This window comes from Eptesicus fuscus, chromosome 10 (genome assembly GCF_027574615.1).
Source record: "Eptesicus fuscus isolate TK198812 chromosome 10, DD_ASM_mEF_20220401, whole genome shotgun sequence".
Classification (NCBI taxonomy): Eukaryota; Metazoa; Chordata; class Mammalia; order Chiroptera; family Vespertilionidae; genus Eptesicus; species Eptesicus fuscus.
Window position 1 is genome coordinate 15,255,883 of NC_072482.1, and position 419,461 is coordinate 15,675,343.

The 419,461-nt window shown below is 44.3% G+C and overlaps 4 protein-coding genes and 3 pseudogenes across 6 annotated transcripts; 4 read left to right on the forward strand and 3 right to left on the reverse strand.

The window, feature by feature from the left end:
• The first annotated feature begins 19,783 nt into the window (after window positions 1–19,783).
• LOC103296674 (uracil-DNA glycosylase-like) lies at window positions 19,784–104,779 on the forward strand (annotated as a pseudogene).
• Window positions 104,780–110,034: 5,255 nt separating this feature from the next.
• CLIC5 (chloride intracellular channel 5) lies at window positions 110,035–289,741 on the reverse strand. Of its 3 annotated transcripts, none has more exons than XM_054722026.1 (6): window positions 235,198–235,573; window positions 182,233–182,342; window positions 177,996–178,121; window positions 173,090–173,196; window positions 151,576–151,760; window positions 110,035–110,087 (listed from the first exon to the last, which is right to left on the reverse strand). In XM_054722026.1, exons 1-6 carry the CDS (start codon window positions 235,258–235,260, stop codon window positions 110,046–110,048), a joined length of 633 nt encoding a protein of 210 aa, XP_054578001.1. In that variant the 5' UTR covers window positions 235,261–235,573; the 3' UTR covers window positions 110,035–110,045. The 3 variants fall into 3 exon arrangements, with proteins under 3 accessions (XP_054578001.1, XP_008151444.2, XP_008151446.1); XM_008153222.3 differs by lacking the exons at window positions 110,035–110,087; window positions 235,198–235,573 and adding exons at window positions 143,497–145,512; window positions 289,056–289,741; XM_008153224.3 differs by lacking the exon at window positions 110,035–110,087 and adding an exon at window positions 143,497–145,512.
• On the reverse strand, window positions 138,050–139,621 carry LOC103296673 (lysine-specific demethylase 4D-like; annotated as a pseudogene).
• Window positions 238,517–238,611, forward strand: LOC114226970 (U6 spliceosomal RNA; annotated as a pseudogene).
• A 35,251-nt stretch (window positions 289,742–324,992) lies between the features above and the next one.
• On the forward strand, window positions 324,993–327,778 carry LOC129150456 (formin-1-like). The gene has a single exon (XM_054721938.1). It carries the CDS (start codon window positions 325,359–325,361, stop codon window positions 326,982–326,984), a length of 1,626 nt encoding a protein of 541 aa, XP_054577913.1. The 5' UTR covers window positions 324,993–325,358; the 3' UTR covers window positions 326,985–327,778.
• Window positions 327,779–343,688: 15,910 nt separating this feature from the next.
• Window positions 343,689–361,513, forward strand: ENPP4 (ectonucleotide pyrophosphatase/phosphodiesterase 4). The gene is made up of 4 exons (XM_008153221.3): window positions 343,689–343,900; window positions 353,222–354,080; window positions 354,721–354,891; window positions 358,226–361,513. Exons 2-4 carry the CDS (start codon window positions 353,255–353,257, stop codon window positions 358,588–358,590), a joined length of 1,362 nt encoding a protein of 453 aa, XP_008151443.2. The 5' UTR covers window positions 343,689–343,900; window positions 353,222–353,254; the 3' UTR covers window positions 358,591–361,513.
• A 7,757-nt stretch (window positions 361,514–369,270) lies between these two features.
• ENPP5 (ectonucleotide pyrophosphatase/phosphodiesterase family member 5) lies at window positions 369,271–381,701 on the reverse strand. The gene is made up of 4 exons (XM_008153220.3): window positions 381,543–381,701; window positions 376,141–377,004; window positions 373,834–374,010; window positions 369,271–369,821 (listed from the first exon to the last, which is right to left on the reverse strand). The coding sequence occupies exons 2-4, from the start codon at window positions 376,967–376,969 to the stop codon at window positions 369,397–369,399; spliced, it is 1,431 nt and encodes a 476-aa protein (XP_008151442.2). The 5' UTR covers window positions 376,970–377,004; window positions 381,543–381,701; the 3' UTR covers window positions 369,271–369,396.
• Between the last annotated feature and the right edge of the window lie 37,760 nt (window positions 381,702–419,461).

A 419,461-nucleotide genomic window follows, 5' to 3' on the forward strand; every position in this document is an offset into this window, starting at 1 on the left:
GTGAGCCGAACTGCTGAGTACCGCTGCTCAGGCAGTACACGGTGCCACAAAAAGGTGCACCCTACTCTGCGACCATCCTAAGACGCATCACAAGCCAAGCACTCAAAAACCCTTCGCAGCACATTCTCAAGCAACTTTTCTAATCTGATGTTCCCTGAGCCTACAGCTGTACCTTGAACGTTAGCCAGTCTGGACTCGCTGCCCGTAAGCACACCTTGAACTTCCTACATCTGGGCCTTTGCACAGACTCTTCCCTTGTCATGAGGAGCGCTGCTTCCTCATCTGCACCTCGTGAGTCTTTCCAGTCCTTCCAGACCAACCTTACGTTCTACCTTTTCTGTGGCCTTTTCCTGCCCACACCACCTGGAAGCCACCGCTGTGTCTTCTGACCTTGGGAAGCACTTGTGCTCCATAGACCCTTTGAGACACATTACGCACAGCAGACCTTTCAGTTTCCTTCCCATGAGTTCTACATCTCCACCGAGATTAGAGATTGAAGACAAGAGCTCAGGTTCAGCATTTCCCGGCTTTCCCACAGCACCAGGCCCAGCGCCTACGCACAAAGTGTGCTCAGTGCATTGTTGATCTACTGGCTGGTTGGTTCAAGTGGCTTTGTGAAGAACCCACTCGCCCTCTTGTTATTTTATTCTAGTTCCTGGAATTTCATAATAACAGAGATGGTTCCAGAAAGCTGATACAGGCCATTTCCTCCCAATAAACCCGTGTTTTCATATGACAGGCTGTGGAGCTTTCTATAAAAGAAAGCCTTTGTTTGCGTTCCATCAAACACATGCCAAATAATAATGATGATGAAACAATATCCATTTATTTAGTGCTTACTCACTTTACAGACTAAATACTTTACATACATTATCTTATTTAACCCACAGCAAAACCGTGAGATGCATACTTATATTTTCCCAGCTTTTCAGATGAATACACAAAAGGCTTAAATCGCTAAAGCCATTTGCCTTGATTTAGAGAGCTAGCTAGTGACAGCCCCAGGATCTGAACCCAGTCCTTCTGAAGCTCAAGCGTCTGACCCACGGTGCAGGGAACAAGGTTTCCCAGGTCTGATCTGCAACACTCTGTGGCTTTAAGGCTGGCCTTGTTGTGCCCAGAGGCCTCGGTCCTCCCAGGGTGTCTGCCTAAAACTAGCTAATAGGCCTTATCTTTTACATGAAACAATTGGACTAGGTCCCTTCCTGTCCTAAGAATTTATGAAGCTACACAAAAGTAAAGACACGGCCCTTGTTCTCAGGAATTTACAATCTTGTTGGGGAGGGGCCACAGGGACCTTAGTGGAGCACAAGCCAGCAAAGGGAGCGTATGTCCCAGCCAGGTGAGTGGTGGAGATCAGTAGGGTTCAAGCACACGGGAGGATGAGAGAAGCCGTTGGCTTTTCTCTGCAAGCAGAGTACCATCCCAGAGATGCCTTTTTTTGAAGGACAATGAGCTTGACCTTCACAGCAAGGCCCTGGGAGCCCTGCCAGAGGAGGGGTGGCCCATGTCACAGCCCCTGGGCGTTTATCAGCCGGGCCATTGTGACCCTTCGACAAGATGTTCCTTGAGCAAATTTTTTCTGGAATTTTGGTGGGCTCTGACCTGCAGTTTTCACTTCCAAAATAACTTGACTTTTCTAAAGTGGTAATTTCATTTTCATGATAATACTAAACTGAAGCCACATGATCTCTAATTGGAAGCAGGTCTTGGGCCGCAGAGTTGCCAAGAAGCAGTAAGAAACATGCTTATTCTACTACTTTGCTTGAGGCACTCAGCATTTTTGAATGCCTGGGCAGAAATATAGTTTTTTAAATAAAGCCAATCCCTGAGAGAGGAGGGGGCGAGGGGGCGAGGGGACGAGGGGAGGGGAAAGCCAGGCAGCGGTAGGGAGTCGTTAGAAATAGGAGAAGCTTTTTTTTTTTTTTTTTTTTTTAATGCAGAGAGAGGAAAATAATACTTTTTATTTTTGTATTTAAAAGTGCCTGTCTGTCTCTGCCATCTTTTGGTGTTAGTGAGATTGGGGTGTGTCCCGCGTGTTTTGGGAGGGGGTGGGAGGATCGCTGGGGTTCTTTCAAGTTGGCTGCTGTGATTTTCTTCAGCCCAGCGGAGTTGGGCTGGCTCCGGGCAGGACCTGAGAAGGGTTCTTTCTTCTATTTTCTCGCCCACATCACTTCACTTGTTCTATTGATTGCATCCTGATGAGAGACGCAGCGACCTCCTCCAGGGAGGTTGTTTGACCAAGTCTCTCTGGAGGGAGACAAGAAAGCAATCGGGGCCTGCCTCCTCCTTTCCAGAGCGGCAGCGTGTCCCAGGGAAGGCTCCAGAAAACACAGGCACGAAGGAAACCTTTTAATGACGTTTTTTCCAAAAGAAACCAAACAAACCCCTCTCGGAAAACAAAAATTGCACAACGGATCAAATGCATATCTGGACTTTCTGACGGAAGCCAAAAGCTGTTTTCTAAATACAGTCGGGAGCTTGGTAATCACATGGTGTTTTTGGAGACGCGTCCCTTCCTGCTGCCCTCAGTTAACTGCACGGCCCCATTTAGACAAGTTCGCTGGAGGGGACTCCAGGTTCTGTGGTTCTGTCCCATCCTGTCGGTTAATATCCTCCGGAGGCCGCTCCGAGCCTCCGCCTGCTGGCAGCCCCGCGGGCCTCCTCCTGGCAGCAGCGTCCCTGTCCCTTCCCCGCCTGCGTCCCTCCCACCTGTCCTGTCCCTTCTGGCCTCGCGTCTTCCTGCCAGGGCTGCCCATGGCCTGGGCTGCACTAGCAGAATCCCTGGCTCAATCCTATTCTCCCTTCCCCACTTTGCACAGCGTAGGGAAGGAAACATATAAAACAGGAAGGGACAAAGTGGCCGCGGTGGGGAAGACAGAAAGTTCTAGATTTCAGTTTTAGCTGTTGCCCATAAAAAAACAAAACAAAAAAAAAAAAAACACTGCACCCTGGGTTGGGGAAGGGTGGCCCAGAACTTGGGTTGAAAGAGAAAGTCTCGAGGGGGAGAATATTTAGAACTGCAACCACAATGCCTCAAGATAGATGTGACTCAGTGACTTCCCAAAACATGGATTTCAGATAACTATCACGTTACGTCCTCCTTGTACTTGTCCCTGAATTTTTCTAAGGCGGTCCTGGACATTTTTAATTTCAACCCCGCTGTTACACGCCCACTTCAGTTTCCAGGGAAGGCATGCAGGTGGCGAGAGTCCAGTGGGGACATTTGCTTTCTCCTGATGTCCCCAAGGTCCCCGAGGCCCCCGGGGCCCTCAGGAGCAGAAACATCTGGTCCATTCAGCAGTTTATTCACAAGTTCAGCCAGTCATCTGGATGTTTGGTCTATGCAGTGCCAAACATCTGGGTTGGAATTTTTTAAACCAGACTTATTAGATGTTTTGGCAGTGTGTAGACAGGAATTCAATTTATTAATAGTTATTCCCCTACTCATCTGAGATTCTTGGTAACTGGTGCTCTGGTTCCACGATGGGGAGATATAAAAAGTTTTTTAAAATCTGATTGCTTTCAGTTTTGAAGGTACCTGCATCAGTGGTTTGGCTGCTTTGCCTTTTCACTGGTTGAAAAAAAAATTGACCAAAATAAGATGGTTGTGTTGATCGTCACAAAACACAACCTTAGATGCCCCAAATTCATTTAAAAAGAATTGTAATTTTAGTGTGTGTGTGTATGTGTGTGTGTGTTTAAAAAAGCTTAATACAGAGAATTGGGTGACTTCAAAATTACCTACAAGAATTAGGTTATCTCTGGATTTTTATATTTATTCTCTCAAGTAAGATTAGGAGACCATGGAGGGCAGATATGATTTTTTAAAAAGCGTTACAATTGAATTGGTCGCGTTTTTTAAAGGGTGGAACTTAAACTTTATTTACAGGACACTGCAAGATACGAAATTCCACATGGACATAAGAAACCCATTGCGAGGAGAAACTTCATCTAGTCTGTACAGTTTGGAACTGTTCAAGTAGAGTTTCACTGCAAAATTGCTACAACAACAAACCACATTTAAAAGGAGTTCTTAGTGGAGAAACAGTAAGACAAACGTATACCCAAGTAGCACACAACACACAACTTCATGCCCCAGCTGTACAACCAAAGAGTTGAAGGTCCCAGGAGGGTCGTCCCGAACCCTGTGATGGAGTGTGTAGCCATCACAGAAAGGTTCTGGCCCAACATTTTTTGATCTTCTTCTTCCTCAGGAGAGAAATACTTCTCAACCAAGTTTATAAAGCTCTGTTTACAGACTCATGTTCAAGGTTTTGTGGCGTTTCGATTTTAGTTGGGCGCAGTTTTGGTTGAGGATGGTGGCGGCGGCAATGTGATTATAGAGGCAGATGCAATGTGCGTTTAATTTTTTTTCATTTACTTAGGTGTTTTATGCTGTTTACCTTTCCCTTGTATGTTCTAAACTGCAAGTAAATAAAAAACGTGTCATTTGCACTTGAAAACTTCTGGTGTTTAAGACACTAGTGAACTAGAGAGACATTTTTTTCTCCCCCAAACAGTAGGAAAAGTTGATAACTTGTTAATTTTGTGTGTGTGTGTGTGTGTGTGTGTGTGCGTGTGTGCGTGCGCGCGCGCTCTCTCTCTCTAAATTGCTTTAATCTTGAAGGTGGGAGGAACTAGGTATCTGGAGAAAGCCTTGCCCTGGTTCTGGATGCATTTTAACCACCAACTCTCTGTATAAAAGCCTCGGCTAATTCCTCCTCAGTGCATGAGCCCTGGTGGAGGCAGGGGAGGCAGACAATGATGTTGGTCTAACCGGGTGATCTATGAAGTCAGGGCCCTTCTCAGGTGAGCTTTTCATGATGGTGTCTTGTCTACAGATAGTTGGTAGTTGGTCTTCCTGTGAAGGGGACTGAAGTCAGTCACATCCTATATCCCCAGTCTGATGACCCTGCTATTGTCCTTTTTGGAGTCCTCAGGAAGTTATCACACCTGGCGAAGCTGGCCTTCGGAACTGAAGGGGAAATAAAAACTTTCCCAAACAAACAAAATCTTAGACTAGCCTTATAAGAAATACTAAAGAGCATTCCACAAGCGGAAATGAGAGAACGCTGTAAAAGCATATGAATGTATAAAACTCATTAGTAAAGGTAAATAAAGAGTCAAAGTTAGAATCTCTACTATTGTATTAGTGGTACATAGGTCACAATTCTAGTATAAATGTTAAAAAAAAACAAAAATACTGTAACTATAATAGTTTGGATACACAATATAAAAATATGTAAGTTGTAACATTAAAAACCTAAAATGCAAGGGGGAAGACAATAAAAATATAATGGTTCCATATGCTTTCAAAGTTATCAACTTGAAATAGGATATTATAATTATGCTAGAGGCCCAGTGCATGAAAATTCATGCACTGGAGCCGGGGGGGGGGGGGGTCCCTAAGCCCGGCCTGCCCCCTCTCACAGTCCAGGAGCCCTCAGGGGTGGGAGGTGACCCGGTGATCAGGAGAAGGCGACGCCCTCATCACACCTCTGCTGCTGCCACTGCCAGCAGCACAAGCCTTGGCTGGCCCTAGTTACCTGAGTCTCAGGCAGCCCTGAGTGACTGGGCAGCTGCCATCCGAGGCTTGCCTGTGCCTGGGCTGGCCCTGGGCAGCTGGAGGGCTGAGGGGACTGGGGGACTCTGGAGGCAGGCGCACCCTGGTGGGGCTGAGGGGACTGGGCACCGCCATCTTTGAGGGCGTGGCATTCAATTAGCATATTCCATCCTTATTGGCTGTGGGCGCCGCCATCTTTGTGAAGGTGTGAGGGTCAATTAGCATATTCCCTCTTTATTAGATAGGAAGATACTTTATGTAAGCTTCATGGCAACCACAAAGGGAAAAACTGTAGTAGATACACAAAAGATTATGGTCTATAAACAATTATATACCAAACACATTGGACAATTTAGGAGAAAGGATTGAATCATGAAGAAATAGAAAATCTGAATAAACCAATTACTAATAATGAGATTGAATCAGTAATAAAAAAAAACAGAAGTCCAGGACCAGAGGGATTTACATTTAAAGAATACTTCTCAAATTCTTCCAAAAAGTAAAAGCAAAAGGATCATATTCAAACACAATTTATGAGCATTACCTTGATAACAAAATCAGATAAGAACATTACAAGAAAAGAAAATTATAAGCCAATAACCCTGATAGACATAGATGCAAAAATTCTCAAAAAATATTAGCAACTAAATTCCACAATGCATTAAAGGGATCACATATCATCAGCGAATGGGATTCATTCCTGGGATACATGGATGGTTCAACATCCACATTAGCATTTAACAAAATAAAAGATAAAATCTTATAATCATCTTAATAGGTGCAGAAAAAAATTTTAAAAAACATCATACTCAACGGTGAAAAACTGAAAGCTTGTCCTCTAAGGTCAGGGACAAAACAAAGGTGTCCACTCTTGCCACTTTTATTCAACATAGTACTAAAAGTCATAGCCAGAGCAATTATGCAAGAAAAATAAATAAAGGCATCTAAATCCGAATGGGAGAGGTAAAATTGTTTCAATTTTCAGATGACATGATATTATATATAAATAATTTTAAAGACTCCACCAAAACAACCTGTTGGAACTAATTAATGAATTCAGTAAAATTGCAGGATACAAAATCAATATAAAAAAATCTGTACACTAACAATGAGATAACAATCTCATTCACAATAGCATCAAAATAACAAAATACTTAGGAATTAATTTAACCAAAGAGGTGAAACATCTGTACACTGTAAGCTATAAGGCATTGATGAAAAAAACTGAAGAAGACCAATACATGGAAAGATATTTTATGTTTATGAATCAGAGGCAGGAATAGTCTTGAAATGTCCATTCTTTTGATGCAATCCCTAGCAAATATCCAATGACATTTTTTTAAATTGAAGTAGAAAAAACAATCTTAAAATTTGTATGGAGCCATAAAAGGCCCCAAATAACCAAACGACTTGACTATTCAAACTATATTTTGTTTTACTAAACAAAACAGTATGGTATTGGCATAAAAATAGACACATAGATCAATGTAACAGAGAACCCAGAAATAAACCCACACGTAGATATCATTAGGGAAATGCAAATCAAAATCATCTTATTCTCTGCATTAAAATTGCTGTTTGCTATTGAAATAATAATGAACATTTTGAAAAGATCTTTAATTCTCTGAGGTCTGACTTCCACTTCCTTGTCTAATGTCCTGTAGGATCTTCAATCAAATGAAATTTTCTATAGGCCTTTTCGTACACATCACAAATGCACACATGTGCCCTAGGCAACCAGGAATGAGAATAGTGAAGAGCTAGAGAGCTCTCAAATTCAAGGAAGGGAGATAAATTCAGCCAGTTATCTGAATGAAAAAAGGCAAAAAAAATCATTTCCTTTATCTTCGACAATATCTTCAGTCTACAGTGGCTTGGACTGGTGAATTTCAGTCAATGTGTTGAACTAAACACTTGCTGTTAAACTCAGTTGAATTTAAAAGGACAGCAGGGCTGTGCTGATTCACAGAGCCCTCATGCTGAGAATGGTTGTGTTTTTGTTTGTTTGTTTGTTTTTTACGAGCACCTAAGTCCAAGCATAAGTAGAATTAATTTCTCACTGGATAGCACCTTAAAAGTCATAAATAAAGGAATTACTTTTTTCTCCCCAAAATGTTATGTCCAACAAAAGTAAGAATTCCCAAATTAACTTAATAAGTGACTAAGTCTTTTAGGGGAAATGTTTGAATTCTCCCACAGTTAACTGGGGCACAGAATCTTAGAATTTAGGGGAATACAAGAGCATATCTAGCCTGACCCTTGCATTATACTCAGAGCGGTATAGTGACTTGTACTGACACCGCCAGAAATTTCTTAGTTCTTCATTCTGTCCTTTTAAAAAAATTCTTACCCGAGGATAAGTCTATTGATTTTAGAGAGAGAAAGAGAAAGAGAGAGAGAGAGACACCAAAGTGAGAGAGAAACATCGAATGGTTGAGCCCTAACTCGGGACCAAACCCACAACCTAGATAAGTGCCATGATGGGGAATTGAACCCACCTTTTGGAGTATGGGATGACAAACGCTCCAACCAACAGAGCCACCCACCCAGGGCCATTCTGTCTTTCTTGTAGAGCACAGTCCTTTGCCTGTCACTGTGCCTCCTAAATGACCTGAAGTCATGGAATGTCAATTGATCTGGAATAACTAATGTGGCTAATCAGACACTGTGAGCCTTTAAAGTCCATCCCGTTCAAAGGCTTAGTAAAAATCGGGGGAAAACAAGCTGAGGGAGAAACACAACAGACCTACCCCAAACCACACTTACCTGAGTTCATTAGCCAGGGCTGTGTGAATACCAGTTCTAAAAAATTTTTTAAAAATAAAATCAATGTTAGGGAACAACACACTTTAGTAAGGAATGTCTCAAGCCTATGGTTTTAGAAAGAATAATCCAATCATCCTTGTTAGGAATAACTAGTATCCAAGCTTTAAGATCTGGCTCTTAGAAGTGTGGCCTCTGTCAAAGTCAGCAGAGTGGATGGGTACCACCCAGTGCTGCTCCTACACTGGTCAAGACATAGGCTGTTCAGTCAAGTGGGAGAACAGTGATGCCTTGAAACTTACAAGTCAAATTATAGAAGACTCAGATTTTATGCTTTAACTCTCAATAGAAGAGTATGTAGCCATTTAAAATTATTCAGATACTTGAGGCCCAGTGCACAAGATTCGTGCACTTGTGGCAGGGGGAGGTCCCTCAGCCCGGCCTGCTCCTTCTCACAGTCTGGGATCCCTCAGGGGATGTCTGCCTGCTGGCTTAGGCCCACTCCCCATGGCTGCCCTCGGCCCTTGCAGCCCTGGCTTCATCCAGAAGGTCATTCGGCTGTCCAGTCTAATTAGCATATTATGCTTTTATTATTATAGATATGTCTGTTGACATGAAAAGTTTTTCACACCATGCAGCTAAGTGAAAAAAGTTGACAAAAGACCTGTTCTTTTCAGGTTTTTAGAATTGATCAAATGGTATAGACACCCAATGAAGGAGTTCTAGTAAATAAGAAGATAATTTATTTCAATTAAGTAAGCTGATTATTTTAGCTACAAAGAAATATGGAAATTTAGGAGCAGAAGCTGTAGGATAGCAAATCATGCTGGGAATATGCATGCAGAACCTAGACCCTGGGAATAAAAAACACTCAGGTGTTACTTTAAATGGTTCGTTCCAAAACTTTCTACCACTTAGTTTTTGTTTTGCAAAAAATTTTCCGGGTATAGATTTCAATTAAAAAACAGTTTAAAAACTACAATACAGAATGGAAAAGAAAACCATAGCTTAAAGTGAGAAATCTAATGTCTGGATATAGGGATTTTTGTTACTGTTGTTAATCCTCACCCAAGTACGTTTATTAATTTCAATGAAAATTGCCTTTTCAACAAATTATGCTAGGATATATATGAAAAAATTAACCATATTCTATACCTCACATCATACACATAAATTCATTTAAAATGGATCATGACAACATGAAGATATAGTTTCTAAAAGGTCTTTGAACTATGGACAGATTTCTTAGACAGTACACAGAAATTAATAGTTATTAAAATGATACATAATTTATTAAAATTAAAAATTTCTGTTCTTTAAAAGCTTACTGCGAAGGCAATTAACAAACAAGTCTTAGATTGGGAGAAAATGTTTGCAATCTATTACTTGTTTTAGTACTTGTGTGCAGAATATGTAGAAAACTTCTACAACTCAATAAATAAAAAGACAAAACTTGAACAGGCACTTCTCAAAAGGAGGTAAATGAATGGCCAATGAGCACACAAAATTGTGCTGAATATCACTCAGAAATGCAAATGAAAATTACAATAATATGTACTATTCACCCACTGAAATGGCTAAAAATAAAAATACTGTCAACATTGAGTGTTGGCGAGGATGTGGAGCAAACAGAACTCGCAGACATATAAAAAGGGAGTATAAAAATGGAATCAACATTTTTTAGTTGGCTGGCTAGGGCTACCATAACGAAGTACTGACAAATAGGTGACTTAAACCAGCGGTCGCCAACTGGTGGTCCGCAGATCACTGGTGGTCCATGAGGTCCGAAAGGTTGGCTATCGCTGAAACAATGGATTTTTTGTTTTCTCACAATTTTGGAGGCTAAAAGTCTAAGATTTCAAGGTGCTGACAGAGTTGGCTTGTTCTGAGGCCTCTCTCCTTGGTTTGTAGATGGCTGTCTTCTCCCCGTGTCTTCACATGGTCTTCCTTCCATGTGTTTCTGCATCCTTACCTACTCTTCTTATGAAGATTGCAATCATATTGGATTAGAGCCCATTCTAATGACTTCATTTTAACTTAATTACCTCTTTAAAAATGCTATCTCCAAACACAGTTACATTCTGAGGTACTGGGGACCAAGACTTTGACATGTGAATTTTGGAGGGATACAACTCAGCCCATAACATCTCATTCTGAAAGATAGTTTGAAAGTTTCTAATGAAATTGAACATACCTCTACCTTATGACTCAGTCATTCTACTCTTAAGTATTTACCCAAGTGAAATCACATCCCCTTCACCAAATACCTTGTACAGAAATATTCACTAGAATACTACTCAGCATGAAAAGGAATGATCTACTGACACATGTAACAGCATGGGCAATCTTACAAATATTATGTTAAGTAAAATAATACATATACAAAAGGGTAAATACTGTATGATTTCATTTGCACAGAGTTCTTCTATAGGCAAAGCAAATCTATTGCCAAAGAAATCAGAACAGTGGCTACTTCTGGTGGTGGTGATGGGGATTGGTGTTGACTAGGAGGAAGCTTTCTGGAATATTGGAAGTATGCTACATCTTGATAGGGGCATGTGTACATAGATTTATGTATTTATCAAATCATAGTTACACCTAAGATTCACAATATGTAAATTATATCTCCTTTAAAAGCATCTATATATTTAAAAGCTTAATATGCAAATTGTCCCCTCAGAAGTTTGACCAGGAGACTGTGAGTTCAATCGCTTGCTATGACGTGCGCTGACCACCAGGGGGCGGTGCAGAACGAAGGAAGGCCCCGGCCAGCAGCCAGAAGGCCCAATCGACCCTGATCGGCAGCCAAGCCTAGGGACCCTACCCATACATGAATTTCATGCACCAGGCCTCTAGTAAATAAATAAAACAATCTAAATACTTATAAAAATTACCTGAGAATTGTCACAAACTCAAGTATGTGTAATAGTTTTGCTACCAGTTTTGTCCAAAAAAGTATGGGCAGGCATTCTTGGAGCTTATCTGCTGGCCTGGCCCTCAGCTTCTCCAATTTTTGGGCCAGGTATGAGCACAGCTCCAAGGGGAAGGGCACCCCCAACATCACCATTGAAAGTGGTGAGAGCTGCACTCTGCCCTTCTTGTTTGTTTTGGCATCTCCCACTTCACTTCTTCCTCTCCCAACTGCCCACCCAGACATCAGGCAAAAGATTCATAGAAGCCACATAGCCCATGTCCATGACTGTGAGGCCTACCTACAGGTCATGGCCTGCCTTCCATGTCACTCATAGGTTATGCTTTTCTGACTGAACTTGGCATATTGGTACAGGTGCAGTGTTGGATAATGTGAACCATGAGGAGACTCCCCAACAGTGGGAATCATTTCTAGGAAGAGAATACAGCATGAGAGCACCTGTTTGTGTTTGGACACCCCTTTCCCTTTCTGTGGGACCTTGGCCAAGTCACCTAACCAAGTGAGTCTGCAAAATGTGGGCCATCACCCCTCCTTTCATGACCTTGCTGACCTCCGAAGGGTGATGCCAACTGTCCGTCGTGATTGAGATGATTTCCTTCGTTCCCTCCAGGAGTGTGGTCTTATTTAACCCGAGGCCAGGGAGTGGATGGTTGGGTCTTTCATGGTCTGTTTTTGGATCCTTCCAAGACCTTTAAGTAAGAGGGAGGAAAAGTTAAAATAAGGGCTAAATGGAAAAATGAGGATCTCAAGGAAACAGGAAACTTGTTGTGCTGTGGGATTTCATTTCTCTTGTGCAAAGCACATTTTCTCCAACCGATCATTTCTGAAATAAATGATCCACAATCATTTAATGTGGATGCATCCCAGACCTGGGCTGGGCCCTGTAATTTGGAATAAAACATGACTGACGGGTTGACAGAAAAGTTCGGCCAATAAATTACATACATCCTGTTAGTACAGTCTCATACCTAAAAATATCTTCCAAGGCTAAAGAGAAACTGGCAATGGCTATGGATTGACTGAAAAAAAAAAGTCATCCATAAAAACTAAGCAAAATTATATCCACACTCCCCAAGCTGCAGTTAAAATTAATTTGCTTTTAGACCAAAAAAAGTCACATATGCCAGTGCAACAGGTCGTTCGTTGAATTCATTCAGGAAAATGTTCATTCAGACTAGTTTGCTGGTGTTGTGTGGGCTCAACAGGTAGGACTTACGTTTTCTATGAGACAGAACAACGGGATGTTACCCTCCTGTAGATGTGGGCTGCATGTAACTCCATGGAGTGTTTCTGTTTTAGGAAAAAAAGTGGGTGATAGCAATAAAGATGGCAGGATTCTAGTTCTGGCCAATCAAATGTGTTCACTTGCTGCAGTTTTTCCATCCAAAAAGCAGGACCTTTAATTCCTGTAATACCAACACTTGCTGCCTTGTAGCTGGAAGTCGCTCCTACACAGTTTTACAAAGTGCATTCTGCCCACAGGAAGCACTTTGAGGCTTCAGATGTTCTCAGATAGCGCTCAGGAGTCGCCTTCCAGCTTCCCGATGGAAGACTAGCATCTGGCTGCAAAGGAACTCCAGGTGAGCATAATCTGGGCTGGAATTGGGAAGGCGATTCCTCAGCTACTGCTCCCCATCACTGTTGCCAGTTCAGGTCAGAAAACCTAAATAATTTGTTTAACCTGATCCCCTTTCCCTACCTTGAGGGAAAACTCCTATAAGCCCACTGTAAACACAATTATGCCATGTGGGGCTTTCATTAATCTAGTACAAACCACAGTCTGACATACACTGGGCAGGATTTACTTTATTTTTTTTTTCTTCACCCATTTTCAGTACCAGCTTATCCTCACTACTTCCTACCCAGAGGTGGTGGTTTGTAGAGTGTGAATTTGGGGGAAGAGAAAAGTTACCAGAGCCATTCCCTGCCATTGTAGAAGCATTCTCCAGAACCCAGAGGTGGTCATGGGTTCTTAGGGTAGAGTCTGAGGGGACTCCAAGTTCATCAAGAAGTGCTGAAAAACTCATTTTCTAAATGAGGAGACGAGTCCCAGAAGTCACCCAGCTTGTGAGTGGTTTTCATTCATTTAGCGAATGTTAATTAGACCCCACTTTATGCAGATACTGAGGGTGGCACGAGGATGCAGGGGTCAATACGACAGATATGGTGTCTACCCTCAGAACCTCTCTTTCTCTTACGTAGCCTGTAGGCTCAGATTTAGCTATGGACAGCCACAGCTTCGGCTGGCAGAAAACTGTGTTTAGTAGACTCTTTGGACCAAAACCCACAATAGCAAAGACACTTAACATTTCATTTCAGTGCATGAAGAATATTTATATGCATAACTAAAAAATTATTATTGTACATAAAATAGAAAACTTTCAGGAACAATATTTATGTTTATTACGTATGATGAGCTCTAGTATTTTCTGTCTTGCTTCTCAGAAATCTGACTATGATCCCCTTGAGAAGGTGAAGGGCTGTTTTGTAGCTGAGCATTCCCTGAAGCCTAGGGGTGTAGTGACATTGGTGGAATTGTGATTTAATGAAGGCTTTCGAGGATTTGGAGGATTATGGTGTGGAGGATGAGGAACCAGCTGCTTTTGCTCGCTTGAGGCACTGGAGACTGAGCTGGAGGAAATGGGCTTAAAGGGTAATGGCTGTGATTTAGAATAGACAGAGGCTAGCGGCAAAGGCTACCAGCAGGACCTTGAGAGGGCTTCTTCCTGGGAAAATGTCACAATGGGAATGAAAGCAGTGGGAGGATGACAGGTCCCATAGAACCTACAGCATGGAAGTTTGGAAAGTGGCCATGTGGTCTTGGCTGCAGTCAGGACAGAACCCCTCCCTCCTACCCCGCCTCACCCTCAGGTAGCATAGTACATACTCAGAAGTTCAGGGACTCATGGCTCTAGCTTCTGGGAGACTGCCTCCTTCAAATCTATAATCCAACCCTTTTACACAACCCATCTTTCTCAGTGAATTAAAAGAAAGAAAATTCACAATAGTGGGTTGGTTCCTCGGAGTTCTAGGAAGGAACTGGAGATGTTTATTTGGAGAGGAAAAGATTAAGTCCCAACAAATGTCTCCAAATAGTAAAAAAAGTGATGATGTGGAAGAATGAGTAGATTATTTATTTACTTATTTACTAGTATATCTTTATTTTTTGGATGACAGAACTAGAATTGATGGGTGGTAGAAATAGGAAGACAGACTTTTCAACTCAAAGTCATAAGGAACTTTCTAAAGAGTCAATGCTGCCTATCTCAGCAAGTGTGATCACAATGACCAAGGTGAAGCAATGATTGGATTCATTTGCTCAGTCACCAAGCTTTACTGAGATCTCCTACATGTAGTATAATGTTCCAGTTCCAGGAATATATTGCTTTTGAGGATCTTTTAGAAAAAAATTCTGCATTGATTGAGAAATAGAATTTGGTACTTAGATTTCTTCCAATTCTAGGATCTTTTTCAAGGTTGCAAAGGTGCCTATAAGTTAAGAAAAAGAGCTGTTAAAGCCCCATGCAATGAGGGCACCTCTGAATAGTGTTATCATGGCTATTAGGAGCAAAGACTACCACAAACAGAAATGATTAGGGACTTTGGGATTACCAAGAGCCTATCTTACATTGTTTATCTTTAAAAGTTCCCTACTACCCATAGGATAAAGTTGGAGTTGTTTAGCCTGGCCAACTGATCTACCAAGTCATTGCAATGTCTTATCTTGCTGCCCCCAAATGGTGATTCTCCAGGCCAGCCTGTCTGAACTACTCATTCTCCTTTGATATTAGTGACTATACTCATTCTCCCAGCTTTTTGAATGTCTCTCCTTTCCTCTCCACTGTACTCCTCATGCCCACTATTCAAAGCCCTTCTTGCTCTGGCCAGTGTGGCTCAATTGGTTGAGTATCATCCTTTGCACCAAAAGGCCTCTGGTTTGATTCCCGGTCAGGGCACATACCCAGCATGTGGGTTTGATCCCTGGTCAGGGTGCATGTGGGAGGCAACCAAACATAGATCTGTGTTTCTCTCTCACATTGATGTCTCTCTCTCTCTCTCTCTCTCTCTCTCTCTCTCTCTCTCCTCTAAAATCAATAAAAACATATACTTTTTAAAAAGCCCTTCTTTGTGAAACCTTCCTTGACCTGCTTAGTCTCACTCTATCTTCTTGTTATTGCACATCCTGTCTGCATTAGTCTCTTGGCATCTCTTGGGTTTAACTTTGGGCACACGTCTAATTTACCTCACCAATTGGACTGTGATCTCCCTGTGGGCAGAGGCCACACATTCTACTTTGCTATATACTCTTTGCCACAGGGCAAAGCATACCTTCAATTCATGTGGAATTGGCTGCAAGTGAACAAGACCTTTCATTATCCATTCTTGTTGCAACACAGTCACAGCTCAGGCCTATTGTTCATATGAATGGAGAAAGTCTTGTAGATAACAATGCTGAAAACATTTCAAGGTGTCTGTAGTAGGTTCATATTTCACGTGCGTTTTGAACAACAAGGGTTTTTATTTTATTTATTTATCAAAAATCTTGTAGCATTTACATGTGGGCCAAGAACTAGCCATTTTGGCCCATGAGCCTTCTTTAAAGAGCATGCCCTTTCTTGTTCTCATTTTCTTTGTCTTGGACAATTGGCCTGGCTCTGCATGGTATGTCACTCACTGAATTCAATTCTACATGGCTGGTGAAAAAAAAGAAAAAGAAAAGCTGGAATCTGGAAGACTTTGTAGAATCTTTTGGGGCAGGCTTCTGTCTTCTTGTGGGTTTGCAGTCATCTAAAATGAGCCACACCTCTCTGACTTCTCTAGCAAGACTTACAGTATTTTCCCACAGCCCCCTTCTTTTTTACAGCTCTGTTGATCCCATTCATTTCACGCAGGTCTCTACTTTTCTACTTCTTGAACCATTTCAGGACCATGGCTTAAGATATTTATGCTCCAGGAGGTTTTCAGCCAATGGTGGAGTAGAGGATGGGCCATAAGAAGATTCTCAGAAGGAATATTTCTTCCTAGAGGGTTGTCTCATTGACACATATAAGCATGGAAATGTGGTGTGAAGTGTGGTCACATCAGTTTTCTCCTAGAGGAAATTGGTTTTCTCCTAGAATTAGGAAAGTTTAAAGGGAGTTTATCATAAAAATTTGCCTTATACCACCCTCTTTACTTTCCTCACCACACACACACACACACACACACACACACACACACACACACACACACACACGGAGTAAGTTAGAGATTTATCTTTTCAAATATAGTAATGAAAACCTCATTTTCTGGGAACACTGTATTTTTCTTAACCAATAGATTTAAGAGAACAAAATTCTGGGATTTGCATGCTAATGACCTTACTCAGTAACCTCTGCATTTTACAGATGAAGAAACTGAGGCCCAGAGAGGCTAAATCAGTCACCTGAGACCACGTGGTGCTTCCTTGATAGACAGGACTTAGACTTTCCAACTCCTGCATCCTGGTTGGTTGCTGCTCAAAGAGGATGATGACAAATCCCAAGAGCTCATGGATATGCTTTCCCTTCACGGGCTCAGCACCAGCAGGCATGCTCTGAAGAGAATTGTTGGTTGACTGCTGTTTTATTTGGATGTACTAATGCTAGCATTTGTTTTGAAATTGATTGGTACTGTTTTCCATTATCACAATAGGTTAAGGCTGAATTTATTCTGCTGTTATTCAAATTGCATACTTTTCTAAAACGCTTATTAGATGAAAAGCTTGGGAAACCAAATAAGTTGTATCTTTCCAAGAAGTTTTTAAAATCACACAAAAATAATGTTTTCTAGATGATAAGAAGTGTATTAATTATTGGGGATTGATCTTAGGGATCTAAGGGGAACAGTGAAAGTACCAAGAGAGCTTATAGAGAGAGACCACATTTCCCAGCTCTTGCAATGCGTCAATACAATTCAGTTTGTTTCATCAAGCATGACTGACTGCTGAATATGTACTAGGCAGTGCACTAGATAAGAGCTTTAGATGCATATAGAGGAGTGTAAGACCTGGTCCTTGCCTCCGGGTGCAAGCAACCTAGTGGGGAAACGTGAACGCATTTGAACGACCTCCAGAGTCATGCTCCTGGTTGAAGAAGATAACTTTCCTATAAGGAAAAGAAATGGATTGTTCTTTGGTCAAAAATATACAAAGAGCTACATTGTCCTTAAATCAAGTTCTCACATTTGTCTATAATGTTTTCTAATATTTCTTTAATTATTTATAACATTTGTTGGATTCTCCTGATGGAATAACAAGTTCCAAGCGTTTCTCATGGATACATGTGAACACTATACCTGTGTGATATCCTTTAAGTACATAACAGTAGCATTAGTGTATTGGATAGAGTACGCTCTTTGTTAGTCCCCATGCTACTTTCTCTAAGCTCCTGAGGGGCGGGGGGGGGGGGGGGGGGGGAGAAGAAGCGATCAGGGAAAGACCATGGCCACCTTGTTTTCTCCTTTGTAATTGTGTAGATATTTTGTTTGTAGATAATGGTAACATCCCTTTCAAGTGTTCCTAGCTGAAGAATCTTCTATCAGTCCTCTTTTTTTAAATACTTCAGTCTGTCCTTCATTTCTCCCTTTCTCACTCTCTTCCTCTTATTTCTTTTGCTCTGTTTTCTCTGTGTGTTTTATAAGTTGCCTTGTGCAGCTCATTATATCTTTCTGAGGCAGGAGAATGAGAACAATGCAAATTACCCTAGTTGTGTTGCACCATGCCTTAAATCAGGAGTTGGATAAGGTATCTATATATTTTTATAAAGCAATCATGCTGATGATGTGCCTGGAATTTTATGAGTCTTTTTGGCCCTGGCTACACATTGGGAAGATGTCTTTAGGGAATAGCCTATAGAGTCTTCCGCATTCCTTTCTTGTAACCAGTTGCTTGTGGGGACGCCAGTTGGGTTATGAATCGCCTGGATGCCAAGTGTTTCTTTTTGTTGTTGTTAGACTTCCAGCATTCATGCAGAAATGCTTATATACTTTGGCTTATTTTCCATCTACTTCCCACACCTGTTGCTTGTCTGATTAGGTGTGCAAATAAATTGTCCCAATTTCCCCTTATGTGAATGGATTCTCTCCAAATCTCTCTAATAAGACTCCTGAATCCAAGGCTTACATTCTTCTTGTTGGACTCCCATCCTGTTAGAGTGGAAGGCACCCCAGCATCTAATCTAGTGGTATCTATTATTATTCTTTATAACTTCAGAAGCCTTTTTACAAACCAAAATTTAAATCTTAAATGGAAGCTCATTACAGTAGCATTAGTTTATGCATTTATTTAACTGTATGTGTGTGCGTGGTATGTGTGTGTGTGTGTGTGTTTGAGAGAGAGAGAGAGAGAGAGAGAGAGAGAGAGAGAGAGAGAGAGAGAGCTCTGCTGTGCTTCCCAAGGTTTCAGTTCCTTTGAACTTTCACAGTATGTATTTAGGTGATTTAAGGGTTTTTAAAAAGTAATTTTGACTCTATGAAATTCTCCTTGATGAGCCAATCTCAGGACCGTAGAAATATAGCTACTTGGATTGAATTAGGGATGAAGACTCATATCCTTCCTCATTTCTGTTTCTTTCCTCTTCTCCCCCGCCGCCCCCCACCCCCCCGTATATAGGTCCCAAGGAGCATGATTTGTAAGTTTGTGAAGTAGCTTAATTCCATTCTATGTGCAAAGAAAGCTAGACATACAAATAGGTTTGACTTGCTCAAGGTCACACTTTCTAGTAAAAGATAGAAATTGAATTTTTCCTCCCTTTGACTCAGGCCATTTCTCTGGAAAAAGTGTATGGGCTTCCCCCTCCTTTTTATTTTTATTTAAAATCTCCTCTACCACCTTGTAAATATTTATTGTCCACGATCTGGTGCCACTTTAGTTCCAACTGAGATCACATTTCCTATTGATCTGTTGCCAAAGATCTCCCCTTAAACTCTACCCACTTCCAGTGTTCAGAACATCACCGCCACCCACAGCTTTTCACCATCATCTCATGCAATGAAGCTTACACTGTTCTTTGCCAGCCACTTACCTGGGCCTCGCTCACGACGTGAACAATGGCTCTAGAACACCTTGCACATTAAAGTCCACCTAGCGTCTCGGCACTCAGTAACCCTCACCTTCCCACCACTGGATTTAGGGAGATAGTAACAATGACCTGGCCCTATGCTGGGCACATTACAAAAATCATATGGGTCCACTCTTACAGCTTCTGAGGTCAGCACTGTTTTCCATTTTCCAGTTGAGGAAATGAGGCTCCGAGAGACCGCACAGCGAGCGGCAGGCCTGGAATCTGAGCCCAGGTTTGTCTGACTCGAAAGCCTTTAGACCTCCAGGCTCCCTGCCTCTCAGTCATTTAGAGCCAGGACTTCCTTACACCATCGGTGCCCACATTTAAAGTCTAAGTAACTGAAATGATTCAGGGAATCACAGGGGGTGGGGGTGGGGTGGGGGCTGCTGCTTTACGGAGCAGTCCAAGTTGATGTAAACTCCCATTTGTAAAGCAAAGACGATGGAGGAACTTGGTCATCAGATTCTGAAATATGAAGGCAAGCAGGCTGTTGGAAGCTTGAGGTAAGTTTAGGGCAAACAAGGAAATAATACTTCTCCTAGCACGTAATAAAGTTATGGAACTCATTACCCTGAGAGGCGGTACAGACAGGAAATGTAAATGGATTAAAAAAGAGTTTGGACAAATTTATGAATGACAGAGTCATAAAAGGCTTCTAACAGAAGCTGGAATATACGAGGTGTGACTATAAAGCAATGAAAATCTATTTTTTTTAACAAACACCAGGACTTGTATATCCAAATAAATATATTTTTCCTTCAAAGTAGTTGCCTTGGGAGAAGACATGCTTGTTCTAATACCGCTTGCTCACTCAGAACGGGTTTGGAAGCCGTAGAGAGTTAGAGGTTTAAATTCACCCCTCCCCCCGCACCCCTTTCATAGATGAGAAAACTGACACCAAACATAATTAAATCACTTGCCCAGGGTCCCTCAGAAGCGGTTCTGGGGACAGAACCCTGATCAGCCAATTTCTGGTTTATTATTGTTATTATTTTTTTTAATTTCTTTATTGTTAAGGTGTCACATATTTGTCCTCATCCCCCCATTCCCATCCCACCCCTCTCCCCACGCATGCCCCAATCCCCTGTTGAACTTAACCGTTGGATAGGCTTATATGCATGCATACAGGTCCTTTGGTTGAACTCTCCCCCTCCCCCCACCCTCCCCCTACCCTCCCATATCCTCCCTCTGAGGCCCGATAGTCGATCGATGCCTCCTTGCTTCTGGTTCTGTTCTTGTTCCTCAGTCTATGTTGTTCATCATTTCCTCAACATGAACGAGATCAAATGTCACTAGATATATACTAATAAGAACTGAATGTGAGACGAGCAATAATATTTATGCTGACAGGCAAATGAATCAATCTGTAGCGAGCTTCCCCCTGGACCAACAGTTCTTTTGAGACCCAATTTCGATGTCCAGTAGTTCCTTATGTGTACATGTCAGCACTGACCCCTCAGCTCTGGATGGTGGACAAATGGTGGTAATGGAGGTCTGACTCCCTCTGGTTTGGACTCGGCCGATCCCAGGGGCACGGCATCACCTGGACTAAGGGGCACGTGACCTCACCCATATCCAAGGGGCGCGTGGTCTCACCCGGGCCTGGGACCCAGCCTCACCCGGATGGATCCAGGGGCGCACGGCCTCACCCGGACCCAGGATCTGGCTTCACCCGTACCCAAGGACACTTGGCCTCTCCCAGACCCAGGGGCACGTGGCCTCACCCGGGCTTAGTTGCACAAGGCCTCACCTGGATCCAGGGACACATGGTCTCTCCCGGACCCAGGGACGCTTGGCCTCTCCCAGACCCAGGGCCACTTGGGCTCACCCGGGCCTAGGTGCACGAGGCCTCATCCGGATACAGGGACGCATGGTCTCACCCGGACCCAGGGACGCTTGGCCTCTCCCAGACCCAGGGGCACGTGGCCTCACCCGGGCCTAGGTTCACGAGGCCTCACTCGGATCCAGGGACACATGGTCACACCCAGACCCAGGTACGTTTGGCCACTCCCAGACCCAGGGCCACTTGGGCTCACCCGGGCCTAGGTGCACGAGGCCTCATCCGGATCCAGGGACACATGGTCTCACCCGGACCCAGGGACGCTTGGCCTCTCCCAGACCCAGGGCCTCTTGGGCTCACCCGGGACTAGGTGCACGAGGCCTCACCCGGATCCAGGGACACATGGTCTCACCCGGACCCAGGGACGCTTGGCCTCTCCCAGACCCAGGGCCACTTGGGCTCACCCGGGCCTAGGTGCACGAGGCCTCACCCGGATCCAGGGACACATGGTCTCACCCGGACCCAGGGACGCTTGGCCTCTCCCAGACCCAGGGCCACTTGGGCTCACCCGGGCCTAGGTGCACGAGGCCTCACCCGGATCCAGGGACACATGGTCTCACCCGGACCCAGGGACGCTTGGCCTCTCCCAGACCCAGGGCCACTTGGGCTCACCCGGGCCTAGGTGCACGAGGCCTCACCCGGATCCTGGGACAAATGGTCTCACCCGGACCCAGGGACGCTTGGCCTCTCCCAGACCCAGGGCCACTTGGGCTCACCCGGGCCTAGGTGCACGAGGCCTCACCCGGATCCAGGGACACATGGTCTCACCCGGACCCAGGGACGCTTGGCCTCTCCCAGACCCAGGGCCACTTGGGCTCACCCGGGCCTAGGTGCACGAGGCCTCACCCGGATCCAGGGACACATGGTCTCACCCGGACCCAGGGACGCTTGGCCTCTCCCAGACCCAGGGCCACTTGGGCTCACCCGGGCCTAGGTGCACGAGGCCTCACCCGGATCCAGGGACACATGGTCTCACCCGGACCCAGGGACGCTTGGCCTCTCCCAGACCCAGGGCCACTTGGGCTCACCCGGGCCTAGGGGCACGAGGCCTCACCCGGATCCAGGGACACATGGTCTCACCCGGATCCAGGGACGCTTGGCCTCTCCCAGACCCAGGGCCACTTGGGCTCACCCGGGCCTAGGTGCACGAGGCCTCACCCGGATCCAGGGACACATGGTCTCACCCGGACCCAGGGACGCTTGGCCTCTCCCAGACCCAGGGCCTCTTGGGCTCACCCGGGCCTAGGCGCACGAGGCCTCATCCGGATCCAGGGACACATGGTCTCACCCGGACCCAGGGACGCTTGGCCTCTCCCAGACCCAGGGCCACTTGGGCTCACCCGGGCCTAGGTGCACGAGGCCTCATCCGGATCCTGGGACACATGGTCTCACCCGGACCCAGGGACGCTTGGCCTCTCCCAGACCCAGGGCCTCTTGGGCTCACTCGGGCCTAGGTGCACGAGGCCTCATCCGGATCCAGGGACTCATGGTCTCACCCGGACCCAGGGACGCTTGGTCTCACCCGGACCCAGGGACACGAGGCCTCACCCGGATCCAGGGACACATGGTCTCACCCGGACCCAGGGACGCTTGGCCTCTCCCCGACCCAGGGCCACTTGGGCTCACCCGGGCCTAGGTGCACGAGGCCTCACCCGGATCCAGGGACACATGGTCTCACCCGGACCCAGGGACGCTTGGCCTCTCCCCGACCCGGGCCACTTGGGCTCACCCGGGCCAGGTGCACGAGGCCTCATCCGGATCCAGGGACACATGGTCTCACCCGTACCCAGGGACGCTTGGCCTCTCCCAGACCCAGGGCCACTTGGGCTCACCCGGGCCTAGGTGCACAAGGCATCACCCGGATCCAGGGACACATGGTCTCACCCGGACCCAGGGACGCTTGGCCTCTCCCAGACCCAGGGCCACTTGGGCTCACCCGGGCCAGGTGCACGAGGCCTCACCCGGATCCAGGGACACATGGTCACCCGGACCCAGGGACGCTTGGCCTCTCCCAGACCCAGGGCCACTGGGCTCACCCGGGCCTAGGTGCACTAGGCCTCATCCGGATCCAGGGACACATGGCCTCTCCCCGACCCGGGCCACTTGGGCTCACCCGGGCCTAGGGCACGAGGCCTCACCCGGATCCAGGGACACATGGTCTCACCCAGACCCAGGGCCACTTGGGCTCACCCGGGCCTAGGTGCACTAGGCCTCATCCGGATCCAGGGACCAATTTCTGGTTTATTATTGCCTAATGGTGGTAAATCTTTATCCGTTGTGAATGGGTTTCTGGACCACTCAAAACTAATTCAGAGGTAAAGTTGATGATGAAGATGCATGTTCAAGCTGCATATTAATATTATTTGTTCGAAACCTGAGAAGCTTTTGTTTTCTAAAGAAAGGGGCAATAACCATGTTTCTTTTGCTACCTGTGAACTGGCTCCCTGCTGGCACCTTCAGCCGGTCCTGAACGGGTAGCCAGGCACTTCTCGGCCACTTTTCAGAAGCCACATCCTCCAGCCGCGCTGCTGTGGTGCCTCCTTTTCCACAACAGGGAATGGGAGGGCAGCCAGGGGCAGTTGCTCTCTCCAGGCAAAAGGAAGTGAGCAGAGAAGCAGCCCTCTGGGGCAGGAGGAGATGACTGTGGAGCTCCCAGAACTCCTGGAAGAGATGCTGTAGGCACCCGAGTCCTATCTCAAATTGATAACGGTATTCTGAACAATGAAGGAGAGAGGAGATCTGACCAAGCAGGGTTAAAACCTGAGCATTGACCTCTGTTGTCATTGAAAAGAGAAAGAAAGAAGAAAGGAAGAAAGAAAGAAAGGAAGGAAGGAAGGAAGGAAGGAAGGAAGGAAGGAAGGAAGGAAGGAAGGAAGGAAGGAAGGAAGGAAGGGAGGAAGGGAGGAAGAAAGAGAGAGAGAGAAAGAATTGCAGCGCTCAGGTGAAAAGGAGACACGGTTGTGATCCCCCGAACTCATTGAGAGCCAACCAAAGACAGAGGTCCTGGGAGCTCATCGGTTTGTGTTCGCTCCTGCCCTGCCAGTTAAATTCACTTTGATTACCAAATATCCTTTCACTTGGACTTCTAAGAAAAATAAAGGAGGGGCGCAGGGGGAGAGTGATGGAAGGAGGAGACAGGCATAGAGAAACCCCAAAGTCCATGAAGCATGATAGACTTTTGCTTACAATTGGAAACGTCGTTTCTCGAAATGGATTCACGGCCTTGAACCAAAGCTAACAAAGAAAAGACAAACATGTCACTGAAAGTAACATGTTGACATGTGTTGATGTCTCAGCCAAAATTTATAACATAACCCAGAAGGAGCATATGAGATGCCTGGCCATGCGTCCTGGTTGATGGCGTGTGTCTGGGGAATTCTGGCGGGAGATATCCCGGAGGGTCAAGGCCAGCCAGGAAAGCTGGCAACAGCAGCTCCAGGTCCTGGGGTTGTTAAAAGAATTAACCTTTGTTTTATGATGCTTGAAGCAGACACAACAGAAACCTGGTTTGGATAGAAATGGAAAAAAAAGGATTTATCAGATTTGGGGAAAACTTTGGAAGAGAATCAGTAAAAAGAGAAAAGATATATATCTATATATGTTTACACACACACACACACACACTGAAAACGGTGAAGAAAGGATATGACCAGGCAGTTCTTGTGCGTAGGTGCATAGATACATACATGGCTCACTGCACACACACGCACACTCTTTGTCTCACACAACAGAAATTGTTATACATTCTTCTTGGCAAAGAAAAGGAGGGGGAGACGTTGAGCCTCCGTTGTAGGCGAGAAGTTGCTAATAGTAAGAAACTGCTTATTGGGAACACTTCTACAATTCCACTTAATCCACCTTGGCTTCAACCCAACCCCTCGGAGCCTTGCTGCGTTAGTAGAGATGCAGAGGTTAAACAGCACTTTAGAATGCTATTTGGGAAGAGCTCTGATTTGGGGCGGGGTGGGGGGGGGGGCACAGGCTCCTGCAATGAGGCTTATGGAGACGCTGCTCCCCAGAGCAGCACTGTTCCTTTTGAGCACAGTTGGGGGGTGCTTGGCTTACTCCCCAATGTGGGGATGATGTAGATATGACTGTTGAATATTTGTTGTCTTTATTTAGGAATGGAGCCATTTTATGGCATAAGACTATATTTTGTGCTTTGTTTTTTGTTTATTTCCCAGGCTGTGTTGCTGATCAGCAGGCTGGATAAGAACTTCAGAGGGGGTCTCAGCCAGTCTATTTGCACCCCTCTCCATCCCAACCTCTGGCCGCTGTGTCTCAGCCTGGGACGCAGTAGACCTCTTCAAATGCTGGTAAATATGATTTCTTTAAAGAAGACCCATTCATTTTCAAATTAGGGGGTGTATTTCAAGTTGAAAAACAATCTTCACAGACACTAAGAAATGAGAGACCACCATTGCTTGCCAGACGTGAGGGGCAGAGAAGATACCAGAATCACGGGGTCCACCAGTAACCCCGGGGCTAGGAAAGGAGACACCTGCCCGTTCTGTTCCGTCTCCTGCGTGATTATGAAATGGCCAAATGTGGCAGTGACTGACTCTGGAAGCTTGTTGTCCTTTGACAAAATAAAACAAATTTTTGCCACCCCCTGCCCCCATTTCTAAAAAGTTGAGCAGAGAAAGTTAATTTCCGGTTCATTGTGGCACCTCTTTTGGGATTTAGATGGGACGATCTGTTGTTTCGTGTGTTCAGGTTTCAGAGGAAAACTTCACCGATAAAAAGCAATGAAAATAAACAAGAATCTCAGAGTTTCACAAGCCCGAGTGCAAATGTGTAGCCTGAGAGCATCCCTCCCGTCCAGTGCCGGCCCTTCTCAGGGGCTCTCCTTGCTGCCCTAAGCTCAAGTGTTTCTCCCACCCTCTGAACAACTGACTGCTACTTGCATCATTTAAGGAAATGGGAAGTAGAAACTGGTATTATGGATCCATTTACCTGATCCTTGTGTATGCTAAAAAAGGCAGCATGCGGCCCACTTAAATCCATGGGGGTCTGAGAAAAATGGTACCTATCAGAAAAGAAAGCTTCTTCTTATAGCATCTTTTTTTACTTTGTTTTTTAAAATTTCATAAGAACCATTTTTTTCCCTCCAGACATTTTTCAGACTAATTCCACACAATAAGCTACTGGGATGTTAATAGGGATATTGAGGCATGAGGTGTTTAAGGACCTGTTCAAGCTGACCCATGATCCTGGGCACTCAGGGAAGATCTGAGTTCTGTCCCAAGTGTGGGGTAGGGAGCTGAGTGAGTGGGTGACCGCTGGGCTGTGCCGAGCGACCCCAAGTCCCGTAGAAATGTGAGGCAGGGCCGGGGAGTGAAAACTCAGCGCTCAAAACAACCAACACACATGGCTTGGGAGCCTTGGCTCCGCTACCGTCTAGCTCTGCAAACGTGGCCCGTTATTTAACCTCTGCCCCTCCTCTGTACAACGGGGATGATAATGGGTAACCTGACCATTTGACTTGGCATTTTGGTAGTCATGGTAGGATGCTGGCATTCACATGAAATTTTATGACGCTAAAAAGAAAACAAAATGTCAGCCTTGGAAAATTAGCAAATAACTTATAGGAAGACACATTTCTGCCTCCCACACATCCCTGAGCCTCACCTTAGGGATGAAAGGGGGTTTGAGGATGGAATAGGCTCAAGGATGGGGGTGGAGGTCGAGATGGGTTGGAAGTTACAGATAAATGGAACATAAGCATATGACTTCTGAGCATTATCAAGAGGGCTCTCTTTAAAATGCCCTCCTTTGGATGATGAATTCCACAGATTTGGGAGGAGGCTTAAATGAGATAATGTCTGTAAAGAGCATAGCACATGGCAGGTTAGCAATCCTTCCCCATTCACCTCTCCCTTTATCCACCCTTCCACCCCCCTCCCTCCCTCCCTCTGGCTAGTTTCAGAACCAATGCTCTCAACTCCAAGCCACAGTAGTCCCCCCTTAGCTGCTGTTTCGCTTTCAGAGGTTTTCGTTACCCACGGTCAACTGTGGTCCGAAAATATTACATGAAAAATTCCAGAAACAAAGAATTCATAAGTTTTAAATGGAGCATCATTCTGAGTCCTGTGATGAAACCTCATGCCATCCCGCTCTGTTCCGCCCGGGACGGGAATCATCCCTCTGTCCAGTGTCTCCATGCTGTATACACTCCCTGCCTGTTAGTCACTTAGAAGCCGGCTCCGTCATCAGATCGACTGTCAAGTTATCACAGTGCTTGGGTTCAAGTGACCCTTATTTTACTTAATAATGTCACATAACTTTTATTACAGTATATTACTATGGTTGCTCTATTTTATTATTGGTTATTATTGTTAATATCTTACTGTGTCTAATTTATATATTAAACTGTATCCTAGGTGTGTATGTACAGGTAAAAACATAGTATATACAGGGTTTGGTAATATCTTGGTTTCTGGCATCCACTGGAGGTCTTGGATCATATTCCTCATATAAGGGGGTCTACTGTGTGCTTCCTCATAAACTTAATTACTCAAAAACTGCGTCCTGTCTTGGCACTGAGGGGCTGCTACTAATTCTCTTGGTAGTCAAAGGTCATGAAGCCACGGTTCTCAGTCAGTTGAAGATGGTGTTTGTTGAGTCGCTTCATTGAATCAAGCACCCTCTTTTCAAGAATCCTTTAGGTCTATTGATTCTCCCCCTGGCTGGGTCATTAGCTAATCATTTACTGTCCCCAGTTAGATGAAAGGAGGGCATGACACTGAGCAGGGTTTCAGAAGCCCACCGTGGAGATGAGCTGAGCTCACACAAAGAAAAGCTGGCAAACAGTAGGGGCTTGAGGGCCGCATTGTAAAGGGGACCCAGGAAATCAGGGGTGGGAGCTGAGTAGACTGAGAATGCCACATCGATCAGCTAATATCTTGATCATCAGAACTGCCTCTTGGGCTCAAAACCACACTGCTCTGAGTCCGACCCCACATTCAGGAATATGGTGTTGGGAGAAGGTCACATCCTGTGATTATCCTAAATTTCCCACAGGTAGCAGGGATTCCTCCTCACCCCCTACCCCAGCCTAATTTCCTGTGAGACCCCATCCTATTGGAGAAGAAAGCTTTCATAAAGACATCCAAAGGAGACTTTTCTTGTGAAAACACTTACCAAATTACACCTCTGAAGGAGGTCACCATGGGTAACAGAGTGCTGCTGGGTTTGTAGATACCCCTTTCTGAGGATCCCAGGGACCTACAGACTCCTCAGCCATGCGGGGGTCTCAGAGTTCTCCCTGCCAGTGGGCTGGGCAGGGGCAGGCCAAGGGCCAGGCTGTGGAAGAGCTAGGCAACTATACCCACACCGACTTAGACCATCGGGTAAGTTTCTTCTCATCAAGTGATTTTGATCACCTTCCTACTTGCAGAAATATAGTTCTCCAGCATCTTCTTAAGGTTTGCAGTAGAATCCCCGAGATGAAGGCGCCTTTTTAATTTTTATTTTTAACTTCATAGCTTCTCTTCCTAAGTCACTTGCAAGGGAGTCCTTAGTGAGCTTTGGGGAGCAGAGGCTGACCAGCTGATGTTAGGTGGCACTGCGGGGGTCCGTCTTGGCCTAAGCCCCAACTCCTCACAGTGGGCTGGGTCCCAGGCCCCGATGTCTGCAGCCAGGGCACACATGTGGCATTTCAGCCAACACACACAATTATGTTATCCCTTAATTAGAACCCTCTCTTTATACCCAGGAAAGCCTCAGCTGCTTGTCAACGAAAACATATTTGTACCATGGACTTAAAAATACACACACACATGAATTGCCAATTATTCCCCATTCATAGACTCTGGCAAGACACAGGCGAGAGCTGTTTGCTTTCCCTTAGGCCAAATTAAGACTTGCCTTTCATGGCAACTTATTTGCAGGAGTCATTTTCCACCTCATTTAATTAGACTAATTGATTCAGCAGTTTTATCAAGGGGTAGCACAGGCCCGGTGCTTGGGGCAAATTACTCTGTGCTCTTTGGACTCACTTTGAGCAAAGACCTGATTAACTTTACTGCTTTCAAACCCAGGTCGGCCCGACCCTGTGTGTCTGCCTCTGTGGGAAAGGGCACATGGAGAGCCACTAATTTACTGAGCGCTTTGAAGAGAGCTGGGTGTTGAATCCAGAGGTGAGTCTGTCCAAGGCACAATTAGGCCGCTGAAGCATGAAAGTGAGTTGTAACGACTGGTTCTGGGGCCCCTGATGAATTGAGCAGGTTCCAGTGCAACTAGGTATTACCGTTCTGATCAACCATTAGTTTGCATCCTGCAGGAGCCGCACTGCAGGCATGGCCATGTTCTAGTGCATCCAGTGGATGGGCTGTCAGGAATGATTTTTAGGAAAAACAACTTAGGGGGAGGTACTTAGATCTTGCCAATTTGCAAATGGGTTTCTGCCCTATTTTCCATCTTCTTCTGACCCCTTTTCTGGTAAATGTGTGTTTCATGAAATGTTGGGTGTACAGCAGTGGTTCCCAACATGGGGCACAGCCCCACAGGGGGGCAATTTTATTTTTAAGGGAGGCAATTCAAGAATGAGTTATTAACAGTGAATTCTTTTGCATTTCTTATGGCTCTAGGGGCCTCACGTACAGTATATAAATATATGATGTGACATATTTATGCATTTCAGTTCTCTATTATATGTTTTGAAACTTTATTTGCTATTTTTTCATATCACTTCATATTATTATTTTTTAAACAATTTCTTAGTGATTTCTTCCTCGTACTTCAACTGTCCTTTTGTTCTTTTATTTTTCTCTTTCATGGATGCCATGTTCTTTGGAAGCTTGTTTAGACCAAGTTAATGGCCTTTTAGGCTTCCTCCATGTGACTAGGAGCTCGCTTTTTGAATAATAAGAATCATATGTCACAGGGAGGGCATCAGGATTTTAGAGATGCTTAGGTGGGGCATGGCCAAAAAAAAGGTTGGGAACCACTGGTGTAGAGGAATGGCTACATAAGGAAAAGGAACTACTTAGAAGCCAGTGTTCATTGAGGCCCCACTATGGCCAGGTATGTGCTGGACTCTTTATATGTGTTCATTCATTTAATCCTCATTACAACCTTGTGAGCTAGATACATACTTATGAGGAGGCTGAGAGGTGAAGGAACTGGCCCAGAGTTACACAGCTGGCAGGACCCAAGCTCTCTGCTCTCTGTCACCACTCTGGAAAATGTCTGTGGATGGAGAAAAGCAATCTGCTTATAAGCTATGCGGAGGCCATGTATTCTACTTTTGTATTGACATATAAACGTCCTCCTGTCAAATTAGTAAGGAAAATGAGACTGGGTGTCAATGTTGGTTTAAAGCAGAAGTTGGTGAACTTTTTCTGTAAAGGGCCAGACAGTAAATATTTTAGGTTTTGTGGGCCACATATGGTCTCTGTTGCCACTACTCAACTCTGCCTTGTAGCACAAAAGTAGCCACAGACAATATGTAAACAAGTGAGTGTGACTGTGTTCCAATAAAACTTTATTTATAAAATCAAGTGGCTGGCCAGATTTGCCCCTCTGGACATAGCTTGCCAACCAGTTGTCTAAACAAATGGCATTGATGGTATTGTATGTGCTTAAACCGTCACAAAATGTTCTGAAACCTTAACAACAAATCAAAACCTGTAACCCTTCAATTTTCCTGAAATATAAAAGCATTCACATTTTCAAGTGGAGACTTATTTCTTGAGGCTCATTCTCTCTCTACTTTCTTCTTACAGGTGACAATTCAGTGAGTTGCATAAGTTGGCCCTGAGTTTGCTGTTTTCCCAACCTACAAGCAAGGGTGAGCAGGAGAGGAAGGCAGAGCCCCTCTGCAATGAACCACCTGACTGATTATTGGGCTGTTGAGGCAACTAGGCCTCAGGGAAATTCCCAGAGCCCGAGGTTGGCAGTGACACACAGTGGGGTGCACCCTGTTGTCACCGACCAATGACAAATGTGTCTTCATTCTGCATGCCATCAAGAACACCTCTGTAATAACGTCTCTGTCTTCATTAAGTTCGAGTTTGCAAGGAGACTCTCTAAAGACAAGTGAAATACTCTGAGGCTTTATGTCTGCGATTCAGGCAGCTGCCAACCAGAGAGGAGAAATGAGGGCCATTTGAGCTGCTCCCACAGAACAAGAAGGTGGGGGTGCTTTCCTCCCAGAGAAATCGACAGAATGCAGTCAATACTTTAATTAAAGTCGTATAGTCTTAAGAAGAAAGAAAGATAAAGCCACTTGAACATTCATAAATACAAGAACCAACCGCAAAATATAATTTCTATGACAACTTAAAAAAATGTAGCTTCAAAATGTAAAAGGAGGGATGGTGAGGAGGTGGTATAATTTTTCTTTACATATCTTTTCTTTTTCTCTTGTTATGGAAATAATATATTGTTTTTGTAGAAAAGCATCATCTATAAGGCACTTAAAACAAAATAACGAATAGTAAATAATAAAATAATTATCTCATCCTCTAAACTTTAGAGTCTAAAGTAAAGAAGGAGAATTTTCTTGAACAATTTTTGTTTTTGTTGTTGTATCTGGAGTCAGCGATGCCTTCTAGAACAGAGCTGGAGGCTGGTGGCTCTATGAACAGAGCTATAAGAAAAATGACGCACTGATATTGTAATGAGGAGAGGTGCTCAGCCCTGCTTGATGTGTGTGCCTCGGTTGGCTTCAGGCAGGTGTGTGGAAATGGCTTCAGATGCCTGAGAAAGGCTTGATTTGGAGCTGACCTGGGAGTCCTTGAGGAGGGTAGCTGTGAGTCAGTGTCTTTCACAGGTGCTACGAGGTACCACATACCTAGTACCCCTCTGCCATGATGCTCAGAGGTTTTTCCTAGTTCTTATGCGGCTGTAGCCTTGCTCCTGCCTTTGGGGAGCTTCTTGCCTCTTTCTCTCTTTCTTCCTCTCTTCTATATCCCTGCTTCCCACCAGCTCCAACATAATCCCGTTTGCTGCTCTGTTTTACTCTGCAGCTGAGGGTGTCCACCACGAGGGGAGGAGACTGCAATTTCAGCTTAAGTTCCTGACAAAGACTTGCCAACCTAACCCTGTGGATAATGGCTGAAGTTCTAAATAGAAATTTGAGAATCACCAATGTTGCTTTGGTGCAGGTATGTTTTAGGCTAGATTATAAGAAAGGCACTGTTCTAAGTCCAATGCACAATATGGGCAACTTGATTAACACTACAAAAGCATCTTTCAGAGAGAATGATTTGAGCATTTTCCCTTCAATAGGAAAAAAGTTTCCAGGTTCACATGTAAACATGAACGACATTTTCAACAAAATATTGGAGCTTGTTAAATTTTCATTAATTCAACAGATATTTATTAAGTCCCTCCTTTTTGACAGACATTATGTTAGACTCAAAAATAGAAAGGTGTATAAGACACATTTCCTTCCCCCAAGGAGATTATAAACTAATTTTTGTTCTACTTCATCACAAATGTACCTGGTACACCTGTCTAGTCACTTTTCCATTTGTGGAAGTTCCTCCACGTAGGATGAGTATACATCCTGGTTTGTTTAGGACAATCCCAATTTATGCCTTTTGTCTCAGGGGATTATTGGTCACTCCACCTTTTACTCTCCAAAATGCCTCAGTTTGGTTGATATTATGGTGCAGTAATCCTAACGGTAGCCCTGATATATGAGAGGGCCTAGGAAGACATGTTTTTACCCGGTGTCCTGCTCTTTTGTTCACATCTGGTTGACCCTGTAGTAAACATCTGTTCAAAGAAAGCCAATCAGATTCCTTGTCTTGAAAATTTGCACCGAGACCCATGGAGTTGAAGTCAGATGGAGTAGCAGCCAGATTTGTTACGCTAACAACCCAAAGCCATATTTTTGGTGGAAAAGGAGCCAAGAGACTTAGGAAGAAGCCATGTAGTGGTGGTGGTGGTGTGTGGGAGTGTGTATGAAAACCTGTTTTTAGTCATTAATGGATCAAACACCACCTCTGGGCTTGCAAAGAAGTATGGCTTCTACTACTTTTCAACCCTTCTCCCATGAAATGCCAGAGGGCAACTGGCAGGGGAATGAGACTGCCTGCTTGAGTAAGTGCCATGAGTTCCTCAAACCATTCTCCCTTCCTTTCCCAGGGCTCTTCTGCTCTCTGAAGTCAGAGGATGGAGACCTCAAGGGAATCACTCATAACTTTTCATGTAGATCCTTGAAAGTCAGTCCAGCAAATAGAAGTTAAACATTTTATTCCTTGGTTGTGACCTCAAGTTGGCAGGCTTGAGGACTCATACTAAGTGCTACTAGAGGGGCAGAATCCTTGGGAGATGGAACAGGGTGCCACCAGGCAGAGATAAAGACTTCCCTGTATAGTTCCTGAGAGCATGGAAGTTAGATCCTCTACATGTCATGGACTCCAGATTTGGGACTAGGAAGGGTAACTGGAATTTGTGGCCATAGACTTGCCAAGGCCAAAGCCATTTTGGAACATCAGAACAAGTAGGTGAATTTATTGGCTGGAGGACAAGTAAAAGAGGTGGCGTATGCCTAAGGGAGTGTCTCTAAATTGAATCCTTTATCAGCAAGGTTGTTGGAACCACCACTTGACTGTTTTGAGTTCCTTGATAATGAGCCAAGTCAGCAATTATGACCAACCAAGGTGAAGTCTGAAAAAGTGGAAACTTGCTATGAGCAGCCACATAAGAAGATATATAACTTCTGTCCATCTGCTCTCCACCCCAACATGAGAGTGGAGATGAGTAAGGAGGCGTGTGAAAGCAGACTGTATCTCACTCTCTATGCCCTGGCCAAGCCATGTCAGCTCCCAGTGTAGCCTGTGCAGAGGCTGGGAGGGTGGAAAGAGAAGAGCTCCCCCTTAATTATGTAATTGGAGACTTAAAATGGACAGTGCTGGCTCTTATGGAATTAAATTGAGACTGCTTGGGTAATAAAGGTGACAGAGAAGGTGTGTTGTCATCTCAGCTATGGTTAAGAGTGCTGTGCCCAGGGAGAAAGGGTAGTTCAGCAGAGCTTAGTTGGAGGCAGATACTCAATAAAGGAAACCATTTCAAATTTATTTCCCAATGAGTTGAGATTCCTCATTAAACCAGTTTATGGATATAAAATATTAATGGCTCCCTCAAATTCAGCAGCTACCTTTTCTGGCAAACCTTTGTAGCCCAGCATGATCAGTACCCCAGCATGATCAGGTACCTCAGCATGATCAGGTACCCCGCATGATCAGGTACCACAATATAACTAGGACCCCAGCATGATCAGGTACCTCAGCATGATCAGTACTCCAGCATGATCAGTACCCCAACATGATCAATACTCTAGCATAATCAGTACCCCAGCATGATCAGGTACCACAATATGACCAGGACTCCAGCATAATCAGTACCCCAGTATGATCAGGTACCATAATATTATCAGGACCCCAGCATGATCGAATACTCCAGTGTGATCAGTTCCCCAGCATGATCAGGTACCCCAGTATGATCAACTGTTATTATGCAAATTCGGTTTCCCTGATACCTGACATCATGGTTATGGCTGTTCAAGTTCAATGGGAATCAAAGAAGCCTCTATGTGAGTAAATCAGATACCCAACTTGATTAACACATTGCAGTTATCACCCTTGATAGTTATGTCATGGTTCATGTACCAAAACTCAGTTGGACTTCGAGCCCAAGACATAACACCAGGTTTTATACAAATTCTTTTTTTTAATATATATTTTTTTTTATTTCAGAGAGGAGAGAGAGAGAGAGAGAGAGAGAGAGAGAGAGAGAGAGAGAAGAGAGAAACATCAATGAACAGAAACATCAATGATGAGAGAGAATCATTGATCAGCTGCCTCTTGCACGCCCCCCACTGGGGATGGAGCCTGCAACCCTGGCATGTGCCCTTGACCAAAATCGAACCTGGGACCCTTCAGTACTCAGGCCGTCGCTCTATTCACTGAGCCAAACCGGCTAGGGCACAAATTCTTAAATTAAGCTGTTCTACTTAAAAATGACAACTGAGTCCAGCCACCTAATATTGCCACAAATGGTGCTGTATTAGTCACCCTCTGTGACTCTCCTTTCTTGTCATAACAGTGCAGGAACATTGCAAGGTTGTGTGGATGAGGGAGTTAGGTATTTGGATTTGTGCAGGTGACACACAGCACTGGGCAGAAGCAGGCGAGAGCCTTCACCTAGAACCCACTCAGGAGAAACTGGAGATGAGCAGAATGCAGTAGCTGCCTGATCATGACTTTCCAGGTCTTTGAAGACTTTCTCAAATTGACTGCTCTGGCATTTCCTTGATTGTAATGAACCACTTTTTACTTGATTCTAGACTGAAGAATGCCAATAGTTGCACCCAGATAAAAGAAGAAAATTGTCATTGCAATTCTGAGGATAGGACATGGAAGCAACCTCAAAGGTTGTTTAAGATATTCATTTTTTTCTGCTTTTGTGAAGAATTTAGACACTAATTTTGCTAGGACAGGCATTATTAATAGGGGCAATGTTGCTCCCAAGGGGACAAAAATTGGTTGGGGAAGCTTAGATATTGCAATGGTTTGTGATCCTCCAAAGCTCAACATTACCCATCAACATAAACATAATATATCTTTGGTATCCAAATTTCATAAGGGCAGGGAAATAATTTGGAAACAAATGTCTAAAAAATTTCCTTGGGGGAGATATAATGATCTAGAGAGGAAACAAAGGACAGAAAATGGAGTCCTTTCAATTTAAAATGCTAGACAATGTTTTTCTACTTTTAGTAGACATACATAAATTCCTCTCTAGATGACTCATGGGAGAGAATTAGATTTATAGATTGTCTCTGCTTCTAAATGGATCTTTGCTTCTTTCCTGGCTTCCCTGCGGGTCTTAGGCACAGAAAGAACTCCTCCAGACACCAGATCTTGCCTTTTGGTTTTTTTCCAGGCATCTTAAATGTTATACAGACTTTGGGCTAGAAAAAATAATTTCCAGGTTTCGTCTCTCTGAGATGCATTACCCTAGCCTATGCGCAATATTTGAGGTCCATGGGTATTTTTATGACTTAGTACTAGATGAATGTGACAAAGTCTGGAATTTGTTGAGGACAATTTATTCCACACAAATAAAAATGTAGAATGAATTCTTAGAGTGTAGCAAAGTACACTGCTATAAGTTCCTATGCATGAGTACTACATTCTAACAAGAGCTGGATGCAGTCTCCCTCTATGTTTTGCATTTTTATGGGCAAAGTTAGTCAGAATTAATCAGCCACATTGTTCTCAAATAGGAATTGTTAGCCAACTCAAGCTGGTACCTCAATGGGCCCTACAGGCAGCAAGCTTGGCATGGTGAATACAACTCTTTCCCCTCAGCCTGATGTACCCACAGCACTCTCTTTGGCATGCTGGCTGCCCTGTGATACTTGCCAGAACCACAGCCTGGTGATCTTTGCCTGGATCAGTGTCCACTGCAACCAGCCTTGGCAACCTCTCCAGCAGGTGAGGAAGTGGGGTGGAACTCAGAGAATGGATGGCTTGGGTGAAGCTCAAAGATACCACAACCAATTTACATTAATAATTCTTGTCATTTGTACCTTCCAGGGATGCAAAGCTGTTTCAATATTCAGATATTAATCAGTATATTTCACCATATGTATAGGCTAAAGAAAAATCATATGATCATATCAACTGGTTTAAAAAAAGCATTTGACATCCATTCATGATAAAAATGCTCAGGGAAAAAGGAATAGAGGAAACTTCTTCAAATTAATAAAAGCCATCTTCAAAAACCCTATAGTTGGCATTATACTTAATGGTGAAAACTTAATAAATTTGACAAATTTCCCTCTAAGTTTGACAACAAGGCAAGAATGTCCTTTCTTACCACTCATTTTACATGGTTTTAGAAGTGCTAGCCAGTGCAATAAGACCAGAAAATGAAATTAAAGGCATGCAGATTGGAAAGGAAGTAATAAAACTCTCCTTATTCTCTGATGACATGATTGTCTAGCAATCACTACATGGACACCAAAATAAAAAATATAGTATTACTTATAATCATGTTAACTAAATTAAATACTTAAATGTAAAACATATTCAGGACTTTTATGTTGAAAACTAAAAAATAATAATTAAAGAAATAAAAAATGATCAAAATAAATAAAAAAATGCTCATTCATTATACAACTACATAATAAACATGTCAATTCTTTCCAAATTGATATGCAGGTTTAACTCAATCTCTATAAAAATTATAGGAAAGTGTTTTGTAGATACAGACAAGGTTATTCTAAGATTTATTTTTTTGTGTGTTGTTAATCCTTACCCAAGGATATTTTTCCATTGATTTTTTAGAGAGAGTGCAAGGGAGGGGGAGAGACATAGAGAGAAAAACATCAATGTGAGAGACACATCGATTGGTTGCCACTTCCGCATGTGCCCCAATCAGGGCCAGGGATTGAGCTTGCAACTGAGGTACATGCCCTTGACCAGAATTGAACCCGGTCTTCTTAAACACCAGGACCCTCAGTCCACAGGCTGATGCTCTATCCACAGAGCCAAATCAGCTAGGGCTATTTTAAAATTTATATGGAGTAGCTTCTCTGCCTTTTGGCTAAAATTAAGCATAAAATTTATATTGAAAGGCAATAGTTTGCACTAATTTTATTACTAATTAAATATTTTTTCATATAAGGGCGATTTATTCTTTTTCCTATGAAATGTTTTTCTCTTTAGACTATTTTTCTATTGAATCAAGTTTTAAATTTTTTTTCATAGAAATTTGTAAGGATTTCATTGTATATTTAGGAAATTAGCTTTTTATGATATGAGTTGCAATTACTTTTTTTTTCACAGTTTGTCTTTACTTATTTGACTTTTTGTGAGGTTATTTTTCCCATGAAGAAAATTTTAAATTTGTCAAATTTATTAAGTTTTCTTTTTATGGCTTTGGCATTTTGTGTTACCTTCTCCTCTAAGATTATTTTTAAAAATTGTTCCACATTTCTTTGCATACTTTCATGATTTTATTTGTAATCAGGCTCTTTCTGCCCTCTCTATTAGCATCCTTACTTTGTAGGCTTTGGTCCTTTGGGTCACGAGATGGTTGTGAGCCCCCAGGAATCAAGTGCACATTCTAAGAAGGAGGCAGCCAGGGTGAAGGGACAAAGGGATGAAAAAGTCAGGCTGTTGAGTCTGTTCCTTTGAAAAAGCCTTCCAGGAAGTTCCAATGATCAACTTCTGCTTACACTCCTTGGCTAGAATTGAGTCATGGCCACTCTGAACTTCACAGGAGTCTGGTGATGGGAATACTTTAAGCTCAATCGATATGCCCCTCCCAAGAATCTGGGGTTCCGTTGTAAAGAAAAAAATAATAGTGGCATCAGGCAAGTAACTAGCAGTGTCTGTCCCAGCTACTTGCATGGCACACAGGCCGTTTCCTGGGTCCCTACTTGCCTCCAAATGTGTACATCTGCACTGCTTCACGGACTTCCAGCATTTGCCAGGAGTTGTCGGATGTCCCTTAAAAAGAACTTTTACGCCTTTTTCCTTATGTTTTAAAACTTCTGAAATATATCCTACCCTTAGGTGGGATCTTTTAGGCATTCTGAGAGATTTTTTGGGCCCCTTCCAATCTGAAGATTCTTATTCCTCTGCTCACGAAATCTGTATCCCTCCTTGCTTTGACTTTTCTCCTCCCCCTTGTCTCTGTTCTCTCCTCCTAAAACTGTCATTACATGTTAGATTTATCGTCCATGTCTCTTAACTTTCCTATCACACTCTTCATCTCTTTTCCTTATTGCTCTACATTATGAGATGTTGCCTCAATTATAGATCCCAGACAACCACCTTCGTCTTTAGCCTTCTCTGTTCTATTATTGATATGACTGTTTTATTTAGAAAACTATTACTTTTTCATTTCCAGGTACTTTTTCTTGTTCTTTAAATGCTTCCTTTTTTTTTTTTTTTTTATAGCAGCCTGTCCTTGATTTCTGAATTCATTATCTTCTTAAAACCCTCTCTGAACACTAACTCTACCTTTTAAAAATGCCGCTTTTGTTCTCTGAATTACAATTGATCTCTTTATTTACCTGACTCTTCCCTTTTATGGAATCAGCTTTTTTCCAATGTTGGGTGATCCTTGGTAGCAGGGTTCCCGTGCTTTTGCACGGGGCTCTTTGCCTACTCGAATCTGCCATACGTAGGAGGACAGACTGCCTCCTGTTTACACAGGATGGGTGCTGGCTTCCATGTAGGGTCCTTGTGCAGGGAGCAGACTGGAGAGACCAGGGAGGGGCAAAATAAACGGGGATTTGGTTTGGGGCTATTGCCCTTCAGTGCATTTTAATCCTGGGTGGAGCTGCCTCTTTGTTTCCCTGAGAATTTAATGGGAATGATGGCTAGAGCTACCAAAACGATTTATTCTAACGGGCTGAGTAACCCCACACCTGATCCTTCCCAGGAAGTACACGGTTGTCTTCAGAGATCAATTCTCAGGTTTTATTCTGGGGGTGAGAGTTGCCACCAGATGTAAGGTGCTGTAGGAAGGAGAGAGGTCTCACTGCCTCGACTGTTTAGATTGCAGTTTAAAAATAATAAACAGCCTGGTGATTGCCAAAAGATTGTCCCCGGGATCTGAGGGCCCAGGGAAATGACTGATGCTCTTAATTAGAACCATCGCGACTCACTGTTTACAGTTCATATTATGTTGAGAATTTTCTGTTTAAGAAGTGAGAGTAGTGTGTATTTTCTTTTAGAAAGCTTTGTGATCCCAATTAAAATATATAACTTTGAATGGGTGAGCTTTATTTATTTGGGAAATGTAGTAACACTAATGTCAGATAAATGAGGCATTAATCTAATGACAGATGTGTGTGTGTGTGTGTGTGTGTGTGTGTGTGTGTGTGTGTGTTATGTAGGTGTGTACAGGAAACAAATACAGATAAAGTCTTAAATTGGCTTAACTTAACTTGGTCAACAGTCAGACCTATTCTTCAATCACCTGTTAGGTGCTTATATCTGAGCTAAGTGCTGTGAGCAATTCCCAAGAAATAGAAGAGGTGAGCAGAGGCCCTGGGGCATGCTTTTTTAAAAATCCTCGCCTGAGGACATGGTTTTACTAATTTTAGAGAGAGGGGAAGAGAGGGATAGAGAGAAACATTGATGCTAGAATGAAACATTGATCATCTGCCTCCTGCCCACACCCCAACTGGAAATCAAACCTGCGACCCTTCAGTGCACAGGACAATGCTCCAACCTGACAGGGCCATATGCTTTTTATAATGTAGTTGCATATGCGTTATTCAGAGTTCTGTTTATGTTTCTATTCTGTACTTCTTAGCTTAAGTAAAATTCTTTGTCCTAATAAGATATTCAAGATATTCACACACACTTAAGAAATAGTGTGTAGTTTGTTTTAAACTATGAAATCATTACTATCCCAAATATATGATTTTAATTATCAACAGAAATGCATCCATGAGTCTAATTAATTAAATGCCCAATGACATGTGCCTTAACACCATTAGTGTAAATAAAACTTGTTATAACATGCAAACAGATATATAGTATAAATTACCGTATTTTTTCATTTGGGGTGGGCTTGTGTTTTGTGTCTGAGAAGAGGTTCACCATAGTGCCCTGGTTATGTGAATTATAGATCACAAGGAATATCCTATCTAATAAAAGAGTAATATTACACATTACTCTTGCTCACGCATGAACAAGGTGATGTGTATATGTGGGGAGGGGTGTACACACTTATAAAGTGTCAGAAGTGATTTTCCAAAGACTGAGGCTTAGTTTGGCATAAAATTCAAAAGATATAAACAGTGCCTAGCCTATTTAAATAATGAAGATCTCAAAGATTATAAATATCTTAGGGTTAAGAAATCCAATGTAGGGATCTTGGAAAGTTAGAGGTGCGCAGAATCTTGAAAGTTTTATAGGTCTTCCATTTCTCAGGTGGTTCTAAGGCCCAGATGGCAAGGTGGCTTCTGTGAGTGTATACCAGTACAGGCCACTCTAGACTAGCACCCAGGCCTCCTGGCTTCCCAGCCTTCCTTCTTTCCATCCAAGGCAACTACCATTCTTCTCTAAATTCTATGACTACCCCAAGCACCGAATGCCATAGAACTGAGAGAGTCAGCCTTTTAACACACACAGTCAGTATGCCCCTGCTCCCTGGGGAAGCCTCTGGTTTCATCCTCTGCCAACCTTGAACCAGATATAGCACTTTTTTATATAGTCCTGCCAAGCGATCCACTCCACAGACCATCATTAAGGATGTGATTTTACTAGAAATTAGAGGGGAAACTAATAAAATCCTCATTAAACCTCTTTGATTTGCCCCAAAGTTACTCTTAAGCTATAGATGCCCCCCCATCTCCTGACTTTCCCCAAACCTACTTCTATGTCTTCTTCTTTCAACTGCTTCTCTCTCTCTCTCTCTCTCTCTCTCTCTCTCTCTCTCTCACACACACACACACACACACACACACACCCTGCCCAAATCCACTGTGTTTTGTTGATATAGATTAATTCAACACATATATATTTGGACATTTATTGTGTCCTAGTTACAGATGCCAGACTATACATTTTCTCCTTCACCAGAGAGAACTCAAACACCATCTAGCTAGTGTTGCATGCACCCAATGGCCCCATCTGGATGCTGCCGAAAGAGAAAAAAACATGGTGGATGATCAGAGTCTCTGTGCCTGTGAGCGCTGCTCAAGATTTTGTCTTCATCCAAAAGGCAGGAACAAAATCCATCTGGGCAGGGTGTCTTAGGAAGCTACAATAAAATAGAAGTAGTCTGTTCATGTAGATTTTATGGGATTCCAGAGCAAAACCATGAATGAGTGTTTATTTGTAATTCCCTGTACAAGGGTCATTTTAATTAAAGTCTGAAGTTAAAGGGAGTTGGTGAAGGTATCAGCCTAACATCTGACCTAATGTATCTTCTGTTTCTTTGCAGGGCCATGAAATTCTTCATGCTCTGGGAGTTTTGTTTTCCTGAACCCTTTGACACAGAGCTTTCATTGAGAAGGGGAAATGGAGAAAGAAGTGGCGGTTCCAAGGACCATGAATAGGAAGGGTGGGGCAGTTTGTGAGCACGAAAAGGACCCTGGGGAGTTAAGGAACCTCAGGTGAGTAAAGTAGCTGCCATTGAGCTGACAAGAGGCTTACTCTAAACCATGGAGGTGAGAAGAGAGGGGAAATGAATTGACAGAAAAATGTCCCTTTCCCAGTGCATCCTAGTTTAACGCATCTCCAGAGAAATCCTGGACAAGCAGCCCTGCCTCACCCAAGTATTTTCATTCTGTCCATCACTGAAGCAAGAGTTGAAAAATCACCTGGGGGAGAAAGGTTATTAGGAATAATGAGAAAGCATCTGGCCCAATTTGGTCCAAACTTCATGATTTCTTAGTTTCAAGTTGAATTTAAACCTTTTGGGGATCAACTTTTTTTTTCCTTTGGCAAACCACAACATCCTATTTCTAAGAAAGGAGCTTTAAGGAAGTCTTCTTGGCCATCAAAAATAGCTGTTAGAAAACAATATTTTGATGAGTTAAGTGTAAATGAATCAGAAACATGTGGATTAGATTTACCTCAAAGTCCATGTGGGTTTGAAGGGAAAGGAGGAAAAGGCTTAGGCCGAATCACACTTGGGATTTTGCTGATCCTTGCATGAGAGAAAAATAGGTTTGAGGGCTCATCAACTGCCAACACTAAAAGGATGTGGTAGGTCCTATGCGTATTGTTGTCATTGGTGTTGTCATTATTATTATTGATTGCATGTATGGGCATTTCAATATTTTAAACTGTTCCTTTTCTTTCTTATGCTCATAGCTCATACCACCTCTTTGAAATGAACTGCCCAGTGTGATAAAGGTTCAGTAGCAAGACTAGGCTTAGGACAGAACTTACAACTGCTTTATCACTAATTGATGATTTGTCTCTCCAAACGTAGAAGAGAATGTGAACAAGTGCTTAGATTGCTTTAAAAGGTAGTTGTGGATATTATGGGAGGCTTTCCAATGTAAAAACTACCTACCTTCTATACAACTTCCCAAAGTAGTTTGGAAGTACAGGGAAATTTCAAGGGAGAAGAGGTAGATTGATGAAAAGTTTAAGTAATGTACTAGTGGTTATACTAAATGGTTTTCATACTCCTCTCATTCTCTCTCCTCCATTTACCACCAAATTTCAAACCTTCCTGCATCTGTGTTTTCATTCCTTTCTATCTTTCAATGGAGAAAGTGTTCTTCCCTCCATCAAAGGCCAATCCCTCTGCTTGTGCCCTAGACCTGGGTGTCCAATATGGTTGTCACCAGCCACAAGAGGCTGCTGAGTGCTTGAAATGCATCAGGTCTGAATTTAAATGTGCTATAAGTGTAAAATATTTACTATAAAAAGGAATATAAAATATCTCAATAATTACTTATATTGATTGCCCATTGAAATGATATTTTTGACTATATTGTGTCAATTGAAGTATATTATTGAAATTAATTTTACTTCTTTTTTAAAAATTTTCTAATGTGGTTACTAGGAAATTTAAAATTATGTACGTAGCTTGCATTATGGTCTAGACCCGTGGTTGGCAAACTGCGGCTCGAGCCACATGCGGCTCTTTGGCCCCTTGAGTGTGGCTCTTCCACAAAATACCATGGCCTGGGTGAGTCTATTTTGAAGAAGTGGCGTTAGAAGAAGTTCAAGTTTAAAAAATTTGGCTCTCAAAAGAAATTTCAATCATTGTACTGTTGATATTTGGCTCTGTTGACTAATGAGTTTGCCGACCACTGGTCTAGACCAAACATTCCTCAGGGTCTCAAGGACATTAGTCTCCTAATACTCTAATTTCTCTCCTATATCTTCAACCTTTTCCTCTTGTCTGGATAATTCTGATACCTTCCCAGTTGTGCAAATGGCTCCCCAAATAACCACCACAACAAAACTAAAATCCTCCTCTGATACCATCATCCTTACTAGCTATCACTCTGTTCCATTTCTCATCATAGCCAAGCTTCTTGAACACATTGCCTACACTGTCTGCCGGCACTTCCTCATCCGCCATCCTGAGTCTCTATTTTCCCACCATTAGCCAAAATCGGCTCTTGCTAGAGTCACAAATGACCTTCCTGGTGCAAAATTCCAAGGGCACATCTTTCTCCACCACCACTGTAGCATTCGACATAATTGCTCACTCCCTGCTTCTCAAAACTCTCTTTCTGTGGCCTTTTCCTAGGATGCCTGGATTCCCTACTCTCTCTGGCCATCCCCGCTCAATCTCTTTGGTTGGACTCAAGTTTTTCATATTACCTCCAATCTGAGTGCCTCAGATTTTTATCCTGGTCCTTTTCTCACTGTATATTCTTTCTCTACATAACTTCCTCCATATTCATGATTTAAAATACCATTTATGATGACAACTCCTAACGTCAAGGCACCTACTGCAGACCTGGATATGCCCAGACCTCTATTCTGCACTCCAATCCCACATTTAAGTGCCTTCTTGACTCTTCATTTAGGTATCTCTCAGACATTCCAAACCTATCATGTCCAAAAAGGAACTTTTAGGCTTCTCGAAATGTTATTCTTTTCCATCTCAATAAAAAACATTACTATCCACTCAGAAACACCAGAGTTAGCTTAAATTCCTTTCCTCTTTCCTACATACAGATGTCATAAAATATTACCCATTATACCTCAGAATTCTTTCTCAAATGCATTCCCTTCTATCCATACCCCTGGACCAAATAGCCTTCATTTCTCCTGTATTACCACAATTGTCTCCTAACTGGTTTCAGCATGTAGTATAGGAGCCAGATCTAAAACCTAAGGCCATGTTAGTATTCCGCAATGTTCACACTTTTGCCTCCTACTCTCACCCTTTATTGTTTTATTTTTACTGCTAGGAAGTGGGAGAAATAACAGTTTGAACTGAAGTATCTCTGCAGAGGTGACATCTATGAAGAAACCAGGCACAGAAGACAAAAAGAAAGTGACTTCCAGGCAGAGAGAATAGCAAGTGCAAAGACCCTGGGATGGAGATGAGCTTGGCATATTTGAAAAACAGAAAGCAGGCAAGTGAGGTTGAAGTAAGTGGAGAGAGGGTGAGCCTGTGTGGGGGATCACACTGAGAACGAAAGCCCAGTTGGAACCTCAACAGCTGTTAGAAGCCTCTTGTGTTAAGTTGGCGGCTTGAGCTAGGCCACACCAATGGAAATGAAGAGATTGAGAGCTGGATTTATTTGATATATACTTTGGAGGTAGAATCAACAGGACTGGCCTGTGGATTGGAGGTAAGAGAGGGATAGGACTCATTTTCTGAGATGGTGAGTACCCCAGAATTTAGATTTGGGACAGATAGGCTATGAATATACTAGCTTGAATTTCAGAAAAGAAGTCAGAAGCTAGAGATGCACACTTTAGAGTCATCAGTGTGTAGATGACATTTAAAGCCACCTAGAGAGATGAGAATTTCTAGGGAAAGGGGAAGAGAGAAATGAGAACAGGACCCAAGGAAGAACTCTGACGTTGGTAGGTAAGGAGAAGTACAACCAGCAAAGGGACATGGGAAGGAATGGCCAGGGAGGTAGGAGAATACCAGGTGAGTGTGGGTTTCCAGGAATCCAGGAGAAAGCAGTGCTTCAGGAAGGAGGGAACAGCCCCCTTGTGTCAAATACCACTACGAAGGTGATGAAGATGAACCCAAAAAAGTGTCTATTGAATGTGGCTCCATGGAAGATTGTTGGCAACTAATATGAGAAGTTTGTGTCAAGTGGGAGGGGGGTATAGGTCATACTTTTAAGAAATAACAAAGAAACGGGTGCCAAAAGAGACACTTTTTCTAAATGGGTGACAGTAGAACCTGTTTGCTTGCTGGTGGGAATGGTCTAGAAGAGATAGAGATAAATGAGGCAGGAGAGTAAGACCCACATCTGACCCGCCTCTAAAACCAGTGCTTTTAATATCTATGTGCAGAGTGACAGTCCTCATGGCCATGGCCTGCTCCTCTTTCATCTTGAATCAGCTTGGAGGGTGTGCATTGATTCCTTCTGGTCAAATGAGAGTCTCTGTGTTTCTCCCTGTCTGGGCATCTGAGTGACCTCCGCTGACAAGCGTCTGCCGCCGTTACCCAGAACTGGGCAGACACGCTTAGGTCTGATAAAACATACTCCAAAAATGGGCTCAGAACCTGCAACTTTCCCTTTGAACACAATATAAATGCTACTGTGGACCTCAGAGGTTAATCCATTACAACGAAGCAATTAAATTTAGGGACTGTTTGGAAGATAAAAAGCAGCGAGTAATAACCAGCTCAGAAAACTCAGCAGTGATGGATTTCTATAATTTCCTCTGACTTCGCGGAGCCACGTCTGGTGACCCGAGGCAGGATGGTGTGACTGCCCGGCGGTGTCAGAAATGAGAGGGGGGATTATTTTTATTAAACTAGTTACTTCTGAAGCCTTGGCCTCTCTTGTTTCCCCTTTCTCTCTCGAGAAGGTCATTTGCCAGCTGGTAATGCATTTAACCCTTGAGTATGCAGTCAACCTCATTTTAGCCAGAGGATCATTTTATAAAGGAAGTGACCTCCACTGCTTTTTCTCCCAGCTAACATTCTTCGTTATGAATTTGGACTGGTTCCCCTCTGTTGTTCACCTATCCTCCTCTGGTGGATTTTGTATAGATTATTAAGAATAAGATGTTTAGTTTGTTTTCTTGGTCATTAGAGCACTTTATCCATGAGAAAGAAGAGTAAAATGTTCTGATGACAAGACTGGAGCTGGAATGAGAACCCGCAGACCCGAATTCACTGCCTCCAGTTCTGTACTCTGTGCCTCGTCCCATCTTGCAAAGCATGCAGCCATCCCGACCTGTTCATGCCAAACTTTCCTGGCACCCACTCTGCCTGTGACACTAGGCTAGGCACCGGGGAGCGTGTAAGTGTTTCACCATGTGGCCCTGCCCTCTGGGGACTGGCCCCTGCTCTGTTTCAGCAGGAAGCATGATGAGGTTGCTGACATAGTCATTTTAGGAGATTGTTTTCCCTGCACCAAATTACCCTGTCTCATTAACGACAGGCTCAATTTCCATCAGGTTCCTTGATGGGTCTTGCAAGATGTTCAAGAAGGAGCTTCCTTTCAGCCCAGAACTGAAATTCCCTACAGATATGTGTTGGCTCCCGCTGACTCAGGAGCATAATGAAGCTACATTTGAGAAAAAGCAAACACAAATGTAATGGTGATCAGGAGAGCGGACACAACTGCCCGAGCCATTTCTTCAATGGACAAATAGCTCGGTAAGTAATTTGCACTGCCCATTTTCCACAAAGGACTTAAGGAGACAATGGTCTAGTTCAGAGGGCTGTGGTTCCTGATCTGCAATTAGGCGACTGAGGCTGAGTCCCAGCTCTGATTATTTGAGCTCTGTCCCTTCTCAGCCCGGAGGATCCAAGTGCCATTAAATCATGAGTCCTGCCTACCCCACAGGGCTGGAGTGAAAATGAAATGAGACAAGATATATGAAAGGACTTTGTTAATGAATAAAGCACTGTGTGCATCTTAGTTATTATTTCAGAAACCAAAGTTAAGTAGAGATAAAAATCTTAATATGGGAGGAATTTTTCTACAGCGCGAGTAGGCAGGTCATTTCTTTTTCTCATTTCTTCTTTGTTTGTATCTCAGAGAATTAATACCCAGATAGGAAGGAAATGCCACTATTAGACTCTAGTCTACCTGGGTGTGGTTTCCAGGACTCTGATTTGCATACCTGTAACTGTCTAGCCCACTGGTGACAAAAATACACACAAGTGATATCTCTATATTTAGTGTTTCGGTTTGCCCGGGTGTCTTCAATTTTTACCCAGAGGTTCATTCTTTTGGGTACATGCATTGACTCCAAACAGATGGCTCAGAGCAGTGCTCAGCACAATGGTCTCGAGGGAGTCTGGGCATCAGAGGACCAAGGTTGATCTTTGCCACAAGCAGCTGCATTGCCCTCCCTGAGGGGTGTTGTCCTGCACGAATAGAAACTGGCAAGTGGCTCATTAGGCTCTTAGGTTTTTTTGAGATCATCTTAGAAATCTCTTATTTGAAAAGTAAAATATGTGCACAGACATACACACACATATATTTTTCTTCTTTGAATCTCTAATCTTTCTGTTTGTTTACTCAGCCACCAATTGTTGGTATTGACCAATAGTTTGCTCACTAATTGGTTATTTATCAAAGTTCTTTAAAGAAATGTTTCTGAAAGAGTGGACCATAACGGTCCACCTTTATGAGAATGACTTGGAGTGTTTATTGATAATGCAAACCCTCACCTTTGAGACCTATCAAATAAGACTCAATGAAGGCAGCACCTTGGAGTCTGCATTTTTCGGTAAATTTCCCAGAAGGCCATCAGGCACACTCAGAAGTTTGAGAGCTTTCCTGTCCACAGGGGTTTGGTAGTTTCTGCTGCCATTTCTCTCAGGTTGAAGGTTTCTGGGCTAGCACTCTTGATTTCATTTAGAGCAGCTGGATCAGCTCTTATTAGCTCTACATCCATCTTGAGTTTTGATAGAACCCTTAAGCAATTTTGATTTTATTCTTCTTGGCCTGAAGATCATTCTTCTTTCCAGACAGAACAAAAGAAAAATCGGGAGTTGGAGAGCTCTGATTTCATGATCTCATCCTTCAAATATACAGCCGTGAAACCAGCCCCTAGACCTCTCTCTGACTGCAGCAGTAGCCCATGCCTACCATAAAGAACAAAACACAAAACACAAACCTCTTTTGACTCTTGCATTGTTGCTAGCCTCATTCACTGCGGATCAGGGATGCCAACTGCTCTGGTTTATTGAGGACTCCCCCAGTTTTAGGCCTAAAGTGCTATGCCCTAGAAGTCCCCTCTGTCCCAGGCAAACTGGAATGGCTGGTCACCCAATAAGGGCATTGGCCTCCTGGACACTCCTCTTCCAGTTAAGACACACTGTATATGTGTATTTGATGTAGTGCTCATCTTTTGCCCCCTCTCTCTTAAATACTCTTCTGAGAGCCCCTGTGCAAGAATACTGGTTTACTTAATTGCATCAGTTTAAAAAAACAAACAAACAGGTAGAGGTGTCACTCGACTTCTGTTGAATGAAAGGACACTTGTGACTTCCCACATAAACACCCCAGGTGTGGAATCAGAGGTGCTCCAGGACTTGACCGTGCTTTATCTTCTGCCTTTCTGCAGTGAGCAACATTCAGGTGGCCTGCTGTCCTGATCTATTATGTAGGGTCGTCCTTTTAGTGTCCTGGAATACTCTGTGCCTTTCTCTAAGTCAAAAGCAGGATCTGTATGGTTTAGGATTCATCTGCCAATAGGAAGAAAGTATAAGTGTCAATCCAACTCGCACTTAAAGTGGAGCTTAACAAGCCACAAGTACTCACAAACATACACAGATATCTCCAACTTGATCCCATGCCTTCTGCTAATATCTATGTCCTTGTAAATATTGCCTCTACACTCTGATGTGGTGATTTTACTGTTATTTTGGGAAGGGGGTGAAACCACACGAAGACTGTGTTGTACTGAGTTAAGAGAGGGGATTACTTGAGACCTGTATTAGTCTTAGTTAGTATGCACGCATCTGCAACAGACTTCGGGCATTATACTGTCTGTCTCCTCTGTGATTCTTTGCTTCAAGTGGCTAATAAAGTTCTCAAAAATTACTTTGAGCCAGACCAACTTTTAATTTTCTTTAAATTTACATCAGGTCCCCTACTATTAAAAAGAGGTGCAGGAACCTGGCAGGTATGGCTTAGTTGGTTGAGCATCGTCCCATGCATCAGTCAGGTCACCAGTTTGATTCCCAATCAAGGCACATGCCTGGGTTGGGGCTCCATCTCGATCCCCAGTAGGGGGTGTGCAGGAGGCAGCCAATCGATGTTTCTCTCTCATCCCTGTTTTTAGCTCGCTCTCTCTTCCTCTCCCTTCCTCTCTATGAAATCAATAAATTTTTTAAAAAGAGGTTCCCATGGGCTACAAATAAATTAAAAAAGCCAATAAACCCTTAGCCTACTTGAGGCATTTTCATCTTTTCTTTCACTTGGAGATTGACAGATAATTTTCCATCTCAGAATTAACTGCCTCCCCACTTCTTTTTAAGAACTTCCCAACCCCTGTGAGACTCGTTCTCTTCCTGAGCCACGAGGCCATGGAATAATGCCTTCAGATTCTAGCATTGGCCAGGCACTCTGCTCTTGGCATCACCCATCACCTGCCTCTGGGTGACATCAGCCCTGCCCTCCAGCCGACAGCAACCTTTCAGGAGCAGGTCTGTGGATTTAACATAGCTGCCTATCTCCACGACTTTGGTTATTCATTCTCCCTTTCTTTTGAATTCCAGTTCTAAGAACCATCCCAATAAGACGAGGAGAGACCTAGGATCACTGGTTCATAATGTCATACTAACTTCTCTTCACTTATTCATCAAACAAAAAAACTATCTTAGTTTGGAAGTGAGGTCTTTACTTTCTCCTCCAGATACAAGGACACCTTTGAACTCCACCTGGAAATGTTTAAGAAAACAAAAAGACTAAAAGGCCTCCATGGTGATTGGAATAAGTCCTGGGATTAACCTATCAGGGTGGAAACAAAGGAAAGAGGTGCTGCTTTCCAAGCTTATAATCATGCCATCTCCAGGAAGCAGGGCAGACCTCCTACCATGTAGGGAGCTGTTCTTTTTTAAGAAAACACTTTAATGAGCCCTTAATTACATATCATGTTTTATGTGGATGCATTGGAGTCCAAGAAGTGCCTAAAATGGCTTTGCATAATTTTTTTGGAAGTTTCAATATATTTTGGGTGAGCCCAAGGGCTCACCATTGGGGAAAGGGAGGTAGTGGCAGTCAGAAGTTTGGAGAGCAAATGTGATGGGAGAGGAACTCTGATTTGTGAAGGGTCTGGAGCCATGTGGCAGTCATCCAAACCCCCATGAAGGGCTTTGATCAACAACATTATTAACATTAGTATCTGATATTGGATTTTAATTATTTACTCTCCTCTGTTGTAATAACCCCACTGTGTTGTCCCAAACCTTCAAGGGCTGTTCCACACAAGGCAAGTGTCGGATCTTCCTAGGGGAATAAAAGGAGGCTTCTCTGCATTTGGGGGCAGTGGTGTGGGTGAGAAGAGCACCGGCTGAAATCAGAGATGATTGGGGGGAAACCAGGAACACGGGTTTAGGGCTGTTAGGTATAGGCAAGCTCCAAAAGACTGTAAATAGCTAATAGAAATCCCAAGAAATAGTGGAGAGTCACTGGATTCCCACAGTGACAGAGAATAAAAGCTTGAGTTCTTACATATGAACAATAGACAGAAGATAACACCCAAAGTTGTTGACCTTGGGTCACTTGGGTTGTATTATTTATGAGAACCCTTCCTTCTCAATAGCAGACAATCTAAATTCTTCAAGGAGGATATCAAGGCTCTCAACAGAGTTTCCTAAACACTATTGTTTAAACCCCAGTCCTCGGAGAACTTAATTTGCATAATAATTTTCTCATGTTTTGCTACTTTCCTCTGAACCCATCGCAGATATGTAGCAGTGTTCAGAGACAATTCACTTTTGGACCTACATCAAACACTGCTGTCATCATGTCTGCAAGGCAATCTGAAACTCCCAAGATAGGGCAGCAGCAGAGGAGAGCATGTCAGCATGTGTGAAGCCGACTATAGGAACGACCCTCAAGGAGGATCTCAGTGTATCACAGTGTCAGTGCCTGAACCTGGGTTGAATATGTGTTTATGAACACATCCTAGGATGTCAATATGGTGCATGGGGCTCGGCAGCAAGAGCGTTTGGACAGGGATGATATTCTTTGTCTACAGGGTGGGTGCCTTGAGCATCTAGGAACTTTCATCTGGTAGAAGCAGAACCCCAGCCAATGGGCAAGAGGACAGTGAATCGGCTTCTGAGCCTAGGAAAAGAGGCCTGGCTAGAACTATGTGTTTGTTGAAAGGATTTGTCCAAGATTATTTAACTTGAATATTCAACCAGCTGCTTATTGTTGCCACAGGCTCCTGAGGGAGAGGGGCAAAGGGAACATGCTTTATTTTGAACTCAGACTTTGACCCCATATTCTTATCTGCTGCTGTCATCCCTGAGGCACTGGGGAACTGTAAGAACCCCATTTTTCTCCTCCAATCAAAGTCCTAAAATCAGGTCTCTTTGGCCTCTTCTCCCCTCCCCCCCTACCCCGGTTCTATATATGGCTTTATTCTAACTACTCTGAGAGTAAGAATGCAAACAAAGAGAAGAACTAAGAGAAAGAGAACATTCATCCCATTTCATCCCCTCCCATCCAAAGCTTCACTGCCTGGAACTGAGATCTAACTGGAGACTCCTGGTCTCATCATTCTTCCCATTGCAAGTGGCAGAGGGATGACAGGATTGGAGAAGCCAGCTGGGGGCGAGGGGAAGCCTTAAGCTACTTCTAGAAGTGAGGAGGAGCTATACTGTTAGGGTAGAGAGTCCCCTCAGTGGGCTGTGGCTCAGAGGAGGGCATCGTACCTGTGGAAGTAAGGGGATATGGAAGGACCATGACTGAGAGGATGAGATGAATACTGGAAGCTTGGTGGACACAGAATACTCACCTCGTCACTCCTATGAGTCATCAGTTTATATGACAAATTCCAAACGAATTCTAAACATGCCCTTTGATTAATATGGAACTTCTAACTACTGCCTGGCTTTGTTAAGGCTTACTTGGGGCCAGAATGGGTTTGGGGTGGTAATGGAAAGTATTCAAGTCCTGCAGGCTGTGAGGCTGGGTCAGGAGGGAGAGAAAAAGTGGTCACCAGTATGATGCTGCAGGCTCAGTCTTTGCCCACCAGGGAGACACACACCAGTTCTCTTCAGCTTCCCTGCTCAGGCAGGATTGGGAACAGAACATTCATCTGTAGCAATTCTGCAATGACGTCTCTGATACTCCTTGGAGAGGGTCATATTCTCATACAGTAGCAGGAAATTCTCAGATGAATGCTCATTGTAGATACAACCATGCCTTTGGCTAGGTGTCACCCAGTTATTCTGATAAACCATTTGAACATATTGGTTTCCTGGCTAGATTGATTGCTCTTAATGTATTTCCAACATGCAGTAGCCACTGGCTCAAACAATTAGAAGGGATACCAAGATCAACTGGATGGTGCTGCACCCAATCAGAATGGGAAGCTGACCATAAGGGATCGATAGCGCCAGAGAGTGAGACCAGCCGAGGAGCAGCCCCGTCCAGAGAGTGTTTGGAATCATTCATTTCAATAGGAGCCTTCTACTAGTGAGAATTTGGGAAAGTGTGGTAGGCTTGTTGAGTTTGTGGTTCTTTAAATCCTTGCAAGAGCTGCCTTGAGGCAAGCTGGTCTTAGTACATTGCAGGGCATAATGCAACAAAACATCTTCATGAGGGGAAGGAGGCAGCCAGGATTTGGCCATCGGCCACCACTCTTCTGCTGAGCACTTTCAGGCAAATGTGTGTGGAGGGTGGAGGCAGAAAGACACACGCCAACATTTAGCTTGAATTCCCTCGAGGTGGCTTAGGGGCCGATATGCACACTCACGCACATGTGCTGAGCTCACGTGTGTGCACTCACAAGGCACTCCGTGCTGGTTAAAGCTGCCCGGGTTCAGGGGAGCTGGGCCCAGCAGAGCCAGCGGCTGGCAAAGGCATTGTTCATTGTACTGTGAGTGACATGAAATCCACCGTTTGACAGCCAGCCCACATAGCTGTGGTGATTCGAGAGGCGCACTTTAGATCACGCATTCCACTGCTGTGCATGGATTAATATGGCTTTGAAAGGGCTTTGCTTCCTTTCTTTCAAATTTAATATGAGACTCTATGAGGAAGAACATGGTAGCAATTAGCCGCCGCCATGAATTTTATGAGCAGTTTGCTGGAAACCACATTAATGACTCCACGGGTAGTGTTCAGATCAGTGTTGCTATGTTATTTTTTCTCTCTTCCCCCCTCTCCCTCTTAAAAGGCCAGCCTGAAGCTCCAGGATGTTATCAGATGGGTGGTCCTAGTAGCCCAGGTTCTGATTTCCAAGACAGGCAGCCCAGCGCATCCCTACCTTGGATCCTGTACCGAGTCTGCTGGGTGGGTCCTGCCTTGTTCCGAAGCCTAGAGTAGCTGTAGGCACAAAACATGGCCGGTCTGGCCTTGGTTCTGACAAGTGGAGAGAAATCCTTGTGAGTACTGTCCACAATGAAGTCGCTACCAAAAAAGAAAAAAAAAAAATCCTGCATGTTTCTCAATATTAGCAAGGGGAACCAGGATAAAATGTGGACATTAACTGGGAAACAAATGGAAGCGAATAATCTTTAGGAATTCTCAGGAAGCGTGGAGATGGTTTAAAAACATCGAACCCGAAGCCAAGGGGAAGGGTTAGTATTGGATCAAGGGACTGGATGCAGGCAGCAAGCTCTGCAACAGATTCTTGGGAATGTGTGATGAAGCCAGTTGAGGTCTGTGTTCAGAAATGGTTTCAATTTTTGGATCTGGAATTTTGAAAGAAACAAAAATACCTTTGTTACCAAATCACAAACCTTGATGAAGTCATGAGAGGCGGACCTGTAACTAAAAAACAAGTTAGTGTCCCAGCCATGATAGTGAATCGGCTGCCATAGAAGTAAGTGATGATAATAACAATAATAATCATAATCATAATAATAAACAGCCAAAAGAAAACAACAACTAAAAAACAAGCAGGAAATCTCTCAGTCCACTTAGGGAAAAATAGACACGAGGGTGGTGAGAGCACAGCTTCTACTTCTGATTCTTCTCTGTGGCATGAAACCTTCGCCATAGAAAGCTCTGGAAGAAGTAGGGCCAAGATGGCGAACTGAGGCTGCTTCTGGGGTTAGGGACAGGCATGAGAGAGGCAATCCTACCTGCCCCTGGAGAACAAGCCCTGTGTATCCTTTCATGTCACCTGACCTCAAAGTTGTGACTTCATGTCTATCCGGGAAGCTTTTGGACTTTGGACTGAAGCAAAGATTTAGGTTGACTCTAAATGAAGACTCCAGGACCGATGACAAAATAATACTTCATTAACACTTTTTTCCTCTAAAATATTCATGTTTGTTACTGTTTCTTAATCCCAATGATTTTATGAAGCGGCATTCTTCGGACTGCTGGGAAGTGGGAAATGCATGATAATAAACCTGTGGGGCTGAGTCTTTCAGTCACTTGAATGCCGGGCACATCTGATTCTCGGCAGTTTGTTTGGACCATCAGCTATCATTCGATAGGAACATGATTAAGTGGCCTGTTTCCTGACATTTCCTGATGAAAAATTGTATGCTCAGTCATGAAAGTTTTAATAACAGAGAACTAGACTGTTAGTAAACTTGGCTCATCGCAAACATTCCTTTTTTAAAGATTTTTTGATTTGGGTTCAGCTTTTTTTTTAGAATGAACCATCTTATGAAACTTTTGATGCCTCCGCTAAATATTGTCAGGTTTGAAAGAAGCTATAACAAACATGTGTGTAAGAGCTGAAACAGCGTCATTGGTTTAGAATGTAGTCAGTGTGATTTAAATGTAAATGCAATTTAAAATGCAATCAGCAGGGGAATGACCCTCCGCCTCCTCTCAAATACAGCAAAATCAAATACAAGGTCAGTGTTAACAGAAAAAATAGCTCACGCCGGGTGCGTGCGTTCTTGTTTTATTTTGTTTTTTAAACTCCGCATGTGTGTTATATAAACTCTTCGTGATACCTTTTACAACGAAAAAGTTTAAAATATTAACTTGTTGGAACTGTGAGCAAAACTTCCCTCCTACACATGTGCCTGCGTGCACACACAGGCAAACACACCCATTTAGTTAGTCTTTGTCACATTCTCATAAAAGGTCTAGTTTGGGCCTCAATTTGAGTGACACGGAGAGTCATGTAGATAATGAGGCTTAGAAGTCAGGAGGATGAGAAAAAGCTGAAGGCCTCAGCATCATTTAACCTGGAGAAGACAAGAACCCAGCGGACTGAATCCTGGTCTCCCAGTTTATGGAGGGTTATTATACAGAAGATGGTGTCCAGCTGGTTTTCATTTCTAGTGAAGACAGGAAAAAACAGAGAGGCTGAAATTGCATCAGGGGAGATTAGGGTTAGAGCTGAAGAAGCGGGTCCTGGGTGAAGGGCTGTGAGATATTGGAATGAACACCAAGCAAGAATATGAACTCCCCGTCTTCGGAATTCTTAAATTAATGTGATCGGCCTGAATGGATGTGGTGGGGTGGTTTAGTTATTCGCCTGCCAGGCGGCAGAGGGATGCTGACGGGGGCTTTCTGTGGGCCCCGTGCCCCTGGTGCGCCATGCCTTTCTCTGTGTGGAGTGTATTGGCTGTGGCGGGAGCCCAGCTCCCAGAGCCAGGAGCCTGCTGCCTTGTGGCAAAGCTGCTCATCCCTGTGAGGGGTAAGCTGACACCCTACGTTCCTTTCGACTCAGATGGCTCCCAAATCGTTGGGGATCCTTGGGACTGCCAATTGCCACCTTGAAATAGGAAAAGTATTTTAAACAAATCCTTCAGGACACCAGGGTGCATTTGCAGTGCTCACAATACATGGTCACTGGACCCCTCTCAGATGCAACTGAGAACTATTAGCACAGTGGGAATGCCCACGGAAAAGAGATGTGGGATCTCTTACTCTTTGAGACAGCAGAGAGAGACCTGGAGAGTATTATGCTAAGTGAAATAAGCCAGCCAGAGAAAGACAAGTATCACATGACCTCACTCATATGTGGAATCTAATGAACAAAATAAACTGATGGATGAAAAAGATCCAGAGACATTGAAGCCTGCAACAGACTGACATATTTCAGAGGGAGGGAGAGGGGGAGCGGGAAGGGATTAGCCAATGAGCTTTATGCACATATGCATAGCCCGTGGACAGACAACAGTCTGGGGAAGGTCTGGGGAGGGGATGGAGCAGAGTGGAGGAGGTCAAAGGGGGGGAAATAAATTAAAAAAGAAAAGAGATGCAGGAAATGGGAATATTTGGGTATTAAACATTATCTCCTCTTTATTTTTTCAAAACATTATATTTTAACACAGAAGTTAAATTTTCTTGATTACCAGATTCCTCTCTCTCTATATATATTTTTTTCTCTTGAATACTTTCAAGCTTTTTTTTTAACTTAAAAACAAAATAGTTGAAGTATGACAATTGCATCTTATGAATGCTGAGAGGCAAAACCCAGAGAAATTGAAGGAGGCAATTAAGTTTTTTGTTACAAAAATGAAAGCCTGGAGCTTTGCTTTACTTATAAACAGATACTCTTACTTGTGTCTGTTTTAAATATATTTCTTAAGGTGATGAAACATCCCAGGGAACAGAGCTGGATGTGAAGAGATTTGTGTGGAAAGGAGGATTTAAAAACCTTTTTTTCATCTTCCCAAAGCAGCCCAACCTCGTACTTCAAAGGAGCTGGACATAACTTCTCCCTCAGGGAGGCCTGGTCTCCCCACCCCCACCCTCCGTGGGCTTGGTTTCCATACCATGGTTTTTCTGGAAATGTCCTCTTTCCATATGCTACCCCCGAGTCACGCCTCGTTGAGAGTGATGATTATGACCTCCTCTGGACGTTGGATGCTGCTGAGAATCCAGAGGATATTTTGAGCCCTGGAATTTGGACTCTGCCACATGTTTGGATTAACAACCAGTTAAACCTTGCTAAGGCAATATATTTCTATGCAGTTCGTTTTTATACCAAACAAGGTTTGTAGTAATTGGATGCCCTACTTGAGCAAAACTGTTTACCAAAAAATAAATCACTCCTGGCACTAGGAAAACACGAGCCCGGGGATTCGCCAGCACAGCATCATCCGTTCATTTCTCATAAACCTAGCCCCAAACATGTGCATGCTCATCTACGATGACTTATGCTTTGAATTGTGGTCTCTTTATTTCCATGCCCATTATGATGCTTACCTAAACATTTCCCTCTGTTTAGCTGCGGTGCTTCTGGTAATGACTTCTATTTTGGCTGCTGGGAAGCATTTGCCAGCCTTGAGCAAGCCCAATGGAAGAGGGAGGGAGGGAGAGAGAGAGAGAGAGAGAGAGAGAGAGAGAGAGAGAGAGAGAGAGAGAGAGAAGAGAGAGAAAGAAGAAGAAGAAGAAGAAGACTGAAGAATAGAAGAAAGGAAGCACATTTTTATCATAATGGCCATAGAATTGCAGAGAACAAAATTTACAGTAACTTCAGCGTTAGCTAAGTTAGCCTCTGCGATTTGTAAATAAGTGTGACTGTCTCCTGGCTCAGTAGGAGGCAGAAAACTGGGATGTGAACTCTAGTCCTCTGACCCCTGTTGACCTTTGCCCTGGACTGAAGTTCCTTCTGTCCTCCAGCAGTCTTCTTTGTCTTCTGGAGATCTTGGATGACTAAAGGAAAGATTAGCAAAACAAGACATGTCAGACTGGGTTCTCTAGGGAAGAGATAGTGACCTAAGCTGAAGTGATGGGTTTTTCCATCATGGTAACCAAGAGAGTCAGCAAGTTCCAGGGAGCAGGACCACAGGACACTGATATGTGGTTGTGCGTCCTATGAAGGGTCCTGCCCAATTTCTGGCAGTCATTTAACGCCTGTCAAAGCCATGTTGGAAAAAGCTATTAGTGATGCAAGTGTCAGGGCAGAACAGGGAAATGATCAAAACATCTGAGGTTTTCAGACTTTGAGGATTTTGTTGAAATTCTTATAGAAAATGGAAGAACAGCCTCTTGGTGAGTAATGATTTATTTATGCTACTGACCTCAAGTCAGAGCTAGTAGCTCGAATCGTTTGGAATGAATCTAATTGGCTTTCCACCAATGGGAAGGCCTGATCCAAGTGTTCTGCTCGTAAATCATAAAGGCTAGAAAAGGGAAAAGAACCCCCAAAATGATCCAAACAATTTAGAGTTAGCCCCCCCCCAACCCCCCGCATTGCTTCAACCTGACTGTGGCATATTGGACTATTTTGCAGCATTTGGACTATCTTGCAGCATTTGCTAATAATATTTATTTTTGACAATAAGGACAAACACATGGTGGGCGATTTTTTTTTTTTCCAGAATCCAAAAGTAAGTTGCTGAGCATGAGAAGATTTAGTCATTAATGAAGATTTGGTCATTAATAGCATATTTTGTTCTTCCCAGTAGACTTTTTCCTTCACTTTAGCTGAGTACTGTCTTTTGTCAGAGAGACTAGGGACCAGAACGTAGCTTCAAGGGAGTTCCCCTGGCTCACTTTTTTCAGTGATGAAGCCATTTGCATGGAACCACATTGCACTTGGATTCTAGTGTTGAAACCACATGCTTAGGCCTGATTTGCATAGGCTAGAAATATCTTGAGAGCTGGGACAAAGTTATTGAAACAACCACATTATCTAGCTTTCCCTCCTCCCCCAAATACTAGAAAATAAAAAAACACTTTGGATGAAGAAATCCATGAATGAATGAAGGTCAAAATGAATCATGGGAAGTGATTTTGATGTTCCTAGACATGTAACCATGCAGCAGTGATGATTGGGTCCTTGCTGTGTGCAATGCAGTGTGAAAAGCACAGAGTGAAACAGACAGAAGTGTATAGCAGCAGATACATGGCTTTTGCCCTCAAGGAGCTTACATGCTATATAGGAAAGAGCCATTATACTCAGCCTTTCCTTGTGATAACACCATGGATCAAGTCAGCAGTAGGGTAACCATCACCCCATGGTCCCCCACCACTCATTTAGAGGCCAGGGTTCCTATGCTTTCTCCTTTCAAGCCTGAACTCTACCCCCTTTTCTCTTGAGCAAAACTGTTTACCTGCACCCACTTCCTTTATCAAGGCACCTGAAGGGAGGACCAGGGTTGATGGGTTTGATTCTTCATTGACTGACAGTTAATGAACATTATTAGGGGAAAACCATATGGAATTGCATTTTTTTGTAGGTCAGAAGTAGTCAGCTATGAACAATTTCATATGGTTCAATCAAATTTTAGCACATTTGTACAGAGTAGGTAATCCATAAGCTTTTCAGAGTGTTTTAGATTTTTCAAAGAAGCTCATTTTCTACAACTCTCCCTCAGCCAGACAGGCCCAGAGGGTGATGGCTTTTGGTGACTGTAGCTCTGAAGGTGAGAGTTGATGAGGTTTTGTTAATTCCAGCTGACATACCCTGAAGTGGAGGGCTGCTTTTGGTGTGAAAAATATTTGGAAAACTCTTGCTTATTTGCCAAAACAATCTAATTTGGGTAAGTGCATCATAAAAATTTCAAAGTAAGTACAACCATATGAAAAGGCCTAATAGCTCAAAATAATATGAATTAGTGAGATTGCAGTTTCTAGTGAAATCCCTCCTGTTTAAATTCACGTTCCCTAGTACTGCCTTGAAAACCCACTGATGAATTTAATTTGGATTGAAGAACATCCAGTTTTTTCCTTAATAACTCCGGTAATACATGATCAATCATACTGATATTAAACCAAAAGAAGAAAGAGCAGAAGAAAGACGAGGGGGAGGAAGAGGGAGAGGGGGAGGAGAAAGGAAGAGAGAAAAAGAAGAAGAAATCAAACCTCTACCACTACAATATAGAGAGAGCTTCTTTTAATATTATGGTGAAGATGCTTTCTAGACTTTTTTTTTTTATTCCAAATAGGTAATACATTGAAAATGCAAATATTTTTGGAGTTTGAAGGGAAACTATTAATCACTCAATTTATTGGGGTTTAATTTATATTAAATGCTTTCAGAACTGGAAGTGGAGTAAATATTTTAGACTAGTCCTCAACCAGGGGTGATTCCCCCACCCCCACCCCAGCCTAGGGGACATTTGGTAATGTCCAGAGACACATTTGGTTGTCACAGCTTAGGGGTGCTCCTGAAATCTGAAGGGTAGAGGCCAGACATCCTACAACGTGGTACATACAACTGCCCCACAACAAAGAATAATCAGCCCCATATGTTAGTAGTGTCAGTAGGACGAGGAGGCCTGTTCTAGACCAATCCCCTTATTTTCAGAGTAAGGGGTCCAGAGGTGGAAGAGGATTTGCATAAAGTCACTCAGCCAGCTGGTGGCAGGAGAGGGATGAGAACCCTGGCCTCCAGCCTCTGGTCCAGGGCTCTTTCCACTGCACTGGAATGAAAGGCTTTTCTCCCAACATCTTGCTGAGACCAGGGGTGTGAGTTGAGAAAATATAAATGTTGATAGCCAAAGGGAGACTCAGGAAAATGTGCAGGGATCATTTTAAAACAGAAGCCTGGGAGATAGATGCAATAGTAGGAGTGAGATCCCACAAACAGAGGAGATGCAAAGTAGCCAGAGAGCAGTAGTGGGGCGCTGGTAACCAGTTCTAGAAGAGGCAAAAAGGGGCAGTGGGGTTGCATCCTCCCAAAATACTGTTTGCTGAGTAGTTTTATATGGAAATTTTTAGGGTGACCTAAAAATCTGGGTTTGCCTGGGACTGTCCCGGTTTTAAAACTTCATGTCTTATATTGCAGGAGCTTCCTCAGTTCTGAGCAAACAAGGACAGCGGGTCACCCTATTTCCCATTTCCTCACATAAACAAAGGGGATGAAAGATATTCTGCCCTACTGCACACGAGTTTGGTGAAATGGAGGAATTTGGTGAAGGCTACAGGGGACTCCTCTGTACATGTTAGCTGCTTCCTGTCAATGTATAATTCGTTCAAAATAAAAATTAAAAAATAGTTATGTGAATGTGATAGGAATGAATAACTACCTTCCTTTTAACAGAGACCGTTGGTCCTGGATAGGACTCGAGTGTCACTATATCCTTGAAGCTCCCCACGTGAGAGCGGTAGTTGAGAACCACTATTTAGCATAACCCCCTGACTTTCACAGATGGGGAAATCAAGTCTCAGAGACATCAGGCACCTGACAGAGATTCCCACAGCCAGACCCAGAGGTGGATCTAGCAAGGTCTCCTGCTCCCCGTGTAATAATTTTCCAATCATGCACTTCAAACCTCCCATGTATGTGTAAAGCACAGCCCAGCCAGGCTGTGGATATTAGGGAAGTACCCCTTCATTCCCTAATGGACTTCTTTTTCTAAAACACCTAACATGGCGCCTGGCACACAGCAGCACTTAATAAATATTTGCTGAATGAGGGAGCATGACATGTGTTTAATTTTCTCCCCTACCCCACCAGAAACATTAAAATAACATGTTCTAAGGTGCTAAAGTGAAATGGAATGACTATGACATTCAGTCCCTTTCCCAGCGTTTGTTACCTTTGTGTGACTCAACCCATGAGCCTATGATTGAGTAGATCATAGAATTCAAGGGGATTTCCATTAAAGTAATGAAGTAGCAGTTGGCTTTTCAGCTGCGAATTCTTTCCCTTGTTAGAGAAAGTGAAACATTATCTTGAGTAGGGTTGGCTGTTTAAACCCCACTGAATGGTTTTTCAATAGAAGTGATTGAAAAAAACCATTTTTTAATTTTTTTGGAGGAATTTGTTCCATTCTGTCTTGTGTTTCATTATAAACAGGTTTTTTTTTTTTTTAAGAAAAAAATATTCTTTGTGCCATAAATGTGTGGTGAATGCCTCCCAACCATATTTCCACACAGAACACAGGTCTTGGCCAGTTTTTGTGTCTGTGGAGCCCCCACTGATGATGGCTCAGAACTGAAACCTGATCTAATGCTACGAAACTCTTGGGTTGAGAAGATTCTTAAAGTCATCTTTGGCGGTTTAGATAGAAGTTAACCCAGTGCCTCTGGTTTCTCTCCTTTACTAGGATTGCTGGTGATGCAAGACAAAGCCTACCTCGTATTGGACTATAAGCTTTTGAGGGCAGGGATCAAGTATCTTTCCCCTTATTTTTATATCTTTCACACTTCAGTGCTCTAAACCATGCATTCTTAACAGAACTGACAATGCCTCCAAGGTGCAAAAGTGATTCTTAGAGGAGAGGGCGTGAGAAAGAATCTTATAAATGGCTTATAGCCCTTCACAGGGCCACACTACATACATAGATATACAGTCCATCTGTGGCATTACATTTTCATGGGGATATTGGGTGAAAAACGCCTTTAAAATCCCCTTAAGAGAGTCATAATGAAAAAGCGCTTAAGAAACACCGGTCTAAACATTTTTATCGACTTACGATGATGTGTGGCTAGAGGCAATGGAATATTCCTGTATAATGGCTAAGAAATGGTGTTTGTGGCTTCATTTTCTAGAACTGGGCAACTAACCTGAGCAAAGTTTCCTGTATTTAGGGATTTAGCCAACTGTCAGAAACTTCTGACTTCAGGTTGAACTGGTCTCTACATTTCCAATTATCATTCCAATTTGAGACTCAAAATTAAATCGGAGGCACCAGGAACGTATCTTGGTCTTTTGCCTTTTGGGGTGTGAATGGGAGAATGGTATCAGTGGGAATAAGCTGAAGGCAGTGAAGCTGAGTATGAGTCCCATGAGAGTAGCAGTGGCAAGGAGCAAAGTAATGTCAGTGGGAACAACCCACCAGCTCTCTTCTTACACAGCATCTATCAGCTGTGTGTGAGCCCCAGGTATGGCTCCAACACGCATCAGACTTTGATAAGACAAGAATCTCAGTTCCCTCATTTCTTTTTAAAAAATTGTTGACAGTATTACAGATGTCCCCCAATTTATCTCCCTTGGCTCCTCTTCTTCCAGCCCTTACCCCACCCCAGGCCTTCACCACACTATTGTCTGTGTCCATTGGCTATGTCAGTTTTCTCATTTCTAAAATGAGGACAATAGTAGGTGCCATGGACACACCATACATGTGGACAAACATTCTAAACTGTGTTATTAATTATAGTGTCTTATTATTATCCTGATGATTGAAAGACTATCTGCAATAGATGCCCTATGAAGAAGCAAAAAGGAGTTTGAAGGAATGTCTTTCCATGCCTGGGGCAGGCAGCAGGCTCCAAGACTCCACATGACATTCCACAGGGCCCTGTTAAGATGTAAGGCGAGTTATGAAATGAAGCCTCTGACTGTGTCGTTACTTCCCAGACAGGACTTTGTACAATAGAAGGGGCCACAAGGACAGCTAACAGTCTCTGCCACAAAAGAAAACAACTTAAAACTAAATCTTCATGTCCTCCAACTTAGGATGGGTCCCTTGAAAGTGTTCCCAGTTCTAAATCTCACCTCCCTATCCATGGTAGGTCTCTGTCTCTTTGAAAGAGTACCTCCTTTTCCCCACATTCAATGTATAAGTTCTATAGTTTGAGAAGGGCCATTCCACTTACAGGAGTTTCTCTCACCATAGGATCTCTCCATCATCCCCTAAGTCAGAGTCATTGCATCTAGAATAATCTGTAATTTGGGGAGGTTATTCAGGGGAGAATGGGACAGTGGAGCATTCTACAGTAGTCTATGACATTCCAGGACCTTCACACTAATCCACTGGGAATGTGGGCACAATAGCTCTGGTCTCTGTAGACCTTTCCTCGTCAAGGTATGGGGACATAATACTTTCCTACTTTTCCAGTTTTCTGGAGTAATTGTTGGAACACACACACACACAAATCTTCTGAGGACAGAGATTAGTTCAGAGAAATTCCATTTTCCACCCACAAAGAGGGGCAGAAACACTTTCTTAATTACCCCATCATTTGGTAGATGGCTTCTGCCACAGTATTCAAGTATTAACACCAAGTAGTATTGGCCGGTTGAGATTTCTTTTTCATTCATCTCTGACTTTTAAAAACATTTCAAAACCTTCTGCAAATGAGAAATTTGAAGCATTGGCATTATCATTTGTAATAGTCCAATTGAATAGTAGACGAATGCCATCCCCCTGCACAATCCCTGTAGGGGGTGGCATTAGTTTCATTCTTCCACCTAAGACTGATCTCCACTTCCAACAAGCTTTCTCCTGTCACACTTATTCTTGCCTCAATGCCTCTGCCTACCCTGTTCCCTCAACTAGAAAATCTCTTTGCATATATATTTTTTTAATCTTCTAAAACCTAGTTTTAGTATCTCTGTGAAACTTTCCCTGGCTTCTCTGGCCCTCACTGTCTTTCTCTCTGATCTCGCATTATGTTCCACAAAGTGGAATAAATAATTGTGGTATGGATTTTCTCTCTATTACCAATGCTGCATTTGCAGATTCACAGAGCAGTGCTTTTTACGTGTTCATTGGCTGAATGAATGTCAATGTATGGCTCGAAGCAAGAGGACATTCCTGGATGTGTTGATGAGAGATGGTGTTTCTTAAAACTCTTTGGGAACAAGAAACATGTCATATAGTTCTTTATTCTCACTAGTTGTGCAATTTTGAGCAACTTACTCAACTTCTTTAAGTCTGACTTTATATGTGTATAAGACGGAGGTAATAATAACCATTTTGTCCATGTTTAGAAGAATCAGATATAAGATAGTAAAAGTGGTTAGCTCAGTGCATTAATAGCTGTCATGATTATTGTTGCTTTTATTATTGTTATCCTCCACAGTACCTGGTACAGTGCTAGGCATGTTGACGGACTGTTGAATCCTCAACATGAGGTTATTCAATGTCTCGTAGTGTCCTTCATTGGTCTGACTGATTCTGGATGCTTAGTTCAGGGTATAAGAAATCTGTTAGAGAGAAACAAGAAAATCCAGTAGAAATGCCATAACTAGGCACCGTGGCCTGAGCCAGGTAGAGTTGAAAACTTTCCCACTGAATTTCCTGGTCTGGCAGGAGGTGTAATCCCCATACCTCAGCTCAGACAACGTGAGGAGTGTGATAAACCAGGACTCTGAATAGTGGCTTTCATGAAGTGGCTCCGATAAAAATCTTACCATTCAATTTCTTATTTACAATTTAGAAATTCTAGATCAGTTGACATTGGCTCAATGCTTTAAACCAACTGATGGGAAGAAAAATCTGTCGTTGATTTACTGGACTTCTTTTTTTCTCTTTCCTCTGAGCACTGACTAAAAATTTTCCAAAACAAGTTTTGGGGGCCTCAGAGTCCTCAGGGAACTGATGGGGGTGGAGGGTATAAGATTCAAGGCATTTACATCTCTGCTGGCTTCTAGGGTTGTGTCCCTTCTTCAAACATTCACTTTCTGGCAAACTATTATTCTTTCCCATCCCCAGGGAGGCCCTTGCCCACAGAGGTTCCTATAAACAGGACTCAGCAAACTTGGATTTCGTTCTGGCTGGGATCCCTCCACAGCCCCTCCCACCAACTAAACACATCTTAATAGACCTCTTCCCTGGACAGTCTCCTACCTTTGTGATCCTGTCCCAAATGGGGAGGGTCTAGAGGTGGAACATTCCAATCAAGTAGATAAAGTCATAGGGAGAAAGGCCTTAATCCAGCCCTAGGAGGAGTCCCACATTCTGTTAGGGCTAAATCTAGGGAACAAAAAAGAAATGATCATTAAATGAGTCATAACTGAGTGCCATATACAGTGCTAGGTACTCAATGTGTATTCTCTTACTTATTTTTCATAACAGTCCTGGATAGTGGGACCTATTATCCTGAATAAATTAGGCTCAGAGACCCTAAGCAACTTGCCCAATATCATATGGTTGGTAAGTGGTGCATCTGAGAAACTTGCTTCCCCGGTGCTGCATCGTCTCTCTTGTGCAGGTGTTTCTTGGGCTCCCTGGCCTCACTGGGGACCCAGAGATCACAACAGAGAATCGTGAGCAGAGAAGCCAGTGAGAGAACACTGGCCCCAGAGGGGGAGCCCTGAGCCCTGTGCTCTCCTCCTGCACTTCCTGTCCTTTAAATGGCTGGTCACCACCCATCACATCTTATTGGATAAGTCCTTGCAAGACCAACAAGGTTCAAGGGGAGGGGACATGAACTTCACCTTTCAATGGGGAATGTGACAATGAAATTTTGGTCATAGTTAATCCATCATGTGATGTGTCCAGAACAACATGTTCCCGGAGGGTTCTGGAGAGCTGATTTTTTAGTGTAATTCATTTTCATTTTGTGCTTTTCAAAACACCTTGGGAAATATTATTTCATTTTATTCTCCTCTCTAAATGCAACAGCTGGAGATCCTTTTGAAACTCAAGGCAGTTTATGTCACTCCTCTGCTGAAACCCACCAGAGGCTACCATCTCACTCAGAGTCGGTCAAAGGCCTTGCAAGGCCCTGCCCTGTCTAGTCCTGCTTCCCTGGGACCTTCTCCCAGTTGCTCTGCTCCAGCTGCCCTGGCCTTGCTGGCCTGTGACAATGTGGGCTCACCCTTGCTCAGAACCTTTGCACATGCTATTCCCACCAGCTGAAATGCTCTTCCCCCAAATGTTCTCTGGGTTTCAGTCCTTACCTCCTTTAAGTCCAAACAGCACCCTGTTAGAGATGCCCTGTCTGATCACTCCCTAGCCCTCCCCATTACACTTTCCTGCTTTACTTTTTACCAAAGTCCTTACCACCTTTAGAAATTCTGTATGTTTGGCGTATTCACTTATTTATCTGCTTCCCCCAGTGAAGGTCCAGGGACAGAGAGACTTTTGCTTGGTTTGTATATCAGTGCCCCCCTCTCCAGGAATATAATAGTACCTGACCCTTAGCAGTGATCCATAAATATTTAGAATGAAATTTTTAAATTAAAGCAAAAATTCTCGCCCAGCCAGTGTGGCTCAAATGGTTGAGTTGTTGACTCATGAATTGATAGGTCACCTGTTCCATTTCCGGTCAAGGCACATGCCTGTGTTGCAGGCTTGATCCCCAGTAGGGGGCATGCAGGAGGTAACCGGTTGATGTTTCTCTCATCCGTGTTTCTATATCTCTCTCCCTCTCCCTTCCCCTCTCTCTAAAAATCAATAAAAACATATTTTTTTTAAAGTATGAATTCTCAAGGCAATGCTATTTATTAGTCAAGGTAAGTATTGTGTTCTCAGCTTTATGGATGAAGAAACAGATGCCCAGGAGGGTCTGTGACTGTTCTGAGGTCATGCAACTAGTGGTCATGCAACCCAGGTACCACGACCCGCAGCCTTAGGTCTGTCGAGCGACAACTTGCCGAGCTCCCTCTTGGCTATTTTCAGGCAGAGATGTGAGTGGCTTTGATATGGGTTCAGGACAAGCCCAATACACAGACATGCAGGCTTTCACCGCAGTGAGGAGAGGGCAACACACTACTGTCATTTCCTGGGCAGAGAAATATGCATCTCTGCCCGCTGGGTTCAGAGCAGTAGTAATTACGAGAGTCTGGAGGGAAGTGAGAAAAAGCATCAGGACATTTAACAACCTTCACTGACCTGCAAATTATTATTTACAGTAACACAGAGCATTTCCTCTGCGGAGGCAAAGACACAGAACATATTCTACTTTTTTTTTTAATTAGCCTGAATCCCTATAGGGCTCTCCGGAAGCAGACAGAGAAAAGAAAAGTGATTGGGTAGTTCAGATGGATTTACCTTTATGAGATGAAAGAAATGAACCCTTGCTGTTTTTTATTAAATTCCTCCCAGAATCTCTGTGACGATGATATTAGAAAATCCGAGAATCACACAGGAAACTCTTGAGAGACTGGGCTGGGTCTTAGTCAGCATGCACCTCCTGTGGGTTAATGCCCTGCTCTCGATGGCACATCTGGAGAAGTGTGCTTGAATTGCCTGCCAGGGCTGGGAGGGGCTCTGATTCTCATCTCTTCCAACCTTGTCTCCAGGGCAGAGACCATCCTGGCCTTCGACTGTCCTGGCTGTAACATCTGCACTGACAGGGAGCTCATTACCTACCAGAGCAACCCTCTTTTTCTTATCATACTGCTTGGTTTGAGCTACATTTGCCTTCTGTAAATTGCATTTTTCTGTTCTAGCTCTGTGCTCTGGAGTGACAGGGAATAAATCTACTATTTTGGTATCAGATAAGTGCTCTTACACACAGCAAACAAGTCCTTATGTTTCACTGGCACTAAAAGGCACAACTTGACAACTAGAAGTTCGTGGGTGGGGGTTGGGGAATCGGTGGTGGAGATGTTATCAGGTGGGGATCTGTTTCTTGTGTGATGGTGCAGAATATGATATTGAAGTCAAGATGCCTGGGTTCCTGGCTCTGTCACATAGCTGTGTAACTTGGGTAGGACACTTTGCCTCTCTGTCCTCAATTTTTCCACCTGTAAAATGGAAATAATACTTTAGCGACACCCTGATGGGGGTGTTGTGGGAATTAAATGAGCTGATGCCTGTGAAGCTTTAGCACAAGGCCTACCTAGCACATAGCTGGTACTTGATCCTGTGAGCTCCTATATGTTATTTATCCAGGGTCCTTTGGAAGGAAGTGCTGCTTCTCCCTGGTTACAATGGGCAGAAGAAACCTGGCAGGCTTGTGGAATTGCCCTCGGTGCCTTGCTCTTCAATGCATCTCTGCTTCATTCCCTCTTTCTTCTCCATCGGCTTCTTTCCCTCTTTCTCTCCCAGGCCCTCCCCAGTGGTCTTAGTCCCAAGAGATTGTACTCTCAGCTGGTCAGCCACCCCTTCCAGGTGGCCATAACCAGGCACTTGTAATTTCAAAGGGGACCAGAGAAATCCAAAATTCTTCAAGGTTCAAAAGAGTGACTCTGAAGGTGACATCTCAGAGGTCAATGAGAAAGGGATATTTGGGGGCATAGGGTAAAAGTGTTCCCAGTACCCCCTCCCATCACACACCCACAAACTCACCTCCTTGGAACCCTGGTTAGATGTGCCAATGGAATCACATCTTCCTGCCAAATGTTTTAATCTTGACATTCTCTACCTCTCTCAGTCATGACAAGCCCTTTGATATACTAGTAGACTGTCAAGCCCACACATGAGAACCAAGCGCCAGATTCACTTAGTCAGAATTAGTGATAAGTCACATAAAATAGTAAGGAGAAAACATGATCGACAAATAGTATTATTGCTTCAAATGTTGGGTGGGTTATAAAAGAAATATAGCTCAGGGAAGCTGACATTGTTGTGCCAGGCTGTGCCAGGTGATTAGCATGCACCCTCCCCACAGCCCATGGGGTGATGGTCAGTCTCCCTATGTTTAGAAGTGAACAGTCAGCTGCCCAAAGTCCACTTCAGCGAATCCAGGATTCCAACCCTAGTCCATCTGCAGGTGCAAGGAGAAGCCTGGGGAAGTGGGGGAATTTTGAGACTGTCAGGGACCTGCCTCCTATTCCCAAGGCTGTGACTGAGGACTGATGTCCATGTCTTCACGTATAAAACGGGAATGAGAGTGTCTACCTTACATTTCTCCCAGGGTTTGGGATGTTGGGTTTTTTAAATTATTATTTTATTTATTTATTTATATTTCTTTTTATGCAGATAAGCAAAAACATCCTCTGCCCCCTTGAGAGTATCAAGGTCTCTTGGAGAACAAGTGTCTCTGGGCAGCCCCGGGCCATATCCTGGATTTAAATCCTTGGCCATGTCAGTGTTTGGTTCTGGTGGTTCCCACCACAAACTAACTCCCCATACATCTGTTTTTTGAATTTGTCCAATTTAAATTCCATCTGTTCTCCTCCTGCTATGACAAGCATTTTAGCACCTTTACAATGTCTCTGCCCTTCTATGGAGTTTTGTACATAGCATTATTTTCTTCAATAATCTTGTGGCTACTTTCATAGTTTTAAATAATGGACTGAAACCCTTATCTCCTTATTCATCAACTTTTAGGCGGTGTCTGTTTATTTGAGACTAGACTAGGAGCACCATAGAGGTGAGACTGTCTGTCCCTTTGTCTTCCGATGCTTCCCGGGCCTAGGACAGTCCTGACACTGGGTGGGCACCTACTTCCGCCTTGTTGCTGGGCAACCAGAAGACTAACACACCTGAGAGCACACCGTCTCTACCTCCCTTCTCTGGGCTGTGGCATTCACTTTACCTTTCAAGGTGTATGAGACTTACATTCTAGCTCTTCCAAGTTTTTCTGAAAGTTGTTTTTCTGAAAGAAACATGCAGAATGTAAACTATTGTGATTATGAACATCTTACATGCTGCAGAACCAAGTAGCATCAAACTGGCATCACTGAACACCCTCCACTTGGGAGAATGTTCCAGAAGCCAAGGCCAAAAAGATTCTCATGTTTTCACACAGGCAAAGGCTACTGCAGCCAGTTGCTGTCTGTGGAGGAGAGCTGGTGGCTGTAAAATTCAGAAAGGCCTTTAATTAATGACCCCACAGCCCGCCCTGCTCTTTGTAGCTGAGGCTCTAATTTGAGACTCTCTCCAGGGCTTTGCTGTAAGGGGCACCTCTGCCTCCAAGCTAGTCCTCTTCCTGTAGGTTTTTTTGACTCAGCTTTATTCATCAATACGATCCCATTGTTCTTTTTTGTAATCCTCACTCAAGAGTATTTTTCCATTGATTTTTAAAGAGAGTAGAAGGGAGAGAGGGAGGAAGGGAGAGAGAGGAACATTAATGTGAGACACATCAATTGGTTGCCTCCCACACATGCCCTGACTGGGCAGGGATCCAACCTGCAACCCAGGTACATGCCCTTGACTGGGAATCAAACCCGAGACCCTTTGGTGTGGGGGCCAAAGCTCTAACCACATAACCACACCGGCCAGGGCATGATCCATCTTTTGTGAAATGTTCTGGGTTGCTGCTGGGACCCTTTCATGTTTATTGCCAGTTTAGGTTTACTCTTTTGCATGTATATACTGTTATTCCATGGGATTTGGGAGGGAGCAGCGGTAAAGAAGGCCCCATCTACCATTTTGAACTTAAGGATTTATTTTTAAAAGTTTGAAATGAGCAAGTATTCCTTCGATGAACAAATATGAGACTTTATGCTTTAGATAAGGATGGTCATTATTGGTGGGGTTTTGATGGGGTCAGAAAACTTGCACTTGCCCCCTAAAAAGCAACACTATTTCTGTCCTTAGAGATAAATGAACATTCTCACTTGAACTAACTTGACAAGTTCATGGTCAATGAGATGAGAATTGAGAAGAGTGTGCAGAATGAGATACTGAGATGTGGGGAAGAATGAAAGATGCCTTTAAAAATGAATTCTTAAGTATCAATTATTGTTATACTCATTTTGTAGACAAAAAATCAAGACCCTTTGAGATAACAGTGTTGGACTGGTGATACACAGATCGAAGTTTGAAGTCTAGTGTTGTCTCTTAAACATTCTACGAAGTGGGTACAATAATATCTGCCTGGTGGGTGGTGGCGAGGATTGAGCAAATTAATACATGGAAAGCACCCCACACTTGGGGACTGCTCATCCTTAAACCTAGAGGCCAGGGATGGACCAGCACAAAAGAAAGATCAAAGGTCTTTATGCCAACTCTGCTTAATTTACCGCAGTCAGTTCCGCATCCTGATGCAGTCTTTGTGTCTGTTTTTGTCTATGTATCTCCCTGTGTCTTCTCTTACCCCAATCCCCAAAGCTAGTAAAATCTTTAAGCACCCTTTGAAAGCAAATTGCATGGTATCAGCCACAGGAATGTGCTACCCTTTCACGGTGGCCGTCCGCAGCACCCTCCCGGGACCCCAGATGGAGAATCCCAGCTGGGCAGAGGAGCCTCGCGGGGGTGTTTCCTGGATGCTAACCCTCAGCCATTTCCCTGCACACAAAATGACTCCATAACCATGGGACCGATGTGGCCCTTGTCGAAGATCAATGCCATCCTTCCATGGCCAAGGGCTGCGGTATCTTTCTTCTGAACTCCTCTTCACTGGACTCCGGTAAGTGCCGCTGGAAAATCGCTGTGTCAGGCTCGGATGGCACAATCAGGACTTGGCAGAGGAGGATTTTAAAAGCACTTTGTTTTTCCTACAGCACCCCTTTCAGACTCACTTCGGTCTAATTGTTCTTCACTGCCTTGGGGCCAGTGACAGTTCACAGCACCACATATTCCTAGCCCAGCGAAGTCCCAGGTGGCCCTGTTCTGTGCCCAACATCCTCCTGTCTCCAGACAGTTTTTCCAGGGATGAGGCAGATGCCACCATGAGTTTTCCCAAATCCCTGAGGTCAAGCCCTCTCTCCCACACTGGCTGTGTGACGTTGAGCACATCACCTAACCTCTCTGTACTCAGTTTCCCCAGCTCCGAGTGGAGTTACAACCTCAGAGTGTAGGAATGGGAATTCAATGAGTTTGTTTATACATGAAAAAGCCCTTAGGACAATGGTTCTCAACTTCAGTGCACTCAGTACCACCTGGAGGGCTGGTTTTGGAATCCAGAAGCCCCACTGGTCCTCCCTCTGCTGCTGAATTTATGGGCACAAAATGAGACGAGAGCTGAGGAGCCAGATAAGGCCTGCCTTGCCTCACTCCCCAAGTATTTTGGGCTCCGCATGGCAACAGGTGCTATGAGAAGTAATGGCACAACTAATTGGTCCCCTGTCTTAAACTATCTCAGATAAGGAGCAAAGCCCAACACACAGCAAACAATAAGAAAATATCCCAGGCACTACAGATGCTGCAGGAGGTGGCCTGTGGGTCACAGAGCTGGAGAGCATGCATCACATTGCCCGGAGGCTAGAGCTTGCTCCGGGCCTTGGAGAAGATGCTCTGGCTGGCTGAGCTCCAGCTCACTCATCTAGAACTGATGGCACAGCCTTCTCCCAGGGTCCCTGTGAGCAAATGAAGCGCAGTAGGAGGCAGAGGAGACTGCCCGGTGAGGGGAGAACAGGGGATGATGCAGAGAGGGCTCCAGACCTGGAGGGCTGGAGGGGATGAGGGGGACGGGGAAGGAGGGCATTTTGGATGTGGCTGAGAGTGTAAGGAAGGTGGGGAAGCAAAAAGGCATGTGGCCTGGGGAAGTGAGGAGAGGAGAGGGGGGGGTGTTAGACTGCCACAGGGATGGGGAGCCCAGGGTCTGTGCTTCCAACAAAAGGCACTCATTCACCTTCTCACCACTCCTCCTCACATCCTTCCGACACCCTGTCCACATAAAAAAGTAAAAGGCAAAGAACCCAGGTCATAGTTTCTTCCTGTATCTTTTTAATATCTATATAATTGATTTCAGAGAGGAAGGGAGAGAAAGAAAGAGATAGAAACATCAGTGATGAGAGAGAATCATTGACTGACTGCCTCCTGCACGCCCCCTACTGGGGATCGAGCCTGCAATCCAGTAAAGTGCCCTTGACAGAAATCAAACTTGGGACCCTTCAGTCCGCAGGCCGACACCCTATCCACTGAGCCAAACCGGCTAGGGCTCTTCCTGTTTCTTTTTGAAGAGGCCAATCAAGTTGGTAAAGAGAATTAACCTGGGTATAAAGGAACAGTTCTTCATGTTCTCAGATCCTTTCTCCGTGTCGCAGACCATTTTACGCATAAAAACACAACCTGGGTCTCATGTCTAACTTACTTTGACATCTCAGATATTAGAAGGATGGCCTCAAAATAAACTGTTTCTTTATCTTATTTTGTTTCAATGCTCCTCAATTCCCTGAAGCACAGGTGTTTCAGGAGGGGCCTTGTTCTGGACGCCACTCTGGTGTCTCATGTGTCCTTGGGATGAAGAATCGGAGGAAGCAGGAGCTCCTTGCAGAAGGCTCACTGTGGAAAGCTATTAGCAGCCTAAGCCACGGACAAGAAAGGAGATGAGACAACGTGCAGAGAGAGGACAAGGCACTTCCCCGCGTGCCAACTGGGCGGCGCTCGGCACCTGGGTGTAGTTAACGTTGACATTTTCTGGTTCCTGTCCGCACCCCATCCTCCACCTCTACAATCTACTTTCCACACTGCCATAGGAAACTTTTAATAAAATGCATACCTGATTATTCTCTTGGCTTTTCACTTCTGGCTTAGAAACCTCCCACGGGCCCCCCAAACTACAAGGTTGAGTAGAGTTTGGCATGAGAAGCTTTTTACAATGTGGCTCCAATTTAACTTCCCAACTTTATTGCCTTTCACTTCTTCCCTCTTCACATACAGGACTGTGGTGGTTTCCAAAATTGATGTCCTACCTGGAAAACTCCTATTCATCCTTCAGAACCCAGTCAGTGCCTCCTCTCTACCCAGGCCTGATGAAAGGAAGGCCGTTCTGCTGCAGCTCACAGTTCCCCAGCCTCTGGCCTGGGAGGTGGGGAGAAACACAGTGCAACTCCACTGAGTTCTCTAGCTCTGGCCCCACCTGTGACTATGGGAATCTCAGCCTTCCTTCAAATGCCCCCTCTTCTAGTTCTCCTGCGAATCCCCAGAAGGTGTCATCTGTGTGTCTGCGTGTTCCTGCGTGCAGCTCTCTATCTCCCTCATGGCATTTGTCAGTTGCCTGGTCTACTGTAGAGGGCAGCCTGCCAGGCCCCCACAGCTGCTGTAGCGTCGCTGATGTTTCTGAGGCCACAGCGCCGTCTCCAGCCGCTGCCTGCAGAAGGCTGAGCTCCCCGTCCTGCAGTCATGTGTGCGCTGGTCTGGCTCACAGCTCTGCGCTGCAGTTCAGCTCTCCAGTGGGGACAATGAGAGAATAATAATAGGAACAGGCTATGAATAGCTCACACTCGCCACGCCTTTCCTGTGCACCAGGAATGGGGCTAAACCCTTCTGTGGATTCTACATTGTAATCCTCGCACTTCTCCTGGAGGCAAGGCTGGGTAGCATTCCCATTCTACAAGTGGGGAGCACAGCCCCAGGGGCTCAGGGAGGTGAAGCGGTGTGCCTAGGCGCTCACAGCCAGGAAAGGGTGGCTGTGAGTTTAAAACCCTGGTCAGTTTGGCTGAGTCCAGAAGCTTGACCTTCAGATGGTGCTGCCTCCCAGGCCCAGTATGCACAGCGGCTCCCGTGAGATGGAGTTATTACTTACTCAGCAGCGTTGCCCGTTCCCTTGGCATCTATCAGCGAGAACTCGCTCCCTTACCCCACGGCAGTGCCTGGCACAGAGTAGAAGCTCAATAAATATTTCATGAATCAAGAAACACATAAATAGAGAGAATCTCATTCTAATCTGACCCTCTCACCTCTAACGGGGTCTAGGGAGGGTCTCCATAGCTTTCCTCAGCTATCAAAATCAGGTAATAATATTGCTTTTTATAAACCAGGCTGAGGTGCTAATGTCCATGAAATGGAACTCGAATCTCCCCAGGATTTGATGGCAACAACACAGTCCTCACTGGGTTCTGTCCCCACCTGCTCCCAAGGGCCAGTCCTCTGCAGAGCCCATCTGGGTGCCTCACACTCCTCTCCACCCAGCGGGTCATTGTGGGAGTCCCGGGAGGATGTGTCACATGTCACGTGTCACGTGTGTCAGTGGTGGTCCCCATGTGGCATCCTCTGGTCCCTTCTCCCACTTAGGTGCTCCCAGTGAAGGCCTCCCACCTTGTCCCTGCTGCCTGCACCCCTGCTGCTGGCACCCGTGCTGCCTGCACCCCTGCGGGAATGTTCAGATCTGTCTCCTCCAAGAGTGGTCAGCACAGGTGGCAAGCCATGCTGAGCTCTGTTCACATGTGAAAGGGCCGCTGCCCTGCTCCATGTCACACACTTCAGTCACCTGTGGCCTGACACGAGTCATGAGTACCCCATGATTTACCAAGTCTTTTAGAAATCCCCTCCTCCACCTTCACACTGCAGCGCCTGCCTCCACGGTGCCCAGACTCACATTTGGAACTAGCTGGTGTGTAGCTCATGAGTGTGCGTGTTTGTGTGCGCGTGTGTGTGTATGCATGTGTGCGCGTGTGTGTGCGTGTGTGTGCGTGTGTGTGTGTGTGTGTGTGACTCCATACCTTCCCCCTGCCCCTTCTCACTTCCCACACTACGTGCTGGCTCCTCCTTCCTCCCCAATGCCAATCATCCCATGAATATAGACATTTGCTAGTCTTGGTTCCTCACACTCCTCTCCACTCATCAGCCAAATCCAGCAACATACGAATTCATTTCAAGGATGATCTGGGACCTCCCCCTACCCCTGGCTACAGACCTCAGAAGATCAGCGCCTCAGCCCAGACACCAGGTGAGTCAGCCTACGGGGGAATGGGCTTTAGCAGCAGGTCTGGCATTTCCAGATTTAAGGCCTGGATTTACTATGAAGCTGATGAGGCTTAAGTTCAGGATCTCCCTCCGCCGTCTCCCCCACGTGCATGGGAGAGGCCCTTGTGCTCATATGTCTTTGTAAACTTTGCAAAAGTAAGCTATTTTAATGCAGACAGTTGGGACACATGTCTTTTCTCCCTCCAACACCCCCCTGCCTGTCAGATAACACTGGAGGGGCCCTGGTCTTTGGGGGATCTGCATAAAGGGCCATTGCATTCAGGTTTCTTGGAGTACATTAGCGTGGTTTGTCCTCATTCCCATGTGTGGTTAGGTTACTGCAATCCCTCCTGGTGGAGAAATGGCAGGGATACCCCAACCACCCACTAGGTAGACTCGCCCACACCATGGCATAAGGTGTAGCATCAACATTATCGCTCACCTTGACTGTGTCCTGGGCACTGATAGTGTGAAAGTAGTGGAGGAGATGCAAGATGTAAATGTGTGGAGCCAGAAGCTATGCTATGGAAAGTTCTCCCTCTCATCAGATATCTAAACTTGCAAGTGTCAATACAGGCATCAATCAATTCCTAGTCAGAACTGTTATCCCAAAATACCAAAAAACAAATTTTGACCTACAGTGCTAGAAGAAAGACTGACTTGCCTTTGCCCCTCTATATAGAAAATAACACTTAAAAATCATTAACTAGCCCTGGCTGGTTTGGCTCAATGGATAGAGCGTCGACTTGCGGACTGGAGGGTCCCAGGTTCGATTCCGGTCAAGGGCACATACGCGGGTTGTGGGCTAGATCCCCACTAGGGGATGTGCAGGAGGCAGCCAATCAATGATTCTCATCATTGATATTTCTATCTCTCTTTCCCTCTCCCTTCCTCTCTGAAATCAATAAAGATATATTTTTAAAAATTTTTTTAAAATCATTAACTAAAGAAGCGATGCATCAAAAAGAATATGCATACAAAAATGTAGGGAAACCCCAACAGTACAAAGGTGTGTCAAAAGTTAATTGATAAAAACATAGGTATTTTTAAATTTTATGATGTTTATAGTATTTTATGCCTTCTTTTTTTAACTTTTGTAATATCTTTTCTCATTCTAAATAAAAATTTACACTTGTAACATAATTGGCAACAAAATTCATCGTTATAATGTAACTGTATTTTTCTTTCTTAAAAGCTAATTGTTCTAGCTTCAGGGCCCATGTAACCTGGATGTGCCCTGGGCATGGAGTTTAAAGCATTTGGACCTTTGCCCCCTTCTTATCTGCAATATCTAAAGTGCCCTCCCATCTCCAAGTGCCCTCCCAGCCTCCACTTCCTGTCAGATTCAACCATGACAACCAGTAGAAGGCTCCGACTTCCTGCACCCCATTGTCTCTGGGTGTCTCTCTAGGCTTTTTCTCCTCTGATATTCTCACCCCTCACTAGTTTTCTTGGATGTGGTGCCTCAGACCTTGCAGCCCAGCCCCGTCTCAGCCGAGACTCTGCAGCCAGTTTCCACTTGCCTTCTGCTGAGCAGTCTCCCCTCCCGCACCCAGCTTGACTCCTACAGCCCACCTACTAGGAATTGTTGGATCTTTCCCTCCTTTACTCTCCATTCCCTCTGTAGAGGGTCTCAAGATGTGCTCAGGGTAGATGAGGATCCATGACTAAACATGTATCTTGTTCAATGCTGTCATTGAACTCAGTTCTGAAGAGAGACCTAGAAACATCATCCATCGCTTAAGTCTACAAAGAGAGCGTTTACAGCAGTGATGGGAAAGTGTCTTTGATGCCTCTGAGCTGGTGATATTTGCACTTGAGGTCTTGACAGAAAGGCATGAGAAGATGACAGCTTTCTAGGTCATTGGTCAACTTCACTCCCACTGGGTGAAAAGATATTCCATTTGGAGTTAGAAGATATGGTTTACAGATTGGTTATGCTGCTCATGGATTAAACATCCTTAAGCAAGTCACTTTTCTCATTTTCTTCATTTTCTCATTTTCTTCATTTTCTCATTTATAAAATGAGGTGGTTGGATTGTATGAGCACCACAGTCCCCCAAGCTATAAATTATCATGCTCTATAAATCACTATGCTTGCAAAATTCTAATTAAACAGAGATTAACTACTCATAATCTTTACGGAACAAGAATTTATCTTACCTCAGCTCAGCTTTAAAAAGAAATCATAAGAAAACAGGTTCACATTAGGGAAAAGAGACAAGGGGGGAAAATCCCAAGTTTTCTTATGATCTTTTATACCAACTGTAGCTATAGCTATAATTTTCTATGGTCATCAGACATTCAGTAATCTAAAAAAGGCTTAATTATGTGAATTAGACTTCAGTGACTAAAGTAGAAAATCAAAGCATTTTAGAAAGATGAGCACCTAAAACGTGGATTTTAGTTGTTGTATTTTTGTAGTTGTTTTAATTTAAAAAAAAAACACAAAAAAAACTGAAAAATAAAAAAGCTGGCTCCCAGGATGCTCTGTCCTCTCCATCATCCACCACTGCAGTCAAGCTGTGTTGTTCACTCCAAAAGTGCACAGACCCCCCTCCCTCCTAAATTCTCCCTCCCATCTCTGTCATAGTTAACAATAGCCCCACCCTTCACTTTCTCAAAATAAATGACCAAAGGAAAAGAGGCAATCCAGATTATCAAAAGATACCAAAGACATGTGGAAGTGGCTGAGTGCACAGGCTTTGGAGGAAACATATGGCTTCAGATAGTGGCTCTACCACTCACAGGCTCCAGGATCTTTAGGAAAACAATGAAAACACAAGCGAAGCCAGCAGCTTGGGATTGTAGAAAGACACAAATGTGCAGGTGTCACCCAGGCCTGTTCAGGGAAGAGGGACATTTTGGTTGGGTTGAAAGATCCTTCAAGACCATCTTCCTGCCTTTGTTGAGTCAATGTTTCCTGGCTAGTCGCCTTCAGATTCTTGAGATGGTGTGTGGGGAAAAGCATCCCAGACAGGGGTGAAGGAGAGAAACCATGCCAGCTTCAGAAAAGGGTCAGCACCATTAATAAATACACTAGCCTCTGCTTTATACATCAGCCCCATATGTGTTTGGTTATCAAACACCAGGTCTTAAGAAATTGACCTTTCATCTCTGGGTACCTGCAGGCTAAATCTAACTGCTAGACCTGCCAGGCTGAGGACCAGTGTGAGGACTGTGGAAACTTCATCAAGCTACTGCTTCCCTTGGAGCTGGCCAGCCTGCCCTTATGACACCCTCCCTCTCACCAAGCTTCCTCTTCACCATAATAGACCTCGGAACATTTTGCAAATAAGTTAAGTGTCATCACTGCAATTAGCCAGTACAAACAGGCTACTTTATTATTCTTCTTTTTTTTTCCCCACCAAATTTGGTTGTCGGGTTTATCACTCCCTCCTGCCTCTGGCAGTTGCAACACATGCTCGTGGTTTGTTGTGGAGCATTGGTTCTTTGGGGCTGATGATCTGTCATCTGGGTCTATGTGGCAGAAGAGGTGGATTCCAAGAAACACATGTTTAAGAAATTCAGGAAGAAGCAAGGAAGTGGATATGATCATTGGCTAATTGGTTTGTTTGGCCAAAAATGCCTTTTGGTGCTCACCACAGCACCGTTGCCAATTCTTAAGTAGCAGTGACCTCCCTTGAGGTCGTGGTGCGAATGACTATGACAAATGGCTGGTTTTGGAAGGTTAGAGACTTTTCTCTCTTTGCTTGTTTCTTTTTTTCTTACTTTCTTTGGTTGTTTGGGATCTTATTGAAAATCACAAACCAGAAAGAAAACAGTTGCCAAGATCAGTGGTGAACATTTCAGGAATCAGGTTACTGTGGCCTGCGGCTCTCAGCTCAACTTGAAGAAATTTCAGGTCGCTTTGGTGATTTCTCTCTGAACATTTTTCTTAAAATACCCACTTATCCTTGGTTTACCAGTGAGCAAAAGGTAGAAATGTCCAGAATGGTCAGGCTAAATAATGTGGCAGGATATATATAAGTATATATTCCCTACTTCTCCACCCCCACCCAATAAATGTGTCTAACACTGAGTCAGATGCCTTGGAATAAAAGCAAACCCTAGAGGCTAAGTACATAGTTTTGAGGAAAATTGAACAGTTTTGTAGGCTGGCTCTCAGTGCACCTTAAACAAGTGATTTTGTGGCTGCTTGACATTAAGGCCCGGGATCAGCCTAAGAGCATTTATGGAAGAGGTAGATGGACCAGGAGTGATGTCAGCTCCTTTCACAAGGTAAAGACCAGGGCAGGGAAGTAGCCTGAACCAAGAATCAAGAGCTGTGCTTTCTAAGCCTTGCTCCACTTCTTGCTAATCTGAGGAACCTCAGGCAAATTTGGGCTTTGCTTGCCTCATAATCAGATGATTGGATCAATTCTTTGATGACAGGCTTTCCTTCTGTGTTTCCCCAAACTCACCTCAAATATTCTTGCCACCACAAATGCTTTCATCATTACCCTGGGGTGAGTCACATAAAGCAAATTCACACTGCAATCAAACTCATCATATTTTCCGACATGGTCTATTATGTAGCAGCAATATTACTAATTTCTATTAAGTCATGGCCCCAGCACACCCAGCAAGGAAAAAGCTAGAATTGTAAAATGTTTTTTAAAAAATCGTTTCAATTATAAATGATACCACAAATAATGGCTAAACATATATTTTGCCAATGTCAGTTTTGGAGATTAACTCGGGATCCTTCATATTTAGCAACTTTTTAAGGCAAAAGATCATTTTTAAATGCACTTAAAACAATGTTTTTTTAAGAATATTAAAAGTTCCTTGGATGTCATTTATATTACTGATTCGCTTAGATTTGCCTCTGTAAGTTCAAGGTGAATAAATTCCACATCAGTGAAGTCTGAATTAATGAGATAATGTCCTACTTACTCTTGGAATGTGTTGAACCATTTAATACTTCTTGAATCACCTTAGACTAGAGAAGTAAATCTGATATGATCTAGGAGACTAGGCTGAAGTAGGGATTCTGTATCTAACAAATTCTAGGATACATAGGGTTAAATTTAAACCAAAATGAGATCTCCTGAGGTCCTGAATGCTAATATGTACCACATTAGCCTTGAGATGGGTAGGGTCCCTCATAATAAAATAGAACACTTGCCAAATCTGGTATCTTAAAACAGTAATGTAGGCTCCAGTGTTCTGATTGAATTCTTTCGATATTAAAATTTTGTTTGACCTAGATTCGAAGTGACTAGTTATTTTTTTCTCTGTAAATTTCATGGAACTCCATACTGAGGCAGAGGGACTGCATCTAAATCTCTCTTTTTAAGACACTCATAAAAATGCAGTCATCACTAAAAGTTTCCACCCGAGGAAATGAACAAAACAAGTTGGATTCAAATGGCAACAACAGCACCAAAAAAAGAAGAAAAAGAAGAGGGAGAGAGAGAGAAAATTCTGTAATTACATCTCAACATGGAAATATGTTCTAAATAATTAAGTAATTGTGGTCAAATGAAGAACAGAAATGGCAAAGCTGTTCCATTTTTACAGGAGCTAGTTTTCAGTTTCTTTCCCAGTGCTCATCAGCATTATTACAAAATGTTAGTGCTGGAGGGGTCATTCTATTCCAGTCCCCCTTTCTGGAGAATGAGGCCCAGAGAGGCAATGGAGCTGGCCAGTGTCAGGGAGCCAGTTATTATTGGAACAAGGTCTAGAACTCAGCTCTTTCTAAACTACCACAAGGCATAGCAGTGTGTCTACTAGGCCCTTACTAGATGTTTATGGGATTGAATACATTTACTCTTTATGGGGAACCTAATCAATCATCAGTCATCCATTCTTTCTCATATGTCTTTTCTCTAGACTTCTTTTTCCAGTCTGATTTCCTATATTCAAAAACAGGTTTATGGATATGGGAGTTGAGTTGGGGTCATAGAGAGAAGAGGTTTTCCTCCACACCAAAGTTTGGGCTGGGGGAAGAGGAGGAAAGATAAAGAGAAAAATTACTCAAATGAAGTGATTATTAAACACTTATTTTCTGAAACAAATTCTTCCATGTTTTAATAGGGTTGGTAGCTAAGTCTATGTTCTCATATTTTAAAGGGAGTTAAAAGCTGTCCTTGTGCAGAACAGTGTATTATTGAATGAATGAATGAATATATATGAAGGAAACAGTGCTTTGTGTTTCATATGCAGTATCTCATTGAAATCTCCCGAGCTCTCTGGAACTAGCTAGCATCGCTATTCTCTGAAGGAGGAGACTGAGACTCAGAGAACAGAATGACTAGCCCAAGGTATTAAACAACTCCTTTGCATACTTTATACTCCCCTGCCCCATTCCTAATGAAAGAGTTCCAGTCTTCCTATCAACTTCTTGGTTCTTTTCATTTTTTTTTTTTTATGTGGGGGGGAAAAGATGGGCCTCTAATGCATGGCTGAAACCATGGTTGAATAGGAAAAATCAAAATGGCCTTTGATTGGCAGATGCCAAATATCATAGAACAAAAAAAAAGTTACATGTTCAGCTCAAAGTAAAGGAGGGGGGAAATGAATGACAGCTCAAGGAATTTGTGATTTAAAACTGCCTTACTTACTCTTGTTTCCAATTTAATAGCTCGCTCTAGGTCAATAGAGTCCTACGTTCAAAGAGACTTTGTAGTGTCTATATAATGAGACTGGTTTTGAGTTCTTGGGTTCCCCTTTCTAAAGAACCCAGCATAACTCCATTGGCATGGTCTCTTCCAGTTAAAGGAGAAGAGCAAATGTGTTTATCCCCATATGTCTAGCCTCTGTCTCAAGGAATGACATCACCTCTCATCGAGTACTTCAGCTAATGGAGGAGGTCAGAACGAATGGCCAACATCATTCTTTCCTGAATTCTACCCCTGCTCCAAAATGAGCTTTTTATGAGGTAAAAGATTCACTTATTAGGTAAAGTAAACAGAGAAACAATGTCAAGTTAAAATAGAGCAAGTTTCGATTCAGAGTGACTCTGAGCAAACAGCCGGCTGGACCTATCAGGCCCTCGTGGGACGTGGGTGTGCCTACATGAGAATGATTCCAATTAGCTTCAGTGGGGAAGGATTTGCAATGTGATAAGTTTGCTCCATTGAAGCCTGAACCTGGAGAGCAGAAAGGCTGAGATGAGGAGCTGGGAAAGGCATCTGATTGCAGCATGACTCACTTTCTGAAACACTGGAAAGCATAGACGCTGATGAACAGCCGAGACTCTCCAGGTGAATTCTGCCTTTCTAACCACAAGGAAACTGAAGCTAAGGGAGGTTTAGAGGCTTGGCCAAGGTCCCAGAATAATTAGCATCTGAGTCCAGTCTTATACCCAGGTTTCCTTGTTATCACGAGTAGGGGGTAAAGGTCTCTTCCTTTCAGCATTCCAAGCAAAAAATCGCTCATGATTGCAAGAAACATGTCTGTCTTGTTCACCAAAATGCTGGGCACACAACAGAGACTCAAGAAATATTTGAAGAATGAAAGAAAGAAATTCAGACCTGAATATTGATCCAGGTTCAAAGATATACCCCAACCAGAACTCCAGATTATACCCAGCTTGAGCCCTGAGGTGGTTCCCAGGATATAGGTTGGTAATTCTATTCTGGACCTGGGCTATGCATACACCAAGAGAATCTAGAATCAAAATGTTGTATTGACCAAGTGTAAAGGTCAGCCACTGTTCTCTGTCTTATCCTCCTATATAATAAAAAGCTAATATGCAAATAGACCGAACAGCAGAACAACCGAACAACCAGTTGCTATGACATGGGCTGACCACCAGGGGGTGCGCGTGGAACATGGTGGGCATTAGCAGCAGGCGGCAGAGCACGGAACATGATGGGCATCAGCCACAGCGGGATGGTGGAGCAGGTGAGAGGGGGCACCAGACCAAGGTGGGGCACTGGTCGCTGTCATCGGGGCGAGCCTCTGGTGGTTACTGAAAATTCTTTGCTCCTGCGGTCCCACCTAGCACTTGCACCTGCTTCCAGTGCAGGCCCCACTCACATCTGCTGCCAGCACCGGAGCCACCGCTCACACCCACTGCCAGTGCCTGTTACCGGACCCGATTGCTCGTCACTGTCAGCGGGTGCGAGCAGCGCCTGCCAGCCTCAATCGCCCCTGAGGGCTTTTCCACCTCCCCCTGCTCCTGAGGGGTGATTGGGGCAGCAGCCGCCACTCCCACCTGCTGACGCCACTCCCAGCCCCACTTGCACCCACTGCTGATGCCAGCCCCAATTACTCCACAACCATCAGCACGTGGGAGCAGTGGCAGTGGCCGTGGGAGCAGGGCTGCTGGCAGACAGGGGACCGAGGGCCGTAGCGGGAGGGGCGGGGGTGCGGAGGATGGGCCACCCCTGTGCCCACCGCAGCCTTGCAGTCCACAGTTCCTTTAAGGTGCACAAATGCATGCACTGGGCCCCTAGTAGTATTATAAGGATTAAACAAGTCCATAGCAAGCATCTAATAGAGAGTGAGTGCTCAATAGTTGTTAGTGGTGGTGATAATGATGATGAACTTTGTGCCATATCAGATCCAGGTCCTCAACTTGAAGCTCCTTCCAATTTTTAGAAGCTTGTCTGACTCAACTATAGCCTTTTTTTTTTTCATAACTAGAACTAGCACAGATATACTATTCTTAAAAATAAATGAAGAAAATAAATCAAGAAAAATCAAGAAAAAAAAGGTGTTCAGACTCCACCCCAGTCTTCCTTATAATGTGTGATGAGGGTGAGTGATTAAGAAGTGAAAAAAATTCACAGGATATTTTCCAACTGTGAAGTTAGCCCATGTGACATGAGCAGGTCTTTCATTCCACATAGAGTGACCAACCAGGTGTTGAGCCTTCCTAATTGTATTCATGTCACTCCCATGCTCAAAAATCTCTAATAGTTCCCATCACCTATCCACAAGAATACAAAGAGTTCAGATTCAGTAGTCTGGTGCTTATAGACATGTTCATTCTTACCTTGACTGGTTCCCATGATTTGCATGGAATATGTGCTGTACCCTGGATCCACTTGCTATTATCTGAAATCCTTGCAACTTTTGACTTCACACATTTGTCTTTATGCCTAAAATTCTTCCCATTATTTAATTTTCAACTTGTCTCTACAACCAGTGGGAAGCTCTTCCTTTCTTCTGAACTCTGAGAGTGTTTTGTTTGTTTTTGTATGCTTGATAGGAACCTTAAGTACTACTTACTGCCTTGTTGTGTGATTTTTGAAGTTTTCTTGCCAAATTATAAACACTTGAGCTTAGGGACTATTTCTTATCCATCTCTTATTCTCTTTCGTGTTTTTCAATGGCAGGTCGTTAATATTTTCGTATTGAAGGAATGATGGAATGGATGGTGGCTTGGACAAGAAGCTCCAGGTTCTCACAGACGGAGGAGACTCCCAGTATGTTGTAACAGCTAGAGGCCCAGCTGTAGTTCCCACACTTGATTCTGGCAGGAGAGGACTGCCACTCTGCTAGGAGTTATGCAAATGTGATGTTTCCTCCTGTCGCTGATGCACTAAGTAAGGTGGAAGGATCCGGGTCCCCAGGTGTATCACCAGTGAGAGAAGGAAGGCGATGCCCTGGGTCTGCTCAGCCTGGGATTCCTAGATGGTGTGCTCCAGCCCCTGGGGCCCTCTAAGGAGTTTCCTCAGCTGGAGTCTTCAGCTCATGGCTTTAAAGACTGCAAAGTCCATCCCAGCAAGATGTTCTTTCTATTCACTGATAAGAAAGCTAAGAAAATAGGTTCTACTAATGGCAGAACAATCCACACCATGGGATTCTTGGCTGAGATTCCAGAGCAAGCTATGGGGAACTTGGTTTGTGAGCATGAAATGGAGAAGCTGTAATCTCCGGACCTGGCATGGGTTCCTGAGAACTCTTCATGTGGGCACAATAGGATTCACTTTGTTGTGAGGCTTGCCTGGCTCTTCCATAAAATGGGACAGAAATAGCATGTCTGGATTGCAGTGAGGCAACGTGAAAGATTCTCTTCCTAACCGGCTGATGAACAAGACAGAAGTGTGTAAGCAGGACAATGCATTCGGCTGTCTTTACGGCATGACCCCCAGGGGCTGGAATTAACCAAAGTGATGTCAACCTGCAGATAATTTCTGAGTGGCACACTACCGACCCGGCCCAACATTTTAAGAAAAGAACTTAGAGGGATATACAGAAGGTCTGCCTACTGAACATTGAAATGGCGAAGAGCCTGGAAGGAAAATAAATGTTAAGAAATAGGACAAGGATTTTTAAAACTCGATTATTTAGAGATTGCTACAGTATTTAGGTTTTTACAAGAAACACTGTTTATTTCACGATGAGTTTTCAGAACACTATTATCCATGCATCCAAATCACAAACACACCCTCCTCTCTCTCTCTTGGCTTCCTACACGTCTATGAATATTCCGTTCCCCTGGCACGGAACCAGCACCATAGGAATGGAACAAGGACCAAGCCCTCCTTCTAAAAGACTAAGCTGTAAAATTAGCAAAGGAATAAAAAACAGCTGGCGAAATATGATAGCTGTTATTCTGAGCCCATGAACCTGAAAAGATAGTTTATTTTAGAAGACAAACAAAATCTGCCTTCTGTTTGATCTGGGACAGCATCCACCGTCAGAAGCCGTCCGTTAGCGTTTAGTTACTCTGGAGGTTTGGGACAAGCAGTACAGGCGCTGTAAACAAGGAACAGAAAGGATCAGTTTCCATCTTAATTTGACAGTAAACAGTACTAATTTGACTCCGCAGCTGTTTATCGATACCCAGGGAAAAAAAAGTTGCAATTCAATAGAGAGAACAGTAGCCAGTGTGTTGGGGCAGAATTGTTCCTAAGATGGCAGGAGCCAGGCTGTCTTGAATCTCTCGACGTTAAAAGAACACAATGTAAATTGCCACACGATGTGGTTTTCATCTGGCAGCAGGGCCAGCAATGCGAGCCTATAGTTTTCAGCCTTCAGAGAGGGCTCTCTGTAGTGGCTTCATCTTGACTCGTCTTAGTAACTACCAATGGATTTCCTGCCAATCACTTAATATTTTACAGAAAACAGGTCTGGCCCAAGGCAAAATTCTTTATTCGTTCACTCACTCACTCATTTTACAAATGTGTATTAAGTGCTTGCTAGATGGCAAACGCTGAGCTGTATATTGGAAATAAAAAGATGAATATTATTCATGCCCGCTTGACCTTCACTTTCTAGCGATAAAGAAATTTGCAAATAAATAATTATGATACATTAAGGTAAGTAGCATTCAGAAGCATTTCCCTGGTTAATTAAAGAATATGTTTAGTTGAGTTCCTGTGTGTATTATCCATAAATTGATCATACAGAACTAGGCGATAGTATTGGATTTGAAAGCTATTTCCTACATAACTCATTCATTCATTTATCCATTCACTACATTTTGGGTGATTCTGACAGGACTAATATAGCCAGACACCTTGGCAAGTTACCTTTCATGCATTATCTCAGTCAGTACTCACAACCACATGATAAGATAGGCACAATTGTCATCCATTTGGCCAATAAAAAGCTGTGGTGTGGGGGTTGAATTTCCTGCCTCTGACCATTGCAACTATTAAGTCAGTGGTTCTCAACCTTTCTAATGCCGCGATGCTTTAATACAGTTCCTCATGTTGTGGTGACCCCCAACCATAAAATTATTTTCGTTGCTACTTCATAACTGTAATTTTGCTACTGTTAATGAATCGTAATGTAAATATCTGAGTTTTCCGGTGGTCTTAGGTGACCCTGCTAGCGGTTCTCACCGTTGGGGGTCACGACAACATGAGGAACTGTATTAAAGTGTCGCGGCATTAGAAAGGTTGAGAACTACTGTATTAAGTGGAGAGGCCAGGGACAGAATTCCAGTTCTGGGCTCTTTATAATAATGCTTCCACTTAAGGTACTTAGAGGTTATGGCTCATCATGAACATCGTTTATCAGTGTCATATATTTTTTAAAAAGCATAGACTTTCCAATGAATACACAGTTATTCTAGCAATTTATTACAATTCACATCTCTCACCTATTCATATAATATTAAACTGCCACCTTTAGATGATGTTCATGGTCCTCTGCTTAGAATAAATAGAATATTGTGCTCCGGTGCTTTCAAATATATTTGTTGAGCGCTTACTATGTGCCCTGAATGAATGTGGGCTCTGTCATTACTCACAGTCACAAATCTGAGCAAGACATTGTCCCTATGACATTATCTCGATTCTTTACCAGGAATAGTCGTTGCCTGCCTTCCCAATACGAAATTTAGAACAAACGCAATCCCACACTATTTTTAAATAATTTTGAAGACATTTACCATTTGCAGTCAAACCAGAAAGAATAATAAGAGTGAACAGCTATTAGAAGAAAAAGAATTCCTGTCATATGTTCAGTTTCATAAGAATATGCAATTTTACTACTTATGTTTTAATTTATCTCCCTCTCAAATGCAATTGAATCTCTATCATTAGGTCATATCTGGCCTGGCCAAATAAAGCATTCTATTGAGAAAATGGAACACTTGGTGCTGCCAGCATCTCTCCATTTCACTTACAAAAAAATAGAAGCAATGGACTTGTGACTTTCAGATTCTTTCACACAGTTGGTTTGCCTGTGTTCCTGATGCACAATGATGTGAGCTTTGGAAGTCTGGAGGCAATGGAGAGTACAAAGAGATTCAGTAAAGGGGAGGAATTTGCATCTTTACTATACGTTATTTCTTTAGGATACTCAGCATTTGTTGAACACATGAAAACTAGGAGAGGCATAGTCTGAATATCATTAAAGGAAAATAAACCATGAAGCTCAGTGAGGCTCAGTTTTGTACCAAGTTTCTATTCTGCCTCACTGGTCTATACATTGTCACCCGAGTGCTGCAATCCAGTTGGGCTTTTCTGGGTAATTTGTTATTGGTCTCCCACTTATGCAGAGAGTTGAGAGCATTCACTACAAATATGCATATCCATCTACACCTAGAAGAGACTTTACAGTGATCTATCACCTGGGATAGATGAGGGTACTCTCTGACAAGTAGCACAATACCCAACTTAAGCAAATAATACGTTATTATTTCACGTGACAATTTCAGAGATAGGGTATCTTAGGATTGATTAATTAAGGGGCTCAATGACATTGTCAAAGACCCAGGTGCTTTCCACCCCTCTGCTCTGCCATCTTCAGAGAGTTGGCGTAATGCTCATGTCCGCTTATGGTAGCAAGGCATCTGCAGCAGTGGGACCAGTACTGTATCCAGACAGGGTCATGTCCGCAGGAAGAAGATACCAGTTCTTCCTTGTGCCTCTTTTTAAAATCAAGGAAACCTTCCCCTCAACCCCCCAGAGGACCCAGCCTCACTTCTCAGTGTTCAGAATTGTGTGACATGCCCTGACTTCCCTCAGTCACTGGCCAGGGAAGGAAGCCACCTTTATGAGCTTAGACCCGTGGTCGGCAAACTGCAGCTCGGGAGCCACATGCGGCTCTTTGGCCCCTTGAGTGTGGCTCTTCCACAAAATACCACGGCCTGGGCGAGTCTATTTTGAAGAAGTGGCGTTAGAAGAAGTTTTAAGTTTTAAAAATTTGGCTCTCAAAAGAAATTTTAATCGTTGTACTGTTGATATTTGGCTCTGTTGACTAATGAGTTTGCCGACCACTGGCTTAGACCAATCAGAGCACATCCCCTAAAGTACATGACTGTGTGGAAGAGGTAGATACCCGAACAAAGTCAGAGTTCATTGTCAAGAAGTTGGCTATTGGGTAGGCAACCAACAGTGTCTGCTGCAAGTGGTCATGCCGGGCCTGTCTCATCTTCAAATGACTCTGTGTAGACAGCAAGTCAGCCATACAACAAGTAGAAGAGAAAACAACATTTTCATTCTTTGCTCAATGCCACATGGAATTAATGACAAAGTGAAGATTCCAGCTGAAGTCTTCAGTCCCAAGTCCATTATTCTCTGAATTACTTGTCTCCTTGGTCTTGGCATAATTAGTGACTTTTCATCCTTCTTAGTGCTTACTGCATCTTTTCTGGTCCCTGAACTCAGCAAAGACTTGTCTTCTCACAATGACGGGTGTGCAGCCAACCTCAGAGAGCATTTACTATGTTGGGCACTCTGTTAAAATCTTCACACCATTAGCCCTCAAACCTCACACAACTGGTGTAAGGAGTTGGGGGTCAATCCCAAGCAATCAGTTCTAGAACCATGTTCTTAACCTTTTTTACTACTAGAGAGAGTGTCTGTTGTCAGGCATGCAAGGGGCTAGAATGAAGTTAATTCAACGTTGCACAAATCAATGCAGACTTTTGGATGGAAACTGATTTAAAAGAGTAGGTTATGTGTCCTTGGATACCACTGTCACTTGGGATAGCAAAAGAGCCCTAACATCTAATCTTGTTATCCCCAGTTACAGGCTCTTAGACTTAGGAAGCAAAATTCCCAACTGAGCCTGTTTTTTTTTATCTGCAAAATGGCGATAAAAGTAATAACTATTTCACAACTTTTGCATTGCCAAGATTAAAGAAGAATCTATGCAGAAATACTCTGTACATTGCAAAATATTCTAATGATTATTAGTTATTATTATTATTATTACTAGGGGCCCGGTGCACGAAATTCGTGCACTGGTGGGAGGGGGGGTAGGGGGTGTGTGCCCCTCAGCCCAATCTGCATCCTCTTCAATCTGGAACCCCTCAGGGGATGTCCAATTTCCAGCAGTCGGACATCCCTCTCACAATCTGGAACCGCTGGCTCCTAACCACTCACCTGCCTGCCTGCCTGATTGTCCCTAACCCCACTGCCTGCCTGCCTGCTCGCCCCTACCTTGATCTCCTGCCAGCCTGATTGCCCTTACCTTGCCCTCCCCTATCAGCCTGATCACCCCAAACTGCCTGTGCCTTGGCCCCCCGTCTGGCCTCCCTCTGGAGGCACCACCCCCATAACCCCAATGCTGCTGCCACTGCAGGTGGTTATGGCTGCCTGAGCCTTGGCCTCTGTAGCCACTGCGGCTTTGTCTGGAAAGATGTCCAGAAGACAACCACTCTAATTAGCATATTACCCTTTTATTAGTATAGATTTGGGGACCATTACAACCACGCAGAACTTGAAGAAAACACATGGCCCTGGTCAGTTTGGCTTAATGGAGAGAGCATCGGCCTGTGGACTGAAGAGTCCAGGTTTGATTCTGATCAGGGGCACACATGCCTGGGTTTCGGGCTCAATCCCCAGTAGGGGGCCTGTGGGTGGCAGCTGATCAGTGATTCTTTTTTTTTTTTTAAATATATTTTATTGATTTTTCACAGAGAGGAAGGGAGAGGGATAGAGAGCTAGAAACATCGATGAGAGAGAAACATCTACCAGCTGCTTCCTGCACACCCCCCACCGGGGTATGTGCCCTCAACCAATGTACATGCCCTTAACCGGAATCGAACCTGGGACCTTCCAGTCCGCAGACCGACGCTCTATCCACTGAGCCAAACCAGTTTTGGCTGATCAGTGATTCTTATCATTGATGTTTCTATCTCTCTCTCCCTCTCCCTTTCTGAAATTTAAAAAAATATATATATTTTAAAGAAAACACATGATCTTCACTTTGGGCTTTGTCATCTTACAATATCCTTTGTGCAGTGTTTTAACTTCCCTCAACTTTCCTTTACCCACCTTTAAAGTGCAATCTATTTTGGGGAAGATGATCAGGAAAGTGATTCCAGTGGGTAGAAGTTTTTTTTGGAGGGGATGGGTCACGAAGATATTTAAAAATTGAGCATGGTGATGGTTGTACCACTCTGAATTTACTTTAAAAAACCAGTTCATTGTACACTTTAGGTGACATGTACAGTATATGGGTTATATCTCAACAAAGCTGTTCTTTTATTTCTTTTTAAATAAAGACCAGTCTTATAATCAGTTGCAGGTGTTTTCAGAGGCCCCTCAAGATTTGCTTACCATGTCCCAAATCACGGCTGTGATTCCCAGTTGCCTCCAGTCCTGGTGGATCTGGATGGTGTGGTTTGCAAAGGAGAAGGTGGCAAGAGGCTTAGGGAATTTCGGCAACCCCATTCCCCCGGTCTCCTCATAGGGCACCAGGGCCATTCCCACTGTGCCAGCTCTGCTCCCTTTAACCTGTTGGGCAAAAGAATCCTGCATGCTCTGGCCAGAAAGTGCATTCTTTCTTAGCTGGCCCCCATGCTTTTTTAAAGGTCGTTTTATGGATTCAAAAGAATAAACAGAGATGTGGAAAGCTTTTGTCAAGGCAGACACCCGGGGAGCGCCGGGCTCGGTCAGACACGCCCCCCGGGTGGCGATCGCCATGCTGACACCCGGGGAGTGCTGGGCTCGGCCTGGACACGCCCCCGGTGTGGCGATCGCCCCCGGGACACCCACGGAGCGCTGGGCTCGGCCCGGACACGCCCCCCGGGTGGCGATCGCCATGCGGACACCCGGGGAGCGCCGGGCTTGGCCAGGACAAGTCCCCCGGGTGGCGATCGCCATGCGGACACCCGGGGAGCGCCGGGCTCGGCCCGCACACACCCCCCGGGTGGCGATTGCCATGCTGACACCCACGGAGAGCCGGGCTCGGCCCGGACACGCCCCCCGGTTGGCGATCGCCATGCGGACACCCGGGGAGCGCCGGGCTCGACCCGGACACGCCCCCCGGTTGGCGATCGCCATGCGGACACCCGGGGAGCGCCGGGCTCGACCCGGACACGACCCCCGGGTGGCGATCGCCGTGCGGACATCCGGGGAGCGCTGGGCTCGGCCCGGACACGCCCCCCCGGGTGGCGATGGCCACGCGGACACCCAGGGAGCACCAGGCTCGGCCCGGACACGCCCCCCCCCCCGGGTGGCGATCACCATGCGGACACCCAGGGAAGCCGGGCTCGGCCCGGACACGCCACCCCGGGTGGTGATCGCCATGCGGACACCCAGGGAGCGCCAGGCTCGACCCGGACACGCCCCCCGGGTGGCGATCGCCATGCTGACACCCGGGGAGCACCGGGCTCGGCCCGGACACGCCCCCCGGGTGGCGATCGCCATGCTGACACCCGGGGAGTGCTGGGCTCGGCCTGGACACGCCCCCGGTGTGGCGATCGCCCCCGGGACACCCACGGAGCGCTGGGCTCGGCCCGGACACGCCCCCCGGGTGGCGATCGCCATGCTGACACCCGGGGAGCGCTGGGCTCGGCCCGGACACGCTCCCGGGTGGCGATCGCCATGCTGACACCCGGGGAGCGCGGGCTCGGCCCGGACACGCCCCCGGGGTGGCCTGGTGATCGCCCCCGGGACACCCACGGAGCGCTGGGCTCGGCGCTCCCCCCCCGTGGCGATCGCCATGCGGATCCCCGGAACTTACAGGATTGGGCGCAGCCATCTTGGTTTTCCCAACGGCCGGATGGGCCACCCGGAGTCCCGCCCCCAGCCTCTGGCAGGCCCAATCATGGGCATAGCGGAGGTGCGGTCAATTTGCATGTTTCTCTATTATAAGGTAAGATAATAGATTAGATTAGATTAGATGCTGCCAGCCTGCTCCCCTCCAACTCCCCCCCCGCCAGCCTGATCACCCCCAGCTGCCCTCCCCTCCTGGCCTGATCACCTGTAACCACCATGGCTATGTCCGGAAGGACGTCTGGAAGGTCTCCCGGAAGGTCTCCTGGTCTAATTAGCATATTACCCTTTTATTAGTATAGATAGAGGCCTGGTGCATGGGTGGGGGCTGGTTGGTCTGCCCTGAAGGGGGTCCCAGATCAGGGTGGGGGTCCCCTTGGGGGGTAGGGCCAGCTTGGGTGAGAGGCCTGGGGTGGGTGGTTTGTAGGTGGACCATGCCCCCATCTGGGTGGGAATCCCCACTGGGGGTGCTGCCAGCCTGGGTGAGGGGCTGGGGCAGTTTTCAGGCTGGCCATGCCCCCATTGGGGTGGGGGGTCCCCACTGGGGGGCATGGCCAGCCTGGGCAAGGGGTTTAGGGATGTTTTCAGGCTGGTCATACACCCTTCAAGGTGGGGATCCTTGTTGGGGGGCATGGCCAGCCTGGGTGAGAGGCTGAGGGCTGTTTGCAGGTTGGCCACACCCCCATCGGGGTGGGAGTCCTCACTTGGGGGCATGGCTGGCCTGGGTGAGGGGCTGAGGGCCATTTGCAGGCTGGCCATGTCCCCATTGGGGTGAGGGTCCCTGCTGGGGGTGGATGGGCCTGGGCTAGGGGCTGAGGGCTGTTTGCAGGTTGGCCATGCCCCCAACAGGGTGAGGGTCCCCGCTGTTGGGCATGGCTGGCCTGGGAGAGGGGCTGAGGGCCATTTGGGGGTGCTTTGCAGGCCGGCCAAGCCCCCAGCTTTGTCCGGAAGGTCTCCAGAAGGTCTCCCTGTCTAATTAGCATATTACTCTTTTATTAGTATAGATTGTTATAGGAAACTGAAGTTCACAGAAGTGAGCTGAGTTGCTCAAGGTTGCAAGCTAGCCAGAGGAGGAGAGAGCTCCCCAGGTCACCATGCTCTATACAGGTGATTGACATCAGTGTTCCCTGGAAGGCTTATTGGCACAGAGGTTTCTGGGTCCCATGCCCTGGGTATCTGATTCAGTAGGTCTAGGGAGAATTTGCACCAGATAATTTGTATGCGATGCCCAAGCTGCTGGCATGGTGGAGTTCTCGCTTTAAGAACTGTTGCCTTATATCACCTGACTCTCCCGTTATGTGCCATGTATCAAGTTTCTGATCCAAGGAGAAGTGTGACCACCTGGACGCCGTAGCAGCCCTAGCCCTAGATGGAGTAAGCAGAGCTGCCCTCATGATGTGACCGAAGGAGCACTGGAGACCGGCGTGGCCTTCCATGAAGGCTCCCGCCTTTCCTCAGCCTTCCCTCCCCTTGTTCACACTATCTGGAACCCCACCCATGAGAGATTCATCATGGAATTTTGCTGTAAGTTGCTCTTTTATAATGCAAATGCTCCTGGAAGAGTTGAGAAAGATTGGCAATCACTCACCCACTCATAAGATTACATTAAATCAGATTCCCCTTTGTACTTAGCTAAGAACATTCTCATGAGAGAAGGGGATTTTGGATTGGGTTGGGTTGGAGAACTTGTGGGAGGAAGACCTATTTTGGGAGAATAAAGGGGAACTTTGAAATGGGTTGCTGGGTGCCTGGTGAGGGAGGTGCCTGGGAGGTGGTATGCCACTTTGGGTTGAGCTGCTCCTTCTCGCTGGGAGTATCATTGTCCTAAATGCCACTAGCTACTGAGTAGGGTGGGGTGAGGGAAGGTGGGGGAGAGAGGACTTACCTTTTGGATCACAAAGGCTCTTCCTCTTGCAAACATGGGAACCTAAGGTGGTGGTGCAGACAGGAGCGTCTCCCAGGGCCTGCTGACTGAGAGAGCTCCTCCGGTGACGAAGGCCAGGATCTGGCACAGGAATCTGAGTGCCGGGTGGTCTATGCCCTGTGTTTGTGGGAACAGCTGCCTGCTGCGCTGAATTCTATTTACTAGAGAGCCGTGGGTTTATTCCTGGGCCTGTAACAAGGACCACTCAGCCTCTGTCTCCAGCTTGCTCCCTCCCTGTCTCCAACTGGATCCCTTTCCCTCCTTTTCCTCTTGGCAGCCTCTCCACGACTCTGTTCTTGGTCTCAGTCTCTCTCTCTCTCCGTGAGATGTAAAGAAACTTCTCTGGAGATTTCCAGTGTCAGCAACTAGACTATCGCTTTGCCCATTTCCTCGAGGCACTCTTTGCATAGAATGCCACCAAAATGGCAGCCTCTCGGATCATGGCACTTCAGTGACTATGGCAGCGCCCTGGAGAGCCCCTGTTCCTAATTAGTGAGGGAGAATGAAGATGGGGTGAGAGCAGAGGGGGAACACGGAAGAGCAGAGAGCCCCTTCCACAGGCCCAATACCAGGTAAGTTGCAATTCCCTTTCACCTTGTCCTCTGCTGCCCCAGGAAGCAGGCGATGCGGGGTGTCAGCCCCTGGCACGCTGGCTGGGGAAACACTCCAAGTCAGAGGTTTGGGCCTGCCCACAGCTTTCAGAGCACCCATCTCACACTACAGCTGGGACACTGGTCTCTGGAGGGCCATGAATATCTGCTGCCCCCGGAGTGAGCCTTCTGGATCCTTTAAAGGAGAATCTTAAAGCCATCTTCTCCCTGCATTCCGATCTCCGTTCCTGAGACACAGGCCGTGCACAGCCAGGACCAGCAGCCGTGGAGAAGTGTGGAAATCATTTACTACACGTCTCCCCGCGGAATATGGAATTTCGGATCAAAGTTAGAATGGACCCGTCAGGCACTATTTACCCTCCCCTTTCTGAGTTCTGATGACTGACATTGTTCTGTTTTTATTTCTGGCCCTTGGAAGCAATTGTTTTAGAAAAATATTGTCTAGACCTGAAATTGAGTGAATGTGACATTAATTACAGAGGCTTTCCTCCGAGTGTCTTTGCCAGCTGTGCTCTGTGCGCGGGAGCCGCTGGGGCCCCAGGGAGATGCGGATGGTGGAGTGGAGGAGCCTCGGGCAGAAAGGCCTGCTGGGCCAGGCTCTGAACTCCGCCTTTAGCACAGCTTTCTTCACGTGACCCTCACGACAGCCTGTGAAGCTGGCACCATCTCCCCTGTGTGACAGATAAAGCTCGGGAATGTTCAATATTATGTTCAGGATCCAGATCCAAGTCAACTGAGCTCTGAAATGTATGCTCTTTGCATCCCACCCAGGTGACTGGACCAAGGTAGCTTGGAATGAGACACACTCCATTTAGTCATTGATTCACTCAAAATAATAACGGGTTTCCATAGGTTTTTAAGAAAGTGTTTTGTGCCCTAACTGGTTTGGCTCAGTGGATAGAGCGTCGGCCTGCAGACTGAAAGGTCCCAGGTTCGATTCCGGTCATGGGCATATACCATGGTTGCGGGCACATCCCCAGTAGGAGGTGTGCAGGAGGCGGCTGATCGATGTTTCTCTCTCATCAGTGTTTCTGACTCTCTGTCCCTCTCCCTTCCTCTCTGAAAAAAAAAAAAAAATCAATAAAAATATATTAAAAAAAGAAAAAGAAAGAAAGTGTTTTGCAACTGTGAATCCTACTTCATTACCGGCATGACATTCACACAGTGGGTTATGATGACCGACATTAAAGCAGAAATTTTGTGTTTTAATAACATATGAGTATGTGCACGTATGTAAGTAGGTGAGGTGTTTTGGCCTAAGACTTACATGATTTGAAGGGCCTTATTTATGAAAAAGTATCAATAATTGTTTAGAATAAAAAAGCACAAGAAATTACTAATTTTAAAAAACTGACCACAAACATCACAAAATCCAGGTCAGATACAACATGATACTTTTATTGATGGTTTGACACTAGACACTATAATACTAGTCTCCCACATTTCCTGGCAGCATAATCTTTGATCACCTCTTTATATGATTGCAAATGTTATAATATCACTTGCTACAGAAAGAAATAGCGAGACAATTTGACCTTTTCTTTAGGGCAGTTGATAGAAAAAATAATTTTTATTATTGATGGAAAAGTTTGCTGGGGTTTTTGTTTGTTTGTTTGTTTGTTTGTTTGTTTGCAGCATCACAACTGGCAATTGAAAGTGCCATTGAACGTTTTAAGAATGCTGTCAAATTTGGAAAAGTGATTAAGTTTCTTTTATATGTAAACGGTAAGGCTGGGTAGAATTTCCTATAGGCTAGCTTCTGGCTTCACGCAGTTCAAAACATTTTCTTTTTCACACTGTCAATGACGGGTGCTGTAGGACACATCCATATACTAGAAGTGCTAGGACAGCTATGTCTGTGCTTTTGTGTCAGAGGAGTCATTGCAGTGGGCAGTAGAAGTACTCCTGCAAGTCATTACTATCTTGGGAGGACTGGCAATAACTAAGCCATAAAGCCAAGTGGCTATAGATAGCTTCTTTCTGTCTATCTGTGTGGCACTGAACCCAAATTAGCTGTATCCTCAACTCAACCTCTGTTTAATTGGATCCACAAATTCCCACAATGCCTCTAGCACCACCCAACACATGGAGAAGATTGGTGGAGGGAAAGCTGGAATAGAAAGAGACAATGGTGTCTACATCTTTATTTTTTTCAAATATCACAACAAAAAAAATAACCATGTGAACACATCAGGAGGGCCCCTCCCCAGATCTTGTGCAAGTGAGTGATCCTAAAGCTTAAATCTCACTGGCTCCGTGGAAAATCCTTTTCTCAGGTATGTATGTATGGGGGCGTCTCCAATACAGCAATTAAGACTGTACTACCGATGGGAGTGTGTTTTTCCCCTCAGGCAGCTGGGGTTACAGAAGGGCAGGGAACCAGAGCTTTGGAGTGTATGAAATGCCAATCTTGGTGCACCTTTCTGTACAAGGGCCAGCAAATGTTTTCTGTAAAGAACCAGATGGTCGTTATCCTACCTTTTGTGAGTCAACTACTCAACTCTACCATTGTAGGGCAAAAGCAGCCCTGGACATGATGTGAGCAAATAGCCCAGCTGCATTCCAGTATAACTTTAGAAAAACTGGGGGTGGGGGTGCTGACCCCTGTTCTGGTAGGTCTCCCTGGAGCTGGATGTTTCCTGTATTGGGAAAGTGTGGCTTCCACAGCTGCCATGGAAGGTAGAGCCATTACTGGCTGCCACCATCTTTGGGGGCAGGAGGAATATGAAGGAAGAAAGAGAGGTGGAATCTTTTGGACAAGATCAATGACTTTTTAGATACACAGATTTTATTTTCTACTTTCTCCTCACATTTTTAAGTTAAACATATTTTGATATATAGAATCAGACATGGTCACTAACTTAGGTCACTTCACTGGTTATAACTGAAATACTTGGTCAGATGAATTTGTTTTATCCATACATGTTTAAGAACTCCAGTAAACCTTCTGGCTCTGACCCTTGCCAGTCAGACCCACTACCATTGGTCCATATCTATTTCTATAGCATATACGTTATCATTACCAACATCTTAATTTTCCTGGGTTGAAATATTAGAATGATTAAGGTAAAGTTTCTGTATTTATCTTCTTGAAAGAGGACTTACAGGAAAAACACAGAACTATTTTTTTTTTTTTTTACTTTGGAAACTTCAAACTATTTCACCAAATCACTATGATTATTGTATACTTCAGAGTTAAAATTAGGAATAAATTTTAGTATTACTTTTCCTCTCTTCTCTTCCTTCTCATTTTAACTGAGTTATAAGAACAGACTTGATTAAATAAAGTGGAAGGCATCATGTTGTAATTTAAAGTATTTTGGAGTTCAGTTTTTCTCATATATACATTCTCTTTATTATATTATATTTCCACTCCCCCAATTAGATGTTTAACATCGGTAACAGATGCATATGTTTCATCTAATATACACTGATGGGATAATGTCCAATATTAGTCCAGGGAGCTAGCTAATGTTCAACATAAATAGCATAAAAATATTTTATTTAACCCTTCAGGTCTGAGCAATTCCATTTACCAACCCTACTAGGAAAAATAAGCAACATTGCATTTGTATTTTGGTTATGTCAGAAAGAGCAAGTATTGGCTAATAATGAGTTTAGCTCATTATAGAAAGTTAGTGACTCTAGTTCTTACAGTTGCAAAGTATTTTGTTTTTACTTCCCTGGAAATTATTTGAGGAGATTTTATATTTCTCCTATGAATTGTACAAGATCTATCAGAAGGGCTGGGTCCAAAGTTGCACTTTGGATAAGCAGTAAATTTGGGACAGTCTGACCCTTGGTCTCCTACCTGAAGATTTCCCTCATGAGGAGTGAGTTAGGGCTCAGTGTAGTGATAGCACAGGGTGGTGAAGGATAAAGAGCAGAGCTTCTGAGTCAGCATGAACTAGGTTAGCATCCTGTCCTTACCACTCTGATGGGGTGAATTTGGATGGTAAATTAATCTCTAGAATCTCTGATTTTCATGCATGATTGGAAATAATACTCAATTTTTAAGAGTTAAGTGAGCTTACAGTATTATGTAAGAGGATTTGATAAGCTATAACTTTCCTAGTTAAGTCATATCTTTTTTTTTTAGTTCTTTATTGATTATAGTGTTACATATGTCTCCTTTTTCCCCCATTGACCTCTCCCAGGCCACTCCCACCCCCTACCCCCAACACATGCCCTCACCCCCCTAGTGTCTGTGCCCATTGGTAATGCTTATACGCATGCATACAAGTTCTTTGGTTGATCTCTTACCCCCTCTGCCCCCTCCCTGCCTTCCCTCTGAGGTTTGACAGTCAGTTTAATGCTTCTCTGTCTCTGGATCTATTTTTGTTCATCAGTTTATGTTGTTCACTATATAGGTTATATCTTTACCTCATTTCTGTAAATAGTGTTTATTGACTTTGAAAACACATTTGAATTACCTGGGTAACTATTGATGCCCTGACAGGCGCCAGAATAATAAAATCGAATAAATCATTGAAAATCTGAGTGCTTGTCTCTGAGATCATGTAACTGCCCCGCACCAATAGTGAGCACACGGGGCTGGAAATCTTAGCTCTCAACCCAACAGTGTTTCATTTGTATGAGGAAATGTCGTGGGAGGGAGGGAGGGGACTTGTAACAATAGATTATATTTTCACAGCTCTTTTATATTACATTTTACAGAGCTCTTTATATACATTACTGATTCTTGGCAACTTTGATAGTCTTTTCTGCTTCCAAAGGATTACACCACTTGCAAAAGTTCACACAGTTTTTAAATGGCAGAACCAAGACTCACTCCCTGGTCTTCATACTCCAACTCATTCCTAGTCTCCAAACTGCATATTAAGCCACTGCAGAGTATGCTCTGTTACCTGCTATGTCAAGTGTCACCTCCCTCTAAGCAGACTGGTGACGGGAGGAGGAGAGGGGCTCTCCGGTGTCTGACACCAAGTTATCTGCTCCCCCAGCCCTGGAGTAAAGAGCTGGTTTTCCAGACAGCTGGTAGACTCTCTTTTACTCAAGGGCGTCTTATCTGTAGTCTTATCTGAGAGCCAAGGGCAAGTGGCCCTTGGGTGTGTGGCTTTTCAGAGGAGAACAATTTCCCCCCAAATTAGAGGACTAAAATGGGATTACCAATGTTTTTCTGTACTGAATGAGGCTATAAAAAAAAAAAAAAAACAACTAAATAAAAAACTGGTCATCTACTATCAATATCATCTCAATGAAAACATTTCATACCACCTCCAAAAAGTCAGAACAGACTCAGAAGAAGGGACAGCCCTTTCATGAAATAAATCCAGCTCTAGGAACAATCCTTCCCTCCTTTTCTCCTCTCCCCTCCCTCTTTTCTTCTCATCTCAGTGAAGTCCAGTCCATGAGCAGGCCTTCAGAATCAGAATCAAAGCTCTCCGTTCACCCTGGGAACGCATGCCTCTTCACTTTGGTAAAGATCCCTGGGTGGGAGTGAATTAAAGCTTTGTGTGTCTCTTGGAGTCTCTGAAATCTGTGTGTTTCCAAGAAATGCGAAGGATAAAAATATGAGTGCACCACGCTGTAGGAAGATCTGCAGCAGAGCAGAGTCGGGCCACCAAAGTGTTGAAATGTGCCCACTGAAAACAACAGGGACCCACCTCTCCTCTTCCCAAAGGAGGTGCAAACAGCTCAGCTGCCTTGGAAAACTCATAGTTTGAGAGCTGTCCATGCACTTGACAGCCCCGGAGGGCTCCTTGGGGAAGAGCTGGGTGGGTCCCATCAGAAGAGGGGGGAGCTGTGTTGCTTGGAGAGCAGAGCTCAGAGTTGGATGGTTCCCTTTGCAATGGGCAGATCGGGTTTCCCTCTGATTGTATTTAATGCTCCTGCAATCACAGTTCAGCATGAATCACTTCATTTCCTTTATGTTGTCCCACCCTCCTACCCGCACCCTTCTACATACACTCAAACCTCCCCAAATAGTTCCTAGAAATTCCCCTCCAAGCCCAGTTCTGTGGAAGTCAGGACTATCTTTTGGGTTGGTTCTGCCATGCATCTATGGGAACAAGGGACAGAGAGGGGATACAGATTCATTCAGTCTTTTGTGAGGACCCTTTGCATTCTGCAGACTACTGAGTGCTGTCCATGGACCAGCAGAGTTGGCATTCCCTTCCAGGATGCTTGTGAGATGTGCCCACTCCAGAGCTACAAAATCAGAACCTGCATTTTAACAAGGTCCCCAGATGTTTTGTGCATACACGAGAGGCTGAGTAGTGCTGGTCTAAAGCACTCTGGAAGCTAAAATGCCTCCAATGTTGGCCTCTGCCCACAGCTGACATGCAGCTGATAGTTTTCAAAAAATTAAAATCTTAATTTCCATACAACTAGAGAGTGAGCACAGGTCAAAGATTTATTGAATGCATCAATCAAGAATCCTGTAAGATGGCCTTGGCCAGGTAGCTCAGTTGGTTAAAGTACCATTCCAATATGCCAAGGTTTTGGGTTCGATCTCAGGTCAGAGCTATGTATGAATCAACCAATGAATGCAAAAATAAGTGGAACAACAAATCGATGTTTCTCTCTCTCTCTCTCTCTTAAAAAAGAAAAAAAGAGGCCAATTGCAGGCCACCACAGCCTGCGCCAGCCTTGTGTGGGTCCCTGGGCGGCATGCCTTCACTTCCCCCAGCCTCGAGGGTCCCTGGGCAGCTTTGGGATGATCAGCCAGAAGATACTCTACTCCTCCCTGAGCCCCACCACTAACCAGCGTGGCAGCTGTAGTTGAGGAGAGCAGGGATGCAGTGGTCAGCCCTGCCAAGAAGGCCCAAGCAGAGCAGGAGGAGCCCAGCACACTGCCCTCATTGCCACTGAGCCCTGAGAAGTTGGTCCGCATCCAGAAGAACAAGGCTGCGGCCCTGCTTAACTCTCTGCTCAAAATGTGCTAGTGGGTTTCGGTGAGAGTTGGAAGAAGCACCTCAGCCGAGGCTTCAGAAAACCATATTTTATAAAACTAACTAGAGGCTCAGTGCATGAATTCGTGCACAGATGGGGTCCCTCAGCCTGGCCGGCGATTGAGGCCTATCAGGGGGCCAGCCAGCCAGGAGGAGGGGCCGAGAGAAGTTGGGCGTGGGGAGAGGGGAAGGACTGTGGGAGGTTGGCTGGCCAGGGGAAGGGGCTGCAGGAGATTGGCTGTGGGAGCACACTGACCACCAGGGGGAAGCTCCTGCATTGAGCATCTGCCCCCTATTGGTCAGCATGCATCATAGCAACTGGTCGACCAGTCATTCCAGTCGTTTGGTTGTAACGGTTGTTTAGGCTTTTATATATAAAAATGGGATTTGTTGCCGAAGAAAGAAGGTATTACACTGTTTATCCATCCCCACACCAAGTCTTTACATGGACCCAAATGTGCAACATAAGAGACATGAAGGTTGTCATCCTGGGACAGAATCCATATCATGGACCCAACCAAGCTCATGAGCTCTGCTTTAGTGTTCAAAGACCTGTTCCACCTCCACCCAGTTTGGAAAACATTTATGAAGAGCTGTCTACAGACATAGATGATTTTGTGCATCCTAACCATGGAGATGTATCTGGGTGTGCCAAGCAAGGTGTTCTCCTACTCAGCACTGTCCTCACCATCCAGGAGCATCAGGCCAATTCTCAAAAGGAGAAAGGTTGGGAGCAATTTACTGATGTAGTTGTGTCCTTGCTAAACCAGAACTCGAGTGACCCCATCTTCTTGCTCTGGGGCTCCTATGCTCAGAAGAAGGGCAGTGCCATCAATAGGAAGTGCCACCACGTGCTGCAGACCGCCCATCTCTCCCCATTGTCGTGTACAGAGGGTTCTTTGGGTGCAGACATTGCTCAAAAACCAACGAGCTGCTGCAAAAGTCTGGCAAGGAGCCCATCAGCTGGAAGGATCTGTGACCCTGAACTGGGAGGAAGGAGGTCCTCTGGGCAGTTTCTAGAAGCTGCTATTGAAGTATTTGTCAGTGACGAAGTGGAATTGAGAAAATAATTTCCCTAGTGATCCTTAAGCACTATGCAAACCAGGGAGAAAGTTTCAGTAAAGGGGCCATGTGCCAGCTGCCCAGGAGTGGCAGCGTTATCCAGCAGAGACTGTACCCTGTGACCACGCGTCTGACTCAGGAACTTGTCTTTGGCTTAGAAGACATGTCAAAGTTTTGGGAAAGGAGAGGAGGTCAAATTCTCTAGACTCTCCTCCCCTCTGTTTCCTTAATGGTTGAAGATGAGGAGATAAACACCTTTTTAGTATCTAAGTCAGCTGCTACTCGCTTTTACCTATAGGTTAAACTTTAGGTTATAAGGTGTTGGGTGTTTTTATATAGAAAGGTCCCCTTCGCACATGGGCCAGGTCCATTGCCCTTTGATCCTTTAAAGAGCCCTCAGGCCCCTCCTGGAAGGAAATGGGATTTATTTTTAATTTTTTTAATTTTTGCCAGTTCCCAGAAATTAGGGGTCAGTTTCCTGATTGTAGCAGAGGAGAAAATCCCTAAGGAGCAGTCCCTGCTGTGAGCCTTCAGACTGGCAGAGGCCAAGAGAAGTGGGCGGGGCCTTGTTTATATTGTTCTCTGGGTGTTTCTAGGAATAAGCAGTGGAAGTTGAACAGGAAGGAGGAGAAAAGGGGATTTTTTTTTTTAAGAGGGGAAATGGTTTTCTCCCATGTGTATCTTGAACTGGGAGAAAAGGCAGCATAGTGCCAAATGCTGTTTTCTTCTGGACTGAAATCACTTTGGGATACCATTTTCTGAAACACAGGAGAATTTTGCTCTTTTAAAAATTACTTATATGCCCAGCCAATGTGGTTCAGTGGTTGAGTGTTGACCTATGAACCAGGAGGTCACAGTTCAATTTCTATGTGGATTTTTTGTATTTTTTTAATTCTTTATTTAAGAGACCATCTTTATTAGGTCTGAACCTCCATCCTAGGTCCTGTGGAGATGCTATTAGCTGGGCTCAAAGTTAAACCTGCTAGAGTTTGGTAATAAAAGGTTGTGGAAGTTAAAAAAAAGAAAAAAGAATCCTGCAAGATGCTAAAACTAGTTTAAAAGATAATAATAGAGACTGAGAGACACGAATATTCGTGCGCCAGTCTCTATTACTATCAGTCTGATAGTAATAGAGACTGGCACACGAATATTCGTGCAATAGGCCTTCCTTCCCCTGGCTGCCGGCACTGGTTTTCCTCTGGCACCCGGGACCCAGGCCTTTGCTCTGGCCGCCGCCTTCCGTCTTCGTTGCGGCTGGAGTGCTGCTCCTGTAGCTACATTCACCCCCACCCTCCCCCTCATAGCAGGTGTCCCACCCCGTGCTGCCCAGAGGCCCGGAGCAGCTGGGGGGCAGGGCCGCCACCACCTTTGTCAGGTTAATTTGCATACTCACTCCTGATTGGCTGGTGGGCATCGTGAAGTGACGGCCAATTTGCATATTTCTCTTTTATTAGTGTAGATATATATAGTCAATGAAATAAATATTGCTAAAATAAGATAGAAACTTTAAATACAAAATTAGTTAATGGCTTATAGGACAATACAACCATAACCATTGAAGTTATATTTTCTAGTACACAGACATTACTTGCATCAGTGTCACATAAAAATTATATTCAATTAATCTACCTCCTACAAATTAACATCTAACTTTACAAAGTCTGGGCTCTTAATCAATCTAATCTAATAATAGACAAATATGCAAATTGACCACACCTTTGCTACACCTAAGCCACGCCCACCAGCCAAGCCACGCCCATAAACCAATCAGGACGAGTATGCAAATTACCCCAACAAAGATGGTGGCTAATTTGCATATCAAGACAGCGTCCAAAGAAGCCAAGAGCTGCAGAAGGGAGTAAAGCTTCGAGGAAGCAAGCAAGCCAAGGGGGGGGGGAGGAGAAGGGGGCGCGGAGGCGGGGCGGGGGGTGAAGGGAAACGTGGGTGGGCTGGAGAAGAAGGCGGGGCGGGCGGCAAGGGCGGAGCGGAGGCGGGGCCGGGGCCGAAGGGAAATGCGGGCGGGCTAGAGGAGAAAGCGGGGTAGGCGGCAAGGGCGGAGCGGAGGCGGGGCCGAGGCCGAAGGGAAACGCGGGCGGGCTGGAGGAGAAGGCGGGGCGGGGGACAAGGGCGGGGCGGAGGCGGGGCCGGGGCCTAAGGGAAACTCGGGCGGGCTGGAGGAGAAGGCGGGGCGGGGGACAAGGGAGGAACGGAGGCGGGGTAGAGTGCAGCAGGAAATCCTATTGCAGGATTTTTCAAGCAACGGGAAAGCTAGTCCTATATAATAAAAGCCTAGTATGAAAATTGTCCCCTTGACCAGGAGTTGTCCGGGAGTTCAACCAGGGGGTGGGGCTGGCTGGAGGAAGGAAGGGAGGCCCCAGCCAGCAGAAGCTACAGCAGGCAGCCAGGGGAAGGGAGGGAGTACCCAGCCGGCAGCTGGCAGCCGGCAGCTGCTAGGGACCCTACCAGTGCACAAATTTCATGCACTGGGCCTCTAGTATTAAATAATAAGCCCAAGCAACCATCCAACCATCCAACCAATAGCTATAATGTGCAATGACCACCAGAGTCAGATGCTCCAACCAGTAGCTATGATGCATACTGACCACCAGGGGGCAGACGGCCAACACAGGAGCTGCCAAGCTGTGGTGACTTGGCAGCTGAGGTTCTTGGATGATGCACCCAGAACCAGAGAGGAGGGAACCCGATTCCAGGGTGCATCACCCGAGAACCATCCTCTCGCAATCCGGAATCCCTCAGGGGATGTCAGAGAGCAAGTTTTGGCCCAATCCCCGCAGGCCAGGCCTAGAGACCCCACCTGCCAGAGGGAAGCCACTCACTCTGCAGATGCCCTTTGAGACTTTGAGACACAGCGCTGCCCCAGGTGTGGCAAGTTGGGAAGGGACCTCAGGAAGTTGGTTCCAGGGCTTGTCTGGCCTGTGTCGCCCAGTCCCACTCCGCAGGCCACCTTCTAATTAGTTTCCTTTCAATGTGCATGAATCCATGCACTGGGGCACTAGTATTAAATAATAAGTCAAAAAGCCTACATCCTCATAACAGAATCAGATTACTCTTAGGAAGGCTTATGAGCTGATGCTCCAATATGACTCTGAAATGAGACTTAGTAATTCTTTGTGTTATTTCAAAATTTTAAATAATATTTCTTAACATAGAGCATGACCAGAGGGGTGCTGTCAGCTTCCCCCTGCCACAAGGCATCTTGTCCTCCAACCTTCCCAGGACACAGGTCCCACTCCACTAGGCTTCAACTCTCCTCATAGGAGTTACTTCATGATTAGAATACAAGATTGAGGCACTGCCTCTGGAAAGCACCCATGAAGACGCCTGGGGCTTACCTGGGACAAGAACCAGAGGAATGAGAGTCTTGTCTATTTCTCTTCCTTTAATGTGTTGGCATGGATTTCTTTAACTGCTAGATGTTAGAGTCCAGCCCTCAGGAGATAAGAAACAAACTGAGCATTCACAATGAGAAGGTGAATTCAAAAAAATCCAATAATCTAGATATTAACTTACTTTTGTAATGGCCAGAGTTACCCCAGATTTAATCATGTTGTAATTTTTTAATTTTTACTAAATTTATTTTTAAACATTTTTACTAAATTTATTAACATTGGTTAATAAAATTATGTAGATTTCAAGTGTACATTTTGCAATACATCATCTGTATATTGTATTGTGTGTTCACCACCCAAAGTCTAGTCTCTGTCACCATGTATTTGACCAACTTTACCCTCTACTATCTCCCTCTACTCCCCATTTCCTCTAGTAACCACCATACTTTTGTCTGTGTCTGTGAATTTTTATTTGCCTGTCTTATTCATTCATTTGTTGCTTTCACATGTATATCCCATATAAGAGTGAAATCATAAGATTCTTGACTTTTTCTGTCTGACATATTTCTCTTCACATGATATTCTCAAAAAATCATTTATATTCTTGCAAATGGCAATATTTCATTTTTTCTTATGGCTGAGTAGTATTCCATTGCATCTATGTACCACATCATCTTTGTCCAATCATGTATCAACACTTGAGTTGTTCCCATGTCTTGGCCACCGTGAATAATGCTGCAGTGAACATGGGGTGCATATTTAGAGAAACCACTGAGTTATGAGATTTATGTTCCATAATATTGGTTTTTGTTCTAACAAGCGAGCAATTTGCAACTGTTGTATGGGAATATAAGAACTAGATTGTGTGTTATCTTTCAAGTACATTTTTTTTTTAATTTAAAAAGGAAAAAAGAGAAGAACAAGTTATTGGATACCAGGATAGGAGCCGAGACACAGTGAGCAGGTCCAGTGAGGATCTCCCACATGGGCACCAGGACCAGCAGGAAGCATGGGTGTGTGGCCCAACGAGGAAGGACTGATGGAATGGGGGGCCAACAAGTGAGGGAGACACAGAATTTACTTGTATTCATTCAGTATTTATTCACCAACTACTATGTTCTGGGCATTGAACTAGCAAGATGAATAACTTCCATCTCTCTCTTTCAGGGCTGCTATAGTCAAGGCATTTCTACCCTGGCCTTTTAGAAGAGGCTTCAGGGAGCACCTGGAATTACAAGCATAATATTGTGTTTATGTTCATTTTTCTGGGAAGACAGTCCATGACTTTAGCCAGAATCCCAAAGTGTTTGTGTCCTCAAACAGAATCCAAAGACTAAGCAGACATGAAATTTTAAGAAGAGGGCTCAGACCCACAACATTTGCATCGTTAGCACCGGAGACCAACAAAGTGAGCAAATTAGTCATGCGGAATATGAGTAATGCCTGTTTAGAAAGTTTTCTTAGGGAAATTCCGCAAACCTCCGGTGTTGAGCTGACCGAGGACAATGGTGACTTACCTGAGCTGCCCTTAAGGTGACCGCTGCTTCTATCTGAAAAGTCCGCTCATTCTCTCTGCTTTCCTGGGGCCCCGTCCATGGAGTCTTCCTAGAATTTTCAAGCCCTCGGAGGGCCCTTATTCCTCTGAACTCCTGTGTCCCTTGGCCCGTCTGGTCTTATTAATGACTCATGTGTTTGTTTTCTGTGCATTGAAAGCATTTTTAGATCAGGGACTGGAATGCAGAGGGTGTTACTGCTTTGTGTCCCAACAGCTTTGGGCTCAGTGCCATGCAACACAGCCATTGAATGGGATTAAGTTTTTACTCTTTTTGCCGTCTAGGTCCCCTGTGTAGGAGTGGGCAGATTCTTCCTCAGGTCCTATGGACAGGAACAGAAAATAGAGAAAGACACAGATGAGAGCCAAAGGGGATGGAGTAATGACCAGAACTATGTCGAGATTGCAGCCTCCATTTTATTCCCATTCTAACTTGAACCGCTTCCTTCCCAAATTGGCTGGCACGAAAACATTTTAATGCTGCTCGAGGGAGGTGGGAAAGAAGGTAAGTTAAAGAAAAATGGAGTTTGAAGAGGCAGAAACTGTAAGAAGGAATACAGACTACAGATTCCGGAGAAAGGCCAGGAGCTGTGCAAATAAACAAAGAAGAGGAGAAAGTTCCCCGGACAACATGGGCTCATCATGGTGCATGCGTTGCCCACAGCTATGTTTGCACAAATATATCAGGGGTATCAAGAATGTTATAATGATACTCCATCGCCCATGGTTCTCATTTTAACCACTGTAATAAGCAAAACATACAGAGCACAGTGCTGGCTTTAAAGACTATAATTTTCTCTGAGGAGAAATATTGCAAAAAGGGAAAAAGAGAGAGAGAGAGCAGAAAACATGATATGTTGTTCTGTTCCTAAAAAAAGCATTTTTCCCCTTTCTTTGCTCCTCTTTCCTTTCATTAAACTGTCCTTAAGTGCTTTTAGAGAAAACTAAGTAGGCCGCAATTCTGGGCTGCTGACTGAATAATTATAAGTCTGGGAGGTTGTTGGGATGGTCAGAGAGAGGCCTGGGTCTCTCCGAAAACCCAGAGACCCGTGGGGATTGTGCCAGTTGTGGCTGGACGCCTCACGTTGAAATGATTTCTCATTTTGAAGGAAAATCAGGGACATTCTTATCCTTATTAGTCCTCTGAGAAGTTGGGCCACTGCCAGATTTTATTGGAAAATTGCAACAAAAGACATTAGAGATAGTGAGTTCTGCAAGGGTCTTATATTCAAAGGGTTGCACTAGAAGCATATCGAAACCAGATTATTTCCAGATCAGCTCTGCTCTGTGAACTAAAACATATCCTTTGCTTTTTAAATAGTCACTTCTCCTTCGATTGAGATTCTTATTGTTAACTATTGTCAGTTTCTGTGTGTAAGAGGTTGCTACAAGATCACCATAGGGAAAGTTACAGAAGAGATGGGAGGGGACTCTGCCACCAAACCAAGGGGTGCAAGCCAACTGGACAAGCATCTTCGTGTCTATTGGGACTCAGGAGATGGCTGGGCACATGGGGGTGGGGGCAGAGAAGAGGCACAACAGGAGTCAGGACACACTGTCCACTGGAGGACAGGAGAGAGATTTACTGGCTCAAGTAGAAAGTGGTCATTGCAAGAGGCCTGAGAAGGAATACATGTGATGCTTGAATCCTTCTGTGTTGCCAATGTCTTAGGCGTGGCCCAGGATGGGGAAAAAATAGATGCTCGGGAGCCAGACACACCTGGCTGGCATTGTATCTTAGTTTTAGCTCCTCATTTGCTGTGACCTTGTTTGTTGTTACCTACCCTTTCTTGGTTTCTGAAATGAATGGATTGTAGCAGAGAATTTCCAAGTCCCTTCTTATTCTAAATTTCAGAGATTCCTCATTTTCTAGTAACTTTTCTGCAAATATTATGGATTTGCTCCAGGTCATAAGTATAGCTTCCAGGTGTTGGGTGTGTGGGGCAGGGAGGGGGCGCGGGGGACTTGAAGTAGGGGAGTATCCTCTCTCCATTCCTCTCCTTCCCAATACTCATGTATCATCACATGCTACCCTGACATTTCTTAATATGGGGTCCTCCTGTTCCAGAAGAAAAACTATTTGGGATGATGGTGGGGGGGGGGGGGGTAAGGGGGTATTAATGTTAGAAATGTGAAAGAAAACAAATCATAATATTATTTAAACTCAACATAGTAAATTGTGACATGTGTTTTGTATATCTTTGTTTCCTGACAGTGTAAAAGTCACAAATATTAAAATCAGGAAGCTAAAAAGAGAGGAAAATCATGAGCACCATCTCAAGAAAAGACTCACAACCAAGTTAGATTGTATCTCTCCCTCCCCAGACCCCCATTTTGTTACTCAGCAATGTTAGTATTCATCCCAAGAGACACCTTGTTCTGCCATTAATAAAGAAACACCTTCTCACTACATTAGGTCCTGAATTTTGCATTGTAATTAGGGTTTCAAGTTTTCTAAGTTCTGTTGAATTTTCAAATTCTTTCCTCCCAAGCCCTTGGGGTTATGTGTCCATTCGAGACCTAATTCTTATGAAGCTCCCAAGGCCAGAGGTACAGCTGCCCATCCTTAGACATTTCCACCATGCACACCCCATAACATGGACTGAATTTTGAGAGCCCTTGACCATCAAGGAGAATGGCCTGCAGCTTGGGAGGCTGGTCTGGGTCAAGGAGACTGGTTTGGGCACTTGTCATTTGCAGAAGGAATTTCCATGAGCTGTCATAAATTTGAGCGACCAGTATAGGCACAGTAAAAAAATGATTGGGTGTGGATATCTTGTAGTGTTTAAAAAAAAATGGTACTTAAAATAGAACCAGAATTAAGTAGCTCAGTGCAAATATTCTCTGCTCTCTTGCGCCAACCGTGACTTTGGGAGATCATAAAGCAGTTGACTGTGCTCAAAAGCCTCAGCTAGAGACCTGGCCCTCCTACCTCCCCAGGCCTGGGTGAGCCTGATGTCCTGTCCCTGGCCTTGCACTGGGAGCCAAGCATCATGCCTCCTGTCAAATCTATGGTTTGTTAATCTCTCTGTCCCAGTTCCCCCCATACCAATGTAAGGTTCAGGGAACATGTTAAAATCTCCAAAGGAGCAGTCCCTTCAGCATTGCTATCCAATGCTGCCTCCAAACCTCCATGCCCCTCTCTTCCAGCTCTCTTTCCAAGAAACAATTTCCACTTGAGGCTCCCACTTTATAAATGTCAAGCTGGCTTCTCTCATTGTTCTCTCACAAAGAGCCCTGTGAAAGGGGGATTTGGGCTATATTTTCTTCTGCTTGGCAGGGTTCCCAAGCAAGCTGTAGATAATTCTCTCCATGTATGACAAGCGGGGCATGGAGTTGTCTTGCTGTGGTCTCACAAGTTGCACAGGAGCAAAGACAGAGCCCACATGCTTTGCACGGAGAAAGCATTTAATGAATACTTGTTGGATTCATACAGTTAATAATGACACTCCTTTTATATTTCCCTTTGCATTAATAATGTTTGGTGGGAGATGGTAGCTAAAGGAGTCTGCATTTTACCTAGCACCTTTCTGTGCCAACTTCTTGTTGGCTGAAACTTGAGTCCACCCCAGGCAGAATTGTTGCTGAAGAATGTCCCTTTGGAACTGCCTGCTTACCCCCTTCTGCCACAGCCCCTCCCAGTCAAGAAGAGACCCTTCCATAGCCCTCTAAGGTCTGAACAGTGTTGCCCCACATCTGAGTTTGTATTTCTACTTACACCTGGTCTGCTACTATCAGTCCAACCTTGCTGAAATATAAAATAAATATAAGTTCTTTCTTCTGGAATAATATATTTGCATTTAATAGAAGATTTTTAGAAAATCTTGTGCTCTCACTCCCAGAGGTGGCTTCGCAAAAAGCAATTTGGCAATAGGAATTTAACAGCAAGTATTATAATAATGTATTTCTCCTTTGGGATTAAAATGTTTATGAGGGAAGTCTGTTGCTTTATATGTAATATAAAGATAATCCTATCTAATAAAGAGGTAATATGCAAATTGACTGTCACTCCATCACAAAGATGGCGGTGCCCAGTCCTCTCAGCCCCGCCAGAGTCCCCCCAGTCCTGGGGGTCCAGAGTCCCCCAAACCCAGCCACAGAGGGCCTCTGGGCAGTGGGCATGGAGTGGCAGTGTGGGGAGGAGGGGATCGCTTGTGTCGTCGCCCTGGCAATGAGGCAAGTGTTCCGTGCCCAGCTGCAGAGGGCCTCTGGCCAGGCTGGGCGTGAAACACTTGTGTCATTGCAGGTTGGGCTGAAGGACAATCCCCCACCCCCGTGCACAAATTTCGTTCACTGGACCTCTAGTATAGTATAATATAGTATACCTCTAGTTGATCATCAATAATATTTAATGAACAAGTACGAGGCAACCAGGTAATGTAATAATTTGAGAGATAATATATACAGATGAATGTAATCCTGCTCATGTAACATATTTGCATCTCCCACAGTGCTCTTCAATGGTTTCAACCACTTTGATTGAGACAGAAAGTTTTTAATATGGAGGTTCCAAAGTACCCAAGTCCTAGTACTCACAGCCTTGTGTAATCCCCTGCCCTTGAATGATTTGCTTCTGGCCAATAGAACACTCCAATGTTGATTAGGTTATGCGATCGGGTTACACTTCTATGATAGCTTACAAAAGATTGTCATTTCCTTCTGGTTTTGATGAAGTGAGTTGTCAAGTTGGAGAGGCCCTTAAGGCCAGGAAATGAGAGCAGCCTTTGGTTAATAGCCAACAAGGAGCCAAGGTCCTCCATTCAACAACTCTTAAGGAACTGAATCCTGCCAATAATGGTGCAAGCTTGGAAGCAGGTTCTTCCCCAGTCGAAACTTGAGATTAGACCTCAGCCCCAGATGACACCGTGACTGCAGCCTTGTGAGACATCCTGAGGCAGAGGATCCTGCTGGACTGTGCCCAGACTCCTGCCCACAGCAGCTATGAGATAATATATGTGTGTTGTTTTAAGCTGCTAAATCCTGGTCATCTGTTACGCAGCAATAGAAAATGAATACAGTGATCTTTTATCCCATTTGTCCTCCAAGTTGTCAGCCTTCCCCAATGACATTTTAAATGCAATTAGCTCTGGGAAAAATGCCCAAAATTGAGAACTGAGTGATAGGCCAGGTCTTGGGGAGTTGCTTCTCCCCATCTTGTCTTCTTCCGCAACATGAAACTTCATAGCATTTGCCAAATTTCTCAGTCTCTAAAATCTTACAGTTCTGACTGAATTACTAAATTAGAGCCAAGAAATCCTTACTCTGTGTCTCCCTGAGTCCACATTCATGTCCCCATGGAGGTCCATCTTGGTCCTTAGAGATGCCCTTCTGCCTGTCCATGTGAGCCTCTGTCTGAAGGAAATGCAGTCCCTCCAACAGTGGCTATAAACCTTTGGTTTATAAATCATCTCAGAAGTTTGTTCAAATAACAGTGTTGAGCCTCAGCCATAGAAAGCCTGATTCAAGGAATCTAAAACGGGGTCCAGGAATCATAATTTTTAACATGTTCCCAGGGGTTCTGATGGTTATGGTGAATTTCCAGGCTTGAGAAACCCTGACCCAGAGGCCCCAAAACATTTCAGAAAGTTTCCCAAAGAGCACCCTTGACATCAAAATGTCTATATTTCAATGACCTGCCAACACAGTTTGTAATTGGCCTTGTGACCTTGAGAAAATTAGCTATTTAAACTCTCTAGATCTCAATTTTCATAACTGCCGTATGAATGGACTGATCTAGATATTGTCCTTGTGTTATAATCTAGGATTTAAGTAATGAAGGGGATTGTTTAATAACAAAATGAGAGTAAACAAATGGCACTTACTACTTATCAGACACTCTACTTTAAGCCCTGTAGCTCTTACAACAATCTTATGAGGTAGGTGCCATTATTAATCTCATTTTCCAGATGGGAAACTGAGGTCCAGAAACACCAAGACTTACCCATAGTCACACAGCTAGCAGATATTATAGTCAGGAATCAAATATCTTTGGGGGGCTTTATAGTCCAGGCTTTTAACTACAGTGCTAGACCACCTCTCTTTCAAATTATAAGTGTTCCCTAGTTTATAAAAAGGAACTATTGGTATATACTGAAGCGATTGGGGATGAATATGAATTATGATTGCCCTTTATTATGGAATAGAATTGTCATGGGCAAAATGTATGAGGGAAAGACCCTGTAAGCAGAGAGAAGACCAAAAGAAGACACAGCAAGGCCTGAGTGTGGAATATGGGTCAGGTAATGAGGAGACCAGCTAGATGGAGCAGGGTCCAACAGAGAGCAGCGAAAGTAGGGAAGCAGAAGGGCAGTAGGCTCTGAGATGCGACAGAAGTGGGGACTTGAATTCTATATAGAGGAACTGTTGACTACCCTATTGACCTTCCCTCTTCACTCTTGCTAAGCAGAACTCCAAATTTTCTTCTTGCAATCTCAGGGGATAAATATGACTGTTCTAGTTCACTTTTAGCTATTCTCTTCCCCATCGCCAGTGACTCAATTCAGCCAATAAGATGTAAATAAAACTCTGAAAGGGGGTCTGTAAAAGATTAATAATAATAATAATAATAATAATAATAATAATAATAATAATAAAGATGTATGAGTAAAAGCCTCCCTGACCCCTCCCTGCCTTCCTCATTGATGCTATGGTGTGAAGGTGTGATGTTTGGGCCTTTGGCAGCCATCCGGCAGCAATGAGGAGGAAGATCAGAGAATCATGGAAATGCCAACCCAACTCCTTGGTATTCTGACTTCACAGAGCTACTGAATCTAGAACCACCTCCCTCTTGGTTTATGTAAGATAATGCAATGCCTTTATCACCTGGACCACTGCTAGGTGAGCAACCTGTTGCATGCGGCCAAATGCATCCCAACTGATAGGGACTATCCTAAAAAATCAGGGTCCTTAATGAAATAATACTAATATGCGTTATCAGCACTATTGTGCTTCCACACGTATCTCATTCAGTTAAAAGTGAAGGAGCTCCAGCTTTGGAGTTAGTGCCTGGGTGTGAGTCCCAGCCCTGACTGAAGGACCTGTGAGAAATCCTCCTCCTGAGCCCCAGTTTCCTCATCTGTAACATGTGAGGATTAAATGAAATCATATTGTGTGGCATCCAGCTCAGTATCCAGCACTAGTCTATCCTAGAAAGTAGATTGACAATGATAATAACAGCAAATAATTACTGAGCTCCTACTGCGTGCCTGCTTCCGTGTCAAGAACTTCAGGGTGTTATTTCCATTAATCATCTTGGAGCTAGGTACTGTGAGAAGTCCCATTTCCACTTATTCTTCTGAGTCACCAGAGTCCTCTGAGGAAGAGGAGGCAGGGCAAGTGCAGTCATCGCTGACCCATTCTGAACTGAGGAGGAGGTGCGGTGAGTGGAAGTGGCTTGCTGGGGGGTTACATGATGGCAGAAGCGGACATAGCTCAGGTTTCTTCATTCCAAATCCCACGTCTGCATCATGGCATGTCAGTGACCTATCCCACTCTCTGTGTGTCTCGTGCCCAAGGGTGACAACTTGCTTTTGCTGGCCTTGCCTGCCAACAAACGTGGCAGCGTCTGTGGTGGTTATTCACGGTGTCCACCAGCACGCACTCAAGGAGGAGAAACTGCAGTGCCTTGCATGTCTCTGAAGAGGCCTGTGGCTTCCACCTGATGTGTCCAGAGCATCCATCGGGAGGCCTGGATCAACCGGATTTAATGAGGTTGTTAGGCAGCTCCTGTGGTGGTAACAAGGGGCCTTGTTAGGAGAAGTTTCCCATCCCTGAGGAGTTCTTTGCAGGGTGATGGACCACATTGTCGATAGTGGGAGGTCTGGAGAAAGATCTGGACTCTTCTTATGTGGAAAAAATCCTCGGAACAGGTACACAATCTTTTCCACTTCCTTGCGGGGACCACCCACATATGCTGTGTGCTGGGCGCTGGAGTGGAGCGGGGAGGAGGCCATGTGTTTTTACTTAGGTGTGGGTCGCTCATTTGTGTAAGTGTCACTGCCTACATTGTTTCAGCCTCGTGAGGCCCCTGGATGCTGAACAGTGGCTCTGACTCCCTCGCTCTGTTTTTGATCGTGCAAGTTGAGAGAGAATCGCAGAAGTTAGAGGAGGACTGGGTCGTTAGCACACCTTCCTCACTAGCCAGAGGGTCGAGTGCATTTTCCAAGTTCACACAGCTGGTTCATGGCACAGCCAAGCCTAGGAAACTGGAGCTGCTACAAACCAGAGCAGAATGAGCTGGGGGTGCTGAGGTGTCCCCCGGCCTGGATGCAGCTTTTTTAGAAAACAGCTCATCAGATTTGCCTGTGACGATCATGCACAGATGGGCATGGCCGGAGTAGACTCAGCATTGTCATTCACATTATGTCCCCAGGTCATCCTACAAGGCATGTGCTACTGTTATAGCCATTGCACAGGTGGGCATGGCCTGAGGTCACAGAGCCAGGAGGGGACAGAGTCCTTTCCACACTGCTCAAGGCTAGCAGGACCCAGGGTGCCCCGGGCTGTCCCAGGCTCACCTCTTCCCTGCCATGGCGGGGTTGGCCCTGGTAGGAACGCTGCTTCCCTAGTTTCATTTCAGAACCTGAGGGTCCCGAAACTACACTGCCGGTGCCTCGTTGCCACCTATTTTTCCCACGCCCTCTTTCCACACCTATGTCCACTACCTGGAGGCAGTTCCATGAGAACATGTAGCGTGGGCTCCGTGCAGTGCTGAGATTTGAGGGCTGCCCGAGGCCCCCAGCCTGAATCCCCTCGCTGGTGTCTCATTGCTGAGAGCTAAAATTTGAGGCCCAGCTCTTGATTCGAGTCCTGTTTGAATGCAGACCTTCCTTATGCAGACCGTGTACCCCATAATTCTTGATAGTTTAACTTCTCTCATTTGTATCTGGAGTTTTTCCAGCTCCCAGCCTGGAAGACTAACAATATGAGAACATTTGACTCTCAGGAGCGAGGGAGAAACTGGACAGGAAAGAGGGGTGAACAGGGAGCTGAAGGGCCCATTGCGCCACATCCGCTCCGTCTGAATCTGAACTCAGCGCTTCCCGCATGCCCCCTGCCTGAGGCCAAGGCAGGACCCTCAGGAGCAGTGGCACAGCAGAGCCAGGGGACCTGCGGGCAGTGGGTGTTCGCAGCGAGCGCTGGGGAGGGTGCCCGTGGGTGGCACAGAGCCTGGCTGTGGCATTTCCATCCCGTCTGACGAGGCCGCGCAGCCCAGTCTTCCCAGGGCAATCCCAGCACAGCTCATTTGTGCATGTTTTACAATGGTGTTGATAAAATCCCCATGGAGCCCTGGAGCATGTGTGAGGAGTTCCCACCAGAAATCTAAACAACGCCCTGGCGTTGCTGACAGCTTAATAATGTGACAAAGTTCAGCTCGTTCAATGACAGGGACAGGAATGCAGCTGGGCCGGCCTGACCTGGAGCTTTAAAAATACCCCCCAACTCCCACCCACCATTTGACAAATAACCTTTTCTTAGCCTCCTTGAAGGCACCAGACAGAACCAAGTGCCACGCAGGGGCCACATGCCACCGTTAAAATGTTAAATGGAGTGGCAAGGGCCACCAGAGTCACTTGGGGCTGACATTTATCTTTATTATTATTATTAATAATAATGCATATATTGCTTTATGGTGCATTCCAGGGTTTTTTGCACTCCTAAATCACGCAGCTGTACATCAGCAGGCCCGATAAATCACCCAATGAACCCAAATTCAATGCAGCTGGCAGGCCAGATCCGAGAGGGGCCGAGTTCACTTAATTGAGCTGCAGCAGGGACCCGACGGGCGTTGCCCTGAAAATCAGAATAACAGCAATGTTGCCGGTGACATTTCAAGAGCTAGACGTGAACTGCTAGCTTCAGCTTGAATTTTACAAGAGGGGGACGGGAGCAGGGAGAAATTCAGACTTCAACAAGTATTTAAACTCTGAGGTTGTTTTCTTTCTTTTTTTGTTTTTCTGTCTCAAAGCCGGCACAGACAATGAGTTCCACATTTAGAAATTCCAGTAGAAGGAATTCCTTTTTTTTCCTTCTTCTTTCTCTAGCTTCTTCTCATTTCTTCTGCTCGTGCCCTCCTCCACTCCATGGCCCTTCCCAACAAAAAGAACACCGAAAGTAAAGGAGCCACGGGATTTGAGTTGGAGCCAATTTAATGGGCCAAGAGGTTACATATGGAGCCAACAAATCACGAGACCATGAAGGATATTACTGATTTAAAGTTATGTATGTGAAAGCCCAAATCTTAACAGCATTCATAAAGGTAAAGGTAACTAATGGAGAGTTTAACCGACAGAAAATGGGCTTTCTCCCTGGCTGCCCTGCCTCCCTCTTCAAAATTGCAGGGCATTCAGCTGGCGAAGGGCTCCTGGCCACAGAGTCTCCTCTTAGCTGAGCTGATGAGCGGACGGCCTCAACCTTCCTTACCGAGAAGGGCAGGCTCACTGGCTCCTGCATTTATAGGAGGCCTCAGACACCATCGGGGGTTTATTTTTGTGTACACAAATGTGTGTGTGTGTGTGTGTGTGTGTGTGTGTGTGTGTGTGTGTGTTTCTTCTTCAGATGTTTTGGGGTTGCCAGAAAAACCATTCCTTTTCCCCCCCTTAATTTTGAAAACTGTGTGTAATTTCAGGGAAATTTGATCCATGTGTTTTAGATTCATTTGCACTTAATCATGAAAATCTCTCAGCAAAGAGCTATTTTCTCTCCCAGAAGACTCTGGTGCCCTTTTTAATAAGCCCTGTAAGTGCCCTTCCACCCAGGCCACCCTCTCCAAGGGCAGAAGGTTGAGTTTGGCCAAAGGAAAACCAACCTGACCACCGAGGGCATGGGTCTGGTTTGAAATGTCAAATTCATGAATCTTGACCACGTTCTGGCAACGGGCAAATGACTGCCCCTGGCCCAGTGTTTACATGTTAGAGAAAGAAGCTGAAGGCCTGGGATGGGGAAGAGGGGTCCAGGCGGGGTGGGACTGCAGGAGTCAATGGGGGGGAAAGGGGGACATATGTAATACTTTCAACAATGAAGAATTCTTTTAAAAAATAAAGAGAAAGAGAAGAAGGAGGAGGAGGAGGAGGAAGGGAAGGAAGGAATGAGAAAGAGAGAGAGAGGAGGGAGGTACAGATCAACTCTAGAGCATTACCCTGTGGCCATTGGCACGTGAACATTATCCTCTGGTTCATGGGTTCAGGCTGCTTCTTTGAGGTTCTTTGAGAAAGAACCTCACCTCCCAAAACACCCCAAACCCTCCTGGATAGCTTCCAAGGGCCATGGCATGACTGTGAGTCCAGGACACGCATTTCCCCACCCTCCATCCACAGCAACCAACGGCTGCATTGAAGCCACAATGACATTCCTTCGATCCAAAACAAACATGTCATTACCAATCTCAGATTAATTGATGCCATTTGTGTGCCCTGCCTGTTGGGTTTCAGTTGGAGCCGGCCCGGCAGCAGCAGCCACCGCCCTGGAAAACCTCAGGGCGCTCACAGCTTGGCCCCTGGCGGGATGCCCTTAGCTGTTCCTCTTACCCTTTGACTCCAGGCCTTTCCTCCTCTCCACCCCCTTTCCACTCTGAGGCTTTGGGCAATTTTGAAACGAGTTTCTAGTGGAATGAGATGACCTATAGAACTGCACTTTGCTTTGAGTAAATGTTTGTTCTGTGTTCATTAAAGATAAGATACACATTTGCTTTTGTTTTGATACCCCTGAAATTAGGATATTCCTTACAATCAATGATGAAAAAGAACTGTGGTGAGGTTGTGGAAAGCTTTCCCCTTCTTAGTGGTACATAAAATAATACTGCATTTATTTTATCCCCCAGAGAGATTTTGGATGACTTTTCAAAATACTGTGATAAATGTTGACCGTTCTTGCTCATTCCTTCACCGTTCATTCTTCACTGAGAGTATATTGACCACATGCCTGGCTCTGTGCACAGTGAGGAGGACAGCAGAAGAGTGTTGAGCCCAGCTGGCATGGCTCAGTGGTTGAGCATTGACCTATGAACCAGGAGATCACAGTGTGATTCTAGGTCAGGTCACATGACCAGGTTGTAGACTTAATCCCCAATGGGGGAAGCAGGAGACAGCCAATCGATCAACGATTCTCTCTCATCATTTATGTTTCTCTCTCTCTCTCTCTCCCCCTAACTCTCTGAAATCAATAAAAATATTTTTTCTCTTTTTTTTGTTCAATGAAAATTTATTTTTAAAAAAGAAGAGTGTTGAAATGTCCCCATTCAGAAAGTTATAATTTGGTTATAGACATAAGTGCATACATGACCAACCATGCCCAGTGCTAAATTAGTGGTGTGACCAGAAAGTGGCAGAGCAAGTCAGGATGGAGCCACTGAGTGGGGGGAGAGACTCTGAAATAGGAGGCAGGCTGGTTAGCTCTGGGACCCAAGGAAGTCAATCCTCTCCTGTAGAATGAGAGGGTGCCGTCAATCAAGTGCCTTTCACAGAACTGAGTCCAAGAGAACGCTTTGAGAGAAAAGGGATCCACAGGGAGGGTGGGCCACTGAGAAACCTCACCGTATTCCATATTAGCATACTATGGGCTCTGAGATGTTCTACACTGAAGGACTTGTTTAACCCTTGGCACTCGATTGCTTTTTTCTTGATTCCTTTATTCTACTCGGGATTTAATTTTTTAAATACTCCAGATTTTATAAAGCGTGGCAGTAGAATAAAAAACTGGAGTTTCTTTTCATACAAACTTATTTATTTGGATTTTTTTATATTTCAAATTACTGATACATTCAATAACCGTCACACTCGACATCCCAGTGCAAAAGGTTAAATTTAAACAAACTCAGTGTTAACAAAATCCTTCATTTAACTTAATAGTCATTGCTATAACAAAAACATAGCAAAACTCTAAAGTCTCTTCCAACTCTAACCTGACCTGGAGGGACATGTGGGGAGAAGAAAGCCACAGAGAAATGGTGCAAGCTGTGGTCACAGTGGGAGGGCTTCTGGGATGGGGGCGGGGTGTCAGTGCTAAAAGGAAGCCTTTACCAATTGATCAATCAATTGGTACTTAATAGAGTTTAATACATCTATATATATAAAAGCCTAATATGTAAAGTGTCCCCTAGGGAGTTTGACTTGCCAGCAATTCGATTGCACGCTATGATGTGTGCTGACCACCAGGGGGTGGCACAGAACAAAGGAGGGCCCCAGCCGGTAGCAGGGACCCTACTTGTGTACAAATTTTGTGCACTGGGCCTCTAGTATAGTATAATTTACTAATAATAGCATGTAGTAAAATAAATAGAGTATACTGTGCTGGGTGTTGGAAACTCAGAAATAAGTAAAACTCTGCCCCTGACCTCCAGTGGCTCCTAATCAGGAAGACTGGGTATGAAATAGCCACAGTATAATGTGTGCCTGGCTTGTCACCAAGGTAGAAATTAGTGCTAGAGGAACCATTCATGTCTACAGGAAATCAATAAAGGTTCCCACAGGAGGATCCATCAGCACTGGATCTAGAAGGAGGGATATGAAGACCTGTGTGCTTGGATAAGAAGCAGAAAGAAAGCATTCTAGGCGGGAAAAGAAGATCAATGAAGAGAAAAAGACATGAGAATGTTTAAGTAGCTTGTAGTGGCCAAAGGACAAGATACATTGTGATGAAGGGGAAAACAGGATGACTAGTTAGGTTGGGATCAGATCATAAAGGGTCTATATCAGCAAGTAACAACAACAACAAAAAGAAGACAGTAATGATCTCCCACAATAAGGAGCCTGGAGGTCCATAATGAGAGGGTCTAGGACCGGCTCAGTAGTGCAGTGATGCCTCCATCTCTCTACTTGGCTATTCCTCAGTATGTTAGCTTTTCACCCTTATGCTTGTTGCCTCATATCAACAATTGGCTGCCACAGGACCAGGCATATTTCTCATAAATGATATGCCTTACCCTTAAATGTACGCATGTGGAGGTACCCTATAGTCAATGAAGTCAGGTTTTATTTTTACAGAGAGAAGTGATGTAGCAGGACATGCGTTTTTATTAGTTGACTGGCTGCAATGTAAAGGCAGGAGTGGAAGGAGAGAGATTGGAGGCAGGAGACAGTATAGGACTGAAACTATCTAGGTAGAAAGGCATTGAATGCTGACACCAGATCTCCTGTGGGATTTAGAGGAAGGAGGAAGTAGAAAAAGTGTTTTTCTTTAATCACAGAAGACAATTTAAGAAGCCCAAAAAACTTACCTCCCCTCTTGTTGGCTAGCATCTGGTCTCATGACCACCACTAGCACAAGGATGGCTGACGAACTGAGTCTCTGGCAAAGGAGAATGCAATAGCTATGTGACCACTCAGGGTTTCCTCACTGCAGCTGGGCTGTGACCTGAATGAGAAATTAATCCTTTATTTTGTTTAGCCCTGAGATATAGCAGTTACTGGTTACAGCAGGGAGACCACCTTTTCCAATGCCCGGGAACTAAGGAAGACAAAAGCCTCTTGCATGAGGAATGGGACTTAAGGCTGAGCTATGACAATCTCAGTTCTGGGGAGAGAATGCATATTGGGGATAATGTACTTCTCATTCTTTCATCTCTCCTGAATTTAATTATGATTTGTAAATACCCAAAGGGGGACAAATTGTCAATAACATGAAAAAGGCGGTGTATTTCATGAAATAAGTTTTTTTTTAAATACCAACTTTTTCATCAAGAGCAAAAAAAATAAAAGGCAGCTGGCCGGTATGGCTCAGTGGTTGAGCATTGACCAGGAGGTCACGGTTCGATTCTGGTCAGGGCACATGCCCAGGTTGGGGCTTGATCCTTAGTAGGGGGCCTGCAGGAGGCAGTCGATCAATGATTCTCTCTCATCGTTGATGTTTCTATCTCTCTCTCCCTCTCCCTTCTGCTCTGAAATCAATAAAAAAACTAAAACTAAAAATTAAATTAAAGGCAATTCAATCGAGAGATCTAATTGAGAGGCTGCCCATTACCCAACTTAAGGATTACCCTTCTCTACATATTTTAGTCATGTTGTGCCCATAATGTCAACAGAAGATAATTCAAAAGCAGGTCTGATTGAAAGGGTGGGAGAGTAGTCAGTTCTCCAAAGTGGAAGCTCTCCCAGGATGCTTCCTTCCCCACTGCGGATACAAATCTGACAGACAAAAGACGAAAAGATGGGGAACTGCAACTTTTGGGACATCTTCTCAATCTAATTTCAAACACAAGGAAGGCTGATGAAAAGGAAGTCACAGAAGCCCAGAGAGAAAGTGCCCTCTCATTCTAGAGCTCCTACAAGCTAAGGCAACACTGTGCTTAAGATGTCTTCCGTAGGCTTTAGGAAGATATATTCAAGAGCTTCAGAGAAAAATAAAATATGATATCATGTCAAGAAGCATCAAATGTGGAAATGACTCCAGAGGGATGAGAGGCCCTCAACATTCTGAAAACATAAAAACATGAGCTTTGTGAGGAAGCATAACTCCCCAACTAGAGTAACCAGCGTGACATAGAAACTACTTCAGCAAATTTCCACTAGATGAAAAGTAGGGGAACGTACCTGAAGATGGACACTAAGGAGTGGGACCGATTGGCTAGAACAGTATCTGAAAGGTTACATGCCAAATGAGCTGAGCTCTTTAACATTCTACGACTACCACAAGGGGCTCTTTTGGCTCTCTTCAGAACAGGTCCTGCAATATGGCTGGTCTGTGGTCATAGATGGTGCCACGTGGCACGAGGAAGCAGAATCCTCACCACCTGTCCAGGTGCAGCCTCACTCCTGACACTGCCCAGGCTTTTGCCTCCGCATCTGGGTCAGTAACGAAAGGTGAAGCACAGAGAAGACACTTGGCCTAACCCTCTGCCGGTTGGAGAGTGTACTTTGAGCGGCCCCACCCTGAACAAGTGGGTCCTGTCCTCGTCTGTTTCAGTCACACCTGCGCAGACCCCTTTCATCAGCCCAGCTTCAAGTGGCAATTTAAACCTTTTAAGGCCACCTGTCGAGCACCCACTTGGTAGATTTCCTTTTATCACCGGCTCAAGGGGAGTAACTGGATAACATAATTATGGGGCAGGAGAACGGGGCGTTTTGATTTGTGCTCTTTGAGGATTAGCCAAGTGCTCCATTGCCAAATCCGTGATCACCTGAAAGGAAATCTGAAGGAAGAAGCTGCCAAATAAGTCCTCCAGGTGCTCTTCAGGCAAACAGCTCTGCAAATGGGCATTCTCTGCCCTTTTCTCGGCACTGCAGAGCTCAGAGGCATTTGGGTGGACAAAGCTGGTGGGTGCCTCCTTGCAGGATGAGGTGGAGGGAAGCAAAGGAAGACGTTTTCCAAATGCCTGGAGCCAGGGCCAGACAGTTGGGAAGCCCAAAGGATGTGGGATGATATGGAGCCAGACCTCTGATTTCCTGAACATTCCTGGACGTTACCTGTGCCCCATTCAGTGCAGTAGCTCTTGAATGCTTACAGGGGTGCCTGGGAGGAGGCATGCGCAGGCTGCTTCATTTCAGATCCAGGGCATGGGACGCAGACATCCCACCTCGGTGCAGCAGGCAGCCTCTCTGATGATGTTGGGGTGACTTTCCGTTTTGGCTGGGAATATGTGGAAGCAGAACAGGGAAGGGGCGCACGCATGATATCATTTAGGAATGAGCAAGTACATGGAACATTAGTTTCTTAGGGCTTCCATGGCAAAGTACCACAATCCGGATGTCTTAAAACAACCGAGATGTATTTTCTCTCAGTCCAAAATCAAAGTGTTGGCAGAATGCACTTTCCCAAAGCCTCTCGGGCAAACCTTTCCTTGTCTCTTCCAGCTTCTGGTGGCCCCAGGTGTTCTTTGGCTTGTGGTAGCATGACTCCAATCTCTGCCCCTGTCCTCACTTAGCCAAGCTTCCTCAGTGTGTGTGTGCAAATTTTCATCTTCTTATAAGGATGCCAGTTCTATTGGAGCTGGGCTCACCCTGATCTAGTATGGCCTCATCTTAGACTGACGACATCTGCAAAGACCCTAGTCCAAATAAGGTCCCACTCACAGGTAGCAGGTGTTAGGAGTCCAACATATTGTTTGGGGAGATAGAATTCAACCCATAACACATGGATATGTAAAAAAGCAAAGTTACTATCCATATAATTTATCCTAAGAATATCTGGAATGCTGTGGGGTCTTGTATCTATTGTCACCTGAACTTTGAGTTAACCCACTAAAAGGGTCAATGGCTTTTTGTTGTTGTTGTTGTTCTAATTCTAAAAAGAGATAACTTATATGATGTAATATAATGTACAGTAAACTCATGTGTAATAAAACTATAATACAAATATAGAAGGGATCCGTTAGCCAGAGGGGCAGGGAAGCCCCTGGGGACCTAATTGTCACTGGGAGGACTCTTAAGAGAGGAGAAGGGGAGAATTCGAAGAAGGGGAAAAAATGATCTATGATGCTTAATGGCTAGAATTCCCCTGATGCCTCCTTCTTGTTGTAGCATGACTTGTTGTAGAGGGTGCATGGTTAAAGAAAAACTAACAAGACAACATCAGACTTTAGGTTCTCAGAAGGTCCAAGTGGTGGGAGACTGTTGGGTATTCACAGAAGTAGCAGTTCAGAGAAGGTTCAGTCCTGAGGGACCCCTGGCGCCTGAAGCACAAAGCCGTGTGTCGTCTGATTTCACACGTGGACCCTTGAATGGGCTTTGCAAACCAAGGCTGCCCAGGGATTCTCCGCAGCCACAGGTCTCCTCGCCTAATGTTGGATCTCTGTATGATACGGGGTATTTTCTATTGATCACGTTCCTTAATTTAATTCTGCAGGAAGGGTTGTTAGCTGGGATTTCCAATGTTGCTAGGGTTTCAGAAAAAGGGGATAATGCTAGCAATATTAAATTAACCACATGGGAAAGAAAATGTGTGGACATGGATGCTGGTGGTTGTGCTACAAGCCAGGTGGAGAACCAAAGGATGGATTTGGAAGAGAAGCATGATGGCCAATTATAACTTTGCTCCAAGAGCCTAAAGGTTAAAACAATAGCCCCCATGAGTTCATTTGAATATGTCATAAATAGATCTTGACACATATTACATAATTTTTAAAATAGGCATGTAGCCTTGTAGCATATTCACATGATTCAAATAATCCTATATAATAAAAGCCTAATATGCTAAGTGTCCAACTGTTTGTCTGTTTGACCAGTCTCTATGATGCGCACTGACCACCAGGGGGCAGGCACTCTGATCGGTAGGTTAGCTTGCTGCTGGGGTCCGGCTGATCAGGACTGGGCGAGATGGGCCAGACACGCCATGGAGCTCTCCCGAGGTCCCTCCCTGGCCCCAATCGTGCACCCATGGGGTCCCTCGGCCTGGCCTGTGCCCTCTCACAATCTGGGACCCCTTGGGGGATGTTGGAAAGCCAGTTTCAGCCTGATCCCCACAGGCCAGCCTGAGGGACCCCACTGGTGCACGAATCCATGCACCAGGCCTCTAGTAAAACATAAAATAATGTACAGAAAAAAATCTCCTTCCTACCTTGCTCCCTTCCATTCAGTTCCCATCCTTCCTAGCAAGAAACATTATTAGCTTTTTGTTTATCCTCCCAAGGAATTATTAAAAATGTCCTACCAACACAGATGTATAATTCAGCTTTTTTTTTATTTTTTTTTAATATATTTTATTGATTTTTTTACAGAGAGGAAGGGAGAGGGATAGAGAGTTAGAAACATCGATGGGAGAGAAACATCCATCAGCTGCCTTCTGCACGCCCCACACTGGGGATGTGCCTGCAACCCAGGTACATGCCCTTGACCGGAATCGAACCTGGGACCTTTCAGTCCGCAGGCCGACGCTCTATCCACTGAGCCAAACCGGTTTCGGCTATAATTCAGCTTTGCCTTCTTTTACAAAAATGGTAGCATACCATCTGAATTTTAATATATCTTTTCATACAAGTGTAAAATGAGGTATGTATACATTTACTCATAGTTTGCAGTAGCAAATATATAGAAATAATTTGTGTCTATCAAAAGAGAACTAATTAAGTTATAAAATATCTACAATGTAAAATGGTATGCAGCTGTAAAAATAATGGGGATGAACCCTATTTCATTTATGGAAAGATCTGTAACATACATTAAGCAAAAAAAAAAAAAAAAGTAAGTTATAGAAGAATGTATGCAGTATGTACTCTTCGGATGAGAACAGATGGGATAAAATATATATTTTTATTTCTTGCAACTGAATAAAGAATAATCTGGAAGGATTCACAAGAAACTAATATAATCTTTATTTACAGATGGTGAAGGAAATATAATGATCAGGGATGTGGGTGGTGAAACTTTCCAATATTTATTTTGTTAAGCTATTTTCATTTTTAAACCATTTGAATGCATTTACTATTTAAAATTACACTAAAAATGAAAAAAAATTTCTGAAATCTGACAATTATACCAGAAACTTATCCTGCAAATATTTGCTCTCACACATTGAAAATCATCTGCAACTTGGCCAGCATGGCTCAGTGGTTGAGCATCGACCTATGAACCTGGAGGTCATGGTTTGATTCCCAGTCAGGGCACATGCCCGGGTTGTGGGCTCAATCCCCAGTGTAGGGCATGCAGGAGGCAGCCAACAGATGATTCTCTCTCATCATTGATGTTTCTATCTCTCTCTCCCTCTCCTTTCCTCTCTGAAATAAATAAAAATATATTTTTTAAAAAAGAAAAATCACCTGCAAGGATGATTTACTGCAGTATTATTTCGAAAGCAAGAGACTGGAAATGGCCTAAATGTCTATTGAACGAAGACTGGTTGAGTGAATTGAGTTACAGTCATAAAATGAAACACTATACAGATGTTACAAAGAACGTGAAACATGAATTCAAACAAAAAGCTCTCCACGATATATTCAGTAAAAAATGCAAGATAAAAAAATCCTGCCCTCCCATTTTTTATGAAATACATATGACACATGCATATACACCCACACATCCTATATATTCTCACAAAATAAGAACATATATGTGCAATGTGATGTGTCTGTGTACATGTAGAAATTTTCTGGAAGTAAATACAAGAAACTGTTAGCAGTGGGGGCCTTTGGGGAATGAGTGAGAATGTTTGCAGCCGAAAGGTCACCGGCCTTTTATTGTAATGCTTCTTGAACTGCATGGATTGCTTTGTATTGTGTGCATGTTTTTTTAATTAAAAAGTGTTACAAATAAAGGTACATCCATATAATGAAAACTGTGCCCCTATAAAATAAACAACCGAGGAAGCTCTTTATGTACTTATACAGAACAGTTTCCAAGACCCATTATTAAGCAATTTGTACTTTTAATTTTAGCTGTTTCAGGGTTTCCCATACTATGTGTTACCTGGCTCACTCTTGTACCTGGTGATCAACTCATAAGCTTTTCATTACTTTGAGTTTGATCACATTACAGTTCTGCCCCTCCGATTAGAGTAAACTATTTTTTTGTTTCAGTCTGTCTTCCTCACCTTTAAAACTTGGTATCAGTCTTTTAGGTTGAAATCCTAACTCCTACTGGCTTGTGAACATGAGCAATTTGCTTAACTGCTGTGGGCCTCAGAGTCCCATTCTGTAAATGAAAAAGTGGTATGCATTATGCGAATGTTGTAAGAACTTGGGATAATGCCAATTTGTACTTCTTAACCCCTTCACCTTTAATATAATATTGAATGTCAACTGTAATTGAAATTTTTTAAAAATTACAAAAAGAATTTGAGATAATGCAAATTCATTCCATTTAGCACCAGAGGACCCAGGATAGGCATTCAACATGGTGACTATTGCCACCGTTGTAATCTCTGGCATTTGGCAATCAGAACTGCAGACAGGCATGCCCACACCCTGGTTTTATACCAGAAGAAGCAAAGCTTTCTGTGTCATGCCAAGGCCTTCCCTGAGGAAGCCCAGCATTTGGCTGGTCTTTTGGACACAGTAGCCTTAGGCCAATATCTCAGAGAATCAATACTCTATGGGTGCAGCTGGGACTGTGTTATTGCCTGTGTGGTGTGTGTTATAGCCCCTCCCAGGGATGCTTATTCCCATCTTTTAACCATGAATTTTAACCAGTGGCTTTTCCCTCAGGATACCTCTTGTTGGCATCTGTTGCCCTCAGTTCATTAAGTCTATTTGTGTTTGTGTCCATATTTATGACAGTGTTTTTCAAAAGAGGAAGTGGGGGTGTCCACATTATCTTTCTTCATTTTTACAGCGTTGAAAAGGAAAAGAACTGCCTCTTCATATTGTCTCCATTTCATCCCCCAGTGCAGTTCTGGGTCAAGTGATCTCACTGATCATCTACTTGGCTTTCTGCCTTGATGCATTTATAGGGTCTTTTATTATTGACTTTGGAGCTCCTTGCAAGGTACTCCAAACAGCATTTTAAAATAGTCTCTAGTGGGCAATTTACATTTTAACTGCTCCTTTCATTACCCCCCTCAACACACTCATATAGTTCCCTTTTCTAGAATTAAATAACCGCATGATAGCTGTTGGGCTCCATGTCTCTCTTGGATGTTGAACTTGGAACTGTTGCAGTCTGTACTATGTAGTGGTTCAGTTAGAATCTCATGCTCTTTCACATTCATCACCTTTCTCCCAGCTTTTATTTTCAGGTTATGTGGCATTTTGATACATTAGGGCCATATAGGCAGGGCCATCTTGATTTGATTTTTGAGGACCTCTCGGAGAATCACAGACACACGGTGATAACAAACAGTACTCCAGGAGTTGTGGGGTGCGTGAGGGTGTGGAGGGGGCAAAAGAAAAGATTGAAGACCACCATGTCCCAAAAGTCCTTTGGTTCCAGGTGAATAGAGTGTCTCCTTTCCGCATTATTTAAACTAGCACTGAAGACTGAAAATGTGCCTGTCTCTTAGGTCTTATTTTAGAGGCTACAGTACTTTGGAGATCATTAGCCTAGAAATACAGATTTAGCATTTCAGGTTCTCTTACTTCCCTTCCCTACACACTTCCACAAATCCCAGTGCAGTGCCTGCCAACTTGCCATTTTTTCTCTCTCTTCACTTTATGCAGACTCATCTTCCCTAAGGACAGGGCTGGCCTTACTCTGAAGGCCAAGAGCTCCATGAATTGAGAGAGTTTCTGGTGGAAATTTCTGATAGAAAATAATTCTTCGTAAGTCCAAAACTAATGTTTCCAAATCTGTAAGCCAGAAAGTACTCCTCCCCCCACGCACATACATACCTTCCCATAACATGTTCCTAATATTGAGACTCTACTGGCAGGATATATACTTTGGGTTTCATCTAGGATGGCAATTCTTATGTGGCCTAAAGTAAAGAGTTTTATCTTTTTAAATTTTCTCATGTTTTATTTAAAGGAGACCTTCTACATTTTTTCTTCTACTTAGAAATATACCAAGAAGCCCAAAGGGGAACACTGCTCCACGAACCAGTTTATCGTCAACCCCTTCCATCATGTGGCAGCCTCGTGGACACATAGGAGCTGAGTTGCAGAGGAGGAAGCTAGCACACTGCCCTCTAAGAGAGACAAAACCTGAAGACAGTAAAGAAAGTGGAATTGCGCACCCAGGAGAGAGCCTCAACAAGCACATAACCATCAGGTCTATTGTGCTTACGAAACTAAGAAGCATTGGAAAAATGATAAAACCCAATGCTGGCAGTGATTTAAAAAAAATAAGCACTCATACTCTTCTGGTAAGAGAAAGTTGGGATCATCTGGAAGCACATTTAGCAATATATATCAGGAGACTTAAAATGTGCATGTCTTCTGATTTACTAGCCATTTCATCTCCAGAAACCTATTCTGAGGGGAAACGGTGAGAATGGAGAATCTAGTTTCTTAGAACTTCATTATGGCATTGTTGTAAGAGTAAGAAATTAGAAATATCCTAAAGACCAAATAATAGGGAACTGGTTAAATGTATTATTATACATAAGAATGATGTTACAGATGAAAAGAGGCAAGGAAATGTGTTCATGATATATGAGTGAAAACATTAAAAACAGGATGTACAATGTTAGCTGACAATTACCAAAATACACACTAGAGAAACTGATCAAGAAAAGGGAAGTTTATCGCTTTTATTTCAATAAAGAACACCTTCCTGACAAAGCTTTGGTAGTATTTCTGAGGAGCAAAACTGAGGGAGGATATTTATAGGGTTTGAGGCCAGAGCTGAGGTGGGTCTTACCATGTAGGGACTGGTTGGGGTTGGGCAATTTTTGGCATAGTAGCTTTGCATTGCTGAGCACTGTAAGCTAAGGCCTTGAAGCAAATATTGTTGAGCAATCTGTTGGTCTTCATAAATAAGCAAGGATTTTCTGGAATAAGTAGTAAGTTATTGTTGTCTGATTCCAGTATTGTTAGGCACAAAATAGGAAAATATCATTTACCCATAATTGTTTAACATAGAGGCAGGAAAGTACATTGGTTTCAGTTCTCAATAACAGCTAGTAAAAGCCTAGAAATGTAATTATTTACAAATTAATAGTGGTTACCTTTGGGTGTAAAGATTACAGGTAGTCTTTAATTTCTTCCTTTTTGCTTCTCTGTATTTTCTCAATCCTCTCTAAAGAACATATATTCAGGAAGAAAAAGATAAATTTGTTTAACCCTTAATTAGTCAGATAATTGTAAGACTAGAGTCATCCTCATCTCAAAGTTTCTAATCCATTTTTTAATATAACACCCAATCTAAGCAGAATTTTGTGGCCAACTTGGGAAACTGGCTAAATCATTACATAATCACAACCATGTGATCCGATGAGCACTGGGCAGCTTTTCATCTTTTCAGGCAGACAGAAACATGCTGTATGGACTGTTTTAGAATCATCCATGCTTCAGAAGTATATTAGAAACATATTTAACTAACACAAATACTCGTTTTTCTCCTTGGCTCTCTGTTATCACTCCATTTTCAGAAACAAGGTGCAGTGGGTGTCAGGGACTTCGGGGAAAGGAAGAGTGAGATCTGAGGTGAACCCAGAAATCTAGAATACTGTCTCATGACCTCTCCAGCCAACCACTAATAAATATTTTTGAGCATCTAATCTTTGCTGAGTGCTAGCCAAGGTGAAACCTGGCACAGCGTTGGATAACCTACACTCCATCCCTTAAAGGAGCTTAGTTTTTAATTGGGGAGAGGGTGGTGGGGAGTGGCTAACACAGGAACAATCCCAGACCAATACAAAATGACGTGCAACCAAGCACTGCTCCACAGGAGGGAGAGTGCTTGATTCCAAGCTGGTCTCTGTCATCATATCTGCATTATGTACCTTGTGCGGTTTAGACTCCAAGTCCTATATAAACTCGGAAATAAGATGATTTGGGGCATTGAGATATTCTAGCTAAAGAAGGGTTAAACTCAAACTTCAAAAATAACAGCCATACTTTTCATTAAAAATCTTCCCAAAGTTTGAGTCTGCTTTATTTTTTACATAAATAATTGCAGCTTAACAAACTTAACTGCAATTAAGGTTCATTTTCATTGCATATAGATGCAGATTTCACTGGACATAGACTAGAAAGATAAGGGGCTGATATGGGTGTGAATTGACTCCAAGATAGCCTGGAATTTACTGTAAAAGAAAAAAAATCCCCCAATTCCTAATATTCATGTATTTCCTGGTGATCATCTTTTTTTCTATTAAAGACCAGAGTGAGACCTTCCAACAGAATGAAATTCCAATTGGCTGAAATGCCATTTCACTCTAAATGATCCTTTATTAACAATAACTACTCTTCATCAGGAATCTCATCATCTCATAGGCAAGGGACCTCAATAATTGCCTTGGGGAAACAGAGGCCCAGAAAGGAGCCTATTCAAGGTCACATAGAAGTTTAACGATGGACGCATGATTAGAATTCTGATCTCTTTGTTTTCAATCCTGACCTTCCTCTCCAGTCTGATACCCCATGCTTTTTCACGCAAGGTAAAACCTACTGGGTACTCTGAGGACTTCAGCTACTAGACATAAAAATAAAAGAGACACGGCTCACAACACCTTTGAGTATAACGAGATACTCTCACTTCCAAGTTCACTTTCCGGAAGCTTCTCTGGAACAGGACTCAGTTCTCAATGCCAGGCACAGTCATTGCCACTCATACGCCATAGATTTCATCAAAAAACAGACACAGAGAGATGCAGTCTCCTGTGGGGCCCGCCTGGGTCAGCCTGTAGAGCAGACCCTCTGCATTCAAACAGTGGAAACATGGACACTTCCTGAGTGAGCAATCTGATCACCTAATAGGCTAATAACAACAACAAACTTAGCTAATATGCCACTTAGGATGCCTTCGGCCATTCATAATAATAATAATAAACTAAACTAAAAGACTCTCAAACAACCTGGAATCTATTACAGAACCAGAAATACAGAATTAGAGCCAGTTTCGGAGTTTCCTGACTCAGTAGCTCAGTGGTCCCATCCATGACACCAGCTCTCCATTCTTGCTGCCATTTGCTGCCCCAAGGTTTGCCTATCATGCTCTCCAGAGGGCCAGCAGTTGCAGGTCTCCCATAGGCATCGACTTAAGGAGTCACTTTCTTCTTTAAAAATATATTTATATTGATTTATTGATTCCAGAGAGGAAGGGAGAAGAGAGAGAGAGAGAAACACCAATGATCAGAATCATTGATTGTCTGCTCCTGCATGACCCCTATTGGAGATGGAGCCTGCAACCCGGGCAAGTGCCCTGACCAGGAATCAAACCGTGATCTTCTAGTTCAAGCATGTCAAACTCACAACCTGCGGGCTACATGCAGCCCACAACAAATATTTTTGTGGCCCAGCCAATATAACAGTATGTAAGAAATATTTTAATAAAAATTTCGTAACTTAATTTTTACAATATCCTGTTATACATAATCTATATATATATATATAAGGCTAAGCAACCATCTGACCAGTAGCTGTGATATGCAATGACCACCAGGGGGCAGACGCTCAACACAGGAGCTGCTGAACTATGGTGACTTGGCAGCAGTGGTTCTTGGGTGATGCACCCAGGAACCAGAGAGAAGAGAGCCTGATTCAGGGGTGCGTTACCCTAGAACCACCTTCTCGCAATCCAGGACCCCTCGGGGGATGTCGGAGAGCTGGTTTTGGGTTTGATCCCTGCAGGCCAGGCTGAGGGACAACGCTCACTCCGCAGACACCCTTGGAGGGACCACGGGAGGTTGGCTCCAGGGCGTGTCTGGCTCCTCTCACCCAGTCCCGCCCCACCAGCCACCTTCTAATTAATTTCCTTTCAATCTGCACAAATCTGTGCACCAGGGCACTAGTTATTAATAAGGAACTACAAACGTTTGCTAATGTCTGATTACTATAATCATGTTGCATTCATTTCCCTTATGTGCCTTATGAGCAAGCACATCATTTCTCTCCACTAATACTAGCAGCGAATATTTTAGCAGCTGATTGCTACATCATTAGTCTTGGACTGACTTGTTTGGTGTGCGCAACAGGAAATATTTTGCTCTTGGAGAACAAGAAAAATAGGTTTATTTGTGTTATGCTTATTAATTTGTGCAGTTATTCAGTGTCTGGTAAGTCAATGTTCAAAAAAATTAATTTTTATTAAAATATTCTATTATCTTATGTTAACGATTACTCATTTATTTCAGCCCTTTGTATTCAGCATGTCTCTAATGAAATAAACCTACATTTCTATGAAAACTGAAGCTTTTGTTTTTTTTGCGGCCCACATAAACTTAAACCTTGTTTATTTGGCTTATGTCAGCCTTTGAGTTTGACATGCTTGTTCTAGTTCATAGGTTGGCAAGCTACCACTGAACCACACCAGCTGGGCAGGAATCACTTTCTTAAGAACAAGGAGATGTTTCTCAGAAGTTCCTGAACAAATATTCCCTCACAGTACTGGGTGGAACTTGGTCAAGCGCCGACTCAGAAACCAAGCACAGCCCAAGGAAGGGCTCAGATGGTTCATGATTCACCCTGGAAATGGGCTTGGAAATGCACTCACCTGAGTCACATAAGTATATGGAGAGAATGGTCAGGAGGGAAGTGGAGAGGCACAGGGATATGGATTCCAACCAATCAGAGCTCTGCACAGGGAGATGGATTCCGACCAATCAGAGCTCTGCTGGAGGGAGACAGGGGTGGTCAGGATAGAGAGATGACCAGTGACAGCATCTGCTACACCTGTTCTCCCACCAGGACTTTTTCCCTGTGCAGGGTGCTTCATCCTGTCCCAGATAATGAGAAGCTAGGTTCCGAGACAGCAGGGAGGACACAGGGACTGCCAGGACCTTCGAACCTGCTAGCAATGTGAATACTCATAGAGGTCCTTATGAGGGATTAGGTTGACTTCCGGAAAAACTGGCTGAGGACTCTTGGGTCCATAATCCAGAGTCAGTGATGTGATGCTAAGGTGGGAATTTCAGGCCAGGAATGCCGAGGGGGCATTTTAATACAGTATTTCTTAAATCACTCCTGGACTGTCTCTGTAAGCCTACCCAAGGACCTACAATGCAGACAGGAAATTGAAATGAGAAACATGAAGGAGCATCAGAATTTTATTTATTTATTTATTTTTTTTTTTACCTAGCCATGTACTATGATAGAATTTTAGCTTTGCTAAAATAAAAATCCGTTTTTGGATGGCTTTTTGCTTTTCCTTTTCTTCTTCCGTCTTTTCTTTTTATCTGTTTTTTTTTGTTTGTTTGTTTGTTTGTTTTTCAGATATCGGTTACCTTTAATATATTTGTGAACAAATACTGGTGACAGCATTTTAAACATATCAATGACTCAGAAAGGTCATAACTGATTTTTGAGCCTCTGCTGACCTAATTGGTCAAAAGGGCCTGGTTTAGCAGGAAAGCGGGGTGGAGGGGCAGGGGAAGGAAGAAAAGAAAAGGGAGGGAGACTGGAGGGGAACCAAAGCCCAGGATTCTTCTGAAGATGGGCAACATCCACAGCTGTTCCAGAGGATGGGAGTCTGGGGTAGATCAGTCTTTGGCAAACTCAGCAGAACCTTTAGGGTGCACATAGACACGGGGTGTCCAGTGGGTGAAAGCTCAGTTGGCCACACAGGAGTTAGCAGTGTCCAAAGACATTCCAGGGCCTGGGAGGAAGAATAAACTATGGCGATCTTGTTAAATACCAGGGACTCAGCCAGTCCAGAGGCAACACCGGGAACTCTCATGCAAGACCAGTGACTTACAAAGTTGCTCACAGCCTTGAGAGGTAAATGTGTCCAGGCTCAATGAATCTCCACACAAAAGAACATGGAGAACAAAGGTAGGCGTCTCCTGGGTTTCGGGGACGGGAGCACAGCGGCACCCAAAAGCCACCTTAGGGTGCTGGGCTGTCCATGGAGGGTTTGTCCTCAGGCACAGGCTGGACTTGAGGATCCGGAGCTGTGTGCACTGTGCCCACTAGGCGGCGCCTCTTAGCCGGGGCCTGAACAATCGACTCTTGAGTCCCCTGTTCCTGAGGATAGCTACCTCAACCACCACCACGACCTCGACCTCGACCTCGACCTCGACCACGACCACGACCACGACCACGTGTGCCAGTTGGCTGGAGATCCTGGGCACATGGGCCCGAGGTTGGCTGTGAGGATGGGTCGGGCTTCAAGGAGCAGAAAGCCGCGGGCTGGGCGGTGGAGGCAGAACCCGGGGCTAGCCAGGGGCGCAGGGATGGCTGGTGCACAGGGGCCCGGCTGCCGCGGTGGCGGCGGGACCCATGGCCCGTGCCCACTGATCGAGGGGTGTGCGTGGCCCGACGGGGTTGGAGGTGCCTCAGGCCCAGCGCACATCTCCAGGCCGCCCGGCCCTCCCTCCAGGCGCTCAGCTCCCGGCTGCCCGGCGCCGTGGGCTCCACGTGGTCCACAGCAGTCCGGTCCTCCCCGCGCTTCCACAGCTCATAGCGCTCGGGCTGCAGGATGCGCACAAACACGTCCATGGAAAAGCTCACCCTGGCCTCCCCGCAGCTGCACTGAGAGGCCACTTTGCCATAGTCGATCCAGCGCGGGGTGGCAAAGTTGATGGCCTCCGCACAGTTGAAGCCATGGTTGAAGCCAGCGTGGTAGCCATAGGGAAACGTCACCATGAACTCTCCAGCCTCCTGAGTGATGCGACTGAACGGGACCCCGTTCTCCTTGAGGACACTGGGCGAGATGAGGGCCACCTTGTGCCGCAGGAAGGCCTCGCAGCCCCGAGACCTGCCCGGGAAAAGCTCCCTGGCCAGGCTCTCCAGGGCCTGGCCGTGTTCTGGTAGCACCGCGTACCACGTCTTGGGCTCCCCGAAGTGCAGGTAGTTGATGCTGTAAAGGTCCATGTCCTCCGTGTGCCAGGCGAAGGTGGTCTTCCACATGCCAAAGTATAGGTAGGGGGTGCTGACGCCTTCGATGACAACCCCACACTCCTGCTCCAGCAGGTCCTGGATGGTTCCCAGGTGGCCAAGGTTCCATTGTTTAGTGTTGGCATCAAACAAGGAGCCACTGATGTCAGTGCCATATATGGGCGAATCGTACAGGCGCGTTTTCCAGTATTTCCGCTCCAGATCCTCAAAATCCAAGTGTGGTGGAGTCTGATATTGTCCACTGTTGGCCAGCAGGCGATACTCCCCCACCGTCATGGCCCTCTTCTTTTTGTGGTATTGAATGAACACACCTGCTCGCCCAGACGCCACCTGCTGGAGGGGAGTGGTTATTACGATGTCATTGACATCATCGTAGGTCTGTCTGGCTTTCCATTCCTTGGGTGGAATGATCTTAGCCAGGCCAGCTCGGTGAGCACCTTGGGATTCTATGGAAGCAATATATTTATCGAAATCATCAAACTCTTCTTTGGTTGGATAAAATATCATTATGTTACAATTTGGATTCTGGGCACAATTAGCCTTAGACTTTATAGCTTCCATCAATAAGCAAAGTACAAAGATTTTAAGTATCTTAGATAGTTGAGGATGCTGGAACACACTACTTTTTCAAAAATGGATTTGAATATCTATGAGGTAGGAGGAGCTCATGTGATAATTCATCAAGCTATTATGACTTATATGCAAACTAGATGGTAACGCTTATTAGGCCTGCTGATTCACCAGGAGACTCCACTCCTGTGATATTCCTCAGCTGGCTGTCCTCTGGAGATCAATTGAATTATGAAGTCCTGGCTGTGGTATACCAAGTGTAGTGTCTTCTGATCAGTCTTTAAAGCAAAACCTCCTTAGCCTCAGCTCAGATATCACCTTCTCGGAAAGATCTCCTCTGATGGCCTTGTTTTCTCTCAAGAAAACGTCTCCTTCCTTACCGAAGAGTCCAAGGATCCAGCTTGCCTTCCTCTCCTACTCTCTCTTTTTATCTGTTTTTAATTCTTAAGGAGAATGGACATATTTTCTTTTTAAAAATTTTATTTTATAACCAGAAGTTTGTATGTTCTTTTATAATCCTATCTAATAAAACAGTAATATGCAAATTAACCATCACTCCGCTATACCCACAAGCCACGCCCACCAGCCAATCAAGAGCTATATGCAAATTAACACAACCAAGATGGCAGTTAACTTGCATATCTAGGTGCAGAGCAAAGACTGAAGACAGTGGAGAAGGAAGCCAAGCACTGCAGAAGGGAGCAAAGCTGCAGAGAAGTAAGCAAGTGGGGCAGCAGAGAAAAGAGGGAAGCAGGCAACAGGGGAGAAGGGAGTGAGCGAGGCAGCAGAGAAGGGAGGGAGCGAGGCAGAGGAGACGAGTGGGAGAGAGCAGAGATGGGAGGGAGTGAGGCAGCGGAGATGGGAGGGAGGGAGAGAGGCAGAGTAGAGGGGAGGAAGCGAGGCAGCGGAGACAGGAGGGAGCGAGGCAGAGTAGAGGGGAGGGAGTGAGGCAGTGGAGACAGGAGGGAGCGAGGCAGCGGAGACAGGTGGGAGGGAGCTAGGCAGAGGAGATGGGAGGGAGCGAGGCAGCGGAGAGGGGTGGGAGCTTCGCTCAGGCTGCAGGAAGCCCTATTCTTGCAGGAGTATTCCTGCAATGGGCGGCTAGTAAAAAATAAAATAAAAAGCCTTTATTTAGAAAAAATAAGTATGTCATACTTGTCATTCAAAACAGCACAGGATCTCCCCACCTTAAGAAAGAAGTCTGATGATTCTTTGGTAATATTTGAAAATAAACCAACTTTATTTGAATCAATCAATATCAATTGAGACTGGAAAACAAATTTATAACCGGTTCATATGAGGAAAACACTCAGCAATATCTTCATTAAAAGGCATTTTACATTCATTAAGGCTGAAAAGCAAGTCCTGTTATTTGATCACCACAGTTAAAGGTCTTGAGAAAATCAAGTGTCTTTATTAAATGAGATGTTTGTTCTTTCCTAAAATCTAGGCATCTTTTGCTAAATTAGTTAACTCTCCAGCTTATCAAATGGGACAACCAGGTGGTCAGGAAAGTAAGATAAATTCAAACATCGGCTGGGCATTTTATATTTTAAATATATGCATAGTCAATATTGTGAAATCTTAAGCTACATATAATAAACCTTAGATAACTGGTTCCTTAAAACTATGCTTTGCCATAAAAGAGAGTGCTTTTGTAGACACACAGATTAGCCCAAACCCTCTCGTGAGGCCATCTTTTATCTTATGTTTGGTTGGGGAGGGAAGGTTTGGATCTAGTTCCTTCAGTACTGTTAAATAAAACTGTGCACACTTGAATCATACCTAATTATGAAATGAAAGGGTCCTGAAACTAAGCTGGGAGGAGAATATTGACAAAGGGAGAGGAGCGTGCCTTCCTGAGGCGGCACCTGCTGTTTGGTTTGAGGGCTGAAGAGCAATGAACGAAGACAATAGGTCTGTGTGCAGAAGGGGCCCAAGGCCAGTGCTCCTGACATCAGAACCAGGGAGCTTTGCCTGCACATTTCTTTCTCTAATGCTTAAGATTCTTTTTAATGTCAGACACAAAACTAAGCCAGTGAGCCCTTGGGAATCGTGGACTTAAGTTTAACTATGAGTTCAAGCTTCACCTTTCCAAGGTCGGAGACTCTGTCATTTTAATCCACTGGGCTCCTGAGATGGCTCCAGGCCAGGGGCTGAGACTCACAGGCCCCTCCCAGCTATCTGCTGCCTCTGGGCCAATTTAATTTCAGGTTCAGACTCCCACTGGTTTCTCAGAATGAAAAACTCTTAGATAGACCTGCAGCTTCCTGACTCCGCCTCCCTTTTACTTCTCTTTTTCCAGACCTTCTTGATTCCTGGGACTCTGGGATCTTCAGGGTCTTTTCCAGGTGTGATCATTTTGTGACAACTCTACGATGTTTTGTATTGTCTGTCAGCAAAGTGGCCAATGGGCACTGGTGTGGTGAAGAGCTTCTGTTGCTTCATTTGACAAATGCTAGAAAATAGGGTTTTTTCTAATGAAAATTCAAGATCCTCACTGGCCCCCCCAGCAGAAGTGGACACAGAGGACAGCGCTGTGTCCTGGGAAGCTGAGCTTAGTCTGAGATCCTGTGGCCAAAGAAACCGATGGAGTGTTTTTCACTTTTCTAGGCATTAGTTTCGTGCCAGGTAGCTGTACCCCTCGTTTCAAACAAGATCCTCCTACTCGTGCCTGTGATTCTGAATTGTCGGGCAATTATTTGACTGCCTTTGTCAAGAGATGAAGGCCAGCGATAGAAGGAACTATGCTCTGGATCAGTCAAGATTTTACTTACCCAGCTCATCTTTCGGAGTTATTAAAATCTTACCCAATATCTTCACTCTGGGCCAACCTGAGAGGTAGGCAGTGCTGAGTAAATTCAACATAGTCATTGAGTTTGACTCTTGTTTCTGCCTCTGTCCCTCACAAAAAAGAAAGTGACGTGAAAGTCACGGAAGATAAATTAAAAAAAGCAAAAACAAAAACAGGATTTCAACCCTTTTTGGGCCACTGAAATGCTTTCTGTGGGAGCAATGTTTGTTCGGGACCCATGACAAGGGATGCCTCCTGTCTTAAAACTCTGGAGTGTGGGGTCAAACTGCAAACCTTCAAGACTCCGTGAGCTGGTCCTGGGGACACCTAAGAACCTACCACACTTGCTGGGAGATGATTTGCTGTGTATATGACAAGGTGATGGCCTAGCCTCAGAAGGCTGAAGAAAATCTCTTTTGAAAAAAAATAATCAGAAGGTTATATTATTATTATTATTTAAAAATACTCTGATAAATCTGGCCATAAGACCTTCAATCTCTAAGTCAATAGTTGCATTATATAATAATCTAATGTTGAAATAAAAAGATATTCCTGAATTAAGTATCTTTCCATCTCTAACACCTCCCCCTGTTTTAAATGGTTATAATTAATCATAACTGCCCCCACCCCATGCCTATTAGTTATTTATGTAAAATTGAGTCAGCCACGGATGGAACATCTAGAAACAACAATATTGATTTGGTTTGGCTTGTTTGTTTTTAAAAACTGCTTTTACAGACTCGCCAGTTGTTGGAATTCTGAGTACCAAGTCAGGGTTGTTAGTGGGTGCCAACACCTCTGGGGGAGCTGGCCCGCCAGGGCTCCCTGTTTTCTCTGTTCCCCGAATGTGCTTCTAGAACAGCGCCACGTAGGGGCTCAGGAACGCTGACTGCCTCTAGGGTCCTGGCCTGAGCTGCCAAGGTTGGGGAAGGAATTCACACTAATTAAAAGGCCTCCTGGGATCATTCAAGCTTTCATCCCCCAGAAGGCCAGTGGGGGCTTTCCCTTATGGTAAAAGGACTATTTCCTCACCATTTCTCCTTTTTAAACACCTTGGAGCGGGACAAGTTTCCAGGGAATTGTGGAAAGGATCCTTTAGAGGTGGAAATGAATCAACTCATTCTGCTTTTTCAAAACTCTCAGGCATATAAAATGTCCTACTGAGCAATTTCCTCTTCCTCAGTGGGCTGAAGGAGACCCCCTGTTTTCTCCCCTCTGCTCTGATCAAGGGGTTCCCTTTTTCTCCTGAGATCCCTGGAGACAGCTAGTTCTGGGGATTGCTTGGGCTGGAATTTGTTGATGTTTGTATGGCGAGGACCCATGCTGTCCTGCCCTCCCTGAGCAATGAGTCAAGTCCTGGGGCTTTCCGGCATTTGGGGACCTCACTCTCCACCGGCAGGCAACACAGAAGGGAGGATTGTTGAAGGTGAGGGTCTGTGGCAGTGGATTTCCTCACACAGGGCGTTCATGGGAGAGGGAGCTGATGATAAGTTCATTTCTCTTAGTTTCCTCTGCACTGGTCACCATACTCAAGCAGGGTAAGATTTTAAGGAGGCGAAACTCAAGAAGAACGACTTAGGAGAGCAATATTATCTAAAAAATAGTTTCCTTTTGTTCATCTGATTGTTGAGTCAGGTGGTAGGAACATTAACCCAGATGGGCATACCTGTTTTTTTAAAGTTCAAACCGCATGGTTTCCCAGTCAGAAAAGCTCATGGACTTTCTTCCTAAGGTTCCATGACCATGCCACCTCCTCATTGTGACTCTCTCCCAGGGGAGGCTGAGGCTGGATCAGCCAGGAGCGGCTGCCTGTGAGCCCCCAGGTGGCAGATCCGAATCCAGGAACAACCTGAAGAGCCTGCAAAGTCATTTTTGGCCAATTCTTGGGTTTTTGCTATAAGATTGGTAGTTACATGACAACATCAGTTCAAGACTTAGTTTATGAGAGAGAAGACCTGTCTTCAAAATTTCCAGGGAACATTGAGCATCATAAAGGATTTTTTTTAATCTTCACCCATCCCTCCACCGCCCACGCTCTTCTACTTTCTCACAGACCAAAATTCACTTGTAGATAAACATAGTCAAACCCAGGCATGTAACCTGCAAGGAAGCAACTACCCCTAAGCAGGTAAACCCCATGGCTGGTAGACCCCCGAGGGCCTTTTGGCATCAACACTCCTCTCCTCCCCGTCCCCGTCCCCATCCCCCAGTTTGGAATTGATGCCAATTTCCTTTCCTGGCAAGGCGTGGACAGCATAAACACGGAGGTCAGTGTCAGCCAGGTGCACGATGGCACTGTGACCATCAGAGCACTGCAGCAAACCGAGACTGGGCCTGACGTGGCTTTCCAGTCTGGCCTTCAGTGTCCAGGAGTGTCAGAAAGTAGTGAGTGACTCAAGGTGTGTCTGCCAGATGTCAAAATCCACAGCCTGCTCGGTCCCTCTCCATTCACTCTCTCCGACCCCCTAAGAGCAGGGGATCTGTATGTAATAAGAACTAAGATGGCATTTGTCCTTGGCCTCGGAGTTACGGACAAAGAGGAGGAAGGAAGAGAACAGGGCGTTGCAAGTTTCTAATGCATCTGAGGAGATATTTTGATATTGGCAGAAGGGGCCAGTGACAATCCCGTATGTGGGTTCTGCAACACTGACCCCAAATACGCTGAACCCAGACGGGACCCAAAGGCTGAGAGCTTGACTAGGTCTAGCATTTCTGCTTGCGGAGTCCTGTGTGATCAGATGGGTTGGCGCTGACCTTCACTAAGATGGCAGGCTGGAATTCGAATGATGCCAGCAAGGCGTGGCCTGACCATTAAAGACGTGTCCCGAGGCAAAGTGGAGAGGGGTCTGTGAAGAGGAGTCCTTTGGGAGAAGCTGAGTTCTGCAGCAGTGATGGGGCGAGGTGGCCGAGGTGGCCGTGCTCAGGATCGGCTGAGGCGCTTGGCGACGTCGGCGTAGGCCAGCTCGATCTCTGAGTCAGCGGCACAGGTGTTGGTGAACTCGTCCCGGGCGTAGGCGTTCTTGAGGTACCGCCACAGGCCTGTCATCTCTGCCGGGAAGTCGTAGTTGCGGTATTTCTTGGCCACAATCTACAACAGAGATGGTGTGAGAGCAGGAAGCAAGGCACTGAAGAGGTGTTAGGGTGCCACTCAGGATGTGCGCACAGCAAACCCCCCTACCCCCCTATGCATCACACCGGACCAGCAGCAAAGTGTGTGTGATGCAAGGGGCCAGTGCTGCCTCTGTATTTTATTTTGGTTTGCATTAGTTTATTTTATATTTCTTAAGTTAATATAATTTTCCCTTTGGCCTAGTCATTCTGCTTCTAGGGATTTTTCCTTAGGAAATAATCATGAATGTACACAAAGATTTAGCTATATGTGATCACAGGACTGTTTGGAATGGCCAAAAAAAAAAATGGTACACAACACAGATGTCCAGCAACATATGACTGAATGAACACATTATCATACATAAAGGTAATGGTATCCTGGACAGCCAGTAAAAATGATGCTGTAGCAGGAATTCCAGTGACCTGGAGAACTCTTCCAGGTAGATCATTAAGTTTAAAGTACAAGATATTTGGAGAAATATATATGACGACTAGAAGTGTAATTATAATCAAATTGTTTTCTATGTTTCCGTATCCATTTTATTTTACATAAGCATCCTTATTTATAGAAGAGAATCCTATATAATAAAAGCCTAATATGCTAAGTGTCCAGTCATCTGGTTGTCCATTCAACCAATCAAAGTGTAATATGCTAACGATATGCTAAGGCCGCTCAACTGCTCGCTATGATGTGCCCTGACCACCAGACAGGAGACCTATCAACCAGTCACTATGACCTGCACTGACCACCAAGGGGCAGACAATCCGACGAGTAGGTTAGCTTGCTGCTGGGGTTCAGCCAATCGGGACTGAGCGAGGAGTGGGCCTAAGCCATCAGTAAGACATCTCCTGAGGGCTCCTGGACTGCGAGAGTGCGCAGGCCAGGCTAAGGGACCTCCCTCCCCTGAGTGCACAAATTTCGTGCGCTAGGCTTCTAGTAAAAACATAAAAAGTAAGTTATATATTGAATGTATATCTAGGTTCCAGGTATGATATGGGAGTGAACAAAGTGATTTATGTTCTCTCCCTACTTTGCCACACTGGGGGCCATGGACTTGGGCATTCGGGAAGTGGTGTTTGTGTTGAGAGTTGCATAGTGGTTAAAAGCATGGGCTTTGGATCCCAACTGACTGGATCTGCAATCCTAACTCCACTACTTAACAGCTGTGTGACCTTGGACTATAGTTGCTTAACCTCTCCTATTATTACCTCTATTTTATCTCTAAAATAGAGGTAATAATAGGACTGGTCTTACATAGGGCTGTGTGGCAAAGTGGAGAGAACTGTAGAGACACATAAATTTAGTTAACACACATAATGCTTGGAGGGTTGGCTGACTCAGACTCAGTGTTCAAGAAACATGACATACTATTATAATTCATTGAGACCCACCTTTTACCCATTTGCATGCATTCCTTCATAGGTAGGGGCAGGGTGGTCTCTTTTATCAGGTCTCACAAGCCAGGGAGGGCTTCACAGACATGTGGCCTGTGCGGTCATAGGGGCCTCATGCTCTTGGTTTAACGCTGTGTTGGCAATGTCTGGAAGTTCTGAATACTTTATGTTCACTGGGCACGAGGGCCTGCACATTAGCTGGTCCTTCCTCTAGCCCCGCAGGGGCTGGGGTAGGGATAGCACAGGGTCACCTCTCTCTCTCCTAAAGCACAGACTTCTGACTCTTTCCCTTGCTTTCTTCTGAGACACAGGCCAGTGGTCAGGATTTCCCACTCAGAGAACCCCCAGATCAGCCACCATGGGCTTTCACCTCATTTTGCTGCCAGTGATGTGCAGGGTTCCCTGGAAAGTTGTGCTGAGTGGCGAACAATGACGACCCACTGCATGAAAGGCTCAGCCTCACAGATATCGTATTTCCAAGGAGGATTCCTTTCCCCCTCCATTCTCCTACATCGGTTTTGAACTTCTATTACAACACTGAGATCTGTTCTACTCTGAATCACAGTCACTGTTTTAGTGTCTCTCTCTCACTTCCCTAGGTGTGAGCAGGACAGGAACCACAACTTCTTCATCTCTGTGCCCCTCTATAATCTCAACAATGCTCTTGGTAAGAGTAACCACAATAGCAAACATTTATTTCCCGTGTGCTCTGCTCCAGGCACTGCTGTGAGCACTCTGCAAGCTACTTAAATCTCTAAATAACTATAAGGCAGAGTGTATTATAGTTCCATTCTGCAGATGAGAGAAGTAAGATAAAGAGGTTAAATAAGCAGGGATTCCATAAAGAGTTATATTTCATCTTTACCATCCCCATCTATCCCAACATCAAAGTGTGGTTCGTGTCAAATGTAATCAAACTGCTTAATTTTAAAGACTGAAGATCCTTAGCAATGAGCAAACTGAAGCCACCAGAGATTTGGTGGCTTACACAATGTGACACAGGAAAACAATTAATTCAACCAATATTACAGAGTAATCACAATATTTATTATAGTCCCCGCTTTCTAATCCACAGTTCTCTCCACTTTGCCACTCAGGCCTGTGGAAATGTGAAAGGAATCACTCTCCTAGGAATCCCTCCAGTGCCAGTTATGCCGCTCTTGTTGCTTTTCTACAAACACACTCTTGTATTTGCTTCTTTGTGATGCTGGGGCTAAGACTGCTCAAATCACACCTCTGCTTTGCCTGTGACTCCCTGTTAGGCTCTACCAATAGGGGGCGCTAGAGATAAAGCCTGTGATGGTGGAGGAGGATAGAGGGAGGTGCCCCTTCCTATTGGCTTCCTGTTCATGCCAGTCTTGTTTGCTCCTGTAACAGCAGCTGCATCCAGTTTGCTGTTCTGCCAGCACACGGGACCTGTGTCATCACACCAGCTCAGAAAGGTCAGCACCCAACAGTGGCCCCGCTGCAGAGGTTCGGTCCCAGTCTCACCAGCCGTCCTCTGAACTTGGCCCCCAGCATCAGCTGAGCAGCGCCCCACCTCAGAGGTCCAAGGCCCCTCATCAAAGTCTCTAATAATTCCAACCTCTTCTACTTGCACCTCCTGCCCAAAGGTAGAACTTCATTGTTCGTTTTGTCTTCCTAGTTCTTCAGTACTTACTACCTTTTTATATTACAATCTCTCAGTTAAAATGATCAGTTTTGTGTTGTTACCGAAGAAGGCACTCCCTCCCTGCTCTGTCCAGCTCAGGTGTGGCTAATAAGGAAAGGCAGTGGAATCAGAGTCTTCAGCATGACACCCACCAAGAGGGAATGCTGGGGCCAGCGCCCACCACCAGTTCTCCTTGGTCTCTGCTCCCTGCAAGTTAGGGCCCCTTGGGTTTGCCCACAAGCCTTTGGAAGAGGCTGTCTTGGCTAATGAGCAAATCCATGCAGGAGTGATGGGTTACTAATTGATGGATTAGACCTTGAGCGGCCTCAGGTCTCTCCAAGCTGGAATTTATCCTCAAGCATTTAAAGGATATACTATGAGCTTGAAAACAGAAGAAATGCAATGTATGAAAATATATTCCTGTTTGCTGCAGGAGCTGGACAGATCACAGCCCCAGGCGAGGGCCCCAGTGGAGGCTAGGAGCTATGAAAGGCCCGCCATGTCCTGCCTGCCTGAATCTGTGTGCCCGCCTTTGTCACGAAACTGGTTGTTTCCTCGGGTGTTGGCTTCACTTGGGGAGATGAGACCTAGAAGGGAGCCAGACAATTAGAGTTCAAATCAGGCACTCAGTGAGCACCTGGGCCAGAGCCACTTGGCTTCCATGGATGAAGATGAACCTGAAAGAGAGCCAGGAGGGAGGGAGGGGAAAAGGAAGGAAAGGAGAGAGAGAGAGAGAAGAGAGAAGAGAGAAGAGAGAAGAGAGAAGAGAGAGAGAGAGAGAGAAGAGCGCACATAAGAGTGAGAGGGTGAGATTCGCACAGGAAGCTCTGACGTTTGCAAGGACTTCCAGGCTCATGTTCTGAATTTGCTCTTTCATATGAAAACAGTTAGCTCCCACAGCCCAGATTAAGTTCTGGCGTCAGAAGCCAAGCTGGAGGCCTGACTTGGCTCCCCTTCGCTCTTTCTACACTTCAGAGGTTTGCCAGGTCTCTGGGATCTGATAAGCTGGATCAGCAGAAATCCAAGGAGACAGGAGGTGAGGCCCAGCCTTTGTCCCTCGCAGGCCATCCTCCTCTGATCCCAGCCTCTCCCAGTGAACCACTCACTGAACTTCTTCCAAGGACAGGGGCGTAACAGTCTTTCAGGGCTGGGAGGAACTGAAGAGATTATAGGATGAAGCACAGGGCCTGGGAGAGCCGTTTGTTTACCTTATTCAGCAAGCGATTCTTGAGCGGGTGGTCAGCATAAGTTTGAGTGAGAGAGAAGGAAGGAGGGAAGAGAGAAGAAGAAGAAGAGAGGAGAAATTGAATCTATATCTCTTCTTTTAAGCAAGAGAAAAATGACTTCCAAAAAGAGTAAATGACCTGCCCCAGCTCATGCTGCCAGTTGGTAGCAGATATAAGACCAGGACTTGGGCCTCCTGACTTCTAGAATGGAAGCCTTTCCATTACATCACTGTGTCACAGTATGACTGAACTGGATTCAGATCATCCCTACTGGCATCACTTGTTCCTCAGGAAAAGAGAATAAAGGATGTTTTGGGGGTGAAGTGGGGCATGCGCTACTTAATAACTTCAAAGGATGTCACTTAGCTGGACCCACCATCGACCATTGGCTTGGCCCTGAACCCAAAGTGTCTTCCTATGGATAGGTTGTATCTGCCCAGACCATCCGCACTGCTGTGCATGATTCCCTCCCAGGCTCAGCTCAGGCCGAGCCCATGGGAACACCAGTGCACGCACACCCAGCTGAGTGATTTCAATTGAAATTGGTGGGTGCTGTGATTGGAGAGAAGCCTGCGTATCTAGCCCAGGACCTCAGCTGGAAGAGACAGGCAGATACCCAGCTGATCAATGACTGAGTCTGATTCTTCTCAGTGAGAGGTAGACAGACACCGAGTATCATAAAGACACAACTAGATGATAAAACAATTGACCAATAGTATTTTTTAAAGGGCCACCACTATATGCCCATCATCATGCTTAGAGAAGGCCCTATCTCACAGAGCTTATTGTCTGAGACAATAAGACATAAACACGTGTACAAATAGAGAACAGTCTAATTTGACCCCACTGCATTTTTCTTCAGGCTGACAAGGGTCAAAAAACGGTGTGAGAAGTGTTACTTTAGAGAAGTTTGGGGGACACACTGCTGTCTTCAAATGAGATGAAAAGAACAGCCCTGTCCCATGTTGTTCCAGAGAATAACGGATAGCAGGGGGCCACTTGGAATGCTGTTTTAATCATCTGAGTTATCCAAAGTGGTGGGGCTGGCTTGTGAGGCAGAGGGCTCTTCATCATCAGAAATGTGAGGCCACAGATGCACAGGAGCCTGTCACAGCTGTTACGGATGCACAGAAAGTGGCCCAGTTTGGGAAGGGACATTGTATGGGATAACCTCGGAATTCCCTTCTTTCCAACTCACAGATCCTAAGATTCTTTTAGGAAAGGATTACACTGCCTGTCAAAGGTGGTCAGAAAGTAAAATAGTAAAACAATGATGTCCCTTCTTGCAGCCTCTATCCCTTCAACTGATAGAGGAGGAAGAGGTCGCATGCTGCCCTAAGGGGTTGCTAGCGGGAATGAGAAGGTGAGTCTATGCACAGAGAAAACGTGCACATGCGAGCACATTTAATACAGACGTGGGGGGCGTGGCCAGTGGAAACCTGTGAGGAAGAGGCAAGGAACAGGCCTTTGGAGTGACAGGACTTTGTATAACTATACATGATAACGCAATAGCAGCTATTATATTTCGAGTCCTTATAATAACATGCACTTCATGCATGTTATTCTCCCAAAACCCTAGAAATAAGCAATCTATGGGTGAAAACTGAACTATACAGGGAGGCTAGCACGCAGTGGAGACTGGCTTGGGGTCCCTATTCATGTGACTTCTCAACCAGCAGGTGGCACTGTCCTTGACTTAACCACTCAGGTAACCCCAGTCTAAGATGGAGTTGGATCTGGCCAGCACTTGTGGGTAGAGGTCTCTTACCTTGACCACGTGGAGTTTGGGCAACAGATTGCAGTCAGCCAGGGTCAGCTCATCCCCATCCAGGAACTTGCGCCGGGACCCCTTGTCATCGTCCCCACAAGTGTTGGCGTCGATCTCCTCTGGCAGAGGGGTGCTCAGGTAGTCATCCAGTTTCTTCAGTGCCTTGTTCAGGCCTCTCTCAAGGGCTGGCGTGGGACAGCAAAAGAAGTGTCTTTAGTCATCCCTGCCACTGGTTACAGCCACAGTCTTCACAGTAAAGTGGCTTACCCCGAATCCGGTTCCCCTCATCACACTGCCAGCTCCCCGAATACAAATACCTGGCAGCCATTAGCACGATGCAGAAGAGTATCAAGTGGCCTGAAAAAGGAGACCTTGACCAAACAGTAGACATTAGCTAATCCTTTTTAAAAATATAGCCAGATAGATGATATATAGGCGATAGATTAGATAGATACATAGATAGATAGATAGATAGATAGATTAGATAGATAGATAGATATGCAATCGTTGGCATATAGATCAGAGCTTAGTGCTTATCTTTGGAAGATGTAACAACAGTCAACTTTCATTTTCCTTTCTTGTGTATGTATATTTTCCCAATGTTCCACAATTAACCCACAGACCTTTACATAAAGAAAGGCCTGTTAAATAACTAATAACTGTAATAGCAGCCCTAGGACAGAGATATGCACCAGATTTTGAGGGAGCATTGACCATGGCTAACCCAACCTGAGAAGGGAGGGAACAGGCTTCCTGGAGGACAAGACATAGGAAACTGGGAGCCCCTGCTTGGCACTGCCCCCAGAGAACCAGTGAGTGTCAGGGAGGCCTGCTTGAGTTGCTCTAAAAATCAGAGCTGTCCCAGGGCCCAGGCGGTGGGCTCTACCGGGAACGTGCCATCATAGCTGAAGGGAAACCTGCCAAGGCCGCAGCTCTGAGGATGAACATTTATAGGAAGAGAAGGTGGCAGAAGACTTTGACAGTCTTGACCCAATAATTATCTCTCCATTCATTCGTTTAGTCACAAGAGCAGAACAAAATACTCAATAGAATAACTCCAGGAACTCACTCTCACTGAGTCGTTCCACCCAGAATCGCACAGACCACTCCATCATGGAGCGCTGACACGGCAACTGCCCACCTGAGCCCAGAGCAGGGAGCTGGAGGAGGTGGCTGGCTGCATCACTCAATGGCCACTGCACCTGTTTCATCAGCTTCAGCCCCCACCAGCTGTATTTCCCACACTCTGGTTTACAGCGTGATGCTGAGATCAGAGGATTCAGTCCTGATGTTAACTCTAGCGGATAAATGGGAGGTGCTGTCCCGGGAGGAAGATCCTGGGGACTGTCTCTCCTTCAGAGTTTCCCAAATGTGCCTCCTGTTAGCCACTCCTCACATAACCCGAGTCCGTCTTTTCATAGAAGGCCTTTTGTTTGAGACAATGAGATGACACCAGCCCAAGATAAATGAATCGAATGCTTACTGGAATGTTTAAAAACAGACTGGAGGTTGGACATAGTTTCTCAATACTTCCTTCTCCCTGGTGTGGCATTTGAACTTGAACTTCATCATCTGCTTTGTGTTTCCAGTTTGGGAGAACAGAGCAAGCAGGGCTCGGGGAAATGCTTGTATTCCCCTTAGTAACTGTCTAGACTGGGATGGGATTGCAAGCCTATTCAAGGGCAATAGCTGAGGGTGGGTACCCAACAACACTTATTATGCTCCCTCCCCGCCCTTCAAGGATTTGTGATTTATGTTGGGTTTGTTTGCATCCTTAAATCCTCTGCCCTTTCTAGTTTGGAAGATTATGATAAAATCTTAATTAAAATTAAGAAAGAAAAAAAATCTAATAGAGTGCCTGTTGAAATTTGACCAACTGATTATCATCCAAGGGGAAGAGACATATGAAGGGAAATGAGACATTGCAGGTTCTGACTCCAAATGCCCTGAGCAGGCCTCCGCTCAAATCTGTGCCCAAGTCACTGGGTCTGGGAACTATCATGTCATTTGGTGAAAGAGGCCCAGCCCAGGATAGCAATGGGAGCTCCTTGGGTGGCTTGTTCTGGGTAGTTACAGAATAGTTATGGGGATGTAAAGTATAACACAGGGAATATAGTCAACATTGTCATAACATGTCAGATGGATACTAGTTTTATCGGGTGGGGGGGAGGGGAAGGAGTGGATCACTTGGTATGTTATATAAATGTCTAATCACTGGAATGTACACCTGAAGCTAATATAATATTGTAGTTAACTGTGTTTGAAAATTAAAAACTATTTTTAAAAAGTTAAACTGTCTCTCCAGTGATCTCTTGAGACGGAGAGGTAAAATTTGGCAACGGGCATGGTTGTTGCCTTATGTCACAACTGTGACATACCACGGTGGCCCGTCCTGAGTGTGTCAGCTTCATCACTTCTCTGTGTGTGTTTGGATCAGGAATGTGAAGGTGCAGTTGGTGCTCCTTACGATAGAGAGAAGAGATGAGGCAAGAGGGATGGGGCCATGTGGCCTGGAGCTAATCCTGTACTTAAATTTTGTCCCTGCCCAGGGTGGATTTACTGTAAGGCTGCTAAGACTTACGCTTAAAGGCCCCATAATTGTGTGGACCCCTTCCGAGACCCTGAAGTTGACTTTTAACCCTTTGCACTCGCTTGCTTTTTTTCTCGATTCCTTTATTCTACTCGGGATTTAATTTTTTAAATACCCCAGATTTTACAAAGCGCGGCGGTAGAATAAAAAACTGGAGTTTCTTTTCATACAAACTTATTTATTTGGATTTTTTTATATTTCAAATTATTGATACTTTCAAAGAGTATAAAAAGAGCTGCTACCGATGCTAACCGTGTCGAGTCACACCCGACATCCGAGTGCAAAGGTTAAAATTATTTATTAGTATGTATTGTATTGGCTTCTGATCCTGCAAATCTTGGAAACATCCTCCATCTTGGCACTTACTAAATATGGGGTGAGTTTCTCAACTCTGGAGGGCTTCCGTTTTCCCATCTCAACTATGGAACTAAAAATCTCTAACCCTCATGCAGCCACTGTGAGGATTAACTCAGATTATGCAGGGACAGTGCCTGGCCCATGGTAGGAATGAATGACAGCTACTGCCATTGCATCACCAAATGTGACAATCACCCTGCTCTCGGGCCCGCACCCCACACCCTTGGTCAGTGTGCTCCTGAAAAATCCAAGGCGTGGCAGAGAATGAGAGATTCTGAGAAGCTCCAGTGTGAAGCCCGATCCCCCGAGGAGGAAATAAACAGCCAGATGGACATTCTGCTTCTGCCGATTTAATGTACAACCACGGCCCTGATCCTGTGCCCCTGGGGACCCTTCTCAGGGACAAGCCGTGCTGAGAGGCACAGCCAGAGGGAATAGACCCACAGGCCTGTGTGCTAACACGCTGCCTATTATCGAATAACAAGTGCCAGCGCCAACACATTGCCTGCCAGGTCTTTTCCGTCCTACCTGCCAACTCACTGCTCTGACCCTGGCTCAGTCTGGCATCCGTGGAACTTAATTATCTCTTTCGCCGACGGCACCCAGGCCATGGAACCGTTGGTGTTGAACTTTCTGCTCTGGTGAGAGTGAGGAGCTATAAAGGCAACCAGAGGAACCGGAGGATGTTGATTCCCTCCGTGTTTGCATGTAAAGCCCTCTCTCCAAACACTTCTTCTGAATAGCAGGATGGGTTACCCTCAGACCGCAGCAAACAAGCCTGAGGGCAGGGGACCCCGAGACTCACAACCACTAACATCCCAGGCACTTGATGGATACCCAGGCCTTTAACTGCTTCTTCCTCTCTCCACCCCTTCCCATAAAGATTTATTCTGTACCACACACAAACGCACTGGGTGAAATATGGGATGAGGAAACAAGGGGGAATAGTTCATAAATATTCGCAGCCATATGCAAACAATCTCAAATTTATTTTTCTCTTTTTTGAGGAGGGAAAAAATATCCACCCATTCCATGATCGCTTCCAGATTCATTGAGGTTGATATTACATAAGACCCAATATTGTTTTCTCGTCATAGAGGAATAATGACTTGGGAATGGCAATTTGAGCTAAGAAAATAGTATACTCTTACCAGGGCATGGAGGCTGAATGGGGACCCAGGAGCCAAGACTCCAGCTCGGCCTCCTAAAGGCTCTACAAGCACAGCTCAGCCCTGGGTCGCTGGCGAGCTCTGTGCACCCGGGCGTGATCGGCACACGGCCATGCAGACCCCTCGGTCACATTCCCGCCCACCCCTCGCTCACGTTCCCTCGGAGCCGAGCAGATGCCAAAGGTGCTCCTTGAAAGACAGGCATGGCTCTGGGGGCCCAGGGTGCTGTGCTCAGTTTCCCTGGCTTGTGAACTTGGGAGAGATAAGAACCAAGGGTCCCCTCTGACGACATCTGCAGATCTGCAGGCTGGATGGGGGTCTATCCAACTCTCCATGGACGAGACCGTGGCTATGGGGGCTGGTCCCAGGCCCAGCACCTTCTGCTCCACTGGGTTCCTCTTCTCCCCAGCACCAGCAACAAATGCACTGACTGAACGTCTGAGGTGGCCCACCGGGATGCTTACGCCAGCTAGCATTTAAATACGCAGTGAAGCTATTGAGATGTGCCTTCGTATTCATCTCCATGTCACAAAGAAACGGATCTTGGACTTATCCAAGGCTCACGCGTGCAAGCAAACTGTTCAAACCACTCCTGGCGTACAGAGAAAAGGTACCTGCCTGTTTTTAACTGTATGGTTTTCTGACAAGCTCCCCACCCCTGGGTGGTGGGAAAACAACTTCAATGTGTCTTCTGGATTATAATTCAGTCTGAGGTAATAATCGAATGGGAATTCCCAGAGAATTCCCAGTCGCTTTTGCATAAAAATGCTGTTTCTCAGACAGTCTCCTTGTCTGCTCTTCTCCCTGAGTCCTGGGGGTGGGTGGGGAGGAGTCTCCTGTGACCTCATGGCACCCTGGAGCTATGAGTCCTGGGACCCACAGGGTAGAAGGTCTGGGGAAGGTTACACGAGTCCTGTGTCTCTTCCCAGTTACGCTGAACCTACTTCCTTCTGGAGTAACCATGGGGTGTTGCCCCTAGAGTGTGGTCAGAGGTGGGCTGCTGGCCTCCCTCCAAAACCCTGGAAGGACACGGAGCGAAGAGCCCCATGGGGCTGTACGGACATGTCTCTAGTCCCATGGCGCCCTTGCCTGCCTCCTCTCCTTCATCCCCAAGCCCCCTGGCAGAGGGGTGGCCTTTGCTGTCCGTGCTCCTATGTCAGCCACAGAGCAGCAAGCCTCCCTGTGAGCGGAGCCCTCCGGGCCTAGCTCTTAATGTGCTAAAATTAAGAACTAAAGAAAATTTAAGACAATAGCTTGGCTTGCAAAGCTACTGTCTTGTTGCAAATGCTATTTTGAATATCAGAAGCTAAATATTGAATTTCTTTTGCTTTCTTGGAATTTCTCTAAAGAAACCCTCATCTCTCGTGGGGCCGATGGATGCCTAGGGCAGATTAGAATCAGGAACTCAGAAAGGCAAAGAGAAAATATTTTAAAAATAGCAACCTTACTATATGAGTTAGGAGAAAAATCAGGATTTAAAACAGGCTGTTGGATTCCAAAATGTAAACTTCTTCCACTCTGCAAGGTATCGCTGGGTGCCAGGACCACCCCATGGCTCCCTCCCTGGCGGCCATCTTCTCTTAATGCCACAGACCTCTCCCACTCACCCCCGTTCCCCTGACAAGAATGCGGCCATCATAACGTCACTCCTTATGCCCTACTTTCCAGCCAACTTTTTAAAATACATTTTTAAATTGATTTCAGAGGGAGGACGGGAGAAGGAGAGAGATGGAAGCATTGATGAGAGAGAAACTCGAAGCCCACTACCTGAGCATGTGCCCTGACCAGATATCAAACCGGCAACCTCCTGGTGCATGGGATGATGCTCAACCAACGGAGCCACAGCAGCCGGGAACTTCCAGCTAATTTGTTCGGTAACATATTTGTGTTCTGCTCTGAATGCCTTGATGCCAGGAGTTCTTGGTGCTCACAGGGACCATGACTGGGACTACAAGGAGAGAGCCTACCAGGACCCTTCACATCACTTCTCAGCAACAAATACCAACTCTCAACTCGGCCTGTACTTGGACCCATGATGTCACATTGTCTGTGTGACAGCAAAACACCTGGGTGGAAAGCGAGACATGCATTTGGGTTTTGCCTATGAAGAAAGAATTATCTAGATATTGAGACATACCCGGAGGACTGAATCAAGTTTTTACTTTCCATCTTCTCTTTTGAAATCATGTCGATATAACCAAAGGATTTAAAAAAATAAAAAAGCACAGTGGTGGTTCAAGGGAGCTAACAGCAAATATTTCTCTTGCCATCCTATATTCTTGGAGAGAAAATACAAAGATGACCATAGCTGGTATGAGCATACTGACATTTGATCATTTTAAACATGAATGATAATGTCATGGGGGGAAAATGAAATAAGAATATCACCTCTCCCTCACCTTTGGGAGGAAGCAGCCTTCCCTTAGAAACTGAGAGAGGTCAAATGGCAAGGTGCCCGGGGCCAAAGGTGCAGGGGAGAGGCGGGGCTGCAGCAGCAGCAAAGCCCAGGAGCCTTATGAGGGGTGACAAGAGGAGATGCGGGCCTGAGAGGCAGAAAGGCAGATGCTGCTGTTCTGAGGCAAGGCCCAGATGTTCTAAGGGAAGTGTGAGGACAGTTGGCGTGGTGGTGGGCAGTGTAACTCCCTGTCCCCAAGAAACTTCGGTAAAGATCCCCATTCATCTTTCCAGTTTGGGGAATTGAAGTCATGTAGCTTTTCTTCCTGGGAAAAGTCCTTAAAGACATGGTATGGTGGCCCCGTTATAGCTGGGTTACATGAGGATGACCACACAGAGGCAAAATTACCAACCAGGCAGAAACTGGGGGTCACACTCTCTGATCCATAGCGACCCTTGTGGAACAGAGCAGGTAAGGGATGGCTGATTCCCATGGTCCCTTTGTCTCTTAAGACAGTGTCTATGCCCATCCCTACAACAGGCTGAGGCAGAAACAAAAGCCGGGCTGTAGGAGATGGGGCTTTCTTTCAGGTCTGGTTGGCCCTCCTCTGCTGTGTGCCCGGGCCTGCTGGCTGTGTTAGCAGGTCACTATCATCAAGGAAGGGACGGGGAGAGCTTGGGAGGGGGGTGTCAGGTAGGCCTAGCCCAGGCTTCTCTGGGAGTTCTTGTGACAGCAGACATGGTAGCCGAGTGGTGCAATGTGATCTCCAAGAGACCTGGATGTGAACCCTGCCTCTGGTGACGGCTGTTCACAGTTGTTGCTAAACCTGTTCAGAGTCCGGTGCACAGTGGGACCTCACAGGAGATGGGGACTTCTGTATGGTGGTAGAACTTAAGTTAGTGAGAGGATGGGGAGGAAGGGGAGAGTGAGTGAACGTCTAAGAGTAATCGAGCAGCTCAAGGCAGAAGTTGTCTGAAGGGAGCTTGTCTGAGCCTCCCAGAGCTCCCCGGGTGCAAGGAGAATCCTGGAGCTGAGAGGATGGAGTTCACCCTTGCATTTCCCAACATGTCCAGGATCCCGAGTCTCCTGGAATCTCCTCTTTGGGTTTGGCATTGTTCTCTCCAGGGTACGTGGGTGTGTCAAATGCTCTTGGTCTGATAGTTTGGAGAATTCGTGTCCACCTTTGGCATCAGATGGAGAACACTGATGAAACTGGAGAGTTTCTGGTCGAACTGGCGTGGGCTGTGAAAGACCCAGGGGCTCCCGTGGGAAAGCAGTTCCCGGGTCTCGGTTTCTAGGCACTGGTGCAAACAGGAAAGGTGGGGACACCAAGAGCCATTTATGAGAAAGCAAATTGCAACGGCAGCTTCCAGATTCCCTCCTGCTCCCTCGTGCTGCGTCAGCCGGGCTGGGGACGCAGAGGCAGCTCATGCTGCTGTGGCTGTTGCTTGTTTGTTCTAGAAAGGATTTTGGCCTTGAATGGGAGGGTGAATTAAATGACAAACTCCCATGGCTCTTTCCAGTAAGAGGCCAGTAAATGATTCTTTACGCCCAAGGCAGGATCCAAGTCTTACAACTCCGGTGGATTGGGATACAGGACCTTGCTGGATGCCCCACTCCCCTTTGGCAGAGAGAATCACAGAGTGAATGAGACACTGATATATTTCTTGGAAATTCAGGGATTTCTAGAGGAAGACACCGATCTCTGTATAGCTTAAGTAGATCGCTTCCCTCCACCCCCAAGCCTTGTGAAGAATCGTAGTTTTCACACAGCTCCACAAATCATCTGAGATTTGCTCTATGTTCAGAAATATTGTTCCCAATAACAACAACAAGACATGTTTTTAAAGGCAAGTCTTCGGCTGCATTTAAAACACCAGCATGGTGAAGAATTTAAGGTGACTTCAGTGTGTCCTTCATAAGACTTTTTTATAAGTATGAAGGGAAATATGGACAGTATAGGCAATTCCAGATTCAGATAATTTTCTGGATCTCCTAAAAAGTCATAGTAAATTTGAAGGCAAAGATAATCACGTAGGTCTTCACATTGAGGGTTTCTTCTGTGTACACAGCCTGTACCAGGTAAGCGCCCCAGATGTTTATTTACCAACAGGAGGAGGAGGAGAGACAGAGAGGGACTGACTCCGAGTGGAGCCAACCCAAAGAGGAAACTGCAGGAACTCGCCAGGGAGGCTTGCTGCTGGAGCCACCGGCAGAGAATGTGTTCCCTATTAGGGAGCCCGCCCAGGCTTTAGCGATGGGGCGGTGGCGACCCCTGCTGGTCGACTTAAGAAACCTCTCCTGCGTCTTTCACAGGGAACATGTATGTGTGTTTTCTATTAGGCTTTCCAGAAACTCATAAATGGTTGTAAAACCCATTGTGCTAATAGAAAGAACGACATAAATGCTGACTGAAGCTATTAATGCTGGTTGTAGTTTATGTAGCAGACTGCATAAGGCTGAAAACTGTGAGTTTTTTATGGTGACTTTATAACAGGTTATTTTTAAGTATCAGGCCATAGATTAGGTTAAGTGCTGATGTCCAAACATTTGGAATGAGCTGGTCAGGGGAGATTCTAACTTCCTCGGGCGGCGAGGGGGGCAGGGTCCTTCTGTCCCAGTGCTTAGGCCTAGAGACTTTTCTTCTCCACCCTTGCTTCCTCCAACCACTCAGGCTGACACGATTTAACCACATTTTGTCTTGCTTCATCCTCAAAGGCCCACATCTTTTATACAAAAGCTGTTAACAAATTTAAAAACAGCCACCCTGCCACCACAACTGTAAATTCAAATAATTACTGGTTTTAGTCATTCTGTGACTGTCCTAAATTTGCTGCCAGCTGCCCATTCTTTCATTTGTTAAACTGGTATCTGTGGAGAGCCTACTGTGGGCCAGGTGTGGCGCCCCTTGTCCGTCCAGGATTGCTGAGTCCAATGGGGAAGCTGGGTTGTTGAGTATATTTAGGGAAACACACCTGGTAGTTGTTCAGTTAGTATCTGTTGGTTTATGACCTGATTTGATCACAGTTTCCTAAATGACCTACCTACTCTTGCTTAAAAACTCAGCACCACATGCATTTTAAATAATGGATTCTATTCACTGTATGAAGAGCACAGACCCTGGGACCAGCGGCCGGGTTGGGGTCCTGGCTCTGCCATGTACTGGCTTGGGTAGGCTGCTTAACCTCGTGTGCCTCAGTTTCCTCAGCTGCAAAGTGGACATCATAACACGGCCCAGCATGTAGGGTTACAGTCAGTCATGCCTGCAGAGGGTGTAGAACGGTGCCTGGCATGCCGTGAGTGGTTCTGAGGTGCAATACATGATGATGCTGGTGTATAAGAACCAAAGCATACAAAACTGCGAATAACTTCTTCGGATTGCAAGGAAACAGTCTGCTTGGTGAATACTGTCCTTGGCTCAGCCTCCGCCCTCAGGAAGTCATCCGAGATGAATCTGCAGTCTTCTCTGCAGGCTCAGCCGGTCCTTTCACTCTCACTCTGCTGCCGTGACCACAGCCCCACCAGACCAAGCCTTCTCCCTAACAGTGCGACGGGCAGCCTTAGAGGGGAGGATCCACAGGGGCCGGGGGTGGCTGACACTTTTGCAGAACTCCCCGGACATGCGGCAATTTTACCCGCCACCCCCTTGCTTAGAGCAGTTCTCTAGCTGCCCTCACTTGCCCCCACGCAGATTACAGTCTGCGGGGAGGAGCTATTATTCACTGGGTGTTTTAGTTGCACAGCTTTGACTATGTGAGTCTTGCATCTTCCAAAGTTTGAAGTAAGAGTACAGCAGATTAACAGTGCGATTCTATGCTTCCCAAAATCTAGGTGGGGGATTGATACAGATTTGATCACCCCAAAGGAGAGTTTGAAAGAGTGTGTCTTCTTTGTTCTTGTTGTTGGCATGGCTAGATAAAATATTTTCACCATAGTTTTTAAAAACCACCTTAAGTTAAAAGTGAATTATATGCAAGAATTCATTCTTGCGTGGAAGACGTGCCCCTGACCTTGAAGAGTCAGGTTAGGCCCTTCCAACACCTCTCAGGTAATGAGCAGGCAGGGTAGGGGCATCGTGAAGTGCTTGAGTTACGGTTCATTCATTCATTTAGCAAATGTCATGGAGCACCTGCTCTGAGCCGGATGCGGAGCCGGGCTCTCGGGACAGTAATGATGAAGATTCCCACATGGAGACTGCTGCCCAGAACCCTATTCCCGAGCCCCTCCTGGACCAGCAGCAGCAGCAGAGTCACCTGGGAGCTCTCAGGTCCCACCCCACCCCCAGACCCTCTGCATCAGCGTCCGCACTGGAACAAGACCCCCAGGGGACTCAAATGTCCCTCCAAATGGGAAAACGGCCTGGACAACAAGACAAGCAAAACGAACTGTCACATGACAGGTAACTCCCAAACATCTGCGTCTCTTTAGCTCCTGGGGCTGCTCAGGCTAAGCTCATGAGGGGCCGAGGTGGGTGGGGTGCCTCCTGAAAGGCAGCTCTAGAGCACATTTTAAAAGAAGGTTAGGGGTTTTAGGGCCAAAGTTCTGCATGGCAACTGTTTTCCCCCAACAAATTATCCTCTCTAAGCGGCTGGTCCCTTCAGAATACCAGACTGGACTTGACCCCTGGTGTCAATTCTCACGAGCATGTTTTACTGTTATTTCATTTGCAGCCACAGAGCGTAACCGCCGAGGGAAGCCTGCTTTCCTGTGCCCCTCACTGGCCCCAGGTCTGCGGACGTTTCCACGCTTCAGCTTCTCTCGTGTGAAGCAGAGGGAACATTGCCATCCCGGGGGGCAGTGATGGATCTGATGAGGAAAGTGGATAATTGTCTGACCTTCTGTTGGAAGGTTCACACACCACCTGGATTTCACATCTTGTCGTTGTCAGCCCCGGCTACCAAATAAGGGGGACCCATGCTACATGCCCTTTACCCAGCGCCCTTCTCCACGGAGCGTCTGCTAGAGGCGGGGAAGCTTTTCCCAAAGCGAGGTCCTGATCACAGGTGAGGGGTCACGAGTGCAGCCCTCCTTATAAACCAGCTACAGTGATGCAATGTAGACGCCCCCACATACACCATCGCGCTTCCAGGCGAAGCTGGGTGTCGTGCAACTTCACGCACATTTTTTTCGAGATTAATGCATACATGACCCTGTGGATTTAAAGAGATATGTAATGTGCACAGAGGTTGCAGAACACGTATAAGCTCTTTGTGTGTGTGTGTGTGTGTGTGTGTGTGTGTGTGTGTGTGTGAGAGAGAGAGAGAGAGAGAGAGAGAGAGAGAGAGAGAGATACTGAGCTTCCCGTATAGACGGCACAAAGACAAGTGTTGGTTGCACAGGATGAGGTAGCAGTCGCCAGAGGTGAAAGAGCATTTAGCTCTTGTTCAAATTAGTCCTTTAAAGTTCCCTTATTCCCCAGGCCTTGATATGAGGCCAGGCCAGGCCAGGAGAACTGCTTCTGGTCAGACTGTGGGAAATTCCCCCACATGGAATGGTGTTGGTGGTCTCCGCGCTCCTCCCACCGGGAGCCCACAGAGCTAACACGCTCCCTCCACTAATGAATGCGCCCACCCACGCAGGACCCTCCCCACCCCTCCCGCCCCTCCTCCCCGAGCTGCCCCCTTCCACCAGCCACGTGGCCACCGACCGCCTTCCTTATGACCGCCCAAGGATTCATTTCAGGAGCAACATTTGTTAAATTATAAATTGCCAGCATCTGCCTCAATAAGGAGCCAAATCCAAGACCCTCTGGAGGAATCCCATGGGCCATCCTGGGAGGTGCCAGCGGGAAGCAGCGCCCCTTCCCCTCCCTCTCGCTCTTGGCCTCAAGGCCCCTCCTCGCAGGAGGCGTGCATCCTGCCGAGCGGGCGCCAAACCTCGGAGGTGGGTCCCTCCCAGCCCAGGTTATTTGTTTTTCCTTGTAAGAATGCGAATCAAAGCAAAACTTCCACCCAACAAACAAACAAACAAAATACCCCGAGCTGGCTATTTGCACGCTGCACGCAGGGTGGCCGCGGAAGGCAGCCTGAAGGGTTCCTTTGTGACCAGAGGCGCTTTCTGAAAGGAGACGGCAATGGCTGCTTTATGAGGAAGTGGCAAGACCTCGTTATCCTCACCACCCACCAGGGTGGGCCGGGGACCACCCGGAGCGCATGGTGATAACCCCCGCCTGAGCCCTTCTGCAGGGTTCCGTGGGCCTGAGGTGGGACCCAGCCGTCTTCCTCCAAAAGAAGGGGTCGGTGTTTCCGACAGAGCAGACACGGGGCCCCATGGCCACCTCGCTGACTTCTGCTTCTGAGCAGTGCAATTATGACTCCTGTTCCCACCACATTTCACAGAGCACGAGTCTGACTGTGAGGTGGGGCCCCTTGGAGAGGCCGGGCCTGCAGACTGAGCCCACCCTGTAACATGGGGCTGAGGGCCGGGGGAGGAAGAGGAGAAGGAAATCGGCGCCCTGTGATTGAAGTGGCTTGGAATAATAAATACACACACTCTCTTTTAAACATGGCTCGCCACATCCTGGGGAATCTGGAAAAATGCTCCACCTTGCCTCCCCAACACCCTGCTCCCCCCTCACCCCCAACAGCCGTTTGCTTTCATGCCGCTTGGAGAGAAAGCATGAGCCTTTGATAGACGGGGCGCTTGTTGGTTCTGGGCTAACAGCCCTCCCAGGCTGCTTTGAATCCTTTCAAACACTTTTCTATTTTAGGTCAAGGAAGTTCATAAAAGTCAAGATCGGAGGTGGTGGAAGAGGGAGAGGAAAAGGAGAAAGACGAGGTTGGGGGCAGCATGTCATGGGGCAGCCAGCGACCTCTGGAGGATCCATGAGGCCTGGGGGACATGCCCAACCTTGGGTGTGGGGGTCAGATGATGGAAGGTGACCTGGACCCCTGAAGGAGACCTGCTCTCTGCTGGGAACTGAGTCTCTAGCAGATGCTTGCAAACCCACAGGCCTCCTCATGGGAAGCATGATTAGCAGTGTCTAGTGCTGATTCCTCCACCGGCCAGAAGAGGGCAGCACATGCGCCTACATTACACTAAAAGCTGGGTTGCCTGCGAGGAGGACTCCTGAAACCAACAAGAGCTGTCCCAATAGCTATCACATGCTAGTGCCTACTGTGTGCCAGGGACTGTCCTTGGTGCTCTTATGCATTCATTCATTTAATTCAGGTGACAATGCCACAAGAAAGAGCCCTGTTATAATCTCCACATCGGAGATGAGGAGGTATAGTTATGAAGAGAACTTGCTGTGTAGCCTGGGACTGCCTAACACAGAGCTCAGCAGATTACAGTCCGAGGGTCAAATCCACCCACTGCCTGTTTTTGCACTGCCCTCAAGCTAAGTATGTTATTGTTTTTTTCACATTTTTGGATGGTTGGGAAAAGTCAAAAGAAGAAAACTATTTCCTGACACCTGAAAATGATGTGAGATTCAAATGTCAGGGTGCATAAACGAAGTTTTCTTGGAACAGCCGCATTCATTGTTTACAGTTCCAGCAGCAGAGCCCAGCAGTTGTGACAGCCTGCAGGGTCTGCAAAGTCCAAAATAGTTACCATCTGACCCTTTACAGAAAAAGTGCCCGCCCCTGACCTAAGAGGTAAGTGCTACCTCCAGGCAGGAGACAGCAGCAGACCTGACACGTCACTGGGCATGGAGCTGGGACAGCCAGCCCAGAGGCAGGAAGCAATGCTGACCTTGACCCACTTTCTGTCCAACAAGGTGGCTCAAGGCACGCAGAAGGGAGGGTTTGACCTTTCACTGCAGAGCCTCTAGGAAGTGGTAGAAAGTTCAACTGAGAAAGGGGTATGGGAATCAACTACCGTATTCCATCAAGACTAAGATGCACATTTTTTTTTCACATTTGACACCTCTGAAAGCAAAACATTATAGTTTAAGTAAACAACAGTGTCTTACAATAGGTCCAGCCTCCTTCGTACCCTCCCGTGGATGGGACACTCACTTCTTTAGTTGACGACAGATTTCATTATAAACTTCCTAGCATTGACCTGAAGTCTGTGAGCCTCCATTTCTATAATCAAATGGGGGTGGTCTTAGTTTAACATAGTTCCTCAAGGGTCTTGCAGATTTGATTCCGAGTGAGGGGGTACCTGCTGGAGGAAGCACTTTGACCACTGGTGTGGGAGGAGAGAGCCGGCTGCGGGGCCTCGGTCTGTGGGGGTGGTTCCCCAGGCTGCCAGGTGGGAAGCAGGGGTGAGCGTGTGTGGACACAAACCACTGAGAATATGACAGGGAAAGAAAGACTGCAGTGCTACAGACAGATGCGTGTTCCATCAACATCAGCAGGGGCACCTTTCAGCAGAGAGAAACCAGGAGCAATTTGAAGATTGGGGCCTGAGTGGAGGAAGGGGACTAGGCCCGAAGGAGGAACCCTCGGCTGGTCTGGCTGTCCTTCCTTTCCCCCGAGCTGTGGGAGACGGTGCAGGAGCCCCCTGCCTGATACTGTGATAACAACCACATGGAACCGTTCAATCGCGTGTCCATCAAGAACGATTTCCATTAAGAATGATCGTCCCCTGCCCTGGCCGGTGTGGCTCAGTTGGTTAGGCGTCATTCTGTGCACCGAAAGGTCGCCAGTTCGATTCCTCATCAGGGCACATGCCAAGGTTGCGGGTTCTGGGTTCAGTCGGGGTGCGTACTGGAGGCAACCGCTTGATGTTTCTCTCTCACATCCATGTTTCTCTCTCTCTCCTCTCCCTCTCTCTCTAAAAATCAATAAAAACATTTTTAAAAGCCCTCCCCAGTTTGGCTCAGTGAACAGAGCGTCAGCCTGTGGACTGAAGGGTCCTGGGTATGATTCTGGTCAAGGGCACGTACCTCAGTTGCAGGCTGGATCTCCAGCCCTGGTCAAGGTGCGTGCGGGAGGCAACCAATTGATGCATCTCTCTCACATGGATGTTTCTCTCTCTCTTTCTCGCCCCCTTTCACTTTCTCTAAAAATCAGTGGAAAAATATCCTTGGTTGAGGATTAACAACAACAAAAACGTTTGAGAAAATATAAAGAGAATGATTTCCCATGGTGAGATGAGCTCACTGAGGTTTCTCGAATACCCCGAGAGTCTTCTTCAGTACATGTGCCTGAGATTGTCAATTTTCTCAGAATAGACCCAGGGGACATCGGTTACTGACAGACCTTAGGGAAGAGGAAACCTCGGTCCTTGCTTGGAAACTGCTTTGTGGCTAAGGGTGACTCTTTAGTTCTGGCGGAGGATCTGGGGCAGGAGGCGGTGGGATGTGATACGCCCCTCCTGCCCACAGTGGCAGCCGCATCTGGATTTGGACTGGGAGGGGTGGGAACAGAAGGCTCAGCCCGACCAGGTGCTTTTCCATTGGGGACACGTGTCCTGGATTTCCTGGGACCAGTACCAGTTTCTAATAATTTGATTAGTTTTAATGAAGGCAATTTGTTAGACATCTGATTTTCAGATTGGAAAATACAGACACTACACTTACAACAAATGAAGGGCCAAGCCAGGGAGACAACTCCATCTGAGGCTGGGACTTGCCCTCTAAGCTTAGCCCTGCATCCAGCGTGTCCTAGGCACCCAAGGAAGGTTCGAGGGAAGTTAGGAGTTTACAATGACTAACATTTCAGGAGGAGTATGTTAAGAGATCACAGTGTCTGCCCTCAGTGGACAGGGGCACATCTTTGCAAACGCTGCAAGGGGACCCGTCGGTCATAATACAAAGAGACAGGCATGGGCAGGCTGCTCAGAATCTTGGAAATGACGAAGAGGAGCAGGAAAGGTGGTGACATGGGCCTCAGGCTGCAGGGAGGTCTCCCGGGTCCTCAAGAGAAGATGGGGAGAGCCCTAGCCGGTTTGGCTCAATGAATGGAGACCCTGCGGAGTGAAGGGTCCCAGGTTTGATTCCGGTCAAGGGCACATGCCCAGGTTGCAGGCTCGATCCCCAGTAGGGGGTGTGCAGGAGGCAGCCAATCAATGATTCTCTCTCATCGTTGATGTTTCTCTCTCTTTCTCCCTCTCCCTTCCTCTCTGAAATCAATAAAAATATATTTTGTTAAAAAGGAGAGAAGAAACATGGCCTTCAGGTGTGGAGAAGGCACAGGTGAGGACCAGAGGGTAGGAGGGTGCCTGCAGGGGAACCCTGGAGAGAAGTCACATCCGCTGGAAGCCAGTCGCCTGGCATCTGCAGCCAATGGGGAGGGTAGTCACAGAGGGAAAGGGCAAAGAAAACGAAAATAACAGCTCCTCCCTGCCTGCGACTCAAGCCCCCAAATCAGGAATATGTGTTATTCTTCTGGGAGAGCCAACTGTAGCTGACCAGGGTCCCTGCTGCCTGCTGGTGGAGCCTGGGGGCCCTGGGAGCTGCTGTTACTGTTCGCTCACCTGGAGCTGAACCGTTGAGACGTGCGGCACGTCCAGACACAAAGTCCTGTTTCCCCCAAACCAGGGGTGGTGGTGGGGGACCCCACATGAGAAGAAGGCGAGCCCGTGCAGCATCTTACTCAGTGTGGGGTCTGGAGACTGTCAGGAGGAAGTCCGTGCTCCATTTAAATGGAGTGAAAAGCAAGTTGGAGAAGGGGCGTGGAGGGCGTGGAGGGCATGGAGGGCTTGGAGGGCGTGGAGGTGGAACCTGGTCACTGCGGAGTGAGGGGCCGGCTTTGGCAGTTACAGAGGAGGGCAGTTCAGCGACAGACACAAAACCGTAACCTCGTGGTCAGAGGCAGCAGTACTGAGGTGTACCCGCCAGAGCCAGGCCACCTGGTCGCTTTGATACATACTTTGGAGAGGAGAGTGCACCAAGAAACTGGGAAACAAAGTTAAACAAGCAGAAAGAGCCTACATGGGTAGGAGATTTGGAAGTACTCACTGGGGGGAAAAGTCAGAGCCACACCCGTAGTTTTCGATGCCAATATTCATGTTTGTCTCATTTTTGTGATAACAATAAAGTTAACATTTAGTGAGCATTTACTATGTGTCAGGTAGGGTGCTAAAGAATTTGCAAGCAGTGACTTGTAAAATGAATGAGTCTGCATTACAAACCTTGGATGCGCTATCAATTGCCTTATGTGGCAGCTGAAGAAACTGAAGGGATTGTTAAGCCTATTTTCCCGATGCCCAAACAGGCTCAGAGAGAGTCAGTCCCTCGGGCAGAGCTGGACAGCTGGGAGTGGCAGGCCTGGAATTCAAGCCAGGCCAGCAATTGCCTGTTTATATGTTTCTGCCCCCATTCGTTCATCACAGGCAATAGACTTGGTTGCATTTGTCTTGGCATCTCTAGAATCTAGCACAGTGCCTGGCACACAAGAAATGCCCTCCACATGGGCTCAGACTTGTAGCCACTCCATGCAATCTGTGTTTGTTGAATGAATAAAGGAATGGCTGAACCTACATTCTAACTGATGACTCTCTTATGTGCTAGCTATGGGTGGCTGCCCCCAGTGGGGTCTGGGTTCTGGTAGCTGAGGACTTTGGAGGAACTGTGGAACAGCAGGGGTATTTTAATATATTTTTATTATTAATTTTAGAGAGGAATGGAGAGGCAGAGAGAGATAGTAACATCAATGATGAGAGAGAATCATAGATCGGCTGCCTCCTGCACACCTCACACTGGGAATTGAGCCCGCAACCCAGGCATGTGCCCTGACTGGGAATCAAACCATGACTTCCTCGTTCATAGGTCGACACTCAACCACTGAGCCATGCCAGCCGGGCAGCAGGGGTATTTTAAATGGCGTTCCTGTGCCCACCCTGGGTATGGAGGGTGATCCACCCCGCAGACCATCTCACAGTGCTGGGGTGAGAGGGCAGGAAAGGACCAGGACCACAGCCAGTGTATGCACAGGAGGCTGGGACATTAGGTGGGTAGTTGGTGGAAAGGGAGGGAGGGCTCTGCTCAGAGAAAAAAGCTGGGAACACAAGAGGAACAATCTGAAGAAAGGACTTTGGAGAGGTAGATGCAGAGCTGAAGATGCAGCGGGAGATGGAGGGCGGTGCAGGAGGGAGGTCATAGGAAGGCTGGGTCTAATGCTGATGCCAACGCTTGATCTGCAGAGGCTGCCCCCCACCTCCTACAGAGCTCCACAGAGCAGAGAGGGGGTGTGGACTGTCTCAGGGGACGGGGGACTGGGCTGTGTGTGGGGCCATGGCACTGCTCTCTGCAGGAGGCTTCACCTCTGGCTTCTGAGCCTAAGAACCTTGGACCCATTGGCCACAACCAGGGGGTGAGGGGTCAGGGAAGGGAGGGGAGTGGGTCAGCTATAGTTACAACGGTTACAACGAAGGATGAGCACGCGGTGTCCTCTTAAAAGACAGAAGAGAACAGCGCCAGGGACTCTGATCTGGGGCTAGACTCTGGGAAAGCAAAAATGCAGGCGCTTGGCAATGTGCAAATGAGCCAGGGGGAGAGGAGTCACAAGGGCAAAACCCTCAGGAGAAAACCAGGGCGAAACAGAAGAAGAGGAAACAATGAAAGTTGGACCGTGTGGAGTTTATAAGAAATGGATACTCGATGCTCAGTGGAAACTGTAGCTCTGGCTCTGGGGATGGGAGAACTTAAGTACGGATAATATGTAAATACTGTTTATAACTTGGAAAATCTGGAAGGCTCCGATGAGCTGAACTTTCTGAGGGTGCTCTGACAAGTATGAAGGAAGATGTTTGTGGCTGCGAGGAGAGGGCGCTGGATGTGGGATCTGAAAACGAGGGTCCGGAGCCAGCTCTGTGGGTTTGAGGGGAGGCAGGGACAGGCCCCAGCCCTCTCGTTTGCCTTGCGTCCTCGGCCGGAAGTGGCAGTACCGGCCCATCCACACGATGGTGTGAGGGCTGCCTCAGTCTCCTAGGATGACGACAGCGGAGTACCACACACTGGGTGCCTTACAACAGGAATCTATTCCTCAGTTTTAGAGAACAGAAGTCCAAAATCAGGCTCTAGAGGGTAAGTCTTTCTGCCTCTTTCAGCCTCTGGTGGCCCAAGGGGTCCGCAGCTTGTGCCTGCTGCCCTCCCATCTCTGCCGTCCTCACGTGGCCTTCTGCCCTGTCTCTGTGTGCCCTCTCCTCTTTTCATAAGGACACCAGTCATCGGACTTAGGGGCCACAATCAATCCAGGGCGATCTCATCTGGAGACGCGTTACTAATTACATCTGCAAAGACCCTTTTTCCAAATAAGGCCACACTCTGAGGTCCTGCGTGGACAAGAATTTGTGGGGGCCACTACTCACCCCACCACAGGGTCCAAATGCAACAAAGCAAGGGCACTGAGTATGTTCAAATATTTTCCACACCCTTCTTCTTCTGGTCCCTAAAAGACTACTCTCCTTCTAATGCCTCCTCCTGCACCTCGAACGGCTGCCATTGCCCCTCCATAAGTCCAGTCTCCCAGGCAGGCACTGCAGGCTCTGACCACTTTTCCTGGTTCTGTCGCTGGTGTTTTCCCACCCTCCCCACTGCATCCACCCAATGTTTCCAGACAACTGACTCCCTTTCAACCTCTATGACCCAGAGGAAACTTTTCCAAGAAGCTTTCTCAAAGGCCCTGTAGGAAAATTCCTCCTGCTCTGACCACCTTGGGCAGCTGTTGTTTCTCCAGGACAGTTAATCAGCTCTTCAGACCCCCTTGGAATAAGCCATCATTTACCTGTCTTGTCACTTGGCATTTTGGGAAGTTAAGCCTTTTCTTCTGCATCGACCAGGCCTCAGAGGATGGGAGAGTCTTTTTCTAGTTCTTTTTCTGGAATCTAGTTCTGCGCCTGGCACAATCCAGGTAGGTCCTCAGTAACTTACTGAATTATTTACTTCTCGCTGCACCAACTCTGCACCTGCCAAAATTTCTTCTTCAGCCACGTGTGGCTGCCTTTCCTGGTCACCTGGGTCCAAAGCAGCGATTTCAACCTTTCCCGCCTCCTGGCACATAAACTCATTAGTAAAATTCTGCGGCACACCAAAATGTATATTGTACTTTTTGCCAATCTGACAAAAAACCCCAAAACAAACAGATGGCTGTTGCTGTGTTGGCTGTGGTCATTTTTTAAATTTTTTATTTGACAACCTAAGGGAAAAGAGGTCTGTGTCCCTGACTCAGTCAGGAATTGCATGTTTTAAAAGTTCTTGCGGCACACCGGCCAGAAATCGCTGGTCTAAAGCAATGCCTTTTCCCCTGCGCTCCTGGAGGTCTGTCATACGCCCCCTTGTTTTGGTCCACTGTGTGTTTGTCTGATGGCCATTCATTCACAGACACTCATGAAGCGCTCACTCTGGCTCTGTGCTGGGCTCCACCCAGGCGCCAGCCTATCGGGCGATCTCATTCATTCTCCCACTCAGAGGGCAAGCAGACGTTCTCCTCCTTGCTCCTTTCCTTCTCTAGGGCCTACGTTCTAGGTGTCCTACACACTCAATTTGACTGTTCTATTCATTCTAATTGCATCAGTTCATTCTGAAAGGACAATGCCGAAGGAGGGACTGGATATGTTGTGAGCCTCAGTGAGGCGCTCCAGGCTCTCTGAGAAGCCACAACAGGGGACCAAGTCCCGAGCTCCGCAGCCACGGCCACTGGAGGAGGAGCCGGCTCCGAGAAGTGGTCCCCCGCCCCCTCCGCCCCTGCCTTCAGCCTTCCCCACCATGGTGACCGCGCTGTCCCACCAGGGCCTCTGACAGCCCCCTGAGAAGTCTTCCTGGGACCAGAGGAAGCTGTTGTTCCAACAGGACTTCCTGAGAGGACAGGCAGGGTTGTGGATTTGGGACAAATGGACCACAGTATGTGGAGGAGGGACCCTCCTGTGCACTAAGGCCGACTGGGCACGCACACTACATCCCTCCCCCCAGTCCAGCAGTAAGGCCCGTGGCCTTTCCGCCCGCACTAGCCAGAAAGCAGGATCGACAACCCCTGCCCTGTGTATAGGGGGTGGGGCGGGGGCATGAACAGCAAGCAGCATTGCTCCCCGGTGCCTCTCTGACCTGAGTATCTGAGATGCCCTGGGCAGGGACAGCGCGGCAGGGGGTCTTGGTGGCAGGGAGTCACTCACCAGCATTGTTCTGCTGCTTGGTGTTTTTGATGTAGGCAGAGAACTTGGAGAAGATGTCGATGCCTGCTGTGTTGGATTCCCGATGCTTCGCAGCCAGTCTGGGGTACCTGCAATGAAAGTCGCGGGGTTCTGGGGTCAGTGAGAACCTGGAGCTCCTTTAGGGGAGAATCTGTTCCCCTCCAAGTAGCACTCCTATCTCTAGCTGGATCTACAAACCCTTTGGGGTGTTACTCCCACCCTTTAGGAAGGGCGGGCATCTCAGCCCTCGCTCACCAATGGAGGATACGGGGGCCGGTGAGCTGCCTGCAGGGACAGTCTGGAGGCAGGAACCAGAACACCCTTCAGAGGGCCCAGGAGGTGCCGAATTCCTGGACCACCAACAATGCACCAATTAAAGGCCCGAATCAAAAATCTGCTCAAACTTGCCTCTGGCAAGGTCCCTGACAGTTCCCCAAAGCACATTAAAATCGCTACCCACTGCCAGGCCCCTCATTATATCCTGGAGCGAATTCTGGGAACAAAGAGATGCCACTGAGGCCTCAAAACCACTTCCCGAAAGGAAGGGTACCATGGTTCTCTTCTGAAACATCCTCCCCACACTCCTTATCTGTGTGCCAGAAGGTCAGCACCGGGCTCCATCAGCAGCAGAAGTGTTTTCTTTTCATATATACATATATATTTTATTTCAGAGAGGAAGGGTGAGGGAGAGAGAGAGATAGAAACATCAATGATGAAAGAGAATCATTGATCGGCTGCCTCCTGTACACCCCCTACTGGGGATTGAGCCCGCAACCCAGGCATGTGCCCTTGACCAGAATCAAACCTGGGACCCTTCAGTCCGCAGGCCAATGCTCTACCCACTGAGCCAAATCGGCTGGGGCAAGTGTTTTCAATTGTTTCATTTCTAAGTGTAGGTACAGATTTGCAAAGATCCAGCCCCTCTCCCTTGCACATTCTTTCATTTTGAAGCCAGAGAATATAAAAGGTACACTGGGGTTAGGACTGTTTACCATTGAGATAATAGTCCTTGAGACAGAATGAGATAAACTTGCCTGTTGGGAATCCATGGGTTTGACCCCATTCACACCATTAAAATGAACAATTCTGATTTTATATATATATATATTTCACATGCATTCTGTGTGTTTGGTCAGGCCGGGGTGAGAGGAGATGGAAGACAGTTACTTGGTTGTCATTATCATCAAGTCTGTGAACCTCTGTGACCTCTGGGTGAATAGCTGCCAACGGTGAGCTGTTTGGTTGCTTTATATTTGAAAAGCAAAACAGGTTTTTTTATTTAATGTTTTAAATAATTTGAACCAAAACGCCTTTAAAAATTATCTGTTGTTCTTTCATTTTTTCTGCTCCTCCTCTGGCCCATTAGCTAGGACTGTCCACTCTTGGGCCATGATAGGTCGCTGTTTAATTTCAGATAAACTCTGCTGTTTTACCCTCAAAGCCCCCAAATCCTTCATGAGCCTTGGCTAAACACCATGGATGAACTCTCTCCATCCACCAGGAGGGGGCGCTCTGAGCCTGTTCTGCACACACCCGTCTTCCTGAGTGTTACTGAGAATTTATCAAATTCATCTGCTCTGATTGGAGGCAAAAAGCAAGCTTTACTGCAAGATGCTAGGTAATCTACCAAGACCTGGGAATTTAGGATAACCTTTTCCTATTTTCGCCTTCTCATGGAGAATCTGGCATGCTCTTAGAATTGATTGCCTTAAGTTATTAATAGATATCCAATGCTTTGTTTTTGCTTGATAAGGTAAAAATGGAAAGAGAAAAGGGCCTAGAAAATGCATTTTTGTTTAGGTTTGGGTTTGTTAGGTGTGTGTTTTTTAATGCCATCATTTGTTCACACTTCCAGTAATCTGATCATTTCTTCATGAAACATGGGTGGGTGGTACCCAATCCAAGAGGGAGGACAAGGTCCACGTGGTCAGGGAGACCGTGGTAGTGCTGTTTGTTTTCTAAGCACTAGGACTCATTGAGACCTTACTGGAAAGAAGTTTGTCCTTTGGGGAGTGTGCCTTCAAATACGAATCTCACAGACTTCAGTAACTAGACTTGAGGAGGTTACTGTGTGCAGGATATTAAGTATATTTACTTCAGCTCCATATTCACACTATATTTTAAATACGCAGTAGGTGGGCTACAGAGTCCATCCTCTTTCTCCAAAGGCTAGAGAATAGTGTTTCATTCATAGAAACATCTTTGAAATAAGGTTGTGATGTCTGGTGACAGTCAAGGCAACAGCGAGTTTCTCTAACTCAGAGGTTAGCAGTCTACAGCCAGCAGGCCAAATCCAGCCCAACATCTGTTTACACGATTAAAACAAAATCAAAAGAGGGATATTACCTTGTGATGTGTGAAAATAACATGAAATTCAAATGTCAGTGTTCATGAATAAAATGTTATTGGAACATGGCCATGGCCATTCATTCACATACTGTCTACAGCTGCTTTCACTTTATAAGAGTGGGGTTGTGACCGAGACTATGTGTCCCACAAAGCCAAGCAGACTCGCTAACTGGCGCTACAGAAGAGTTTGCGGACCTCTGCTCTAACTAATGAAAATTTTTCTCCACTATTTTTAAGACATCTTATTTCAAATGTATTCATCTTAGACATGCACGTCAGCTTCATTCTGGGAAGTAAAACAGTTGCCATCTCCCCCCCCCAAAAAAAAAAAACACAAAACTTTCTTTTGTAAATAGTAGCAAAAATACATATATGATTGTAGATGGAAGGGCTCTCACTGGCCTAGAGTCCCAACTGACTTCTCATTGACCAGACATTGACCGCCACGCCACTGAAAAAGGGCCCCAGTGCAGGTAAATCAACATGCCGTACGCGCCTACCAGCAGCCAGGCCTTGACCCTGATGTTGGGGCTCCCCTGGAGAAAAAGAGAGTCAGTCTTCCTGTCCTTGTGGAGTGACCTTTGCTGATTTCAGGGGCTCCCCAGGCAGCTTGAGTGTTGACTTTCCTTTTTCTAATGAACTGAAAATTGAGTGGACTTGCCCTCTGTCCCTTCTCCATTATCTCTGCTTCCTCTTCTCACCAAACCTTCCCTGAGAAGCAGGCTAATGGCTTCCGACTCTTCCGACCTTTGATTGTGAGCTTGCCTTGTCCTGTCTCTGCTACTTAAGCAAATGAGCCTTGGAGGTGGACGGAATCTGGCTTATTCATTAAAAGACACCCACTGGGATCTGTGGTTTTAAGATCTAAGCTCACTCGTTGTCCTTACAGTCACAAAAGAGGCATTGACTTCTTTTTCTAACTCTTCAAGCTGCTATTCAATGAGCTCTTAAGCTATGTCAGTCACTAGGATAAGTAGCACTATCTTCTACAATAGTCCCTTGAAATCAACATTATGGTCATCATTCTATAGATGTGAGAACTAAATATTAGGAAGATTTTAAGCCTTGGCCAGTGTGACTCAGTTGGTTGAGCATAGTCCCATGCACTGAGAAGTTGCTGGTTCAATTCCCAGTGAGGGCACATGCCTGGATTGCAGGCTCGATCCCTAGTAGAGGGCATGCAAGAGGTAGCCAATTGATGTTTCTCTCTCCCTCTCCCTTTCTCTCTCTCTAAAATCAATAAAAGCAGGAGCTCCAGTGGCACAATCGGTTAGCGCGCGGTACTTATAAAATCAATAAAAGCATTTTTTTAAAGGAAAGGTTTTAAGTAATTTACCTGTAGCAGAGACCACTCATGCTCAATAAGTATCCATGTGTTACTCTGCATTTCCCAGCTTCTCACTCTCAGTTTGGTTGGGATCATGTGACTGGATCCTCACCAACAGGATGTCACCAATTGGCTCCTCCCAATTGATTTCTTCTTTTTTTTTTTATCCTCACCCAAAATTTTTTTTTTTAATTGATTTGAGAGAAAGAGAGAAACATCAATTGGTTGCCTGCCTGCATGCACCCTGACTGGGCAATCTGGGCATGTGCCCTGACAGGGAATTGAACCCTTGACCTTTTGGTGTATGGGACAATGCTCCAACCAACTGAGCCACAGCAGCCAGGGCTCTCCCTGTTGATTTCTCTACCTCTTTCTCTTCCAATCTCTGCCCTCCTCATCTCCCTGTCCCCAACCTGGAAAGTCAGCCTGAAAACTGACTCTCCAGCACATTCACTTAGAACTTTTCATGTACCCTACAGGATAAAGTCAGAGCTCTATACATAATATTATTTTTCTATTAAAAAAAAAAGAACTTTGGTGATTGTCTTAATCCCTAATTATAATTCAATATAACAAACAGGTCCCGTTCCAGCTACTTTTAGACCCCATCTGCCCTTTACTCCTCTTTTCCTTAGGGAGCAGCTTACGTACTTGACAGGAAACTACAGCCCCTGGTCTCCCCTCCCCGTGCCCTTTCTCAGAAGAGATGCTGCTCTCAGTCCGTTTTCTCATGTCTAATTATAACCTCAGAGCAGACCTGGTCCATTTACAACTCTTATTCATGCCTTCGTGTGGCTTTGAGTTGTGGGTTGCCTCTCTCCTGGCTTATTTTCATTTCATTAGCCTTTCAGCTCTCTTTCTGAAATGAGGGAGATTTTGCCCTCACGTGGTGGTCTTCCAGGCCAAGTGAACTGGAGAGAGGACTTCTTTAGGGGGATGGAGGGTGCTGACCTTCCCAGTGCTCCTGAAGTCATTCTTAGGGGGAGTGGTCTGCTCACTCTTGGAGTTGGACTTTATGGAGCAATTTTGAGACTGGCAGCTCTTTGGGGGTGAGGAGGGGTGCCCTGGACTGTCTCTTTGAAAAGAGGGTCTTATGCTCTGAATGAACGAGGCCCCTTTGGAAATCCGCCCCCTCAACGTTAGCACTGTGATATTTTCAATTCCCACATGGCCCCTCCCTGCCGTTAGCTGTGGAGAGAAACAGCTCATTACTTGTCAGGGGTCAGAGTCTCCTCCAGGAACTCCTCGATCTTATTGACGTCCGTCTTCACGTCCCCGTTGAAGGTCAGGAAGGGCGGATGGGTGCCAGGGGCAAGGTTGTGCAGGTCGGCTGGCTTTCTGTGGAGAGAGCAAGATTCAGGGTGGCTGACACCTGGGCACCTTACGTTCGGGGGCCTGTCATACATTACACTCCTGAGCTGTCCAACGTGCCTGTCAGCAAAACAGACTTACAGTGTAGGGTGGGGGGCTCGGGGCGGGGGGGGAGGGGGGGGCTGGAGAGGTTCTGAGGGGGGTGGGGTGACATGGGAAGTCCCTGGGAGAGGAGCTAGCTAAGAGGAAGGAGCTGAGTACTATTTAAGACAGAGTAATGGCAGGTGACTATGTAATTAGTGCCAAGCGTTCAGGGCAGAGGATGGACTTTGCTTTCAAAGGTTCCTTCACCGCTTAGCTTAACAAAAATGCCCTGCCCCGAATTCCCAACTTCATACATGAATGAGTGCAACCCTCGCACCTTTACACTAAGAAGTGCCCTCTGCGTGGTTAAGGGTATATTCAACAGGAAGGGGAGTGAGCTTGGGTCTGACAGGGGCCCTGTTCGTGCCCACCGGGGCTTCTGGGCTCCCACCAGCTGTGGGGATGCAAGAGAGGGACGGAGCCAAGTCAGGGGGAGGGGGCTGGCAGATGCGGGGAGGCGAGGGAGGGGGCGCACTGGGAAGAGAGGAGGAAGCGGAGGAATCGCGATGGAGCCTTCCAGGAGCAGGCTGGACCCGGGATTCGCCCCATGCTCTCTCAGGTGCCACACTTGTGCGAGTCCTGAGCGGAAAACAGCAGATGGGGAAACTGAAGAAAAGTAAACAGCGGGAGAGGAGGAATCTGTAATGCTGCAAATTCCTGGCCTAATCAGTCTGGGAGGGGAAGAGAGGAATTTCAATTACCGTGCTGCTCCCATATCGCCCCCCCCAAACACACTCTGCCCAGCTGCACTCGGCACTTGGAGCTCCTTAGACAACTGAGACTGAAAGTACTTTTAAAATCTAATATACTGATTAATCTAATCAGTCCCTTTGTTTGCTTTGTACGCGTCCCTCATTTCAGACAATGTAAGAACATTCTTTACCTCCCCCTCCTGTTTCTGTGTGTGTTTTTAGAGCTGCAATGCTTGGGTTCTCAGCTGGGAGGGGAAATCCATACTGATTTTATTTTTTAGCAATTACCTCTCTAGCTTAAAGATACAGAGATTTTTTTTTCTTTTTTGCTTTTGTTCCTGTGACTGGAGAGAGCAGTGGCCTCTGGAGTCGGGCATCCTGGGAAGCATTGCCCATGGCTGTGAGGCTCCGCTGGACGTTGCCAGTGGGTGCTGGTCAGCTGTGGTCCTCTCTCTGGCCCTCTTCAGCATTTATGGTTGAAGTTAGATACTTGGCATTTACATACATATTGCCAGGTCGAATTCACGGGTTACCGAGTGTACCAGCCTCTTCCCCTGACTGACCTGCAGCTCCCTGAGGCAGGGGTGATGCTAAGAACAGCCAACACGTGCGGAGCTCTTGCTCTGAGCAGGCCCAGCACCGAGAGCAGATGCTTCCCACGGCTGCTCACTAACTCCTCACAGTGACCCTCAGCAAGGCAGATGAGGAAACTGAGGCTCATAAAAGAAGGTGCCCTAACCGGTTTGGCTCAGTGGATAGAGCATCGGCCTGCGGACTGAAGGGTCCCAGGTTCGATTCCGGTCAAGGGCATGTACCTTGGTTGCGGGCACATCCCCAGTAAGGAGTGTGCAGGAGGCAGCTGATCGGTGTTTCTAACTTTCTATCCCTCTCCCTTCCTCTCTGTAAAAAATCAATAAAATATATATTTTTTTAAAAAGTAAGGTAACTTGTCCAAGGTCACTCAGCCAATAAATGCTGGTGCCAGGAAAATAAATCAGTTTTGGAAATTGCTAAACTTCTTGGAGTGTATTATATCATACATTTAAAAAGTTCCTTAACTATTTATTATATATATACATCTTCCTTCCTTCCTTCCTTCCTTTCTTCCTTCCTTCCTTCCTTCCTTCCTCCCTCCCTCCCTCCGTCCCTCCCTTCCTTCCTTCCTCCTCCTTATCTTTTTCTTTCTTTTGGCTGTGAGAAAGTTTGCTTATCTGTAAAACAGGAGTTGGGATACTTGCTGTCCTCCCACACAGGGTGTTGGCAGGGTCAGATGTGATAACAGATGTGAAGGAACAGCACAAGCGCGTGAGGAATGCTGGGTGGCTCCCTCTGCCATTCTGAGCTCCAGGTAACACACAAATCCATGCTTATGGGTGGTAATCCAGAGACCTCCTCTATTCCACTGAAGGAAGCTACTCCCTTTAGTTGTCACAGACAGTAACTTCACAGCAGATGCATGCTCATTTATTTGACAGATATTAGCTGGTGTCTAAGTAAATCAGCTGCTATGACTGATATAAGAAAACAAAACATGACCCCAGCCTCTTCCTGAGGGACTTAAGGTCTCATTTAGAGGACAAACGGTGTGCTGTGAAGACAATGGCATTTGAGCCAAGGAGAGCGGGTCTAGGAGCAGCCCCTCCAGTTCGAGATGGCACTTGGGAAAGGCATTGAGACGTGTCCCTCTCAGTTTCCTTGTATAAAATGAAGAAGACAGGCCTTCACAAGGTCATCTGCTGTGTGATACTTTTATGAAAAAGCACTCACTAGTGGTACAGTGCTGGGACTGTGGATACCACAGTAGGTGAAATACCAAATGAGGATACCAGGCAACAGGGACAAGAGGTGCTGGGAGTTTGGAGGAGGTTGAGTGACAGACGCCTCTGAGAGCAGAGGTGGGAGGGGTGGCTTCCCAGGGGAGGGCCACGCTGCAGGGGGCACTGGGACAACCTGTCCTTTCAGGAAGATGGGGACAGCCTCTGGGAGGCAGGGAGCATCTGCCAGGTGCTGGAGGCTAGCGAGAACAGGGCAGCAGAAGGCCGTCCGACCGGACAGCGGCCGCAAGTCAGAGAGAAGCGTGGAGAGAATGTTGGGAAGAACCAAGGAAAAGACCAAGGCAAAGGAAGGCTGCAGAGGAGTTATTCCGCAGGCGCTGGGAGGTGTCACAGGTGTCCTGAGCAGAGGGAGCCATGTGATTAGAGCATCATTTTAGAGAGAATAACCTTAATACAATATAAGGGGGGGGGGGGAGTGAGAGACCTGTAAGGATCCAGAAGGAGGAAGACCAGTTTGAAGAGCAAACAATGCAGCTGGCAGCAGTGGGGCCTGAACCAGACGTGGGCTGTGAGAATGAACAAGAGAGCTTGGAGTAAGAGATGGCCCAGTGGCAGAGTCACTGACGGACAATGAAGGTGGCAAGAGAAGGGAGCTGGAAATGCTTCAGCTTAGAAAATGGGAGAACAAAGAAATTCAAGAGGGGAGCCCAACTCAAAGGAAATGGACAGATAGAATTCTCTACATAAAGAGTTTGAAGTGATCACTGAAAATGCAGGTGACATAACTAGAAGATAGCAGGTTCTGGGTACAGGACAATCTGCATAAAGGTGACTGAGGAAGATGCTGAGCTCACAGGGAAGAAAGTCGAGGCATATGATAAAACATTCAGGGAGTGAGCTCCCAGCGATGCCACACTTAAAAGACAGGCGGCCGAGAGGAAATAGAAAACAAGATTGAAAAGAGGGTGAGTTAATACAAAATAACAGTGAATAAACTGTAATTGAAAAAAAATAAAATAATGAGGCTCCTGATAGCGAACAATGCCTGGCATTTTTAGGAGGCATTTAAAAAAGGAACACTAGTAACTTCCCATCCTGCATGTAACCCAGAGCTCTCACACTAAGGAACCCTAAGGATGGGATGGAGCAGGGGAAATGGGCTGGATCCCAGCTCCCTGGAAACTCAGACTCTGGCCCCTGAAGCCCTGCTAGATCCCCCAGGTAGGGGGCCCTAGAACTATGGGAATGGCTGACTCCTGGATTTTAAGATGTTCTGCCCATCTCTGTGCCAGGCATTCTCAACTGGGTACCCTCCGCCCATTCCCTCCTTCTTCCTTGCTAATTGGACTCTCCTAATCTGGGCATCGAAGTGCTCAGCCCCAAGCGAGACACTGGCTTTTGCAGCCTCTTGTCACTAGGGATCTGGCCGAGGAGGCTGCCGAGAGCCATGGGAAGGCTTTTCCCTCCCTCATGGGAGGTTCTCTGTCTGCAGCTAAACACGTTCCTCATGAACATAGCACCTTTTACCTTTTCAGATCCACAGTGGTGACATTGAACACGACTCCTTTCAGCCAGAGGATCATAAAGAGGCGCTGAGAGAAGGGACAGTTGCCGATGCTTTCCCCATCGATCCCAGCCTAGGAAAAAGAGAGCAGAGTCCTGAGCTGTACATGCATATCAGCAAGAAGGAACTCCCAAACAATGGTCTGAAGAGAACTGACTAAACCCTGCCCCAGCCCAACCCCTGAAGGTATTCGCCCTTGTCTTCCTAGCGTCTCTGCGGGGCAATGCCTGGCATAGGGTAAGGGCTGGACAGAATTTGAATTTCCAGTATGGCGATTATGTAGAGTCATGGCTTTCTGAAACCATAGAACCCTAGATTCTGAGGGGAAAAGAGAACTTCAATATCACATCGTCTAACACAATGGTTCTCAACCTTTCTAATGACGCGACCCTTTAATACAGTTCCTCATGTTGTGGTGAACCCCAACCATAAAATTATTTTTGTTGCTACTTCATAACTGTAATTTTGCTACTGTTATGAATCGTAATGTAAATATCTGTGTTTTCCGATGGTCTTAGGCGACCCTGCTAGCGGTTCTGACCCACAGGTTGAGAACTGCTGCTATAGAGCCCAAGACCAAGACTGTTAATGAATCGTAATGTAAATATCTGTGTTTTCTGATGGTCTTAGGTGACCCAGCTAGCGGTTCTCAACCTGTGGGTCACAGGTTGAGAACTGCTGCTGTAGAGCCCAAGACCATCGGAAAACACAGATATTTACATTATGATTTATTAACAGTAGCAAAATTACAGTTATGAAGTAGCAACAAAAATAATTTTATGGTTGGGGGTCACCACAACATGAGGAACTGTATTAAAGGGTCGCGGCATTAGGAAGGTTGAGAACCACTGGTCTAACACCAATGATATTGGACCACCAACTGCTGCACCCCAAGTAATCATCGAGTCTGTGCTTGACCATCCCCACTAACCAACCAGTAATTTAGAAATGCTTTTCTTTGGCTCTTCCTAACCTAAATATGTTCCTCTGTACTTTACCCTCTCTGACCCTTTGGGCCTTGCTCCATGAGGGTGCCGTGAGTACAAACACCTGAGGCTTCGACCCTATCTCCCTATATCTCACTAGTCAGCAGACTCAAGACTTTAATCAATACACTTAGTTCTGACTAGTACTGGACCGTCAGTCTCAATAAACCATTCATTTTGAAGTATCCTTTCACCGAACAAATACATATTGACTATTGATTATGTGCAAGACACTGGAGGAAATTATACAGGGGATTCAAAGGAATCATGGCCTTGTGGGCTGGGCGGGGGATAGACAGGAACACAAATATGACAATAGCAGATAGCATTACTGGGCACTGGCATGCTCTGCTCATCACACCTCCCCTTCTCGGAACCCTCCTCAAAACAGCATGTCTTATGTTTTTGCTTTTGTAACGTCTGAAAGGCAAGTCTATCTTTACTTCTGAGTGGGTTGCAAGGACATGAATTTTATAAGAATTCATTCTCAGCAAACATAAACACACAGAAAGGCTGGAGAACTGATCTCTATGTAATTTATTTCCCCGGAGTGGTTTATGGTCCCCAGACATGGTACGTAGCGGGAGAAGTCACCCACTCTCCCTGGTTTGCTGCTGGCTCCCCTGGACACCGTGGCCTCATCTGGTGGCCCAGGCACCCGGCTCCTCTGACAGGGAGGCCCGAGAGGGGAGGCCCCCAGACCTACTAGCAAAGCTGCAAACAATCCAACATACTGAAATAGGGACTTACTAAGATTTTTTTTTTTAAGGGAGTAAAGCAATGCATTCTCAAAGCTCAACACATTATTTCCCCCCTGAGGTTTGCTTTGCTGTGGCCTTAGTGTGGAGGAGTGAGGCCTTGCGTACCGAGAGCCTAATTGTGTGCCTATTTCTGTCTTGCAAATCACTCCCAGCAGAGGTTCGGGTTTATAATGGAAAACTGGCGCCTTTGCCGGTGTTGGTTGTAGGTAATTGCTATGAAATTACAGTTATTTTACCTCTCTCTTAACTGCACCGAGAGCCCCATCCCTATTCAGTTCTCACTTTTCCCCGGTGCTGGAAACAGACCCACCCCTGAGTAGTCGAGATGCCCTGGGCTCCGTTATATAAAATCTGAAAGATGGGAGGGCACTTGTGTGCTTGCCAGCAGAGCTAAAGTTACCGATAAAGCTACTCGAGACAGGCAACTATTACGCTAACAATAGCTTGAAGCTAACTTGAGTTTGTGATGTCAGAGTCCTCACTCAGCAGGTACCTGGTACTTGGTCCTTTAAGACATCATAACAAAGGCACTTTCCCCAGGGCTGGTTCCAATGTAAGGAACAACTGAAGAATTAAAAAACAAAACAACAAAAGACACATTCACAAACTAGCTTCTGTTTTACCTCTGGTGGTAAGAGGGTGATAGGGAATTGAAGGAGGAACTAGTAAAGTACTAGAATTCTTATTAGCTGGACAAAAATTTTATAATAATGATAGTAATAATAACTCATTTCTATATTGCCAGGCATTGTTCTAAGTGCTTTACATCTATTGCTAATTCATGAGAAGTGGGATATTATAACCCTTCTACAAATGTGGAAACTGAGGCACAGAGAGGGCCATTCATATACCTGCTGGCCATTTTGTCTTCTTTGGAGAAATGTCTGTTCAAGTCCTTAGCCCATTTTTAAGGGTTATGTGTGGAGATTTTTTGTTTTGTTTTGTTAATCTTCACCCAAGTATATATATTTTACTAGAGGCCTGGTGCACGAAATTTTTGCACTGGCTGGAGGTGGGGGTCCCTCAGCCCAGCATGCCCCTCTCACAGTCCAGGAGCCCTTGGAGGATGTCCAACTGACAGCTTAGGCCCGCTCCCCCGAACATCCTTAGCACTACCCCGGAGGCGGGAGAGGCTCCCGCCACTGGCAATGCGCTCGCCAACCATGAGCCCGGCCTAGGGCTTCTGGCTGAGCAGCACTCCCCCTGTGGGAGTGCACTGACCATCAGGGGGCAGCTCCTGCGTTGAGTGTCTGCCCCCCTGGTGGTCAATGGGTGTCATAGCAACCAGTCATTCCACCATTTGGTCGATTTGCATATTAGGGTTTTATTATATAGGATTGGTTTTTTGAGAGAGGGAAACATCAATGTGAGAGAGAAACATCTATTGGTTGCCTCCTATACCCCCCATGACTAGGAGTGAACCCGAAACCTAGGTATGTGTCCTGACCTGACTGGAAATCAATCCCACCACGTTTTGATGTAGGAAAAGATGCTCCAATCAACTGAACCACCCAGCAAGGGCCCCATTTTTTCACTATTGAGTTGTTCAGCTTTTTCTTTTCCTCATTCACAAATTCATCAGTCCTGGGGCCTGAATGAACCATTTGTTAAATCCATGGGTTAAATGGGGTGAGCTTGTGGCAACCATTTAAAACATCAACCAAGAAGAATGAGGTGGGGCTCCACGGGATGCCAGACCCTAAAAAGTGTGAGGGAAAATCCAAGCAGACTTTGGTCCAAACAGGCTCTGAGCACTGGGACTGGAGTCAGGAACAAAGAGGTGTAGCAGGTTGAATAATGCCCCTCTCCAAACTCATGTCCACCCAGAACCTGTGAGTGTGACCGTATTTGGAAATAGGGTCTTTGCAGGTGAAATCAAGTTTAAATGAAGTCACACTGAGTTAGGGTGGGCCCTAAATATAACTGGTGTCCTTATAAGAAGACAGAGACAGAGATTGGAGTGATGACCAAGGAACCCCAAGCATTGCCAGAAAGTGCAGAAGTTAAGAGAGACAAGATTCTTCCTGGAGAGGCTGGAGAAAGCATGGCTCTGCTGACACCCTGATTTCAAACTTCCAGGCTTCAGAACGCTGAGAGAATACATTTCTGTTGTTATAAGCCACTCAGTTTATGGTCATTGGTTATGGCAGCCACAGGAAACTAATGCAAGCACAAGAGTGTGGGAAGCAGAATGGTGCACAGCTAATGGCAAAGTTCTCAAGTTCACAATTCTGCTTTGCCATGGGCCTAGTGGACATGCTCACAATTGCCAGCCAGCTACACCCCCAAAGTACTTCCTATAACCTAGAGTAAATGTATTGACTGTCAGTTACACTATATTATCTATAATAATAATAGGGTAATATGCTAATTAGACTGGATGTCCTTCTGGACGTCCTTCCTTCCGGACAAAGCCACAGCAGGCGGGGGCCGAGGCAGAGGCCCCTCCTCCCAGCTGCGGCGGCAATGGGCAGGGGCCGGGGCCAAAGGCCTTGCCCGAATTTCATGCATCCAGCCTCTAGTATTACATATTATGTTACACTATATCAGTGATGGGCAACCTTTTGAGCTTGGTGTGTCAAACTTCGCCAAAAAACTGAGCATAACTCGGGTAGTGTGTCACTTTGAGGAAAAAAACTAACTCCAAGACTCTAGTCGCAAATGTTTCATCCTTAGGAGCAGCAAATGTTTCATCCTCAGCATGCGGCCGCGTGTCATCAGAAATGGCTACGCGTGTCAGTGCTGACATGCGTGTCATAGGTTCGCCATCACTGCACTATATTATATTATATATTGTACGATAAATAAAACTTATAAAATATCATACAGTATACTAGAGGCCCGGTGCATGAATCCATGCACCGGGCCAGTTTTGGCCCGATCTCCGCAGGCCAGGCCATGGGACCCAACCAGTGTACAAATTCACGCACTGGGCCTCTAGTATGCATATAAGATCTTTGGTTAATCTCTGCCCCCTTTCTCTCCTCCCCACTTCCCTCTGAGATTCATCAGTCTGTTCCATGTTTCCATGCCTGTGTGTTGAGAGTCTGCCCCCTGGTGGTCAGTGCATGTCATAGCTACTGGTCGAATGGTTGAATGGTTGTTTAGGCTTCTATATCCTATATAATAAAAGGGTAATATGCAAATTGACCCTAAAGGCGGAATGACCAGAACGACCGCTCGACCAGTCACTATGAGGTGCACTGACCACCTCTCGATCCCTTTCCCCAGCCAGCAGGCTCCAATCGCCCTATGGCAAACAGGGAACTGGGGATGCATGGCAGGGGACACGGGTGGTGCCAGGCCAAGGCCCCCGCCCCACCAGTCACCCCACACACAGAGGGCAACCTGCAGTGGGGGTGGGGCTGATGAGCAGGCGGGAACGGCCAACCTCTCGGTCCCTTCCCCCGGCTATCAGGCTCCGACCAGGGAAGATGCCCCTGATCACAGGCCAGGCCTAGAGACCATACCAATGCATGAATTTTGTGCACCCGGCCTCTAGTATATAATATCAAGTGATAATAATAGCATAATGTAATTACATAGGTTGTATGATTATACACTATATGTTTTATGCTGGGAAAGTCATTATATGTCTTTCATGTAGTCTTTCCTGCTATACAAAAAGCTCGTCTACCCCCAAAACATGAGCCATGTCTTATTTACTTTGACTTCAGCAGCAACAAGCTGCCGGAGACTTAGTTGATACTCAGTGCCTGTTAGAGTGGATGCCTGTTGAGGGGAGGGTGACATCACTCCCTCTTTATGGACTGACTATCTCAAAATGCTGACGTTGGCACTCTGAAGAGTGTCCTGAGAAACAAGCAGAAGACCATGGCTCTATACCCACCCCTGCCTCCAATTCACTGTGTGACCCTGACTAGGCCAGTCACCTCCTCTGTTGGCCTCAGTCATTGCACTCAGAACTTCCTGCAATTTTGTGAATTCAAGTGGCTAATGGATATTTATTTAGACAGCAGTTCTCAAACATTTTGGTCTCAGAATCCTTATGTACCTTTAAAGATTGTTGAGGATCCCAAAGATCTTTTATGTTGGTTATAGCTATCAATATCTATTATATTTTAAATGAAAGCCAAAAATATTTTAAATATTTACTTACTTATTCATTCAAATATTATAACAATAAACATATAACACTAGAGGCCCGGTGCACGAATTCATGCACGGGTGGGGGCCATTGGGGCCTGGCTGGCAATCAGGGCCATTGGGGCCGGCCGGCCGGGGGAAGGGACCCTGGGAAGTTGGCCAGCCACGGGAGGTTGGCTGTGGGAGAGCACTGAACACCAGGGAGCAGCTCTTGTGTTGAGCAACTGCCCCCTAGTGGTCAGAGCGTGTCATAGCTACCGGCCAATTGTCCAGTCGTCCAGTCCTAACGGTTGCTTAGGCTTTTATATATATAGATAAATAACATGTTTTAATATATAGAAAGAAACTCTTTTTTAAAGAAATTTAGTAATGTAAGTAAATTGGTTGACGTATACATATGATTAAGTTTTGGCTTTACAGAGACACAGCTGGAAAAGGGGGGAGTAACTTAATAAACTTTTCAGATAGTTGTGGGTATTTTTCTTTAATACCATACTGAAACTCAACAATGGTAGTTTCTTTCTTTCTTTTTTAAGAATAGTTTATTGATTTTTAGAGAGAGAGGAAGGGAGAAGAGAGAAACATTGATGTAAGAGTACAACATCAATTGGCACACCTCCTACCAGGGATCGAGCCTGCAACCTGGGCATGTGCCTTGGAGCAGGGGATGATGCCCAACCAACTGAGCCACATTGGCCAGGGCAACAATAGTAGTTTCTTAAAGTTAGTTGATAAATGGAATTTGAAACTCTTATCAATTAAAGTCTTCTATTCCACTAAAACCCATTCATCTGTCTTGCACTTTGAATGGATCTTTTTACCCCAGGATGATTCTGTAGCATCACGAATTCATCACTTGGAAAATAGTGTTTCACTGAGTTATGCAGATCTTCCAAGTGCTGATGCAGTTCGTTATGCAAAATCAAAGCACCTCATTCAGTAACATCACAGCCGAGCTCATCGGAAAAGTTTAAGTAAGAAGCTGCCAAGCTCATAGCGGCGGAGACGTGGTTTCCAATATTCTAATGTTCTCTTAAAAGCTTGTATTTTATCATTGGCAATAAATCAGTTGTTATCCTTGAAATTACAAGCTCACTCTGCTGACCTTGCAAGAAATACCTGTCAAATACCAAGTCTGAAAACCCACAGCTTGTCTGCCGGTGTCTCTTTCAAGTAAAACCTGTTCTGTGAAAGGAGCGGCTGGTTCAGCTCACAGCTCGGTCCCACCGGTGCTTTTCCTTGGACAGCTGCTGTGCTCCAGGGCGCACCCCAGGAGCTGCCTGTGCACTTCCCACTTCGTCAGCCGGAGGTTTAAGAGACCTGCCCTCCACGGCTGAGGTTTAATTACGTCATATACTTCTCACTGCTTCGTCAAGGACATTCGTAAATGAGACCGGCTCTTCTTTTTCTGCGCATGCATGGCTCCTAGAACCATTTATACCACTGCCTTAATTAGGGCTAAAGCACCAGCGGTTTTACCCACAAAATGTCAACCCCAGAGAGAAATGATATTACTCTGAAAATAGTTGTGACCTCCCAGAATGCCCAAAAGGGTCTCAGGGACCCTAAGAGTCCATGAAGAACATTTGAGAACTGTTTTTCTTTTTTAAAAAAACATGTTTTTATTGCTTTTCGGAGAAAGAGGAAGGAAGAAGGGTAGAGAGATAGAAACATCGATTAGAGAGGAACATCATCGATAGACTGCCTCCTGCATGCCCTCTACTGGCATGTGCCCTGACCAGGAATGGAACTGCTGACCCTTATCTCCTGGGTCAATGCTCAACTGCTGAGCCACACCAACCGGACCATTTGAGAACTGTTGGTTTGAGACATCCCATGAACACACCAGGTACATGGAACTTTGTCTCCAGACAGTGAGGGGAAGCTGATAATTGTCCAAAAGCCTCTTGAGGGCACCCAGGCCTAGAAGAGGGAAAAATAATTCAGAGAAGATCCCAGAAGACAGATGACATTTAGGCTTGACAGCTGTGTCACTAAGCAATTTATCTCTCAACTCCAAATGCACCTTCAGTAGAAGCTCTGTGAGAACGGGAGAATTCATTCCAGCGCTGCTGAGTGAGCGTGAAGGCGCTTCCTCAGAGGGCAGGGAGGCCAGGGCAGGAGGAAGAGGAGCTCCTTCTATCTCCAGTGTGGGCTGGGGTCTGCAGTGCGTGAGGACAGCCAGGAGAGCTGCCTCAGCACAGGCGGAATGGGAGCCCTCTAGCACCTTGCAGCCTTGGCTGGTGAACCTCCCTGCACCCCTCTTGACACAGTGCCAGAGCCCCCTGCAGCCTGCACACAGCCTGCTGATGGCCCCCGTGTCCACACAGATCTGCCATGTCCTCTGCAAGCCCTGTGTGGCCTGCAGGCCTCCCATTCCCATTGACACCTGGATCCCACTGCACACCTGTGCCACCACTGCTGATCGCCTGCTCCCCACCTGAACTCTGGAGGGGGCCTTTGCTTGCCCAGCAACTCCAGCAGCTCTGGCCTAGCCAAACCAATGCACTTTTATGCTTTCTGCTGGGCTGACCATTCTTTCTCCAGTGAGTTCGTCCTTAACTTGGCCATTCGCCTTTGGTTCTGAGATACCATACAGAGTTTTCTATATGTTATGGTTATGCTTTTACCATGGTTAACACTTCTTTATGTTTAACTTCTGTTTGAATTACTGCATGATTTCTCTCTCCTGATTGTACCAAACTACTAGAGGTTTAAATGTCTGTATTTCAAAATGCAAGAATTTTTGGCTCTTTGATTCCTTTAAAATCTGGCAAAGCTAAAACCTGAATGAGGTACTAGAAGAAAGAAATGTCAGTTTTCCACAGAAAGCTAATTAAGTCACCGTTTATGACACATTTCAACTTTTTGTTTTATCCCATGAACCCTGTCATGCAAGGGATTAAACATTATATTCGGTTTCCAGATAAACATTCTACAACAGTGGGGCTGGTGCTGACATCAGGGGTGATATGGTCTAGCTCTTTTTTTACTGGTAAGGAAATAAGCCCAGAAGGTTCCGACAACTTGCCGGTGGCTGCACAGCCTGGTCCCGTGGCCAAATCAGGGACATAATTCCTGATTCCTGACTCCTAGTTTTCCACTATGCTAGGCTAGCTGTTACCTTACAGAAAAGTGTCAAAGTGACAAAGGCCACAGGAAGAGGACTTTCTTTGGATATAAAATGACTCATCTATATAGCCCTAAGTTGACTGTTATCATGTGGAGAATTTTTCTTTGTAAAACAAAGAGCTGCCCACTTTTTCTTATTAGTGTAAGTTGGATAGTATTCCTTATTATCATTTTTAATACTAAATCATCTGTCCTCCTAATAATGTAATTGATAAGCTTATTAGTAGGGATATAACTTGGGGTCTGTAGTCCACTTGAAGATAGGAGTTCTACACGTACAGAAACACATTATTTTTCTCAGCATTACAAAAGGCTTAACTCACTGGGGCGTTACTCAGCGATTTTTCATTCAATAAACAGTCAGGTAACAAGTATCCATTTGAGGCTTCAGAGATTCTCAGCATTTATGTAAAGTGGACTATAAAGGCTAACTCAGTTCTGGGCCAATGGCTACCTGAGCAATATAGTATGAAGAGTCCCAGGTGTACTGGTCAGCGTTCTCCAGAGAAACAGAACCATCAGAATGTGTGTGTGTGTATGTCTGTCTTTCTTTTTCTTTCTTTCTTCCTTCCTTCCTTCCTTCCTTCCTTCCTTCCTTCCTTCCTTCCTTCCTTCCTTCCTTCCTCTCTCTCTCTCTCTCTCTCTCTCTCTCTCTCTCTCTCTCTCTCTTTCCTTCTTTCTTTCTTTTCCTTTCTTTCATCTAACACTATCATCTATCTATATATCTGTCTACCTATCTATCTAATGATAGATTTATATTAAGGAATTGGCTTATATGATTGTGGAGGCTTAGTGAGTCCCAAACCTGATGGGGCAGGTGATCAGGATAGAGATTTGAGCTGCATTTGAGTCCAAAGGCAGTCTGCTGGCAGAATTTTCTCTTCCCCAGTTTCATCTATTAAGTCCTTTAACTGAATGGATGACATCCACACACATTATGGAGGATAACCCGCTTTACTCCAAGTCCACTAATTTAAATGTTAATCTCATCCAAAAAACACCACCACAGAAATATCTAGAATTATGTTTGACCAAATATATCTGGGCACCAGCCAAGTTGACACACAAAATTAAACATCACACCAGGTGAATTTAAAAATATGACCTGAGACAGGTAGCCCATCAATCCAGTATCTGTCAACAACACCTTAGCTTGCCAAATGGTTTCATAAACAATCAAATATGGTTATTTAAATACTAGAGGCCCTGTGCACGAAATTCGTGCACTGGAGGGGGGGGGTGTCCCTCAGCCCAGCCTAAACCCTCTCCAATCTGGGACCCCTCAGGGGATGTCCGACTGCATCCCTCTCACAATCCAGGACTGCTGGCTCCCAACCACTCACCTGCTTGCCAGCCTGATCACCCCTAACCACTCCCCTGCCAGCCTGATCAACGCCTAACTGCTCCCCTGCCGGCCCGATTGCCCCCAAATGTCCTACCCTGCAGGACTGGTCTCCCCCCAACTGCCCTTCCCTGCTGGCCTGATCGCCCACAACTACCCTCCCCTGCAGGTCACCTTGTGGCAGCCATCTTTGACCACATGGGGGCAGCCATTTTGTGTGAGGGCATGAGGGTCAATTTGCATATTACCTCTTTATTATATAGGATCACCTCTAGAGGAACTGTAGGCCCAATATCCAGACGGCTACTCAGTTTCACTGTCTAAGACAGCCTTGAGCTTTACATCAATCTGCTCTGAGGCTGTGTTCTCCCTCCTGTTCTTCTGCAGACTCTCTGAGAAAGAGCTGCCTTTTCCAACACCAGTGCCCCTTCTCCCCACCCCCTCTTCACACTCCGACATGGCTTTTTCCCTATTCACTTATGCCCAAATTATTTGAATAAGTGAATGGGTCTCTTTTAAACCTCTGTCAGTCCTGCTTCTACTTAACATCCTCTTCTAACATGAGTCTCTTCCAATTACTTTCGGGGTCTAGCTGAGTAGAATGTCCCGATGTGTGACTTCTGAGGCCAGGGCATAAAAGGTAGTTCAGTTTCTGCCTGATGCTCTCTCTCTTCTTTGAGATGCTTGCCCTGGGACCCCAACCACCATGCTGTCAGGAAGCCCAAGCATATAAAGAGGCATTCAGTAGCGCTCTGGACGACAGTCTCAGCTAACACTCAGCTGACAGGTGGCATCAACCACCAGGTATGCGAATGAGCGAGATTTCAGATGATTCCAGTGCTCAGCCTTTGAGCTGTCCCAAATGACGCCTGGTGAAATAAAATCACTCATCCACACCAAGACTTGGCCAAACTTCAGGTTCATGAGCAAAATAAATGTTGTCATTGTTTAAAGCCACTAAGTTTCGGGGTGGTTTCTTACCCAGCAGATAACTCACACACACACTGAACCTCAGGTTCCTTATATTCAAATTGGGGGTAGAAATCGCTACCTTGCAGGGTTATTTTACAACTGAATGATAATATGTATAAAACATTAGCTTTATAAATTTAGAGCTATTGTCATTATGACAACAAATGACAAACGTTTTGAAAGAGCTAATTAAAACACCCCTGTTTGTGAAATGCTAGGCCTTAGTAAATAGTCAGTAGAGCTCTCTTTGATGGCACAAAGATTCAACAATGCCTCGGTGTTCAAGGTTTTGTGTGTGGAGCAACACATTCAATAGAGAAAGCAAACACAGGAGGAACTGCGGCCACTGTCCATTGGTCGGAGAAGAGCCTTCCTAAACTAGTGCAGTCTCATGTTGGCCATGAAGGGGGACAGGCATGTGCACGTCTGTTCTCTGCGAGGCTGTTGAGCTCCTGTGTGAGCTACATTCTCCAGCCAAATATCATTTACAAGTGATTCAGGATCCAAAGACAAGACAGGATGGAACTCAAGGGAGATCAGTGGGTGAAGCTGAGGGATCAGGTTTTGTGACAGATTCCTGGTGATTTTCTGTTGAAGCCTTTGAGAGTCTTTGTGTTCTCGCAACACTCAGGAACCTTTGCTACAGATATTTACAGAACCGTCGTGCTATTTTTTAGGCATTGTTATGATTCTCATTCTTGGATCGGGAAAGCTGAAAGCTGGAATTCTTCCACCTCAGAAAAATGCACCAAAGCACAGGAAACTAAAGAGCAATACACATCCACAGCCTCGTGTAAACAGAACGCCTTCCCACATGGGTTTAATTTGAAGACGATGTCCGCTCACTGAAGTCTCCCCAGGAGAACCACCAGTCCTGATGCAGGAAGCATGCCTTAATGAGGCCACTGTCAAAACATTGGCTTTCTTCCCTTGACATATTTTTATTTGTTATTTAAGATGCTATAGAAATTAGTTCCAGCTTTTGATTATGAATTCATTTCATTTCTCTTACATTCATGGAATGAGCCTGCATATAATCTTCGAACAAGGGGCATCTTGACATTGAGCTCAGCTTCTTCCACAAAGGTTGGAGTTTGGGATCTTGTGATAGTGGAGAGTCCTCATTCTGCCCTTCACTCTGGTTGCTGGAATGTTGAGTTTGAATATAGTATCTTACTATCACAAATTGATCAAAAAGACTTTAGAGAAATCACAAATCTGTCCTCCTCCCTCTCAGCTAAGCCCAGTAAGCTCTCATCTATCCAAACCTCCCAATTACGACAGATTAAAAGCTTATGGCACTAAAATCACATCTGAGTCATGAGATTTATTATATAGGGTGACTTAAATCAGGACCCTCTGGAAAACTTTGTGCAAAATTAGTATTTTGGAAGATGTCAACAAAGTATTGTATCAAGCTTGAAAAATCTAGTCTAATGCTCATTTTAAAATGCTATGCCCAGGCCCCACTCTAGGATATTTTGATTTAATTAAAAGGTGTTTGTTTTTTCAGGCCTGGCCACCTCTGACCTGATGTTGCTCACACTTGGGATGTACACTAGAATCGCCCAAGGAGTGTGTTAAAAAGAAAACTAACAAAAATGCTCCCTGAGCCCACTCCAAACACAGAGTCAGAGTCTCAGGAGATGTCTGCGGTGTCCTCTTTGCTTTTTGTCCCTATTTTCCTATCTGTCCTGGAAATCCCTTCAGATCGTGGGCCTCCTTCTATCGCCGCCCACTTCTACTGCTGTTCCTCCCCATCATCAGTCCTTATATGGACCCTGAAAATCGTGCTGCACTTTGAGTCACCCAGGGAATGGAGAGCATGTTTTGGACAAAGATGTGTGGAGAATCTCAACGCAACATGACCACAAACAACAATGGGAGCATAGGACTTCCCTGAGGGTGACAGAGGGCAGTGTGCCGAGGTCCAGAAATCCACCAACATAGCCCAAGCTCCCACATGGCCATCTGCACTCAATCACATGCCCTCTCCCTAGGCACTGCCCTTCAGCCAGCAATGGCTAGAAACTTTGTTTTTCTACAATGTGACCCCTGTAAGTCCTAGGTCAGTGATGGCGAACCTATGACACACGTGTCAGCACTGACACAGGTAGCCATTTCTGATGACACGCGGCCGCATGCCGAGGATGATGCTCCTGAGGATGAAACATTTGTGACTAGAGTCTTGGAGTTAGTTTTTTCCTCAAAGTGACACACTACCCGAGTTATGTTCAGTTTTTTGGCGAAGTTTGACACACCAAGCTCAAAAGGTTGCCCATCACTGTCCTAGGTTCAGCTTCCTGACCGTGGGAGCACTAGGAGGCTTTAGCTCCATCTGTGACCATATGTGGTCATCGGCCATTTGGGTAGGATAGGTCCATGCAGCAGGACAAACATCTTCACTGAGGGCTTGCTCGGGGCCAAGCCTGGGAGCGCAGCGATGAACGAGACAGGTCTATCTCCTTGAGAAGCTGGCCCACACAGAGGCACAAAAGGTAAAGAGATGATGTGCAGGTCATAAGTGAAGTGCAACAATGATCGAGCCTTCCTGTGAGCTCTGGGAAAGTTTGGGGCCAGCAATGATCCCTGAGATGAGACCTGAAGGGTAAGATGATTTATTCAAGCAAAGTAACAGGGAAGGACATGGGAGCAGAAGAAACCACATACGCACGGGTCTGGAGACCTGATTACATGATGTGGGGTGTGTGGTCTTGTCCTTCCAGCTGTATCAGAGAAACCCACACAGGAATTCTCCCGCTCCTCTCTTCCTCCAGCCTGAGGATGCCAGCCCAGTGACAGGCAAAGCCACAACGCAGTCTACAGCCTATCTTCTTGTGTCCCCTGCTTCCCCATATATGTCTGCTATTCCTATCACCACTGGTCTCTAACCCTCGGCCACCCTTGGCCAACATGGCATCTTCCCCACCTCATTTCTCAAAGCCAGCTCTGAAAGCATTCACGTTGCAGTGTGATTCTGGATAATTGTTGAATGTTGATCATGGACCAGATGTGAGCAGAGGGTATGAAGCTCCTGTGGTAGGCATTCAGACAGCTGTCAGGAGGTGAGTGAGGAACTGGGAATAGCAAGAAGAGCAACAGTAGCTTTCGGGAGTCTTGAAACTGGTTATACCTTTTGTAGGATTCAGTCATATCTTACCTCTGCCACTCACAGGACAGAGCTTCTATAATGGGTGCCCAGGCCAAGGGGCAGCATCTCTTACCCCAGGCTGCTTTAATTTCCATTGAAAACTCTCAATTTAAAATTACTCCAGGGCTGGTTGGAAGGCAAGACTTAAAAACAAAAGCAACATTTTTTTTTAAATTAACTTGTAGGTGGGAGACTATAGGAATACTTAACTTTGCCTTTAATAAGAGCGCTATGAATTTAGGGCAGTTACATTTTCCTATACACGTGCAGTAAGGCCTTAGCCAGAATGTTTGGAGAAGCAGGATGTTTAGTGAATTGAATTTCCTGGGTAGCTCCAGAGGCAAACGAAGGCAATGGAATAAAAAGCAGAGGTTCAGGAGCCCTGTGTTCCAGAACTAGTCTTGGCACGAAGAACCATGTGATCTTGGGTGAAAAATTTCCCCCTTCCTGGGCCTTAGTTTTGTTATTTATAAAATGTATAAATTAGGACAGATGATCTTGAAGGACACTCTAAAGTATTCCTAAAATGTGGCGGGGAGAAGGTGAATATCACTGTCTTTTATTTGCATCTAAGAATTCCAATGCCTGAATGGAGACTTCGTGAGCTAGGCAGCCCCAGCTCCCAGCACTGTGATTGGCTCATGGCTCAGGCTTGATAGTCAATTGAGTTGAGAGGATGATAGAGCTTGCAGGCTGCCATTCTACCCTGAAAGGCAGGCAGGCGGACCTGTGAGGCAGCGGCCAGCACTGCAGGTTGGAGGGGGGATACAGACATACAGCAAGAACCTCCTGTAACCACCTTCTCAGGCTCCTTCAAGACTCTCCTTTAGCATATTTCCATGGTATCCTCTGCACATGACCTTGAAAAGCAGTTGAAGAAGCATCCCTTTTGCAAAGCTACCCTACCCCCACCCAGACCCCTCCAGCTTCACTCAACCCTTTCATTTTCCAACGAGGCCAGCTGAGGTACAGAATTCAGATGACTGTCCAAGACACAGACCATAGGTGGGGTGGAGTCGGCAGTGGAATGAAGATGGATGAAATCTCAGTCAAAATCATCAATGTAAGTAATCTATAATAATAAAAGCGTAATGTGCTAATTAGACTGGACATCCTTCCGGACGTCTTTCCATCCTTCCAGACGAAGCTGGGGTTGCGAGGGAAGCCCAGGTCCCAGGTGCCAGAGGTAAGCGGTGCCAGCAGCGGAGGGAAGGAAGGCCTACTCTTGCACGAATTTCATGCATTAGGCCTCTAGTTTAGATATAATCAGAGAAGCTATGGGAACTGAATCGTTTCAAAAGTCACCTTTAGAGATGCTCTTGTTAGCCCCTGCTTATTTGTCATTCTACTCTCTCAAAGGGTAAAATGCTGAAGACACAGGGAGAAAAGGTCTGATTACGGCAGGGTATAGATTCTAACCAAGGTTTATTCTGCGGTAAAGTGGAGGAGTCACTCGGGGTAAAGACAAGAAGCCAGGCTCACACTCCAGCTCCCAAGCCCTCCCACCCCTCCCCACCAGAAGCTGTGTGGCTAAATCCATCCTCCCCACACTCCTTCTTCCCATCAGGAGACTGCTTTAGAGGAGCTTTCTTAGAACAGCCTCACAGCTACACACATGGAAACTGAGCTGGGTTTTGTGTCAAGGAGACCTGACTTCATTTTCTCTGCCTTGAAAAAACTCAATCTGAGCTTGCTCCCTGCTGAGCTATATGTTCGAGCCCAGGCCCAGTTGTAATTGAAAAGGAATCTGTCTTTTGTAACCCCCTAGGCCCAAAGGGGAAATGGAACGCTTTTCCAAATGGCAGACTACAGCGGGAAATGTTCTATTTATTGTACTCCCATTAAAAAAAATAAACTTACCCCAGTAACTATACCACACACACAACAGCCCAAGCCATCACCCAGGAAGCCACAACCTGGTGTGGAGTTTATGTTTCTTTTCAGAAAGGAAAATGTTTCAAGGCCTACCATTTTTTCTTTCAGAAGTCCTACAACGGGAGGCAGGTTAAACCCCACCTCCTGCTCTCTGCCAGGCCAGTGTAAGTCAGGAAGCCCTTCCGGCTAGTCCCAGATGTTCTGTAAGATAAACGCATCCTTGAGCGAATCCTTGCCTCAGTGTGGTCTTCTGCATCTGTGCCTTGGAAAACGAAGACACGGCTGGATGATGTGGAACTTGGGATTCTCTGGTTCTCTCCCTGATCACTTGTTCAGCATTATTCATTATGTATGAGGTAGTTAGAAATGGCCTTTGTTTGTGAAGAGCTATAGTGTAAATTCTCCATGTCATGCCTCAGAGGAAAAAACCGACAGTGGCCATTATAAAGATATGAGATTACCCACCCCCAAATAAATCTAAAATAAGCGAACTCCAAAATAAGTCCATTGCAAAAATTGTTCTGCTCTACCAGACCTTTCCTAGAAGTCTCAGAAGGTGGCTTGGTGCTGCTGGGGTACTCAAGTTCACAGGCACCAAAACACCTTGCTTTGGCTTCTGCATCCTAATACTGGGCTCCACAGAGGGGACCCCTCAAGTCAGCCCCTTGGCCTATCAGATGATGAGAAGACGTGTTTCCAGCTCAACAGAGACTGCTCCATCCATAGGCTTGGAATAGAAGTTTGTGTCACTGTGGATATTCATCGAAGCATAGCATTTGTGTTTTTTTGTTTGTTTGTTTAATTCTTTATTGTTTAAAGTACTACATGAGTCTCCTTTTTCCCCCCATTGACCTTTGTATCTCCTTTTAGTTTAAAAGTACCAGATAGAATATTTGCACCTGTTTGTTAAAAATTGTACTATGGCTGTGTCCTCCACACCCCAAATCCAGGCAAACTATTTCTACCATTGTCAGCCAGGACAAGCCAATCACAATAACTTCCGTTTACTTGCAAACTCTATCTAAGGAAGGAAGCCTGCTATTGTTGGGCTATGTTTAGACTAGATGATGCTAAGCAGTGGCCTTCAATAGCAGATAGACTTCTTGATCTTATCTAATGTTGAGGATCAACACCTCCAAATTATCTTTTGATGGAGGCTCAGGAGTGACAAAGCCTATTCAGCTGGCTTCATCCCCCAACTATTGGAAGAGGCTGCTGGAAGCATGATGTAGAAAATTCTGCGGTGTCCACTAGGTCTCCACTAGGGTCCGTGGGAAAGAAGGCAGTGTCATTTGGCGATGAGGTGCTGTATTTAAAATGCTAACCTTAGATGGAATTCTGCACACAGAGAGCACAGGACTGCTGAAGAGGTCAATGAAATGGGCAAAACTAAACTGAGAAGCACCATTTCCCCCTATGTTCTCCCAATGTGCTCTTACCACACCTTTCTTTAAGAGGATCTCTTTCTACCAAGTCATAAAATAGACCCTGTTTTATTTTTCTCTTTTCAGCCCAGTGATATAGTTCAGGTTCATGTATATTCATTCTTGTTGTTTAAAATGTAGCCTGCAGGCAAAGACCCCAGCCTCAGACACCTAATGTGGGGCTGGAGAGAAGCAAGGCCTTGGAGACAAAATTGTATAAGATTATACACTAGTTTTGAGCAAGGCATTTCTTCTCTCAATCTTTTCACCCAGAAAGCGGAGCGGGGGCAGGGGAAGAGAAGAGGCTTGAATTGGCCTCAAAGCTGTCTCCCTCATCTGTAACTGGGAATAACAGCAGTGCCCACCTGTTCACGAGTTCTCTGTGAGATCAAGTGAGGTAACTTGTGGGCATGTGCTCTTGGTGGAAAAGGCACAATAACACTACAGCCCCACACTCAGTCCTTGTGCATCCGTGGACTGAAATTATAGCTAGAATACCACGCCCTACAGCTTCACAGTCCTTTTAGGAAAATGAACATGAGCCCACCCCTCAACCCAGTCCCATGAAGTGCTTTCTATCTCTCCCACGGAATTCCCAGCAATGGCCCTGAAAAGAACAGTTTTCCTGATATAAAATTCTAGGTTGTCTATAGCCTTGCTACTCAAGTTGGAGCATTAGCCTCCCCTAGGAGCTTGGTAAAAATATAGATCCTCAGGTCCAACCCCTGACTTACTGAGAAGGATGGTCTTCCTACCTTTGAAGACAAAGGCCTCATATAGCAACAATGCAAATGGCTTCATAACCTATGCCTTAGGTCAGTGATATCCAGTTCTTCTTTTTTGTTTTAAAAAGTATATCTTTGCACATCTGGATTGCACAGTACTCTTACTCAGAAAAAAATCTCTACCCTTGCACATGGTAATCTGCCCCTACTGCGTTCTAAAAACATCAGCGAATCTCAGCTAAATTTCCGTACCTCGTGCGGAGGAGGGGCCGGCTTGCCAATAAGAATGGCAGCCTCCTGCTGAAAGTGAACACTGAGCGGAAACTGGAGCCGGGGTAAATTATTTATTGAAATTCCATGATATGGCTTGTCCATTAGAAGCCAGCAGAGCCTAGTGTTGTTGAAGTATCCATCTTATGCAGGCCCCGTCCTCTACCCTCTGAAGTCACCTGCCTCTTCGTCTAGGGGACCAGTCAGATGTTGGACCCTCACCTGAGAGGTTAAGTTATGAAAAACTGGCGTGTTGTGGTTAGTGAATGAGGCTTTCTGAGGGTGCCGCTCTGAGACCTCCCAGTGCCCACCTCTGAGCAGTGCCGTGGTTTGGGAGGCCACCTGTCTGCAGCCCCCACTTCACAGAAAGCCTACATAGAAAGTGTGGAAAAACAAGAAAGCCAGTATGTTGCAGCTAACTCTTTTTTAAAACATTCTTTTCCTCAAGGTTTCTACCAGTTTAATGGAGAGAAAAGGTTTCTTTGCCAACCAACATGACAATATCCTACCTAATAATAGACAAATATGCAAATTGACCACACCTTCGCTATGCCCGCGATTGGCCAGGAGGTGCGGGGGGACGGGACTCGGGGTGGCCGGGGTGGCCAATTGGGCCGGCGGGACGTTGAACTCGCATCGCCAGCGGCAGCTCGAGCTCAGCGTCTGCGCCATGGCTGTGCTGCGGCACAGAAGGGGCCTCTGGGGCAGCGAGCTCACATCCCACCGTGGACCATCAAAAGCGTGGGAGCTGGGTGCCTGTCCACTCAGGCACCAGGCCTTTCAGAAGCCTTCGCCGCGCCGGAGGCTTCTGAAAGGCCTGGTGCACCAGCGGACAGGCACCCAGCTCCCCCATGATCAAAAGTGAAAGCGTGTAGGGGACCCTACACGTGCATGATTCAATCATGCACTGGGCCTCTAGTCCTATACAATAAAAGGCTAATATGCAAATTAACCAAATGGCAAAACAACCACACTGACCACCAAGGAACAGATGCTGCTCAACCCAGGAGCTGCCTCCTGGTCATCAGTGCGCTCCCACAGGGGGAGCACCGCTCAGCCAGAAGCCGGGCTTATGGCTGGTGAGCACAGCAGCAGTGGTGGGAGCCTCTCCTGCCTCCACGGCAGCGCTAAGGATGTACAACTGCCAGCAATTGGGCATCCCCCAAGGGCTCCTGGACTGCAAGAGGGTGCAGACAGGGCTGAGGGACCCCCCCCCCCAGAGCACCTGAATTTCGTGCACCGGGCCTCTAGTGTGTGTGTGTGTGTGTGTGTTGTGTGTGTGTGTGTGTGTGTGTGTATATATATATATATATATATACTGAATTAAATTCTGTAGAAAAATTGTCCTTTTATAATCACTAATACTTGATCCTCAAAAGCAAAATACTATAAACAACATGTGCATCGATAAAATGGTTGATTACAGTATGGTATGACCATATTATGGAATAGTATACAGCTATTAAAAAAGAATGAGCTGGATTCCTATGGAGGAAGTGTCATAGGAGAAAAACTCAAGTCACAAGTAACGTGAATAGTATGATCCTTTTTTAAATTTAAAAAAACTACAATCTGCCTGGTTGGAGTGGCTAAGTGACTGAGCATCAACCCATGAACCAGGAGGTCACGGTTCGATTCCTGTTCAGGGTACATGCCCAGGTTGTGGTCTGATCCCCAGTAGGGGATGTGCATGAGGCAGCCAATTAATGATTCTCTCTCATCGTTGATGTTTCCATCACTCTCTCCCTCTCCCTTCCTCTCTGAAATCAATTAAAAATATATTTAAAAAACATAAAAAGACTACAGTTTTATTTTTCACTGGATTAAATCTAGTGATTCTGTTTTAATAATCACTCCAGACTCCACTGAAAGGTGATGGACATTGTAAGGGCTCAGATCCGAGTTTTCCTATAAAAGATAGCAAGTCAGTTAAACGATAACCAAGGGGTATTACTGATTGACCCTAGGGTTGGGTCTTACGTGTGCATTGTGTGTATGCAAGGTGTATACTACATTGTCATTTTTGTTTGACTTTTCACTACTAAATGGGCAGTGTGGTTCAAACAGATCTGCCCACATAGAAAGAGAGGAAGTTACTTCCTTTAGGGCTTTGTCTTTGAGAATAAGCCATGTTTAAGCTAGATGATGATTCAGAATAAATAATATAATAAATAAATATAATAAGTGTTTATAATAAATATATGAATATTTGTGATAAATATTTATTTTAAGTAAACAGACTAGCTAATTGCTTCTATTCTATCCTTGAGTAACAGGAATCACAGCAATTTTTCCATTCTTCATTTTTGGCCCTGTGGTTTTTTTTAATTTCATATCCCTTGTTCCTATGACATCGCTTCTGGCTTCTTCCAGTGAACTACAAATGTCATTTTCATCAGGTGCCCCTGCAAGCCCTAGTGATAGGCATATTGTCATTATGACTGCATGCAAATCGGAATGAATCAGAATGGATTCGTGACTTTTGGGGAAAGATTGTTTTCTTGTTGCCATCCCAGCAAACTCCCCCAGATCCATAGTCCAACCGACTTTCCTCTAAAATTAAAAATAAAAATAATGGATGGACCTGGAGAGAATTATAGCCTACACATTTGCAAAATTAAAAATAATGGATGGACATGTAGAGTATTATGCTAAGTGAGAAAAGCCAATCAGAGAAAGACAAGTGCCATGAGATTTCACTTATATGTGGAATCTCAAGAACAAAATAAACTAACAAACAAAATAGAAACAGACTCATAGATACAGAAAACAAACTGACAGCTGGGGGGAGGGAGGGAGGTTTGCGGGGCTGAGTGAAAAAGGTGAAGGGATTAAGCAAAACACCCTCAAAAACCTCATAAACACAGACAACAGTATGGTGATTATCAGAGGGAAAGTGGGCTGGGGGAGGGTAAAGAAGGGGTAAATGGTGATGGGAGGAGACTTAAACATACACTACAATATACAGATGATGTGTTATAGAATTGTACACCTGAAAACTATATAATTTTATTAACTAATGACACCCCAGTATACTCACTAATAATAATAAATAACGGGACACCCTAAATTATTTCTTTGACTTTTTGGAGCCCCTGCTCAGAACCCTCCAATGACCTTTCATTGATAACAGGATAAAATCCAACCCCTTGGGCTGCCTCCCAGAGCTCTCACTCTCTCTTCCCAGTTTTCTCACTGTTCCCCTTTAAGGACTTCCCCTTTGCCTCCCCACACCTCCAGTGAACGTCTTACCTACCACTTCTGTCGGAGTTCCACTTGCTCTATTTGTACTGTTGTCTGTGCCCTTTCTTCTGGATTGCATTTTCCTGTCTCTGTTTTCAAATACCAACTCAGGTCCCACCCTCCTGGAAAACCTTTTCTAATCATTTCTATTAGAATTACTTTATGGATAGTTCATTCAATTCATTCACCGACAAATATTAGTCATCAGCAAGGTGCTTGGTACTGTTCTAGGTGCAAGAGCTATCCAGCAAGTCTCCACCCAGCATCTTCCCCTGTGCCTTGCTGTGGCACTAATGAAGACCATGAAAAGGCAAAATGCAACCGCAGGTAAGCTCCTGCGCTGTGCAATCTACTGGACTTTATCACTTCCTAGCTTTGTAATCTTGGGCAAGTTTCCTGGCCTTGGTTTGTTCATCTGTAAAGTGGGAATGCAATGTAGTAAGTACATCCCTCATAGAGTTGTGGTCAGAGTTAAATGAGGTAGTTCATATAAAGCATTTAAGGATAGCTTGCGATACAAAATAAGCATTACTTATACTACCATCTTCTATCTGATGTCACATGCCCGTCAGCACTGTCTATCCCTGTGGTGCCTTGTTTTCTCTCCCTGCTTCCCACAGATAGGAGCACAGTGTCGGCCTCCTTGTCACTGTGTGATACAATATTCCCATCTCTGACTGGGGGTTAGTGCATAAGGGGTGGTTCCTGAGAAGTCATTGGAAGTTTTTAAATAAAGGTATAAATGGGAGTTCTTAAATATTGTAAATATGTTCATGAAAGTCTATGGGAATTTTAGGGCTTTCATTCAACCATATTTATTGAGAATGTCTAGAACTGGGGTTCTCAAATGTTAGCATGCCTCAGGGCCATCCGGAAAGCTTGTTCAAACCCTGTGGATCTGGGGGGAAGCCCGAGAGTTTGTATTTCTAACAAGTTTCCAGGAGATGCTTCCGGCATAGGAACTGCACTTTGAGAAGCTGGGCCCTGGGTGCCAGCGATGGAAACAATGAGAGGGCTGGGTCAGCTCCCAAAAGAGCCACCGCCAGGGGCTGAGCAAAGCACACAGCCCAGTGGCATGGACCATAAAGTCTAGCCCTGGCTCCATCCTTCACTGGAATATGACCTTGGACACGGCACTTACGTCCCCTGAGCCTTTGTTTCCTTATTTATAAATTTAGGATAGGAACATTCCCTTCAGACCTCACAGTGTGGTGAAGATGCAGGAAAAATGCGAAGTGCTGACTGAAGATGCAATTGAAGAGTCAAAGGAGGGGACACATCCTCCCATTTTTTTCAGTCCAAAGTGACCCCTTGAATGCAAGAGAGACCCTCTAAGCAAGTCACAATCTTTCCCAATTCACTGAAGTATTATTTAGTACCTTAGAGACCCAACTACCACCTGAAGAGATTCCTTAATAATGTAAAACCTCAAAGCAGCCTTGAATCAAAAGTCCTCCCCCCCCGCCCCCGCCGCCCCGGAAAGTGACATTTAGGGAAGGTCCACCAAGGGTATATGATGCCATCTACCCTTCCAGGTTTCTGTCTTGTCTTGGATCCTGTTGGACTTCCAGTAGTTAAATACTCCTACCACGTAAGGTCAGCACCTGTGAAAAACACCCTCACTAAGTTACATTTTAAATATCCTGGCCTCAGTTTTTACCACTAGAAAAAAAAAATCATACAAAGTTTTCTACTGCGTTTGCTAATTTTAAAAGTTGATAACATTGCTCCTTACAGTCCTCAATGTCCCCCACATACTCCACATAAAACATCTGGTGAGAAATGGCCTTAGAACCCAGTGCCCCATGCAAAAACGTAGTTAATGTTAAGGAAAGCTAATACTAAAATGTTGTGACTAAAGCACTGTAAAATGTGTAGGCTATATGATCCTAATTTTTTTTTAAGACTGGAAAAAGAAAGGAAAATGTGATCAGAAGTTATCATATGGATTAGGGATGATATTCTTTATACTTAGCTGTTCCAAATTTTCTACGAAGAGCATGAAATACTTTCATAAATAGAAAACAAACAACATTATTTTTCAAAGTACTAGTAATTCGTTGGGAGGAAATTTTATTTCCTCCAAGAAATCAGATGGCTTCGTCTGCTCTCAGAAATTCTGTAACTAAATGTGGTTTTTCTTTTTAGGTTGATGCCTTCCAAGAAGCTCAAAATCATATTTGAAGCACAGTCTCAAAAGCTATGTGGTTCCTTGTCACAGGTTCCTAAGAGTCCTTATTTTCATTTTCTATTTTATTGCCATTTCCTATTAAAAGCTTATACTTATTAGACAAGTAGAACCTCCTCATCCTCTATAATTTCTGAAACTTCTAAACCTATGACCTTTTTAGAAACTGAATAGGGGGACACAACTAAGTGACATTTTTAACAAAATAAAAATAAAAATAACGTAGCTTCTAAGCACTTGCAAAAGTGGTGTCATTTCTCGGAGGCTTATGAAGTTGAAGCAGGGTACATCTTACTCAACGTTTGGCAAAGGCCACCACGTGCATAACGTTCCTTCTTTGTAAGCAGTGGATGCTCAGATGAGGTACAATGAAGACTCCCCTGACTGTGGACTCCATGGGGGTCAGGAAAACAGCATTTCCCCATCGTTCTTCAGCTCTGGTGGGGGCGCCAGCCCAGGGGACCACTCTGAACCAAGGCCAGTATCCGATGGAATACAGAGAGCAGCCAAGGATGACTCTGAGGCTTTGGCCTGAGGACACTGGGAGATGGCAGAGCTAACGTGAGAAATGTGAACCGTGAGGGAGCCTGGCTTTAGAGGACAGCTTTGATATGAGATGCGGTGGCTGTACAACCAGCAGTTTGGAACCGTGAAAAAACACAGGACCACAACAGTGCAGGGCTCATGCTTTTGTCCCAGCCCCACCCTACCAGTTTGGGTAACTTAGAATAAGCCCCACCCACCCTGCCTGGGACTCAGTTTCCTTGAGTTGAATGAGGTCACCTCTAAGGCTTTTCCAGTTCTCTCACCGGATGAGTCTATGACATTATGTTTATATAAGCTCCACAACTCGGGAGAGATTTCACACACGGAGATAAAGACTTGGGTAGACTCCCTTGGTCTCAGGTTGCATGGCTGCATAGATGAGTGGTTTTAATAAGGGACATTTAAGAAGTCAATGATTAGCTTTTAGTACTGACTGGCATTTTTATCTCTTGTCTGGGAGCCCATTTAAATGACATGCAATTGGAGTTTGTGGGAACTGAAAAGAATAGCAATAAATGGAATAAGCCTTAGTAGAGGGGAGAAATGATTGGCTCATAAAGGGAATTACTGAGGCTGGGTGCCTGTTTTTATGAACCGCACAGGGAGAAGCCTGCATGTTTTGGGAAATGGAAGAAAATGAAATGCCAATAAAAAAGAGGAGCTGAGCCTCCTTGTGGCATATGTTCAGTGACAGCCCATAGTTCTCACTGTAAACCCTCAGCCCTCTCTCCAGGGACTTCTTCACGGCCTGATCCCACTTGGTCTAAAGTCCACGCTGCAGTACAGACAGGGAGGAATGTGGGGAATGGCTGGGTAGGGCTTTGTTAGTATTCTTACTAGAAAGCCTTGAAATTCCACACCTTCCAAGAAGGGGAGTGTGCAGTCATGCGCAGAGCCACCAAAGGGCCAGTGAAAGAGTAACGTCCCTAAACTGCTGGGGGGAGGGGGGACGCGGAGGGTCAAGGTTGCGAAAGTGATGTCAAGGAAGAGGAGTTCTTGCCCACCACATGCCGTCATGGGTAGGTTCCCTCACTGCCTGCTGGAAAAGGGAATGAAGCGTTCTGCAGAGCTCAGCTCAGGCCTACACTGCTCCTGCACATCTCAGCTTACCAAGGGAGTTACAGGTGTGTGGGGATGGGGGGAGAAGACACACGCAGGTGTTAAGTAAGGACCGGCTGGTACAAAGAAACAACAGCTAGGTCAAGATAGGTTGGGGGATGTCTGGTTAAAAAGAGAATACAAATAAACATTCATTCACTTTAATTGTTGCATATATGCATTCATTTACCAAATATGTCCTCAGCACCTGATAAGGAAGGGCTAAGCCCTCAATTATGGACTACAATATAGTGCCTTTGTCAGCTAAGTCTTTTATCCCCCTCTCCTATCTAAATCATAGGAGATTATTTCCTTCATAACACTTTTTGTAATCTGAAATTACTTTGCTTATTTCTTTATGTCCTATCTGTCTCACCCTCTAAAATATAAGCCTTGTGAAGGCAGGGACCCTGTCTACTTTATCCACTGCTGTACTCCAGCATCTAGAACAGTGTCTAGCACATAGTAGGTCCTCAAAAAAAAATGTTTCTTTGAATGAATGACTCAGAGATTAACATAAACCGGGTCCTTTGAGAAGAGATTCTAAGAGAGTGTGGAAAAACACCTAGTGGGGCAGTAAGGGAAAGGGAAAGTCAGTACAAAAATTTAATTGGCCCTCCACTCCAAATTTTAACGTATTTGGCATCTCAAAGGTAGCAAAACATCAGAGCAATCATCAATGTATTGGTTCCTTGTGTGTGGGATGAAAGGCCTGAGCAGACAGTGCCAATGCTCTTTCAGGTCGCTGTGTTGGAGAGGAAAGGACACCGGGCAGAAGGTCAGGAGGCTCAGCCCTACATGGATCTGTAACTGGCTGTGTGACTTTGGGAGCTTCAGTTTTCCTCTATCAGTAAAATGCAGATAATGACTTGTGGACTAATTGCCCCAGCTCCACAGTTTTGTTTTGAGATCTCAGTTGGTAACAGTGCGCATGCTCCATAAACCTGGACATCGCGTGAAGCTATTTGGCCGTCACCAGGAGGCCTCCTTCTGTGACTCATGCAGGGGGGCCTTTGGGGACATCCTGCCTTTGCTGGGGTTGGTTACTCACAAAACGGAGCTCTAAAGTGGACTGTAAAGGAAATAAATAAGTCAATGGGTGAGCGCCTTTGTTTATAGCCATCTATCAAAATCTTTCATAAAGAATCACTGAGTTTTCCATATTTTGTTTTCAAAGAAGAGAAGACTGGAGCCCAAGAAGTCCTTCTTTCCCTCCACAGCATCACTGAGCAGCTGTGTCAGGCACTGTCTACATACCAGGACAATTGGGTCAGTAATCGCTACCCTTGACCCTATGGCTGCCTTAAGAGCAGACCCAGATCATCTAGCATGCTCTTTAGAAGACAATGGGAAGGGAGTGGTGACAAAGCCATTCAAAGGGTGTTAGAGGAACACCCAAGAGAGTCCTGAACCAGGACGGGTGGGAGGGAGAGGCAGAAAGGCTTCCTAGAGCTAAGTCTAGGCAACAGGGATAAGGAGAAAAGTGCAAGATAGAGAGGGAAGCATGTGCAATATCTGGGAGGAGGAGATGCTTGGCCCCTCTGGGAGCCCTGAGCTATTTGTTCAGTATCGTTATCACTTGGGCGATGAGATAGGGAATGGTGAGAGATGGGTCTAGAGAAATAAACAGGGAACAGAACCTGAAGTAATTCATTCTACCCAGAGGAGAAACCTAAGTATTTAATCGCACATATTAATTTAAAAATCATTATACCATTTTAGTGCGGCAGAGCAGGAAACATGCCCATTTAATCTCCTTATTAATTTCTTCCCATAGTTACCTTTCTGTAAAAAGCTCACCTCGAAACAGTGTTGCACCAGGCAGTGCCACAGTGAAGTGACTACTTCCTAATCAGTTGTGCTGGCCATCTCTGTCCCTACCTATCCACTCTTCACCCTCTCCATAGGGCCAGAACCCTGGGAGGCTGATAGGCGCACTGTATCAAGGGGTTCCCTGCCCTCTGGCTGCCGAGGATGGGGGTGACCAGTGAGACATCAGAGGAAGATAGGAGGTATGAAGGATCATGAAGTCAGGAACTATGGGGCTACTCTAGATTGTCTGCACCCCTCTACTAAAGATTACACTCCTTCCAATGACTGGGTTTAGGTAAAGGTTCAGGCCTAGGTAGAGGGTCCTTGCTGTTGCTCTCCCAGATATATTTCTCTACTGTCTCCTATGTGGTTCTAAACCCTATTTGTAAATAATCCCTGCACTAAATTCCCTTCCAAGTGCCCAGTCTGAGATGCAAATAGTTTCCACTGAGCTCCTGACTGACACACCATCACTGTCTTCCCTGTGTCACTGGCTTCTTTGGGGTAACAGGAATGCAGGGCTGTCAGATCCCTTAGTGTCATTGGACAAGGCCACCTAGAGGGTGAGGAACACTGGCTGGGAGTCAGAAAACCCAGGTTCCAGTTCCATCTTGGCCCATGCGTAGCTGTGTGACCTCAGGCAAGCAAAAAATCCCCTGGGAATTAATTTGGATGAAAGAACCTTGTTGCCTAAGAATAGAGGGCAGGGTAGGCATGAATTGGGGTTTGGAGGTTATGGTCCCTACAGCTATAGTGTTTTGTGTAAATGCTCAGAGCCATCTTGGGGTAGGGGAAGGTTGAGCCAGAGCAGCCCCTCTTTTATCTTGTTTTTATATAGTAAGGTTCCATAAAATAGTTTGACCAAAAAAAAATTTCTTGCCACCAGGAAGTACTTGAAAACTATTGGGATTGAAGAAACTATGAGGTCTTTTCTATTGTTAAAGCTGACGATTCCTCTCTGCTCATTCATTGGATAGAGAACCTTGTAAGGATGTAATCTCCACTACAATCCACAAGTATGGCAGCCAGTAGCTCAAGCACTCGTGGCATCACTTCATTGCTTAGGTTACAAAGGGGCAGCAATTGTGACCTTGCCCAATGTGATGCTTGTACAGGGACAGACAACCTGGAGCCCTATTGCTTGTACACAATTCTAGAACAGCATTAACCTGAGTCATTTTCCATGAACTGCTCATATGTATCAGTGGCAGTTGTGTCTCACTTGAAAGTCAGTGTGGCTCCTGTGTTGCCCATGAAACTGGAGACCTGATTCTCTTCCATTGGCAGCCAGTGAAAGATGCTGAGAATAGCAACATGAGTGATACTGTGGACTTAACCCAAGCATGTGACCCATTAACTTAGCTGGTATGTAGGGAACTCTGCAAAAAGTCTGCTTCCTAGAGACATTTATTAACATCACTTCTCACTCCATAAAACCTTTCTGGGTAACTTCTCCGCCAAAAATCATTGCTCCTCCTTCCAAACTCAACATTAGCACTATCTTCTGCTGCACTCTGAATTTAGATACCTGTTGGTGTACATGTCCAAGTTCTATCTCTTCTGCTAACCTGTAGTCTCCATTGGAAAAAGAAACATATTGTGCACAGCTCTATATTCTCTGCAGTGCTTTCTACACAGAGGAAATTAAGAAAATGTTGATTGACTTATTGGCAGATGGTAAGCGTTGACTCGAGAGGATGCTTTTTGTTTGTAATCACAACACTAAGATCTTAAAGAGATGCCTTAGTCTGCTGGGACTTCCATAAAAAATGTCGCAGACTACGTGCCTTAAACAACTGAAATTTATTTCTCATGTTCTGGAGGTTGGGGAGACCAAGATCAAGATGTCAGCTGATTTGGTTCCTGATGAGAACTCTCCTGCTGATTTGCAGATGACCTCCTTATCACTGGCTCCTCACATGGTGGAGAAAGAAAGAAAGAGATCTCCTTTCTCCTTTTATAAGGCCACCAATACTACTGGATTTGGGCCCTGCCCTTATAACCTCATTTAACTTTAGTTACTTCCTAACAGCCTCATCTTCAAATATAGTCACTTAGAGGGTTAGGGCTCCAACGTGTGAATTATAGGGAGACACAATTCAGTCTATAACATTTCACCCTTGCTCTTCCCAAAGTCATGTCCTTCTCACAGGCAAAATACATTCATTTCACACCAACAGCTCCAAAAGTCTTAACTTTTCCAGCACTCTAAAATCCAAAGTCTCATCTAAATTTCATCTACATCAGGTGAGAATCCAGGTACCATTCATCCTGAAGCAAAATTTATCTCCAGTTATGAGTCTGTGAAACCAGACAAATTGTGTGTTTCCAAAACACAATGGTGGGGCAAGCATAGGATAGACATTCCCATTCCAAAAGGGAGAAACAAGAAATAAGAAAGGGTGACAAGTCCCAAGCAGGTTCAAAACATAACAAGGCAAATTTCATTAGATGTTAAAGCTCAAAAATAATTCTTTTTAACTCACTGCCCACCAGGGCAGCAGTCCCACCCGCAAGGCTCTGCTGGGTGGGAGTCCTGCCCCAAGGCTCTGGGAAGCCCTGTCCCCAAAGCTCTGTGGGGTTGAAGGCCATTTGGCCTATCGAAACTAAGGCAATGGCCCCAGTCAAAGAGACTGAGATGATGATTTCTGTTGGAACTGCCTTCAGAGTCATTCTCTACTTGAAGAATAGTGCATGTTAGCTCTATGGTCTGGGCCTGTAGGATCTATGAAGTCCAACAGCCTTCCTTCATTTTTTGTCTCATTTTTCTGTTCTTTAGTTCCAGCCCACAATATATCTGCTGATATAACTCCATCTCTATTTTTGGCTTCTACTGAGATGTCTGGTTAAGTCCATGGGCTGTTACCGGTAAGTCAAATGGTTGTTGAGACATACCCTCAGTGTTCTTCTCAGAACAAACTTTCTCATTTTTTACAATATGGGTAGACTGATAATTTTCCAAATCGCAAGTCTGGTTCCTTTTTGCCTAATAAGTCCTTCTTTCATTCAAATTTCTCCTCTCACACGGCAGTAAGGAGGATCCAAGTCACACCTGCAATACTTTGTCTAGAAATCTCCTCTACTAAATATCTAATTTCATCATTCAAAAGTTCTACAAAACACTAGCCCACAATTCAGTCAGGTTATTTATCCTGTTATAACAAGAATTATCTTTCCTCCAGTTTCCAATAACCTGTTACTCATTTCCTCTTGAAATCTCATCAGAATCATCTTTAACATACACATATCTAGCATGTACCTCAAAGGTCTTCTCCTGTCTACCCATTACCCAACACTGACTCAAAGCCACTTCCATAACTTTAAGTATTTGTTAAAGCAGCATGCAAGTCTGTATTAGTCAGAGTTCTCCAAGGAAACAAAACCAATAGAATAGCATGGTTCTCTGGAGAACCCTTACAATACACTTATTATAAGGACTTGGTGCATGTGACTGTGGCAGCTGGGAATTCTCGCCATCTTCAGTCAGCAAGCTGGAGGCTCAGGAGAGTCAATGGTATATAGTTCAAGTTTGAGTCCAAAGACCTAAGAACTAGGAGAGCCAATAGTCTAAGATCCAAGAAGAGCCAATGTTTGCAAAGACAAGAGAAGACTGATGTCCAAGGGAGTCGGACAGGAGGAGTTCCTCTTTGTTCTACTTAGGTCTTTAATTGTTTGGTTGAGGCCCACCCACATCAGGAAGGACAATAGGTATGAACCTCCTTCAGGTATGAACCTCCTCGGGTTTACTGACGACGAATGGTCGCAGGGAGTCATGCTTTGGCAGAGGGGCTGCACCAGATGACTCCTGAGACCCTTGTGATGGTTAATTTTTTGTGTCAACCTGACTGGACTGTCAGGTGGTTCTTACATATTATCCTTGTTTTTATCAGGGTTCTATTAATTTGCCTTCAAAGACAAATTAAGTTTATATTAAAATCATAAAGAATGTGGAGTCAAGGCATGGGATTTTGAAAGCCAAGGTTGCTACTGACCTGCACACTGTAGTGCTTGGCCAGTGAGCAGAGGTGCCCACGGGAGAGCAGAGCCTTTCCAGGGCAGGGAGTGATGACTTGGAGATAAATCTCGGTCTTTGGGCCCTGGCTGTGAGTGCAGAGGTCAGTACTGAGGCCCAGGCTCTCCCCTTCCTGGGTAGCAGCATGAATCTCCTGCCCACATGGTGGAACTGGTCTGGAGGTGCTGACATGCAGGACTTGGTCTGCCCTTCTTGGCTGCACTTGACATCCATTTGAATCTTGTTTCACTCTTGTCCAAATGTTGAGGGGAGGAGGAAACACAGCATGATTGGCTTTAACTCTGAATCTTCTCCCTGTCCCCACTGATGTTTTCCAGGCATCATTTACCATGAATCGTGTCCCCTTTCCTGATTGTCATCACTACAGCCTCAGAGACCCCCTTCCAGCTTCTACAAGGAGCTCAGCATCTTCAGAAGCTAAATTGTTCTATAAATATTCTAATTCCACATACTACCTCTAAAGAAAGAAACCTTTTGACTGGCATAGGTCAGAATTGCTTTGAAATTATGGGGGGAAAAGGGGGGGGAGGGTGTAAGAAAAATCCCCATTAAGATGCAGATCAATGGAAGTCGTTTTCTAGATTCTCCACCTTTCTGTGCCTGATCACTGTTTGACCAGTACCTTGGGTGCCGCCTTCACAACATCACATTCACAATGTCAGTAAACATGCAAACCAGGTAGTGCGTTTGAACCCGAATGGGGAAATGGGAAAGGCCCAGCTTGCTCTCTACAAGCATTCTCTTCCCTGGCTCTGTTTTGTAAATGAGGGATATTAAACTACACCAAAAAAAGTAGCTTGAGCAAGCTAGGCGTCCCATTAAAAGTACCAAAATCATGCAAAGGGCAGAGTGCAGGGTGAGTTATGTCACCCTCCAGGATGGGAGACAATAGCCCTGGCCTAGTGGTTTGAGGAGTTTCACCAACAGGATATTGATGGCTGAACTCTGGAGTCAACCCTGGGTGTTTCTGTGGTGCCTGATGGCGTCCATCTCACATCCCTAACACTCTCCAGTGACATCTCCACCCATAGGACAATCTTTGCTCAGGAGACAGAGGACAGCGGGGCAGCCGGCAGGGAGTGCCTGTGCAGTAGACCAGCCCTTCCTCTTGTGTGCTGTGCCACGGCGGGCAGGACACAGAACCTCCCCTGAAACTTTCCCTCATCTGTAAACAGAGTCATTAGGACAATTCAGTTATGTAATTTTGTGAATCTTTTTTCTAGGTTGCAGTCAGTTCTACAAACGAAGGGTATTATTACAATCGAGCAAAACAAGGCAGAGTCTCTATACTCCTCTGAAAACCTCACCCTCAGTTTCACTGTAGGCAGCACCAGGGCCTTGCTATTATTTTTTAAAGTGGTTTCCATTCATGTTTAAGTCACTAGTTTCCATTCTAGCAACAGGTCAGTGAGCTAAAAATAGACCTGCCTAAAGCAGGCAAAAAGGAACCTCCTCGTCTCTCTTTTTTGTTTTAGAAAACCATTTGAGTTGGCCTATGAGTGCCCAAAGTGTGATAGAAAGATGGTAAGTTTAGTATCTGACTCCCAGCAAGTACAAGAAGCGTAGTGTCGAATACCTTCCCTGAGCCTGCAGGTGAGTTTCCTTGTAGCAAAAATTTGGATAACATTCACACTGCAGGACGGTTACAAGGGAGTGAATGCAAAACCCCCAGTAATGTGGTAAATGTGTCCTTCCTCCCTCAGAAAATATATTGATGCCAAGTCCAAGGTCATAGATGTGCTCTTACTCTAAGCTGGGGCAGAATAGAAATAAAGTTGGTGAGCATCCAGGAAGGTGAAAGGAAAACTTTAGTTTCCAATACAATGGTGTCCTCTGTTACTTAAGACAGTGAGCTCCCTTAAGTGGCACATAGATTTGGGGTTGATCAGTTTGATGTTAGACAAACCTGAATTCAAGAAATGGTTCGGTCCCTACTGCCTGTGTGACCTTGAGAAAGGGATGGATCTCTAAACCTCAGTTTCTGTTCCTGTGAAATGGCCCCTATCAGTCCCTTCCTCATGCAGTTGTGATGACATGAGAAGAGGTTGTATATGAGTGTTACAGAAAACCGGAGAAGAACCAAGCAACGCTTAGAGAGATGGAGTTACATTTATTATTTTTATTTTATTATTATTATTATTATTACTATTATGTGTGGGCCCAGAGGAAAATGTCTCTCAAATTCTGGGCCCCATCACACAGGAAGTTTCCTTGTATTTATACCTTTTTGCCCTTTTTGTCTCCGAAATATGGGGTTTTCCAGCCCCCCTTGCAAGTTCTTAAAGAGCCCTATGTGCTGGGGCTTTGAGACCTCAACCAAAGACTTGGACTGGTGCCAGCACTGATAATTTCATCTGGGGAAGGTTTAATGGCCTCTCTGAAACGGGAATAGTCTTATTTTCCTTATTATTTAAGCAAGCAAGCATTTACAGAAGCCAAATAGCAGGGTTAAAATTTCAAACAGCAGTTTTTATGTAAGATGGATGCTTCATGAGGTGCTTGGCTATGTTACTATGTGTGAAGGAAAGTTAGCTAAACCCACCTGTGACACAGACCCGAAGGCGACCCTCTCCCCCTTGAGCCCACAGCCCCCCTTGAGCCCTGTCTTCTGGCATTTATGCTCTTGTATAATACCCTCCCTTGAGTGCGGCTGAGATCTATGGCTTGTTTCTATCCAGGAGAATACACTAAAAGTGAAGGAATTTTGCAGATGTAATCAAGGCCCCAAATCAGTTGATTTTAAGTTCATCCAAAGGAGTGTATCCTGAGTGGGCCTGACTTAATGAGGAGAAAGCTTCTAAAAGAGAGACACCTCTGCTGGCCTTGAAGAAACAAGCTACGATGATGTGAATTGCCCATCAACTGAAAATGCCACTTAAGGGAGCTGAGAGTCTTCAGTACTCGGAGGACATCACTGTATTGGAAACTAAAGTTTTCCTTTCACCTTCCTGGATGCTCACCAACTTTATTTCTATTTCTGCCCCAGCTTAGATTAAGAGCATATCTATGACCTTGGACTTGGCATCAATATCTTTTCTAAACAGGGATTTTGCATACATTCCCTTAACCATCCTGCAGTGTGAATGTCCAAATTTGTGAAAGTTGCCTGTAGGCCCAGGGAGGGCCACCCGGCAGGGAACCCTGAGGGGCCTGGAGGAGCTGAGGGCCTTAGTCCTATGTCTGCCAATAACCACAAGAGCTTGGTAAAGGGGTCTGAGCTCCAGGTGAGATGCTGAGAAGGGGACCCAGGTAAGCGATTGTCAGACTCCTAACCCACAGACCCTGAGGTTATAAATGCATTGGTTTTAAACCACTAGATTTGTGGTAAATTGTGACACACTAATAGAAAACTAGTGACCACTGTTTCTGGAAATCACTTCCTAGAGACAGGCTTGGGTTGAGGAAGATAGTGCGCACCTTTGTCCCATTCATTGAAGTGTTGGATGCAGGGATGAGAGAAAGAAAAGGAAGCTTCCCCGGACACCACTGGTCCCGCTTCGGAGGACTGTGCCTGGTGCCACAGCTGGGAAGGCTCCTCATGCAGTGCTCTTGACCCTCACCTGGCTCTTGCCACCCTTTGGAGGCCCAGGTACCCAGGAGGCTGTGCAGTGACCACCTTGCTGTGGTTTGCTGACCTACCCTGTAAAGTTGGGTTAAGCTCTTATGCTCAGCTGCCCAGATGCCTTCTCCGCTCCCCACGCTGTCTGCCTGACCATATTCCTACCAGTTCTGAAATACCGACTACTGGAACATTCGTGTCTCTAAGCCTCAGGTTCCCCATCCATAAATAAGGGATTCTAAGAGGGCCCGCTTTATAAGGTAAGGGTTAAATGACAGTGCAGGTGATGCCTGAGCAGAGTCTAGATGCAGAGAGAAAATGTGGCCCATTTCTATCACCACACCTGCTCTTTCAAGGCCTCTCCTCCAATGTAGGCATCTGTAAATGCTGTCTCGACCCACCCACCCAGCTTGAAGTGGCTGCTCCCCACTGCATCCCAGAAGTCCCTCCACTGGCCTTCCTCCCGCTACAGCTCCTCTGTCTCTCACCCTGAGGCATGCATGGAAGTGGAGTCTCCCCCGAATCTGATCAAGGGCAGACACCCTGACTCCTTCTCATCATTTCTGAGCCCCGCCTGGCAACAATCTGGGACACTGAAAGCACTCATTGACCTTTGTTCACATAAGATGAAATGAGACAAACATTTGCTGAAGGTATAAAAGGCCAGGAGCTTTAAATAAGAAATGTGATAAAGCCTTATAGACAAGAAAGCAGGCCAGGCCAGACATACAGACAAATAATAACAATAATAATAGGTGGCATCTGTTGAGCACTTACTAAGTGCCTGGCTAGGTTTTAAGCACTTTGCATACATTAACTCAAGTAATCCTCCCAACAACCCCCTGAGGGAAGTACTGAAATTGCCCATTGTCTCTGTTTACCACTCAGGGTGCAAGCTCACAGTGGGCAGGGACCGGGTCCTCCAATCTCGTCCTGGGTCTGATACAGGGGAGCTGCTCAAGAGATGTGGAGGGTTCGCAGGCACGTTCAGTTTCACCCTCCTGTCCCCCTCACCCACTTTCACCAGTCCTGTCCCCCTCGCCCCGCCTCACACCTGACATCAGAAGCTTCACTTACACTGAAGTAGGATAATGATTTAAGTCTCTAAAGGTTCGATGCACCATATTTGCCTGAAATCACACCTATTGGAATCATAGGTAAAGCTAGTACTGCAAATCCACATTCTATTAACTGAAACAGAGGGTCCGAGAGCCAATGGCATGCAGGAGGGAGTGTGTGTGTTGACCCAGAAAGATTCTTTAAAACAAGCCAGTCCTGAGCTGGCTGCTAGGAAGGTAAAAGAGAGAGGAGGAGGAGGAGGAGGAGAGCATTTCAAGCAGAGGAAAGGGCACATCCGGAGGCCAGAGGCTGTAAGGCCAAGTCTGGCATTAGGGCAAATACAGCTTTCCACTCCCACACCCGAGTTCCTGGGTGGAGCCTAAAGGCTTGTATTTTTTGAAGTTCTCTGGAAGGTTCTGCTGTGCAGTCACCTGGGGGCCTAATCAATTAAATCAATCAGTGATGCCAAGTTATAACTTGAGAAAAACTGTCCCTTTGGCTCCACACACCACAGTGACTGCTTTGGTGTCGTAGGTCACTCCAGGGAACTGATAGGCTAGGTCTTATGTGACAAGAACACTTATGTGACCTTGGACCAGCCACCTAACTGTGGGTGCCTCCGTTTCCTCACCTCTCCAATGGGGATACTAATAGTAGTATTTAACACACAGGGATGTAGGGATTAAATAAGTACACGTAAAGCCGTTAGAAAGCACACGGTAAGCATATCATAAATGTTAGTTATTACTACCATTCTTTCCCCTCGCAGGAGACGCTGGGAATTATTGCCACTTGTTCTCACTCAGTGAAAAGGCTCCACTTTGGTGGCATGAAGGGCATGGGAAGCAGGGAAAGAACTTGGTGTAATCTGCTCTACCCCAGTTTCCCCCACGCCGGCCCAGAGGCCCAGATGACTTCGTGTTTGTAATGAGTCTTGCATGTGATCCTGGATCTACGTTTTTGTCCGTCTCCATTAAAATCACCTCAACGAATTTACTAAAGTTGTAAAATAAGTATTTGGCGTTAAACATCCTAATAGGATATTCTAAGCACTCAGATTAGGTATTAGAATTAATGTCATAGGATCGCTAAGACTTCAAAGAAGATTCTGGTACACCTTTTTTTCTAAGGAAATACTGATAAGGGCTCTTTTGCAAACCATAGAACTAACTCTGGCTAATTTAAGCAGAAAAGGAATTGGTCTAGAAAGTCATTTCCTGGCTTCTGCCTTGAAGATGCTGGGCCCATAAGAAGCATGTTTGAAAGGTGCAGGGCAGCAACAAAGTGGGACAAATGTCCACAACACATCAATATTGAAATCAGTTGAAAATACTCTCCAAAGTATAAACATATGAATAATGAGTAGCATGCTCTTTATTGTTGCTTGGCATAGGAAAGAACCAATTTCTTGCCAAGACCTTGAATGTGTGTGTGTGTGTGTGCGCACGCACACACACACACACACACACTGAAAGTGGCTAATGTGAAAGCTAACCAGCATAAGTCAACAGTAGCCAGAGACCATAAGTGGATTCCATGAATTCACACAATTTAAATTGAGGCCAGGATCCAGCAGGCCCAGGAATGTAGTTCCATCTATTGCATAGTTGAGAAATTCCCCGGAGAGGCCAAGTGTCTTGATCAGGGGCACAGGGAAGTCAAGGGCATAAACCAACCCAAGTGTTTACCATTAGGAATGTTTGTCTTCTAAGACAACATTCTCCTATCTCAGGAAGTCTACCTTCGCTGCCTGAGGCCTCACAGATTGGCTTGTGTGTGTGAATTCTTTACCTGTCTCACCTGGTATGTGAAATTGGTTTGGAAATGAGGTCATCGTTGTGTTTTCCTGGGTGACGTCCCTGGGCGGACCCTGCTGCACCTCCCCACTGGCAGGTGGCTGAGGCCCAGCACACTGACGTCAGGGCACTGCCCAGAGAAGCAGCCTATGTCAGCAGCACGTCTCGGAGGGAGCCAGGCCAAGCAGTAAACGTCAAGGGGATCACTGGACAGAGCCACACCCCCTGAGTGCAGGGGAAGCGAGAAAGAAGAATGAGGGGGTGGGAGCTGGTAATGAGTTCTGTCCATGGGCAGCTCTCCACACGAGAACCTGAGTGCATGACCGCGGACACCTTTCCATGGGTCTGGCAACGAAGGCCAGAGCCTCAGGCTCTGTGACTATTTCATCACATGCAGGACAGGAATATTAATCATTTGGATTCACATAGGAACATTCTTCTAGACGTTGAGTCTTATGACTCAACCCTGGGGTCACAGGATCTCAATGCTTCCTGGAATGGAAAGCCATGGGTGATGATGGCCACCTCCACTGGAGGCATCCTGTCCAACTCCATCATCATTCATGGAGAAGGCCAAGCCCACAGCTCTGGGCACCACACCGAATTTAGTTCAATTCCTTGTCAGTTGGGCACCTGCTGACTATTTTTGTAAATAAAGTTTAATTAGAACACAGGCATACCCATCATTTACATATTGTCTGTGGCTGCTTTCATGCTACAATGGCACAGTTGGGTAGCTGGGACAGTGACTGCATGGACCTCAAAGCTGAAAGTGTTTTCTGTGTGACCCTTTATAGAAAAGTTTGCCGACCCCTAGGTTACAGGAGCTCCAAGACCCTTACCAAGTAGATGGTAAACTGCCTCAGAGAGTCCTTCTGGAATACCCACAGGGCCTCACACAGGGCTCAGTACACAGTGCAATCAAAGAATCATGACCTCAGCTATTTCATCCAATCCCCTTATTTTGAAGATGAAGAAATCCAAATGACTAGTCCACAATAATAGAACGACAGGAAGCAGAAGCAAAAGACAAGGTTCCTGAGTTCCACTGTATTGCTCTGTTACTTAACAAATATTGAGTGACTATGGAAGAAATGCAAAGATATGTGTGGATTTACTGGTATATAGCAATTTGATTATTTGAGTATACAGCGTATGCCAAATACTATATAGATATAGGCATTTCAGTCTTGGATCTTAAATCTCCGGAGAAGAGTAGATGTATAAAGTATATCTAATTTGTATGTAGAATATATATAAACTAGTGGCCCAGTGCACAAAAATTCATGCACATTAAAAGGGAATTAATTAGAAGAAATATTTTAATATTGCTATTTGCCCTTTCTCTATAATAGAAGTATGAGAGATGAAAGAAAATTAGTAAAATGTATATGAAAATCTCCCTCTTGTCAGAGTCTGGGGTGCGCCGCAGGACCTAGAGTCCCTGCCCATCACCCGAGTGCACTTCGAAAATGCAGGTGACCCAGACCCAGCCGGCCCCACCCCCATTGGGTGAGACTCAGACCCAGCCAGCCCCACCCTCGTCAAGCCCCTCCAAGCGGGGAGGGGGGGTGCAGCCTCAGGTCCCCCGGCCTGGCTCCGGGGTGGGAGGCATGGCCTGAGGTCTCCCATCAAACCCCACTGGGTGAAGGGCATGGCCTCAGGTGGCCCATCAAACCCCGAGGGGTGGGGGGCGCAGCCTGCCTGAGGTCCCCTGAGGTCCCTCACCCCGGCCAGGTGCCATGCAGCCTCAGGTCCCTGCTGTTCGGTCATGACATTACAGTGTACTGGCTAATTTGCATATTCGTCTATTATATAGGTAGATAATATATACAAGTAGTAAATGCTATATAATAAAGAGCTAATATACTAATTAGACAGAACAGTAGAACAGCAGAATGATTATCCGGACGACCTTCCAGACGAAGCCAGGGCTGTGAGGGCCGGACGAGGCTGCGAGGGCTGAGCCCCTTGCACAGATTTCGTGCATTGGGCCTCTAATATGTATATAAATAATAAAATGATGGCACACATGCTGCCCTATGAAAAGCAGCCAGTCATGATTGGAGTGGATCCATGTGATCAGTGACTTTAAGGCCCCCATGGCTAGTTGGTTCCTGTCCTATTTGCTGAACCACTGAAGGAAATCAGCACCAAGCCTGGGAACAGAGTCATGGCACGAGTGACCTTTATCTTCCATCCCGGCCTCTTTTTTCAGCTCCTGTAGACAGACCATCCTTTCCCCACGTCAAACCCTTCGTCAACGAGGCGCATCTGATAACCACTCCTTTCCCTCCTGACTGATGTCTGATGACACACTGGGTGGTTCTCCATCACTGCAAAGTGTTAACCAGCCAGGCGTTCCCACTGAGGGCCGTTTATCGCCCACTCTGGAATGAAAGGTACCTCGCCCACGATAGTGTAATTCTTGGCACACAGGTAGAAAAATGTTTTCTGAAGGGTATTAGGCCTAGATAAGCTTCAAATGGCTTTTTAAAGTGACCTAAGGTGGGAGAGGGGCCAGAAGGGATAGTCCACGGTTTTTCTCTAGGGTTGCCCTTATTCTCCTGGTCAAGAGAAGCTCCTGGGGTCCTGATAGGGATGGAGAACCTGGGGTCCCTTCAACACCTGCTCCCTCCAGAATCTGCCATGGCAACAGGTCTGTTGGGGGAAGGGGTAGGTGGCTTCCCTCCCCTTCTCTGCCATAGCTTAGCAGATACTCAAATAATTGTATTATAATGCCTTCCATGGTCTTGCTACCTTTGACTATGTCACTTGTCTCAGAATGATTCAGAAAGGACCTAGCATCAGGGAGGCTGGGCCCCCAGAGTGAACCTCAGTCTGCTCTGTGGCATTATAACAGCTAACTTCTCTGGGCCTCAATGTCCTATAGCAGGCTCTTTGGAAGATACTAAAATCCCATGAAGATTCAATGGAATCCAATGAATTCCAGAAATAAAATTGTTAGTTTTCTTTCAATTGATAGTTTTTCCCCTTTATAGTGCCCTGGCAACCTGTCTGTTTTGTTGTTGTTGTTGTTTTACTGTGGGACTCGCCATATGTCTGTAAATGAGTCCAGTTCTTAGCAGTGCAGAAGGACTAATTGGAATAAGCACAGGTTTCTTTCAAGCCAAGGACTCCATCCATGCAAAGATGAGTTTTGAAGTCTAGCCTAAAATCTTGGGGCAATGAAAAGCCAGTCCTTCAACAGAAGTCTGCCTTTGGCAGCCACCCCCACATCACACAGAAAGTTCTACTTTCACTCCCTTCCCAGGGGATAAAAGGGTAGGAGATACAGAGGGGAACTGACTTGACTTCTGAAGTAGAGGAAGTATTCAGTGCAGAAAGACTAAATATCCTGCCACACCCAAGGGAGAAACCCGGGGATCCTGACTCCAGGCATCGGCAGTCTTCACCGGATCAGGGTGCTGACAGACATCAAGTACAGTACAGGCAGTACCCCAGTGGCATGCAGCACTCCTGGTGTCTCTCTCTCCCTTCCTTTAATCCTTTCCCTCCTGCTTCCTGGCCCAATATCGCAATCCTAGCTGGTATGACATCTGGGCTATCATGTCCATGTGTAGCTCATTCAGAGTAACACATTTTTTAAAAAGGACCTCTGGGGGACATGACCTAAAACAAATGGGTCGACCAGTGGGTGGGAATTGATGTTACTGTGGCAGAGAAGTCGGAAGGAGACTTGAGAACAGTTGGGTCTTTCTGTAGAGCTAACTCCCTACCTGGTAATTGTCTGGTTTTGCTTAAGCATAGAGATCAGCCTTGACCTTGGCCTATTCATTGTGACCAGTGGAGAATGAAAGAAAAATTGGCCTTGTGCATTCTGCTCTAGCTGGCAATTTAAAAAATGTCTTTGGCTTCAGGAAGAATATTTCTCTTTGCACAGCTTGGAGGGTCTGGGTGAATCAAGGCAGCAGAGAGGACAGAGCTGATGCCCCAGCCTGGGGTCTGAAACCTGGTTTTACCAGGTCCCAGCTCTGTGGCCTCGGTCAGAGGACCCTGCCTCTCTGAGCTTCAGTTTCCTCATCTGTAACTTGGGAGTACTAACAGGACCTACCACAGAATTCAAGGAGTCCATGTGAGTAAGGTATTCAGAACATCACATAGCCACAGCTATTAGTATTCCGTTATAAATCCATTCTCTGGCATCCCAACATGCAGAGACTAAAGAATGAGGAATACTTCCTCTACTTCATAAGTCAAGTCAGTTCCCCTCTGTATCTCCTACCCTTTTATCCCCTGCCATCGCCCAATCTCTTTCCCAACACTCTCCACTTCAAGCACCAGATACTCTGGGGATGAGGATAAGCAGCTATGCCAAAACAAAACAACAACAACAACAACAACTACAAAAAACCTTGTAACTCCATGACTGTTTTTATAATTCCATAGATCATGGAGCGGATTCTAAAGTCAAGGACCACTTTTTAGGAAGTCTGGAATACTATGCTCATTGGGGTGACCTATGAGCAGCTGGAAGGCCCACTGGCCCTCAAGGTTCTCTCCCACATTTGCACCATTTAAAGGGAAATTTCCACCGTTAGACTCACTTCTCTGGGTTCAGCTATTCACATGGACCTTTGTTAGGTTATGAGGAATGTTCCCTTAATGGATCATGCTGCAGTCACGGGACTCTGGTTAATTACAGATGTCTGGGACCCTCTCCCGAAGACTCTGATTCACAAGTTTGTGCTGGAATTTGGAAAGTGTCCCAGGTGGTTGGTGAGATCATGCAAAGCAGGGAAACCCTGATCCGGTGAAGACTGCCAAGGCCCAGAGTCAGGATCCCCACGTTTCTCCCTCAGCTTATGCAGAGCAACACAGTGCACAGGCCCCAGCAGGTTACCTTGTCTGTGATGAGGGTTAAATCTCTTCCTCCCTCACCGAAACCGGTTCGGCTCAGTGGATAGAGTGTCAGCCTGTGGACTCAAGGGTCCCAGGTTCGATACCGGTCAAGGGCATGTACCTTGGTTGCGGGCACATCCCCAGCAGCTGATCTATGTTTCTCTCTCATCGATGTTTCTAACTCTCTATCCTTCTCTCTTCCTCTCTGTAAAAAATCAATAAAATATATATTTTTTAAAAAAATCTCTTCCTCCCTCAAAGGGACTGTGTGAGGATAAAACCAAGAGACTCAAAGATGCTCCAAAAACTCTATGGGCCCATAAGGAACCATTTTAAGAGAGTACAGAAAATAAGGTGAGGGAAGGAAATGCAGTCCTAGTTGGAGTGTCTTCAATATCAGGTTAAAGCAGTTGAACTTAATGTAGCAGGTAAAGGAGTGGGTGTGATAAAGACAGTATTCTAGGGAGATTAAACCAATGGTATCAACCATGGTGGCCGAGAGGTGAGAGAGGCTCTAGGCAGGATGCCCTCTTAGAGAGTGAAGAGGAAATGAAAGGGCAGGAAGCAAGGAAATAAATCATTTCTATGGAAGAGACAGGTTGTTGTTTGTCAAACCTGCTTCCCCTTTTTTGTTTTTTCTGGGAAGGCAACTAGATGGCACTTGAGGTCTGAACTATGGAAAGTGGTTGGAAGGGATCTGGCCACTTCCAGGCAGGGACCATGCACACCTTCCAGGTGATCCCCATTTGGGTATTCCACCTGTGCTGCCCAATGCAGAGGCCATCAGAGAAGTTGGCAGCCCTTGGGTATGGCAGGATATGGAGAGGGAGGAGCCTGAGCAGGGAAGACAATTCATCAAACATGGCAATGGGCTATTATATGAACAAGTTCATGGGCTGTGGTTTCAGCAGTGGGGCGTATACTGACCAACAAAATGCCTTACTCTTAAACAATGAAAACTCTAGTTTACAAAAGGGGTTTGAATTTCTTATCTTATTTGACACTTATAATAATACTGCTAGAGAGATCAGATCTCTGTTATACTCATGAAGTCCCCAAAACAGGAGAAGTCACACAACTTTCCTAAGTGGCTCTCCTCTCCTGGAGTTCTCTGGTCAAGCCCTGCCCAGAACCCTTTATCCCCACAGGACAAATCTGAGGTGTTTGTGATAAAAGACCACAGGCAAATTACAAAGACACTGTGGATCCTAGATTTTATGATATGACTGTAAAATGCCACAGCATCCAAATGAATAAAAGGCAGGTGAGATTGCCCACCCCCTCCTGCTGTGTTTACTGGGTCTCTGCTCACCGATAGAATTAGGAAGAAGAGGCCTGCATTGAGGGGAGAGGAGCCTTGGGCTGAGTCAAGAAACCTATATCTGTTGCCATGACAACTTCCCAAATTGGATTTTTAAAAGATAGTAACTGGAACAATGGTTTTCACTTCTTCATTCTAGGCAATGGGTTCTCAGTCTCCATTCACTACACATGCTCCCTTTCACCTTTAGTGTTTTTCCTTCAGTGGTACTTATTTCTTTCCCCCTTACTATAGAATGATAAACAGAAGTGGGGAAATCCTTTTAAAGTTCCTAGAGGTTGGTGCAGGGTGTAGAGTAACCAGCACAAAACTTCTGGAACACCACAGCCTGTAGGGGACCCGAGACACACTTTGAGACCTCCCACTTCAAAATACTTCTCCACTGATGCAGCAGCACCAGGCACTCTATCCTTAGGACCTAAGGCTTAGGTAATAAAGCATTTCCTCACCTCTAAAATATAATTGCATTGCCCACAAGCCCGTGGTAGCACATGCAGTCTTCTACATTATAAATAAAAGTTCCAAATCGCTCAGCCTGCCATCAGAGGTGCCTCACGATCCAACCCAAACTTATATTCCTGTCCACCTTCCCAACATCCCTTCACACTCTCTCTGCCACAGCCAGGCAGAACACTTAGTTCTTCCGTACACATCAGGCCATTTCTTGCTTCTACATGAACCATTGTCCACAGAGTTCCCTTTGTCTGGGATGTTACATTTATTTCCTACCTTTTTCATCACCTTGGCTAACTCAGCTTATGCCTCACTCCTCCCCTGAAATGGGCATTTTCTAAAGGGCAGTCCTTATTTCTTTACCCCTTCTCCACACTTCCTCCTTCAGGGAAGTTATTCCTTCAACTTATTCTGCTCTAAGCAGAAGTTCAAACCCACATTCCTAGTCTTGGCCTTCCCCTCATGCTTCATTCTGATTTTTCAGCATGTAAAGGACATCTGTGCTTGGCTCGTCTGTCATCACCTCAAACAGAACAGTTCTAAAACCATATTCTCCTCATTAATGACAACTCCCTTCGTCATGGCTCTATTTCTATCAGTTATAAGGATTCATGGTTAAAAGGAAACAGAAAGCTCATGCTCAATTAGTTGATCTGCACTCAACCCATTTACAACATTTTATATGGCAAAATAATGGGCAAGCCCATCAAGGGTGTCACCATTCCAAATATGGAAACCAGTCTCTCCAGAGGTGAATTACCAGAAATTATAGGTGCACATATTTCTTCCAAGGCCTGTGCCCAATTTTGTGTTCACATCACTCTCTCAAAGCATGCTGTTCCTTTCAGCCCTAGTTTAGGCTCATTATCACCTCCTGGCAGGAACACTGAAGAATCCTCCTCATAGGCCTCTGCCTCAAGGCTCTCTGTATCCCAACGTGGTCACAGTGAACACAGTCATAAGAGCAAGGACAAAAACAGCAGCAGCTCACATTTTATCTCACTTTCTTCCTTAAATCCATTCCCAGCATGCACCCCAAAGTGTTAGATTGTGAATTTTTCTGATAAGAGGGGGCAAAACTAGGTGACTTCTAAGAGGTTTTCCCAAATCAGAAATTCTATGATGTTATGATTGCTGGTCCCATTTTACAGAAGAGGAAACTTGAAAAAGTTTCACACAAACAATGGGTGGCAGATCCAGATCTGGAATCCAGGTCTTCTTACAATCTTCCCACCACATCATGCAACGCAGCATATGCACCTTTCTAAGCAGGGGCCAAATCAAGCTCCTATTCTGTGTAAAAACTTGGTTACTTACTCCCCATTACTCACAAGGGAGCAAAAACCACTGCCTGCCATTCAAAACCATCCTCAGTGTGTGTGTGTGTTTGTGTGTGTGTGTGTGTGTGTGTGTGTGTGTGTGTGTTTTAATCTTGTTTTCAACTGCACTCTCCATATACCATTCCCTTCAGCCAACCTTGTATAGCCACTGGGCCCTGAACATCCTCACCGCCATACTGTTGCTGGACTTGACCTGTTACCCACTCCTAGCTACTCTGCGCACCCTAATAATTTTTAAAAGTATAACACTGTTTCTGCCTCCTCCCCAAAGTAGGCCTGGATACTTCATTCAAGCCACACTGGTCCCCTCATTTGAACTCTTCATTTCATGTCCTGCCACTCATGTGGCCCTAAGTCTTCCTTACATTTTTGCTTCTCAGCTGCAAGTTCATGGACTGCTGGGACCCCATCTTCCTACCTCTCCCCTCTCTGCTTCCAGTTTTCTGTTTCTCAGAGTAGGTGGCCCCATATACATGTTTGTAAATTGGCCAACTGATTGATTGATTGGTTGTAATCCCTTAATTCCAAAAATTCTTTATCTTACTAACATTTCCTTCATGCCTAGCTTTTAAAATTACTTGTCACTCCCATGTCATAAAAAAAATTACAAAGGCATAAAATCAAGTTATAAAAGAAAGGTCAAAAGCATTCCTTTCCTCCCTTTCCTGGTTTATTTGTGGGTAATCTGGGGTGATTCATGCTGCCAGTATCTTTGCCTCAACCTCCTCCATGCTATGAAATGCGTGATTCCAATGGGGACTGAATTTCATCTTGCCCTTTGGGTGCCCTACTGGGTAGCTCAGCCCTATTCACCCACAGACCGGGCCAAAGGTTCTCAGTCTCTGATGAATCCCCAAATCACCCAGGGGTAGTTTTGTAGGTACAGATGCCTGGGCCTCACCCAGACCTCCTGAGTCTGAACCTCTGGGGACAGTACCTGGGCAGGTCCATGTGAAGAAGCTTGGCAGTGACTTTTTCACGCCGCAAGGCTGAGCACCATTGGCCTCGCCGTGGTTCACCATGAATGCTACAGTAAATACAGTCCAAAGACTGGCAGAGCTATGGGTTAACAATCCCATTTCTTTTTCCCAGAAAAGATTCATTTCAGTTCTGACAGCAGACTATCTGACTTATCTTGAAAGAATTTCACAGTTCAGAGCTAAGCTACTCCTTGAGTAAATATGTGAGTTTCCAAAGTAGATTCACACTCACGGGCTGGCTGAGAAGTGTTCCCAGTAGCTGGAGGTGACCCCTCAGAACACCGGCAGGGGCAGATCTCAGGTGCCCCTGGGTGGGAGGACCCCTACACTGACTCACGTTTTCAGGAAACCCCTGCTTGACCACTTGGCTTCTTCACTATTTCTCATCCCCAGCCTTGTGACAAAGACAGCTGAGGATGCCTCCTTGGTAATAGTTTTAAAAGACAGCAGGTGTTGAGAATCTGTTATGTTCTCCAGCTCTCTGAGCAGCAGCCCCATCAGAGGCAGACCGATCCAGGGATGATGTGCTCCAGCTCCCAGTGTCTGCGTCCTGGCTCCAGCAATGAGGCAGGGGCAGTCAGGACTGAGTCTGACTTCTCCAACACATCAAGGGAGGGAAGCTCAAGGGTTTACCGTAGCTTCTCACCATTTGGGCTATACTGGGCCTTCAGCGGGGGCTTTACTTATACCCCAGACTCATACACAGTTCGTTCAATGCTCACACCAACCCCATGTTATATGAACTGCCATCATCACCACTGCACTGGTAAGAAAACTGTGGCCCAGAAAGGCCAAGCAGCCTGTCCTAGACCACACAGCAGGTAACCCACAGCCTGACACTCTTCCACTGCACCTCCTGCCACCACGAACATGGGCCTAGCACCCAGCAACTCAAGAATGAAAAGCTTTTGACCTGACTGTCTAAATCTTTGGGCTCTTTGCTGGGTGGAGTCAACTAGCACTCTGATAAACAACACAAGTCAGTAGGAAATCAGCAGCTGACACCACTGACCGTGCACTTCAGCATCTGCAGATCCCCAGTCCTCACTCCCACTACCTGCTGAACGGCACCTGAGATGTGCATCAGCCGACATCTGACACTAGCACTCCCATGGGTGTGTTAACAGGAAAAGACGCACTCACTGACATAGCAGGGAAGATGAATTTGTGTATCGGATTATTGACTGCAGATCAAAACCTGGAGGTGGTGAGGAAGAAAAACATTTGCTTAATGTGATGAAGCAAATGTCAAAGCCTGCTGAGCCCATGCTTAGGCAAGCTGCCCAACGTGCCCAAGCAGCCAGCGGGCCGCAGGGGCCCTGCGAGGGAGCGCCACGAGACTGGCTCTTGTCTGTTCTGGAAGTCAAATGACCACACGTGGGTCACCATGACTTGACTTGACCCTGCACCACTGTCAGAGCCTTTCGGATCACTCAGTAAATGGAGGGACTAGTCATTTCTGCCAGACAATCAGCAGGACTCCGTTCTATTTCCCCCCATGCTGAACAGATGACTATTTGACCCCAGGCACTGATTGTTCTGGAGTCCGGTGGATGTCAGCATCTGTTAGCTGAGCACTGATTGGGCACAAGCTCTCTACCTGATCACGATGCCCTGAGGCTGTTGCAAGTTCTGGACATTAATCTGCACCAGGCAGCCCACCTATTTCAGCTGCGGCAGAAGCTGCCTGCCTCTCAGACCCCCCTCTGACTATGACTCAGAAGCTCCCCAGTAGAGCCGTACCTGGGGATGGGGGTATAAATATTATTTCTGGGTTCCACCCACAGGAACTTCGATGTAGTTGGCCTGGGGAGCAGTGTGGCATCAGGAGTTTTAAAAGTTCCCCAAACAATCTGAATATGCAGCCAACGTTGAGAACCACTGGTTTCTGTAGAAAACCACACCCATGGCCCCAAGAAACATTTATAGCAAGTGGGTCCCCCATCAGCACCTCACTTCGTGGCTTTCTACGTCTTGGGGTGAGGCTGGGGGTGGACGAGTCAATGCAGATGGGAGGGATGCCTTGATCTCTCACTTCTCAGCACATCCTGTGTTTGCCTTTCTAAATCACTTTCTGTTTTGCTTTTACTTCCTTGCTCTTTTTTCTTTCAATAAACCACACTCAGCACCAACTATCTATTCTCTAATCTGTTGTCCTCCCTTTATGATCATAGTCCAAGCTACATATGATCTCATTTATTCTCAAAAGAGCCCTGCGAGTGAGGAAGGAGCCAGGCTTTTGTATCCTAAGGCGAATCAGGGACCTGCAGATCAACAAAGGCTCTGGGAGCCATGGAATTCACATCATTATTTCACTTCCATGTGCTTATAGCAATTTTCCATTTACAAAGAGCTTTCGTCTACTGGCTGCTGTGGAATCTGGCTACTGACAGCAAGTCTGTGGTGACAGTATTTTCATAACCAGGGAGCCGAATAGCCTGATTGGCCTTGATCAATTCCAGAATACACTTGTTGTTCCAGCCTAATTATTCGTACCACCCCTTTTCACTCTCAGAGGCATCTTGGTTTGGACAATAAATGATATGGCAGGTCACTTGTTCACAACCACCTTCTTGTTTTAAGAGGGGCCTACTGAGACTTGGAGAAGTTAAGTAATTTTTTCAGAGTCACTCAGCTAACTAGAGGCAGAGACAATACTTGAACTCGGGTCCTGTGTCTCCAGACCTCTGCCCCATACGTGGATGTTATGGAACAACAGAATCAGAGCTTATCTCCTCAAACCTTTCTTATTATAGATGAAGAAACGAAACACACTGGGCGGTGATCTCTTAAAAGTCACCATCAAAATGTTCCCTGGGAAGGAAAGCTTTGGGGTGCAGAGCAGGGATGGCCAGGCTCCTTGACAGCATCCCATAACCACATGGGAACAGATTAGTTATCAATAATTGGCTTGGATGGCTCTTGAGAGCCTAACTTGACAAAAGATGGTACAAGGCCTGACATAAGGGTGTTTTTTTAAAAAAAAAAGTAAGAAATTTAGAGTCAGAACCTCTAGATTTGAGGACTAGAACTGGATGCTATTACCCTCTGCTCTGGGCATTTCATGTACCCTCTGTGAGCACAAGTGTAGTTCAACTACAAAACGGAAGTAATCATCATTCTTATGTCCTGAGATTGTTACAAGGAGAGCAAACTGCAGCTCACCGAGTGCTGACAGCAGCAGGTCTCACGAGGGCCCTGTGAGTCATGTTTGTTTGTTTCCTCCATTTTTCACGAGTGGACCAAGGCTCACAGACAAGGATGCTGGGGATTCAAGGAGATAAAGTATGTGAATAAGTCCTAAAATGCTGCCTTTTCATACTATTGTTATTAGCAGCAGCTGCAATGGCAACAGATCACGATTATCAATTGATGTGGGCCTGAGTCGTATGTCCTTGAAACTCCCTGGGTGACGGAGGTTGTGTATGACACACCCAGTGGACAGGCGGGGTTGAAGGGTTGCTCCGTGGGAGTGTTGAACAGAAGCAACACCATGACTCGTGCTGGGTGGGGCCAGCCTGCCTGGGAGGCTTCCTCCAATGTGAGCTGACAATTACCCTGCCCTTCAGAAAACACCTCAGGTACCTGACCCCTTCAACAAGAAAGCCTTTCTGCCTATGGGAATCGTAGAGCTAAGAGGAATGTCAAACTTGGAAATGCCTAATTTCGTAAATCAGGACATTGAAACTGTGCAAAGCACGGCCAGTGTCTTATTTCACAACTAGAGGGCCGATGCACGAAATTTGTGCAAGGAGCTCGGCCCTCACAGCCGCAGCGGCTTACCTCGGCCCTCGCAGCCCGGCTTCGACCGGAAGGTCGGTCTGGAAGGATGTCCAGAAGGTCATTCGGCTGTCCGGTCTAATTAGCATATTATGCTTTTATTATTATAGATTACTTTCCATCTTTACTTGTCCCTGTTAATGATAACTACTAACCAGAAACTGAAAAAGAGCTTTCCTACCTGATTTTTTGTTCCCTGCATCAATCTGGTTTTTGAGCTGACCAAGAAGGCCTGCTGGCTCTCATGGACTGCTTTTCTTTGGGGAAAATAAAACAAATGACAGCACGGGCATTTTAGAATTCTTCGGGGGCACAGGGGCTGTGCAGTGAGCTTTTTACATAAATGGAGAAAACCTCCAAAGCTGCCAACATGAAATTCCAAAGGTGCCGGGAGAATTGGTCTCCACACCTAGGAGTGGGGCACAGGGTTTCTTTGGCTCTAAAGAGTCAATTTGTGTTTCAAATATCTTTCAGGAACTTGACACTGTGAAACTACCTGCTCCCAGGGAATCTGAGAAAGTCCCAGAATAGCTTTCTTCAAGGAGAGCAGCAAGACTCCTGGCTTTGTTAGAGCCCTCCCCATTCACTCCCCACACCGCAGGCCTGGAGGCTGAGGCTCAGGTCACCACTGAGGCCCGCATGGCTCAGCCTCCCAGGGGACAAGACCCCTCTCATTACCTGGGTCTGCCAGAGGTGCTGGAAATCCTACCCAAAGGGGTCCCAGAAACCAAATGAGGGCACCAGAAGCCACAGTTGAGGGGAGAGAAACAGGCTGAGAAAAGCAAGGATCACTAAATGACGGGTGTAATTTTTACAGATAATTAAACAGACACACACAGAGAGAGAGAGAGAGAGAGAGGAGAGAGAGAGAGAGACAGAGAGAGAGAGAGAGAGAGAGAGAGAGAGAGAGAGAGGAGAGAGAGAGAGAGACAGAGAGAGAGAGAGAGAGAGAGAGAGAGAGAGAGAGAGAGAGAGAATGAATGTAAAACCCAGTGGGAAAAATTTAACAAATCCTTGTGGCATCTGGGCCAACTAGGACAGTTCACTTCCCCGGACCCAGGAAATATACATGCCATTTAAATTTCAGGGACCCTTGCCTTCTCGCCGATCGGCCTATTTCTAGAGAAACTTTGCATTTGAAGGGTTTCTTCCCCCTTTGTGAAAGGTCTTGGCTCTCGGGCAGCCTGCAGACTTCCCCTCCCCCAAGTCCTGGCGACTCTGCCTGCACCACCCTGGAGGCAACTCTCCCGCCGCCTCAGGTTTCCCAGCTTCTGCGGTGTCGCACCCGAGGACCGATCAAATGTTTCTTTCTTGTTACACCGGCGGCCGGGAAACGTGCGGCGCCTTCCATCCTTCCTCCCACAGGCTGCAAACGAAGTGAGCGGCTTTGGCGTCACGCTGCTTCTGCCTGGGGAGCGAGGCGGCTCTTTTCACTTTTTCCCTGTCCCCCTTCCCGCCGGTCTGCCCAGGCCGACCGGGGCGTTTTCCGATGTGTCCAGCCCTGAGCATTTCCTGATGCTACCCTGCAGAACCACGATCACGACACTAATAATGCTGGGAGAAATGGAGTGTTTGTTTTCTGCTTTGCGGGGAACAACGCAAGAAAACACCTTTTGTTTCCGTGTGCTTTCCCTTCAGCTCTGCATAATGGAAAGAGGTTTTGAAGAAATGTTATTTTTGCTTTGCCAAAGGGAATGACCACCCATGCTTCCTTGTATTGCGCGCGCGCACACACACACGCACACGCACAGCTTTAGAAGAGAGGTTAACGGGTCCAGCCAGGTTCTTACCATCTCCCTACACCTGAGGATGCCCCCCAAGAGAAGCCGACATCCCGCGGGCAGGGCTCCGGACCCCCCGCGGGGACCGCCTGTCCTACTACGGCCGCTTTGACAAACTGCCGGCCAACTCTCCAAGAAGACGGCCACCTGCCAGACCGCACCGGACCCCATCCGCCCGGGAGCCCTGAGGCCAGGCTCGGGCTTGCAGACAGGCCGCCCAGGGGACCGCCAGGCTGGGCTGCGCTCCCCGGGGAGGGTCGGGCGCCCGGCGCGAGCCGCGCGGGTGCACGTGAGCCGGCGCAGGTGCGGGAGCGCCCAGGCGCCGACCTACCTTCACAAAGAGCTCGATCTCGGGGTCCCTGTCGTCCCCGTTCGCTGTCGCCGAGTCCGTCATGCCGTCGGCGCCCGGGGCCACCGTCCCGGGTCGGGGAGGCGCCAGCCCTGCGGCGCCCGGGCCAGCGCTCTGCGCTCCTGCTCCTGCTCCTGCTCCTGCCCAGAGGGGCCTCCCTTCGGAGCGGCGCCCCGGCTGGTGTTCGCCCCCTTTTCTATTTCTCCAGCCCGGGACCGCGATGCCTGAGAATCGGTCCCGGGTGACCGCGTGAAAAGGGGAGAAACCCGGGGAGGACAGGGGGCACCGGGAGAGGGAGGTGCAGGGATGGCAGCAGGTCCCTGAGCAACAAGTGCCGGCTGCGGGAGGTGTCACAGGATCCGCGCCTGTCAGCGATCCCGCCGCCGCCGCCAACGCGCCCAAAATAGCCGTTGGCCGCGGGGCGGGGTCACCGGGGTGGGGCGGGAGGGGCACTCCGCGAGCCGCGGGGCCGCCCCCCAAGACGGGCCACCCCGCCGGGCGCGAGGCGTGGACCCAGCCGGTCCCGCCGCCACTAAGGCCCAAAGGATGTCCTAGGAAAGGAAGAGGGGGCGGGCGAGGGAGTCGGAGAGAAGAGGAAGAGGAGAAGGGATGGTTTTACGCCTTTCAGGTTTCATTGGTGAAGCTTAACCTCCTTCACATGGCTTGCTACCAGCGTTACCCCCTGGGCAAGCCCCCTGCTGCCTCAGCAATGCTCAGAATAGAGAGTCGGTGTGGGGAGGAAAGACCCCAAAACAGGGCCTGTGCCATCCTCCTGCTGGGCCAGCAGAGTCAGGGGTGGGCGGGGATAGGTGGCTGGAAGGTAGCGGGGTGAGCCAACGGGGTCAGGTGCGGCTGAGCCTACAATCCCTGTCTTTAACCTTCTGGGCTTGTTCTTTCTTTTTCTTTTTCTTTTCTTTTGCTTTTTATTCTTTTTTTTTCTCCTCTACTCTTATTTTATTTCTCTTTGCCTTTAAGAGAAGCCTGATACACTTAGAAAAAAATGCTCATAGCCTGAGTGTACAGTTCAATTAATATTCACTGTCTGAACCCACCCATGTAAAACCAACATCAGATGAAAAAAATAAAATGTTAGTTACACCTCCAGAAGTTCCTCCTGGTCTTTCCCCACTCTAACTCTTCTCTTCCCCTGCCCCCTCCCTCACCAGGGCAACCTTTAGTCTGATTTGTATCCGCACAGGTCACTTTTGCCTGGAATCTTACGTTTGTGAGATTCGTCCATTCTTCTGTGTGCAGGTGTCAATCACCCATTTTCTTTGCCACAACATATTTATCCATTCTTCTGTTGATGGACATTTGCATAGTTTCCAGTTAGTGACTACCATGGATACTGTTGCCAACAACATTCTATCTATCAACATCCTTCAGTGAATACATGCACACTCTTCTGTTAGGTACATACTTAGGAGTGGAATTGCTAGGCTATAGAGTATGAGAAGGTGCTGCTTGAGTAAATTCGGCCAGATGGTTTTCCAAAGTGGTTGTACCAATTTACATTGCCACCCTTCATTTCTTTTAAAGACAAGCACTAGGTCTTTCACATCTGAAATCTGGTCAAATTCTGTCTGTTTCCTTTGCCTTCTTGTTAGCTAATCCTGTTTGTGCTCTGTCTTGCCTTACTTACAAATATAATTTTTTTCAGAGCTTTATTTAAAAAAAATAATCATTTGACGATAAAAATAAGTAATAGTTGCCCTAGCCAGTTTTGCTCAGTCGATAGAGCTTCAGCCCATGGACTGAAGGGTCCCAGGTTTGATTCTGGTCAAGGGCATGTACCTCGGTTGCAGGTTCAATCCCCAGCCCTGGTTGGGGCCGGTGTGGGAGGCAACCAATGGATGTGTTGCTCTCACATTGATGTTTCTCTCTGACTCTCCCCCTCCCTTCCACTATATCTAAAAAAATCAATGGAAAAACACCCTCGGGTGAGGATTAGCAAAAAAGTAAAATAAGTAACAGTATTGATTATGTACCAGGAAAAAAATACTAAGTACTCTATATGTCTTAACTTGTTTAATCTTTACAAATAGTGTTATTTCCATTTTACAAGTGGGGAAACCAATGCATAGTTGATTCAGTAACTTGCCCCCAGCCATCCAGCAGGGAAACGCTGAAGTCAGAATTTGAACCCAGGAAGACTGAGCCTGTGCTCTCAGCCACCCTACTAACTCCCTCTCCCAAACTCAGTACATACAAGTTACTTTGTGGAAACAAGACACTGCCCTTGTCTTAATAGAAATTAAAATCCATTTCAGGATAGTGGTCACATGAAAGGAAAACTAAGGCTGTCACATGAATTAGGCAGATGAAGGTGCGACCTAAGTCAGCATGTAGAGATTATTCACCACGACGGGTGGAGAAGGAAAAGGCCTCCTACAGCAGAAGGTACTTCAGCCGAACCATCCTGAGTGTCAGGTATCTGACAGGCAGAGAAGATGGCAAGGTATCCTGACCGCCCTTTATGGCAGGCTGTTTGCCCATAAACTCGTGTCTCCTCACTGAAGAATCAGTCACCAAGCCCAACGTGGCACCCCACACAATACACAATAGCTTAATCAAGGTGAGGCTTCATTTCTCTCCTCCTCCTTGGTTTTGGGCTTACATCACCAAAGCCCTTAGAGAAACCTTCAGGGCTGTATATTCTGAGCTAATGACTGCATCCTGTGGGAAGGACAAGGTTACAGAGGGAGACTGGTCCCTTCACTGCATGCTGCACAGACTCATCACTGTCCTGGTCTGGAGTGTGGACAATATTTGCAATAGCAATGTGGCAGAGATAAATAAAATTATATGTATAAAAATACAGTGAGGTTTTTGTTTGAATGAAAGATGCTTTACACATGTGATCACTTTCCTGGCTACGATCTAAACAATGTGTGGCATGACCTCTACCTTTTAAAATCCCAAACCTAGCAGAGTTTGCTTTCATTTCATCTTATCCAAATATCTGCTGCTTATTGGAAAATGGAAATGTTTCTTTTTAATTTCTAGATAACACTTCCCATTTGGACATTCCTACAGATAACTGATCATTTATAAACCTTCATGTTGAAAAAAAAAAAAAATCAGCTTTGGCCATAAAATGTTTCTAGTTTTAAATTCTGCTTTAGTTCAAGATAAGAAGACTTCATTTTTCACCTTTGAATGTCAAAGCTTAATCGGTTAGAATCAAGTCTAGATTTCTTCAGAGAAAACACTTCCTTGATCATAGACTATACTTCTAATAATCATAGTTTCACAAATTTGGTGCAAATTTTGAATAAATATTTACCAGAAAAGCATGTCAAAAATATATTCAATGCTCACTTTGTAGCAATACAGAGATTAGCATGGCCCCAGTGAAAGGATGGCATGCAAGTCCATGTAACATCGATACTTTTTAATGATTGTTGAAAGAAAGAATTACAACTTGTCTTATGGGTATAGTATTCAATATATTCAGGTTCAATGATATGACATAAAGGGTTAAGGTAAAGAGATTTATATAGTTGTATGGTTTCTATGCTTCACTTCAAGTGGTAAATTATGAATTCTAAGCAAACTGAGAAAAGTTAGATATGTATATTATCACAGCACCTAAAGCAACAACTACAAAAGTTGTACAAATAGATATAATAAAAACCAATTGATAAATTACAATATACTTTCATAAAAATATTTTTTGCCCTTAAATTTTGGAAAAGAGAGCAAATAGAAAATTGGTAATAAAATGGTGAGTCTAAATCCAACCATATAAATGCTTACACTAAATAAACATGATCTAAACACATTAATTAAAAGCTGGAGATTGTTGGACTGAATTAAAAAAAAAAAAAAAGACCCAGGACCCAACCACATGTTGCTACACTTTAAATATAATGATGTAGATAAAGTAAAATGATGGGGAAAGAAATATTATGCAAACACTAATCAAAAGAAAATTAGTGGCTATATTAACATCAGACAAAATAGATTTCAGGAGAAGAAAACTATCAGGGATAAAAAGGAATCTATACTAATAAAAGGGTAGTATGCTAATTAGACCAGGAGACATTCTGGATGTCCTTCTGGACAAAGTCATGGTGGTGGGGCTGAGGCGGAGGCAGTTAGGGGCGATCAGGCCAGCAGGGGAGGGCAGTTGGGGACAAGCAGGCCAGTAGGGGTGGGGGGCAGTTGGGGGTGAGCAGGCCAGCAGGGGGAGCAGTTGGGGGCAAGCAGGCCAGTGGGGGGGGGGCATTTGGGGAGGAGCAGGCTGGCAGGGGGGGCAGTCAGGGGCAATCAGTCTGGCAGGGGCGAGCAGTTAGGGGTGATCAGGCCAGAAGGGGGGGGGCAGTTGGGGTTGATCAGGCCTGCAGGCAGAGTGGTTAGGGGTGATCAGGCAGGCAGGCAAGTGAGTGGTTAGGAGCCAGCGGTCCCAGATTGTGAAGGGGATGTCCGACTGCTGGTTACCCTTTTATTAGTATAGATTCCTGTGGGATTGGGCCTAAACCAGCAGTTGGACATCCCCTGAGGGGTCCCAGATTGGAGACGATGCAGGCCAGGCTGAGGGACACCGCCCCCCCCCCCTCCGTGTACAAATTTCGTGCACCGGGCCACTAGTATTACATAATGATCAAAGATTCAACTCATTGAGAAGATATAGCAACACTAAATGTGTATGCACCTAATAACAGAGCTTCAAAATGCATGAAGCATGAGCTTATTAGTGAAAGGAGAAAGAGACAAATACACAATTATAGTTGGAGACTATAATACTCCTCTCTTAGCAATTGATAGCACAAGTAGATCAAAAAAAAGAAAAAAATCAGCAAGAATATAGGAGACCTAAACAATGCTATCAATCAATTTGACCTACTGAGCATTCATAGACTATCCCACCCAAGTAACAACAGAATATTCACTATTTCCAAGTACACATGGAACATTCACCAAAATAGAGCATATGCATCATAAAACCAACATATTTAAAAGAATGAAATCATACAAAATATGTTCTTTAGCCATAATATAATCAATTTGACCCATAAAAAAATTTTTCAGGAAAACATCTAAATTTCATTTGCCAGCAAGAAAGTCTCAAGAGAATAGTTTTAGGAAATTTTAAAAAATTAGAAAATATATAGAACTGAATGCAAATGAGCATACAACATATCAAAATTTGTGGGATGCAGCTTAATGAGTGCCTAGAAAGAAATTTATACTTCAAGTGCTGTTTTTAAAAAAAAATAGAAGTTTCAAATCAATAATCTAAGCTTCTTATCTTAAGAAACTAGGAAAATAATAGGTAGCTAAACTCAAAACAGGAAGGAATAAAATAATAAATATAAGAAAAGAAATTAATGAAATTGAAAAAAGAGAAAACAATGGAGAAAATCAATGAAACAGAAGCTGGTTATTGTAAAAACATCACTAAGATTGGTAAATTTCTCTATAGATTTACCAAGAGAAAAAGAGTGAAGATATATATTACCAATATGAGGTCTGAAAGATGGTATATCACCACAAAAATCCACAGACATCCTATATAATAAAAGGCTAATATGCAAATCAACCGAATGGCAGAATGATGGTTGCTATGACGCGCACTGACCACCAGGGGGCATATGCTCAACACAGGAGCTGCCCCCTGGTGGTCAGTGCGCCCCCACAGGGGGGGGGGTGCTGCTCAGCCAGAAGCTGGGCTCATGGCTGGCGAGCGCAGTGGTGGTGGCAGGAGTTTCTCCTGCCTTCGTGGGAGTGGGCCTAAGCCATCAGTTGGACATCCCCTGAGGGTTCCCAGACTGTGAGAGGGTGCAGGCCAGGCTGAGGGATCCCCCCGAGTGCACGAATTTCGTGCACCGGGCCTCTAGTAAAAAGATAATAAAGGAAAACTACAGACAATTCTCTGAAGACAAATTAGAAACTTAGATGAAAAGACCAAATCTTGAAAGACACAAACTAACAAAATTCACTCAAGAAGTAGTAGATAACCTAAATAGTTCTATATCTACTAAAAATATGAAATACGTAGTTGAAAATTCTCCTAGGAAAAAAACCCAAAAACTTCATGCCCAGATGTCTTCATTAATTAATTCAACCAAACATTCTATACAATCTCTTCCACAAATGAGAAGAGGATAAAATAAATGACTTGTATCCAGAATTTACAAATTGTCACAACTCAAAAATAAGAAAACAAACAACACAATTTTTAAAGATAGCTATAAGATCTGAACACTTTACAAAAAAAAAAAACAAAAAAAAAAAAAACCCATACCAATGGCAAATAAGTATATGAAAAGATGAACAACAACATTCACTAGAGAAATGCAAATTAAATGAAAGATACCACAAATACCTATTCAAATAATTAAACTATACACACAGGACAATCCCATGTTGAAGCAAGAATGAAGAGCAAATAGAACTCCCATACATAGTTGGCAGGAAGGCACAATTGTATAATTCCGGCAAACAGTTTGTCAATTTTGCATGAAGTCAAAGATACACTTACCATATGGCCCATTTAACATCTCCTAGGGATTAGCCTAGAGAAATGAAAACTTAGATTCTCACAAAAAATCTGGACATAAACATTGATAGCAACATAATTCATAATTGACCCAAACTGGAAAGAACCCAAATGTCCCTCAGTGGATGGATGAATAAGCAAACAGTGGCACATCCATACAATGATACACTACTTAGCAATAAAAAGGAATGGATAGGTACAAAATATGGTGAATCTCAAATACACTACATTCAGTGAGAGAAATCAGTATCAAAAGGATACATACTATATGATTCCATTTATATGACATTCTGGAAAAGACAAAATTATAGGGATGGAGAGGAAATGAGTGGCTGTGAAGTGTTGGAGTAAAAGGGGGTTTGACTGTAAATGGACAGCACAAGAGGATTTTTTCAGGTGATGGAATATTCTGTGTCATGTTTGTGGCAGTGGTTATAAACATTTCTGTAGGTGTTAAAGCATATAGAACTGTATACCAAAAAAGAGAATTATCTGTATGTAAATTTTAAAAATTATCAAGATGCTTAAAAAACTCCAAAAAATAAAGCCACTAGGTTCTATTTCCACCTCCCCTTTTCATTCATTCTTTGTTTCAAACCCTTAACATCAGATCTTATCTTACCATTGGCTGCAGAAATATAAAAAAGATGTATTCCATGAGGCCTAGTGCTCCTAATCATAGCCAATCAATAAAATAGAACAAACCTTCATTGAAATAAAAAATAAAACAAAATAAGCATATTTAGACCGAAAGAATGTGTGTATGTGTGATAAAAGAACATTTATTATGAAATAATGATTATTCTTATACATTTTCCAGATAGGTTTACCTTACCCAGTATCAGAGTATAGCCATACTATCTATATATATAAAAGCCTAAGCAACTGTTATGACCAAATGACCAGTCAACCAGTCACTATGATGCGCACTGACCACCAGGAGACAGACACTCAACACAGGAGCTGCCCCCTGGTGGTCAGTGCACTCCCACAGCCAACCTCCCTTGGCGGGCCAACCTCTCATGGTCCCTTCCCTGCAGCTGGCTGGCCCCAATCGGCCCCGCCCGCCTGGCCGGCCAACCTCCCACAGTCCCTCCCCCTGATAGGGACTGGGTGAGACAGCCCCGATAGGCCCCAATCACCGTCCAGGCCGAGGGACCCCACACGTGCACGAATTTGTGCACCGGGGCCTCTAAACAGTTATAAGCTCAAAATTTCATGTATTTAATAATACTTAGTTGAACCCACTCACTCTGCCCACAGTAGCAGCTATTTCTATGAAAATTAGGTTGTTCCACCCTTACATTCTCTACAGGGAATCTCTTGAACTATCCCAAGGGTTTGATGTTCAAGCTGAAGCGACTGGTAATTTTTTTTTTAAATATATTTTTATTGATTTCAGAGAGGAAGAGAGAGAGAGAGAGAGAGAGAGAGAGAGAGAGAGAGAGAGAAACATCAGTGATGAGAGAGAATCATCACGCCCTACACTGGGGATCAAGCTCACAACCCAGGCATATGACCCAGTCCAAATCGAACCGTGACCTCCTGGTTCACAGGTCAGTGCTCAACCACTGAGCCACGCCAGTCAGGCGGGACTAGTAAATGTTGATGACAGCTGCAGAAGCACCAGTTATTTTGAGTCTCTCTGGGAGGACCCGGTGGGTGTGGACAAGGAGAGGTGAGTCCTGAAGGGATCACACCTGCAGAAGGTCACAGATTGGGCTGCAAGGAGGATCAAGGTGGGTTGTTTCTATTCATTCCTTTATAAAGTAACTAGAGGCCTAGTGCACTGGTAGGGTCCCTAGCAGCTGCTGGCTGCTGGCCGGGGCCTCCCTCCCTTTCCCTGGCTGGTCAAGGGGACAATTTGCATACTACACTTTTATTATATAGGATGTGCCCTTGCGTGTGCCCAACACTGCCAGTAATCTTTGTCCCCGTACCAGTCCTTCTACTTGTGCTTAGCAAAGGGAGAGGCCTGGTGGTGAGCTGCACTGAAGCTAAGAGTCTTGTCAAAACCCATCACTCATCCCACTGATTCACTCATTACTCAGTCCTCCAACCAGTGTTTTGGAGGTGCCTACTGTGTGCTGAGCACTGCTCATGCTTTTTCTAGAACCATCTGAGAGCATGCAGTATGCACATCCCCTCCTGGCGATGAACAGTCTTCACTCCTGCATTATTCCTTCATGGGCTGAGGCATGTCTTTCCCACAAGCTCCTTGAGGACAGGAATCCAGATTTGTGACTCTTTTGCATGACCCACAGAGTGGAGCAGTCTCTTGCTACAAACTCGTTAACAAACTGGTAATATTCCCAGTACAGTGTATATGCTCAATAGATAATTATTGATGGACTCAACTAATGAACAACTGGCACCTCTTTAATTCACAGCCTCCTCCTCCAGTAGGGATTCTGCCTGTACGTGCATTACTCAAAGGCTGACATCAGTGAAATGGACATTGCAGTTGAGGTTTTTAAAAAGATTCTAATTTTGAACTAAAACATGGGAAAGAGTTAAGTAATAATAATAACATTTACTAAGAGCCCATCATGTGCCTGGAGCTCTGCATCCCTTATTAGCTCACTTCATCTCCATAATAACTGAGTAAGGCAGGTGCTAGTAGTCCCCTTTCACAAATGAGGAAGCAAACATTTAAAGAGGATAAGTAACTTGTCCAGGTCGCATGGGTAATTATAAATAATACAGCTGGTATTTTGATGCAAGTCTCTCCATCATTAAAGCCCATTTGGGGGTTCTGGAACCCTTCCTTACTCTGCTTAACCTTACAGACACTCAGCCATGAGCTGCAAAAAGAAACAGGGGAGGTGGCACAAAAAAATAAAAAAATAAAAAACACCCAGCCCCTTAGAGACAGGAAAAACATGGAGACAAAAGTCAGGAGAAAAGGGATCTGAGGTCATAGTCTATTGCATCACCATGTGCTTTTGGCAGGATTTACTGCTCTGGTGACTGTCCTCACTTAATGGCAAAGTTCATATTTTAGTCACAGCAAGACCACATAAAAATGCAAGTATTACTCAAATGCATTTTTAAAACAACTTGGATAGGGCCCAAGGTAAATACATGTAACACATTTTTTAAGAACTCTTCATCCGTATTACCTTTATCCACACATCTGATTTTCTTTTGGCCAATAGGCCCATCTTGCCAATTAAGCAGAGATAGCCTTTAATGAGCAATTAAAGGGTAAGGTATTAAAGAGGACCAGGGTTTTGGGGAGAACCAAAGTGAGAAACCTTGGGGAGGGGAAATCAGCATTTATACAGGTGGGAGCAGAATGCAGGATGTTTTGAGGAAAGTAGGCAAATGCCCATGAACAAATAGATTAAAGTTTTAAAAGGAAAGGTGAAGGGTACTTGTAATGATTGACAACTAGAATCCATTCACCCTTTTGTTAAAGGACCAGCCCGATATTTCTTGGGAATCTACACCTCTATTCACAGCCGGTTAGGTTTAAGTGGAGATTCTGGGGTGGACAGGAAAGTCATGTTGGCCAATGGGAGCACTAAGTCCCTGAGCACAGTGATTGGTTCAAAATGGATACATGATCAACTTGGATCTAGTGAGATTCAAATCTGGCACTTTTGTCAGAAATGTATTTAAAAGACAATTTTTGTTTCTGCTGGGCTTATGGAGAAACCCAGTAAGACTCCAACTCTGAGAGAAAAGTCAACAGAGAAAAAACAAGGGCCAAGAGATGGAGAGGAAGCCCACGTTCTGATGTGTTGTTTGAGTGACTGGCTCTCTCGGTGTGTCAGAAACTTGATACCCCTAGGCTTTCCTGTCCCTGATAGTCAATAAAGTCCTTTTTGGGCTCAGACTAACTTGAATTGGGATTTCTGACATTTGCAACTGGAGATTTATATCCCCAACAGTTAGAGACTGCATAGAATAAAGAGGGCTATGGTCAAGAGATAGTTCATATGACAGAAAAAAGATCTCAGAGATATTGTAAGGGGGACATGAGTTAACAACAGTGATACACTTTAAAAAGGAGGCCACACCCTGAGATGAATAAAAAGTATCTATATATATAAAAGCCTAAGCAACTGTTATGACCAGACGACCGGCCAGTAGCTATGATGCGCACTGACCACCAGGGGGCAGATTGTCAATGCAGGAGCTGCCCCCTGGTGGTCAGTGCGCTCCCACAGTGTGAGCACCGCTCAAGTGACCTACGGGCGCCAGACACAGGGCTCACTGGTGGCCGCTGCAGCCTGGAGACCACAGCAGAGCGGCAGCGAGCCTACCGAGTGGCAGCGGCAGCAGGCACAGTGGGGCCGAGATGAGCAGGAGCTGCAGGCAGGAGCAGCAGGCAGCATTGGACTGCTGGTTTTGGCCCGATCCCTGCAGGCTATGCCGAGGGATCTTACTGGTGCAGGAATCCATGCACTGGGCCTCTAGTTATTTATAAAAGTTCCAGATCCTCATAAAACCACTTTCTAGGCTCACAAGATAAACACAAAATGAAAGTAAAATACATTCAGAAATTGAGAAAGTTGCAGAGATGGACCCTATGTGTAGGTTTAAGGTGACCATAGATAGCTACAGAATAAATTGATAACATCATAAAACAATGTCAATAAGTAAAAATAAAACAACATCTTTGTGAACTGCTTTTTTTAACCTCACAACAGAGAGAATGTCTAACTGTACAGTGAAAAAAGCACTGGGCTTAGATCAAGAAGTTTCAAATTCAAGACTTGGCTCCTATCCCTGTATAACCCTGTAACCTGGTCATCAACCTTCTATACCTCAATTTCCTTATCTGTTAAATGGGAATAACAGTACCTTCCCTGAAGTTTATGTAAAGTTTAAATAATACTATTTATGAATAGACATAAAACATCCATCATTTTGACGGACCTATAGAATAAAGAACAAAAGAGCTATCTCTCCCACCCCCCATGTGGACTAGTATAAGACAGCATTGCATTTCAAGGCAGTTACTCACTTAATTCCTCACTGCGACCCTAATTCCAAGATATCAACTATCATTACTCCATTAGCCAGTAAACATAACTCACCAGAAAGCTCTAGAGCTGGGATTTGAATCCCAGTCTGTTTAACATCCAAGTGTCTGCTTTTATTGAGTACTAGTTAGTATTATGATTTTATTATTAATGAATTATACAAATGAACAGAAAAGTTAAGTGAATACCTACATACAGGCCCAGTCTGCAAGTGAAGGCTGAAGACTAGCTACTTGAGCATTTAAGTAAGAAATGCTCCCAGGTAAAGAATAAAGTACAGACCCTGTGATGACCCTGACCATGCTGGATGACCTTCAGCCTTTATCTGTCTCCCTGTCATCGTTCCAGCTCTTTAAGCTATGTAAGGAATTCTTTCCTGAAAGGCATAGAATATTATTGGGAAAAATTACAAATTTCTTCTTAAAACTGAGCAGAGTTGATCTAACTGAATTGCTGTTATTCTTTTAAAAATAACCTATCCGAAGGTGTCTGTTCCTCCCAAGAATTCTAGGTACATATCTATATTGGAGGTTTTTCTTTTTTCTTTCCATTTATTTTCTTGCTTCTCTCTCTCTCTCCATTTTAGCATCTCAGAGAAATAAAATAATAAAACATTTCTATGCATTATTAGCTGGTCATAGCTAGGCACACACAGAGAAAATTGATTTCTGCCTTGCTGTAATAAGTGGTGCTCTTTAAATCTGTAATCAGGGAGTAAGCTTTGCTTCTATTTTTATCATATATTTTGTCCAACTGTGCAATCTTTTATGATCTTCCAGGAAGATTAACCCTATTTCCATAAAGCTTGGTAGACAGAAAATCAGAATATTACTTGAATTGCTTTAATTCCCCTTTTCCAAGGAGAAGGCAGAAAGCACTTAGCAAACATACCTGGGCTGGCTGCTGTGTGCCAGGCACCGTGCTCAGTGCTGAGGATAAAGTTATGAATAAGACCCAGCCCCTGTCTGCAAGGATCTCCCAGTGACCAAAATACATGTGGGGTGCTCTCATTCCTCACCCCATTTCTAGCTTGAATAGATACAATGTGTTCTAGGGAAATACAGGGTGGGGCAAAAGTAGGTTTACAGTTGTGAGTACATGGAAGAGTTTATTCGTGTATCATTATTTATTATTATATTATTGTATATGAACAACTGTAAGCCTACTTTTGCCCCACCCTGTAGAACTGAAATAAATCTGACTGTATTGAGAAAAAATGTTCATGCCTAAGTTTCCATAACCAGAGGATGAGAGAGCACTTGGGTCTACCAGCTGCCTCACAAATGAGTCCTCTTTTACTAAGACAGCAATGGCCAGAGTTAGTTTATCATTTTCATTTCTCTATTAACCACCTATTATACACCAAATACTCTTAGAGACACTGGGGTATATCTTGGGGGATAAAGCAGTTGTGGATAGCCCCTGACTGGTGGGTCCTGCAATCCACTGTGGGAGACAGAACAAACAAGTAAACAAATAAATACAATTACAATTATAAAACATGATTAAAATATTATTGGGGAATCTGGGTTATAATGCTAAAAAGTCACAGTGGAAGTTGAAGGAACCTCCTTTGTGGGGTATCTGTAGAAGGAGACATTTAAGCCCAGACCTGAAAGATAAAAAAGGGGCAGTCATTTGAAGTCTAAAGGGAGGAGGGATGGGAACAGCATGTGCAAGGGCCCTGGGGTAGGAGAAAGTGTTTTATGCTGAGGAGCAGAAGGCCTAACTTGAATTTTCCCACAGTATTTCCATGGGATCTCATCATGGGGTCACATTTTCACCTTTTCCTATGAAATTACAGTTGACTTTTGCACAACATGGGAGTTAAGGATCCCAAACACCCTGCAGATGAAATCTAAGTATAACTTTGACTCCACAAAAACTTAAAATTGACCGAAACCTTACCAATTACATAAATAGTTGATTAACACATATTTTGTGTATATATATATATATGTATATATATATACCTATATAATAAAAGGCTAAAAGGCTAATATGCAAATCAACCAAACAGTGCAACAACCGGTCACTATGATGTGCACTGACCACCAGGTTGAAATTCATCCTTTTTTACCTTGCTCTTTTAGTATCTTGTTAACCCAATCATTGTCACTTCCTCTCTCATAAAATTAAGTCCCAAGATGAATAAGACTGAGTGTAGACCCAGTCATTTATCACTGGTTAACACAGCACAGGGCAATTGCATCAGTAGACACCAGACTTCATACTCTTAATGAAGCGTTAAGGCCTGAAGAGTCAAACCACTGACTTAAGCTCTGCCTTACTCACTGCACCCTGCTCCCTGCAGGAAGTCACCAAATTAAAGGGCAGAGGGATGCAAAACAGCCATGCCAAAATGGTCTGGCCAATTTCATCAGTCAACATCAACTCCTTCCCTCTGGTCATAGGGAGGCTGTATGCTGCCCACATGGATGCTGACTGGACCATACCCTTTGCCCCCATCCCAGTGGGCCATAGGCAATTGCATTTGCACACCACTGGGTGAGCATATACCCTGCAGTAAATAAAAGATTAGGGAGTCCTGTCTGAACAATAAACAATACTGACCCTCTACATGCACCTGTCACAAATGAAGACAAAATATGGAAACAATAAAAGAGGAAGGAGCTTGCTCATACCATGTTTGTGCCTGACCATATACCTCACATTTGCTGCTATTTGCAGATCTATTTACAGGCTCCTGGCCTCCAGTCAGCTGCAGGGGCCTTTAAGATATACACAATCCATTATTTCTCTCTCTTTCCCTGTTTTGAAAAATATAGACTTAAAAAATAATCACACACACACACAGTTTTAGGTTCACGGAAAAATTGAGGGAAAGTATAAGAAAGTTCCTATACACCCCAGGCCCCACTCCTGCACAGCCTCCCCCACTACGGACATCCCACGCCAGAGTGGTGCATTTGTCACAATCAGTGAAGCTACGTTGACGAACATTATCACCCAAAGTCCATGGTTTATGATAAGATGCACTTTTGGTGTTGCACATTCTATGGACTTGGACACGTGTATAATGACATATCCATCGCTGTGGTATCATTCAGAGTAGTCTTGTTGCCCTAAAGATCCTCCGCGCTCTGCCTATTCATCCCTCCCTTCTCCCTAGTCTCTGGGAACAACTGATATTTTTACAATCTCCATAGTTTTGCCTTTTCCAGAATGTCATATGATTGGAATCATACAGTATGTAGCCATCTCAGATTGTTTTTTTTTTCACTTAGTAAAAAGCATTTGGATTCCTCCATGTCTTTTCATGATGTCCATTCTCTTTTTATCCCTAGTGCCTCACACAGAGTAGACACTCACTGAGCTCTTGTTGGATAAATGGGTTGAATAAATGAGCAAATCAATGAGTGTAGTTCGTGTGTAAACAAGTACTCAGGCTGAGGCCTGTTAAATGCACCTCTCTTCCAAGCATCTTCAAACAATGGTATCATTTGCATCTGATTCCAAAAATGTGTCTTTATATAAGAGCTGCTGTGAAAAGTAAGAGAGCAGATATTTCTCTGATTGTCCCCACTTTAACAAGATCAGGAAACTCAGATTCAGAGAAGTAAAATAACTTGTCCAAAGTCCCTGCGCTGGGAAGTGGCAGAGCAAGCAGTGGCCTCCACAACGCTCTGGTGTCCTGGGGTGCCCTTACCTTGTGCATCGTCTCCCCTAAAGCCAACCTCTGGGTCATTCAAATGCACAAATATCAAACAAGAAAGTAAGTCCTGCTGATACAGTGACAGATGTGAGCTATAAAATCTTGCTACTCAGGGGAGCACATCTTCTCACAAAGAAGAGTGACCTTGACTTTGACCTTGCAGCCATAACAGCAAACCCCAGGCATTTTGTTGTTGTTGTTTTTCGCCATAAGCAAATTACTGCTGGGCAGAAGAATTTATTTCTGGGAAGGAAATTTTTTTTTTTTAAAAACAACTGATCAGTGAGTAGTTCATTCTCATTCAACAGTGAAGAACGCACTGCTGGGCTTCCCCTGCTCCTGTTCAAGAAAAAAGCTTCAGGGATCTAGGTCCAAATTCATTCCAGATCTGCTGTTGTGATGGGTCTTTGAAGGGACAATGCACTTGCCCTGGGAGTTGGGCCTGGTTATGAGTGAGTTCTGGGTGAGGCTCATAAAGGCCCTGCCTTGAAATCCAGTGCCATCTAGAATTCATTCACTCATGCCCAGATCTTACCATTTAGCCTTTATCTCTTCTTTGAGAGCTTCAAACTAATATATAACTATTTGCTGAATATTTCCCAGTTTCCTCAAAGTCAACATTTCCAAAATACCACACTAATAATCTTCCCAAAATCCTTTCTTACATTTTCTTTTCCAGTCAGGAACACCATCATCTATCCAGCCACCAAAAACAGAAACCAAGCCCATATTTTTGTTTGCTAGTAATTCTTCCGTCGTCCCAAACCCAATTAGTCACCAATTTCCTACTCTCCAATCTCTCCACTTTTCAGCCCTGTTACCACAGCTGCAGTGCTTCATCAGTGAAAGGTCATAGAACATTCCCAACTGCGCTTTCTCTCGACCACCCACCTTACCCTTGAAGTCCACCCTCCACCAGGTGGCCAGAAGGAGCCATCCTCAGTGCACGTCAGGTCTCACCAGCCCTTCCGTGGCTCAGTGTGGACCCTGCTCTACAGGGTGATTGGATGGGTTATGACCTATCTGCTCATCTGGACTCATCTGGTCAGGCCCTAACGATTCTGGAAAGCCTAATGTTGTTTGCTTTCCTACATCCACACTTTGCTATTTCATGCCTCCATGTCTTTGCTCTCATTACTTACAGCACTTTCCCTACACTTTCTCACCCGGCTGACTGTTCCACATCCTTAAAACTCAAGCTTCCATAGCCCCCTGTGTGAACTTCTCTTGGTCTATTACACTGAAGTTCTTTGTTTATGTATCTGTTGTCCTCTAGAGCTAAGATCTTCAAGTACAGGACATATCGACTCATTCCTCTACCAATCATTTTTGACATTGTCATTATCACTTTGCATAGCTATAGCCTCAACAAAGCTTCAACTTTTTAAAAGCAGGGATGATGTTCCTCATCTGTCTCCCTGTGCCTAGCACAGAGCCAGAAACATGATATATGTCTGGGTATGCCTATCTGTCTACATTCACTCATTTGTTCAACAAATACTTTTTTTAAAGATATATTTTTATTAATTTCAGAGAGGAAGGGAGAGAAAGAGAGAGATAGAAACATCAATGATGAGAGAGAATCATTGATCAGCTGCCTCCTGGACACCCCCTACAGGGGATCGAGCCTGCAACCCAGGCATGTGCCCTTGACTGAATAGAACCTGGGACCTTTCAGGCCGCAGGCCAACGCTCTATCCACCAAGCCAAACCAGCCAGGGAACAAATACTTTTTTTTAAGATCCTATTTTATTCCTATCACAGTGCTTTGCAGAATATAAGATGTGGCTTCAGTTCTCAAGGTCTCACACACTGAATAACAATAGGCAGTGCTTTTTAATAAGTTGCTGGTTCTCATATCTTGATTAAGGGGAAAATGGCTCCCTCAACCCTCACCCTTTCAACGGAGTTAACTCTCTTGAGCACATGACTATTTGCTGTTTTCCTACAGATGCCGAAGTGATAATAAGAAAACACAGAGGCGAGCCTTGAGTCTTGGTAAAAGATATGAACAGTTAGTTCACAGGAACACAGGGACTATTAAATATATGCAAAGCCATGCCACTTAGTTAAGAAACTGGAATTGCATCAATGAGAGATTTTATTCACTCATTTAATTGGTAATTTTTTTTAAAAGATGCATGCAAAAATTATGGGTGAATATATACTATGGGTAATGAGTGTACATTGGTACAACCTTTTCGGTGGGCCTGCAATCTCAGTTTTGAAGGTATATTTGGGTCATACGAAGACTTAACAGGTCCACTGACAGGAAACTCTTAAGTGAGCAAAGGATGTATGTTCAAAGATGTCCATTATACCATTCATTGCTTGAAATAAGAAAAAACTAAAAGCAAATTAAACATCCATCAGCGGTTTGATTGGTTACATTTTGGCGCATCCATATCAGCAAAAAGTTCATATATGAAGTGACATGGAGAGGTATTCAGGATATGTCATTAAATGAAATTGTGGAAGAGTGCATACATTTGTTTCATTTTTGTAAAATATATGTAATTTATATAATATACATGGTCTGGAAGGCTACATACTAAACTGTAAATAATGGTTATTTAAGGATAATAGAATCGGGAGGAAAAGCTTTTCAATTTTCGCTTTTTACAATTTTTACTTTGTACATTGTCAGAAATTGTGTTCCCTCGGCTACATGGGCTGCCCCGGTGCTGTGACGTCAACACGTTTATCTTTGGGAAGCCAATTTCCTCTTCCACAGACCTGAACCGGGTTCAGAACCCTGGTTCCTTACCAGCATTCTCACACTCGCAGATCTTACCTGCCTCTGGTTCATTCAATGAAAACATATGGAGACACTCCTACTCCCCTGGTCCTCACCTCTACCCACAGCAGAGAGGAACTTAGTGAGTTGTTCAGGCTACAATCACATCTGCATCTGAAAAGGGCAACACACACACACACACACACACACACACACACACACACACTTAACAAAGGGCATCATAGGAGAAGGGAATTAACACAAAGGCCAGCATTCCAAGAAGGGTGTGGGGCCAGCAGAGTTTCCTGGGACAGTCTGTACCAGAATCACTTCGGGAGCTTCTTAAAAACAGATTTCTCTGAGCGCCTCCCACAAACATTGAATCTGAGGGTGGGACCTGGAAATCTACACTTTCGCTAAGTCTTGGGTGATTTTCTTGCCCCTGGAGCCCCACAGCCAAGGCAACAGAGGGAGCTCCGCTTGGGGGCTGGACACGTCCTGGGGTCACCACAGCTGTCCTGCCTTTACTCTGCACGGGACAATTATTTGTAAATTGGGACAATTATTTGTAAGTGTTGAATTCACTCACCATAAAATAGCCTGTCACTGGTGTTGAACCAAACAGAAGTTGGAGGGAAAAGAGGTGCTGGCATCTCCAACTGATACCAGCGACAGGAAAAACAGCAGGAGAGCAACGTGTGATTCCTAAATTATTTATGATCCGTGGTACCATAAAGCAAATACTGGATTTATTAACTTTAAAAATATGTTTTTATTGATTTTAGAGAGGGAGAGAGAAATAGAAGCATCAATGATGAGAGAGAATCATTAATTGGCTGCCTCCTGCACGTCCCCTACTGGGGATTGAGCCAGCAACCCTGGCATGTGCCTTTGACCAGAATCAAACCAGGACCCTTCAGTCCACAGGCCGATGCTCTATCCACTGAGCCAAACCAGCGAGGGCAAGAATGACGTTTTTTAAAAAATCAACATTTGATCCTTACATGACACCTAAAGAGCCAGTTTTAAGAGTAAGCAGAGAAGATGGCCACAAACTGCTATGTTAATACAAGAGATTATTCATGTTAAAGGCAACAGTGGGGTCTTAGAGTACAAAGACCTCTGGTGGGACCTCAGAACTCCTACTCATCACGTGCTAACAACACAGAAATAAAACAGACAGACGCTGCAGACGATGCCAGACGGAGCCTCTCCCTGTCACAGGAGAGGCTGGATGTTGGAATACTGCAAACTCAGATCTGCCCTGGGCGAACCCTTCCTCTGCTCTCTAGGCTCAGTGGTTCTCAAACTTGCCACATTTGGGAGCTATCAAAATGCTTATTCTGCACTATCCGGTTTGGCTCAGTGGATAGAGCATCGGCCTGTGGACAGAAGGGTCCCGGGTTCAATGCTGGTCACGGGCACATGCCCAGGTTGCGGGCTCCATCCGCAGTAGGGGGTGTGCAGGAGGCAGCCAATCAATGATTCTCTGTCATCATGTTTCTACCTCTCTCTCTCCCTCTCCCTTCCTCTTTGAAATCAATAAAAATACATTGTAAAATAACTTTATCTTTTAAAAAATGTTTATTGTCCTCTCCCATCCACACACAGGTCCTGATGTTGTTGGTCTGCAGTGTGGCCTGGGCACTGGGATTTTTTTTCAAGCTCCCCAGCTGATTCTAACGGACAACCCAAGTTAGGTGGCTGTTGTTGGGGCGCCCTTTGGGTCCCACAGATGGAAGGCAAGAGCTGCCCTTCAGGTGGGCCTGAGCCAGGGAATAATCCCAGTACAGGCACTTCAGGATGAGATGTTTCATAGATCTTTTTAGAAAATAAAGAGGTGGTTGCAGCCCTCTGCGCACTCCATGTCACCTGCATGCGATCGGCCGCTGCTTTCTGCCTGATACAGGCTGACATCGCACCTCAGGGACGGTACTTGCAACTTTCTGTCTCAGACCTTCTTGAAACAAGAGGGTTTCAAAGAACTGGGGTTCCAATAGCTATGTGGCCCTGGACAAATTATTTAATCTCTTCAGCATAGTTTTCCTATTGATGAATAGGGCTTTTAGTGCTTATCGTGAACTATTGTCAGCATTAAAAGACATAAAGAATGTAGAAGTACTTGATTGAAATAGGTGTTCAACACATTTATAAAAAAAAATGTATTCATATCATCATACTTCATATCCAAATAACCCTGTAAGATAATTAAGGTAGGTGATGTTGCCATCGTCTTGTCAGGGGGGAAAGCAGATCTAGAAAGTTTAAGTGACAGGTCTCAAGTTTTCAAGAGTATCAATGGCGAAACCAGGCCAGGAACTCAGGTCTCTTGGCTTTTAATAGCCACTTCCTTTTCCCTATTTTATATTGTGCTCTGACCTTTTCCTCAAAAGACCACAGAAATGTTCAAGTCACTGACTATTATTAGATGAAGAAAAAAAGGCTAATGGAGCAGGAAATATTCTTCACCGGGCACTTGGATTAAGTGACAAGTGTAGCCATTTGTTTCAGGAGGTATTGTTTAAACATATGTGCTGTTCAGGGACTACCTGGCAATTGTCTGATGCTTCCATTCCTTTTAGATGACATAGCTGCTTCTGCTCCCCCATCGATGCCTCCATCTCTGCTATTCTTTGGGTTTGCTTGCATCTGGATGTTGAATCTCTCAGAGTTGTGTTTGCAAAACTCAAGAATTGCATCAAGTCTGTGCACAATCCGCGTCTACCCCAGGCTCTCACTTTGGTCATTTGGGCTGAAGTCACTGGTCATTTTGCACAATTAGTCATCACTCTAATGTCCACTTTTTTGGCTGGAGTACAAGCTGACCCAGTGGCTGTGTCACAGCCAGAGGAGATTTTTAATGCCTCTCCCCTGCCCCAAGTCATATAGCCTGGCTTGTGTCCTCCCTGTGTTCAAATACTCGACTCCTACCTTGCCAGGAAGCCTGCTCTGACTCCTCCAGCCTTCAGTGATTTATTCCTTTGGAGACTCGGGGTCATTTATTGTTTTACTTGGAAATTTATTTATTTGTGTTCTATTATTAGTTTTCTTTCACTCCATATGTCTTATCTGCCAACCAGACTGCAGTGTCTTGGAGATTAGGGAAGACATCCTACACTTCTTTTTATTTCCCCACAGAGCACACAGAGTGCTAGATTGTTCTCAGGAAGTATTTGTTGAATAAGTGAATGGATGTTGAATGAATTCAGGGGCATTGCAGAATAGCAAGCATTTGATTAGCGAATCCCAAGGGTTCCAGTTTTGTAAACCTTATGTGTTTTGCAGTATAAGAGTTTTATAGCTTGTTTTGAAAATAACATGGAAAGTCTTGTCCTTGGGAATTCCTGCCCTCCAAATTCTCTGTCTGTCCTGTTACTCGAGAATTAAAAATAATAATTCAAGTCTCCATAGTATATTCTATTAAAGTTTAAAAATACTATTTTAAGACTCCTCCATAACAAGTAGAAAAAAATACCAAAAATTTGTTTTAATCATACTTAGCTTAATAACTCCTATTTAACCTCAGGTGTTAACATGTTTTGCAGGTGCTACGTTTTATCTCCTCGGTTTCCTTCAGGAATATCCCTGGACCTCCTCCCTAAGGAGACTATTGCTGTCATTCTGGTTCGTGAATGACTTAATTATTTGTCTCTTTACTCATACCAGTGTTTAGGAATTCTTTTGTAGATTGACATTCAAACCTCCATTTAGTTTTAAAATATAATATTTGGTCACAGTTTATCCACTGAATGGTGTGCTTGGCTAGCTTGAAGGAAGAAATTATTTCAGTTGTGTCATTGGGCAGGAAGGCCCAAGAGTGTGGGCACATAGACTGTGCTCAGAAAACAAAAACAAAAACAGTGAAAGCACAAAGGAATGAATAAATGCGTAAGTGGACAGAGCATCTAAGGAATGGCACCAATGTCAGAACACTTCGGACATTGGTCTGCTGAACACTTCTTGCCCATCTTGGGTGTGTACTAAGGGTGTGGTGATTGCTGCGTGTCAGAAAGTATGGGAGTGGGGGCATGTAACTAAAGAATCCCAGGAAGGACTGGTAATCAGTTACTGACAGGGATTCATCAAAAGGCAGATTGCTCAGTGGGTGGAAGATACTAAAATTGTATTGAAAAGATAAAACCAGTAACAATAAGCCTCAGGGTTGGAGCTGAGAGCTGGGCCTTCAGAAAAAGTCCAATCTTTTCCCCAGTGGGACTTATTATACTGAGGGCTCACTTACTAATACTAGTTTTTTTATTTAGCAGAGCTCATTGGCAAGCTCCTTGGGTAGCCAGTCTGTGATAGCAGGCCTACAAATCCTAAGTGGCAGGCTTCTAGGACCTAGCTCACTTGATTCAATGTCTTTATTTCCCTCCTTTTCACTTCCATTGATGAAAAAAATAAATTAAGCTCAGATGTTTTGTCCATGCAGTTTAGTGAATGCATGGCCCAGTAATATGTGTTGAATAAATGAATGGATGTTGAACTCATCTACTTTGGCTGCGACTGCAAAATCTAGGCTCCAAAAGTAAAGAGCCTGCCTTTCAGAAGGGGGCTGCCCACCCAGGTGGGTCCTCATGTCCCTGGATCCCATTAGTACCCAGGGGCAGTGCTCCATCTTTGGTAGAAAGGGACAAACAAGCAGATGTCATGGTTTTTACTAATTTGGATGTTGTTTTTCAAGTGAAAGAGAAAATTGTTTCAGTATCTGAATAGTCATCTTCCTAGATTTTGTAGTTTCAGCAAAAGCTGATGAGTTGGGAAAATAAAAATTCCTTAAAATTACTTGTACCTTGATACTTAGGTGATGAATAACTTTATAATGCTATAAAATTAATGTATTCTGGTGATAAAAATATAATGAAATGCTTAGATAATAATTCAGCTACAAATGAGGAAACTATTTTGAAAACAATAAATATTATAGAAGAAAAAAAAATACTATGAATAAATGAGAAGTTAAACTTTATTCATGGTGGAAAGCCAAATGTTCTTGAGATAACTAAGTCCCCATAGTATAGTTTATAAACTCTGAAATATTGACTTTAAGATTCCTCCAGGAGAATAAGCAGAAAAAAATATCAAAAATATTTTTCCCCAAAGGGATTGATAAAGAATTTGCCATCTAAATTTTAAAACATCTCTTACCCTTTGAGACAGCACAGAAGGACCTAGAAAGTATCATGCTAAGTAAAATAAGTCAGTCAGAGAAAGACAAGTATCACATGATCTCACTCATATGTGCAATTGAATTAACAAAATAAATTGATGAACAGAGACACGGAAGCATGGATCAGAATGCAGAATCTCAGAGGGAAGTGGGGGGAGGGTGGGTGGATGGGAGGTAATCAACCAAAGACCTTGTATGTATATATGCATAATCCATGGACACAAAAAATTAGGTGGCAAAAGCCTGTGGTGGGGGGCAGGGTCAGGCTGAAGGGGGTGAATGGGGGGCAAACCGGGGGGAAAATAAAATAAAATAAAAATGGTTAAAAAAATAATTTGCCTTCTAAATTTTAAAACAAGTGACAATTACCCAGACTATATGATACCGGGTTAAAAGCAGGAAAAAATTATAGACTAGGACATTTCAAAAATAGATTAAAACTATTAAGAACTTACTAAATTAAAAAATAGAACAGGCAACTTAAGAAATAATTATTATTTAGTACATAGAGATGATCAAACCATAGTACAGAGAATATATTAGATTCACACCTCATATCATATACTGTTGGGGAAGGTCACCAAGAAGATGTGACCACCAGTTTGACCCATGAGCTGAACCTGGGTGATAGGAAGTTTCTTGTCCCCTCCCCAGTACTTTGCAATGTGAGTTCTGCTTGCCTTCCCTCCTCCTAGAAGCTGCTCGAAGGGCACAGCCTTGAAATGAAAATGCGGTGTTGAGCCCATCTGGACCGGGTATGTGACTGACCCCAGTTAAAGCCTCTATACAAACTCTTGATATTTTGGGGAGTGCGTTCAAATGTCTATCATCTTGTGGGCACACAAGACAAACCTGTATATAAATTTCCTGGTTTATTAAACCTGCCTCCTACCAATCTACACTGGTCTGCCTCTTTCTTCAGTCTCTTCCTGCCCTTCGCAAACAGGGGCCGGTTCCCAATTACATACCTGGGAAGCTCTCTACCAGGGTTGCAACCCAACATATACTACCATATATGTTGGTCAAAGCAAAATGAAAAACATAGAAGGAAATAAGTATATTCTTTCCAACTAAAAGAAGGAAGAAACATTTCTGATTCCATAATTTGTAATTAGATATAAAATAGATGTTAGAATATAAAAAAAAGCCACAAAAAGGCTTAAAAGATAAATATAATTAAGTGAGAAAATTAAATGTAAATTTTAAAGGGAAAGTTTTCCCACAGAAAAGAGACTCTTGATCTAATTATTTAAGGTCAATGTTCAGCTTCCATTCAAAATGAGGTCACAGGAAATAAATGGGGGGTTACACACAAGAAAATGTTGACAGTACATTACCACATGGAAAAATGCTCAGTCTCAATAGCAACTAAAGAGATATAAGCAAAAGAACTTTGAAACACCCAGTACATCAATTAAAGTAACTGCAGGCATTGGCAGTTCAGAGAGTGGGCTATAGAGTCAGAGAGATAGAGGCATGGAGCCCGGCCTGGCCATTTTTTAGCTGTGTCTTTGCTTGAGGGTCCTAAGCTCTCATCATTAGTTTTCTAATCAGTAACATGAAGTTATTATACATCCTGATGGATTACTGCGAGGACAAAATTAGTGTAAACAAACTTAAATGTACAGTATTTGGCACCTAGTGAATGTTTCCATTAGTGGTAGATGGTGGTAGTGGTGGTGGAATACAATGATGGTGATATTGGTAATGGTGTTGGTGGTGGTGAAGATGGTACTATATGATGGCAATGGTGATGTTCGTATTGTTAGTGAAGGTAGCTAACTATGATGGTGTGTACTAAGGTGGTAGTGATGAAGATGATAATGGTGGTGGATGAGGATTGGTGACAATAAAAGTGGTGGTGATGGTAACAGATCATGATGGAGGTGGTGGTGAGAATAATGGTGGTGGTGGTGGTGGTTTTGTTGATAACGTTTATTGTGATAATGGCTGGTATTGTGGTATTTGTGTAAGTGATGGTGATGGTGGTGGTGGATGATGATGGTGGTGGTACTAATGGTGATGATAGTAATGGTGTTTTTGGTTGAATTAGTGATGATGATGATGATGATGATGATGATGGTAATGGCTTTAATATTCAAAGTACTTGTGATGATATGGTAAAAAAAATAAGTTAAAATGATAAATACCAGTCTTGATGGATAAATCAGAAAAATGAAATGCTGAAATTCAATGCTATTGGCCTCGCTATTTATTTTTTAGTCTTTCTAGAAAGCAATCTAGCCATATATAATATATTGTGCCCTCTGACACCGATATAAAACGTTTGTAAATATACATCAGGAAAAAAAATCTCCTACTTAAAAATGGTCTGGAAATGCTATAGAAGTACTATTTATAAATGGGAACAATCCAAACCTTCAACAATAGGGAAATGACTAAGCGAATCATGACATATCATGATGCTAGAATAATATTGTGCAGCTGAAGTGATACCTGAGGAGATACACCCAGGATATAACTGTGTCAGAACAACACAAAACCATTCATTTGAGTGTGCATCAGAGTGCATGTTAGTGTTTTTACCGAAGAACAGAAGAAAATACAAATAAAGTTTAATAAAGATTTAATGTGAATTAAGCTTTTTCCTTTTATATATACTTGCTCAATGGACCTTTACTTTATAAAGTGTCATGACTGAACCGTGAGCTATATCTCACTCCAAATAACTGGCCCATTAACTGACCAATTCTGAGCGAGGCCACCTCCTGTCCTTTTCCTGGGATCTATTTAACTCCTGTCTTTTAGTCTGAATTTCAATTCTCTGTTCCTCATTTTATCCTCACTATGGTTAGGAAGCACTTTAAAAAAACAAAACAAATTTTTGTTTTAAAACCAAAAAATCAGAGGTATTAAAAAAAAAACCAGTGGTATCGATCTAAGCATATATTGCTATTAACTTGAATGTGAGTTACTTTTGTGATTGTATATAAAAGGCCCAGTATTGATAAGTTGGGAATTTAGGGGTAGTTACTTGAATTCTCCATTCCTCGCATTGTAAAATGGGGATAACAATAGTAATGAACTCATTGAGCTGTTGTGAGAATTAAATAAGGTGATCCCGTAAGACGTGGCAGAGTGCCCAGCACACAGTAAGTTAATGTGTCTTATTATTTGTATTGAATGTGATCCCTGCTCTCACTATTACAGCAATCCTTCCAGAAAGGACCAAGGGCTCTGAATTAGAAACAAAAGCATAGGTTACAGCTTCTTCTTATAAGCAATGGGAGGGTGAGTCCAGGTAACCTGTAACATTCTATAATTCTGTTATAGGAAAGAATAATGTTCTATTTTATTAAGTTTTGCCTCATGTCAGGAAGGAGAATCACAAACAAAAGATATAAATTAAAGTGGACTTTCAAAAAGACCTTTATTTTAAAAAACTTTAAGTATTATATCGATAAAATAGTGGAGTTTACCTTGCTTAAATATTCTGAACATTTTCTTAACTATCTCATTGGAAACACCAAAAGAGTGTATTTCTTTATTAAATGCCAAATGTATCTTTGATATAAATAATGACAGATCTCTCTAGTTGGACTTAATTTTTTTTAATAAGTTCCTACTTGCCGAAACCGGTTTGGCTCAGTGGATAGAGCGTCGGTCTGCGGACTGGAAGGTCCCAGGTTCGATTCCGGTCAAGGGCATGTACATTGGCTGCGGGCACAATCCCCCTTGGGGGATGTGCAGGAGGCAGCTGGTCGATGTCTCTCTCTCATCGATGTTTCTAGCTCTCTATCCCTCTCCCTTCCTCTCTGTGAAAAATCAATTAAAAAAAAAAAAGTTCCTACTTGACTTGGATTTCTATACCTTCAAGTTTTTTCTAGGGTTTTTGTCTTTGATGTTTTTCCCCCTTTGGATATTTTTAATTTTTCAAAACGGATTAACTTCAATTCATCAAGATAGAAACAACATGTAAAAGAAATGAAAAGAAAGCGACATGTAAGGGTCCCTTAAGAAGCAGGACAGGGAGCTATAGGCCTACGGAAGCCCAGAGCCCTCAGGTAGCTCACCAAGTGGCTGTCACACTTACATCCTCAATGCAGGCATTCCTCTGAAAAACCCTAGAGGGTGCTGTTTTCCTGCTTGTTATCACTCCTGCCTTGTCTTCTCAATTGGAAAATGGATAGAAGAAGAACAAGAAGAGTGTAGTAGATAAACTGTCTAAGCTGGAAGGGAATAAGAGTATTGAATCAAAGTTCCTATTTGCCCGGTGAGAATTCAGAAGCGCAGAGAAATGAAGTGTTTAACCAAGGTCATTCTGCTAATCAGTAGTAGCTGAGACAAGACTAGAGTCTGGACCTCAGACACCCAGACCTCTGCTCTACCGCCTGCCCCTGCAACAGTAAAAACACAATAGCCACCAAGCAGGAACACAACCTTCTGGATGCACATTCTTCCTTGCTTCCTTGTTTTCGTTTTCAAAGAGCCAGGTTGCTGACAGACAGGCTGGGATATCCGTAGGAGAGCCCAGTTCACAGGGACTGTCTCTCTCCTGACTCTACCTGGCCCATCCATACATCACACCTCATGACATCACCTTGTTAGCACAGCAGAGTTGGTTGTTGCTACTGGATGTGATGGTGATAATGAGACTATTGATGATGGTGGTGATGATGATGATGATGGTGGTGGTGGTGGCTCACCTTCTGTGCGCCAGGGAATGTGCTAGGTCCTTTGCATACAGTGGTGTATCTACCCGCTTCTGATAGCCTTATAAAGCATGTGCCATTCATCCCCATTGTATAGGGGAATGAAGTGAGAATTAGGAGTTTTAGGTAGCTAGCCCAGAATCACACATGTGGTAAGCAGGGAATTAGACTGTGGAATTAAACCAGATCAGTGCCTTCATTTGCTTATCCCCCCATGTTCTCAAATACCTATAAGGTATAGAAAATGAGGTAAAGCTGGATTTGAGATAAAGAACTGAGGTGGTGGAGGCATAGCAGTTAAATCATCTTTCTATTACTTGTGCTGGCAAACTCCTAATGTGCTGTTTCATATTCTTTTTTGAAATCAAGATGGGAGAGTTGTTTCAAAGTTGGAGGGTCATTGTAGCCCTGCGAGGGGTAAAGGCCAACTCAGGGAACATGAAAAGAAGACCTGAGCCATGGAGAGGAGGAAGAAAGAAGTAGCCCTTCACGTGTGCCTCATTTGCTTCCGGAGCATAGCTGTGTCTCCCTTTCCCAATATGAAAAATGATGAGAAGGATGGCACATGGCACCAAGTTCAGGCAGAGAAGCTCTCTGTGTGCATCTCGCATAGGGCACCACAGTTTGTCACTGCACGCTTAAGGGGAGTGGTACCCGACCTTCAGTTCATAGACCCACCAGGTGCCAGCACAGCCTGTACATGCAATAGCCCATATGGGATGCCCTGGGGCCGGCAAAGCTAAGTAAGGTGCATTGCCTGCTTCTAGATGTTTGTGTTCTGGCTGGGAGAAAAGACATCCCAACCAAAATGCTGGGGGCTAAATAGAGTGTCGTGTGTGTGTGTGTGTGTGTGTGTGTGTGTGTGTGTGTGTGTGTCGGGTGCTCCTCAAATCCAAAAGCAGGCATAAGCACAGTCAATTGCCTTCCCTGGCAATTGGTATTCAAAATGCAAAATTCAGAGGCTCTTTCCTTGTAAAACTTCTGGGAATGAGGCATTCCTTGCTATGGTGGAAGGATGTTTGACTAATAGAAAAAGCAGATGTCCTGGTAAAAACAACCACCTCAAACCCTCTGGATGCTTTGGCATGAGGGCACTTGGCAGATTTTCTCCCAAGAGCAATGGTGGAAGCGGGTATGCAAAGAGGGCATGACAAGGGCTGGGAGACAGACAGTGGGTCCCGGGAAACTGCGGCTTCTGGAAGACAGGTTTTACCTGCAGCATCACTCGGCTGAAGACTAACCCTCCCTAGAAATGTATGTAAATTGAGGAATTTCATGCCGTGGTTCTGAATTCTTTTGCTTTCACTATCGCTATGAACTTGCAGGGCACAGGTCAAAGGTAAATGGAGTCTTGGCGGTCTTGTACTTCCCGTCTGGTCTTGTCATTCTCCTGGTGAGCCTGGATGCAAATGTTTTGGGGAACTTGTTTCTCTCATTAAACAGTCATCTAGTTCTCTCACATGGTTTGTCTTTCGGGGGCCACGGAGTTACTAACGGTGTACCCAGTGATTCCTAGGATGACAACACAATGAATAAAAGCGACAATCTAAATTTTACCCTGCTGAAGCCATAGAAAGTGACAGGTCAGCTTGAATTCAAAATGGATCTTTAAAAAAATCATCAGGCAATGCAAACCAAATTCAGAACTCTCCCCATAACATCCAGGCTGTGGCAGATTCATGGGCTGTGTTTAAAGGACTTCGTTCTTGGGCACTCAGCCTCCCAGAGGCCCGCTGACACCTCGCTCCCTTTTCATGGCTAAATGATTCTTAGTCTGCTGACCTGGCGCCCTAGGCAGGCAGCGGCCCCCTTCCCAGCCACTCTCCTCCGAGAACAAAATGCCCTCTTGCATTTTTAATGCCACTCCCGAGAGTCTGTGTCAAGTTTCCACAAAGTTTGCCAGAGGAATTAGCTGCCTCTTTTTAACGGGCAGTTCCAAGAGGTCAGAAAATAAACAAATTCGACGACAATTTTTGAAAAATTCAAAAGCAAAATGAAGTTACAATTGATCTGCCGTGCTGCGTGTTACATTTTCAGAAAGGTTGGCTTCTATAATTTTACCACCTGGCCAGACACACTGAAATGTACTTTACTTCATACAATAACAACCATGATATTATTTTTCTTGCTTCCTTCCCTTCCTTCCGCTCCCACATGTGGGAAGCATGATTCACCCTGGCCTGACTCAGAGCAAGTGTGACTTCGTGAGATATTCAGAGTCAGGTCTCCGGGGACCCACTCTCCATGACACTGGCCACCAAGAAGTCACTGACCTTCTGGGCAACAAGATAGTTGGCCTCTCAATTTTGGGATCTTTTGTAGAAATTCACTTAATGCTGTTGAGTCTATGGTTACCTGTTTATCAGACAAGACACCTGAATCAAAAGCCCTAAGCCAGATAAAAAGGTATTTAATTATTATTGAAATTCAAGATGAATTTCTTTTTTTTAACAAAATTATCTTTTTAAGTTTAAATTAGTAATATATGAATTATAAATAGTCTAAAAATGACAAACATTTGTAAGATGATTACACAAATATAACCCCTGTTAAACAATTTACTATGTCACCTCACTACCTGTGTTCTACAAAAGGGTTTATTTTTTTAATATCTCATAAAATTAAAATTATACTGTACTGTCAGTTGGTATTTGTCAAGGTACATTACCTTCCACATTTTATTCTTTTCTCCTATTATATAGTATTCATAAAATTTCTACCATGCCCTAGTCATGGGAAGCCCTGGATAAGTGATGCACAATGGATACAAGTATTTGGTATTACTGCCTTTCAAATACAAGTTTTAACAACCACCTTACCTGTGCACAGGCAGGTGTGGTCACTCTGGGGGCAGGTAGGTAGGAATGTCGTGGGGGGACGGGCTGAGGAGAGGATGCCAGAATTACACCTTAGTTTCCTAACTATCTACTAGGACTTTGAGAAAACACCAGTTTGCATTGAAGGTAAAGAAAAAAGTGGACTTAATTTCCAGAGATGAAAATTAAGTCCTTAATTGCCTCACTTACCTCTCTGTACGCCAATTTCCTTAACTCTGACATGGAATTTTGCTTGTTGGGGCCTTAGTTCCCTTCACTGTGCAATGAAAATCATCTCTAAGGCTCACTTCTCTAATAGCCTCTGATGTTATCTTGTCTGCCTCTCTTCCGTGTCTAATTTTATACATATAATTTTTAATTTGTTTGTTGAGGAAGGCAGCTGATTGCATAAGTGTCCAGCCCCACGAATCCTGGATCTGTCTGCTCCCAACCTAACTCATGGCATGGGAATATTTCAGGCTCTGCCTTTTCTTCATCCTCCCAATTTCAAATGCTCTCTCTGCCTGCTCCTTTGCCTCCTGTCCCGCTTACATCTCTCTTCCCAGCCTCTTTGCTTCCTTATTCCAAATCTCACCTTTGTTGCTGCTCACTTTGTTCACCCAGTAGGCATCCCCACCCCATGCTCATCCCTGGCTCTATTCCTCCAGTCCAGCTCCTGGAACCCAAGTTCAGGTCAAGGTCCTGGATGTCCACATTGCCTGAGAGAAGAGTTGAGGTTGGTGGTGGGGACAGATCAGAAGAGTCTAACCAATGAGACATTGACAACTTGAACAGCTGCCCCTTGTCTCCAGGGGGAGGAGCATATAAGGTCATGCCATGTGGCTCAGCCCTCAGAATTTGTGGTCCAGACCATGGAAACAGCAGGAAAAAAGGGCTCTTCTTGGTTAGCAAGTGATACTAAAGGTCATACACGATTTGAGAATTTAAAAACCAGAGTGACTGCCCGGCTGGTGTGGCTCAGTGGTTGAGCGTCAACCTGTGAACCAGAAGGTCAAGGTTCGATTCCTGGTCAGGGCACATGCCCAAGTTGCAGGATTTGATCCCCAGTGGGACGTGTGCAAGAGGCAGCCAGTCAATGATTCTCTCTCATCATTGATGTTTCTATCTCTCTCTCCCTCCCCCTTCCTCTCTGAAATAAATAAAAATATATATTTTTTAAAAAACAGCAACAAAAAACAGAGTGGCTAGAGGCAAGGGAGGAAAACAACGGAGCTTGCTGTTCCAAAGCACTTCCCTAAAGGCCTCCTATATTAAGAAGCGCTGTAACCCCTAGCATAAGGTAGGTTTGCTACAGATAAGAGGCTGGTGACACTAATGCTACTTTGCTTAGCAAATGAAGGCTGAGAAGAGCAGTTGAAGGGCTGCTCCACTGGAAAATCTTTCCAGAGTAACCCTAAACCATTACATCCCCCATCATCTTTGCATCCTTTTCTCCTCCTGGGAAGATAGGTTATTTTCTGACAGTAATGATGTTTAAATGATGGTGCTTTTAACCTCTGTCCAAGCATACATGTCCCAGGGAGTTATGATAGCCACTGGAAAGTGTGATTAAAAAACAACAAAAAAACCCCACAAATGTTAGAAATGCTCAAAAGTATTCCTGTGGCTAAGTATTACCCCTGTTTCTACAAGGACTTAATTCTTCCTTCCTCTCTCTGTCCCTTCCTTTCTTTTCTTCTTTCTTTTCCTTTCTTCTCCCTCCCTTCCTCTCTTTCTTTCTTTTCTTTTTCCATTTCTCGCAGGAAATTTGGGTGCTATAGGAGAAATGAGAGTGCCCAACCATTGAATTGTCTTCAGAGAGGAGGAGTTTACGTGCACTCACACATCAAGCAGAATAGCACATAGTAAAATATGGGCTTTGGAGACCAAAAGACACAGACAGGTATGAGTCCCAGTTTCAATATAACCTTCAGGTGCAGGTGAGAGCCATCAAGCCAGAGGTAGGAATAGGCGGAACTAATTTCAACAAGAGACAAAACAGTGGGTTTGCTAAATCATCTCAGGGGCAAAAACACAAATTTTGTGTAAACTAAAAATTGTTTTTCTTTGTCATCAATTAGTTTTTGGTGTGCTGTGTAAATAGCCTCAATCAGAAAGTTTTGATTATAGTGATTCTGCTGTATGGAATGTTTTAGTTACTATTTTCAAAATGTGGTGAAATGCTGGGTTCAACAAGGTTCAAGTTCTCTTGATTGATTTCTCTGTTCCTTTTATAGGCTAACATGCTCTGTGATTCTGTAAGAGGAGGAAGTAGTAGGCAATGTTTCTCAAATTTCTTTAGCCCAAGGAATAATGCCGTTTTTTGTGGAGTATGTCAAGGGACTTGTTTTGTGGGATATACCTTCAGAAATAATTGCCAGTCTTCGGAGATCATGCCACTGTATGAGGATTGCCCATACATATCCTCAACAGTAAACAATTTAAAAAAAAATGTTTTTATTGATTTCAGAGAGAGAAAGGGAGGAGAGTGAGATAGCAACATCAATGATGAGAATCATTGATCAGCTGCCTCCTGCACTCCCCCTCCTGGGGATCATGCCCATAACCCAGGCATGTGCCCTGACCAGGAATCAAACTGTGACCTCCTGGTTCATAGGTCAACATTCAACCACTGAGCCACACCAGCTGGGCCAAAGGGGAGACTTTTAAAAAAGACCTTTTAAGAAATTGAAATCAAGACAATATGCCATTTGTCCACACACAGAATAAACCTGGCATTCCAAGATGCTCAACCACATAATTTCATTACTCCTCCTAATGGGAGACAGTGCCCATTAATTGCCAAGGCTGAATCACCCGTCTTAGGGCAGAGTTATGAAGAGATTCCAAGCCAATTTGCTGCTCTATAAACTTGAAAAATTAAAATACTAATAGATGCATCAGCCTGCCAAACACAGGGATAGTCCCTCAACACTAAACAAATGGTGTTGTCAAGGAAATGGGTATTTTCTTGTCTACTCTTCGTCACAAAAGGGAAATGGGCTCAGAGGCACTTTGGCTCAGGGGTCAACAAATACATATCAGGCAGAATGGGCTCCACTAGAGGCTTCCCTTTCCTCTTGGAGTTTTTAAAGTCAAGAAACTGCCCTTGACATTTCCAACAGATTCTTCAACTTATATCTGTGAACATCTCAAAGTATTGTGAAGATAACCAAAATGAAGAATTAAGGAAAGAGTTACAGCCTCCCCAAGTCATATCTGTTATATATAAGATTATGTATTTTATTTTACATATTTATACACATATATATTTATATCTATAAATCAACATAGATAAGTTTTTATATTTATATGTGTATATAAAATAGAAATATATAACTATACGTATATGCACATATGTAAAATATATAATCTTCTATTAAGAAATCTTGGAGGTGAAGGGGTAGAATTTATGAAAATGAAAAATACCAACTACAAAAATGTTCTAGCTCAGCCATCAGTAACAGCCATTTTTTGGAAATCCTAGAATACCTACCCGAACAACCCAGTCTTTAATTATCATATATGATATCGCTCATGATGCTCTCCCCTAGTGTTTGCTATTACTCTCTCCTCTGAGCACTTGTGAGCTCCTCCAAGGTAGAAACCATGCTCCCACTGGGTGTCCAGGCCCTGGGTAGTGACCAACTTGCACCTAGAGGCTCTGCAAATGTTATTTTAAACTTGGAGGCCAGCTTGCTGGCTCTGCCTCTACTATTGTCTCAGTGTGATGGGGGGCCAATTTCTGAACCTCTGTGGGCCACAGTTTCTATAACTTTAAAACAGGCAAGTTGGATCAGATGACATTTATGATCCTCTCCAGACCTAAAGATCTCCGAGTCTGTTTTTCTACCTCAAGGTCTCCACCTGCAAAGTGAGGAAAAAGTCCTGATTTAGCTCTAGGAGCAAGCCATATGAATGATTAGGGTGTCTCTCCTTTTTTTCTAAGTATTCCTCCCTGTGACTGTGGCTCGGGCCATCTCTAAATGTAGGATGATGAGGTAACCAGCCATATACTATGCTCAAAGAATGCACAAATGTCATTCCCTTTCGTGTTTTAACTGCTATAACCTGGTAATAATTTCACAACAAAAATTCCTTGTACTTGTTTATTGTCTTGCATTTTATAAATACTGTCTCATATATTTCATCTTTTGACACTCATAACTGCCTTACAAAGTCAGAAGAGCAGATAGTATTCCCATATCCCAGCTGTGGCCATATTCCCATATCCCAACATTCAGCCTGGGTGTTCTTTCCACTGTGCTCACTGTCTGAGCTTGGGTTTCATAGACACAAAGTAAATCTTGGACTTGGGTGGGTGGGGGTGGTATTTAGAACTCATCCACTCAGCCTCTTTTTGCACATGCACTCAGCAAACATTATGAATGTCTCGTGTATTTTAGTTCCAGGGCTAGCATGATACCAGTAAATTAATCCAGTATTTTCTACAGTGTATTTGAAACACTGATATGACATGAGATTTGTCAGGAAAAAAAACCCACACAAAAAAACCTTGTGGTCAAATAACTGGGAAATGCTCCATCCACACCCTCTCTTAGAGATTTGCAGTACATATTTGCAAATTAAAAGTGCCTGGAAGTCCTGGATAAAGAACTCTGTTTAAACACTTTTAAATTTAGTAGTTCCCAAACTCTATTTAGAACCCTTTGTGCATAAAATATTATTGACAGGTTTCTACCCACAGATCCTCCTGAGATCCTGCTGAAATAAGCGTGTAGACGTATGAAAAGGAATAATCTCACAAGAATAAACAGAGACAAGGTCACCAATGGACAAAGGGTTTAGACAAACATCTAGAAGAGAGAAGGCAGCTAGGAGCACATTGACTAATGGTAGAATTCTTCAACTTGTGTCTGTGAACAGCTCAAAGGAGAGTAAAGATAATCAAAATGAAGAATTAAAAAAATATATATACAACACTCCCTAAGTAAAGATAGAGAGAACTATAGTACAGAATAAATCCCAAGGGAGTTGCCAGGACCCCAGAGAAACTGTGAGCTTGAAATTGGTCAGTCCCCTGGTAGGCAGGAGATGTCATGGGTGGGTTCTAGTGGAGAGACTCACTGCAAGTCTCTCTTAGAACAACTGTGCTGGACAGAGCTAACTCCCGCCCACAGCTGGAGGTGGTGTTTACCTCCAGGCTCCACAGGAAGCCATCTGATTGTGGCAGGGCCAGGATGGATTCTTCCTCCTTCTGGCATTTGGAGACCCACTCCCTTGCTGTCTCCCTGAAGTGAGGATGGCTGATTGACCTCCTCTGTCTCTCTGCCTTCATCAAGTAGCATTCCCTCTTTGTCCCCTTTGAAAAAGGAATAATTAGAGAATAAGAGTTGTTAGGAACTAAAACGTAACTGTCCAAAATAAAAAATTTCATGGAAGAGCTAGAAAATAATGAAAATCTTTCAGCATGGAGGGAGGGAGGGAGAGGAGAGAGAGAGACAGAGAGAGAGAGAGAGAGAGAGAGAGAGAGAGAGAGAGAGAGAATGAATATGAGAGACATAGCAAGAAGCAGGGGCCAAATGTAGAAGTAAAAATATCCAGCCAACAGGAGTTCCAGAGAACACAGAGGGTAGGGCCAGACCAGGCACACAATGCTCTCTCGGTACAACCATTCCAGTGCCAGACCCCAAGCAGGCAAAGCCCTTGCCCCCTGGAGCTGGCGAACCTTCTGGTAGGGCAGACAGGCAATCTCCAAATACGGTGCAATGCCTGGGGGATAAAGAAAACCGGAGGATAGAGAAACAGCAATGAAGAGGTGCTGTGGTAGATGGTGAGGAGGTGAAATCTGAGCAGAGACACTGAATGGAGGGAGGAATTAAGCCTCGTTCAATCAATATTTGCTGAATGAATAAAAGGGTGAAAGTATATAGATGGAAGAGTGATAGAGTGCTGAGTAAAGCAGGATCTCGCTTTTCTAGTCTGTAAACCGAAGAGTTCCACTAGATAATCTCTGAGTCCTAATTACCAAGGGGTCTTCCATCCCACCCAGTAAGTCCACTTGAATTGTTGAGGTTGGTTAGCGATGTCAGAGAACACTTCATGCCTGGTGATGTGTTAGGAAACACCAGGCAACGCTTTATCACAGTCTCAGCGAACTCTGTTCTCCAGGGCCTGGGAGCTGGAGTTTTATACTGTGGCTATTTTTAGTTGTTGTGTGCAGTGGCTGCTGGGACTATTGCCTCAGGAGGCCAAGAACTTTATCCCGGGTGAGGCATTCCATTCTGTAACCGTGCCCTGAGGAGGTCTCTAATTGAGATTTGATGATTTACAAGCTCTCTGACAACTAGATACCTCCTTCACAAAATGCAAGATGAGTTCTTGTGCTGGGTACTCAGCTGTCAGCAAGAAACCTCCCAAATTACTTTAGTCAATAGTTCCCATTCAAAACCTTTTGCTGAGATAAAGGGCACAGTTTGCTTTGGGATTGATTAATGCTTGGGAAGTCTTGGTTTGAGGTGGGCCAGGGGACAATGCCTCTCATATTGGTTTTTCACAAGGGCATCCCAGGGTCCTTGCCCCAGAGCCCGAGTTGGGTCCTTACCAGTTAAACAGGGACAGCTGGCCTTCAGGAAAGCCACTAGAAAGATCTGGTTGGGGGACTCGGAGCTAGGTATTCAACATGCCAGTGCTCTCACTTCTCTGCTCCAAGATAGTGGCTGTGAACCCACCACTGCCACACTCATTCTCCCAAAGCACAGATCTAGCCTTGCAGCTCCCTAGTTTAACCCCCTGGACACTCCCTGCTGCAGACACATTGCACTCCTAAAGGTCTCAGCTGCTCTGGAAGGCCTTTTGCAGTCCTAGCCAATCCTCAGGTGTAACTTTGCTTCTCCCATGCCTCTACTTTCAGCCCCTATATGGTCCATCAAATTATATTATTGAACTAGAGGCCTGGTGCACAAAATTTGTGCATGGAGGGGGGGTGTCCCCTCAGCCCAGCCTGCACCCTCTCCAATCCAGGACCCCTCGGGGGATGTCCAACTGCTGGTTTAGGCCTAATCCAGGGGATCGGGCCTAAACCAGCAGTTGGACATCCCTGTCACAATCCTGGACCACTGGCTCCTAATCGCTTACCTGCCTGCCTGCCTGGTCGCCCCTAACTCCCCCCGCTGCCGGCCTGATCTGGTGACAGTTCTCTTCTTGGTTGTGGATGGTGGCCCTAACTTCCCCCCATGCCGGCCTGGTTGCCCCTCACTGCCTCTGCGTGCTGGCCTGACCACCCCTAACTGCCCCCTGCTGCCAACCAGGTTGCCCCCAACTGCCCCATCCCTGACGGCCTGGCTGCTCCTAACTGCCCCCCCCCCCCGCTGGCCTAGTTGCCCCTCACAGCCCCCCCCCCACCCCTGCTGGCCTGGTCACCCCACACAGCCTGCTTGTTCAGTCATTTGGTCATCCCTCACTAACCCCCCTGCCGGCCTGGTCATAGGCAGCCATCTTGTGAGGGAGTGAGGGTTAATTTGCATATTACCTCTTTATTATATAGGATGTTCCCTATAAAGGTTTATTCCATCCTCCATGCCTGTTATGGACTGAATGTTTGCATCCTCCCAAAATTCAAAGGTCAAAGCCCTAAGTCCCAGTATAGCTGTATTTAGAAATAGGGCCTCTAAGGAAGTAATTAAGGTTAAATGAGGTTATAAGGATGGAACCCTGATCCTATAGGATTAATGTACTTATGAGAAATGACACCAAAGTGCTCACTCTCCCTCTTCCCTGTGAGGACACAGTTGAGAGGACCACCATCCACAACCAAGAAGAGAACTGTCACCATACCTACTATGCTGGTACCTTAGAGTTCTAGTCTCCAGACTGGAAGGACATAAATGTGGGTGCTAAGCCTTCCTGTCTGTGTTATTTTTGTTATGAAGCCCAAGCTGATTGATACAATGTCCTTACACATGCAATCCCTCTTCACAAAGTGTCCCTGTGGCCATTTCTATGGGACCAAATCCTTCAAAGAAATGCTTCCTTTTGCTATGAAGTTTTCTCTGATCTTCTTAGCTAGTAACATCTTCCTCTTCTAAATTCCCAAAGAACGTTCTCAGTACTTGCTTTTTGAAAACTTCCACTTTTTGACTTCAGTATTATAAATATGACATTTTTCCTACTGAGCTGAAGGTCCTTGAAAGGATGGGCTCCTTTGTGTCTCCCATAACTATCTGGCACAGCATCGTTAACACATTAAAATGCCAGCCATCCTTTATTGAGAGCCCCCTCTGTGCTAGGCGTGGGTGAAATGCTTTCTATGTGAAGTTGGAATCCTCACAATCACCTTCGCAAAAAATATATTGCTATCCTCACTTAAGAATGGTGGAACTTGCTGCATGATTCTATTCATGTGCCGTGCCTAGAATAGTGAAAGAAACAGAAAGTAGAATGGTGATTCACAGAGACAGAAAGTAGAATGGTGATTTCCAGGGTCTGGGAGGAGGGGGAATAAAGAGTTATTGCTTAATAGGTATAGAGTTTCAGTTTTGCAAGATGATAAGAGTTCTGTGGGTATATGGTGGTGATGTAGCAGAACAATGTGAATGGATTTAATGCCACTGAATGATATTAACTTACAAATGGCTGAGGTTAAATCTTATGTTACGTGTATTACCACAATTCTTGGAGATGGTGAAGCTGAGGCACAGAGAGGTGAAGTAACTTGCCCAAGGTCATCAAACTACAAAGGGGGCAGTGCTTGGATGTGAGCCCTCTCTGCGCACTCTTCTTGTTTTGTTTCATTTTGAAGCATCTTCTTTCCCCCAGTTGTCAGGAGCAAGCCTCTACCTTGGAGGAGGTGGACCAGTCTGTTCTACAGTGTGACCCACCTGTGAGCGTGAGAGTGAGAGGTAAGAAGGGGCTGCCGCCGGCCTCACGATGGAGTCAGCTGACCTCACCCTTGACAGCCATGCTCTGGAACTCTCATTACACCGAAAATCAAACCCTGCTTCTAAAGCCATTGTCAGGGTTCCTGCAACAAGTAGCCAACCCTCTTCTAACTCATACAGGGGAGTTAAAAATTCACAGAAAACTTTATAAATGCTTTGGTGATGTCATAATAAGGAATGAACTTAAACAGGAAGTGCTGACCTCACCAAGACGAAGGGGCCACGTGGGCAGGCTCAAGTGCTCTCAGGTGATAATGGTTTGGGCCAGGGGACCTGCTGGGAGTGCTCACATCATCAAGGTTAGTTCTGGTGTTAGGGTAAGAGAATTGGGGTTTGGGCTAGGGTTCAGGGTTAGGGTTAGGGTTAGGGTTAGGGTTAGGGTTAGGGTTCGGGTTCAGGAGTCCCCCCTAAAGGTGAGGCTTGGAAGTTCTCTTCCTCCCTTATCTCAAGCTGTAAAACCATTGGTTGAGACCCTGGGCAAACCAGTGACCTCATCATACATCCTGCTCCACACGTTCTCCAGCATCGTTCCAGGGCAGCCCACTCACGTCTGGGAATGGGAACTCTTCTGGCCAGTCACCACTCAGGCTGAATTCAGTGTTCCTTGCACTGTCCTGAGAGTAAGGACAATGCAATGCTTCACAAGATTCCCCTACATTTCCAATAGTCCCTTAGGGAACCCAAAGAAATGATCCCATGGTCACATTAGCTCCATGACAGCAGAGATTTGTTCACCACTGGACCCCCTGGCTTGGTCCTGTCACCAAGCCAGGCACGGAGGGACACTTGCTAAATATCAGTTGAATTAAGTGGAATTGAATTATGTTACCTTATAGAAGCTAGTAGGAGTTAAGCATCACTAGCCCATTTTACAAAGGGAAGTCAGTTTCGTTTGGGAGTCATGGACCAACCAGGAGGTGTCACGTACTGTTCAAATGCTGGCTGGGCAGCAAGGCCCAGTCTTTGCCCTCAGAGTTTGGAAGGACACTGACACAGCAGAGAGGTCTTCTTAAACCAAATGGTGTCTCTGGTGTAATTCAGGTGCGGCCCTGGAAAGCACATTAAGACCCACCCTTCAATTTGGTAATTGAATGGATCCTATCCAGGGCTCTGAGGGCATGAGTATTTTGATGAGACAAGCTGAAGCATTCTTCTGTGGATTGGTTTGATCTAAATCAGGTATATTTACCAATCACAAAAGAGTAAAAATCAGGAAAACCAAACCAAGTAAATCATGGAAAGATCAAGGAAGTGCAAATTATTGAGACTTCTATTAAAAAGAAGAGCTGTGCCTGGTCAGTGTGACTCAATGGTTGGGTGTCAACCTATGAACCAGTAGGTCATGGTTCAATTCCCAGTCAGGGCACATACCAGGGTTGTGGGCTTGACCCTCATAGGAGGCATGCAGGAGGCAGCCAATCAATGATTCTCCCTTATCATTGATGTTTCTCTCCCTCCCTCCCTCTCCTTTCCTCTCTTGAAATCAGTAAAAATACTTTTTTTTTTTTTTAAAGAGGAGCTAGTCGATCTAAATACTATAAGTAAAAACAAACAATCCCTGGGGGAAAGAGATTGATCGGAGTGGCACTAATTTTGTACCTAAGACTTTTACATAAATGAGCTTATTTTATCCTCATAATGATCCAGTGAGATGCTAGGTGAATTGGTCAAGATTGCAGAGCTAGTAAGTGACAGGACCACAATGTGAATCACACAGTGTAGCTCCAGGGTTTCAGCTTTAAACCACTGGGCTAAACTGCCTCCCAAGGTGACATAGGAATGAGGACAATTTAATTGCTGAGGCCTGGAATTTCCTCCTTGATCCTACCTGCCACCCTGGTTCCTACATTTCCTTCAGAGTGTAAAGCCTGCCTCTTCCATGAAGCCTTCCCTGATAAATCCAGTTCTCATCTGTCTCTGAATGTCCTCAGTGCTTATTTGATACTGTGAATCATATCTTCTGGAACTGGATTCTACCACAACTCTCGTATTCATTTGTAAATGCTTTGCGGTATTCATCTTCCCCCTCAGCTAGCTGGCCAGCACCTCACAGAAAGGGCCCCTCTTAGACCATTTTCTATCTCTCACGGCACGTGCATGTGAAGTGCAGAGTGCAGGCTCAATAAAGATTCTTCAACCTGCTGATTTGAAATAGATCAAAGAGATACATAGGAAGGGACAGGCAATTGACCTGAGTTCACTCTTGTATCTATAAAATGTTTATTATGAAATAAGAACTCACCACACTCACAATTGTTCAACCTTTACCCTTGTGTTTTCTCAGTAACAACCTCCTCCCCCAACCCCAGATAACCGGCCCTGCTTTCATTTGGCAGTTGTTTGTTTGAGGAGAAGGACCCTGATCTCTGGGTCTGGGTTCCAGGCTTACTGCTACATTTAGCCCTACAATAGCACTGTCCTCCACAACCTTCTGTGATGATAGAAATACTCCAGATTGGCACTTTCCATACAGGAGCCATTAGCCACATGAGTCTGTTGAGCATATGAAATGGGACTAGCATGACTGAGAAATGGAATTTTCAATCTTTTTTCATTTAAGTTAATTTACATTTAAATAGCCACTTTCGGCTAATGGCTATCATTTTGAACAGCACAGTTCTAGAAGAATCAAGCCAGTTTGTGGAGGGTTGCTGCTATAAATAGAAAAAGACTAGCCACCAAGTCCTTTCTTTTTTTGCCACCACAGAGGTGAACACAAATATTTCTGTAGAGGGAAAAAACCAACCTGCAGTTGTGGTCCAGTTAACAAAAGGCACTCATGTCAATTACTCATTACCACCTCACATATTTACCGTGCCATTGTTATCATTGAAACCTCAGAACATTAGTGCTTTCCTAAACAGTGAGTTCCCTTATTTATTTTGACTGTTGCCAGGTTACAGTTGTGCACCAAGCCCTGGCAATCATGCAAGGTTGACGGCTTCTGACAGGTCTGGCACTTCTACTCATGAAGGCTCATGAAGGATGTGGAAGGCTCTGCTCAGAAAGCATTGGGGACCTGGTTCTTAAAGCCCAGGTTCTTAATATTATAAACTATAAAACCCTTGGTTTCAGGGCAAAGTTCATGCTTCTTTCCTATGGAAAGTCATCTCATATTAGGAAAGGAGTGTTATCTGGGAGCAGAGCTGCCCACCAGAGCATTTTCCTATGTACATGGTACAATTCATACACAAATTCATTCTGGACACTTTGGGCCTGGGTATCAGAAGGTATTGGAAGGTATAAATTTATAATGGAGGCAACCAAGAAATCATGAGAAGGCTGAGACCAAGAAGAGCAGCAATGGAAGAATTAGGAAAGATCACCAAGACCAAAGTTGTGTCATTAGAGACCAAGGTTAAGATCATCCACACCCTTGTACTCCCAATTACTCTGTAGGGATGTGAAAATTGGATAGTGAAGAAGGATGATGGCAAAAAAAATTATTCATTTGGAATATGGTGTTGGAAGATATCTCTAAAAATATCCTGGACCACCAGAAAAATGAGCAAGTGGGTCTTGGAGCAAATTAAGCTGAAATATTGCTCAAGGCAAAAATGACAAAACTGAAGCATTGGGCACATCATAAGAAGGCAGGATTCTTTGGAAAAGACAATAGTGTTGTAAAAAATAAACGGCAGCAGGAAAAGAGGAAGACCAAACATGAGATGGATTAGCCCCATAAAAGAAGTCATAGGCATGAGTCTACAGGAGCTAAGCAGGGCTGTTGAAGATAGGACATGTGGAAATGACTCATTCATAGGGTCATCAGGAGTTGGATCCCACTCATTAGCACATGACAACAACATTAGAAAGTAGCTTGAAAATGGGATTCCTTTTGGTTGTAGTAAGTCCACTTTTCCTAGAATTTTCCAAGGTAACTCATAGAATCACCAGAGGCTTGAACGGTAAGAGCTTAAAAGAAGAGAAGATGGTATGGTATTTTGGCTTGTTTTGGTGAATGATCAGCTAGGACATCTATTTTCCTGTCTCCTCATTTTTGAGAACTTAAAGTACATAATAAAGACTTTTCAAAAGACAATATACTCTTAAAAGATAATAGAAATGAGGAAGGTCAGCAAGCAATCTTTGCCTAAAGGCCAAATATTTGCTATAACTGTCCCCACAAAAGTTACTTTAATGTCATTAGCATTAGATTTTACTTCAGTTGAGCTTCATGACTATATTCCAAACTGCAATTCAAACTTGAATTCAAGGGGCCAATATTTGGGAAGAAAGGAGAAGCAACTCAAGAGGAATGGGGATCTTAAGGCCAGTTAGGACAACCTCCACTGCTGGCCAAAGGAACTGAGTAAAAGAAACCAAATTTATTCTTAGCAACTAGAACATTACCTTGAACAACTAGTAAAGCAGAACAACTATTTGAAATGATGATTCTCAGACACTGTGACAGGTAGAACAGGACCCAAATACAAATTGGCAGTCTCTCTGAGTTGAGGAGAAGAAGTTTGGAGTTTGGGAAGGTCAAGGCAGCAAGACATTGAGGATCTAACAACCAGAGAGAATGGAGCTGCAGAAAGAGAGAGAAAAAGAGAGAGAGAGAGAACCTATGGGGAATTAACTTAAAATGGCTCAAGGAACTAAATATAAAACTTAATTCTATAAAACTGCTAGAAGAAAATAGGAGAAAAATCCTTGTGACCTTGGGTTGGACAAACATTCCTTAGATAGAGCACAAAAAACACAGACCATAGGGGGGAAAAATTGATAAATGGACTTAATCAAAATAAAAAACTTGTGTCTTCAAAAAACACTTATGAAATGAAAAATGAAGCCACAGACGTGTAAACTATTTGAGAAACACTTGTCTGATAAACGTTATCTTATGTATATAAAGACTCTTAAAATTCAATAAGACTTAATGCTAAAATAATAATAAGCAAAATATTTAAACAGATATTTCATCAAAGAACACTTAATGATGTGTAGTAAGTACATGCAAACATGCATAACATCGTTAGTCATTAGAAAAATGTAAATTAAAGCTATAATGGAATACCATTGTACATTTACCAGTATGCCTAAAACTTAAAAGACTGACAATACCAAAAAAAAAAAGACTGACAATACCAAGTGCTGGAAGGGAAACAACTAGAAGTCTCATACAAATTCTGAAAATAACTTGAAAGTTTTTTAAAATAAGGTTAAGCATGCACTGACCATATAACCCAGTAATTCCACTCCTAAGTATATGCCCAAGATAAATGAAAAAAGAATCAACACAAAAGTTTATATGTGAATGTTTATAGCTGCTTTATTAATAATAATCTCAAACTGGGAAAGAACCCAAGTGTCCATCAATTGTTCATGCATGAACAAATGGTGTTGTAATCATACAATGAAATATTACCCAGTAATAAAAAGAAACCAACTGATGATATATGTACTAACATGGATGAGTTAAAAAGCATACAGCTAAAGTGAAAGAAACCACACACAAAAGATTAAACAGAGTTTAATTCCATTTATATACTTTAAACAGGTAAAACTAGAGTGATTAAAAAAAAAAGCTGGGGGGGTGGGAAGATATTAACCAAAGAACTGGTATGCATATATGCATAACCCAGACAATAATGCAGTGAAGACCTGGTTGGGTGGTTGCGGGGCGGGGGGGGGAGCGGGGGAAGGGGCAGGGTGGAGGTTTCAATGGGGGGAAATGGGGAACATCTGTAATACCTTCAACAATAAAGATAAATTTTAAAAAATCTCTGTCATTGCCAGGAGTCAAGGGGTGGCTGGAAGAAGATGCATGGAGATGGATCAAGAGGGAGCTTTTTGAAGTGATGGACATATTTATTCTATGCTATGATTGTGATGGTTGTTACACGACTATATACATTTGTTCAAAACTCATTGAAATTTATACTTAAAATTGCTGAATTTTAATGTATGCAAATTATGTCCCAATAAAATTGATCCCCCTGAAAAGCAAGATACATAATAGGATATATGGTATAAGACCATCTGTATTAAATAAAGGGAAAGAAAAAGAGATAATTTCAAATATATGAACATACACATATTTGCTGGACTGGGCATAAAAGGTCTCAAGAAGCACTTAATAAAAATTCTAGAATGAATTGCCTCAGAAAATGGAGGTGGGATGACTGAAGGAATACGGTGGGGGAGAAACTCCAGCTTTTGTACCTTTCAAAGTTTGAACCACGCAAACAATTAACAAACACATTAAATGTGGGGAGAAAAGACAGTTTGGCTCCCAAACCTGCTTCTCGACAATATGATTTGAGTCGCAATCCTGCTTCTATGTGAGGGTATCCCTATCTTTGTTACTCACAATTTCCCTTTTCCCTATTTAAAAAATCACAGAGCTGCCTAATAGTATGTTCACTATATACTGCAGAGGACATGAGGAGAATATAAATTGAAGATGTGAGGGGGCGTTTCTCCATGGGAGAGAAACTATTTTACTATAGGGGAGAAAAGCTTTCATACGCAGCAGGTTAGAACCCGGGGACTCTTGGGTTTAACTCATTCAAACTGTTTTTATTCATTACAAGTGAAAAATTTAATGTCCAGAGAGCGTAAATGACTTCTCCAAAGTTTCATGGTCAGTCAGTGCCAGAATCCAGATGGGGACCTAGCTCTTCAGTCCTATTACAGAGATAATATCAATAAAGCAGGTGACCTAACACAGAGCACGGTTCAAAGTAAACATTCAGGAAATATGAATCTCCCCTTCTCTTTTCCCCCTACCTCACCAGTTGGCTTGTATCAGGACTCACTAGCTACTCAACCCCACCTCCAAGGCAACTATCAGTGAGTACAGGGACACAGTGGCCCTTACGTGAACACTGACCAAATTCCCCAGAGAACACTAGTAAGCTTTCCCTTCAAAAGAGAACTACTCTTCCCACTATCAGATCAGTTTAATTCAATTCGACAAATATGTGCAAGCCCCGACTATGGGCCCGGCTCTGTGCTAAGGGTGGGTGTACATGCCCAGGTAGGTAAGATGCAGCTGGAGAACATTCCCCCATGGTGCTTTCACTCTAGGGAGGAACGGGTGGTGACACGCCCTTCCCCAGAGGATGGCAATGTTAGGTGACAAGCCCTAAGCTGGAGGGAAGCACTGAGGTAGCAACAACCTGGAGGTTCAGAGCCGGCTTCCCAGGGAACATAAGTCCAGAAAGAAAAGGAGTGGAATTACATATATTTAGAAATGGAATTACTGGGTTATATGATGCCAAAGGGGAGGAGATGCTGCAGGCAGAGGGATCGCCAAGGGCAAAGCCAGATGAGGCAGAACAGCATCTCATCTGTGGGGAGCTCAGCATTCCTGGGGCATAATGAGTGAGGGAGGAAGGGGTGGGAGATGGGACCGGAGAGGCTCTCAGGTTGTTAGGGACAGGACATAAGACCTTGCATATGATGCTCAAAGGTGTTGGCGATGGGCAAGGTTTAACACAGGGGAGTTACTATCTGATTTGCAATTCTGTCCCAAGGGATGGTCTTTACTCCATAGGCAGGTGAAAATTACCGGAGTTCAGTTCACCTTGACCAACATTTACAGAGCCCACTGTGTCAAGCCCAGCACACCCAGGACACTGCACTGCAGAGATAAGCAACATGTGGTCCCTTCCCTCAAGAAGCTGACATTCTGGTGACCTATCCTTTAACAATGGGAGTCCAGAAAGGATACATCATGTCTTTCACTATTCTAACACTGTTCCCCTTCCTCCCTTCCCCGGTGTTTTGATTGGCAGCCCCAACCCAGTCAGCTGATGTTCTCTTCCCTCACTTTCTCCTGGTCACTGGGCTTGGTTTACCTTCCGTGTCTATTGACAGAACAGTATTTGGTCAATTATATGGATGCAGAAACACAAAAGCAGGCCCAGAAACAGGACACAATGAATTAGCTGTAGCTCCTTGCACTGTTTAACACCAACCGTGGGGCAAATCCTCGAGTCCTTTGACTGGAACATCCCTTCACGGCTCAACAAATCAAACTAAGCTCTCAGAATATTGGCTTTCTGCCCAACGTCAGGATGATGCTAGGAACATGCCAGGCATTCTCATGAATGTCTGAGAACTAACGAGATGAAGATGCAAACGCTGCTGATTTCTCACAGAACCCCTTGCATTTGGTGGGAAATATGGATCCAGGAGTGGCTGCTCATGTCCAGAGGTTCCCATCAATTCAACTCAATCCTACCTTCAGGGCTGCGATGGGTTGAAGAGAGCCTCCCTCCCCAAAGACATGTCCAATCAGAACCTGCACATGTGACCTTACGTGGATAAAAAGGGTCTTTATAGATGTAATTCAGTTAAGGATCTTGTGATGCAATCATCTGGATTGGGTTGGGTCCTAAATACTTTGGCAAGTGTTTATAAGGGAAGAGAAGGGAAAACACAGAGACACAGGAGGGAAGGCCTTGTGGTAACGGAGGTAGAGAGGGGAGTGATGCAGCCCAAGCCAAGGAATGATAGGAGCCGTCAGAAGCTGGAAAGGGCAAGGAAGTCTCCCCTAGAGCTGTCAGAGGGAGTGTGACTCTGCCAATACCTTGACTTCAGACTTCTGGCTTCTAGAACTGTGAGAGAATAACTTCCTGTTGTTTTTTAGCCATAAAATGTGTGGCAATTTGTCTCAGCAGCTCTATGAAACTAACATAGAGGGCTTGGAGCACACTCTCCCTACTGCTGCGGGCCACTGGGCCGAGCCTTCCTCTTCCCTCCATGTCCTGAGGATCTCTGGGTGATGTAGTCCCTCCTTCCATCATTCAATCCTCGTGTAAGTGGCCATAGACCAAGTATATGAGAATGGATAGAAAGCAGGCCCTCCTTCGACACTTCACAGCTAGAGAGAGAGATAAGGGCATTAAAAGGACATTATAACATTTCAGTGTTATGGGCTGAATTGTGTCTCCCCAATATTCATATGTTGAACCATATCCCTTGTACCTCAGAATGTGACAGAATTTGGAGACAGGGTCTTTAAAGAGGTGACTAAGTTAAAAGGAGATCATTAGGGTGGGCTTTAATCCAACATGACTGGTGTCCTTATAAGAAGAGGAGAATAGCACACAGACACACACAGGTGAAGGACCATGTGGAGACACTGGAGAAGACGGCCATCTATAAACTAGAGAGAGAGGCCTAAGGAGAAACCAACATGGACGTACACAGAAGACATGATGAATACCCAGGTAGGCAAGTGGGATACATCACAGAGATAGATAACATTGAGAGTTCATGGGCCCTCCTGAGATCATGTTACACACACAAAATTTGTATAGAGTTTTGCATATTCATAAGCATCTAGCACCCAAGAAAAAGGGCCTTGGATTGAGAGGCCAAACTCCTGGCTTACTCCCATTTCACAGGCAGCTTTGAGCAAGTTCCTGAACTCCTCTGTTTTCAAGTTTCTTGTCATAGCTTTACAATTCTGGTGCTTCTCTAACTGATAGCACTGATTCACAGAGCCCACAAGCTCATAGGGGCACCTAGAAAATAGTTTTGAATAAAATTTGGACTTGATGGTGTTCCCAGCACCCTAATTAAAAAGAAAAGTGACAAGAATAGAAATCTTTGTTCAAACCTGCTCATTGTTCCATTTTTGTATACTCCCTTGGTTCTGTGAAAGGACAATGGGGCACATGCCGTGGGCTCAGACTTGCTTCCAAGGACGTGCGTTCACATGTCCTTATGACTGACATTAAAGCAGGTGTTCCTAGGGACCGTGGAACAGGAAGATCCTTTCAGGGCTCCAGCTATTTCCAAACATCTCAATGTGCAAGTAGTCCATCCAGGTAGGCCAGCCACACAAACTTTTTTTATTGGAAACTATATTGACACACCCCTCAACTCAAACTTTGTGTTGAATCCATATGCCACCCCCCCTATAAATAGCTAGATATACAAACACACAATATATAAATCAATATCATACTTGCTAACTTTTTCCAGAAATTTGTCTGTATGAAGCCAAGGATCTAAGTATTTGGCCCTATCCAGACAGTTGAATGAAAAATAACTTAAAAATACATATTCTTTTTATACAAAGTGCATTTATATCTAAACACCTGGGCTAATCTAGAAAGGAAGCTTGGTGGATGTCTGTTTGGTCCTTCTCTACAGGATAGATGGAAATTCTAATTGGCTTATCCATCACCTTACACATTGCTTTGCTCATGACATCCTTCTCCACACATCCTATTAGTCTTCACAATGAAATCCAAGTTCCCTAGTTTGCCATGAAAGACTGCCCTCCTAGTTCCCAGCCTCACTGTCTGATCTGTGCCCACCTCCACCTCTCCAGCCTCATCTGCTGTCATCTCACCTCCCTCCCTCACCCCAGTCCAGGCATACTGCCTCCATATTCCCTTACACACCAGCACTCGGTCCCATTGTGGGAAGATGAATGAAGTCTCCCAAATTCACCCATGTCCTAATTCTTGGGATCCATGAATGTTACTTTCTGTGGTGGAAAGGACTTTGCAGATGTGATTAAATTAAGACTCTTAAAATGGGAAGGTTGCCCTGGATGATCCTGGTGGGCCCAAACTAGTCACCAGCTCCTTATGAGAGGGCCCCAGGAGGGTCAGGTCAGATGGAAGCAGGAGGGGGTGGGGAGATGCTGTGCTGTTGGCAAGTGAGGAGGAGGTAGGCCCCAGCAGGGAGAGGAGGGAAAAGAGCAGATTCTCCCCTGGAGCTCCCAGAACACAGCCCTACAACTCCTTGATTTTAGCTCCATAAAACTTAATTTGATTCCTGCCCTCCAGGACTGTAAGAGATTAATTTGTGTTGTGCCAGAAGCCAATTCCAGCATGTCAGCAAGGCTGAATCATCTGGAAATGGCTGAGGGCATTTCCCCAAGACTGAAAAGGATGCATAAATGATTGCTTGCTGCCAGACAGCTGAGGGCATTTCAATCTACATGTTATTGCCTCCTACTGGCCAAACACCTGAACAGCCGAAGGCAATTCCTCCAATCTGACAATGGATTCTGTATACTAAACCCTGGCCTTGGATATGTATACCTACCTTGCTTTAGGACAATTTGTGTTAATAAAAAGCAAGGGGTCCAGAGAGACAAGAGAACTTGGTTTCTTGAGCCAACCTCTGGCCCCCCAAATGCTTTCCAAAATTACGTTTTGTCTCTGGACTTTTGATTAATTTACACACAGTGCTTCTCAGATTCCTGAACCTCTTCTAGATGCCGGATTAAGACCACTGGCAGTGTTGTTTCAAACCACTAAATTTGTGGTAGTTTGTTGCGGCAGCAATAGGAAAATAATCCACCCTATAAAGATTTATGTTCTTTATGGCACAGCTACCATTGGACATATTAGATATTTACTTATTTGTTTGTCCATCAGTTGTCTCTGCCACTAGAACATGAAGTGCATGGGAGCTAGGACTTTGTTTTCTTCATGGTTATAAACCCAGGGCCTGGCACGATAACTATCTGCTGAATGAATAAATAAAGGATATATTTTAATTAAGTATTTGGCCAACACCCTGAAATGGCTGACCCTCAGTACAATGTTGGTTGGACCTAGTTACAAGCCTGTGTGACATTTTCACTGACTGGTCAGTGTAATTTAGGAATCACACATTGCTCTCCTGCTGTTTTTCCTGTCACCATTATCAGTTGGAGATGCCAGAACAGGCAGGAACATACACAAATGAGTACAGGAGTAGACAGAGCCCATGCTGTCCACACTAGCACAGCCCAGGAGAAGAAACCCCTGGACTGTACAGTAACAAGTCCCACTAGGGAGGTGGTGCACACACCTGACCCCATCATATTTGGGGGTTCCACATGCTCTCTGGGTTGCTAGGAGGAGGAGGAGGAGCCTGAGCAGGTTACACTCAGACTCTACACTCCCATGCAAGCAGAACAGCCTGTTTACCCATTTTCATATATTATATTTACATGTAACATAATAAAGATCTGCAGAGGAGATGAGGGGCATAGAAGCAGACTCTAACTGCCTGTCTTCTTGCAAGTTTTGCTGACTATCCTTAAAAAGGCGGCCACACACAGGAGCTGAGGTGTATGGTGCATTCTGTAACATATTGTTAACAGAATTCTATTAAAAAGAATGTAAACTGCCTAGATGGTGTTGCTCAGTGGTTAAGTGTTGACCTATGAACCAGGAGGTCATGGTTCGATTTCCAGTCAGGGCACATGCCCTGGCTGCAGGCTTAATCCCCAGTGGGGGATGTGCAGGAGGCAGCCCATCAATGATTTTCTCTCATCATTGATCTCTCTCTCTCTCTCTTCTCTCTCTCTTCTCTCTCTCTCTCTCTCTCTCACTTTGCTCTCTGAAATAAAAATAATTAATGAAACATTTTTTTAAAAGAATATAAACATAAAAAGTTAATAAGTCCAATATCTGCTTTATGGTACCACGGATCATAAATAATTTAGGAATCACACGTTGCTCTCCTGCTGTTTTTCCTGTCACTGGCACCAGTTAGAGATGCCAGCATCTCTTTTTCCTTCAACTTCTGTTTGGTTCAATACCAGTGACAGGCTAATTTGTGGTGAAATCAACACTTTGCCAAATTTACAAAAATTTGTCTTGGTACCAATGATGAGGATGATTGCCTGTTGCATGGGTGCTTCTGTCCTGAGAACAAATAGGCCTCGTCCTCACGTTTAAAAAATGAGTTTTTCCTGGAAATGGATACAATGGTGATGTGGCTATGGAGGCTGGAAGGCACCGGCTCCAAGGTCCCCTCCCCCCAGAACACCCACAGCACTCGCCTCGCTCCTCTTTCACCAAATTCAGCCCCGTGTCTCCAGAACCCCATGATTTTCTTGAGAGCAAGGGGCCTCCCTGTTTTTCCCTTTCTCCCACAAATGCTCAGTATAGTACAAGAATGTTTGTTGGGTATCTAAATATGAATCAAACACTCTGCTAGTTACTTTTTAAAAAATATATATTTTATTAATTTTTTAAAGAGAGAAAGGGAGAGGGATAGAGAGTTAGAAACATCGATGAGAAAGAAACATCAATCAGCTGCCTCCTGCACACTCTCTACTGGGTATGTGCCCGCAACCAAGGTACATGCCCTTGACCAGAGTTGAACCTCGGACCCTTGAGTCAGCAGGCCGATGCTCTATCCACTGAGCCAAACCGGTTAGGGCTGCGAGTTACTTTTTAAAAAGCCCTTGTGGTAGAATAAAGGAGATACAATTTACACACAAAATCACTAGGGGACAGTACAGAGTAGAAAATAACTGCATTAAATTAATAAATAAAGTGTATTTCATTAGAGTTCTTGGAAACCAGGAAGAAAAGAAATTATTATAAACTGGAGATTTGTAGCTTCATAGAGTAACAATTTTTACTAGCAAAAAATAGTAGTATTGTCTGACCGGTGTGGCTCAGTGGTTTAGCGTCAACCTATGAACCAGAAGGTCACGGCTGGATTCCTGGTCAGGGCACATGCCTGGGTTGCGGTTGCAGATCTCCAGTGTGGGGCATGCAGGAGGCAGCCAATCAATGATTCTCTGTCATCATTGATGTTTCTATCTCTCTCTCCCTCTTCCTTCCTCTCTGAAATTAATAAAATATATTTAAAAATATATAGTAGTATTACTAATATGTTGCCCTCATATGTAAAAAACATGTAAATATGAATATTGTTGGGGGGATGTATGTTGGGAAAAATGTTTTCCATCGTAATTAATTAATCAATTCCTGGAGTATTTTTTATGTTTTAATAATATTCATAGCCATAATCTTTATCACATATCAGTCTGATACAAAGATCGCCAAAGTTCTTTGCTTAAATATCGTAAGTGTTAAACATTAACACTGATAATTAGTGTCTTACTACTACAGCAATGGTTTTACTTAATCAGATATTTTAGATTGGTACCAAAAGGGCAAGCTCAGTGACAGAGGTAACATTTATTGACCATTTATCTGAAGCACCTGTAACCTTAGAAACATTAATAATGAAACTCTAGCACCAGCCGGCGGATTTGACTTTCTCTCTCACACAAGCCTTGGTTTTGTTTTTGAAAATCATGCTGACGAAGGAAATGGGATAATGTACTTCAGGTCTGTCACAAGGTAGCGATTTCAGCAGCACTTTCTGCTCACTCATAAGTCAACTCTTAAAAAACGCTTTGCCCATCGTATATAGCAGTCAATGATTAGACACTCGCTTTAAATTGACGTTCCAGTCCTGCAATTCTGAGCCTTCCTGGGTGAACCATGGAATGACGGATTTAATTAGCCTTACTCTTGACTACATATTGAGATCCCAGGACCCTGACACCACGCATCCTTTCCTGGTCGCTCAGAGCAAAATGAAGCACCAATTATGCCACCTGCGAGTGCAGGTGTTCCTGTCTGAGGCAGCCTTACCTTCACAAAGAGGGTGATCTCGGGGTTCGTGGAAGCTGATTCGTCTTCTTCCAAATCATTGGCAGCAGAATAGCAGGTGAGGGAATATTCACTGCTGTTCTGGACGGTGAAGCTTGAAGGAGAAGGCAGGCTCCCCTCCATCATGCTTCTGTTCTCCTGTGGCTCTTCTGGGCTCGTCTCCTGGTCCTGAATTGGCGAGTATAATTCTTCCATTGAGACATTCTCGTCCTCCCGGGGCTCATCTGGTTGAGGATCCTGGGCCTCAGGACATACCGCATAAGGCTGGAGGTAGCCTTCTTCTTCTGGTTGGGAAAAAGCCAAGCTGTTTTCCTCACCTCCCACAGCATCAAATGATACAGATTCATATTCATGGGTTTCCAGCTCAGTGGCATATAAATTGTTTTCTGAGCTCAAGTCTTCATGGATGTTATGATAAAAGGGACCTTCATTTTCTGCTGGCTGGTCTGGAACCTCATACACCGTCTCTTTCTGGACTGTGTCATAAGTGGTGCTATAGTCTTCATCATTCATGTTTACGTATCTGATGGATCCTTTTGCAAGCAGATCTGAGTAGAACCCAAGTGGGTAAAGGGATGGAGGATGCTGCACTCCCTTGCAGAAGAGTCAACAGGCTTTTGAAACACAGAAATTAGCAGCCACTATCAATGACAAGTCTCTAACAATCATTTACCAGAGACTTTAATCAGCAAAGCACAAGTCCATTGGCACAAGATAAAGCTTACACACTCAGTTAACTCTTTCATTCCTAAGGGCATGTCAACTACACTCTGGGGTTTTCCTATTGTAATTTCAATTCTTTGGTTGGGTCTACTGGAGGTTGAATTGAATTTCGTCCATGTCCACATTAAAATTCTGAATAATTCACTACTTGTCACTAAAAGAAGCTCCCTCTTCCAATTGCTCTCAAATGTTGACAACAGTCAAGACGTCTCTGCAATTCAGTTCTTCACAATGGTAATATCTAACAGTATTTATAGCTGAATTCAAAACAAAACAGTTATTTGAGTATTGATACCCAATGATAAATGAGTTATGTGTACTCCAGTTGGGTAATAAACTCTATTTGCATTTCTTATCTGGAAATAGCACCAGGTGATTAAGTGGCAGAAGGGGAAAAAAAGATAATGCTCTGGTGTATGGGTGCATCAGTACAGACCACCAAAAAGAAGGGGCTCCAAGATTTATGGCTTTGGGTTTTATTTTTCCCTCTTCAATCTGGGTGGTCATCACCGTCAGCAAACATTCACTAAGATCTTATTATAAACAGGATACTGAACTGAGCACTAAACATGTGAGTTAGAAGATATGTTCTCTGTTATTAAGGGACTACTAAGTATAGTAAGAAGGCCAGGAAGATAAACTAAAGCCCTAATGGACACAGAATAAACTATTCAAGGTTTACTTCTCGCAACTGGCCCAGGTCTGGCATAAGCAGCAAAGAACTGTGTACAAATTTGGCTAGAAGATGTCATATACAGATGTCATATACAGGCTCTTTGTTTTTCAATCTGTTCCTCTGTTCTGCTAATTCCCTCTTCCCATCACCACATCACATGCATCTTTCCCTTTGAAGTGACAACCCAGATGAACTGTAAAAGGACTTCAATGTCTAGAAACCACGTGAAAATTGAGAAGCAATGCAACTCCAGTTGACAGGTTTCAAAGCTTTTGGTGAACATTGTGACAAAACTCTGTTGTACACTTAGCTCCAATGTTGTATCCAAATATCTTGTGGAATAAACTAGAATTATGGAATTTGGGAATTCTAGAATTCTAATAAAGAATATAGAGTTCTAACTCAAAGAATAGCTAAGAGGAGAAATGCCAGAAGCAGACTATTGACACTAGCCCCTCATCTTATTGAAAACTGAGGTTTGATGGATCCAAATACCTGATAATTTACTATAGGTTCCAGAACCAGGTGTTTGTAACTGATGGAAGCCCCAGCTCAATTCCTCCTCATAACTTTAGCACTGGAGAAGACCCAAGAGACCGTTCAGCCTGACATTTTATTTTATATTTGAATTGAACGTTCCAAGTCTGCACAGAGCTAATGATCTGACTTCAGCTTCAGCTTCCTAACATCTAGCTCAACGATCTTCCTGCTACTCTCGCCCTTCCTTTAAGTCAGCGTTTTCCAACTTTTTTTCATGATCACACCCTTACCTTCCCCGCTCCTGCACCCGCCCCCCAAATCCTTTGTAGATATTTTCCCCATGAACTTAAAATACTGCAAATATACTAGATATCTGTTTACATACAGTATGTAATCTGTCTTTATACATAAAAATTTTTGTTCCCCAAGAACCAATTTCCATCCCTTTTGTGTGACATTGTTTTTTCTTTTTAATCCTCACCTGAGGATATGTTCATTGATTTTAGAGAGACAGGAAGGGCAAGAGACTGAGAGAAACACCAATGTGAGAGAGAAACATCGGTTGCCTCCAGTACACGTCCTGACTGGAATCCAGCCAGCAACCTTTTGGTGTACAGAACAATGCTCCAACCAACGGAGTGAATCTCTGGCCCGATGACATTGCTCTTTAAAAAAAAAAATGTTTTTATTGATTTCAGAGAGAGGAAGAGAGAAGGAGACAGAAACATCAAGGAGAGAGAAACATCAATTGGCTGCCTCCTGCACGCCCACTACTAGGGATCAAGCCTGCTTCCGGGGCACGTGCCCTGATCTGGAATGGAGCCTGCAACTTACTGGTGCATGGGATGACACTCAACTAACTGAGCCACACCAGCCAAGCACGACATTCTTTTTAAGAATGTGTGCTTTCATTGCAAAAAGATTTGTTACCACTTTCAGTGGGTAACTATAATCAGGCACTGGATTATATGCCACCCTGCACTGTTACCAAAGTATAATTGTCTTCAGCCTGTGCATATGCACACAGCCCGCTACGAAGTCCTCACCATGGTGATGACCCAGTGGGGCAGCAGGGTTGGTGAAACTAAGGGCCCAAGAGCACACAGACATTTTATCAAATTAGTCCCCTTTTATCCCTTCTCAGGACACACCCGTCATGATTTAGTTACTGGCTGTAACATGAAACTAGTCATCCTGTTACAATGCAAGTCAGGTCATTCCACTCCTGCTTAACTCCCTGCAATGGCTCCCCATTTCTCTCAGTAAAAGCCAAATTCCTTGCAATGACCCACAAGGCCCTACAAAATCTACACCAGCCCCTCTATGCCTGTTTTCCAACCCCTTGCTTCCCCGGCTTCAGATGACCTGGCCTCCTTGCTATGCCTGGAACACTCCAGAATGCTCCCATATTAGGATCTTTGTATTGGCTGTTCCCCCTGCTCAGAATACATTTCCCCTGGATATCTGCATAGTCAATTCCCCAGACTCCTCTACGTTATTTCTTATACCTCCTCTTCTCAGTGACGCCACTCCGCTGTTTTGTTTAATATGACAACCTATCTCAACTCCTATCTGTTACCCCTCCTCATTATTGAAAACCCTGCCTGAGTTTTTGTTACTCCTTCCATAACACCTATCACCTTCTAATGAGATATACACATTACAATACTTATTTATTATGTCCAGAGTTTATATCCTGCCTTCTCCCACTTCTATACAAACCCCAAATGAGCACAGGTTTCTGTCTGCTTTTTCATCATGATCTGAAGCACCTGACCCATATTACTCAATACATGTTTGTTCAATGACTTTTTATAATGATTTGATATCTTTGCCCTCCACTGGACATGTAAGTTTCATGAGAACAAAGCCCATGTTCATTTGCCCATCACTGTTTACCTAAAGTCTAGCAGACATGACATATAATAGGTGCTTATTCAATATTTGTTTTATAAACAAGTAAAATGGAGGAGGTGTATCTAGAATTCATGTCCTCTTATTTCTGATCTGGTGTCTTTCCACATTATATGTATAATCATAATCTCATCTCCCCACTCTATTATCAACTCCTTCAGGAAGAGAACTGATAAGTGGATCTTCCACAGAATTTTGTATAAAGCAAGTTGGCTTGTTTACTTGTAAAAGGAAGAGTTCACCAACCAATTTATGAATCAAAAATATTTTGAGGGCTCCATATGTCTGTTGCTTATAACCCAGGGAAGGAGATAAGACATGTATTCATTAGTTGGGGAAGTTCTGAGACTGCTTGTGAGCTTTTAGGATTACAAGTCTGCCCATGTTTGGAAACCTCCAGTGGGCCCAAGCTTATCCAGGAAGATATCTGTACAAAGACCATTCACAGTTGGGACCCAGCCTCTTTGTCCAACCAGCTTCTCCCCTCAACTCTCCCCCAAATACCTACTCTATAATCAGGAAAGGTGCTCATCCCTGAATACACTGTGCCATTTCTTGCCTCTATGCTTTTGTATATATGTTGCCTCTACTGGGCAAAATCCTACTCATTCTACTATATGCAGGATATAAAGATGCATAAGAGGGGATCTTATGTGCACATACAACTCAAGAAATTTACAAAATAGTAATTCAACAGAAAGGATCCAAATGGGACTTAGAGCAGACCTGCCCATTGTCTGGGACAGTTTTGGGGCCAGTGTCTGGTCTTCCGCTTTGCATGTATAAAGACTCAATTTGGTTAGTTTGTGCAAGGTTTTTCATACACTATAGAACTACGTCACTCTAAGTAAACTAAAAATAAAATAAAATAGGAGTTTAGCAATTGAAATGCCAGTTTATTGGTATATCCCCCTCCCCCCCCCAAATAACTGGCAAATTAACTTGAATACTTGCTTGGGTTAATAAGTATAAACTCTTCACAGTCCAAGGCCTACATAGAAAGCCAGTTAAGGTAATATCCTCATAATATGTTCATGTGATGCTTGTAGGAACTAAGGCAACACCCCTTTTTTCAAAACCAATATCAGTGATTTGTATGTCTTTTTTATTTTAATGAGTCTTATTAGGAATTTACCACTTGTATTTATTATTTTAGAGAATCTTTGGCTTTATTAATAATCTCTATTGCATATTTCATTGCAATGTCATTGATTTCTGCTCTTAACTTTGTTATTTCCTTTTTCTTCTCTATTTGGTTTTACTTTGCTGTTTTTCTTCCCCAAGATAATCATTGGTATTCAGATTTTCTTATTTTCCAATATATGTATTTTAAGACTATTAATTTTCTCTCATATAGCTTCATCTCCATCCCACAAGTTTTGATATGTTTTATTTTCTCATCCAGTTCAAAATACTTCTCATTTTGCTTATTCTTCCCCTTGTTTGTGAGTTATTTAGAAATGTATTGGTTAATTTTCAACAGTTGAAGATTATCTAGTTACCCTTTTGTTATTAATTTTTAGCTTAATTTTACTAAGGTCAGAGAACATAGTCTTTATGATATTAATCTATTGAAATTTATTTGGACATGTGCTACTGGTACAGACAACAAAATGAATCTCATAGACAATACGCTGAGTGAAAGATGCCAGACATGGAAGAGTATAAACTAAATGATTTCATATAATTATGTCAACTTAAAAACATACCAAAGGTTACATGCCTTCTAATAATTATTTTAATGAGTACTTGAGCAAAAGATTTTTTTCAGCTTTTATTTTTTTAATAAATCTTTATTGTTCAGATTATTACAGTTGTTCCTCTTTTCCCCCCCATAGCTCCCCTCCACCCAGTTCCCACCCCACCCTCTGCCCTTACCCTCATCCCCCTGCACTGTCCTCAACCATAGGTATACGATTTTTGTCCAGTCTCTTCCCACACCCCCCACACCCCTTTTCCCCTGAGAATTGTCAGTCCACTCCTTTTCTATGCCCCTGATTCTATTATATTCACCAGTTTATTCTGTTCATCAGATTTTTTATTCACTTGATTTTCAGATTCACTTGTTGATAGATATATATTTGTTGTCACTTTGTTGTTCATAATTTTTATCTTTACCTTTTTCTTCTTCTTCCTCTTCTTAAAGAATACCCTTCAGCATTTCATATAATACTGGTTTGGTGGTGATGAACTCCTTTAGCTTTTTCTTGTCTGTGAAGCTCTTTATCGGACCTTCAATTCTAAATGATAGCTTTGCTGGGTAGAGTAATCTTGGTTGTAGGTTCTTGCTATTCATCACTTTGAATATTTCTTGCCACTCCCTTCTGGCCTGCATAGCTTCTGTTGAGAAATCAGCTGACAGTCGTATGAACTACCTACTCCCTTGTAGGTAGCTAACTGTTTTTCTCTTGCTGCTTTTAAGATTCTCTCTCTATCTTTTGCTCTTTGCATTTTAGTTATGATGTGTCTTGGTGTGGTCCTCTTTGGATTCCTTTTGTTTGGGGTTCTGTGCACTTCCTGGACTTGTAAGTCTATTTCTTTCACCGGGTAGGGGAAGTTTTCTGTCATTCTTTCTTTTTTTTTTTTAATTACTTTATTGATTAAGGTATCACATATTTGTCATCAACTCCCCATTCCCTTCCCAAACCCCTCCACATGCATGTCCCCCTCTCCCTGTTGTCCGTGATCACTGGTTAGGCTCATATGCAAGCACACAAGTCCTTTGGTTGATCTATCTCCCTTGTCCCCACCCTCCCCTACCTTCCCTCTGAGGTCTGACAGTCTGATCAATGCTGTTCTTGTTCTTCAGTCTATGTTGTTCATCTTTTCCCCTAGATGAGTGAGCTCATGTGATACTAGGAATACACTTATAGGAACCGAAAATGAGACAAGCAATAATAGTTATGCTGAGAGGCAAATGAATCAGTCTATAGTGAGTTTCTTTCTGGGCCAACAGATCTTTTGAGTCCCGGTTTCTATGTCCAACAGTTGTTTATGTGTTCATAACAGCAATGATATTTCAGTTCTGGATGGTGGACAAATGGTGGTAATGCAGGTCCGACCCTCTCTGGTTTGGTCCTGGGCAATCTGCAGTGACGCACATCTGCTGACTGCTAGTATGGCAAGGCATGGTCAGCGTCTTCCATCTCTGGACTGTTTCTCTTCTGACTTCATGGCTGGAGCACTCCTGTCAATTCCTCTCTGTTGCAGGAATCCACATGGTCTCGGAGATGTTTTCTGAAAATATACAAACATATTCTTGACCAACAGTTAATAAAGGAATATTTTCTATAAATTTGACTTGCGATCCTTTTTCATTTTTTTGCCCAAACGATTTTCCTTTGGCTTGTTTTGACACCATGTATGTTTTACCTGGGTGTCTTGCTGTTAGCATTACAAATGAAAGTTAATTTTCTAAAGTAAAAATTTTCTAGATGTAATTTATTTACAGGATATTTTTCCTTACATGATATTCTTCTACTATCCCCCTTTTTTTGGTTTAAATATTGGGAGGCTTTTGAAAATTTTATGCTGTAATCTTGATAGCTTTTAAATTTTACTTTTTTGCACTAAAATGTGACTACTTTAGGTTCATTATATGTTACGCAATTTTACCATGAGATGAACTACCAATAAAAATTCCTGGTGCTAGGCTGGATTTAGATATCATAGACCCCAGTTTCCCGGATCATGGGTGCAAGACATCTCCATCAAGTCTTGTTGCAGTGAGAGGGCATCTGCTGTCGGCCATGTCTCTGTTACCTGGGTCCCGATTTGAGCTGGGCATGTGAAGCTGAGCAGCCATGGGGGCAGGAGATCTCCTTCAGCAGGGGTGAGGGTTCAGGCCCCTGCAAACTTGGGGGGGTGAAGGTCTGTGTCTGTCATTATTTCTTCAAATAGGTTTTCAATATCTTGCTCTCTCCCTTCTTCTAGCACCCCCATAATTTGGATGTTGGTATGCTTGAAGTTGTCCCAGAGGCTCCTTACACTATCTTCAAAATTTTGGATTCTTTTTTCTTTTTTCTTTTCCGTTTGAGTGTTTTTTGTATTTCAAATCTTTGACTTGATTCTTGCGGTTCTCTAGTCTACTGTTAGGTCTCTGTATAATATTTTTTATTTCAGTCAGTGTATGCTTAATTTCTAGTTGGTCCTTTTTCATATCCTTGAGGGTCTCACTAAATTTCTTGGAGGTTTCTAGAAGATTCTTGAGTAACCTTATAACCGTGATTTTGAACTCTATATCCAGTCATTTGCTTTCCTCCATTTCTGTCATTTGTGACCTGTTTTTTTGTCTCTGCATTTTGGCTGCTTCCCCCTGTTGATAGAGTGGCTTTGTGTGATAGGTGTCCGATAGGGCCCAATGGCTCAGCCTCCCCAGTCACCTGAGGTGGACACTCTTGGTGCACCCCTTTGTGGGCTGTGTGCACAGTCTTGTTGTAGTTAAGCCTTGATTGTTGTTGGTATCACTGGGAGGAATTGACCTCCAGGCCAATTGGCTGTGAGGATCAGTTGTGTCTACAATGGGAGAACTTCTGTGCTGGAGACACCCTTATGGGACAGGACTTGCTTCAGTGGGGCTTTGGCGCTCACTGAGTCTGCCCCCTGAGTGTGTCTCTTATGGATCTGAAGATTTGTAATCTGGATGGTCTCACTCTGACCACTGGCTCTTGGATCTCCAAGGATGTGCAAAGTCAGTCACTGCCTGAGGCCACCCAGCAGGAGCTACGGAGAGATCTGCAGATTCCTCTTCTTTGTTTGGGGTTTGGAGGTGCCCAGATGAAGCCCAGCTATGAAGCAATGCAAGCTGCTGTGGAGCCTTGGGCCTTCTTTTGGAAGTTCTGGGGCTCTCTGATCCAGCTGCAGTTTGTTAGGTAATTTTAGATTCAAAAGGCCAGGCCATTCATATGCAAAAGCCTCTGCACACAGCTTGGGTGGGGTTGTAAATTGGGTGGGGCATGATCTCAGGGAATCACCAGGCCAGAGCAAACAGCAATGGCTGACCATCAGCCCTGCCCTGAAGAGGCCCCCGGGTCTCTGTGTCCTGCAGCACTATGCAGAAACAATGATCGCTGCACGCACCTCAGAGAGAAAGCCACCCTCATGTTCCAGCCCGATGCCAGACAGTCCATTTTCTCCCCGTATGAGTCTGGGTCCCCAGAGTCTCTCCCGGAACTGGAGTTCAGAGCAGTCAGGAGCTTGTGTCTCCCTCCCAATTGAAAAAGACAACAGTGTACTCAGTTGCCAGCCCCTTTCTGCGCACATGTCTCTGTACCTTCGCACTTCACTTCCGCACCTCTGCACCTCCTCTGATTCTCAGTGTGCTTTTCTCTTTCCTTCTAGTTGTAGAATTTCCACTCAGCCAGCCTCCCTGTGGTTCTGGATGATATATGTTTTGTCTTTCAGTTGTAGTTTTGAAGTGGTTGTGCAAGGTAGCAAGTTCAGGTGTTTACCTATGCCTCCATCTTGGTTTTCCCTAGAGCAAAAGATTTTAAGGATCACATCTACAGTCCATGGGCAAAGAATGTCCCATGTTAATAGCTGTCTTAGACTTCCTCCTCTGGGAGCACAATTTCTTGGGTTACTGTTATTAAGTGATAGTTAAACCCACCCCACTAGTCCCTGGAATACAACCATCAGGCTGAACAAGCCAGGCCAAGGAATTTGCATTAAGCCCAGCAACATCTTGGCTACTTGGAGATAACCATCAACAGTATCATTAAAAATGATTTAGGTATCTTAAATCACTTTCTATAATACAGGCTTCAAGCAGGGTCTCCCTAATCCTTATACACTTGAGGAAATAGGCCTTAAAATCCCCAGTTTTACAAAATTCTTCCTCATTATTGTCTCTGAATCTGAGTCTATCAATGTATCATTCAGGTGTAAAATGCCATTTTTTCATGTTTCTATGCAAAAAGAAATCTACTCACTCCCAAAATAATTTCATAGCCTTAATGGAGATTTGGGGGTCAGAGGGAGCAGTCATATCAAGTAGCACCATTTCACTGACCCCACCCCAAATTCCCCTCACCTCCTCTCTCCCTTTCTTTCTCCCACTTTGAGAGGACCATCGGTTCTTCCAGTTTCTCCCACAAAGCCTTTTTCAGACAAGCTCCACTCACAACTGGTTCAGGGGAGGGGTCTTTTCACCTTCCTTCCCAAATAAGCTTTCCAAGAACTTCTTCAGAACAAACCCAGTGTCCTCCCTGAGAGAATTTTAATGGACAGGATGTTCTCTATCTTATTGCATTTATGTTCAGATTTGGTGACCCCTGGTGACACTTTTGGGACACTGAAGACCCAGTGGTCATGATTTCCAAACAGAAGCTGTATCTCTGAATGGCTTGATCTTTAAAGCATGGGAATAGCTTAGCTCCCAGGAAGATGAGCCCAGCGAGAGCCCCTCAGACTAGGAGCAAGCCGTGAGCCTTGTTCTGCGTGGATCTCCCTCCTCATAGTTGTTCTTTTCAGTGGTTTGCTGATGATGAAGAAGGGGGAAAGAGGATAGGTCAAAAATGGCTGTTTGAAAAGGGCTTGGAATCTGTTCAACATTTCAAGGTGAGGGGGTGAGGAAAGTTAAAGGTCTAAATTTCCTACTGAGCTCAAATACTTGACTGTAGCTAGAAGTGGCCACTTGAGTTCAATATCAGTTCATTCCAGCCAATCCGAACATCTTCATAACATAGACTCCTAAGACAGAAAGGTGTAGTGAGGCCCTACCCTACACCAGGTCCTGAAATGATTGACTGCGGCCTGCTGCACTTGGTAAACCTGTGACTTCAAACATAATCCTCTAGCCTGGGCTTCAGGAAAATCATCACGAATGTTTGGCCTCTGAAGGGGAAGAAAACAGTTACAGAGAGGGGAAAGACTAGTGAGTTATTTTAAAGGGGAAGTTTATCTCCAGTGCCAGTACCTCCAACTTGCTTTTCTGCCCTCTTTTCTTCACCTCACCCCATCTCTCATCACTGCTTTTCTCCTCTCAGGAGCTACTTACTCTCAACAAGCTAATAACTTACCCACTCAGTAATATTTTCATTTCAAAAAATGCAAAGGCTGATGTAAAGGAATGAATGGCTAATGGTAAAAACTCACTTTTCACTTTTCAGGGAAGATCTATTTCTTACTTTCTGTTTCTTGATAGTTCTCAGTTGGCTTCTATGTCAAATGAAAATAATAGTTTCTATTATTGAAGGATTTACTTGAACAGAGTAGATAAGAAGCTTATTTATCGCAGTCTCTGGCTGGCTCTCAATTGGTACTACAGTAATCCCCTCTCATCCATGGTTTTGCTTTCCACGGTTTTGCTTTCCATGGTTCAGTTACCCGAAGTCAACCATGGTCTGAAAATAGTAGATGGAAAATTCCAAAAATAAGTATAATTCATAAGTTTTAAATTTGTGTCTCTCTGAATAGCATGATGAAATCTCACACTGTCCCACTCTGTCCCACCAGGAAGTTAATCATCCCTTTGTCACTGTATCCACTACTGTATATGCTACTGCCCATCAGTTACTCAGTAGCTGTCTTGGTTATCAGATCAATGGTGGTTACATTGCAGTGCTTGAACTAAGTAACCCTTATTTTACTTATTAATAGCCCCCAAATGCAAGAGTAGTGATGCTGGCAATTTGGACATGACAAAGAGAAGACATAAAGTGTTTCATAATTTAAGTGCAAGGAGTGTATTTATAGAAAAAAACACACATGGTATATATGGGGTTTGGTACTATCTACTATTGCAGGCATCTACTGGAGTCTTGAAACATTATCTCCCATGGATTAGGAGGGACTACTGTATTACTACTACTGCTATTATTATTATTATTATTATTAAATTTTATCCCTAAGATAACAATATTAAATCTTCTGTTGTCTTATTTGAGGAACAAGCAAACATTCTGGATCCATCTAAAACTATAAAATCTGAAAATATAAAGATTATAAAAGCTCAATAAGACATAGCCAATGACTTTAAAAGTTTAAAATCTGTTTAAGTATAAGATATAATGTTCCGCCGAAACCAGTTTGGCTCAGTGGATAGAGCATTGGCCTGGGGACTCAAGGGTCCCAGGTTCGATTCCGGTCAAGGGCATGTACCTTGGTTGCGGGCATATCCCCAGTAGGGGGTGTGCAAGAGGCAGCTGATCGATGTTTCTCTCTCATTGATGTTTCTAACTCTCTATCCCTCTCTCTTCCTCTCTGTAAAAAATCAATAAAATATATTTTTTTAAAAAGATATAATGTTCCAACAAGAAAAATTAATTGACAATGTGAAGTATTATGTTCAGTGATAAATAAATGGGGACTGATCTTTGGGCTGTAGGATTTCAGAAAAGGGAGAGGTCACACTGGGCTGGAAGAGGGGCAGGGAAAGTGAGTATCTTAAGTGGTAGATGAGATCTGGACAAGTGGAGTGGAGAAGGGAGGTTAAGGTGTAAAATATGATGCAGAGTTGAGAATTCATAATGACAGAGAGTAAATCCAATTGAATGGAGTATGCCCATTCTGGAAAAAAAAAAAATAGAGAAGATGAGAATACTGGGCTAGACTGTGGATGGCCTTGAATGCCATGATCAGAAGTCTGACTTTTATGATCATTGGATGATATTGAGAGTGAGCAGACACATATCACAGAAAGAAGTTCAATTCCACAACCATTTAAACCCCAGCAGGATTCAATACAGGGAGATGTGCTCAGAGAAAACCATTTCCAGTCACTGGTTTTGCTTTTTGAAGCAATTGATCTATTGGCACATCACCATGTGACATCCACATTCCAATATGAGCACAGGCAGGGAACTGTTATAAGCCACCTAACCTCTGATGGTTCAGCTGGTCATTTCAGTCTCTGTGAAGGTGGCTCCTCCCATAAACCCCTCCTGGCACTCTCCCCCCGGAGCTCCATCAAACACCATTCCTACCGGTCATTGCATAGCCTTTGTTTTTGTAAACTTCATAGTTGTTTCAATTTTCTGAATTTCATTCCTCATGATTCTGATTCTGCCATTATACCCCACCATAGTATCTCTTCCTGAAGGCTTACTTGCATATAATCCCGAAAATTCACTGCACTTTCTTACTTTTCAAATTGCAAATAGTCATCCACAGCTTGACTTGTCATTACATCCATTGGCCCACCTCAGTGCTGTCTATTTAGGATTATACAATCTGGGACAGATCTTAGAGTCCTGGAGGAGCCTGGGTAAAAGTCATTTATGGTGTTTTACTGCTCAGAGGAGATGAATAAAGACAACAGGAAAAAGGAGAACATTAAATTTGGGGGAAATGACAGATGGAACCCTTTTCACTGACACAATCTAACATGAATGGGAAGGGACAACAAGATTATTTAAATAAACTTAGTAAAGAAATTGAGCAACAAAAAACAACACATTTTTTAAAAATAAAAAACAGCTACAAAAACACCACAGAAATGTATTTCCTCAGAGTTCTGGAGGCCAGAAGTCAAAATCAGTGTGTCAGCAGGTCACACTCACTCCAAAGGCACCAGAGGAGACTCCATCCTGGCCTCTTCCAGCTTCTGGTGCTCCAGCACTCCTTGGCTTGTGGCTGCATCTCTCCAATCTCTGCTTGTCTTCATGTGACCATCTCTTTTCTCTGGTATGCATGTCCAGTGGCATGTGCCATTTGGATTTTCAAAACAGAATGAAGTATACGCCCTCAAGCCGTTAGGCAGGGCAATCCTGCTTCCTCCTCTGCCTGCCCCTGGTGCTCTGCCCTGGCTCTGTCTTCTTACCCAGGCTGGGATAACACACCACACCCCAGGGCCCCACACTCAGGGATGCCCTCCAATTGTTCCTCCCCTTCCTCCCTGTGTGTCTCCAAATGAATAAAGCCTCCTTATCTGACTGGCTTAGAAGCTCTCTGTCACTTCTCTAGAATCTCCAGTATAAAGAAAAAAAAACAACTGGAAGCAGATCCACTTGCAGATGCCTGAAGCCTGAGGTGTCCAGACAGCCGACTTCCAGAAGGAAGAGGTGGGCTGGGCCTCCTTCTATCCAGGTGCACAATGGAGGCCCACTGCGTGCGTGTGGAAGGCTCCTGCAGAAATACTCATGGACATGGCTGAGTATTTGCATCTCCATCATTCTGCCTGAAGGGAATATGCTTTCTTTCTGCCATGGGCAATTTGACTCCATTGTGCTCTCTCCATCTTTGGAGATTTTATTTGGTGATTTGAAGGGTTTCAGGGTTTTGCTGTTTGGGGATTTTTTTTTTTTTCCCCAATGACATCTAGGAAGTTTGGTTCTATATAATAAAACCCAAAGTAATCTATCTCAGTAATCTGGGTAATCATTCTGTATACTCTATACTTCTCTATGTAACACGTATAATGCAAATTGTTAATGTGAACCATGGAGGACAGATAGGAAAAGACTATGGACTTCGAAAATGCAACTTCACTCTGAGAATTGTATTGGGTTGGAGACGCAAGTGCAAAAGCTGTCCTTTCACACTTCGGTTCTACATTTTCTAACCAGCATTGCCCAAGGCCAACACCCTTGAGTTAGTCCACAAGAAACACACTCTTACCCTGAAATATGTACACAGTTGTCACTTTGAGCTTCTTGGGTTCTTGCTGTTGCATCAAAGATATATTTTTATATTAAGAAGATTTCTTTGTGATTATAGATGTAGTTCATGCAGATTATAGAAAAATATATTAAAAATCAAGTGTAATTCTACTATCCAAAGATGATTATGTTAGCATCCTCATACTCCTTTTCTATCCATATGTATATATTTTCATTGTAATCACATTCAACTTTGTATTCTGCTTTTTAAAATTTTGACATTATGCTTCTTGTGCCAATAGCGCTCTCACAAACATGGAGAATGTTCCTAAAACCTGCTGGACTTTCTGTAAAAGTGTGGCAAACACCTACCCCCCAAAGTAACACAGCACTGGAAGGGCAAGGTTCCTCTGAATGCGCAGGAAAAGGGCGTTATGACAGGAAGCAGGGTGGCTATGGTAGGCAGACTAACATGCTTTTAGCATAAAGGCTAAAACTACAAAGATCATTCTGAGGCTTGAATGCGGTGAGCCCAACTGCAGACCTAAGAGAATGCTGGCTATTAAGAGATGCAAGCATTCTGAACTGGGAGGAGATAAGAGAAGGGGCCAAGCAATCCAGTCCGAAGTTTCCTATTTTGTTTTATTATGTGACAATAAAATCGTCAGCATGTGTTTACTTCAAAAAAATTTTTTGACCTTATATATAGGGAATATACATGAAATGCAAGCATATTTGCATAAGACCGGCAGAGTATTTTTCAAATAGTAAACTCAAATATTAGCTAATATAATTTGTTGATTTAGAAGATTCAAAGATATCTTTTTATTGTAGAACCAAATGACGTTTTAAAGGCAAAGGATTTTGTTTAAATAGGAGATTGGCCCCACCAACCAGATAATAAAACGGGAAACTCACTGTTCTTGGCTGTGTGCGCTTCCCGGGTGTGACACCGTCCCCAGGTTGTGACACCGTCACGGTGCAGGGGACAATGTCACAGCAGGGAAGGGCACACTAAAAGTCCTCCAAGGGATCTTAAGACTACTGATGAGTTTCCTTTAAATTTTTCTGTCTGATGATAGTGCACTCAACTTACCTACACATATTTAAATTCTGTTTTGGTCTTGGCATGAATTTGGGCACAGAGTGGGGAGCATCCTCATACTCCTATGGAATTGTGGGAAGAAAATAAAAATGTGAGGTTTATTGAGGTGTTTACAAAAATGATGAAGATGAGGGGAGAATGAACTGCATGTTGTGTTAGCAACATGCGACACGGGGTAGGGGAAACTTTGACCTGGCTTCAAATGCTGACTCTGTCACTTACTTTTTCTGAGCCTTGGTTTCCTTATTTGTAAAAAGTGTAAATAACACCTTCCTAAAAGAGTTGGTGGGAAGTTTAAATTAAAAAAAAAAGTGTGAAACCTCAGAGCCTGGCAGATTAGATAGTTGTGTGGAGTGTTAGTTTCTAATACTTCTCCAGCCACAAAGTCTCACTGGTTTGAGAGCTCAGAATGAACAGATTAGGAAAGGGAAAAAATATATAAGTACATTAATAATCATGACATGTTTGTATGTTAATGGAACTTAGTTCTACTGTGCATTGCGTTTATTGTTAAGCATTTTGGGAGTTCTTTTTTTAAATAACCTTGATACCTATTCTAATAACTATTCATGATAACTCCATTTTGCATTTTGCTGTAATTGAAAGCTTCAAAAGACATACATAGACAGTATTTTGCATGATGTTTCCAAAAATGCAGTAAGGCAGGCATTACCTGGTGAGTGTTTATAACACTAACATTAGGACCTAAGTACCCTAACAGCTGACACTGAACTTCCACAGCTAAAGATCTCTGGGGTTATAGAAAGAAAAAGGTTACAAATTATGCTCTGCTAAAGTAGGTCTGTAGAGTCACCGAAAATATCAGATGTCTATAATTGAACCAGAATTATATATAATGCAAAAAAAACACACACATGATTTTAAAAAGGCAAATACATGTAATATGCAAGAAAAGATAAATGCAGAAATCACCCTCCTTATTTGAAAACTCTGAGTGTTTTTGCATGAATATTCCACCAGGTGGCACTGTTATCTGTAGACAGCACGGATCCCACTCAGCATCAGGCAACAGGTGCAGTTCACAATATTCCGCGTCTGAAGCCTTTTTCCTTTCTTAATTATTTTGCTTTGAGAGTAAGGTGCCTCAAATTCAAAACATGTTTAAAATATTTCATCTGTCATTTTAAAGCTCAATGCCCCCCTTTTTAAAAAATACAGTTCATTTAATAAGTTTTAAAATTTAAAATAAAGAGGAAAAGAAGGTCGGGAAGAACATTTAATCTTCACAACAACCCTAGAGCAATTAGTTTTTCTACTTTATACCTGAGGAAACTGAGTTTCAGAGTAAGTACTATCTCTTCTTCTGGCACCCCCATAATTCTGATGTTGGTATGCTTGAAGTTGTCCCAGAGGCTTCTTACACTATCTTCAAATTTCTGGATTCTTTTTTTTTTTTGCTTTTCCAGTTGAGTGTTTTTTGCTTCTTTGTATTTCAAATCTTTGACTTGATTCTTATGTTCCTCTAGTCTGCTGTTAGGTCTCTGTAAAATATTTTTTATTTCAGTCAGTGTATGCTTAATTTCTAGTTGGTCCTTTTTCATATCCTTGAGGGTCTTGCTAAATTTATCAGCCTTTTCTAGGAAATTCTTGAAAAATCTTATAATCGTGGTTTTGAACTCTATATCCAATCGTTTGTTTTCCTCCATTTCTTTCGTTTGTGATCTGTTTCTTTGTCTCCGCATTTTTGCTGCTTCCCTGAGTTGGTAGAGCAGCTTTGTGTGCTAGGTGTCCTATATGGCCCAGTGGCTCGGCCTCCCCAGTTACCTGAGGTGAACAATCTTGGTGCACCCCTTTGTGGACTGTGTGTATAGCCTTGTTGTAGTTAAGTCTTGATTGTTGTTGGTATCACTGGGAGGAATTGACCTCCAGGCCAATTGGCTGTGAGGATCAGCTGTGTCTACGCTAGGAGAACTTCTGTGCTGGAGACAGCCTTATGAGACAAGACTTGCAAAATTGCAAAAGCCTCTGTGCTCACCTTGGATGGGGCGGAGTCTCAGGGCTGAGCAAACAGTCTTGGCTTCCTGTCAGCCCTGCCCTATGAGGCCCCTGGGTCTCAGTGCTTCTCGGTAATCGCTGCAAGCACCTCTGAGAGAAAGCCGCCCTTGAGTTTCGCCTGCTGCCAGACAGTCCAGTTTCTCCCCCAATGAATCTGGATTTCCAGATTCTCGCCCGGAACTGGAGTTCAGTGCAGTCGGGAGCTTCCATTTCCCTCCCGCTAGAGAAAGCCAGCGGCACACTCAGCAGTCAGCCCTCTCTGTGCGCACTCGCGCGCGCGCCTCCAGACCTCTGCCTTTTGCGGCTCCCCTGAGTTTCCGCCTGACAGTCCAGATTCCCCTAATATGAACCTGGGTCCCCAGGGTCTCACTCGGAACTGGGGTTCAGTGCAGTCGGGAGCTTTTGTCTCTTTTCTGCTAGAGAAAGCCAGCCAGGCACTCAGCTGCCCATCCTCTCCGTGCACATGTCTCTGTATCTCAGCCTTTTGCAGCTCCTCTGATTCTCTGTGTGCTTTTCTCTTTCCTTCTAGTTGTAGAATTTCCACTCAGCCAGATTTCCGGAGGTTCTGGATGGTGTCCGTTTTGTCTTTTAGTTGTAGTTTTGAAATTGTTGTATGAGGCAGCAGTTTAGGTGTTTACCTACGCCACCATTTGGTTTCTCCTAGAGTCTTTCTATAAATTTAATTTAAATGTGTTTTATTCCTGCCCTGACTCAGAAAAAATGTAGTGGCATCTACCTCAATTCTGTATTGTCCACACCAAAATCAGAATGGTTCCATTTTGTGTATGTGTCTACACATTTGTGTGTGTGTGTGTACACATAAAATTGTCTTTGTCCTCAATTTCCATACCAATATTTTGTGGTATTTTGGTGTCCTGCATCTCAATGTTTCTGATATTTGTAGTTTCTTTACTACAGCTTAAAGATAATTTGCTCTCACTGCTAATAATCATGGCACATAGGTTTGCTCTTGTTAATTCTATGTCCTGCAGCTTAAAACTAAAAGCTAAGTCTCCTTGAATGAATGAACACATACATATATTTATAACCATATCCATGCAATTGTGTATGTGTACAGTGTACAAGATTGGGGATCATGAGGTCACTGTAGTTACATCTTTCTTCTTATTTGGACTGTCACTCTAATCCAGTGGTCGGCAAACTCATTAGTCAACAGAGCCAAATATCAACGTACAACGATTGAAATTTCTTTTGAGAGCCAAATTTTTTAAACTTAAACTACATAGGTAGGTACATTGTTATGAACTTAACCTTTTGCACTAGGATGTCGAGTGTGACTTGACACGGTTAGCATCGGTAGCAGGAATCGAGAAAAAAGCAAGCGAGTGCAAAGGGTTAATTAGGGTACTCCTAAGCTGGACTTTGCTAAAAACTCAAGGGGCCAAAGAGCCGCATGTGGCTCGTGAGCCGCAGTTTGCCGACCACTGCTCTAACCCAAATACTGCATTTTCTCTCATTCTCTCTCTCTCTCTCTCTCTCTCTCTCTCTCTCTCTCTCTCTCTCTCTCTCTTCTCTCTCTCTCTCTCCCCTTTCAATGCAATTCTTGCTTTTTATCATATTAAGTACCCTACAGTGCAGCTAGGAATACATAAATCTTCCCCCCTCCCTTCCTATCTATTGCTCATGATCCAAATAAGTGAGGTCTTTTCTGTGAAGCCCTCTCTGATCTTTCTAGACTTTGATTTCATGACTGTTGGCAAAGGCATCATATCGTAATAATAGAAGGCCAAGAGGCGTCACAACCGAAACAACCAACTGGTCACCATGAGGTGCATGGAGCACCTCTCAGACCCTCTCCCACAGCCCACAGGCTCCTATCATAGCAAGGCTGGCGGCTGGTGGGGCAGCAGGCAGGTGGGTGCAGCAAGGCAGGCGCAGCTGTGAGCACGGTAGGCGGGTGGGCGGGGCTGCGAGCACAGCAGGGCGTGCACAGATGGGCAGGGCTGTGCAATTTTGCGCTCTGGGCCTCTAGTTCTATTATAATAGCCCCACCTTAGTTCCATCTTGTAGCTCTCAAACACCTTTTCTATCCTGCCCCAATTCTTGAGAACAATAATCCCATCTTTTAAAAAATATTTTTATTGATTTTTAAAGAGAGGGGAGGTAAGAGAGAGAGAGAGAGAGAGAGAGAAGAGAGAGAGAGAAAGAGAAACATCAATGTGAAGAGTCAAACATTGATCAGCTGCCTCCTGCATAAGCCCACAACCCAGGCATGTGCTCTGACTGGCATTGACCTGGCAACCTTAACTAACTAAGCCACACCCACAGGCCAGAGCAACCATATCTTATTTATCTTTACATCCCCTAATCCAGTACGTCTTAATTTTGAATGTGCATAAGAACCATCTGGGGTCTTGTTGAAATGCAGATTCTAGTTGAATACCTCTGGCTCAGGCTCTCCCAGGAGGCTGCAGTCATGCAGACATGCAGGGTGGAGCTGCAGGAAGGCTCTCTGGGGCTGCAGAACCTGCTGCCAGCATGGCTCACTCTGACGGCTGTCCTCTCCATAGAGCTGCCTGAGTGTCCTTGTAACAGGGCCATTGACTTCTATCATGCCAGTGATCCACCTGCTGTGGCCTGTCCTGGCTCCATGCTGCCTTTTCTTAGTGGTCTACTTTTATTCTTTTGTGCGTGCCTGTCCAGTTTTCCCAACACCATTTATTGAAAAGACTATTGAAGAGGACTGGGCATCTGTACTTTTTAAATGCTCTCCTAGTGATTTTAATATTTATCACATAATTAGGCCTTAAAATTTTAAAGTTAAAAAAATCTTCAAATGGGACTGCAAAAAATAATTTTACTTAAAAGAATGCTGTTTAAGGCGTCTTAAGGTTTGAGAGCGTCTTTTCCTTACAGCTCTTAGACATATCTAAGTGTGATGGGTTGATGAGTTCACATTAAAACAGAACAAACTTCAGCTTTAGATTCCCAGAAATAATAAGATCTCATCAGCAGAAATTACTAGTATTTTAATCCTATTGGAGCTGATATCTAAGAGAATGCTGCTAGTTTCCCAAATTCTGATGTGTGCATGTCCAGTCAGCATCCCTGGATTATGCAGACTAAGCGTGTGTTTAGGGCAGTACCACAATATTTGCTTGGAAAAAATTTTATGCTTGATATTTGAAAAGTGGTATTAAAGGAGGCATTGTGGCAAAAAAATAAAAATTAGAATTGCACTGGCCTCCCTTACACTTATCCTCTCTCTGGGAGGTGGGAGGTGCTTCCAGACTGGTTGGGATGTAACCATTGCTTCCCACCCTCTTTCCTCTCACCCCTGTCCCCGCCCAGGTGTCAACACCAGTCAATTAGAAAGTCAAAGTCCCCCAGGAGGGAGCTTGTGCCTGGCCCAGAGCGTTTAGCCCTGAACTAGATTGAGAACAATGTGCTAATTGTTCTTTGTTTGCTGAGCAAGGTCTGGAGCCTGCACGGAGCTGGCTCTGAGAATCCTCCAGAGCCGGTGAGCAGGTGTTGGGATCCAGCACTGGCTACCCTGCTGCCTGACAGGGAGGTGGTGGTGGTGGTGGTGGTGGTGGTGGTGGTGGTGGGCACACAGCAGGTGCATAATAATGGATTAGAAACTTTGCTTAACTTATAGGTTCAGTGTTTCTCTAATTAGAGCAAAAGACAGAAAATAGCTAAAGAGTCAGGGTGGTGACAATCAAATCAAAACACTACACTCCAAGAAGAAAGCAAGTTTATCCCACTGAACTCTAAATACGCAGACACTCCCCATAGGAGTCCTGCCAGAACTTCTTCTTGACCTTCAGGATGTTTGACCTGCTCTAAGCGGGGAGGTGGGGGGAGGGGGCAGAAACTGAGTTTTCAGTGACACTGTGGAATAATCCTTTCCACTGCAGGGTAGCCCCCAGGTTGTGAATAAGAGCCTCAGGGAGGCGGCCTCCCTCAACAGCAGGGCTTTCTGTATAGGAGAACACAGGTACAAAACTGGTCTCCCCGATGGATCAATACAGAAAAACTTTAAATATATGCAAAAGAAAACATACCTTTCAAAATTACACACATGCAAAATTGCCATGGCAGTTATCTCTGGGCGGTAAGAATTTACTCTTTTCCTACACTTCTAGACCACCTTACTTATTTTTATGCATGTACATATGTATGTGTTTATGTGTCTGTCTAAAACTCAGGAAAACTATGAAGCTAGTTTTACAGTAAAATCAGCCTGAAATTCACATGCATGCTGATGGCCACGTGTTGAATTATGAACGGATGAGTGGATACACTGGCCTTTGGGTGGGCTTTCTAGGGAGGGAAGGGAAATTTTTTTCAATGCACATTTTCTCATTAACATGACTGAAAGACTGTGATCATTTGGATAGTATTTTGTCCGTGGAGCCTTTAAATGGGAGAGACTTACATCTCAAGAAAAGTGTCCAATGCTTCCGTTTGGTTATTTAAAATCAGTGAGGCCATCAAAAGCAGGGCTGAGGCCTGTCTCCTGCCACTCTGACCAAATGCCACTGGTTTTCTTTTCTTGGCAGAATCTCTGCAGAGTTGCCAGGCAGAGGAGGTCATTATGACGGTATCAGCCCGTGAACTTGTTCCAGTTTGGCTGTGGTCAGTTTGTCTGCCTTTGACCCTTCACTCTGTTTCACTCTCCAATCACTAGGTCACAGCTACAATGCATGGCCCTGTCAAGTAGCCAGGGAAAAGCCAAAGGGGAAAAAACAAACCTGAACCTAACCCTGTGAGTTTGCTGGGACTGATATTATAGCCCCCACCCTGTTGTTAAAGAGGAGAAAACTAAGACGTCTAAGACGTGGGGAGGTTCTGGGATTTGTCCTGAGTTAGCTCCCAGCTTGGCTCTAGTGCTGCTGCCTGTGGAGAGGCAGAGGCTGGCCTGTGACGCCACCTGGCTTGGCACAGGCATAGGAGCTGCTCTGCCCATGCTACCGACTCATAGCCACTCTCCCATCGGACCTGCCCCCTCCTCAGTCTTCTAACTCCACACCACTAAGTGATGGTGATGGATGGGGGCTCAAGCGGACTGAACTCCATTTTATTTTAATTTTTGAAAATAATTTTATATACTTTTTATTTTTTAAAATATGATTTTTATTGATTTCAGAGAGAGGAGGGAGAGGGAGAGGGAAAGAGAGTTAGAAACATCAATGATAAGAGAGAATCATCTATTGGCTGCCTCCTACATGCCCCCCACTAGGTATCAAGCCCACAACCTCCTGGTTCACGAGTCGATGCTCAACTGCTGAGCCACACCAGCTTGGCTATACTTTTTATTTTTAATTACATAAGAAATACATGCAGATACAATATAAGAAATTCAAACTATGTAAAAATCTGTATATATAAAAGCCTAGGCGACCATTACAACTGAACAACCAGAACAATCTGTCAACCAGTCACTATGACGCGCACTGACCACCAGGGGGCAGATGCTCAACACAGGAGCTGCTCCCTGATGGTCAGTGCTCTCCCACAGCCAACCTCCCTCGCTGGTCAACCTCCCACAGTCCCTCCCCCTGGCCGGTCCCCCCCACCCCCCTCCTCCTAAGGCTCTGGGCACCAGAGAATCTGGGTCTGGGAAGCCTGTAGGAGGAGAGCGACCCTGACATTGATCAAGACAGAGTAGCAGCTCGGAGGGGGCAGAAGGGGCAAGGAAGCAGCCTAACTGCAAAGATGTAAAGTAAGCACACCACCATCTTACCTCTGTCACTGCAGCGCATGCGCTGCTCGCCCTTCTACCCCTGTCAGCCACTTCTAACTTGGCCCGTGCCTTTCCAGGCTCCTAAGCACTGATTGTCTAGTGCTCATACGGCAGTGTGGCACCATTGGCCAAAGTCAGCTACTATCATGCTTGGGGGTGGAGCCCCGAGAAAATGTGCAGCTGAGGTAGGAGAGATGACCTGTCTGTCTGTCTGTCTGTCTGTCAGCAACTCTGCCCCAGGGAGAGTGAGGTGGCCCAGCGTGGGCAGCGAAGTAGAGCTATATTTCCACCTCAGAGTATAGCTGATTTCAGGACGTTTTGGGGCACTCTGTCTGTAGTCTTTGCTTGTTGCTATCTCAGCACATCTACACAACTAGATCAGGGCCTGCTGGCCAACCTCCTGCAGTCCCTCCCCAAGGCCAGCAGGCCCCAATTGCCCCCACCCCCCTCCCATGCACAAATTCGTGCACCGGGCCTCTAGTATAAAAGAAAAAGTGAAAACTCTTCTTAACCACCTCATCTACCGCTTGCCTCAAGATACACCTTCTCTGGTCTCGCTTATCTAGTCCAAGGTAATCTTATCACCAAGATCATTGGTACATACTATCCGGCAAAATAGCTGTCAAAACAGTTGCTATGGACCTGTAATTGCTATATGCCTCCAGTTCTTCTAGATATTTTCAGTTTAATGTTCTATCAACATGAGGGCCTAGCCTAGGACAGCTCATAAGGATGACAATTCAAGGTAGCGGGGGTAGCAATGTGGGTTTAACCAAGAGCTGTGGCAGTAAAAATAACCCTGAGAGCTCAGGTATGAATAGACCTTATTCAAGCATGGTATGTCTAAGACCACAGCGTGGCTTGTCTGGTCTCTCACCTCTCTTCCCTTCTTTTACCATAGATGGGCCCTTGAATACCTCCTTTTGGCCCTAAGAAGGGGGGACCAAATAAACTCTTTCCCAGTACTCTATAACTCAGCATCAAGCCAACCTTGCTTCTTTGTCTGACCTTGTTGCTGGTTTTTACAGTGTCCCCAATCCTGATTTTCTACCCTAGATCTAATCAGTGGGTCCATGATATGTCACTTTCTTGGAAACGTGCCCCCCACATCAGATCCCCTTAATTTGGTGGGCTGTCCTCTGCTCTTTAATCTCAGCCCAAGAGTGAAGCCTGAGAGTCCATATTGGATTTCCCCAATATAGGACTCTGTATGCCAGAATGTACTTCTTCCTAGCCTACACACCTCGGCCCACACCTCGCCATTGCAAATGGGCCCAATAACCCTAAGATATGGCAGGTCACACAGCAGGTCACACAAGCGGGAGAGAAATAGAAGGCAAAGTCCTATTAGAAGACTGTCAGGTACCTGGGCTACATTAATTGACATCTGAGGCAGGAATGGCAGGGAAGCATGATTCAGAACACTTGAGAGCTGGGGAAGGAGCTTAGGTTACTGGTAACTTCTCAGCTATCTCTGCACATGCTCTATGCCATGGAGCTCCAGCCACAGAGGTGGTGCCAGCTGACCAGCAATGCTGATGGTGGTTTTTTTCCTTCTCCATCCACCTGACTCCTGTGGTCCATTGCAGGACAGTGGGACATGCTATGCTAGGACCACTGTGAGATATCAGCTGGAGAGCAACTTCAGAGTGCTTCCATCCTAAACTTTGCCTTAAGGTGCAGAATACATCCTGATAGGGAATAAAACAAAGAAACCTGCCTTTTGCTGTCCTGGGATGCCTAAACACTGATGAGGATCCCCCAACTGTCTGCTCTCTGGACCACAATGTTAGATGCAATTGCCCCAGAGCACTGACCTAGTGCTTAAAGGCAGAAGTACCTATGATGACAGGAAGAGAGGAAAAAGAGCTCAGGACTTGCAATGGGAGCTCAGGTGGAGGTTCCAGGTCTGACAGTAAGGAGCTGTGATCTTACCTGGCCAGCAGGTGGGATGGGTTCACATACCTTCCAAGGTACTTTCCAGCTTTCACATTTGATGAGTCTAAGTTTTCCTCCATTGCTGAAACACGAGAAACAAACCACTAAGGTTCATTCTCACCTGAGCCATTCCACAATGTTATTAAGACCAGGAAGTGGATGATTTATAAGTTTAATCAAGATGATGCACCTGACCACCACCTTCAAGACATTTGCTTGGTGATATTCTCCTAGTTAGGTTGACAGATAACTAGCTTACAAGGTCTTTGCAGAAGCATACTCTTGACTATTCTTCCTCCCTGGTTAGCACAGTTATACACACAATAGGCCCTCAATAATGTATTGAGTGAAAAGGTTTTGACTGAGACATCCTATCTTTCCCACCTAATCCACCATGGAACAATGAAAAGCCCTGTGGGAAGCTTTGGGGGTGTGAAATGTGTTTCGTAGAAGAGAAAGTCTCTGTGCTCACTAATTGCCCAGGGTCCACACGCACCCATGCCAACCTGCTAAGTGAAGAGCTCCAGACACATGAATCTGTTCAGATGGAAGGAACTTGGGTTACGAGTTACAAGCCTGCTCCTCTGCTTAGAAAGTTTCTGAAGGACCATATGCAGATGTGCCTCAGAAAGCCAAAGGAAGGAGGACACTGCGGTCTGACAGCTTTCTAATGTCCTCCGGAAAGGAATGGCTGTTTCACATTTGCTGTTTAGAATTAAGCAGGCAATTAAAGCTTCTTACATATAAAAGGCAGAGTTGAGTTCAATAAAAAGTACCTTTTTGTTTCTAACTTTCTTTAGTCATTCATAAACTTAAATAGCCTTAGATATATTCATTTCATACATTAAATACAACTCTTAAGGAAGAAATATTTTTAGGTTCATTCCAGGTGCATTCTAGACATATTGAAAAATAAAAAAAAAATGTGGGGAGGGGCAGGGGGTGACAGGTGAGTTAATAGAAGGATAAACTCACATCCTAGATTATTTTAATGTTTTCTGCTTCTTTATTTGCAAATGACTTCAGCCATTTTCAAATTATGGGCTGAAAAAAGGGGGGCTAATAAAAGACACACCACAGAGCTCAAAGTGTAGTTGAATTTTTTTTGGAAAAAATTTCCAATTGATTTTAGAGAGAGAGAGAGAGGGAGAGAAGCAACGATTTGTTGTTCCACTTATTTATGCATTTATTGGTTGATTCTTATATGTGCCCTGGGATTGAATCTACAACCTTGGTGTATCAGGACGATGCTCTACCCGGTCAGGGCTCAAGTCCTGTTTTAAAACGTATTTATATGTGCCCTAACTGGTTTGGCTCAGTGGATAGAGCATCGGCCTGCAGACTGAAAGGTCCCAGGTTCGATTCTGGTCAAGGGCATGTACCTTGGTTGTGGGCACATCCCCAGTAGGAAGTGTGCAGGAGGCAGCTGATAGATGTTTCTCTCCCATCGATGTTTCTAACTCTCTATCCCTCTCCTTTCCTCTCTGTAAAAAAAATCAATAAAATACATTTAAAAAAATAAATAAAATGTATTTATATGTAACTTCACCTTATTCCAGAAAGCACTTAAGGTGGCATAATATAATCTAAAAGTAAAAATCAGAGAAAGAATCAAGGTTGGTATAAATTCCAACAAAGAATGCCATGTAAAGGATCAGTAATAATGTTCTCCATCTTTCCCTTGTGGGGAGGCACTTATTCAATTATAGCATGAAACACTCACATGAGTTAAAAAATGTATCTCATTTTGACTTGCTCAATACTTTCTCAAAGTATTCTCTCATTTAAACAGGCTCTATGTGAACATCATTTAAGGATGGCAGACATAAATTTGTCCATTTTACAAGGGACTTGAAGAGATTAATTTGCTTGTAGTCACATAACCACTTTTGGCAAAGTTCATAATTAAGATCTTCAAACAAAAGAATGGGCATCTGAAAAATTATATATACTCTCCTTTCCCATAGGCCTTTGAGAAATAAGATGAAGGGTGCCTTAAATGTCATTCTTTCTGAAAAGAACATTAATTAGTATAAATTTTACCCCTATAATGTTAAGTTTTACAAAATTGCAGTTTTCAAAACATTGAAAATTATTAACAACTAGAGGCCCAGTGCATGATTGAATCATGCACGTGTAGGGTCCCCTACATGCTTTCGCTTTCGATCACGGGGGAGTTGGTTGCCTGTCCGCTGGTGCACCAGGCCTTTCAGAAGCCTCTAGCACGGTGGAGGCTTCTGAAAGGCCTGGTGCCTGAGCGGACAGGCACCCAGCTCCCCCGCTTTTGCTTTCGATCGCAGGGGAGCTGAGTATCTGTCCGCTGGTGCACCAGGTCTTTCAGAAGCCTCCGGCGCGGCGAAGGCTTCTGAAAGGCCTGGTGCCTGAGCGGACAGGCACCCAGCTCCCCCGCTTTTGATGATCTGCGGTGGGATGTGAGCTCGCTGTCCCAGAGGCCCCTTCTGTGCCGCAGCACAGCCATGGCGCAGACACTGAGCTCGCGCTGCTGCTGGTGACACAAGCTCAGTGTCCCGCTGGCCCAATCGGCTACCCCGACCACCCCGAGTCCCGCCCCCCCGCGCCTCCTGGCCAATCGTGGGCATAGCGAAGGTACGGTCAACTTGCATATTTGTCTATTATTAGGTAGGATTGTATGGACCACACTAACCAAGAGAATTTCTATTTAAGCAGAGATTTAATTAGTACAGGGAGTGAGATAAACAGAGATTGTGTGGAGGGCGATTCGGGCCACAGGAATCGGGCAGAATTTCTGAGACAGGAATGAGCTTCTTGTCTCTGAGAAGTAGAGGCTGCTTTGTTCAGAATCTTGTGAGCATGGCAGTAAGTAGGAAGGAACTGAGGTCCAAGAAACTCGGGGGTCAGGTGGTATGGTCACCGCAGTAACTGAAGGGAGCCTGGATTAATTCTGAGTATGATGAGAAACCATGAGTGAGGTCTGAGCAGGTGAGCCACAGGAAATGAGTTTCTAACTGAAAAGCTCTGTCTGGCTGCTGAGTAAGACTAGACATTAAGGGGCAGGAAGGGAAGCAAGGAGCTCAGGAGGTGGGTATAGCAGGGTCCAGGGAAGAGCAGGTGGCTTGCAATAGCTGGAGATGATAAGAAACAAATTGTGGGCAGCTTTGCAAGTAGGTGATGTTGGGAGTCAGGTTGTGGTGTTATGGAGCCAGGGTTTTTAATCACAAATGTTGGTCACTCAGGCAGGTGGATGATGTCATCAAGCAGTCATGTGACATTGGCCAGAAAGTGTAAGACACAGCTCAACAGGTGGGGCACACCTTTAAGCAGGTAAATAGTGGCATGTGGACCACCCACCTCTCTTAGTAGGTTGTGTTATGGGCTGAATTGTGTTCCTCTCAAATTCATATGTTGAAGTCCTAACCCCCAGTAACTCAGGATGTGAATGTATTTGGAGATAGGGCCTTTAAAGAGGTAAGTAAGGTAAAATGAGGTCTAATGGGTGTGCCCTAATAGACTATGACTGGTGTCATTACCAGAGGAGATTAAGACACAGATAGGCACAGGGGGGAAGAAGCACAGAGAAAAGATGACCACCTACAAGTCAAAGGAGAGGTCCTCAGAAGAAACTAGCCCAACTGACACCTTGATCTTGGACTTCTGGCTTTCAGAATTGTGAGAAAATACATTTCTGTGGTTTAAGCCACCCAGTCGGTGGTACTTCATTATGACAGCCCTAACAAATGGATACAGTCGGGTAACTTCCTTGAATCTCTGGGAGGTCCTGTATGAGTGCTACATGTAAGCAGTGCTACATATATGGAAGACATGGCAGAGCAATATGAAGTTCATGAGTTCCTTGGGGGATTCTGCAAATTATTAGATGACCCTGGCAAAAACCCAAGGTGATAGCAAAACAGCTCATTGTCACAAGAATATCTGCAGATGAATTACATGGAGAAGAGAATGAGAAGATATGGGATTTAGGGGAGCAGCTTGGTGAGTCCATTGAGTCCCTGGATGCAGGTTTGAGAAGCTTGTGAACATGGTTGGAAACCATGATGGTGGCATGTGGGGAGCTGAGCCTAAGTGGCCTGGGTGGAGTCAGTAATGATACTACTGTCATCTAAAGCTGCAATGGTAAGAAGCCAGGACTCCACTGACTTCCGGGAAAGGGCCAGAATTGACCTCCTTTTCCACTGAGGTGGTACCTTGGAACTGAGTTTGGAATCCAACGTTCTCTTCTTACCAAATATTTTGCTTTTACCACATTTCTTGCTACCTAACCTGTTTCTGGATTTGCAGAATCTGTTAGGACCCAAACCAGGTCTGGGCAGGCAGCTGCTCCAAACTCTGTGCTCTCGCATAGACATATACTTTTGTAATGATCATTTTTCTCTTTCTTCTTTTAACAATCGAGTTTCATTATAAAAAGTTACCTTTATTAAAATTTCCCATTTTGTTTATTTGTATGATTTTAACTCTAGGGAGCATTAACACAATAAAATTACTGCCAACTAATTTTGTATTCCTTCTAGAAAAATGACTCTAGGAAACAGAAGCAGCTTCTGTTTACCTCTGAAAAATTATGCCAATTGAACAAGTATATCTTTTATGTTTAATGGATCTCAGAAAACATCACAATACTGAGGGCTCCTATACCTGGAGCAACGATATGTGAGTATGTCTAACAAAACCAATTACATAACTGACCCAGATGACTTAGTTAAATAAGGCAGATTGCATTCATGACGGGTCCGAAATAGAAAAAGGCTCAGCCAGATTTGCTCATGGAAAGAAGAGGAGACAGGTATCTTTAGGAATGAAATCAGCCTAGAACAGTGATGGCGAACCTATGACACGCGTGTCAGCACTGACACGTGTAGCCATTTCTGATGACACGCATGCCGCATGCTGAGGATGAAACATTTGCGAAATAAAGTTTTTTCCTCAAAGTGACACACTACCCGAGTTATGCTCAGTTTTTTGGTGAAGTTTGACACACCAAGCTCAAAAGGTTGCCCATCACTGGCCTAGAATAATCTAAGGCAGCTCAAAGCAAATATGAAGGTATAAGGAAATCCTGGCTATAATTATAAAATCCCATGCTGTGCCCAGCCAGCGTGGCTCAGTGGTTGAGCGTTGACCTATGAATATCCTAAACTGGTGTACTATAAGAATTTTTAAAACATGCAATACCTGACTATTTATTCAAGGGCACTGACCTCTTTTCCTTCAGATTGTCAAATAAAATAATGACAATAACCAACACAGTAATAGCCGTCCTGTGTGAATGAAACAAAATTGTAACTATTTCCTGTCAGATCAGCAAAAAATATATTTGTTGGTGTGCCGCAGAACTTTGTAATTAGTTTATGTGCCATGAGATGAAAAAGGTTGAAAATTGCTGTCCTAAAGGAGTTATACTTATTCTGAGGATTTCAAATAGAACCATAGGGGGGATTTATGGGTAAAGAGAATTCCTCAAATCATACTGTTAGCAAGAACGTTTATTGAATTCTACATACATTTTTTGTAGTGCCATAGTCTAAAAAAGATATGACTATCTTTGTAAGGAAATCTATAGAATGATCAAACAATTAGAAATACCAAATAATAAAAAATAAAATGTAAAGTAATTAAACTCATTTAAGTTCAGAGATGAGCCACTTTAGCAAGAGTCTTCATATTTGAGAAGGGATATCATCTTACTTCAGAAATTTTAAAATGTACATCTTTTTTCACATTTTCACATTTCTTAAAGCAGAATGGATTTTAAACCCATTGGCTACTATTTTCATGGTACACAAAACAATAGAGCTTCTTAACATAGTGCTTAGATTCAATGAAATACTGAAATGAGCCCAGCTGGCGTGATTCAGTGGTTGAACATCAACCTATGAACCAGGAGGTCGCAGTTCGATTCCTGGTCAGGTTACTATGCCCAGTATATGCCCAGGTTGTGGGTTGTGCAAGAGGCAGCCAATCGATGATCCCTTCTCATCATTGATGTTTCAATCTCTCCTCCCCCCTCCCTTCCTCTGTAAATCAATAAAAATATATTTAAAAAAAAATACTGAAATGAAGCACAGACCATGACATTTTCCTCCAACTCTACTGACACTTAACAAGTGATCTAGGTGTACCCTCTTGCCTCTCTCATTGCCACAATCCTGATCACACATGGAGCTCCAGCCACCAATCTCTCCATTCTACTGGCAGCAGCATGTCCTGCTCACCCAGCCTGCAGGGATCTCTGTCTTCTTATAGCTCTTACTGTCTGAGGCACCTACCTTCTGTTTCTCTTCCTTAGCATTTTGTTGCTGCCTTGTTGGCAATTAATTTTTGCAGTACATTTTTACTCTAGATCTTCAGACCCTACAACTAGATGGTATACACCTGGACACAGAAAATTTGACTCTGTTGTTGTTGTTTTTCCCCCCAGGGCTTAACATAGAGCTCCTACCTTGCAATATTTAACAAATATTGAGGATGTTGGCACTTAAGTGGGGTTACCCTATGCTTTATCATCCAAACCAGGACATTTTGTAGAATGAATATTTACGTGGGAAATGAGGGGAAAATTGGGACCATCCTGGGCAAATGTGGTTACTCTACATATACGTCTTTCTCTCCTACCAGATTGTAAACTTTTTTAAAAAAATATTTTTTTTTGAGAGAGAGAGAGAGAGGAAGGGAGAGAGAGAAACATCAATGTGAGTGTGAAACATTGATGTGTTGCTTCTTGCATGCCTCCTACCAGGGATTGAGCCTCAAACCCGGGCATGTGCCCTGACTGGGAATCTAACTGGTGACCTTTCAGTGCATGGGATGATGCTTGGCCAATTGAGTCACACCAGCCAGGGCTAGATTGTAAACTTTTTTATAGCAGGGGAAATATTATATTTCCACAAAGCAAATAGCGCAATGCTTGCTACTTCATTACCTAATACATTTAGTATAACTACTTCCTTGTCTACAAAACAATATGGTTTTAAGTAACCTATCTAGCCTCAATACTAACGACTCCCCTAATACACATCATTATTTTCCAGACACATAGAATTATTTTTAAGGACTAACACACTTTTCTTAACCTGATGCCCTCAGCCAAACATTAATGGCCTCCCAAAGATGTCTATATCCTAATGCCCAGAATGTATGACTATGCTACTTTGCATAGTAAAAGGATCCATGCAGGTGTGATTAAGGTGAGGATCTTGAGAGAGGGAGATATTGTCCTGGATGATCTGGGTGGGCCCAATGTAATCACAAGATTCTCTTGCCGGTGGAAATCATGTTCTTTCATGGGATCTCAAGGAAAGAATTCCAGGGACCCAGGTACAGGAGGCTGCGGTGTGGTAAGAGTTGTTTGTAGCGTCAGATGCACTTTCAAAGGAGCGCTCTTGGGTTCCCAATGCCCCATCACTGTCTGTGGAGAAAGTACAAGGCTGCCTTCATCAGGCCCAGAACTAGGCCAATGTTCCGCGATTCTGTGCCGTACTAGTCTTTTGGAGTGTGTGAGGTGTCAGTCCCAGAGGCACTTTGAGGGCAGGGAGTGAATCTTACTTATTTTGTACCTTTTGAATAACTGAGCACATTGCCTTCCAGATAGGAAAGCCTCAAAAGATTTTACACTGTTTTTTGCCGGAGCCTGCCGGCACTATAGTTGAACGGTACCTGAAAAGGGGGGTGAGGATTAAAAAACACAGACACACTAGTTCCCGGGAGGGCAAACAGTTCAAGACTGCGCGCCTTTATTGACTACGCAATGCCTTTTATACACAAATACTGAATAGGAGGTAAACAAAGAGGAATGTACTCTCTGTTCTTCTTAATCTCTAAGAGAAGTCAGGAGGCCAAGTTCTCAGTAAATATTTACAGACTTTTGATAAGCTATGAAAGGTCTCTCTTATTCTACTCATCTGCTGATGATAGGAAAAAGTGCTACTTTCTCTTCAAGCCTACTTAGTATCAAACCTAAATATGTGAAACAAAGGGCCCCAGTAAAGCGGGGAAAGCAAGGTTACTGGATTGTTTACCCGATTGCCTCTCACGGTTTCCCACATTTCCCCCTTTCCTTTATAATAAAAGAACCGGGGTGGGCTTTAACTGGCTAGGGAAGTAGAGGTCTGATTCCTCCCGTGGCTCATCAGCCACTCCTCAGGCTCTTGGTATCTTTTGGGGAGGAGAGGCAGAGCCCTTTCTCTTACTATATCTACTTTAGATGATACCAACCTCTATGCAAATCAGACATACCTTCAGAGGAAGTCAGAGACGGCCAGCTACTATAGGGCCTTCCCTTGCAGATGCTTTGCTCTGCACCTAGCCAGTACCCAGTCTCGCCTTGCGGCGAGATGCAGCACTCTGACTACCTGTCTGCTTCCCATGGAGGCAATCAAGCTTAAAAATATGATTCTATACAACATGTAGAGGCCCTTGTGGGCCGGCCTTGAGCTTGACCTCGTGTAGGCCTGCTTGGAGAAGCGTCAAAGCGCTGATTCCTCTGCGTACCAGAAAAGGCAAAAGGCACGCTAGCCCTACCACCACGGCCCCTAGTAGGGCTACGGTAAGGGCCACATGTTGAAGGTCAGAGGTGGAGGGGACCATGCGCATAAGCTGATTTAAAAAGTCCTTGGCGGTTTCTGCCGCATCTACCTTAAGGGGGTCCGTACTTTGTAGACCTAGGATCTCCTCATGTAATTTCAGTAGGTCTATGGATTCGTTAGCATTGTGCCAGATTCCTGACAAATGAGCCTTTACCTTATTCCAGCCATGTACGGACTGGTTGTATGGCTGAGGCGTAACACATATCCATTGATAGTTAGCATGGCATTGTAATTTGTTCCTTACCTTTAACCTATCTATTTCTTCCCCTAGGTACATAACCATGTCATATAAAGCATTGAGCTTCTCCTCAATCTTTCTATTAATCGCCTCTTGTGTCCCTAAGGCTGTGCTAACATTTTTGGATAAATCATTGACAAAATGGGCTGTTTGTACCTCTTGGGTAAGGGCCGCAGCAGCAGCTGCAGCCGTGGCAATTAGGGTTATCAAGGCCGTGACACCGGCTATCAGCAATCCAATGAACCTCCGGGGTCTGCTGAGGGCCGAGGTCACCTCCCTCCACACCTGGAGGGAATGATCATTATACCAGGGCTCAGAGAGATTTACCGGGACCATTACAAAGGCAGGCTGGTGGAGAACAACCACCTGTTCTCCCCAAGGTACATTAGCAATACAATTGGTTAACAGACAATTTACACAAGTAACATTAAAGGTCTGACTTTGATGGGAAATATTCACCTTCCCCACTAGCAAGGCATAAGGCTCTGGCACACAGGCAGTCACATTAACTGTCCAGCTGCTCGCAGTCCAGTTCTTATTCTTATTACCACGGCTGTAACCGTGTTCAGAGCAGCAGCCAATTTCCAGAGTAGTAGCTGGATTGGGCCGCCAGCCACGCTCCAGAGTCCCTTATAGAGTCCTTGAGTCCAACTGGTCTTGTTGAAGACGGACCAGTTGATGATGGATGAGTTGGTGCCCTGGATCAGGAAGGCAACAGCTTGATTGGTGTAGCACCGTTCCCAAGGTACTGAATGCTCCCGTATACCGGATGGTCTTTTACATGGCAGGACGCCTCGGGGAAGAGAGGCATTCAGTCCGGCTCCCAGCCCCCCGAGGCTCATCACATTGATATTCCATCCGACGGTGGAGCTGTTGACATGAAAAGTAACCCCCTGGAGGGTAACACAGCCCGTTGCACTCACGTTCTTGGAAAAACAGATAGGAGTGCCTTCTCCTATAGCGGAAAAGTTCACTGTCCTGTTAGGGGATCTTTCCAGCGCACCTGAGCATAAGTGCGGGAACTACTGGCTCCCCACAATCTCTGAGCAGCAGATTGTCCATGAGCATCAAAAGTTAAAAAATTAAGGATAAAGAGAGCATGATGTAAATAGTTATGTGCTGACCTAGGGTATAGCTCCCCCTCTTTTATTTTTTGTAATTGAGTTTTAAGAGTCCCATTGGCTCTCTCTACTATCCCCTGTCCTTGAGGGTTATAGGGAATTCCTGTTTTTAGACTGATTCCTAGTTGACTGCAAAATACCTGGAAATTCTTACCAGTGTACCCTGGTCTATTGTCTGTTTTTATACATTTGGGCTGCCCCATGGTGGCAAAGCATTTTAAGCAATGGGCAATACAATGTTTACTGGCTTCTCCAGTTTGGGCAGTTGCCATAACAAATCCAGAAAATGTATCTATAGTGACATGTATATATTTTAATTTCCCAAAAGGGGCAACATGAGTAACATCTATCTGCCATAGCTGATTGGGTATTAACCCTCTGGGGTTTACGCCATAGGAGGGTACAGTAGTGGTAGTGGGGCAAGTACCGCATTGTTTAACTATCTGCCGCGCTGCTTCTCTAGTGATTTTAAACTGTTGAAAGGACTGTACCACTTTTTCCCGCCGTAGGCTAGGACTGAACCACTTTTTCCCCGCCGTCAGACCACGCCCTACACCTTCGTAAGCAAGCCCCGGCCCCCACCCAGCCAATCAGAGTAGGCTAACTCAGTAACTTGAGTAGCATTCCCATCCTCCCTGAGCCCCCGTCTATAAAATTGCGGTATAACAAAAGATCGGGGCTCACAGCCCCCACTCTGTATTCAGGGTATGCTGTGAGACCTAGCATGCTGGTTTTAATAAACCCTTTGTTTTTTACATGAGAGGCGTCTTTTGGGTGCTTTGTGAATGCGGCCAGCTTTTCGGGCGTAACATTTGGAGGTTCCACCGAGATTGCGGCGGCCGCCTTCGGGCTCCAACAGACGCTTCTTGGGGTAAGTGAAGGCGCCTCTTGAATAGCGATCGCTTCGAAATTTGGGAATAAAAATCTTGTCAGAACTGGCAAATCTGTTCGGTCTGGTGGCTGTCGGGGAGGGACGTGAGTCTCCCCCGACTGCGGCTGACAGACGTGTCGGGAGGTCGCAGGCCACATCCCCGGGGGACGCCCTGGTGGAATCTGGAGAGGACCGGGGACGCCTGGATCCCTCTCATCTGCTTAATATTGATTCTGAAACTCTGTTGCCAGTCAGGTCAATTGGTTTTGAAAAACCTTCTTTTTGGATCCTTAAATTCTTGTCTCAACGTGTTGTGTCTGTCCTTGTCCTTTGTTCTTTGTTTCTTGTCGTGTGTGTGTGTGTGTTCGCGGTCATGGGCCAGAGTACTTCTACTCCTTTGTCCCTGACCCTAGGCCGCTGGTCAGAGGTCAAGGGACGAGCTCAAAATCTTTCCCTTGTCATCAAAAAGAGCAAATGGCAGACTTTCTGCTCGTCCGAGTGGCCTAACTTTAAGGTCGGATGGCCCCCGGAGGGGTCTTTCCATTTGCCTCTCATAAGGGAAGTGAGGAATCTTGTTTTTCAGCCTGGCCGACATGGACACCCGGACCAGGAGCCTTACATTTTGGTGTGGCAAGACTTATGTGAAAATCCCCCGGTGTGGGTTAAGCCCTTTTTACCCCCTGATTCCCTCTCTAGGTCGTCGGTCTCCGCTTCCGAACCTGCTATTCTTCCTGTAAAGCCAGCTCTGCCTTCTCCTCCACCCTCTGTTCCCCCGGTTCTTCCGGACTCACAATCTGATCTTTTCCTTCTTGATCCCCCGCCACCTCCTTATGCCTCGGCCAGAGCTCCGCGGCGCGACCAAGGACCTCCTCCGGCACCTGGCCCAGTTCCTCCACCCATGTCCCCGATGGCGGCCTCCCCAGATTCTACTCTTGAGGGCCCCCCGCCGCCGCCAGGCAGCGGACCTGCACTGCGGACTCGGAGCCGATTCCAGCCAGACGAAGGGCCTGTAGCCACTACTCTGCCGTTGCGCCCATATGGGCCAATGGTAGACAATGGGGAAAGGGGGGAAATGCCGGCCCTCCAATATTGGCCCTTTTCCTCCTCAGACCTGTATAATTGGAAAAATAATAATCCTCCTTTCTCTGAGGACCCCACCCGACTAACAGGTCTCGTGGAGTCTCTCATGTTCTCTCATCAGCCCACCTGGGAAGACTGCCAACAGCTACTCGGGACTCTCTTCACTACTGAAGAGAGAGACCGCATACTTCTAGAAGCACGAAAGAACGTCCGGGGACTAGACGGGCGTCCGACGCAGTTGCCGAACATCATTGATGACATCTTCCCGCTAACGCGCCCTAATTGGGATCCAAATTCTTCAGAAGGTAGGGAGCATCTGTCCTCCTATCGCCAGGCTCTTGTGGCGGGTCTCCGGGCAGCTTCCAGGCGGCCCACCAATTTGGCTAAGGTAAGAGAGGTCGTTCAGGGCCCCACTGAGTCCCCCGCGGTCTTTTTAGAAAGGCTAATGGAAGCCTATCGGAGGTTCACACCCTTTGACCCGCAATCGGAGGACCAAAGGGCTTCAGTGGCCATGGCCTTCATTGGCCAGTCCGCTACCGATATACGGCGTAAGTTACAACGCCTAGAAGGATTACAAGACCTCACCCTTAGAGATTTAGTCAAAGAAGCAGATAAAGTTTTTCACAAAAGGGAAACAGAGGAAGAAAAGGAAGAGCGGAAGGAAAAAGAGAGAGAGGAGAGAGAAGATGCTAGAGACAAAAAAAGAAATAAGGAATTAACTAAAATCCTGGCCACAGTGGTAGATAGTGGAAAGAAACAGAAAGAAAAGGGAGGCAGTACCGGGCCACGGCCAAGCTTAGACCCGAACCAGTGTGCCTACTGCAAGGAACATGGGCACTGGAAGAAAGACTGTCCTAAGAGACCCAAGAAGGGCCTGCAGGCTAAGCAGCCTGCCCTGTTAGCCCTGGATGAAGATTAGGGGCGACGGGGCTCGGACCCCCTCCCCGAGCTCAGGGTAAAGTTTAACGTGGAGGGGACTCCCATTGACTTTGAAGTAGACACTGGAGCCGTTTACTCGGTTTTGCAAGCGCCCTTGGGACCACTGTCAACCAAGCGGTCTTTAGTAAGAGGTGCCAATGGGAGCCGATACCGGGCTTGGACTACCAGGAGGACCATGGACCTGGGAAGGGGAAAAGTCCATCACTCCTTCCTTGTGATACCTGATTGCCCGGCCCCATTAATGGGGAGAGACCTGCTCACTAAACTGAAGGCCCGCATCACCTTCGACCCTGAGGGACCCAGAGTAGAGTTTCTGAGTCCCTTGGTAGAACGGCCGGTAGTCACAGCCCTAACTATGTCTGTAGAAGATGAGTATCGCCTGTACAACTCTCCAGTAGAAAAGCAGGACATGACAACCTGGCTTGAGGAGTATCCAGATGCTTGGGCCGAGAAGGCCGGGCTAGGGCTGGCGGAAAACCAACCCCCAGTGGTGGTCACCCTAAAGACCTCTGCAGCACCAATTCGGGTCAGACAGTACCCCATGAGTAGGGAGGCTCGGGAAGGAATTAGACCACACATTCAGAAGCTAATCCAAGAGGGGGTTTTGAGGCCCTGCCAGTCAGCCTGGAACACACCACTCCTCCCTGTCAAAAAGCCAGGAACGGGAGATTACCGACCAGTGCAGGATCTGAGGGAGATTAATAGTAGGGTACAGGACATACATCCCACTGTACCTAACCCCTACAACCTTCTAAGCACCCTTCAACCTGACAGAACCTGGTATACTGTATTAGATTTGAAGGATGCTTTCTTCTGTCTACGGCTTTGTGAAAGCAGCCAACCATTGTTCGCCTTTGAATGGATTGATCCAGAGGCCGGGATAGCGGGGCAACTGACCTGGACAAGGCTACCCCAGGGCTTTAAGAACTCACCCACCATTTTTGATGAGGCCCTCCACCAGGACCTGGGTTCCTTCAGAACCCGACACCCGGAGGTGACTCTGCTCCAGTACGTAGACGACCTACTGTTGGCTGCACCGTCTCAGGAGGAATGTGAGTATGGGACCCGTTCCCTATTGCAAGAACTGGCTCAGCTGGGGTACCGGGCGTCAGCTAAGAAGGCCCAGATATGCAGGCGGGAAGTAACTTTCCTAGGATATACTCTCCGGGAAGGAAAGCGGTGGTTGACGGAGGCCCGGAAAAAGACTGTTGTGCAGATTCCCGTACCCGCCTCCAGGAAACAACTCCGAGAGTTCCTGGGGACGGCTGGGTTCTGTAGACTATGGATCCCGGGGTTTGCATCATTAGCCGCCCCACTTTATCCACTTCTAAAAGGGGATGCGGAATTTTCCTGGGGGCCAGAACAGCAGCAGGCCTTTGATGACATCAAGAGGGCCCTATTGTCAGCCCCAGCACTGGCACTCCCCGATGTTGAGAAACCCTTCACCCTCTACATAGAGGAGCGAGGAGGGACAGCCCGAGGAGTCCTAACCCAGACCCTAGGACCCTGGAGGAGGCCAGTGGCCTATCTGTCCAAACGCTTGGACTCGGTAGCAGGAGGATGGCCCCGCTGTCTTAAAGCTATCGCTGCCGCTGCTCTGTTAGCCAAAGATGCCGATAAACTGACTCTAGGACAAAAATTGACCATCATAGCCCCGCATGCTTTGGAAAGCATTATCAGGCAGCCCCCAGACCGGTGGCTCTCAAATGCACGCATCACCCATTATCAGAGCATTTTGTTGGATAAGGATCGAGTAACCTTTGGGCCCCCTTCTACCTTAAACCCTGCCACCCTGCTCCCGGACGAAGCTGCGGATCCAGTCTTGCACTCCTGCCAAGACATCCTGGCAGAGGAAGCAGGAATCCGCCACGACCTGAAGGACCTTCCATTACCCAACTCAGAAGTAACCTGGTTCACGGACGGTAGCAGCTTCCTGCGAGAGGGTAAGAGACATGCGGGGGCGGCGGTGGTCAGCAGAACTAAGACCATATGGTCAGCAGGGCTGCCAGAAGGGACCTCAGCCCAGAAAGCGGAGCTGATTGCTCTCACAAAAGCCTTAGAATTGGCTAAAGGAAAAAAGGCTACCATCTATACAGACAGTCGCTATGCATTTGCTACTGCTCATGTACATGGGGCCATATACCAGCAAAGAGGACTACTAACCTCAGCCGGAAAGGACATTAAGCACAAGGCTGAAATCCTTGGACTATTGGCGGCAGTTCTGCTGCCCACCGAATTGGCTATAGTCCATTGCCCTGGTCATCAGAAAGGATCAGACCCTATAGCCGTAGGGAATCGGCGGGCAGATGAGGAAGCCAAGGCAGCAGCTCTTCGAGGGGCAGGAGTTCTGGCACTAATAACTGAGACCCCAGAGGAGAATCTGGCACCCACGACTGTTAAAAGTAAGGAACAACAGGCAACTTCCTACTTACAGCACGTTCATCAGCTCACTCATCTAGGTGCCAGAAAAATGCAAGAACTGCTGAGGGAACAACCCTTTTCCTTAGCGGCTACAGAGAACAAGAGGTTGACGGAACAAGTAGCTAAGAATTGCCAGGCCTGTCAGATTGTGAATGCACATCAATCCCAAACCTCAGAGGGTAAGAGACTAAGAGGAAATAGGCCTGGCCAATTCTGGGAAGTAGACTTTACTGAAATCAGGCCAGCCAAATATGGGTTAAGATTTCTCTTAGTTTTTGTAGATACTTTCTCAGGATGGGTAGAGGCCTACCCCACCCGGAAGGAAACAGCCCAAGTGGTGGTAAAGAAGATTATGGAAGAACTTTTTCCTCGGTTTGGACTGCCCCAGGTAATTGGGTCAGACAATGGACCTGCTTTCGTGGCCCAGGTAAGTCAGGGAGTGGCCAAGGTGTTGGGGATTAATTGGAAATTACATTGTGCTTATCGTCCCCAAAGTTCAGGGCAGGTAGAAAGAATGAATAGAACAATCAAGGAGACCTTAACTAAATTGACCTTAGAGACTGGCATTCAGGATTGGACCATGCTCCTACCTTACGCCCTGTTCCGTGCCCGGAACACTCCCTCACCCTCCATGTATAACCTCACCCCTTTTGAGATTCTGTATGGAACCCCACCTCCAATCTCAAAAATGTCACCTGCCACAGATTCGAACTTATCACCCCATGCACCTCTGCTTGCCAGGTTAAAAGCCCTAGAGGGAATCCAACGATTTGTCTGGAAGCCTCTAGCCTCTGCTTACCAACCAGGAGACCTCAAGGTGCCCCACTCCTTCCACGTTGGAGATTCAGTGTTCGTGAGGAGGCACCAGACCCACAGCTTAGAGCCCCGGTGGAAAGGACCCTACGTAGTGCTGCTGACCACTCCAACTGCGGTGAAAGTAGATGGCATCTCATCATGGATCCATGCCTCTCATCTCAAGCCTGCCCCACAGCCAGGACCTGAATGGACAATGGAGAGGACTGACAATCCTCTTAAGCTTCGCCTTCGCCGTAAGCCCTTGCCTGCCCAGTCCGATGGCAGGTAACCCCCATGCCCCTGCGGCCTTAGCCTGGGAAGTCATCAACCCAACAGGACAAGTGGTCTGGTCGGTCGAGGGTACACACACACCGGGTAGCTGGTGGCCCACATTACACCCTGATATCTGCCAACTGGCCGTTGGCCTGGACACTTGGGACATACAAGACATTGAGAACCCTAATAACATCCCCAAAGGTACCGACTATCATAGTGGGTACGGTGGCCCGGCCCCAGGTTTCGAAACAGCGGGGTGCAGTACCCCACATAAACGCTACCTCCTCAAGGCCCTCACCTTTTATGTTTGCCCGAAAGATGACCGCAGCCGATATATGATGCGGCATTGCGGTGGGCCTGAATCCCTCTATTGTGCAGCATGGGGGTGTGAGACCACAGGGTCAGCTCATTGGGTCACCGGATCAAAATCAGACTGGCTTACTGTTCACCGGGATAGCACTAGGAGAGAATGTGTCGCAAGTGCTTTATGCAATGGACTGAATATCTCCTTTACGGAAATAGGCAGAATGAGCAACAAGCTTAACCGCTGGCATAAGGGGAGGACATGGGGACTTAGGTTCTATGCCTCTGGGCATGATTTTGGCCTCTGGTTTACTGTCAAGCTACAGAAAAAGGCTACACCAGTCCTTGTGGGGCCCAACCTGGCAATTCGACCAGTCCAACCATCTCGCAGTCAACAATCAGTAAGGACAAGGGCAACTCCTCCCCCGGTTACAGCCACCCCAGAAAACGCCTTGCAGGCCCTGAGTAGCGAGGCTCCTGCCCTAACGGGATCAAGTGGGAGATTCCCCCTGTTCAACCTCATAAGCGGGGCCTACGCTGCTCTTAATGCGACTCAGGATGGACTAACTCAGTCCTGCTGGCTCTGTCTCTCGGTGGCACCCCCCTACTACGAAGGGATTGCTGTGAACGGGGTTTACAACCTAACAAACAACCCCTCTGCCTGTAACTGGGGGAGTAATCACCAGCTAACCCTCCCTGAGGTTTCTGGCAGGGGACTCTGCATAGGAAATCCCCCTCCAAGTCACCAGCAACTATGTGCCAGAATTGTCCCCACAAACTCTACTAATAAGTACCTGGCTTCAGAGGCAGGAACCTGGTGGGCCTGCAACACTGGCCTAACCCCCTGTGTGTCCACTGCTATTTTTGACAACAACCACCATTTCTGTGTGATGGTCCGTTTGTTTCCCCGGGTATTATACCATGGAGCAGACTCATTCGAAGATAAAGCAGAAGGGCAGGTCACCCGCTTCCGGAGGGAGCCTTTGTCACTCACTTTGGCCGTTCTCTTGGGAGCTGGAACAGCAGCAGGAATAGGAGTTGGGACCACAGCTCTTATCCAAGGGTCTAGCCAATTGCAGCAGCTCCAAACTGCCATAGATCAGGACTTAAAAGAATTAGAGACTTCTATAACAGCCCTTAAAAACTCCCTCACGTCACTCTCAGAGGTAGTCCTGCAAAACAGACGGGGCCTAGACCTCCTATTTATGCAGGACGGTGGACTTTGTGTAGCCCTCAGGGAAGAGTGCTGTTTCTATGCTGATCACACAGGGGTAGTTGAAGAATCCATGACCAAACTCCGACAGCGACTGGCTGAGCGACAAAAAGAGCGGGAGGCACAGAGAGGGTGGTTTGAATCTTGGTTTACACAGTCACCCTGGTTAACAACCCTCTTGTCAGCAATTGCTGGACCACTCATAGTCCTGCTGTTAATCCTCACCATAGGACCCTGTATTCTAAATAAACTCATAAAATTCATACAGCAGAGAATAGGAGATATTAAGCTCATGATCATCAGGCAGCAATACGCAGCTGTGACTGAGCCAGAGGGTCTCTAGGATTAGAGACTGCCCAAAAGAAAAAGGGGGGAATGAAAGGACTGTACCACTTTTTCCCGCCGTAGGCTAGGACTGAACCACTTTTTCCCCGCCGTCAGACCACGCCCTACACCTTCGTAAGCAAGCCCCGGCCCCCACCCAGCCAATCAGAGTAGGCTAACTCAGTAACTTGAGTAGCATTCCCATCCTCCCTGAGCCCCCGTCTATAAAATTGCGGTATAACAAAAGATCGGGGCTCACAGCCCCCACTCTGTATTCAGGGTATGCTGTGAGACCTAGCATGCTGGTTTTAATAAACCCTTTGTTTTTTACATGAGAGGCGTCTTTTGGGTGCTTTGTGAATGCGGCCAGCTTTTCGGGCGTAACACTGTAAGCGCAGGCTGTTACTATTTTGATGATGAATGGCATGTGACTGTTGAGCTAATTGTTCTGGGGTAGGCTGTGTTTGGACTAGTATTGCCACTCGGGTGGCCATGTCAGCTAGGTCATTTCCTTCAGAAAGGGGACCAGGGAGGCCTGTGTGAGCTCGGAGATGGCCAAAGTAGCAAGAAACTTGCCGTCTCTGTATCTGGCCCTGGATGCTTGTAAACAACTGTTGGACTACAAGGTTAGAGGTTTCTATGGTTGGTACAGTCTCTATCAATTCCAAAGCTTTTACAACATAATGACTATCAGAATACAGATTAAATGCTTGAGTAGGCAGCTGTTCCAGAACTACCAGAACGGCTTGTAACTCTACTACTTGAGCGGAGTTATGACCCGTCTGGAAAGAGGTTACCTTGCCTGATATGTTAGTGGTATAAAAAACAGTAACTGTTAGATTTCTCTTATTAGACCCTCACAAAGTACCTTGGCATAACTATTTACCCTCTGTTTAGGGAGGCAGAATGTAAATTATTTACTCTTCCTGGCTTACTGGCCTGTATTATTTGCTTTTTTTATAATATATCTCTTCTCCTTCTTATACCTATACAACCTTCTATTTAGACACTTCTAAATTAGCCTTTAAACCTTCTTTCTATGTCCTTTAAAAATGCATAACTATGCCTCAGACTTTCTACTTAGTATTCCTTATTCTTTGAAACTTTAATCCTTTAATGAATCCTAAAAACTAAATAGCCAGAATTTCTTAGATTAACATTTATGACCATACTTTAAATGTACTTTTTTAAGAAAATATAACTAGACCTTCAGTGATAAAACCAAGAGTAGGTAAAAATATTTCCTTTTCTTTGAAAGGTTTTACAATGTATATTAATCACATTAAACTTAATGGCCAATTGAGACAAACAGTTCTGATACTGTTCCTCTACTACTGATTAAGACTGGGTGGTGGCAGGTGTCAGAAATAAGATTCATTTAGGTTTTGAGCTTGCTGGGCAGACTTGGTGACTTTGCCAGCTCTAGCTTTCTTCTTATAGTTAATTTTAGAATGTGGTCCCTGCTTTAAATCTCTTTGGACTACAATTGTTATAACTTTATATCTTCAAATTAATAAATATAGACAGAAATGTTGTTAGGCAGGCCGATTCCCCCTCTGACAGAGAGAAAACACCCCTGGGAAAAAAGAATCCCAGTGGCCACTCGGGGGGATTGCTATCCGTCAGAGCACTCAGCCTTAAATAAATTAAATGTGTTGTTTTTTTTTTTTTTCTTCTATATATATGAACAAATAATTATAACCAGGCAGACAACAAAATATCAAACAAACATCTGTCCTTATATCATTTCAGTAAATAAGTATTCTTACATTCTTGGGATCTAAGCAGATAACAGGAATACTGCCTCTAAGTCCCCTGATGGGGGCCTCCCTTTCCTATCGTCGCTTTTTCTGGCTTCTGCCATAGGCCAGTGGGTGGGACCAGTGTGTTGAAGGAAAAGTCATCCTGCAGTCCGGCTCGGGGAGGGACAGGTTACACATAGAGCGTTATTTCAGAGGTAAAACCTTGATAAAAGCTCAGTAATCCAATCACACAGTCAAAGGTTAAACTGGAAGGGAAGAACTACTTAATGTCCTCTATGAGGATCCTAATAACTGAAAACAGTAAGTTAAACAAATGGTTAACGGAGTCTATAAAGAGTTAATAGTAACTTCAGCCTTAGTTCCACGTTGGACTATGATGTCACAGGCCTGTAAATCTTTCCGCCCTGTGAAGTTGTTAGCTGGGAGTCTCCGAGCACCAAAAGAGATAAGGAAGCTGTAAATAAAAGTTCTTTTGTTCTTTGAAATGTTATAAATGGATACTTTTAAATCAACCTTAGAACTCTAAAATTCAATTTAATACAGTAAATTCACAAATCAGAGCAAACTGAAACCTTCATTTATACAAACATAGACAGAAATTTTTATTAGCTAAGTGGGCTGATTCCCTCTCTGATGGAGAACAAAAGACTCTGAGAAAAATGTGTCTCAGCAGCTGCTAAAGACTTTTGCATTCCGTCACAGCAGGTCCGCCCTATCTTTAAAATTAAATAACAGAAAGAGATAACAAATACTTTCACACTTACATTTATACATCAGACAGTCTGAGTTTTTGACCTAGGGGAGGTGATCAAGCTCCCCCTTCTACTCACTGGGATATGGGAAAGTTGGCCATTCCTGCTCACAAAATTTCTGTAAATCAAAAGCATTAACGGAGGCTCCGTAATCATCCGCTTGCCGCTTGAATTCCTGAAAACTTTTCAAAAAACATTGCAGGGGAGTACAGACAGAAGAACATGAAGCAGACTGACCCATTCTAATGATAAAGACAATTAGACCACAATAACACAGAATAACAAAGACAAAGACAACCAAACAGGATCTCCGGGCACCGTCGTGCACCGGGATCTGGTCTCGGAAGTAGCGCTGCGTCCAGCCTTCCAGAGACCCCAGATGGGCACCCACAGAACAGAACCAGAAATAAGTTTCTTACCCAGATCCAGGTGGCTCCTATCAGAGTCAATCAGGAAATTTAGCAGGCGGGCTTTCCTAACTCTACCAGTCCCGGAGCTGAGGAACGTCTCTCAGAGATCTCCCCAACTGCATCCTTCCTCCCACCCAGCCTTGTCTTCCCATGGCTCTGCAGCTTCCCCTAAATCCCACCCGGGCTTGTCTTTCCATTTTTGTCCTTCATGCTTCTCTACTAGACTGTCCCTCACCAGGCTCCATAAAGAGAAGGCATCCACCGGCGTTCGGCGGGGACCGTGAGCCTGGAAATGCCCTTGAATTCTCTTCCCTACCTGTTCCCAAGTTTCTAAACACACAGTTCCCTCTTCAGGAAACCATGGGCACACTTCCTTAATAAATATAATGAAGCGCTCTATTTTCTTTTTGCTCGTATCAATACCCCGAGCCTTAAGCATTCCCTTAAGCATGTGCACATATAATAAGCTACTGCTAGTCTGTCCCATTTTCACTAGCTTCTCCCGCCGTCTGCTCTGTCACCGCGTCCCACTACCTCTGCGAACGTTCTCTTACCTTATTACCGCGGTGCTCCTTCACCGAATCCCCTGTGTTCAGGCCCCTGTTCCGGGGCGCCACCTGCCGGAGCCTGCCGGCACTATAGTTGAACGGTACCTGAAAAGGGGGGTGAGGATTAAAAAACACAGACACACTAGTTCCCGGGAGGGCAAACAGTTCAAGACTGCGCGCCTTTATTGACTACGCAATGCCTTTTATACACAAATACTGAATAGGAGGTAAACAAAGAGGAATGTACTCTCTGTTCTTCTTAATCTCTAAGAGAAGTCAGGAGGCCAAGTTCTCAGTAAATATTTACAGACTTTTGATAAGCTATGAAAGGTCTCTCTTATTCTACTCATCTGCTGATGATAGGAAAAAGTGCTACTTTCTCTTCAAGCCTACTTAGTATCAAACCTAAATATGTGAAACAAAGGGCCCCAGTAAAGCGGGGAAAGCAAGGTTACTGGATTGTTTACCCGATTGCCTCTCACGGTTTCCCACAGTTTTTCACACAACTTTATTAAATACTTGAAAAAATTTTTTTAGAGTGAAGAACGTCTAACACTAAATAGTTTGCCATGGACATTACAGAATCATTTTTAAAAGGAATGAAGCATGGTGGCAACCATGCTTGGGTAAAAATTGCTGTTTAATATTTTAACCCAGCTGTTGGGCTTCTGTAATTATTTGCTTGCTAAAACAATAGGAAAGTTATTTTGATTTTCTGAACTTATGTATGCTATCCCAATCGATTGAATACTCCATTGATGGTGGTTTGAATATCCCATCGATTGTGATCTCACTGGTTATCGAAGCACATTCTTCTGGGAACCAGGACAGCTCAATTCCCTAAACTGTCTCAGTAGCTACAGATAATGAGTTTCGGTTGACTCAGTGGTCCCGGAATCAGAACAGCACAATTACCCTAAATTGCCTCAGTAGCTACAGATAATGCATTCCGGTTGACTCAGTGGTCCCGGAATCTGGACAGCACAATTAATCTAAATTGCCTCAGTGGCCCCAGATAATGTGTTTCTGTTGATTCAGTGATCCGTAGACCCAAAAACTATAGATAACTAACTTGCTCAATTTTGCTTCTGTAACTGCTTTGTGCAAACCAGGTTCCTCATTCCAGAACCCAAAGATGTAACTGATACCTTTGTGATATTCTGCATATAAGCCAGCTGTGGCGAACCTTTCGGGGCTGCGAGATCTGGAGCTTTTGCTCCTTGTATGCCGCCGGCCTTCAATAAATGACTCCATAATTCGACTTCTTGAGGCATCCTTTGTAAGATTCTGGGTACAATGCAACATTTGGAGGCCCCAGCAAGATCCGCCACTAGGGGGCGCTGCTCCAGACGCCAAGGGAGGCCAATCTCCCCTGGGCTGGTCGTGGAGACAGAGGGGTTTCTAGGGGGTGCGCACCCTGAGAAGTTCCAGGGCCCCGGAGAACTTCCCTTCGGATCCAGCGAGCGGACAGGGAACATTGGCACATCCCTAAAAATTTGTCTCGGAGTCCTGGAAACCCTCCTGGAGGTGAGTCCTGGTTTACTGGGGGACCGGTCATCTGGGGATAACGGGAAGGGCTGGACACAGCTGGGACTTCCCCATCCTTGAAGTGCCCTGAGACGTCAGAGGTCACTCCTGGTTTTATGTTTTTTTGTCTTTTTTGTTTGTGGGCCCTATGTGTCTTATTTGTTGAAATTCTCTTGGAGGACATTGAGTGGTTCTTCCCTTCCTGTTTAACCTTTGACTGTGTGACTGGATTACTGATCTTTTTATCAAGGTTCCTTGCAGCATTTTACCTCTCCTGAAATAACCCTCTCTGTGTATCCTGTCCCTCCCCGACTATAGCTCAAGCCTTAGGCATAAATTAGAAACTCCATTGTGCATACCGGCCACAAAGTTCAGGACAGGCATGAGCAGGACTCTAAAAAAGGACGTTAACTAAATTTGTCCTAGAAACCGGTGAAAACTGGACCAACCTCCTGCCTGCCCTTTGCCCTCTTATGGGCCAGGTGTACCCCCTACTGGGAGGGGTCCTCCCCTTTTGAGATCATGTATAGTAGACCTCCACCCCATCCTTCCCAGGGTCAGGGAGAAACTGAAAGCTGAAATTCATAACCATTCCTTGCTCAAGTCCTTACAGGCTCTGCAGTATACCCAGAGAGCCACCCATAAGCTTGTTTGAAACGCACTGCCAGTGCCCACCACGGACCCTGTACATCCCTTCCAGCCGGGTACTCGATGTGGGTAAAGAAGTTCACTGCCCAAGGACTCACCCCAACCTGGAAGGGATGCTACATTGTTATCCTGAGCATGCCCACGGCTGTTAAAGTAGAAGGCACCCAGACCTGGCTACACCACTCCCAGCTCCTACACCAGGAAACGGCCTGGATCCTGGCAAGCAGCAGCCTCACCCGTGAGATCCCTAGCCTGGGCTCCACGCAGGCCAGGAGGAGACTCGATGCCTGTAGGAGGGGAACGGGGCTTCAGTGAAGACGGTACTGACGGGGACCGTGGTACTAGGGGCCTTGGTAACTGTAAGAACATTTTTGCTAGCCAGTGAGAATGTCCAGGGCTAAGTAAGGCTAGATGTGCTAGGGGACAGGAGAGCAGGAACAGAACAGAGAATGCCCTTAAAAGAAGTGGGGTGAGTAAATAGAAAACTAATTGTGCAAAGCAGGCAGTTTAGAAAAATTAATGCAAACTACTTGAAGTTAGGGGGCAGTACAATCCCCTCATATTTGATTGAGATTATTTAAATGTAATCTTGCTGAAAATGTAGTGGGTGAAAAGTTTTAGTTAAATACACTTTCAAAATCACTGAAATACTATGATTCCTATGGTCCTCTTCTTTTTATATTTAAGTTAAAAGCTGTATCATGTTTTTTTACATTAACATCTAACGTATTAAAAATGAAACTTAAAATACTCTCCCAGTGATTTGAAATTCAATTTGCTAGTTTCAGTTTCGTTGTTTAGGCAGAGCTGAGCAGTGGACAGGAGTTGTTTTTCTGAGAAGTGGACAGGAATTGGGCAGGGTGTGGCGCTTGCTCTGAAAGTTACGTATTCCCGTAACTTTTAACTTCTGACCCACTCCTGTCGGTATAATTGGGAGTTTAAAAGATAAATAATTTCATAAAGAGCTGTCTTTGATTTTGAAAACAGGATGAAAATGTAAAAATAGTTTATGCTAATGAATAAATGCTAAATCTTGAGTCTAGATCATTGGGGGGTGGGGCGGCAGTGGGAGGGGGGACAGCTTCCAACATCTTGCTTCCAAACCTGTCATTGACTATGGAGGCAAAAACTCTAGTTGTACTTTGTTTTTGTACATTTAGCCAAGTCAATTAGCTCTGGGACACAACATTCACTTATAAATGATGGGTTTAGACTATTGCTCCTAATTCATTTCAATCTCTAACACAAAAGAACCAGAAGCCAATACAGTTAATAGCTGGTGGAGACTTAGAAAAATGAGTACTTGGTGGTGACCTTGTTGAGCTGCTAATTTAACTAGTCCTGAAGCCTGCCCTACCTCTGGATGTCTTGTTTAACAAGATTCTAAAATTCTTATTATTGAGCTGCTAATTTAACTAGTCCTGAAGCCTGCCCTACCTCTGGATGTCTTGTTTAACAAGATTCTAAAATTCTTATTATTGAAGCCCATCTGAAACAGGTTTTCATTTGTGGTTGAAGTGGTAAATGTTTGGAGGATAACAGAAGCTCAGTGCTGAAAGATCCTTATGAATCATTTTGTCCCTCTGTTTCCAACCACATTGTCTGTAAGGAGACCAGACTGCATAGGACTCCCGGATCGGACCCAGTCACTCGGGCAGTGGCAGTGGCAGTGGCTAAAGGGAACCTTTCTCTCCTGAAGCCCATCCAGCTGCTGTCTTCACTGCACATCTGATAAATATGGCAGTCAATTTTGTCTACCCCTTAAGCCATCATGCACCCAGTGAAACAGGTGCAGACCCCAAACGCCCGAATATTTTCTTCACTAAATTGGACAATATGTAATTTTCCCTAGAACTCAGCCTGTTACAGGTAATAAGGTTCATGTACCAGACTAGCTCAAGAATATGAGAGAATTAATTCTCAAGTCCATCTTATTATGAGAGCTCAAAACTCAGTCTTATAGATCAAGGAAAGGGAGGATGGGTGAGGTGAAGAGGTGGGTGGGGACTGTAAATGATCAGCCTCCAAAAGGGGGTCCAAGTGATTCGGGTTGTTTTCCTGAGCAGGATGCAAGGGTGATTTCTTTCCTGGGTCCTTGTCCAGTTGGATTCGAAGAATGAACTCATGAACGAAAGGTGATAGGTCAAAAGGGTGGAAATTTATTGGAAGCAAATACAAACTCCCACGTAGGGAATTTGTCCCAAGGGGGTAACCCACAAAGCTCTTTTTTTTGCTTAGGTTTATAAATGATGCAGTTCTTTGTCTCTTCATGCTCCCTTCTAATTGGACCCCTTCCCCACTTTATGATCCTATGCTCTTCTAATTGGTGACTCTTTTTGCAGAATATCAGCTTCAAAACCCAAACCCACGTGATGCCCCCCCCTCGCTTTCACCTCCCTCCCTTATCTTGTAACATTTCTCTATCTCCTGTGAAAATCCGTTATCCTCTTTCTGCCATTTGTAGGCATTTCTCTATCCTCTGTGAAAGTTTGTTTCCTTTTCCCCCATATACTCTGTGGCTTTTCCTTATCTTCTGTGAATGTATGTCTTCCTCTCCCCTTATCCTGTGGCACCTTTTTTATTCTCTGTGAATGTATGCCTTCTGGTGGCTCCTAGCCCTCACCTATACATTCCTCCCCCATGGACCCTCTTTATTCCTAAAACTCCCTAAACCTGCCTATTTTATCCCTAAAATTCCTTTCACAAGGAAAAGTGCAAAATTTCTAAAATCCTTTGTTCCAGGTTCCCCCATCCCCATTGGAGTCTGGTTCTGGAGTCATTACTTGATTACTTGTGTGTATCTTCCTCACCCCCCCCCCCCCCCCCCACCCGCCCCTACCCCTCCTTTGCTGACCAAGGGGCTGCTCAGGCTAGGTCTCAAGCAGATTTCCGCTAGTTGATTAGCATATCTATAGCAGGAAGCTATTAGCCTGAAGGCCTTCAGAGAGAGGAAGCATCTCACCCTGTTACAAGCCTTCCCCTGATCACTGTTCAGATTGGGGAACGCTTCATAGTGATAATAATCACTAATATTTACCAGGTCAGACACGGGGCTGAGTACTTTACTTGCTTTATCCCATTTCATTTACTTGACAAGAACTCTAAGAGGTTGATACTGTAAGAGAGCCCATTTTTTCAGATGAGAAATAGAGGCTCAAGTAGGTTGAGGCACTGACCCAAGATTGCTCAGCTACTGAGTGGCAGAGTGAACATTCAAACTCAGGTCTGGCAGATGCTAGGGACCGAACCACGTGGCCTCTGCCAGGTCTTCCAGCTCTGACAGCCTGGGAATCAAGGTGCCCCAAATCAGCAATGCCCAGGACAGCCTTGAGGTTTGACATTAGTTAACTTATGAAGGTACAAACTAATAATCAAGAGAATATATCCAGCCCCACATTGTCCCTGCAGCTGCCTCCAGACACTCGGGTCTTGGTGATGGTTATAATCTAAAGACCCATGGGGCCAACCTCAGAACCTGAAGGATCTTCTGGCTGGTCTAATAATCAGTCATGATATAAATTAGCAAGAGAATATAACCAAAATTTAATACATACATATGTATGGGAACCTTCATACATGATTGGTTCAGAGACCCCCACGTGCACTAGAGGTTCCGAGACAGAAAGGAGGACTGAGGTATATAAGACATTCTGAGCTAGGGTTGAGGTAATGCACCTTGGGGATTGCAAAGAGTCATTGCAGTATGATTAAGAAGAGCAGATGTTTAATAAATCGAAGTTTATGTGGCTATAAAGGTGTGTTGAAAAGGTTATTGCTGATAATGTCTTATTGGGCAAGGCCCTTTAGGCAGTTAAGGGAGGCGGGGTGGGGAGGGGGGAAGAAGTTTCTCCTGAGTCTGGCGGCTAAAGTTGCCTTTAGCTCAATAGCTCAAAACAATCTGCATACCACAGAGGCATATTTGGGTGACTCTTCTGGACCCCCACAATTTCTAAGGTCCACTATTGCAGGTTAATAATCCAGGTATGGTAGGCAGTTAGATAGACATGAGCACAGCAAGGACAATGGGCCAGGTACAGAAGGTCACCAAAGTGGAAAGTCTTGGCAACAGGCAAACGTGGGAGAATAAGGACCTTGCCCCTCCTCCCTAGCATATCACTGATCATGTGGTTTGGATGCCCCCCTGACCTTTCCTCCCTAAAGATACATCTGGACCTCCATTGTATTTCAACTCCAGGCCCAGAAAAGCAACAAAACCTGGTAAGTGATGCCATGGCAGCCTCAGGACGAGCTGCCTTGAGTAATGATATCCTGCCCTGGTGCTAACCCATCAGCAGAGACCAGGTCCTTGAAAGAGCGCCCTTGAAAAACTGATGAATATTCTGCTGAAACACTCTGGTGAGACCTCCCCCTAAGATTCCTGCCTACAAGAGAGAGATAAAAACCCTCAAGACAAAGGACCCAGCGCTCCCTCTTCCTCTGGAGAGCATGCCTGCACCTTCCCCTTCCCTCTCTTCTTCCCACTCTTCTTTCCCCAGAGGTATGCATCTCCTAAACTCTCTGGAACCCCAGGAGACTTGCAACCAGGGGAGCAATGGGTAGCAGCAGCCTGTCCCGGGCTAACCCCCTAAACCTGTCTGCAAGGCCCCCTTTTCTCTGACTTCCCAGTGAGCCAAAGCAGCCCAGCCGAGGCTCTCCTGTTGCTGCTTCTCTGCTAAGCCCTTCTTTGTTTCACTGTCCCAGCTTTAATAAAGGTACCCTCTTAGTCACCTGGACTAATGTGAAATCTTTTCTGCACAAAGTCAAAACCCCACACACTACCAGCTAGCTGTAGGCAGATCCGCTTAGGGCCAGTTCTGATCACATGGGATAAATTATTTTCAATACTAGAAGACAGAGCCCCTTAAACCGTTCCATTAAATTCAACAATCATTTAGTAAGTACTTTTTCTATGCCAGTTTCTGTGCTTGGCACTGCAGATACACAAGATCCTATCTGCTCTTTGCCAACCATACTGGGGTAACCCAAGTGTTAAGTAAATCTACGGTACTTCTGTTTGGTAATTTCTGTTTCTACTAGTAAGCTTCAAGTTACAGTGACTGTTTGACTAAGCTTCCAATTACAGGGATGAGCACAATCCCCCCTGCGGCTGTCTAAAGAAGTGCCCATTTCTTTGCTGGTACCGATGACTAATTCCCCACTGCAAGGACTATGTTTCTGTGTTTTCCTGCCACTCGACTGGTAAACTGCCTACTATTCCACTTCGTGTAAAGGTGCTCACCTGTATATTAAGACAGACATTGCTATGGTAGCACTTACATTGTATTTATCTCCCACTCACCGGGACTGGCTGATGCTGCTTTAGATTTGTCCTAGGCCCTGGTGCAGCCAAAGTCGTTTTTTCCTGGGGACACCTAAGCCCCAGGGTTTCCTAGGGGCCAAGTGGGAGTGGCATGAGGCGTGGACTTGGCCATAGCCAGGGCCCCCCTTCGTTTCAGGTCCTGTGAAGGGCACGCGGCCCTAGGATGGTTTAAAAGGGCCATGGTGGCCGAGACGAACACACCTCCGCGCCGAGGTCCAGTGCCACTCCACCAAAGCAGCTGTCGCAGGTGGTCCCTGAGTCTAACCAATCGGAAAGGGCGTTACACTGAAGGCGGCCCCGGCATCCAATCGGAGGACGGGACTCAGACTCCGTGGCCCGCTGCGCCAACTGCTCAAAGCCTGTTCCGCTGTCGCGCCCCGGACAGGACAGCGGCCCGCACTGCGCAGCACCGCCCGCAGCGCGGATTCCCGGAGGTGGGGGCCGCACCCCGCGGTGGTGGTGGTGGCGGGGGGGCCGCACCTGCACTGGCGCCTCGGGAAGAGCTGCGCCTCGCCCCTGGCCCTGCGCGTCTCCTTCGCCCCCGGGACCCTCGAGCGCCGGTTCCGCGCGCTGGAAAGAAGCGGCCGCGGCGGCAGGTGAGTGAGGCCTCGCGCGCACGGGTTCTGGGGGGCAGTGCCACCCCTGCCAGTCCACCGGGGGATGTGAAAGTAGAGGTGGTGCGAAACGCCCTCTCTCACCCCCCCAGCACCCAACATCCTGGGACGCCGGCGGGGACGTCCGCGAAGGGACCGGCGGCACCGACCTAACTGGCGGAGGCGGAGGCGGAGGCGGAGGGCGGTGTGGGCCGGCGGATTGGCGGGTGGGTTTGGGGTGCGCCGGGCTGCGGGGTGAAGGGCGAGAGAGGGACGTTGGCCGAAGGCCAGTGGAGGGGCCAAGGTGGGCGAAGGTGAAACCGAGGGGAGACGGGCCGGCGGGGTGGGCATTTGATTATGAAGAAACGCATCGACAGGCGTCTGTCCGAACATTAGATTCGAGTGTACGTAATGATAAAATCCAAGTTGAAAGCGAATTGCCTGCCAGAGCAGCCGAGGAAGAGAACGCCGAAGTGCTTTGTGTAGGCCGGGCACTGTTTGCGAAGCCCTTGACAAACACTTCCTTTCCAGGCACCGCAAACCTGCGAGGCGGTGGCATTCCCTTGTCCGGGGCGGAGGTGGGCCCGGCGAGGCAGGTGCCCGGGATCGGGCCGCTGGTGACGGGCGGGTTCGTGTCCACACCAGGGCGGACCCCAGAGGGGTTTTGCTGAGCCACCGGCGGTCTGGTGGACCTCTAAGCCTGAAGTCTTGCCAAGTACTGTAGGAAGTCACCTGCTCTTTTTAATATTATGATTTTTCTTCCCTTTTCCAGGCTATTTAAGGAAATGCATTTAATATAAATAAACTATCTCCACCCTTTAAATTAGCTACAAAATGTTTGGGAGAAATTTTGATGAAAACACATGGAGTCCATGGAGGGGTATTTTATTCTGTAGAAAGTAATAAGAACTGTAGCCGTTTTGAAGATACTTGCTAGACAATTTTGAGTGCGTGGGAAAATTGGAGAATAATTTAGAATCCTAAAAAAAGACCGAGAAAGTCTTTTACTGAGTACTTAATGTTTTTTTTTTCCATAGAATATGAAGATAATAATAATAACCTAAAGGAAACCACCTGTGTTTTCTGTGTGCATAGACAATAATTCTATTTTAAAGCTGTATAAGAGTTCCATTACAAATACTTGTGAAGTGCTTAGAATAAAGCTTTCATATTAGGAAGTGGTAGCATGTTAATGGTGACAAATATCTTTCACCATATCCTGTAACTGTTATAATCTCACAACTTCACCTGGGCTAAGAATGTCAGTGAGAATTGCCCATCCAGGTAAGAAAGTCATCCCAGGTGAGGTAGAATGTGCTTTGTCTCCTCAATTGCAGAAAACTACCTACTACTTCTGGTTGCTGTGGGGGATATGAGTCTGCTTTCTTTTCCCTGCATCATTATTATTGTTTTTTTTTATTATTGCTTTGAAAAATTACAGAATGTCTCCCAATGTTTTCTAATATAACAGTGATTTTCATACATTGATAACTACTTGAGATCTCATTGATGTTTTATAGTTTAACGCTCCTTGTTATAATGTACCAGTATTTGGAAGGCATAGATACAGGTGCTGCTAATGAAAGATGATCTGGCAGGAAAAGTTCCGTTAATCGTTTGGAGATTGTTACTAGACTTGCTAATTTGCTGTTACTAGACTCATAACTTCATTGAGGACATGACATTCGTAAGAGCACACTGATTGCTTTCTGAGCTTGGGCCACCACTGACCTTCAACTTCATCACATGTAAAGGGGGATTTAGACTAAATTATTTTTAGTTATTTTATAGTTTCACAGTAATACCATCTGCCTGTCATAGTGCACTTTTTTTTTTCTCAACCTAACAGCTTTGTAACTAGAATGGATAAAAGGAAACTAAATTTGAGGGTCTGTTCCGTAGTACTTTATGCATCCCCATTTTACACACAAGGAAATTGAAGCTAGGAGGAGTTAGATCTGCCCAAGATTGCCCACCTACTAAGAATGAGCTCAAATTCTGGAATTCTTGTGTTTTCCATGCTGTCTGTGCTTCTAATCCTGGGGACAAGGACTGGGACACTTGGATCCTGGCCATGTATTAAGGGATTACTGACCTCAGGATAAACAGCCCAGGCATCCTTTCTACTCAAGATTTGGGGAAGAAAGAGTTTGATTCTTATGTATTTTGTGTGAGAGAGAGGCTTATATTGTTTTGTTTTTGTGGTTGTTTTTTCCCCATATGAGAAGTGGTGTAAAATATTTTCCCATTAGAACACCCAAGTCTGTATTATGAAATACACACTTCACATAATTTTTGAGGTAAAATGAGACTTCAAAAATGTTTCATGTTTTGTAGCAGGGCATTTTCAGATGCTTTTAAGATTACAATTTCATTTTCCTCTTCTCTCTCTCTCTGTGTGTGTATCACATACTATCCAATTCATTCATTTATAGTGTAAAATACTAGAGTTGCACAACATCACCACAGTTAATTTGAGAACATTTTTATCACCCCAAAAAGAAACCTTATACCCATTAGCATTTCTCCCCAACCCTTTGTTCAAGGAAAACTACTAATATACTTCCCTTTTCTGTAGTTTTGCCTAGTCTAGGCATGTTAAATAAAAAGAATGATACAATAAGTGATCTTTTGTGACTGCCTTCTTCCACTTAGCATAATGTTTCAAGGTTTTTCCAAGCTGTAGCATATATTAGTACTTCATTACTTTTGATTGCCAAATAATATTCCATTGTGTGATATTACCACATTTTATTTATCCATTTATCACTTGATGGACGTTTGAATTATTTCTACCTCTTAGCTCTTAGGAATAATGCTGTAGTGAGTATTTGTGTACAAGTTTTACTGTGGACATAATGTTTTAATTTCTCTTGTGCATGTGCATAGTAGTAGAATTACTGGATCCTGTGGTAACTTTATTTGAAGAACTACCAAAATGTAAAATGTTTTCTAAGTGGTGGTTGCACCATTTTATATTCTTGCTAGCAGTGTATAAAAAGGTTCCAATTTTTCTGTATTCTTCCCAACATTTGTTATTTTCTGTCTTTTTGATTACTGTATTCATCATAGTGGGTGTGAAGTGGTATCTCATTGTGGTTTTGATTTCCATTTCACTGATGACTGATGTTGAACATCTTTTCATGTGCTTATTTATCATCTGTATATCTATGGATAATTGTTTTTTAGGGTTCTTCCCTCATTTTTAATTGAATTATTTGACTTTTATTATTGAGTTGTTATAGTTTTTTACATATTCTATATATACACTGAGTGGCCAGATTATTATGATCTCTGAATGCATAATAATCTGGCCACTCAGTGTATATCCTATATAATAAAAGACTAATATACAAATTGTCCCCTCGACCAGGAGTTCAACCAACAGGCAGGCCAGCCAACCGCCCATGTCCCCTCCCCCTGGCCAGGCTGGCCGGACCCCACCCATGCACGAATTCATGTACCGGGCCTCCAATACACACACACACACACACACACACACACACACACACTGAGTGGCCAGATTATTATGGGTTCAGAGATCATAATAATCTCGCCACTCAGTATATATAATACATCTATTTTATATATTCCTTATCAGACATATGATTTGCAAATATTTTCTCTCATTCTGTGGATTCCCATTCTTTATGGTATCCTTTGAAACATTAAAGTATTTAATTACAATTTCAAGGAAGTCAAATTCTGTTTTTGTAACTCATGCTTTTGGTGCTATATCTAAGAAGACATTGCTTAACCTAAGGTCATAAAGATTTATTCCTGTATTTTCTTCTAAGATTTTATATATATATAGTTTTAGCTTATAATATTGGTTATTGACTAAGCATACATGAATCAGGAGGCTTTGGCTAGAAATAAATGATAAAGATTTATTCAAAGGTATTACACAGCTAGGTAAATATCCAGAGTGTTCTGAAAAAAGGAAGAGAAGCTGAGAATTTTTATAGTAAAAAGTACCTTCTTGAGAAGAATCAGTCTTGCATTCTGAGTCTTTGGATTGGTCCAAGTTGTAATTCTCTAGATAACAGATGATCTGGATAATGGATGTCAGGTGGTCTGGACAGGTGAACGTTCCTTCCTTCATCAGGGATAATCAGAGGATTAGTGGAGGTTTGATGTCTATTGATGCAGAACTGGAATAGTCAAAAGTTTAAATTTCCAGGCTAGTTAAAATAAGAATAGAATCTTTTCCTCAGATATCAACCTACTTGATTTTAGTAATTTAGCAGCTTTACTATAGTGAATCCATTTTATTTATTCACTCTAATCCTCATGGTCTATGATCCATTTTGAGTTACTTTTTGTGTATGGTATGAGATGATGGGTCTAAATTCATTATTTTACATTTGGATATCTAGTTATCCCAGCACCATTAGTTGAATTTTTTTGGAACCCCTCTGCTCTTATAAGTAACACTGTTGGAAAAGTTTTATGCATACTACGATATTCCACTTGTAGTAATTCCTTGAAGAGCTTGGTTTTATAAACAATACTTTTGTGGTGCATGGATCTCAAGCATAGAAGTAGAAAAAATTTTGGTGTCTACAATGTTCATTCAAGCTGTCTTTGTTCTTTCAAGGTGACAAGTTGATTCATTGTCCTGATTATTTATGCCCCTATTTTCAGTATTGTGTATTTAAAAAGTATAACATTCTTGTCTCTTGATAAACAGCATGTACATTTTTGTGTTTAGACTTAGTTATATTTTATATTTATTGAATGATTTTTTTGGTAATGATCTTTAAGAGAGTTTGGGCAGAACTACACATATAAGGAGTAACTTTAGGATGTTTTTGGAAGCATAGACTGTTACTGAAGAGCTGTTATAAGTCACCTGCAGGTCACCTAGATAAATGATTATTGCCTTTTCAAGTCTTTGTAATACATTTCAGACAGATTGTGACAGTGAAGTATGGTAAATGGAAATTAAGGTTGGCAATTATTTCTTTAACTATTTTCTAGTGATTTGCATGTAGGTTGGGCTTGGATAATGGAGGGGCTTAAATGCCAGGCTGAGGTGTTGGGACTTTTTGTATAGCAGTGGATACTTTGAACATTTTTTTTTTTTAATTAGGGGATTGTCATGAATAGAGCTATGCCCAGAAAAATTAAGTTGGGGGCAGATGTTGGGTGAGAAAGGGGAAGGTGACTGAGGTGGGAAGGTGATTGAGGTAGGAAGGTCAGTTAAGAGACAGAGTATTTTTGTCAGGAAATATTGAGGATTTTAAGAAGGAGGGCAGCAGTGGAGATGGAAAAGAATAGATAGCTGTTAAAAATGAAGGCTCCAGCCGAAACCGGTTTGGCTCAGTGGATAGAGCGTCGGTCTGCAGACTGAAGGGTCCCAGGTTCGATTCTGGTCAAGGGCATGTACATTGGTTGTGGGCACATCCCCAGTTGGAGGTGTGCAGGAGGCAGCTGGTCGATGTTTCTCTCTCATCGATGTTTCTGGCTCTCTATCCCTCTCTCTTCCTCTCTGTAAAAAAATCAATAAAATATATTAAAAAAAAAAAAATGAAGGCTCCTGGCCTCTACTGTAGACCAACTGAATCAGAATTTTCTAGATATGAAGAGTAGACAGTTGAACTTTTTTTTTAATCCTCACCCGAGGATATGTTTTTATTGATTTTAGAGAGAGAGGAAGGGAGAGGGAGAGAGAAACATTGATGTGGTTGCCTCCCATACCTGCTCCTAGGTGACACTTAAACCAACTGAGCCACACAGGGCTGGACAGCTGAGCTTTTAACAAGGTCCACTCAGTGATTCATATGTCTACTATACTGTAGGGATTTTCAACTAGTGTGCCACAAGAATTTTTAAAACATGCAGTACCTGACTATTCAGTCAGTGGCATGGACCTCTTTTCCTTTAGATTTTCAAATTAAAAAAATGACAACAGCCAACACAACAATAACCATCTGGTGTGAATGAATCAAAATTATATCTTTTTTTAAGTTATATTGGTCAAAAAAATAAGATATTTTTTGATGTGCTATAGGATTTTAGTAATTAGTTTATGTGTCCCATGATATGAAAAAGGTTGAAAATTGCTGCTGTAATAGATAATATGAGAATAGAGTTGACTAGGATGGCAACTGATGGTATATTCAGGACATCTCTATGTGACTGAGAGAATGGAGAAGCTCTTTTAAGATATTAGGGAACTTAGGAAAGGGGGAAGATTTGGAGGTGCAGAGAATGTGTTCAGTTTGACATACTAGATCAGATTTGACTTGGCAGCAGAATACTTTGTGCAGTGGGATTGGTTGGGAAAGTAGAATGGTTACTCAGGGCAAAAGCCAGGGCAGTAGATAAACAACCTTTAAAAAATACATTTGTGCCTGGCCATCGTTGCTCAATGGTTGAGTGTCAACCTATGAACCAGGAGGTCAAAGTTCGATTCCCAGTGAGGGCACATACCCAGGGTGCAGGCTTAATCCCCAGTGTGGGGTGTGCAAGAGATAGCCGATCAATGATTCTCCCTCATCATTGATATTTCTATCTCTCTTCCTCTCTGAAGTCAATAAAATAAAATAGATTTGTGAGTATCTTTACAATACTAGGCCACTTATTTGCTGTTTTAGTCTACTGTTAGTGGAAACAGATATTTTGGTATAGGGAAGTAGCTGTACTCAGAGAAAACAGGGAATCTGCTCAGTCCAAGCTTTCATGGAGACCTGTGTGCCCTCCACACAGGTTTTGAGGTTCTGGAACCTAGGCAGCAGCCTGCATGATATTGTTGTCTGAACCCAGTTATGACTGACTGAGGGAAGAGATGCATTACACTAGGTCAGGGGCACCAAATCCTGAATAAAAAGAGAAGTACTGCTGTCTAGAGCCTTGACAGCTGAAATTGCTGACATGTGACTGGAGCTACATCTGTGCAAAGTATGTGTCTTGTACTTAGAATTGTTACTCATTTCTTTGGAAAGGTGGCTTTTGTTATTGTGTACTGGTTTTGGTTTCTTGGATGGACCAGCAGCAGCAGAGGACCCATGCACCACACTGAGGAGGCAGCCCATCTCAGGTTAAAATGCGGGAGATTTTCCAGATGCAAAGATCCTCAAAAAAGATTCTGTGCCTTTGATCTTCAAAGTCTTAAGTCCCTGGTTTTTGGAGGGTCACAGCTTCAATTAGTAAGTATTTGAATGACTACATATGCTGGAAGCCAATTCCAGCATGTCATAATTGCAAGTTTCATCAAAAGGTTGATGGAACTTGGGGACTCAACAAAGGCTGAGTCATATATGTTATCGCCTGTTGGAATGGCTAAAGGCATTTCCCCCAAACCTGAATAGGATGATTGTTTGCTGCCAGACAGCTCAGGGCATCTTAATCTACATGTTATTGCCTCCTACTGGCCAAACACCTGAACAGCCATAGGCTATTCCCCAATCTGACAATGTTTCTGTACAGAAACCATACCCTTTGAAGTGTATATCTCCACCTTGCCTTAGGACAATTTGTGTTAATAAAAAGCAAGGGGTCCTGAGACAAGTTTCTTCAGCCAGGCTCCTCTGACCCCCAATGCCTTTCAAAATTATCTTTCGTCTCTGGATTCTTACTTCAGTTACACACAGCCTTTCTCCAGATTGCTGAACCCCTCTTAATGCTGGAACAAGAACCCCGGCACACATACACATACCATCTAGTATAAAATATGTTTGAAAGAAAAAAGTCTCTGACCTCAAGTAATTGCAGTCTAGTTGGGAGAAAGAACAACACAATAAATGACTTGTGAACTTAATCATCATGTTAGTTAACTGGCTGCTGTGTATGCCCGGACTTCTAGGTGCATGGCCCCCTGGCCATACCACAAGTCTTCTTATTCTGGCATGATGAATTCATTCACCTCACTCTGACCACAACCCCACATCCTTACAATTCTCACTGAAAGTTACTTTTAAAACACCAGTTCTTTGACTTGATCAGAACCTTAAGTCTAAAAACCTCTCTGTTTGCATCTACATTAGTTTCAGTTTAGATGCTGCATCTCAAATATCAGCCATTCTTTAGATGATATCAACTTCAGCTTCCATCATCATACTTTAGTTTCAAGTCCAGGTATGTTCAGCTGTATGTTTTGTTCATGCCTGAGCCAGGAAATTGCTAGAGAAAGCCAATCAACCGTGTCACTCTAAAACTTCATGGAATCTGCTGTCAACATTGACCACAAATCCTGCTGTTTCCTTGTACTCTCACCCATCCTCCACATCTGCCATTTCTCTGTGTTCCTCAAACCTCCGGCCCTTTTCCCACCCTACTCCCTCTCAATAAATGACCCTGCCTCTTATAACTCAGAGAATGCAGCTTCCTTCACCTCTAGCCCTCCAACCTGTTAGCTCACTCCTTTGCTCCTTCTCTCTTATTATGATGGAAGGGGTACCCTGGGCATCTATAGTGAAGCACTCTACCTAAATCACAGATCCTTTTATTTTAGGGCCCAAAGAAGATAGAGTCTAAAGGCAGGAAGACTTATTAGGGGAAAGCTCTTTTTGTCATTCGTGGATTATTAAAAATGAGTGAAAAATCAGAGAGAGCTCTGAACCTGAGGTTTTAGGTTGAATACTTATGCCTTTGACAGTAAAAGGGAAGACTAAGAGGGATGTGGTGATGAAATTCATTTCAACAGCTGTTGAATTTCTTCAGAAGTTACTGTCTCCTGCAAGTCCCTATAGGCCTTGTCGGCCTATCACCCTTATGTGCATATTATAAAGGCTCAGATTGAGGTGAGGTCTTTCTCTCAAATAGTATTTATTTCTTACTCTTCTATTGTATGCCAGTATTTTTTCAATAAGAACTGATGGTGAGCCAATATGGTGGAATTTCTACCACCTATTTCTGTAGGACTAGTCATTAAATGGAACGGTAATCTCCCTCTCTGGAGCCTCAGAAAGTTGGGCACTATTTCTGCTTTGTGAAAAGGAATACTTTTTGTTTCTTCATCTGTTGTTATTAAGCTTTTAGAATAATTTCTAAACTTCTAATTGCAGACAAGCAAGGTAGCCAAACACGAGTATTATATAGAGTATAAAAATGGCCCATTTCCCTTTCAGAGCATGCATGCTGGGACAGGACATATATAAAAGGAAACTGGACAAGTAAAGGCAATTTTTAGTTTTTCCAATTTTAACTTTATTCAGTTGCCTTTCAGTGAATGGCATTATTTAATTTTTAAGTTGACAGAGGTAAATCTGGTATATAAAAAGTTTAAATGTTGGTTCTCTTCTCCTGGTGGTTAAACTTTTGAAACCTAATCCAAGTCAAATAGCTTTACTGCTTATGCATTGTGTTTTTATATTTTAGGAACCCTGATTGCTCTCCTTCAACACATTCAGTATGAAGTTACTAGTAATACTTTTATTTTCTGGACTTATAACTGCTTGTAGAGGTAACTCTTCCTATAGTTTTCCACCGAAGTTACTACTGGTGTCCTTTGATGGCTTCAGAGCTGACTATCTACAGAACTATGAATTTCCTCATCTCCAGAATTTTATCAAAGAAGGCGTCTTAGTGGAGCACGTTAAAAATGTTTTCATCACAAAGACATTTCCAAACCACTATAGTATTGTGACAGGCTTGTATGAAGAAAGCCATGGCATTGTAGCTAATTCCATGTATGATGTAATCACCAAGAAATATTTTTCTGACTTTAATGACAGGGATCCTTTTTGGTGGAATGAGGCAGTACCTATTTGGGTAACCAATGAGCTTCAGGAAAACAGATCAAGTGCTGCTGCTATGTGGCCTGGCACCGATATATCCATTCACAATACCACGCCTTCCTATTTTATGAATTATAGCTCCTCAGTATCATTTGAGGAGAGACTAAATAATATTACCATGTGGCTGAGCAATTCGAACCCACCAGTTACTTTTGCAGCGCTCTATTGGGAAGAACCAGATGCAAGTGGACATAAATATGGACCCGAAGATAAAGAAAATATGCGCAGAGTGTTGAAAGAAATAGATGACCTTATTGGTGACTTAGTCCACAAACTCAAGATATTAGGATTGTGGGAAAATCTTAATGTGATCATTACAAGCGATCATGGGATGACCCAGTGTTCTAAGGAAAGACTGATAAACTTGGATATCTGCCTCAATCATTCAGACTACACTCTTATAGATTTGACCCCAGTTGCTGCAATACTTCCCAAAATAAGTAAGTAAATTTTAGCCAAGGGATATTTGAATGGGGCAATGGATTGAGGGTTTTGTAAGAGAATAAAGGTCTGGCTTTTGTAGTTAAGAACCATCTATTTTTACACTTACTCAGAGTGGGATTATATGTTTTCCCCTACTTTACAAATTTTAAAACAAAACTATTGGCTTAAGATTTATGTTCAGAATTATCATTTCTTTGCTTTTGGGTATATTTTGTAATTCACACAAATGGAAGAAGGAAATTTTTACCCTTGAAAACATCTGGAATATTTGGGTGAGATATACCTTTTGTTTACTGATAGAATTAGTGATGAGTAGTAATATGTAATTAGTTAATATTTACTGAGGAAGCTAGATGTGAAAATTGTCCCTTTTGTATAAAAAGTCTACCAGGAATAACAAAATGAAAAAAGCTCTGTGAATGCTTTGAGAAAAGTGTGTGTGTGTGTGTGTGTGTGTGTGTGTGTGTGTCCCAACACTGTCACATGATTATTCTCTCTCTCTCTCTCTCTTTTTTTTTTTTTGAGAATTAAATAGATGATATTGTTCAGGATTTTTTTCCAGTTATTCTGGTTAGAAGTATTTTTTCCTTATCAATCAACCATGACTTTTTCCTTTACTATTTCCTTTTTCTTCAGATAAAACAGAGGTTTATAACAAACTAAAAAACTGTAGCTCTCACATGAATGTTTATCTCAAAGAAGACATTCCTGCCAGGTTTCATTACCAACATAATGATCGAATTCAGCCTATTATTTTGGTTGCTGATGAAGGCTGGACAATTGTGCTAAATAATTCATCACTAAAATGTAAGTATTTAGGGTATTTTCTCTTGTGTCCTAGGGATAAATCATAAATTGACATTGTTCTTTTAACAGAATACTTTCACTTAGAGATGTTGACACAGTGTAATTAGTTCAATTTCAACTACATCATTGTGAGTTCTTCATTTAATTCTCAGATTTTTATTTGATAGCATGTCACAATAACCACAATTTCACCCTTGCATTAGAAGGTTGGGTGACCGTAAGGGTGAAGGTATAGTTTTACTTTCTTACCAAAACTGCAGTTACTCTCAGTAACTTTCAAGATAGGTTCTCATTTGTAGAAAGTGAAAGAGAAATAATGAAACAAAGAAATAAAAGAAGCAAAATACTGTAAACAGGAAGAGATTAGCTAGTTCAAATTTCTCATTTTTTTATGTTAAAAAAATTTGTCCAGCCCTGGCTGGTTTGGCTCAGTGGATAGAGCATTGGCCTGTGAACTCCAGGGTCCTGGGTTTGATTTTGGTCAAGGGCACATGCCCAGATTTCGGGCTCAATCCCCAGTAGGGGGTACGCAGGAGGCAGCCAATCAATGATTCTGATCATTGATGTTTCTATCTATCCCTTCCTCTCCTTTTCTCTCTGATAATCAATAAAAATATATTAAAAAAATATTTTTGTCCAAGTAACCCTGTCTTTTCCCAATGATGAAATCATTTACCTGAATGCTACAACAGTTTAAAACATTGGACAAGAACCAGAAAGTAAACAAACAAAAATGCACTGGGTAAACAAAACAGATGTATCGAAATCCCTCTTAAAAAACAGATGATGGCCGAAACCGGTTTGGCTCAGTGGATAGAGCGTCGGCCTGCGGACTCAAGGGTCCCAGGTTCGATTCCGGTTAAGGGCATATACCTTGGTTGCGGGCACATCCCCAGTAGGGGGTGTGCAGGAGGCAGCTGATCGATGTTTCTCTCTCATCGATGTTTCTAATTCTCTATCCCTCTCTCTTCCTCTCTGTAAAAAATCAATAAAATATATATATATATATATATATATATATATGGGAGAGTTACAGGTCTTCCTGGAAACAAACTTCTTTATCCATATGCTAAATTCAATTTGTAGTCAATAGCAGGGGTCAGGAAACTTTCTGTAAATGGCCAGATAGTAAATATGTATTTTAGGCTTTGTGGGCCAGCTGGTCTGAACTGTTCAACTCTGCCTTTACAGTGGGAAAGCTGCCATAGACAATATCTGTAAATTGACATGCGGTGTTCCACTGAAATGTTGTTTACAAAAGCAAGTGGAGAGCTGAATTTGGCAAGGTGCTGTTGTTTGCAGTCCCTGATCTAAAGCAATTCAGAAACATCAGGCAAGAATAAAACCAGGGTCAATGGAACCAGATACTATTTACCAGAGGCCAGTTGCACAAAATTCGTGCAAGAGTAGGCCTTCCTTCCCCCGGCTGCCGCCACCGGCTTCCCTCTGGCACCAGGCAGGAATCTGGGACCCGGGCTTCCCTCCAGCCGCTGGCAGGCACCAGGGACTTGGGCTTCTCTTGCAGCCCTGGCTTTGTCCAGAAGGTTGTCCAGAAGGATGTCCAGTCTAATTAGCATATTATGCTTTTATTATTAGATATTTGTCATATACCCACTGTTAAAAACTTGGAAAATACAGAAATGTTTAGAAAAGAGAACAAAAAGTATCTATAATCCCTCAATATAGAGGTACAGAAAAATGTTAATTGTGGGAGTTTTTGCCTTTCTAATATTTTTCCTATTACACATACTTGCATATTTTTACATTAATGAAATAATAATATCTTTTTATGTATAGTGTTGTATTCCACTTTTTATTATATTGGTCATAGGCATTTTTATTTTGAAATATTTTAAACATACAATTAAAGAATAATAAAACACTGGTATACTCATCACTTTGATCCTGCACTTCATGTGGAAGTGGAAGCTTATTAAATGCAAGTGATGTACATTAAAAGGCAATATTTGTTGCCGTAGCCGGTTTGGCTCAATGGATAGAGCGTCAACCTGCAGACTAAAGGGTCCCAGGTTCAATTGTGGTCAAGGGCACATGCCCAGCTTGTGGGCTTAATCCCCAGTAGGGGGCGTGCTGGAGGCAGCCTATCAATGATTCTCTCTCATCATTGATGTTTCTATCTCTCTCCCTCCCTCTCTGAAATCAATAAAAATGTAATAAAAAATATATAAAAATAAAAGGCAATGTTTGTTCAAATAAAGCTAAAATTTGAGAATCTGGTATGGGACTTTGGTTAGAGACCATCACATTTTTCTTTGAGTTAGACTTTCACTGGCATTGTAAGTTGGAATCCTCTGGGTAGACTTCACATTCAGTACGAGAATCCCATCTGTGACATTTGCAGTTACTTGGCCCTTCAGGTTGAGGTGTTCATTAACTGTCAATGAATGAGTAGTATCCTATATAATAAAAGCCTAATATGTTAAGTGTCCAGCCTTTCGTTAGACCATTCAACCAGTCACTATGATGCGCACTGACCACTAGGGGGCAGACACTCTGACCAGTAGGTTAGCTTGCTGCTGGCGTCCAGCCGATCGGGACTGGGCAAGACGGGCCGGACATTCCCTGGAGCCCTCCTGTGGTCCCGCCCCAGCTGGCCAACCTCCCACGGTCCCTCCTCAGCTGGCCGGCCCCGATCGGGACTGGGCTAGATGGGCCAGACACACTCTGGAGCCCTCCCGCGGTCCCTCCCCACCCTGATCATGTACTGGTGGGGTCCCTCAGCCTGGCCTGTGCCCTCTCGCAATCCGAGACCCCTCAGGGGATGTCGGAGAGCCGATTTCGGCCTGATCTCTGCAGGCCAGGCCAAGGAACCCCACCAGTGCACGAATCCATGCACTGGGCCTCTAGTATTGTATAACCCTATTTCTTATCACAGGAGCAATTGACATAGGTAAGTCTGCATGTTCACTTCTTCACCATTCAATGGTTTTAACTCACTCTTCCCCAGTTACTCAGGACTTTCAGCCAGACCACTTTTTCTCACTGGTGCTATTTACAGTGGGCTTTCGCAAACAGTGCTAGAAAGTAACAGGTAAAATAGGTGGGGCTAGGGCTGAAAAATAAGTACATAAGATTGAGAAATCGTTTTAAAGCCACCATGATTGATTGAAAAGGGGATGTGTGTATGAAAAAGGGAACATGGCTGAGTTGAAGAAAATTGGAAATTTTATTTCTGGCCCCTGTCTGGTTCAAAAGATCAGAATTCTAGTGGGATGGGAATTATACTGACAAGACTCTAGTATTAATTACATGCAAAGCAAGTTATTTTCTAATAGAAAGATTATTTACTAACATTATTTTTGTTCTTTTTCAGTAGGTGACCATGGTTATGATAATTCCTTGTCTAGTATGCATCCATTTCTGGCTGCCCACGGTCCTGCATTTCACAAAGGCTACAAACAATGCACAATTGACAGTGTGGATATTTATCCAATGATGTGCCACATCCTGGGATTAAAACCACATCCCAATAATGGAACCTTTGGTCATATTCAGTGTTTGTTAGTTGACCAGTGGTGCATTAGACTCCCAGAAGCCATTGGAATTGTTTTTGGTGTACTCTTGATCTTAACCATTCTGACATGCCTCTTCATAATCATGCAGAATAGACTGTCTGCACCGCAGCCATTTTCCCGACTTCAGTTACAAGAAGATGATGATGATCCTTTAATTGACTAATATGTGCTGGAGTTTATACAAAGTGTCTTTGCTTAGTCACAAAACCAAGGATACACCCAAGTGTGTTATAACTATGAAAAAGTATACTTTGAAAGACAAAGAATTTATACCAAGCATGCTAGAATTGTGTTTTACTTTTCTTTGTGTTTTCTTTTGGTGCATTAGCTAATACCAAAAACAAAAACACCCTGAACATAGTAAAAATTGCTGGTAGATTATTAGTTAACACTATTTCTCTAACTAGAAACATTTTTTAAGAAAAATACTGCCTATGCCTTTCTTTGTGCAATGAAAATTTGACACATATTTAGATGAAAATATGACAAAATTTAGTAGGCATACTTTTCTAATAAATTTTTATATTTGTAAATGAAACAACAGAATCTTTATGTAACTAGTGGAATTTGTGCATCAGGGAGGAAAAGTTTCCTATATTTTTATATTGACCTTTAATGGAGTTTGTATCCCAAGTAAACTCTTGAGTTAGGAAATTCTCTGTGATAGTTATATAAAATCAATTAACCAGGCAGTAAAGATCAAGCATATAAAGATTTTAAGAAAAGTTATTATAAAAAACTATCCAAGACAATGTGGTACAAAGCCTCCGTCTTCACCATTGTGTCTTTGTTAAGACCCTTAAGCTGTTGAAATCTCAGAAGTTTTCTTTTGAAGATTATTGCTAATAAGAAATTAAGAAAATAGAGAAAAGTGGATTTCTCTTTGCTTAATGGCTTTGTGTAAGTTATTTGTGTGTGTGCACAAGTGTGTTAGCATGTATGGGTGTGCAGACTGTATGCAACTTATGGAAGGAGATCAGAGATGGACTTGACCATAGGTAGGCTTCCACATTCCCATAGAACCCAGCTCTTAGTAAAGTTTATATTTGCATTCATATTTGTTTACCTTCTTCTAACAAGTTCAAATCATAATTTTAAAAATGCATTCATTTTGTTACCATTTTTAACCTTCTCATGTTGATGATTATAATTAGAAGTATCAAAGAGCTATAGAAAAATTTATGACCTGATTACAAATCTGGTTTTGATGAGTCAGAATGAGAAAAAGATATTTTTATGTTAACCTTTGGGAGTTGGATGCCTTACTCTTTAGGCAACAAAAGTTATATTTAAAGTGGAATTTAGTATCTGTTGGTGTTTTACATTATTCTTACATTAAATGACAGAATAAGCTCTCAACAATGCCTAACGTTTCCTAACTTCAGTGCTAGGTGGAACCTTCTAAATAATCAAAATTAATATGAAGAAACAGAGTTGTGACAGACTAGATTATATCTATTAGAGGAAAACTTGGGTTCAGGAACCATTCATTGGATGTTGAGGCAAGCTATTGATATTAATAGTGTGATCTTTAAAGTTTTGACAATACAAAAAAAAGTACGCACCCAGTTTGCAGATACAGAAATGATTTACAGTAAATATGCAGCCCAGTTAAATGTTGATTATCTGTGATGGTTAAGAGCAATGGTGCTAATCATCAAGTGTTTAATTCACCCTGTCTGGTCTCTGCTGGTTTCCTGATCTTGGTATTTAGTGCCTATTGTATCTGGGGTTCTTGAGAAGCATTTCCACATCCTGCATAAATAGGTGACACTGATAGTAATTGTAAGTTGACTGTATTAAGAACATAATACATAAATGAAATAAAGCCAATAGGGCTAATTTTGCTTTTTGACACATTTTATTTCTGAAGTTTTTCCTCACATAAAAGTTATCTTAAAGGTAATAGTTGATTTGAATGAAATAATACAAAATTTTCTACTTCAATTGCCATTAAAAAATAACAAAGAATAGAACAGTCACATTTAAAGCCCTGGACATTTTAAAAATAGTAGGAGGGTATTTTATACTATTTGAGTAGTCTTTGCTCCTTGGTATGGTGTGAGTTTTAGTGACTGCATTAGCTTGATTGGTGGTATGAGTTTCAGTGAACTATACGTGGCATCCAACCTGTGAGTAGATTTTATATAGGATGGAATAGGAAGGGATGCTGTCCATGTCTTAACCCCTGAACAAAAGACATTTACCTATTTGTCTTGTCTCTCAGTCTCAAATTATTAACTTTAATTGAAATTGTAAATTTATATATATATGTTCATGAATAGAATTTATTTAATCAAAGAGGTGTTTATGTATTATTATATTGAACTCTGTGTTAATTCATTTGTATTTATAAAACTATCGCTGTTAAAGCTAATGATCCTCCAATACACTGAAAAAATCTTTTAGTAAAGCTAGGCTTTTACAGTAAGGTTTTGATGTATTTTGTTATATAATTGACAAATATACCTTGCTGTTTTCTGGGTGATAGAAAGTATTTGGCTGTTTATGACATTTAACTGTTTATGACAATACTCAAAGGTAATAGGATAATTTTTAATAGGTGTTTTTTTTTTTAATTCAGTGAGTGAATTCAGAATAAGTGCATTAACTTATAACAGGGACAGTTCTGCTGTCATTAACATGCAGGTTCTCTGGTCCATGCTCTGTACTATAGGCTTTGTGTTATTGTTCCATTAAGCATGGTCTAAGAAGTTAAAGATAAATGTTTGGAACATTAAAGGATTAAAAATGCCTTTGCATTATTCTTGGGTTCCTGTCTTTCTAGCCTGTATCTGGTAAGCTTTAAGGGTGAATGCATTTAATTTCTTTTATTTGGAGGGTTTTACTTCATTGTGAATATGTAAAGCTACAAATGAAGGACAAAGATGAGATGAAAAGTGTCTATTTATTGTCAATTCTTAAAATAGTGTGTAAATAAAATGACATAGTGTGCTTTAAAAATTTTGTAATATAGTGCCTTAAGTTGAAGTAAAATGTATTTTGACTTATTGTTTGAATCTATAGTTAATGACTCTGATTTTAAAATGTATCTGAATAAAATCTACCAAAACATTTTTACTGTATTACTAAGTGTAGAATCCAACCTCATTGATGGGTTTTTTAATTTGTCACCATGCACAATATACATATTGTAACAGATTTTGATATGATTCAGTAATACTGCGTAAGTCCACATAAGCATTCATTACAGATTTTTTTAAACCAAAGATTAAGTGTATAACATTTAAAACAGTGTATAAATATATAATCCCGCATAAGGACATTATTGGAAAGAAAGATAATATAAACTTTGCAGAGCTTTCGGACTATCATTTATTGGATTCCAGTAGAAAAGGAGGAAGTTTGAAAAAGCTGATTAGAAAACACTAGGAGTAAGGGGATTATAGTATTTAAACTTTATTTTGCACATAGTCATATGTAGTTAATGTCTAAATGAGTATAGATTCAATAAAGTTTTCTCTAGTAGTTACTCAATTTCTACTTGGATATTCTGTAAACACTGCTAGCTAGGAACTGTGGGAAAAAGAATAAAATGTACTTCCTTTACTCTGGAAGAGTTCAGTAACATTTCAAAAGTGGTAAAAATAAATTACTTAGGTCCACTCATGGTTTCACTCTTGGATCCAGAACCATTTTCCAGGTCATGTACTTCCTGAACTTTAGATGCCATATTAACACCTTTTCCTCCATCCCCAGCCTTCTTGGTGCCTGTGCTTGGGTATCAGTTTGGTCCCAAACACACACAATTTGCTTCCGAGAATATGTGAGAATCCAGATAAGCCTGTTGGTTCCGGGAGTCCTGTCACATATGCAAACACTGAACATATAATGTGTGTGTAGGTAGTTGTTAGTGTTGAAACTGCTAGGTCCTGCGACTCATGTCTCATGGTCAAAATTACCTGGCAAGGGCAGAATCTTACCCAAAGAACAAACCTTCCCTTTCCACATATCTTCTACCTCCTTGACCTCTAAAATCTGATCTCCATCATCAATAAGCTAAATTTAGTGGCTCATCCACTGACAGCTCTATAATGATGGTTAACAGATACTGTATGTCTCCAGTTCAGACCTCCCTCCTGTGTTAAATCTGTGAACTGCCATTGACCCAATCAGCATTCTTTTCATATCTACCATGATTGACTTCACTTTCATAGAGAGAGCTGGTGGAAAGGACCAATAGAAATTAATGTAAAAATAACTCTAGACAACTCCACAGTACAAATACACATTTTAATAAAAGGGTTCCTATAGGTCAGACCCAGACCCAGTGGTACTGATTTATATAGTGTTTGAATTGTCCACTGAGGAGAGTGAATTTTTTTACACAATATATCTGTGAAGGCTTTTTTATTTTATTTTTTTATTAAAGGCATGCAGGAGTGTTGTTTCTAGTGAAATGGTTGAGTATGTAATTCAAACCAATCCTCTTGTTGGGGATTAGAACTCTAGAAAAAATATAAAAGATTGTGCTATGGCAGTGAGGAATTACCAAAAAAGTGAAGAATCAAGAGGCCAAGATTTAGAAAAAGGAAGAAATCTGTAAAAGTGAGCTCCTTAATAGAATCTGAATTCTGGAAGAGGCAGCTGAGTTGCTGCAAAGCTAGTCAAAAAAGGGGGGTTTAGAGGAGTAGAAGGAGAGAAAACAATCTGAAAAAGACCAAGATATGTAGAACACTTACAAATCATAACAGCTTACTTTACACTGTTTGGCACAAATAACTTGAAAATACAGATGAAATGGATAATTTCCTAGGAAAAATATTTAACAGAAATGATTCCAGTAGAGAAAGAAAACTAAAACCAATTTTTGTATTAAAGATTGAGAAAATATCAGGCCCATAAGATAATAAAAATCTTTTTCAGTGCCTTTTAGGTTTGATTATCATTAGAGTTGCCTAATAAAACTGGTGTTCTAGAAAAAGAAATACATAAGATTTTGAGGTGAGTATAACTGATAAACCTGATAATAGCACCAAAGAAAGGAAATTACAGACCAATCTCAAAGGTGTGTGTGTGTGTGTGGTGGTGGGGGTGGGGGGGGGGGGGGGGGGGCGGGAAGAAAGCAAAATGGAAAATCAACTACATCAATAGCTAAATTTAAATGCCCAGCATTCCAATTAAATGGCAGAGATTGTCCAATGGAAAAAAAAGCACGATCCAGTTACATGTAGTCTACAAGAGATTCACTTTAAATACAAAATTGCAAATTGAAAGCAAAAGGATAAATAGTTATATACCATGCAAACTGTCAGAAAGCTGGATTACCTATATTAATATTATTAGACAAAGTAATCTTCAAGGCAATAATTTCCAGAGATAGAGAGGGACATTTCTAATGTACTAATATATTAGATAACAATTGTAAATGTTCACACTTTAAAAAAGCTTAAAAGTTCAGGAATCAAAAAGTGATGGAATTAAGGAAAGGAAGGTAATTTATAAACATAGCTGAAGATTTTAACACTCTTAAGTAATTGATATAACAACCAGTCCAAGAAAAAAACAAACCAGCAAGGATATAGAAGACCTGAGTGATGGTATCAACCACATTGACTTAAATGACACTTAGAGAAGATTATAGCTCCAAACTGCAGAAGACTTATTCTTTTCAAGTGCAGATGGAATTATCACCAAAATAGATTATATGAAGGACCATAAAACAAGTTTCAGTAACTAATCTCAAAAAACTGCAATCTTATAAAGTATGTTTTCTGACAATGGAATTAAATTATATTCCATAACAATAAGTTAAGAAAAATCTTAAATATTTAGAAGTTAATATACTTTTAAATAGAAATAAATGAGAGAATATATTGAACTGAATTAAAATGATAACATACCAAAGTCTGTAGTCCAAAGCTAAAGCAGTACTTAGGGGGAAATTTATAGCCTTGATTGCCTGTTTTGGAGAGGAAGGAAGGTTAAAAATAAAGGTCGTAAGCTTCCTCTTTAGGAAGCTAGTAAAAAGATGTAGAAAGTCCAAAGTGAGTGGAAGAAGAAAAAAAGAATGAAATAGAAAAGCAAAATAAAATTAATAAAGCCAATTTTTGTTTTTAAAAGTATTAATAAATTGATAAGCCCCTAAAAAAAGTGACCAAGAACAAAAAAGGAGCTAGCACAAATGAGCAATATCAGTAATACAAGAGGGGCCATCACTATTGACCTGTATATATAAAAAACATTTAAGGGAATATTATGCCAATAAATATGACAATTTGGATAAAATGGCAAATTTCTCAAAAAATACAATTTATCAAAATGATACAAAATCAAATGGCTAATTTTAATAGTCATATCTATCACAAAAATTAATTTGTTATACCATCCCCATAAAGAAAATTCCAACTCCAGGTGGTTTTACTGATTAGTTCTACCACATTTAAGGAATGCTTTTCATAAACTTTTACAGAAAACAGAGAAAAAAGAAACACATCCTAACTGGTTTAATGAGGCTAGTGTGACACCATTACCAAAATCTGACAAAAAAATATAAAAAAAGAAACTTGGCAACCCCTATGAACAAAAATTCCTTAATGAAATATTATCTAATTAAATTCAGCAGTATTTCAAAAGACACATGAACAAATGGAATTTATCCCAGGAATGTACTTTGATATTTGAAAATCAATCAATTTATATTAATAGGGAAAAGGAAAACATGGTGTGTTAATAAATATGGAAAAAGCATTTGGCAAAATTTGCCAGCTGTTTATTATTCAAAACAAAAAAACTCAAAAAATTTGGAATAGAAGGGAACTTAAAGCTGATAATTAACACACACATATACATTTATATAATATATATATATATTGCCACATATGTAATGTCACATCTATTTGCTACAAATCTACAGCAATATCATACTGAATTATAATATTTAAATAGCATAAACCCACACCTAATGGACTGAATGATGAAATAGCAAATGTTTTTTCTCCAAAATCAGGAACAAGCCAAGGCTGTCCACTCCAAACACTCCTATTTAATATTGCACTGGAGGTGCTAGCAAGCGCAGTAAGACAAGAAAAAGAAATAACATAACTGAAAAATAATAAAACTGTTATATCTACAGATGACACAATTGCATATGTAGAAAAGGCAAAGGAATCAGATAAACTAGAAGTGAGCTTAACAAAATTGACAAAATTGCTGCATATAAGGTCAGTCAATGTGTAAAAATCAAGTGTATTTATCTATATATCAGAAAACAAAAAAATGAAAACTTAAATCTGGTATCACTTATATTGGTATCATCAAGCATGAACTCTCTAAGAAGAAGTCAAAATGCATGCAGAATTTTTGCACAGGAAATTATAGCAATGAGAAGAATTAAGAAAGACAAAAAACAAAAACAAACAAAAAAAACAAAAACACAAAACAAACAAACCCAGAAAGCTATATCAGGTTTATAGTTTGGAAGATTCAATATTGTAAAGATGGCAATTCTCAAATTTGTCACTGCATCTAAGCATTTCAGGCAGGGTTTTATTTCTTATGGAATTGTATAAGCTGACTCAAAATTTTGTAGAAACATAAAGGGTCAAGACAATCTTGAGTAAAAATAAATGATAGGACTCTATGTGATGTCAAGAACTATCATAAAGTTATAACAATTAAAACTATGGTATTGATACAAGGATAGACAAATAGATGAGCAGAATAGATGACCTTTGTTAAAATGAAGAATCCATACAGATGTGAATGTATTAGACATCTCTTGTATACCACCTCAAATCTACTCAACTCACCCTTTACTCCAGTTTCATCTTGACTTAGACCAACTTCCCACAGATATAACCTAACAATGCTTAGCCTTTCTTCTGGGCCCAGACACTATGGCATTGGGTGCCTACGAGATCACATTTGGCACTTGTGCATGAACTACTCTGATATACTTGGAGTTATAACCATGAACCACTCAGCAAGTGGGGTTGGAGGCCAATGGGTAAATGCTTTGCTTTCCTCTCCCGTTCCCCACGCAGTCAATTCTGAGGTACATTTCCTATGGTTCCTATGAAGGCCCTGTGGGATTGGGCACTCATACCAGTGGCCAGTTCTCTAACTTACGCTTGTATAGGCTTTCTCTTCATTTCTCCTTCACTCCCTGTCCCTCTCTCGTTTCTTGGGATCGTGTCACAAATAAATTGTCGACATAAGCCTTTGTCTCAGACTCTGCTAATGGGAAAAACCCAGGTTAAACAGTGGATTCATATAATATATCCAACAAAAAAAATGTATACGTATATTCACCAAAAGATGGGAAAAAATGCTCATAGCAGCAGTACTCATAGTAATATCAAATTGGAAATGGTCCAAATATCCAAAAACAATACATAAATTGTGTTGTATATTCATGTAGTTTCATGAAGCAATGAAAATAAACTACTGCTACACACAAAACATGGATGATTCTCGTAAAATCTTGAGTGGAAAAAAGCCAAACAAAAATGAATATATATTGTATGATTCCACTTAGGTAAAATTTAAAGATAGGGGAAAGTATTCTATTGTGTTCCGACTCAGGATAGTGTTACCTCAGGCAGAGGGAGAAGGTAGATTGGGTCCTAAGAGGGTCTCTCTGGAGTGCTAGTCATTTTCCACCTTCTATTTCTTTTCTATAATGAAGTTACATGAATTTGTTCACTTACTAATAATTGGCAACGTTTATTATTTACTTATACATTTTGAGTTTTACTTCAATAAAAAGTTAAATAGCAATACATATTACATAGAAACATAGCACGAACCTCAGACAAATAAAAACTTTCAATGTGTAAAAAAATTAAAAGGACTAAGGCTTACAAGATGAAGTATCTCAAATGGTATAACAAAAAGAAGAGTTGGTGCCCAGTCGGTGTGGCTCAGTGGTTGAGCGTCAACCTATGAACCAGGAGGTCACTGTTTGATTCCAGTGGAGGGCACATGCCAGGGTTGTGGGCTCGATCCCCAGTAGGGGGCATGCAGGAGGCATCCAATCAATGATTCTCTCTCATCATTGATATTTCTATTTCTCTCTCCCTCTCCCTTCCTCTCTGAAATCAATAGAAATATATTTATTTAAAAAAAAAACAACAGCTGATGGAGGATGTTGAGCAAAAATGGTGGGGTGAAGGCACTTCATCCCTCTGACCTGTTAAAGAATCGAATTTACAATTAGTTAACTAGTCTAAATTTCATTTCTACTCATTTTTGTTAACTGCATATAAAGTATGGCCATGAAGACATGCAGGTAAAACCAAAAACAAAAAAGCTATCAAAGGACGATGATGACTAGATTTTTCACAGCAAACTATAATTTTATTTTCCTTCAAGTAAACTCCTGCTGATATTTTACAGGACAATAAGTATCTGTAAATAAAAGAAACAATAATCAAATCTTCCATCAGAATTTTACTAATTTCATCAAAGTTACAGAATTTACTTTCTTTTTACTACTAAGGTTTATAGCACTTTCTAAAGTGAATTTTTATGGTACCGATTCAATGTACAGATAGCACTTGAGAGGTAATGCTTTTAAACAGACCAATTTCTTTCAGTTGTTATATTGGCATCTCAGTAATGCAGGTAAGTTCATAGCTACAATGCAAAGCGAGCCATCGTGACCTGTCTCGTTTCTAAGATCTTTAATCTGGAGTTTAGACGTCTTGAGTTTGTTACCTACCATTTAATTTCTTAGCTTTTAAATCTATGGTACATTTCCAGTGATTCCATTCTATCCTATTAAGAGGTTCTATGAAATGAGAATTAGGTGCTAACATTTTTTATTGGCATTGAGAAATAATTCTCCCACCTCATTTTAGGAAGCACTTAAATTCAATTGTATTTTTAACTCTGCCACTTTTGTTCTCTACATCTAATTTATCCTTTCTTTCTGAAATACATTTCTCATTTTTCCTATTTAGTCAGTTGGTGTATATTTACACATGAAATCACAACATTTTACCTAATAGAGTTTAGGCTAATTCTGCATCTTTAAATATTCACATCTAAAAGATGCTTGTGCTCTGTTACTATAGGTTACCAGGAATAAAACAAACATTGTTTTATCTAATTTGATTTTAATGTAATTAATGATTTAGTTTCCAAACAAGCAAATAATTATAGAACAAGAGAAAACATTGCTGAGCTGATGCCCATCTCTAATACTTGGACCAATGCTGGACCAAAGAAAAAGGAATGGATATTCACAGTGTTACAAAACATCAGAGTAAAATGACCAATCAGGGAATAGCAACAATGAATTTTATGACAAATAATATGTTTAGTATGAATCTGCCAGTAATTGATTTTTTTTTTTTTGGGGGGGGGAATAAAATGAAAACCCAAGTCCTTTGGAAAGAAATAGGACAATGAATGCCCAGATACATCCTGCTGGTAGGAACGCAGTCCCTCCAAAATTCAATACACAAAGGTGGTCCCATTTAATTTTCAATAATTTTCAATTTCTTCTTGCTCTCCAGCAAACTAAATTTAAGTACATTTCCACATTATTGGGGAATGATCCGAAACTTCATTCAGTTTGAGTGACAAGTATTCTGTGACACGGAGTAAAAAGTTGTCTTTTGCAACCAAGTTATAAGACATAATTGTCAAGAAAGTGCATTTCACATAAAAGTACCCATTAGGACTGAAACTTAAAGTGCAACATATAAGGTACTTTAAATAGTGCAAAGTTGCTAAATATATACATTATATGTGCCAAGTCCAAATAAAGCAGGATCTTCTCTCTGCCTACGCCAGACAGGACAATGGAAACATACTTCCACATCTGGAATCCTTTGCAGGTATGTGTATTTTGGTCCGTGTGTGTGTGTGTGTGAGAAAGACTGTGCCTGAATATGTATGTAACTGCTTTCGGGTCTGTGCAAATGTCTCAAGGTGGTTTCCTAGAATTTGAAACCTTTAAACACTGACATAATTGCTCAATCTCCACTTCTAAGTAGCATCAGGCTTGTAATAATGGTTGAGCTATTTCAGCCTGCATATCTGGTAAGGCAGGTATTTGACTGCGAATTAAATGTTTAAAGAAAATTATAAAAAATACAATAACTATAACGCTACCGAGAGAGACCCCTATGAAATAAGCGTTTGACTCTTGCTCGTGTTCTCCTGGCTTGCCACTACCACGGTGGGGTGGAGGGCTCTGTGTGTGAGTCATTGTCCTCGGAGCTGTTGAACTGAGCAGATCCTGGACGCGCCTGAGTGACCCGTTGTGTGGCATGGCGGGGATACTGAGGAGGTGGCAGAGCAGTGGGTACAGATCTGTGGAGTTCATAGCTTCTTTTGTGAAATTCTTTCTGAAGGCAGGACCGTGGGCTAAAAATATTGGATGCATTTCTGCTAGTGCATTGTCATAACCGTGGTTGCCTACTGTAAAGATAAAATGCATGAAAATGTTAGCCAACCAGCAGGCATTCAAATGGAAATAATTGTGGTATTGTCAAAGTCTGAACAAGTAAATGCAAACTTTATCCAATTTGACTTTTAAAATAGTCTTTTACAAACAATTTTTGCTGTTGTCCACATCACAATTCACTTTGGGAAATGAAAAGGCAGCTTTCTCAGGCCAGTACGACCTTGAGCAGCAGAGGATGACCTTGAGCAGCAGAGGATGAAGGGTAAAGAGCAAAACTGAGCCAAGTCAAGAGAAAGTGAAACTGATTTTTATTTATTTTTTGGTGGCAGGTAAACTACTTGTTAGGTACCTACTATGTTGTAATGATTATTGTAAAGGTAAAAGAGAAAGGTGCTCTTAGACATGAAGACAATAAATTCACAATTACTAACAAAACAAGAAAAGCAAGAGATAGAGAAAAAGACACCCCAAAAAGCAAACCTCTAGTTACACTTCCAATCCACTTCGGAAAAACTAGTCAGGACTTGAGGGTAAAATTTTGACTTTCGAGGTTCAGATCAGGATCTAACTTAGTACTGTGTGCCTAAGTATGGATACAAGTAAAGCAAAAACTTGAGTCTTCAGACTTACCAAGTGATACAAAACTCAATGATGAAAACTCCTGCATAATAAAAGCTGCACTTTATTTATGATTTATTTTATTTTTGTGAATGGTATTGCAATTTTTTATTTTATTTTGCAATTATAGTTTGCATTCAACACCTTTTTTTGAATCAGTTTCAGGTGTGCAGCCTAGTGGCTAGACTTTCATTTAGGTTACAAAGTGTTCCCTCCAATAATTCCAGTGCCCACCTGGCACCATAGATAGGTATTACAATATTGTTGAGTATATTCCCTATAATAAAAGCTGCATTTTATTAATCCTCACCTGAGGATAGTTTTCCCATTGATTTTTTTTTTTAGAGTGGAAGGGAGGGAGAGGGAGAGAGAGAGAGAAATCAATGTGAGAGAGACACATCAATTGGTTGCCTCCCATATGTGCCCCAGCTGGGACTGGGGATTGAACCTGCAACTCAGGTGCATGCCCTTGATCAGGAACAGAACCCATGACCCTTTGGTGCGTGGGTTGACGCTCTAATCACTGAGCAACACCAGCCAGGGCTAAAATATGCATTTAAAGGCACTTGTGCTTATTAGCATGGTATCAGGGTGCAAAGGAGAAGGAGCTACTGTTGATAAGATGGCAACCTAAGAAAACCGACCGGCTTTATTTTAAAGGTGGTGAGGACAATGACTAGCAAACCAGTCTCTAGTACCTATATTGCTATCAGGAAATATGCAAACAGGAACATAACATTTTAAAAAACAATCTTAAATCAATTTTTCTGAAAGTCACAAACTGATTGATCCACAGTCATCTCCTTAGAACAATTCCACATCTACCAAAAGAAGTCTTTCTAAATGCTATGGTTCTTTTGTGTTCACTCAAGTAAAAATAATGCTGGCTTTATGTAATCATCTGTAATCATTTGACAGGGTAAACTATGCTATTCTACTGAATTGATAACATCAACATTGGGAAGTATGCCATTATAAAATTTGTAGTTGATTGAATGATTGTTCTGTTCATTTCTGTAAGAAGTTGGGATCTAGACTCTCAGTCATGAAGACAAAGGTAATTTTCTCATATCCCACTTATTAGAAAATCGGATTTGAAATGAAATCATTACGACTTACAAAATCTTTCTCATGAATAGGGACTTTGTTCTGTAGTGGAAGCCCTACCAGAAATGCTTGGTCCAGTAGGTAATATTTAATAATGGATGCCTAAGGGCAGTGGTTCTCCAGCTTCAATGTAAACTGAGACTCTCAGGAGCGAAGTGTAAAAACACAGATTGCTGGGCTATGCCCTTACAGTTTCTAATTCAGTAGGTCTGGGTTGGGTCCAAGAATCTGCATTTCTAACAAATTCGCAGGTAATTTGGATGCTGCTGGTCCAGGGAACGCACTTTGAGGACCTCTGCTTTTGAACATAAGGGCTTAATTTCTTGTGGATCTCCGGCTGAGAAGTGTAGTGGTCAATATTTAATTATTTTGTTGAGTAAATGGACACAATTTAATATTAATAGAAACATTATTAAGGTTTCCTGTAAAAAATAGGTGTGACCAATCTATTGTGTAATTGTAGTTCACCAAACCAAATTTCCAGACTCCCTTAAATTCATGTTAACTGCAAAGTTTTGAGCAACCCTTCTAACATAAGCGCTAACTGCACACTACAGAATATCTAAACATAAAAAGGCCAAATAAATTATTTTTAAAGGCCTTCTTAAAATGGTCCCCCACATGTCATTAAATATTGGTTTACAGATCATTATCTGTATGCAAAACCATTTTTAAGAACCAGGAACCATGTATATGTACAAATTACAGAATGGCATAGAATCTGTCACTATGAATTATGTATACAAGTGCCATTGACAGGTAACTGCTTTTCTTTTCATCAATAAAGATGACAGGAACCTAGTTCTACCTAAAGGGCCATTTTTGTACATCTGTTATATATATCAAGGACCAATAACCCAAACAGCATTTCTAGATAGTTTGACACAATGTGGATCCTTCAACATTCAAGTAACAGAGTAGAAACAAATCCCAGTGAACTGACAACTGATCAGGAGTGCGTGTTAATATAGAGATCCACCAGGAAGCCCATGCCAGGTATCCAACAGAGGGGGTTTAATATGGGAACTAGTTATGAAAGTGTTGAAGAGCTAAGAAGCAAACATGAGATGGTGAGGTTATCCAGTGTTAGACAGTGGAACCTCCTACAGGGCCCAGGGCTGGAGGGACAGAGGAAGATGTGGTTGGTTTTACCAGAGCCCAAAAGCCAGGGCTACTTAGTCAGAGCTGAGGTCACAGAGATAGTTGGGAGCTGGGATCACAGAGGAAATGAACCCATTGTTAGAGACAGCCTGAGGCAGAGAGTAGGGAACAAATACCCTGGCTTCCAAACTCCTGTCAGGGTGTTCTATTGGTCAAACCTAACCAGAAACCAGTGCGCAAAGGAACTGGGGAATTTAGTCTTTAGGGATCAGTGACTGGTGATACAAAGCAGAGACGGAAAAGAGCAGGGAGCTTGAGAGCAAATTGCAAATGACAGACACAACGGAGATGAGTAAAATTCTGCGGATGGCTTTTCCATTTGGCTAGCTTGTTAAAGCAATATAAGAGAAAATTACACATTAAGGATGGCAGAAAGTGCCTTATTTTGCATGTTTGAATTTTAAATGGAACTTCCATTATGTTCTGAATTTATACAGAGGCAATAGCTCCAAAATTATATCATGAGGTATTAGGGAAACACATCTTGATATATTATTTTACATGACACATTAACTTCTTTTTAGAAATGTTTCCAAGGTATAAAGCAAAGTTGACCTATATTTGGTAGAACCAGAAAGAAGGGAAGAAAATACTAGAAAGCTGATAACTGCAAATAAAAAATAGAGTTTAAATTCTAATGAAATCAGGCCTTGGCCCGGTAGCTCAGATGGTTAGAGCATAACCCCAATATGCCAAGGCTGCAAGTACAATCCCCGGTCAGGACACATACAAGAATCAACCCACGAATGCATAAATAAGTGGAACAACAAATTTCTCTCTCTCTTTCTTCCCCTTCCTTTCTCTAAAATCAATTAAAAAATTCTAATCAAACCAGTATATAAAACAGAGAAAATAATTCAATTACATTTCAGTTATGTTTTTCTCAGGAACATCATGTTTATAATTAGCAGTATAGGTCACTGTGCATATTTTTGGTCTGGCTTCAAGAGAAGTAAATGTTTCATTTTTAGGAGGTTACCTCTTTTTAAAGCCTCAAGAGTTGGTCTGAGTCTTTACTTTGCTATTAATATATAACACCAGCTAGTTATTCAACCAGCAAATAAAGTGCTGTATTATCCATCGCGTCCACTTTAGCACACAGCGATGCAGAATGGGGAGAAATAACTGTAACATACTCACACATAAGGCCGTCCGACTTATTCTGTAAAATGTACCACCCTTCGTCAGCCACTGCTATAATTGGTTGGACCCGGCTGTTGTATTTGTAATGCCATCTTTCTGGAATCTCTTCTTTTTTGTAAACAGTCATATTAGGATGCGCATGAGCTAGTGCCTCATAGACTTCATCAAATTTACCTTTCAGAGAAGGGAGAAGGAGAGACACTCAGAACAAAACACTCACTGCTACAATCAAAGAAACTATCATGGCAACAGAGGTCATTCAATGCACACACCCTACTGAGGTCCCAAGCTAGCTAGACACTTTAGAATTCTCATCCCTTTTGAGGAATCTTGAGTAGGAAAAGGGGGAGGGGAGAAGGGACTAATAAATAATCTTCTGTTCTAAGTAAATTATCCTTATACAATTAAGAGGTTATGTAGAACCTGAAATCTCTAATTTGAGATTTCTTAATAACTTAAACATACACACAATGCATGTAATACTGCAACACCCAAACTAAAACAAAGAGTTGCATTCTGCTAGTTATGAGTGCAGAGGTAGAGATTCTCTAGATAAGAAAATATGGGGAATGGAGGGTGAGGACTGGGACAGGACAAGGTGAAGGTGGGAAGCAGACTGCAAAGTAGAAAAGTTCTTCAAAACCCTGGAGGTCTTGCAAAAGTACTTCACATGCAGTAAACTTGGGCACTGTCTGCACTCCTTTGTTATTCAAATCCATTTGGTAGGGGTTCCTCTCTGCCTTCCACACACCAATTTTATAAGGAAAACTGAAGGATTGATGTGATTTTCTGAAACAACAACAAACTTGCTATTCCATATTGAATTTGTTGAAAAGTTTGTGTGCAGGCACGTATGCCTATTTTAACATTCACCATTTCCTATGATCCTCTGAGATCTGTGAGGGACAGAACTCTCATTCGGGAGGTATACAGCTTTTCCAAACCTGTTCTCTCATTTGAGACCTAGACTAACCGTAGGAGCTGATAAAGAAGTCAGACGAGTTGGTCCGAGTCTTGCTCAGTCTTACATTGTGATCTGGGGACGTAATACTTGGTGACAGGGCTGACAGGAGGCTTGGAGGAGAGATTTCTAAAAATTCAAGGTCTTGTTATTGCTTCCCTTACTTATAGTTAAGAAAATGAAATCTCAGGTTGACCAAAGCTTTCTCCTTCCTACATTCCACTGCTTCCCTATTAAGTGGGTCCTAAGAATATATATATATGGAGAGAGAGAGGGGGGGGGGCTTCTTTTAGGGCTTCTATGAAATCAATCCTTTTCTATCTTCCCATTGCAACTTCTCTGAGAAGGGGGCTGAAACTTTCATCATATTAAATGATTCCAAAATGGTTCAAGACAGCATCAATTGCTAGGAAAAAGTGAAAAATTAAGACTTCAAGGGATACCAGCAAGTTAGTTTAGGGAGATAAAATATTTTGTTAGCAACCTACAGCTGTTGGAGGGGAGGGTGGCTGGGGGGCTGGGTGAGAAGGGCGAAGCAAATTAAAAAACAACAACTCATAAATACAGAAAACCGTATGGTTATTACCAGAGGGAATGGGGGTGAGGGGAACAACAGAAGAGGGTAAAGGGGAGATAAATGGTGATGGAAGGAGACTTGACTTGGGTGGTGACCACGCAATATACAGATGATGTATTATAGACCTGAATACCTGAAACCTATATAATTTTATTAAGCAATGTCACTCCAATAAATTCAATAAAAATTCAAAAAATTTTGTTAGCATATTTTCCAGAAAGTAGCTAGGCCTCCAGGTAAGCACCTGCAGACACCGATGAAGGACATGAGGAAAGAACCAGCTCAAACAGGTTAAGGCATCTATTATGAACTTAAGGCAACCAAGAGCTTAACCGTGAAATTCCCACTTCTGAGAGGGCCCTGGATACCATTTTCTGAACATGGGGTGCATGAAGAGGCATGACCTACTACTGCGCCCACACCTACCCTACACCAACCCTTACAGACTATGACAAAAATTTCCATCATGAATATGCACTGAAGTGACAGGATAAAAGCAGAGACTCCCCAGTTTGGGGAGCCATGGCTTTGGAAATTATTTCCTGTGGGCTCCTTATTTGCAGGCAAATAAATTGGGCTTTGTGTGGCAAGTTCAGTTCAGTAACAACAACAAAAGAGATTTTGATTTTTTCAGAATCTAAGGAGTGAATTCCAGAATATTACCATGACACAGGCAAACATACTTTAAAGGCACAGAAGCAAAAATTCCCCACTCAGTGGCCCTGGGTTTATGCAGACTGGATCTCAGACCAACAGTCAGACTCACCTTCTTTGGGCAGGATGGCTGCTACTGGAGACTGGTCAATCAGCAGGTAGAGGTCTTTATCCAGATACTGGTCGAGTTCTATCACCCTCTCCTCGGAACACTGGGTCATTCCGTGATCACTTGTGATAATTAGGTTCAGAGTGTTCCACAAGTTTGCCTTTTTCAGCATTTGTATAAGGTATCCTAACTTGTTGTCAATATCTGAAATGACAGGCCCCATGAGTGGACTGTCAGGTCCCAAATGGTGGCCCATGTCGTCGGGGTCTTCCCAATAGAGAAGACCAAGATTGATGGGCTCCTTTGATGTAAACCATTCGATAATTTTGGCAACTCTTTCTTCAAATGAAACGGACTCATTGTAAAGCATGTAGTGAGTAGGAAAGCTCTCATGGATTTCCACATCCGTGCCGGGCCACATGGCTGCACCACTGGTATGTCCAGCCCTCTGATTTGTGATCCATATTGGTGTTGCTTCTTCCCAAAACTCAGAATCATAAATATTCATGTTATCCAAGGAGAAAGATTTGTTCAGAATAGGATCAAACATGTCATTTGCAACAATCCCATGATTCTCTGCAAAGAGGCCAGTTACCAAGGTATAATGGTTAGGGTATGTCTTTGTAATAAAAATATTAGTAACTTGCTTCACATGAACACCATATTTCATAACATAATGAAAATGAGGCGTTGGAACTCTATATAAGTAATCCCAACGGAATCCATCAAATGAAACTAGTAGGACCTTTTGCTGATCTGGTTGGAGAGAAAATGTAATTGAAAGTGTTAATGCAGCAAGTATGAAGGCAGCGCAGAGGAGTTTTGAAGTCATTTTCAAAGTACTTGATCAGTTCAGCATAAGATAATCTGTATAAGAAAAAAACATATAGAAGCTAATTTAGTTTTATATTCTTGACTCAAAACTGAGAGTGATGGTGCTGAGTAATCCCAGTTATAAATCGCAGCCTGCAAGGATTACGTTACAGAACTCCATCTTAAACAAGAGACCTGAGTAATAAAGTTAAGAAGTTTAGCTGCATTAGAAACTGTTTTACTTTCCAAGAATTTATCAAGAATCAAAATATTCCTCAAAGGAATTATTTAAATAGGTTCCCAAACATCACTTAAAAATATGATATACTTTACATACAACTTTTCAGAAACATTTTTAGGTTGACTCAAACTTCTCACAGTCAAATACCTATGAACATATTTATCATTATTAGACTTACTATAGGAACCTAGAAACAAGAAAGTACTGTTGGCAAACCCAATAATAATGCTTTAGAATATACATTGAGTGGTCAGATTATTATGATCTCTGAACGCATAATAATCTGGCCACTCAGAGTGTGTGTGTGTGTGTGTATGTGTGTGTGTGTTAGAGGCCCAGTGCATGAATGTGTGCATGGGTGGGGTCCAGCCAGCCTGGCCAGGGGGAGGGGACATGGGCGGTTGGCCAGATTTCCTGCTGGTTGAACTTCTGGTCTAGGGGACAATTTGCATATTAGCCTTTTATTATATAGGATAGACACTGAGTGGCCAGATTATTATGCATTCAGAGATCATAATGATCTGGCCACTCCACTCAGTGTGTGTGTGTGTGTGTGTGTGTGTGTGTGTGTGTGTGTGTTTTCAAAGCCAAAGCCTGCCCTGGCAGGGTAGTTCAGTTGGTTAGCATGTCATCTCAATATGCCAAGGTTGCAAGTTTGATCCCTGGTCAGGGTACAGACAAGAATCAACCAATGAATGCATAAATAAGTAGAACAATAAATCAATGTTTCTTTCTTTCTCTCTTCCCCCCTAAAATCAGTAAGTATATAAAAATGTTTACAAAGCCAAAGCCTTATGTTTGGTTCATCATGGTTAGAGATGTTACTAGAGAGAGAAGAAAATACATTAACTTGGTTTCTTGAAGAGAGACATAAAATTTGTGATATTCAAATATATTTGTGAAATGTAATCCATCTTCATTTATTAATAATCAAATCATAGCCTTATTTAAACAATAAGATTCTAAACTAAATATAAACAGAAACATATTTTTAGTAGGTATTTCCATATTTATTTTATTTTTTCCCCAATCACCATTTATCCCTATACCCTCTTCCACCTTCACCTGCTCCTTTCCTCCCCACAATCACATTGTGCATGAGTTCTTTTTTTTCTCAATCCCTCCACTACCACCCCAAATCCCTCCACTACCAGCCCGAATCCCTCCACTACCACCCCCACCCCCTCACACACATATACCAGAGCTATCTGCATGCTCTTTATCTATGACCTGTCTTTATTTTGCTTGTTAGTCCAGTTTGTTCATTAAATTCCACATATGAGTGAAATTATATGGTATTTGTCTTTCTCTGACTGGCTTATTTCACTTAGCATAATGTTCTCCAGGTCTATCCATGCTATCACAAAGGGTAAGATTTTTTTCCTTTTTACTGCATAATAGCATTCAATTGCCTAAGTGTACTACAGCTATTTTATCCACTCATCTACTGATGGAAACTTGGGCTGCTTCAAAATCTTGGTTATCGTATATAACACTGCAATGAACATAGGAGTGCATATATTCTTTCATATTAGTGTTTCAGGTTTCTTCGGATAAATTCCCAAAAGGGGAATTGCTGGGTCATAAGGCAGTTCTATTTTTCATTTTTTAAACAATATATTTTTATTGATTTAAGAGAGAAAGGGAGAGGGACAGAGAGAGATAGAAACATCAGTGATGAGAGAGAATCATTGATTAGCTGCCTCCTGCACGCCCTCCCCCCATCTCGCCCCCCAACCAGGAATCTCAAAACCCAAGCTTGTGCCCTGACCTGGAGTCACACAATGACTTCCTGGTTCATAGGTAGACACTCAACCCCTGAGCCACACCGGTGGGGCCATTTTTCATTTTTTTAAATATATTTTATTGATTTTTTACAGAGAGGAAGAGAGAGGGATAGAGAGTTAGAAACATCTATGAGAAGAAACATCGATCAGCTGCCTCTTGCACACCCCCCACTGGGGATGTGCCTGCAACCAAGGTACATGCCCTTGACCGGGATCGAACCCGGGACCCTTGAGTCCGCAGGCCGACGCTCTATCCACTGAGCCAAACCGGTTTCGGCCCATTTTTCATTTTTTGAGGTAACTCCATGCTGCTTTCTTCTGTGGATGCACCAATCTGCATTCCCACCAACAGTGCACAAGGGTACCCTTTTCTCCACATACTTGCCAACACTTGTTTGATTTATTGATGAAGCCATACTGACAGGTGTGACATGATATCTCATTGTGGTTTTAATTTGCATTTCTCTGATGATTAGTGATGTTGAGCATCTATTCATATGTCTATTGGAGAAGTGTCTATTCAGATGCTGACCTTCCTAATGTCAAAATTTGTTAACATTTAATCTTATAACTGATAAGATTAAATAATTTCTTTGGACCAAGGTTGTTGGTCTGTTGTTTTTTTAAACTGCATATTATTTCTAAAAAGCTTCCTTTTCCCCCTTCCAGCCCACCCCGCCCCCACTCCAGACCCTCACCACCCCACTGTCTGTGTCCAAGGGCCATGCATATATGCATACACGTTCTTGATTGATTACTTCCCACCCACCGCCCCCCCCCCACTCCCCCCTAAGATTCCGCACTCTTTTCCATGCTTCTATGTCTCTGGGTCCACTCCATTCATCAGTTTGTTGCTTAGATTCCACATATGAGTGAGATCATGTGATACTTGTCTTTCTCTGACTCACTTATTTCACTTAGCAGGATACTCTCCAGGTCCCTCCATGATGTCTCAAAGGTTAAGAGATTCTTCTTTTTTACTGCTGCATAATATTCCATGGTATAAATGTACCACAGCTTTTTTTATCCACTCATCTACTGATGGGCATTAGGGCTGTTTGCAGATCTTAGCTATTGTAAATTGTGCTGCTATGAATATAGGGGTGCATACATTCTTTCTGATTGGTGTTTCGGGTTTCTTAGGATATATTCCTAGAAGTGGGGTCACTGGGTCAAATAGCAGTTCCATATTTAATTTTCGGAGGAAACTCCATACTATTTTCCATAATGGCCGCACCAGTCTGCATTCCCACCAGCAATGTAATAGGGTTCCCTTTTCTCCACATCCTCGCCAGCCAAAAAGCTTTTATTCTAGAAAGCTAATAAGAGGCAATGTAGATAAATAATACATATGTAAATTTTGTTGGTTCTCATTGGGCTTGCAAATCAAGCAAGGATTTTTTTGTTCTCCCCCTTTCCTGTCCATTCTTGCATGAAGGTTTTGTAAGCCCACCAAAAATTGGATCTAACCATACTTTGTGCCAAGAAACCTCTTGAATTCAGCTTTGACATCCTTCCTAATTTGAATTACTGAAGACATGTTTAAACCTCAAAAAACGAACCTGTCTTGCCTTGCTATATTAGAGCTATAGGTACATAAAAACTTCTTGGCATACTTGCTTTCTTTGTAGATGCAGTAATTCTATTTTGTTTGCTTTTTAAACATGATTTTACCATACAGAGAACTAAATTAGTTAAACTGAAATTGTCTGAGGCATAGGGCTCCAGACAATGATTCAAAATTAAATTTAAAAACTATTTTTCAAATGGCAATAGTGTTTCCTCTTCTGGAATGGACATTAAACATCAGTTCCAATAAGAAACTGCAAATATATTTACTAACATATGTAGATGAGGATGGTGGTTCCTTCCTCTTTCTCCCTTTTCCATCACCGTCCTAACACAAGTCCTAATATAAACCAAACATAATTTAAACCTAAAAAAAAAAAATCAACTACGCGAAACACCTGATTTTCCTCTAAGTAAATTCATTCAGTAACCGTGGCAAGCAGGAAAGAACTGCTTTCTCGGGACAAAGGAAAACAAACAAAGGCTAAGTGTTGTCTAGAGCATAGGAATGTTTGAAAAGCAGAACCGACATTCTCACCTCCATGACACAGAGCAAACAGAGAGATGGGGGTGGGATGAGCGACATCTCAGATTTTTCTTGTTTCCGTGCATGAAACGCTGCACAGGGCGGCGGAACCCCTACCCCTGGGTCCAAATTTCACTGGGCCGCTTTCCGATTCCTCTCCCCTCCCCCCCTCCCCCCACAGACAGCCTCGGAAACCTGGAGGGTAGGGGCGCCAAGAAACGCGAAGAGGAGGGGCAGTGGAGGAGGAGCAGGTGAATCGACATCAAGAAGAGGGTGAGGCGTCGCCCCATGGCCTCCACTGGCGTCCCACCCTCGTCCTGGGGAAGGGTCGCGGCGTAGGGCACGCCCCCCCGAGGCCTGCGGATGCCCCGTCGTGGGCTGTGTGTGTGCATTGGGGGCTCGTTTGGGGATCCACCGAGAGCTCAGAGGGTCACCAGAAGGCAAGCCGCCCACTTCCCTGGACTCGTACCTTCCGCAACGACCCGGTCCGTCCGCATCGGTTTGGGGAAACGGGAGGCAGGATGTGGAGGGGGCTCCCTTCCTCAGACCCGGGGCAACAGCGGGGAGGGTGGCGGGAGCCTGGGGGACCCCTTGAACCCGCAGCCGCTCACCCGCACGCAACCTCAGCGCGGAGCACCTGACCAGCACCGCGTCCACGCCGCCGGCTCCGCCCCTTGGCTTTCATTGGCTCCGGTAGAGCTACCCTGTTGACGGGTTCCTGGGAGTCGCTGGAGCCCCTGTCAATCAGCGGGAGCGGGCGGTGCTGCCTGGGTTTGGAGGGCGGAGGGGGCAGGAGCCGACTGGGGCTGAAAGCCAGAGCGGGCCCCGCTGGGAGGCCGGCGGGGCGGGGAAGAGGACCCCTGCTTTGCTTAGCGTGCCTCTCCTGTAGTCAGTGATGCAGAGATTATAATGCACTTCCCAAGTGGTTTGTGTGCTCTAACACTCACTATTTTTGTTAAAAGCGACTTTTATTTTCTTACCTGTTCTCTTAAGTGGTTTTTTTCTTACCACAAATTGGTCGGCGACGCCATACTCCAGGCTTTGTTCTGAGGAACACCGCAGGATGTCGTTAGGACGTTTAAATTTTCTTTCATTCTTTTTATTACTTGGTGTTGGTAGCTGCTTTACTTCACATGCATTTAATTTAAAATCTAGCATTTACTTCAGCCAGTTCTCCAGCCCCAATGTTTGTTGTCCAGGTTTTTGCGATATGAGGTCTGGGGGATGTGCAGTAGCGAGGCACCTGAGAATGAACGGATTGAATCACGCCGGGTTCAGGATTCGGCTACTTTGCACAGGGAAGGGGGGCAACAGCTACTCTGATAGTTGACCTGGGCTCCCGGCTCTGTTTCTAGCTTTGTTTCCAAATGACTGAGAAAGCTCTGAACTCCAGGTCCTATTTCACTTTCGGGAAGTCTTCGTTGGCACTGTTCCTTCTGTTCCTTTACTGTAGTGAATTAATTTTTCAAGTTTGTTGGTAATCCATGCTATTTTTAGGCTGGCGAGAGTGCGGTGGGCATGTGCACAGTTTGCCAGTTTGATGCCAACTATAATTACCATAGATTGTAGCAGTGATTTTGAGCTCCCCTGAAAGGATTTGTACACCTATACAACTTCTGGGCCTGATTCTGACCACCCTGCAATGGGCAATAAGGCCTTAAAGAATGTCACAACTTAAATTTCAACATCTAATTAGCCCATAAAACAGAGAGCAAAACCAGTGGCTTTGGCTGCTCTGTCTGTTGTTCATGCTCCCTGTCTGGTAAACGAGCTATAAAATGCATAGACATTCCTGTTGATACTGAGTTAAATGAGACAAACATTTTGGTCATAGTTTTTTCCCTTTCTCTCTATTTCTTATGGAGGGGAGAGTTCCTACCCCATCAGCTCACTTCCGATTGTATCATACTATCCCACAGGGCATTGGGGCACTCTGTGGGGGCCTTTTATTTGTGACTACTTGAGTTTATAGTTTAACACACGTGGGATGGGGATTAAAAGGGAGGCTGATTTCTGTGTTTATGTGGACACAGTGATGATGAAGTTGTACAGGTTGTTCCAAATCTCCAAAGCCCTGTCCTTTGAAATCGCCCAAACTTGGAACGGGTGGTCCAATATTGTAAGTCCTTCACCCCCCAAAATAGGTCAACCCTATGTTCTCCCCAAACTCTCAAAGAACAGCTTATGCTGATTGGAGAACAGAAGTAGGGGGAACAGGCCTTTTACACGGGCCGCTGAACATGTTGGCCTCTGTTCAGATGACACTCTGCCCTGCTTTGCAAACCTTTTCTCTAGGGCACGATTGTATTCTCCAGCCACCCCTGTGAAATAGGATGGCGCAGCTGTTAACCACAGTACCGAACTCGGAAAATGACTCCCCGGGAGCTCAGTGAGTGCCAGACACACTTTCCAGATCTCCATAAAATGATATTTAGTGTTCAACTGGTAAGCTTGTTATATAATTCATGTCCCTAATGGAGAAAAAAAATCTAGCTTAAAAAGTATAGCTAAAGGAATGATTGTAAAAACATGGAATCCTGCTTACTCTGTACCAGCCCTCCTGCCCCACCTGTTGCCCCATTTTCTGTCCAATTGCAATAACTACTCAGCAAATCATGGTAGCATAAATTGATGTTGACTATAGCTCTTCCTTTATTTTATATTATTGAATTAATATAATCATCACCGAGCTGGTAATATTTTTCTGAATAATGGAGTGAGAGAAGAATTAATTTCTTTCATGGGTTTTGGGGTAGGGATGGGGGGTCCCTCTGCCTGCCTAAGGCAGTCTAATAGGGATTTGAGGGCTGGATTCTCCCGTAGGAGCTGGAAGAGGTTTATGCTAAAACTGACATATGATCTGTTCTTTATGAACTAGCCAAGAATGGCTCTGCCACAGAAGTTTGGTTTTCAAAACTGGTCTATACCCCATGGTAGGGAAAATGAACAAATGATTTTACAATTTAAAAAATCTGTAAGAATTTAATACTTCATACAACAAGTCCTGCTCTCATCAGGGCCTACGTAAAAGCAAGTCTGTCTCTTAATCTTTTATAGAACACTAGAGGCCTGGTGCATGAAAATCGTGCACTGTGGGGGGGGGCGGGCAGTTTCCTCAACACGGTCTAGGCCCTCTTGCAGTCTGGGAGCCCTCGGGGGATGTCTTAGCACTGCTGTGGAGGCAGGAGAGGCTCCCGCCACTGCAGCTGCATTCACCAGCCGTGAGCCCGGCTCAGGGCTTATGGCTAAGCGGAACTCCCCCTGTGGGAGTGCACTGACTACCAGGAGGCAGCTCCTTCATTGAGCATCTGCCCCCTGTTGGTCAGTGCGCGTCATAGCAACCGGTCGTTCCACCGTTCAGTCGATTTGCATATAAATCTTTTTATTATATAGGATTCTGCAAAATGTGGATCTCATATATTCAACAGCCATAGGTTAGGAACCATTGAGACTCTAGTTCTGGACTGACCTTAATTATTTTTTTCAATATGTTTGTATTGATTTTAAAAGAGAGAGAGAGGAAGGGAGAGGAGAGAGAGAAGAGAGAGAGAGAAACCTTGATGAGAGAGAAGCATCAATTGACTGCCTCCTGCACGCCCCCTACTGGAGATGGAACCCAAAACCCGGGCATGTGCTCTGTACAGGAATCAAACCTGAAACCAACTGAGCCACACGCCAGGGTAGAACTGACCTTAATGCTTGATTAATAGGACTTCACTAATTTGGACTCATCAGAAGAAGTTCAGTAAAAGAATTAATGACAGCTTAGTCAAAGACTTAGTCCAAGTATTTTTATGTCTATTAGTAATTTGGCTGTTAATGATATATTTGTACTAATTAGAACTATATTTTTACACAAACAGTTATCATGCTTTTATCTCCTGAAAGCTTTATGCAAGTCAGAGAGAACCTTATAAACTTGTTTGTATTATTGTATTTCCTAATTTGTATCACAGTGTGTTATTTTCTCCGGACTACCGGAACACACTACCACAAACTGGGTGGCTTACAACAAATGTATTCTCTCGTAGTTTTGGAGGCTAGAAGTCTGAGAGCAAGATGTTGGCAGGGCCACACTCCCTCCAGAGGCTCTAAGGAACACCCCTCCTGGTGTGTCTGGTGTCCGTGGCTTGCTGCTGCGTAGCTCTACTGCAGGGGTGGGGAACGTCCAGCCTTTGGGCCATATAAGGCCCGAGAAATCATTTGCCCTGGCCCTGCCCAGGCATTAGGGGTGAGTTAATGAAATGTTTGACCAAATATAGCAGGGCTAACTTTTAAGTTGATAATTTTGTATGACCCATGAATGATGTTATAAGTATTCAGATGGCTCTTGGCAGAATAAAGGTTCCCCACCCCTGCTCTAATGGATACCTCCACCATCACATGAGGTTCTCCTCTCATCTCTGTCTCCACATAGCTTCCACCAGTCATTGGAATGAAAGGCCACTTTAACCCAGCAAGACCTCATCTACCCTTAGCTAATTATATCTGTAAAGGTCCTATTTTCCAAATAAGTTCACATTCTGAGGTTCCAGGTGAATGTGAATTTTAGAGGGACACTATTTAACCCAGTACACGTAGCTAGCAGAATGTTTAATTTTATAGCTCAGCCTAGATAAAAAGTTCATGAATTATTATTAAAATGGCTCAGATCAAGGAAACTAACAACACCTAATGCTGACAGGAATGTGGAGCAACTTCCACTATCATACATTGCTGGTGGGAATGAAATAGCCACTTTGGAAAACAGTTTGGAAGTTTCTCAGAAAGTTAAATATGCACTTATCATACAACCCAGGAATTGCACTCTGAGGTATTTAGCCAAGAGAAATGAAGATATCCTCTCAAAAACTTATATGCAAATTTTAATGTGTTTTTATTTCTTTTTCTATCATACTTCAATTAGCTACAAAAGGGCACCAGGGAACTTTCTGATGTCAAAATTCAGGAACTATACACCTGAAAATATTAAATTCACTATGCTTAAATTATACCTCAATTAACAACAGCAACAAAAAATACCCCTACTCTGTGATCATTCCCTCAAAGGTCATGTATTAGGCCCACCCAGTTGTGTTTGACTTTTCCTAGTCACTTTTCTGTGTGTAGTAGAGCATGTTCATTCAGGGGGACACTATTTAACCCAGCAAATGCAGGAACTCCTTGGGGCCCCTGATCTGCTGGTTTTCATGTTCTTCCACCTAAAGAAGTGAAGACTGGGAATCACACAGCAAATAAACAATTACTTCCTAAGCTAGAACCGAATATTATTTGTTGAATAACTGACTCAGCCTTGGATGTGCAACTGCAGGAGGGACAGTTGTCTTTTGGTATCTGGTTTCAAGCTTGTTTTGATAGACATATTCTCTGAGGAAGCCAAGTACAAATTGTACACGCCGTTGTGGTGTGTGGAGTGAAAACATTAGGCCAAAACCATGTTTTCAGTTCTTTGTAAAGAACACATCCCTTCGGAAGTCTCAAATACTTGGTATAACCTCACCATTTGTTTAGAAAAGTATTGGTTTGTCATAGGTGTTGTAATTCTGCAAATTTAGTATGATTGTGGGAGGACTTACTCCCAGATCAAAAGGAAGTCTTTTCCACTCTAGATACTTACATTTAAAATGTAAAGATCCTTAGCAACTATTATGCAGCTTGAGGGTGCCCAGGGTTCTTTAGTAAGTGTCTATGAATATGCAAAGCAGGTAGCAATTGCTTTATGCCTATGGCTTTCTTGGCATGGAGGCTGGGAAAACCATGGGAGGCATTCCCTGCCTCATTCCTGCATGGCTGCAATTTCATAATTAGCAATTCATCTCCCTGCCCTCAGGCTTTTCTCCCAGGAGTGATGCCAGATCCATCTCTATTAGCTTTTTACTCAGACGTCTGTGTGACTAAGTCTGTCTTATTCACCCAAAGTAGCTCAATTTGTTGGGGAGTGATAGATCCTCCCTTCCCCCAACTGATGGACAGAGTATGACGTAAACTCCACCTGCAGCCGGACATTCCTGAACACCTTATATGGACTGTACATTGAACCACCAACTGCCATATACCCAAAGCCCCCGATTCCTAATTCCCTAGGCCCCTAACCATGTACCTTACATGAAACCACCAATCAGCGTGGGCTGAGTGCCCTAAGCCCCGTCCCCTTTTCCTCCCCTTAAAAGGCACTCTCACCCCGGCAAGCTCTCTCAATCTCTCTCTCAATCTCTCTCTCTCTCTCTCTCTCTCTCTCTCTCTCTCTCTCTCTCAAGCTCTCTCTCTCTCTCTTCCCTTTCCCCCGCTGGAAGGCGGCCGGCAGGGTGATCGCCAATAAAGCCTGTTTCCTGGTATCCCATGGTCTCCGGACCTCTGTTTCATCTTTCAGGGAGCAAGGCCCTGATAGGAGTGGGTCAGCCCGGTGAGCATTTTCTTTTGAGAGGTGACTACATAGACTGAGAACCCTAGAGGACAGTGAGAACAGGAAAGGAAAGGAAAGCTGTCGTCTCTCATAATTTGCTTAAACTTTAGCTCTGCTCCTTGACAGTCATAAGCAGCAGTCACCTAAGGGAGCTATAAAGGCATAGGTGACAAACGGACACTTGACTTATGGAGGCACTCCAAGTTTTTCCTTCATTTCTTTGAATAGCCGTTGGTCAAAGTTTTTATACAAAATATTGAAATTCATCAGAAAATCCAACATCTGATGAATTTTCTGATATAAAATTCTTGGGAGCATTTCAATTCTTGAAGTCACTTTCATCTTTATGCATCCACACTTGTTGTCACCTGTTGTCTGATTTCACAAAGGACTCTGTCCCTTACACCTAGCCATGAGCCATCTGCTGCCCAGGTATCTGCTCTCTAACGGGAATCCTATTTCATCAGAGAATCTGTCGAATGTGAATGGAGTTTTGCTGATTTACTCATCTATTCTTGCTTAGAAGCAAAGATGTATGCATGTCTGGGCTCATTGGCCTTAGCGGTGCTATTCAGGGTAGTGGACCAGAGTAAACCTACTGACCCATCTGCATAGATTTAACCTGTTATTTTATAAATAAGAGTTTTATTGAGATACTAGAGGCCCCGTGCACGAATTCGTGCACCGGTGGGATCCCTTGGGGTGGTCTGTGGGGATTGGGCCCCAGCTCATGCCCCCAGCCTTGCAGCCTCGCAGCCCTGCCTGGCACCTCGCCTTGGCCTGGCACCGCCCCCTCACCTGCTCCACCATCCCACCTGCAGGGCGATCGGTTGGGGCCAGGCCCCCGACCCGGCTCCCTCAGCACCTGGGAGGCAGGTGGCGGCCTCGCCCCCCGCTGCTCCTGCTGCTGCTGCTGGGCATCATCTGCAGGGCGGTTGGGGCCCCGCTTGCACCCGCCTTGGCCTGGTGCTGCCCGCTCACCTGCTCCATCATCCTGCTGTGGTCCTGCTCTCATTGGGGCCCATTGGGGTTGGTAGCACCTCCATTGCCGTCCGCTGCCAGCACTGCGTTGCCTACGCCTGCCATGTTCTGTGCTGCCCCCTGGTGGTCAGTGCATGTCATAGTGAGTGGTCAAATGACGGTCTGAGGGGACAATTTGCATATTAGGCTTTTATTATATAGGACTAGAGGTCCAGTGCATGAATTCATGCCCTGGTGGGACCCCCAGGGGAGTGGGGGAGCTGGGACACGATCGGCCCTCTGGACAGGTGTTGGGATGCCCTTGCTGGCTTGGGATCTGGATCCGTCCTGCTGACATTCGCACTGGTTGTCGGGAGCCACCTGGCGGCTGCTTTTATATTGTTTCTTCCTAGCGGAGAGTCTAGGGAGGGGAAGCGTCTACAGTGCTCGAGGTTGACTTCCAAGAGGCTGAAGGTGCTGTTGGGATTGTGCTGGCGGTGCTGGTTCGTTGGTGCCTGGCCCGTTCTCTGAAGGTTGGACCTGCAGGACTACTGAGGGAGTGAGTGACTGCCGCTGGGCTGATGGGCGGCCAGGCTGGTGGGCCGCTGGGATGGGTCGGTCAGCTGTGGGAGCGCACTGACCACCAGGGGGCAACTCCTGTGTTGAGTGTCTTCTCCCTGGTGGTCAGTACACGTCCTAGCAACTGGTCAACCAGTTGTTCCGGTCGTTCTGGTTGTTTGGGCGTAAAGGTTGCTTAGGCTTTTACATATATAGATAATTCACATAGCATAGCATTCACTCATTTAAAGTACACCATGTTACCCTGCCATTTAGGGCCTCATTGGCCTGCTTTAATCAAGTGATGTAACTGAGGATGACCATTCTATGGAATCAACCCAATGTTCATTCACTGGATCAAAATAGAGTAATGAGACCATTTTACGTGTGTGTGTGAGTGTGTGTGTGTGTGTGTGTGTGTGTGTGTGTGTGTGTGTGTGGTATAGTGCTTGATAGTTTTTGAATTATATTTTGAAGACCTTCACCAACATTACTGAGTTTCTCATGGCCACTCACAATATTCAGTGAGAATGGGTAACTTAACCAAATCTATATATCTAAACATTTAAATTTGGGGCAAAATATAGTAATTTGTACAAGAGAGAAGCAAACAGAGGTGATACAGACATACATAGGACTGAGAAATTAGCTTTGACTGAAGAAGACATTGGGATTTCATGGCAGTAGTAGGCATGAGAATGGATCATGAAGAGGCTGATATTGAAGCATTGAGAGATGGGTAGGATTTCAACAGAGTAGATGAAAATGACAGAGAAGACAGTAAGCAAAATCATGGGGTGAGAAAGTCTAAGGTATAGTTAGGAATAGTGAATAGACCTCAAACCGTACTATAGGGCATTGAAAACTGGGCTGGAAATTTGGAGTAATCCACATGGGCAGTCGGGGGCAGGTGAAGGTCATTGAGGAAGGACCTATTGTGACTAGAGCAATGCAGATCATTTTGAATCAGTAGTAATGCCTGGTGCCATGTGGTCCAGCACATTGACATTTAATGAATGTCAATGTTTAATTGACTTAAAAATGAACATTACTTTTTAAAACTAACTCATTTGGCAGGAATTGCCAGTTCTCATGCCATAACCCAGACTCACCCATTCTTTTGACCCTGCTACTGAAAAATATAAAGTACTTTGTCATTTTGATTAGTGCACATTGAGATTCAGTATGCTTTTCTTTTCTTTTTTCTTGGTAACATCCATTGGCCTATTCTTAGTGCATTGTGTGGTACATGTTGTCATGTCCTGTGTTTTCAGTGTCAACCAGTTTTGCAATATGAACCTGTCATCAAACCACAGCCTTGTGAATCAAAAGAAATAGGCACGTCAGTATGCATGCATGTATGCTTTCCAGTCTTTTATGGAGGTGACCTCATTGTCATATGCTGCAAGTTTGTTTGCACATTTTTATTAATCACAAAGTCAACAGAAAAGGGAGTGGGGTGCAAGGCAATGGGAAAAGTAGGAGGGACATTTTAGAACTTTTCAGAATGGGTACTAAAGCCTTATTGAAAAATTAACAAACTCCACTAGGCAGCTGTATGGAGTAGGAGGAGCATAGACGAGATGAGTACAGAGGGACAATTATAATTATAGAATAAGAGTCACCTGTATGGGAGAGGAAGTGGGCATGAAATAGAGTAAATAACAATATTACTAGACTTATGATAACAATGCTTATTATTTAGTGACAATCAGATACCAGGCACAATGCCACGCAGCCTACAGCCTGATGAAATCCAAATGGGTCTTTTCTTACACCAGCTCAGGGAAGGGGAACTTGGAGAGATTAAGTAACTCATTTAAGTTCACATAACCGCTAAGTGGCAGAACTACACTATTAATTCAGCTCATAAAGATGCCAAAGGGTGGGTTTGAGAGACATATTCTGGGACAGACTTACTAGTACTTGATCTTCACACGGACAAGATCTCAGCTTGGTAGGAACCAAGTTCATGTGTTTGCTGACAAGGGATCATTGGACTTTATATTAGAGTTGAAGTTTCTGGATGTCCTATTTGGCTGGAGTTCCTCAATGGTGTGAGTCTGAGGAGTGGAGAGTCTGGTGAAGGAGTGCCTGAGCCCAGACTTGCATCCATGAAAGGAGGATTTGGTATTTGGTCAGCCAATCGAATAACTGAGTTCCTTTATCAGGTGATGCAGATGCAGGGAGCTCTCACTATCTCTTCCTTCAACAGCCAGTACACACACTATGTGAGACAGAGGTGAGTAAAAGGGCTGGCCCGGTCATCCAGAGAAGGGCCACCCTTGGAATTGAAATGACATTGGGTTAAGAATAGCCACTCTATATTGAAATAAAAGGTAGAAAGATCGGTGAATAGGGGTTTGAAAACTTTGATGGATAGTTTATAAGAGGAAGCATGGGCATCAATGGCCAGTCAGTTTCAGGCTCCATCGTCAGTTGGGGGGGATCGTGCAGGAGGTGGCCAATCAGTGATAACCAGGGCAGAGTAATCATGGCAGATATGAGAGAAAGAGCCCCGGGATGGCAGAAGTGGAGATTGATCAGTTGCGAGTACCCTACGTTGGGCTGCCAGTTGTGAGTGTCCCCCCCACGTCCCGCATGGTTCAGGGTTCAGGTTCAGGGTTCAGGCTCTGGAGGAGGCTGCACACAAATGAAAGAGACTAGAAAATATTAATTTGGAAATATTGGGGGTCAGGCGGGAGCCCAACTCAAGGGGAAGGACTTCACCCCGCTCTGGCCTTGCTATCCCTTTTATTAAGACTACGAGATACACCCAAAGCCTTTAGGCAGGCAATTCCAGTAATAGCCAATCAGCAAGAATTTACATAAAACTAAAAGATGGAAGTTGCTTTAGCTACCATTGTCTCAACTAAACAGTGGGTGGTTGGCTCTGACCTTTCAGAGCTTCAAGGTTGACCAGCCTTCCGGGTTCCTTGTCCACACCTCTCTGCTAGTGAAGGCAATGGGCAGCTTCCAACAATCAGCCAATTTAAAACTACTAATTTGAGTAGCTGCTGTGATCCTAGCCCTGTGATAATGTGTTGGGGGAGTTGGATACAGGGAAGCATAAAATACACTCCTGCCTCCAAAGGAATGAAAATGCTGATTTGAGAGAGATGACACAAAAGCACATGAAATCATCACAAACAATACAAAGTTGTATTTAGTCAAACCCTACATTGATACCTTTTCAACTTCTCAAGGCTGTAGTCCATTTTTATTGGAAGAGTAGTTATTCTCACAATACCTGAATGCTCACATGTTGCCTTCCAAGCTCACACCATCCTCACTTTCCCTAAAACTTCCAGGGGTTCTTTTCTTTTAAGGAATATCTCAAGTCTAACAGTGGTGGTCCCATAACCTTCTACATCACTGTCAGATCTCTAGATAGCATGGTACAGCTTTGAGCAGCACACTTGATTGTCTATTTTGTGTGGAAGGAGAAGTGCTCTTAGTGATGGAAATAGAGTGATGGTGACTGACTTGGCTAATTTATCTGGGCCCTGGCAGGACCCGGATTTGAAGTGTGAGGATGAGGAGGCAGGGGGAAGAGGTAAGTGGGACTTATGGGTGTGGGCACCAAGCATGCAGATCTTTGTCTTATGTTAATGCCCACAAAGCTCCTTCTGCAAAAGGGGATCTCAACCATGTGGTGGATGGATGACTAAGCGTGTGACTGTCAGCCAACCCTCTTCTTGGTCATTTCAGTACTAGTGCAATAGGCCCGTGAGCAGTAATGGTGGCAAGGATGGAGGTATCCAGGAACTGGTTGAATGGGATTCAGCTCACCAAGGCTTATCTAGTCACCTGTTGAATGACAGCATAAAGACAGATGCTAAGCTTTACTTGAGGAAAATAGAAACACATTGTCCTTACTGAAATTTATACCTACTCCAGTGTTATTTCCATCAAAAGGCATCAGAATGCCCAGCCAGCATGTCTCAATGGTTTAGGGTCAGGTCACAATTTGACTCCTGGTCAGTTTTGGGCTCGATCCCCAGTTTGGGGGGAGGCGGGTGTTGTGGAAGGTGGCCAATCAATGATTCTCTCTTATCATTGATGTTTCTCTCTCTCTCTCTCTCTCTCTCTCTCTCTCTCTCTCTCTCTCCTCTCTCTCTCTTCCTCTCTGAAATCAATAAAATATAGATATTTTAAAAGAGGCATCAGAACACCTAATCTATCATGATGTCCTACAACAGCATTTCTTCAGACAAGGGACTAATTTTCCTGCAAGGAGGGGTAGCAATGATCCCAGATAAAGCTGGCCTACTTGAATGATGCAGTGGCCTCTCCAAGAATACACCCTGAGGTTAGAGTTTAGTCCTCCATTTTGGAGTTTATGCACTAAAACAAGGGCAATATATGGTGCTATGTCCCCAATAGTTAGAATGCACATGTCTGAGAACCAAGGTGTAGAAGTAGGAGTGGACACCTATACCATTGCTCCCAAATTCCCATGTGTGGAATGTATTCTTTCCATCCCCATAACTTCAGGCTCTGTTAGGTTAGAGGCCCTAGTTCCAGGAAGGGATATGTCTACACCAGTGACAAAGTAAGAGATCTACTGATTTGAAGCTGTGTCTACCACCTTGCCACTTGGGGTTTCTCATGCCAGTGGATCAGACGGGAGTTATAGTAACGGGGGGATAATTGATCCTAAGTCTCTTGATGGGATAGGGTGGACATTATTTAAAGGGTCAGGAAGGAGTATGCTTAGTTTTCGATTTTCTATCTTTTTATCCTTCTGAGGGCTGAGAGATTTCCTTCATGTCTGATTTTCCAGTTCACTAATGCATTCTTTATCTTTTTTTGTCCTGTTCTTTAGTCCAATCTTTTGTGTAATTTTTTCAGCTATTATGCTTTACATATTTCCAATTTTAATGATTTCTAATTCTTCATATTGCTAATACCTTGCTTTATCTCATTAAGAATATTTATTATGTTTACATAAAATACTTGGTTCACCTCAGTACTTTTACTTTGGATGGAACATCTGAAAGATTTTTGTACTCTTTTGAGTTTGTGGTTATTGTACTCTTTAGATACATGATAATTTTAGACTTCGAATTTATGTTTCTCTGTATGTATATTAATAAGGTGCGAGGAAAGACTGAAGGACAAGCCCTAGCCTAGACTAAGTGAATCTTGATATATTTAAGGATAGGAGATGATCTAAGCCAGCGGGAAGATGCTTTCTCTTATAAACTTTACTGCAAGGTTCTCTAACACCTGTTCAAAGGTCTTTCCACCACATAGAGTTAATTTTTTGTATGGTGTGAAATAGGGATCCAAGGGTTTTTTTGTGTGTTCTTTTCTTCGTGTGGATAACCAGTTATTCCAGCATCATTTGTTGAAAAGTATTTCTTTGCTTTTGAATTTCTTTGGTTCCTTTGTTAAAACAATACACCTCATAAGTATGGGTCTATTTCTGGACTCTATATTTTGGTCCATTGATCTATCTGTGTATCCTTATGCCAATAGTACACCGACTTTATTACCAAAGTTTATAGTAAATCTTGAGGTTAGGTAATGTGAGTCCTCCAACATTGTTCTTCTTTTTTAAGGTCTCATTAGCCAAAATATGATGCAAAGAATCTCCTTTTAAGAATTTCTTTATTTGGGTATATAACCTCCTTTCTAGTAGAGAAACAGACAAAATAAAATTCTCTCTCTCCACTCCCTTTGCCGCTCCTTTAAGAACAGTTCAGTACTAGAGACTCAAATCACCTCTAATAATCAGACCAGAGCTCCGATATCATAATGTACCTTTTTTTTTTAAATATAAAATTCTCTCTCAAGAATTTGAATATTTTTTAAAATGTATCTTTATTGTTGAAAGTATGTGCTTTTCTTCCTCCCCAGTGTGAAGCCCTATGCTGTCGTGTACCCTGTGAAGCACAATTTTGACCACTTTCATGATTAAGGCCATTTCATGACATTTAATTTCCTCTGTGGGATCTCAGCATTATCAGGTAGAACATCCAGTGATATGCTTTGTAACCTGGAGCTGGCCATAGACATTTCTCTTTTTTATAAATGATGGTACATGAATCTTTCTCGCATTATAGATAATGGTTGTGTGACTATTAGGGACACTATTGTTTTTTTAATTTTAAAATATATTTTTATTGATTTCAGAGAAGAAGGAAGAGTGAGAGAGATAGAAACATTAATAATGAGAGAGAACCATTGATTGGCTGTCTCCTGCATGCCCTCTATCCGAGATCAAGCAACCAGGGCATGTGCCCTGACCCCTGATTAGGAATTGAACCCTGACTCCTGGTTCAGTGGTCGATGCTCAACCACTGAGCAACACTAGCCAGGCTAGGGGCACTGTTTATACGCAAATGATCAGTCACCTTCCTCTGTATAAAAATGGTCAGAAAAACAAAATAAGCAGAACCCAGCTTATCTCAGGATTCTCCTATCTTCTATTTGTTTGTTCATAATTGTCTTGAGAAATTTCGAGGTCCTATGTATTAGACTCACTGTCTAATGTTCATCGTATTGGAGTTAGAAAGGGAAGGATTCTGTGCCTGGAGGAAGGTAGAAATGGAATCAGGAAGTAAGCAATACTCAGACATAAAATGTTGCCTTATCCAGTGCAGTCACTGGCTCAATAAATTACAGAAAACCCCATGGGTACTAAGTGACAAGGAGTAACTAGAGAGACTGTCAAAGATGATTGTGGGTATTAGAATTGAGCATGATGTATGGAAAAGTGAATTGCTACTATAACATACTGTATATATGCTATATGTATATTATAATACATAACCTATATTCTATATATTCTACTGTCCTTACTGCTTTAGCTCTTGGACAGGGTGTGAACATGCCTTTTCTAAAGAAAAGTACAAGTGTAGCACAAACTCTCTGTGGCCGTGGGGAATTCCCAGAGTGACTGGTTTCCACTGACTGCTTTCCATGTCTACTCCCCACTGAGAGCACTTGAGGACCTGACAAACATAACTTGCTCCAGCACTTGACAAAATCCCGCTGGAGGAAGCTGCTGATTGGTTTAATAATGATAGAAAGTCTGTATTAAACACAATCGATTGTCTATTAAATTTTAGTTCTCATGATGGCACAGTGAAGTAGGTACTATTATTATTCTCCATGGTATATATCAGGAAACTGACCCAGAGATGTTAAATTACTTGTCTAGTTCAGACTGCTGGGATTGGTCAGAGCTGGGATTTGAACCTAGGGAGTTGGCTCTACAGCATACACTTTCAAGGGTATCATGTCTCCAATATATCCTCTGATGCTGAGAGCACAAAGATAATTTTTAAAGCAACTCATTAGCTTGCACCTTCAAGCCTCCACTTTGGCATTTCCTTTACGTCTCTTTATCTTTTTTTCTTTCATTCTTGGAATGATTAGTTCTCAGTTTAGAAATACCATGGAGATGAATTTAGAAATCACATCGTCCCACTGGTATGTGTGTAACTTGGACTTATCACTTATGGCAAAAGACTACCATACAAAAGAACAAGATACATTTCCTGCTGTCAAGCCACTCAATCTAGTGAAAATGAATCAGAGAAAAAATACCCCATCTCCTTCTATAACATTCCCCTCAATTCTGGGCAAGCATGGTACTTCCAGAAAGCAATAATATGCACAGAATAGATAAAATAACTGAGGGGAGAAATCTAATCTGGACACTTCTGTCTACTGTTTGCCTGGCTACCTCCTTCATATTTTTAAAGACCAACTCAGGGGTCACCTCATCCAGGAAACCTCCCTGTCCCTCAGCCCTGCCTGGTTATATGCCTCTCCTCCCTGTTCCCAGAATGCTCTGCATACCTCACCATCTAATCTAATCTAATAAAAAGGTAATATGTAAATTAACTGTCACTCCATCACAAAGATGGCAGTGCTCATAGTGTCCCACGCCCTGGCCGTGGAGGGAGGGAGGGCATCTGGGCAGGCAGCATGCCCCCACCCCAGTGGACACAACACAGGGGGGCCTCTGCCCGTGAGCTGCAGAGGAAACACCTTTTCTGACCGCTCATTGGCTAAGCTCCCTGTACACTGCCACTTGCAGTGTTCTTGGTAACTTGGGTAATAAGAATCCAAGAAGGTGATCTAGGGTTTTTCCACCACACTCCTGGAGGAAAAAACTAAGGTCCGCTGCTGGAGGGGCTAAGAAATATCATAACCTGCCCTAGCCTATTTGGCTCAGTGGATAGAGCCTTGGCCTGCCGCCTGCAGGGTCCGGGTTTGATTCTGATCAAGGGCATGTACCTAGGTTGCAGGCTCCTCTCTGGCCGGGGCCCAGGTCAGGGCTCATGCAGGAAGCAACCAATCGAAGTGTCCCTCTCACATTGATGTTTCTCTCTGTCTTTCCCTCTCTCTTTCAAGCTCTCTAAAAATCAATGGAAACATATCCTCAGGTGAGGATAAAAAAAAAGAAAGAAAGAAAGAAATGTCATATCCTATGAAAGACACATCTTGAAAATGCCTAAAGAAAGTTGTCATTTTTTCGTGGTAAAGGGACTGGAGTCCATGTTGATGAAAACAACTTGGCAGCTGCGGTGGCTGGCAGTGGCAGCAGCAGCGTGGTGATGGGGCTTGGCGCCTTACCCTGATCAGCCTGGTCACCTCCCGCAGAGGGAGGCCAGACTGCGGCTTAGGCCCGCTCCCCAAGCCATCAGTAGGACATCCCCTGAGGGCTCCCAGTCTGTGAGACGGGGCAGGCTGGGCTGAGGGACCCCCCCCGCACACACACACACACAGTGCATGAATTTCGTGCACCGGGCCTCTAGTTACATTTATAATTGTTGGTTAATGTGCCAGGTGGCTGAGACTGGGCCTGATGAGTCATGTGTGCCTAATAACAGTTCAAGAAAAAGTTTACTGAATGAATGGATGGAGGAATGAGTGAATGAGGAAGAGGAGAAAAGTGTTGAGAGATTTTTAAGTCACCTTGTTGGGTTCTACATTTTGGTGTCTTTTGAGAACAAGGACTCTGCTTCATTCATAGCACCAGGCCTGATTGATTAGTCTTGTTCAATGTCATTCTGAATTCACTGTTCTTTAATATTTGAGGATGAAACTGTTCATCAAGTTAAACAAGGCTTTTCTACGAGTGGTTTGCCACATCTGGTAGCTGCATATTCCCAACAGCTTTTCTACCATCTCATTTTACTTTTAGTGGACCTATCTGGAGTTTTCCAGGATGAGAGATTGGCATGTTCCACAGAATGAATATAGCAAGGAACAAGTTATGGTGGGATGATAATGAACAGCCCAGCTGCTCCTGCAGAGTTCATGTGGGGAAGTAGTGGGAGGGGAGATTAAAAAGATAATTATGGACTGTATTATTGGCTATAGTAAAAAATATTATAATAACTATGTATGGTATCAGGTGGGCACTAGACTTATCAGGGTGATCACTCTGTAAGTTATATAAGTGTCTAATCACTATGCTGTACACCTGAAATTTATATAATATTGTACATCAACTGTAATTTTAAAATTTAAAATATTTAAAAAAGATCAAATAAAGGAGCCACCCCCTAAAAAAAGGCAATTATGGAAAACTCTAATATAGCTACCCAGGGTCAGCACTTTGCACTCTGATCTATAGGCAAATGGAAACATAGAAGGCTTTTGAATTATAAAGTGACAAGAATACATATTTACTAGAAGAGAGATTTTTTAAAAGAAGCTTAAGTGCGATGATTATCTGTTTGCAATGTATCTTTAAGCCACTGAATTTGGGCTTCATTGGTTAGTTTGCCCGAAGTAACATCTCGGTGCCTGGCATGTTGTAGAAACTCAATCAACATGAATGGGTGGGTGACATCAGAATGTAAGTCATTGCAAAAAGTAAATTCAAGAAATAATGTTACAAGTGTTTTTAGACCAAAAAATATAATCAAATATAAGCTCAATTTAACATTTTAAAAAATGAATAGATTAGCTATCTATCTGGCCAGGAAAGAAAGGACATTGTACAGGAGGGTCTGCAAATGGTTTTTGTAAATACCCAAGTGGTATACTAGTATATATATTAAGCTTTGCAGACCATGCGTGGTGTCACTTTGTTTGGGGTTTTTGTTTTGTTTTATAATCATTTGCAATGTAAAAACATTCTTAGTCTGATGACTACATAAAAATAGGCTGCAGGTTCGATTTGACCCAGGGCCTCTGCTCTGGGAATCTGGGCCATTAATAAACTTATTCCTGATCCTTTTCTTTCAATGTTCTTTTTTAAAAAATAGGTCATAGTAAATTCAAATTTTGATGTTAACTTTTTAATTTCACAAAGACCCATGATTAGTAACTTATTGAAAAAAAAAACAATAAATGAATTAGTTGACCTCAGGGACAGACTCTCAAGCAGAAAACAAAGAAACAAGAGCAATGTCAGTCTTTTTAAGATCTATGAAAAAAAAAAAAATGGGAAGGAGACAGAGAAGGTAGGGGGAAAAAAGCAGCAGTAGAAACAATAACAACAAAATTAACCCAGGACTACTTACTGAGAGCTCCTGAGCATTTATTTTAAAAAGAAAACAGGGAACTATTTACTCAGGTTGAATTTTGACCTGGAACTACATATTCTTGTTCTTCTCATACTGCCAGAACAGTCCGAGTTCTTAGAACTGAAGAACATATTTGTACAGAAAGCTGTTTTATAATGGGATATTTTAAACTCTACTGTGTAAAATCAGCTCTGATGGAAAGCAAACCACAAAAGACTACCAATCTTCCCCAATAACCAATTTCAATTCCACAATTTAGTTCACAAGAATAGTAGATAGAAAAAAGCAACCTATTCCCAGTTATTGCCTCTTTATAAAAAGGTGGATTCACTGACCTTAGCTTTTTGGAAGATGCTGTGGGCAAGGAGGAAAGTATATTTGTTAGTGAGCTTGAAGTCCCCTCTTGGATTGGCTGTTTAAAGAAAATCAATCAACAGCATGATGCACTATGTCTCAAATGTATTGCGCAGCTGCTGCCTTTTCTTCATCATGTTTTGAAATATCCTAAAAACAATTTCTGGATGTGGTTGACTCTTTAGGTGGTTTGGATGCTTTGGAGCTTGTCTGGCTAAGGACCGAAACAATGAGAGACAGAGCAGTGAAAGGGCCCAGAAGGAGGCAGAAAACTACCTTTGAGGGACAGGGTGACAGCTTGAGTGAATTCAAGTTTCAAGGTCCTCAGTGGATTCCTGTCTAGGTCCAAACAGTTTTGAGAGGAGTGCAGATGAAATTTCTGAAAGCACATAGCCTGGAGGGACAGACATGGATAATCACAAAGAATGTAGAAGAAAAGAAAGGAGGAGAAATAGTTGGGGAGGGGGAGAAGGAGAGAAGAATCACCCTGTTTAGATCATACTCCACCTAAACTCACTTGTCAGAGGTGGATGATCCTGATCCTTTCCTACTAATGAGTGTCAGGCTCAGTTAGGAGCTAAATCACAAAGAAACTCAAGAATCTGACTTTTCATCTCTTCTTCAATTATTCAAACCTAGGCTATTAGTATTCTAAAATGCCCTTAAGCAGGATGAAGGTATAAAGCTTTATTATTATAGCCTTTAAGAAAACAGTAGAGAAACGTTTTTGGGGGTATTGGAGATAAACGTCTTGAGTAGAAAGGAAAAAGGAAAAGGTAGCATAAAATAATGAAAGCAGAAGCTGCCAAACAGAATGGGAGTCCCTGGTCTTCCCTCACTCTGCCTTCTCCCTGCCCCGGCAGCTCTTTCTCCAGCTGCATCCCAGGGTGCACCGTGTTTCCATGTTGCACATCTATGCGGGAGTTTTAAGTCACACTGGACTGAGGCAAGTACACCTAACTTGGCTACAGACATAGAGTCCAAAAGGAATAACTTCTAGAACGCCATGTAGGAGAGAGCAATCTTCCTGAAGCTATGCAGGGTATAAAAAGAGTGGAGCTTCAACAGGCCATTGCTCTTGATTTAAGGGGGGGAATATCCTTTACGACTAACTTAGACATTGGAATTTACTTACTTAAGTGTAAATGTAATACTTGCTACTGTTAAACAACAAGGCCATTAGACCAAGGTGGCTTTAATACCATGGTAGCCTAAGAAAGCAAACCAAAATCTAAGCCTATCAATGCCTCAGGGTTATTAAATTGAAGTCTAAGGACAACCAATCACAAATAGCTCACTAGGCTTTAAACCACTGCCAATCAATAATTTTCTTAATTTGTTTCTGCCTTTTCTCTATTAGAGTCTGTCCCTGAACTCCTGTCAGGGGAGCGTCCCTTACCACTTCCGGGTTGGGGCTGCCTAGTTAGAACTGATTTTTGCTGAAATAAACTTAAACTTTTTAATATGCCTCATTTTCTCTTTTAAAACTATGCTCAAGGTATTTATCAATGTTAACTCATTCAATAAGTTTTCTGAGTGTCTTCATTTACAAATGAGGCAAGTGAGACACAGAAAAGTTTAGTAACTTGCCCAAGGTCACACAGCTAGTAAGTGACAGAGCCAGAATTAAAACTGAGAGGACCTATTTGGAACGTCTGAGTTGGTATAAAGTTTATTTTAAGCTGAAGGCATTTGAGATTCAACAGATGCAGAAAGAAGCCTTCTCAGAGCCTCCCTATCTGACTGACCCAACGTAGCGAGTCTGAGAAATAAGGGCTGCCGCAAATTCCCTCCCAAGAGTAACCATATACCAAGTCTCCTCTCTGGGGCGGTTCTGTGGTTCTGAAGAAGAGGAAAGACCGCTCAGACTGTCATAGACAAATAGTATCACAAACTTTACCTTCTATTTGTTCTTCTGAAACCCATTTGTCTTTCCTGAGGAAACCTGTGTGTTCTCACAGAAGCCTTTCTCCTTCTCCCTTTGTTCTACTAAGTTCGGTGTATAAGCTTCATCTATTTGTTGAGGCATTGACTTTTAAAAAAAATATATTATTTTATTGATTTCAGAGAGGAAGGGAGAGGGAGAGAGAGATAGAAGCATCAATGATGTGAGAGAATCATTGATTGGCTGCCTCCTGCATGCCCCCCTACTGGGGACTGAGCCCTCTACCCAGGCATGTGCCCTGACTGGGAATTGAACCATGATCTCCTGATTCATAGGTTGAAGCTCAACCACTGAGCTGTGAAGGCCAGGCAAGCCAGTGACTTCTTTTGTAGGCCTGAGTGTGCGAGTGCATACACCCCTTGCTCCCGTTAATCTGTCTTTTGTCCGTCTAATTGGCAGTCTCCAGAGGGAGCAGAACAGGTTTTTCCTCCCCCACAAAATGCAGGCACTCAGGCTACGGAAACCATGCTCATAACCAGGACTTCTCAACCCCAGCACTGGGCATTTCCTTGTGAAGGAACACATTTCCTGTGCTCTGCATGATGTTATCAGTATTCCTGGCCTCTCCCCACTAGGTGCCAGGAGCAGCCACCTCCCAAGTTATGATAACCCAAAATGTCTCCAGACATTGTTAAATGTCCCCTGTGTGGGGCGGGGCAAAAACCGGCACCTGGCTGAGACCACTGCTCAATACCTGCCTTCCTTGCTCTGGGTCCCGCCTTCTGGGAAGAGTCTCCAGACTCTCCTGTCAAGGCTCTGTCAGGGCTCTGTGATTCTGTAACCCTTCCTGCTAATGATTACTGATATATGTTGAGTTCTTACCATGTTCTGGGGGGATATCAGCTTTTTACAAGAATTTTCTTATATAATCCTCACGAGAAATCAATGTGGCAGGTCTTATTGTTGTTTCTTCTATCAACGAGAAAATGGACTCAGCAAGGAGCCCTGAAGCTGGAATCCACACAGGGGCTGGTTACTTTCCAATGTGTGTGCTCTGAACCACTCGCTCTTAGTTCTCAGGCCCTGTTTCTATCTGTGCATCACACGCTTCTCCACTTGTCTTTGAGGCTGGAGAGTGGAGACCAGCGTGTCCCTAACACCCACTACACAGCACATGGCTCAATGTTTTTAAGCAAGTAAATAAAAAACAGTAGATTAAAATCTTCCTAGCTCCAAAGGGGAAGATTGTGTGAAACACACACATTCTGTCCACACGAAACAGTGCCCAGGAGCTCACTGGACTCTGATGTCAGAATATTCTTCTTTCTTTCATAAAGTTAATTCCAACGACCCGAGAGAAAGGGCACATTAAACACGCTGCACATCCTTTCTCAAAACAAACAAACAACAAACATATTGTATAGGCCTTTAGGATTAAATCACGTCATCCCAAAGTTGTTTAATAAATGCATCCTAAATAAAATTTTATAGGCAAATATTGTTTAGTGAAATGCAACATGGAGCTAATATTATTTCCTCTCTCCCAGAAACAATACATTTTCTAGACCATCAGAGCCTCAGCACTGGAAGGACAGGCCTGTCTGTCACCCAGAGCTTTGCCACACACGCACCTCATTGCTCCTCTTCAAGAGTCTGCTCCTCCTTCACCCGACAAGCCCAAGGAAAGAACATGAACCTTGGACTTACAACTGGCTTGAGTCGTGGCTCTGCCACTTAGTAGATAAGTAATATTAAGCAAATCCCTACTTCTCCGGGTTGGTTTATTTATTACAGGGGGAAAGTATCCATGAACTTTTTCTTGATTTCCCTCTAGTGCTGTTTTGAAGTTAAATAATAAAGGAATACATTAGTTATGTTTTTTAAAAAATTACTTCCCTAATTTAGTAGAGTTTAACTCCGTTGGGGGTATTGGAAGTGGCTGCTGCATAAAAGCTATGTGAGGGCCTCGGTGTAGCTCTGTTGCTTTCTGGGCAGTTCTATTTTTGTGTTTGCCACTTCCCCTCCAAGACACTATCAGCTTTACCCAGGAAGACACAGAACCCCTCTTGGGGGCATTAACCCAGGGAAAGTTACACTGTGTTCTTCTGTGTCCCCGGCACCCACCAGTTGTCAGGCTAAGGAAACGTAGTTGGTGGTCTCCATGGAGTGAAGGAACCATGCAGTGTGTGACCTGAGGGTTTGTGGAGAAGCAGGGAGGGGCCGCCCCACAATGATTGTTGTGATGGTTTGGACCATGTGGTGGTTTCTGAGCCAATTGTAGGCGCATGTGCCTTCAGTGCTTTTTAGCCCCTGCTCTCTGGGTAACTTCTTTCTCCATCATTAACTTGATTCAAGGTCGGTTTTGCCACACATAGAACAGTTGCATACATTATTTCTCTCACCCAGTCCCCCCATATTTTACAGCTTAAATCACTCAGCACGAACTAAGAATCTAGTGAACTTTTAAAAAATGAGATTCCACAACTTCTGTTAATGTGACTGTAAATGTGAACAGCTGTTTGAGGGGGAGGAGTTAGAGCTGCTAGGAAATGGGTCACTGGAGTCTTTGTTTCTGGAGAGTTAGCGAAGAGCTCTGTACGCAGCTGGAAATATGGAAATTGTTGTTCTGATTTTACATGTACTGCTATTTTTATCAAAAGAAGTTAAAGGGTGCACTTTACAAAATTGCTCCATTCTCATTATTAGGACTTTTAAAAAGTTCTCTACATTGTAGTTTTTCAGGAAATATGAAGAAATTTCTGGAAGGTAAGGATAAAAAGTGTTTGCCTTGCCCGGCCGGTGTTGCTCAGTGGTTGAGTGTCAACCCACGAACCAGGAGGTCATAGTTCAGTTCCTAGTCAGGATACATGCCCATGGGCTCAATCCCCAAAAGGGGGCAAATAAGAGGCAGCCAATCATTGATGTTTCTATCTCTCTCCTTCCTTCCTCTCTGAAGTCAATTAAAAAAAAAATTTATAATATATATATATATATATATATATATATATATATATATATATATATATTGCCTTCACATAAATGCACATACCCAGACCTATTAAAATAAATGTTATATATATATATATATATATATATATATATATATATATATATATATTTTTTTTTTTTTTAATTGCCTTCACATAAATGCACATACCCAGGTAAAGTCTCTGATGGAGTATCCAGCCAAGCCTGGAATGGAGTCACTTCTCCCCAAGCAAACCATCTTTCTTCCCAATAGAAAATTCATTGTTATTATCCTCAACTGGGAATTGGGAGAGCCATTTCTTCTCCAGTTACCAGGAGACTTTGAACACATTTTCTTTTTATTTGAACATCCTGGATTTTAGAATCACCACCCAGGGGAGAAAGGAAAGAAGAGAACATTGTGAAAAATTGTGTCCTGAGGGTTCACCGGCTCTGCCAAGGAGAGGTTTACTGGCTCTTGTTTCTCCCAGCCCTATCTGGGATTTGGCAATCCAAACAAAGTCTACGAATGAACCTGGATTTTGTTATTTTTTTTTTTTATACTTTGGGTTGTGACCCAGTAGCACACCCTGAAATTAATTCAGCCTGACACTTTGTCCACTACCCCCACCCCCATCCCCTGGCTTCTCTGGACTGACATTCCAAAGTCAAAGCGGAGATTCTGAACACATAGCCACTGCTGCCATTTTGTTAGGTGCCCCAATTTCTACAGGTATATCTCTGAGTTTGTGACTCATTGGTTGTCAAATTCATTTCGTGGTTGGTAGCTACACTTTTAAAATAATGACAAAGAATACAATGTAAGATGTGTTTTCAATCACGGGTCTCAATGTAAATATTTAAAAAACATGGTGGGACAGGGAAGAAAATGCAATAGCTGTCCTTACTAGGCTAGCAACCTTCTACAAAGCCCACTTTCAAAATATGCAGTCATGCTTCACTTAATGACAGGGATACGTTCTGAGAAATGTGCTTCCACTAACCTCAACTTGTGTATCTAAACCTAGAAAAAGTCAGTAAAAATATTAAAAATGTGTACCTGTATAGGACACTTACCATGTATGGAGCTTGCAGGACTGGAAGTTGCTCTGGGTGAGTCACTGACCAAGTGGTGAGTGGACATGAAGGCCTAGGACACAACTGGCCACTACTGTAGGCTTTGTAAACGCTGTCCCACAAGCTCCTCCCCCGCTTCCTTCCAGCAGTGCCAGAGATAGCACACCAAAGGTCAAAGATGTCGGTGCTGCTCCATGAACAGCAATGAGGGCTGGACTGATTGGAAATATCGAAGAGAAACTTGCCGGGTAAGGAGTAGATCACCATAACAGTGACCATCAGGAGGGTGTGAAAGGTGGTCTGAGGATTAGTAGGAATAAGAAATCCAGATGGAGAGTTGAAGGAACATAGGGGATTGTGGTTTTGGCTATTGCGTGTTGGAACAGTGGTCAGATTAAGGAACTTTGTGGAATTCATTAAAAAGAGAGAGTGTGTCTAATATGGAGAGGATATAGAACTGAGGACTCAATAATTTGCTTTGGAAATTCGTTTGTGGTTCCATTGACCCTATGTAGCACAAAAAGCTCTCTGTGGTATTGAAATGATTGGAGAAATAAAACATCTATGCTTTACATCATTACAACCTGAAAATATTTCCAAAGTAAGAGGGCAGGATGGCTCCACAAACCATAGAAAGCTTTTACTCATGGGGCAGTGCCTCTTAATAGTTGCTAAAGTAGTTCCCATCCTTAACAAAGAATTTGCAGTGGTGCACTCTGATGACCATCAGCTATCTCTGGGAGGGCTGCTCCCCCAACCCCTGCTCAATATGTGGTGTGTGTGTGTGTGTGTGTGGGGGGGGGGGTGGCAGGCTCCTCTGTACTAAAGCAGGTTCCTGCTGACTGATTGAGATGTAACCTAGGCACTCAAAATTGAGGTGCTGTAGTACTGCCAAGCCCCAGAAAAGAAGATACTCCTCCTGAAACGCATCTCCTTCCATTTCTCACCATATATTCTACTCCACTTTAATCTATGGGGCCACCATCATATATGTGGTCCATCATTGATGGAAACATGTTCCCCAAGAATGTAGTCTCTTTTATAGGCAGGAGTGAGTGATGGGGTGAGGTTACAGGCCTAGTTTGACCATTTTGTAACTAAATCTCAAGAGGAATGTGCCCAGGGCCTTGCTTTAGAATGTAGGGTTACTTTTGTTACTCTCAGAGTTGAGGCCTTAGACGCATTTTTGAGACAACTGGAAATAGGTCCTATGCCAGGCAAGGAGAGTACAAAATAAACAAGACCCCCACGACAGACACCGGGTGGAGCACTTCTCTGACTTCCCAATACCTGCTTCTCCACAGCGGGAAGAGCTCTCCTTGAGCACGAGGCAAGCAACATTTGTGACTCACCTGCAAGGATGCTGGGATAAAGTATCTGGCATTCTCAGCCTCTATAAACCTCTGCCAGCAAGGAAAAATTAATGTGGTATAATAGTTTGGGGAAAAGCAACTAATAGCATTTTTATTTTTTATTTTGTTGATTTTTTTTACAGAGAGGAAGAGAGAGGGATAGAGAGCTAGAAACATCGATGATAGAGAAACATCGATCAGCCGCCTCTTGCACAACCCCCACTGGGGATGTGCCCGCAACCAAGGTACATGCCCTTGACCGGAATCGAACCTGGGACCTTTCAGTCCGCAGGCCGACGCTCTATCCACTGAGCCAAACCAGTTTCGGCTACTAATAGCATTTAATAGCTACAGTTAACACGACCTTTAATTGTAGCAGTAAAGTGACCACTTCATGGGCAGTAAAAGGGAGATGGACCTGAACATAGTACTGGCCAAATCCTGGAGCCAAGCATTAGTACCTGAAGAATTCAGGAGCTGCCCTCTTCAAGTCCACACTTTCACCAGCATCAGGACATCACACTGAGTTTCTTACCGAGCGAGTCAATGAACTCCGACGTTCTTCTGTGAAGACACTGCCAAGGAAACTGGCCATTTTCCCCAGGGATGAGTTCTTATTCAGTCAAGGCTGAGGTGACCTTCGAGTTAGCACACAGCAACTTGAGGTGGGTGAGTTTCTGTAGCAACAGTCCTCCACAGGCAAGGGAGGTATACCGTTAGCTTTATAGTCTTCTATAGATGGCTTCCCTGCAATTCCAGACTTCTCATTCATACACAATAGTCATCTACATGACCTTCCTGGTGGCTGTTCACCAACTGATTTTTAAAAATATACTTTTATTGATTTTAGAGAGAGAGAGAAAGGGAAGGGGGAGAGAGAAGGAGAGAGGGGAGAGAGAGAGAGAGAGAGAGAGAGAGAGAGAGAGAGAGAGAGAGAGAGAGAAACATTGATGTAAGAGAGAAACAAGCACCTCAACCAGTGATCAAACAGCTACCTGAGTATGTGCCCTGACCAGGATTCAAACTGGTGACCTTTTGGTACATGGGATGATGCTCAACCAACTGAGCAACACTGGCCAGGGCTCACCAGCTGATTTTTGATTGGGGTGGGGAGGAATCTTTCTCTGGTATTCAAGGTTTAGTGCCCATCTTTTATACTAACAGGTGGCTGAAGACCTGATAGCTCTGGAATAGCTCAGCTTCTACCACAAAGATAGGAAGAGGCCCTTGCCAGAAGCCCCCCTGCCCCCATACTTAGGGCATTTGTTGGAGTTAAACAGCCCTCAAATCTGATTAGTAGCTCTACCCCCAAGTAAATGCATTTTATGTTTGCTTCATTAGTTTAAAAATGTAGAAGGTTTTGGGTTTGGTTCATAGAGCATTATAAAATACAAAGTCTTGTCATCTGGAAAATGCCTTTTTGGGATACTCTCAATTAGGACTAAATTTAAAAGGAGCTCACACAGAGACCACCAGGTAATGCAGTGGCTCTTTGCCCAGAAAACATTTGGAGGCAAATGATTCTACTGACCCACAACTGGGGCCTAGTGGGGTTTTAAATATATTATTTATGGGATTGTAACTCTCCTGCTGGGCCATTAATCTGATTGTTTACTAAAGTTCTGCTGACTTGTTCATTTAATGGATTTCCCCAGTACAGCCAATGCTCTTCAGAAAGAAAGTGCTATAGAACTCGTGGTTCTTAATGGAAACTGACAATATATTACAAGGGATGTAGGCCTTGAAGGCTTTAAGCAGAAGATGGATGAAATTCTCTGCCTTCAGCTCATTTCAAGAATAGTTCAGCAGTTCTGTGTCTGAGTTAACTGCCGAGGTCTCTGCTGTATAGAAAAACATTTGTCACTTTGGTTCCATTTGCTCACCTTTCAACTAGAGTTCCATAGCAGTAAATTCAGGGTATTAAAATCCTTCATACCTGGAGTCATGAAAGGACTGGAAGAAGCAGCCAAGTAAAATAGTTCATGGAGACCATCAGTCCCGGAGAAGGTGACTGAGGTGGACAAATAGTTCAGGAAGGAGAGAACAACACAACAAGGTGGATGGGATGGGTCCCAGGTGGGATGGTACCATAACCAGAACATGATTTTGGAGCCAACTGTCTTATTTAAGGATTTTCCCTTTTCCTCTACATAAAACTAAGCAAGCATGCTCTCAATTTGTCAGAATCATACCCACTTTCTGCTTAGACCTCTCCTTTTCAATCTGTGTTCCATATGGAAATGTCCTCATCCTGTGGTTAGTCTGTATAAAGCTCAATTCTTTCACTCTGGTCAATGAAATTGGGCCTCTGTGTTCAAGAGAGCTATCATGCTCTAGAGCAGTATTCTCTAATAAAAATATGAGCCACATGCATAATTAAAAATTTTCTAGTGACCCTATTAAAATAAATGTTATATAATAGGTGAAATTAATTTTAGAAATGTATTTTATTTGAGCCCAATGTATACAAAACATTTTCATTTCAAAATATGACACTGGCCACATTTCAAGTGCTCCAAAGTCACAGGTAGCTAGTGGCCATTGTGGTTCTAGAGCCAGTCCTTTTGCCAAATCATCTGTACTTTGGTAATTCTCAAGATAGCATTTTCCAGCCAGATGTTGGTATTTCCAGGCAGAACTGTAGACCAGGTCTTCTGTAGCAGGTAAGTCCTTACTTACTGGGCTCTTAACTTACACTGGTTAGGCACATGCCTGCTTTCCATATTGCCCATATGACTTTTATGCACGTCTCTTATAATCCTAAAAGAGCACTCCTAGAGAATTTTCAGGAAGGAACAGAATGAGACGAAAAAAGTCTCGTAATAAATTTACTTCTGTAGGTGAAGTCTAAGGTCAATACTGTTAAAGCTTCGGAAATTAAGGGCTGATTTTGTATATGGTCATATCCATATGTTTTGTCCTTCATCTTTTGCTTGTTTTCTCTTTCAGAGGTTCTCCTTTTTTTTTTCCTGCTCATTCCTTTCTTCTTGCTGCTGCTTTGATATAATGTTGGAGACTTCAATATAAAGAGTTCTCACTGTCAGAGTATAATTTTTAAGTAAATGTAATAAATTAATAATGATAAGAAGAACAAATGGGGCACATTATAAAGTCTACACAATTTTTCTGCACTTACACCATCTACAAGGACTTATCCATTGTTGAAAAAGACCATTTTATTTATTTATTTATTATTTATTATTTTTTATTTTTTTATTTTTTAAATTTCTTTATTGATTAAGGTGTCACATATTTGTCCTCATCCCCCCATTCCCATCCCACACCCCTCCCCACGGATGCCCCAACCCCCGGTTGATCTTAACCATTGGTTAGGCTCGTATGCATGCACACAAGTCCTTTGGTTGATCTCTCCCCCCTCTCTCCACCCTCCCCTACCCTCCCTCTGAGGCCTGATAGTCTGATCGATGCCTCCTTGTTTCTGGTTCTGTTCTTGTTCATCAGTCTATGTTGTTCATCATTTCCCCTAGATGAGCAAGATCATGTGTCACTAGAAATATACTTATAAGAACTGAATGTGAGACGAGCAATAATAGTTATGCTGACAGGCAAATGAATCAGTCTGTTGTGAGTTTCTTTCTGGACCAACAGTTCTTTTGAGACCCAATTTCAATGTCCACCAGTTCCTTATGTGTACATGTCGGCACTGACTTTTCAGCTCTGGATGGTGGACAAATAGTGGTAATGCAGGTCCGACTCTCTCTGGTTTGGTCTCGGCCGGACCCAGAGGCACAGCTTCACCTGGACTCAGGGGCACGTGGCCTCACCTGGACCCAGGTGCGCGTGGCCTCACCCGGACCCGGGACCCAGCCTCACCCGGATCCAGGGGCACACGGCCTCACCTGGACTCGGGATTCAGCTTCACCCGGACCCAGGGGCGCGTGGCCTCACCCGGACCCAGGGGCGCGTGGCCTCTCCCAGACCCAGGGGCGTGTGGCCTCCCCTGGGCCCGGGACCCAGCCTCACCCGGATCCAGGGGCACACGGCCTCACCCGGACCCGGGATCCAGCTTCACCCAGACCCAGGGGTGCGTGGCCTCACCCGGACCCAGGGGCGCGTGGCCTCTCCCAGACCCAGGGGCGTGTGGCCTCCCCTGGGCCCGGGACCCAGCCTCACCCAGACCCAGGGGAGCGTGGCCCCACCCGGACCCAGGGGCACGTGGCCTCTCCCGGACCCAGGGGTGCGATCTCACCCGGGCCCGGGACCCAGCCTCACCTGGACCCAGGGGCGCGTGGCCTCACCCGGGCCCGGGAACCAGCCTCACCCGGACCCAGGGGCGCGGCCTCACCCGGACCTGGGACCCAGCCTCACCCAGACCCAGGGGCGTGAGGCCTCACCTAGACCCAGGGGCGTGTGACCACACCCGAGCCCAGGGGCACGCAGCCTCGCCCGGACCCGGGACCCAGCCTCACCCGGACCCAGGGGTGTGCGGCCTTACCCAGATCCAGGGGCATGTGGCCTCGCCCAGACCCGGGACTCAGCCTCACCCTGACCCAGGTCCCAGCCTCACCCGGATCCAGGGGCGCGCGGCCTCACCCAGACCCGGGACCCAGCGGGGCTTCGTCTTCTTGATCCCAATTCCTGTTGGTCAATTCCCTCTCAGCAATTCCTTCGGCCATTTTCTCAGAGCTCCGGGGCAGCTGCCGCAGGACTCGTTGGGCGGCGGGCTCGGCGAATCTCTGGTGCGCCCGGTGCGCAGTGGCGGGCTGGTCTGGGGTTGCTGCGTCGGCGTTTGGGTCTGCAGTGGTGGCCGGTCGCCGAGCGTGCGCACCTGGCCGCTTCCGGGGCATTGAGATTCTCGAAGGACTCGGAGGTCAGCAAGCGCGGGGTCTCCCACCCCATGTCTCCCAGGGGCTCGTCTGTCCATGCTCGGCAGCGAGTGGAGCTGTCCCCTCAGCCGGAGACCGCCGGGGGAACTGCGCCGAGCACGTTCCAGGCCGCCGTTGTGTCGCCTGAGCCGTAGTTCTTAAAGTGTGATCTTTGGCTCACCGGCATCAGCATCATCCCGCGTACCCCTCTCTTTTATTCTAGTTGTAGAGCATCTGCTCAGCCAGCCCTCCGGTGGTTCTGGATGGTGTCTGCTCTGTTTTCCCGTTGTAGTTTCAAAATTGTTGTGGTAGGCAACAATCAGGCGTCCGCCCTATGCCTCCATCTTGGTCCTCCTTTGTGTAGTTAAGTCTTGATTGTTGTTGGTGTCATTGGGAGGAATTTTCCTCCAGGCCAATTGGCTGTGAGGACCCGCTGTATCTATAAAGGAAGAGTTGCTGTGCAGGAGACACATTTATGGGCCAGGTCTTGGTGCAGCAAGGCTTTGGCGCTCACTGAGTCTGCCTCTTGAATGTATCCCTTATGCGAGTGGTTGAAATCTGGTGTCAACTCACACCGACCACTAGATGCCCTCGTTTCTGGGTCTCCAATGGAGTGTAGGTCAGCTACTGTCTGAGACCACTCAGCAGGAGTTACAGCAAAAACTGCAGTTTCCTCCTCCTGCCTGAGCGGCCCTGGATCAGTCCGACTGGAACCACTGTTCATCTGGTCAAGCTGCCACAGGGCAGGCCACCCACAAGCAAAAGCCGCTGCTTGGAGCCTGGGTGGGCCTGCAAAACGTGCGGGGCGGGTCCCAGGGCGGGGCAGGTCTCAGGGTGGGGCGGGGTCTCAGGGCGCCACCAGGCCATGGCGTGGCGAACCGCAATGGCTGCAAGTCTGCTTTTTCTGCTTTCCGAAGCACAGCAAACACTGATTGCTGGGTGCACCTCCGCAAGGAAGTTACTCCCACTCTCTGACACGAAGGCCGAGAGTCCAGCCTCTCCCTGCAGGCGTCTGGGTCTCCTGCGCGTCCCCAGAAGCTGAATTTCAGAGTTATGGGGAGCTAATCTCCCCTAGGTTTGGAAAAAAAAGCCGCACGTCTCTTCCCCCGCCACCAGCCTGACCCACGCGCCTCCGCACCTCATCCCCTCCGAGTTCGCTCTTTCCTCTTCCCTCTTAGTTGTAAATCCACCATTCAGCCAGCTCTCCTGTGGTTCTGGGTGGCAGACACTCTGTCCTCCAGTTGTATTTTTGAAATTGCTGTGCGCGGCGCAGTTCATTTGTTTAACTTTGCCGCCTTCTTGGTTCTCCTCTCTCAAAATGGCTAAAGGACTTGAATGTAAGATGGGAAATCCTAAAAATCCTCCAAGTCGGTGTCGGCGGCCTCCGGGGCCCCAAGGATCTCACTGGGCAGCTCGGCCAGGTCGGTGACGCGGATGAGCCCCTCCTGCAGAAAGATGGTCTCTTCCTTCATCGAGAGCCATTGCGCTGAGTCCGCGGCCACAGCCACAGCAGCTGCCTCGGCCGCCTACGAGCCCATGGCCCCGGCTGAGGTGCTGACTGAGAGGAGCAGCCGCCCGGCCTGGGGAGACGCGAGCAGGAGTCGCCGCGCTCACCAATCCATCTTTTAGTTGTATTTCCGAAACTGCCATCCGAAATTGATCAGCCATTCAATTCCACCGCCATCTTGGCTCTTCTCGAGAAAGACCATTTTAAATCTTGGATTGATAGAGGTTGTCACTTTGGCCAAAATTACTGGCCCAAAATTTCATATATTTGAGTTCCAGGCTATTGAAGCATGTATCTATTGGGAGTGCTTTCAACTTTAAATAACTCTTTTCCAAAGTAATTGTACCATTTTACAACTTGCTTGACAGCAGCTAGTAAGGCACCATGGCTCTCAGTCCAGCAGATCTTTAGAAATAGAATTCTGCCAATAATCCATGTGAGCTTGAGAGTGAATCCATCCCCAGTCAAACTTTCAGATGAGAACATAGCCCCATTAACAACTTGATGCAGCCTTGAAGTAGATGAGACGTTGAACTTGAGCTTGATGAGACCCTGAAGTAGAAGACCCAGCTAAGCTGGATTCCTGACCCACAGAAATAAAGAGAATAAGTGTTTTGTTTAAACCACTAACTTTGTGGTAAATTATTAAATGGCAATCGGTAACAAATACAAATATTGTAAGTTTAGCTGTGGGAGCAGGAACCAGGCCCATGTAGCAGTTAGCTACACCCGGACCCAGAGGCGCGTGGCCCCACCCGGACCCAGGGGCACCTGGCCTCTCCCGGACCCAGGGGTGCAACCTCACCCGGGCCCGGGACCCAGCCTCACCCGGACCCAGGAACCAGCCTCACCCGGACCCAGGGGCGCGGCCTCACCCGGACCTGGGACCCAGCCTCACCCAGACCCAGGGGCGTGAGGCCTCACCTAGACCCAGGGGCGTGTGACCACACCCGAGCCCAGGGGCGCACAGCCTCGCCCGGACCTGGGACCTAGCCTCACTGTCCCTGGGTCTGGGAGAGGCCACTAAAGTCCCTCTCTCCAATATGTATATATATATATATATATATATTTACCTAATTCCAAGAGCTGAGGGAGAGCAGACTGTCTTGGTGATTCAGAAACACTGCAGAGAGATTGCTTATTTATGGAAATAAGTAAAAGGGTTGGCCCATTAAAACCAGAACAGGAATCAAAGCATTTGGTTCACAGGAGAAATGAGAAAACCCCGAGAGGGATGCAGCTATATTTAGGCCAGACGCTGAGCAGCAGTGTATGAATGAGGCTGAGACTTGCTGTGGAAGTAGACTATGAGCCTCAGGAGGTAGATAAACTTTAACATAACCATACAACGAAAGGCTTCAGACAGGGTTCAGAAAGCCAACTAATGCTCAAGGGGAGTATCAAGGGAAGTTGTAGATTCTCCTTTACTGGGATGCATAAAAAATTGGTGTGTGATAGTAACTTGCTTCATAAATAACAAGAATCCCAATGGATAATCAAAACCATTCAGTATTCTCATTCTGTGAACAATTTCCTTTTCCTCTCCTATCTTCTTACAGTAACCACTGAAGCATTCATCTTCTCAGGTTGCCATACAAAATACCACAGATTGTGTGGCTTAAACAACATACATTAATTTCGTCATTGTTATAAAAAGAGGATATCCAAGATCCAGGTGCCGTCAGGGTTGAATTCTAGTGAGAACTCTCATTCTGGCTTTTAAATAACCGCCTTCTCTCTGTGTCCTCACATGACCTTTCCTCTGTGGAAGAAACGGAGATCTCTGGTGTCTCTTCCTCTTCTTGTAAAGACTCTAGTCCTATCATATTGGAGCCTAACTCTTCTGACCTCATTTATTATTATCTCCCTAAAGTCCCTCTCTCCAAATGCAGTCACATTGGGTGTTAGGGCTTCAACATATGAATTTCTGGGGGACATAATTCAGTTCATAATGCTTTCCAACCATTAAATACCTATGAAAGTAAGCTCAGTTAGGACAGAAACTTGGATTGTATTTTTCACTAAATGTCTTATTTGTCTAAGGCCTGTAACTAGGCCCTCAATAAATGTTTGTTGAATGAATATATGATGGTCTCTTTTTCCTCTATCAGATTGAGATTGTAATTGAGGAAATCTGTGAGAATAGGTCAAGAAGACATATTTATTTTTTCATTAAAGGAGGACAGTTTAAATGTAGTCTTGAAAAGTCCCTTTCAATTTTATTAAGTGATTTATATATGTCATTAGGATTCCAAATCATCTAATTTTTTTACCCACTTCATTCATTAAAGATTTATTGAGCAACTAATAGATGCTCAGCACAGAATCAGGTGCTGTGGGTCAAGCTAAGAATAAGACATCATCCTTGTTCTCAAAGCATTTGCTGTGTGCTTATTGAGGGATGTGGTCAGCACAGGAAGCAGTTATGTAACCACATAATTATAATACACATAAAAGAACATTAAAAAGATCACACTTCACTTCCCTGAGGACTAATAAGAGAATACAGCCCTAAATTAAAGAGAAAGGATACCTGCCAGGTGAGAGGTAGAGATCTATTTATGACAGAGCTATTTAAGCACTGGTAGAAGTAAATCAGGTGAATTTAAGAAGCACTTAAAACTCATTAGTGTAAAATTCCACTATATTGGTAGGCACCGGAAATAATATGAAATTTGCATGATTGTCTTCCAACTTCTGCCACACTTCCATACACAATTAGGAGCAGGCTCAAATGTTTATCTCCAAAGGTGCAGAAAGGGAAAAATGGAGGACAAGGAAGGAAGGAAGGAAAGGGGCCTGTGGGGAATGGCAGGCTACCTGTCTCTAGAGGCAGGCAAGAGGAGGGTGGGTCCCCATATACTTAGAAATCCTTCCAGTCTGATCTTCCCAGGCTGGGCCAAAATCTACAAGGATTTCCCTTGAATCTTTGCTGCTGTCCTGGGTATCCCAGACAGCAATAGGACCCAGAGTTGTCCACACTGACATTTACGCTGGAAAAGACAACCACTGCCAGATGGCACCAAGTCACAGCCAGACCCTAAGGCCCAAGGCTGGCCAGATGCCAGACTTGCCCAGTCACTCATTAACTTCAAAATGATGTAACCCACACTTTACACATTTGCATTTCTGGATCCCTCCTATTTTGTTACAATTTCCCCCTAGTATTTATGACTTAGCTAGTTACCTTGGGCTCTGAATAGCTCAGATACAGCCCTGTCTTCTCCTGAGCATAGGAGACTGAACCCTAGTCTTCCTCATGTTTCTTTCCGATCATAGATCTATGAATCAAGGCCAAATTCCATTGTCCAATTCCAGAGAGACAGAACAAGGAGACTAGTAAGGATCTGCGTTCTCCTTACCTGTGCATGTCACTCCTGGAAAGGTCTGCCCACTCTTCAGGATGAGAAACAATGTTAGACACACATCAAGATGGGAAGCTCTGCTGGAAATCCCTGAGCTGGTAAGAGACCCAGAGTGGGGCTGGGCTAATCCAAGGACAGGTGCAAATGCTAATGCCTAAGCATCCCTGCCACTCCCTCTCTAGAGATTTCACACTTTGTATAATCTCTGCCAAGTTATTTGGTGCAGGATATTCCACCCTTGGCATCGGGATGGCAATAAATGAGTTCAAATAATAAAGCAGGTATGACAGCACCTTCTAAACCCAATGCTAATGAATGGATGACCTGCCCCGGCTGTCACTCTGCCATCATCTCTGCTTTCCCCATGGGGTGGAGTGCAGTGCTGTGCTTAAAACTGTAGGCTCTGGACTCAAACTCCCTGAGCATGAAGCCCAGCATTTTGGGCTTACCTCTTGTTCATCTAGGTTTCTTCATCTGCAAAATGGAGGTATAAGAATCAACTTCATAGATTGTCATGAGGATTGAATGAGAAAAGTTCATGGAAAAAACAGTGCCGGGAACAAAGTATTCAATAAATGTTAGTTATTGTTCCTCTTGTGAACAGAGCTGGATGCTGACTATTCTTTAGTCTCTTTTCATTTATGCAATCTCTTCAACTAGCACCTAGAGGGTAATGGTCTAGCTCCGTGGTCGGCAAACTGTGGCTCGTGAGCCACATGCGGGTCTTTGGCCTCTTGAGTGTGGCTCTTCCACAAAATACCACGGCCTGGGCGAGTCTATTTTGAAGAAGTGGCATTAGAAGAAGTTTAAGTTTAAAAAATTTGGCTCTCAAAAGAAATTTCAATTGTTGTACTGTTGATAATTGGCTCTGTTGACTAATGAGTTTGCCGACCACTGGTCTAGCTAAAGGCCAGAATGAGGAATATCTAATGATCGGAAATTGTAACAATACAACAACAACAAAAAAGATACTGCACTTCTGTAGGGGAAATCATGGCCCTAACGGATATAGTGGTAAGTAAGGCCTTGAGAAGAGCACAGGCTGTTAGAAAACTTTGTCCAGCACTGTTCTTGTTGGTGGGAAACTGATAAATGTTGATTTTTAGAGGTTTGAAAATTGGTATTTGCTTGTCTCTTCTCCAGATTCACCCAGGTAACTGGATGACACATTTCTTTTCTAAAAATATATATTTTTATTAATTTCAGAGAGGAAGGGAGAAAGAAACATCAATGATGACAGAGAATTATTGATCAGCACGCCCCCTACTGGGGATCAAGCCCACAACCAGGACTCGAACTCTGACTTTCTGGTTCATAGGTCGATGCTCAACCACTGAGCCATGCCAGCCAGGCTTGATGACACATTTCTTATTGCAATACATCCAATAGAGAGAAGACAGTTCCCATTTTCAGGAATTCTGTAATTTTCTGCAGAGGTCAGAGGGTATGAATGACTATCAGGGAGCATGTTCTTTTCAAGAGGACTCCAAGCCTCTGAGCCCTCGGGCAGCTAAGAAAGATCAACAACATATTTTCATCAAAAATCCAACTTCTGGTTACACATGGTGAATTAAACCCATGAGTTTATGTCTTATTGTTTTCAAAATTTTAGTGGAAAGTGAAAGAAAGTCATGAGCCCCAAGGGACAGGAGCATGGGGAAGGAGAATAGCAACAACATTTTGGCAGCTAGCAAGCTGAAGAAAGCGTGGTTACTTACTTCAGAGACTAGAGAAGCAGGTCTCTGCGGGTGCTGGAAGCAGGCGGAGGCCAGGGCCTGGGAAGAACCTCAGTAATATTTCAGGTGCCTCTGAAAGTGGGGCTGCAGGTGGAGTTAAAAATAGGAAGATTATTTCAAACATGAACAAGAGGCAGATAGAATCCTCGCTCAGACTCCGTGTCCAGCCAGGCACACGGTTTCATTAGATGGACTGTGCTCATTTTCTGCTATAACGATTCCTTGTTCCCATGGTAATATCAATTGATGTTTTCTGTTTTCGCCGCTCCTTTTCCAGACTCTCTAGACTAAATTACAGACTCCCTGAGGAGATGGCACTAGAAAGACTTGGGTGTCAGGGGTACTGGGTACAGCTGGGGTGGGTGGCAGTGGGTGTGAGCCTCTGTACTGAAGACAGACTGCAGACTGGATGGCTGCCTGTCTGTCGGCACTATAATACTGGTTGTCAGACTTCAACCCTGCAGGCAGGAGACCACACAGCTCTCCTTTGGATAAACTGATTCACTATGAACATTACTTAACTATAATGTGTTAATATTGGTCCATTCATTATAACAGATGTCCCCTGCTAATGCAAGCAATTAGTAGCTGGGGGTGTGGGGTAGGGAGCTGGTACTGGGTATATGCAAATTCTCAGTCCTAGCTGCACAATGTTTCTGTCAATCTAAAGCTGTTCTAAAAAAAGCAAAGTCTATTAGGAAAAATGGCTATAATGTACTTAAATCCATAATTCTGTAATCAAATTATTCTTAAACTACACACACACACACAGAGTTTGAAGTTGTACGATGAAAATGACATCTTGAGCAACCTACTGTGAAGTTCACAGTCTTCTACACAATCAATTCCATCTCATTTGTAGTGTTTCACATATGAGCAAAGCTCCCAGAACCCCAAGG

Excerpts from the sequence above, each read along its gene's own strand:
- ENPP5 (XM_008153220.3), bottom strand. The coding sequence starts at position 376,969 with ATGACTTCAAAACTCCTCTGCGCTGCCTTCATACTTGCTGCATTAACA. Across the intron at positions 374,011-376,140 it reads AGCCATCCTGCCCAAAGAAG|GTAAATTTGATGAAGTCTAT; the intron begins GTGAGTCTGACT and ends CTTCTCTGAAAG. Across the intron at positions 369,822-373,833 it reads TAAGTCGGACGGCCTTATGT|TAGGCAACCACGGTTATGAC; the intron begins GTGAGTATGTTA and ends TTATCTTTACAG.
- LOC129150456 (XM_054721938.1), top strand. The coding sequence starts at position 325,359 with ATGGGCCAGAGTACTTCTACTCCTTTGTCCCTGACCCTAGGCCGCTGG.
- ENPP4 (XM_008153221.3), top strand. The coding sequence starts at position 353,255 with ATGAAGTTACTAGTAATACTTTTATTTTCTGGACTTATAACTGCTTGT. Across the intron at positions 354,081-354,720 it reads TGCAATACTTCCCAAAATAA|ATAAAACAGAGGTTTATAAC; the intron begins GTAAGTAAATTT and ends CTTTTTCTTCAG. Across the intron at positions 354,892-358,225 it reads AAATAATTCATCACTAAAAT|TAGGTGACCATGGTTATGAT; the intron begins GTAAGTATTTAG and ends GTTCTTTTTCAG.
- CLIC5 (XM_008153222.3), bottom strand. The coding sequence starts at position 289,586 with ATGAATGATGAAGACTATAGCACCACTTATGACACAGTCCAGAAAGAG. Across the intron at positions 178,122-182,232 it reads ACCACTGTGGATCTGAAAAG|AAAGCCAGCCGACCTGCACA; the intron begins GTAAAAGGTGCT and ends CTCTCTCCACAG. Across the intron at positions 145,513-151,575 it reads CCAAACTCCACGTGGTCAAG|ATTGTGGCCAAGAAATACCG; the intron begins GTAAGAGACCTC and ends TCTCTGTTGTAG.